General features: G+C 34.0%; 4 protein-coding genes and 1 non-coding gene across 8 annotated transcripts; 2 read left to right on the top strand and 3 right to left on the bottom strand.

Annotated features, from left to right (window-relative positions):
* Positions 1-149,341: 149,341 nt before the first annotated feature.
* Positions 149,342-377,247, bottom strand: LOC140451388 (uncharacterized). 4 transcript variants are annotated; one of them, XM_072545172.1, is made up of 6 exons: positions 377,015-377,247; positions 374,513-374,803; positions 374,330-374,455; positions 358,259-358,383; positions 186,010-186,132; positions 174,748-184,316 (listed from the first exon to the last, which is right to left on the bottom strand). In XM_072545172.1, exons 1-6 carry the CDS (start codon positions 377,147-377,149, stop codon positions 181,118-181,120), a joined length of 3,999 nt encoding a protein of 1,332 aa, XP_072401273.1. In that variant the 5' UTR covers positions 377,150-377,247; the 3' UTR covers positions 174,748-181,117. The 4 variants fall into 4 exon arrangements, with proteins under 4 accessions (XP_072401275.1, XP_072401273.1, XP_072401274.1 ...); XM_072545174.1 differs by lacking the exons at positions 174,748-184,316; positions 186,010-186,132 and adding an exon at positions 149,342-151,876 and having other exon boundaries at positions 377,015-377,245; XM_072545173.1 differs by lacking the exons at positions 174,748-184,316; positions 186,010-186,132 and adding an exon at positions 206,594-209,264 and having other exon boundaries at positions 377,015-377,246.
* Positions 377,248-387,971: 10,724 nt separating this feature from the next.
* Positions 387,972-412,319, top strand: Art7 (arginine methyltransferase 7). The gene is made up of 5 exons (XM_072545169.1): positions 387,972-388,292; positions 388,468-388,857; positions 396,733-397,763; positions 402,641-402,789; positions 411,969-412,319. The coding sequence occupies exons 1-5, from the start codon at positions 388,016-388,018 to the stop codon at positions 412,198-412,200; spliced, it is 2,079 nt and encodes a 692-aa protein (XP_072401270.1). The 5' UTR covers positions 387,972-388,015; the 3' UTR covers positions 412,201-412,319.
* An 11,739-nt stretch (positions 412,320-424,058) lies between these two features.
* On the top strand, positions 424,059-476,925 carry LOC140449974 (tektin-2). The gene is made up of 6 exons (XM_072543391.1): positions 424,059-424,175; positions 428,559-428,794; positions 446,077-446,265; positions 449,095-449,309; positions 461,676-462,014; positions 476,535-476,925. Exons 2-6 carry the CDS (start codon positions 428,564-428,566, stop codon positions 476,839-476,841), a joined length of 1,281 nt encoding a protein of 426 aa, XP_072399492.1. The 5' UTR covers positions 424,059-424,175; positions 428,559-428,563; the 3' UTR covers positions 476,842-476,925.
* LOC140451558 (U6 spliceosomal RNA) lies at positions 472,389-472,495 on the bottom strand. The gene has a single exon (XR_011952080.1). It is a non-coding gene; the product is annotated as a U6 spliceosomal RNA (small nuclear RNA).
* Positions 476,926-482,679: 5,754 nt separating the features above from the next.
* LOC140449975 (uncharacterized) lies at positions 482,680-485,268 on the bottom strand. Its single transcript, XM_072543392.1, has 2 exons — positions 484,917-485,268; positions 482,680-483,111 (listed from the first exon to the last, which is right to left on the bottom strand). Exons 1-2 carry the CDS (start codon positions 485,127-485,129, stop codon positions 482,911-482,913), a joined length of 414 nt encoding a protein of 137 aa, XP_072399493.1. The 5' UTR covers positions 485,130-485,268; the 3' UTR covers positions 482,680-482,910.
* Positions 485,269-572,298: the final 87,030 nt, after the last annotated feature.

The raw sequence follows: 572,298 nt of genomic DNA on the forward strand, positions 1-572,298 counted from the left end.
TGCAACCTTGCTTGACCTCTCTCCTTCTCCACTTCTTCTGACACTTCTCTTCCAATTTTCACATTTGATCGTTGGCTGTAGTATAAATTTGATATCAATGTTACATCCTTCACATCCAGATTCTTGTTTTTGAGTACTTCTAAAGTCGGTCATGTTTTACCTTATCGAATGCCTTGTTGTAGTCTATAAAGCATACATAAAGATCTCGATTAACATCTAAACATCTTTGGGTCAGCACGTTAAAAGAAAATAGTGCCTCTCTTGTGCCCACTCCATTCCGAAATCCAAATTGGGAATTACTAATAGTCATTTCCAGCTTAGCGTGTATTCTATTATGGATGATTTTTAGCAGGGTTTTTACGGTATGTGACATTAGACTGATCGTTCGATAATCACTACATTCTTTGGCATTTACTTTCTTTGGTAGACAAATAAATGTTGATGTCAGCATTTCACGTGGAATGATTCCTGTGGAATAGATTGTTTTCAGTAGTTGGACTAAAAATCTATGTTTTTTTCATTGACCAGTTTTAGCAATTCACTTGGTATTTTATCTGGACCAGCAGCTTTATTATTTTTCATGGACTTTACTGCATGCATAACTTCTGACCTTGTTCTGACTCTATTCTTTCCATCTTCCTAATTTTTGTTCTGTCTCCACTAAAACATTTCCTTATTTATCCAGTAGTATGCTTGAGGTTTTTTGTTTCGCAACCCCACCTAATTCTTTAACTTTCTGATGGAGATTGAAGTCCATATTTGTTTTGTAAGTCTTCTATTTCTTGGCATTTTCCAGCGAAATAAGTCTCTTTAGCTTCTCTTATTTTCCTTCTTATTTGATTATGCAGCTTGATACTGAGTTATGTTGATATTCTTTTGCCTTCTTCTGTCCTCCATTATTTCCAAGATTTCTTCTGTCATCCAATCTCCTTTCTTGCATCTGGTTGTTGTGAGTTCTCTGTGACTTGGTTCGATAATTGCATTTTTAAGGAATTGCCACTGTTGTTCCTATCTACATCATCACCAATTGATTCTGGTGTGGATTCTAAGTTTGCATTAATTTCTTGTGTCAGTTTTTCTTTGACGTCTTCTGATTCTAATTTTTGTATGTTCAGTTTATCACTTTTGTAGCTTTTTTGTATCTTTTTTAAGTGAACTTGGAATTTTGCTACAAGAGGATTGTGGTCCGACGCCACGTCTGCACCTGGGTACGCTTTCACCGATTGTATTGCGTTTCTATATCTGTGGTCTATATTATATGCAAAAATAAATTAGTTTCATGACAATTAACAATAGACATAAAAAAATAAGAATATTTCTTTAAGAAAAGGTATCATTGTTTTAAATAATATTTTTAGTTCCTCTTTGCTTGATTTCGATATTTTAAAGGATCAATGGAATGTGTGGGTGCAGTCCGTGATAAGTGTTCGAAATTTATACAGGCTGAAACTGTAACATAACCTAAGAAAACTAAAATAGTTAAGTAATTTTGATGTATAATTTATAAGAATATAAAAATTTATTTACAAAACTACTAGACAATGGAAATAGAGTAATTTCCTAGACTTTTCTTCATCCAGCGTATCAAAATGTATGTCTGACCACCCAAAATTCATTTTATAAATGAACAAATGCTAATAATATTTAGTTTCGTTTTACGTTGAAATATGATTTAGCCATTAAATGCTGTATTTGTGGTATTACGGCGGTTACAGACACACATGCAAGCTTGTCCAGCATGCTTGTTCAATCTTTTTGTACAAGCACGCTTGAGTGCCTGTAGGGAAATGTTGTGCAAGCTTTGTGATTGTACAAGCGGCTTGAGGATTGAAAGAATCTTAATTATGCATGCTTAAATTAAGCGTGCTTGCGCAAGCAAAACGGTACGTGTGTACCCAAGATTTTCAAGCTTGAACAAGTTGGCGTCCGTTGTATTGCTTTGTGAGGTAGCATTTGAGTAATTTTCGTCATGACTAGTGATCTCAAAAAGGTTAACCGTGAATTATTGGAAGAGTTTATTCAATAATACTAAAATCAGCCATGTCTTAACAAAGCAAAGAGGGATGCAGCATACACAATAGTATTAGAAAAATCTAGGTTAATTGACGTTAATGCCGACAAGGATGCAGTTGTTAAAAAATAAACTCCTTACGGACTAAATATAGAAGAGAAAAGAAAAAAGTTGAAGATGCGGACCACTCTGGAATGGGTGCAGATGAACGTTATATGTCCAGATTTTCTAGTGTCTAGGTCTAAGTCTAGTCTAAGTCTAGTAAGCTAATGTGAGAATAGGTTTTTCCTTTTCATCAACCATTGTTTACACCACATCGCACGCTTTTTTATTCGGGATTTCGTACAAGCATGCTTGTACGTGTGGTGCCAAAGGCAAATTGTGCATACTTGTACAAAAAGATTGAACAAGCATGCTGGACAAGCTTGCAGTTGTGTCTGTAGCCGCCTTTAGGTGCGCGGCGAATCTCCAAAAAGATGCCTTTAACCTATAACTCGTTGGCAAAATTTTGGCAAAAATTTGAAAAACTTTCTTAAATAAACTTTTTTCATTGGAGTGGGGCAACGTATACAGAAATAAGGAAAACGCATAAACTCTCGTGAGAAATTGTGATTTTATAATTTTAATGAAATTTTATATTTAACTATATTATCCGCATATCCGCCGATCTGTTAAAGATAATTTCTAATTATGTTTTTGGTCCGACAACTTAATTAATAAATAAAATATTTGAACATGGTACATGTCTTGATCATTTTAAAAAAGCTTTAACTACCTATATTTAGAAAAGGTGATACAAAATTGGTGCAAAATTGCAACAATCTTTAAAAGGCCTTAGCCGAATGAGTAAATCAATATCTTACAAAGTTTAATCTGCTGCCCCCAAACCAATTTTTTTTTAAGAAGGGATATTCCACATCAGATGCTATAACGTCCGCTACTGATTCTTTATCTGAGATCCTGGATAATGGCTGTCCTACTTTAGCGATATTTTTGGATCTAGCTAAGGCATTTGACACAGTCATCAGCAGCTGTTAGGTGCTTTGGATGATAAGAGGCATACCTTAATTACTATTTCAAAGTTATTTAAAAAATAGATCGCAAATTGTCAAAATTAATAACAAAGTAAGTGCTGAAAAAATCATTGAGTATGGTGTGCCTCAATGTACTGTTTTATGTCCTTTACAGTTTTCAATATATGTAAATGATCTAGCAAAAATGAAAATACAGGGAAAGATTATTTGTTTTGTTGAAGATACTGTTATACTTTACAATAGTGATTCTTGGAATAAACTTAAAACTCTAGCAGAAACAGAAACTATAAGGGTTCTAGAATGGCTAAATAGGAAATGACTGACAGTTAATACTGATAAAATTGATTTCATACCATTTTTAATATACAAAAATATTTTAACCGACTTCTTGGAATTAAATCTAAGCTATAATAACGCGTACATCAAAATAAAGAGGAAAAAATACATAAAATATTTAGGCGTTTATATTTATTGTCACTTAAAGTGGGATGTACATATTGATATGGTATGTAAAACTCTAAGGATGTTACTATACAAAGGATAATGCTTTATTAAAAAAAAAATTAAGAAAAAAAAAATCTTTTTTGTGGATTTTAAACAGGCGTCAAACTTTAGATTACATAAATTTAGAAGTATGTCTTGATAATAATTAATTTAAAAACTTTTAAAGAATAAGAAAATATTGGTCGTTTAGAGGCACCGTTAGAGCGCGTTCGTGCCGAAATGTGTCCGGTGACAAAAATGTGCGCTAGCGCTAGTAGTTAGATGTATTGAAAATAAATCAACTAATATGTTCAGAAAGTATACATTCAGAAGGAAACATGGGTAGACTACTTTGGATTCCTATTTGTTAAAGGTGACGATAATGGAGCACCAACACCTGAGAAGACAGAAGAAACCGAAGCAAACGAAGAAATAAATATTGAGGTGGAAGAGGTAAAGGAAGCATTAAGGAAATTAAAAAATAGAAAATCACCATATTTAGGAGTTCGTTCGAATACCGAACGAACTCCTAAAGTACGGAGGACCAGATCTGACTAAACAACTATAAAACTAAATAACTCTCTTCAAAAAAGGTGACAACAAGAAACCGGAAAATTAGAGAGGAATTAATTTATTAAACCCAACACTAAAATTTTACAACCAAAGTAATAACAAATAAACTGAAAAAAATTACAATACTAGCAGAAAAACAACAAGGTTTTGGGCCGGGAAGATCATGCAGCAACGTTATATTTATAATGAGCCAAGTGCAAGAGAAATCATCAGAATACAACAAACCGGCATATCTATGTTTCGTGGACCCTAAGAAGGCATTTGACCAGGTCAAAGTAAAGGACGTTATGTACTTATTGTACACAAGAGAGATACCTTTAGGAATAATCAAAACGATCGAAAATATCTACCAAAACAACACAATAAAAGTAAAAGTAGAAGAAGAACTAACCGACTCTATTAAAGCTGGCAATGGGATAAGACAGGGAGATTCCCTGTCTTATCCCATTGTAAGACACTAAGGGACAGAGCTAGAAATACAGATATATGACGTAGATGCAAGGTGGAGAACATCAAGAACTGGGTAAGAAATATAATGAGTAGAGACGGATTCTCAATAAGAAGACGATCAGTAGGAAGACCATGAAAACGATGGAACGACAACTTACTGGAGGCACGTTGAAAAACAGAGTCACGTCTACATAAAAAGAAAAATAAGAATATGTTTAATAAATTAAAAGAAAATTCTTCAAAATTTGAAGATTTTTCACTAGCTTTTCATAAAAGCAACGATATAACTAGCAATAAGAATATACCAACAATAATGGATTAAAGAAAGTCAAAGACAGTCAGAGAAAGTCTATACTTAAACAATATACAATACACACAATCTACAAATTTACAATAAACTCACAACAAATCAAATAACTCAAACCATGGCTACCTGCCTTTAAAATCGACGCCAAGTGAGTTTCCTATTAATTTGGTCAACAATACACAACAAACACATGTATTAGCTTCTTATTTTAATTTAAATTTAAATTTTTTTTTTTTGAAAACGATTTCTGGAAAGGAAGTCAAAACGCCAAAAACAGACATAAAATGTAATTTTTATTACAACCAATTGTTGTGGCTTAATCCCATATATACCTATTTAACAAAAAATTGTATGTAATATTTGTATTTTAACTTTAATATGAATAATTTCAATATAACTATATTTTAATACCAAGCAAGTTATTGCTACTCGTAGGTGCATATTCTAATAAAAACACTTAACTGACAACATTCTCATTTTATGGGCGTAATACACAAAAACTTGGCATTTACTAATATACCAAACCTACAAATTATTCATGTTTTCGAAGCATAGCGCAAAAAACATCAACGAATCGGAAGATTACAGGCAGTGCTAGAAAAGTAATTAGTGAACGAAAACAACGACTTTTTTCACTTTGCCAATGAAAACTCGGTGCTGTACAATGGGCGGATCCATTGATTTGTGGTACGGCTTAAATAATATATTTATTTAATTGGTGAGTAATTTATTTTGTAAAATAGGTCTTTATGGGGTACTGAATTGGGTTTTTATTATGCTAATATACGCTGGGGTGCAAAATTAACCGGACACACAGATTTTTTTGTTTAATTTGTTCGAATTGTAATTTATAACGTTTTTTTCTTATACATGGTGTTTCAAAAAAAGGTAACCCCGTCTCTAGGGTAGGTAAAAAACTGAAAAATAATTGGGGTTTGTTTAGTAAAAAATTTTTGTAACGCCATCCGTTTTCAAGATACAGGGCGTTGAAGAAAAAAAAAATTTACGCATTTTTTACGATTTTGCCGAAACTACTAGCAACATTGTAATGAAATTTTATACGAATATGTTTTGGAAGCTGATACATCCCATGAATTTGTTTTTATATCTGATTCTCATAGAGGGCGCTAGTTACACGGATCGTACTAAGTATTAGTCAATATAACTTTTTTAAGAGTATAATTATTAATCAAAATTTCAAGTAAACTTAAACATCATTCAATTTTACACGAAAAAGGTACTCTTGGTAAAACTCGATACTGTGTACCGTTTTCGGAATATTTTGATTTGAAAATTATAAAGTAATAATTGATGCTGGTAGTAATGATAAAGTTCTAATAGGTATACCTCGATTTTCTTCAAGTGTGCCATGGAAATCTGACATTTATTGATTGTTATAACGATAAATCAACAATAATTAGAGTTTTTAAACCTTGTTATTTGTAAAATCAAATCAAAATGTACTCAAATGTTGAATACACTGACATGTTATTAACCTTAGGCGAATGTTTAGGATGTTCTAGTGCAGCTGTGACACGTTATGCAGAAAAGTTTCCTAGAAGAAACTTACCAAGTAAAAAAACATTTAGAGCCGTTGAATGACGTTGTCGAGAAACTGGGAATGTGAAACCAAATAAAATAAATTCTGGTAGACCAAGAACAACAAGAACAATTAATAAAGAAAATAATATTTTAAATTTACTTGATCAAGATCCAACAGTTAGCGTAAGGAATATAGCAAGACAAACAAATACTTCTTCTTCAAGTACTTGGCGGATACTGAAAGAACAGCAATTACATCCTTATCATTACAGACAAGTCCAAGAGCTCTTGCCAGATGATCTACCGGTTAGAGTGGATTTTTGTGAAATATTGCAACAAAGGACAGCCCACAATCCAAATTTTTTAAAATGCATTCTTTTTACGGACGAGGCCACCTTTACGCGACAAGGTATGTTTAACTCCCATAATGCACACTACTGGTGTGATGAGAATCCACGAGTCAAAAGGGTATCACATTACCAACACGCATTTAAAGTTAATGTTTGGGCAGCAACTTTAGGTAACAAATTAATAGGTTATCATATTCTACCTGGAAATTTAAATGGTGATATGTATCTTGATTTTTTAAACAATTCCTTATTCGAGATATTAGAAAATTTAACGCTAAAAAAGGGGAAGATCTTTATTTTTTATGCACGATGGAGCTCCACCACACTTTGATAGAAGGTGTCGTAATTGGTTGAGTAATCATTTTCCGAATCGATGGATTGGTAGAGGTGCAGAAGCTCCGATTCATTTGCCTCCTCGGTCAAACGATTTTAACCCTTTGGACTACGCAGTTTGGTCGTATATTAAGGAAAAAGTCTATGCTACAGAGGTAAATTCACGCCAAGAATTGGAAGAAAGAATTCAACGTCAATTTAATGACATCATAGCTGATCCCCTACCGTTTAGAAGGTTAATGGAATCTTTGGAAAAAAGAATAGACTTGTGTATTCGCGAAAACGGAGGGCATTTTGAACACTTATTGTAATTGAATTTTATTTTATGTTCTTAGCCATTAATTTAATTTTCTTCTTGTGAGTTTTGTTTAATTACTAACTATTTTATACCAGCATCAATTATTACTTCATAATTTTCAAATCAAAATATTCCGAAAACGGTACACAGTATCGAGTTTTACTAGGATTACCTTTTTCGTGTAAAATTGAATGATGTTTAAGTTTACTTGAAATTTTGATTAATAATTATACTCTTAAAAAAGTTATATTGACTAATACTTAGTACGATCCGTGTAACTAGCGCCCTCTATGAGAATCAGATATAAAAATAAATTCATGGGATGTATCAGCTTCCAAAACATATTCGTACAAAATTTCATTACAATGTTGCCAGTAGTTTCGGCAAAATCGTAAAAAATGAGTAAAATTTTTTTTTTCTTCAACGCCCTGTATCTTGAAACGGATGGCGTGACAAAAATTTTTTACTAAGCAAACCCCAATTATTTTTCAGTTTTTTACATACCCTAGAGACGGGGTTACCTTTTTTTGAAACACCCTGTATAAAGATGTTTTGTGCAAACAACACTTTTACACATACGTTTTTTATTAATGTGAAATATTGGCTCAGTATTAATTAAGTTTATTGTGTTGTACCTGATTATAAGTTCGATTGTAGGATTTTGTATTGTCTCCTGTTTAAAACTTGCATTAAAAAATTATGACACCAGAAGAAGTAGCACAAGCTGTTGCTTTACAGGATGATGAGCGGAGCAATATGTTTTTTCACTCCGATCTAGAAATTTTATTTACAAGAGTTATGCAGATTTCGATCATAAACATTTTAATACCAAATTTACCCGATTTTAGGCGAGTTATGGGTTTATTGAAAACTAAAACACTTTTTGGAGATTCGCTGCTCGTCAGTATCGTTTAGTTAGAGTTTATGAAACTTTGTTGTATAAATGAGAATTAAATATATGAACTAAATCGCCTTATTTACTATTTGATACCTTTGATATCATCGAAATCGTCAAATTAGGACAATTATTTTTAAACAATTACGTTTGCACACAATATTGTTCATTTGCAATAAAATATCAACGACAAAATTAAATATAACAAATAATTATTTGATTTTATTGAACTAAAATCAAAAAAATCTTTTTGTCTATAAAATGTGTTCTATCTACTACGTAAGTCAATTGCTAGGGTCCAGAAATAGTGTAATCACGAAGAACTTAAGCCTATGAACCTTTCCGAACAAATTTATAATAATAACAAGTAACAACCAAAAAACGAATTACATTTTATAACCACAAAAGTCTATACCTTCCACTTTTTCTTTTTATGTACTATCTTCATTAAGAACTTGTACGAACTCATCACTTCATAGCCAGCCATAAAGTTATAAGACCCTCCGAAATATAGCAGACTGGTCACCGGCATTTTTTGGAGACCCGTAAACTAATCATCTCAGATAGGCAAACACATCACCAGCATTTTTCCCCCAAGGCGTTGGTGCGCAATGCGAAATATTACCTGTTAGCTGTTACACTTCTTGTTTGCGTGGGAATACATTTAATTCCGAAATTATGTAACGGTAATTGTTCTCGTATAAATCCCCTCAAGATAGACAACAAGGTAGAATGGTACGAAATCAAATAAATAGATTACATCTTAATAAACCACCGATTTAGAAACAATATTAAAAATGTAAAAACTTAACCCGACGCTGAAGTAGAATCAAATTATAATATACTCTACTCGAAAATAATTAAATTAAAATAATTAACAAAGTCAACTAAACCTATTAAGATATATGTCGAACCCTCTCTTTCTCTCTCTCTCTCTCTCTCTCTCTCTCTCTCTCTCTCTCTCTTTAAAATCTCTGTTTTTTTAACACCTTTGTCACAACTTCCAGCACTTCTTTAAACTCATTTTTCCCGTTTCTTATTACGGTCATAAAGTTGTGTGTTCCTAAGATAGCCACTCTTGCATATAAGCTCAGCTCTTTAATTATTGAACCTACTGTACTCGAATACACAGTGTTCTGCAGTGTCGCTTATTCCGCAGTCCACACAGCTAGCATCTTGCCTATCCTCTCCAGGTATGCTCTAAATGACCCGTATCCTTTAAGGAATTGCGTGAAGAAGTAATTCGTTCTTTTATATTTGCACTCCATCCACTCCTTCACAGCCGCGATCAGAGTTCTTGTCCATGCAGCCCTCCGCTCGTATACCCACTTTTCCTGCCATTTTGTGATCGTTTGTATTCTTTCTTTTGCTTTCTCTTAATTACTCTTGCCGTATGTTTTGTCTCTCTTTTACCTGCAGGTGTATCGGTGCTACACAGCTATAACTTGTAGGGCTACCGTCGAGGTCGTTCTAAAGCTCTTTTGTTTGTTAATTACTTGATGCCACAGCAGCGCTGCATATAGAATTGTGGAATGCACCACTTCGATTAGAATCCTTCTTTTTCTCGTAGCTATGCCACCTATATTTGGCATAATTATTATTGCAAATGATGTTGCTCTCTGTTCGGCCTTGTTTGCAGCATATTTGACATTTTCGCCAAATATCTTTACTTTACTTTCGAAGGTTGGCCCCTTATGTGCACACATTTTACAGCAAATAAATAGAAAAATACACAAAATAACGAATAAGTATAACAAACGAAAACAGAACCATCAACGAATGTTGGTACGACATACAAAACCCGATTTTAGGGGAAGTAAGAGAGAGAGTCTTGGAGTTAAGTATTGAAAAAAATGAGTGGATGACACAGGAACACCTATAACTGATGGAAGTGGAAACAAAAAAAAAAAAGTAAGCAAGCCAAAGAATCTTGGCTCGAGAATTTATGTACAGGACAAGAAAACTTCCAAAAAAACGACAGTTTCAACCTTCATAAGGAACTTAAATATACCTCCGGAAGATCACGAATAAGAATGGGAGAAATACATCAGTCACTTTTGACGATGCTTCTCGAGAAAATGATACACATATAATGACGTTTGTTAACAACGACGACAGCTCATTTGAAAGGTCTCCTTATCGCCTTTGCAACGATATAATCATTTGAATATTTATTTCTACAGGGTTAACCAAAACTGTTGGTTTATTAATACAATTAACTTACAATAAATGTTTACTTAAATACAATTAAATTACAACAAATGTTCAAATTGACGACCTTCGGCAATAATACAATGTGAAAGATATGCAATAAATTCTTTCCTAACTTTTTCGATGACTTCAGGTGTTATTTGTGCAATTTCCGTTCTGATGCGCTCCTTCAACTCTTCTACATTATTCGGTCGATTTTGACATACTCTGCTCTTTAAATATCCCCACAAAAAAAAGTCTTACGGAGTTAAATCTGGAAACCTTAGTGGCCATTCGATGAGCCCCCTTCTACCTGTTCACATACCTGGGAAAACGTTATTAGGGTAATTTCGTACCTCAACGCCGTAGTGTGGGGGAGCCCCATTATGTTGGTACAGTTCCCGTCATATAAAACTGGTACGCTTTTTTTCCCAATATAAACCTGTGTTCAGACTTGACACGATGGTTCGTGAATCAATTCGTTGTTGCCATCACAGATAACAGAATTGCACTAAATCTAAATAAAAAAAAGAACATTCAAAATGTTTAAAGCTTGTACATAGGTATTATTATTATCATTAACAATAAAAAACCGTATCTAATAAATTGAATAACCAGGGAGAGGGTTTAGTTAATGCTCAAAATGTTTAAAGGATCTTTAAACGTAGGGTATTGGCACAGGAACATTGGAATGCATCTACTGTAATTTTATAATGTGTCTCTCGCACAGTCCTCCTTTTAGCTGATTTCATACAATATCTTCGTTGAACTGGCAACGTTGCCCTAGAAATTAGAATGACATATGTGACAAGATCAACTTACACAACTTGATTTACACAACGAAAAACACGATTTTCGGTTATAAGAGTGGTACCAGTTTTTTATGACGCGGACGGTACCACAAATCAATTCTATTTTGAAATAGCTGATTCAGCTGTGATAACAGATAATCCTGAAGAAATTCTAGATAACGAGAAGCAATTAATTTTCCTCAAAATTCTTCTATCAAAGTCATCTTCTAATAGCTCCTCGACCAGATGTACTATGTATGGATGTCCCTTCTCCTTTTTTAGCACTCTTACAACAGTTGAATGGTGGACATGATTACCTAGTGCGACCTGCCTAGAACTGGTATGGGGATTTTCTTGAAACGCCAGTACAACGTCCAGTTTTCTGGCTTCGGATATTGATTTTCTACCACTTCTGGAAAGATCTTTAATATGGCCCGTTTCTCTAATTATTTTTTTAATTTTACTTACTATTGATTGAGTAATTGGTCCGCGATTGGAGTATTTAGCATTAAATAAATTACGAACTTCTGCTTGAGTCCTCACTCTATCTCCATTGACAGATTCACAGATCACTGACAAATAAAGACGGGTCAATAACAATATTGATTTAAATATTTTTGCAAAATACCTTGGAATACTTACTACAATAATTAATTTCAGATTATAATGTAGCATTGTTTGTTATCAATGTATTTTTTTTTTCGGAACCAGCAAAAAACACTATTTTGTTTTATTCCCAGTGGCATTCCTTTGTTTATTTTAGTTCAGGGAATAAATATTTATTGTAATTCCATGTTACTTAACAAAGTTCATAATTTTGGTGAACCCTGTAGAAATAAATATTCAAGTGATTACATCGTTGCAAAAATGATAAGAAGACCTTTCAAATGAGCTGTCGCGTGACCTCGGTTTGTATTTAAAAAAATTGATTACGTCATTACGCCGACACTGATGACGATATGTTCAACACATATATATCAGTTGATGGTCATTCAAAAATTAAAATTGACGTGTTTTAAGATTTTTTTTTAAAAGTCGCCTGTTTCTAAAATAATGAATTTATTCCATACATTTGAATCATACTGTATGTATACATGGTATGAATAATACCGTATACCCCAAGGTTACTGCATGCGTCTCGATATTTAGCGTCACGCTTCTTATTCTTTCGGGCCCCTACAAAAACATCATACTCAGCGATAAGAAGTATTCACATAAAAAGAAATGTAATATTAGTGAGTTTTTGATAGCACTAATTTCACAGGATAATTTTAACCATTGCGTTTTATTATAAAGATTAAAGGATACTTATTTGAAGCACCAGACAAAGACATTAAAAAAAGAGCACAAAATATCTTACGAGCTTTTAGATGTTATTAGAGCTTTGTTTGGAAAGGTTCGTAAGCTAAAAACTTGCGTAATTAAGCCTATTCTTAAGTACTATTTAAGTTTGCGGTGGTTCCATCTTGTAGTTCAAACCATACGCAGCAAAAGGCAATTGCGCAGCGAAACATACTTTAATGTGATTCTCAAGTTCAACTTTCGACCTAAACACCAACCCACAAAGAGTGCAAGCGCTCCCTGGCCTATCAACGTTGTGCGTTCTTTCGTGTGTCTTCAAAGGCGTCCTTTGAGCGAAGCCTTTGCCGCATAACTTACACACGTACGGTTTTTCCCCGGTATGCGTTCGGATGTGTTCGATCAGCTGATCCTTTTTGGAAAAGCTTTTCGGACAGACGTGACAAGCGTGGGGTTTGTATCCCGTGTGGGTGCGTAAGTGGAACTTAAGTTTTTCTTTGCTGGACAGTCGCTTTCCGCATATTTCACAAATTACTGAAAGGTCGATTTCTTCCGATTTGTGTTTCTTGATGTTGTGCCTTCTTAAGCCACTTGCTGATTCGTAATGTTTATTACATTCAACACAGTCGAATTTTACTAATGGTTTGCCTAAAATGTAAAAAAAGAAAATGTAAAAAAAATAACATCATAAATAAAGTGCATAAAAAAATAAAACAGCTAATTTCTACAAAAACAATGCGAACCTAAGGTGCTATGCTACCAGTGAAAACTTATAGACTGTAAGGACATTTTTAGGGGGGGGGGGGAGTTTTCTGGAAATAAATTTTCCCAGCTACTGGTACCAATATTTATGTACGGCATTAGGTCCCAGGTCATTATTGTTGTATTACAAACTAAGTTATATGTGCCATATAAATATGTTAGACCAAAAAGTCTCCCTTCCCTTTGAGTAGTAAGTTTATCTTACCTGTGAATCACCTGTACCGATAAGAATTGACGGCATATGGACATTCACAATCGAAGACGACAGATTGTACATGATACACTTCGCTGATCACCAAGCCATTCTAGTTAAACACAAGAGTGATATAAACTATATGTTTAGAAATCTGGATGAGGAGTACACCAAGTGGGGCCCCACAATTAATATACCAAAAACGGAGTACTTAGTTGCAGGAGAAAAACCAAAAAAGTCTACAAATTGAAATGGGAACTATAAAATCAACTGAAAAGAAATACACTCTATAATTGCCAAAGCAAGATGAGCCACTAGGCAGTTACACGGACTATGTGAAATCATAAAATAACAAAATAAATAAAAAAAAGAATTTATAAAACAATAATAGAAAGTATTGGCCATGGTCAAAGGACTATCGGAGACGATGTTGTCGGCTCGCTAGACTTGAGCGTGAAGAATGAAGATATTCGGAGATAAATGGAAATTTATCTAGACATATTAAACATAATTGAAGCCAGAGACTAAGCTGGTATAAATACCTACAGAGAATGCCTGAAAATAGATGACCAAAAAATGGATAAAAATGGATTCCACCCACTAGATAGGGAGGCTGAGTCCAGGACTGGGACGATTGAAAAAGCGTGGTTCAGGATGCTCAGACAAACTTTAATAAATCTTACAGCTTAGGTTAAAATACAACTGTGTTCCAAGCTAGAGTTTTTGCTTTGGTAGCCTGCATTGATGAAATGATGGGTGAAGACACCAAAGCAAAGAAAATCAACATTCTGGCGACAAAGAAACGAATTATAACTGGTGAGAAACTGTAAACATCTCCTCAACAACCTGACAAAACATAATAAAGTATCTTTAATATGAGTTTTGGATCATAAAGGGGTGCATGGAAATGAATGAGTAGATTTTCTAGCAAAACAAGGCTCGAACGAAACCTTTGCAGTCCGCAAACGAGGTAAAGGAATGGCAGGTAAGGAATCACCAAAAGAAATAGAGAGATACTCAAGGGCAAGTTCAGACTAAGAAAATAATCAAGAAAGTAATCATCGAAATGGTTACTAGACATTGTAGTTTAAGAAAACACCTATACAAAATAGTTAAGGTGAATGAACCATGGTACAGAAAATGCGAAATGGAAGAAGAACTTAATATACACATCCTATGCCATTGCAATGTGTTATGAGACTGCAGATTGAACCAGTACAAATCCTAAAACTAATAAGAAACTTGTTGGCCTTCAGTTAAGGCCACAAGACTTATTGGAGTTTAATGGAAAAAAACAGGTTATGGTAAATGGTCTTATGACCAAGTGTCAGAAAATGTCCGTCATTTTAATTAGAAACTTAGAAGAAATACAAGTAAGAGAGTTCTTTATTACATAACAATGAATGTATGGTGGAAAAATTAATCGTGACTGTTAATGGCAGCGTATGGGATAAGTAAAGTAATTAAGTCCTACCTGTTAATATTTCATAATGTGAAGTTCTCCGATGAGAAGCCAGATGCCACGAAAACATAAAATGCTTGCCACAAATCTCACACTGGAACGGCTTTTCTCCAGTGTGAAAGTTCTTATGTTCTAAAGCATGCGTACTAATGGTAAAAGCTTTGTCGCAGATCTCGCATTTGTACTTGGTGGTACCTTCGTGCGCCCTCACGTGCATTTCCATATGATACCTTGAACTATTACGGTAGTTGCACATGTGACACGTGTATTTACCATCTTCGCTGTGGCATAATGAATGAAATGCAAAGTCAACGTTGTTGTTGTAGGACGCGTTGCAGATATCACACTGTATTGGTTCGGTTAATTCCATAGGAGGCGGGTGATGCATTACGATTTTTTTAGGATTCGTGCATTTCCGTCTAGATTTCTCTGGCTTCTCTTTATCTTTGTCGCTTTTGGGAAGGTTCTTGCTACCTTTTTTCCTACCTCTTTTGGATTTCGTAACGACTGGTTTAACTGCTTCAGATTCTGTACATTCTTCTGAATTTTCTGCTTTAATATCAACCACTTCTTCCTTAATATTTACTGGACTGGAGTCTGAACGTTTTTCTTTTTTAACTCTGGGTTTTCTTTTAGTTTTGATTTTTCTAAAACACATCTTGGTTAGTAAAACAAACAATTAAACCGATGAGCGAACCTTTTTTTAATACTTATAGAACCAGGTTACCTTTATCACATAGCGAAATATAAACAATGGCGTCACTTTATACAACTACCACTAGTTTATCCACCTGGGAACACTTGGTTACGCACACCAAGATCACTACAGAATCAGTAACATAAACGTGAAAAAACAGAAGATTTTATGCGGATTCTTGTACTGCTCATTTACTAAAAACTATATGAACGTAGTTCAGTAACTTTATTGAATATTGTATCTGTTATAATTATAATTTTATAATATACTGTGTAGGAAAAAATATATTTAAAACAACATAGCAATACTATTTGCCTAAAATACCTTCCCAAAAATTTAAAAGATTTTTATTAGAGGGAGGAATCGGCTAGGAAAGTATAACATTGTTGACAAACTTATTTTTTTTTATTTGTCCGTGTCGTCTTTTCTATCATTAGCGTCGCATTAAAATACCTCGTCAAATTAAAATATATTCGTTTAGTGGGCGAAACCACCACATGAATTCGTTTCGTATGTTCTATAAGAGTAACATTAATTTTAATATCAACACAGGCTTATCATTTACAGAAGAATTTATTCAGTTAAAATTAAAATGGGCGAGAACTTACGTCTTTTAATTAAAAATAAGACATTATTTGGTATATTTCAAATAATATCTATAAAACCTTATTTTTGTTTACCTATTTTTAGATGTAGTTGGTGGAAAAATATAACTAGTTATATAATAATAAAATCAATTAAAAATAATTCCAAAACTACTACTTAAATAAATAATTCCACAAAATTAGAAATTATAAACCAAATAAAATTCTTACCGAATTAAATGATCAAACGAATCACAACCTTGTGATAAACAAAAACCAAATCTATTATACAACGCCTTTCTCATTGCGTTGAGTTTATTTGTTGATATGCTTTGACTAAATTCAACTGTTTTGTCTCAGTGGCTCCAAATGGGTAACTCGCTCGAATCCATGCCTGTACAATTGGTCTTTAGCATCTCCCAAAAATAAAAATCTAGGGAGTTAAGTCTGGTGACCGAAGGAGCCATTTTATTGTACTGTGTGTACTAATCACACGTCCAGAAAAAATTAAATCTAAATAGTCTCTGCTACTTGTGCATTCTGTGGACAGTCGTCTTGTTAAAACCAAATTTCGTTTAAATTGATTTCAAGATGTGCAAGTGCAGGAATAATTTGATTTCGTAGTAAACAAAAAACTAACCAATAATATGCTCTTAAAAAATTCCAAACCAAACATTCAACTTTTGTGGATACTGTGTACTAACAGACACACCCAAATATTGATTTTCCTGAGAGCAACAACGGATAGATTATATTTGGTGTGAATTGCATAGGAGGACTAGTCCGTAAACAAAATATTCTTAAAAAAATTATTATTTTTATTGGATTTCTCAATCATAATTGCACAGAATTTCATCCGTTTAAAATGACCATCAGGAAATATTTCTTGAGTGGTCTGCGCTTTATAGCAATGATACTTTGTTTCCTTGGAGCATATTTTAATCATAGGCTTACAGAAAATACTCACATACTGAAAACCACACAGAAAGCTCCTATATCCTTGGGCAAATGTAGAAGAATGTGCGGTAAGAATTGGTAGCTTAACTCGAAAATAGCCCTATGGGTACACACAAGGGTTATTAGATCCATAATTAGAAAATACATATTTATGTTCTCCGAAAATTTTAGGGTCCTGCGTTATATCCGAATTTGGATATAAAAGAGCTTTAAATAGATATCTAACTAGATCTGGCATGCCCTAATTACTATAGCTAGATCATATTTATAGCACAGACCACGTAACTCTTTTAAGCTTTGTTAAAATATCAACCACCACTATCGATCACAGTAGAGGTGCGAGACTCCTTCTTGAAGACAACCTATAAATGCTCTTATACTAGTCGACTGATCTCCGAGTTAGGTAATTATTCCTAATAGCGAGCATGGATTAAATCAATTTAACGATGGAAGGTAGTATACATTTTTCTGTTGTTCTATGTCTATAAAAGCACATAATTCCACTTCTTTTCAAGCCTTATCAACCGTGTTATCGATTAGTGGGATCATCTACATCTTTCTTTTTTATAGCTGCAGTATACAAAAGGAAATAGGGAGATATAAGATATAGGATGATGCTCTGTAGTACACCTGCTTTTATTTTTTGGTAGCCACAGAATGCACCTTCAACTTTGACTGGGAAATACCACTCGTTAGTATAAGATTGATCAAGAAAAGGTCGTTCGATTTTAGACAGCAATCCATGTAGCAAACATTGTCAAAAGCTTACTCTATATCAAGGCATATCAATGTACAAAAGCGAAGCTCGCGAGGTATACGTGGATTGGTAACCTTCCCAATGTTCACGAATCAATTGTTTTGATAAGTTTTTAACAAACACTCGTACGCGAGCAAGATATTGCAGTGCGACTTAAACAAAGAACTGTCCGGGACACGAAAACATGTTTTGTAACACAAACAGAATCGTGCAGGCTCACAGACTGAATTATCTAATATACAAAATATACGTAACCAACGTAAAGCAACCTAAAACTATTACAGTAGACTCCCTCTATAACGAGAACTGAAATGGCAGACTAATTACCTCGTTATAAGCGGATTTCGTTATGTCCAACAACAATAATATTGTGCATACATATGAATATATAGTTTTCTAAAACATTAACTTTCTATAGTGAAGCCATTCGGAGCAATATAAGATGCTAATAAATATTGTTTGAATGGCGTTTTTAAAACAAAGTTGTTTACTTTTATTTTCAATGAAGTGCATTAAAACAAAAAAGATTTGTTTATTTTTACTGTCAAGGATATACGTTAAAACAAAAATCTGTATTCTGTAAATATGTATAAAGCGTATAAAGTTATTTTGTCATTTTTGACTGCTTTAAATTGTCCAGTATTCTATCTATCATATTTTCTAAAGATGTGAAACAGTTTTATGCTTCTTCATTTGCGTTTTGTCCTTGGATAAAGTTTCTGACAACCTTCAAAACACTTTCCATATCTTGTCTATTAGGACCCATATTATTAGGTGTGAATGGTCAACCCAATACAATGACACTTGTGAATCATAAATGTTACATTTCCGACTAAGAATCATAAATTGTAAGAAGTTTATTGCGGGCGGCCCGCAGTTAAAAAGGGTATTTATTTATAGCTACGGCCGGGCCAAAACGTAAAAAATACGTTTTTCAATCTTATTTTCTCTCGTTATAAACAAATTTACCTCGCTATAAAGGGTTATAGTTCAATATAAATTTCACGGGACATCTAATGTACCTCGTTATAAGCGAAACCTCGTAATAACCGTGTTCGTTATAAAGGGAGTATACTGTATTAGAATAATAAACAATATTTAAAATGAAAATATTTTAATTGCACAAAATAATCCAGTTAAAACTATATCTAATTTATATAAAATAAAACTTTTTTATTTGGATGGACTTTAAAATAATGACATTGTCAATATGTAATTTCTTGGTAAACTTAAGCAAATTTAGAAAAGTCTCTGGGCAATAATCCCTCCGATTTATTTGTCCGAATAAAAAAAATATATAAAAATTATAACGCTTTGAGAATAAAAATTAATTATTTAGAAAGATTGATCTACCAAAACAAAAAAAGTAATAAAAAAGATGGAAAAGCATTCTTCCAAACGGTTCAGTAACGATTTTAACATAAAACTGAACATATAAATATTGAAATGTGAGCTACACTACTATATTTATCACAGACTTGGACATTAACTACTTAATTACTAAAATTTGTCTATTAAGTTTATAGCTATAGCAAAAGTTTACCGAAAATTACAAAGGTGACAAATCTATAAATAAAATACCCTATAAATAAAACTATATATGTACATCTAGTTTAAAATTTCCCTTTCCGTGATTTAGATTATACTGAGTGGTAAAATATGAAGATCACATCGTAATTCAATACAAAATTAAAATAGCAAAGATTTCAAATATCACAGGAATCACTTGCAGGCCTCCCAATCAATTTGTTGTTGTTTTGTTCTGTTCTGCATATGGGAGAACCGATTTAGACGTATTTCGTCACCTAATCTATCCGTCTCGAACATGCTGGTACTTTCTACTTCTTTGCTTACAGTTATTTGGAATAGTTCAGCTGTAAACGTGTCTCAAAATTTTCTTAGGCTTTGGGGCCTTGAAATTCTTCTCCTTCGTCCCCCTTTTCCATACCCCTTGTCCTGAAAAACGGGTTGTACCAAACCATATCTCTGTTTGTTTATTTACAATAATCTATCTATCTAATAAGCCTTCTTCGGTCCATCTTTGGACATAGGCCTCCCCAATCCTTTTCCATTCTTCTCTGTCTGTCGCTACAGTCATCCACCTAGAGCCCACGTGCTTCTTGGTATCATCTGCCCATCTCATTTGGGACCTTCCTCTGCTTCGCTTATATTCCCACGGTCTCCAACTTATAATAAGAATTTTGTTCCATCGGTCTTCTTTTTGTCTTATATTGTGTTCGGCAAATCTCCATTTCAATTTTGCAACTTCTTGTCTAACATCCCTCAGTTTTGTTTTCTCTCTTATCCACTCGTTTCTGTTTTTATCCATTAGTCTTATGTGCAACATTTGTCTTTCCATTGCTCTTTGGGTTTTTATGATTTTGTCCATGTTTGCTTTTGTAAATGTTCACATTTTGAACCATAAGTGAGAACAGGGAGTACGCATTGATTGTATACTTTGGTCTTAAGATGCTGTGGATATCTTTTGTTTTTAAGAATGTAGCTTAGTTTGACAAATGCCGCCCATGCCAGTCTAACTCGTCTTTTTATCTCTGCTGTTTGGTTTTCTTTGTTAAGTTTTATAGTTTGACACAGATATATTATAATCCTGAACTTGTTCTATTTCATCTTGTCCGATCCTCATTGTGATGTCTTCGTCTGTATTTGTTATGATTTTGGTCTTGCTGTAATTCATATGAAGGCCTATCTTCCCAGCTTCTACGTCCAGTTCTTTCATCATTTCAAATAATTCTTCTTTTTTATTGGTTATCAATGCGATGTCACCAGCGTACCTTAGATGGTTCAAGCGTTGTCCACAAATTTGTATACCTTTTTCTTCCCATTCTATTCTTTTAAAAATATCTTCCAGAGCCTGATTGAAAAGTTTCGGTGATATTGTGTCACCCTGTCTCACTCATCTATTTATTTGTATTGATTTTGTTCCTTCATATATTTTAATTGTTGTTTTGGCTTCCTTTAGTTCCGTATATCTGTGGTCAATTCTGCTGTTAATCAAAGAACTTTTAACTGCCCAATGTTCGACACTGTCGAAAGCCTTTTCGAAATCTATGAACGCTTTTTATAGAGGAACTTGGTATTCATTTGCTCGTTCTATAAGCATTTTCATACTTAAATGGTCACTTGTGCTGAATCTCTTTGTAAAACCAGCTTGTTCTTTCGACTGGTATCCGTCGAATTTTGTCGTCAATCTATTGGTTAAAATTTTTGTTAGGAGTTTATACATTACATTGAGTGTTATAGGACGGTAGTTTTTTATATCTGCTTTATCCCCTTTCTTGTGTAGGATAATGGTTAAGGATTCCTTCCAGTTGTTTGGGATTCTTTTTTCTTTTAATATCTTGTTAAAAAGGGAATGTAGAGTATTAATTACCACTTTTCCACCATATTTCAGCATCTCTGCAGTTATTCCATCTTTTCCAGGCGATTTGTTGTTTTTCATTTCTTTCAATGCCTTCTTTATTTCTAATTTGCTTATTTCTGGCTGTAGCTCTGAGTTGACATTTTTTATTTTAGCCTTAAATTGGTTTTTAATTTCTTCTGGTGGTTCCTTTTTTGTTTTATATAATTCTGAGTAGAAATGGTGGATTATATTTATGATGTCATCTTTAATGTTTGTTTTTACTCTGTTTACATCTTTTATTTTGTTTATTTCACACTTACCTAATTTCGGTCTTCAGCATTTCATATTTTTGTTGTTCTGTATTACGTCTTCTATTTTTATTTCTTGTTCTTTTCTCTTATTTTCTTTTATCATTCTACTTATAGTTTTATTGATTTCTACATATTCTATAGATTTCCTTTTGCCTTCTTCGTTCAGCTTCCTTCTTTTATCCATAAGCTTCTTTGTTTCTGTTGATATATAGTTGTTCTTTTTTAGATCCTTTTTTGCTATTTCTTTTCCTGATGTAATCATCGTTGCTGTAAGTATGTTGTCTATTTCGTCTATATCTTTATCATCACTGTCTAATTTTTGGGTAAGTTGTTCTTTTAATAGGTCTTTGGATATCTCTTTATATTGCCCTAGTTTTTTTCTATCTACTATTTCCTATAATATGCCTCAGATATTCTAATTTGGGCTCTATTAATGTATGGACGAGCTCGCATTCCTTCCCCATTCTACATATAACCACAACATTAGTCACCCGGCCCATCTATAAAATTCTTAAGATGCGACTGTAACACCACATCTCGAAGGTTCCAAGCTTTTGAAAAGAAGTATAAAGCAAGCTTTTACTAGGTACAAGATAGAAAAAGCATAACATCTGAAGATATAGTTCTAACTGGCAAATCATGACTTTTATGACTATGGAGTGGTCCAAATGGGTGTTTATATATAGCTATCAGTGTAAGGCAGATAAACTTGTAATTCGATTGCTCAAAACTGTCATAATTGTAGTGGTAAGTAGAATACCCAAGATCATATGCGATATTCACCCGATCTGACACCGTCAGATTCGCTCGCCAAAGTAAAATCTGCGTTAAAAGAAACCAAATTTTAGACCTTTAAAGTTGAGAATGAAAAAACCGGTTCAGTTTAATAATATTGTAGCAAATAGTTCTAAATACAATTTTATAGAGGTTTTTGTTTGTAAAACGGAAAGAAAAAGTACGTTTCAAAAACTGAAATGGTAAACCTCTACATATCTAATTTTTCACGATTTTTTTTGCAATTAGAGGACTTTGAATATCAAAAATTTGTTAAGCAATGTGATCTTCATAAATAATAACAAATGAGTATGTATTATTCCCTAATAATAAAAAATACTGAAATAGTGCTTGGACGTGACTGTGCTATAGTATGTATAATGGCAATAATTAATTTCTGGAAATAAATAACATCTTAACATTTGAAAATAGTTACAAAGTTTTAACAGTATAAGTACAAAATCTCAAACAATAATAATACACAAAGAGGGTAAGAGAATACAACACTAAGGAAAAATATAGGTCAATTTGATCTTTTTTATTGTTATTCTTTTTTATAAGTTTGTACTTAAAATATGTAGTTGATTTTCTGTATTTTGCAAGCTAAAGCTACTGGGATAAGGACTCGTCTTAAGACAGTGCTTTGCCCCAGTTTTCATTAATGTATACAAAGTCCTATTGGATCAAAGTTATTAGCAGAAGCTCTATAATATTCACATTCCTAACTTTTTGGAGTTTTTTTTAGTAAAATCGTAGAAGTGGTTCTATTCTGCAAGCTTGTAGAAATGAAAAACTGCACATCCTAGAGTTGTTTAAAGTTTTTCGTCCAGATCCTAGTCTTCTGGTTACTAGGAAAATATTCTGGAAGCGTTGATACACTAATTGTACGAAAGAGGCTTTTCTACAAACCAATGTTCCAGGGTTATGTCGTCATCGACCAAAACCATTACAATGCTCGCAGCAATTATAGGATAAAAAATCGCCTCAACAGAGGAAATTATGAAGGAGAGGGAGAAAAAGAGAGCTGGACATAAATTAGGAAAACGGTCTGCAACTGCGACTAAGGAAGATGTCTCAGTTTGGAATTATCCAGGACTTTGAGAAAGAAGTTGACCAAGGAGAAATTGGCAGAGATCTGTGTATAAGGATCAGAGAGAAAAATTGCATATGAAGGCACTGACAGAGGATCTACAGTAATACAGCGCGAGTGTCCACGGAGGTGTAAAGGATTTTTTTTGGTGGAAATTTTCTAAAAACTGTACCAGGTTAACCCATTCCTAAGGATGACTGGAGTGTGTTGAATTCAGGGTAGAGGAGTAAATCCGAGCCCATTTCTCCCTAGGAGGACGTCCTGCAAACGGGTGCCTTCCTGTTATCCTGCCTATCAACTAAAACCACCCTCTCCTACTTGTGCGCAGTTATTTCTGTCGTTGGTTCGGCTATTGTTTCCCTTCTTCTTCTTTATTTTTAATGATTGTTCGGATGTAATTGTGTATACTATTCTATCCCTCCTTTTTCTATACATTCTTTTTCTCTACACTGTCCATCTATTACACTGTGGCAGTGACCACAGTACGCGCAGTCTCTTGCTCGTGATCAGCATCTTAGTCCACTGGGCAACATCTTTCATGCAGTTTCATTCTTTCTGCTAATCTTCTTATTGATCTTTCTCTTTTTTCTTTTCTTATGGCTATAGTCAAAAGCTCTCTTCTCTCATAGAGATGTCTCGTTTCTACTGCTAACACATGTAGAGGAACGCAATACGTCATAATCCAGAAGGCAGCCGCAGATAAAGTTGTGTAGGCGCATGCTACTCGCAACAGACTAGTTCTGTCCTCTCGTATCATGATCCTCTTATAGGTTGGTATCTCTACCGCCCCACTCGCATAAAGGACTGCTTAACAACTTCTATCCGATTTATGTCCTCCACTGTTGGGCATCATCCTACCCAGCGCACACTTCGCTGCCTTTTAGGCTACCACTCGTATATGCCCCCCCATCCGCCTTATTGATGAAGCGTCACTCCCAGAAATTTGACGCATTTGGTTGATGTCAGCCGTGTCCCTGCACATTGGAGTTCCATCCGTTGTATGTTGCATTTACTTTTCAGAATAATGGCTTCGGTCTTCTCTGCCGCAAATTCCAGTCCGTGATCTGTTATCCAGTCCTCACGACGTAGCCCGCATGTCGAAATCAGAGATCCGGCTAGCCCGCTTTACTAGCTGCACAGCGAGATTATTTGCATTTATACCTTCTGCATATTCGCAGTTCATGATCCTGTGATATGCCAGGTTCCAAATTGATCCCTATGGTACTCCAGCCGTTAGTCAACGAGCTTGCCCTTCTTAACCATAATCCTTCTATCGGAAAGATATTCCGCCATCACATTTATCCGATAGCTATGAAACTTCCTCTTCTCCAATGCCCACAACACCTCTTTCCACTGCAGAGTACTGAATGCATTTCTAACACCGAAGATACCTAGGCCACGTGATAAGGGGACCAAAATATGAAATTTTGAGACTCATAATACAGGGAAAGATCTGTTGGCCGAAGGCAGAACTCATGGTTGAATCTACGTGATTGGTACCAATGCAGATCGATTGATTTGTTTAGAGTAGCAAGCTCAAAAATAAAAATAGCCCTTATGATTGCCAACCTCCGTAGGGAGACGGTACTCTAAGAAGAAGAAGAACATCGAAGAGCAGCAGAGCCCAGCGCTGTTAGTCCCCGATGTTGTGTAATGCTTCGAGTACACTCAAAAGTATAAGGGATACGCATGGAACTTTTTCATTGCGATCTCTGACCAAAGATATCCTCATCCAGCTTATTACACAGTTCTCTTCAATACCTTCTTTTTTCTGTACGAATCTTTCTCTAGAGTTCTCTCTACCGTGTGCGGTATTATATTTCGATTTGCTGGATTTACTCGACGACAACAGGGTTTATCCCTGTTCTACTCTAAGCCTTACAGTCATTCCCATCGCCGCATCCGACTCCGGACGTCTCGTTAGTAGTTCCTGCTCCGGTTATCAAGAATCCGATGTACCGATATTCCGTTCCGCTTTCGTCCGGCAAAACCGACCAATCTTTTATTTTATGTACTTAAAGGATATAAGGAAAGTCAAAGTCAAAAGGTAAATATGAGTAGAATGTATAATAGAAACAACTTACTAAGGCGCCTGCTATATCAGTGATTTACAATTTATGAACATGTAATAGCAAAAATGATTTCCAGCTGACCTAAAATTTTCCTGTCCATGTGTTTTTTTGTGGAGAAAATTTCCAATTGCTTTAAAAATTAAAATCAAGAATAGAACTATATATAACTAATTTTTAGTTTGTAGCTTAGATACTTCCAAGTATATTGACGGTTTGTAGATTGAATCAAAGCATTTGACTGCGACAATTTGTTAAACAGTTAGTTTTCTAAGAACCTTTCAACCGATTATAAAAAAATATCTAAACCACCATTACATAATATTCGAGGATGATATTAATTCATTTGGTTCTATTCTTGATCTTTACTAAAAATATATATCATATAGATTTTATTTCTTTAAAAAATCTAATATGTAGAAAACGGTATTAAACAGTTTTTCATATGTGCTTCTAACGACGTTTTAGATATGAACCCACTTCCACATATCCTACAAATATTTGGTCGTTCCCCCGTATGCGTACGAACGTGCAAAACCAAAGGCGTTCGCTGGGAAAATCCCCGTCCGCAATGCGGACAAATGTACGGTTTCTCTCCCGTATGTACTCGCATGTGCTCTATCATTTGGTGCTTTTTCGAAAAGCACTTGCCGCACACTTCGCACGGGTAAGGCTTGTCGCCTGTGTGGGTGCGCATGTGGAATTTGAGCTTTTCTTTAGTGGAAATAGTTTTGCCGCATATCTCGCATATGACTGTGAGGTCTACGTTGTTGTGGATGGTCATTTTGTGACGGCGCAGCCCAAAAGCCGATTCGTAGTGCTTATTACAAATAGTACAGTCGTATTTCACTAAAGGACTTCCTGTAAGAATCTCGTAATGTGATGTTCTACGATGTGATGCTAGTTGTCTGGAAAACATAAAGTGTTTTCCGCATATTTCGCACTGAAACGGCTTTTCACCGGTGTGGAAATACTTATGTTCACTAGCATAGGTACTTATCGTGAAAGCTTTACTACATATTTCGCATTTGAACTTCGTTGAACCTTCGTGTGCTCTGACGTGCATTTCTATACTATACCTCTTGGCATTTCTATAGTTACTACAAATATGACAACTAAACTTCCCGTCTTCGCTGTGTTTGATGGAATGAAACGCAAAATCCACGTGATTATAATACGAATCCGAGCAATTATCGCAGTGTATCGGTTCTTCTAGTTTTATTGGAGGAGGATGGGATACGTTGAGCCTTTTGCTTATTTTGGAAACTAGCTTTTTCGGCGATGCGTTCTTTCGTCGGGATTTCTTTTCCTCGCCGTCCAGTTTTTCCTTTTTAATTCTCACTTTCCGTTTTCTAGGTGGTTTTACTTCGGTTTTGATTACAATTGAGTCAGATCTAGAAAAAAATGTGTTATTATGGTTGAATAATAAGTGAGTACTTCACTGAAAACGTTAGTATTTTCGAAATAGTATATCAAATTTAAAGAATTACGTAAAAACCATAAAAATTGTCACACTAAAATTAAAAACTCTTGCATTAGAAAATACTAAGTTTTATTTTTATATCAATACAAAAAAGGTAAGGACCAGTATTTTAATAGCACGTGATGGTATTATAGCTCTGTCGTATAATCCAGTGATGTCATCGTTATTTTTTCTTTGATTTTAGATTTAAATGCACGGATAAAAAGCACTGCACTATCTGTTTTTCATAAATTAAGATGGATTTGAATGTGGTTTCGCTTCGTAATAATCTCTACAAACTTTTAGACCATATTTGATCATAAATAAATAAAAAAACTGCATTTGTGCATTAGAAAAATGTATTTTAAAAGTGCATTTTTAAGTATTCAAAGAATATTCGATGAATATTATCTTACTAGGAGGATTTTGAGGCCGCTGAACACGAATATAGTCACCGAGACATCTAGTGCCCGGAACAGGTGACTTCATCGTGGTTTCCTGAAATTTTATGGGAATTTTTGTTTACTTTATGATTAGAGCGCGGATTATATGCAAATTGCTTATACGTGCATATTTTGTCTCGTATTTTGGGAACATTTTAATTTACCTGCATATTATGGTCATCTTTACACCCAAAAATGATATTTCAGTTTGAACAGTTCCCTCTGATAAGATCGAAGGATTTAAGGAATTTCCAAGTTGAATGGTCGTATTCAGGTAATTTTTTAACCCGATCTCACTGTAATCATTAGACAACAATAGAGTATTTACAAGGGACTTTTTATTTTTATTACTGTTATCTAAATGACTTTTATAATAATGAATGAGACACTGTATTTGTGAATAATTCTACTATTGTTAGAAAATGGACAATCCCATACCATTTTAAGGAGGTTTTTATGATCTTATAATACGGTTGTTGGTTTGCACATTAAATATTGGGTAGGTATAACTAGACTTAGGTTAGTGCACATTTTTAGGTTGTCGAAAAGCTTTGGTGTGTTAACGTATATATTGCGAGTTTTGATTGGATTTAAAAATGAAATATTAAAAACTGTGACGTGGTTTAAGGGTATTTCCGAGTTAGAATTTAGTAGAGAAAAAGTTTTTTGAAAAACCTGTTCAAAAATAATTGTTTGTTCAATCAGCATTGTGAAATCAACTGAATCAGCATGTAAAAACAGCGCTGCATTTCAGAAAGGTTGTAAAAATGAAATGTGCGTCTGTTCAAAAGAATGTTAAAAACGCATTTCAAAATGTGGGTGCAAAATCTAAGTCGGATAAGGAACTATGACGGCAGCTAACATACCCCTAAGAAAACTTCAGCATCCAAAATTTAGAAGTTTTTTACAAAGGCATTGCAACCAAACCAATCCTGATTAGTTGACCATCAGAAAGAAAAATGTTCATTCGGTCTACTAGACAGTTCTTCAGGGAATAAAATCTTCAATTGGGGAAAAAAACATTTACATCGTTGTGGCTGAAAGTACCGATGCTTGTGGCAGATATATCGCACATCTGATGATTGGAGCACTTTAAGAAAATAATTCTACAAACGCATACTTAATAGCTTCGAAGCAGTTGGACAAAATCAATAATGTGGCGGTATCCAGATCCATACAACAGTCTCTATCAAGCTTCTTTCTTCCAAACCCAGTGCCAGAAGAAAAGTTGTTGGTGCTTCTATCTTATGCCGCTTATATGGTAAAAGTAGGACAGAACCTTAAAGTATTTTACCCCAATTTGGTGCATGTTACATGTCTTCTGCACGGGATAAACCGAGTAGCAGAAACCATCAGAACAGAATTTCCGTTAGTAAATAAGCTAATTTCAAATGTTCAAATTGTTTGTCAGTGTCAAATGTTTTTCATTTCTTCATAATCACATACGGTCACAAAGTTTGTAGAGATTATTGCGAATCGAATGCCCAAAACTACATTCAAATCCATCTTACTTTGCGGAAAATCGATAAGGTTAATTTTTTGTGCATTATTTCCCCGACTATATAGAACACATCTCAAATACATGTAGTATTTTAGTGAAATGTAGTAAAATAACCACAAACCAGTAGAAAAATGTCGTCAATTCGACAATTTTTAATGATTCAATCTAGTTTTAACATAGTTTCAAAAACTCGTATCAAAACGAACAAAAAACTTTTAATGAAATGAAATAAAACAAATATCAATAATTTAAATTTATAAAAAAAAATAAAGCAAATAATCCTTCAATAAAATGCCAGCTTGAAATGCATTACAGCTTGTTTGAAGAATAATTAGTCCTAAACTTACCTTATACCATAATGATAATGGATAACTAACGTTTCATGCCATTCGAGACAAAACAACTATTATTGTTCTGAAGCTATTTTCTTGTGGCATTTCAAAGTAATTACTATTGAAACGTCAATTAATGTACTTTAACCTTTAATTGTGGCTTATTCCCATTTAAATAGTAATTAAAGCAACTATTGCCGGCTGCGTTGAAAATTTCACAACTAAATACAGTTTTTTTTTGTTTTACAGCATTCAAAAGATGTTTCTCTGTGCCTTTCTCTCCTTAATTTTTCTTTGTTGATAGCATGCTCGATCTATGATACTTTTATCCTGCGAAAGATCCACATCTGAAAAGCTTCAATTTGACTTCTAATTTTTTTAATCTTTTTATCACCAATAATTATAGTGTTGATATTAATCTTAAATAAGTATAATCCTAGAGAAATGTGGGAAACCGCAAAAATTAGAAAATTAAAAAATATTGCCTTACACATTGGCAAGTGTAAGGACAAGCGAGAAACATCCAAAACCCAGATGAGAATTACTACTTAGAATATCAGATCGCTCAACTCAAGGGGCTAAGAAATAACCCAAGTGCTGAAAGAGAGAAAATAGACATTTGTGCTCTATATGAAACAAAAAAGAAAGGAAAAGGACAATCAAAATTAGGTGAATACATACTAATCTAGAGTGGAGTAGCAAAAGAAAACAGGACCAAAGAAGGTGTAGCCTTACTAATACACCAAAGATACCGAAATCACATCAAAGAGTGTAATCAGATCAAAGTAACAGCAAAGATAAGAATGGAGAAGGAAGACCTGAACATCATCGGAGTATACGGCCCAGAAAATAACAAGCCTCAACCAACAAGGGAAGCGTTGTATGTCCAATTACGACAAGTAGTAGATCAAGTCAGAAGGAAGATGATAATATTGGGAGATTTTAACGCTCGAATAGGCAACCAAGTAGTACCCGGATTTAAGCAAAAAATAACGAGAATGTCATGAACGAAAATGGAGAACTGATGATAAACTTTTGCACGAACAACGAACTTGGAATAAACAGCACATTTTTTGACCACAAAAACCAACACGAATATACATTTAATAACACCCGTGGACAAAGACAGATTATGTAATAACCAACAGATATATACATTCATCGAAAATAATCGACGTAAGATGCCTCAACTCAGCAGATGTAGGTAGCAATCATAGCCTAGTATTATGTAAAATAAGAATAAGCCTAAAATACTTTCCACCCAAGAGAGCGGCGCCAACACAAACAAAAATCAAAGTCGAAGGACCAAATACGGAATCCACGGAATACTTATCTTCCTCTTCCTATGCCGCCCCCATTACCGGAGGTTGGCGATCAGATTTCTAAAAGTTTCTCTGTCTTTAGCAACGTGAAATAATTCGTCTATAGTAATGTTTGTCCAGTCTCGAATATTTCGCAGCCATGACTTCCTCTTTCTACCTATTCCCTTTTTGCCATCGACTCTACCCTGCATGATGACCTGCAGAAGACTATATTTATCATTCCCCAGTATGTGTCCAATGTATGCAGTCTTGCGTACTTTTATTGTTCTTAACAATTTTTTGTCTCGATCCATCCTTCTCAGCACTTCCTCATTGGTGAGCCTGGCAGTCCATGCAATTCTCAACATTCTCCGGTACATTCTAAGTTCAAAGGCTTCAAGCTTCTTAACTATTTGCGCTTTTAACGTCCATGTTTCTACCCCGTACAATAGTTGGGACCAGACGTAACATTCAACAAACCTCAGTCTCAGCGCAGTATTCAGATTTTGTCACAGCACAATTGCTCGAATTTTAAGAACGCTGCCCTTGGAATACTTATACAGGAAAAGAATATCAGAGAAGTTCGCTGGGAATGAAATATTAGACAACGATAACATCGAGGAAAGCTGAGAAAAACTGAAAAATAACATAATTAACGTAGCAACAGAACCACTTCACTAGTCAAATTAAAAGACGTTATCCACTTACTGTACGCAAGAGAGATACCTATGGGAATAATCAAAAAGATCGAAAATATCTACCAAAAAAATACAATAAAAGTAAAAGTAGAAGAAGAACTAACCGACCCTATTGAAGCTGAAGGAGATTCGCTGAGTCCTCTATTGTTCAATCTGATTATGGATGAAATAATAAAAAAAAAAGAACTAAAAAAGGATACCAAATGGGAGAAAAACTACTTAAAAAAATCTGCTATGTAGACGACGCAATACTACTCTCTCAAAGTGAAGATAATTTACAACGTATGCTGCACCAATTTAATATAACCGCCATTTGTGGTTGTTGTATTGAACCACGTACGTAGAGTTTTCAGCCAGGAAATCCTTCGCCTTTCTGGTTCGCGATTTTCATCTACTTTTCATTGTAGAAATAATTAACTAACACAAATAACCAAAATAAAATATGAACTCATGGCGTCCAAATCTTGTTATTGTATCAAATGTCAACGTAGGTATGTGCTAATACAGTCGCAGAAGCTACTGACGTCAAACTCCTCATGTTTGTGGTGTCACAGTAGGATGTCTGTTTATATAAACATAGACGATATTTGAATAAATTTTATTTATTATGAAATAAAAAGTGGTTTTTACATATATGTATGTTTGGGAAAGTATTTAGTATTTATTTAAATATTTTATCTATATCTATAATATAAGAATCAATCGAAAAATGTGTTGGTAAGCACATAACTCAACAACGCATGGACCAATCTTAACAATTCTTTTTTTAAGATGTTCCTTGAAGTCTAAGGATGGTTTTTACGGCGAGAAAAATTCGAATAATTTCTGGGGAAACTCTAAAACAGCCCTTTTCTTTTTCCCATACAAATATTTTCTAACTAAATGTTGAGACAATTTGAACTTTATTGCTATTCAATGAAGTTTATATTAAATTACAAGCACTCACTGTTGTGGGTGTGTTCCCAACGTCGAAGGGTCAATTTGCGCTTTATTGTCGCTGCACGAAGTTCAAATTCAATCAAATGTATGTATGTGTGCGTTAGTGTGTGTGCGCGTTCGTGTGTGTGCGTGTTTGCGTTGGAGGATCTATCTAATGCGTTCACACAACAGTGATAATATCGTGAACCCGACCAAATTGAAAAGTTAAAAAATGTAAGAGCTATAGATTTGATTGGCCTCGCAATATTCTTTCTTTTGCTTTAGTTTCGGAACGCGACATAAATTGCATCAGCTTTCTCATCGTTGCATCTGTCAAACAAACCGCGTTAAAAAGCGTTTATTATCTTTAATAATTAATTTATTATTAATTTAATATACTGTATACACATACAACATTGTTTTGGCTTAAAGGACTTGACACCAAGTCATATCAAATTAAAAAAAAGTTAAAAAAAAACTAAAACGTAGTGTTATATCCTCTTTGATTATATTCTCTTTCACAGACAAAGTAGAGATTTCACAGACAACAACAACCTGTCAATTTGCCGGTGTACATTGGTGTACAAACACGTGTTGTTTTTCTTGGATTTTCTGTTACCTTATTTACTCAGTTTTCTTTTGTCAACTTGATAAACGAAACAAATTCTCCAGTTTTCTTCCATTTATTTTTGATTGATTGTTTTATATCGTGTTTTGGGCAAAGTGTTTTAATACCTGTGATTAATAATTTTTAAGTATATTCGATATGCCTCCTGTAAGATGAAGTAATTTAGGTAGAAGAACCCGAAATGCTATAAACCAAACTAATTACCGATCTAATCATACTGCACAAGAACGTGACGATCGAAATGAACGTTAAAGAATTCGTATATCACGAACGCGGGAAGCGAAAGCGCGAGATTCCATCAATAATCGCATAAGTTTGAATCAAGCTGCTTTCAATTACGATTTGTCAATTGACTACAGTAACTACCAATGTGTTACTATTGGATCTATGAACTTGGTTTGCTCTCATTGTAAGGCATCGAAATACAAAAATGAAGCTTATGGATTGTGTTGCACAAATGGGAAAGTGAAACTGATACCATTGAATACAACCAGATTCCATACACTTTTTGTCAAATATCCATCAATACGACAATTGCTTTCAAATGACGTCATTTGAGGTAACAAACGTAGGTCGGGAAAATTTCATGCAAACTTTTAAGGTATGTATTATAGCAGTTAATCATTATTATTTTAGTGAACAAATTTCCCTGTTAACTAAGTAAAGATGTGTCATTAACCTTCAGTTCAACTATGATCTCAACAGAGATTCAACAGAGAAAAACTATGATCTCAACACTTTGGAAGAATTAATTCAAACAAATCTTCCACTATTGAATGAACAACAGAAGTATGTATTTGATATACTTATGAAAGTAAGAAATGATAAAACAGGAGAGATTTACTTCTTACCTGTACCTGGTGGACAGGAAAAACTTTCTTGATTTCATTGATATTAGCAACAATTCGCTCACAAAATAAAATTGCACTCGCTTCTTTTGGAATCTCAGCAACTTTGCTTGAAGGTGGTCGAACAGACCATTCAGCACTAAAATTGCCATTAAACATGCAAAGCAACGAAACATTTCGAAGAACTCTGCAATGGCAAAGGTTTTGCAGCAATGTTAATTTATTGTTTGGGATGAATGCACGATGGCACATAAAAAATCTTTGGAGGCTTTAGATAGAACCTTACAAGATCTACGGAGTAATCATAACCCATTTGGTGGTGCAATGCTTTTATTAGCAGAAGATTTAGTGATTCCACGAACAATGCCAGCTGATGAACTAAATGCATGTTAAAAGTCCTCCAATTTGTTGAAAAATATCAATTTATTACACTTAATCTAGAATATGCGTGTCGAGTTGCAAAATGACCAATCTGGATACATTTTCTCTAAATAACTCATTGACATTGGTGATGGCAAATTTCCTATAGACACCTTGACTGGTTACATTAACTTTCCTCAAAGTTTTTGTCAGTTAACTCGATCAAAAGATGAACTTATTCAAAAAGTGTTTCTAGATGTTGCTCAAAATTACAGAAATCATTATTGGTTTAGCGAACGGGCTATATTGGCTGCAAAAAATATAGATGTAAATGAATTAAATTTCAAAATTCAAGAACAAATTACAGGCGAATTGAGGATATATAAATCAGTTGATTCGGCTACTAACCAAGATGATGTCGTCAACTATCCGCCTGAATTTTTAAACTCGCTGGATTTACCAGGATTGTCACCTCACAATCTTCAACTAAAGGTTGGATCGGTAGTTAAAATGTTGAGAAATAATCAACCGCGTCTTTGCAACGACACACGGTTAGCGATAAAAAAAATTATTGAACAACGTGATAGAAGCAACTATACTGAAAGGAAAGTATAAAGGAGAAGACGTTTTGATACCACGCATCCCAATGATTCCGACTGATGTACCATTTGAATTTAAACGACTACAGTTTCCAGTGCGGCTTGCTTTTGCTATGACCATAAATAAGTCTCAGGGGCAATCATTAGGTGTTTGTGGTATTAATCTAGAAAACCCATAGTTCTCACATGGTCAATTGTATGTTGCCTGATCCCGTGTTGAAAAACCATCAGATTTGTTTGTATATTCACCAGGTAATCAAACAAAAACATTGTATATCATAAAGCACTGCAATAAAAATAAAACAGATTTTTGTTAATAATTATACAATAAAGCGATTACTGAAAATACTTATGTACGTTTTGTTTCATTATTCTTTATTACATCGGTTATTAGCCCTATGTTAATAATAATTATAATAAATAATTACTTATCTCTATGTTTTGTCATTAAAGCACCCACTTTATAAATATTTGTCACTTTTAGGTTCCCGCTATCCCTTTAGATTATTTTTCAATCAGGTTTGAACCTTAAGTTCCCCTCTTAGTTTGAAACCCTCTTGCAGACATCTCAGTCAGGATTTTTAGTGGGTCCAAAAGGGTGGCCAAAGTTCGTGGAAGCGAAGATACTTAGGTTACCCGAGCTGACCCTCACACACCGCCCTATCATCATGGTGACGGTTCTGTTCAGGAGAATTAAAGAAATAAACTGCCACATTCCAATTCTATTTGACAGAACGAAGTCTGTCGGGTCCGCTAGTATTTAATATTTTTATAACTGTACTATAATATGATATTATTTAATTATATATACAAATTTCTATGAACTTCGATCCTTCGGTCCTTCGAACCGGATAGTAAATAAATACCAAGTACTTTCTCAAACAATGTATACTCTGCTTGATGACTACCATTAAATTGTACAATAAAAAATGTTAGTCGGGTTGTGCAGGCGCAATGACTATATATTTTTCAACACATTAACATCAAAATAAAGTATTATTACATATACACTCGATATATACATTAGCAAAGCTTTTAATAAACACATTTTTTATAAGATTAATTTTTTTCGTTGTACATACAAAAATTAACGAATTTTTCAACGACACGCTTTGTATTTAAAATACACAAAAATAGATTTGTTATTTTTACAATAAAAATTTATGAATCACTAAAAATTTTGATTATTGTTATTGCACCAAAATATACTGTCTGCATTAACTTCGTTAGTACTTTGTATGGAAGTTCTACGTTTTAAATGAGCCTTATCGCATAATAAAAAGAGAAGACTGGTTCCGGGCAGTGAAAAACTAGCAATAATAGGAAACAGGATTCCAAGATGAATCTATTAGTAAGAATAGAAGCTAATAACGACAAAAAAGCTAATATTAATACTATTGGAAAAATTAATATGAAACTCAACAGTCTTCCGGACTGAAACCTGTCGATTATCATTGCGCCGACCTTTCGAAATCTTCTTCAATGTTTTCTTCAGGGCTTCCAAGGTCTCAGTCTCCCGAGCTCCCAGACACTACTACACTAATCACTAGTCAATGCATTACTGGTGCTGGGAATAGAGGACGGGTCATTTATACCGTCGATGGTGACGTGGTTTAGGTGAAGGTTGACGTGGGGGTTAGCGTGGGGATTGGCGCGAGAACAGTGTGATTTTGATTGAAGGGTGGAGCGGATGGTATTTTCTTTATAAGAGGTCTCCACTTAGTTGGTTGAGTTTAATATTAATTCCTATAATAGTATTAATCTTAGCTCTAGGTTTAATTGTACTAACCGCGGAAACCTTTCGATACCTTCCTATTCCCAAGGAAGCGGTTCAAACTATACTTCATGACTCAAGCTAATAGGTTTAATCGGAAAAGCTAATGGTTCCAGTTGGATAGACACTGACACTTTTTTTATCTTTATGAAATATTTTGCAAGGTATTCTAAGCCATATCCTGCAAATAAGGTACTACTTGTTCTAGGCAACCATATATCTCACTTAGGTCTTCAAATTATTGACTTCTGTCGATAAATTGGTATTGTTCTTGTGTACTTGTCGCTGAACCCAAAGCTACTTCTCCAGCCAATATACTAAGTGGTTTTAAAGTGACTGGGATATTCCCTTTTAATATGGATATATTTGCAAAGCACCGTCTTTACCCATTGACAAGCCATATGATCCTAAGCTTGTTGAATCTGCCACAAGAAAACCTATGCCATCACTGCCATCCGACTTTAAAGAACTACTTCAATCTATATCCGATGGAACTGGCAAGAACGAAACAGCGTCCGAGATGGTTGCAACAACATCTAGAGAAACCAACATGTTAAATACTTCTAAGGAGCTATTGGATAGTATTTGCACTTTTCCAAAAGCTCCTACGACTACTAACAACAATACCACAAATAGAACAAAGAGGAAAAAAGCTATATTACTAGAAACACCAAAGATCGCACTTAAAGAAAAGACAGCTGAAGCAAGCAAAAATAATGCCAATAAGGTGAGAAGAACAATTTCGAAGAAAAAGAAGGAGACAGAGTTAAGCTCATTGGATGATGATGATCCTCAGTGCTTATATTGTTATCAGCCATACTCCAATGACAAGCATGGTGAGGAATATGTGAAATGTCAACTCTGCAAAGGTTAGGCTCATTCTCATTGCAGAGATGATGACCATGATAATTGTTTACTGTATTTATCGCAGAGAAGATTAAATACGTATGTTTCACATTTTTAAAAGTGCTAGTTTTCATTGAATATTATAAACCTAGTTGTTGTGAAGAAATAAATATTATTTTGTACCTGCTATTTTTTTAGTTTTTGTGATATATATATCAAGTTGCTGCAATTTACCCAAAGTTTATTACAATTGTCTCTAGGGGAGGTACAATTGTAAGAACTGACATAAACGGTAATGTTTTTATTTGGTAAACTAATGAGCCATGTGTTTCTATCTCTGCTAAAGTATATCCAAAACTTAATATAATAGTTTACCAAAACTGCTCCCCTATAAAGATATAGAAAATAGAAGATCAAGCGGGTTTTAGAGCCGAAAGATGAATGGTTGACCAATTATTTCGTGTTGCACAATTAATAGAAAAGAAAACTGCTAGGAACCAAGAGGTATATTTACTCGACATTAACCTTAAAAAAGCATAATATAGTGTCCCCTTAAATAACTGAAAAGCCTTAGAATTCAGCAATATTAGAATTAACATTAAGGCAATTAAAGAACTCTCACAAAACATGAAGGTAACCAAACTCTTAAAACAGGGTTGTTGCACCTCATTAACAGTTTTTAAAATATACTTTGAACAGATATTAAAGGTACGGAAAAGGAAATGTGAAGGAATGGGCATTCCACTAAACAAAAATAATATCCTATATATACTGTGCTTCGTAGACGATCATCTAGTGATGGCAAATCTGAAATACGTGACAAGGAAATTCGAACACCTATACAGCGAGTACATTTTTAAAGAATCATTATTGTAGAAAGAGATGGTATAGCAATAAACGGAAATATCTTGAATAATATAAGATTTGCAGATGACACCGTCAAGTCAAACCAGCTAAATTGGATGTGGATGGAAATATCTGCAGCCGTATCCTCATAATGATACACGACTATCTATGGATGTGAGTAACAGAAGCCAAGCTTCAAACAATTTTATGGAAAATGGAAGGACCAATAATGCAGGATATCCCTACAATTCAGAACCACTAGAATGTTCAATATCATATGTCTTATTGACTTTTGATCCTTAGCTAAGTTTCAAGAGGCTAAGTCCAACTGCGCATTTAAGGGTAGAAAAGTACCAAAATGTTCTAATAAGAGCAACAATAAAATGTTTTCTTAATTTTCTTTATTAGGAGTCATACCATAATTGAAAAGTTGCTAACCAAGTTAATGCAGAGTACATACGCCTAATTTTACTTAAAACGCTTTAAAAGATTTAACAAATTGTATAGAATGATCAAAAACTGTTTAAATACTTTATAAAAATACTTCCTAAATATTTTACCATTTGGTAGATAAAATTTTCGACATTTTTCTGTAAGTTATTTACAATAGAACTACATATAATCTGACGGATTAGCGATTTTTAATTCTACATAAATCTAAGATTTTTTAGAAGTGAATTTTTGAAAAAAAACATTGAATTAGTTCGTCATCCAGTCAAAATTTGGTACCAACTAACCTTTCTTTTGCTTCTCAAGATGCAAAGAAATAGTTAGAAATGTACAATATATTTTTAAATGTACTTTTGTGCAATCTTGTGCATTTTGTTTTAGAATCAGAGAATACAGGGTGTTCCATTTAAAATAACATAATAATAATAATAGTAAATATTGTAACAATGTCAAAACAAGGCAAGGAAAATTATGAAGTAATATAGGAATATGAGATTCAAGATTAGAACCAAAACTACACTAATCAAACAATGAGAATGAATGGATCATGTATAATAAATAACAGGAATATAACGGAAAAATTGCATACAATCAAGAAAAAAAATATTATGCACGAGGACTACATGTGGACCATGCTTAACCTTCTTAATATCAGGGGGGTGGGGGAATTTTCGCTCCAGCTTGCCTATTTCCGTTATTTTCTTTTTGGTGTATTTATGGGGTTGTCCTCGTAGCACGTTGTTTTTTACAAGCTTAAAAAGCAACAATCCCACTTGATATATGGTGTCATAAAAAGATACTTATTCTATTATTCCTTTAAATAGAGGGGCCTGTTTCGGAATGGTTGCATAAATTATCTTAAATAATTTGGTATTTACAATGGGTCGAGTTACTATCTCCGCATTCAAAAGATTATTAGTGGAAACAATACTAATCTTATGATTTCCGGTCTATACATTTTCGAAGAAATAATGGATTTTATCCACTGATCCAACTTACCCACTTATTCAAGTAGAGTGAAAAGAGTCTGTGGTAATTCAGAAAGTATTGAAAATGCATTTTGACAATGGCGACATCTTTTTCTTTAAGATCAAGAACAATTTTGCAGTTAGCAGAAGTTGCTTATAGTTCTGGAGAATAAAACGAACAATATATATGACGTTAATGCACCACTAACACCAGAGGTGACAGCAAACGAAGAACTAAATATTGAGGAGGAAGTGGTAAACGAAGCATTACGAAAATTAAAAAACAGAAAATCACCAGGAGTGGACAGAATACCGAGCGAAATCCTAAAGTACGAAGGGCCAGATCTGATCAAACAACTATTAAAACTAATCCAAAAAATAATAGAACAAAACAGAATTCCTCAAGAATGGAGATGAAGCATCCTAATACTTCTCCACAAAAAGGGAAACAAATAGGATCCAACAAATTAAAGAGGAATTAATTTATTAATCACAACACTAAAATTAACAACCAAAGTGATAACAAATAAACTGAAGGAAGTTATAATACTAGCAGAAGAATTCTGGGTCAAATTAAAGGACGTTATCCATTTATTATACGCAAAAGAGATACCTTTAGGAATAATCAAAAAGATTGAAAACAACACAATAAAAGTAAAAGTAGAAGAAGAACTAACGGACCCTATTAAAGCTGGCAATGGGGTAAGAGAGGGGGATTCGCCGAGTCCTCTATTGTTCAACCTAATTATGGATGAAATAAAAAAAAGTAAGAACTAAAAAAGGATACCAAATGGGAGAAAAACAACTTAAAATATTCTGCTATGCAGACGACGCAATACTACTCTCTCCAAGTAAAGATGATTTACAACGAAACATCGAAAGAAGAAGAAGAGGCAGAGCTTTTAGAAAAATATAAAAACTGTGTGGACGACTATTTAGATGCGAAACTCATTGATGATAGCTCAGAAATAGAGAACAGCGTAGAAACGATCATAGAAGAAATAAATGCGATTACCGGCGATACCAAATGAAGATGAAGAAATGATGGAGATTACCGACCTACAAGACAAAGACGGAACATTTTGAATAAAGAAACCTCTTCGAAGAAAAATAATTCAGTCAAAAAATATAATCAGAATTGCCGTCGGTGTTCACCATAGTATACCAAAATCTATAGGTATGACAAAGTTGTTGAAATTATTTATTTCTGAAGATATTGTAAGAGATGTGATGACTTTTACAAATCAACGAGGCCGGTTCGAGGTAGACAATTGTAAAAGTTAGAAAGACGATCGTTCACAAAGACAAAATTGAAATTTACTTATATATTGGACTGTTAAACTGAGCTCATAGTGCCCTGAAAAGTAATCAAGAGGCTGTAGGAATGCTATGTCAAGATAACCACTGTTTCAAGAGTTCGCTATATTCTACAACAATGCCACGGACCAAGTTTTCGCAAATAACCAGCGGGATGCGTTTTGATGATAAAGGTACTCGGGAACACCATAGACAAACCGACAGATTCGCGCCTGTTCAAAACGTGATTGAAATATTTAAGAGTAATTGTCAAAAACACTACAATTCCAGTTCTCATCTTACCTTTGATGAACAGTTAATGGTATCTCGTGGTGGATGTCCATGTAGACACATGAAAAGCAAACCAGCAAACTATGGGATTAAGATCTGGTCTTGTATATGTCAATACTGCTCATTGTAATAATTTACAAGTGTATTTGGGGAAACAAGGAAATACTCCGGAATTATTCCCAAGGAAGAAGGGTAGTTTTAGATTTGGTTTCCATTCTGTTCCCTGGTCACGAAAATGCCATTAATAACTTCTTAACTTCTTTAGAATTAGCAGAAGAATCTCATCAACAAGAAACTAACAGTATGCGGAACGCTACGAAGGAATGAAACATGCATCCCTCCGGAGTTTATACCTGCACGAAATCGTGATATTTATTTTTCAGTTTTTGGATTTCAGTTGGAAATCAAATCGTTGTCCTACGTCCCAAAAGTAAGCCAAAGTGTTATACTCTTATCTTCTAAACACCAACGTTCCGCAGTTTTCAAAGAGAACATTCCGCAGTTTACGAAGACAGAAAAAACAGATATAATAACAAATTATAATACCACAAAGGATTCCGTAGATACACTGGACAAGATGAGTGCCGAATACACATGTAATAGACAATCCAAAAGCTGACCAGCTACGTTGTTTATAAACATTATTGACATTGCAGCAGTAAATGCTTTCGTGATGTGAGTTCTGCACTGAATAGAAATGTCAAAAATTAGACAAAAAAAGAATAAGCGACCCATCAATCCAATCTCATCTAACAAACAAAACAAAAGAAAGAATCAACGAGAACCAAAAGAACTGAAAGATCATTACAATCTAGAAGAACCCGCGGAAGAACCGAATTCACCACAACTAAAAAGAAGGAAGTTGTCATGTTTGCCCAAGGAAGAAATATTGCAAGTATCAAAGCAAATGTTCTACATGTAATAATATAGTGTGTCGATCACACAGCAAAAAAGTTAAAATATGTAATAAATATAAAAGTTAATTTGTTAATTTAAAAAGTTTTGAAGAAAATTATATTTCTTAATGTTTAAATTTCTATTAATGTTATTGGTAAAAATGTCTTCAAAATTATAATATCTTAAAATATTACCGCTTTTATATCATATTAATAATAATTTTGTATAAATATACAAAAAAAAACACTGGGGCGATAATTCGCCATACCTGGTACTATAGGTGTCTTAAAATTGACCTGGTATTATGAAAGTTAATAAAACTTCATAATTTTGTAAACATTTGAAAAACCCTGTATATCTCCAACCCGACGAAATTTTATTATAATTGATAGTTTTTTCTAGGTTTTCTTAAATGTGATATAAAAATATTCTACTGTTTTATTAAAAACAAAAATTATCGATTTGCTGAATGAAATCCTATAAGATCCTAACATTAATTAAATTCTCAGTGTACTATACAGTTCAGAGTAAGGTATTTTCTATAATACTGATTTTTTCTGGTAAATATAAACAATATAGTATATCTAGGGAGTACGTCAAACTTTTTTCTTTTTTGTCGTGTTAAAATAGATGTATTTTAAGAATTTCTTGAGAATGTTATATATTCTTCTGTGACCCTTTCAGTAAAAGCGTCCTCCTACAAGAACACCGATTTGTTATGCAATCTATTTTCAGTAGACGAAAATAAAATTGTTTTCTTTACTAAACAATAATTGCGTTCTCTGAACTCTTTTGGGTATAAATAGATAATAAAGTTTCCACGTACTTTCCGGATATATTTTCATCAACTTACTTACTTCTAAAATTTTCTTTACAAAAATAAAAATTAGAACGTCTGTAGTACTGCAGCAGGATATCTTTCTGTATTCATGGATGGGTGGATAGTTGAGACCTACTCTAGTGTAAAATTTTTCGCTGAATACGAATATGTAGGTCCCCCATTTTAAAAAGTGGTACCAATGTTTATAAAAAATTTAAAAAAAAATCGAAAAATCGAAGATTTAGTCCTTATAACTTTTTAAATGTTGCATTTTTCACTAGAAGCCGCACATAATAGAGAGTTTGAACCTATTTCGACAACTTACTATTGAAAAAAACAGCAGCTAGTACGTAATGGCATTATGTGTGCTAAATAGTAGATACCTGTTTTAAAATTTCGATAAATGGCAGACAAGAAATGGTATTTTGGCCTCATGTCAAGACATAAAGAAATATCGCTACCGCAGCCGGAGAAAAAATCAATGGCAAGGGCTGCAGGATTTAGTAAAGCACGACTTGATAAATTCTATACTTTTATAAAGTATTTGTGAATAGAAGAAAGGAAACATCAAATTGGGAGTATTTCTAGTGATGAGAGGTGGGTAAATGCTACTGTGGTTTGTTGTGCTATTGCAGCGGGGCAGTTTGTACCACCCATGATAATTTTTAAGAGGAAACTTTTTTAAGAGGAACTTTCATTAGGTGCTCCACCTGGCAGCATTGTGATTATTAGCGATACTAGATATATCCGTAGCGATCTTTTTGTGGGATGGCTTAATCATTTCATTGAAACAGTTAAGCCAAGCTCTGAGGCCCTTGTTTTGTTATTGTTGGACGCCCACAGCACCCACAGCAAAAACCTAAGTCACATCATACACAGACTTCAACCGTTGGATGTTGGATTTTTCAAAGCCTTTCAAAATAGTTATGGACAATGCATTCAAAAATGGTTGCGGAATAAAGTAGGTCGAACTGTATCAAGGTTTTATGTTTCTGTTATAATTGGAGAGGCTTATGGGCTTGCTGCAACAGTGAGAAATGCACAGAACGCTTTTCGTGCTATTGGCATTTGGTCTATAGATGAATGTTTTTAAAGAAACTGATTTTGTAACTTCAATGATGTAATTTTTAATGTATTTTTAGCTTAGTATTTAACTTTACAATGAGAGTAGTTGTAAATTCAAATATTCAAATTTGAAAATTTATTTATAAAAAAATTGTTTATAAAAATTGGTACCAATTTTTAAGATGGGAGACCTACATATCCAGCGAAAATTTTTACATAAGATCGAATAGTTTTCAACTATTCACCCTTTCAAGCATACATAAAGGTAGCCTGCTACCGGACTACTGATGCAGTCTTTCAATTCGATGGCATCTAAAACATTTTACGACGGGAACGAAAACGTCATCATGTTCTGAAGATGAACGCAGGTTCCTGATTGTCCGCAAATATTACACATTATCTCCTCACTTTTGGGAGTTTTAAAAGGAAACCTGGGAATGTGAGGACAAAACCCTAGCTCGCCACAAATATGGCACGCTACGTCCTCCCGTGGCGGCGTTATCATGCTCATCTTCAGGATGTGATCACAGATCGACTGAGATCCACAGACGGGACAAGATAGGTTTTCATCTTTGGTTGTTTTAAGATGCATACCGGGTAAATGTGCGCAAGGTCCCAACTCGCCACAAATTGTGCAAGGCATTATACTTTGCGGAGAAGTAAATGTTTTGGGTACGTGAGTACATTCTGTAATAGAGCCACATATTACACACGATAATGGTTCTTCTCGACTATGAGTCTTTTCGTGTGTTTTTAACGGTGTTCTTTGGGTGAACCCTCGTCCACAATATCTACAAATATAAGGTTTTTCGCCTGTATGTACTCGAACGTGCTCAACAAGTTGATCTTTTTTGGAAAATTTCTTTGGACACAAGTGACAAGTATGTGGTTTGTATCCCGTGTGTGTTCTAAGGTGAAACTTCAGTTTCTCCCTGCTGGAAAGTCTCTTTCCGCAGATGTCACAAAGAACGGACCCGTCGATCTTCTTGTGCTTACTCAACTTATGTCTACTTAAACTTGAAGCAGTGGCATAATGTTTATTACATATAGAACAGTCGTACTTAACCAAAGGGTTCCCAGTCAGAATCTCGTAATGTGACGATTTTCTATGCCTCGAAAGAAACCAAGAGTACATAAAATGTTTACCGCAAATTTCACACTGAAAAGGCTTCTCCCCAGTATGGAAGTACTTATGTTCAGCAGCGTGAGTACTTATAGTAAAGCCCTGATGACAAACCTCGCATTTGTACTTTGTGGTACCTTCGTGAGCTCTGACGTGCATTTCTATTTGGTATTTGGATGCATTTCGGAAGTTAATACATAAATGACAACTGTATTTTCCATCTTTATCATGAGATTTGGAATGCAACGCAAAATCTACGTTACTTTCAAACAGTTTTTCGCAATCGTCACACTTGATTGGTTGCTCCAACTTTAATGGAGGAGGATGGTCCTCTGAGGTTCTTTTGTGACGAGCTTTCAGTTTTCTTTTAAGTTGCTCTTTAATCCTAAAATAAAAATATATTAGTGACATTAATTGAAAAAGAGTAAATATAGAAGATTTTGTCGTTAGACTTCAATCAAATGTTTATATTATTTAGAGAAACAATGTACTTACCAGGAAAATGGCGCAAATATATTGCAGTAGAGTCAAATTGTTAATACCACTCTTCCCGACATTTACATTCATCACCAACACAACCAAAAATACAACGGAACAATATTAATAAAGGAAGATATAAATATATATAATAATGCTGAGTTAATTTTGAACGACTTCTGCATTCAGGGGTATACAGTCATTCTAGCCGCAGCCGCAGAGTTTCCACGTGTAGCGAAAATATCGTGGTGTTGGAGGTCAATAAATTTTCACATTCAAAGAAACTCCTCAAAAGGAAACAAAAAAAGTCAGCAACCCAAGACAAAGTTAATAGAAATTTCAAATATTGTATAATTCTGTATTGATAAGTAAAAAGGTCTTGAGTCAAAATCTCGATTTTGACAAGTTTTTTAGTACCTACCTTAAAACAATCGATAAAAAGTAATAGAAATCGTAGACGTTGTCGTATAGTAATAGTAGACGTTGATAAAGATGTTAATAGAGATATGGGGAATCTAAAAATTGCATTCCACGACATGTTTCCTCAACTAAGCAAAAATCCTTAGCGAATTTGGTTTTCTAGTACTCGTATAGAGTATATCGGAATAAAAGGAAAAAGACAGTTGAATTTCTACCGGTTTAATATTGTTATGGATGTGTTTACAGAATGATATTCGATACGCAGACGACACTGTACTAGTTACTAGTTGCAACAACAGTAGAAGAATTACAACGATTACTTACAAATATAAATATTGCCTGTGACAATTATGGCATAAGTATCAATATCAAAAAAACCAAGTATATGGTCTTCAGTAACAACATGACACAACCAGCACATATTAGTATAAACGGCATTCAAATTGAAAAAGTATCAAGTTACAAATACTTGGGGACTTATCGAAATTGCCAGGGCCACCTTCATAAAGATTAGGAAATTCTTCTGCAACGGAGATATAAGATTAATAATGCTAAGGGGCTACGTATTTAACACGCTATTATACGGTGTAGAGGTCTGGACTTTCAAACAGAACAACATGCTGAAAATAAGTTGGGTTGAAAGAGTTACAAACTTTGAAGTAATGCGAAGGATAGGAAAAGACCCAGAAATTTTTTCAACGATCAAACGAAGAAAACTCGAATATTTGAGTCACCTGATGAGAGGACATAAATACGCATTAGTTCAAAATAAAATGCAAGGAAAAATAGAAGGAAAACGGAATCCAGGCCGTAGAAGAATGTCATGGTTGCGTAATTTGAGAGAGTGGTTTGGCTGTACCACTAATGATCTCTTTAGGTCAGCTGTAAACAAGGTCAGGATAGCCTTGATAATTTCCAATCTCCTATAGGAGTGGCACAAGAAGAAGAACACAGAAAAGGTAAAGGAGGGACCTCCTTTAGGGGTCAATGCTCTTTACGGACGATATCGTGTTAGTGAAGTAAAGCATAGAAATATTGGATGAAAAGTTGGAGGGTTAGAGAAGCTATTGAAGAGGGAGCACTTAAGTTTGGTCGCTCCAAAAAGAAGTATATGTGGTTGGGGGGAACAGGAATGCTTGGGAACATCGAATTGGTTGGGTAAAACTAGGACGAGTAGGAAAATTTAAATACCTTGGCTCCTCTATAAATAGAACACTGGATCGAGAAATTGCACACAGGCTGGTTGGTTTAACTGAAAGCGAATGAACGGAGTACTCTATGATTAAAAAATCGGAGAATGACTGAAAGTCAAGATATACAAGACTGTGGAGAACGTTCAGGAAAAGAAGATGAAAGTAGCTGAAATGAAAATGTTATGGTGGATTTTGGGTAAGACTGGAAGGGACACGATCAGAAACGACGTAATTATGGAAAGAGCCGAAAAATGCCAAAAAAGGTTTAAGAACAAATACTACAATGATTTGGTCAGTGGTCGAGGGAAGAAAAGGTAGAAGAAAACTGTGGCGAAGAAGGAAGGACTGTATGGCAGATGACTTAAGAGAGGAAGGTTTATATGAATGACGAAGAAGAGAACGAAACAGCCCTGAAAAGGAAGAAGCTGAGGAAGAACAGGAAGTCGTCATATCTGATATAAGAGACCGATCAAGTGAAATCAACGGATTAAAATAGCGAATAGATACTTTGAAGCAAATAAAAGAATTCTAAAGTCCAAATTAATAACATAAAGAACAAAAATAAAAATATACAAACTACTGCTTAGATCAATAATGATGTATGTGCTGATACTACAACAATAGCAAAAAGAGAAGGAGAAAGGCTAATAACAGAGGGGAAAATAATCAGAAAAATGGAGGCTGTTAGAATAGTACAGAATGAATTCAAAATAGCTGAAATCAAAAAATATCAATATAAAATAAATATCAAGATAAATCAAGATAAAACAGAAATGAGCAAGGTGGTTGAGTTAAGTAATGTAATCAAGGACCGATGATAAAGAAATAAAAGGAATATCTATGAATCAAATATCGGTAGGGAAAAAAGTAGAAGAAGATTCAAATCGAGATGGACACAGAAAGTTAAAAAGAACTTCAACAGATTAAAAATGAATGAAGGCAAAGAGATAATATAATAATAATTGATCTACATTAATTAACAGCTGAGAAACAAATCCTACTTACTCCAGTTTTTCTTAAAACCTTTTTGGTGGCACGAATACTTTTCATAATTACATAGTGGCACACTGTCAAGAAAGGTATCCTGGTATCCACTTATAAAGATGTAGGTGAAATGAAGTAATATTTGTTAATAAACATATAGTAGGGATTTCATAATAATAAATAACAAAACGTTTTTAAAAACATTTTTTTAACAGTAATTACAAAGAATCACAACATATTTGTCTTAAATTAGTACCCTTTCCGTTTATATAAAATATAAATTTCTGTAATGGTTGAGCATCGAATACGCAGGAAAAATAAATCTAAAAGTCTAAAAATACTTTAAAATTATATTATCACAAAAAAACATTAAATTTTTTTTTTGACAAAGTTGCTACTGTCTATTGAGTAAATAGAGGATATTTTTAAAATCAAAACAATCGTTTTTTGTCATTATTTTCCATTTTCATCCTGTCACCAGAGATTTAATCTCTAACAACGAGACGAACAAGCTGAATTTTGCTGTGGATGTCAATTTTGGGACTCCAAAAAAGATGCAAAAAGATTTGTCACTCCTACCCCCTAAAAACCTCCTCGTATAAAGAAAAAACAAAAACATTAATTTTCCAAGAATCTGTACGCCGGCGCTGTAGAAAAAAAATTCAAACAAGAAATGTAGCTGAGATAATTTTGAACAAAAATGTTTGTTAGTACTTTTTGTGTAGAATGAACCGTTCCCTTAGAAACAGAGCTTAAAGCGATAAGTTAAAAATTCGATATCTTTTGATCAGATTGTCGTATCGATAAAAATTAAAATGCGTTTTCAAGGTGATAGGTGCAGCTTTCATATGCAATTTTTGCATTTTGCCGCAAATGAAGTGTTTCGCGATGTTTGTCATTTTTACGATTCCCCAATCAAATTTGTCACTTCCATCGACCGTTCGCTATAGATTTTCCATTGTTAGAGATTTATCTTCAAAATCTATTATATCAAATTTCCATTTTTAGTTTTGGGAACAAAAATGAGGCAATTTAAATATGCCTAAAAACGCTGAATTTTCAGTTACAGTCGGTTCGCTATATTTACGCGGGTTTTGGATTAACAAAATTATGCTAATGACTCATTGATAACCAGTTGCAGTAAACGACTTCCCAGAAAATTAGGTAAAAACTGCATTAATGGTCATATTTTAAAATACATTAAAATAACATTAGGGTAGGTATAAATTTGTTACAATATTGCAGTTGAATTGATTCTTTGCCAGTGTTGACATTGTATGTTTGGTGGAAATATTTAAAAATGCCTAGACGTGTGTTAGATGTAGATAGTCTAATTTGTAGTGTACATAAGTATTTTACGGATGAAAAAGAAAATGGCGGTCCTTTAAAATCGGCAATGTCTGTTCAACAACGCGTATGTGATGCTCTAGGAATTAGTGAAACCAAACTAAAAGGAGTATTACAAAATCGCAATAATGAACGGCCGAAAGAATATCACCGAAAAACTCGCCTATCATTGAAAACGAAAGATATTCCAGATGGAAAAAAATTTGAAATTCGTGATACCATTTATCGAATGCGAGCCAACAAGGAACATGTGACCTTAAATACAATTCTCTCGGAATTAAAAGATAGAAAATTTGACGAAATTGACAGAACAAGTCTATCGTAAGTGATACATAATTTGGGTTTCAAATTTCAAAAGGAGGATAACAGAAAAGCCCTTTGTAAAAGAAGTTCTGTTGTGCATAAAAGAATTAACTTTCTAAGAAAATATTCTAAATTATAAGAAGAAAGGGCAAATTTTATATATTTAGACGAAACATGGATATTTTCTAGGGGTGCAACCAAGAGAATATGGCAAGATGATAACGTAAAGTCTATCAAACATACTGATGGAGAAGGGAAGCGACACATAATTTTACATGCAGGAAGGAAATCGGGTTTTATAGAAGGTGCTGATTTAATATTTTCATCTAAATCAAAATCAAGTGACTATCACGATAATATGAACACAGAAATGTTTGTAAAATGGTTACATGAAAAACTTCTCCCAGGTTTAAGTGAGCCCAGCGTAATTATTTTAGACAATGCACCTTACCATTCTGAATTATTATTGTATTAAACAAAAGTCCAACGAATTCTTGGACTGGTAATAAAATTAAAGAATGGTTGACAAAGGAACATATACCATTTACACAACATATTTTAAAATCAGAATTATTACGCTTGGCAAATATCCACGCAAAACCAAAAACCTTTGTTGTGGATCAGATTATTGAAAGTTACGGTCATCAAGTTTTACGTCTGCCACCGTATCATTGCCAGTTTAATCCCATCGAATATATATGGGGAATAGCAAAACAATATTATGACAACCATATTGGGCCTAACGGTTATAGCGACGACGCAGTTCGTGAAACTTGGCGAAAGGCACTTTCAATTGTAACTCCAGAAGTGTGGTGCAATTGTATATTCAAGTGCGAGAAACTAATAGAAGATTGGTGGACTCGTGAAAATAAAATAAACGAAATAAGTCCAATCATAATAACAATTAATGGTGATGACAGTGATGATGATGACGATTATGATATTTTTGATGATAATGACTGATTTTCATTTTTGTTGGCAAGTTAAATTTTTTTATTTTTCATTAGAAATTCTCTCCATGGAACAAATATACATAGACCATATTTTCTGTGTGAAGTGTAATATAAAATTATTATTAGGTTTATATTAGCCACATTAGACTCCATTAATGAAGTAATTCTCCTTATTATACTGTCAATTATATAAAAGATTTTCTTTCCATTATTATTTAATCAAAAAAAGTTATGGATTATTTTTCATTTTATTTGACCAGTTGATATTTCCCCAAAGAGCAGGTAATTAAAACTGGGTACTTACAATAACATTTTTAATCCGAAACCCGCGTAAATATAGCGAACCGACTATACACTTTCACATTACAAACGATCTTACGTCAATGAAAATGTATCTACAAAGACAGTATTCAGTAGAATTTGTAGCTTACGTTGTGTAGTTTTAAAACACATATCTTTGCAATCGAAAAGAAGCAGTTTTAAATGTTTTATTTGAAGTATAAGGCCAAATATAACGATTTCCTCATTTTTCATATAAACTATATAACTCGGGACGTTAGAAATGGAAAATTGAAGCTGAATGTTTCCACTTGTGATTGTATATAGTGTCTTTATGCAGTCAACTCTTGGAATTTCAAGAGAGATCTTCGAAAACAGGTAACAATGCGCTCCGCTCGACTACTGTCGACAGGTTACAATTCTCTCAACAGCTTTATATCTCAAATAAAACGTTTAAGACTACCTCTTTTCGATTGTGCAAAACTACACAATTTCAGCTAGAAATTTCATCCAATACCGTCTTCGTGGAAGCATTTTCTGTGACGTGAAATCGTTTGTAATTTGAAATTTTTTAGGCATATTTCAAATCTCTCACATTTGTTGCCAAAACTCAAAATCAAAATTTCATTTTATAGGATTTGAAGATTAGGCTCTAAGAATGGAAATTTCACAGCGACCGACCAAACAGCTCTATAGAAAACGACTTCATTTGAATAAGAAAGCTACACTCTTCACCTTACTTACTTACCATTTTGATTTCTGTCGATTGGACACTCTGATCAAAAGATATAGAATTTTTACCGTCGAGTTGATTAAATTTTATTTAAAAAATTGATTTCGCGCGCGTAACTTACATTTAAAACCGCCGATCGCTACAAGCGTTGTTTATGAGAGAACGGTTGACTATACATAAAAAGTGCTAACTAACATTTTTGTTCAAAATTATCTTAAGTGTACAGATTTTTGGTAAATCGATGTTTTTTGTTTTTTGCCTCTACGAGGGGAAAGCCCGAGGGTAGGAGCAGCAAACATTTTTCATCTTTTTTGGAGAGTCCAAATTAACATTCACAACAAAATTCAGACTGTTCGGATGATTTTTAGACGTTCAGTAGCATTTTCCTCTCTGGAGACTGGACTATTTTTCCTACGATTTCAACAATGAGAATAAAAAACGATGAGTGATGACAAGTATTATTTGGTAAATATTCGATAATATTTATTCGTTTATTTAAAACTACATAACAAATAACAACATATTGTTTAACAGCCCTGCAAGTTTATTGTACCTTCAGATATAATGTTGAGTTAAAAAGTGATACATATTTAAGATTTTTTGCAAATTGTATATACTACTAAAATGTGTACTGTGAATAGTGCAATGTATTGTAAGTGCTCAGCAATTTGTTTTTGGTGAACATCGATTTACCACGTAGCAAATTTATAGAGTACTAACAGGCCAAGCAAAGTTTGGGATGGAAGAAGTTCTGCAATACAATGTCCCATCGTATCTCGCAAGCTTTCGACCGAGTATGGCCTCCAGATTAACTTTTAAACTTACAAAAATATTATGAAGTCATTATTTTTTAAATTATATTAAGCAAAGGCATACGATAGTGTACCACTTTCAATATTCTGAGTAGCAATGGAAAAACAAGGAATAAATAAAAAATAGATAAAAGCAATACAACAGCTTTACAAAAATATGACGATAAACATTAAAAATGGAAACATATTAACTACAGAAATTTCTATTAATAAGGGTCTAAAGCAAGGCTGCTGCATAGCACCTAGACTCTTTAAAATATATCTGAATGAGTCGCTCTCAGCGTGGAGAAGAAAATGCTGCAATATGGGCATTCCAATCGAAGACGAGAGATTGTACACGACACACTTTGATAACGACCAAACCATTATAGCTGAAGACGAGAGCGATATAGACTATATGCTTAGAAAACTGGAAGAGGAGTACACCAAGTCTTCAGTTCTTCAGTAAATCCTCATTTTTAAACTGACTAACACATGGTAATTTGTTTTAAGTTCAAAAAAATACACATGTTGTTAATTGCATCGAAGCAAAGAAAAATCTTTAGAAAATCAAATTTCCGCGGAATTGTATACGCAATTTGGTATCAAGACTGAAGACGACCGTTTTAAAACCCTGATTTAGGGTACGCTTCTTGTAGCTGTAGTAGAGTTCGGCCACCCCTGAGAATTTTTAGGTACGGATTTTTATCCCTACACACACTGACAAACACAGATTGAGACGATGTAAACATCTTCAGTTTGACCAGGACGTATACGTCCTGGTCCTGGTATTTGCCCCGGGGAACAAATAAGGGTCTAACCACCTTCTGATATCCCCGGGTGCTCTGTAGAGGGCTTCGGAGTAAACGTCGAGAGCTCCTCTACTTAAGTCTATTTTCGGGTTATGGACTTGGAAAATATTTATCTTCGGTGTCTTTAAGATATTTCTTACATGACAATTTCTTCGTCGAAATAAAAACACCAAGTTAAGTTGAAACAATTCTCAGCCACAGAGTATGGAAAATAAATGCAGGAAGCAAAGCCCCGAGAGCAATAAGCTCTCGGAGAGCCCGTGAGGGACTGACTTGCTGACCTGAAAATCGCCAATATTTATATGCGCTGTTCGAGCGATAAATAGGGATTTCCAGGTCAAGAGCCAATGGGAAAATTCGAGGCGGGGCGATGCGCATCGAAATGCGTACTAGTCCACAGACTATAGCATTCGATGACAAGCTACAATTAATACAGCATACTCGACCGGTAAGTGCTTTACTTTGTAGAGACAAGATTATTCAGTTACGCCAGATATTTTTGTGAATTTTCAATTAATAGCTAATTTATTCACAATCAAATATTGGATTTTTTTTCGTAATCGTTCTAATTATTAAACCAGCGACCTCAATAAGTTTTACACAACAAAAATTGGGATATACAAAAGCATCATAGCAAGTATTGCTACATATGGTTCAGAGCTTTGGGTAATAAATAAAAGGGCTACAGAAATTTAGTTTCCTCATACATCCATGTGAAGAATACATATTTTTCATGGGTTCATACGTGATATCACACAGAGAGTTCACAGGTGGTGAAATATATCTGCATGTTTTATTCCGACTAGTATGGTTGTGTCTCTGCCCGACCGAAATAAATGTACGCTTCTTTTACACCTATGTAACAAGTCATTTTGCAAATGTAAATGCTTGTAAAATATTTAATTTGGTGTCTTGTCTTGAAAAAGACAAAATTTTTCTTTAAAAATTTAATATTTTTCTTACATGACAATGTTTCTTACAGGTTGAAATAACAACACCAATTGTAGTTGAAAATAAACTCTCAGCATCCCTAGAGAGTTTATCCCCTCAGCTCTAGGAGAGCCCGCGAGGGACTGACTTGATGACCTGAAAATCACCTATTTGACTGTAATGATTGAACCTGTCAAGTATACCTGAACAATGGGAAGGTTTTGAAAGTGGGTGATAGGCATCGGAGTGCGCATTAGTTCACAGACTATTGCACTTGATGACATTAGTTGCCATCTAGAACCCATTCAGAGAAGGTCTGAGAGTCAGCAACAACCCTTATTGGGAGTCTTACGTTGCCATGCAGGATATCTGTTAAACACTTTAACATCACAACGTATTTTTAACAAGAATGTAAAACAAAACACAATTTGTAATTTTTTAAGGGTTTTTACCCAGATTTTTAGGGGTTTGACTAATGTATACCTGGTAATTTTACACTAATGATGGACTGTTTAGTCTCAAAACATTCTGTGATTTAGCCCGAGAGGGTATTTTAATTAGATACCTTTTATTAATGATTTTCTAATCCCCTACGTGAGTGATCTTAGTGGTTATCTCGGGAACCGTTCACTAGCAAAATTGGATTGATCCTCCAATTGAGTGCTTTCACTTGACACCTACCTATAACTTTACTATAAGTATAGTTTATTCATAAAACAAAAAAGTGCCTCCAGATAGCTAGTTATGCAGAAATATATAATAAGGTTTTATGTTTCGTAAACATAAAGCTCTAAATTTCACTTTGTAAGTGCTATAAAAGATACCAAGACCAATAAACTTGCAGTCGATGTCTAACAATAACGTACACTAAGACTAAAAATAGTAAATTTACAAATATACAAAAATAAGGCTATTTTACATTTAGTTTTATTGGAATTATCACTAAATAATCCAGTAAAATAAGGCAAAAAAGGGGGCAAACCTCGGAATGAAAGATAATAAGCTGAAAATTTACATACGTCTTTATTTTGATGGTATAAAACTTACCTCAAAAGTCTCATATAATCACGTGTCCGCGACTTAAGATATTAAAGGTCAAAGGTCACGAAAATGAGTTCTCTGCAAATATCTCGTTTCCCTTACACTTTATGACATTTAAGGTGGTGAGAAAAATTGTAGAATGGAAAATTCTCTTTAATTTTTGTCTCAAGTACTTTTATGTACCTTCAACCCTTCTTAAGATAGAGCGCAAAGAGTGGGGGACCGCTTACCTGTGTATACGGTAACGCGAAGTCAGCCAGTAGGATTCAATAAATAATAAGTTATATAGTTAATTATTCACTTAAAATACTATTATTATCATTAAATTTTTAATATTTATTATTTAATAAACTATATTTATAGATATTAATTATAAATACCCTCATTCTAAGAAACACATCTTATTTTTACACGCGTTTAGTGGATGTGATACGACTTCTGCGATTTATAGGAAAGGTAAAATATCGTTTATTAAAAGTTTCGAAAAAAATCACCATTTACATCAGTTACCTCAACTATTTCAACAAAAAAATTGCTCTGTACAAGAATTATTTGAAAATGGAGTACGTATTTTCTTAGCAGCGTATAATGCTCCAACATCAGAAGACGATATAGACTCTTTTCGATACACCCAGTTCATCAAATCAACAAGACTCAACAAACCAGTGCAGTTATCAAGTCTTCCACCTTCAAGTGCAGCAGCTCGTCAGCATATCATTCGTGTCTATTATCAGACCCAAATTTGGTTGGGAAATGTTTTAGAACCCGAAGAATTCGGCTGGGTAATGCAAAATGAATTTCTGGAACCAATAACAATATTATTACCGCCAGCACCAGAAGAACTGCTGAATACAATATTTTGCAATTCCAAGAACGGTTGTGGTTCTAATTGCGGATGCAGGAAATCAGAATTGCAATGTACTTTAATTTGTGGGCAGTGTAATGGACAATCATGTCTAAACGCTTCATTAACTTCAGATGATTTCAATGAAGAAAGTGAATATGCACCTGATATTCTTGAATATTTTTATTCTGATACTTTAATAAACGAGAATGATGATGATGAATCCGATATTGAGCAGTCAGAGGAAGAAGAAGAAGAAGAAGAGGACGACGAAGAAGAAAATTAATACAAAAATATTAACCATACATAATAAAAGAATATATATTATATTTGTAACTTTAATAAATCGATTATTGGATTAATAAATAAATATGTAATTTTAAAAAATAATAAATATGATTTTTTCAGTATTTAATTAAATATAAAAATGATTATTGTTGAATTCTGCACTTGATCTTAATTTATCGTATATACAGCTGTTAAAAATATCATTAAAGTTCATTTGAAATATTTCATTTAATATTGTATGTTTGTTAAAAATAAAATAAATATTATATAAAAAATATATATTTTATAATTAATATCTATAAATATAGTTTATTAAATAATAAATAATAAAAATTTAATGATAATAATAGTATTTTAAGTGAATAATTAACTATATAACTTATTATTTATTGAATCCTACTGGCTGACTTCGCGTTACCGTATACACAGGTAAGCGGTCCCCCACTCTTTGCGCTCTATCTTAAGAAGGGTTGAAGGTACATAAAAGTACTTCAGACAAAAATTGAAGAGAATTTTCCATTCTACAATTTTTCTTACCACCTTAAATGTCATAAAGTGTAAGGGAAACGAGATATTTGCAGAAAACTCATTTTCGTGACCTTTGACCTTAAATATCTTAAGTCGCGGACACGTGATTATATGAGACTTTTGAGGTAAGTTTTATACCATCAAAATAAAGACGTATGCAAATTTTCAGCTTATTATCTTTCATTCCGAGGTTGCATCCTTATTTTACCGGACTATAAAATCAGAAGATAATTTATAATATTAAATAAAAGGAATATGTATCTTGCAGTTCTTCATATGGCTATCCATAGCGCTCTTAGATATAAACCCTCTGGAGCAGAACGCGCATATATAAGGTGCTTCTCCCGTATGGGACCTCTCATGAATCTTCAAAGGCGAGCGTTGGGTAAAACCTTTGCCACAATATTTACATATATAGGGTTTTTCCCCAGTATGAACTCTGAGATGTTCTTTCTTCTGTTCTTTTGTAGAAAAACACTTCCCGCACACTTCACAAGCGTGCGGGCGGTACCCTGTATGCACTCTACGATGGAATTTGAGTTTCTCGTTACTAGAGATCTTCTTTCCGCAAATATCGCAGAGGACGGAAGTATCTATACCTTCGTAGTTGTGGTTTCTTAAATTGTGTCGCTTCAAACCACTAGACGAAGTATAATGTTTATTGCATATCGTGCAGTCGTACTTTATCAAGGGAGTACCGGTAATGATTTCCCAATGTTGGGTACGTCGATGCGAGGCCAGAAACCGGGAGAACATGAAGTGTTTCCCGCATATCTCACACTGGAAGGGCTTCTCTCCTGAATGGAAGTATTTGTGCTCGAGTGCGTGGGTACTAACTGTAAAAGCTTTATTGCAAATTTCACATTTATAACTAGTAGTGCCTTCGTGAGCTCTAATGTGCATTTCGATGTGGTACTTGGAAGCATTTCTATAATTACAAATATGACAAGCGTATTTTCCATCATCGCTGTGCCTGATAGAGTGCAAGCAGAAGGCCACATTGTTTTTGTAAGTTTCACTACATACATCACATTGTATAGGTTCATCTAATTCTACAGGTGGAGGATGAGCTAGCTCCCCTTTTTTCCTACGAGTTTTCCTCACAACTCTATTACTTTTATTCTTTTTTGGTTTCACTAGATTACCGTCACTATCGAAATCTTCTTCTACTTGATATTCCTCCTCCGCTTCGTCCTCCTGTTTTAACTTTTTTCTTGGTCCTTTTTTAGTTTTAACGTTCCGTTTATTAGGTTTTCCTACTTCTAGATCTTCTTTGAGCTCTTCTTCAAGTTTAATTTTGCCTACTGTTTCATCTGTCTCACTAAGCGATGACCTAGAACAAACATTGTTTAGAAACAGTTTACTATAGCAAGTTCTAGATAAATTTTGGTAAAATTAACGAAGCAGTTCAATCATACGTCTTAAACTTCGGATCATTAAGCTTTTTTTTAATAAACTTACAAATGTGCTAAAGAACTCATAAAAATGTAAGAAAATATGTTACCTTGCTGGTGACTTTACATTGTAACTATAGAATATTATATTTCTGCTTATAATATTAAAAATAATATATTAGATCTAGTTTATAAAATAAGTTTTTATTCACATTAATAATGTGTAGACTGACCGGATGTGTGTGAGTCGACAATATATCTAAAGATGTAAAATACTCAAATTAGTATATTTTTTTATTTCAGAACGTATTTAATTATTTAGTTTGTTAATAGAAAGAGTGCTAGCAACAGCAAATGCTTGGTGTGTTTGAACATTATGTCTTTTAAAAACATACCAAAACGTGTATATTTGGAAGAAGTTATACATCGAGTCATGCATGTCATCGGTCATCACGCGTATGACTGATTTCATTGTTTCTTTGCTGGAGTATAATAGCATTTTACCACCTTACCTAACAAATATTCTTTTTTTGTCGGGTAATATATCTTTATATTAAGGAAAGTGCTTGTTATATTTTTTTATTAACTCTACTTTTATTACAATATATATTGTTACGATAAATTCTGACCCTAAACTGTAAATATTATGACTAATTCTTTTTTGTTGTAGTTATTTGAGAGTGCGACGATCTCTCATCGACGACCGCAGACTGGTTTTTTTGGTCCCGCTTGGAAGTTTCGAGTCGTGGAAATGACTCATCATAGGCCTTTCGCCAAAACAGCAGTCTATTCGATGTATTTCGAGAAATAGCTGTTTTCATTCTCGAATAACAGGACTTTATATTTATAGAGGAATTTTGTTATGAGGAGAGTCAGTTAATATCTGATGACCCGCGCCCGCGATCTTAATTGTAGCGTTCGTATAAAATAAATTATGTATTATTAGTGGTTAATAAACTTATATAAATTATCGTGCTTTTTAATAAATTAAAATAAGAACAATATAATAAGAACCTTTTAATAAAGACATTATAAATTAAATAAAGACATAGCAGTTAAATAAATTCACAACAATATATAGAATCTCTACCTAAAAGTTTATGTAGATAATATAAAATAAGTAATATGACTGACAATTCCTGTATTATGACATGCAGGGGGGCATCCAGTTGTATTAAGGTAATTCAACCTTAATTATTAACCTCAAAAATAGTCTTAAATATAATATAAATATTTATTATAAAGATAAATGTTTACTATTTAAATATCCATTGACCTGGGTTAAACGTATTGGTGGTCGTCGATAGTAACCGCTGTACATAAACATTAAGCTGACATTTAGGAGTCATCTCAATATTTATAGGTATAAATACAGTACATATACAGATTGAACCAATTTAAAACGGAACATATAATTTAATATATGTCTGTTTGAACTGCATTTGAAATAGTGGACCAATATAAAACTTGGACAAAAATAAATCCATACCCGGTGATAGACATTGTATAAAATATCGTTCAACTATCTATCTCCTTTAAAGGAAAGAGGAGCTTGGCCTAATAGTCGGAGAGATAGAGCCGAAATTTTGAACTGATCAGTAATATGACATTTCTCTATTGGAATATATTCATTGTAACTGGGTTAAGACTTTGCCTTACAGGCGGACGCCCCTCGTGGTACAGGGGGTGGCTATACAGAGATGAAGTTGAATTTTTTTTTTGGAAAAATTAACGATCGATAATACGGCTGAACATTTGCCCAGAGTAAGATCTTGGTATAACTAGACGAAATCCCAAAGGGCGGACGCGAGAGTGGATACATAAGGGGTGGCGGACAGGGGTGAAGTTGCAATTTTTTTGGGGAAAAATTAACGATAAGTAAGATGTCCGCCATTTTCATGGCTTATTATTTAGCCCCGAAAAACTCTAAATCCAAAAGGGCGGACAGCTGGGTTGGTACAGAGAGCCATAAAACGGGGTCAAATGTACCACTTATCTGCGCATTTTAGGTCTCGGTAACAATTTTCAAACTTATTTTATTATGATATTTTTATACCGATTGATTTGGAAATTTGTATGCTCACTTCTGTTACTATTCTGAAAAGCGTCAAGTAGAGTTTTCCTCAAAATTTTTCAAAAAAATTTCCGTAAATGAAAATTTTCGTAATTTTTTGAGGTAAAATCTAATTTGTAGAATCCTTTCGATTTTCTGTCAGTTATACCATGATTTTTTTTCAAAAATTTTCAAACGATTTTTCCGATAAGAAAAAAAAATTTAGAAAAACTTCGTCATTTTTCTCACTCTCATTGATGTTATCACATTCATGATCTTCGTCACTTTCACTTTCAATAATATCACATTCATTATCTGCTTCATTTTCAATCACTACTTCTCGAACTGATTCTGGCATCTGAGGTCCACTAAACCATTTGAATTTATATGTTTCATCTTCAAACTCCCAACCATGTTCTTCAACAATCAATTCTGTTGGTACTTTTTTATGAGCATTTGTCCAAATATTTTAAATATAATGAGCTCGCAGTAGATGTTGGTGTAATTCATCTTGACATGGTGGTAAGCTTGAAGCATCGAAATTTTTTAGTTTTTTTTTTAAGGCTCGTTCACATCATGCAACTTATACTGCCGGTTAAATAGTAAAAATCTGACATCGTTTACTTTTCTTTTTGGAATTGTTCTCGTCAGTCCTGTTCCATATAAGTGACTAAGGTTTCAAAAACTTCATTACAATCGAAGTCAGTTTCACCAAGTTGAATAAAAGCATCTTGATACTTATTACATTTAGCGCATGTGTCTAGAATTACTGATCTAAATGAACGCGCATCATTATTATTTTAATATTTTAAAATAATAATGATGCAAAATTAATGTCCAAACAGAATTTGTAAAATTATAATTAACTAATGAAAAAAAATTCAATCAATTTGAAAGTTAAAAAAAATATTGAAAATATCTACAAAGTAAATTTCAAAACTTAAAAAATTGATAATTCCACTATTAAATTGATTTTTATTAATAATTATTTGTAAAATGTTAAAGGAATTCTACAAATTGAATTTTACCTATTGATAAATAGAAATAATATATTTTGTATTTGGTTATTAATGTAATAATAAATCAAATTTTTCTTATATCTGAACAATCATTATTTATGCAATATAAATTTAAAAACCTTTTTATTTTAATAAAAAATAAGTAAAATTACTATTTGTTATACCAAAAATATTTACTAGTTAACATTATAAAATTACTTTAATTTAATAAAATATCAAATATCAAACATTTATTCAATTAAAAATTAATTCGTAAAATATTTGTATTTAAGAAAAAAATGTGATTTGTAAAGTAAATATGACTTTAGTTTGAAAAAAAAAACATTATCATAATATCATTTTAAAACTACAAAATATTCTATAAAAGATTCAGACGATGACGTAGAGGTTTATCAAATATTTTAGAAAAGTTGAAAATAACAAAATTGGTTTATTGCTGAAATTATGTCAAGAAATAACTCACTTTATGAAAATTCGTTAAAAGGTCGTTAAAAGCCGTTTAAACTGGCGGTTTGATTTTTTTCTATAAATTGTTAGATTTGAGCGACAATTCAAGCGTACTACGTAAAACTCTCTTCGTATATAACAGAGAAATAACTAGTAATATTAATTTTAGTTAAATACATTTTGTAACAAAGTTTTTGTAATTGTGCTATATAAAATAAAGTGTTTTAAAATCAGAAATCAGACACGATAAAAAAAAAGCTAAAAATACTGTTCAACAAATGTCTGTTTGAAGGTAAAATACCTAAACAATGGAGAAATGCCAACACAATCTTAATATATAAGAAAGGAGACCGAACAGACCTAAACAACTACCGTCCTATTTCCCTTTTGTCACAACTATATAAAACCTTCACAAGAATAATAAACAACCGACTAACCTATAAACTTGATAACTACATTACTACTAAATTCAGGAAAGGATACAGCACAATCGACCATCTACATGCGCTTAAAATCTTAATTGAAAAAACCAATGAATACAACCTTCCGCTGTACTTATCATTCGTAGATTATGAAAAGGCTTTCAAAAGCATTAAACACTGGGCGGTGGAAGAAGCTCTGGTCAATAGTAGAATAGATTCAAGATACCGACAATTGATACATGATATTTACCAAAACGCAACCATGACCGTAATCCTGGACGACAAATTAATAACGGATAATATAAAAGTAGGGCCTGCGTAGCGCAAGCGGTAGGATGTTTGCCTCGCAAGCCGGTGGTCCGGGGTTCGAATCCCACCGCCGGCAAGAACATCTAGACATTTTAAAAATGTCTATAGGCCCCAGGTCGACTCAGCCTGAATAAAAATGAGTACCTTGGGTAAAACCAGGGGTAATAATAGACGGTTGAAGCGTAGCACTGGCCATGTTACCTTCCTTGTATACCGTAGGCCCTAGATATAGCAGACTACCCTGCTATACTCCCAAAGCCGCGACAGCGGTATAAAACGGGAGACTATTATTATTTATAAAAGTTAAACGAGGAGTCCGACAAGGCGATATAATTTCACCTAAACTGTTTACCTTGACCCTCGAAGATATAATAAAATCAACAGATTGGGAAAACAGAGGAATATGTATTAACGGAAAGTACCTAAATCACCTTAGATATGCGGATGATATACTCCTGATCTCCTCGGAACGACAAGAACTAGAATTAATGCTGAATGAACTTCATGAAAAATCACTGCAAAAAGGCCTAAAAATTAACTTCAACAAAACAAAAGTAATGACAAACACGGAAGACCAAGAGGCAATAAAAATACAAAGAGAAAAAATAGAACAGGTAAATGAGTATATCTATCTAGGACAATCAGAGCTAACAGAGAAAATCAAACAGCCGAAATATCGAGACGAGTAAGAATGGGATGGGCAGCGTTCGGCAAACTTTCTTAAGTTCTAAAAAATCAAACAATCCCTCTATACTTACGAAGCAAGGTATATAACTCCTGTATAATACCGGTGCTCACCTACGGAGCACAGACATGGACATTTACACAGGCCAATTTGGATATGATAAGGAAGGCACAAAGAGCGATGGAGAGACAAATGTTGGGTATATCACTTAAAGATAGAAAACGTAACCAGTGGATCAGAACCAGAACAAAGACAGTAGACGCGATAGAACAAGCAGCAAAACTGAAATGGAAATGGGCTGGACACAATTAACGTCTCCAAGACGGACGATGGAACAATGCCATCGGAAAGTGGCGTCCATACAATGCAAAGAGATCAAGAGACAGACCACAGATGAGGTGGAAAGATGACATCAGGAAACAAGGAGGTCCCACATGGCAGAGAACAGCTCAAGATAGGGAAAGATGAAGAGAACTGGCGGAGACCTATATCCAACAATGGAAGGATAGAGAATAGGTTCAAAAAAAAAATCCAAGTTTTCATATTCAGCCAGTTTCAACCTCTGACTCGGTACTTATGTTATGGGAAAAAAACAGCAAGGTCAAGAAGCGGTTAGTGGTGTAAGACGACTAGATCCCGATCGGAAGATGTGCTGCCTTTTTATACACTTCGTGTTTGTAATTTAGCAGCGATCTCCCGCCAGGAGGCCAACAACAAAGCACAACTCTCTGTAACGCTGTCATCTAAATGTGAATTTTTAGTCAATATTGTTTCTTGAAAAAGGCATGGACATTTGGCCGAAACGTCCAAAAAAGTCAATAAAAATGTCTTAGTATCATAGACAATCTTTTTTGTTGAACCTAAGTCCAAAAAAGTATACTAAAAAATATATATTAAGGTTCAAGAACTAAACTCAAACTATGTATATTATATATATAACATTTTTCTTAATTTGTTTTTTCCGGTACTTCTTATATTCGATTAAAATTTTCGTGAACAGAATTCACGTGATGATAAAGAACAAATTGCAAATATTTTCTAAGCATATTATATATTACTAATTCTCATAACATTTGCACATCACAAGCTGTACACCCTCTTAACCATTTACTACTAAGATTATGATGATTCCTGCGATGGCTTAACAGGCATCGATTGAACATAAATTTGTTACTACAGTCTTTGCATTCAAAAGGCTTTTTGTTATTGTGGTAGTTGATATGATCTTCCGCGTCGGTTTTTCGAGTAAAACCTCTTTGACACATCGGGCACTGGCGGATGGTGCTGTTCAGATGCATCTTGATGTGATCTATGATTTCTTGAGAGGACATTTTGCATTGAAGAGCACACAAGTAGCAGTTGAAATATCCATTCTCGGAATGGCTGACTGTGTGCAAGGCGTATTTTATATTATCTTCGAATCTCTCTTTACAAATAAAGCAAGTAATGGTTTCTCTGGGGTAAATCGGAATTGGCAAATGGTCCTTAGGGGATATGGATGTTGGTATTGTTGCGTTCTTAGGCTCCTTTCTAAAAATTTTCATACTAATATCAGGATGGACTTCTTTATAGTGAGCTTGAAGGCTGCATAGGAACATAAAGCCCTTCGAACACAGCTCGCAAAACACCGTACTACTGTCCCTAATTCCTGAATGACACGATTCATGCTTGATGGCTGAATATTTGGAAAACAATCTAGCATCACAAAAAGAACACGTGTACTTGGGTATATTCTGATGAATCCTAATATGTGTTTCTATCTGGTCTAAGGTCATTTTGGCATTGACGTGACAAATGAAACAACGGAAAATGCCATCCAGGGAGTGTTTCAATGAGTGTTTCGCGTATTTTATAGAACATCCAAAATCTTTTTTGCAAACGTTACAAAATGGAGGTTGTTTGCGAGATACAGGATGCTTGTGACTATTAGATACTACTATATAAATATTTTCAGCTACCTCGCCCTCTATATCCCTAAAAAATATGAAATTAGAATAGTGAATACAAATAAAAGTAAAAAGATTAGTTACTGACAGAAAAAAATGTTACAATTATATATTAGTGTATAAAGTCAGTGTCCTTTGTTCTCAATCGACGATGGTAAAAAATGTATTGATAGGTCAAAATAAATACATTTAAACGAAATTTTACACAGCGATATCTAAATTATTAAGTAAGGTACGAGTATTAAAAGACTACGCTTCAAATCCGTAAGTATACAGATTTGGAATTTATTTTACGGAACATAGGCTTTTTAATACAATAGCTCAGATTAGCTAGTTTGCAATTAACCAGTGTAAATTTCAATATAACGTCGCGATGTTTTATAATTTATTCATTTGTTCGACTGGACTCCCTCTCCGGTCGATATTCTACTACTGCAGCGCACGTTACGTTAAAAACAAAAATTTAACGTAATAGAGGTTCAAATATTCCACCTCTTTTTGCAGAACAAAAACCAAATCTGTTGTACAGAGATACTCTCAGATCCCTGAGCAGTTCCGGTCTAATGCTTCCATAAAGATGAATTATTTTGTCCCTCAATTCCGCTAAATTTCGGTCTCTTTTAAAACCATGCCGATAAACACTTGCTTTCAAATATCATCAAAGAAAAAAATCATTTGGGGATAAGTCTGGTGATCTGGGAGGCCACTTGATCGTACCACGAGAAGAAATTAATTTATTTCCAAAAATGGTTTATAAATAATTTTGAACTGCTCGTGTATTGTGAGCAGGACAGCCGTCTAATGATACCAAATATCCTCAAAGTTGAGAGGAAGTAATTAAACTGCTGGAATAATTTTGCAACAATTCTACACATTTATTTCCCGTTAAATTTCCATTAATAAAAAATGGACCGACGATATAGTCCTCCAACATAACCTGTCCATACATTAAGTTTATGGAGATGTTGTGTTCGTACTGGAATACTCAAATGTTTATTATAGCGAGACCAATACTGTACGACAGAAGAATTGTTTCCGATGTAACGAAAATGTCGATTCATCGGTAAACAAGTTTTTTAAAAAATGTTCATTTTGTTTATTCATGAGTTCACAAAATTCCATGCGTTTGAAATTGATAAAGTTTCCCTTTAATTCCATGAGTTTTGGTGAGAAGGTAATTTGAGCTCAAAATGTTATGTAGCAATCTTTGTAATGTAAGTCAATCACCGTTTGAGTGTCAAGTCAGCCGACATGGTTTTAAGTGGAATATAAGCAGCCGAGTATCAGAGGCCAACTCTGTATTTTCTACTTCGTTGCGATTGTACCATTCAACAAATAAACTTAAACAACTTTGGTAAATGTTTGTTTAGATCCATGTACCATATTTATAATAATACTCCATTTTAAGTATTCTATTTTTTTATTAGAACAAAAACAAAGGGACTTACTATAACAAATAAAAAACTAATACATTTATTGAAATTATAGCCACTCCATGTAAAGGTTGATGTCGATTAAAAAAATCGGTTTATTTCATACAAAATCATATGTTAACAGTTTTAAGAAAATGCAGACAATAAATAAATGATAAGATTTTGTTTTTTGCGAACTAGGGAAATTTGATCATTGTTCAGCAGTAATATAAATTTAAGCCTTAAAACCGTCGATTAGTACTGGTTTTTTCAATATTTTAATTATAGTGTAATTCTTATAAATATATAAATAAAATGCCACATACCAACTTAAATAATTACTTTTAATAATATCCAGAGCAGATAATGGTAGTCAATCAAAGGTTAATAATTATTGGTAGTTGTCTGTAGTATTAAATCAAATTTAAGGCTAGTCCAAATGAGGCATTTTACCCGCTATTGACTCGCGCTATTTGAATCTCGCGATTGTAAGGTAGTGGTTCCCAATAAACGCCATACATAACTTCTGTCAGCTTGGCGTACAGAGACGGCGTACAACTCCGACGTTTATTCGAGACCACCACTATATGGACTAAAGCGTGGATTACTACTAACGACATTGCTGGCAATTGCTGCAGCCAGTAATCGCGCGATAGCTGTAATTCAAGGAGGTATTTATTAGTTTCGTAAAAAAAATGGACCAGGAAAGCGTTGATACCGAATAATTTATTGACGAAGTATAAAACCAAATAACATGGAATCGACTGACTACTCAGACAGAAATTTAAAACCGAACGCTTGGGAAGAACTGGTAGAAATATTTTGTAATCAAGGAGACTCCCGTAAAAAAAAGGAGTATGGATAAGTCAAGTAATACTATTTTTATTGGAAATTATCTGAATCTACAAAACCAGGGGAAGGAACCTTAAAACTCCACATACCATCCGTGAAGCAAACGGCAATCTAAGGATTCTGCATGCAAATGTGCAATCATTACGAAATAGAGTAGATGAACTGGAAGCTTTTATTGTAGACAAGAAAATTGATGTTCTTTGTATAACGGAACTTTGGATGAAGGAAGGGGATATTGAAGCTGTCCACTTACAGGGATTTAAACTGGTAGCTTTTTAGACCATATTGGATTCAGTTGGGAGGAAAAACATGTATTTTTGTTAGGGAGAACTTGAATTTTAAAGTGTTTAATTGTATTCTAAGTTAAAATTCACATTACAGTTAGTATTGTTTGATTGCTATGTATTGATAACATTTTCCTGGATTCTGAGATACAGTGCGAGATGACCGGAGTATGACAACTGGGTTTCTGTGACCATCAAGTAGATAAGTATCAGGAACAAAAAGTTACTTTCAGGCCAATTACACAAAGAGCTCTCTTTCTGTTTGTTGCATAATATAATAGCTGAAATTGTAGCATTTGAAAATTCTTTGGATATGTATTGAAATCCCCTCGTATATATTTAAAGTATCAAAGAATAATCTTACTGTATTTCTGTTTCCTTTCGTACAAGTTAAAACACCGAATTCTTCCATTTTATCTTTGCGTCGCCGAATAAAATAAACCATTTTTAGAGTTGTTTATATTTCACAAGATGCGTATTTTGTCGGTATTCTTTGATCGAAGCCTCTTTTAGGATATTCTGCATTTCAAATACATATTCCAGTTGATATGTTTTGTTTATGCCAAGATTGTGCGAGTGAATTTCGTCATTCTCACTTGGGTCGCTGTAAGAGACAGTCGGCTTAGGTGTGGATCCAAATTTATTCGTCGAATCTGTAAAGTTTTCTGTTTTTGCCCCTTTTCATGCAAAATAAGTTTAGTGGGAGTTAATTGTTTATTTAATAGTTACAGTTAAAGTGAGGATTTGAAATATATCCACAATTTTCCAGTCTTTTTAAGAAGCAGAGCTCCAAAGTTTGTGTTCCATGCCCAATTTCCAATCTCAATTGTGTCTTGTCCGATCACAGTGGAGTTGAATTTGTTCGAGTGGTACAGAGTTTGAGTTCCAGCGAAGTTTGGTTTCTATCCCCAGAATTTTTGTGTAAAACCCCAGTGCAATCCAGGATACTTGTTTGTGTTAAAATTTAAAGTAAAGACAGACATTTTTTTAATAATAATAATTTGCTTTCATAACAAAAAGAATTTGTAATAATTAATATTGTACTATCTGATCATATTTGACATTAATTCATTTGTTTTGTTTTTAAAAAAGGTTAACCTTCATTGCAGTGACAATTTCTTTGTAAGTTTGCGTAGTATCTCCAACTTCTAGAGTTTGTAAACGGCTAGGACACATGTAAGTTTTTTCTTTGTTATTTTGTACTCTCTAACTATCTAAACTGTTTGTGGTGAGACACAATAAATGTTAAATTTTTTTTTATAGTATATAGTATATTTTTTATAATAGTTATAATTTGGCACCTTGAAGCGGCGTCCTTTTTAAATTGTTAGAGGTATTTCCTGTTTCCTTTCGTTTTGTTTGTCCCAAGAGATACAGGTAAGTACCCCTTTGTTTCATTTTTGTAGTTACCCCAATCCAATCTCCTTGCCATTTACTTATCCACGATCCCAGCTCTCCAAACAAATCCTGAGTGCCGTTCGCACAAGTATCGATTATTTGGCTTGTCCTATCTCCACCCCATTAGTTTCTGTCCCCAATTGTCTACCCCTTACAATAATACCCCATGTGGTAGGCAAAATATTTTCGTTACAAAATAAGTTGGGACTTTGTGAACGATGTAAGAGAAATGGATGTGAATAAGAAGTTTAACAGATTTATGAATAGTCTGGAAGAAGCTTAGTTGTAATCTTTTCCAGAGAGGTAAGGGCCAATTAAACTAATAAAATTAATTGGTTTACTAATGACTTAAGAGCTATGCGTGATCCACTGTACTTTATAGAACAGCTTTAAAAACAGTAACAGCCATCAGACCTTGAGAGGACATGTAAAGACTTTAAAAATCAATTCAAAATTTCAATACGGAATACAAAAAGCATGACAAATAACAATATCATCAGGAATTTTAGTAATCCAATAAAGTGTATGCAGATGAACAGCAGCAAATTACTGAGAAATCACTAAAGTATAATAGATCAGCATTTCTGTGTCTGATTGACCTAAAGAAAACGTTTGACAGAGTAAGACTCAAAGATGTAATCCATCTTCTGTATAATAAATGGAAGTCAGAATAGATGGACAACTTACATAACCTATAGAAATAGGCAGCGGAATAAGACAAGGGGATTCATTGAGCCCCATGCTCTTCAATTTGATCATGGATGAAATCATCAAAAGTGTTAACAAAGGAAGAGGATACAGAATGGGAAAAAAAGAAATACAAATTCTCTGTTACGCAGACGACACAATATTGATAGCCCAAGATGAAGATAGATTTAATATGACAATCTCATCTCAAAAAACTAAAACAATAGTAGTCAGCCAAGAACCAACCAGGTGCAAAATAGAAATTGATGGAAATAAAACAACATATTAAAAAAGTAATGGAAATAAAATACCTGGGAATTACACTGTGTAGCTATGGAGACCTGGACAAAGAAGTGAGAGATCAAGTACAAAAAGTAAATAGACTGGCAGGATACCATGGCGAAACAGACACATTAACACTAAGATGAAGTCAAGAATTTATAAAGCCAGTGTAAGGCTAATAATAGCTTATGCCTCAGAAACAATACCCGACACAGCCACAACGCAAAGGCTACTGGAAACTGCAGAAATAAGAGTACTGAGAAGAATCACAGGAAATACGCTTAGAAGAAAATACAAGTAACCTACAGTGTATAAATGAATGGACACAAAATAGAAAAAAAGAATGGAATAACCACATAAGCAGAATGGAGGAGACCAATCGGCAGAAGAAATATCGGACAACCGCGCAAAAGATGGAGTGGCAACCTTCGATAGAGGTATTATTCCGCCAATGAACAAGCAGAATTGCTTATAAAGAAGAAGACGAAGAATAAAGTCTATGTTGAATATCATAAATGAACATCCTGGTGTAAAGAAAAATACTAGTCAACCTCGTAACATCAGTCCAAAGATATTTAATGACTATTTTTCACAGATATCATCCGGTTTTAAATCAGTACGGGATATTATCAATAATTTAAAAAATAAAAACAGTCGTGACAATCTTGGACTGAATGAAAAGTTTATTAAAACAATAAAAAATATAATAATTTCCCTTACTAAGCTACTTAATATCTTCATCAAAGAGCATGGTTTTCTATATGTCCTTAAAAAAGCAATAATTTGTCTAATCTTCAAAAAAGGGGACCCAAATCTGCCAGAAAACTCTCGGCCCGTCTCACTGCTGCCAATTATTTCAAAAATTGCATGGCATTAAAAATAGTAGATTTTTTTTTGAGGCCAATGGTATGTTTTCTAAATGGCAATTTGGTTTTGGCAAAAATAAAAATACAGTTTTAGGTATTTTAAACCTTTTATATTGCATATTAAAATCATTTCATTAGCTTCAATATAAGTCAGTCCTTTTGTGTGACCTGAGCTAGACTTTTGACTTGGTCATTCATAAAATCCTCCAGCAGATATTAGAAAAATCTAACTTTTGTTCAAAGAGTATTGACCTTTTCTGAAAGTAAGGGTGCAGGTTGTGACGGTGGGTGGGTCGTCAGAGAGTGTTTTATCTAATATACTACAGGGCCCTATTTCATTTTTGATTTACATAAACGATTTTCCAAACAAAGAATATAAGGCTATATTTGAAGAATAAGCTAGAGTAAATTCTCAGAAAAAAAAAACTAAATTGTTAAGCATATTTTAGTACGTGTGCTTTTCATACAACGTCAATATTTTAGCTTATTTTACGTTGGGTTTGACTATTTATATGGAAATTTTTCCATGTCACATGGACTATCGTAAAATTTAAATACCTGCTATTGTTAGAACTGTGTAGGCTAGGGATTTTTCAGCTGGTCATAGACGTACTTTAAGGGTATTACATTATTTGTTTCGGTTTGTTAGATATTTAACAAGATATTTAACAAGAAATAAAGAAACTCTTAAAATACATAGGTATTTAGTTAATGTTCTTTTGATAGTTTAGATAGAAAAAGTTGATTAGCGAAAGATGGTTTCTGATAAATGTGAACGCTATCTTAAATAGTATAAATTTCGATTTTGTTTGGAAAACCAATGATTAATAAAATGGTTAATGGTCTTTAAATAGTCATTCATTAATATCAGAAAATTTTTGTTTAGTCGATTTTAAGCGAGTAAAGAGATCTGACACAGTTGTTTTTTGCAAGAGTGAATAGTGAGTTTATAGAATATGGAATTTACGTGTGATTATACACCAGTTAAAAAATTAAAGTTGAATCATTTATCACTTATCGGAAAGAGTGTTATCCTTAACGTCTACAATTATTTTAAGCAACACAATCCTTCCAATACTGTTGATAGTATAGTTGAAATTTCGTCTAAAGTAATGGGATATTCAAAATCAACTGTATATAACATTTTAAAAGAGGAAAAATCAGCTGGTATAACGCCACCCAAACCGAGACCAGGAAGACCAAAATTGTCGAAAGTGAATGTGGATGAATTTTTCAAAAATGCAATTCGTAGAATGGTCCACCAAATACCAACTTTAGATAAAGTTTTACAAGCCATTACCGACGATCCCGATTTACCCACAATAAGTAGAGACAAACTTTGGAAAGTTTTGTATGAGTTAAACTTTAAGTATGAAAAAGTGGGCAGACAGTCAATGCTTATCGATTCCGAAGAAATTGTGTGTTGGAGACGAGACTACCTCAGAAAAATAAAAAAAATGAGGACAGAAAATAAGAACATTTATTATTTAGATGAAACGTGGGTTAATGAAGGGCATACTGTAGGGAGAGTTTGGAAAGACAAAACTATAAAAACATGTCGACAAGCATTTCTGGAAGGATATTCACTTGGTTTCAAGGAACCAACAGGTAAAGGTCAACGATTAATTATTACCCATATAGGTAGTATGAATGGATTTCTTAAGGAGGGTTTACTTTTGTTTGAATTATAAAAGCCACGAAGAGATGAACGGAGACGTGTTTGAAGAATATTTCGAACAGATGATTGAATTCATACCTAAAAATTCAGTTATTGTGATGGACAATGCAAGTTACCACTCTAGATTAGTTGAACGTTTAACAACTACTCAATGGAGGAAAGATGAAATTGCAATGTGGTTAACTTCTAAGAATTTAATCTTTGACGATACAGTGACAAAATCAGAATTATTAGAGCTTGCTAAAATTAATAAACAAAATTATAAAAAATATGTCATTGAGGAAATAGCCAAAAAACGAGGAATTGAAATACTTCGCCTACCACCGTATCATTGCGAGCTAGATCCAATGGAATTAGTATGGGCCGAAGTTAAAAGTAACGTTGCTCGAAATAATACAACTTTTAAATTGTCAGATGTTACTATTCTTTTTCATAAATCAATATCCGAAGTAACGACTGAACATTGGCAAAAATGTATTAATCACGTTATGGATATTGAGAAAAATATGTGGGAGCTTGATCATATAATAAATAGCAGTATAGAACCTATACTGCATACACACAAAGCATACACACAGCAAGTCAAGAATATGGTTTAGAACTCAATACAACCAAAACTAAATGCATGCTCATCAGCAGAACACAACAACCTCCGATGCAATTGACATTAAACAACCGAAAAATAGAACAAGTGGAGACATACACATACCTTGGAACCACAGTCAACACAAAATGGGACCCGTCAACAGAAATAAGATCACGAATTGAAAAAGCGCGAAACGCGTTCAACAATATGAAAAAGAGGTTCACAAACCAAATCTCAATGGAACTAAAATTAAGACTGGTCAAGTGTTATGTCTTCCCGGTCTTGTTCTATGGAGCAGAGGCATGGACCACAACGGAAGCCACCCTGAAGAAACTAGAATCCTTTGAGCTGTGGATATATCACCGTATTCTTCGGATATCCTGGACAGACCACATCACTAACGTGGAAGTAATGCAGAGAATAGACAAAAGCAAAGAAATAATCTTCACCGTAAAGAAACGGAAGCTTGAGTACTTCGGACATGTCATGAGGCATACTAAGTACCGGCTGCTACAGTTAATAGTCCAAGGAAGAATCGACAGTAGGAGGGGACCGAGAAGAAGACGACACTCATGGATGCATAACCTGCGACAATGGTTCGGACTAACATCGACCGAACTGTTCAGAGGTGCCGTAAACAAAGTCAAAATAGCCTTGTTAATAGCCAACGTCCGAAACGGATAGGGCAAAGGAAGAAGAAGAATAGAACCTATAATAATTCATCCCGGATCGGATAACACTTCGTCTGAAACAGAATATGAGGAAGCTTAACTTTAAACTGTAGCTCAGAAGTTTATTTTACTTTTAAACTAATTGCCGGCAACTTCATTGTTTATTTTTTATTTATTTTTTATTGCTAATATAATTTTCATTCTTATTTCCAATATTATTAGTATTAAGAGGAATATATAAAAACTTACAGTTTTTGTGTATGTATTTTACGTTTCAGTATAATTTATTGTATTTTATTATTTTATATTAACTGTATGTTTCACAAATAATAGAATTTTTATTTTAAACCAGTATTGGATTGGATTAATTACTTTATTATAAATATGGAAATAAATTTAACGCAAACTTTTCTTTTAAGATTACGTTTTAGTTAGAAGATGTGCACGCCTATGTATTTCGAGTTGCGAAGATTCTGAAGTATTCTGAGAATTTACTCCAGCTTATTCTTCAAATATACTATAAGTATACACTCTTTGCAGATAACACTACGGTGGCCTTTGTAGCTGATAATATTGAGGATGTGCTGGAGGGTTCTATGGTGTAAATTATACTTTTCATAATAAAATTTACAAATAAAACGCCTCATCTGGGCGCAACAAAAAAAAACGCTTGATTTGAGTGGCTCGACCCAAATCGCCTCATCTGGACAAGCTATTGTTTGTGTTTTTAATCATTCTGAGTATTAACGGAAGTAATTTTTTGTCGGGACTTTTAAATAATCCAAGTATTTACCGAACAATTAATTTTTTGAATTTCCACTCATCATTACAAAAAAGTTTAAAAAAAAAAATTTTAAATTGTTGAAAAATATGAGGTTTTATCATTTAATGCAAAAATAAATGGAATTAAACAACAATATTTTTTTAATGTTACACAATTTTTAGATATTAAAAGGCGTCACATTAATAATGTACTACCATGTCACAACCGTCACAATGGAGTGGCCGATTCATTTATAAAATTAAAGTCAGTCATTCATTTTGGCAATCTTACTTCCGAAGCAAAATGTATTACAGCACTATCTTACGCAGAAATATGCAAAGTGCTAGTTTTAAAAAGGTTGCATATTTCTACTAGGTCTAAATAAAATAATAATATTTGGTTAATATAGAGATCACTTTTTAAATAAACTAATTTGATACGTTTACTTTACTTCTTTTCCTCTAATTGCAACTGTACTATCTAATCGTTTATTTATCCTTAATATAGTTAATCATTCCACTTTAACTAGGAACTCAAAGTTTTTTCCAGAAGATAGAAGAAGCAAAACGATCAGTTCTATCGATTTAACTATATACTGATTCTGTATATGTATATTCATGTGTCTGCAATGCTTTATTCTATTCATTTTTTGGCATTTGTGCGAAACTTAAGGAAACAAAGTAAAGCTATAATACTAAGGGAGGAACATTCTCCAGTGCTATGTGCAAAAGGGATAACTGACAAAGTCGTACTAATCTTACTTTCAGATAGACAACTGCAAAGCTACCAGAAAAGGACTAGAATGACATAGTTGAGGCATACAAAAAGATAATACTTTTAACATAGATCAAGAATTAGAAAACTAGAACTAAAAAAACATCTAGGACTGAAGTAATTGCAATAATGTGCTTAAGAAGTCTCTACAAAGGCTATGGTACCGTTAAATAATGATAATTGATCTCTACCTAATGTTGTTTGCATCGATTTTGTTCTCGAAGTTTATTATGATTGTCGCTGCATCTCTAATCTTAATTTTATCTCAAGCATCGCCAACGTCACCTTACTTTACTTTTTCGAGTAGAGCCGGGTATCTATAATTTTTTTTAATGTATTACAGTTGTATTTGTTAGTCTTAGGATAGAGTGAATAACCGAAGTTATTAACATTGGCTCTAGAGAACGTTTTCAAGCAGCTTAGCTGGGAGTAAAAAGGTTTAGACATTGACGGACGATACCTGAGGAATCTCCGCTTTGCGGACGATATTGTCACAATTAGTAGCGAACTCAACCAACTACAAGAAAGGCTTTCAGAATTAAGAAATGCTTGAATAGGCTTTAAAATCTTCTTCTTCTTTCTTCTTGTGTGGAGGCTTTAAAGCCGTTTTTTTTTCAATATAAGCCTCCTAAATTGTTTAAATTATCGCACCATCTTTTTCTTGGTCTGCCAATACTTCTTCGTCCATTTGTTGACTTATCTCGTGCTTTTCGTACTATTCTATCCTCTGCCATTCTACTAATGTGTTCGTTCCACTCCTGTTTCCGTTTTGTCACCCATCCATTTATGTCTTCTATATTGCATGCTCTTCTTATGTTTTCCCTTCTTTCCCTATCCAACAGACTTCTTCTTGATATTCGTCGGAGTATTTTCATCTCTGTTGTTTCCAGTAGTGTCTCGTTTTAGAAGTGTCAGGTCTTGTCTCCGCCGTGTATGTTAATATAGGTCTAATCGCTGCTTTATAGATTCTTGTTTTTGTGTCTTGTCTTAGGTGTTTGTTCTTTCAGATTGTGTCATTGAGAGATCCCGCCGCTTTACTTGCTTTTAAGCTTTGTTGTCGTACTTCTTCGTTATCATCTCCCTAACTAGTTCCATCATCATATTCCCATCATACATGATAGTATCATCTATTCCCAGATATCTAAACCTTGCTTCCTGCTTTATTATTTTCCCATCAATTTCGATTTTGCATCGTAGTGGGTATTTAGATTTGTCATACATTTGGTTTTTTTCTGCTGATATTATCATATTGAATTTGTCTTGGCTGTTGTATTGAAGATGTGTGTTAATCTTTGGATCTCGTCTTCTGTCTGGGCGATTAATGCGGCGTCGTCTGCATAACATAATATTTGGATTTCTTTGTTCCCTATTCTGTAATCATGACCTTTGCGTACTGCTTGTATTATTTCATCCATTATTGTATTAAAGAGAAGTGGGTTTAACGAGTAACCCTGTCTGACTCCGCTTTCTACTTGCACTGTGTTAGTTTTCCATATATATTTGCCTGTATTCGATTATGGAAGTAGATGTTTCCGATGGTTAGTATAATATTGATTGTTATGTTTCTTTTATACAGTACCAGTTCCACTTGGATGCGATCGAAAGTCTTTGTCAGGACTATAAAACATAGATATGCTGGTTTATTGTACTTGATGGTCTTTTCTATGATTTGTCTTAGTACAAATACGACATCTACGCCGGATCGTATGGATCTGAATCCTTGTTGTTCATCTGATAAAGTTGTTAGTTTATTGATTTTGTTAGTTAGGCTTTTGTGGTAAGCTTAAGTGCAGTGTTCAGTATATTTATACCTCTATAATTGTTATGGTCTTCTTTATCTTCTTTTTTGAACATAGGTATCATTATGCTGTTTCTCCATGCGTTTTGTATCTTTTAGTGCAATATTCTTATACTATCGCTATAGAGTGTATGGGATAACATAGCTTTAGTAAGTCGACAAACAGATAGGATTTAGAAGATGTGTCAGTACTAGAAAGGTACGGTTTTTAATGCATTAGCATATAGAAGCGTTGACGCGAGTCAAGCTCATAATGTATGCTTTACAGACTTTGAAAAAGCATTCAGAGAGGTTGATCACTGTGACGTGACATGCACAGACTTTTTAGAGATTTAAATTAAATTCGATTTTAATTTAGTTCAATGCCAAAACCTGGTATTCGGAAAAGATATTATTAAACACGAAAGTGGAACGGTTATAATAATACTTCTTCTTCTTCAAGCTCCTCTCCTATCGGAGATTGGAAATCATTCTGGCAATTATAATTTTGTTGGGTACGCGCCTGAATAGTTCAATTGAACTGCATCCAAACCATTCACGGAGATTGCGTAGCCACGAGATTTTACGTCTTCCTACGCTTCTTCCGCTTTTGATTTTACGCTGCAGTATATTCCTTAGTAGTTCGTATTTTTTACCTCTCACGATGTGCCCCAAGTATTCCAATTTCCTGATTTTTATGGAATTTAAAACTTCGCATTGTTTTTCTAGTTGTTCGAGAACTTGTTCGTTTGTTTTGCGATACATCCATGATATTTTCAAAAATACGTCGGTAACACCACATTTCGAATGCTTCTAGGTTTTTAATGTTGGATTTTTTAAGTGTCCAAGCTTCAACCCCATACAAAAGGGTATTCTGTGATCCATGCTCCAAGGTATTTTTACGAAGATATTTGTTCAATTTCTGTATTATCTAGTACTAGCTTAACTTTGATGTTTTGTGCTTTTGTAAATACCATGAACTTGGTTTTCTTCGATTTTTTTTTCAAATACAGCCAAATGTAAATAGGCAGACGATCATTTACTCATTTAGTTAAAAGTGCTGACACCTTTCGTAATGTAGTACGAAACCCGTCCTGGGTTAAAATTGAAATTTTTAAATTATCCAAAAAATTCAAAAAAGCACAATCGGCATTTCTTTTGAAAAGTTAACATGGAAAACCGACACCACAACATAAAAAACTTATGGAAATATTTACAGGTATGAAACTCAACAGCAGAGATATAAAAAGTAGAGTTGCAAAGAAATCATCGGAAATTTATAGACATACTTTCAAATGAAGTAGTAATTGTATGAAAAATATGTAAACTATTCAAAAAATCAAAACCAACATAGAATACATACATTTTGGGGAGGAAAATGCTCTATATCAACAGCATGGTACGTGTGGTCTCCTTTAAATATATTATACAGGGGTAGCCCAAATTAACTAATAAAATAAAAATGATTTTAAGTTAAAATAAACAACTAAAATAGTACAGTCACTTATAGGAACGGTTCTACATTTTAATACCTAAATGAACGAAAATTATTTCGTTTCTACAGTTCGTTTTCGAGTCTAGATTTATTACCATGACTAGTTTCATTTGAACATTCTAAAATACATCTATATGACATCGATGCCATCAATATTACAATTAAACAAGTATTGTCGATGCAAGAATATAGACGAATTTATTTTTTCGGTTAAAATCATCAATTTGTTATAATTTATTTTAAAAGAAAATACTCTACAGTGGACTTTTGTTTCTTTGATATACAATACATTGCATTTGATATTTACAAGATCGTAAGGTTCTTTTTTTGAAACAGTTTTTTACGAAACTAAGTCAGTGTTGAAGAATAATGGTTCACCTGTTAAAAAAGTTAAAAAATATTTATCTGAGAGTATCTGTGGATAAAAACAATGATCACGCATTGGACAAACGCATTCGCTATGGCATGGTATGGGTGAACAAGTGTGCTTAACAACAGAATTTTGTCACAACTTGTTGGAAAAATAGACGTAAGGGCGAGAGATGACTCAGAAAGGAGTGACTGTTCTGATTCTATCATTTAACATACAGAGAGAATGATCACAGAGGCAACCCTGGTCGTCAACTCTTTCTTTGTCCCAAATAGGTTTTAATGAGCGCGATCAGGGTCCTACAGGCTCAATAAGGAAGCTTCGACAGAACTAATTGTTGTTACTAGAATGCTAGATTCGACCTTGCAACAAGAGCAATATACCACGGCAAAATAAAAGGTTTATATATTATATAGTAGATCTATAAGACAACCAAGACCTTGTATAATATAAAACAATATAAAAGAAGGCTTTCACAGAAGAAGAAACGCATTGGATAATAAATAAATCTGGCTGTAATAATATAGAAGCATAGAAGCAGGGATATATAGATGGATAATAAAAGTATACTGGATGGATCAAATACCAAATTTAGAAGTACTGAGAAGAATGAAAATTAATCAAAATTACTATTAAATGTGGGGTTTAACTGCGTCTTCAGTCAGCTGTTAATAATTATTAAGGAAATTATTTACATATACTATGGAAATACGCATTCAAGTATAATCTTGCATCAACAATATTACACTACAGTCTACATAACGTCTTAGATATCGACACGTCTTCCTCCCGAACACGTTTTCATATGAGTATCCATCACGCCCTTAGAGATAAACCCTTTCGTACAAATCTTACAAACATAAGGTCGTTCCCCTGTGTGCGTTCTCTCATGGATTCTCAAAGGTGATCTTTGTGTAAAGCCCTTTCCGCAGTACTGACACTTATAAGGCTTTTCACCAGTGTGTACCCTCTCGTGTTCTTTCAGCTGTTCCTTGCGTGAAAAACTTTTTGTACATACGTCACACGAATAAGGTTTGTACCCGGTGTGAGTCCTTCTGTGAAACTTAAGTTTTTCCTTGCTGGAAAGCCGTTTGCCGCAGATATCACACAGTACCGAAGCATCGACTCCGGAGGAGTTGTGCTTGCTGAGGTTATGTCTCTTCAAACCAGTTGAAGAGGTGTAATGTTTGTTGCAAATTGTACAGTCGTATTTTACCAAAGGGCTACCTGTAACCAATTCCCAGTGTTGTGTGCGTCTGTGAGAAGTCAAAAACCATGAAAACATAAAGTGCTTGCCGCATATATCACACTCGAATGGTTTCTCTCCGGTGTGGTAGTATTTGTGTTCAATTGCGTGAGTACTCACTGTAAAAGCTTTGTCGCAAACTTCGCATTTGTATTTGGTAGTACCTTCGTGCGCTCTGATGTGCATTTCCACATGATACTTGGACGCGTTTTTGTAATCACATAAATGGCAAGTAAATTTGCCATCGTCACTATGCTTGTCCGAATGTAGCGCAAAGGCGACGTTGTTTTTGTAGGTCACATCACACACTTCGCAATGGATAGGCTCATCCAATTCGATGATTGGCAGCTTTGGCTTTTCTATGGATTTAGATTTCTTTTTAGGTTTTTTCTGTAAACAACTCAAAATATTATCAGTAATCAACTCTGAGGCGTTTGAGAAATGTTCTTCAGTTTCGGGTTCTGTTTTCGGCAGTTGTTGGGGAGATTCGAGCCAGTCGTCGGTACCATTTTTGTCACTATAATTATTGGTCAAACCATTATGCACATTAATGTTTGCATTTTTATAAGAAAAGGAATTATCAGCGACTGATAATTCCTCACAAGGTTCCTTTTTTATTGGTGTTATGGTAATTCCTGGTCCATAGTATAATTTATTTAATATACTCGTGTCGAAGTACCTAAAACATACAGTATATAAGCACAGCTTCTCTAAAAACCTTTAACAATGGAGTCAGAAAGTTTTTTAATAAGAAATATTAGAGATTAAATATATAAGAGATTGTAGATCTTGTAAAAAAAATTCTGGACTCACTGTTTTGACTTACCTTTGTGATGAGTGGACTTACGCAAATATGCAAAGTGCATATTTGCATATTGTGCATATTTATACAAAAAATTGTGTATGAGTTAATTCTAGTTTTTTCGCCGTACAGAATTTTCACCATTTGTATTGGACTTGATATATGTGGTATCTCCAAGTGAAACCATTCAAGCTTAACGTCATGTAATGAAACTGAAAACGATTGGAAAATTTCTAATAACTAAAATATCTAAAAGACAAAAAAAGCCGCACATTTTTCGAACACAAAAAAAGAAAACTAAAGGAGCCGAAAGTCAAATATCTCAATCGAGTAGACCATGAAGCAAATCTAGATTCAGATCGAAATAAGAGCAAAAATATAAATGTTATATGTTGTCAGCACTTCCACCAACAAACCTACAACTACCATTAATATGCGCTGGAGATGGAACACCGAACTAGCGGCACCAAAAATGTACGTCAGCTCCGCGTTTTCTAGGAATAACTTCATAGTAGCGCCGATTACGAAACGTTTAATCCCCATGCTCCAATTTTTCAAAGACGTTCTGCAAACGTATACATCAAACTGGGCTTGGGGTTGCATTAACGTAGAAGGATGACGGCTAAGATAACGCAACTGCTATATAAGGTAAAAGCTTGGACTCTGAAAGCCCAATCTGTACAAAAATTTGAGGCATTCGAAATGTGGCTATATAGGCGTATTCTTAAAGTTCCTTCTACTGTAAAAATCTCAAACGAAGAAGTATTAAGACAATTTGTACATGGCAGAAAAAAGAGAATCATCGTATCTGGACCACATACTTCGAAACGAAAAATAATTTCTTCTATACGTCATCATGCAAGGGAAGTAAGAAGAAATCCTGCATGAATAATGTCAGATATTTCAGTGTTGAACAGATATTTCACGTTGCAAAAGATAGGGAAGCGTTCGCCAACCTTCGTTAGAAGACAGCACAATTAAAAGACAAAGATGTCTCTTGACTTGAAGATCCTTCTTTCATTGACAAACATCACAATTTTTTCTTACCTCAATTTCTTTGCTTCCTTTTTAGGGGTGTTTTTGATACCGGATTCTATTGCTTCTTTAATATTGTTCCATTTTTTGCTTATGTCATCCTTTCTTAAATGTTATTGAAGTTTTAGTTAATTTTGTGAGATATTTTCTTCCTCATTTCATCTAAATATTTACTACTGTCTAAACCTAAATGTTCCAGAAATGAACATATCGTTTTAAAATACAAAATAAAAATATAATTCCTTAGACTTTTCTTAGTGTAGAATAAGTAAAATAGTCATTTCATCAAGTTTGCTCGGGATACCCGACTCATTGGCGCCACAGCCTCTTAAATAGTTTTCACACCTAAATACAAGAGGGGTAATCTTCACTTTTACGCATCAAGTAGTATTTTATTAGTTCATTCTCACACGTCGCCCTTGAGGCATGTGCATTTTAAAACACTCTCAATTCACGTATAAAATATTTCTCTACGCCGAAATCGGGCATTTTTCTCATAAATAACGGTTTTCTCTTTCACGTGATATAAAGAAAGAATTATTTGATATTGTACAGTCAGCTACGGCCGTTTTGGGCTTCTTTACTCTAAAAATAGTTAATTATAAGTCGATAAACTTAAAGTGAATTTTATTTCTCTGGAGCTATATTTGCTCACATTAACAATCCTTATCCTTCAACGGTCACTGAAGAACCAAACCTATGGAGATACATCCACTCACAAGTCCTTTGAAGTAAGGCTTGGAATCAAAAGATTTCCAACCCTCTTATGTAGGGAGCCAGTTACAAGGCCCCCACACTAAACTTTTTACTACATTAGAAATATATTAAAGCTGCAAAAAGGGTTATAGAAAGTAGGTGTGATGAAGCCGAGAACATAATATGTGCCTAGCAGATCGATTGCGCCCGACAGAGTATTAAAACGTACGTAAGCTCTCACTATATATTAGTGGCGTTGTAGAAATATTCAGACATCTACAGTATTGGATTTTCTAATAAGTTATTCATTATTAGTCATCTAATACATAAATATTCGTAAAAATAGAGCAAAAATATAACAAAATAAAAATTCACATTGAAATCGTACAACTTATAAATAAAACAAAAGCAAATAGTGGACTATTTTTACGGATTCGGCTGATGTATTAAATTTACATTGCGAGTAGCCAATTTCAATAGGATCCGTTGTTTTCATATATTAAAATTTAAAATGGTTAGAATCAACTAAGTTTTGTTTTGTTAACAACACGTGTACGCCTCGATTATTGCTTCTTTTTCTTCTTCCTTCTTGTATGTAGGCTTTAAAGCCTGTTTCTTCTTCAATATTAGCCTCCTACATTGTTTAAATTATGGCACCACGTTTTTCTTGGTCTGCCAATACTTCTTCGTCCATTTGGTGACTTATCTCGTGCTATTTGTACTATCCTATCCTCTGCCATTCTACTAATGTATTCGTTCCATTCCTGTTTCCGTTTTGTCGCCCATGTCTCGTTTTAGATGTGACAGGTCTTGTCTCCGCCGTGTATGTTAATATAGGTCTATGCTGCTTTATATATTCTTGTTTTTGTGTCTTGTCTTAGGTGTTTGTTCTTCCAGATTGTGTCATTAAAAGATCCCGCCATTTTACTTGCTTTTAAGCTTTGTCGTCGTACTTCTTCTTCACTATCTCCGTAATTAGTTATAACTATTCCCAGATATCTAAACCTTGCTTCCTGATTTATTATTTTCCCATCAATTTCGATTTTACATCGTAGTGTGTATTTAGATGTTGTCATATATTTGGTTTATTCTGCTGATATTATCATATTGGATTTCTTGGCTGTTGTATTGAAGATGTGTGTTAATCTATGGAACTCGTCTTCTGTCTTGGCGATTAATGCAGCGTCGTCTGCATAACATAATATTTGGATTTCTTTATTCCCCATTCTGTAACCATGACCTTTACGTACTGCTTGTATTATTTTGTCCATTATTCTATTAAAAAGAAGTGGGCTTATCAAGTCACCCTGTCTGACTCCGCTTTGTACTGGTATACACTGTGTTAGTTTTCCATTTATCTTTGCCTGTATTCGATTATGGAAGTAGATGGTTTCGATGGTTTGTATAATATTGATTGGTATGCTTCTTTTATACAGTAGATGTAAGACGTCTTCGACTAGGATGCGATCTCGATTATTGCGTGAATAATAAAAACAACTGTAGTGATTGTAAAATATTTTATTAAAAAAAATATAGTGGGGCCTACTAATTTATACATTTTTTTAAAGAGTGGATAAGCAAATCGTGGTGTAAGTACATAATATTAGACCAAATCGTACTTAATATAATTTATAAAATGTGTATTAAATCGTTATACGATGCACTTATTCCGTATAAGTATTTTAATTCAAATTATTTCTTATATTTTATGTGCTCAGAGGATTTTGGCGATAGCTGCCATAAGTTCTTAAGCATTTTGGGCTTTTCTTATCGGAGTATCAGCAATCCTGTCCGTCCTGTGATATTATATATATAGCGAAGTCATGTTTGTCTGCTTTTGGAAGGTGATATATTCAGAGTTGGCCTAAAGTTTAGAAACGGATGCTCCGAATTAGACAAAGCCAGGGACACATCTATTTTTCAACATGAAGTTTTGAAATTTGTTGCCAGATTTGCCATTTTCTGATATCATCAGTCATTTTGGCTTTTTAAATAGAACACCCTGTATATTGTACTTTATTGAAATCTTTACTTCAATACCAGTTCAACCGTGTACAATACTTTCGATTTGATGTAATCAGGAACATCTTAAAAAGATAAAGCAAAAGCATAGAAACGCCTAATCGTCTCAATATTTTTTTTATTCAGACTATGTACATACAAAGAAATTTGAACAAGTTGACTACATTGCTTTTTTGCTGTATAGAAGTCAATGTATACAACGACATCAGAATAATGGTAAATCTGGCAACATTGTAAGCATCAAATTTAAAATCGCTATATTGACATTGAACATTACTTTATGGAGTCGAGACATGAGTGCTAAATAATTTGAGCTTAGATAAACTAGAATATTTAGAGATATGGGCGTATCGAGAATCTGAAAAACATCTTGGACAGTCAGTATGGAATTAAAAAACATTACAACGAAAAATAAAAATATCAAGAGAGATAAGTTATCTAAAGGGTGTTTTTTTAGAGGTGTAGAAATGGAAGTTGGTAACACTTTTTTAACTGTTCGCCATTTTGGCAGCTGTCAAGTGATTTATGTTAAGTTTGGTGTGGCATTTCAACAAGGATAGACTTGACGCCTGAACAACGCTTCCAAATTGTACATATTTATTTTGAAAATTGTGGTTTTGTTCGAAATACGTATCACGCACTTCGCCCATTTTATGGTCAACATAATATTCCATAAGAGCAAGTACTTAGATTAACCATGGAACGTTTTTGCACCACGTTTACTCTAAATAATAATATGTATCCACAGACAGGTCGTACAGTGCATACAGAAGAAGTTGTTACTGCTGTAGAGCATAGCATACAGGAAGACTATCATCATAATCATCATGTGCACGATGGCAGATAGACAGATAATCAGTCTATCTGCCATCGTGCACAGCGGTTGGATACGTGTCCATCGAGTTTATGGAAAATCCAACTCATGCAAGAATTGAAGGTTCATCATCACTTAGCAAGGAGTAGATTCGTAGATTCGGTGAGTGGGTCCAAAATGAGATTGCCGTTGATTTCGATATTCATAAGCGAATTTTGTTTAGCGATGAAGCTCACTTTTGGTTGAGTGGCTACTTCTTCTTCATCATGTGCTATCTCCTCTAAGAAGGTTGGCAACCATCATGGCAATTCGCACTTTCGATACCGCTGCGTCAATGGCCTGAATGGCTACGTCAACAAACAAACCTGCCCTATTTGGAGTTAAGATAATCCTCAAATATATATTGAGAAACCATTACATTTAGAAAAACTAACTGTTTGGTGTGCTTTATGGTCTGATGGAATCATTGTACCGTACATCTTCAAAAACTATGCTGGCCAAGAACGTCACAGCCAATGGTGACTGCTATAGAGCCATGATTACTGCCTTTTTCATTTCCCAATTGAACAACCATGATGTGCAGGAGCTGTCGTTGGAATAAGATGGCGCAACATGTCACATAACTCGTGCTACAATTGATTTATTGAAGGAAACAAGGCATTTGAAATATGCCTAAAAAACGTTGAATTTAAACTTTAACATTACAAACGATCTCACTTCACGGAAAATATTACTCGAAGACGGTGTTGGATGGAATTTGTAGCTCAAATTGCGTAGTCTCAAAAAACTTACTTGTGCAATGGAAAGAAGCGTTTTAAACGTTTTGGTATAGTCTCAAGTCCACCTTCGTGTTTCAATAATTCAGTAATTACTGTTTGGCTTTTGGAGACGACCTAATAAGAATAGCAACAGAAGAGGAATATTCAAAGAATCACAAAGAAAATAATAGATAAAGTGGAAAAATTTAGGTGGAAAGAAAATCAAGAAGACTAGGTCGATAGAGTACTTCCTGTGATAGTCCAACTTATGTGATCATCATTTTAGTTTATCTTATCCATATCTCTTCTGGTATCTTGCCAAAATGATCTCACCAAACAAAATTGCATACTCCTCTCACATCCTCGTATATCAGAAAACGAAGCATTTGCGGACATTTATATAGCAAACTGTCATTGTTTTAATAACACCCTAAAAACCGACACTTTAAACCTCCGTAACTCAGAAACAATTAATTTCTGGGTTCTGAGGCAATAAGAACTTTTGATTAGCATGACCCAAGCTACCTTTCTGCAAAATTTCAGCCAATTTAACTAAGATCATTTTTATATAAGAAAAGTGCAGGGGCCTTTCGTGCGAAAAACACAATTTATGGTAATATCCAAAGATTGGATGTGATGCAACTTGGTAATGAGCACCTTATAAATCACGTAATGAATTTCAATTATTTAAACGCGAACTTATAAGACCTGCGTCAGGCCCATGCTGAGACACTGCTAAGAAAAGAAAACACCATCAAAAACAAAAAGTAAAATGAAAACATTAGAGATGAAAATTTTACGAATTGGGAGTGCAAGACGTTGTCAGATGGATAAGAATTAGGCGCCACTGTTGGAGAGACCACGTAGAACGGATGAATTCAGATCGACTTGTAAAGTGGGCCACAACACAAACATCTTAATCAAGACGTCCAGTTGCTAGGATTCCAAAACGTTGGTATGACATCAATGTCACAAGAAAGTATATGAGAGAAGTGAGAGGACATCGCCTTATTACAAGATGAGGATAAGGAATAATATCACTTATCTTGCTTGGATTCTATTAATACTTTTAATAATTTGGTTCATGAGGATGTTTGATTTAATACAGACATGAGCAAAGTACGGCCTACGGGTGCAACCCTTTAAGCTATTTAATCGACATGGATTTGAGTAACCCACCACCACGGTCCCCTTCACCCGTACCTTATGGTGAAAGGCGATGTTGAGTAATGAGTGTGTTGATCGGCTAAGTTCGGAACGTATCGGAAGCTACCATTGTAGTTCCGCCTTCTCTCAAGGTCAGTTCTGTTCTCACTCTAAACAGTTACGTATACATGACATCCATCTGCAAATTTACTAAGACGTAAATTGCAACTTGGAGGTCGGATAATAGAACAAGTGATAGAGTTTAAATATATAGGCATCACATTATCTAGCTACAGAAAGCTCGAACTGAAGTGGAAGATCAAGTAAATAGAGCAAACAGAGCCGCAGATTGCCTGAATGAAATAATATGGAGAAACAAAAATATCGGGAAAGAAATGAAAGGCAGAATTTACACAACAGTCATCAGACCAATAATCACATACGCGGCAGAAACAAGACCTGGCACAGAGAGGACAAAAGGATATTAGAAACAGCAAAGATAAAAACACTTAAGGTAAGACAGAGTAAGGAGTAAGTGACAGAGATAGGAGTGCAAATATACAACGTAGATGCAAGGTGAAGAACATTAAGAACTGGGAAGAAATAGAAGAGTAGAATGGAACGATTATATGCCGAATGACAACAAACAGAGTAGTAAAGACGACAAGAGACGGTTCCCCAATAGAAAGACAATCAGTAGGAAGTCCACGAAAACGATGGAACGACAACTTACTGGAGCCACATTGAAAAGCAGACAGAGTCATGTCATGTAAAAACTATTACAGTTCGGGAAGACAGTCTTAAGAGCTATAGGAAAAACGTGAAATGTCTTCATGGCGAGTTTTGGCGAAGATTTCAAGACTTCAAAGTTATCGAGCAAAACCTGGACATTTTCAGTATGCCGTTTAATGTGGACTGTGAATCAGTAAAACCAGAATTGCAGCTCGAACTCATTGAGTTGCAATGTAACACTGAATTGAAGCAACAATTTCTGAATACTTCTAACACTGAGTTCTACAATGCCCTGTCAAAATCAAGTTTCCCAAACCTGAAATCTCATGCTCAGAAGTGCGATGTTTGAATCTTTCTACATCTGTGAACAGGTGTTTCTACTATAAAGCTTTGTAAAAATAGCTTTAGAAACCGGTTGATTGACCAGCACTTAGTTTCACTTCTGCGGATCAGCTCAGCCCAGTTTCTGACAAATTATGAACAACTTTAAGAAGCTGAGTCAGTTTCATATGTCACATATACCTTCATACTCTGCTAAAGAATAATCCATTTATGTAATTTGTTCAATGTTTTTTTACCATTTATTCACATAAGATACGTGTGATGTAAAATTAAAATTAAAGTTTATCACTAATAAAAACTTGTTTTATTAAATTTTCTACTCGCTTAGAGAATGTTTTTATTTTATGTCATCCTGCGCTTAAATAGTTTGCCCATGTCAAATTTAATAAAACGCATTAATTTTATATTCTTTAGATAATCCTTCTGTTTGACCTTTCTTTCGTTTGAAGACTATTGAGCTAAATAAATAAATAAATAAACAGATAAATTTCTTTGTTACGTTTAAGTACAATTTAGTCCCGCTGCACCAACCTAAATAAATTATTCTAAAATAATACCTCGACAACTTCTCATATGAGCATCTAAGACGCTCTTACAAATACACCCTTTGCCACATAACCTACAAACATAAGGCCGCTCTCCAGTATGTATCCTTTGGTGAATCTTGAGAGGCGCTCTCTGAGAAAACCCTTTTTGACAATAAGGACAAATAAACGGTTTTTCCCCAGTATGCGTCCTCTCGTGTTCAACTAACAATCCCTTTTTCCTAAAGCTTTTTCCGCAAGTAGTACAAGTGTGCGGTTTCTCGCCGGTATGAGTCCTTCTATGGAATTTAAGAGTTTCATTATTCGCAAGACTTTTCCCGCATATTTCACACAAAGGAGGCACCATGGGGCATTTGTTATGTTTTCGGAAATGATGCTTGCGCAGTCCGGACCTAGTACCAAAGGAAATATTACATATGTCGCAAACTAAGCTGGCAGGATCGATAATGTTGGGATGAAACAGTCTTCGGTGAGTAAACAGCAACCACGAAAACATAAAATGTTTTTCACACACTTCACACCGATACGGCATTTCTCCGGAATGAAAGTTTTTGTGTTCGATAGCTTGGATACACTCAGGAAACGTCGCCATGCAAACCTCGCACTGAAACTCTTTTCCCATATTTCCGTGGAACTTCATATGTTTAACGATTCCTTTCACTTTGGAACTTTTGTGATTACAGTAGTGGCAATGATATTTTTTGTCTAGGGAATGCTTGGCTGAATGCATCGCGAAAAATATGCTGGACGAAATCTTCTCGTCGCACAATTCGCAGGCAAATTTAAGTACGTTTTCTTCGGATAGTTCTTCTTTAATTTCATCTTTCACTTTACTTTTCACTCTGCCACGTCTTCTCTTGGGTTTAGCTTTGTCCCTAAAAAGTGAGCTGTAAGTATTTTTGTATAAATATTAATATAATTCGATCAGAATATCACAACCAGTATATTTTTAACAATATGCATATTACTTAAAAATTTGATTTATTACTTACTAAAAAACAGTATTTAATAATAATTATAATATAATATAGTACAGTAGACGAATTATACGACAGTTAATCATAATCATTTCTTTTCGTAATCGGTAACATTTTCACTAAATAAGCGGCTATTCACCTGGATTATTAAAGATATATGGTGGTTGATGACTGGCAAGATTATCGCCCATTAATAATAGTTCAGGGAGATATAGCCATATACTTATAGATATAGCTATATCCTTCGCAATAGCCAGGTATTTGACGAGTTCTTCCGTTAATATACACTCAGATGCAAAAAAACGTAACTGAGAAAATTTTGGTCAAATTCAACGTATTTAAATTTTTTTATTTTTAGCCCTATTTTGATGATTTTTTAGCACACTGTGTATAAATTTATAAATTTTACATAATGACATGACGGGAGAGATTTTTGTTTTGGTTCAGAGCAGTGGCTATACCGTTCTGACGAGACCTAAAAAGGTCGAAATACGTATAAGCGGTTGTCGCTGCCCTGTATCAAAACAAAAATCTAATACCGTCATTAGGTTTTATTACTTACTTCGTTTGGAGTACCAGAAACTGAATTCACTACGAATTTTGACCAGGATGAACGGCATGTGGAATGCAATTTTAGATTCCCTTGCCGCGTAATTTATCCAGCTGTTTGTTTCCCAAGTTTTAGCAAACACAGTGGCAAAAATTTGAATTCGGTTTCGCTAGGTAGAAATCGTTTGATTTCTCTTTTTGTTTTTAGATGGCGTAGTTACGTCCGTATATAGTTATTTTGATAACTATTGTCTAGGACGGGAGGGATTTTTGTTTTGGTTCAGAGCAGTGGCTATACCGTTCTGACGAGACCTAAAGAGGTCGAAATACGTATAAGCGGTTGTCGCTGCGGTTGGTGCTGTATCAAAACAAAAATCTAATACCGTCATTATGTTTTATTACTTACTTCGTTTGGAGTACCAGAAACTGAATTCACTACGAATTTTGACCAGGATGAACGGCATGTGGAATGCAATTTTAGATTCCCTTGCCGAGTAATTTCTCCAGTTGTTTGTTTCGCAAATTTTTAGGAAACACAGTGGTAAAAATTTGAATTCGGTTTCGCCAGGTAGAAATCGTTTGATTTCTCTTTTTGTTTATAAATTTTAATTTGGTATAGTCAGTTTTTTGATAAAATTTTATATTTGACTTAATATAAAATTATTTATAATAAATTAATAAATTGTATTAAATAAAGTTTCAATAAATATTTTCTCAGTATTTTTGGTAGCTTCTATGAAAAATTTCATACATACTTTTCTTGAAAACTTGACGTGCTGGAAAAAAACTAAGTACAGATTCGTGATCAGCATATCCCATTTACTATAGGACATCTATTAGACTCAAAACACTTTTTTATGAAAAAAAAAAATGTAGGTCTGTGAGTTTATTGCTTTTAAACATTAAATAATCACTATGGCACATCACTTTAAAAATAGCTCCTTCAGCTTTTTCCGCACGGTGTAACTGACACTCCACTAGAAGGTGTTTTATTGTTAGCGGGGTCTCGCAAGCACAATAGTCCGGTTGGGAATCTCATGTCATCAGATGTTCATGCGTAAGGCTACTATAGCCAAGCCGCAATCGAGTGATGATCACCTGAGAAAAACGATTGATGGAACTATCAGACCAAGGTTAAAATGTTGCTATTATCTCAAGTAATTCCGCCTGTTTTTTGTGTTATCTATTATTATCTATCATATGTTAACTATTTAGCTGAGGAAATATGATTTGAGATCTGTGCCAAAATTTTTGGATAGATCTCAATAGTTTCGTCTTCTAAGGTTTCTCGTGCATATCTGTCAGATAATTTTCCGTGATTCCAATATGAGATTGCACCCACAGGAAAGCAATGTTTCTGTGACTAAATTATGCAATTTTTGTCTAATGAGTTTGGCCACAGGATAGGAAGAATAGATATGAGAGATCACTTCTAGAGAATTTCGAGTCTGTAATTATTAGGAAGTTCATTTCAGCATTTTTTGTAAGTGGCATATGACTTTATATATCGAAAAGAGTTCTTCTGTTAAGATAGAATTAGTCTTCGCTCATTCATATTTTATAATTTCATCCTTTGTTACAAAGGCAGATGCTATACAATGTTCTGTCTTAGATCCATCGGTCAATAACTGTTTGAAAGAGGAAAATTGAGAAATTAAAGTTTGAAATTTAAAAAGAATTAAATGACGATTGGTTTCTTTATTATTTTCTAACAATAGATCCAAATTTATATGAGGACAAGACATTAGCCAAGGAGGGGGAGTTGGCATCTTGCTAAGGTATAATTCATTTATGATTCGTCTGCATCTTTCATAAAAGGGAGTGTGGGTTTTTGTATGCGGAATATTCCTCCGTCCGACTCGCGGAGATAAGAATACGGCCGGGGTCAGAAAGCCCTGCCTGTCGTAAGAGGCGACTAATGGGTAGGAATCGGGAGGTGGAGAGCCGTCGCTTGAGGTGTCGGGTTGGTAGAAACGCACACGGTCGCTTTGTCGACACGGTCACCGGTCTACATTCCTAGTATCCGAGACGAGACTCTCGTGGGACCACTCTACTCTCATTCCAAAAGAGCCTGGTGAGGTTGAACGAGCTGGGCCCGTACATACCTCTCCTGACCTTGTGTCAGGCGTGGTGTGGGTGCCCCGTCACGTACCCACCGGGAGATCCAAGAGTGGTAGAGGAGAGATCCTCGGCGGCGACCTGTCTACGCGCGAGGTGGAAATTCCTTCGCCTGTCGAACCTACCCGCCCGTGGTGTGGGAATAACGGGTAGGCAAGGTACTCGCAACACAGGTACTACGGGGAAGGTGGAGCTCCACGAAACGTTTCTTGCATACGTGGCGTGGCACCTTCACTTATTATGGTGTCGGATTCGTAGGGGCAGAGGTCTCGCTAAGGGCGTATGTCGAAAGATAGGTAGCCCAGGGTCCTGCCAGGTTTTTACTTGGAGGGCACGCCATATAGCAATGTATGCGGAATATTCGAGGAGCTAATGATTTGGTGACATTGCACAGAGTACCGCTTCACTGCATATGAGAGTATTAATGCATATCTACTTAAATCTAGTAGTAGTTCACTGAGTTCGGCTTAAACACTGATGATATGAGTTGTTCTAAATACACCGCATATTATTCTAAGAGCGTTATTTTGAACGGTGTCTTAAACTATTAGAGTTGTTGTTAAAGCAGAGTAAGCATGGCATCCATAATCGTTTTTAGTTTTTTTTAGACTTTTTTACTATGTTGCTGAAATATATTTGATCTGGTCCTTCCAGGTAAGCTTGATCAAATATATTAAACCTAGATATTTAATTGTTTTTACATATTAAAGTATCTGATTCTCAAAAGTATGTCTGTCTTTTTAAGGATATGATGCAGCGAGTTTTAGATGAAGCAAATTGAAAACCACTCCTTTTAAATCATGCTATAAATTTATCGAGTTGATCTTGTAGTAATTTGGGCATACACTGAATATTGTTTCCGTTTATGAATATTATAAGATCATCCGCGTGTACTCTTGCTTGAATGGGTTTATTCATAGATTTGATTATATCGTTAATAGCTATAAGGAAAAGCGTAAGACTGATTACTAAGCAGTGAGGTGTGCTATTTTTTTGATATCTAACATTAAATCGAAGACCGTTTACTTTTACCTTGAAATTTCTATTTAGGAGGACATTTTTAATATAGGTAAGCAAGTATATTTCTTTGATAGCTCCATGATTCCAGTACCGATATTATCTTGTGATATCAAGTCATATAAAAGACTTTGTGCAAATTAAAATAAATTACAATACATGGGAATTATTAATATGTGTTTCTATATCTTAGATTGTCGAAAGTAGATTTTAAGGGACGCAATCCAGATTTTTTTTTTCATTAATTGTTTGGGTTATTTTTTTCCAGATGCCACAATAAACGTTTATTTATAATTATTTCTAAAAGCTTACGCATTGCACAAGTTACAGACACTCTGGGGGTTCGCTTAAAAATAATAACTAAGCAGTCCTTGTTGCAAAAACAGTCAGGAATTTTTAAACAAGTTCTTTTCAATTTTTTTTTTTTTTCGTATTATTGTAAACAAACATTATTCTTAATTTACATAAAAACACTACACAAACAATTTACAAAGTAAAAAATAGTTGTAAATAGAAAATAGAATTTATTGTGCTAATATACAAAATATTTTTACAAAATTTTTACAATACCTATAAAGCTACCCACAAGAATGTACAGAATATTAAAAGATACACAAAAAATAATTTTGCTACGGCGTATTTTTAATTACCTTTCACTTAAATTTTAAGTACATAATTCAACACAAATAATATTAACTAAAACAATTTTCCTTATAAATTTTATGTTACAGGTTACGAGGGGGTGAGTTGATGACCTTTTATTTCGTTATTTGGCAGAGTTTAATTGAAAAAAAAAACAATTAATGACACGAGAATTATATTTTTGCTTGCGAAAGCAGAGGTAGTTTATTATTTTTATTTGGAATACGCTACAATTTTACTTAAAATGAAGTATTTTTGTGTAACAATTTTGTGCAAACTTTATTTAACCAGTTGATTAAAAATATATCCCTGTATACAGTTCCATACGAAATTTTACGAATTTAACAAGAATCAAAAATATGATTATTTAATTAATTAAATTTGCTCTTATATAAAATCTTCCGTTAAATTTGATTTATACTCAGACCCTATTGTATACTGCCAAGGAAAATCCACAGCTGGAACTTCATCTCTATTACAAAATTCTATCGAGTTTCTTACTACATGGTCCGAGAGGATCTGGAGAAGTAAACTAACCGGGAGATAAAACAGCTCAGAAATATCCAAAAATAATCTGTTAGGTTAAAAGAAATCCACTTGTTAGAATATCAAATTTCTGCGCATTTCATACGCAATTTGGTGTCAAGGCTGGGCGACCGTTTTAAAACTCTGATTTATGATGGTTCGCTTACTGTGGCCACCCCTTAAGACTTGTTTACACGAGTAGAGTTGTGAGGAGAGCAGAGTAGCGAGTAGAGTCGACTCTACTCGCTACTCTACCAAAAATGGCTTGATACCGTTTACACGAGGAGAGTTACAAGTATAGTACTTATGCTAGTATACTGTGGAGTAGGTGTTTGTTTAGTACAAAATGAATTCAAGAAAAAGAAAATTGATTCAAAATTGTTTAGCTACTGTTGCAAATGCATTTGTAACTGAGACCGCTTTGTAACAAAGAAAAGAGTGGATGAGAGAGTGGCTTAAAAGAAGGAATACAGCCGGGGCCTCAGCTCTTTTATCTTGATAAAAATACATTTTTTATTTCTTATTGTATTTTTTATTAACAAGTAATAAAAACCTGTAACTTGTCCGTGAGCCTTCAGTTTTCTTGTTTCTTTTTGTACCTTTCATGATTGCTTCCATAGGAGTGAACGATTTCACGTTCGGAACGTATATATCGGCTGAACCTGAACCCCATTTTTTTGATCTTTGTATTTCTAAACACTCTTGATTATAAGTGCACCTTATATTCTTAATTTTTTGCTTGAGCTCGTTTACTCCAAAGCCCCCTTTTGCCATTCTTTCGACGATTTCATCCTCCCCAGCTTGCCTCATACTTTTATTTCTGTAGTGTACACTACCTTAATTCCATAAACACTGGTATTCGCCATACATCTCTACAAGTTTTAAAGTGAAATGAAGTTCATCTTCGGTGAACTTCATTTTCACTATTTACACAAAACACAACTCCAGACGGAATGACAGCGCCCCTATGCACTCTCCTACCTACTCTACTCTACCAGAATTGACCGCGTTCCATGGGTAGAGTGCGCAGGCGAGTGGATATTTTGGCAGTGGTGGTGGTAGTAGAGTAGAGTTACTTTGCCACATGTTACTAGTCACTCTACACTACCACGTACTATGCACTCTACTTGCTACTCTACTGCGCTGAGCGTTTTTACGGGTAGAGTTACTCTACTCTACCAAGTACTTGCATCATTACTCTACCCGTGTAAACGGGTCTTTATCAAGCCATTTTTGGTAGAGTAGCGAGTAGAGTCGACTCTACTCGCTACTCTACACTCCTCACAACTCTACTCGTGTAAACAAGTCTTTAGAAATTGTAGGTACGGATTTTTCTCCTTACAAATGGAGACAATGAGAGATCGAAACGAGACATCGGACTGTAAACATCTATCGGAGACGCGTACCCACATTTTGCGCCACGGCGCCAGCGCCCATTTTCTACCACCAAGTGGCTCAGCCACTATTTTATTCCGCTTGCTACAATTAATACACCATATATAAAAGTTAAGTGTTTTTTTTTGTACAGATAACATTAATAAGTTACGCCACGTATTTTCGTGATTTTAAAATATTGCATCTTTTTGTTATTATTCTAATCATTTAACCAGCGACCTCAATAAGTTTTACACAAAACAGTATACTTGTCCACATCCAATCACTTTCAATCAAAATCTTTAAACTCTCTTCACAACACTGCTATCCAAATATGCTTAGGCGCATCTCGATTCAGCCCCACTGAAATTCTCTAGTGTGAATCTTATGAACTCGCCCTTCACCTTTGGAGGCGCGGAACTGCCCTTATCTTACGCTAGCAGAATTTCGTCAAATCCGAAAAACTCAGTATTTAATATTCTAACTTCACTAATACCTGGACTCGTAAACTCGCCCAGATGTATACTTTTAATCTCACAAATTCTACAACCCTTGTGCCAAGATACAAAATTATCTCAAAAACTTACGTCTATAACATCAGAATCCTCTCCCTAGTCTAGAACACCTCCTTATATAAACACTTCTCTCTGTAAATTTAACAAGCCACAACAAATATCATTTTTCGACAAGTTTTCAAGGATATTGTGAATACATCCCATTCTGATAAAGTGCTTTATACTAATGCACCCCGAAATGTAGATGGATATGTGGTTCAACAGGCTAATAGATCTATAATTTTCTAGGTCCGTTCTATCTATTTTTTATGCACAAGGATAGTTATAGCCTTGTTCTATTCTTTGGACACCTCTCTTTGCTGCAAACGTAGATTAAACAGTTTCCTTTATTTATTTAATAGCATATCTCCTCCATTTACGATAGCTTCTGTTACAATTCCATCCTCGCCTGGGCCATCTTCTGTGCAACTTTTTGTGAAAGAAGCTGTTCATGTTGAATAAATAATTTTGGGGTAGGAGTTCTAGTAGCGTTTCTCGTCCGTGATTTCTTCCTGGGGAAACGAATTTTCCCACGGCTCTGTTTCTTTTACACTTATTTTTGCATTGAAATCGCCACATAAAATTGTGAATTGAGTACGAAAGTCATTAAGCGCAGTAGATATATCGTCATAAAACATTTCGATTTCTTCGTCTGTATGGTCTGTTGTTGGAGCGTATACTTGGATAATTTTGAGTTGATATCTACTGTTCAGCTTCAGAATAAGATATGCCACTCTAGATGATAGGATATCTGTATGTAATAAAAATATCCATAACTATGTACTGTTGTAAACCTTTGCTCCCGCGTCAATCAACAAAGATGCCGAGACATGTAAATTCGAAAAAAAAACTCTTGTCTGCCTTATTTTTTCAAATTCTTCTTCAATATCGTGACTTTCATGCCATTCTTTGTACCTTTGCTTATTTTTATCGTTTATTAAGGTTTTAAACATGATTCTAAATGTATGCATGTTCTACATGGTATGTATAAGGCTAGAGCCTTAAAAAATATTAATAGTGCCCTTATAAATGCTGAAACTGCTGGGTTCTTGTTTAAACCTTAATAAATGATAAAAATAAGCAAAGTTACCAGGAATAGCATGAAAGTTACGATATTGAAGAAGAATTTGAAAAAATAAGACAGAGAAGCGTATTTGATTCCTATTGAATCTGAAAAATGTTGTATGGAGCTGCATTAATATATACTTATAAAAAACTAGTTATATAAATATTGTTATGCAGATATTTTCTTGTCCTACTGTATTCTGTCGAGGAATTTGCGACGCTATTGGATTCATTTAACATAAATACAGCTGCTTTTTTGATTTTTCTCTTTCTACTATCTGTTTCTTTCAGAACTATACTCGAATCTTTCCACTGAACTCTATGTTCATTTTCCCATCTCAGATACGTAAATACGCATGGGAAAATGAACATAGAGTTCAGAAGAAAGATTTAAGTATGGTCTTAAAAAAAATTGTATTCCTCGGCAGAATGCAGAAGAATCTGGTTACTCATATTAAAAGAAGAAAAACACAAGTTAAAAAAAAAATAAAAAAAAACTTGTTTTAAAGTAAAATTGTGGCTTATTCGCAATAAAAATAGTACATTGAATTAGAATGCCATAAGAAAATAGCCTCAGAACCATATGAAGGAAACGACGGTAAACTTGTGTGACACCTCACGTGAAAATGACGTTAAAATATTGTTTGACATGTCTTGAAGTATTGACTCATTGAAGAATGCTGTATGTGAAGTAGCAAAAAAATGTGGAGTTTAGTTGTTACGATTACTACCTTATCATTGCGAACTTAACGCCACTAAACTAGTCTCAAATGAAGTGAAATGTCGCGAGAAATCGTACTATATTTAAATCGTACTATATTCGTCACCTACTAAATGACTCACTATCAAAAACTTCATCTAACAATTGCCCCCCATTCTTTCATTTCACCGTAGATACCCTCTCTCTAACTTGTTCGTGGTGTACCTCTTCCACGTCTATCCTTTGGTGTACAGTCTCGTATGTGCTTTAATGATGGATCTTCTTCCATTATCGGAATGAGTGACCGTACCACTTTTGTTGTTTGCCTTTTATGTAGTCAATCAGTGTGTTTTCAACGTTTAAACATCTGCTACGAATATGCTCATTGGTAACACTTTTTCGACGTGATCTTTTAAGTGATCTTCTCCAGAAGTCCATTTCCGTGGCTAGAAGTGTTTTTTCTGTTTTGATTTTTAATGGTCTAACTTCGTAATTATATGTTAATATTTATTGCAATAATATTTTATTGCTTCATCCAGGCTCCCATCATCGGTAAATTTCATGCCTAAATATTTATAAGTTTCGTTTAAAGATGCACCGGAATTCCGGCAGTACCACTAATCCGGCCAAGAATTGACCGAACCTACTATTTCTGTCGGATGCAATAAGATCCGGCCGGAATTCCAGAGTGTCGGTTCCACCACTCAATTGGGTCTCACTCTTTATTAATAATCGACATTTCAGAGTAAACTTCCAGTTCGTGGAGTATGTTGGCTCTCAAACCACTCATAGAGGGCACAGATGTTAAAGGTGATACAAAGTCATCGTAGCCCTTTCACAGTGTCAAAGATGAATTTGTTGAAGAATCATTTTTTTTTCATTTATCTTCGCTCTTTTTTGACTAGCGGTTAAAGGAACTTCATCCTCATCTTCGCTAATAAGGACCAAACTATCCCTTTCATATACTTGTTTTTTAAATTCAGACTCATCGATATTGATTATTAATTTCTGTGATACGGAAATCCTCTTGTTGATACCAGTAATGAGAGTTTCTTTCATAGTTCATCTTCAATATTGGCATACATAATAAAATCTTATACTTTAGAAGATGAAGTATAAAATTCCGTTACATCTAAGCTTAAATATCTATTAAAATGTTAATTATAAAATAACATTAACCGTTTGGAATATTTTCTTATAGGTCCTGATCTGGATAATGGTAAGAATTCCGGTTTCGGTCGGATTGGCCAGGTAACCTATCCGATACATCCCTAGTTTCGTTATATTTCATACGTTCTCCATTATCAAGTATCAGATCTTCTACTCACATATACGTTCGTACTTTCTAAGACTTCCCATAGTTTTTTTGGGGGACACTGTCATAGGCTTTCTTCAGATCGACAAATAAAATGTTTAAATGCGCCTTCCTTTCCCCTGTTTAAGTAATAGTAAAAAGGTGATCTACAGTAGATCTTCCTGGTCTAAAACCTGCTTGACATTCTGCTTCCATGTCCCTATATTCAGATTCAATTTTATTTTGCAATTGTTTACCATATATCCTGCTGATCGTACTTGATACTGCAATTCCTCGACAGTTCTAAAAATCTTCTTTGCTTTTTTTTATAAATGGTTTATAGATGTGCCAATCTCCATTCTTTTGGGACTTTGTTCCAGTAACGACAGTTTTAAAACAGTCTTGATAGATGGTGGTAAAATTTGCTGTTTCATATTTAATAAATTCCGGTTTAACATGTCTTCCGGGAAAAGAATTTTGTTCTTAAAAATTTGTGATCACTACCGCAACTTGCCCTATTTTTTATAAATCGTTTTTTGTTTCGTAATTACATAGTCTATGACGCTTCTGAGGTTTCTGGTTTCTTGAATCGATGTGAATCCAACGGTGTTAGAAGAATCCATTTATGATTTTTGAATCATTTTGTTCACACAGCCTGGAACAGTTGTAGGGTGGATTGTGTACCTTCACGGCTGTCATTGCCGCTTCTAAGCTCCAATAAAGAAGGAGAGTTGTAGCGGTAAGCCAGCTCCCTGTCTTATGGATAAATAACATTTGCTAAAAACCCCAGCTCAAAGACTTAGAAAGGATTAATCGATAATGATGAAAAAAAAATTGTTTTTTAGTTTGAGTCCAAAAAAAATTACTCGATCCTAAGAGGTTTCTGTCTAGTAATAGTTGCTATAAATTATTATTTCGACGTACATGAAAGACGCAGAAAGAAAACTTGGGTTTTGTTTATTAGGCCAGGTAATTATCAAACAACTCTTTCATTGCCAACAAATTGCATCAATTCTAGTGGCAGTCATTTTTTTTATACATAAACACACATAATAGCAATCAATAGCGGATGACGGTAGCATATAATATATCATTAATAAAGAAGAGAATAATAAGGGCCTGCGTAGCGCAAGCGGTAGGATGCTTGACTCTCAAGCCGGTGGTCCGGGGTTCGAATCCCACCGCCGGCAAGAACATCTAGACATTTTAAAAATGTCTATAGGCCCCAGGTCGACTCAGCCTGAATAAAAATGAGTACCTTGGGTAAAACCAGGGGTAATAATAGACGGTTGAAGCGTAGCACTGGCCATGTTACCTTCCTTGTATACCGTAGGCCCTAGATATAGCAGACTACCCTGCTATACTCCCAAAGCCGCGACAGCGGTATAAAACGGGAGACTATTATAATATATAAGAAGAGAATAATATCATGTAAAAGCTGCAGAAATCAATGAGGAATTTGTAATATTATAGTAGGATAGTTGATTAAAGCTAAGTTATTCAATATTAAAATGCATACAATGACGTGGGTTTACATATCTCAGTTTAATGTAGTTTATTATTTTAAGTTTTTAGTCATATAACAGCAAAAATTTTTACTTAAAAGTATCCCCTGACAAAAATATTTATTTTATAATGCATTTCTTAATATATGAAAGCACGTTGAAGGATCAAAAACGCTAGAGAAGCCGTTAAGAATGCACATTGCACGGTTTACTTCACATCTCAAAGCCCATATTACTGTTTCTTAACTTGTGGTCCGAGGACTCCTGGGGGTCTGCTAGTATGTATTAGGGGGTCCGTGGTCATGTCATGTCTATCTATGGACATTTGAATTAATAAATAAATGTAAGTCTCTGAAGTCTCGTAATCGTTACACTCGCGCGCGTCAGCAAGCGTGATCCGACCGAGACTGACCGAAAGACGACGACCGAGATGACCGAGTAAAGTGTTAGTAAAACAAGTGCGCGCGGCGAACCGTCCCTCTGCGACACCGCCCACACCCCTGGACCGCACTTGTCCATGACTTACACTTCGTGTTATGATTTCATTACGGGTATTCGCATTGTTTTGTTCTCTGTTGCGTTATGGTGTAGATAACTTTATACATGTTATGTGTTTAATGGGATTGTGATAATGAAACGCTGGTTAAAGCCAAATGATTCCCCTTTAGACGAAGCAAACGAAAGACCATCGCGAGCAAAGGTTAATAAACGTCGTAAGTTTATCTATCTATTAATTTAAACGGCGAAGAAAGATGCTATGAAGTATTGTCGAATGAGTCGAAGAAACCGGCCAAACTTCGACGTCATTTGGAAACGAAACATCAAGACTTTCGTGAGAAATCTCAATAATTTTTCAAAATCAAAGACTTAGAATTAGAACGAAGCAAAAAACAATAATTAAAACTGCTACTGGGGCGAATAACGAAAATAGTGTATTGGAGTCTTACCAGTATCCTTATAAGTTGGGGGAAAAGCTTCAAAATAACTGGACGTTATATCATGATCCAACAGTACAATGAAGAAAAGAATTGATGATATGCCAGGAAATGTTAAAAGCAATTGATTTTGAATGTTAAAATGAGCAGATTTTATGCTTTGGAATTAGATAAGAGCACAGATATTAGCAATGACGCCAATTTGCTTGAATTTGTTCGTTACAAATATAAAGACGGCATAGTTGAGGATTTTCTGTTCTCTCTCATTCATAGAGAAGCATCTACTAAAAATATGCGATGTTTTTTTTTGAAGAATTCAGCAGGCAGCGGAAATAAACATGCTGATAATTTCAATAATTTTAAATAGCTTACAATGATAGTAACAACATCCTCCAAGTTGGAGATAGAATAGAAACTATGGCAAAAAACTTGACCTTTTAGCTAATCGTACACAGCAGAAATGATGGCAATAATGTTTGCTCTTCAGTATGTAGTACTGAATCCGACTAGCAACTATGTTATATTTACTGACAGTAAAAGCGTGGTCGACAGATTTAACAACATTCAAACAGTCAAACACATAAACCACATTGAACTGAAAATTCTTTATGAAACTATACAATTAGGATTAAATCTAATATTTAAATGGATCAAGGACCATTCGGGAATAAAAGGCAATGAAATCGTTGACAATTTGGTTAAATCCGCATATATGCTTGGAGAAAAAGTAAACAAAAATTTAATTCCAGCGACAGATATTGACACCGTTAGTAGATAAAAACTTAAAAATAATTGGCATTTACATTACAGAGAATGTAAGACTGGCGTAAACTTTTATTATTGTAACATTAGGATATCCTCAAGAAGATGATTCTACACAGAATCTAATCGACATTTTATACAGACCATTAATCGGCTGAGAGCAAATCATGCTCTTACGTCATCTTACATGCATGGAATCGGCTTATCAAATACTCCCAATTGTACTTGTAAAATAAGTGTCGTTTTTCAATAAACCTAATATTTTCAAATAATATGGAAATTCTTCAGTGCATTTGCAAACATGCTAAAATATGTAAATACAAGTTGTAAATAGTATGTAGGCATAATCTGTTAATATGGTTTGAAAAAAAAAACAAAAAAAAAGTATACCACGAATTAATAAAAAAAAAACATAAAAGAATTAAGAAAATAGAAATAGAACAAAAGATAAAAAATAAATACAAAAAAGAACATAAAAGCAAAAAACAAAAAAAAAGAAAACAATAAAAAAACAAGAAGATAATAAAAGAATAAAAAAACAGAATAAAAATAAGTATATCAAAACAAAATTTATGTATCCATAAAAATATTAGGTATATGTAGTACTAACATTGACAACTGATAACAAGAAAATTTTGACTATGAATCTGCAATCAATAATAATTAAAATTCAGTCGATTTTAACAATAAACACAAAAACAAAAAAAAAGTATACCACGAATTAATAAAAAAAAACATAAAAGAATTAAGAAAATAGAAATAGAACAAAAGATAAAAAATAAATACAAAAAAGAACATAAAAGCAAAAAACAAAAAAAAAGAAAACAATAAAAAAAACAAGAAGATAATAAAAGAATAAAAAAACAGAATAAAAATAAGTATATCAAAACAAAATTTATGTATCCATAAAGATATTAGGTATATGTAGTACTAACATTGACAACTGATAACAAGAAAATTTTGACTATGAATCTGCAATCAATAATAATTAAAATTCAGTCGATTTTAACAATAAACACAAACAAGTCTGGCTAATTGGCGCTGCCAAAGCCATTTTTCAGAAAAAAAACTAATTGTACAATTAAAAAAGTTGCCAGCGCAAGTAGAAAAAGACATGATTAAACACCTCAGAGGTTTGAGGTCTTCTTTTCGGGATTATTTTCCAGAACCCGACATAAATAAAAACTGGATAGCTGACCCTTTTAACGCAGATGTTTCAGATAACATCGGCTTGACAACGATTATCATGTGATTCAGCCACATAAGTTTCGGCCATATAAGTCTCCAGGGACAGATGGGATCTATTAAATATGGGGTTAGAGATATTGATACCACACATATGCAAGCTCCTCAAAGCCAGTTTAGCATTGGGGGTCGTACCGGAAATCTGGCAAAAGGTAAAAGTCATATACTTGTCTAAGGTAGGTAAAGTATCAGAATTAACACCAAAGTCATATAGACCGATAAGCCTATCTTCTTTTCTATTTAAAATGCTGGAAAGGCTTCTTGATAGGTACAGCAGAGACGAAGTCCTAAAAGACAATCCTCTAAGCAATCGTCAATATGATCTCAATGAATGATCTAAATAGGCTTATCTCAAAGTCAATGGAAGACAAAGAGATAGCAATGGCCGCTTTTTTAGATATAGAAGGGGCATTTAATAATGTTACTACCAGCTCTTTGATAGGGGCTATGAGTAGACGAGACGCACCTGCAGTAATATGCAGATGGATGGAAGGAAACCCCTGGAGAATAGGACAGTAATATTCACTCTGGGTAAAGCAACCATCAAAGCAAAAGTAGGTGGAGGCTGTCCACAAGGAGGAGTTCTGTCCCCTCTACTTTGGGCAACCTTGGTAGATGCTCTCCTCAGAAATCTGTCCACAGAAGGCTTTTACTGTCAATTATTGTCAGGGGCAAGTTTGCCCAGGAAGTGGTGTGGAGGGAATGCAAGCAGCCCTAAATATAGTTGACGACTGGTGTAAACAAGAGAGACTCATAGTCAATGTTCAGAAAACACGAATCATCAACTTCACCAAAAAAACAGCACTAAAAGGCCTAAAACTACCGGTGCTGGGAGGAACAAAGATTTCACCTTGGGGTATATTTTGATCATAGACTTACATGGAATACTCACATTCTGAAAACCACACAGAAACCTACTATGTTCCTGGGCAGATGTAGAAGAATGTGCGGTAATAATTGGGGACTTAACCTCAAAATGACTCTATGGTTATACATAAGGGTTATTAGACCAATGATAATCTATGACTCGGTGACTTGGTGGACAAAGATGCAGCAAGTGGGACCAATAAGACTGCTAGGTAATACACAAAGGCTAGCATGCCTGTGTATTACGGGGGTCATAAAAACATCTCCTACAGCAGCGTTGGAAGACCTGCTGAATCTATCACCACTTCATATTTTTATACAGGGCGAAGAAGCTAGATCAGTGATGCACAGATTAATTCATAGTCAGCGACATAAAGCCAGATGCATGGTGCTGACAACAGAAAGCTAATCGAGGAGCTAAAAGCTGAAAGCCGACTGGACCGGGAAGACTGGAATGAAGGTGTACCCATACAAGCTGCTGCTACCTGGTATACGGATGGCTCAAAAACATCGGAGGGTGTGGGAGCCGGCATAGTAGGGACAAATCAAGGGATACATTTCCCGGTAAGTCTATCTAAGAATGTGACAGTTTTCCAGGCGGAAATAACGGCAATGTATCACTGCGTGAAAGAAATAAAAAGGCAGGAAAGAACGTTCCGTTCAGGTACCATATTTACAGGTAGTCAGGCAGCGCTTAAGGCACTTAATTCTGTAGAGGTCAATTCTAAGCTAGTATGGGATTGTGTGTCTGCCCTAAATAAACTGGAAGACCGTAGCAAGGTTACGGTAGCCTGGGTACCGGGGCACGAGGGTCATAAGGGCAATGAAAAAGCAGATAAAATGACCAAATGAGGCTCATCAATGTCATTCTTTGAACCTGGGCAAACTACCTTCTGCGACGTTGCAAAGACAGTTACAAGAACGGCTACAAAGAAGTGGGTAGCTCACAAACCTCTGGAATGGTGCAGGAATTCACCAGGACAAAGACAGACGAAACAGTTGATTACAGAACATTCAGACAGGAAAACAGTCAAAGCCATAGTAGGTCTTCTAACAGGGCACTGTAAGAAAGCTGATGGGATTATTAGATGTTGACCTGTGCAGATTCTGTCACCTCGAAGAAGAAACAGCAGAGCACATTCTATGTCAGTGTGACATTCTGAAAAATGTGAGGTTCTTTGCATTAGGAGAAGAAAATCCACCGGCAAATAGCTACATGGAAGGTACAGTCGAAGCTATTAGACTTTTTAAAAAGGGCCAGGCTAGAGAATGTTATCTAGGACTAGAGGTCCCCAATAGAACTAAAAAGGTCGCAGTGGAATAGGCCAGAAGGCCACCTCTATAAATCTATCTATCTATCTTGTATATCTCAAAAACAAATACAGAAAAAAAATGTTTTTTTTTTCAGTACTTAAATAAATTGTTCTAAATTTATATCTGTGCTATTTATTAAGGGGTCCTTAAATTTGTGCTTAATTTTCTGGGGGTCCTAGGACTGAAAAAGGTTAAGAAACTCTGGACTATATAAAAGTTTAAGTTAATGAACAGTATCCAAATGCTATAAATGACAAAAAAGAAGTGAATTTATTTTAACATTTTGTAACCGACCCATATTACTTTACAATAAACCACTAGTAAAGAAATTGATTGATACGTAACAGAATGTCAAGTAGATAGTAAATTTGACAGTAGATTTTTAAAACCTACTAAATTGCTTTCGTGAAAAATTGTGTTTATATTTTATATATAAACGAATGACTATTTATTGGATTATACCCCAAATAAACTAATTTACGTTTTATTAGTGTTAAATAAACAATATGATAAAAATAACAGATGAATTTTAGATACAATTTTAATAAAGACTGGAATACCTGTCTTTACGCGTTTACGTTAAATTTACTTAATTATCGTTAATAACTTATAAAAATATTTTCATCCATACCACCGCCTAAATATTTGTTCTTTAGCAGCGTTTTAATCAATATTAAAACATTATTATTTTTAGTATTTACATGTTAAATTATATGATTTCCTTATAAGGAAATGAGTTTCCCATGGAATATATAATGCTCTCAGACATTAAGAAATGCGGTAAAACAACTAAAATATGCGATCAGTTTTTTGTATACAACATATACGAGATGTATACAAACTTTATGACTTTCGTCAAATTTTTTCATATTAAAAATAATATTTAAGCTGTACTATGTTTATTTTTCTGATGAATATTCAAAGCTCCTTTACTGACAAACCCAGTGTCGCATATGGTACAAATATAAGGTCTTTCTCCTGTATGATACCGCATATGTACAGTTAGCGGTGTTTTTTGTGTAAAGCATTTCCCGCATTCCTTGCATTCGTAAGGTCTGTCTCCGGTGTGAACGCGCATATGCAGCTTAAGAGTTGACCGCAAAGCAAATCCTCTTCCGCACTCTTTGCATTCGATAGGTTTCAGCCCTTGATGAATAAGCAGATGGTCCCTGAGGCTTCGTTTCGAGTTCACTTTCTTGCCGCACAGGTCGCAAACAAAACGCAGGCCACCATTTTTGTGTACTCGTTGGTAGTGGTGTTTCAAGTAACGTTCTTGAAGGAAAGTCTTGTTACAAATATCGCATTTAATGTCAGAGTTGTTTGAGTAGCCAGTAGCGTGGCGCTGCATATGTCCTTGTAATGTGGCTTTATCGTAACAACTTCTGCCGCACACATTACAAACGTGATTCGCGTTACCGTGTTTCGAACCTACGTGGTTCAGGTATTCTTGATTGGTAACAAAACCTTGGTCACACACTTCGCATTTGGCTGTAAAAAGTTTCAAATGCCTTTTCTTGTGGATTATCAACGATCCTTTGGACTTGAGCACTTTCGAGCAAATGTCACATTCGAAAGAGAGACCGTTGTGGACGTTCATGTGCGTTGACACTTCGTGCTTTCTACGGAATGACTTCTTACATACAGAACAAGAGTAAGGACGTACAGTACTATGCGAAATTTGGTGCTTTTTGAGCTTTCTTTTGTCTGAAAATATCTTCCCACAAGTATCACAAGACTGTAGGTTGGTGATTTCGTCCTCAAGTAATTCAACTTTAACCTTTGAATCAATCCTAAAAAAAGGACATATTAGAAAAATACTGTAATCGTATGCCAAAAGTTGATATGTCCGTTTTATCAATATGTAATTTAGCAACGTAATTTTATATTGCTAAAATTTGATAATTGTTAGTGAGGTAAAATTAGCAGAAGAAATATCTATTACATTTGAAAATTCAACTGATTTGGAATCTTCTTATTGCTGACTTGAAAAAAAAATGTTACATGGACATATCAAATTCTGCCATATCTTTAAAAAGTTATGAGATGATTTTTGAATATTTATTTACAACAAATTTTTCGTTGTTTCGTTGTTCATCCGTAAAACCCCCATTACAAAAATGTACCTTATGGATACAGCTAGGTTAGCTGTTAGGTTATAAGCGCATATAAAAAATCGCATAAAAAAGACATTACTTACCTTGAAAAAGTAGGGATACGTTCCGTAGCCTTCTGAAATTACATAAAACCAAGACAAAAACAAAGTCCACAGTCAAAAGAAACCAACAGCACACACACACACAAGACAAAAACAAAAAAGTTTGCAGAAATTAAAAGAAATATGCTGCATGATAAATTACTTCGAACATCTGAAAGAAATTTATACAAAAGCTTAAAAAAACTTCATTTATTTCAAAACTTAATTAATTTTATTTTATGGGAAAGTAGGTACATACACTTTTTCATTTATTTACATTTCTAAAATTATCGCTATCTGATAATGGTTTGCACCGTTTGCGAAGTGGCTCAAAATCATCTTCATGGTCAGAGAATGATAGCAATAGATATTTGCGGTAAAGGAGCATGAATTTTTACAAACTTTTTTTTTTGCTTATCGGCTTTGGCTTGGAACCTTTAGCCACGTAATTACATATCAATATTAGTATTCATTCATACAGGATTGTACAAGGAGGACACTTTTCAAGCTCAGGGATTCATCAGAGCGGCTTTATTTTAACAAACAAGACATAAACCACGGATAGGTAGGTGGGCAACATATATGGTAAACATACAAAGGAAATGCCCATACGATCAATTTTACACTCATACCTTTAATTTAATTTTTACCAGGAATATCAAAATGATTTTAAAATTTTTTATATTGTCTTCACTTAGTAGAAGATTTACGTTTAATGGTGTACTTAAACCCTCTTTTATCAATTCTTTTAGCAGCCACGTGTTTGTATTACCATGTAGTGGGCAGTTGAAAAATATGTGATTTAAATCAGCTATACTAGTTCCACACTCACATCGGTCTGTTGGGAGAACTCCTATTTTGTGTAGATGTTTCGCAAAACATCCACGATCTACTTTTAATCTTAAGACAGTTGACACTGTGTTTCTGCTTAGTGTAAAATCTTTGAAAAATTGTTTTACAGCTACTGTTGGTTGTAATTTGTATAAATTAGTGCCTGTGCTTTCACCAAACTGAATCCATCGTCTGTCCCATTTAAATTTTATGTTGTTTGATATAGGCAAGTAGGTCACATGTATTGAATTCTTCTATCACCATATGTGATTTGAATTATTGAACCATTCTGTAAAGATTACTGTTGTCACCCAGGCTTTCTTGTTAGCCATCCAATGCACTGGCAACTGTTTTAAATATTTTCCTTTTAAAGCACGTGGTCTAAGAGATTTATTTATTTATTAAGAGCGGTTCAACATTCGATCACCTAGTGCATTGCTACAAAGTAATAATGTTACTCGATCTTTACTTGCTTTATGTCCACTTGCAGTTTTTTCATCCTTTGCAATGTAAGTAAATACGGTTAGGCATTTTTTTTCCAATACAGTCCCGTTTCATCAGCATTAAATACTTGATTGACACAATAGTCCCCATCTTCAATCATTTTCACTAGCTCCTGTGGAAATATTTTTGCTGCTGCTTCATCTGCTCTAGCACTCTCTCCTGTAATCTTAATATTATGAAGAGCATTTCTTTTCATAAACCCAGTTAGCCATCCTTTGCTAGCTGAAAATTCTTTACCAGCTTGGAAAGTAGAAGTTGGTGGCTCTGACTGTTTCTGTTCTGTCTAATAATACATACAGTACTACGAATAAAGTACAGCAGTTTTACCAAGATAAAATAAAGTGCTAAGTTTTAATTCAGGTGAAAATTAGTTAGTAAAGTCTATAGCAATATTATGTAAGTTAAAATTAATTTTAAAACTTGTCCGAATGTAGGAGATAAGATCGCTAAATGTTTTCTTTCTGGTCAACTGAAGAAATATACCTGTTAAATTTTATTACCTACATATCTACTGCAGTGCAGTGCAAAATTTTTCTATTGTAATTTTTCTGGTATCCCGTAATAATCTTTGTAAATACAGTCTAACAGATTGCATGTTAGTACTCTGGTGATCAAAGGGAATTGTTGTGCCCTTTTGTTCAGCTAATTAATATGTAATTAGTATGTAAAACTAACTATACGCCCAGTACTTCACTCAGCTTAAATCTCAGTGCCAAAGTGCCTCTTTAGAAATACGACGATAATGCCTGAAAATAGACGGTTAAAAAAGATGGATTTCGACCAGTAGAAGAAAACGAGATAGACCAAGACGATCCTGAAGAGAAGATGTCGAAGATGCAATGACCGCCAGAGACTTAAAAACTGAAAGCTTCAGATGTCTTAGGATCAAGACTGCGCGATAAAAACTTGTTTTAAAAGGGAGCTAAAGTATTTTATTTTCGATCACGAGAAAGTAGGATTTATGTATGGCCATAATGTACGTGGTTTACTGTATATTTTTTATGTCACATGCTTGTAAGTAGACTCACTGAAAAGATGGTAAACAAAAACAATCTTAAAAAAAGAACCTTCTATGACCAATAGGAACCAAGATGACAGTTTTTCTCTTACAATCTTATTTCCATTGTTTATTAACAATAAGAGCTAAAAATTGAACAGATTATAAACACAGATCTAAATTTTACGATCCATTTTATAGATGGCATATACCGAGAGGGGAAAAATGTATAACCCGTTAAAGTGATGGTACTTTAACGGGTGGAAATACCGCCTGTCTGAGCTCCCTTTTTTTTTAAAGGAACTTCAAATTGTAGCGTGCTGAAAAAAATTGCAATATCTCGGTGTCTATGGCACGCAGCAGCTTGTTTTTTTTTTCTAATCGCAGTAGCCCAATAAAATAATGCTTTAAAAAGAGCTTTCCTATTTTCACCTCCCGTAAAAATCGGAAAATTCCGAAAAAATCAATTACCTAAATTTTTCCATAAAAAAATTACTGTTATTTCGTAAGAAATTTGAATTTAAATTTTATTGATTAATGTATATCATTTATATAAATATATAATAATTATTATTAATTCTTCTTGTAAAGTAAAAAAAGATTCGTTTCAGAATTAATTTTAAAACCATTTATTCAGATAGTGTAAAAACTTCTTAAAAAATAAGTTGTTTCATATTTTAACGTAAATAAACACATTTGGAGTGATTTTATCACTTTTTATAATTGTTTCAGTTACCTCTTATGTACGCTTTAAAACTCTCAAAAGCTTGTAAAAATTTTTACGTGAAATCGATTATTTTTTCACAGATAGACTGGGGTAATTAGCGTTTACTGCTATTTGGTCTGTATGATTATAAAAATTTATTTTGAATCAAACAGTTATACCTAAATCTTTAGCGACATTATTTAATATAAGTTTCTGCCTTTTTATTGTTTAAAATGATGTAATATTACATTTTTATCATACTAAATAAAATTTGAAAGCTTTTATCAATATTTAAATCTAAAAAATTTCTATTACTCCAGTCGCCAAAGACGAAAATGCCAATGCTAGACCTCTGAAAATCGTACGAACAAGCTGAATTTGTACGAGAATATTAATTTTGGGACTCCAAAAAAGATGCAAAAAAGTTTACCACTTTTACCCCCGGGCTTCCCTCTAAAACCTCCCTCGCAAGGGGGTGAAAACACAAAAAATCGATTTACCAAGAATCTGTACACCCTAGAAAAAAATGTTTCAAATAAAAAATGTAGCTGAGATAATTTTAAACAAAAATGTTTATAAACATTTTTTGTGTAGCATGAGCCGTTCTCTTAGAAACAATGCTTGAAGCGAGCGAAAACGTTCTGTAATGTAATTGGGATATAGCCCGTTTGGGTATTTTATTATATATTTTTTATAAAGGATTTGAAATAAAATTTTTGTTTAAATTTATCTCAGCTACATTTTTTATTTGAAACATATTTTTCTACGGTGTACAGATTCTTGGTGAATCGTTTTTTTGCGTTTTTACTCCATGCGAGGCGGGTTTTAGGGGGAAGCCCGATGGTAAAAGTGGTAAACTTTTATTCATCTTTTTTGGGGTCCCAAAATTAATATCCTCTGTAAAATTCAGCTTGTTCCTATGATTTTTAGGCGTCAACTCTCTTACATGTCTTGCAATTTATGTAAAAGAAAATCTTATGTATTCTTCTCTTAATCTAAATGAATATAATGTAGAGCAAAGTTCTGAGTTTTGTGCAATTTATGTACCTTCCATAAAAACCAATATTTGAACTGTATACAGATCGGGTAAGGGTGACTTTGACTTATTTTTGGTGAATTTTGAAAATGTCATAACATCCTTGCTTAGTAAAGCAGACAAACTTATCATACTTGGTGATTTTAATATAAATTTTAAACTTGAATCTGAACCTTTTTTTTGATATTCAAAATCTTGTCAACTTTGAAACATTAAAAATGACATATTTTTCCTTATTCCACTCTCATCTAAACTATGGTGTAATTATATGGGGCAATTCAACAAATGCACTTCAAATTTTTAGAATGCAAAAGAAAGCTGTCAGGATTTTAGCAGGGGTTAGTTATCTAGAACACTGCCGACCTTTCTTTATCAAATTCAAAATTATGCCGCTACCTACTCTGTTGATATTTCAAGTTTTAACTGAAATTCACAGAAAACGTGCTCATTTAATAAAGCAGTCTGATGTCCATGTTCACAATACGCGAAACTGTCACTACCTACGAACAAATCGCTGTAGATTAAGTCTTTCAGAAAAAAATAGTCTTAATTATAATTATTACAATATTTTACCAAAAAGTATAAAACAGCTAAGCTGTAATAGTTTCGATAAAGTTTTGCAAAACATCGACTGAACTGCTTACCGTAACTTTGCCATAAATGTTTTTCTGTTTATTATATGTTCTTGTTTGTATATATTATTTAAGTTATGTTTTATATTCCTTTTTTTAATACTATGTATGTTCTTTTTGACTTGCTACAAACAATATTTGTATTGTTATGTAGTTAAATAAATACTCTACTCTACTCTACTCTACCACTGAACTATGACATCATTCAGAAAGAACCTGCGCTGCATAAGGATAAAAACAAAACAACTAAATGGTGATATTTTTAACTATTTATTTTCAGTTGAGAGTAACTCGTTTAAACCACCATCAAGAAGCTTATGTTTATTTTTCATATGTGTTCTCAATATTGTCTTAGTAGTGAAAGCATTTTGACAAATATTGCATACTTCAGGCCTCTCTCCAGTGTGCGTCCTCAGGTGAATCTTCAAACTATGACTCTGGGTAAACGCTCTAGAACAGTACGTACATTTATAAGGCTTTTCGCCAGTGTGTGTTCGTTTGTGTTGCCTAAGAGTGAGTCTATTCGCGAAAGATAGTTCACATACGTCACATTTATGAGGCTTAAGGCCTTGATGTACTGCCACGATGTGCTCCTGAAGAGTTACTTTGGAGTACAATTTTTTGCCGCATGTCTCGCAAACAAATTTGGTGTTACAGTTTTCGTTGTGTCTGCCCATATGACTAATCAGGGCAGATTTATCATAACAAGCTGTATTGCAAACATTACAAACAAATTGACTAGTGCCGTGTCTAAATCCCATATGGTTGTTGTACTCTTGCCTGGTTACAAATCCTTGATTGCAAATATCACAGTTAGCGACATATTCTTTTAGATGTCGTTTTTTGTGAATGACGTACGAACTTTTAGACTTAAATTTCTTGAAACAAATTTCACACTCTAAGGAAGTAAATATGCCATGCACCTTCAGATGTACAGATACGTCATGTTTTCTTTTAAAGGTCTTCTCGCAAAAGTCGCACGAATATGGACGATGCGAGCTATGAGCGAGGAGATGCACTTTCAACTTGCTGGTGTTCTTAAAATATTTCTGACACACTTCACACGAGACACCTTTTTCTGATTTTATATAAATTCTGTTTATCCTTTGTATGCCTAAGGTTGTTCTAAAAAATATGTTGTTATTAGATAATATAAACTTTTTTGTTATTAATTCGTAGCTTAATGACAAAACTGTGGCAATATAGAATTATCATGATTATAATTTTTAGAACTTATCTACGATAAATATGATCTTACACGCTCAAATACTTTCAAAATACTTTCAGAATTAATATAATCCCCCAATCACTACAACTCCCTGTTTTAAATTGTTTATAGGCACTGAAAGGGGCACTGGAATAGAATTTAAGTTTAAACTGCTGGTTATTCAACTCACATGTACCTATACAGGGTGTTTCAAAAAAATATGTCATAACTTAAATCACGCATTACGGGGACAAAAATAAATTGATTGACTCTAACTTACCTTAGTACAAAAGTTTACACAAAAAAAGTTACAGCCCTTTGAAGTTACAAAATAAAAATTGTTTTTTGCATTATCTCCTAAACTACTTGACATTTGGTAATAAAAATGGACACGTTACTTTCTTGTTCTGAAAGCATTTTTCATACAAAAGAAACAACAAAATCTAAGCGCACAGAAAAATTTTAAGGGGGGTGTGCAGCCCTAAATCCACCCAAACTTTTGAGTACGTTCAAATCAAACGAATTTTGTGGCATCATTAGTTTAACACATTATTTTTAAAACTTTTTGCCTGGTATCACTTTTTCGAAAAACTAGTTTTTTTCTAGTTGGCCATAAAATTACAATTAGTTTCTACGGATACAATAATTACAAACAGTTCCATCAATAATAGTCAATAATTGGAGCTATCATTTATTGTGTGAATAAGATTAATATTAAAAATTTTGATATTACAATGGCGTACACATTTCAGGAAATGGCAGATATGCTTTTAACTTTGGGTAAGTTGGATCAGATTAAATTATAATTTCAATAAACTATCGGGAATATCGTAGGTGAATGTCAAGGAAATAGTGCAGCAGCCGCAAGACGTTATGCAGTAAAATACCCCAATCGAAATACACCCGATAGACAATTATTTCTGACCATTGATCATCGTTTACGGGAAACGGGTACATTCCAACCGCAAGTTGCTGGCAATAGTGGTCGTCCAATAATGGATGCAACTGATGAAGACGTTTTAGACATCATTGAAAAAGTCCCTGGAACAAGTATAAGGGTAATAGCTGCTCAACTAAATGTTCCTCACGTAAGGGTTTGGAGGCGTTTGAAGGATCAGCTGCTTAAACCCTATCACTTAACAACGGTTCAAGAGTTATTGGTTGAAGATTATCCTAAAAGGATTGGATTTTGCGATTGGTTGTTAATGAAAAACACTCGAAATGTTAATTTTATTAGAAATACTTTGTTTACCGACGAGGCTACCTTCAGTAGAAATGGAATAACAAACCATCATAACGAGTACATTTGGACCGACGAAAATCCTCACGCCAAATAAACGACCTATCACCACAGGACTTTCAATGTTAATGTTTGGGCAGTAATTGTGGAGAACAATCTAATAGGCCCAGTATTTTTTCCCAACAATTTAAATCTATCTATCTATCTATATAAAGATTTTTACAGCTGTCGCCGCTTTCCTTCTTTCAGCCAACGTCTCCAGTCCTTTCTGTTCTGCCATTCTCCATCTCTAAGGTCTCGTCTTTCCATGGCCTCGTCCACTTCATCCCTCCATGATCTTCCGGGTCTACCTCTTTTCCTCCTTCCTATTGGGCTCCAATCCGAAATCTTTGCTATCCACCTTGTATGATCTGTTCTTCTCACATGTCCATACCAAATTAAACGTTTTTCTTCGATGTAGCTGAGTATGTCTTGTTCTACTGCCATTTTTCGTTTTATCTCCTCATTTCTGATGCGATCCATTTTTGTCACTCTGCAGCTTCTTCTCATGAACTCCATTTCAGTTGCTGTATACAATTTAAATTGTGATAATTATTTGCAGTTCTTGGCAAATGATTTACAAGAGTATTTGGAAGAAGTGAATGTTGCAATAAGGCAAAATATGTGGTTTCTACAAGATGGCGCTCCACCGCATTACAGTAATGAAGTCCGGGAATACCTTTGCAGGCAGTATCCTGGTCGATGGATTGAAAGGGGTCGTGGCGCACCTATTTCTTGGCCACCCAGAAGTCCAGGTCTTAACCGCATGGACTTTTGCCTTTGGGAGTTTATGAAAGAGAAAGTGTATTCTGTAATAGAGGATGAACCACAATTGAGGGTTAGAATAATTGAAGCTGCAAATAAATTTCGTCAGAAAAATATGATTTTTCAGCGCATTCGGTTTTCCTTATTAAAACGATACCGAATGTATATTGAAGAAAATGGAGGTCATTTTGAACATTCTTTGTAATATCATATTTAGGTATAGAGGTTATAGACATTTTTTGTACTTGTTAATTCATTTAAGCCTTTTATTTAGTTGCACGTAATTTTTTAAAGGTTAATGAAAAGGGCCGTAACTCAATAAAAACTGTATTGTGAAAAAAGTAATAAAAGGCAAAAAAAATTTTAAAAATAATATGTTAAACTAATGATGCCACAAAATTCATTTGATTTGAACGTACTCAAAAGTTTGGGGGGATTTAGGGCTGCACACCCCCTTAAAATTTTTCTGTGCGCTTAGATTTTGTTGTTTCTTTTGTATGAACAATGCTTTCAGCACAAGAAAGTAATGTGTCCATTTTCATTACAAAATGCCAAGTAGTTTAGGAGATAATGCAAAAAAACAATTTTTATTTCAATCAATTTATTTTTGTCCCCGGAATGCGTGATTTAATTTATGGCATACCTTTTTGAAACACCCTGTATAGGTACATGTGAGTACCTGTATAAAACGCTCTAAACTATGCTACCTATTTGAAATTAGCAAATGAAATGAAAGAGAATCTGACTAAAAATATTTCCTTGTAGCACACAATCTTTTATTTATTTAATATCAACATTAATTAAGATAATTGCAATATAAATATACCTCCAAATAATTTTGTTGTGCCTGTATTAAATAAATATCGAGTCAATTCTAATTTATTTTTACAATTGTCACTTTAAAACATTTTTCCAGAAGCTTTGAAGTTATAAGTCCTTAATGGACGAACCTCTTAACTTTTTTGCTCTCCTAATACAAGATCTTAATCCAGAGTCCAGAAGTTTCGATGGACTGACAACTTCTTTCGTTTTGTGCTCTCCTCATACAAAATTGTAATATACATTTTTCAAATCTAAAGGCGCGTCCACATTTGACGAACGCATGTGGCCGAAGCCTTGCCACCAATCGCCTTCGGTAAATGTGTACGCCCCACCACACGATAGCAAACGCACGTGTTTGCCTTCGCTAGATTTTGCTCACTGGGCGGTACATCAAAAGAAAATTGAAGAAGAAATTCTTTTAGCTGTGTTTCGTGTGTACACTTTCGAGTGAAATTTTATTTTGATTTTTAATTTGCAATAATAAAGTGGACTAATTCTTCTTGTTTAAAGATTATTGGTTCATATCGAGAGCGGGAATCCAGTGCATAAAACTTGTATATGAGTTACCAGTAGCTAAATATCGTAGGGTTAACAACCTTTTTGTTGGCGGTATTGTTTCTCTAATCTTTGTATCTTCTTTTGCGAGTTTTGGACCAATTTCATTTAATAACCATTCAAAATCAGTACACTTCATTCTACAAAAATTTTGAAAAAGCCCGTATTTCATTTCAGCTTTTAGATCATTAAATAAGTCTATCCCACTATACCGACTTCTGATTTTGAACAATGATGTCCACCAGCGCCGTTTTCGTCGTTTTTTGGGGAGGTCTTTCACTTCTTCGGCCTCCGCCTCACTAATAATAATATACAACGCACTTGCAATAATTATATCCTCACCCGATGTCATTTTTACAATCTATATACGCTGTAAACTGTAAACGCTGTAATGTGGAAAAAAGACCAAATTTTCCACTGAACGCCGAACATCGAATCAATTTGGTCAAAAGGCTTCGGTCACCTCCATTCGCCAGATATGTACGCGGCTTACGAAACTTTATCGACAACTAATAACTATAACCGTATTCATTTTACAAATTCCCAATCGTCAATAGAACCACGTGTAAGCCAAACAGGGTCGTACTGATTTACGACCCATGTATCATATGATTTTTAAAAATATTTACTTTTGAAACTATTAGTGTAAGAATTTCTTGAAATTTAATCATTATATCACAATTAAACTAAACTCTAAAAAATAACACGACCAGTAAATAACTTAACAATTACTATAACATAAATATAACACAATATATTAACTTAAAAATCAACACGATACAATTTGAATTTAAAATGCTGGCAAGTTGGGATCTGTAACATGAGAATCTGTCTCGCTTAAGGTAATAAATTATATTTAATAGCCTCTTGACGAATGAGACGGCGAATATCAACATGTGCTCATGTTTACTGATGGGAATTTGGTAAACAAATGATAACCCCTTTGCTGTTCTGCGATTAGGTTACAAAATTTTAACAATTATCTGATTTTAAATACACGTTCAGAAACTTTGATTTTTTTTTTGTTCTCCTGATAGTTCTCCCGTTACTTACGTGTTTTAGCTGGGGAGATAATTTCCCCCGTAGCATGGAGAATAAGTCTTTACTGTCTTTTCTGAATAAAAAAAGCATTAAGCCCCTTTTCGTCTCGTTTGAAGGTTGGAAATTTATAGAATAATTGAACTATGGGTAAAAATATTCTTTAAGAAAACTAATTATTGAGCTTATTCGCACTATAATTGTTCAATGGACAAATAAATATTAAAAAATGTCGATTTGATTTATTTAAAAAAATTTAATAATTAATATACAATGATGAAGCTTAATCCTAAATTTACGACTTAACTTCTAAATTAGATCTAGGATAATCACAAAAAAAATACTAACGTAGCATGAAAAGTCCCACGACACAGAAAAATAATTTTAAGAACATAAGCCAAAAAGCGTGATATATCAAAATTGATTTGTCTTCTGTAATGAATTAGTTTTCTGGTTTTAACATTTCATATTTGCTTTAATTACTCGGTAAGACGAAACACGTGCGTTGCATTGAGCCAAGGACATCGTTACCGTTTGTCGGTTTGCTAATAAGACTTATCTGAGAATAACATACTAACACTTGAGAAGACTTACTACTTAAGAACGTTATTTGAGAAAGGTACCCTGCTGAAACAGCTATAGTGATAATAAATAAATTTTGTGGAAATGCAGAGCGCAAAAGTTTTCAGTGTTTTCATCATCATCATCGGTGGCATTACAGCTCGTTATGAGCCAAAGCCTTCTTCAGAACAATCTTCCATTCGACCCTGTCTCTGGCAACTCTTCTCCATGCTTTAACTCCGATGGATTTTAGATCATCCTCTATGTTATCTTGATACCTAAGTTTTGGTCTTCCTCTGGCTCGTCTTCCCACTGGTCCTCTTCGGTCGAAAATTTTTCTGATCGTTGCATCTTCATCTCGCCTAATTACATGTCCTATCCATGGAAGGCGTGCTAATTTAATACATTTTACAACGTCAGGTTCCCCAAAACTTCTATATAACTCAAAGTTGTAGCGCCTACGCCACAAACTCTGTTCTTGGATTCCTCCATATATTTTCCTTAGAATTTTTCTCTCGAAACGTTTAAGCATTTCTTGGTCGTTCTGTGTAAGTGACCACGTTTCAAACCCGTATATTAACACTGGCCTTATTAGTGTTTTATATATAGTAACTTTAATTTTTCTGGGTACTTTTGGGGCCATATGTTTCCTCAAGCCATAATAGCACTTATTGGCAAGCACTATTCTTCTTTTAATTTCTTCGCTGACATTGTTGTCTTTTGTCAGCAGCGAGCCCAGGTAGACGAAGGTGTCCACACCTTCCAGTTCCAGATCATCAATTAATAGTCTAGGTATCTGGTTGCCTGATCTAGTACAATACCTACATATACTTGGTTTTCTGTGCGTTTATTTTTAATCCCATTCTAAGTGCAGACGCCCTTAGTGATCGAAATGCTTCGATCAGAGATTCTGTGGACCTAGCAATAATGTCTATGTCATCTGCATATCCGACCACTTGTACAGATTTATTAAAGATAGTGCCATTCGTATTAATATAGCACTCTCGAATTACTTTTTCTAGTGCAAGGTTAAATAAGAGACACGACAGTCCATCTCCCTGTCTCAGTCCATTTTTACAATGGAAGGGCCTGTAAAAGTCGTTTTGGATTCTGACTACACTCTCTACGCCTGTAGGTGCAAGTTCCCTTAGTTGAACAAGATGAAGCGGCATTTGAAATTCCACCATAGCCTGTAGAAGTTTTTGTCTGTTGACTGAGTCGTATGCGGCTTTGAAATCCACGAATATGTGGTGGGTGTCTACTCCGAACTCAAGCGTTTTCTCAAGAATCTGCCTGACTGTGAAGATTTGATCCGTTGTTGATTTATTGGGTAGGAAACCGCACTGGTAGTTCCCAAGTATTTGTTCAGCATAGGGGATCAATCTTCTGTACAATACGTTGGACAATACTTTATATGCCACGTTAAGTAGGGTGATGCCCCTATAATTATCACACACCATCATATATCTCTTTTTGTGAAGAGGGTGCATTACACCCATTACACGGTCCAAACCGGGAGCTTTGTTATTTTTCAGTTTTGAAATGGCTTCTCTAATTTCTTCTTCAGTGGGGGGCGGCTCTTGAGCGATTTCATCCATTTCAGGCAAAGAAATTTCTATTTGGTCTTCTTCACGACTATCGCTAAGCAGTTCTTCAAAATGATTCGCCCACCTGTTTAGTATCTGTTCTTTGTCACTAATTATGGAACCATCTCTATCTTTGTATGCTGTTATTCTGGGTTTGAATTCTTTTCTGCAGCTGTTTATGTTCTGGTAGAATTTTCGCGAGTCTTTTCTATTGTGGCGGTTAACAATTTCGTTTAGAGCGTTTTCGTATGGCTCTTTCTTTTTCCTTCTAAACGTCCTTTTTTCTTCTCGTCTAAGATTTTCATAGTCTTCCAGGTTTGATCTCGTTCTGCGCTGCTGAAGTCTCTTATATGCTTCATTTTTCTGTTGGTTAATGGATCTACATTCTTCGTCAAACCAATCTTCGTTTATTTTAGCCTGGTTAGGTTTTAAAAAGCCTTTAGCCGCTGCATGGATAGCTTCCTTGCATTTGGTCCAGTGTTCTTCTATACTTATATTTTCGTCAATTCTTGTCAGCTCTTCATTTAAAATTTTCCTGTAGTTATCTCTGGCGTCTTCAGATTTTAGCACATTAGTATTATATTTAGTAGATTTTCAGTGTTTTACTCTCAGAAAAATGAACTTCCAAGTAACGGTCGAATCCATCACTAATAACTTATAAGGCTTCCATTTCGGATACCCGGATAGCGTTCGTCTGCTTCGCTTCAAGCGTCGACTTACTTCCAGCCTTTTTCGATACGAGGACACTGTAAAGTTGGATTGGCTGGAACCAAAACTATTATTGCGAAGCAGAATTCGCCAAGCCTTGGATTATTAACCCATGGATAGAGAACGTGAACTGGGTTAGACCGTCGTCGTTATCGTGAGAAAGGATAGTTTTACCCTATTAATGAATCGCCATTGCAATAGTTTTCAGATGTTACAAATTAGCCAAGTCTTCAATGTATATATGAATCCAAAAGCTTGAAATAGTTATTTTCTTCAGTTCTTACATCGTAATAAGAAAAATAAGCCAAGAGCTTGAATGGTTTTAAGGGGCCATTTTAAGAGAGAAATCCAAGAAATAGGGCAAATGAAACTCGGATTCAAATACAAATTCATGAATTTTGGCCTTTTTAATTGTATATTTGTAAGCAGCTGCTATATTCCAATGGACAAGCATTTTTCTATACTAAATGATGTCGTTTTTCTTTGATTTTGTTGCACTTTACCATCCTGTCAAAAACAGACTAATTGACAGATCATTCTGCTATATTTTATGCACTGAAAGATAATTCTATCAAATTTTTTTTCTAGTTTTTCTATATATAGATACGTTTCACTAGTTGTATATGTTTGTAGTATAACCACAGACTCGCATACCAAAGTTCAGATTAAATTATTATGTGCTTTCATGTGTAACTCTTATTGTTAATTACTAATGAGCTTTCCCCGATCATAACAATACGGTGTATAGGTAGTTCCCGAAGATGACCACGCTAATCTAGTAATCTTAAATTAAATTAGAATCACATGAGAAGAGAATAGTTTTGGAGTTCGTTAAGGATGTATATTTCCACCAGTGTTATTTAACGTTTACAACGAAGTTATATAATAAGTAGCGTTAACGGAAGTTGGGGAAAGTATTGTAGTCAAAGGAAATAGATTTTTTTATTGGTATGTCTATTTTCAAATCTTTTATATTATTTTCGTCCCCAGGACAGGTCTTTAATAAGGGCCACAATTTTATATTCTTGTAATGATGTCATCAACAACTATCGCCACCGTCCCGTCAACGCTTTATACATACACACTCCCACCACTAAGTTCCACTTCCATCGATGCACGCTGGAGAAGATGGAAGGGCGGTAACGGTACAAAACAAGATACGCCGTAAGAGAGAATTGTCCGCCAGAGTGTTGATATGGTGAGAACTCCATCGAGCCTGTAGGTGTTGAAAAAAGACCGATCGTACTGGGAGTTCAGAGTGTTCATCTGGGAACAACTCCAACGGACCTAGGGTATTGATCGACGCTTAAGAACAACCGCTTTTGGTAGTGTTGATCTAGTGGCAGCTCCGAACCAGTCTTGGAGTGTTGATCTGAGACAGACCCGTTCCGTGACTAACTGTTAAATAGTCACCTACTGCTCCTTGCCGGATCGAGTGTTCATTGATCCGTCCACCTCTCACCCAGATTATTCGTTCTCTTTAGCATGTGTGTGTGTATTAAAAATCTTATTTTTGTTTAGAATTTTCTGACCTTAAATGTATTTAATTTTGGCAGATGTAAACAGTGGGTCATAGCGTCGTCGATGACGTCATCGCAAAGGATTGACATTTTAATTTTTATTATCTATGATCTAATTTTATTTTGTTACTTATTTATTTCGAATATATTTTTCTTTAAATTAAACCTGTGTTACTGAGTTTACTCTCTACCGTCACAGTCTACACTATGTTGTGTTAGGATTTCGATCAATTTTGTATGTTTTACTAGATATAACGCTTTTCATAGTCGATAAAACAGATAAACACGTCTTTGCATTGATATCTGTACTATCTGAAGACCAACCAGTGCTTCTTTTGTATCAAACACCATACGAAATTTAAATTAATTGCTACACAGGTTTTTTGTCTATTCTTTCTTTATATGTTAATGTACGATTCTGAATAAGATTTCAAGGACTTTATACTGATTAACCTAAACTGTGAGCATATATTTGATCAACTTTTCTTGGATATAGATAACGTTGGTATAAGCCTGTCTTTTGGGCAGGTTCTACAATTTCTACATATACTTCATTTGGACCCAAGGCCTTTAGTGTCTTTGCTTGGTAAACCGCTGTTGTAACACCTAATATTCCTATGTCAAGTATTATTTTGGGTTATGTTTATCTGCGGTTCTGCCTTCGTGACCAAATAAATGCTAGATGCAATTTCTCTCCTGCATTCTCTTAACTATCTACTACTTGATTATCATCCCCAGATCCTCAAGCTACTGTTAATCGACTCTTCTTTTACTTTCCTAATGTGTAGTATAATGGTTCAAATGTGCCAAATGTTTTCGACTGAAAGAAGACCCCAACAATTATAAAGGTATAAATCCATTGAATACCGCACTTAAAATTGCCACAAAAGTCCTAACCAACAAAATCAATAAACTAACAACTTTATCAGATAAACAACAAGGATTCAACAAGGAAGACCCTGCGTAGACGCCGTATTTGTACTAAGACAAATCACAGAAAAGGCCATCGACTACAGTATACAAGCATATCTATGTTTTATAGACCCGACAAAGGCTTTTGATCGCATCCAAGTCGAAGACGTCTTACACCTATTGTATAAAAGAAACAACATTAAAAAGAACAAAACCAATCAATATTATACAAACCATCGAAAACATCTACTTCCATAATCGAATACAGGCAAAGATAAATGGAAAACTAACACAGTCTTTAATAGTACAAAGCGGAGTCAGACAGGATGACTCGTTACGCCCTCTTCTCTTAAAAACCCAATGTATAACAACTGTAAATACCCACTACGATGTAAAATCGAAATTGATGAAAAAATAATAAAGCAGGAAGCAAGGTTTAGATATCTGGAAGTAGATATTACCAGTTATGAAGATGTTGAAGAAGAAGTACGACAACAAAGCTTAAAAGTAAGGAAAGTGGCGGGATCTCTTAATGACACAATCTGGAAGAACAAACACCTAAGTCATTACACAAAAACAAGAATCTATAAAGCAGCAATTAGATCTATAATAACATACACGGCGGAGACAAGACCTGACACATCTAAAACAAGAAGACGACTACTAGAAACAACAGAGATGAAAATACTTCGACGAATATCAGGGAGAAGTCTGTTGGATAGGAAGAGAAGCGAAAACTTAAGAAGAGCATGCAATATAGAAGACATAAATGGATTGGTGACAAAACGTAAACAGGAGTGGAACGAACACAATAGTAGAATACAAGAGGATATGATAGTACGAATAGCACGAGATAAGTCACCAAATGGATGAAGAAGTATTGGCAGACCAAGAAAAAGATGGTGCGATAATTTACACAATTTAGGAGGCTAATATTAAAGAAGAAACAGGCTTTAAAGCCTACATACAAGAAGGAAGAAGAAGAAGTTTTCGACTGACTGGTTGTTTAAGTTGCTTGAGACCCTTGATTTTTGACCTTCTTCGTGAATTTGCCAACAAGAATGTGGTCGGACCCGATGCTATCCCCGAGATATATTATAACCAAGTTGATTTAATTTCCATAAACTTACCAATTAGTATGTAATCGAACTAATTTAAGGTGCTTTTCATGTACATATCTCACTCACTGGCAGTTTCAATACATTTTTTGCAATCTAGGTTTTCTTGTTGACAATATTAAACCAGTGTTTCTCCTCTATCAGCTCTTTGACTCAACCAAAAAATTTCCAATAATGTTTCCAGTCTTTCTTTTATATACTTTGGTATCTCTTTGATGAGTGTCCTGATTTGCTACAATACGAGCAACTCTATCTTTTCGTTGGCTTCTATCCTGGTCTGCTTATTAGAGAGAATGACTTGTCACTGACTTTCTGCAGTTGATCTGGCCATCGAATCTCTCAACATCAAATAGTAGCTATTTTAAAATTTCATACACCGCTTGAAGCATGCGTAATGTCAACACATACTAGCCCGTCGTTTGCTTGTTGATTCTGCAAGGGCGAAAAGCTATTTGTGCATTGCTTGTTAACTCAATGAAAAAGAAAGGTTCTTCCATTTTTTCAATAGTAAATTGTCAGAATAGGTTCAAAATTTCTATTAGTGTACAGCTGTTAGAAAACTATTAACCATGTCAAAAGTTATGAGGACTCAAAGTTGGGCTAAATCTTAGATTTTTTAACTTAAAATTTTTAATAGCTTTTAAACTATTAACTTTTATATAATAATAATAACATTTCTAATGTACTTTTAGCCGTACTTTACGATGGGACTAGCTGTTAATTACAATATTAAAAAAATCGTTTATAAAGATTGGTACCCCTTTTTGAGATGGGGGACCTACATATTCGTATTCACCGAAAAATAGAATACTTTTCAACAATACACCCTTCCATGTATACAGAAACGTATCCAGCTGTCGAACTAGCAATCAGTTTTTAAAGAAACGTTCATATCATGCAGATTTCTTGATGGATAATCCAAGATGTTGTATGCTGTTTGACGATGTCTCACAATAGAAAGGAGTATAACTCTATTTTTACTTTTATGAATATCGATATATTTATTTAACTAAAAATTCGTAAAAATCAATTTGCAAGTTCCGTCAAAACACAACGGAACGAAGGTATAGTTACAGACAAGGTCGATTCAAACACATCAGTTCCTTCACAGTCCCGGCGCCGAACCGGTCCCGTCTGGTCACAGAACTATTCGGTCGTCTATTCGCACACACACGAAATGCATCAGTCTTCGGCGACCAATCTATTGAAAAGATGGAAAGTTTCTCGGATGAAGAATTAGCAATAATTACTATATGTTTGGACGAGGAAGAAGAAGAAGCGGAAGCAAACCAAGCAAAAAGACGGAAATGGATCCATGACGCATAGAAAAAAAGGGATACCGAAGGAGAATACGTGACACTGTATAAAGAACTGCTTCATGATGATGTAAAATTTCATCAATATTTTAGGATGTCGAAAAATTGCTTTCCTGTTTTTCTTTTCTTTCTTTTCCTTTCTCCTATTTTTTAAATTAATGTCCATGTATTTTACATGCGACAAATAATATAAAACATTATATTTTCTCACAGATTCTATTAATTGCTCGTCAATAATTTTATTTTGTTCACTTGTACCGCCCGTCATGTTCCCGGCAAAACCAAAAAATTCGTCGCTGAGATTATAAAATCGGCCGGGCGATAGACGTGTCGAAACCTGACTGCTGGGAAACTGTTCGTCAACTGATGAATGTGAATGCCGGCGACATATTTCTAATAAAGAATATTTTGTATGACGGATTGTTCGGTTCGGCGCCGGGACTGTGACGAGACGTGACTGATGTGTTTGAATCGACCTTAATGGTTAATTTCGAAGAACCATTGACTGTTGCTGAGAAGCTGTTGATGGAAGATATTTCTCGCATGAGAGTGTCGTGTCGTGACGGTACTGAACTGAACTTCTGCGTTGGTTCGTCTTATCTGGTAAGTAATATACAAATATGAAGGTTTCGGTTTTTTTAGATGTCTTTAATAACTACTTATAGGTTTTAACATATAGAATAAAGTCAATCAATCGTGGGACTTTTTGCAACAAGACACTTTTGACGTGACGAGACGTGACTGATGTGTTTGAATCGACCTTAATGGTTAATTTCGAAGAACCATTGACTGTTGCTGAGAAGCTGTTGATGGAAGATATTTCTCGCATGAGAGTGTCGTGTCGTGACGGTACTGAACTGAACTTCTGCGTTGGTTCGTCTTATCTGGTAAGTAATATACAAATATGAAGGTTTCGGTTTTTTTAGATGTCTTTAATAACTACTTATAGGTTTTAACATATAGAATAAAGTCAATCAATCGTGGGACTTTTTGCAACAAGACACTTTTGCGTTACAACATGCAAAAGCTGTCTTACTAGCTACTAAAAATATTCGATAACCTTACGCTAAAATATCTATACAAATGGTTGTAAAGACTAATGAATCAATTAAAAATAAATTCCTTGAAGTCATTGAAAATGCGGGAAAATAAATCAATAAATAAATAAATCACAATTTCATGAAAAATCATACATAAAATTAATAAACCTAACAATAAAGCACTGAAAACTTTTTTTTTCAACACTTCCACAAAATTTATTATACTTTATTATGACTACAGCGGTTTCGGCCAAAGTGCCTTTCCCAAGTGATCTATTTTTGATATGTGTTTACACTTTATAGTCCTTAACTGAATAAGTTAAGCAGGGGTGACCCGTTTGTGTCAAGTTGGCCATTCAGAATTATATCTGTAATTTTTAATTTATTAATTTCCATATATCCTAATAATTAAAACTGGTCAATAAGAGAACGGTTATGATCTCGAAGGTAAAGTGCGTACGTTGAATCTGTTTTTCTATTATTGAAAACTCTTTTGTGTTCTGCCATACGTTTGTTAAAAATTCTACCAGTTTGACCGGTGTAAGTTTTTGGACCGCGACCGAATGTTAGTGTGTATACCACTGTGTAAGTACTTTTTCAAAAACAGTGCTTTTTAAGAAACAGCTGTAGTGAAAATAAACTCTAATACATGTTGTAGAAGTATATTCAAAAGTTTTCAGTGTTTTAAAAATAAATTTCCATCAAGTAACGGTCGATTCCATTACTTAAAATTAATAAACAGTATACATTTTTTACTGAGGTCTGTAAAGCTGCCTTAGGTGAATTCAATCTTAAAATTATATGTCCAAAATCACAAGAAATGATCTAATCATGGATCTAACATCCTCACGGGTGCTGGTAAGAAAAAAAATTGTGAAACAGATCAGCCGTTATAAGAATACAGATTTTAGAGACAAAAGAAGAATCAGTACATCATATGAGATTCAAATTTTCACCGTTTCACGGGAAGTCTTCTTGATCTTTTTATCACATGAAATTTGAATTTATTACAACGGGAAACTATTGGCCAAAAGAAGAAGAGGGTGTTTCCTTGACAGCAGCTTTAAGAAGTAAGGCTACGGTATTTTACGATCGATTCCTAAAGGCAAAGAAAAATGGTATCAAACTTTAGTCAATCGACAGGAAAAACTGTATAGAGATTCTCGTATAAGGTATTCGCCAAAATAAACAGTATCGAAATTTAGACCGGAGTAAAATTGTGCACCCAATATGTATTTATTTGATTGGACTTATTTGTCAATAACTGTCATATAGTGCTCTATTATTAAAACTGTCGTGAAAATAATTCTCACAACTGAAGAAGAAGCGTTTCTTATGAAGCATTATGGACGAAATAATGAACAATGGACAAACAGGCAAGAAGAATTTACTGTAGACAAGTGTTGAGTCTAGTGCACAGAGATCTCCATTTCTTTAGAAATCTATAGTTTTCGTCTATATCAATAGACAAACAACAAGATTTCTTGAATTTAAACTCCAAAATGTCATTGTAGAGAAACCACTCCACAGTGAACGAGTTATCATTTGAGCATGGGATTAGCATTAGTAATCCTTATTTTGTTGAAGATGATAACGAGCATCTAGTTGCTGTTAACCACGAGCGATACAGAGAGAACACACGAAATTTTGTCGCACACGAAATCTGCAGAGGTAATGGTTTCAACTGGATGGCGCAAAGAGCCACAGAGCTATATGCTCCCTAGCCTTACTTCACGAACATTTTGAACACATAATTTTCACATTATGTAAAATATCACATAAAATAATAATAATAAAATAAATAAATAGTAAAATAATATATAAATAATCACATTTCTCGTGAAACAGACATTAACGATCCCACTCATCCACCTTTTCTGACAACACCTGATGCCTACATTGGGGCATACTGAAGGAATCTGTATTTTCATCACAAGTTGTGCCAGCAGATATTGGAGAACTACGACAAAAGATAATTACCTGAACATATAAATTATGTAAATTACAAAATAAATACAATGTTTATGTTTCGGTACTGTTTATTTTTGGCGAATGCTGTACATTAAATGCACAAAGCGTAGCTGCGAAGTAGAATCAAACGTAGAAGCCAAAATTTGTAGAATCTGAAACTGATGCTGCTGGCATAGTGCGGTTGGCTTATTCAGAAGGCTCTAACAATGTTTTAATTGTTGATAATGGCTTGAGATAGGAGAGAGACAAAGAGTGAGCGCTAGAGACGGAGAGAGAGATATAAAATTGTAGAGAGTCTGAATCGAGCAATGAGCAAACACCGTGTTAAAGTTGTATTTGAATATCAAAAATGCCTTGTAAGATGTCTTGCACCCTATGCATATTTAAAATGATACTGAAGAAGAAATATCTCTTCAACAACATCAAAACTTTGATAACTGCCAACCGAGTTTCTGTTAAATTATGAAAACCAAAGAAAGATCAAATTTAAATAAAAATTTTCTCAAGAAACATTGGACTTTCGACAACACTTCGATAATATTCATAACCAATGCCATAAAACGTAAAGGAGTCGAGGATATTTGTTTCAACTGGATAGAATCTATGCTCAGGAATAGAGTGATAATCACCACTATCCTTCGAAAGACCGTGTTAGCCCATGTTGACAGAGGATGCCCACAGGGGAAAGTTCTGTCCACATTACTGTGGACTCAGGTACTGGACGGACTAATAGAGACTCCAAAGACAAATAGTTTTAAGATAATGGGATATGCGGAAGATTTGGTAATCATCTTACTAGTAAAGCTTAATACGGTAAACAGAGATCGTATGAATGAAGACCTGGAACTAATGAAACAATGGACTTATTTGCAGGGGCTAAATATATGTCCCTACAAATCTACCATAGTCGCTTTTGCATGCAGACGGAAATTAGAGGGATTAGGTCCTGTAAAGCTGCAGGGACAAGCAAGTCAGCTAAAGAAAGAGACTCTAAACTTACCTGGAACTAGCAATGATAAAAAATAACAAGCAAAGCATTGACAACTCTTATAAGGATCAGACACATGTATGGGAAGAAATGGGGATGCATTGGGTGTACACCATGTTGATCAAACCTTAAATTACTTAACAGTGACGATGTCGTGGACTATAAATAGATAATTTAAGTGAGGCTGTTCAGAAAGCAATTATATTAAGCAATTTTTGCAAGCCTTTTATTATTACCAGTTAATCTTGGAATTACAGATTCCATTCCATACTATTTTTTTCCTTAAAAATACAGCCAAATTTTTACAACTCCTTCAAGAATTATGGTGCGAACCAGTCACTCAAAACTAAATCAATAGGAAAATCTTAATAATACATTTTTTGCTTACAACACTCTTTGTTCTTTCCTCTTTTACCTAAAACGGCAATGAAACGAAAGATTCTTAAATATAACTCCTTTCATCTTTGGATTGTTCGAATAATTTATGTTTGGTCTTCATGTGAGACTTAAGCATGCTTTTTGACGTAAAACTATTTTGACAAATACTGCAAGTTTCAGGCTTTTCGCCGGTGTGTAGCCTCAAATGCATCTTAAGGCTATGACTTTGGGTGAACGCTCTTAAGCAGAAGGTACACCTATAAGGACGCTCCCCGGTGTGTCTCCTCTCGTGAAGCTTCAGCGTGGTGCGATTAGCAAACGATTGGTTACATATTTCACACTTGTGAGGCTTGAGACCTTGATGTACGGCGATCATGTGCTCATGCAAGCTCACCTTGGAACATAACTTTTTGCCACAGCTTTCACAGACGAATCTGTGGTTGTGGTCGGTGCTGTGTAGCTTGTACATATGGACAGCTAAATATTTTTGATCTATGAATTTCGTACCACATATCTGGCATTCGATGTTTTTCTCTTTTCCGTAGCTTTCCTCATGACGGGCTCTGTGGTTTTCCAAACTAGTCTTGTCGTAGCAAGACCTACCGCAAACGTCGCATACAAAAGTAGTTTTACCCTCATGCTTGGAATTTATGTGCAGAGTTAAAGTAGTCTTAGAGTAAAACCCCTTTTGGCAGTAATTGCAGAATATATTAAATAGCTTCAAGTGTCTTTTTTGATGTATCAGTAAAGATGACTTTGTTGTCAATATCTTCTTGCAAATCTCACACGTATAAGTACTTCTATTAGTGTTATGCGTCAGGCTATGGCTTTTCAAATCCTGTTTCCGCTTGAATTTCTTCTTACAATGATGGCATTCGAAAGGGAAAACTCCTACATGGGTTAACAGATGACTCTTGAAGTAATGTTTCGTTGTAAAGAATTTTGGGCACTCCCTGCACTGGAACACTTTCTTACCGGACTCTAACTTCATCAAAAACTCACTCAAATCTCCTAGTAAACACATTAACCTAAAAATGAGGAACGGTTAGTCTTAAAATATTTACAACACAAAATTAATTTAGTACTTACTACTTCTACTGTACTGTTTATGCAACGAAAAATAGATCTAGAAAAGACTGGATGGTCAAAACAAAATGAAACGATAATGAAATAATTTTCTCCTTACACTGATGTTTGCTATAACATTCCATCGTATTACAACATGTTTATAACTTAACAACAATATTTAACTTTTAGTAAATGTTTTATCAACCCTATATTGTATAACGTTGCTTTTAGGCAACACTGTAATTAAATTCAGTTAGAAAACTATTTTTTTGTTTTTTAGTGATTTTAAAGTTAGTCAAACACACGTTATATCAAAGTGATCGCACAACTCCCCAGAGGATAAGCCAAGTAGCTGATGTAATGAGTCCAAAACGATTTGAGAGTATAAAAAAAATTACGTATGAGCGATAACTCTGAACAATCATATAAAGTATCACCAGATTATGATCGGGAAAAGACCGTTGATCTAAAATAAATGAAGTATGTTCTATAATTCACATTGAAGGGTGTTTATTAATCGATGAGAAAATTGTTAATTTTAAAGAAAGAAGTTTCAAGCAGTACAACCAAAAAAAAAAAACAGAAAAAATGGGGATACAAAGTTTTTGTTTTATCTGAGACCTGTAGTTTGATGTATCAATTTGAAACTTATACAAGAAAAGAACATTATCATTTAATAGATATTGGTTTATCTTATAATGTGGTCTTCAGGTTATCATGAAAATTGGTTTAACAGCATCAACTTGCAATTAGAATTAGAAAAGAATGGTATGCAGTGTGCAGAGACAGCAAGAAAAAAAAACGGGCGTGGCAGTCCGGTGGGACTGCCGCTAGAAGTTATACTTCTATACACGCGTTCGCCGTTACAAATTTATATGGGAGTCAATCTGCACAATCATTACATATGTAATGCTATAGGTAAGAGAGAGCAGAAAGAGAAACAGAATTAGGTATATAGGTATATGGTGCATCGTTTGCTGTATATAAACAACATTTGACCTGTAATAATAGGAGTATAATAAATAAAGGATTGAATCAATATTTTGATGAAAATGTATATTTTTATTTAATATATATGTATGAAAGGAGTTTAATGAATGCAAAAAAATTTTTTTACACATAGTCTGCAGTAAAATTCATTGTTTATTTTGTTATTAATATACAAATACAATACAATACACCGCAACATAACTTAATATAATAATACAACACAAATTAACATGCAATATTCATAAGTATTTAAAAATGACAATATACATAACTTACTTATGCGTATGTTTAATTTACCATGATAATAATATCACATAATACTCCACTATCACAGAATACTCCACCCAACGTTGGGTGATGTATTCTGTGATAATATTAATAAAATAAAAATATTGTTTCCTGATACAACTGTCAATTTGTCTGACATTGACAGATACGTTGTTTGTTGTGTAACTAAGTACACATTTGAACTTTCTTAAGATATTTAGAAGTTTTAATTTATAATTTAAAATGCCTAACGAGGCTCAAGACAAATCTGAACAGAATGGAAAATAATAATATTAATAAATATTAAATATATTTACAAAAGGAACATTTTTATTCTCGAGAGAGAAAATATATCTTCTGTCTCTCTCTTACCTATATCTTACATATGTAATCATTTTGCCTATTGACTCCCGTACAAATTTCCAACGTCGAACGCGCGTATAGAAGTATAACTTTAAAACTAAACTCGCTGGCTGTGAACTGATATCAGAAAAAACAATACAGAGGTTCATTTCAGAAACAAAAAAACTATTATCGGTGATGTTACCTGACTGTGGTGAGGTGGTATGATAAAAAAGGTGTTATTATTGTAAGCTCATATACAGGAGCGTATCCATGTGGCAAAAAGAAGAGATGGAACCATATACCTAAACAATATATTGATATTTATTATTCATCAACCATTCTTTTACACAATACGAGTATGGGAGGCGTTGATTTGCTAGATTTGCTTATTAATAATATAATATAGAATAACGATTAGCTCGAAGAAGTGGTACTACAAATTCTATTTTTACTTTGTTGACATTATGGTAGTTTAAGCATGGGTTTTATATAGAAGAGATTGCAATTCTTTAAAAATACCAAAACAAGAACAGTTATTTCTGGTGGGATTCAAAGCAGAAATTTCACAAACCTTTTGTTCGATAAAACAAGGTAAATTGTTCTAAAAGAGGGAAACCATCTAGCTCCAAGGTGTCCACGGCATACGAGGAAAAGAAAAAGAACTAACATGCAACACCCATTCCTGGAGAAAAAGTTAAAAAGGTTTTTTTTCTTATATAAATGTAAACATTCTCATTTATGATACCTTTTTAGATTGTCTTGAAAAAGGAAATAAAATTTTTGAAAGCTCGATTAAGCTTTAAGAGTTTTACTTGTATTAGCCCAAATCAATTGACTGCATTCCCCAAGAATACAAAAATATTTAAAATCCGTAAACTAATTTTCGAAACCAAATTCAGAATTTTGCTTTATTCTGTGCCTTCTAAGAATTGCAAGGCAAAACAGACGTTGATAAAGATGTTATTAGAGACATGGGGAATCTAAAATTTGCATTCCACAACATACATATCTCCTCAACTAAGCAAAAATCCTTAGCGAATTTTTTAATATCAGATGTCTATTTGCGTCTATACGAAGCCATGTTAGAGTTGCTTCCTAAGACAGAAAAGATTTATTTTCACTTTTAGAGCGACTGTGAATAGCCGCCTCTGATGATGCCTATTAGGGTGAAATACGTATAAGCGGATAACACAGACGCACTGTACGTGAAATCAAATCTTAACTGTCTTTTCTTTTTACAAAAATATTTGTTTGATTTTAATTTATTTTGGAGTTATGGTAACCGCAATACATTATATTTTTGAAAAGTGGAAGTCTTATATAGAATAATTTTTAGTGAATGAGTTGAAGTAAACAATTATTATGACAGTATTATCGATATTGTAAGGTGAAAAGATGCAATTGATATTAGAGGAATGCGAAAGAATCATAAACATGTTAAATTGATCTACAAAATGTAATTGATGGTACGTATAGTCCATTTCCATCATATTGATAGCACATTATGTATGCAAATCCCTAAACTGTTGATACGGGTGACTCAATGAAAAATAGATATTTGTCAACAAGTTTACAGAAGTATATAGGAACACAATTTTAAATTGAGTATGACCACCAGGTATAAAGGTTGAAGCAGAATAGAATACAATAGTTTTGAGGGTTACTAATCCCTAAATAAAGTTGCCAGTGTCGGAGTGATGGAGATTAACAGGTACTAATGAATTTGCAAGAAATGTAAGATGTTTATTTTATTGGTTATATATAAAATAATTTGTGGCCGTAACAGGGGCCGATTTGTAAAAAAATGAATATTATTTTAATCAAATTCCATTTCAGATTCACTGCTTTCTTCAGAATCTAAGGAATCTTCAACTCCAATGTTAATTATTACCGGTTCCAGCATTGCATCAGTCATATTATCCAAATTCCACATTTTATTTTCTTCCTTGTGAGCATGACTAACAGCATTTTTCCAATTTTCTGGAGTTACTTTTGATAAGGAATGTTCTAATAATTGTTGTAAGTCTTCTAATTTAAAAGTTTTGTTGTTGCGTCCGACTTCACCCTTTACTTGAGATCATATACTCGTATTTTCTATCGGATTCAGATCACAGTGGCATGGGGGTAAACGTAAAATAATTACATCACGGTTTAATGCAATTTTATCAATTATATATTTTTTATAAGCTGCTTTATGTTGCCTTACAATAGGTAATAATTCCTTTTTTGTCGAATTCTCCTTGTACTCAATTGCGTGTTTATCCAACCATTCGATTATCTCTCCTTTTTTCCATGCCGTTGTTGGCAATTTTTCTGCTAGTCTTGAATGGTAACTGGCATTATCCATGACTATGACAGAATTTTTTGGAATTAAATCCAACATTTGCTCAAAATATTCTTTAAAAACGTCAGCAGTCATTTCCTCGTGGTAATCTTTGGTTGATTTTGAGGCAAAATTTAATAATCCACCATTGACAAAACCGTATTCGTTTCCAATATGGGTTATTATGAGTCCAACCCATAGATATGGTACAGTATGACCTTCATTTAGCCAAGTCTCGTCCAAATAAAAAATTGTTTTCCCTTCTTCTCGGTACTTTTTAATAGTTCTCAGATAATCTCGTCTCCAACGTACAATGTAATATTTTTCAATTAAAACGGATTTTCTTCTATTCTTTTGCCAACGAAATCCCATTTCTCTCAATAGTCCCCATAATTTCTTTTTGCTTATGATTGGTAACACTTCGTTTTCTCTAATTAATATTTGGATTTTGTCCAATGTTGGAAATTCTTTGTTAAAAAAAATGAGCGGACGCTGCATCTTATCATGTTTTTATGTATTTCTTCAATTTCCAAGGGTTTACTCCCTCCACTTTTCTTGGGAGATAAAACAGTTCCTCGTTTTCTTCCTTTTAGGAATCTATAAATTGTTGCTTCTCCAACCCCTGTCATATTTGAACACATGTTAACGATTTCACGAACATTACTTAAAGGGCGTTGATGTACAAGTGCATCGTGTACATTTAATATTATATTTTTCTCTCTTAGACTGAAGGCACCTTTAAAATTACACTTAACCGGGATAAAACCTGTTGTCGACGTCATTTTTAAATGCAAATAACAAAATATTGACACCAAAAACGTAGATAGGTAAGACATGAACAATGTACATCTACAAACTAAATGGAAGATGCAAACAATTTCTAATTTATATTATTGGCATAAGCTGTAATGTGGTATAAAAACTACTTAAACTATCATTAGCGAAGCCTTCTCAGTAATTCCAGGTAATCGTTCAAAGAAGGTATTCTTTTTGTGTCAGGCGATAACTTGTATAGAAAACAATAATCACCTTTAAATTACTGATTACATTAATTTATTTCGTGAAACATTGAATTCTCTCGTTAATCACCAGTGTATAATTAACAATAATCGTGTGGCATATATACCGACGTTTTTTACGCACAAAAAAGGTACAGTGAGATTAGTGGACACTTATTTTACAGAAGATTTTTTAAAAGATAATGAATTGTTGACGGCATCTTAAAATATTAATTTTTTTTATTTATTTCCAAACAAGTATAGGGTGACGCCTATGGTTTTTTGACCTGTTGAGGATTTGCATACATAATGTGCTATCAATATGATGGAAAAGGACTATAGTCACTTATTATAATACTGATATTGAGAAATAGAATAAAATTGTAGGTAGATTTACTAAAATATTAAGTGAGTATTGTTTTTTAAAGGATAAGATCTATCATATCATATATTATTTAGATTATTTCAGTAGATATTACTCAAATGGTTGGTTTCAGTCTTATAATTGATAGATTCGGGAGTTTTGTTAATGTGTACCATTTCAAGGAAAAGGCAATTTTTTTAAATATGAACTTGTTCTAAGATTTTTACTTTATTAAAGTCTAATATATCCTGTCTTCAAGTGGTGGTCCACTAAGGCACAAGAGTTTTTCTTATGTTGCTGTCACTTTTGTGTTAAGTGACACGTTGTTTAAGCTACTGTCGACTTTGACCAATATAACAACTTTGACATTGACTGTAATTTATTCGGTAAATTATGTTACTCATTAGTAAAATCGAAATTTTAGCCTTTATTTTTGGGAATAAGAAGTGGATTGTATTTAATTAATTTAATATTCGGAAACGGTTTGAAAAGTGGAGAATTTGGACTGTTAAATTTTGTATGTAACTGGTTGTGGATTATTTATTAAAGCTCTATTATAGAAGTCAGTGTTGAGTTTTTTAATATACGTTCTAGGTAGCCATTGTTTAAAAACTTTTCAAAAAGCTTCTTTAAATTGCCATTTAGGAAACTCCGATCATAGATTGTCGTTACTCGATTTTTCATATATATATAATTGTGTTGAATTTTTGATTTCTAGGATGATTAGAATAATAATTTATAAATCTGCCAAATGCAGTATGTTTTTGATACCAATCTAATATGAATCTGTTATTTGTTCTTATGACTTTGGTATCTACAAAACATATACTATTTTCATTTTCATACTAGACAGTAAATTGAATATTTTGATGAAGTGAATCAAAAATTGATTGTACTGTCTAGATAATATTGAATGGTACATTGAATATTATGTTATCAACAAATTTATAAATAAATGCTAGCTAAAGCTATGGTTTGTTAGAACAGTGAGCGACGCGTAACTCACAGTCAGTCGAACGCCGCGCACGTTCGTCAAAATCAAAGAAATGGTTCTCTATGAAAACGGTTTGTTAGGTTCTGCTGAGCTCCGCGCACTGCAGACCGATAGCCATGTACGTCGACGGTGTGCGCTGAAATCAACTGCGATTTGATTTGGACGCAAACGTTCAGCTGTGCTCTCAGCGTACACATCTATACCGAAATTATAATTTTATTTTTATATAGTTATTATTATTGTAATAATTAAGTGATGTCCACTAAATTTTCTCCCGAGGAAGATGAAAGACTAGTGGATCTAGTACAAATCCCCGGAAAGTCTAAAATATTCTCGAAATTTTTCCTCGTTTTGAAACAATCTTTCTTCGACTGTTAATTTAAAAGCACCTTCTGTATTAAGACATGAAAAAATTTCGTTTACATTTTTATTTCTTTTATTTAAATTTAACGTTATCAACTCTTCTTCCTCCTCCTCTTCTTGGAGTAATAAAATTATTGCGTTAAGTTTGCGAGAATTCATTTTTTTAAACGTGAAACCTTTGAGAGAATAAATGTAAAACTAATTTCTAAACTTGTTTTCAGAGTGACAGAATATTTATGCGATTAATCTAACAAATCGACTTACCCAAAACTGTCGTGAGTCGAGTAGAACAGATTCTGTTGTACGTATATGCTGTGCGCTGCGCACTGTTCTAACAAACCGTAGCTAAAAACGGCAATTTTGAGATTCCAAGGCTATTAAATGGTCTAAAATAATTGTTGGAAAAATAGGGCTTAAAGGATTGCCCATTAGCGTTCCAAATATTTGTTTATACAATTTATCACAAAAACAAAAATATGTGCTGTTAAATAAGAATGTAATTAATGACAGGAAGTCTTTCTTGATAAGGATGTGAATTGTTCTATTTTAGACAATTTTTTCCTGTACGCTTTCAATGATTAACTTTATTGGGTAGTTAGTAAACAATGACACTACATATAAGGAGATCAAAACATAGTTATTTAGTAGCTGAAACTCATTTAAAGCATTAACAAAAGAAATTATACCTTTTGTAATGAAACTTTGCTCATTTTCAAGCTCTTTGCTCTTAGTAAATCTTCAGATGTGGTGTGTATATCTTCGATAATGTTCTCTATGTCAGCTAAAAAATGTATATTTATGTCATTTTTATTGCATGTGACACCAAATTCTGGCCCAACTGATAAGAAGTCTGAGATATCTGGTGGTATGTCAACTGTCGAAATATTGTTAAACTATTTCGAATTGTTTAGGAAAAGTACATTTGTGTCTAAATTGTTTATTATGGCATTCAAGTCGATTTAAAACTGAATTTTAATCGATTAAAATATTCACTGAAAATTGTAATGGGAATAATATTTTTTAATTCAATTTTTATGTTTGATATTCTTTATGTGCCATCTTCTACCGAAGGTTGGCGACCATCAAACGATAGGTTTCTCTGTTTTGTGCCGCATGTATTATGTTCGCAGCTTCTGGTATTTGAAACCATTCTCTCAAGTTTCTCAGCCAGGATTTCTTCTTTTTGCAATCTATTCTACCTTCAATCTTGCCTTCCACGATAAGCTGTAGCAGACTGTACTTATCATTACGGAACACATGCCCAGGCTTTCCTCCTTTTAAAAGTTGTTAACACTTCCACCTCTTTACCCATTCGTCTTAATACCTGTCTGTTGGCCACTCTGTCTGTCCAAGGTATTCTCAGTGTGCGTCGATACAGCCACATTTCTAGAGCCGCTAACTTCTTTATAGTTGCTGCTGTTAGCGTCCACCCTTCAACTCCGTAAAACAATGTAGAGAGTACGTAGCATTTCGTGGCGCGCCATCGGAGGTTTAACGCTTAGGTGGCGGTTGCTTAAGAGTTTTCTCATTTTGATGAATTTGGATCTTGCTACTTCAATTCGGATCTTAATCTCTACGTCTGGGTCCCACTTATCATGTTTGATATACAACGATTAAATACGAAATTTTATTGCATGTTACCATAATCTCCAAAGATAAAGCTTTGTGATTTAATGTTAATACAAGGTTTTCAATTTTGTTGTATCAATTTATATATATATATATATATATATATATATATATATATATATATATAAATTTGTGGAAGCTAAATTATAAAGAAAAATAAAACGCAATTTTTTTAAGTAATATCCTTTTATTGCATCTAAATAAAATGATTCGTTATATATTCTATATCCACACCTCCAATATCGTGAGTCTTGTAATGTGACATGAGATGACTCTTTGTGGAAAACTGTTTTCCACATTCACACTTGTATGGCCTCTCGCCGGTATGAAACCGAATATGTACGGTCAAAGAATTTCTTTGTGTGAACCTTTTCCCACAGATCTTGCACTCGAACGGTTTGTCGCCGGTGTGTATTCTCTTGTGCAGCATGAGATAGTCTTTGGAGGCGAAATTTTTGTTACAGATATCACAGTTGAAGTCTTTAACGCCTGTGTGCATTTTTAAATGAGTCAGGAGACAATTTTTACTGCTTACAGACTTGCCACAAATGCTGCAGACATACGATTTGATGTTGGAGTGAATTTTCATGTGGGATTTTAAGTTTCTAGGTGTTAAGAATTTGTTACCGCAGACTTCACAGCTGAAAGCTCTATTTTTAGCATAGTTCGGATCGTGTGTAAGTTTGTGTTCTTTTAAAGCTGACAATCTGTTTAGTTCTTTACCACAAATATCACACACTACAGATTCTTTGGTGTGGCAATTAGTTCTGTGGTCTTTTAATTCTTTGGTTGATTTAAACTTCATACTACAGTCTTTACAGGAAGCTATATTTTCTCCAAAATGCTTTTTGATATGAACATTCAAATGTGATTTATGAATGAACATTTGCGGACAAACATCGCACTGGTAAGATGGTTTGTTGTGGGATTTCATATGAGCAGTCACCTGATACCTAAATCTAAACATTTTACCGCAAACTTTACAAGGAAAGTCTCGACCTTTAGTATGGATCAACATATGCTTCTTAAGTAATCTTTTGGTAGAAAGCACACTATCACATTGACTACATCGATGAACCTCTTTATCTTTTGATTTTTCACTAATTTCTGTTTCTATTTGGGCGTTCAAACTATTGGCCAAATTTTCCACGCATTCACTATCTAACGACTTACTATCGACGATGTTTATCACAAGTTGAGGAGTTGGCGGTTGGATCTTATTGATCAACTGCTCAACCTCCTCTGTAGGTACAAACTCAGATTCTTCGTTCATGAGCCTTTGAAACTGCTCATTTGTTGAAATATTCTGCAAGATAGCCGTGCAATTTTCTTCTGTAGATAGTAAATTCATCAGCTCGTCCGAGTCGTTCAGCTGATCTACCACTGACGTTTCCATGATGTTCACTGAGACCGAATGCTGCTTCTGGGAATTCACTAAATCCATAAAACTTGGCAGTTGGACTGTTGAGGAAAGTGATTCCATGGAAAACGAAGGATACAGGCGGTCATAAAAGCAGCTAAAATTAAATTTTATTAAAAAACTTTTATTCAATTTATACACCTCTAAAATATTTATACACCAAAAGAAAATCATTTTTATAATATCCTTAAAATATATTTTATTGTGATATATGTACGCAACTCACACTTGTGTGAGTTATACGAATGAATATAGACAGCTACGATCCCTAGAAATTTTATTAGAAATCAACCGGACATATTTCTGAAGGTTAGGACCAATTTTTCTGATAGAATTTAAAACTGTATTGAAGTGAATGGAGGCCATTTTGAAAATTTATTAAACTGATTTATTGTTACAGTAGTCTAAATAAAGGTTTTCAATGGTTTTGTCTTAGGTAACTATCATTTTATTAACAAGCTCGATCCGAAAACTTACCCAGAAAAATTGTTTTAGTATAATAAAAATCATAGTTGTGATTTAGAACTAAAACATTAATATGAAAAAATCATTTGAAATGGAATTTACCTTTAAGGTGCCCTCTCCATTACTAAAGGTTAGCTATAACTACAGCAAATTGCTCTCTATCTTGAGCTGTTCTTAGTATCGAACTTAGTATGTGTCCATGCCTGTCCTGTCTCTTACATTTTTCAGCAAAGAACATTTTCTTCTTCCTGGACCACTTCTTCATTCCACTTTCTCTTCCATTATCAGTCGTAGGAAGTTGTATTTTTCTCCTCTATAAATATGTGCTAGATAACTCGTTTTTCTCAGACAGCCCCAAGCTATCTCAATCTCTGGTTATGGCATTCAAAAGTCGTTACAAGCCCTCAGCACTTTTCGCAATAATAACGATGTCGTCTGCGTATCTTAAGTAGTTTACATATTCTCCGTTGATTTTTATTCCCTCTTCAATATTTTCGAGGGTATTTTGGAAGATCTTTTTGGAATATATAGGTTTATTAAACAATAGTGGATAAAGTACACAGCCCTGACGAACTCCTCTTTTTATTGACATTTCTGCTGTCATACGATTGTCTATTTTAATCGACGCCATTTGATCCCAATATAGGTTTTTAATAAGGGCCACCGTGTTATGGTCTATATCATGTTGTGTTAGGATTTCTATGAGTTCTGTGTGTTTTACTAGATCAAACGCTTTTTCGTAGTCCATAAAACAGAGAAACACGTCCTTTCGTTGATCTCGGCATTTTTGTAGTAATATCTAGATATTTTTTAGGCCAGATTTCGGCTCAGATTTCTTTCGCATTCTCTGTATATACGTTGATGTACAATTTTGGGTAAAATTTTCAGAAAATGCTCATCAGGCTAATTAATGTGAACTGTGAGCATCTATTTGCTTTATTTTTCTTGGGTATAGGTATAAATGTGGATCTAAGCCAGTCTTCTGGGAAGATTCCAGTGGTATATATTTTGTTAAATAGTAGTGTTAAGGACTGGTCAGGAGAAGATTTCGGTCTTCGTCGTCTTTCGTGGCTTCGTCGTATTGATTGTTTTGTAATTTTAGATGTTAATATATCAAGTATTGTGTCTTGTACTATATTCATTTGTGGATCTGTTCTCTCGTTATCAAACAGATCTTCGATGTATTTTTGCCGTATATTTCCTACATTTTCTGGGCTAGATACTATTTGGTTGTTGATTATCTACTATAGTTGTTGTAGTGATTTTTTTCTTCATATTTGTGACTTCCTTAATCTTTTCGTATGCATTGAAATAGTCATATTTTTTTAGTACCTCCCTCAGTTCATCACATCTGCTGTTCATCCATTCTTCTTTGGCTCTCCTGATTTTGTTTCGGATGAGTTTCTGGGTTTCTTTATATTTTACTTTATTGCGGTTTTTGTAAGATATTCTTAAATCCATCAGTTCTAGGATTTCTTCTGTCATGTATTCTTTGTTTTTCTTGTGTTGTCTTGTAGTTGTTCTGTTTGTATAGTTGTGATTGTTGTTTTGAATGGAGAGGTTCAAAAGACCATCCCTTTTAGAGTTTACCATCCCTTTCTTAACTCTTTAAACGTATATTCGGATGTACAATTTCAAAAAGTGTACAGATTAACAAAGCCCCTCACAATGGAGGTGATAGGCTTAAATGACTTTTGTTTTGTATTACCATAAAATAGGTTAAGTATAACTGTCATTTCTTCTTCTTTTTTAAATATTTGAGTTTTGGTTGTTCGAATTTGCAGTGTTGCCGATGCAACTTCTTCTCGTATGCGTACAACATTTTGAAGGACGTTCAAAAATACACATTCAGATTCTTATACGAAATTTTTCATTCGCTTCTAAACGTTCTCAAAGGGACACTGATAACCTTTTCCATATACAGGGTGATTGGGTGATATTTAAAATTACCAAGAAAATAATGTACTTGCATTTTGACTTACCGTGTATTTGATTTAACGAATATTATACAAACGAATATGTTTTATAATTTTTAACAATTATTAAAAAACTATGGTTGCAATAGATCAATGTTCCTATACTCCTTTTTAATTATACAGGGAGTTAAACTTGATACGATTTTCAGGTAATATTGGTTATAACTTGTTAAATACTCGGTATAACATAATAAAACTTACAATGTTGTAATATGGAAGTGAAGTAGATTTCAAATTTAAAATAAAATACAGGGTGTTCCATTTAAAAAAACATAAGTTTGGTCTGCCACCATCTTATGGAACACCCTGTAAGATTGTACCTAATTTTAAAATTTGGAGTTTAAAGCTGCCTACAATTTTTGTCAATAACTTTTTTTTTGTAATTTTTACTATAACAGATCTACTGAGCTTTCTCACACTAGTCAATCACCCTGTATACATTAAATAGCAAGGGAAACAAAATACAACCCAGGAGAACTCCTTATCTTATATTTATGTAATTGTTATTAATGTTTCCTTTTCTTCCTGTACAAGTCTATAGCAGTAGGAGCTAACGAAGAAAAACTACATTAAATATTTGTAAAACTTTAATAATTTTGATTTCATTCTTCGATAATGCATATATATGTAATATAACAACTTATACATAATACAAAATCATAATTAAAAAAGATATTATAGAAGAAATGCACAGTCTTGCAAACTGTAGCAGATACGTCTCGAAGATATGTGGATAAATGTATAGTTAATCAACTTAAATAAATTACTAAAATTAAGATAAGATCTCACATTATATGATAAAAGAAGCTGCTTCCTAAATAAGTTATCTATGAAAATTATAAACTGCGGCGGAGTATTACTACGCATGAGTGTTCCACATTCCATTGCTAATCCTAAGTGTTATTTCAATCCTTACCTCTCCCATTTCTTTTTAAATATATCAGCCGTTACTCCGCATCTCCACCTACCTTTCTCTTCCGAAGCCACCAAGAAATGGCCAGTATGATCCTGCTATTAAAAAGAAACGAAAAAAAAAATAAATGAAAAATCGTTCTTAATTCACATATAGTTGAGGTTATGTGCCAAAAGCATAGAAAAACATGCTCTATTTAGTCCAGTCGTCAGAGAGTTCTATAAAAGACGTCTATATACGTAGAGGTCTCCTCAATATGCGAAGAAAATATTGTGAGGAACCAAATCGACTACATTACAATTAACAAAAGTTTACGTAATGGTATTCTAAATGTAAAAACGTACCCAAGCTGTGACATAAATTCAAACCACAATCCTGTAGTCGCAACTATCCGATTAAAACTTAAAAGAGTAGACAAGGCTAAACCCAGTCAGAGAATAGCAGGGAGTAGTGCTGACCAAGGCCATCAACAGAAGTATAAAGACATGGTAGACACGCAGTTAGAGTCTAAGACAATAGCTCCCACTAAGGAGAAGACAATAAAAGAAAACATTGAAGACACTGTCTTGGAGACAGCAGACCAAAGTATACAGAAAGAAAACCGTAAACATAGAAAATTATGGATGACAAACGAAATATTACAAATTATGGAGAGGAGACGGATGGTAAAAAACAAAAACCTAACAAGATACAAAGAACTCAACAGGGAAATTGAGAAAAAAATAAATGTAGCTAAGGAAGAGTGGATGAAAGAAAAATGTAAAGAGGTATAAGATTTGCAAATGAAGCATAAAGATAGAAAACTACGCAGAAAGGTTAAAGAAGTAACTGGAATATGGAAACCCAAACACTTATCGATTGTAGCAAACAAGAAAAACCAAATGGAATTAGACGCTGAAAAGCGAAAAGAAATATGGGAGCAATATCTTAAAGATTTGTTTGGTGATCAGAGAACAGAAGAGCCCTCACAAATAGATACAGATGAAAAATTAAACATTCTCACCGAAGAAGTTTTGCAGGCAATAAAAGACGCAAAGAACAACAAGGCACCCGGCGAAGACCTAATAACAGCCGAACATTTTAAACACCTAAGTGATAATGCTGTCAGGAAATTACCATACCTCTGCAACATTATATATGAACATGGCATAATACCGCATGACTGGCTAAAAACCACGTATATAGCTCTTCCTAAAAAAACAAAAAGCAACGAAATGTGAAGACCATCGAATTGTATCCCTAATGAGTCATGCCGCTATGATTTTTATGCGAATAATTTATAACCGAATTCAAAATAAGTGTGAAGAATACCTGACTCGTTCTTAATATGGTTTTAGAAACGGTACAGGCACTAGAGAAGCAATTATGGGATTGGCACTGATGGCAGCAAGGTATCTTGAGGTTAAAAAACGGCTGTACGTGTGCTTTGTCGATTATAGAAAGCCCTTCGACCGCATTAAACACGGAAAATTGATTGAGGTGCTAAAAGAAGTAGGGTTGGACGGACACGACATAGCTATCATAAGTAATACATACTATAACCACACAGGATGCGTTCAATAAGAGAACGGAAACACCAAGTACATCAACATAGAACGAGGAATGCGTTAAGGGTGCATTTTATCCCCCCTATTATTTAATGTATATGCCGAACATATAATTAGAGCTCCTCTTGAAGATCGCCCGGAAGGTGCCAGAGCCAATGGAATCATCATTAACAATATAAGATATACCGACGACACCGTAGTATTAGCAGAAACAGAAGACCAACTAAAAATATTGATGAATATATTATCAGAAGAAAGTCACAGGCTGGGCATTCACATTCACATTCACACATTCACTTTTCCAAAACCAAAATTTTGGTATTCCACAAAAACCTCCACGAAAAAATTACACCTAAAATACACATAAATGGTATCACGCTTCAGAGTTCCCAAAGCTCATATACCTGGGCAGAGAACTAAATAGTCAACTAGACCACTCAAAAGAAATTAGAAAACGCATTGAAACCCCAAGCTATCAGTCTCAATAAGATTGAGAACACTAAAGTGTTATGTGTGGTCTCTATTACTAGATGGCTGTGAGACCTGGACATTAAAACGGTATGACGTCAACAAATTAAATTCATTTGAAATGTGGATGTACCGCCGAATGCTAAGAATAAGCTGGACCAGCAGAACTACGAATGAAGAAGTACTGAGAGCAATGAACACACGCCCTCATCTGGTCAATACTATCAAAATTAGAAAGACGTCATATCTAGGACAAATAATGCGCCATAGGGAATTTGAGCAGCTCCAGGTATTATTACAAGGCAAAATTGAAGGTAAAAGGGGAGCAGGACAATAGAAAAAATCTTGGCTACGAAACATCAGAGATTGGATCCACACAAGAGAAAATGAATTAATTCATCAAGCTCAGAACAGAGGGAAATTTGACATATTGATCACCAACCTCAACAGAGGCAATTAGGAGGAGGAGGTCAGAGAGTTGATCCCTAAAAATCATACAAACAAGCTGCAGTTTGCAGAAAATATTAATTTTGGAAGCCCAAAAAAGATGCAAAAAAGTGTACCACTTTTACCACCAGGCTTTCCCCCAAAACCCTCTCGCAGGGAGGTAAAAACGCAAAAAAATCGATTTACTAATAATCTGTATGCTGTAGAAAAAATGTTTCAAATAAAAAATGCAGCTGAGATCATTTTAAACAAAAATGTTTATAAGCATTTTTTTGTATATAATAAACCGTTATCTTAGAAACAAAACTTGAAGATGATGATGAAGTCGATTTTGCATGTCAGTTACGCGCGCGTAATCAATGTTCAATAAAATTTGTGTCAGCTTGACGGTAAAAATTTGATATCTTTTGATCCAAATGTCCTGTAGACAAAAACGAAGATGCGTTTTAAAGGCAAAGAGTGCAGCTTTCGGATTCTTTTGTATTTTGCCGAGCGTAAACTCAGTTTTTATGAAGGCGTTAAATAAATTATCGTATCGCGATTTTTGCCTTTTTTACGATTCTCGTGATATCAATAAAATTGATCACTTTCATTGACCAATATGAGGAATTTGAAATATGAATAAAAAATACAGAATTTAATGTTTTACATTACAAACGATCACACGTCACGGTAAATGCTTTTAAGAAGGTGGTTTTAGGTATAGTTTATTGCAGAAGAAGTTTTGTTCTTTTGAAAAACGTACTAGGGTAATTGAAAAAAAAGTTTTGAATGTTTTAGATCGTTTGTTGTGTGAAAGTTTAAATCCAGCGTTTTTTAAGCATATTTCAAATGCCACACATTGGTTGCCAAAACTCAAAACTAAAATTTCCTGCTATAGGTTTTAAAGGTTAGGTATTAGTAATCGAAACTTTACAAACAATGAAACAATGAAAGGGGTATATTGTATTGATCTCGCGAGAATCATAAAAATGGCACGTTAATGGCAATCGCGCCACGTTAATTTATTTAACACCTGTATAAAATCTGAGTTTATTTGCGGCAAAATACAAAATCTGCATACAAAAGCTGAACAATTTACCTTTAAAACGCATCTTGATTTTTGTCGATAGGTCACTTAAATCAAAAGATATCGAATTTTTACCGTCGAGCTGATAAAAATTTTATTGAACATTGATTTCGCCCGAGTAACTGACATGCAAAATCAAGCGATGTTTCTAAGAAAACGGTTTTCTCTACACAAAAAATGCTTATAAACATTTTTGTTTAAAATTATGTCAGCTACATTTTTTATTTGAAACATTTTTTGCTACGGTGTACAGATTCTTGGTAAATCGATTTTTTTGCGATTTTACCCCCTGCGAGGGGAGTTTTGAAGGGAAGCCCGGGGGTAAAAGTGGTAAACTTTTTTTTTCATTTTTTTTTTGAGGTCCCAAAATTATTATTCCCGGAAAAATTCAGCTTGTTCGTATGATTTTTAGAGGTTTAGTGGCATTTTCGTCTCTGACGAAAATAATTCTGATGATTTATACTATTTTTGCCCTCATACCCTGGACTATAAATATTACAAAGGATAAATTAGAGGCGCAGGAGTAGGGAGAGATATATAGGAGGAGATATTTTATTTATGTACTTCTCTCCACATATTTTCGAGACGTACATAGCAAATTAGGAATATCTTATTCTACTTAACTGAAGATTACAATTCTCATGAAAGAAATAAAAAAATATAACATATTTTCACAAACTACAAATTCACAAAAGTGAGTCATCACTACAAGATCCCAGATCAATAACATCTCGATCCTTGTCAATATAATACAACGGTAAAGCTTCTTCTATATCGTCTTTTGATCCAGACGGTATGTTATGAGTAGGCTTCAAACGTTCTTTTTTTTTGTCAGGCAAGACGATGATCTCATTGGTATCGTCAGCAGAAGATTCAAGAGACATTACACTCGTTATCATCGGCAGTCTTTGCTCTAGAACAATTGTTGACTGTACATTTTCCTCCAATGAGGCAATATTAGCGACCGTTAGACGATTTCCTTTCGTTTTTGATTTGCCTCTACCTTCTTCTTGATAATACTGTACAAACTGTGGTGTGTCTGGTGCTGTGTTCTTCTTGTCTTTTACGGTCTTTTTTCTCCTTTTAGTTACATTTATTGGAACTGTAGTCCCTTTTTTACAATTGATAAAGCGTTCTACTGAGATGTCAGTATTACTTACATAGTCACTGAGAACATTTAAACTAGAGTATTGTCCAGGCACTACATCTGTTGGAACATTTCGAAGGTGATTTGTTACTGTATCAGATAGTAGATGTTGAGGAAGAAAACTGGGAGGATTTCCTGACGCTAACTCACATTGTAGTGGGATACGTGGAAAATAATGTACAGTACTACCTCCAACATTATCAGATGTAAGTGAGTTATGTGAGAAAGATTTAGGAGAATCCGTTCTGACTATCTCAGACGGAAGTGTGTGATGAGTGACATAATTAGGGGAATGCTCACTAACTATACCCGAAGGGGGTGGATGTCGTAGGAACTGACTAGGAGGATGTCCTCTTACTACATCAATTGGAATTGGCTGTGATGGAAATTTTGGTAGATAATTTGACTGAGGTTGCAAAATGGTATCCAACTCGGAAAATGAAGGTTGTGGTGTTATGTTTGACGAACTCAAATGGTGACTATTTTGGCTTATTTGATTATTTTCACCAGTGTCCGGTATTAACAGATAAATTTCTCCGTTTATATTTACAGCAGTTGAATTTTTTGGTACTATGTATATAGGATCGTCAGTTGGTGGTGCTGGAGGTAATGGTTTTTGTTTTTTGGTGTTCTTGGTCTTGTTTGGCATTCTTGGTTTACGTGGAATCGTTTGTTTTTTGGCTTGAGCAGCAGACCAAGCTATTTCGCATTCAGCAGTAGATTTGACAAATTCTGAGTACCGTTCATAAAACGAGTCCTTTCGTAGACTTCTATTTTGAACATCATTAGAGTCTTTCGGAAGTGTTCCCTGCGCGTTATGGTATAGGCCAGGTGACTTAGTAGGTTTTTTCAACGTTCTTACATTATTGGGTATACTTTTTTTGATTATTTGATCGCCTGTATCATCCTCTATCGTTATAATATCATCCTCAGGCATAACCAACGGATCGCATAAAGGATCCTCTTCGGGATCTTGATTCACAAAAACATTTTCTTCTTCTACAAATCTATCGTCTAAATTGTCCAAATCTTCATTATTATTAGCGGCAGACCTGGAATCACTGTCTTCTTCTTCCGAATTGTCTGAATTTTCAGAATCTTCCACACATATTATATCTGTCACTGCTTTTGCATCTTCCTTACTATCAACTGCTTCCATTGCAGCTACTTTATTATTATCAGTTTCCATTGCTGTATTGGTTTCCATCACGGCACAAATTTTACTCGCTGCTCTTGAGTCATTTTCTACTGATTCATCAGTTTCTTCTAGTGTACCACTCTCGTCAGTCAGATCAATTTCCTTCTCAATGTCATTATCCACTGCTGCATCAACCTCTGCTATTTTTTCACCTTCGTCTGTTACACCGATCTCGCTTTCGATTTCATTACCTATGGCTGCATCAGTCTCTACCCCTTTATCAGCTTCACCGTTTAGAAAAACTTCTGTTTCAATCTCCTCATCAGCACTCATTGTACTTGAGTTACTACAAGAATCTATTACCATCGGTGGAACTAAGTCGTTATCAATTATTTCAGTCACTTGCAATTCTTCGGTATCATCATCATTCTCGTTCTCTGAAAACATCGAACTCGCGACATTGGTTTCAACTTCGTATATTTTTTTATTTATCACAACGCAATGCACCTGATCTCTCTTTTCTTTTTCACCGTCTATTTCTTCACCGGAGGAGTGAACACTAACTGATCTAAAAAATAAAAAATATAAGAAAATCTTTATAAAAACCCAAAATAAAGTTATTAAAATAAAATAACTTAAATTCCACAACAAATAATTATTTCACAAATATTTAAGAAACTAGATAAAAAATACAGTTACTTTAGGAATACCTTCTCAAAACATCTTTCTGAAAAATTAAAAACTGGGCGGTTTTATTGTTCCATCTATTTCTACTTCTTTTGTTCCATGGTTTTAGTCATGCGGTTTCCCGGCATCCACCGTACATTGTCTTGTCAGGTGAAATGTTAGATACTCAGGATTGCCAAGCATTCTATCGTTTCTACATAATCAAAAAATTCCTTATCCTAGAGGACTGCTCTTCTTAATACTTCCTCATTTTTGACTCTGTCCTTCCATTTTATTTAAAGCATTCGTCGCAGTCACCACATTTCAAAACTTTAAGTCATATAATGTATCTGGTCCTTAACGTCCATGCTTACATTCCGTATAAGATAACAAAGGTCAAACGTAACACTTAAGCATCTTGTATCTCAGGACTCCAACTTGCAATCAGTTAGAAATTCAGGAAATTTCAAAAAAGCTTGTCTAGCTTGTTCCTTAGTTAGTCTTAGGATCCCAACTATTGTTTAGCAGACAACCCTAGTATTTAAACTGCCTGACTTACTCGATTTCTTCTCCAGATACACATTGTCCAATATCAAATCTTCAGAATTCATATCCGAAATTGGACAGTATAATTTTATCACCCAGTAGACCGAATGAATCTATTTGTTATTAAATACACACACGTAGTTAATTAGGTTACATACACATTTGGTCAATTATCAATAATATAATTTGGACATCAATCAAAAGTGCTGACAAAGTTAAACAATTTACATAAATTAAATACACATATCACGCGAGGTCCGCGAATATATTGACCCAATTAAAACTTATATAAAACTAAGATCTCTTGCCTAGAGAAGCATTCAATCAATATTCACTCAACAAACTTGATAGTCTTCAACGATCAACTTCATCAGTCTCTACTCAAAGTAATCCCGGGTCAACGCCCATAGTGTACGTCTCAACAGTAAACTCTGCTACTATTATTTGGTGTTTCCATTACAACTGAACGAACATCTTCACTGAGCCAACGAAGGGGAATTTTTTCACACATATCTTTGCATTTGGATAATTATTTTTCCCTAAAATTAGTGTTTTTGCTTTCTTGATAATTATTGTCAAACGAAAAGCCCTACATCTGATTTTTCAGTCTTGGGGTAATGAGAAATTTGATCAGCATGATCAAAACTACGCCTCTGCAAAGTTTCTGCCAATTAAACTAAAAACTACTTGTACATAATAAATGTACCGGGGTTCTTTGAGACTTTAACATCAAATTTTATTCATCGAATATGTCAAATTCAATATAATGGTGGAAATGCAATAGGTGCATCCGTAGTTCAAGACAGAGAAAATAAAAGAAAGGAAAATACATAAATGAAGACTGTAAGAGCGTCTTCATTTATGTATTTTAATTTCTAATCTCATTTCTTTCTCTGCGATGGGCTTTCCGGTAATATTTCAAAAGAAAAAATTCGAGCTGTTCAAAATAACGATACAAGTGATAAGATATTACAGCCTATTCAAAAACAAAACATATTAAATAACTTCGATAAAAACATTTCAGCTCGTTTGAGAAATGTGCCCGGTTTAGACGCAGGAAAAGCGCATTATCATACTGCTTGTATGTTTAGTTTTTGTAAGAAAACAACTGAAAGAAAAAGAGGTCGATCAACATGTTAAAACACTAAGAATTATAAGACTTATAATGAATGATCTTATTACTTTTCTGCTCTTCTTGGAGTTGATTTCATAACGCCTAATCAAACCCATAGAACTGTATTTTGCATGACATTTATTCTGCTTAGGATCCAATCAGATGCAGAACCATAATTTATAATTGACCTAATATAAGCTTTATAGAAAAGTAAAGATGTTCCAACATCATTATGACGATGGAACTTGATTATTTTGCCTACCACATAGGGTTATTACTATAAAGGGTTGAAAATTGGGGACAGAAATTATGGGGCTAGAGACAGGGTAATCAAAACATACCGAAACGTTGCGAACGGCTACTCAGGGTTTCGCTGGAGAGCTGGATCGTGGATAAGTGAATAACAAGATGGGATGAGGCAACTACCAAAAATGAAACAAAAGTGGTACTTACATGAATCTCCTGGACAAACACAATACAAGAAGGTTCTCAAGCTATTTAAAATAAGGACGTCGCTTAGAAGAATCTTCCTGCTGAATGAAAGAAAGGCTCTTCCTTCCTAAAAAATCCAAAAGGGGTTAAAAATTGTTTAAAAGAAATAATTTAGGGAAAAAAATTACACATTTATTGTTGTCTACAACTATATATAGTACAAAAAATACTATATAAATAGTCACAAAAATAAATATAAAATAACAAAAAAACACACTTACTATGTTCTATCCGTACAAACTCTAAAAGTTGGAGATACTATAAGAACTTACAATTGTTACTGGGCGATATTTTGTAGCAGGAATAAATTATTATAAAGCAAAAATATCTTTTTAAATGGGACTATACATAAAGCTTAAATTTTCTATAAAAAAAAAACAAAGCAAAACAAGATCGCAGTTATGATTAGGTATGTGTCAAATGTAAAAAAATAAAGCTAGCTGTCAGATGTCAATATTAAATTTTAAAACTTGAGAACATTTAATACGACAGCTAGGTCACACCCTAACATTTATAATTTTAATTATTACAATTTCTTAACCTGTTGTGAAACCAATTATTTATGGCAAATGTCTATTTTTACTTTAAAAGTTCAACAAAAAAAATTACCTGGTTTTCACTTAATGTTAATTTTATTACTTTGAGAATTTCTGGGGTTAGAACTGGATTTAGATTCTCTGCCGCACAAAAAAAATGCATCTCCAAACTGCGAAATAGCCTGGAATGGCTTAGGACAAACAAAATGAGGCTGGAAGCTGAGGCACTGGGACGTAAACTTTGAAACTCGACTTCTTATTAACTGGAATACAACTGGACACAATAAAACCATGTGCTTATCCTTCAAAATTGTTGTAAACGCCGTTTTACAAATATCTCAAATGAGAGACGACATAAAAAATAAAACAGTGATTACTCTTTCAAAACTGAAACATTACATTAAGTATAATTCACTTTTTTCAACAAATTTGCCGGCTTCTTAACGCCGACACTCGCCGTGTGTTGTCTCAACAAAATCTCTTCCAAACCCGAATTTGACCGTCGATCTCCGTCTTACCGGGTTTCCTCTCTGGCACCCTTCCCCTCTACCGGTCTTTGCAACGGGCCAACTATAATTCTTTTCAAGGGAGAATTTAACCTTGAATCATCGCTTGCTTTTAAAATTGTACAACTAAGACGTAATATACGAATTATTTTATTACACAGTTCTCTTGAATGCGTCGCAAACACGTTTTTGTAAACAAATTTTAAAAGAAATTTCATACATAACCAGGAGCGTACCAGATAAATTTAATACTTTGTATATTCGATGGTTATAAGGAATTTATACATGCTACAATATTATTATTATTATATTTTTTCACCGTAAACTCAATATGTGACTTCCATGTTAGTTTACAATTAAGTATTATCCTCAACACCTTATGAGACGTATGAGACCAACATTATTAGATCTAAGATAAATCTTTCTACGGTAGTAAAAATTACAAGTTGTTTCTCGAACCGAGATGAAATTTGGAAGTTTTTAACTAAAATATCAAGACTTTAACTATCATATGCTCCCTCTATGTCCATGCATATTGCAGATAAGTAAGTGTTGTCCGTAAACGTGTTCTGAATATCTATCATTAGTTGTAAGGCATCTAAGAGCCTCTGCACAGTGCTGCAGCCAGGCTGCGACAGATACTCAAAATGAAAAAGTTTACGGGCAGCCAAGAATCCCTGGCTGCGGCAACTACTAGAACATGCCTGTTTCACCGGCAACCCGTTGGCTACCTGCAGTCAAAGCGGGTGAGGATCTTTAATGAGTCAGTCTGCATCCCAGATGCAGTTGAAAAAACAGCCATGGCTAAATGGGCTTGGGCCGAACATGTTGCCAGATTAACGGATGATAGATGGACCAGAAAGATTCTGGAATGGCGACCAAGGCAAGAGGCATATCGATATCGAAGCAGAGGACGACCACCGACTAGATGGATTAATGATATCAAGCGCATCACCACCAACTGGATGCAAGAAGTTCAAGATAGAAATAGTTGGAAAATTTGACGGGAGGCCTACGTTCAGCAGTGGACAAATATAGGCTATATGATAATGATGATGATAATATAAATATAAAGGGATATGGACGTGCAAAAGACCATAATTATTTACCGTAATAAAGAAAAGGCTGGTAAATCGCCTTCGCAAATTATATAATTTCTTTCCATCCTCGTTTTTTTCCATCTCTATCATTGTAATCTTCAGAAGATATACCATAAATCACCTTTCCTTATCCCGAAACGGGTTTTAACTTCCCGAATTAATTTTCCGGTGTCAAAAGTCATTTTAAAAACGTTGGGGATAGGTCTGACAGACACGACAATCCCTTCAGAATCCTCACTCGCTTGCCAACGCGCTGCCAGTGCAACAGGCACGTTCTAGTGGAGTGGCTGCTACGTCAAGGATTCTTAGCTGCCTAGTGCGCGGGCTCCCGTAAACTGACGGGATTTGAGTGGCTGTCGCAGTCTGGTTGCAAACTACGCGGGGGCCCTAAAGTACTTCTTCCATCATCAATATTGTCCAGACCAGGTGATTTCTCGTTTTTATGGCATGCGTAATTTCTTCCATGCTTGGTGGGGGTATTTCTAATTCAACCGGTTGATACTCATGTTCTCCGTTGTTTCCATCAGTGAAATTTTGAAAATATTCAGCCCATCTTTCTATTATTTTGTTTTCGACAGCCAGCATTTCTCCATTTTTATCTCTTACGAAGTTGGGTGTGCTTATGTACGAGCCTCTCTTATGTTGTCTTACTTCTCTGCAGAAATTTTTATTTTGATTTCGTCTGTGTTTGTAAGTCGATCTCGCAAAGTTTTTGCAAAATTCTTCGGCTTAGCTGATCTTTATTTTGGGCTTCCCAGCTATTATTAAACACCATTAAACTCAAAACAGCCCAAACTCTTTTATAGGCCTCGCCTGAGGCACACGACATCTTAACGAACCCTATTTGTCAAAACTGAAATTGTATATATCGTGTAAGTTGTTTACTAACTTTGGTTTCCAATAGCAACTTGATCTAATGCTTCCTACCAATAATACTTTTAAATCTAAAATTTTCCTGAAACTTTAGGGACATACGTTAACTTGCTTTGTTCTATTTTGCTCACACTCTTTGTATAAAAGTCTTAATTGTTCCTCCATAATATATATATATATATATATATATATATATATATATATATATATATATATATATATATATATATATAACGGGTTTATTACAGTTGCCGCCGTTTCTCGCAACTTAGCTTCCAACGCTTGCGATCGTTCCAGTCATTTACTTGTAGACCCCTATCTTCCATTGCACCTTTTACTTCTTGTCTTCCCTTTTTCCTGCGGTTGGTGGGGATCCACTGTAACATTCTCTTTGGCCATCGTTGATCATTCATCCTTTCTATATGGCCATACCATTTCAGCCTTTTGCATTCTATAGTTTCCAGGACGTCAATGTCTATGCCCATACGCTCTCTGATTTCAGTATTCATCCCTCCATAATCTGACCAAAAAAAAACTTTTTTCTTAATTTCATAAACTTTAAATTTCTTTCTTGGAGTACACGGTGTTTCATCGATAACCAAATCAGTTTTCGTCAGTGGTGTTAAAGGAGTTTTAAGCTGTTTTAGCTCTTTTTTCTGTTTCTCCGCTTTAAGTTTTTGATACCTTTTTTTGTCTTTGTCTGAATGCAGCTGAATTAGTTCTCCATTGTTTCCTCTTCAGTCTTTGTTGTCTTGGAATCATCTCATTAATAGATTTTTTTATTTTACTTTTTCGTTGCCTCAGATACTTTTCTTTTTCTTTTTGTTGTTGTTCAGCTCTTTTGATCGGATCTTCTCTTATTTTCCTGCGTCTTTCTCTCTCCCTTTCTCGTTTTCTACGTAAAACCTCTTCTTTGGAAAGTTTAGCCATGATTCTGGAAAAAAAATTAACATTAGTAATAAAATAACACGTGGTCGAAATTTACGTGTCTCACTTGTAATTTCCGTGTCACTAAAAAGATATAGGAATTACTAACCGAGAACTCTAAATAACTCTAACATTGATTGACGCATAAAAATTTGAAAAATTTGTTATTTTTACCAAAAATAAACTTACCTCGGAAATTACGCAGAGGTGATTCGCAAGCTTCAGGTTGCCAGAGTCGTTGAAAGCAGAGACATCTTTGCTTTTTAAACGGAATTTTTGTTTGTAACATGGGAATTACTCGTATTAACAGGGATAAAGGATATAATTTTTTTTGTAGTTGGATTTCAACTTTATGTGGCTTTGGGTTTCAAGATTTTAAATATTAAATTATTCTTTTAATCCAATTCCAAACAGAAGATGTTAAAAGTAGAAGGATAAAAAAACTTTATAAAAATGCATTTCAGTAATGATTTTAATATATTATTTTTGTTCAATTTCTGATACCAAGATATGGTGAGACTCACTTTTCAGATAATTATTTAGAAGGTTTGTATGTGTACCAAAACAATTTTTAACTGAAGGTGATTAATTGGCAACATCATATTTAAAGCGACGAAAGGATATTTCCCTTATCAACTTTGCAGAGGCGTACCAAAATAAGATTTTAATTATTTATTTAAATACATAGGTACGTAATTACGTAATTAAATCTAAGACCGATATACTTATTAAATTATCATGTGTGTTTTGACAGGTAAAGTAAAAGCCATATAAGAAGATAGGTTAGTAATTAGGCAATGATCAATGGACATCGACCAATTTTTAAAATTTAATTCTAACCACTTAAAAAGTAAATTATTTAAGTTCATATATTTTATATTCCGTAAGAATACTTGATGTTGTTCTGTTAAAAGCAAATGAAATGAATATAATATTTATATATAATTTATTACACACAATAAAATTTATTTTATTAATGACATTTTTAATATAGAAATCATTCAGTTTACTATACAATAACTCTCCACATAATATAATCTCTCTCCTATGACGCTGCAGCCCACGTCAGGCCCTGTCCTCTCCAAGCATCCCTTTCCTTGGTTACTCTTCTCCAGTTATTCACCCTCATTATATCTTAAGCATCTGTTCTTACTTCGTCTATCCACCGCTTCCTTGGATTTTATACTGGCCGACGTTTCATCATAGTTCCACTAAGTGTTCTAAGCTCCCACTAGGTGATCTATTATTATCCAAAAATTTAAAGCCCAAAATAAGATGAAAGACCAACTACTAGGGAATATATCAAAGATAAAAATTGCAAACTGGAGAGGAAAGATTCAGGACCAGAGAAAGTGGGAAAAGATAGTAGACAAAGCAAAAACACCATAAGAGTCATCGGCTCCTTTATATATATTGTTATGGTAAGGAAAATTTAATTTTAAAATACAATATCTAAATTGATAAACTTACCCACAACTTTGTTTATCTCAGAACTTACTTCCGTGGTTCAGTATCAATTATGTTTTATTTGCAAGTAACAGGACAAAAAGGAATAAAAATATAAACAAACAATACCATATGTACCTTTTATCAATATATTATATCATGGAAATTCAAACATACCAGCTGTATAAAAAAATCGATTTACAAAAAAAAAAACAAGATCATATCATATAATTATCAGTATAAATAACAACAGATCATATGATCCTAATGTTCTCTCCTGTCCTATAAATTTGTATAAAAAAAACTGTCTCTATTCAATTCTATATCCAAAAACAAAACTTCGCTCCGAATTTCTGAGTCTAATTTTCGTTTTTAAAAAAACAAGCTAAACTTTATGTTGATTCTCCTTATGCTGTTTCTACACACCTCCTGATCTCGTTTACTCTCGCACCAAAACATATGCAGCCTCGCCTCAAATATTTCTTATATTAAAAGAAAGACTTACAAATTGTGGATTTAAAGATCTCTTCTTACACTGTCACGGCTTTCTGCTGCCACAAACAACTTCATAAACTTTCTTTCACGATTCCCAACTTTATCTCGCGACGTCCACACCTTTTTTTCTTATCACAGGAAACAATCTTTTCTCTTGCAGTTCTATCTTAGACTCCCGGTTTTTCCTTTGCCCAAAAAAACCAAACTAACTTCCCTTTCCTCTTACTTCTCCAATCCCTCTCTCGAACCAATCAAATAACTCAAAACAAAAATATCTTACCATCTCCTCTCTTTCTCTCGTCAAACTTTCCTTGACTCACCATACTGTCTTTTATTAGAATCCACTATCAAATTTCTTTGTCAACAAAACCCTAACGACCTCTTCTTCTTCTTCTATAGTGCGTTGGCGAATTATCTTAAGGCCAGACGTCTGTCTTTTGCGGCATGCAAAAGATCGCCAGTGTTATTTATGCCTGTCCAGTTCTTTATGTTCCGTAGCCACGACATTTGTTTACGACCTACTCCTCTCTAGCCTTCAATCTTTCCCTGGATGATTAGTTGAGGGATTGCGTATTTTTTTCCTCTCAGAATATGGCCGAGATATCCAATTTTTCGATTTTGATCAAATTGAGTAGTTCTCTCTCAGTATTTGCCTTTCTTAAGACTTCCCCGTTTCTCACCCTATCTGTCCATGATATGCGGAAAATTCTTCGCAACGTCCACATTTCGAAGGGCTCACACTTATTAATTAACCATCCTGTAGCGGAGATTGAAGGAAATATTGCGGTTACATAGTAGCGGTTTAAATTTGTAAAAGCTTGTCTTGCTTGTTCGGTACGGCATTTTATTTCTTGTTGAAGATCCCATTGGTCATGCATCCTCATTCCCAAGTATTTAAATGTTTTCACATGATCAATTGGAGCTTTATCTACTTGCAGTTGTATTCTTAAAAGTGCGTTTTTTCTTATTGCCATGCATTTTTTCCAGCATTTATCTTCAAGCCATATATTTTCCTACGGTGTTTATTTTATTTAACATCAACTGCATATCATGTTCGTTGTCTGTTATTATCGCGGTGTCGTCGGCGTAACGAATGTTTTTTATCGGGAATCCGTTTACATTTATTCCACACTCAGAGACTTCCAGTGCCTCTGCAAAAATGTTCTCCACATAGAGATTGAAGAGCATAGGAGACAAAATACACCCCCGTCGCACGCCTCTTAAAATTTCAAATTCTTCTGTGTTGGTTGATTTGTTCAGTCTCACTCGTGCTTTTTGATTCCAATACAGATTCTGGATAACTCTTACATCTTTCTCGTCAATGTTAGCGTTGTGTAGCATTTTTATCATTGCGTCATGTTTTACGATATCAAACGCTTTTTCATAATCTAGGAATATTATGACTATATCCTTTCGTTGATCCATGCAGTTTTGTACAAGCGTATTCAAGCAGAAAGCTGTTTCACGTGTACCCAGTCCGCTCTTGAAACCAAATTGTGTCTCACCGCTTAGATCTTCCAGCTTTCTGAACATTCTTGTGTGAACGATGCGAAAAAACACCTTAAGCAAATGGTTCATTAAACTTATCAGTCTGTGGTCTTTGCATTTTGTCGCTCTTTGCGATTTAGGGATCATTATAAAAGTTGAATAAAGCCAATCCGTTGGAATGTGGCCGGTGTTATATATGGCATTGAAAATTGTTATCAGCATGTCGATGTTATCATCTTCCAACAGTTTTATGACTTCCGTAGTAATTCCACCCGGTCCAGGGGCCTTGCCTAGTTTTGCTACTTTTATAGCGTACTCCACCTCAGCGCGAATAATGGGAGGGCCGGATACATTTTCCGTGGACGAAGCATAGTTTGCCCAGATTTAGCTATTTCTTCCTGGGTATGAACGTAGTTTCCTTGATCATTCTTCAGGCGAGTCTCATGGTGTTTCTTGTATATACTCGAAATTTCTTTGACCTTTATATGTAGTCCAAAGCTGTCTCCCTTTTCTTGTAGTGATTCCAATTCGTCACAACGTTCTTTCATCCAGCTTTCCTTTGTGTTTTTAATTCTTGCCCTTAGCGTACGTTGGACTTCCTTGTATTCCTGTTGATTCTGATTTATTTTGTACTGTTTGCGTTGTTCCATTAGATCAAGTATCTCCGTCACCCGTCATCCACTTGTTTTTGTGATTTCTTTTTATTTTACTTGCGACTACTTCGTCAGCCTCGACTATAGCTATTTTTATTTTCTCACAGGTTTCCTCTATGCAATTTCATTGTATGTTTCTCAAGTTCTCGTTGATGTGCTTACTGTATTTAGATCTAAGCTCTTCATCTCTCTTTAATTCTCTAGTGTTTATGTATTTTTTATTAGATGGCTTTTTAACCTTTGCCAATCGAAGTCTTACATTCGCGATTAGGGGGTTGTGGTCACACGAAATGTCCGCACCAGGGTAAGCGGCCAATATTTTTATATAGTTGCGGAATCTTTTGTTTATCAAGATGTAATCAATTTGATTCAGTATCATATGACCTGGACGATCTCCTGGTGCTCGCCATGTATACAATCTTCTTGGTGGGAGTAGATACCACGTATTGGATATGACGAAATCGTGGTCATTACAAAATTCAATTAGTAACTCTCCTCGCTCATTTTTGTTACCCAGACCAAAATCACCGACCGCATTACCACATCTACCCCTACCGACTTTGGCATTAAAATCGCCTATTATGCTTCCTTTATGTCTTTATAGAAATATAAAACTTCAATTTCTGGTTTATCAGATGTGGGTGCGTAAAACTAACTACCCTAACGACCGTTCATTATTTTTTGAATTGAATAGATAGCTTTTATTTTTACACAATTTACATTACCTGGAAAAACCGAAGTTTATTTTTATATTATACAAATACTTACTTTCTAAATCTAAGTTAGAGGTAATGGATTTTGACAAGAGCTATGAGTCATGCCGATGCAGTATACAAGTTTATCTGTTATTTACAAGGTGATAGCTCTTGTCAAAATCCATTACCTATAAATAACGAAATATACGAATAGTTCTTGGTACCTAACCGAATATTAGGGAAACACAAACGACCTTTCATTGTCCCGCTTGTTTGCACAAGTTTTTATACACTTTTAAACTTATATATATATCATATAACATCGATAAATTGAACACAGAGATTGCAAAAACTTTTTTTGCAAAACTTTAAATGACATTTTTGAGGATTTTCCATTTACGTAAATGTAATTCTCACTAAGATATTAAATAATACCAGATCATTTAATTTTTAATCATCAACAAAAATGTAATATATGATGACAAGTATGAATTTGATGGTAATACAATATTCAAAGATATCGCGACCCTAGAACATATTTCTTTGTTCATAACAGTAATTTAGATAACATTAATCATTTTTCAATTATATGTGTGGATGGAACATTATTTTTCTAATAACAAACTTTGTTTAGTTGGTAAACCTACACTATACGTTACAAAAATTAAACAAAAAATCATTAAAATAAAATAAATAAAAATAACTCGTTATAGTAGTATCTTGCCAGATCTTAGATACTGTGTGACCAGCATTTATCCCCGTTTCGTTCAGATAATAAATCTTCTTGTGGGCAGAACGAGCCTCTCTAATAGAGCGAAGATATCTTCATCGCTATGAGACTATATCTTCTTTTTTTATTAAGACTGATTTACCTGATCGTTTGGTATATACAAATTTTAAATCTTCTTTTATTATTATCCTTAACGTTTCTCTGCTCATTCTTGGAATGAGACCATTCTCCATTACCTTTGTCCTAATGGATTCGAGGGTTGGCGCTTTATTCTCAACAAGGAAAGAATTAATAGTAGACCGTATAAAATATTTCTGGTAGTCGTCCAATTCAAGTTTTTTTCTACCACGAGAATGTACTTTTGGAGCTTGAACAATCCCAGTCACCTTTTTTTCACGTATAATGCGTTCTATTGTCGACACGGATACTCCCGTTAAAAATGAACATCGATCTACAGCTTCCACTGTACGAAGTGTATTTTTTAAATTTTCATACACTTTACAGATATTCTGTTTTTCTTCTACCGATATAAACTTCCGCTTTCTTTGTACTTTACTTGGACCCGCTACGGCTTTCATCTTAATGCTATAAAAAGAATAAATATCAATCAAAATATTCTGCTATTTATTTGTTGTTTACTTAACTCAAAAACTATTTTAAAATTAATAAATAGAATAAAGTCTATTTAAGAAATATAAAATAAAGTCACATGCACAAGAAAAAGAACACTCCACGCTTATGCACATATAGAATGTGAAACGAATAAAATATTTCTCTCATTCTTATTTTTTTCCAAGGACGTAAATATATAGCCGAGCGAAATGTTGATAAGTTTACCGATGTTTCAAAGTATTCAACTGAACTTGTCCAACTATAAGCTCGAAAAACGCACCGGTATGCACAATTTAAATTGATACGGGAGCAAATTTTATGGAATTATCTTATATTTCACTTACTTACATTGTCGAAGCATACACAAGAAAAACGACCCCGGTATGATTTTATTCCTATTTATTAGGTAAGTAATTTAACACTGTGGCCATTAGTTCTCAGTTAAATTTGTAGATGAACCTTTAATTGAAAATTATCCGACTATAGATAGAAAACTTAGTTCAATTGTTTCAAATTTAGTTTTGATGTCTTCTATTTCGGTATTGAAGTTATAATTTAGTTTTAGTTTATTGTAGGTAATTGTATTACGAATAAGAATAGCTACGCTTCCATAGGGATTATCACTATATCTTCTAACAAGAATATTAATAATAAGAATAAGCATTAAAAGAATAATTGAGCCTTTTTTTAACCACTTTTTACTAATAAGCACAATGTCGATTGTTTTATTGTAAGTATTGCATTAAACTGCATTTGTTTGACATAATAAATCTAGCCTTCCACTGACTTGACAAATGACGGTTGTACAGCCATTAGGAGCTACTATTGTTTATTGTATCTAAAACGTCTTCCAAACCGGTGATTATTGTCTTTTATATCTTCTATTGAACAAATATTTTTTTAAATATTAACCCTCCGTTACTCGCGCGAGGTGTTGTGAACACTCCATGCCTATAATAGCTGTTAATATTTTCTATGCAATAATACCATTGTCGCCGTGCGCCTGCTTAGCTGCATATTTTCGTCGTCTCAACCACCTGGAAGAATCTGATCAGTGTAATGTTAAGGTCGTACCATATTATCGTGCACGTTGCGTTTCCAGCATAGCGTTTAGTTTCCGAAAAATATAATTTAAATGGTTTTAAATATGAACCACGCACACTGTCCGGAACATAGCGTTTCAGACACTTAACGTTTCCGTTCAGTATATTTGAAAACAATATTTTACTGATGCCGACGGCTACGTAACGAGTCGTAACCGGTTGGTAAGGATAATGTGAATTAGATGTCCGTCGTTTTCCCCCCGTTGTTTATTTAGGTATTTGTTTGATTTTGATACAGTGTATTTAAAAAAATAATTTTCGAGGCTATTTTGTCATTTATGCATGTGTTTTTATTGCTTTGTGACAATTAATCACAAAAGTGATAAATAATTAGGACTTTTGTATGGAAGTGATACCTCTTCTTTTTAAAAATACTTTTTGGTTTGATATGTATGGCTTCGGTAATGTAGTATTTTGTTTTTTAACTGAAGGTGAAATTAAATTTAAAACATATTTAAACTGAATCCTATTCATTCCAAAATATCCATAATATTTTTCATCGTCATCAATTAATTTTCTGTATAAAGTCCAGTATTCACATTCCTTCTTCCTTTCTCTTAGCATTGGATGTACTTCAAACCTTCTTTTTAACACAGTTTTTCATTCTTCATCGTTAAGTAGAAGAGCAATTGCACATAATTTTTGTCGAGAAAAGCGAGATCATATCTTCACCGAACCAAACTGAAACGTTCTATGTATGAAAATGTGAACGCGCAGCCCAATTGCTGGAGTGGAAACGATACGTGCCGGAAACTATACGTGCACGATAATATGCCGCGACCTTTAGTCGTTGTATCATAAGCACGTGTTTGGAGTGTTTCGAACATTCCGCAAGTAGTAAAGTTACATTTTGTTCATCGATATTTATTTTTGCCGATAAGTACACTCTGGGTCAAAAAGTTAAAAATGGGTAATTTTTGATGTCTTATATCTCCTAAACCTGTTCTGCAATTTAAGTGATTTTCTTAATATCTTATAGCCATATTCCTTGACAATATCGTTATAATAATATGGTTGCTAAACAGGTCAATTTTCATTGTATACCGGGTGTACGAATTAAACTGTGTTTTTTCTTAAAGTTTGCATCACCCTGTGGAATATTCTAGCATTTACAAAATATTGAAATTAAAACCTAACTATAGCCTCATGTTTTCTCAACATTTTGTTTTTTGATTCATTCGCTTATGTTGGATAATACAAAAGTTAGGTAGTTTAACAACTATCCATGTTTTTCATCAATACAGACGATTTAATTCACCAGCAAAATTAACCCCTCCACCTTTATTATTGTTTTGTTTACAGTACCTGTGACAGTTTGTTTCCTAAATTTGTGTTATCGAAGGATTTTTGATATATAGTTGTTGTACGACATTGTTGCAAATCTGTTTCCATGTTAATAACAATTCTTGAACAATTTGTAATTAAAATTAAAATTAAAAATTAAAATTGTAATGTAAATTATGTCAATGTGAGCGAATATTGTTTAAGTTGAAATTTCAGTGCTTTTTTATTGCTTGTGATTTTAAAAATGCCACTCGTTAAAACTGATGCTGCTAGGGCAGTGGTTTTAGTTGATGCTGGTTACAGTCAACGTTATATCGCTGGTATACTCGATGTACCCAGAACTACGGTACAAGATGCCAGACGATTTCGGCATACAGGATCGTACAACCGCAGGCCACGTCATGGCCGAAAACGGTGCACTTCAGTTCGAGATGACCGCTTCATTGTCACTAAAGTATTGAGAAATCGCTTTTGCACCGCTCCTGAAGCTCGTAGGTCTCTTATTGAGGTGACAAACGTTAGTGTGATTAGACAAACGATTGGAAGAAGACTGTCAGAAATAAACTTAGGGCTAGACTTCATTTTGCGCGAGAATATGCTAACTGGACTATGGCGGAATTGAAGAATAGACTGTTCTCAGATGAGAGCAGAATAGTCCTAAAAGGTCCAGATGGACGCCAACGTGTCTATAGGCGTCAAAATGAAAGGTTTGCTGCATGGGCTATAACCGAAATAGTGGCTTACCCAGGAGGGTCAATAATGATTTGGGGAGGTATTTTTACGAAGCGTGTACTGATCTTGTTGTGTTCGGTAGAGGCAGTGTGAATGCCCAAGTATATGTGCAAGAAGTTCTCCAAGACCATGTCATGCCTTTTGCACCATTCATTGGTGATAACTTCGGAATGCATGACAATGCACGTTGCCATACAGCAAGATCTATCCGTGAGTACCTTAATGAGGTCGCGATTCAAGTTCTACCATGGCCAGCACACAGTCCCGATCTTAACCCAATTGAGCATATCTGAGACAACCTCAAAAGACGGGTAAGAGCAAGAGTACCAGCCCCTGCATCATTTGAAGAGCTGAAGACAGCTGCGGTAGAGGAGTGGCACAATATCCCCCAATCTGATATTCAGGACATCATGAATCTATTGCCAAACCGGCTCCAAGAAGTCCTAAGGGCTAGAGGGGGAAACACCCATTATTGATACCCATTTTTTTTTTCAATTAGACTTTGATTTCCAAAATATTGTTAATTTGAATTATATTCGAAGATTTTATTCATTGGATTTTTACTGTAACAAATGACTTTTTTTCAAAAAGATTATTTTTTCTCTTCCGCTGAGATAAAAATTGATAAAAAACATGTCTAGTTGTTAAAAGCACCTAAATTTTGTATTATCCAACATAAACGAATCAATCAAAAAACAAAATGTTAAGAAAGCATGAGGCTATAGTTACGATTTAATTTCAGTATTCTACAAATGCTAAAATATTCCACAGGGTGATGCAAACTTTAAGACAAAAACACATTTTGATTTGTACACCCGGTATACAATGAAAATGTACCTGTTTAGCAACAATATTATTATGAAGATATTGTCAAGGAATAAGGCTATAACATATTAAAAAAATCACTTAAATCGGACAACAGGTTTAGGAGATATAAGAAATCAAAAATTACCCATTTTTAAGGTGGCCGGTTAATTTTGGCCCAGAGTGTATATTTATTCTTTTTACACTTGCATGGAAGTCTAAACAAGTATTGTGTCTATATAATATTTTCAATATTACTTTTTAGAAAAAACGGACGAATATGAGTTAGAACAAGCAAGATTACTCAAACTATTTGATGAATGTATGAGCTCTGACCAAATACCATCAGAAGAAGAATATCCTTATGTCCCACATCGTTTATTTCTCTTATAATCCAACTAACAAAATTCCCAGATTAAAGTTTCTAGAAGAGATTGGATTTAGTCTGGTGAAACCACAGATGGAAGTTAGGTCACAAGTAAAATCTCTTAGAGAGTCTCTCGTTTCAGAGAGTTAGGTCACAAACTCTCTAAAACGAGTCCTAGATAATGCAGCAACAACCAGTAACATTAAATGTAAGAGTTGTTGCAAAAATAGCAATAAAAATACGTGCCTAAGCTATATGAACACAATATGTGATGTATGCTACCGAGGCCAGTGAATTTATTCAAGTTTGTTTATTGTTCTTTATGTATAATAAAAAATTTTTGGTCTTATCTTTTTTACTTTATTTTTTTTTCTTTCTCAGTTGTGTTTAAATTTATTCCTAAAATCTATGTTTATAAAATTCAACGACTACATATGTAGAATATCATAATTGTTGAAATAAATAGTTTTATTTTGTAACAAACTGTGAACATTATATATACATAAAATATAAAAAAAACATTTGGGTTTTATTACTTTAAACAAAAAGTAAGATCAAATAATGGGGTGCTACAGACACCAAGCGAGTTGACACTTTCCTGAAATAGGGGCGATTAACGGAGGGTTAATAATAAAAGTTGTTACACTTTTTATTAATTGGTTATTATTTTCTACATTGTGATAATTAGGTTATGTTATAATTAGGTTAGTCGGTAAAGGTTGAGTAGACCTAAATGTTCCTCAGATCGTCCGTAAATTATTTTTCCTTTAATTATTTATATATTTCCTTCATTATACACTCCGACAAAAAAGTATCGCATCACCTATGAAACTATAAATTTTGTATTAACAATAATTTAAAACATGCATTTTTACTGTTGTTTTTTGAGTAGGTTACAAGTATTAAAAGAAAAATGCAGAATGTACGAAAAACAAAGGTTTTATTTAATTTATTTCATAAATTAGAAGTAAGCGCACAAACAGCATTGAATAAAAAAAATAAAAATCAAAAGTAATGATAATTTAGTAAGACGTATTGCCTCCTCTAGCTCTTATAACATCGAGACAACATTGTGGCATACTTTCAATTAATCTTCTTAGATAATCTTGATGGATATTATCCCATTCTACGGTTAACAACCGTTGTAGGTCCTGAAGATTAGCTGGGTCACATTACCAAATCTCATTCTTCTGTAAAGATGATCTCAAATATGTTCTATTGGGTTTAAGTCCGGGCTGTGTGCTGGCCAATTCAAAACTTGTAAATTTACCTCTTGAAGGTATTCGGTAACGATTCTTCCGACGTGTGGGCGTGCATTGTCATACATTAAAACAAAGTCATTACCAATAAATGGGGCGTACGGAACAACATGCATCTCCAAAATTTATCTAATGTACCTATCAGCAGTTAAGGATCCTCCATCTAGCTGTACCAATTCGGTTTGACCCCAAAGAGATATTCCAATCCAGAGCATAATCGATCCTCCTCCAAAGTTTGTCGCCGATCTTAGGTTGCATTGAAAATTACGCTCGCCATCTCGTCTATAAACTGATATTCTTCATCCGCAAAGAGTATGTTACCCCACTCATCGATATTCCTGTTTACGTGCTCTCTTGCAAATGTTAGACGTGCTATACGGTGTTCCCTTGTAAGTCTGGGGGCAGTGGCAGCTACTCTGGCTCTAATTTCAGACTGTCTTAAGATGTGCCTAACAGTTTCTGAAGACACACGTACATTTCGAGTCTCAGCTAAGCTGGGTTGAAGTTTGACTTGCAGTCACTTGTCTTCGACGCAAAGCCTGAAGGACTAAAAATCTATTGTCCACATTCGTAGTTGCTCTTGGCCGACCTGCTACAGCTCGTCTTTCATAAAGACCAGTCTCTCGGAACCTTAATGCCACTGGTGGTACTGTCAACTGATTTACACCCACTAAATTTGCCACATATCTCTGACTCCTTCCGTCTTCAATGAGGGAAATTATTCTAACCACCTAATATCTCGTTAAATTTAAATTTATATTGTCACGACCTTTCATACTCAATATTTAATACGAAATTTTAAATTAAACGCAAACTGTATACTTTTTACAAAAGTAAAATAAAGACTGATAATATAAAAACCAGACAAAATAGCAATTAACATTTTTTCTTTCTTAAACATTAAGCTGTATTTACAAATTTCTTTTTAATATTAATTCTAGCCTTAATATTCTGAAGGGCCAGAAAGAAATACACACATGTCCAAAAGTTTGGAATATGTACAAATAATGTATCTACGCCTATGGTAGTTTTAAAACTGTTGTTGACATTCATTCTAGAGCGTTTTTAAATGAAAATGATAAAAAATTTGAATCGTTTTTGTATGATTTTGGTCACATTCAACTGATTAGCGTATTTACACATTATTTCAGTCTTTGTTTAAATTTGAATTGAGCCGTTTAAAAATGACTAGAAACGTGATATCTCATTTAGACAGATCTAGAGTAATTGCTTTGTTACAACAGGGCTTTAGTCAAAGTTATATCGCGAATATTGTTGATGTTGCTCAGAGTGCTGTATCAAAAAAAAAAAAAAAAAATCCAAGATACAAATGACGCCAAGGATCTACCCAGAAGTGGTAGAAGTCGATGTACAACAGCAGCACAAGACCGGCAAATAACATTGATAGCTCGTAGAAATCGTCTGGAATCTACAAGTGGTATATCCAGAGAAATTTCTAGGATTCAAGGACTGAATATTTCACGGCAAACAATAACACGCAGACTAAATGCGGTAAATTTGTATCGTAGAAGACCACTACGTGTTCCTAAACTAACCTACCAACACAAAATAGTAAGGTTGCAATGGGCTAGAGAAATGGTACATCATGGTCCTAACTGGAATAACGTGATGTTCTCTTGGGATGATTGGCTTGGTATCTGATTCGCGAAGAACACTGGTTTGGAGGGCCCAGGACGACAAGCCCGACTAGAAACAGCCCAACCACGTGTCCCATTTGAAAATGGCAGTATTATGGTTTGGGGTGGTATTATGAGTCGTACACGGACGCCACTGCTGGTTCTGGAGAGAAGAGTCACTGGTGCTGTGTACATAGAGGAAGTTTTAAATCCTGTCGTACGTCTATTCCGAGGAGCAGTGGATGATGAATTTGTGTTTATACATGACAATGCACCTCCTCATCGAACAGAAGCAGTACAAAATTTTCTGGAAGAAGGAATATCTACATTACAGTGGTCTTCGAATTCCCCCGACATGAACGTTATTGAACATGCTTCGGGCATTCTCAAAACACGCATCAAGAAGCGAAACAATCCCCCCTATTACACTTCGAGAACTAAAAGATGCTGCTCGTGAAGAATGGGAGAGAATTCCGCAAGCCCAGCTCGACCAGGTAATGGGCAGCATGCCAAATCGCCTACAGGCATGCATACAGGCCAATGGAGGAAATACTAATTATTAGTTTTATTAAAAATTATTTTTTTTTATACTAATTTATTTTTAAATGTAAGTTGTACATTGTACACAAGCTTTTCACTCCAATAGAATAAATAATTTTTTTGCACATCGTTTATCTGGTTTTAAGATTTATTTAGTATTGTTGATAATTAAAACAAAATAATGTTTAACTATTCAGAAGATTTTATATATAAAAATCGATAAAAAGATGAAATATTCCAATATTCCAAACTTTTGAACATATGTGTAGTTTAAATTAACCAAATGCTGTCAGAAATATTTGTAATTTTATAAGTGATGCGATACTTTTTTGGCGGAGTATAAAATGTGTTCATCCTGTTACTATCTTTTTGGCCTCAAAAATTACATGCCGTGACAAAAGGACTGTTTGGGCAAAATTAAATCCGCCTTTATTTTAAAAAAATATTTATTTTAAACACAGGGCATAGTTACTAAATAATATACACATTTGTATAAACAGTAAAATAGTATTATAAAAAGAACCAACATTCTAATAATAAAGAAATTAAGAAAAAAATAAACTTATCCAGTATCTGACTATTATATTTTCGAGATAACAAAAGTGTGTAAATAAAAAACAATTTACAATGTTTCTTTCAAGTTGTGATAAGGTTGGTAATGGATAATGAGTAACAATAATAATTCTAGAAGCGTCCCTTTTATTTTAGCATTCAGTGAATTTTTGCATCACCTATCCTCAAAAATATATTAATCAGAATTAGTGAACCTACTTTAAACATTATACAAATACTATCTACAGAATCACAGCAAAATACTTTTATCCAATTGCTTTGTCATAAGCTTTGGAAGATTCTTAAACAAATCCAGTATTTCAAGAGGTTCAAATATAAATAAATCGTTTTCTCCGGAGATTATACAAGGTGGTCATTCGATTCGTTTATCGGTCGATCACTTTTATTATTATTTGGCATATTTTGGGGCATAAGTCTCTAGAAGCATCTAAAAAGTATGTGGAATTTTTGATCCGAAATTAATCATGAGTGTCATAAAGTTGCCTGTACTGGACATTTAAAACGAAGACAGAAAACAGTTTCAAAATAGAGTGCTCGGAAAAAATTACATATCTTGGGTTCTAATGGACCAAATTTGCTATTTTTTTAAACTGCTGTATCATGTTTAAATAATGACATTTATCGTATTTTCATTGCAAAATTATCCAAAAAAAAATTGTAACATGTTTTTAGTTTAGTTTTTTATGTTTTTATTTCCTTTAATGGTCTTATTAATGGTAATTTGTCCGGTCCTCCGATTATTCGCGCCGAGGTGGAGTACGCTATAAAAATAGCAAAACTGGGCAAGGCCCCTGGACCGGATGGCATTACTACGGAAGCCCTAAAACTGTTGGATGATGACAACATCGACACTCTGGTAACAATCTTCAATGCCATATATGACACCGGCCACATTCCAACGGATTGGCTTTGTTCAACCTTCATAATGATCCCTAAATCACAAAGAGCGACAAGGTGCAAGGACCACAGACTGATTAGCTTGATGAGTCATTTACTTAAAATATTTCTTCGCATACTCCACACAAGAATGTTCAGAAAACTAGAAGAGCTGAGCGGCGAGACACAATTTGTTTTCAAGAAGGGACTCGGGACGCGCGAAGCATCATTCTGCTTGAATACCCTGGTACAAAACTGTATGGACCAACGAAAAGATATAGTCATCACATTCCTCGACTACGAAAAAGCTTTTGACACCGTAAAACACGATGAAATAATAAAAATGCTACACAATGCTGATATTGATGAGAAAGATATAAGAGTTATCCAGAATCTCTATTGGAATCAAAAGGCACGTGTGAGGCTGAACAAATCAACAAACACAGAGGAATTCGAAATTTTACGAGGGGTGCGACAGGGGTGTATTTTGTCTCCTATGCTGTTCAACCTCTATGTGGAGAATGTTTTTGCAGAGGCACTTGAAGGCACTGATTGTGGTATAAAGGTCAACGGGTACCCGATAAATAACATTCGTTACGCTGACGACACCGCAATAATCACAGATAACGAACATGATATGCAGTTGATACTAAATAAAATAAACACCACAGGAAAAACATATGGCCTGAAGATAAATGCTGGAAAAACAAAATGCATGACAATAAGAAAGGGCGCATTTTCAGAGTACAACTGCACGTAGATAATGCTCCAATCGAGCAAGTGAAAACATTCAAATACTTGGGAATGATGGTGAATGACCAATGGGATCCTCAACAAGAAATAAAATGCCGTACCGAACAAGCAAGACAAGCTTTTCTTAAATTTAAACCGCTACTTTGTAACCGCAATCTTTCCTTCAATCTCCGTTACAGAATGGTTAAGTGCTATGTATGGTCCATATTGTTATACGGCATGGAGACATGGACGTTGAAAATATCTTCCATTAACAAGTTGGAAGCCTTCGAAATGTGGACCTTGCGAAGAATGTTCCGCATATCATGGACAGATAGGGTGAGAAACGAGGAAGTCCTAAGAAGAGCAAATACTGAGAGAGAATTGCTCAGCTTGATCAAGGCACGAAAGATTGGATACCTGGGCCACATCCTGAGAGGGGAAAAATACGCAATCCCTCAACTAATTATCCAAGGAAAGATTGAGGGCAAGAGAAGAGTAGGTCGCAAACAAATGTCGTGGCTGCGAAATATAAAGAACTGGACAGGCGTAACTAACACTGGCGAACTTTTGCATGCCGCAAAAGACAGACGTCTGACCTTAAGATAATTCGCCAACGCACTATAGGTGCACGGCACCATAAGAAGAAGAAGATTTCCTTTAATACACAATGGATACGCCACTGGCCATATCTGTGTTTTGGCAATAGTGTCTTGTACCCTATTGAATTAACTGTCGTTAAGATTTATCTGCTTGAGTAGAAAAATTCAACCCTTTGCGCGATCAAAGGTTAAGATTCATCACACCATATATCTTAAATAGAGTTGGTACACATCCTTATAAAAGTTTTAGAATACTGTTTCCAAGCAATATAATTCAAAGTATAACTTTTTTAAAGTGTTTTTCTGTTTGCCTTTCGCAGAAATGAGAAAAAGGGAGATTTTCTTTTGGGGGCAGTGTGTTAAATTTTTGAGAGAACGAAGCCACTTCTGTTTGAGTGGTCAAAAAGTCAAGACGTCAAGTCCTCCGTAAATTCTTTGAAGTTTTGTCAGCACTTAATATTATAGAAAGTACCTTAATCTAATCTCTTACATTAAATCTATCTATATCTATTACTACATTAAATTGTCGGTAATTTAATATGCTTCATACTGATAGACTTTAGTATAGTATAGTAAGTTTAAAGTCAGTGCGATTTAAAGTATGCAGATCTACAAAACAACTGTAAGTAATTATTAGTTTACGTCCATATCATCTCCGTAGAGATTGCTAAAGCTTTGTCTGATTTATGAGCTATCTGTTTCACCTGCCTACAAAAATAATTAAGGCTGCTACCTCAATTTCTCGATTTTCAGTCAATAAGAACATTTAACTTTTAAGAACATTTTTAACATTTAGTAAGAATATTTCATTTCATTAAAAACGGTCAGAAACTTAATTTCAAAAATAAAGTGTGATTCGTTTGTTTGCGCAACAAAGATTTTGATTTTTTTATCCTTTATCTCGCGATAAGCCTAGACAGTAACGAGTGTCAATTTTTATCTCCTGTATTGAGTTTTTAATTCTCTCTTTATTGATCGATTTACTTTTGCATGTATTTTCTATATATTGTGTATGTTGAAGGTACAACAATCCCTAAAAAACCCAATGCCAAAAAATGTAAAGATTATCGAATAATAAGCCTTATGAGCCATCTCCTGAAAACTTTTTTAAAAATTATACATAAAAGAATATATAAAAAGTGTGAAGAACACACATGACAAACACACAATTCGGTTTCAGGGATGCATTGGGTACTCGAGAGGCACTTTTTGCACTACAAGTTCTCTTTCAAAGATGTAGAGAAGTAAATTGTGATATATATGTGTGTTTTGTTGATTACCAGAAAGCGTTCGATAGAATAAAACATGACGAACTGATGAAAATATTAAATTCAATTGGTCTAGACAGCAGAGATCGCCGTATAATAAACAATATCTATTACGAACAAACTGCAACTGTTAGAGTTGGGGATCACTTAACAGACGACATAAAGACAAAAACAGGTGTGCGACAGGGATGTATATTGTCCCCATTATTGTTCAATACATATTCAGAGCACATTATAAACCTAGCGCTAACGGATATAGACGAGGGAATACTTATAAACGGACAACGATTGAACAACATAAGATACGCTGATGATACTGTCATTTTTGCAGACAGTCTTGAAGGTTTGCAGACACTTGTCTCCAGGGTGGAAGAAGTAAGTAGCAGGTTTGAGCTTGATTTAAACAACAAAAAAACCAAATACATGGTTATAAGCAAAAATAAGATAACACCTGGTCAATTACTAGTTATCCAACAACCTATAACACAAATCACCAACTTTTGTTATCTGGGTGCAAACTTAAATGAACAGTGGGACCAATCGACGGAAATTAAGATAAGGATCGAGAAGGCAAGATCAGCTTTCGTCAAAATGAAAAAAATCTTTAACAGCCACGATATAAAATTGGAAATAAAAGTTCGTTTACTAAAATGCTACGTATTCTCCCTTCTTTTATATGGCGTGGAATCACCTTAACTGAAGTATCACTGAAGGGACTCGAAGCATTTGAGATGTGGTGCTATAGACGTATGTTGAGGATTTCCTGAATAGACAGAGATACCAATGAAGAAGTACTACATAGAATGGGTAAAGAGCTCGAACTAGTCGTAACCATAAAACGTCGCAAACTAGAATACCTGGGCCATATAATGCGCAATGAATAACGATACAACCTACTTCGGACCATACTTCAAGGTAAAGTGCATGGGAAAAGAGGTCCAGCACGAAGAAGAATATCCTGGCTACATAACCTGCGAAAATGGTTTAACTTAACCACTACCGGACTTTTCAGGGCAGCAGTCAACAAAGTCAGAATAGCCATGTCAGTGTCCAACATCCGTAACGGATAGGCACCATAAGAAGAAGAAGGTACTTTTTTTTATCTATTTATTGTTTATTTTCGTATGTAGCCAACTATGTGTTATTCATTGGTACCTTTTTTGTATTTTTCGATGCTGTTTATGCATTACTGTTTAATGTTTTTGTTTTGATTCAACTATTTGTCGAATTATTGTTCAATATATTGTTTTTGTTTAACTTACGCATTTCGTTTTTCTGCCACCAACACGTTCCCTAATTAAATATTGATTTAAACATTTGCTTTGCTATATTTCGACCAGAGGAAAAGGATCAGACTTAATCAGACTTATAGGTAAGTGAGTGGACTATTTCCACGGAATATATTTTGTATTTATTTATATAGTATGTTGACAATGTTTAACCAATAATTAAACTTCCATATCTTTTATATATTTGGCCCTTCAGACCAAAGTTTGTTAGTTCTTATCTTTCTTTGATACCTCCTAGATCTCCCCTTACATTTACCGACAATGAGTTTTACATGTTTAAATGGAGAATTCTCCGAACTGCGTTCCAGTGTCAGTTGGTTTCTTGTATTTGTGAATAGTGCATAAAATTCTGAACATGAGTTACGTTTCATTTATATCTAGCAGAAAGCAACTGAGTGAAGATGAACTTTTACGTTTACTTGAAAGCAATGATCCAGAGTTTGATATTAATGAGAATACAGCAAGTGATTTAGAAGATGAAGACAATAGAACAGAGGTAGAAGAAGAAAATGAACTTATTATTGATCAAAGCATAGAGCAAAATGAACCAACAGTTACTAACTCGGAAGACTTACCGGTATATATATATATCTAAAGATGGAACTGAGTGGTCAGGGTTGCCAAAAAACACAAAAGTGAAACGCGCAAAGGCCAATATTCGTAGACATGCTCTAGGACTTAAAAGTTACAGTGATGATATATCAAGTATTAAAACGGTTTCCTTCTGTTTTTTTTTAGACGAAATTCTAAGTATAATTGTCATGGAAACTAATCGGAAAGCTCAAGCGTATTACGATAAATGGAATAGTGACAACCCAAATAAAACTAAAGTGTATGTTTGCGTTGATTCTGTATAAATTCAAGCCTATATTGGAGTATTGCTTATACTTGGAGCTTTTCATGGATCGAAAGAGGCGATCAATATGCTTTGGTGTGACGATATTGCACGTCTCTGTCGTCCTATAATACCAGCTGCTATGTCTAGAGATAGGTTTAAACAAATAACTTCATTTATGCGTTTTGACAATCTTGAAACCAGACAAGAACGAAAATCAGTAGATAAACTGGTCCCAATAAGAGATGTATGTAATATTTTTATTTCTAATTGTAAGAAATCACTTAATCCAGGCGACCATCTGTATGTAGATGAGCAGCTCGTGCCTTCTAGGGGTAAAGTACCATTCCGAGGTTATATGAAGAGCAAACCTGACAAGTGCGGATTACAGATATGGACCCTTGTGGACTGCACTACCTCTTTTATTGTAAACATGCAAATTCATTTGGGTAAGTTTTTGAATTGCCAATAAGAAAACAAGCAAATTTTTAAATCTATTAATTTTTAGGAAAACCAGGTCCTAAGGCGGACAAAGCTGAATGCCAAAGAGTTGACCTAGATTCGATAGACCATTTGGAAGGAGGGTTTAGAATAACAACTGACAATTTTTTTACGAATTTACAACTTGCAGATAAGTTATGGGAGAAGAATATAACTCTTGTGGAACTCTTCGAAAAAATAAACGTTTATTCCAGATAATCCATCTGTTACATGACGAGAGACAAAATGAACAAGATATAGGTGAAGAAGAACAATACCTACAAATTTTACCCTCAGAAGTAAAGAATGCCCTACAGAATGCAAAACAAGGAAAAGCACCGGGTCCTGATCAAATTCCAGTTGAACTGTTAAAAGCCTTAGATGACGGTAATAAAAAGAGACTCACCCGAATTCTCAACCACATATATGTAGAGGGCAACATCCCGGAGGAATGGCTTAAATCGATATTTTTACATCTACCAAAAAACAACAATCCCAAATTATGTAATGACTATAGATTGATAAGCCTAATGTGCCATCCTTTAAAGATTCTCTTGAAAATGGTTCAAAACCGAATTTATAAGAAATGTGAGGAGCAGACAGATCAAACGCAGTTTGGCTTCAGAGGAGGCATGGGTACAAGAGAGGCATTATTTGCGTTGACGGTACTCTTGCAGAAATGTCGGGAATATAACAAGAGTGCATATGTACGCTTCACAGACTTTAGGAAGGCCTTTGACGGAGACCAGCATATGAAGTTAATAGATGAATTAAAAAACATCAATTTAGACAAAAAAGACATTGGGTTTATTAAGGCTATATACTGGAACCAGAAAACAGTAGTAAAGATGAACGATATAGAAACAAATAATATACCGATTGCGAGAGGGGTCGGGAAAGGATGCTCTTGTCTCCGACGCTTTTCAACGTGTTCTCACAGGTCATATTCAGAAAAGCCTTATGGGAAAGAAAAGAGGGAATAAGAATTGGTGGAGAAATCGTAAACACCATGAGATTTGCAGATGACACGGTAATTATGTCTGAGAGTATAGAAGAACTAGAAACTTTACTAGATGCAAAAAATAGTGAATGCATTCAAATGGGACTTGACATCAACACATATAAGACCAAATTTATGATAGTATCAAGGAGTCCAATAATGAACAGCTAACTGTTGGTGGACAGCAAATAGAGAGAGTGACTAAATATAAATATCTGGGAGCTTAGATCAACACAGAATTAGATCCAGACCAAAAGATCAGGGTCCAAATAGAAATGGCAAGGTCAGCGTTCTTAAAATTCAAGCAATTGTTCTGTGACACAAATCTGAATACTGCGCTGAGACTGAGGTTTGTTGAATGTTACGTCTGGTCGCAACTATTGTACGGGGTAGAAACATGGACGTTAAAAGCGCAAATAGTTAAAAAGCTTGAAGCCTTTGAACTTTGGATATACCGGAGAATGTTGAGAATTCCATGGACTGCCAGGGTCACCAATGAGGAAGTGCTGAGAAGGATGGGTAGAGACAAAAAATTGTTGAGAACAATAAAAGTACGCAAGACTGCATACCTTGGACACATACTGAGGAATGATAAATATAGTCTTATGTAGGGTAGAGTCGATGGCAAAAAGGGAATAGGTAGAAAGAGGAAGTCATTGCTACGAAATAATCGAGACTGGACAAACATGACTGTAGACGAATTATTATATAAAAGACAGAGAAACTTTTAGAAATGTGGTCGTCAACCTCCGTTAATGGGGACGGCATAGGAAGAAGACGAAGAACATCCGATGAAGGTTAATGAATTGTTTAAACTTTAAGAAGTTATAATTTCTTATAATATATTATATATACGATATTTTGTTCTAAAAATAATTTTTTAATACTAAAAAACTGATTTATTTAAATTTAATAAGAGTATAGGGAAACATTGTTTATAAATAACAACTTAATAATGTTTATAAATAACATGTATTTAATATAATTATATTTTGAATAAATAAATAAAAAAAAACAATAAAAAGGCAGCTTAAGCAAAAATTTGTACATCTCGTAGTCATTAATTACTTTCTTTTCGATGATTTTGGAATGAAAATACGATAAATGTTATTATTTTAACGTTGTATCAAAGTTTAAAAAAATAATAGCAAATTTGGTCCAGTGGAACCCAAGATATGTATTTTTTTTTCGAGCGGCCTATTTTGAAACTGTGTTGGATTTTTTTAAAGGCGATGATGACCATTCAGTCGGCTACACCCAGCCGAAGCAAAATACTCAAGAAAATCCCTAACATCCAACTTTTAATGTAGTAAACTCATATCCGTAAAGGTGTAAATAGGTAAAAAAATGTGTTATTTGCATTTGACAATCACAAGAAAAACATACTTGATCAAAAAAAAACTATTACCATTTGTGGTTTCAGTGTAAAATGTACTATAAGAATCAGTCAATAAAAAATTTGGGACAAAACAGTGTTATCAAGAAAGGCGTTAAGGTAGGATAATTTTTAGTAAACATTTTTTAAATTTCCACATACTTTCTAAATGGTTTAACTAGATTTTCTTTTTGATAACTTTTTGTGTTTTCGTACATTTTCTTTACATTTATTATCTCTCCTTTTCTGTTCATTTTGTTCTATTGAAACTGAAGTTGTATTTGCAGCTTTTAACGTTTCTGCACAATAATCCAACTTAGCTAAAACCGGAACATTATCCACCATAATAACGATCTTATCTTGACTTAGATCAATAGAGTTCTCCAGATCTACGTTACTAATATTTTCAACAGAACAAGAGGGTGTTGCTTTATCTCGACTATCTTTTTTATTTTTCTTATCACTACTGGAAGCGTCATTCGCGTTAGGTTTTGGGCAAATTTTTTTATGCAATCGCAAACTTTGCTTCGTTTCAAAAATATAGGAACAGTTTTTACAAATGTGTATTCGGCATTCATAAGGACCACGACTATAGTATATCTTTAAGACTTTTACATAGCCCATAGTAGTTCCACCATATTTATGATGATTTATCAAATGTGACCGGATTTCCATAAACGTGTTAAAGTATTTAAGCTTTGTAGCGGAACAAAAACAACAACTAAAAAAGTTATAGCTGTAAGAATGCCTGCATATATCACGGCACAATTCTTTGGCATTGGAAAATTCCTTATCACAATATTTACAATAAAATAAGCAATCTTGACTGCTTAGTCGGCTATGTGAATGGTGTACAAAGGTTTTAAAATTTTCGAAGTGAATACCACAAGGCTTACACATAAAGTTCCTCTTTGAACTGACAATTTGTTTCTTCCTGCCTTTTCTATTTTTAACTGAAGGAGGTTTTTTATCTCTCTCCCGATTATTATTTACATTACTTTGAACCGAAGAAGTTTTTTCACCTGTATCCTTCGTATTATGTTTATCTGATTCATACGATTGAAGATAACTCAAATTCAAGACATTACCATCATTACTTGTAAAGACAAGAACAGTTTCCACGCTTTTAATATCACCTTTGTTCAATTTAAGATATTCGTTACGGTCTACAACTTCTATAGGCCCCTCATAAGAACGTATATCTGCAGCTTCTTCTGGTTCTTTGTCGTCAGTATCTAGCTCCTCCTCGGTATCATTATCGCTTTGCACAATCTCTTCTTGGCCGATATCAGGAACTAAAAGTTCTTCCTCAATATATCCATTCTCAAAAGCTGACCCAGAACAGTCTTCACTACTTGGAGCGCAATTGTTATTTGATTTTTTGTCCATATCTATTAGTTCTGAGTTTTCAATATCTACACTCTGAAAATCTACCTCTAAACAGCCCTCATTATTTACATTACAATCGTTATTTGATTCCGAGTTTTCAATATCTACACTCTGAAAATCTACCTCTAAACAGCCCTCACTGTTTATATTACAATCGTTATTTGACTCTTCAACAACACCTATTGTTTCAAGCTTTTCAATATCCACATTCTGTAAAACTATGTTTGAGCATTCGTCATTATTGCCTGGATCATAATTGTTCGACTTATCTTCAGAAACATCCAACTCTTCCGTATTTGTCATATTTTTACTCTCAAAAGCCAACCAGTCCTCATAACTATATCTAGAACAAATTTTATTGGATTCTCTGTGAACATCTATTAATTCAGTCTTTTTGTTATTGTCAACATCACCAGTCGGTATATAACATTCAGATGTAGATTGGATATTTTGCCTTACATTATTTATTGCTTTCTTATCAATACTTGTATTTTCCATCTGGTTATCACGTTGACTGTATGTTATGTTATCATAACAACCATCAATTTTACTTTCTTTCTCCTCTCTTACGCAACTATTAGTATCGGAATCACTATTATGTACAGATAAATTATTAATGTCACATCCTGAGTTTCTAAAAGTCTCTAAATCACTTTTATATACAGTTGTACCATTATCCTCACATCCCGACTCTTTGAGAGAAGATTCCTTCAAGCCAGATTCTTCTAAAGTGAAAGTTTGCCCAAAAGTATCAGTTTTACTTTCTTTCATCTCCAAAGTCGCTGAATCAGTTTTCTGTGCATTCACACCATTTCCCCTACATTTTGGTTCTTTTAAAAAGCTTTGTTTCAAGTCACAATTATCTACATTGGAACTACGACAAAAATGATCACTTCCAATTTCTTTCGACCTTTCTCTTTTTGTCTTTTGTCTATTAGTATCTGATTTGGTATTACACGTAACATTGTTAATCTGACATGCTGATTCTCTGAAAGAAATGTCCTTTAAGTTACTTTCTAATGCAGATCTTTCGTTCTTATCTTCTATCCCTTTTCGACTTTTTATGTTTTCTAAAAGTTTTTCAATAGGTTTATCTTTTAGTATATTCACGACTAATCTTTTTCTTTTCCGATAAATCTTCTTCAAGGCTTTACCTTTCCGGATATGTTCAGTTTTGCTATCTTTTGTATCATTTGGTGGTTTACTGTTTTCTATTGGTACAATTTTGTTGATTTTATCTACCTCTTGAGTCTTGAGATAAATTTTCAATGCTTCGACTTTTCTAGTATCCTCAGTTTTGCTGTCTTTTGTATCAATTGTCGGTTTGCTGATTTCTATTGGCACAATGTTGTTAATTTTATCTACCTCTTGAGTCTTGAGATTAATCTTCAATGCTTCTACTTTTCTAGTATCTTCAGTTTTGCTGTTTTCTGTATCATTTTGCGATTGACTGTTTTCTAGTGACTCGGTTTTTTCGATTTTATCCATCTCCTGAGCCCTGAGATAAATCTTTAATGCTTCAACTTTTCTAGTATCTTTATTATTACTGTCTTCTGCATCATTTTTTGTTTCATTATTTTCCACTAGCTCAGCATTTGTTATATTTGCCTCTTGATTACTGAATTGTTTAAAGATCTTTTTGATTCTTTTATGAGTAGTGGTCTCTAGATTTGAAGACAGCAACGCTATGTTGGGTTCATCGTTAATGTCGTGAGTATCTCTATGTTTGTACATGTCAAAAGCACTATTAAATCTCTTCGTACAAACATAGCAGACATATTTTTGTCTTCCTTCTGACTTCAAAAAAACAGTATTGTTAACAAATTTAAACTTTTTATCCAACTTTATGTCTGATACGTCGACGTAGCATCCTCGTAGTGGTTTTTCTGGATATTTCCTTTCTAAACGTCGTACGATTTTGTACACTCTGGATCTGTGTTTACGTTTTCGTTTTATAGATTCTTTGCTGTTGGTTTCTCCAGATCTAAAAATGGTAACATTAAATCATGTTTAACTTGAATACAACAAAGATTACATTTATATACCCCAGTCAGAACGACCCATCCAGAAATGATGAAATCCAGATGAAGAGGTAGACAATTAACCAATCAACATTACAAGTTATATTAAGAATATGGAAAGATTAGAGTATGTATAAAGAATGGATTACAGCTCTATTGCACCCATCATTTGGTCCAGATGTTTGTACTAAGATATATTCTTTGTATCGACTCCTTTAACTCCATTAACCTATTCCCAAATTTCAAGGCAGCTTATGAAAGCTCATACAAAACAAGATATATCAAACAGAAATATTTCGGAATTCTTGACAAACTGATAATATTGGTAAGGATACAAACAGATATTGAGACAAATGGATGCGCTGGCATTCTTCAGTAAAGTTAGAAGAGATACAGAACTGAACAACGGGGGTACAAATGTCAAATTGAGGGAAAAAAATGAGGAAAGTCTGTAGATCAGATATTTTCATGCGCTTGAAAAGGAAGATCTTTTAACAGTGTGTGCTTCTGATTCTAACGTACGGAGCAGAAACACTGATTCTTCAACAGTAATTGAGATGCCAATGTTAAATATATCCATCAAAGGCAAATTTTTCAATCAAACAATTGGGAGAAAAACTGGTGTTACGGACACAGTTAAAATAATTACAGAGTAAAATGGAACTGGGCAGGCCATGTTGCCAAAGTCAGAGACGGAAGATGAACCAAGAAAATTTGTAACGATGTGCATCGTCACGTCCCGTCAGCGCTCCGTACAAACGCACTCCCACTACAAGTTCCTCTTCTATCGACAGCGTACGCAACAAGAGAGAATGGAGTTTCGCTAGTGCTGATTGACGGACCATTGAGCGTTGAGTGGAGGCCAACCGTCCGGAGTTCCATCTCTATTCCTTTGACCAATCCTTGCTTTCTCCACTGCGTGTGTTCTCCACATCGCAAGTTTTAACAAGTCTGCTGTCAAAAAGAACTACCGTCACAAATTTTAGAATGGAGACCTAGACACGATGCTTATCATAATTGAGAACGTCCTCCAACAAGATGTTCGGACGATATCAACCTATGGATTCAAAGTGCTCAAGACTGGAAGCAATGGAATGACTTACAAGAGGCATATGCTCAACAGTAGAGTCAAAACCACTACTGATGATAATGATTTTCAGCCTTAAATGAAGCAAATAGCACTGCCAGATGAAGAAAAGAATTCTCTTACCTGAGAAAGAACCAAACACATTACATAATTACTGTAATAAAAAATTAGCAGCATACAGTAGAGATAATGTCTTGTCCGAGCAAGCTACAGATATTATGCAAGACGCATTTTATTAGTGGAATGTGAGTGAATTAAACGAAGATGCGGAAGAGGTTGAGATGGGGGAAAGTGTGGGTAACTATGTAAGGAATATTGATGTGGCCCACTCGCATCCAACTACAAGGAATAGGACCAAATGAGGAAATAAACTTAAAAAGGTCGCGACTTAACTACTTTTGTTCGTAGCCATAGTTAAAACAAAATAGCACCAAATTACACAAACACACAAAACAATACAGAAGTTGATCACTCAAACTGTTAGGAACACGTACAGTATGCCCAAGAAAATATGCCCAAAGCTAGTAGTTTAATTATTTCCTGACTGGGTATTTTAACATAACTCTTACCTTTTATATTCCTTTAAATTCCAAATATTATGCTTCTTTAAATCTACCCGGGTAAGAGCAACGTAACCGTTTTTTAAAATTATTCCTTCAGATTTGTTTTTACTTTTCTTTTTTCTGTTAAACCTACAAAATAAAAAATCAGTATATTGTTAAAAAATTTGCCGAAACGACAGAAGATAGATTAACAAGACAAATGCGCAAATAAGAAAAGTAGAAACAAAGCTTTAGTGAAAAAATGGTTTGCTGCTTCAATGTCTTTAACTCTAAAACTTTAGATTTATTAGATGTTTTCTTTAAATATCGTTGAATTGTGGCATAAGTGTTTATTAGTCTTATTGACTATTTTTTTGCGTTATTAAGAATTGAAATTTTACAATCCAAATCATTATTGAGAGTTTTTATAAGACTATTTTTAATCTTTTGAATATATTACGTTATATGGTTTGGTCAAACAAATGCCACGTATTTTCTTTAATGTTTAAGTATGTTACTAGGTGTAACATGTAATTTTGTAACGTAATTTTAGTAAGAACGAAAAAAGTGCCTTTTTTTTGCTTAGATTCGCGTTTTAGTCAAATATTCATTTAATTTTGTTACGTTGAGATATTTCAAGTTTAAATTAAATTAATTTGCGTACTAAGTTTAATTTAGTTATTTAAAGACTGCAACCTGCTTTAGTTATTAGATTATAAATGATATTTGTCCGTTTATATATTTTTATTATTTATTTAAGATTTGATAAATACCTGTTGGCTAATTGCCGAAATTAACATGTATTTGTTTATAATTTTTTTGAGCATTTAATTAAAATATTCTAAAAATATTTTAGATTATAGGTAAATATGTTGATTTTTATGATTTTCTTTGTAATTCTTTGATATATTTTCTGATGCATTTTTTATGCCTTTCAGAGAAGTGTTAATCTAATGTTTAATTTATTTATTCTCGAGTCCTTTATGACTCTCAAGTTAAGAGTCATTGGCGCCATTTTGTTTTGCAATTTAGCTGTATTTAGTGTTTCTTGTTTTCTTTTGTCAAACTGTTATCTAATTATTATCTATCGGTCTTTAATCTGTACTTTTCTAATAATCTATATCCTTACCCACCCTCAATAAAGCTCCCAAATTGAGCAACGATATCTTCTTTAAGTCTTAGTGAACGGTCAGCTTTTTATTTATCTATTTTTGTTAGCTTTTTCGTTACACTGTTCCATTTATTTTCAGAAAAAATCTTAATAAGAGACGGATGAGAAAATTCAAGCAGGAGCTTCCACAGAATGACAGTTTTTACATGTTTTACAAGTTTTAATTTTGAAATTAAAACTTAACAGTTGTGTTTTAATTCTCAAACATTTTATTAAAACAATTTAATTAAAAAATGAATGAAACTCAAAACTTATTGAATCAGCCCTTAAGTCCGCTATCAATAAATTAAAGGAAAAAGCGTCTTAGTGTTTTATTGCTTCAGTAGTCCTTAAATATTTTGAAGCAATCAGGTGTTCAACCACGCCTCTCTAAAATGTGGAAAGTTTGGTAATAAATTTATCCTCTCCACCATTTCTGATCCGGCAAGAAGGACCAGATGTGTTCTTTAACATATCGCAAAGGTTTCACTTACTGACGACCTCGAGAGGCTGTATACCTCTTCTGCCGGATCACGGATTCAGATTATCTTAATTAGTGCTGTTTACATTCCTTGTTGTCACTACTATAATGACTGTTCTAGAGATATCCTACAGATCTTTAATGCGGTAGTTTGCCGTTACTTTCCGCATCTCCGCATCTTTGATCATTCTTGATTAATCCGCCTTTAAAAATAATTTCTCGTCTCTAGAACAGGGGGTTGCTTTAACGCTCTTAACTAGATAAATAATTTATTCCATTCATCGTAAAGAATAAAATGTTTGATCTGTCCCAACTACCACACACACATGAGAGGGCCCGACCTTTGCATAAGGACCTCTCTATGAAATCTGCAGTGAAATATGGAACTTTTACCGAAATTTTCTTGGCTGGTGGCTTAGTGGCTATCTTCTGTTTGTGTCTAATTCTATTTGATAGGTTGTATTTCCTTTCAATCCCTAACGGGATGATGAGTCATATTGTGTATGTGGACAGTTCATCTTGGCCCAGACTTTTAGAACGATTTTTTAATCAACCTGTTACGTACAGTTTGACTGTGCTCTGTGCTCTGAAAGTAAAGAAAATATACTCTTACTCATCCATTTACTCTGGTGTTTCCCATAGGGGTATCTCCTTCAGTTGGATGATCATTTCCATGAATTTAGTTGTGAGTATATGAGAGGATACTTTGAGCATACATTCTGTATTTATTCGATTACCTGTTTCTTTTGGAGGCTGATTTATGCTGTACCGTCTTTGGGTCAGTACGGTACTTTGCTGCAGTGTCTATAGTTGGTAAGGTGAGGTGTCTGAACCACGCAAATGCTCAAAAACAACCAAAAATATTTATAGTAGACGAAATTATACGTAGTTTTGGACATAATGTGTGAAGACTGTCCCCTTACCATTGTGAATTCAATTCCATTGAACACATTAGGGAAATATGCAGAACTTACTACGATAACTACATTGGACGTAACGGTTACAGTGATGCAACAGTTTTGAAAACATGGCAAGAAGCATTGAATACTACTCCAGTCGTCAGAGACTCAAATGGCACTGAATCTCGAGAATCGAGAATATTAATTTTAAGACCCCAAAAAAGGTGCAAAAAAGTTCCGGGCTTCCCCTTAAACTCTCCTCGTAGGAGAGGTAAAAACGCAAAATATCGAATTAGGCGAAAGTTTATAGTGGTGATTAAGAACGGGCTCCGGCCTCGTTTTTACCGTCATTATCGTGTATCAAATGGATATACTATTTATAAACCATTTAAAAATTAAAATATACAGTTTTAACAATTAAAATGAGTGCTCCACCAGATTTATCGGTGAGTGTTCATTTTTATACTGCTACTGTTAATGGTCAACCCATAAATATTCAATATCAACAACAGCAAATTCAACCAGAATGCCCAAATGTCCTTTTTTCACAAAATTTACAACCAAATTCAGCACAAATTTTAAGCAACCCACCAACAACAATATATTATGTTCCTAACCAAGTACTATCACAATCTTCCTCAAACTGTCAGTATAATCCTATAATAAATCCCACATTATCTACACCTCAAAATGAAGTTTCTGGTTCTATTGAGATGACAAATACATTACAAAGTGAAGAATCTTCAGGGGAAATCAGCGACATTGAGTTATCGGACATCCACGAATGGCAAACTATACAACATAGTAACAAAAAACGTAAACTTAGTCCTCCGACACCAACAGAAAACGAAGACACGGTAGCAACCAGCAATAAATTTCAGATTCTATAAAATGAAAACGAAAACGACAACAATAACAGTACAGAAAATACCAACGAAACTTCAGCAACCTCTAAACCCCCACCAATTTTTATATATGGTGTTACTGAATACAATAAAATGGTTAATACTATTGTACAGCATTAAAAAACAACACAATAAAAATAAATTCCCGTGACTCAGAAACATACCGAAAACTGGTAAGACATTTAAACAGCAAAAAAAATTGTGCATTATACGTACCAAATGAAAGAGGATAGAGCATGCAGAGTTGTAATTCGTAATCTACATCATACAGTGCCCATTAATATAATAAAAAGTGAAATAGAAAAACATGGGCATTTAGTACGCAATATTGTAAATATAAAACACATAGTAAGTAAGGACCGTCTAATGATGTTCTACGTCGGTATAGAACCTAATCAAAATAATAAAAAAATATATGAAATTCAATTTATAAACAACGCGAAAATAATTATTGAGCCACCATATAAAAAGAATAATATTATCCAGTGTACCAGATGCCAATTGTACGGACACTCTAAGATATACTGTAATAGGCCTTATCACTGTGTCAAATGTGGAGGTAACCATATGTCAGGCGATTGTAAAAAACCTAGGGACACACCTGCCATATGCGCTCTCTGCAATGGAGCACACACCGCAAATTACAAAGGATGCATGGTATATAAAGAGTTAATTAGCAGTAGAAACAGAGCAAGAGGAGTATCATCGCACACTCCAGCGAACAATCAACTGCAATATAACAGAAATACAGTACAGAATAATCCGAACTTAAGCAATCAAAATCACGCGACTTACACACAAGCAACAGGTGGATCAAATGTAAATAATGTCCATGATAATACGAACTCATACAACCAAAATCATGCAACTGAAGCTCAAATAACAAGTGGAACACATGTAAGTAATACAAACAGTGACAGTGGAGATGGAGAGATGATGAAGAGTTTCCTTAACGAATTCAAAGCTATGTTTTCACAATTAATTAATAAATCAAAATAGCGTGGTCTTAAACATGCTTTCCACAGTAATAAATAAATTCTATTGAAGCAGACTAACAAGAAAGTATTTAGAACATCTGCCAGTCCACCCCAACGAGGAAGCAAGACAACTACACCTCCAACCACAAGTCAGACGAAGATTGAAGAGACAGTGGCCAACATACTTTATTCACTAATTTCAATTTTAATCTTAATTTTCATTTCAATTTTAGTTTCAAATTATAATCCTACATTAATTTAAATTGTTCGTGTTAGTATTGGGAGTGTTATCAGTGGATAATTTCTCGTCTTATGTATTTGCAATACTCACATTTACTAATAGCTTGTAATAGCAGATTGTAAATTTGCAAATTTAATTAAAAAAAATGCGTCAAAATACAAAAATTGCATACGAAAGCTGAACTCTTTACCTTTAAAACGCACTGGATTTTTGTGGATAGGTCATTTGAATCAAAAGATATCGAATTTTTACCGTCGAGCTGATACAAATTTTATTGAACATTGCTTGTAATTTAATGCAAAATCGACGGTCGCTCCAAGCGTTGTTTCTAAGAGAACAGTTCATTCTACTCAAAAAATGCTTATAAACATTTTTGTTTAAAATTATCTCAACTACATTTTTTATTAGGGGGTAGAGATTCTTAGTAAATCGATTTTTTTACGTTTTTACCCCAATGCGAGGGGGGTTTTAGGGGGAAGCCCGGGGTAAAAGTGGTAAACTTTTTTGCATCTTTCCTGAATATTTGAAAAAAAAGTATGCGGAAATGTGAAAAGTTAATCGAAGAATTTTATAGGTGAGAGACTGGAAACGTTTGGTATGCTGTCCTATATGATTTTATTATTGTATCTCCTTATCGAATATTTCTTAATCTTCTATGCGACTCTGTCTTCTTCACCACAGAGCGTATTTTTAGAACCTCCAAATCATTGACACCAACATTGATTCATTATTTTTAAATAAAACTCGTTATAGGTATACTTGATCTTTAATAAAAAAAATCCAAAGAAATTGAGAACATACACAGAATCATATGCATCACGACATAAATATATATCTAGGTCTTTTGACATAAAACACAAAATGGTTAATATTTGTATATTTACACTTTTCTAAATTTCCAAAGATCTCTAGAGAATATAGACACTTAAAAATTACGTACTTTAAGTACATTCTAATGTTTTTCTTTATTATATAGGCACATTTATTCATGTATTACTACTAATAGTAATAATAAATGTTAGATTCATAAAATCACAAAAAAGAAAGCAACTATAAAGCAAAATTTACAGTGTTGAAGAGTATTAATATATTTATTTCTACGACTACATTATTTTTACGGTTTTCTACTCGAATATTGGTAAAAGTCCATAATCTAATCGGTATTTTAAATTCGAGTTTACACTAGCTTTTAGATAATAAATCATCAGATTATATGATTTTGCAATTCCGAGACTAAAGTAATCATCATCATCATAATGCAACCTCTTCTGTTCACTCCTGGACATATGTCTCTCCCATTTTTCGCCACTTTTCACGATTCTGTGCGTTTTGTTGCCATTTCTTGGATATTCGTTTAATATCGTCCATCCAGCGTATTGGTGGTCGTCCTCTACTGCGTTTGTCTTCTTTTGGACGCCAGTCAATTAGTTTTCTGGTCCATCTTGAGTCTTTTAGTCTCGCTAAGTGAGCTGTCCAACTCCATTTCAGCTTGACTATACGTTCGAGTATCAGTTATACCTGTCCTTTTCCTTAGGTCTTGGTTGCTTATTTTGTCTTTTTTTGTCACGCAGAGAATCGATGTTTCCATAAGCCTTTGTGCCACTCGCATTTTTACAACTCTGCTGTTGTTTTTGTGAGAGTGAGAGTTTCTACTCCGTATATCATAATAGGAAGAAAGCATTGGTCAAATGTCTTCCGTTTCATAGCTATCGGGATGTTGCTCTTAAAGATGTCTCTTAGTGAACCATACTCCGACCAAGCAAGTGTTATTCGTCGTTGAAATTCACAGGTCGGATTATCCTTGCTTATTCTGATTTCATGACCGAGATAAATGTACTTTCCTGTCAATTCTACCACTTGATTTTGGTTGGTTAGGTGTTCGCTGGGAAACAAATTTGTCATAAATCTGGTCTGACTGATGTTCATTTTTAGACCTATTGTTGAAGATACGTTTTATAATTCTTGTAGCATTTTTTGTGCTTCACACAGATCTTCGGTAATAAGTACTATATCGTCGGCAAAACGCAGATGATTGAGCATTTCGCCGTCTATTTTTATTCCTCTGCTTTCGCACAAGGTTTTATTTGGTTGAGAAGGGCACGTCCGCCATCTTTATAGTTTCTATTACGACTCCATCTTCTGCTGGTGCTTTGTTGTTTCTCAACTTTTTTATTGCATCTTGGATTTCGCTTAGTGTGATCTCTGGCAAGAACTCTGAACTCTGGTTGATAATTTTGTGTGATGCGGCGGCTTCCAAGTTCGTTAGGTCTTCTCTTTGACTTGTGTATAGTTCTTTATAGAAGTCTTCAACTATCTGTAATACTTCTTCTCTATTTGATAGGGGGACTCCTTCTTTGTTCTTTAGTTTATGTATTTCACATTTTCCATTGTTTAGCCGTCTTCTCAGGACTTTCAGGCTTTTATTCTCATCAACAGTTCGGTGGGCCGATGAATTGATGACCTAGAACTGGAAGACTGGAAGGTGTTGACACCTTCATATACTTAGGGTCGCTGCTAACCAAAGATAACAACGTCAGTGAAGAAATCAAAAGAAGAATAGTGCTCGCCAATAAGTGTTACTATGGCTTAAGAAGACAGATGGCCTCAAAAATGCCTAGAAAAATTAAACTGACTGTATACAAAACACTAATAAGACCAGTGCTAATATATGGTTCAGAAACTTGGACACTAACACAGAATGACCAAGAATTGATCAAACGTTTTGAGCGAAAAATACTAAGACGAATATATGGAGGCATAAAAGAACAAGGTTTGTGGCGCAGGTGTTACAATTTTGAGTTGTATAGAAGATTTGGAGAACCTGACGTTGTAAAATTCATTAAGGTAGCACGCCTCAGATGGATAGGTCATGTAATCAGACGAGAGGAAGATGCCATAGTCAGAAAAGTTTTTGACCGAAGAGGGCCGATCGGACAACGAAGAAGAGGAAGACCGAGACTTAGGTACCAAGACAACCTAGAAAATGATTTGAAGTCTATTGGAATTAGAGCATGGAGAAGAGTTGCCAGAGACAGGGGCGAATGGAGGATTGTTCTGAAGAAGGCTTTGGCTCATAAAGAGCTGTAACGCCACTGATGATGATGATGACAGTTCGGTGGCCCTGTTCATTCTTAAATTTTCTTAAATCTTTTCTTATAGCTTTTGATACTTCTTTATTTATTTTTCGTAATTTTTCTTCGTCAATGCTTTGATTTCACTTCTAGTTTCTATTAGTTGCTTTGTTTCAATGGTTATTTATTCGTCTTGGCGTCTTTTAGGTCAGCATTTTACTTGAGCCTCTCGAATCGCTTCTACGATATTTTCGTTTAGGGTATTTACATTATTTATGCATTCATTTTGTTGTAGGATTTTATTGATATTGTCTTGGTATTCATTTAAATTCGTTGGGTCATTACATATCGGGTTGGCTTTCTTCCTAATCATTTTGGATCTTTCTGTTATTGTTATTAAGCCTAATTTTAGTTTGGCTCTTACCATTCTAAGATCGCTGCCTGTGGTAAAGTATATATATATATATATATATATATATATATATATATATATATATATATATATATATATATATATATATATATATATATATATAATTTAATTAACTCACAGTCATTTGAGATTTGCAGATGACATCCTGCTTATTGCCGATCGTATGTATGTTGCAATAATAATGTTTGAAAAATTATATCGCGCTTCCTTAGCGGTCGGACTAAAGATTAATATGAACAAGACGCGAATAATGACTAAACTGGTGCTAATTCGCCATGTAGCGAGAATGCACGACTCACGATGGACGAGCAAAATCACAAATTAGAGGCCAAGAGCAGAGAAACGTAGTAGAGGAAGACCACCTACACGTTGGACTGACGACATCAGGCGTATCACCAAAAATTGGCAACAAAGAGCATAAAATCGTAAAGAACGGAGGAGTTTAAGGGAGGCCTATGTCTAGCAGTGGACGTAATAAATTAAGGCTGGATGATGATGGTGCTAAATCGAAATATTGGTATATATGGAAGGGATATTGTGCAGACTGCATCGTATAAGTACTTAGGACATGAAATTCGGTTGGATAGAGATAACCAGACGTGTGAGCTCTCACGTCGCATAGGATTAGCCTGGGCAGCGTTCAGTAAATTAAACTATGTATTTAAATCGGACCTATCCATATACCTCAAAAGGAAAATCTTTGACCAAGATTCGCGTGACTCAGAGGGCTATGGAGCACCATATGTTGGATGTCTCTCTGAGAGACCGAATTCCAAAACAACACACGTCATCAAAAAAATCTTGTCGCTAAAATGGAATTGGGCAGGACACATCACCAGATTATCAGACAACCGATGGACAAAACGTATTGTCGAGAGACATATATAAAAAGCTAAGGGAGACCTATGTCCAGCAATTAACGCATACAGGTTGATGATGATGAATTAACTTTTTCCATTATTTCTTTAAGTACCTACGCAATCAAGCATGGCTTGAAGATTTCTTTCTTATTATATGTTAACACAAACTTTAGTTATATAGAAACGACTTAATATACTTAAGCCTGGCAAAACTCTTGACGAGTAACCTCCTTTGCCATTTTCAGATCAAATATACAAAATATACCCTATGCCTATGTACTAAAAACTAAAAATCACAATAAAAAGTAACCAAATTACCAATAATTAATTATTTGTTTATTTTAGTGTCTTTTTTATTACACTTAAAAATATATTTAAGAAATATAAAAGGAATACTTATATAATATTGAAAAGTTGGACACTATTCTCATAAAAGCAAATAGTAATATATATGTGGGATATTTACGTATTATAGTTTAACGAAAATTGCTGTATTAACCTTCCAGCGATAGGGCTGTCGAATCTGTACTACAAATGCATATAAGCTTCCCATACATTTTTAAACTTAGTTGCGAGGATAAATATCTCAGAAGTTCGAGAATTTTTCTTTCCACTCTATATATGTTTTGGGTGTATACAATAAACCAATACTTAGTAATAGACTTTTTCTTATTGTTATTATTCGCCGATGTTCGTCTACTACTGGACATAGGACTCTTCTATTTGTTTCCACTGATGTCTACTCTTAGCAAATCTCATCCATTGCTTGCCCACGATATGGTCGATTTTGTTTCCTCTTCGTCTTCAGTCTGTTATTATTCGCGTCCATGTTTCAGGGTTATCTCCAGCAACATACCAGGTCAATTACCACTTGAGCCTCGCTATACGTTCCACGACATCAGTTATTTTTAAAATCCATGCAACTGGCTTCTGTTTTTATCCCACCTAAAGGCGTTTGCACCTGCGATGTTTGTAAATGTATATCTATACATAAAATGCATGTGTATAACAAAGAAAACGATTAAGAGTGAAATAAAAGTTTTTAAAGCCCTCAATCTAGGGCTTTACCGTTAACACATTGCTCAGTTAACATTTTGATTGTATCTACAATATGCGTCTTTTTATTGAGATTTTCTCTTAATCTCATTCTTCTAGATTTCCTATCTTATTTTCTTAATATTAGTTACCCAATATACACTTTGGCAAAACTAGGAATGACTTTTAAAATCCCACGATCGGCACGCCCACATAATGCACAGCAAAATTGCCGGAAATGTTTTAGTAAGAGAAGTAATCTCGACCTGTAAACTACGTATCAAAATCACGTAGTCTAGTCCCTGCGTGTTGCCACAGTATATTGCTTCTTTATAAGCAATATACTGTGGTGTTGCTTCTCTTTCTCTCAGAAAACTTTCTGTGTCTCTACGTAGACGGGCAAAATTTCTCATTCGTCACGGGTCATTCCTGGTCTTGACAAATTGTACCAATTTTGATACGACGGTACAGCCATCGAATTCATAATTTTTATATCTTTACACCCATTAAAATTTGTAAAAACAATCAACGAAAATTCTATAAAGTGGATAAAATAAAATAAAACATAACCTAAAATCTTTCAAATAATATTGCACACTATTTGGACTATATCTAAACCCAATTTAACTATTCTACAGGTAAATACGAAAAAAAAAAATAATACTGAAAAAATTTGGAGGTCATTTTGGTTTGTTGAGTATATTATTTTTATACTTAATTGAATTTATTTATTGTGGGAAATAGATTTTTCTTTAATACTATTAGAAAACATTAACTGACTAAGTAATAGATTTTATTGCTGAAAATGGCTGAAAAATAGCACAATTCATTCAAAATATTTATTTTTATAAACTTGACTTTCACCAAGACTGTGAAATCTACAACTTCTGTATATCCGAACTATTCTGCGATACTTAGTGAAGCATACAGAAAAAATATTTCAGGTCAAAAATACGTAAAAAGATTATTACACTTTACTGCTCAAAATATTCCTAGAGCTTTATAATACTAAACTCAAAGTAATCACAAGTGGTCTCACTGGACATGTGCTGCCTCACATATATATATAATCTCTGTAAAATGAGCACAGTATACAAAGTTAACATAATGTAGAATATCAGATCAATTGTTTGCCAACGTCATAAAATACTTCGAATAGATCTTTTTAAAACCTGATCAAATAACAAAAAGGGTTAATGTACTTTCAAGGAGTATACACAAAAGATTTATCACAGTATGGAATAGAAGTAATAGATAATTTTGTGTTTATGGTGTTAAATTTTTCTACTACTTCTCTACATAGATAGAACATGGACATCTATGCAAATTGATGAAAAAGTCCTAAAGAGTTTGAAATATACAAGGTCTGTCTTCAAAGTGAAAACACTTTCGTCTACAACTTGAGCGCCAAAGCATTCCACAACCTTCTATGATGTACAAGCGTAATCAGTAACTCTTCAACGACCTGCTGTACAGCGCAGTTATTAGTTCTGATTGGTAATAGTATACTTTTTTATGTTGTATTTTTGCAACATAAACGAATTAGTATTAAATCTTGCTGTAGACTTTAATTAAGTTTGCGGGAATTCTTTGGAGGTAAATGTATGAGTGAAACCGTTGATTGAATAATAACCCAATTTGGGTTATTCAATCAACGGTGAAACACAGATAAAGGGATACTTCAATCGAATTAAAAATTGTCGCCCGCCTGTTGATAGTAACCCGCTCATTGGACGGCCTTCCGGTACAACATCACCGAAAATTTTCGCACATGTGAGGCTTGCCTTTAAAAATCATCGTTTGATTGCGAACTAGAATGTGATCTTGTGTGTATGTCAAATTCATTCCAAAATTGTTCAGAGCAGAAAAAGATTGGTCTAAAAGTCGCTCTGGACATCGTGTCAGTAGTCGCTAATAATCAATGAAAAGAAATATTATACTAAAATAGATTATTACAGATAACTAGCAGCGCTTTTACAACTATAATCTCGACCCTATCAAAGTATCCTTTCGATATTCTATCGATATCAATATCGTTCAGAAGATAAGAAGTATGAGAGAAGTTGAAATCGACGTTTATCTCGTTAAAATCGCATGTAGGAGGAGGCTGGAAGAAAAAGAGAAATCGAACAATAAAACTAAGAGAAAGTACAATATTGAAAAACTTAAGGAAGTAGAAATAAAAAATAAATATGAAGAAGAAATAAATAAAATTCTACCGTGTGACAATTCTAACAATTCTAACAGTGTGACCAAAATTTACAGACAGATCAAGCCTGAGAACAAATTAAATCTGCCGTAGGAGAAGCTAGCGAGAAAATAGTTGTGCGACTCCAAGAGAAGTACAAACAAAGATTGGTTTGACGAAGAGTGTCAGGCGATAGCAACGGAAAAAAGATCATACAACAAATATTAACAGATAACAGAGAGTGTAAAAAACACGAATATAGAAAAATTCGAGGAAAATTGAAAGCTCTGTGTAGAAGGAAAAAGAGATACCACAATGAGTTGAAATTAAAAGAGGTAGAAGAGAAGTTTAAAAACAAAGAGGTGAGGTCGTTCTATTAAGAAGTTAAAAAGATGGGAAAAGGTTACCAAAGCCACTGTAGTTATATGAAAGGTAAAGATGGAAATTTAATTAGCGATCCGGCAGAAATAATGACGGAATGGAAAAAACGTTTTGAAGAATTATTAAATGGTGAGATGGAGCACGAAGCAGTAGACAACTGGACGGTTGGAGAAAATGCGATAGTTGAAAGGCAGCCTACAGAGGAGGAGGTGGTGACAGAAATACAAGAAATGAAAAATAATGGAAGTCCTAGTAAAAATGACATATGCATAGAAATGATCAAGTTTGGTGGAGAACAACTACAAAGAAAAATATATCAGCTACTAGTGTAAGTATGGGAAAAGGAAATAATGCCATCGGAGTGGTATGAGGCCCGCATATGCCCTCTGCATAAAAAAGGAGACAAACTGAAGTGTGACAACTATAGACGTATAGTCTTACTAGACACGGTATACAAAATATATATTAGCAAGAATATTAAGAAATAAACTAAATTGCTATACGGAAACAATCCTACATGAGTATCAGGTCGGCTTTAGAAAGGACAGATCTACTGTAGACCAAATCTTCTCATTAAAGGAGATACAAACGACTTGTTATGAAGGTAAAGTTCCCCTGCATGTTTTGCTTGTTGATTTTAGAGAAGCATATGCTATAATCGATAGAGTCAAAATGTATCGAGCAATGGAACATTTGGGTATACCAAAGAAACTGATCCGGCTAGCTAAAATGACACTTAATAACTCTACGTGTGAAATTGCATGACAGGGTCACATATCAGATCAATTTACGGTTGCAAAAGGCTTGAGACAGGGAGATCTTTTGTACACTGCATTATTCAACTTAGTGTTAGAAACTGTAATCAGAAAATGCAGCATGCAGGTGGAAGAAACGATCATGAAAAATGGGCACCAGTGGTTGGAATTTGCTGACGATCTAACGATCCTAGCAAAAAACGAGAAAGAATTAAGAAGAGTTGTGAAGAAAATCATTGAAGAAGCACAGAAATTCGGATTGGAACTAAATGAAGACAAAACCAAATATATAATCATGGGAGGGACAGAAGGGAAAAAGAAGACTTTAGTGTGAGGTCTGTAAGTGGTTAAAGCTATAGTTTTAAAAAGGTGGACAAATTTGAATACCTGGGTGTAGTTTTCGATGGAAATGGAAAAGAGAAATGGGAGCTCGAAGCCAGAATAGCAAAAGGGAATAAAGAATTAGGTAGTTTAAGAGTCCTACTAAACTCAAAATACGTTTCTAGACAAGGTAAACTCAGTATATATAAAACAGTAATTCGACCCACAGTAACATATGCCGGTGAGAGATGGACATTAAATAAGAAGGAAGAGGATACTCTGGAAAGATGGGAAAGGAAAATATTGAGACGCATATTCGGAGGACGGAAGACAGAAGAAGGTTGGGAGAGAAGAACCAACAATAAATTAATGGCTTTATACAAAGAACCTACCATTACTAAGTTCGTCAAGTCACAAAGAATCAGATGGTTGGGACATGTGGAAAGAATGGCAGCAAACAGAATGCCTAAACTAGTAATAACCAGAAAACTAATCGGCCGCAAAAGAAGAGGTAGACCCAGAACGAGGTGGATTAGTAAAGCGGAGGAAGACCTTAAACAAGTGAAGGTGAGGGTCTGGAAAAGAAGAGCACAAAATAGAAGCGAATGGAGAAATATTGTCCACCAGGTCCTTCAGATCAGTTAAGAATGTTGAAAATATATCAAAGTATTCTCAATGGAAAGTTTCGCCCAGGCGTCCATTTTTACTGTTTTTTTTTTGTTTGTTTCGATTACGAAGGTACCATTTTCGGGAGACAACTTGTGCAACACTTTTTGGAAAAATACAAGGCTGCGCAACTCCGTTAGTCTCCATATAGTTCTGTCAGTAGTTCAATACAAACAAAAAGGACGATTACAGCAAATTCTGATGAAGGTTTTTTCCTGGGTTTTAAATTGAAATAAAACATTAAAATGTTTTATTTGGATCACAAAAGCTCCTGCCTTTTGAAATCTTCAAGCGCTCTGAAGAAACCTTATATTGGTAATTTTCAAAATTAACAAATTGAGACTCTCCAACCTCTTCATAACAAGTAAGCCAAAAAAATATTCAACAACATAATTTTTCGAACGTTTTAGCTTATCTATTACTTAATCAATTAAATTAAGTAGAAAATGTTTAATGTATTGAGACAATATGTTTGCACTGATCTGACAAAAGGATTTTAACACCAAAATAAACTGAGATATTTATACCAAACATACTCTTAGTCCTAACAATTAAGAACTAATGTAGATATAGTGCTTGCCATTTCGGAAGAACCAACGCCGATTCTCATATTCCTAGCGGTACAACCCAAGCAGTTGTCTTAAAAATATCAATATGGCAATGTTACGTTTCGGCAACATTAGGAAATAATAAAGACAAGCTTTAATACGTTGGTTCTTTTTCGCAGGCGATTACCACTACAGCTCTCTATAGTTTTGGTGGGTTCACAATAATATATTTAAAGTATATTAAATAGAATTCTTCGATTATTTCTGAAATTATTTGTTGATGATTACGATTAGTATGATCAAAAAAAAATAAGTATCACAGAGCCATAACTTCTCATATCTTACCGTACTATTCATCCATCGGCTAACGCCACAGATCCATTTTCGCAAATAGTCGAATGCAATAAAGATAATTATCGTAGTATGCCATAAAAATCCAAATAAACATTTTAAATATTCTCCCGAAGTACACCTTTTACTACTTACCATTTTAAAACTTTAATTCATCAAATATTTGTCGGATGGGCTCAGAGCTCATCTGCTATACCATATGCAAAGAGAACAGAAATATTTTATATATCATATGGTAGACATAAAAGAAATCCGGATATGTCAAAATTCCCCAAACACGTCATAGTTCTCAAACTATAGTTCTCTCAAGAGCAACTTGCTATGTTCATCTATATATAGTATGCTTAGTGTGACCAACTAGCCCAAAAAATCCGGGACATGGCCCGAATTACGAAGTCGTGTCTCGGCGTCCCGCACAAGGCTTCCGGGCCATCCGAATTTTTAACTTTTTGGTAAAATTCTGTTTTGAAATTTTAAATACGTTATTCTTCTAAGAATACAATTCGGATTTCGTGATGCTCTGGGAACACGGGAGGCCCTTTTTGCTGTACAGGTGCTATTTCAGAGATGCAGGGATGTGAATTGTGACATATACGTATGCTTTATAGATTACCAGAAGGCATTTGACAGAGTAAAACATGACAAATTAATGACTAATGCAAGAAATTGGAATTGACAACAAAGTACTTAGAATTATCAGAAACATTTACTACAATTCGAACGGCCAAAATCAAAATAGAAGACCAGTTAACTGATAAAATTGCAATAGAACGTGGAGTACGACAGGGCTGTATTTTGTCTCCATTGTTGTTTAATATTTATTGTGAATGGGTATTTAAGGAAGCTTTAGACGGTTGTGCGTAAGGAATACTAATAAACGGTGAATGGTTGAATAACATTAGATATGCAGATGACACTATAGTTTTTGCCGATAATCTGAATGACTTACAGATATTAACAAATCGCATAACAGAAGTCAGCAACAGATACGGACTAGCTCTTAACATAAAGAAAACTAAATTTATGACAATTAGTAAAAAACCAATACTGAACGCTCAACTTACAATCAACCAACAGAATATCGAAAGAGTCGAGCAATATACATATCTAGGCACCAATTTAAATAGCCAATGGAACCACTCAACAGAAATTAAACAGCGAATAATAAAAATAAAAGCAGCATTCGTTAGAATGAGAACCATTTTCAACAGTCGAGACATATCATTAAAAACAAAATGCCGTCTATTGAACTGCTCCATATTCACAGTTCTGCTCTACGGAATGGAAGCATGGGCACTGACTGTTGCATCTATGAATCGGCTCGAAGCTTTCGAAATGTGGTGTTATAGGCGCATCTTACGTATGTCCTGGGTTGACAGAGTTACTAATGTGGAGGTCCTGCGTAGAATGGGGAAAGAATGTGAAATTCTCATGACCGTCAAAGCTAAAAAGCTGGAATATCTAGGACATGTAATGAGAAATCAAGAACGTTACGGCCTTCTCCAGCTGATTCTCCAAGGGAAAGTAAATGGTAAGAGAGGACCGGGAAGAAGACGCATTTACTGGCTTCAAAATTTACGAAAGTGGTATAACACGATTACCACTGAACTGTTCCGCGCTGCAATAAACAAAGTAAGGATAGCCGTGATGATCGCCAACATAGGCACTTTAAGAAGAAGATTCTTCTAAGAATTCACATCAAATTGAATTGTTGGGACGAAAAAAAGTCGAAAATTTCTAGAGTGTAATACTAATACCACATCCAAAACGCGTGCATTTTATCGTGGTATGTATTATGTTATAGGAAAACTCAAATTGTGCACTTTTTTCGTTTCTGTATTATAACTATCCTCTTCCAAAAAGATTATTCCAAAACGATAACAATTCATGTATTGTATACACATCAATCATGCCGACCGAGGTGTGCCGCATTCAACGATGTAATGATTGTTGATAAATGTTTTTTTTTCGGTTTTGTCAACCATTCTAAGTAGGTAAACAAACTTCTTGATTTCATTCGCGATATATTCTTGAAGAATAAATGATTCATTTCCAAACCGTTACGTGCTTTGAACCAATATCAAATCTACTGCTTTACAATACGATTTTATGTAAACATTTATTTTATGTCACTTTGTGACATAAAATAACCCAGGACTGTGTGACACAGTTGAGCTAAGCAAAATATTACAGGCGCTTAAAGAATGAACCACTGTCAGATTACATACTAACAGTAATCGCATAAAAATAGAACGGGGGGTTAGACAAGGAGACCCAATGTCACCTAAACTTTTTAATACGGTGCTAGAACATGCTTTTAAGAATTTGGATTGGATGACAAAGGGAATAAAAATAGATGGAGAATATCTAAACAACTTACGTTTCGGCGATGATATACTTATACTTAATAGCTGAAGATCTAGGTATGGCAAGAGAGATGGTACAGGAACTCGTTGTGGCTACAGAAAGTGTAGGTTTAAATATAAATATCTCGAAAACAAAAATCATGACCAATTTGGTACCCAACCAAAACATCAGTATTGGTGGAAAAGAAATAGAACTCGTAGATAGATATAAATACCTGGGACATGAAATTATGATTGGCAGGGATAACCAGACTCATGAACTGAAGAGAAGAATCGGCCTTGGGTGGGCAGCATTTGGAAAACTGAGAGAAACTTTTAAAAGTGAGCTGCCCAGATGCCTAAAGAGAAAGGTAATTGATCAGTGCGTCCTCCCAGTCTAGACGTACGGAGCAGAAACACTTACCTTAACAAAAGCAGCAGCTACCAAACTGAGAGTCATGCAGAGAAGAATGGAGCGGTCCATGTTAGGAATAACTCTGCGAGACAGAATAACCAACTAAGACATCAGGAGAAGAACCGGAGTGACTGACATCATCGAGAAGATAGCCAGACTAAAATGGAGATGGGCAGGACACATAGCCAGAATGACAGATGGGCGATGGACAAAGAGGTTATTGGAATGGAGGCCAAGGGAAGACAAGGAAAGCGTCGGTCGACCACCTACAAGATGGACTGACGATTTAAGAAGACTCAATAAAAACTGGATAAGAGCGGCGCAAGATAGACGGAGTTGGAAACATGAGGAAGAGGCCTATGTTCAGCAGTGGACTCTTGAGGCTGGATGATGATGTGACATAAAATAAATTTTTGAAGCCTCAAATAGATTAGTGATCATCTACGAAGGTCCGAAGAATTGTTTAGTTGATTTTACATTTTTCATTCCATTCTATTGCTAATATGGAACCAGAACAAGAAAGTAAAAAGAGAAAACGCTATTGCACTTTTAATAAAATATTGCAAGAAGAATTCCCATTTAAAAAAAAAGTAACAGTAACGTAAAATGTGATACTTGTGGATCCGAATTTTCGATCGTCCACTGTGGTAGAGCGGATGTAGTGAGTCACATCAAAAGTGAAAAACACCAAAGAGGTATTAGCTCCGCGACAAGCAGCAAAAAATTGACTGAATTGTTCAAGGCAACAGCAACGTCGAGAAATATTGATTTAGAGACAGCAGCTTGGGAAGGTGTTTGGGCGTATCATATGAATAAGGCAAATGAAAACTTTCGCTCAGCTGATTGCTCATCGGAAATATTTCGGAATTGCTTTGGATTGACCAAATGTCAGTCAGTTCGTACTAAATGTGAGGCAATTGTTAAAAATGTCTTTGGTCCGTACATCGAAAATCAATTGGTTGATGCAATGAACAACGCAATATACGTCAGTATAATTACCGATGAATCTAACCATGGAAACGTAAAGATGTTCCCGGTTGTGGTGAGATATTTCGTTCTATTAGAAGGTATGAAGACGAAAATATTGAATTTTACGGCTGAAGATGGAGAAACATCTGATATTATTGTGCAGCTCTTGAGGAATACTCTTGAAAAGTACAACATCTCAAGAAAGTTAGTTTCATTCTGCGGCTATATTACTAATACTAATTTTGGTTGCAAAAACCGAGGTGGGCAAAACAATGTTTACTACAAACTAAAATCACAGGTGAATCCAAATTTGATGGGAATCGGTTGTGCGGCTCACATTATTCACAACACTTTGCAATATGGCTGCAATATGTTACCATTTGACGTGGAATTCATTATGGTGAAAATTTACTCACATTTTTATCGTTTCACTGTTCGTGTCACACATTTGAAAGAGTTTTGTGAAACCGCACACGTTGAATACCAGAAAATTGTTGGTTATAGGAAAACTCGCTTTTTGGAAATATTCACATACGTGCAATCATTCTTACAAGTTTATGATGGATTAAAGGTGTATTTTCTGGAAACTTCAAACAGCCCAAAATTACTGAAGGGTTTTTTCAAGGACCCATGTTCGAAAGTTTGGTTGTTGTTCTTTCTTGATCAGGTAAAAGCAGCTTTACATCTAGGCACTGCAAGTCTGTCTTGCACGCCATATCTCTTGCCTAGCCTGTTTACATTAGAGCTATTTCTGTGCAATTTTTGATACCACTTTCATTATTGCCACCAAAAGAAATATACCAAAACATTAACTTTAGATATTTCACCTGGAAATTTCAGTCCAGCATTAAATATATTAAAATATAAATCACAAATTATTAGGTACATCCAATAAATAATATTATAAACTTACACAATAATATATGATAATATTCAGTTTTATTCTAAACTAAATTTTATTACACTGGCAACATGAATTTTGATAGCAACTTGCAGCAAAATAGTATGAAAAATTTAATAAGTTTTCATTTTTCCTATAGCACAGGAATTGCATGAAAACAGCGCGTGAGCATGCGCTGTTGCATAATCTGTCTTGCTTGGCTCTTGCCTAGCATGAAAATTGCATAATGTAAAACCATCTCAAGAAACGTGTTTAAAAATTACTTTTAATCACTTCATGACTTGAATATTTGAATCTAACCTGAATTGCAATTGTTTTTTTTTTACATAGGCTAAAATTTCAATTGAAATGACACAAGATGGCCACAAATGGCCCGATTTGCATTAAAAAGTCCCGGATTTCAGGTATTTTTTTTAGCCTGGTCTTGAATTCGATTGAATTGGAGTTGGTCACACTATTCATGAGGAATCTTAATGCGTTTCAAGAAACCATTATACTCAGTTTGAAAATTATTAATGCTATAGCTTTTATGACACAGCTGATTTGAAATTTTCTTGAGTCAAAAAAAAAAACACTTACTTGGTAGTTAGTAAGAGTATTTACAATTAAAGAATGTGTCCCACCAAAAATATAGAGAACTGTAAAGTACTGTAATACTATATGAGAACTATACGACATTTAAACCAAACTTGGCTAGCATTATATACCCTGACATTTTTATTTCACTTCTATATATTGTCGGTAACGACTTCCTTCTTAATTTCTGTAAAGTTTTCAGAAAGTAACGACGATAAAGATATATCTACGCTTTTTGCTGTTGCTAATTCTGGAACGGCAATGTTTTCCGTAGTTTTAGGACATTCTGCAATTTTATCACTACCCTTGGATAAGAGTTCATTCAGGAAACGATTTCTCGGCTGAGAAGTGTCTTCGGAATTCTCGACTTTCACTTTCGTAGCATCAAATAAGTCATTGCTGTTTAACAGATCAGACATGGAATCGTCAGTTTCGAACAGCTTATCCAAAGCATTGCTAGCAAAGGTTGGTTGCTTTTCTGTGTCAGCTTTCAGATTCTTCATAGCTTTATTTTTACAAAGTTGCTCAAATTGGTTTAAGCTGATAAAGTCCTGGTCTTCGAACGTTTCGTTATTGCTTTCGACAGTTGCTTCATTAGATTGACTCACAGTAGAAGCTGGTTTGGTACTAGCAGCTTTATCTGGAAGATTTTTAGACAATTGTGTATGCGTTGATACAGCGTGTTCCGTTGTTCCATAACCGAACATATTTGCTTGTGGTTGTACGGGAGTAATTACTGGAGGAGGTTTCTGGGCATTGGTAGCAACAGGTGGGGTCAAGCTTGTCGCAATTTGTAAGTTAAACATGCCTGGACTGTTCTCTACAGTAATATTTTGTTTGAAGTGATTTACACCTACCGGCGTCTGAGCTACAGGTTTGACAGGTGTGTTGACCGGATACTGGTGTTGTTTCTGTTGCACCACATTTTGTTGGGAGTAAGTACTGTTATAATTTGAATAAGTGGACGCAGCAGTATACGACGGATAGTTTGCATTATAGTTGGTATTGCTATAATTGCTGGTACTAGTCTGAGATACGGAACTGTTATTATAGTAAGAAGGCTCTTTATAAGGATTACTTTGGTTACATGCTGTATTATAGTTTCCTTGAATATAATTTACATTAATATTAGTGTAGTTGCCGTAACCATAATGCGAAGCTGCAGTTTTTGCTTTTGCAGGTTCAGCTGTAGTTCCTGGATTGGTAGGATAACCTCTATAATTGTTACTAGCATAACCACTACGCATTTGCGCGTTTGTGTTGGCTGAAGAGCCTAACTGACTTGCAGGGAAAGAGGTTCCAGTTTTTTGTGCAGAAATATTAACGTTTGGATATGAGTAGTTTACATTAGAACTGTGCATGTCCAAAGTTTTATTCATTGGTTTCCATTCTTTGCTAGCAGCAGGTTGGTTTAAGGTCAAACCTGGAACTTGAGCTCTAAACTTTTCGAATTGCTCTTGTTTCCAGTTTTTGGTGACGGTTGGTGGATTTAAATGTAAAGAGCTTGCAAGGTTTGGTGGTTGATTGTCTTTATAGGAAACTTCGTAGCTAAGCGCACCGGTTTTTTGCACTTCCAAAGAAAAACTTTCAGTTGGATTATTGTCTACGGTAGCAGTAACATTTGGAGCTCTTGGCACGATTGATTTAAATATATTATTTGCTGGAAATACTGGAGGTTGTCGATTTAATAAAATACTATTAATTGCATTCATAGTTTCCGGCATTTTTAATGCTGCAGCTGCGTTGTGGATAGGGCGTTTCTTGATCACTAGTTTTTTTACCTTATTGATCTGAGGTATTTTTATTTTCTTTACCACTGGTTTAACAGTGTAGTTTCCTTCAAGTATGGACACTCTATTGTCGTCATTCGGTTCCTCTTTAATTTTTATACTTACCTCTTTATTTTCAGCTATTTTTTTCAATTTTATTTCCCTGTGCAACCTCTTGTGAATAATCATCTCTTTCTTAGTTTTAAACACATCAAAGCACAGCTCACATGTATACTCTTTCTTTGGAATCACTTTTTGGTCCTTTTTATTTTTCCTCCTCTTGTTTTTGTTGTGTGCCCATATATGTTTCTTGTGAGCTAACGAATGGTCGAATGTTCTGGAACACATAGTACACTTGAATATTTGGCCTTTATTGAGGATGTGTTCCATAATATGCACACTCATTCCTCGATGGGTTTTAAACTTTCTCTTACATTTCAAGCAAACAAATGCGCAAGAATTATGTCCTTCTAGGCCTTCCAGGCCATCGAAGTAAGCCGGGCAAGTTTCACACTTATAAGGCATCTTTTTAGCTAGGGCTGCTAAATTCTCGTCAACTACTGGTTTGGCTGGTTGAGTTGCGCCTTCTGCAACTATATCTTTGTCGCCAGTACCTTCTGTGTTTTCAACCACAGCCGTCCCTTCTGTTTGTTCAATAGTAATGTCTTTATCACTAAGATCTTTTTGCGCAATATCTTTACTGTCACTACTTTCAACAGGAACACTTTTAGGGATACTAGGTAATATTTTCCGTTTGGTATATTTCTTCCGTCGATAGTTTTCATCCTCTGCTTGAGATTCGTCAGACTCCCAATGGATATATTTGTGTATCTCCAAATCGTCCACTGTAAAAAATTTCAACATGCACACATAGCAAGTGTGAGTTTTCTTACGATCATTAGACTCAGACTCCTGGTCATATGTTCCAAGGTAATAGTTTAAGTCGATTGTGGGATCGTGTTTCAGATCTACCAGTTCCACGTAGGCAGATCGAAGGCAGGAGTATTTTTTCAATAGTTCATGTCTAATATCTTCGCAGCTTTGCCTAAAAAATAGAGATATTAGTAAAGGGAAGAAGAAAACTGTATAAAATGGCTACTTACTGCATATTTAAAGAATATTGAACACTTTAAAATGTTTAACATGTATAAAACCAATTTAATATACCAGGAATTATCTAAGAAACGTAGATGGACTATATTATAGGTGTATATAGACCAGGGCATGTGAGATGGATGGTGAGAGATGGCTATCTCATTTTTGCAGAAAAGTTGTGTGATAACTTCAGTACTTCAGAACATTAATAAAAAAATTAAAATATGTAAAAATTACTAAAAACGTCGTTTTTTATTTCTACTTTCCTTGCTTATCAATTTAACACTATTCATTTTTGAGCAAGTTGTACAGAAATTACGATAATTTGCCGCTCAAGTTGACTGGCATTTGTCACGAAATTATAAACAATACGATGGTAATATTTGAACCATTACCTTTTCCTTTTGGAGTTCTTTCTCGATAAAAATTATCATTCATTCATCAAATCATTACATATGTAAGATATGAGTAAGAGAGAGACAGAAGATATATTTTCTCTCTTTCTCTCTCGAGAATAAAAATGCTCCTTTTGTATACATATTTAATATTATATATATATATATATATATATATATATATATATATATATATATATATATATAGTATAATATATATTATTATTATTATTTATGTGATATATTTTGTATTATTAGATTTCAAAATAATAATTACAATAAATCACTGTATGACTGAGAACTGTCAATTTTAAAATGCGTTAGTGTCATGTCTAATTGGCTAATTTATTACGTGTTTGGTTTATACGCTGGTATATGTGAGTTCGAATCCCAATATGAATTTCCTTTTTTATTTTTGAAATATTTAAAAACCCAACGTTAGTCTTATGTTCCTTTTGTAAATATATTTAATATTTATTAACATTATTATTTTTTTATTCATATTATTATCATGGTAAATTAAACATATGCGTAAGATATGTATATTGTCATTTTTAAATACTTATAAATATTGCATTTTAATTTGTATTGTATTATAATATTTAATTATGTGGCAGTGTATTGTATTGAATTTTTATATTAATAACAAAATTAATAATGAATTTTACTGCAGAGTATGTGTAAAAAAATTTTTTTGCATTCAACTCCTTTTATACATATATGAAAATAAAAATATATATTTTCATTAAAATATTGATTCAATCCTTCATTTACTTACTATACTCCTATTACAGGTCAAATGTTTATATACAGCAAACGATGCACCATATACCTGTATACCTAATTCTTTTTCTCTTTCTGCTCTCTCTTACCTATAGCATTACATATGTAATGATTGTGCAGATTGACTCCCATATAAGTTTGTAACGACGAGCGTGTGTATAGAAGTATAACTTCTTACACCAGTTTTTTTTTTTAACTTTGAAATTCAATTTTCTTCAACCTAATACTTTTGATATTTTTCACGCACAATACTGAACATTTTTATTAGATATTATAATATATGTTATAAACATCTTGAAGATATGAAAACCTTTATCGCAAAAGAAAACGGTAATGGCATAGAAATTATCATCGTATTGTTTATAGCTTCGTCGCAAATGCCGATCAAATTTGACCGGTTGTATCTCAGGAACGTCTGTTTCTTGTCGAGTCTTTTCCAACGACGTTTTCTGAATTTAATTTAAAGTAATAGTTACCGTAAATAGGTATTCTATTTGTTTATAAGCCAAAACATTGTTTATAATTTTAAAACATTCCTGAGACCGTTAAAATAATCCGATTTCCATTCTATAAAGTAGGTACGTTAGACAGGTGGAGTGCTTTTTTATATGTAAAAAAATTGGCAAACTTCTATATTCTATATGATTTAGTTTTTGTTGTGCAAGATTTTTAAAGAATCTTAATTGGCTAAGATTTTAATAAAATTTGGTGGACTCTTTTACTATATTATAACGATTTTATAGGCGAATTATGAAAGTACTAACTCGTAAGTGATTAAAAAACATTAAATAAAAAAATCATTGTCCCAAATAGATTTGCATTTATTGCTATTTTGCAGCAAGGGTAATAAATTTAAAAAAAAAATTAACCACTCGTATCTTATAGAAAATTCAATTATGGCTATTTTATTTCATTACGACTTTGCTCCAAAATGCATCGTTTTAAAGTTATAACCAAGAAAAGTAGAAAAAAAATGATGTTTTTAGTAATTTTTAAATTTTTTTATTTTTTTATCAATATTCCCGATTTATTTGAGGCGGAGGATAAGTCAATCATTATTATCGAACTTATTACACACCTTTTTCTGCAAAAATCAGAATGCCACTTATCACATCCAAATGTCGCTGTTTTTTTCACAGATCCGCTTTGGTCTATAAGTGCTCATCTCCGACAAGGCGGGTCCCAATGTCTACTAGGGAATGTACTATAGGTGTATAGGACAGTTGTGAATAAGGTATAACCAAACAAACACACTGTCTATGTCCCAAATAGATTTCAATGACCCCAATCTGGGATCTACAGCCAAATCTTCAGCACAGCAAGGCAGCTTGGAAGGTTCGACGTAGACTTGGTACAAGGTCCTAGGTCCATCAGGACCAAAAAAGGTCTCTCGGGTGCTGGCAGACAGCTTATATTGCATAGACAGCAAATCTGCTGAAGTATTGACGGCTCAGATCGACAAGTGCGTTACTAGGGACCTGCTAAATGTAGTAAAATTTTTTTGCTTCTTGCCTGTTAAAACAAATGTTCATTTAAAGCCAGGTTCCTCCAAATAGAGTTAGTCTCAAAATACTGCATTTTAGTCTTTACATATTGCTCTATGGTCGGTACTACAACCAAAAATATTCAATGTTGTGAACAATTAAAACTACTAAAAAAGTGTTGAAAAATTCAAAAAATCCGCCATTTTGTTTTTTTTTTCGGTGAAACTGTTTTATTATATTACCAACCATAGCCAATTCGACACAGAATATGAAACCATTTTGTTTTTTGCTTTTGGATGATTCGTTTTCAAGAAATGATAATACTCAACAACAAATTAGACTAGTTTGGGCAGCCATTTAAAGAGCCGCCATTTTGAAAAAAAGAAAAAAATCTCAAGCAGTTTAATGTATCTAAGAAAAGTTTCACCTTCACTTTCACCTGTAAAAATTTAATTTTCAAATATCTTTTGTACTATAAATAAAATTTATTAAAAAAAAAACACGTTTCTGGAGGAACCTGGCCTGAACTTTAAAGGAATTTCATCTCTTGTATTTTATTTTAGTTTTTTTAATATACATTTCGCCTTTTACTTCCATTGATCCTATATCCAGTGCCTTGTTGCTAAAACAAAATGTTTAGGAACTACATATAATAAATGATGACATATTGTTTTATTTAAACAGATTTATTAATTTTATTTACATATTTATATGAATACATACGTGTTAAATATAATTAAAAAAATAAGAACTGTTATTGTAAATGATAACTTAAGTAGATAACATTGCTTAAAAAAAATGGACCACGAATAAAAATAAACATAGAAAAACAGATTGTGGCCAGCAGATCAAATATTCTAACAACTAGAGCATACATATGTACATACATATCTTTAGTCAAATTATTTCTCACTTAAAATAGCAAAAATGGGCTTGAGTGGACCAATAAGTAGCTCGATACGCAATTTTTCTTTCTCAAAAGTTGCTTTAGTTATACTATACATATAGAACACATTCCTCGCTCAAAATAGAGCTGCATTTTAACACAAAAAGCACTATTTTGACATCTAGCTTCGTTTCTACCTTCTGGTGAGTATATACAATTAAGGCACGAAGTTCCATTTGAACAATTATTAAATCATATGGGAAGATTATATGGGAAACAAAAAAAGAGGTGGCAAGAGAGGTGTTGAAGAAACAACAATCATCTTTACACTTGTCTTTGATGCCTTTCATTCAAATCAAATCGTCCTTCAGCCATTTCAACATTTTTGAATGTGTCTAAAATTGATATTCAATCTGTACATGCACAAGCTTTTCATAGTAGAGATATAGCAGAAATGTTTTATTATTTAGTAGTACATTTCTATTTTTCACTATCTTTGATGAGCAGCTAACAAACAGCTGTCAAAGGAAATTGAAATTAGACGTAGGGTGAGTGAGGGACGCACCTTACCACCAATCCTTTTTAATCCCTACTCGGAAGAGATCCCGAAAAAAGCTCTTAAGGTAAAAAAGCTGGAATAAAGATGCATATCTGGGAATAATGATTAACTCCACAAATGATTACTTCCTGGAAATTAAAATCAGGATAAAAAAGGCTCGGGCAAACTTCAACAAAACGAGAAGAGTGTTCCGTATAAGAGATTTTGAGATTTGGAGCTAAGAATACGACATCAATGAAAAAACTGGAATTATTCTAGTTGTGGGCATGTTACACGTGAAGAGAGATACACATTGCTCCAGTTATATAGGGAAATATAGGTGTATGAAGATTTAGTATATTATGACTGCGCCAACTGTGAGAGTGGTACGGATGTACATTAAGTGGACTTTTCAGAACAGTCGTCCAAATTGCTGAGATGAATGCCGACCTCTAGATCGGAGATGACACTTAAAGAAGAAAAGTGGTCTAATATTTTTCATTGAACACACTTGACTTACTATGTCAGGAATAATTCTACCTACTATACAAGAGTTGAATAGCTGCAGTTTGCAACTTTTTACTTACTGTTTTCTTTCTTAGTGGTATTTTTAATGCTTGTTTTTTTATGCTTTTGTTATGTTATACATGTCATGGATTTTCTGTATCTGTACCGGTACCAGATGGACTGCACTTGGATGTAGTCTTAGTATTTGTATGGGTAAAATATCATTTGCTATTATCGTAAAGTATGTAAGAAGATTAGAGTTTGCTGGATTCAAAACGTTTATACAAAATAGACTATACAAAAAGGAATGTTTTAATAACAAATCTTATGTTACATTACATTATTATCTGCTGTTTTTCTTGTATACCAATATTCGAGGTCTCATACACTTCATACAACAAATTTTAATTTACCATTAAAACGATTGACTGTGCTAGTGAAAAACTATTTGATTTGACTAGGTCTGTTGTATTTTTACTTTTTCTTCGATATCCCTGTACCTTGTGAGTCTATGTTGATGTTATTCACAATTTCCTTCTGGATCATCATTCTTCGTAATCGTTTCAAGACTTCATTTGTTTATCTAGTAATTCAGAAAAGCTGGAGGGTATCGGTGGGAAAGATGATAGATTAATTTTTCCAGCGCGTCTGGATTTTAAGGTGTTAAATTCAGATATCAGGTCTTATGTTCGCCGCCACCACTAAACCCCTAATGTATTTTCTCCGTTTATACGATTGTCGACGATATAGTTCATGAATAGGTAACTATAAAAAGATCAAAATATGGAAGAGTGGGAAAAAAGGAGGAAATTCAAAAGATTTCCATTTCACTAATCTGGACTAAAAGACGTTCTCCAACCACTTCAACGACGTTGAAAAATTTTAGTATGATCCAAAATCCTCATGTGCAAAGTTGCATCTTTGTTGATAGCTTTTTTTTTCTTTACATTTCAGCATTACTTAGTACTTTCACTACTAAATCACTCACGTTTTCTCTTCTCACTCTCTTTTCACTCAAGTTATTTATTGATTTAGTACGTATGTTTTTGTTCAACTTCTTCATCACAAGATGATCAAAAATGTGTAAAAAAATTAACAGATAGGGATAAATGTTTTTTAGAAATACTTCTTTTGATATAAAATAAAATTTTAAACATATATATGTTATATATAAAGAAATAAAACTAATAATAATACTATTGCCACTATCGGGCAATGGAATTTAAAGAAAATACTTAGAGACAAAAGTCTTGACTACCAAAACAAGAAGATATCACTTGTGAAAAAGAACCTAAATCCAAAGGGAAGTCGAAGTAGCAACTAAAAGTCATAAAGCTGTTGGCCCAAATAATATATTTATTAAAATGAATTGGGATTTAATTTATATTGCAGTGGATATTATACAAAATTTTCAAAAGAGCACAGGACTTGTTGTGGACTGAATAAATTGAGTATTACTCATCAAGACTAGGATTTCCGTTCGAAATTTTGCCCATTTGCACAAAGAGCAGACAAAGAAAGTTTTCAGAGAGAAAGAGATGGAAGAACGCTGGCACTACACTACGTGATTTTTACTCGAGTTTACTTCTTTTAAGAAAAACGAAGAAAGATCGGAAAGATCAACTCATGAAATAATCATATCACGATACCTGTAAAATTTTGACGAATAAGAAAAAGATGAAAGCATATTCAAATAAATATTTAGCGGAAAATGATTATAAAAGGGAAGGATTATAAAAACTGGTACAATACTTTTGTCTGTAAATATACTTCTCTTCTTGCTGCACGAAATATATCGAATAATATATTATTAACAATAATACATATCAAACTTAATAAAAAATATCAATATTCGCGCCTGATGGAGACCTCAAAAAACATGTTAGGAATAGATTTTACACTAGAAAAATGTAGTTTTAAAATCACATAAAGCTTATATTATATATATATATATATATATATATATATATATATATATATATATATATATATATATATATATATAATCAGTCTCCTTACGTATTTGTTCTGAGGGATCTATCACGCTCGTTAAATCGTCGGTCCAAGATGTAGCCTTAGGCTTCGTTTATTCTCAGAACTCAGCGGAATTTTCCGTCACTGACTGCAGCAGGAATTAAGAAACCGCCCCCATATACCTAATGAATTCTGAATCAAAATCAAAAGTGTTCAGTTTCCGATTACGGAAACTCCTTCGAAACCGCACCATGAAACTTTGTCCTCTATTATCAGTTATTATTAATATCAACGCAAAAAGTAGATGTCTGAGTTGAGAGATACGTAACTGGGCACGGTTTGAGGAAACAAAATGAGTAGTTTTGCGGAATCAAAAATTGAGTTATCATAATCATCTAACATTTAAAAAAAAAGTCCATATACGCGGAAAATTCCCTTCATTCAAATGGAAGAATACTGCCAAATCAAATAGATTAGATCCTAGTTAAATGTGTTGTGAGAACATACTTCTCCGGGTGCTGCTATTGGCTCACACCACAACCCATTAGTAGCTTGCTTCAGAATAAAACAAGCTAACTAGAGGTTAAATTATGGATTTAAATGTTCAACCGTGCAAAAGAAAAGGGAATCAAACGAAGAATGGTTGACAATCAGCGCAAAGATAGAACAAATATGCTGAAAGATAGAGCCTGTGTTTGGACGTGGGACCAACCATATTAAGGAAATAAACTGAATATGCAATTATTAATGATTAATAATTATTAATAAATAAGTTTAAAAAATATTAAAAAGGCAAAGCAAGTGAAGTAAAAAGGCATCCTTGATATATCTCATAAAAGCTGTTTTTAAAAATCATATATTTTTAGACAGGATTTATCACTGGAGAAGCCTATTCGGAGTAATAATTATTGCACAACGATGCTTTCATATGACTTCAAAAAGGCTTTCGATAAAGTGTAAATTTGTAACATCATAAAATGTTACAAATTCTATAGGGTAAAGTGACTTTTTAATATGGTGCTGGAACATGCTTTTAAGCATTTGGATTGGCTGCCAAAGGAAATACAAATAGATGTAGAATATCTAAACAACTTACGTTTCGCCGATGATATAGTCATATTAGCTGAGGATCTACGAATGGTAAGAGAGATGGTACAGGAAAATGTAGGTTTAAATATAAACATCTAGAAAACAAAAATAATGTCAACTTTGGTACCCAACCAGAACATCAGTATTGGTGGGCAAGAAATAGAATTCGTAGATAAATATAAATACTTAGGACATGAAATCATGATTGGCAGAAATAATCAGACCCACCGACTGAAGAGAAGAATCTCTTTTGGGTGGGCAGCATATGGAAAACAGAAAGAAACTTTTAAAAGTGAGCTTCCCACATGCCTGAAGAGAAAAGTATTTGATCAGTGCGTCCTCCCAGTATTGGCATGCAAAGCAGAAACACTTACCTTAACAGAAGCATCGACTACCAAACTGAGAGTCACACAGAAAATAATGAAGCGATCCATGTTAGGAATATCTTTGCGAGACAAAATAAAAACGAATAGATCAGGAGAAGAATCAAGGTGACTATCGAAAGGATATCCAGACTACAGGAAACATAGCTAGAATGACAGATGGGCGTCAAGGGAATATAAAAGAAGCGTCGATCGATACGATGGGCTTTAATAAGGCTAAATAAAAACTAGATGAGAGTGGCGCAAGATAGGGTTGAAAACGCGAGGAAGAGGCTTATGTTCAGCACTGAACTTTTGAGGCTGGGTGATCATGACGATGAAGGATGTGACAGTAAGTATATATTGGAATCAAATAACAAGAGATAAGATCTAAAATTTATTGACCAAATAGAAATTCATCGCTGGATTCATCAGGTCCGTATAGTCACCTCGTTTGTTCGACTTGTACAGAACTTTCCTGGACCTCGTAGTCAAATGATTTAATTATTGAATTAAAATAAACCTAAAGAAAACCAAATGTATGGTTATAAATAAGGCACAAAGTCAGGAAGGAGATTTAATTATTGGCGGAACAGTAATTAAGAAAATGTAATACTACAAATATTTCAGAATTTGGATAGCTGTAATCCAGATAAGGGAATAAGAAGAGAATGGAAATCGCATGTTCGGTCTTTAACAAAATTACAAAAAAAACGTTTGCAACTGGCACTTAAATCTTAGAATTTTGCACCATTATGCATTTTCTATTTTTTTGTATGGTGTTAAGGCAAGGACCTTAACACAGAAGAACAAAAAAATATTGCAACCTTTGATGCTACTGCTGTTTTTGAAAAATATCGTCAAAAAATAGAATAGTAGAGGTAGAGAAAGAAGTGTCAAAGCATTTAGAGATATAGAACCTTCTGTAATAGAACGAAACTTTAACTAATTGTGATAGATCGATATTTGAAAGTGTTGCGAACAATGACAAAGGAATAAGGATGAAAATAAATGAAAATTGATCTAAGTACAGCCGTGAACAGATAGAAAACAGACTCTTAAAACGGTGGTAAAAGGCAAATGATACTAAAAGATATAAAAGTGGATTTCCTTTGATAAAAGAGAAACACTTCTTATGCAATAATATTTATTTAGAAGAGACAACCAGATATAATACGAAAAAAAGACTTTAACATATTTTGTTTATTGTTTATAATAAACGCGATCGAAGTTCAGCAGTCGTTTGGTTATAAAAAGCGACTATGAATATGAAAACGGCTTTATATATTAATAAGGTATTTATTCACGTACACACTGCAGATATCAAAGAGGAACTGCGCATAAAATATCTCGTTATATGAAAGTCTAGAAACGGTGTTAAATATCCTTAAAGACCTCTGTGAATAACAAGGACTAGAAAATCTATGAATATACATAGATATGCATCAGATAAACAAACCAAGATCATGAAAATTGATCGAAGATCTCGGGATGTTTGCCCCAGCATGTTTCTAAACAGGCACTTAATATATTTAAAGCGTTATGCTTTAGTGGAAGACGGAAAAGTAGTTATTTGAGTAAATATAAGTATAAGTAGTAAAGTTATAAAATATATTATATATTACTTATAATATATAAATAGTATAATGCAAATATGGAACGCTTGAATTATTTCAGAGACAAGTAATATAAATTTATTTTGTAGGAGTTATGTAATATGACCGATTTTCATATGATAATTGCAGCGTTGTAAGATCTTCTGTATTTCCGACTTTATTCTTTCAAATTGATCGACCTCTATATGTTACGACTATTTAGGTCATACTGAATAGTTTTCATGCAACACATAATCCACGGTGGATGCGTGAATTCGGTACTCAATGTCCACAAAAACTTGACTAGATTATTTTCCAACCCAATATATAAGTTTTAGACAGTAACACTACCCTCATAGGCGAATTGAGGATTTAGTTGCAACAAGATGAAGCTCTTGTTCACTATTCTGTTAAGGGCTATTGGAAGAGCTTACTAGAAGAGATTTACTAGAAGCGGATTTTGAAAAAGTAGTTTTATCGAATGGCCCCAAGATAACTTGTTAGCAATTCATTAGATTGTCTCCTATTGACTTGCTTAAAAAGCGCGGTATATAAAACAAAATCTATCAATATTTAGAAGTTAAAAGATAAGATACTTGCAGAAATAAAGATAATAGAAAAGGCAGATATGTACCAAGATCTTATACATAGTTTTGAACAACTTTTTGAGTATATGGTGGTATGATAAGTAAACTTTGTTAATCAGAGTGCTGTGATCTCAAAAAAACATTATTTTCTAAAAAGCCTAACCTTTTTTTAGGAATATATCTCAAATTTTAGAGCGATGCAACCATTAATATTTTTGACAGCTCCATAAAGTTGACGTGTTTGGAAAATGACGCAAATAAAGGAAAAGGATTTTCGATCTCTCATTAAACAGTGAATTGACAGTGACCACAAGAATTAGTAAAGAGCCCACTAGTTGATGTGGAACGAAGTGTTTAATACGAAAAAAAAATATCCTGAATATGGGTGCCACGTTTGGACACCATTAACCAAAAACATAGTCGTATGACCACTTTTTTTGGGCCGGACCTCTTCCAGAGCATTGCAACGGCAGTAACAAGAACAGCTACCAGAAAGTTTGTAGCACAAAAATCTCTGGAATGGTGGAAAAATTCACCAGGACAGACAGGCGAAACAATTCAATATAGAACATTCGCCAAAATTTAGAGCAGACCTAATGAGCAAAACAGAAAATCAGTCAAAGCTATAATACGTATGTTAGCAGAGTACCGTAAGCTGAATGGGCAGTTTAAGCCGATGGGTTGGCAGATAATGATCTATGCAGATTCTGTCACCTAAGGGAAGAAACAGAACAGTGTTACAGATTTAAAAAATCCACCGGCAAAGTGTTACATCAAAGGTTTACTTTAGAAGCTATTAGACCTTTTAAAAAAGGTCAGGTTGGAAAATATTAGAGGACCACAATGTATCTGAAAAGGTCGCAGTGGAATAGGCCAAAAGCTTCCGCAATAAATATGAACACTTCAGCAGAATTTAGCACGATTGATAACTGTTAATGAAACCTGGTTAATGAATATTATATACCAGACAACAGCATGAACGCTGGGCACTGGACTGAATCATTCAAAAGTACCCCGAAGCAGTCAAGAGTGGTTCAATGGGTCGTAAACAATATTATCATGTATTATTTGAAAAATTGAATTAGAAACTCAGTGAGAAACGGCGCCATATGTAGAGGAAAAAGTGTTGTTTCTCCAAGAAAATGCATCAGCTCACCAGAGCTGACAATGAAAAAAATGAGCTTTGTCATACGGCTTGTTCTCCTGATTTGACCCCATCCGATTATTAAATGTTACTAAATTTAAAGAGTATTATCTGAATCGTATTATTGAGACGGCATAAAGAAACTAGAAGTTTGAGTAATAATTTTCTGGAAAAACTTGTTTTTAATTAAATTATTGATGTTTGTTAAGAAAATTATTTTAGATGAGTTTAGTCAAATTACCACTAGTACAAATTGATCATTTTGACATTTATTATTTAGATTAATTTATTTCTAAAATTGTCACATTAGGGTATAGTGATATAATGTGCAAGGCGATCATTACATCAAAAAAATTTCCTATATTATCAGACAACGCAAATACTATACGAAGATCACTCTTATTACACAACCCTTATGAAATAAATTTGATAATTATACTGTCTCATAAGACACTTGTAAAATATTCCAAGCCGTACATATATTTGACTTACACTGTATGTGGGAATAATAGAAAAAAATATATCACAAGATTAATTTGAAGTCTCCATCATTCTGGAAAATCGAGACGTCAACAATCACCCCGAAAATATCTTCCGGGGATTTACAACCTTTTATTTCAATCGTTCCTATTTTGTGCATGAAATATCACGGTATCGGCTAGAGAAAATCAAAGCATCAGACAAAACAGACCTGATACAAATCTTGGCACATAATTTTTAGATTTCTTTAACCAAAAAAATTGCAATCGAAATAAACATTTGAATTTTTACTTCACTTAAGGAAGACTGATTGCTACGTCTGGAGAATATTTACTCATAGTCGAATATTTCCGTTATCTGAGTATGTAATGAATCAGTAAAGAAATTAACAAGTATCCCTAACATTCTATAATATGAGATTGGGTAGCTCACGGAAAATTGCATTCTATTGTGCATAAATTAATTAGAAATACTTAAATTCTGAGTATTTGTTTGTTAACATACTATGAGTATTTGTTTAGAAAGTTTTAATTGCACCGAATAACGCCTTTAGACTTTTGTTTACATTGCCTAATGCCTCTGGCAGATGCCTCTAAGCGCAACCAATCGCCCGCTCGGTAGTAATCATGAGAACGAAGTTACGGTTTAAGATCCAAGGTTAGGAGGGTTAGCATCGCAGTGACAAAATTTCCAATTTATTCCCGATTGAGATCTTGAAAGTGACTTCTCAAAAACATCGTGCGATCATCAAATAGATGATGGTATTCTTCAGTATCTTCAATACGGCAGATAATTACTTTGTGACTTTCCAAAGGTGACATTTGAGTTCTGTCAGCTTGTTTCTAAGTTCACAGAACGAAAAACGTGCATATAAAACAGTGACCCCTAAAACACCGTGCAAGTGGTTCAGGTCGTATTGAAAAGAAAATCTAAATATCATCATGGAAGATTTACATCAGATGAAACAAAGTATGTGGTTCTCAATTATTCATTATAACCATGGTCGATATTTTTGTGACTCCCTGTATATGAATGCTTTAAATAATAAAAGAACCGTAGCTATTCTTTATACCAATTAGATAATAAAAATGAAATGTAGCGTACTGAGAGAACCAGTAAATTATATTTAAGAACAATAAGTAGTAATGTTCTGAAGCTATTTTCTTGTGGCATTTTAAATTAATTAATATTTAAATGGGAATAAGCCACAATTAAAGGTTAAAATACATTTATTGACGTTTCAATTTCCACTTCGGAAATCGTTCTCCGAAAAAAAAAATGTTCGGAGAACGATTTCCGAAGTGGAAATTGAAACGTCAATAAATGTATTTTAACCTTTAATTGTGGCTTATTCCCATTTAAATATTAATTAACAATAAGTAGATCAAATCATTGTGTAATACCGCTCTCAAAGCAGCTGCTTCAATGACAACGATTTTTTGGAAGAGAACAACTTATTGAACATTGGCATTCATAAACAAGGACTTTTATAAGATCGAAGAAAGAAAACAATATCACCAAAAGCAAACTAGCAATACTCACAAGAAAAGATTTGAATAGGATAAGAACACATGTTAATAAGGAGTACCATGTGTCATAATAATTGTAATCTCCTTTATACACACTTTAAAGTTTAGTTCTGAAAGTCGAAAGTTATTTCAATTTGGAAAAAATGATATGGGTCCATTGCCATCTGTTATGGCAGTTCAGAAACGCACATGCGATGCTTGTGGTATCTCAGAGAGGACATTCCGAAGAATTAATAACATGAGTGAGGATGAAATAAATAAAGTAAGCAAGAGAAATCGTCGACATCCAAAAACTTTAGATTTGCACCAGTCAATTAAACTTGCAATTAAAAATATTATATATAATATGTATAAAGCCAAAGAACATGTAACAATTAGTGCTGTGTTAAAAAAAATAAAAGACAAGGAACTGTGTGATATTAGTTTAACAAGTTTGTGGAGAGTGTTGAAACATTTAGGTTTTCGATATAAAAAGACAAATAATAGACAAGTATTGAACACAAGTGTGAACTCTCTAATGTTGTTTCAAAACGGTGGCATTTTTTTAGAAAATACATGAACAATAAAACTTCTGATAGTCCGAGGCAAGTTGTATTTTTAGGTGAAACTTGGATTTTCGCTAAAGGAAATATGTCAAAATCATCCTGGCAAGATGGCACCACGAAATGTTATTCTTCTAGTCGTTCCGGTAATGGTAAACGCTAGATTATAATTCATGCTGTAAATGATGAGGGTTTTATTCCTAAAGCTAGATTAATTTTTTCGTCCACAAAGAATACAGGTGATTACCATGGAAATATGGATGCAAATATTTTTGAAGAATGGTTTGAAGAAAATTTGTTAAAAAAATACCATCCATAATAGTGTTTGATAATGCATCCTACCACTAAAGAGTGAAGAGAAATTTCCTTCAAGCAGCTGGACAAAAGAAGAAATAAAGTTGTGGTTGACAGAAAAGAAAATTTATCACAGTGACATATTTTTAAAAGTCGATTTACTTCAAAGGTGTGGAGAGCACAAAATTCAAAAACAAATTTGTTACTGACCAAATGGCTCTTAAATATGGCCATGAAGTTCTTCGACTTCCGCCCTACCACTGCCACTATAATGCAATTGAGTTAGTTTGGGTATTTTCTAATTTTACTGCATGCAAAACCATTCGTATAATTTTCACTCTACGCAAAATAGAGACTTATAGAGACCTTGATGAACATTTGATGTCGACAAATAATTTCGAGTATTCGAAATATTCCGTCCCACTTCTTTTTAACACGCCCTGTATATACATATTATATTCATTTTATTTGCCTTTGATACAGTAAAATCCAATATTATTACTGAACATAAAAAACAGGAAATTAAATATTTTTACTTTTCAAGAAATCGGAATTAAACATTAACGCCCCACTGATCATATCTTAATTACATACCGGCCGTCATAGGGTAAAATGAATTTAACAACACTTATTGAGTTAAAAACAGATTAAATACGCATAATCTACAATATAACATAAAACACAAGGACAAAAAGAGAAGAAGTTGAGGTCAATACCTTTTAGAATTTTCAGCTTCAAAAGTGTAATATGGTTGAAGCCATCAAGATCGGGATAACTGATATGGGAAGGAGCTCGTAAAGAAACTCGGTATATGAATGCACAAAATAGGAACGATAGGAATAGGTATGAACCCTACACAAGCATTTCGTTTTTATTTTTATTGAAATGCAATATACGGTTGTTTTTTGTTGTTTTTTTTTTAATTAAGTCTAAGACTTCATTTTACAACACAAAGTCTAACATTTAAGTCTGATAAAAGCTAACCTCAAATAGTACTACAAAGTAGTATGTGTTCTTCGATGAATTATAAAATCGTTAAGAGATTCGGTAGTGTATCTACAGCGCCAACAGAAGAATCTTTTATGAACATTTAAATAATGCATTTTTAAATCCAACAATTTGTTGCTGGTTTCATCACAGAATTTGCAATAAAATGTATTTTTCTCCGTACCAGAGATATCTGTAATTTCCATGATATCATCTTCTTGCTTTTTCTCACCTAAGGATTCACATTCGTCAAATTGATCATCGACATTGTCAGGATCGTTCGTAGAAGTATTGGCAGATTTTGATAAGGACTCGTCAATTACTAAGTTACTGTCCTCGTCGGAATCACATTTTGGTTTCCCGTTGTCAGTTTCTGATGTTTTGTTTGAATCCTCTTTTTTGGGATCTTCGTTTTCTGAATCACTGTCTATAATAACTATTGGATCTTCTTTACCTTCATTCGTCACTTCCGTTTGAGGTAAAGTGGTAGGTGTTTCAGATAAGCTCATTACCATTTCTATTTTGGGCAAGATCGTGGGATTTTTTCGCGGTCTAATAAAAGGAGGTGGTTGGGGAACGTCTTTCGGATTATTCTGCAAAATTATATATTGGAGTCCCGCACCACCTACGATTCTAGAGGGCTTTGAGGAGTCAACGTGACTCAAGGATGTCGGCGGGGTATCGGCAGGAGTTGTCGGACTAGAAACTGCAGAGGGTGATTTAAGTTGCATTTTGGTATGAACGGGAGTTATACGAATTTTTCTTTTTCTTTTTGTTATCATTTTCGTAATAGGACTGTTCCCACTAGAGGTGGACGGTGTTCCATCTATCGAGTACTTCACAATCTTAGGTAGGCCTATACCAAACATTTCAGCCGATACTGGTAAATTGGAACTAGATTCCGCGGCAACTGACAAAGGATCTGTGGTTTTACTAGGGCTGGAATCGACTTGTGGGGAAAACAATGAAAAATTGGATTTCGGGTCTGTCAGTTTATCTATACTAACAAGTCCAAATGGTTTTGGTTTACTAGGGGCTGACGCTACAGAATCTGTGGAAATTGCTAAACTATTTATAGAAACTGTGGGTTCTTGGGTGATACTTAATGTACTATTCATATTTTCCAAAGATGTGTACTCGTCATTTTCTAATGTAGGCACATTAGAAAATGACGTGTTTGGTAAATCGTCATAAGGAACGGATATAATGTTTGTAGGAGCTGTCGAAGTGCTCATTATATTTGTGGGAACTACAGACGTGGATATTATATTTGTGGGAGCTGCTGCAGATGTTTGGGAATTAGAAAATGACGTATTTGGTAAAGCATCATAAGGAACGGATATAATGTTTGTAGGAGCTGTAGAAATGCTCATTACATTTGAGGGAACTACAGACGTAGATATTATGCTTGTAGGAGCTGTAGACATTCCGGGTTCTTGGGAATTAGAAAATGACGTATTTGGTAAAGCGTCATAAGGAACGGATATAATGTTTGTAGGAGCTGTAGAAATGCTCATTATATTTGAGGGAATTACAGACGTAGATATTATGTTTGTAGGAGCTGTAGACATTCCGGGTTCTTGGGAATTAGAAAATGACGTATTTGGTAAAGCGTCATAAGGAACGGATATAATGTTTGTAGGAGCTGTTGAAATGCTCATTACATTTGTGGGAAGTACGGACGTGGATATTAGGTTTGTGGGAGCTGTAGACATTCCGGGCTGTTGGAAAGGAGCTGAAATACTAGAAGATGCAAGTGAAGCATCAACGTTATTAGAAGTTGTAGAATTGGAAGATAAATCTTTGGGTATCGAAATAGTAGGATTGAGGATTTTCTGTTTCATTGCATTGGCTTTTTTCAAAATGTTCTGCTTTGAGGTAGTAGAATTTTTGGAAACAAGTTTAAATTTTGGTTTTATTGGCCTGAATTTTTTATTCAGCATTTGCTTTAACTTTTCTTCTTCTATATTAGGTAAAAAGATCGTTTTGGATGGTTTGGTTTTGGGTTCTTGTGGAGCAATCATCTCTTTTATAGAGGCTGTCAAGCTTAAGCTCTTTGGGACAGAACTTTGAGATGCCGAAGAAGGAGATGGAAGGATTTTGCGTGGACGTGGTAATACAATTTTTGGATGAAGCTGAGATACAGATTGAGGTATGAGAGATATTATCGGTTGAGGTTGAGATTGAGATGGTGCAGGTTGAGGTTTAGATAATATAGGTTTAGGTTTTGCTTGTTGAAGGGTTGTTGATCTTTCATGTTTGTCTTTGTTATCTTCGATAATTTCAATAGCCGTCTGTCTTGGAGTATATAGATAATTGTGAGAATCTGGTATACTAATTTCTTTATGAAATTCAGTATGGTTATCAAGGTCTTCTTTCGTGGTGAATACATCGTAACATAGATCACAGGTTAGGTTTTCAGATTCTGGCTCTCCAATTACTACATTAGTGGTTATTATTTCAGTAGGTTCGCTAACTACGGGCTCAGCAGAAGGTCTCAAGTTATGCGAGTTGATCTCATGCCTTCTTAGCTGGAAGCAGTCAGCAAAACTTTTATCACATGACGAACAAGCGTAAAGAGATTTTGAGTTACTTAAACTCTTAATTGTATTATTTTTATGCTGCATCACATGAACAATGAACGCATAGATGGTATTCATTTTTCTGTTACATAGGTGACACGAAAATTTGCATTTGGTAGTAGTACTAGAAGAATGCACTTTTACGTCATCAGAAGTGGCAAAATACACATTACAGGTATCACATTTAAAAGGTGTTTTAACTTGTTCTTTATTTTCTTCTTGCGTAGGTGCAGGTACAGGTGCAGGTTTGGGTTCTTCTGGTAAAATTTTACTGTCTGATTTGGGTAAATTTGGGATAACATTAAAGATTTTACCGTCTGGTTTGGGTAAAATTTTGATTTCTTTGGGTTTCTCTAGTTGTTTCTTAAACAAACTCATAAATTTAGAGGCTCTTCTTTTCTTAAAGTTCAGCATTTCTAACTTAGTTCTTCTTGACCTTTTCTTAGTTACTTCAGTTTGGGGCTCCTTCCTCAAAACATCCATGTTTTTAACTTTGTTTTCCGTGCCACTAGAAGAATTTTCGTCCTCTTTAGCTTCTTTCTCGTCTGTATCTTCTTCAAACCGATCATCTTCTTCGATTTCATCTTCAGCTTCGGAATGCAGCTGTTTGTGCTCCAGCAATTCGTCTAATAACGGAAATTTCTGCATGCATACGTAACACGTGTAATCCTTTTTACGTTCGGTCAAAATTTCATTTTTATTCTTCTTGGTTGGCGGTTCTATCCTAATTTTGGTAAGTACAACTGACAATTTTCGTAACTTAAAAGATTTTCGTATATCCAACCTAAAAAAGAGGTTATTATTACTTATCATTTATAAAGAATGGAAGACAGTCACAAAGGATTACAATCACTAAAAATAAAGTGAAGACTACAAAAAAAACTTGTTATGTGGCAAATATTTATTAAAAAAAATCCAAATATACACTTAAACTATACGGTTATTTAGTAGTAAGTTAATATACAAGGCGTGTTTTGTGGCCGATTGAGGTCTATGGGATTTTATAACCGATTTTTGTGTATTTTGGCGAGCTGAATCGATAATTTATTATTTTTTATCTCGGCTTTCTAATAGACCGATTTTAATTTTTGAAAGTTTGTTTGGTTTGTTTTTTTTTAAGAAACAAAACATAATTTGAAACAAGTATATCAGTATTTACACAATTAGATTGCTAATGACAAAATCCGGCCAAAATCTTGTTAATTGTCACTGATACCAGCGTTACAACATTAGATAATGTATTTGTAAATTTCTCGAACTCCTGTTTGTCATGTGTACTTGACAACACTGTATCAGATCACAGAACAGTTTTGGTGACTTGACTTTGAAACGGAATTGTCATACTTTATACAAAAAAAAACAATTGGGTGAGGACTCGATAAATCACTTTATTTAACCTCATTAACGAAAATTGGAAGAGTGTTTATGGAATCTTAGACACTAATCTAGCATTTCAAGCTTTTATAAATATCTTTTTGTATCATTTTAATAACAGCAAAAGAACATCAACAAGAAAAAAAATCAAAACAACTAAAAATAAATGGAATTAATATTGAAGTGCGAATGTCGGGTTTTGAATTAAGAAGTTTACACGCATTATCAAGGCTTTACCAATTCTTACAATTTTTTATCAACAACAAAGGAAAAAACATAGAGAACCTTTGACCAAAACAAGAAAAGATTATTACCAGAAAATCATTACTTCGTCTAATAATCCCAATAAAATCACGTGGAAAATTGTAAATGATTTTTCAAAAAGTGCTAATAACAATGCTAATACTTATTTAATGTATGATGACAATAATATAATTAGATCCCCAAGAGGTAGCATGGCACTTTTAACACATTTTTTAAAAATGCACCCATTGATATCGTGTCGAAAATTTCATGTAATACAGTAGACAAAGACAGTCAGTCAATTATTACAGATCATGAAAATTTCTTTCAGTTGTACCCATTTACTGGGCAGAAACTGATCGAACTCCTGCAGAGTAAACTTAAAAACAAATATTCTAGTGGTTTTGACGAGATACCTGCATTTTTGGTAAACAAGGCTTTACCTTTTATAATCAATCCTTTAACTTATCTCACCAAGTTGTCTTTTTGGAATTAGGATTTTCCTAACTACTTAAAGACAGGCAAAGTAGTTCTCATTTTTAAAAAAGGAGATCCTTTTTTAAGAAAAACTAGTCAGCAATTATAGGCCTATAACAATTCCCAGTACAGTTTCAAAGGTATTTGAGTATGGATATTTAAAGAGATTAAATGGTTATCTAAAAACAATAATATCATAACCATAAATCAACATGGATTTCAAAAAAATAAATCTACTAATACGACAGTCCATGCATTTTATGTTGATTTAACCAGTTTGATTGATGCAGGCGAATGTCCTATTGGAATAATTTGTGATATTAGTAGGGCATTTGACTGTGTCAACCATGAAATATTATTTAAAAACTAAAACAGATAGGTATTACAGAAAATTTTTTACAGTGGATTATGTCATTTCTAAACAATAGACAACAATATGTGAGCCTGCAGATGAGGATCGACGATTGTGTGACCAGTTGTAGATCTAGTCTTTTTACTACAAACATGGGTGTTCCCCAAGGATCTATAATAGGAACAATTCTCTTTGTAGTCTACATTAACGACATCGTACAAGTGGACAGAGCGGTAAATTTCACTATATATGCGGATAATACGTCAATTATTCTATCTAACAAATCCAACGTAATCCTACAACATCAATGTAATCATTTTCTTTTATCTTCATATTCTTGGTTTTACGATAACTCGTTGCATCTCAATGCAAAAAAACGCAAGTTATACATTTTCACAATAAATATATACATAAAAATCAACGTTGTAAAATCTTATTGATCTCAATCGGCTACGAAACCTTACGGCCTTAATTACTAGTAATTAGTAAAGTATAGTAAACTTAGCAGTGATTTAGAGCTTTTCTTTCTTTCTCCCTAATTCTTAATTTTTATTTCTCCCTTTCTCTATTTCTTTCTCTCTCGAACTTTCTTTTTGTCTCTTTTCTTTTCCCCTTCTATCTTTCTATGTCTATCTCTCAATACCAAGTAAAGTTTAATGCCTAAATATCTCATATTATTAATTAGATATGTTTCATCGATATTAGTAGTTTGAATAAAACAAAGGTAGTTTGAATAAAACAAATTGGAAAGTAAAATAACTAAATTTATTTAAAAAGTTCGTACATTAAAAATTAAAAGTGATAATATATGTGATAAATGAACTATATATAAAAATCTATAACAATAAAATCTCCAACAAGAAATAAGTACCGTTTTTTGTCCTTCTTTTTATAGTTATAATAGCAAACTATCCATTAACAGTGCTGTTTTTAGGTAAAACTTTGGCAAAATCTAAATATGTTATACTTTTTCTCAGTACACACAAAATAAACATGCTCGGCTGGCCTGCTAATTCACCAGACCTTAATCCAATCGAAAATCTTTAAAAGTTATTACGAGGATGCATTGGTATTTGGTTAAACTAAACCGGTTCCGTTGATAAACAAAATATTTCGATACCATAGCAACGAAGAATAATAAGAAAAGAAGAATGTCAACTCAAATTGTGAAAATTTGAGTATCGAGCAATTATCAAATATCTATATTTGACGAACTTACGAAGTAATTATTTACAACGATATATACTTGACTTAATCGATCAATGTCATTCGTATGCCATCATGAAACATTGGATTACAAACTTCAAAGAAGTAAATTTTCCATTGAAAGTGAAGTCCTATGAAGACCAGAACCCTCGTAAATATTGATGCAGTTCGTGTTAAGAATATATAGCTCAAATAATTTAGCAACAGTGGCAAAACTGAATGATTGAGTAATTATAATATTTAATCAAATACTTAATAATCTAAACAAATTATAATGGGTTATAGGCCCAGGACGTTAGAAAAAAAATCAGTAGTATGTACTATGTTTAATTGATCAGCATCTACACCTAAACTGCAAAACTACGAAACAAATTATGGAAGCTCTAGGAAACATATTTTTAAGAAAATGTGTGATCACAAAGATAACTTAGAAGCGCAAAATGTTTATTTTATAATTAAAACCAGGCAAAAAGATTACTTTCTTACATTTGATAAGAGATTTAAAAAATACAGAATCGAAGCCGCAATGCTGAATTGGTGACTCTGTATGGAACTGAAAACATAGTTAGACATATCAAGGCAAACCGAATAAGATGGGCAGGTCACGTGGTACGATCAGAGGACGACAGAGTGTTAAAGACAGTGCTTTTTTTAAGGCCAGATGGTAGAGGATCAGTAGGCCGACCGAGAAAAAGATGGAAGGATAATGTTGAAGCCGATTTATCTAGAATTGGGACACAACAATGGGAAATAGAAGTGCAAGATCGTAGAGGATGGAGGGCGATGGTGGATGCGGCGAAGTCTCGCCCCGAGTTGTAAAGCCAGTGAAGAAAGAAAGAAAGAAAGAAGAATCCAAGCAGGAAAAAGCAAATAAATGAAGAAAATTAATGCAATGAAAAATCTAAAAGGGCGAAACACATAATACAAAGGATTTGGTTTTAAAGAAGAAAAGTCAAATACAATATGTATCATCAATAAAACTTGGAGGATTTTTAACGAATTTTTTAAACCATGAAATACTTTTGTATCTCAGAAACGAGATTTATATTATATATTTTGTTATATACATAGTTTTATAATGAATAGCGATTTTTATGTTAAACCCTTCAAATCGAGAAGGTATATTAAGAATATATAGTAAAGATAAGGCTCAGAGAGAAAAGACGGGGTTTCGAATTACTTGAAAACCCCCTTACTCACCAGATTTGGATTCGTCTGACTATTATGTAAACCTCAACCAAAAAAAGTCTAAAGTGTCGTCAATTCTCATCGAACTCAAAGAAGGTATGAGCCCTGAATGCGTAATATTAAGATAATTTTTTTTGAAAGGTATAAGGAGAGATATATCAAGTAAAAGCAGTATTTTGAACAATAAAAAATTGACATTTAAATTTTCTTTGCTTCTGGTGTAGGCTATGAATTTTTCAACACATCCTCGTATAAAATTTGTAAATTTTAATAAAGAAGCTTCTTCTGACAATGCATTGCAAGCAGCCAAGAAAATTTCAGGTGAAAAAACTATGTTGTTTATAAGTTTATATACAAAATATAAAAGGTAAAAGAAATAATAAATTAGACTTACTCACAATCAATTTAATTTAACTATCCAGACGACCGGTTTCGCTTTCTACAATATGCAAAGCATCTTCAGGTCTCGATACAAAGTTAAATAAATGCTGAAATAATAAACCCATATTAGGGTGTTGTCTAATAAAGATAAACAAAGATAGATGATATAAATTATATAAATTACAGTAATTATGCCAATATTACATGTCTGTGGTTTATCAAAATGAATAAAATGTTTAAGCAACAAACAACAAAACAAGTTTAATTGCTTAAACATTTTATTCATTTTGATAAACCACAGACATGTAATATTGACATGTAATATTGGCATAATTACTGTAATTTATATAATTTATATCATCTATCTTTGTTTATCTTTATTAGACAACACCCTAATATGGGTTTATTATTTCAGCATTTATTTAACTTTGTATCGAGACCTGAAGATGCTTTGCATATTGTAGAAAGCGAAACCGGTCGTCTGGATAGTTAAATTAAATTGATTGTAAGTCTAATTTATTATTTCTTTTACCTTTTGAAATGGACTCACACAAGCAACACATTCATGACAAAATATAAAGTTTAGCTGATTAATTAACTGAAGCAGTAAACAATAAAATGTATATGGTTGTAAATATAAAAAGAATCAATTGGCACAACTCAACACAACTATCAGCACAAAAAATTTATTTAAATAACCACTTACTATATATTATTACTGTACGCTTAGTAAAGAAATTGATGTGTCGCGTATACTCCTCGAAGACTGATAAAATTCTAGGACCGTTTCACAGGGCAACCCTCTTATTTAGAGAACGGCGAGTCGTTTTCTCCTCTACGTAGATTCTAAATCAAAAAACTGCGTGAGAAATAGTGTACACCTACATTGGAATCGCATTTCTCCCCATCCGACGTCGAATTGAAAACATAAACAAACTCAAGGTATTAATGCACAGTGCCTATACTGCAGTGGGAACCCTGATCAGATAACTATAGTCCTTTTCCATCATATTGATAGCACATTATGTACGCAAATCCTCAACAGGTCAAAAAACCATAAGCGTCACCCTATACTTGTTTTGAAATAAATAAAAAAATTAATATTTTAAGATGCCGTCAACAATTCAGTATCTTTTAAAAAATCACTATACCTTTTTTGTGCGTAAAAAACGTCGGTATATATGCCACACGATTATTGTTAATTATACACGGGTGATTAACGAGAGAATTCAATGTTTCGCGAAATAAATTAATATAAACAGTAATTTAAAGGTGATTATTGTTTTCTATACAAGTTATTGCCTGACACAAAAAGAATACCTTCTTTGAACGATTACCTGGAATTACTGATAAGTCTTCACTAATGATAGTTTAAGTAGTTTTTATGCCACATTACAGCTTATGCCAATAAAATAAATTAGAAATTGTTTGCATCTTCCATTTAGTTTGTAGATGTACATTGTTCATGTCTTACCTACCTACGTTTTTGGTGTCCATATTTTGTTATTTGAATTTAAAAATGACGTCGACAACAGGTTTTATCCCGGTTAAGTGTAGTTTTAAAGGTGCCTTCAGTCTAAGAGAGAAAAATATAATATTAAATGTACACGATGCACTTGTACATCAACGCCCTTTAAGTAATGTTCGTGAAATCATTAACATGTGTTCAAATATGACAGGGGTTGGAGAAGCAACAATTTATAGATTCCTAAAAGAAAGAAAAGGAGGAACTGTTTCATCTCCCAAGAAGAGTGGAGGGAGTAAACCCTTGGAAATTGAAGAAATACATAATAACATGATAAGACGCAGCGTCCACTCATTTTTTTTTAACAAAGAATTTTCAACATTGGACAAAATCCAAACATTAATTAGAGAAAACGAAGTTACCAATCATAAGCAACAAGAAATTATGGGGACTATTGAGAGAGATGGGATTTCGTTGGCAAAAGAATAGAAGAAAATCCTTTTTAATTGAAAAATATTACATTGTATGATGGAGACGAGAATATCTAAGAACTATTAAAAAGTACCGAGAAGAAGGGAAAACAATTTTTTATTTGGACGAGACTTGGCTAAATGAAGGTCATACTGTACCATATCTATGGGTTGATACAAATGTGAAAAGTTCCCGTCAGGCATTCATCGAAGGTGTATCTACTCGAATAAATAATATTCCCGTTGGAAAAGGACGCAGACTCATAATAACCCATATTGGAAACAAATACGGTTTTGTCAATGGTGGATTATTAAGTTTTGCCTCAAAATCAACCAAAGATTACCACGAGGAAATGACTGCTGACGTTTTTGAAGAATATTTTGAGCAAATGTTGGATTTAATTCCAAAAAATTCTGTCATAGTCATGGATAATGCTAGTTACCATTCAAGACTAGCAGAAAAGTTGCCAACAACGGCATGGAAAAAAGGAGAGATAATCGAATGGTTGGATAAACACGCAATTGAGTACAAGGAGAATTCGACAAAAAAGGAATTATTACCTACTGTAAGTAGGTAACATAAAGCAGCTTATAAAAAATATATAATTGATGAAATGGCATTAAACCGTGATGTAATTATTTTACGTTTACCCCCATACCACTGTGACCTGAATCCGATAGAAAATATATGGTCTTAAGTAAAGGGTGAAGTCGGACGCAACAACAAAACTTTTAAATTAGAAGACTTACAACAATTATTAGAACATTCCTTATCAAAAGTAACTCCAGAAAATTGGAAAAATGTGTTAGTCATGCTCACAAGGAAGAAAATAAAATGTGTAATTTGGATAATATGACTGATGCAATGCTGGAACCGGTAATAATTAACATTGGAGTTGAAGGTTCCTTAGATTCTGAAGAAAGCAGTGAGTCTGAAATGGAATTTGATTAAAATAATATTCATTTTTTTACAAATAAGCCCCTGTTACGGCCACAAATTATTTTATATATAACCAATAAAATAAACATCTTACATTTCTTGCAAATTCATTAGTACCTGTTAATCTCCATCACTCCGACACTGGCAACTTTATTTAGGGATTAGTAACCCTCAAAACTATTGTATTTTATTCTGCTTCAACGTTTATACCTGGTGGTCATACTCAATTTAAAATTGTTTTCCTATATATTTCTGTAAACTTGTTGACAAATATCTATTTTTCATTGAGTCGCCCGTATCAACAATTTAGGGATTTGCATACATAATGTGCTATCAATATAATGGAAATGGACTATACCGATATCCAAATGGCCGATAGCCAAATGGCAGAAATGGACAGAGAAATTTTGATTGATCTGGTGAGAAATCAGCCTCGCTTATGGGATCATAGGCTCAAAACATACCACAATCGAGACATAAGTCAATTTATGGGAGTCAATTGGGAAGGAATTATTAGTAAAAGGTAAATACATAATATCTAGACACTTTTTTATTGTATATTATATCATAAAAGTAGTAATTACTATAATTATTTTTTTATGTATTACTTTGGGTAATATTTTAGGAGTAATTATTAATACTTGTTCTAAATGCGTTCATTTTGCCATGGAACAGCGCCTATTCCGTTGAAATATGATTTGAAATTGTCAAGTTTCAAAGTTCATCAAAACAAAACAATCAACGAAAAAGTAATAATTATGATTCACAAGCACTTGAAATTGAAAAAAAAAGAAGACGCACCTGATAGAACAACACCTGCTTACAAAAAACAGAAATACCAAGATGATGAGGCGCATTCTTTTTTTTTGAGTTTACTGCCAACTATTCAGCAATTTAATCAATTGGAGAAAATGAAATTAAGAATGAAAATAATGGGAGAACGTAACCGATGCACTGCAGGCACACAATTTTGGAATGAAGTGAGGTGTTCAGGAATTATAATATCACCTACTGGTTCTAATTTGACATCAGGTGCATCGCCCACCCCATCACTATCATCCACGGGATCTCTCTATCCACAATACTCGCCTGAGTCTCAGATGCAATCTGCCCAAGATCATACTGAGTCATCACCTCAATACAACCTTTTTTACGTCTTAAGAACGTTGTTTTCTAACAACAGTCAACACATTAAACCTTCATCGGAACTTATTGTCGGTGGTCGGGGGTCAAATGAACGAGTATGAGTACAGGCACTCACGTCGGACGATGTCGGATCGAAAAATCGGCCTACATCGGATCGGGAGAAACACGGTTCCAATATAGGTGTACCCATAGACGAACTCTCGGTTAAAGTTAACGATGTTTCCCACACTTATTTTTAAAAAGTTATTCTAATTTATTTTCGTGGTTATCAAAAACCTTGCATGCTGTTATAAAATGTGTATAAATTGCCAATTTTAACGAGGAATGAATTTAATAAGATAATGAAGAAAAATGCTGAAATATCTAATTAGATTAAATAACTAATTAAGATCATGTGCTAAAAATATCAAGAATAATAAAACGAACAGTTAAGTAAACATTAACACTTTTCCAAATACATGTAAAGAGATAATTTTTACTCGATTATTCCTAAACTTTATACAGTCTGATGATATAATAGAATGTTACAAAAAATATATATTTTTGTATAAATTCTCTTTATATTTTTTTAAATATCTTTCTTAATGTTTGACAGCAGGCTAAAGTCTCGAAAAAGCCTATCAATCATTAAATCACCCACAGTTTATAGTTCACGCAAGAAATTTTTGCTATACAAGAAAATTCACCGATGGCTCAAAGGCCTATTATGACTAAACGGTAAAAATTTGGTCCATTCAGTGATATGTTATGAACGGCTCGCATGATTTTTAAAGATTTTTGCACGTAGGGGCCTTGTGATCGGGCCGATATTATGGTGGTATTTACATTGTTGTCAGGTCTTCCGTTTTTCTGGAAATCTAATGAACTTTCACAGTCATAGTAAAAGAGAAGGAAAACACCGGTATATTTAAATGGTAGTAAGGTACTAAGAATCTACAAAAGAATTAGAAGATCAATATTCTCGAACTCAACGAAGCGGGACGGTCAGGCTATGGTAAATGATCAACTGAAAATAGGAAGTCTTTACTTCAAGAATAATTACGCAGCTACATCCCAAAGCGAGGAGAAAAAAAAATGAAAAAATACTATGATAAAATTGATCAAGAATTAAAAGTTACTAATCGAACTAAATTAACTATCATAATCGGAAATAGGAGACAATGCGTCAACTTAATGAAGAAGGAGAAATTACTTGAGATTATTCCATAAATAAAAGTCTTAATCGCAAAAACCTGGAAGTATCGCAAACATTGGAAGAAGATATAACAGCCAAGACGTTCCAGCAATGAACATTATTTAATCCATCCTAATACTTAAAGAACCGGAGAATATACAACAAACTTCAGCAAGAGCAACTTGAGCAAACATTAGGGACAAACAATTTGGATATAGAATGGATGGATCTTAATCGCCCAGTGTTCATGTGTTTTTTTAATTACAACAAAGCCTTCGATACAAAGAATTACTTGGCATAATCAAAGAGAGAAAAATATAATATTTGTGTTATGTGTTGAGAGATGAAAGATATGAATTACTCTAAATCATATTGGAAGGTAAAGTTTAGGGCAAAAGATCAGTTGGAAGACGGCAGAACTCGTGGCTGAAAGACGTGAGGTGCTGGTTTGACCGCTCATCCACAGAAATATTTCGTGCAGCTGTTTCCAAAGCTACAATTGCCCTTTGGATCGCCAACCTTCGAAAGGAGACGGCGTAATAAGAAGAAGAAAACCTTCAAGAAGATCAAACTTAATCGCCTCATCACATTCTTAAAAAGAAACACTTACACATGAAAGACATCAGGATGATTAGCGTTCTCTATTCTATAATCTGATAGCTGTGGTAAAGGAGAATAACGTTTTTTCAGAAGAAATACACCAATGCCTATCTGTTAGACGTAATTGTTAAGATGTATGACATATGTCTCCTTTTGAATAGACAATGACGCTACCTTGCTATCAGACATTAAGAAATGCAGCATTCAAAACCTTCTATACTATCAGTCTAATATAATGTAAGATCAACAATTCTTTTATGAGCAAACCCTATAATCACCAGTCGCGGAATATAAATGAGATTCTAAATCTATTAATATATTTTTTTTATCTTTAAAACTTTCACCTTGATTGGATATGAACCTGAATTTCCCCGCACAGCAAAGAAGAATTCTGTCCACTTAACCACCGAGGCATAATACAAAACTCTTGATACATTATATAACTAATATGCAATACAAATTCAAATTTATTAAATGCATAAAACAATACAAAACCAACATTTTTTAATTCACTAGGAAACATTTTTTTTATCTGTGACATGATCAAATTCAATTCAAATCTGAAATCGAAATTGTTCTGAAAGCTCTAGTTTTTTTGCATCCCGTACCAATATCCCCTCTAACGCTACTCGAAAGAATAAATATTGAGGAGGAGGAGGTAAAGGGCGCATTAACGAAATTAAAAAACAGAAAACACCAGCAGAAGATAGAATACCGAACGAACTCCTAAAACGAATAAAAAAAAATAGAAAAAAAAAGAATTTCTCAAGAATGGAGATCAAGGATCCTAATGCCTCTTTTCAAAAAGAGAGACAAATCGGAGATTCATAACATTGGAGATTCGCAGTTTGGGTTTCGGAATTCTCTTGGGACAAGAGAAGCACTTTTTAGTCTACAGGTACTCATCCAGCGCTGCAGAGATATGAACAAAGACGCGTACATATGCTTTATAGACTACGCAAAAGCATTCGATAACGTAAAGCACGAAAAGATAATTAAAGTTCTCCATAAGATCGGAGTCGACTACAGAGACATTCGAACAATACCGAATCTCTATTGGGGCCAAACAGCTAAAGTGAAAGTAGGATCTACATTGACCAATAAAATTGAGATCAAGAAAGGGGTACGACAGGGCTGTATCTTGTCTCCTATTGTCTTTAATATATACTCAGAAGAAGTATTTAAGACAGCGCTGGAGGAAAGCACAGAAGGCATAAAGATAAATGGAGAAATAATTAATAACATAAGGTATGCTGATGACACTGTGATTCTAGCAAGTAGCATGGAGGAACTGAGTTGCCTAATGAGTAAGATACAAAAAACAAGTGCACAATACGGACTCAGACTAAATATCACAAAAACCAAATGGATGTTAGTAAGCAAAACCCAACAACCACCACAGCAACTGATATTAGACAATGAAAGAATTGAACACGTGGATTCGTACATCTACTTGGGAATAACAGTTAACTTAAATTGGGATCAAGCGAAGGAAATACGTATAAGAGTAGAAAAGGCAAGAGCATCGTTCACTAGCATGAAGCAAATTTTCACCTCTAAAAGCCTCACCCTACCTCTCAAAATTCGACTTCTGAAATGTTATGTATTCCCGGTTTTGTTATATGGAATGGAGGCGTGGACAATGACCGCAACATTGATGGAAAAAGTAGAGGCCTTCGAAATGTGGGCTTACCGACGTATATTACGTATATCCTGGACTGAGCACGTGACCAACGAAGAGGTACTACGCCGGATAGGTAAAGAGAGAGAGGTAGGAATAAGTATAAAGAAAAGAAAGTTGGAATACTTGGGTCACGTTATGAGACATAATAAATATAGAGTACTACAACTGATCGTTCAAGGGAAAATAGACAGCAGAAGGGGTCCAGGGAGGAGAAGACACTCGTGGCTCCAAAACTTGCGGCAATGGTTCGGATTGTCATCTGCTGAACTATTCAGATCTGCCGTAAACAAAGTCAGAATAGCCATGTTGATTGCCAACGTTCGGAACGGACAAGGCACATGAAGAAGAAGACAAATCGGACCCGGAAAATTACTGAGGAATTAATTTATTAAACACTAAAATTAACAACGAACGTGTTAAGTAAGAAATAAACTGAATAAAATTATAACACTAGCAGAAAAACAACAAGGTTTTAGGTTGGGAAGACCTTAAGAAGGTATTTGACCGGGTCAAATTAAAGGACGTTATCCACTTATTGTACGAAAAAGAGAAACCTCTAGGAATAATCAAAATGATTGAAAATATTTACCAAAACAACACAATAAAACTAAAAGTAGAAAAATAACTAACTGACCCTATTCAAGCTGGTAATGGCATAAGACAGGGAAATTCCCTGAGCCCTCTATTGTTCAACCTGATTATGGATGAAATAATACAAAAAGTAAAAACCTCAAAAAGGGTACCAAATGGGAGAAAAACAACTTAAAATATTCTGCTACGCAGACGACGCAATACTATTCTCTCAAAGTGAAGATGATTTATAACGTATGCGGCACCAATTTAATATAACAGCCAGAAAATTTAATATAACCGCCGTTATGACGATAAAGAAGTGCTACCAAGGACGTTGGGACACTCTTGCAAAACTATGTACTAAGCAAAAAAACATAAAAATTTGTTTACGAACAATCTTTAACTGACAGAAAAAAAATTTCATATTTGAAATCAGCAACTTCGAATTAATTACGAACAAGTGATCGTAATTAATTCGAGGCTGTTAAAATGCAACAAATTCTTTGTTCCCCAGTCTTCAGTATCACAATGGAAGAGTTCTTTGTAATAACAACATACCGCGTGTTCACGTACACCGCACATTAGATCTACCCCCCAAAATAATCAAATTTTAAGTCTGAACATTTTTCATCTTTGACACTACACGTCTAAAATATTGACAGTTGTGGTAAAATCGCAATCCGATTGTATCGCAAATTGCGGAAGTCGCAATCAACACTTTATTTTTGATGAAACTGCCTATGCGTTATTGTATTTTTAGATTGTGATTTATACCAAAGGTATTTTTTGAGAAAAATTTTGATTTGAAAAATTTAGTTTTGAAAATTGTTAGCACATTGACTATTTTGTATACGAGTGTGATGTAAAAAGGATGATTATTTAGATTTTTATATATTAAAACGATTAATGGTTGGTTAGTTGACATGACCGAAAAAAAACTGAATATCCATGCCAGTTGCATCTGAGTAAATGTGTTAAATGATGTACCGCCCCACATTCACAGAGGGTATCGGAGTCAGCACGCAACGGTTCCCATTTCTCCATTTTGGTTTTAACCTTTGACACTCCAACTCGCACACCATTAAGAGACAGGGAAAACAAAATGGCTACCAGGCTAAACTTCCTCACGAGGATTCATGTGGCTAGGAATAGCTTCTTTCCATTTGGTAAGACTTCCTTCTGGAATGTCTTGATCGGGTAATCGTGGAATGGATATCACGAATCTAGAGTTTGTTTCTTTGGTTCCACATCTCTAGCTACTTTTCTTCGGATGTCAGGTGGAGTGACGGGTAGAGGTCTCCTACTGTATAGGTGTAGGTCTCAAACATCCACTGTTGATTCTTACTACTCTACGTGTCTAGCGTATGCTGATAATTTCCATACTGGCGAGGCATATTCAACAGCAGAAATACAGAGTACAAGCCTCAACGTTGTAAAAATGAAAGGATGGGCGCCCCTTTTTGGAAGCATGCTGAGAACGTTAATTCTGACTGTCTTTTTGGCTTTTAGTTTTAAACAATATTTAAATGTAAGGTTGAATGCTCGAATAAATGAACTTTGATCAAATAAAAGGCATATATCGAGCACAGTTTAATTTAATCTTGCCCAAGTACTTTCGATCCCTAGATCATCTTCAGTGGCATTTCGTCAATTGCGGCCTATCCGACAAGAACAAAATGTCATAAACATAGGCCGCAATTGACGAAATGCCCCTGAAGATGATCTAGGGATCGAAAGTACTTGGACAAGATTAAATTAAACTGTGCTCGATATATGCCTTTTATTTGATCAAAGTTAAACAATATTGTTTAAATGACAACCTGGGACCCAACGGAAATCCCAGAGATTTATAAAAATTAGAGTGTTCAAGGGTTTCATTACACCATTCAATGTTCAGTTTTCTGGAAGCGTCTCCGGAGTATGTCCGGGGTTTGGTTTAAGATAGTTTGATTCGTAGTATGCTGTCATTGTGTTTAAGGTTTCAGTTAGTGTTGTCCCACTTAGGCAAAATGTTTTGTTGGGCAACAATAGCTTTATCGTTTGGACATATGAAAGCCCTGGTATCTACTGGTATGAGTTAGTCGTTCGTGTAGATATTTTACAGTGTAGTTGCCCTGAGCGAAATAATTCTTTTGTGTTCTTCACCTACTATTCTTATCATTGAAAGATAACAAAAATCTTCTATTCTGTAGAAAGACACGGATAACGCTAGTGAGTTTACTTTCTAATGTGATGTCATATGATTTAAGGTGTCGTAAGCGATAGTAAGATCAACAAATACCGATTCGGATACCTGTTGTCTTTCGTACCAGTCTTCGGTGTGTTAAGCAAGATTTAGTATTTGTGATGTACATGATCTTCCCGATTTAAAGCCACTTTGTTCTTTTATGAGTCTTTCGTCTACTCTGGATGAAATTTTATTATTGATTATGCCTCAAGTATTTTGAATAGGTGACAGAGTTCAGATATTGGCCGATAGCTTTTGGAGTCGGTGGGATCTTTGCCGGGTTTAAGAAAAGCAACTACTTTGGCTTTCACACTTTGTGTATATGCATAGTTTGTTCACAGCTCTTCTTCATCTGGAGGAGACATTGTACGAGTAGTATTTTTGGTTCAAACTTCTTAATTTGGTTTAAAGGTTCGCTCAGCTGACTTGTTCCGTCCTCTCCTATTTTAAAACAGTTGTGAGGCCACTTTGTTTGTTCTAACATTTGGGAAATTATTTGGTTTTTCACTTGAGGGTTGGCTAAGATTCTTCAGTAGTTTCCAAGCAGGTCTACTATTCTGTGACATGTTTATATTTTCCATGAGATTGCAGCATTTTGATCTTCGCTCGCCTGAGATGGCAGCAAGTAATATTTCTCTAGGGTCTTTATTATACAGTTTTGAATACCGGTTGAGCAATGGAACCGAGTCTGGACTTAGTCTTTGGACATTGTCTGTCCGGCATACTCGGGGAATGTTTCTTATAGAAACATTTGTCACAATGTTGATAAATTTGTCATATTTTTATGTTGTTGGGCGAATTTTAGTTTTGTCGTTATCGAGATCAGAGAAGAATATTTCCCAATTTGCTTTTTTAAATTAAATCTTCTATTAAATGGCGTTTTTTGTGGTATTACTACAGCGCTCATAGTAAAAATGAGTGTTTCGTGTTGGGTAGAAGGAATTGCATCTTCGATATACTTTTTACACTAAGCTGCTATTTGGCTGGATATAAAAAAGTATTGTTTGGATTGTATCTCCTATTCCACCTAGTACTGCTAAAAGATGAGGGAAATTTGGAGTCAAGAATCAATTGTAGTTGGCCATGATTAGCCCATAGCTCCAACCGTCTACCATTGTCATCAGTCTATCTATATCCACATATAGTATTTTGATAATTAAAATCGCCAAGGAATAAGTTGGTGTAATGGTAGTTAAAACTGTCATGTATGGTGAAAATGAAATTTTCCTCAGGTGGCTTGTATACAGAAGTCACGGAGAAGTTTGATGTGCAGATAGTAATAAATTCTATGATAATAAAACTGTTATAAAATTTTTCAATTTATCCAAAAGGCAGTTAAACGCAAGAGAGAACCTGATGCTCATAAAAGGTCTAAATTATTCTATAAGACGCCCAACAGTCCTAACCTAGAAAATAGTAGAGTTAAAAAAGTCTGTCAAAAATATATAGTATGTTAAATTATATAAGTTTTTGCTGCGACTTCCAGTATTTTTGGACCTGTAAATATTTTAACCTTGAAGATCAACTATAATTATTCAAAGGTGCAAATTTTCAGACTTAAATTCGGATATTTTCATAGATAGATAGGTCTGATGTGTGGCCTGCGTGATCAACGTAATCAATACAACATAGTCAAACTACCAGCCTAAGATTGCTAGATTTCTTCATCGTCACTGTAAGATAAACTAATAATTTTATTTGTAGTATCATTATTAGCATTGGCAAGCTCGTTATGGAACTCCATATGCTTTTCTAATTCCGTTTTTGAGTTAAATATGTCAAAACAAAGCTCGCAAGAGATGTCCTCTTCTTCAGTCTCCTCATTGTTGTTCAAATTATGTTTGTCTGCAGTAACAGGATTTGTTTTGTGGCTTAGCAACGTGTGGGATGTGAATTTTATCACATCTGAAAAGGTAGCGGAGCAAACGGGGCATTTATATCGATCCTCTCTGGGTAAGACGAGATTGAACTTGTGTTGGAAAATATGAACACTGAAAGCACTATTGGTATTGTAATACTGCTTGCATTCAAGACAATTAAATTTGCAGTTATTTGAAGGATGTTTTTTTACGTCCTCAATGGAGTCAAAATGAACATTACATTGAATACAAGAATACAAATGTTTTTGCTGTTCTGCGTGAATAGTCTTCTTCGTGTTATCTATACCATTCTCTACAATTTTTGTAGGTGCTTTCAATTTATCACTGGATTGGCCATTCTGTTTTTGTAGTAAGTTTTTTTGCACTATGGAAATTTTTAAACGTTTGTTAAAACCGTATTTTTTTAGTAAACTTTCTTCTTTTTGCTTACTGGTTTTTTTGCGACATTCACGTAATAACTTCTTCTTCCTAAAAATAAATAGTTTTAGTAATCTCTTCTGTAATAAAAACCGGCGCGCAACACTTAGGGAGTGCTGACAGAAGTGATCACTTCTTATAGCGCGTAATTACTATATGCTGGTTAACCCTCGAGTGGAGGCGCTGGTGCAATAGTGCTACCAATATTACTTTATGAGTGGGTGGCGCGTGACTATTGGGTTATTTGTTTTTATACCTCTCCCTCTCAGTATCTTCCTAGAAATTGACGAGGAAGCGTTAGTTGAATTTGTGCGATTTAATTTCGTTAACGTCTTTGTCTACGGCAACTTAAATTTAATTGGATCATTTTTGCTACCACGCGTCCAGTCATGTAAGTGAATTAATTTTTATTTTTTTCTTTATAATAATATTTCTTCTGCTACTACTAATTTTAGATTGCTAAAAAAATGTCGTTTATCAGTTTCTTTGTATTACAGCGTTGCCAAAACTTACATTTTACTCTATTTTAGGGCAAAAGGACTTACGGAGGAAGAGCTTCGAAAAATTTTAGAAGATATGTCTGATATAGAAGAAATTAATGACTCAGATGACGGAGAATGGAGCGAAGAAGACGGAGAGATTGTAACCAAAGAAAACCATAATTCAGGTTCAGAGATAGAGTTGGAAGACATTGAGGAAAATGAGGCTGTTTATGCTAGTGACTCCGGTTCTTTTCTCTATATTGAAAAAAAGAGAAAGAGGGTTAATTATAGCAGAGAAAGAGCAGTTAAAGTTACAAGTAAATCTGAAATGATGGCTTTGTTTGGATTATTCTTTCTAATTGGTACTAAAAAAGGAAGTCGGACTAATGTCCAGGAACTGTGGACAAATGACGGAACAGGTTTGCCAATTTTGAAGGTCTGCATGAGCTATAGGCGGTTTCAATTATTGCTGCGATCTATAAGGTTTGACGATAAAGAAACATAAAAACAACGTAAAAAATTGGATAAACTGACGGCAATTAGAGTATTTTTAGACAAGTTTCAAGACAACTGTAAGAAATATTATAATCCCAGTTACTATGTAACCATAGATGAAAAACTGGAACCTTTTAGAGGACGATGCAGCTTTATCCAATATATTCCGAATAAACCGGCTAAATACGGTTTAAAAATTTTTGCGCTTTGCGATGCCGAAACTTATTATACCAGTGCTTTTGAAGTTTACTGTGGCAAACAGCCAGAGGGGCCCTACTGTAAATCTAACTCTCCATCTGATATAGTAAACAGACTAGTTGCGCATATAAAAGGTACTAATAGAAATCTGACCACCGATAATTGGTATACCAGCTATCCTTTGGCATGTTCACTTTTGAAACAAAAAATTACAAACATTTGTCCCAGTTTTGCCCCACAAAGATCGTGCAATCGGATCTTCGTGCCATGGTTTTCAAAAAGATGTGTGTATGGTGTCTTACGTTCCGAAAAAGTCAAAATCTATAGTATTACTTTCTACTATGCATAATGATGGAAAAATTGACGAAAAAACTGGAAAGCCCGAGATAATTCTTGACTACAATAAGACCAAGGGTGGCGTCGATACAATCAACCAATTATGTGGGGGATATTCTGTTTCGCGAAACACCAGAAGGTGGCCCTTTTTTTCTTCTTGACCCAAAGAGGCCAAGAAGAATTTTTCTTAAAAATTTATCATTTCAACTTATGAAATCTCACTTAGAGAAAAGGTCTAAAATGTCGTCGTTACCTTCAGATATTCAGTTATTTTTTACGACTTACAAACCTAAAGAAGAGGCACAAAAACATGATGTACCAAGAAAAAAGCGGGGACGTTGCGCCATATGTGGAAGACAGAAAAATAAATTTACGTCACAATTGTATAACAAATGTGATAATTTTGTCTGTCAAGAGCACAGTGAAACTACAATTTCCTGTCACCGATGTAAAACCAATTTAGTGGAAACTGATGAAAGTGACTAACTTTTTATGTTTACAGTGTTTGTTTATTTGTTTGCTATGTAAAATATAAGTCTAATAAATATTTAAAACAATTTCCTAAAACTTTATTTACTTATAAGCCATTTAAACAGTTCTAGAACTTTAATTTGCTGCTGGTAGCATATTTGCACCACGCGTCCACTCACGTGATAATTATAGGCGCGTCCGCTCGAGGGTTACTTAAATTGTATGTCTGTTTAAGTAAGCATGTCTGTATGCTGTAGATTTTGGATAAGGCTAAGTTGAAATATAATACTGTCTTGAATGTGGCACTACCAGTGTTATAATATTAAGAGAACATTAAAAGATGAACTTACCAAAAAAAACAGCAGAAGTCCTACAGAACACTTATTTTACAACTGGTTTAGAATCGATTCGATAAAGCCCAACACCATACATTCATAGAGATACTCACAGGCATGAACATTGACAGCCGGGATTTAAGCATCATACTTGACAAAACATATATATATATATATATATATATATATATATATATATATATATATATATCGGTTTCAAAACGTCTTGCGTCGTTGTCCGATGCCTAATTTCCACGAATTTCACTGTTCTTCGGTCAAGTCTCGGGAGCTCATTCTTTGTTATTCCCTCCTTCCATGTTCTTTTTGGTCTTCCTCGTTTCTTACGATTTGGTGGTATCCATTTCATGGCGATTTTTGGTAGTCTTGTTTCTGGCATTCTTTGAACATGGCCATACCATATAAGTTGTTTCCTTTTTATGTCTGTTGCCAGTGATCCATCTACTCCCATCCGATTCCTTATTTCATCGTTTCTAAGTCTGTCTGCCCTAGATATTAGAAGTGATCGTCTAAATACATCCATTTCTGTTGCTTCGAGTTTTCTTTTATTGCTTTCTGTTAGTCTCAATGTCTCTGTACCATAGGTTAAGCTGGTTTTTATGAGAGATTCTTATATATTGTATTTTCGTCTTTTACCAATTTCTGAGCTCCAAAGAACTCCGTTAAGGCATCCAATTGTTCTACGGGCCTGGGTTATTTGTTTTCTAATTTCCCTATTGTCTGTGTCTGTGGTGTCGAAATCAATTCCTAGGTAGGTATATTCAGTGCAGAATGCAATTTCGGTTGTGTCCATCTGAATGTTGGATAGTTCTGCGCCTATTGGGAGATATTTTGTTTTTTGTGTATTGAGTTCTAAACCCCACTTTTTGTATTCTTCCTGTAGTTTTCTGGCCATATATGTCAGGTCTTCTTTATCGTTGGCTATAAGGCCTTGATCGTCTGCAAACTGTAGGGTATATAGGCAAGTTTCTCCCAGGTCAATGCCCATTCCTCTGCACTTTCTCTTCCATTGATACAGTGCTTTCGCCACGTAGATTTTAAACAATGTGGGGGATATGCAACACCCCTGCCGGAGTCCCTTGTTTACAGGAAATTTTTTTGAAAGTCTATTTCCAATTTTTATTCCCGACGTTGATCCTTTATAAAGCTGTTTAAGGGCGTTAATTACTGTGTGGTTAATGTTTGTTTCCTGCAAAACTTTCCATAGCTTTTTAGCGGGTACAGTATCATAGGCCTTCTGAAGGTCTATAAACATAAGGTGGGTTTCTTGGTTGGTACTTGATCTTTTTTCTATTATTTGTTTCAAAACAAACACATTATCGGTGCAGCTCCTTCCCGCTCTAAAGCCAGATTGTTCCTCTTCTTCTTGTTCCTTATATTCTTATTCGATAATGTCTCGAAGTATCCTTCCATATAGGTGACTTAAGGTACTGGTTACTGATATACCTCGATAGTTTGAGCAGTCCAGTTTACTTCCCTTCTTATGTATAGATGATATGAAGGATACTTTCCACTCATGCGGGACTGGTGCACCGTTTAGATATTGGTTTATACACCAGGTTAATCGTTCAAACAGTTTGTTAGTGCCGCATTTGATTAGTTCTGCTGGAATTCCCTCCGGACCTGCAGCTCGACCATTTTTTTAGTAGTTGTATCGTTTTTATGACAGTCCTCTCATCGATGTGTATCGTTTCTCCCTTACCAGTGGCAAATATTTGATTTCCGACCTCAGACGAGAAGACGGAACCTCAAGAAGAAACAACTTAAAATATGCTGGCAACAATTTCATTTTGTTCCACTTCCTAAGATTCTTCAACCATTAAGTTTTTCTTTTACCATACATAATATCGGTTTCCTTGAATTACTAACCGTTTGTATTTTCCGTTTCTCATCTGCTTTACATACAAACTCCAGTGTTAATAAAATATTGTAAAAATAATAATATACACTCCTCCATTTTGGGTAGCTCGATACAATGCTGTTGTACTTATATTAGTCCAATAGCAGATGTCTTTCAACCATGTGTATTGTTGACTACCTTCACCTCGTCTTTCTTCTATTTTACCTACTACAAAGGTGAAATTAAAGCAGACGATTGGATTTATAACGGGCATATAGATAAAAAGCATTTCATTTTAGTTCGAGTTACCACAAGTGTTGCTGATGACATGTAAAACCTCGAAACACGTGTAGCACAATGGTGGAGCTTGAACTGAAAAGAAATTCAATCGTCTACTTTCATTTCAACGTCTATTGTCTACGTAAATAGTGCTAAAGATGGTGTTTTCCAAAGGTAAACTATAGGTGTATTGTCTGAGTAAAAGGTTATTCCTAACATAGTCCAATAACTTCCAGTAAACCTGGATTTGCAATTCACCTAATTCGTATTCGAAGAGTCTGCTGACTCCTTGTCGCTTTATATTACTACAAGTTTAGTATATCGTACATAGGGCTTTTTTTCTTTCTATTGTTAGCAGTAGTCTTTTTCATCTCATGTTTCTTAGAATTTCTTCATTTGTTATGTTATGTCCATAGAATTTCCAGTATTATTTCAAATATTTCCAGTCTATTGATGGTATTCTTCTAATTCTCGTGCCATATCAGAATTATCCGACGTTGGCGATCACCATTGCGAAGGCTTCTCGATCTTCTGAAATATGAAATTTTTGTCCTGCATTTGATATCTGAGTCCATTCACGAATGTTTTTTAACCAAGAAACTTGTTTTCTTCCTACACCTCTGCGGCCCTCTATTTTTCCTTTAAGGATCAGTTGTAATATTTTATATCGACTTCCCCTACTATATGTCCCAGTAAAACATTTTTCGATGCTTAACAGTCTTTAGCAGTTCTCTGTCTTTGTTGACGCTCCTTAGTACTTCTTCATTAGTTTTCCTTGCTGTCCAAGGTATCTTCAGCATTCGTCTATGAACCCACATTTCCAATGCTTCAATTTTGTTCCATGATCGATACTTTTAGCGTCCACACTTCTGCACTATACAAAAGTAAGGACCAAACATAGCACTTAACCATTCTTTTTCTTAGTTCTAAACAGATGATTATTACAAAGAAATGACTTCATTTTCATAAAAGTAGTTTTGGTCATTGCGATTCTACGTTTTATTTCTATGTCTGGATCTAGTTGTCACTACTAAACACCAATAATTTGGTTTTGTTTGAGTTTATTTTAATGCCCATTTCCTCTCCTACCTCGTGATTGATGGTACCTAACTTTAAAGTCCAATTTTTTAAGTCATACAATATAACTGACTGATCTGCTTTAATAAATCGGTATCTTATGTTTAAATCCAAAGTTGAATTGCATGTGAGTTGTTTTTTAATTTACTCTGGATGGTCCAAGCGGGAAGCAGCTCTTACGTTTCTAAAAATAAAATGAATCTTATGTAAACACAGCTTAAACCTAAAATTACGTCAAAGAATCATCAAATGCTATATTTGGTCAATGTTGTTACATGTCACCAAGACCTGGACTCTGAAGGCTGATACGATCAACCGCCTACAGGCGTTTCAGATGTGGTTGCTTAGAAAAATGCTCCAAATGGCCTGGAGAGCGATACAGACCAACGAAATTATGTGAAATAAAGCAAATGCCGTTCGTGAGATATTGAAAACTATCAAAATAAAAAAATCATACCTAGGGCATGTTCTTCGAGGAGACCGGTACAGAATCCTTCAGCTTATCATGAATGGTAACACTGAGGGCCGCAGAGGAATTGGAAGGAAGCAGATGTCATGGCTCAAGAACATTCGCGCTTGGACAGGAATACGTAGTATGTTCTTAGAGGAGACCAGTACAGAATCCTTCAGCTTATCATGAATGGTAACACTGAGGGCCGCAGAGGAATTGGAAGGAAGCAGATGTCATGGCTCAAGAACATTCGCGCTTGGACAGGAATACGTAGTACCGAACAATTATATCGATTAGCTGACGACCGTAAACAATTCGACAAAATGTAATTGTCAACGTTCTTCTTCTTCAAGTGCCATCTCCGCGGCGGAGGTCGGCAATCATCATAGCTATTCGGACTTTTGAGACGGCTGCTCTGAAAAGTTCATTTGATGTACATCGGTAACACTCTCTCAGGTTGCGCAGCCATGACATTCTACGCCTACCTATGCTTCTCTTTCCTTGGATCTTTCCCTGCACAATCAGTTGGAGCAAGGTGTATTTCTCTCCACGTGTAAAATTTCCGAGATATTCCAATTTTCTTGTTTTAATTGTATTTAAAATTTCTATTTCTTTATTCATCCTTCTCAAAACCTCTTTGTTTGTGACGTGTTCTGTCATCGATATTTTCAGAATTCTTTTATACACCCATAGCTCGAATGATTCCAGTTTTTTCATTGATGTCGCATTCAAGGTCCAAGATTCCATTCCATAAAACAAAGTCGAAAAAAAAATAGCACCTCGCCAACCTAACTCCTAGTTCCAATTTTAAATCCCTTGTACATAGCACTCTTCTCATTTTGTTGAAATTTGTTCTAGCCTTTTCTATTCTGATTTTGATCTCCTGAATGTAATCATTTGTGGAGTTAATCATTGTTCTCAGATATGCATATTTGTCCATTTGTTCGACGTTGGTTCCGTTTATTAGAAGATTCTCGTTATTTCTTTGAGTTTTCGATATTCTCATAAATTTCGTCTTCTTGAAATTTATTGTTAGACCGTACTCTTTTCCATACTCCGCTATTCTGGTCACCAGTCTCTGAAGATCTTCAATATTTTCGGCTAAGATCACAGTGTCGTCCGCATATCTAATGTTGTTAATGGGAACTCCATTTACCTTTACTCCAGCTGTTTCACCCTCAAGAGCGTTTTTCAGGATCTCTTCAGAGTAGGCATTAAAAAGAATTGGCGACAATACGCATCCCTGTCTCACTCCCCGTCTAATTTCAATTTCTTCTGACAGCCGTTCGTTAACACGTACTTTTGCTCGCTGTTATGTATAAAGTATAAATATGATATGATCCTGAGGTCGTTGTAGTCAATCTTCGTTGATTTCAGGACATTCATTAATTGTTTATGTAATTCGTACTTTATCGAATGCTTTATTATAATCAATAAAACATGCGTATATATCTTGATTGACGTCCAGGCATCTTTGTATCAGTATATTAAGTGAAATGTGATATATTCGGTTATAGATGACTTTTAGTAGTAACTTTAGCACATGAGACATCAAGCTAATGGTGCGGTAATCGCTGCATTCTCTTGCGTTTTTAGGATTTCTCTAGGGAGCATATCAGGTCCAGGGGTTTTTCCTGATTCGATCGATTGTAGTTCGATTGAGCAGAGAAATACCGTCCAATAAACACCACAAACTCTTTTACGATAATTATTTTTCAAGTATACCACTGGTGTCATGTTCGTCAAAACGAGGCATACATTCTATCGCAACAATCCGTACAGATCGAATTCTGAATTATAAAGGTTGGCAAAAGAAAGAAATTAAAATATTAGAAAGGGGAATCATTCAGGAACACTCTGTTACTTATGAGAATACTGCAATACATAAGTCCAGTGGTGTGGCAACAAATTTGTCTCTTTACTGTCAGATTATTGTGGAACTCAACCAACAGCCAAAGTGGAAAGATTAATTTAATATAATTTTGTCAAAAAATAAAATAAAATAAATTCTTGCAATAGAGGGTTAAATTGATATTAAATTTATTTTTTTCAACGATGTGTTAATTCTGTGTCTGAAATAGTAAATTAAAGAAGCTCTTCCATCACACCTACCTCAAGATGGTTGTATAACTAGAGTGCTAACATTACACGGCGATCCTGCATTTAAAGAGAGGGATCTTCTAATCCAACATCACACTTCGTTAAAGATAGCTTCTGAGTACCCACCGATTAAAAAGTGTAGGTGATAACTGATAACACACATCCTTGTGGAACTCCTTTTTCTATTAGAACATTTTCTAAAAAGTTTCTCTTGATATTTATTCTTGCAGACTCATTCTAGTATAAGTAAGTTTGCTATTATTATTATTAATTTCTTTTGAGTCTAGACCTGTGGATTTAATAAGTTTTATGCGTTGTTCATGTTTTATATTGTTTTGAAACTTTTGAAACGTCGATGAAAGATACTCTACATATCTGTACAAGTACCTGTACAGATGTATCCTGATTTAAGCCATACTTATTACAGAATCATACATTGGAAAGGACTTCAGCATGTAATATCGTACTATAAAACAAACTTATGACACAGATTTTGATATTAAAAACGTTCTTCTATAATATACCATTCCTAAAAAATGAAGTTAGGTAATAAAAACAACTTTGAACAATATTTTATTTATTGTTTATAAATATATTCCTTCGATTTAACATACACAATAATCTACTTACATATCAAACGAAGTAAAATAACAAATATAATATATCTGCTTTTGCAGGAATCTTAAATAAATACTAAGAATGCACAAACATTATATTCGTCTAAGAGACGAAAAAATCAAACTTTAAAACAACAAAAAAATATATAATTAATAAATACATGGATCGTGTGAGCGCTTCAAGTCAGTCATCGCAGCTACGGTGTAGATATGTGTTTTATATTTGGCAAGGCAAGCTGCTCCTTCGCGCCGATTGTTAATATAATTATTGTGGCTCTGACTCTCAAGGACTAAAATAGTTCGATAAACTGCAAGACATAATGGGCCTGTTTTGTGGACGATCAAAGACCACGGGGTTTCGGAATGTATTCTCATGTATTTTGACCCGCTGAATTCGAATTTAAAACTTGTTTTCGCGTCGTAAGCGACGAGAATTTGTTATAAACAATTTAATTGTGTAAATGATTATAATTCGTAAACTAACGAATATAAATCATTTTTACAACATGCAATTTGTTCCTTTAAAAAATGCCAACAAAATAATGTTTAGTAAACCTTGATCCAATAATTAGGACTGCAGATATTGCAAAATTAGTGCAAAAACATTGCAAAATTACGGCTTTTGAGCGATTTTTCACTTGTAATTAAATTCACTTGCAATTATATCGCATAATACAATAAGGTCTCGTTTTATGCGATGAATACGTTCCACAGGAAAGCGCATATAAAAAAATTTGCCTTAAAAAAATAGGGATACGTTCTGTAGCCTTCTAAAATTACATAAAACCAAGACAGAAACAAAAATGGTTCCCGAAATTAAAAGAAATATACTGCATGATAAATTACTTCAAATATCTGAAAGAAATTCATACAAAAGGTTAAAAAAAAACTGGTCCATATTTCTATTCCTTTTTGTGACTATTTATAAATTTATTCATATCGTGTCAATAAACAGGAAAACAGGGAACCTGTTCATTTTACTAGTATTGTTATTGAAAGTAATCTACGTATTTATGAACTTCGTCTGCAGGTGGATGTTTTTAAAAGTTGTCTCGTTCTAAAACGTGCACAAAATGGTATAATGAGGCGAACAGTGAATTAGTGATGATGATGTGGAAGAAGGATATTCTATAGAAAGTGATCATTTTACGGACAGTGAACAAGAACTAAGTGAAAATGAACAGCAACAAGACTTAGAAATGATATCTAGCGAAGATGAAGAAGAGTGTGTCAGTTCCAGCAATTATTACTATGGAAAGAATAGGTATAAGTGGAGTAAAAAGGAGCCAACTGGAAACGTCCGTACGCCTGCTCAAAATATTGTTGTACTTCCATCAATCTATTCAAACGTAGAAATGTCAACGAGTCCCGTTTATTATTTTAATAAATTGTTTTCACCAGATATGTATAGTCTTGTTGTCAAGAGAACTAACGAAAAACTCTCAACTTTTAGGCCAAAATATCAACAATATAAAAAAGACAAATCCGAGTTGGCTGATACTGATGAAATAGAATTGAGAGCTTTCTTGGGACTGCTTCTTTATACTTCTATTTATAAGTCAAATCACGAGGATGTACGAAGTCTGTTTGATACGAACGGGAAATTCGTATCAGTCTATATATATATCAGTATCGACAGTCTATATTTAGAGCATCTATGTCGCAGAAACGTTTCCTGACTCTGATGGCCGCCTTAAGGTTTGACGATGCCTCGGACCGAGAACAAAGAGCAAGGGATAATTCAGCTGCTGTTATCCAAGAATTCTTTGACTTATTTGCAAGCAATTCAAAAGATGCATATACGGTTGGGAAAAATGTGTAGACGAAATGCCGGTAGGCTTCAGGGGCAGATGTCGCTTTAAAATGTGTATTCCCAGCAAACCCTGTAAATATGGGATAAAAATCTTATGTATGACTGATGCACGAACTGGGTATTTACATAATGCTTACATGATGGATTTAGCCTCACAAATGAAGAAAGAAGAATGAGCATACCTACTCAAGCAGTTATAGGATTAGTCAAACATCTTTACAATACTAATAGAAATGTAACTGGCGATAACTGGTTTAGTTCAGTCGATTTAGTACATCATCTACAACAACATAAACTCACGTTGGCACAATGCGAAGAAATAAAACAGAAATTCCTCCACAGTTCCTTGCGCGACCATGAAGGCGACACTTTGTATGGATCTACCAAAGACCTAACACTTTTATCCCGTACAAATAAGAAAAATAAAAGCTGTGATATTAATTTCTTCCGTGCATCATTCCATAGAAGTAGATGCAAATAACGGACTACCAGAAATAAATTATTTTTACAATTTGACCAAAGGGGGTGCATACGCGATGGATGAAAAGTGTGTAAAATATTCCTGTAGCCGCAGAACACGTAGATGGCCCATGGCTATTTTTTATAAAATAGTAGACGTATGTGGAGTAAATTCATTCATTATGTTTACTTCGATTCCCGAAAATAATTGGACTAGATTCAAATTTATAGAAACTCTGGCCGATGAACTCGTTTTTTCACATTTGCATAGAAGATATTATGAAATGCCGACATTACAAAGGCAGCTGAAAGAAATGATCGGAAGTATCCTTGATATTCCCGAAAATAAGGCCAACGAAGAAGAAAAGCTTGAAATAAGAAAATATTGCTACATCTGTCTATCCAAATTAAGAAGAAAGACTGCATATTTATGCACAACGTGACAAAAACCCATATGTTTGCAATGTTCTCGAAAAATTTGTATAAATTGTGACAGGGTAGAATAGATTTTGAACGTTTTTTGTGATTTGCAGGTTTTCTGCAGAATTGCAATTATGTTGTTTTTAACAATTTTTTATATAAAATGTACCTATTTTTAAACATACATATATATTAGATTTATTTGTATATGTTTAATTTTTTTTGGAATATGACTTTAAAAATTTTGTGTTATAAAACATGTTACCATTTTTCCTGTTTTTGTTATAAGTCCTACAGTTTGATTTTTTTTCTTTTTCACAAATAAAAATGACATTACAATATTGTTTTATTATTAAAAACTGTTTTATTGCATTTTTTAGGTGCCAGCTTGACAAAAACAGCTTTTTTTAGCCAGGAGTCTGTCAGACTTATGGTCACCATTTATGTAATTAAAAATAGGGTCACCAGTTAAGGGTTAATAATAGAAATTTTTTGATGAAATCGCATAAAAAGAGACCTTACTGTAGTTTATAAATGCAGTTCTTTAATATTTTCTGTCTGTCGTTGGATTTAGTTTTGGATAAAATATATCTTGGATTAGTTGTTTTAAGCTTGTTTAGCTGGACATTTTTACTGGGCACATTATTTTCTTTAAATTTTATTGTACGTCAACCAATTTTGACGTCGACATTTCCGCACAGAGCTATCGTATCCCGCCTCTCCCCAACCCTGTTTAAAATTTGTCTCCGCAGCGCCTTAAAACAGTAGATAAGAAAATGTAGCCCCATGGGAATACAGATGCGGGATATTCACGTATAGAGTCCTTTTTTGTATATGTAACAATAAAACACTGAAAACTTTGTTTTCAAACTTCCACAAAATTTATTTTAAATTCTTATCACTACAGCTGTTTCGGCTGATTGCCTTTCTCAAGTCATCTGTTTTTGGTATGGGTTTACACTTTATAGTCTCTAATGGAATAGGTTGAGGAGGGGAGAACTGTTTGTCTCAAGCTGGTCATTCTGAATTATATCTGTGTTTTTTAATTTGTTGATTTCCATAGATTCTAACAAAGATAGCTTAAGGCCTTTTGAATGTGGAGAATTTTAAATTCGTCATTAAAAGAATGATTATGATCTAGAAGGTGAAGTGCGTATGTAGAATCTGTTTTTCTATTATTGAAAGCCCTTTTATGTTCTGCTATTCGTTTATTAAAATTTCTACCTGTTTGACCAATGTAAGTTTTTGGGCAGTCGCCACATTTAAGTTTGTACACACCACTGTGTAAGTGTTTTTTATGTTGGCTCTTGTTGTTTTTAATATATTTGCCTAGGTTGTTATTTGTTCTGAAAGCTGGTGTTATTCCTTTCTTTTTTATGTGTTTGGCTATTTTTGTTGATATTTTGCCTGTATATGCAATCGAGCAGAAGGTACTGGGTTTTTTCTCTGGTGGTGGAAATACTAAGTTCAGGGCTTTCTTCTGTAGTTTTTGATTTAACATTTTATTAATTGTTTGTTTGTAAGAAAGCCCTGAACTTATATTAAAAACAACAAAAGCCAACATAAAAAACACTTACACAGTGGTGTGTACAAACTTAAATGTGGCGACTGCCCAAAAACTTACATTGGTCAAACAGGTAGAAATTTTAATAAACGAATAGCAGAACATAAAAGGGCTTTCAATAATAGAAAAACAGATTCTACATACGCACTTCACCTTCTAGATCATAATCATTCTTTTAATGACGAATTTAAAATTCTCCACATTCAAAATAAAGGCCTTAAGCTATCTTTGTTAGAATCTATGGAAATCAACAAATTAAAAAACACAGATATAATTCTGAATGACCAGCTTGAGACAAACAGTTCTCCCCTCCTCAACCTATTCCATTAGAGACTATAAAGTGTAAACCCATACCAAAAACAGATCACTTGAGAAAGGCAATCAGCCGAAACAGCTGTAGTGATAAGAATTTAAAATAAATTTTGTGGAAGTTTGAAAACAAAGTTTTCAGTGTTTTATTGTTACATAAAATGAATTTCCATCAAGTAACGGTCGAATCCATCAATTATCCTTTTTTGTAGATTATCAGATAGTTCTAGCGAAAGATCGGCCAGGCATGACATACTTGATAAACAAACTCATAGAAGAATTCACAAAATGGAGATAAACACAAGGCACAATGGATAATTATAGAAAGCACAGGAAAAGGCATCGAAACAGAAGGTGGAATAATCAAAACCATTAGTCAATACGAATACTTAAGAGTTAGAATAGATGAAGATGAATGGAAAAGATAATAAAGATATACCTGAGAAAACAGGTAAAGGAAAAAATATTATCAAAGCACTACATTCAATCTTGTGGAGTAAAAATATAACAAAAAAAACGAAAATATATATAATCATGCTTTGATTCAGGTGGTACTGTCGACGTGAAGCGTGGGTTATAGATAAAAATATTCTAACTAAAAACTTTAATTCTTTCTTTTAATCGATAGTCATTGCTTACCTTCCTTTTTAGAAGATTTCTCGTTTGTCTTATAATTCTTTCGTTTTTAATCAGCACTTTGACCTCCAGGCGACCTTAGTCGTACCAGCATTTGTTTTTTGTTAATGTAAAATGTCTTAAGGTATTAGTTTTGTGTAACAAGGACTAGCGAATGTATTAAAGTGTGTGAAGCGAGAGTCAACTATTTCCTATCTACCTCCTGAGCCGCCGAAGAAGTTTGGGAGAATAGCTTATCATATTTATTCTTCTACAAAATTATTAATTAATTTGGAAAATATATTTTATTAATTTTTTTTAAAACGCGCCTTTTGCAAACGACTTAAAAATTGTAATTTGATCCCGTTATGTAATAAAAAACAAATGCATGGTAAAGGAATGATCAAATAAAGTTTAATCGAAGTGAAAAATCGACGTATCTGACGTGGAATATACCAAAAACGAAATAATTATACCAGAACTGTTTCGATTCGATTCATTTACATTACTACTAGCTGAATTATTTAATATTATTATTTATCCAATAATGCTGTTTTAAATAACCTGCTTAAATAATAACCGTAGCATAAAATAGCACTATTTAATTCAGCCATAAAGAATAAGTGATTGATAAACCCAAGAATTCTCTTACAATGTAAATAAACTAGCCTTTTATTGGTTGTAAATGGCAAATATGATTTTTAAATCATATAGTGATATTTTGCACTTTTCTATTGCAGTCAGTAATACAGATTTGTAGACAAAATCCAATGAGTCGTGTCGAGAGATCTATTCTTTGTACACTAAATCTACTCTAAATCATCTAATTTCCAATATATGTAGACAAAATTTCTTTGGTCTTGCATCTCGAATGGAAAATATGATGTCATATTGTGCAATATCCGGCAAAAATCGACATGTTTATAGACAAAATTAACTTGTTGGTTTCTTAAGTAATGTAAAAGAGACCTAAAAAAATTTGTGATATGAGAAAACAAAACTAAGACAGTGATTTATCATCTATATACTTGTTGCCCGCCAACGTCCTAGCTCCTTTGAACCATGTTGATTTACCCAAAAATGGCGGGACTCGAATCACTTCTGTTTTAATTGGTATACAGTATAACCTGCCTGATAGAGCAAACCCAAATAGAAAAAGTAGAGACATATAAATATCTGGGAACCTGGGTTGATGACAAAAATGACCAAAGCAGAGAAATCAAAGTCCGAATTGAAACTGCAAGGCAAGCATTTGTGAAAATGAAGACAATGCTTACCAACAGAGACCTTCAGTTGCATCTCAGATTGAGGGCTCTAAGATGTTACATATTTTCTATCTTACTATAAGGAATGGAAGCTTGGACATTGAAGAAACAACACATAAGAAAAATAAAAGCGTTCGAAATGTGGTGTTACAGAAGAATATTAAAAATTCAGTGGGTTCAAAGAATTACCAATGCTGAGGTACTACGTCGTCTAAATAAGGAGTTAGAAATTATGAACAGCATAAAAAGAAGAAAACTAGAATATTTGGGTCACATAACCAGAGGAGAAAAATATGGGCTGCTGAGAATTATTATGCAAGGAAGGATCCAAGGAAGAAGAAGCATACGAAGAAGACGCATCTCCTGGCTGAAGAACCTTAGAGAATGGTTTAACTGTAGTTCACTACAACTTTTCAGAGCAGCAGCCAACAAAGTGACCATAGCCGTTATGATATCCAACCTCCGATAGGAGATGGAACTTTAAGAAGAAGATAACCTGCCATATTCGTACCTGTCACATCCGGACCTCCTCATATCCGAACGATTCGTGGAACAAATTTTTCGAACTGTACGACGAGCGAAACAAGATATGTACCACTTCGCGCCTAGTTCTCTACGCATGGATGTATTTCTAGCAGGGTATGTGATCTTGGGTTAACTCTCTCGACCGGTTTGACTTTCTCCCGCCTTTTCTATACGTTCCAACTGTAGTTCTGTGTTTGCTCTCAGTCTTTGTTTGTTCTTGAGCAAAGATGGCCTTAATTAGAGGGCTCATAGGAAGTAAAATACGAGGAAGACAGAGAGCAAGATAGCTAGAAGAGGTTGAAAGTAACTTAAAGGAAGTAAGTGTCTGAGACTGGACAAGAGAAGATGAGGAAGCATAGTTAAAAAGTGCTGAGCCAAACACAAGGAGTCACAGAGGACAAATCCCAAGATGGTCTTACCTAGAAGGCACACAGGGAGTAGAAGACAAGTAAAAGCGAAGACAAGATGGCTACAAGAGGTTGACAGTGACTTAAAGGAAGTAGGTGTCTGGAACTTGACAAGAGAACATAAAGAAGCATATTTAAAAATTTGGTCTAGGCAAAAACTTTTTGCCTAGACATACATGTTGTGCAATCTAAATAAATAAAAGAAATAAACCATTTCAACACTTCAGCTAACTGTGACGACTTTTGAGTAAAAATAAATGCTTAAAGCTGGTTTGTTTGTCTAAGAAACACACTACAAGAAGTATCTAGGGCCCAGTTGATGTGCAATTAGGATAATATTCCTAGTCATTGATTTTGCATCATGTTCACCAATATTAATCATGAATTTGAAAATAGATAATCGACTAGAACGATTTATTCTTCGCTAGGATGATATTATTGTAGAAATAGCCAGTAAACTGTCAGAAATAGATCTACAAACTCTCAATGTTCAGCTTGTGTACCATAGTGAACAATAACTCTACATCTCAGTGAACACAACTCTATAGAAAACAAAACACCACATTCAACATTAAGTATATTCGTCTATACACTGACCAAAATCATCATGAGAATAAAGACATTTCTACAAAATTGTGGTCTTCACTTGTAACTTCACACTAGACTACATCGTTTTCATATCATCTTCCTCCTTTTATACGGATAAAAGGTCTGGACCCTCGAAGCACAAATAGGAAAAAGCACTGACGTATTCAAAATTTTAGCTTAAATATTATTGTGTGTCTATTGGACAAAAAAAACCAACAAAGACATTTTAAGGTCAATGGAAAACATACACAACTCCGTATAATAATTAAAGAGGGGAACTTGTAGTATCTTGGTCATATTACAAGCTATAGGCTTACTCGCCTAATAGTCGAAGGACAAATCAAAAGGGAAAATATATCTCGTAGACCCAAAGTTTGGTAGACGTCTACAGATAGTTTGGAATGAAGTTAACAGAAGTTTTCAGATCTGCGTTTTTCTGTATAATATTAACAAATAAAACCTTTAAGTTCCGTAGTAAGATGTTCTCATAAGAAGGAAGGGTGCCCAAAATTTGAATTTACATAAATCACGTAAGATCAGTAGAAGTGTAAATATGTTACTTTAAAAATGACTTAAGATAAAAGGTATGTGTATCTCTATAGCAAATCTCTGTAACAAATGTAGCACTTTGCTGCTTACTATAAATATTTGTTCAAGTAAGTTTGAGTTGTAAGTGCTCGAGAACTTATAGATAAAGCATAAAGTGTAAGTAAACATGTTTAAATAACATTAAAACATACATAAAGAATTCTTGGCAACGATATTGCCCAGAATCTAAAGACTATTTTTTAAAATACTGCTGTTTTGGACCAAAATCATTCTGTGGTATCCCAAAGAGTCCTACCGTGGACGATGTTCAAAAATGACAAAATAGACTTGAAAAGTGTCGCCTATTGGATAAATATTTCAGGCCAAACAACCAAAAGATTATTACATCTTTGTACTCGCTTAGAGCTTGAGAAACCGAATTCAGATATATTGTATCTAAAACGAACAAAGTTGACAAAACAACAAGGAGATTTTATGAAAATACAAAGGAAATTGCTTGAAAATTGTTCGTCAATATCATAAAGCAGGTTTTTTTAAACCTAATCCGGTAGAAACGAACTCCGAAACTGATAATAAAGATTCTTAGAAGTCTAGCTAAAATCTATCTACAGATCTACGCGGTCAAATGACTTCTTTGACATCTGCAATATAAAATCTAGTAAAGCAAGATTAAAAATGTCCAGGTACTCTTTAAAAATAAAATTTGTACTCAAAAATTATTAAAATATATAGTTACATTAGTACATTTTCTTAGTTAATGATGATGAAATCTTTGGATCATTTTAAAGATTTGTTTTATTGTAGGTTATATTCAATTACCAATTAACGATCAAAAACGTATGAAAATTAATATCATAAATTAAAATTTTGGTTTAGTTGATGTCCAATTTTTAAATAGACAAAAGTCTGGATTCGTCTAGAAACTCAGATGATTTTGTCTACAATCTTGTACTAAGCTATCATATATAATTTTAGAGACTCAGAATACTTCAGTTAGGTTCTTCTTCTTGATTTATACTATATACTTCTACTTTAGTGTTACCAGCTTTGGCATGCGTAGCCATATGCCTCTTAAAATAATACTCATCAGCAAAACTTCTTCCACACACCTCACATTTGTGTCGTATTCCCATATGCCTATTTTTATAATGGTTTCTGTATTCCCGCACAGTGTAAAATCCTTTATTGCACTCTTCACATCTATGTCTAAATTGGTCCAGATGACGCAGCATGTGCTCCTTGACGTTCTTTTCGTACATGAACGTCCTAAAGCAGAAGTTACAGATAGCACGGTCTTGGTGGGAAGCTACGTAATGATCGTAAAAGTCGCTGTTTGAGACAAAGGTGTCTGAGCAAACATCACAGTTATTTATGTAGCACTTGCCCTTTTCGATATGGCGGAAAAAACCGTACCTGTTGATAAACAACTGCTCGCATCTTAGGCACTTATAATGATCAATTTCTATTTCGCTGTTGGCTTCAACATATAGATAGTTGGTGGCTGAAAAATCTGGAACGTCGTGTCGTTTTTTTGGCTGTGGATTCCGTGGTCTTGTTACGCCTGTTGAATTACTTAGGTTTATCGATTCTGGTACACTAGACACAATATGTTCTGGTCCACTAGGTAAAGGCACATCATCTTTGCTTTCTTCGTAGCCGTCTTCGTCAGGATCAAACCTATTTACTACATAACCATGTTCTATATTTACAATTTTCAAGGTTTCTCTAACGGACTTTCCGATAACCGAACCTACCGTAGGTTGATCTCCTGCTATAATCACTTCATTCTCGCAATCAATATCATTATTACCATCAAGAACATACATTAACTCATTTGTACCATTTCCAGCTGCTTCTACAACAATTTCTTCACTGTCTTCGTAATTAAGAGAAATAGTTTCTTGTTGGTCATCGACGGGAGTATGGGTATCGAAGTGTTGGTATAAGGGACCAACGTCTTTAAATTTTTTCAGGCATTTACAGCATTGATACATATTGTCTATTAGCTGCGTGGAGTGCTCCACAAAGGCGTGCTTGTCAGGAAATAAAGCGGAGCACATGCCGCATTGTATTTGATACTCGTCGTCTGACCTGGAAAGAGAGTTTATTATATATCGTTTTTACAAATTGCTGAAAATAAGAAAAATGACTGAATTGACAAAAATAATGAATCAATAAGATGTTTTGCATAAGACACTCAACAATTGTAAGGTATTAAAAATATGTATAAATAAATTTATAATTTGATACAGATTGGTTCATTTGCAATATTTTGCTCAAGTTAATACACACAAAAAGCGTTGAACATAGCCGAGCAAGGAATGCAACAAGCAGTCCGAACCTGCGAAAGTTTCGAAAGTATTGTAAAAATATTTATTCAGTCGTTGAGTTCGTTTGATTTATTCTCAATGTTTGCTCAGTTGAATGCCCAACTTAGCAGAAACTTTGTTTTCTTTGGAAAATGTTTCTTGTGGAGGGTGTTTCTTTTGTATGGGGAAAACGATTAGGTATCTCTTCTTCAGGACGTGTTTTTAGACCACTGGTGGCCGGAAGGCCTGTTGTCCTGATGAGAAGGTTGGTATAAGAAAATAATGTTGGTAAAACAGCTATTTTCATATTTTGTTTTTGATTATTATGCTTTTTTGTGTAAGAAACTCGTTGTAAAGAGCTGTGACTGTTACCTCGCTATGGATAGATATCATTGTGCAATGCAATCAGGAAATCAAAGGAAACCAATCTATATCTGTTCGAAGTGTGCTATTTAGCTAGTAGTGGTCAGGGAGTTCGTTGCTGGCGAATGTCAGCCATTTGGCAGGAAGTTAAGGAGTATATTTTGGATTGGCTGACAAATGCATTGCGCGGAGACGTGTTTAGGACGTTTTAGACACGAATAGGTGTTGCTCAGAGAGAACTCACTCATATATGGTTAAGAGCGAGTGTAAACTCGTTTTCATCGTTCTTGGCGTGTGCCTGAAATAAGCTACTACGGAATTTTTAATATTCGTCTCTCTCTGATAAACAGATGCGTAATTCAATTGTGCGAGTCACGTTCGTCATGGTAAAGTGCGATGAGAAGGGAATGAAGAGACCACTCACGTCTCCCAGTATTGTAGCAATAAAACCGATGCGTTTGGCCGATACGGTGTCGGTGATAAGTTCGGCCCCTTTACGAATACAGATAGCTGGCAGCGACGTGTTTTTTTTTTAACATGTTACCCTGATCTGTGCAGGTTTGAAGTAGCTGATAAAATAGTTTTTATAAGTAAACAGTTTTTAATTAATTAATAGTTTGAGCTCTTACTGTGTGGAATTCCATTACATAAAATAATACTCTCGACTCCTTAAAAATTCCAGTTTATTATAAATTAACTCTCTCTCTTCCGATACCCATTGCAATAATGACTCGTGGCATTGTTCTTGAATGAGCTGGCTAATAGGTTTATAATTGTAGCAATTAGCATTGATATTTTATGTTGTTTTAGTAGATTTTAGTCAGTCATTGTTGGAATTTGTTCCGAACAGTTTTACTTATTATTTTTTGTTGTGAATAACTAATTGTTCTATTTAATAAAAAAAAAATGCCGGGAAAAACGATAACAGGAGAAATGCGACAATGTGTAGTTCATTTATTGGAGTATTTTAAAAAAGAAAAAGAAAACAATGGACCTTTGCTTTCGTTATCATCGGTACATAGCGGACGCATTGAAAATCAGTCTTCGCACAGTGACAAGAATAAAGAGTGAATACAAGACAGGGGCAGCTCTTACTACACCAGGAGAGTCACGTAATGTACAAAAAAAAGACTAATGATGTCAGCGATACTATAAAAGGAGAGATTAGAAATGTACTGTATGGCATGAAAGCAAAAGGAGAGCACTTACAATTAAAGTTCTAAATACACAATTAAGAAACAAGCATCTCTATGACGGTTCTGATACAAGTTTGTGGCGTCTTATGAAAAATTGTGGGTTTTCATACAAACTAGAAAATAGTAGACGAGTGCTATGTGAGAAACCATGTATTGTCTCCAAACGACTGTATTTTTTGAGGCATTATATGAGAAATTTTTTAAGTCCAAGCCCACTTCAATTCGTTTTTTTTTTTTTAGATGAAACATGGATATTCCTAAAAGGGGCATATAAACGTACTTGGCAAGATGACTGTGTGAAAAGCATCAGAAAAGGACACGAAAATACAGGTAAACGCTTTGTTGTTTTACATGCCGGAAGTAGGCAAGGATTTGTTAAAGATGCTGGATTACTGTTTTCTACGAAATCGAAGAGTGCAGACTATCATGATTCTATGGATAAAGAGTCTTTTAAAAAGTGGGTCTCCGAAAAGCTGATACCAATGTTGGAGGAACCATCTCTAATTATTATGGATAATGCCTCATACCATAGCTCTTTAATAGAAAAGTTATCGAATGCCAGTTGGAAAAAAATCAGACTTACAAGAATGGTTACGAGCGAAAAAAATAATTTTTGACGACGATTCGGGCAAGACAGAGCTATTGAGTCTTTGTCGCCAGAATAAACCACAAAATAGCAGGTACGTTATAGATGAGCTACTCCAAGAACATGGGCATCAGGTTTTGAGATTGCCTCCATATCACTGTCAATATAATCCGATTGAGTTGGTCTGGGGCATTTCTAAACAATACTATGATAGTCATATTGGAGAACATGGACGTGGAGATGAAACAGTGAAAAAAGTTTGGGGCGATGCATTAGCTGAGGCAACACCTGCAGTGTGGGCGAGTTGTGTTAACCATACTGAAAAATTAATTCAGGACGACTGGGCAAAAATGGTCACATATGATGAAAATGAAAGTAGGATTATCATCGATTTGGCGGAAGATTCCAATGATGAAGACAGTTCCAGTGAAAACGCTGACTGATTAGCTAATTAATCAAGGTCAGTACGTTGTAACAGTTCAGAATTCGCTACAGTGCTTAAAACTTAAAAAATCTGTATCATTTTTTAATTAAAGTGGGTTAAATAATTAACACTTTTTTGGGTATATTTCAAAATCCTTTTAAAATGTACTTTTCGTTATATCCTGTCCTATTGTACTGCAAGCTAGAAAAATACTATACGCAATTTATACGTATATTCCGTTATTAGAAATTTAATGAAAAATAATTTATAATTTTCTTTTATAACTATTATTTCGTTTGACATGCTACATTTTGCTCCGCCACTGGAGGAGGTAAACGAATCAAGCTTAGACAAGGAAAGACAGATGAAACAACTTATTGCAAGTGTTTTTACACGTACACGCCAAGAACGATGAAAACGATTATACCACTAGTTTGTACTCCATCATATAATATATGTCTCACAATATGTATAGCGTTAATAGGCCTGTTAGGCCCATTGTGCATGGATAATTTTCATCGTTTTCTGTTCTTAGCTATCAGCTTCCAATCTCTGACATCTTCCATCACTAAATCTCTCCATTTCTGACATTAATTTCAACGCAATAGTCCTCGTCAGATAAGATTCTGCAGAATTCTATTTCAATAACCAGTTCCAATGATTCAATTGCTTTGCTTCTTTATATAAACACTACATTTAGAACAAATATGAATTTTCTATTTAGGTTTATTATTTAAATTATTATTACAAAACTAACAAATTTGCCATAACAACGAATAAACTAAAAACAACTCTATCATTGAAATATTTAACAAATATATATTGAGGACGTCCAAGTAACTTTAAGCAGGCTTTCACTGATTAAAAAAAAAGTATAAAAATATTCTTTCTTCTATAAGAAAAGACAATTTTATTTATTATAAGTAAAAAAATATCTCTGTTTCGTTAGACTGCGCCAGTTATTCTTAAAAAAAAATTAAGTGTAACAGTTTTCTTGTCGTATGGGATTAAGCCACAATAGTTGATGGCATACGAACATAGCAGGTGATATGATATAAGCACGTAAAGGACGTTCACAAATATAGTGCCTTCATTATCCTAACGGACCCTTCAAATGATCCTAAGGTAATAAAAATGATCATTCCTTATAAATATTCTATTGTTGAAAATTTCTAAGTTATCAGGACCGAGTGAAATCCTAATTAAATCATTCTGCAATTTTTTAAGGTTCTAACTTCTAATAATTTGAACTTGATAAACTATTTAAAATTTATAATCTTCACTACCTGGTTATTAGGGTTAATTCTGGGATTTCAGGGAATTAATGTTTAAAGGAAAATATTGTTACAATGTGTAGTCTGTGGAATTGTGATAACGATAACACAGATAACTCATGTTAAACCTGCCGTTGAAAATTTCTATTTAGAAGAGACTGTCCCATCTGTCATTTAATGCAAAAGAAAGAGCTAGTAATTTTTTTTACTTATAAAACTGCAGCTATAGAAGAATAATTAATTAATGTCCATTCTTATTAAAATCAAATTTTAATTTACAACCATCACAGTTGTATTAATTTATTCCACACTCTATAGCAATTCTTACTTAATTAATAGGCCTGGTTTGATATGCAGATTCACGTTTTCCATACCTCTCTTTTCTATAGGGTGATTCATTTAGAAGTACTTTTTTTGATGGGGATTTGATTGGAGATCGTGCATGAACACTGTCAAACTGACATTTCGCTTTTGTTCAATATCGTTTGACATTTCATGGTGGAAAGACTTAGCCCGGCACAGGGTCAAGAAATTATTAAGTTTTATTTTGAAAATGGGAGTTCTGTGAGGAATGTGTTTCGTGCGCTTAGAGCAATTTATGATCCACATAATCGGCTTACCGAACGTACAATTCGCTTTACGATTAGTAAGTTCTCAACCCAGTTTTCATTATAGGATAACACGCGACCAAATGGACCACATTCAGCACGTAGCGAAGAAAATATAGCGGCGGTAACGGATAGTGTACTCGAAAATAATGAAGAATCGATTCGTCGCCGTTCTCAACAGCTTGACTTGTCATATGCAACAACTTAGCGTATTTTACATAAAAATCTTTGTTTAAAAGCATAGAAAATTCAATTAGTGTAAGAGTTGAAGCCGACCGACCTTCCGAGTCGCCACCGTATCAGTCGATAGGCTCTTGATAAGCTTTCAGAAGATCCACTGTTTTCGAGAAGAAACATTTTGTTTTCAGATGAGGCCCATTTTTGTCTTAATGGGTACGTTAATAAACAAAATGCCCGCATTTAGGGCGATGAACCAAAGAGGTTTAAGAATTGCCATTACACCCTGAAAAAACAACTGTTGGATGTGGTTTATCGGCTGGTGGAATTGTTGTTCCATATTTCTTTAAAACAGAGGCCGGCCAGAATGTTACTGTGAATGGAGACCGAATGGATATCATGTCATGATAACGGACTATTTGATACCTGAAATTGAAGCTCGTGGTCTCGGCGACATTTGGTTTCAACAAGATGATGCCACTTGATATACAGCTTCACTTGCCGTGGAGCCCCTCCCAGCATGGTGGAGAACGATTCGGTGAACAAATTATTTCACGCTTTGGACCAGTGAATTGGCCATCTAGATCCTGTGAAATTTCACCTTTAGACTCTTTCTTTTGGGGCTACCCAAAGTCCAAAGTCTACATGAATAAACCAGATACAATTGAGGCATTGGAGGCTAATATTACTCGAGTCATTGGTGAAATACCAATCAAAATGCTGGAACGAGTCTTCGAGAATTGGAACTTCAGAATGAACCAATTTAATCGTAGTCATGGCCAACATTTAAAAGAAATTATCTTTAAGAAGTATTTGTAAAGAATGGTTCTTTTGTATGATAATAAATATTTTCAAAAAAAAATTATTTTCTTCATTGTTTTTTCTTGTTCAAAAAAGTACCTCTAAATGAATCACCCTATATATACTTTGCCTAATATAGAGATTTCTTTATTTTAATCCTTACTATACTCTCTATAAACTAGCTAATAGTTGTCTTCATAGACAATCAACGTCACGAGAAATATTACTTAGTGAATTTTATTTATTCAATATCTTTTTCTCCTTCAGTCATTATCTTACAAACATTGATGGAAATTCAGTTTATATAACAATGAAACACTGAAAACTTTTTTTTCAAAACTTCCACAAAATTTATTATATCTTGCTTAAAACAGCTCTATCACTAGAGCTGTTTTGGCAGGCTGTCTTCCTCAAGTGGAGGGGAGAACTATTTTTCTCAAGGTCATTCAGAATTATGTCTGTGTTTTTTAACTTGTTAATTTCCATAGATTTTAATAAAGATAGATTAAGGCCGTTGTTTTGGATGTGAAGGTTTTGAAATTAGTCATTAGAAGAACGATTATGATCTAGAAGGTGTAGAATCTGTTTTTCTATTATTGAAAGCCCTTTTATGTTCTGCTATACGTTTGATAAAAGTTCTACCAGTTTGACCGATGTAAGTTTTTGGCAGTCGCCACATTTAAGTTTGTATACACCACTGTGTAAGTGCTTTTTATTTAGTCTCTTGTTGTTTTTAATATATTTACCTAAGTTGTTGTTTGTTCTAAAAGCTAGTGTTATTCCTTTCTTTTTGATGTGTTTGGCTATTTTTGTTGTTATTTTGCCTGTATATGTAATCGAGCAGAAGGTACTGGGTTTTTTCTCTTCTTCTTCTTTAAGTGCCATCTCCGCGACGAAGTTTGGCAATCATCATGGCTACTCTGACCTTCAAGGCAGCTGCTCTGAACAATTGCCTTGAGCTGCAATCAAACCACTCTCTCAGGTTCTTCAACCAGGAAACGCGTCTTCTTCCTACCCTCTACTTTTCCTTGAATTATGAGTCTCAAGATGTTTTTTCTCTGGTGGTGGAAATACTTACCGCTTACCCATAATTATGCAGAAGTTAAGGCACTATATTTGTGAATGTACCTCACAAAGAATGACAAACGATAGACTACCAAAATAAATACTGACATGGATATCACACGGAAAGGTAGAGCAAAAAAAGGCTAGAGAGAGGGTGCACAAAAAGAATATACAGGGGGAAAACCTGCAAAATAATTTATTATAAGTCGAAAACCATTTTAGAACGTTGTAAAGCAAAATTCTTTTGCTATTCTTACCTACTACAATTCTAGTGTACAAATGAAGACTTTTTCTTGATTTAATTAAATTTATAGGTAATGTATGCCTTCAAAGTTAGACAAAATTTATTACAGATAAATCAATCGACCACCAGATGAAAGCCTTATCGTATTTGAACATCCACAAACAATTAAATTTTTTATAAGTACATATAAATGTCTATGTTAACTGAAAATAGACCCTAACCAGATATTGCACTTGCTTTACGTTCATAACAAAGCAGTATTTATAATGCTTTTCATATTTATAAGTAAGAATGTCATAGTACGTAATATTCTGTGATTAAATATGTAAAATATTTTACCTGTTATTGTAAATTGCTCTTAGTAGTACCAAAAATATAAGTGAGAATGTACTAAAACTAAAAAAAACGTGCAGCTCCCTGGTTACAAAAATTTGAGTACGCTATCACTAAAATGAAACTATTTAATCAAATAAAAACCACAGCTATGAGTGATGTGTTGCAAATACTTTCAAACAAAACATAAATGAGCAAAGATAAAGATATAAACGCAAGATTATCTTCGTTACGTAATGAGAATTCTTCTAAACGTTACCGTGTATGAAAAGATTCCAGGAAAACGTAGCTCTAAAAGATGAAAAATGTTATAGCTTTGCACCCTCAAAAAGTATGCTTGTATCTCCCCTTTTGTGGATTGGGCATATGGACGCATTTTTCCAGCCTTGTTTTAATTTCTCAATTTTCCAAATTCATTTTATTAGGTGGGATATTCATTTGTCATTCTGTCAATGACAGAACAATTAACATTCATTAATAAAATTATAAAACAATTAAATACCGGAAGAATGGAAAACGAGCGAACTAATTCTACTATTCAAAAAAGGAGATAAAAAACAGCCAGAAAACTACAGAGGTATAAACTTGTTAAATACTACGCTCAAACTTACAACTAAAATTTTACTAAGTGCTAATAAATCAGAGGATAAGTTTAGCAGATGAACAACAGGGTTTTCGTAGTGGAAGATCGTGTACAGACGCAATATTCGTTATAAAGCAAATTACTGAGAAATCATTAGAGTATAATAGACCAGCGTTTATGTGTCTGATTGACCTAAAGAAAGCGTTTGACAGAGTGAGACTCAAAGATGTAATCCATCTTCTGTATAATAGAGAAATTCCCCTGTATAAGTATTGTAAAAACTATCGAAAATATCTACCAAAACAACAAAATGGAAGTCAGAATAGATGGAGAATTTATAGAACCTATAAAAATAGGCAGCGGAATAAGACAAGGGGATTCATTGAGCCCCATGCTCTTCAATTTGAGTATGGATGAAAGCATCAAAAGCGTTAAGGCTTTTGATGATTTCATCGCTAACGCGAACAGAATACAGACTGGAAAACAAAGAAATAAAAATACTCTGTTACGAAGACGACGCAATAGTGATAGCCCAAGATGAAGATAGTCTGCAAAGACTGGTCCACAGATTTAACATAATAGCAAAAGAATTTCATATGGCAATCTCATCTCAGAAAACTAAAACAATAGTATCAGCAAAGAACCAACCAGATATAAAATAGAAAGTGATGGCATCAGTATTGAACAAGGAGTGGAAATAAAATACCTTGGAATTACACTGTCCAGCTACGGAGACCTGGACAAAGATGTGAGAAATCAGGTACAAAAAGCAAATAGACTGGCAGGATGCACTATATGGAGAAACAGACACATTAACACTGAGGAAGTCAAGAATTTATAAAGTCAGTGTAAGACCAATAATGACATATGCCTCAGAAACAGACCCGACACAGCCAGAACGCAAAGGCTACTGGAAGCGGCAGAGATGAGAGTACTGAGAAGAATTACAGAAAATACGCTGAGAGATCGAAAGAGAAGTGAAGACATTAAAAGAAAATGTAACGTACAGTATATAAATGAATGGACACAAAATACAAAAAAGAATGGAATAACCACATAAGCAAAATGGAAAAGACCTTTCCCGTCAAAATAGCAAGAGATAAGTCACAAATCGGCAGAAGTATCGGACGACCGCGCAAAAATGGAGTGAAAACCTTCCATAGACGTATTAATCCGCCAATGAACAAGCAGAATTGCTTATAAAGAGGAAGAAGAAGAAGAAGGATATTCATTGTGTCCATCTTCCTTGAATATTTCTGCTGTTATACCATTTTCTCCTGGACTCTTGTTATTCGTCAGCTGCTTTATTATTTCCTCTATCTTCTGATCTGAGGGTTCGTTTATTTCGGCCTCATTATTGCTTTGCTCCGGTCCGGTTTGTGATTGTATTTCATTGGTATTTTCCTCTGGGTTTAGCAGTTTCTCAAAATATTCTGCCCACCTCTTTAGTTTTCTTGGTAAGTCGCCTATTAGCGTGCTTTCTTTACTTCTGCAGAAGCATGTGATTCCAGGACTCGTAGCTTTATTGACTTTGACTTTTTGGTAAAAATTCTTACTCTCTTTGTTTATAATTTTCCATATATCTTATAACTTCATTTCCCAGTATTCTTGTTTTTTTTCCGCACGTAGATTTTGATTTTTTCTTTGCTGTGTCATAACTCTTCCTCGTTTCATTTAGTATATTCATTTGTATTTTATTTTGACTTCCAAATCACTTTTACATTCTGTATCAAACCAATCTTTACTGTTTGCTTTATATATTCGAACACCAACTCGGAGGAGTCACTCGAAAGAATCAACACATCTAATAAAAACGCTAGGACATAATGTTTGTGATTCAAAAAGACGCCCAAAGATCTATACGTAGAAAAAGAGCAGTCCGCAATATAGACCAACGATGAGAGTTCAAAGGCAAAGCTGAATATTCCCGCTCATGTCCCTTCCATGACCATGAGCATGAAAGAAGCTAAAGTGGAAGTTAAGATTAATATGGCCATCGGTGACGGGAAAATAAAAATAACATCAGAGGTTGGAAAACAGTGAATGCTTTATCTATACAGTGTAAAAACCAACCATATAACGCAGTAATAAATGAATTGTCCTCAAATGAAGACAAGAGAAGCAGTTCGGAACCAGACGTTTTTTCTGTTATTAAGGTCAATTTCCTCCAGGTTCATGCCCCTATAGGACTGTGTCTGCGTCAGTCTTGTGGGCCATCACTGGATGTGTTCCGCTGCATGTGTTGGCAATGGAAAGAAAAGAGCTATATGTAAGAAGAGACCTAGAACTTACTATGGCTGAGAGAAGACAGGAAAGGGAAAGATCAATTGAAAGATGACAAGAAGAATGGAAGAACACGGAGGATGTGGCACAGTGGAAAAGATGCTGATTCTAAACAAAAGAAATTAGGTGGACTGTGGTCATACGTGGTTATAGGCGACTGGATTATTTCCTAACGCAGGTACATACAGGACACTCGGACATTGTATAAAATAAGATGGATAGTAGAAAGGATCAGAATGGAAAGTGAGACAGGTGTAAATTGTGGTACAGTGAGAAAAATGATTAAAAAAATTATTAAAAATAAAGCAGGTTGGACTAGTGCACACAAATATATCCGTGCAATGATCATGAAAAAAAAAACAGAGAGCCAGCTGGATCAAGGGCAAAGGTAAGAAGGAAAGATGCTGTAAGTTGAGGATATACGTTTTGATGAGAAGCGAAAAGTTAGACTGTGTGAGTCAGACTACAGGGAAGGACCAAATGCCCGGCTGGGAGTGATGCCGTACTAGGAGCGATGAGGATCTTCCACGCATTACCTGGAAAGGGATTCCTCAAAAAAACTAATCCTGCACTAAAGTCAGTCAGGCGGCGTACTGGACTGAGATGTCTTTTGAAGATTCCAGACTCCCTTCTATAAAGACGACAAAAAAAATGTTATATTTTATAAAAAAGCTTTTTTTCAGCTGAGTGTCACTGTATTTCTGAACTTTGTACTTATCACCATGAACCAAACGGCATTTTACTCTTTAGATGTCTCTCTATGGTCGGTACTACAACCAAAAATATTAATTGTTATTTAAAAAAGTCATAAACAATTAAAAGTGCACAAAAAAGGTCGAAAAATTCAAATCCGCCATTTTGTTTTGTTTTAGTGAAAATGTTTGATTGTAGTACCGACCATAGCCAATTTGACTAGTTTGAGCGTCGTCATTTCGAAATAAAAAACAATTAAACAACATTTTTTCAAGTAGTTTAATGTACCTATATACGAGTACTTTAACCTGTAAAACGTTTGATTTTAAAAAAACACGTTTTTTTTTAGGAACCTGCCTTAACGGTCAAACAAAATAAAGAAAATTAACCTATCTTTTCAATTTTTCATATTAGTTACAAGGATGAAGATATTACAAGAGTTATCAAATTGTATAACCCCCATATGTAAATAACAGGTAAAATATTTGCATTCTAATATAAAAATGTACAATTTTAAAAATGGATCACGTTTATTTATAAACCCTCTTGCAGATATCTAGTTGAGTTATACTATCATCAGTACTAATAGTAACAATACTATCAATGACCTTTTTCTCCTCATCAAAGTCATCATTCTCAAGTGGTCCGATACATTTGTGTTGTCTTAGCATATGCTTAGTAGTATACTTTTTCTCACAATGAATACAAAAATGCGGTTTATCTCCAGTGTGAATTCTCATGTGCACATTAAGAGCGGATTTCTGAGTAAATCCTTTAGAACATACTGAGCAAATGTAAGGTCGTTCTTTAGTGTGAACTCTTTTGTGGTCCACTAGTGTTTCGCTTCTAGCGAAACACTTGCTGCAGTAACTGCATTTGTAGGGCTTCTCGCCCGTATGTGTCCGCCTATGGTTGATTAGGTGGCTTTTACTGGAGACGACGACCCCGCAAATGTCACAGACTACACTATTGCCAGCATTTCCTTGATGCATCCTCATATGACGATCGTACGACTTGGTGGATAGGACTTTTTTACAAACCATGCAGGTGAACTGAGGTTTGGTATAGTTAGGGTCGTGTGTCTTGATGTGAAGCTTAAAGTGATTGTTATCTTTAAAAACCTTATTGCAAACTAAACAATTGTATCGTAATCCTTCATGATCAAACCTAACATGCTTCTCCAACTCACTCTTAGAGTTATAACCTTTTGGACACTGTTCACAGCTAAATTTATACTTATTCAAATGCACATTATCTATATGCAGCTTCAATCCGTTCTTGTTGAGACACACCTGATCACAATAAAAACATTTACAAGTAAACTTCCGCAAATGTTTAAAATTCTTGTGGTATTCAAGATTGTACTTCTTATGAAACACTTTAGAGCACAAATTACAGGCAAAAGTTTTATCCTCGTGTGTAATTCTGTGCTTTCGCATATTCGAGCCGGAGGAGAAAGTCTTTTGGCATATGTCACAGGTTAAGCCATCGTAATCGGCTTGTTGGCACTGCAGCAGAAGTGAGTAGTCTACCAAAGGCTTTTGGTCTAACCTACAATAAAAGAAAATGTAGCAAATATTAAGAAGAGGTGTGCCTGATCGAATCTGAAATAGAAAACGGTATATATATATATATATATATATATATATATATATATATATATATATATATATATATATATATATCACAAAAGCCACGTAAAAACTTTTGCGTTTCATTATATTTTAATTAATTTATTGATAAAAATTTCCTTAAACTAATTAAAAAATATATAAGTATTTCAATAATATAGAAATTCTGGATTTAAAAGCAGTCAGATGCCTGCAATAAATACGAGTATAAGTAATAAATCCATAATAATAATAAGTGCTATAAAAGATTTTATATAAGTACATCCCTAGAACGCTCAACTTGCATTGTTGAAAGCAAAACAGTGATGGAAGTCTGCTTCTGACAGATTCTCGAGAAACTGTATTGCTTCCGCGGTATATTGACTCAAACTCTCGTTTCACCTTTGGAAATAACAAAGTCGTAAGGGGTCAAGTCAAGCCAGTTGGGTGGGTCGTCCAATAATTCTCAATTCATTGTGCTCTGAAGTGAGAATTTTTGGCACATTTTGCGCAAAATTTCTGCATTTTCAATAAGCCATGAGAGCCAAATATTGTATTATTTTCACCTTGGAAAATAACAAGGTCATAAGGGGTCAAATCAAGCGAATTCGGTGGGTCGTCCAATAATTCTCAATTCATTGTGCCCTAAAGTGAGAATTTTTGACACCATTTTGCACAAAATTTCTGCATGTTCAATAATTCATGAAAAAGCTGATAAGTGTTTTCTTTATTCATTCCTGAGATTTCGTCAGAAGCCTCAACACTTTGACAACGGTTTGAGCAGAACAATTATTTAATATCCACAAGGAAACTAAGTTCCTGTAGTTGGCTGTATACCATATATTAAAAAATTTTTAATAAAATCCTTTATAAAAACCGACTTTAAATAAAAAAAAATATATATATTTAATGGAATAAGTGCCAAAATATTAGGAAGTGGAAACTACCCTGCCCATTACTACTGAACTACTGAAAAAAATTACTAGAATAACTTATGACTAAACTGAAAACTCAAATAAGGAGTTATACCAGCCTTTATAGACGTATGCTCCAGTCATCAGAGACGAAAATGGCAATGAACCTCTAAAAATTATTCGAACAAGCTGAATTTTGCTGAGACTGTCAATTTTGGGATCCCAAAAAAGATGTAAAAAAGTTTGCCATTTCTTCCCCCTTAAATCCCCCTAGTAGGAAGAAACATCGATTTACCAAGAATCTGTACGCTGTAGTAAAAAATGTTTCAAACAAGAAGCTGCATTCTTCACATTTAAAACACATTTTGGTTTTTGTCGATAGGATATTCTAGTCCAAAGATACTGAATTTTTACCGTCGAGTCGATACAAATTTTATATAAAAAAATTTATTTCGCCCGTGTAACACATTCAAAATCGAAGGTCACTTCAAGCGTTTTTTATGAAAGAACGGTTCACTGTACACAAAAAATGCTAATAAACTTTTTGCATCTTTTTCGCATGATATGCAAAATTCAGCTTGTTCGTATGATTTTTAAAGGTCAAATCTCTGACGACAGTACTATTTACTTACTTTTAAATAAAAACTATCGTAAATTGATTTATTTAAAAATAAATAACCGTTATTTCAAATTAAATTACACAGAGAATATCAACAATGGCATTACAGCTTAGCATACATAAAAGCCCAGGCAGGAGCATTTCCTTTTAAAAGTGATGATTAGAATCGACATGTCTATAAGTTTTCAATTTGCCAGTGGCGTACTATGTTTACTGGAATGTGTACAAAAAGCAGAAAGACAATTTGGGATTTCTTTTTTTATTGAAAGCTTACTAATCTTTGTTAAATTGACACCGGAAAGAATAGTAATATAAAATGGCTAGTTATGTAATACGTATTTTTGTTCTCATTGCGGGTTAAAAATTTGTATGTTCTAATTTTTTTATACTTTTTTATTTTTTTGTCACTTTTACCAGTCTGCATTAAAAAAAAAACATTAAAATTTGACCCACTGAGTAAACAAAGAATTGTATATTTTTAGGAGCGTGTCCTTTTGGTAAAGGATGGGAAACGACATCATCGAAGCAGTGAACAAATGCGTATACCTGGGAGCGCTCGATTAACACTGAAAATAATATTACTGCAGAGATCAACTGCAGAATTTGCATGGCCAACAGATGCTATTTTGGGATCAATCTCCTTCTTAAATCATTAATTATTACGAGACATACAAAGATAAAACGCTTCTACTTCTTCAAGTCCCGCTCCTATCGGAGATTGGAAATCATTCTGGCAATTATAATTTTGTTGGTTACGCGCCTGAATAGTTCAATTGAACTGCATTCAAACCATTCACGGAGATTGCGTAGCCACGAGATTTTACGTCTACCTACGCTTCTTCTGCCTTTTGATTTTACCCTGCATTATATTCCTCAGTAGTTCGTATTTTTCACCTCTCATGATGTGCCCAAGTATTCCAATTTCCTGATATTTATGGAATTTAAAACTTCGCATTGTTTTCCTAGTTGTTCGAGAACTTGTTCGTTTGTTTTGCGATCCATCGATGATATTTTCAAAATACGTCGGTAACACCACATTTCGAATGCTTCTAGGTTTTTAATGTTGGATTTTTTAAGTGTCCAAGCTTCAACCCCATACAAAAGGGTAGAGAAAATATAACATCGAAGCATTCTTATTCGGAGCGATATATTGATAACGCGATTACAAAAAAGTTTTCTCATTCTATTAAAAGTTGACCGTGCAATTTCAATGCGGCATCTTATTTCCTTTGTCTGATCAGTATCTTCTGTGATCCATGCTCCAAGGTATTTGTACGAAGATATTTGTTCAATTTCTGTATTATCTAGTACTAGCTTAACTTTGATGTTTTGTGCTTTTGTAAATATCATAAACTTGGTTTTCTTCAAATTTATTTTTAGTCCATAATCGTTGCAATATATATTTAGTTGTGCAACAAGGTGTTGCAGTTCTTCTAGTGTTCCTGACAGAAGGACGGTGTCGTCAGCATATCTTATGTTAAGTGGCTCACCATTTATTATAAGGCCCTCACTGACTTCGGCAAGCGCTAACTCTGAGATGGCTTTACTGTATAAATTGAATAACAAGGGTGATAAAATACACCCTTGGCGAACCCCACCGCGAATTTGGATATCCTCGGTCAATTCATTTTCAACTTTCACTTTTGCTGTTTGGTTCCAATAGAGGTTACATATGATTCTAATGTCTCTACTGTCTATGTTTTTATTTAATAAAATTTCTTTAAGACGAGTATGCTGCACTCTGTCAAATGCCTTCTCAAAATCAATAAAACAGGCATATACTTCCTGATTTATAATCCTTCCCGATAAAACGCTACAAAACAATAATACGCCCAGTCCTAACATATGGTTCAGAGACCAGGACCCTAAATAAAAGTAATGAAAACATCTTAGGATGTTTCGAAAGAAAAGTACTAACGGATATCAATGGAGCGGTGAATGACACTCGAGTGTAAAGAAGAAAATACAACTTGGAACTTTATAGACTATACCAGGAACCAGATATCGTAAAATATAGTTAAATAAGACGTCTGAGGTGGGTAGGACATGGAATACGGATAGAACAAAATGACCCAGCTAGAAAAACGTTCCTTGATAGACCCATTATTCAGAGAAGAAGAGGAAGACCCAGAACATGGTTTCTTGATAACATCGATGAAGACATGAGAAATATGGGAATACGTGCTTGGAGGAGGAAGGCGGTGGATAGGGATGACTGGAGAGAAAGTCTGGAGAGAAAGAGGAGGTTAGGACCCACGCAGAGTTGTAAAGCCAGAATGATGATGGTGTTATTTTGATTAATAATTACCATCTTTATCATAAATACACATAACTTTTCCCTCAGTTATAATTAGCACGCCTGTCCTGGACAAATTCTTTGATACGCTATCTTGGAATTTAATATTTCGCGGTTAGTTTACTCACTGAACGACAGTTTCTACTCCTAATCTTCACACGTCTCGAAGAACCAATAAGTTCTTTAAAATACTGCGGAATGATAAAATAATGGAGCTTTTTTATAAAATACTTTTTTATTTTATAATAAACAGACTATATACAACTGTAAAAAACATTTAATAACATATAGAAATAAACTTATATTGCGAACATATTTTAAACAAAGATCACAATCAAAATTGTATAATAAATATTTAAGTATAGAAAAAAACATAAAAATAATTTTATTAAAACCATGCATAGATATAACAATCAATGAATGATGATCAACATTTACACAAAAATCAAATTGTTTAAGTTCATAGTCACTATTAGTCTTCTTCTAATTAATTCGATTTTCATCTAATCGCGTTATTTATGATATCCTTTGTATTGAAAAAGTATAATTTCGGTCCAATAGATTTATATTAGAAAATCGACAAAATTATGTACTTATAATCGAAGAAACGGAACATTTGAATCACATATAGTACGTAGTAGAAAAATTTCTGGTAGTGGATATGGGATCGTTGAGCAATCAGTTACTTCTATAATGTAACCACCAAGACCTTGTATTTAAGAGGAGAAAGAAAATATACCTAATGCACAAGGTATTTGTTTCGCAGATATTCTACTATCCAAAATTTATTTTCGACATTGAAAATGTTATTGGCATTTATGAACAGACATAACGGCTTTATCACTATTAGTTACATAGGATCATTATAATCCGTTTATATAACAAACTTATAAAATCAATGTTTCAACGCTGCAAATGTGTTTCATAGGTGCACAAGGTAGTTGAGGGAATAACTTAAGCGACTCAGGTCCTTTGGATACACCTGAACGTCTACAGAGAACTTAAAGATATGAGTACACTAACAGATATGCGTTTTATGCCACAATTCAATGTACGGCCTCCAAAATTGATTTAATTAGGTTCGCAGACAGATATAGATACTAAATATATGACATAAATCTAGAATCTTTATAGAAAAAACACAAGATTATATTATTTTGTATTTGGAATATGCATTTAAGGAAACTCAATATAAAAGTACTATTAGAACCATAAGAGAGGATTAAATTATAGATAATTTACCCTGTAAACAACACATCTGGGACGAGATGTATTCAAATCTGGATTTACAACAAAGCGGTACCTAGACAGTCAATATTATCACCGATATATTATACGACAAAACAGTAGAGCTAAACCATATTGCGCAAGGTAACCCACCCACTATATGATCAATTGTGCAATCAATTATCAAAGTTCGGAACTAAATTGTCTGCACAAAAATTGTCTGACCATAGTCAATAGACTGCACGAAACATCTCACAGAGTAGTTCAGTGCTTCAATCTAAACTTATTGCAGAATATCATTGTGCAATAACTGTAATACAGGCTTGACACTTTTGTAAATAAGTTTGAAGTCAATATGATCGACAATTTAGAATAATTTAAACTTATTACACAATATTATTGTGCAATAAATTATCACAGTTCAAGACTAAATTTTTTGTACAAAAATTGACCGTCGACAATAGATTGCACAAAACATCTTGCAGAGTAGTTCAGCCCTTCAATCTAAACTTATTTCATTATATCATTGTCCAATATCAATAGTGCAGGCTTGACACTTTTTTAAACAATTTTGCAGTCAATATTACCGTCAATTTCAAATGACATCCTAAACTTATTACACAATATCATTGTAAAATCAGATATTATAGTTCAGGGCCAACCTTAGTGCAAATAACTTGTGTGACCATTCAATTATTAGACCAAAAAAAATAATAGAAGAATAGTTCAAAAAACTAAATTCTAATTTTTGATAAAGTTTATCAATAGCATTAAATTATCTCGCTACTGGAAAAACATAAAAATTGCTCATGGCATTCCGCAATACTAGTAAATTAGGTAATGCTCTAACGGTCTAGGATCCAATTTTTTTTTGTCTTCCTCAACTTTTAAAACTCTATTTTGATTATTTAGTACACCGCTCTTAAAGAGAGCTAAACTACTATTGCGCAAAGTACCCCACACAACATGTAATTTCGGATCGCATCCCAAATTTATTGCACAATATCATTGTGTTATCAATTATTATAGTTTAGAACGAGCTGTTTGTACACAAATTGCGTGATCATTGGCGCACAAACATCCAGCTAAGTAGTTAATTTCATCAATTTAAACTTATTGCACAATATCATTATTAAAATTGTAGTGCAGGTTTGAACATTTTTGTAGGCAATGCTGTAATCGATATATCATCAATATACATAATAATTTCACTCGTCAACCTAAAGTTACTGCACATTATCATTATGCAATCAATCCTTATAGTTGAATTCTGACTTTTTTTGCAAATCAGTTGGATATCTACTCAATTATTAGAGCAAAAAATGAACAAAAGTTGGTAAAAGAATATTCCAAATACTAATAAACTATGTAAGCCCCCAATTTGTGCTGAGCAAAGGATTATTTATCTTCCTCACTTTTTAAAAATATTTTTTGATGTTTACTAAAACATAACCGTGAAAGGTACTCTCACAATAAGTAATTGCGAATACTAATCTATGCTGATTGCACAATATCATTGTGCAATCCATTATTTTAGTTCAGAACACTTTCACAAACAAATTGTGTGGTAACTGAACCATTATATCAAAAAAGAAACAACCGTTGATAAAGAAGTAGATAAAAAATTTAATTTACGGTTATCAATAAAATTAAAACTATTGTGTAATCACTCAATATTTTCTAAGGCAAGATTTCTTTGTCTTCTTAACCCTTTAAAACCATATTTTATGTTTATTGCACAACTGCCCAGTAGAGTGAAAACAGAATCGTGCTAGGTACCCCACACAATCATTGAATCATTGAAGGAAAAAATAAAATGACTTTGATGAGAAAGTAGTTAAAAAAAGTATAAGTTCATCAATAAAATTATATTATCTCGCTGCTGGAAAACCCTATAAAGATTGCTCTTGATATTTCACAGTACCTATAAATTGTGTAATCCCTTAATATTTTACACAGAGCCAAATAGTGCCAGTATTACTGCCAAACAGAGCTAAACTAGTGCACAAATTACTCCACCTCCATTGTGCAATAATTTAAGTTTAGGATGGATTTCTCTAAGGCAGTTGTGCCGTAATTTCATAATTATTGCAAAAAGGAAAGAAAACCGTAAAGGAGCTGCATGAAAGAGTAGTTACATACAAGAATAGTAAAACACATTACTATCTTCTGTAACCAAGTTTCCTTGACTCAGAAGATAAGATCATTGCAAAATTATAGCAAAAAATAAAGGGAGGAACAGATATTTGAAATAATATAGGATATTAAATAAATTATCTCATATCAGAAAACTATAGTAGTCCGCAAAGAACCAACCGAATGTAAAATAGAAATTGATGGTATCAGCATTGAACAAGTAATGGAAATAAAATACCTGTGAATTACACTGTTTAACTATGGAGACCTGGACAAAGAAGTGAGAGATCAAGTACAAAAAGCAAATACACTGGCAGGATGCTTAATAACACTATATGGCGAAACAGACACATTAACACTAAGATGAAGCCAAGAATTTATAAAGTCAGTGTAAGACCAATAATGACATATGCCTCAGAAACAAGCCACAATGCAAAGGCTACTGGAAACTGCAGAGATGAGAGTACTGAGAAGAATTACAGGAAATACGTTGAGAGATCGAAAGAGAAGTGAAGACATTAGAAGAAAATGTACCGTACAGTGTATAAGCGAATAATTAAAATGGAATAACCGCATAAGCAGAATGGGGGAGACCCGTGTCGTCAAAATAGCAAGAGATAAGTCATACGATGGAGTGACAACCTTCCATAGAGGTATTAATCCGCCAATGAACAAGCAGAATTGCTTATAAAGAGGAAGAAAAAGAAGAAATAAATTATCTAGCTATTGGCAAAATTTAAAATACTCTTGAGATTCCACAACGCGGGTACATTTTGAAACACCTCAATATTTTCTGACCAAAGTTGTTTTCCTCTTTTTTTTTTCCTTAGTAACAGTTAAATTGCATAATAAATATAAATTTCTATTTGACTGAAAAATGGACAGAAAAATATTGCACAAAATTATTATCTACACACAGATTTATTGCACAACCTCAGTTATTGTGAAATATAAGGATGAAAATATTAACTGTCTAAAACGCTTTATATAATATGCTTCTTTGTTATGTATTTTTCATAGTTTAACATGGAAAATACAACAAAAAGAAGTTTGGATCGTTTAAAACGTGGGTGTATTGACAGGTGTTCGGTGGTTTTTAATTTGGCAGTGCTTGAATCGCAAAAAAATTTTGTTAAACAAATAATGAAGAATATTATAAAAGATTCAAAAATAAAAAAAACTAGGAACATGGAGAATATAAGGGTAGTGTTCTTAGAAACACATTATACCTTTACTTTGTTGTTAAATAGTATAGCCAGAGCAACTCTATTTCATCTTCATTGTTGATCACCAATTTAATATTAATTCTCCTATTTAACCAAAAACTAACTTGGACCGGCACATTTATGGTTTTTTAACAAAGTTCCAGTGATAAACGCCCTGTTACAAATCGTACACGGATACGGCTTCTCTCCCGTGTGATACCTCATGTGAATCTTCAACGCTGGTCTCTGTCTAAAAGCCTTGTTGCACATGGTACAAACGTAAGGTTTTTCATTGGTGTGTATCCTCAGATGGGTTCTGAGAAGATTATTCGTATTAAAGGCTTTGTCACAGAATCTACACTCAAACGGGCGTTCGCCCGTGTGAGTTCTCATGTGGTTCTTCAAGCTGTATTTTTTCGTCACGGATTTACCGCATATATCACAGACGTGGTTTTCTTCTCCTACCTAATTGTAAATTTTATTGGTTAATATATGTAAATTTTCAACAGAAAGTCACCAAATGGTTTTTAAATACAAAATAATTTAAAAAATCAAATAATGCAAGAACCTATGAGGACGATCACATCAAAGAAAAGAAAAACAGCAGAAACAGACCAAATAAACATTCTAATTCTAAGATATGGAGGTTTTTTGCTACACTGAAGAATGCTACATCTAATAAATCCATGATAGTTGGGGAACTGTACAAAATATATAACTCTTTAGCTTTATGTATCACAAAGGAAGGTCTACTTCGACTGGGCAACCGACAAAAGGCTAAACCCTGGAATGAAAAAGAAGAATCTCAAGAAGATAAAAGGAAAAACATTTTTGTTCAGACACACAAATGGACTAGCCATATGAAGTGGATGCATGACAAAAATGAATAATGGATTAGACGCATTGATAGACACAGAGAACATAACAGTTACCAAAGACAGGACCACTAATAGGTTCACCTAGAAAGAGTTGTAATGGTATTCTATCAGAAATGGAAGAACGTTGAAGAAAAACAATCAACAAGCCTAAATAAAAGTAGAAGAAAACGAAATGACCCTCCAATTATGCTTATGTGTTATATGTGTACAGGAAACCTGTGAGAAAATAAAAATAACTATAGTCGAGGCTGACGAAGTAGTCGCAAGTAAAATAAAAAGAAATCACAAAAACGAGTGGATGACGGAAGAGATACTTGATCTAATGGAGCAACGCAGACAGTACAAAATACATCAGAATCAACAGGAATACAAAGACATCCAACGTACGATAAGGACAAGAATTAAAAACGCAAAAGAAAGCTAGATGAAAGAACGTTGTGAAAAATTCGAATCACTTTAAGAAAAAGGAGACAGCTTTGGACTACATAAAAAGGTCAAAGAAATTTCGAGTATATACAAGAAACACCATGAGACTCGCCTGAAGAATGATCAAGGAAACTACGTTCATACCCATTAAGAACTAGCAAAAATCTGGGCAAACTATGCTTCGTCCCTCTTTGCGGATAATAGACCGAATCTGCCAACTACTAACTTACCCACGGAAAATTTATCCGGCCCACCCATAATTCGCACCGAGGTGGAGTACGCTATAAAAGTAGCAAAACTAGGCAAGGCCCCTGGACAGGATGGAATTACTACGGAAGCCATAAAACTGTTGGAAGATGATAACATCGACATGCTGGTAACAATTTTCAATGCCATATATAACACCGGCCACATTCCAACGGATTGGCTTTATTCAACCTTTATAATGATCTCTAAATCACAAAGTGCGACAAAATGCAAAGGCCACAGACTGATAAGTTCAATGAGCCATCTGCTTAAGGTGTTTCTTCGCATCCTTCACACAAGAATGTTCAGAAAGCTGTAAGATCTAAGCGGTGAGACACAATTTCGTTTCAAGAGCGGACTGCGTACACGTGAAGCAGCTTTCTGCTTGAATACGCTTGTACAAAAGTGCATGGATCAACGAAAGGATATAGTCATAACATTGTTCGATTATGAAAAAGCGTTTGACACCGTAAAGCATGACGATATGATAAAAATGCTACACAACGCTAACATTGACGAGAAAGATATAAGAGTTATCCAGAATCTCTATTGGAATCAAAAAGCACGAGTGAGACTGAATAAATCAACCAACACAAAAGAATTTGAAATTTTAAGAGGGATGTGATAGGGGTGTATTTTGTCTCCTATGCTCTTCAATCTCTATGTGGAGAACATTTTTACAGAGGCACTGGAAGGCTCTGAGTGTGGAATAAAGGTAAACCGGTTCCCGATAAATAACATTCGTTACGCCGACGACACCGCGATAATAACAGACAACGAACATGATATGCAGTTGTTGTTGCCAACTAAATGCATGACAATAAGAAAAAACACACTTTTAAGAATACAACTGCAAGTAGATAATGCTCTAATCGATCACGTGAAAACATTTAAATACTTGGGAATGATGATGAATGACCAATGGGATCCTCAACAAGAAATAAAATGCCGTACCGAACAAGCAAGATAAGCTTTTATCAAATTTAAACCGCTACTATATAACCACAATATTTCCTTCAATCTCCGCTATAGGATGGTTAAATGCTATGTATGGTCCATATTGTTATACGGCATGAAAACATGGACGTTAAGGGTACCTTCCGTTAATAAGTTGGAGGCGTTCGAAATGTGGACGTTGCGAAGAATGTTCCGCATACCATGGACAGATAGGGTGAGAAACGAGGAAGTCTTAAGAAAGGCAAATACTGAGAGAGAACTATTCAATTTGATCAAGGTACGAAAAATTGGATACCTCGGCCATATTCTGAGAGGAGAAAAATACGCAATCCCTCAACTAATCATCCAGGGAAAGATTGAAGGCAAGGGAGGAGTAGGTCGCAAACAAATGACGTGGCTACGGAACATAAAGAACTGGACAGGCATAAATAACACTAAGCACTAAGATTTGTTAATGCGGTTTACAGATTAGAGAAAAGTAAAGGATAACCTGACACAGATTAGAAACGTTTATGATCACTTTGTGGCTAGCTAGAATAATAATCAAGTAGACAAGTCATTTCGTCAAAAATACGGGTTTAAAAGCAAAGCTTTAGTTGATCCGAGAAACTTTTATACATCCAACTTAGAAGATCTATCCGAGTAAACAGTCCAAACAGCTATAACAATTTGATAACGATAAAACAGATCTTCAGTGTGAAGAAATTAGTGTCGCATTTTGAACACTGTAAGAAACATAATTATGGAGAACTATTTACGTCTGTCCTATTGTCTTCGGATTTGTTAGCAAATATAACCACTACAGTGGAAATCATCAGATAGAACAGTTTGTCCCTCACAGAAACTAAAAACTGCGACAAATTCAAATATCTAGAAAGCATCAAATCAAAAACAGAACCTTTTTCCAATTTTCTTTAGTTATATTTCCTAATATTATATTGTTACCTTCGTTTACTATATTTTTAAGATTTAGAATGTTTACTGTCTTTTTATTCTGTTCAAAAATAGGTTTGTTCCCACACAGCCAAAAACCGTCACGCACCTGCGCAGTGAACAAAATACGTTTCAACAAAAAGATGATCGTCATCGCATTGTCCTTCCGAGTGATCCAACAAAAATTGTGATTGTCCAATGACGATTTCTTGACGATCATTTCAGTAATCAGTCAAATGCAAGGACTAGGTCTGTTCTCGAATTACCGTCATCGGACGACATAAGTGATGAACATAATCATAAAAAACGATGACGTGACGATTTTCGTGACGATTTCTGGGCCGTTGATTTTTTGGTTGCATAGATACCTTAAAAGTTCTTTAGCACATTGCAAACAGCTTTTTTAATTCAGCTACCCAAGAAGTGTGACTTTCTGTTGACAAAAATATTTATTTTCACGGATTTAATATTTACCAACTGGATCGAAAAATAATTTTAAGATTCTTACACGTTGTGTTGAATATAAAATTTGTTATTAGTTAAACTATTAAAAAGCTGACAAAATATTGCACCATGAAAAACCATTGCTCATAGAGTTTATATAAACCAGAGTGCATGTCAACAGAAACCTGTATAATGAAACTTTGAACAAACTCCATCAAACAATACGACGAAAACGTAAAGTGAAGCAGGGAAGCTCTTACGTGGTCATTTTTGTGCACGATTACGTGCACAAAAGTGCACGTAGTGAAAAAAAATTTTTAACGAAAAAAATTGAGGTTATTAGAGCATCCACCCTATAGTCCCGATTTACCGCCTAGCGATTTTCACATCTTGGGGCTACTGAAAAAAGCGTTAAAAGGTATGTAATCACAAGAATTATTTAAGTAGAGTATACATCGGTTGGTGAAACAACAGAATATATGCCTTAATTGTAGTTGTAATCATCTGCCATTCTACTAATGTGATCGTTCCACTCCCATTTCCGTTTTGTCACCCATCCATTTATGTCTTTTATATTGCATGCTCTTCTTCTGTTTTCGCTTCTGTCCCTATCCAACAAGCTTTTCCCTGATATTCGTCGGCGTATTCATCTCTTTTGTTTATAGTAGTCGTCTCGTTTTAGATCTGTCAGGTTTTGTCTCCGCCGTGTTTGTTAATATAGGTCTAATTGCTGCTTTATAGATTCTTGTTTTTGTATCTTGTCTTAGGTGTTTGTTCTTCCAGATTGTATCATTAAGAGATCCCGCCACGTTACTTGCTTTTAAGCTTTGTTGTCGTACTTCTTCTTCAACATCTCCGTAACTAGTTATATCTATTCCCAGATATCTAAACCTTGCTTCCTGCTTGTCAATTCCATCAATTCAATTTCAATTTTACATCGTAGTGGGTATTTAGATGTTGTCATACATTTGGTTTTTTCTGCTGATATTATCATATTGTATTTCTTGGCTGTTGTATTGAAGATGTGTGTTAATCTTTGGAGCTCGTCTTCTGTCTCGGCGATTAATGCGGCGTCGTCTGCATAACATAATATTTGGATTTCTTTGTTCCCCATTCTGTAACCATGACCTTTACGTATTGCTTGTATTATTTCGTCCATTATTATATAATATAAGAGAAGTGGGCTTAACGAGTCACCCTATCTGACTCCGCTTTGTACTGGTATACACTGTGTTAGTTTTTCATTTATCTTTGCCTGTATTCGATTATGTAAGTAGATGTTTTCGTATGTTTCGTTTATACAATATGTGTAAGACGTCTTCGACTTGGATGCGATCGAAAGCCTAGATCAGGTCTATAAAACAAATATGCTGGTTTATTGTACTCGATGGCCTTTTCTGTGATTTTTCTTACGGAGTCTACGCCTCTCTTTTCTCTTAACATTTCTCTTTTATTTCTTTTCTGAACCATGGTGTATTGTTGTTGTTAAGTGCAAAATGTTAAGATATATTAATTAAATCACTACATCATTGATAAAAAAAACTGCATTGGTTGATGAGGTATTGTTAATAATTTCAATTTGGTCAAAGTAACCTTAGTGATGAGTTTCGTGAAGGTCGACCCGCATTAAAAATTACAGCAAAAATTGTTGCTCCACTACAATATGGCGCAGATGGACATATAACATGTAGTGAAATTTATTTTTAAGCTTGTATATTTGGATACTTGGAATTTCATCAGGACCTGTCGCTTTGCCATTTCTTGATGATTATATGGCTTGTACTATATCAGAGCGTGTTATTACGGCTCTGTCGCAGTTAGTAATATTTTGCGGAGATGAACTAATCCTATCGTCTTCGAATAGATTCGTAATGTAATTTTCCCATTCTTTAATATTGTCCTATACTTCAATTACTTTACCATATTCATCATGTAGCAGTGCAGTTTCTCTCTTATTGAAGATACCAGCCGCTTCTCTCACTTTGTTATATATGTCGTATTTATTTTTGAGTTTTTCACTTTCATGACAGTGTTTGGCTAGATGTTGACTGTGCTTCTCGTATTTTATGTCGAATTTCTTTTTGCAAACTTTTATAAAAAAAATTTTGTTGTTTTTTGCTAGTCGCCGGCGCTTCATCAAATTAAATCGGTTTTCTGTCATCTAGTCCTTTTTTTAGCTGAGTTATTGCCTTTTAAATCCCTTTCACAGATTTCCTTTACTGTTGTTATAATTTTATTTAATTCTCATTCACATTCTCACCGATGTTTTCCCAAACTAAATTTTCGTTCAGTGGTCTTGGCACCGTTTCCTTAACTTTCTCGTCTTGTAGTTGGATTATACCAATATTTGTGCGAGACTTCTTTTTGATCACTTTTTTTAATTTTAATTGGGTGACAGCTATTATGGGATTGTGATCAGACCCAATGTCAGCACCTGGATAGCATCATCGCTTAGACCAGCACCAGCACTGAGATTAGAAAATCGTAGAACTATAAATGCTGAGTGGTACACAACCATTTACTTACCGGAAGTTTTCTCAGAAAAAACCTTAAAAAATTCGAATCATTCTGCAGTAACAAGACATATCCCCAGACATCACAACAAAGATAGAACTTACTAATTCTTCTTCTTGATGTGCCTATCTGTTACGAATGTTGGCGATCATCATGGCAATCTTTATCTTATCTGTAGCAGCGCGGAAAAGCTGCACAGATGTTGTATTGAACCAGATTCTGAGGTTCTTTAACCAAGATGTTCTTCTTCTTCCTGGACCTCGTTTTCCAAATATTTTTCCTTGCCGGGTGGCTTGAAGGAGAGCATATCTGGACTCATTTAGCATAATATGTCCGAAGAACTGTAACTTTCGAGATTTGATGGTGGTCAGTACCTCTCGGTTCTTATTCATTCTTCTGAGGACCTCCTCATTTGTGACTCGGTCAGTCACGATTTGAGATGTGGCTTTCGATGTAGCCACATCTCAAATGCTTCCAGTTTTCTGCACTGGAAGCTTACTAATAAAAACGTGCAATTCATATTCCATCCTCTGTACAATGCTAACTTAAGTACTAATGAGTTCTCTACATGTCCAAAAGTCAAACATCAATTGCGTAGCAACTTTCAACACCAGACCAAGTTGTTAAAGCATTTAAAAATCATCTTCTGACTGGAAATAATATTTTGGCAATTGGTTTACTCGCACGCAAAAATATACATCTAGAAATTAAAGCAACAATTTTTGTATAAATGAAAATTTTAACACAATGAAATTATTTACCACAATTTGACAGATTCTAGACAGAAGAATGACAAGGCTTGGATGTTCTTTTCTTCAGAATCTATATATAAGAGGTTCTGTTCACTTAATAACTGGGGAAAATATTAATATGGAATTTCCCCTCGGTTGTTTTTCATACATATAAAACTTTGACCTTATTTTTTGTTCCAGTTGGCAAAATACAATACATTTTGTGACCACTTACTTACCTTATGCCTCCTCACGTGGATATTATACGTGGCCCTGGAAACAAAAACAGCAGAACATTCTTTACATTTATATTCTTTTCGTTTATGGTTTGGATCATGTACACCTTTATGCGTATTCAACCCCTGCAAAGTCTTGAACTGCTTCTGGCAGAAACTACACTCAAACCGCAAGTTCTCGTGTTCCACTTGGACATGTACGTCCAACAACTTTTTCCAAAAGTACCCCCTTCCGCATTTTTCGCATGTAAACGTATAATTTTTTAGATGCACGTTTTGGAGGTGTTGACTAAGCGTCAAAGGAGTCTTAAATTTATCATCGCAGTATTCGCATTTGTGGCTATACTCTGCTAAATGTACGGATTTCTTGTGTTTCACCATGCTGTTCTTGTATAAGAACTTTTTTCCGCAGACGTCGCATTTTATGGTTTTTTCTTTGTGCGCCCGCATGTGGTTTTTTAATTTGATTGGATGAGTGAAGACCTTGCCACATTTTGTGCACTGCACATTATCTGCAACGCTAAAAGAAACATTTTGTCAAAACAATTAAGATTTAAATATCAAAACAACATCGATGGAGGATAAAAATATAGTGCATCGAAAAGATATAGCGACGACTTTACCTCACATGTAAAAGAAAAGCGACTGTGCGATTTTTAAGTAAAGACAAAACGTAATTATAGATTAACAGTTGTCAAAATGCTGTCAGATTGCTTGCGAATTTTAGTTATTTTACAAAAAGAAGACGTTATAGATACAATACAAGAATAACAAAATGTGGAGGTCACTGCATAGGCCAGTAAAGAACAAAAATAGCTGAAAACCTCTTATACAGGTTTTTTAGGGTTCTATAAGGGGTAGCTGAGGACAAATGCTTGTTGAAGATGTACAGCTGATTTTGCTGTTTTTTTAAACAATCGTAAAAAGTGGAAAAATCATTTTTTGTCTATAAATTGTTTTTTATATATTTTAGAGAAAAATTATTCAAATACAAGTTGTAGATCTTAAAATGTTCTTTAATTTGTGAGTTCCTAAGTTAAAATCTATAAACGATTGAGCGAGATAATAGCAAAAAATCCTTATTTTGCAGTAATTTACAAATGTTAGCAACTTTGTTTTTTGCATAATGACATGTAATATAACTACTTGAAGTTATGGCAAGTTATTGAAGTGTTCTAAATCTTTGCATTACCATTTTTTGAGTGAGCCTACTTACAAGCTCATGTCATAAAAAATATGAAAGTTTTTACAGTACACTCGCGTTAATCCGAACCCAAGGTCGTCCGAAAGACGCGGTAGTCCGAATCGACTCGCGCGACTGCCCCATACCTCCCCCACGATTAAATCGACATGAATCAACATGAAGAACATCGGTTTTTATTTTCCTTGTCCACCTACATATTATTTAGTTCTGCTAGTGCTTTCGTATTACGATGTCTCTACGTAAACACGTGACTTTGGCTATCGAACAAAAGACCAAAATTCTCAAGTTGATACAGCAATGAACTAGCTACAGTTTCATTTCAAAACAGTTCGGTATTGGCAAATCTACCATTACGGACATTAAGAAGAACAAAGAAAAGATCGAAAAGTTCGTCAGCGAAACGGAAAGAGGTCCAGGGAAAAGGAAAACCATCAAACGCCCCGAATATCCGAAAGTAGAAAGTGCGTTGCTCGTGTGGTTCCTACAACAGTGGAAAAAGTATGTTCCGATGAGTGATGAAAATCACCAAGCTTTTAGCGCATGTAAGGGTTGGTTGGAAAACTTCAAATGACGTCATGGAGTTGGACATCTCCTTCCGAAGTGCATTTGAAGAACTTATGATTAAACACAATTTGACACCTGCGCAAATTTAAAATGCAGATGAAAGTGGGTTATTTTGGCGCATGATACCAGACCACACATTGGTGTCATCTCAAGAAAAGAACGCTCTTGTTCGAAAAATTATGAAAGAAAGAATCACCTTTATGCCTTGTGCAAATGCTTCAAGGACTCAAAACCTTTTTTTGCTTGTTTTGGGACGGCTAACAAGCCTCGTGCAATCAAATCTGTTAATCTTCCCGTATGTAGTCGAGGCAATAAAATGGGTGACAAAAGATTTGTTCTTGGATTGGTTCAAAGCTGAATTCGTCCCTGATGTTCGTCGTCATCTCGCACGTTTGAACCTACCTCAAGAGGCTGTGTCGCTGCTGGACAATGGCCCTGGTCATCCATCCGCTGATGAACTTCGTAGTGAAGATGGTAAAATTTTTGTCATGTTCTTACCACCCAACACGACAGCTATGATTCAACCAATGGACCAAAATGTCATCCAGAACCCAAAACTGCGCTACCGAAAAGCTTTACTCTCCAATATTCTTGCTGACGAGCGAAGTGGAATGGATCTGGTAGTAGCTTTGAAGAAAGTTAATCTCAAGGACGTCGTTTTCAATTTGGTAAATTGATGGTCATCCATTTCACAACGTTTGATTCAACTTTCTTGGAAAAACTTGAGCCCGAACTTAGCGCCTGTTGACGACTCTTCGTCCAACGAAAAAGACATCATTTTAAGCCCGTTGTCGCTCAGCTGGCTCAAGGTAACACGAGAATAATTACTGAGTCTGAGGTTCGAGAATGGGCATCAGGTGGCCGTGACTAAGAAATTGACACCCAAGATATGCTCACGGATGAAAAAAATGTAAGGAGCATTCAAAATAAAGAAACGGAAGAGGAGGATGTCAATGATAAACCACCTGCTTCAAAAACGTCTGCTGCTAAAGCTGTTAAAAACCTGAACATGGATATCAGTTGGGCAGAAGGCAACCTAAACAACAGCGAGATCATGATGCTGAGGCGTATAAGAGACAGAGCGTTTGATCAGCACGTCTAGACTGGCGTCCAGAAAAAAATTACAGATTTTTTACTGCTCCCCAGTAGTGCACCAGTCATTTTCATTGTGTTTTTGAAGTTTTTCTTCTCCCAATAAAAAAGTCATAGGTAATCCGAATGATGCGATCATCCGAACAACCCGTTTCCCCGATTCGGTTAGGATTAACGCGACCATGCTCTATAAATGTTTATAAGCTAACAAGTCAGCCCATTTCCAAACGATTTTTTTAATAACGATTTTGATAAAATGTTGAATTTTTTTAATATATCTTAAAATTGAAGCCTCAAGAATCGATTACGATCAGCTGCATACCTCTAGAGTCACTGTTTGACCAAGTACAGCTGTTTAAATAATTGCCCTTCAGTGTGCGTATTAAGTTGTTGTAGTGTTTATATAATTATACTACCAATTATATAAGCGAGAATATATGTTTTTAAGGTTTATAAATCAATAGGCTAACGTATAAATTACTTTATTTTACAACAAAGCTTAAATGCAAACTATCCAAAATATTGTAACCGTTGAGTACATTTTCACAGTGATTTTTTGTCAAAAAATAATTGACTACAATGAACAGTGTCCATTATTAACAATGTAGCATATTATTTGTTGTGTATTTTATACAGGAATTAGTTTTTGTACAGTTTTTTACAAATGTTTACAGATTTTTACATATTATTACAAAAATGTACATACAAACATCAGTATGTATGGTTGAGATCTTTACCCGTACGTCACTAATACGTTACGAGATACAATATACATAATGTGTCCCAAAAAGATTTATACAATCGGAGGAAAAACTTGCTCTGCTTGACCTGGAAATCCATAATTAAGAAGAAAAATTTCGTTAGAAATAGAACTGGCATTGGCAAGTCAAATATACTGTTTTGTAGTAAAGAATAAGCTATGTTCAAATTCAAACGTATTGTAGAAAGTAGCGATAATCTTGGAGAGAATTATAATTTCGGGAAATGAAGGACGCACAGGCAAAGTGTTCGCCGCAGAGGGACGGCCCTGCCTGCGTACAACGAGTTATCTTCTATAGTAGAAGCCACAGTTAGAATGCAGTGCAGGTAAGATAGGCAATGTATTTGTTACGGGAGAATGGTCGACCACGTTGCCGGCTTGCCCCGAACGACGCATCAGGACCGGATTTTAGAATCATAGCTCTGGAATATGGCTATGGTTGTGTAAAAGACTATCATTATTGTTTCAGCTAAAGCATGATTCAATCATCGATGTATAAATAAGAGAGTTTCCATTGTAAACAGATTCTTTGGGAAATAAAGATCATTATAAAGTAATTAGGAGAAGCGAATCAGTTTCAATCCCCATTGTCCACGCAAAGTGGTACAGTAAGTGGATAACGTCTTTTAATTTGACCCAGTCAAATGCCTTCTTCAGGTCCACGAAACATAGGTATGCCGGTTTGTTGTATTATGATGATTTCTCTTGCACTTCCCGGGTTGTTCTTCTGCTAGTGTTATAATTTCATTCAGTTTATTTGTTATCACTTTGGTTGTTAATTTTAGTGTTGTGTTTAATAAATTAATTCCTCTGTAATTTTCCGGGTCCGATTTGTCTCCCTTTTTGAAGAGAGGTATTAGGATGCTCGATCTCCATTCTTGAGGAATTCTGTTTTGTTCTATTATTTTTTGGATTAGTTTTAATAGTTGTTTGGTCAGATCTGGTCCTCTGTACTTTAGGAGTTGGTTTGGTATTCTGTCCTCTCTTGGAGATTTTCTATTTTTTAATTTCCTTAATGCTTTCTTTACCTCTTCCTCCTCAATATTTATTTCTTCGTTTGTTGCCACCTCTGATGTTGGTGGTTCATTATCGTTACCTTTAGAAACTAGGGAACGAAAGTAGCCTACGCATGCTTCCTTCTGAATGTGTTTCGTTTTTATTAATTCCTTCATCTCTTTTCTTTGTCCTCTAATCATTCTTTATATTTCTTTTTGTGTTCCGCAGAAGTCGTGTTTCATCTGTTTTGAGAAGCTCTGCCAGTGTTCCCTTTTTATTTGCCTAACTAAAGTATTCGTTTCATTTCTGATTCGTTTATAGTGGTTGTATGCCTGTTGTGTTTGTTGTGTTCTTTATTGTAAAAAGACTTTTTTCTTTTCTTCACATTTTGTCTTCACTTCCTCTCTAAACCATGGTGTTTTCTTTTTTGATATGTTAGTGTTCGTTACTTTCCTCTCTCCAAGTGATTCTGTTGCTGCCTTAATTATGTTATTTTTGAGGTTTTCCCGACTTTCCTCGATATTATCGTTTTCTAATATTTCATTCCCAACGATCTTCTCTGATATTCTTTTCCTGTCTAAGTATTCCGTTGATTCCGTATCTAGTCTTGGCACCGCTGTCTTGGGTGGGAAGTATTTCAGGACGATTCTTATTTTACATATTACTAGGTTATGGTGGCTACCTACATCTGCTGAGTTGAGGCATCTTACGTCAATTATTTTCGATGGATGTATATCTCTGTTGGTTATAACATAATCTACCATAGATCTTTGTCCACAGGTGTTATTAAATGTATATTTGTGTCGGACTTTGTGGTCAAAAAATGTATTGTTTATTCTTAGTTCCTTATTCGTGCGACCAAAAACTTGTTGGCAAAAACTATGAAAGCTCAGTTCGTTTTCATTTTCGCAAGCGGATGAAAGTACCTACACCATGGAGCGGTTACCAGTATCTGTCGTGAATTTCAAACAGGGTATGACTCTTAATGTACAAGTAAAACGTGTAGTGTTAACTGGATTGAACTATCATCTGAACAAAAAATGGTGACAGCTTGACTACTACCGTGAAGGATGATGAGGGCCTACCAGCTTTTTCAAAGACCACATTTCGTAGGTTACCAAATTCCATGGGTTTTAAATATGGTAAAAGAGGTACAAATACCTGGGACATGAAATTATGATTGGCAGGGATAACCAGACTCATGAACTGAAGAGAAGAATCGGCCTTGGGTGGGCAGCATTTGGAAAACTGAGAGAAACTTTTAAAAGTGAGCTGCCCACATGCGTAAAGAGAAAGGTATTTGATCAGTGCGTCCTCCCAGTCTTGACGTACGGAGCAGAAACACTTACCTTAACAAAAGCAGCAGCTACCAAACTGAGAGTCACGCAGAGAAGAATGGAGCGGTCCATGTTAGGAATAAGTCTGCGAGACAGAATAACCAACGAAGATATCAGGAGAAGAACCGGAGTGACTGACATCATCGAGAAGATAGCCAGACTAAAATGGAGATGGGCAGGACACATAGCCAGAATGACAGATGGGCGATGGACAAAGAGGTTATTGGAATGGAGGCCAAGGGAAGACAAGAGAAGCGTCGGTCGACCACCTACAAGATGGACTGACGATTTAAGAAGACTCAATAAAAACTGGATAAGAGCGGCGCAAGATAGACGGGGTTGGAAACATGAGGAAGAGGCCTATGTTCAGCAGTGGACTCTTGAGGCTGGATGATGATGAAAAGAGGTACAGATTCTATAATGATGGAAAGAAAAGATATCATATCCTGAGACATATAAAAACATTGAGGAAGAAGGATAATGTAAACCTTGTTTATACTGATGAGTCTTGGAATAACATCGGTGCTTCAGTCAAAAAGGATGGAATGACACAACGATAAAGAATTCACGAGATGCCTTCATAAAATGGCTCTCCACTGGTCTGAAAGCTCCAACCCGAAGAGGTCATCGGTTTGTTCTTCTTCATGCTGGAAGCGAAACTGGTTTTACGGCATGGGCCGAATTAACTTTCTTGGCCATGAAGGGAACCGCTTATTACAACCGATGTATTTAGAAATGCCATGGATGAATTTAATCGAACAGCATTGCTTTATAAAGTCATGGCAGATACATAGAACAACTGCTGGCGTGTTTATTGAAATATTTGATAATTTTCTTCTATAAACGTCATGGCATGTCGGACAAGGCAAGGCAACCGTATATACATATTTCTGACTATTGGTCGTCTTCAGATTTGCCCTTTCTAACTTTGCTGCACCGTACTAAAGACGACCAATATTGTTGTAATGTATGTTGTCGGAAATTTACAATTTATGATTTACGTCAGTGTAGGGGCTTGACCATTCGTACCTAATAAACTACGTAAAAAGGCTTAAAAACATGACAAATAAAACAAATTTCAACAGAATTTCATTTCACAGTTGTTTTTGTCTAGATGTTTATCGTTTGTTTCCTGATTATGCTTTCAAGGTCTTGAAAGTTTTGTTGTAGGTTATATAGTCACATATATTACACACTATAACTCGAAAGATCGAAAGATGTTGAGAACGGTAAGAAGAAAACAGAAGTTTGTCGTGAAAGAGGAATTTCAAGTTCCACTCTATCTACCATGCTCAGAAATAAACACAAGATTTTCGAAGCAGGTTAGTCTTTTTCCGGTAAATAAAAAAAAACTGCGTGCCGCAACTAATAAAGAACTCGACAGTGCAATGGTCAAATGATTTACCGTAAACAGGGCTGCGAATGTTCCAATAAGTGGACCACTGCTTCAAGAAAAAGCGCAGGCGCTAGGTGGTGGTGAGAATTTTAAAGCATCGAGTGGGTGGATGAGCCGTTTTAAGGCCAGGCACGAAATTACGTGTGGAAAAATTTGCGGTGAAAAGAAGAGTGTTTCCAAAGTCACCGCCAACTGGTTGAAGTCATGGCCTAGAATAAGACAAAATTACAGTGAAGATAATGTTTTCAATGCCGACGAGCTGTGACTTTTTTTTAAACTTACTCCAGATAAGACTCTCAAATTCAAATATGAACGTTGTATAGGTGGAAAGTTATCAAAAGAAAGGGTAACCACGAGGATATCTCAAAAACCACGATGTTTCAGAGGTGTGAATCAGCTTCCTGTCACATATAAATCTGGGATAGAGAATTGTGACATCAAAAAATTCTTTTAATCGTTGTCAATTGTACAGCCCATCCGAAAGTTAACTTCTTTTTTTGCCCCCAAATTGCACATCTGTTCTGCAACCGATGAATCAGGGCAGTATAAGGTCCCTTAAAGTTCACTACAGAAAACTTTTAGTTAAGCGGATTCTGAATAATGTGGAAAACCGTAGTGAATACCCTGTTATTAAATGCCATAAATTTCATCCACAAAGCATGGGCACTCGTAGATAAAAAACCATCAGAAAATGTTTCGGTCATGCGGGGTGGACAGAGACTGAGGCAGAAAACGAAGAAGATGAATATCCTGTAGCAGAGTGGTTAAGATTACAACAGCACGGTCAAGAACTAACCCAACTAAACAATGATGACGAGTTTGATGAATTTATTGCCATTGATGACGTCATTGTTTGTAATCTGGCCGGCGGAGCGCCTTATCGTCAGTTATGAAGTTATGAAGATGGTGAAGACAATCGCGGTGAATCTACGCAAGAAGGTCCTAATAGACAAGATGTGGAAAGTGCTTCAAACATTTTAAGAAACTTTATCCAAAGACAAAACGCAAATGAATTAGCATAAAACTGTTTCACATCTTTAGAAAATATGATAGATAGAATGATACTGGACAATTTAAAGCAGTCAAAAATGAGAGACTTCTTCCAATTGCAGAAGCAATAGTTTATGCTATCCTTGAAAATATTATTCATAGCCAATAATAATATTTCGTGAGATATTTCTGAAATAATGAAAAAAATGTGCTTTCCCATCATACCTGCCCCTTTATTTATCACATTTCTAAATCACTTATGGGTTTTTAGATGATTATCTCTCGACTGTTTAGTAGTAAAAGTTTTTTTACATATAACACATTCAAAAGGCTTGACAGGTGAATGAATCCTCATATGTACCTTGAGGTTGTAAGCTTTCTTAAAGCTTTTGCCGCATATCTGGCACTGGTAATTGGACTGACTGGAATGGATCATCTGGTGATTTCTAAACGTTCCCGGTAGTCTAAAGCGTTTATCACAAAAGTTGCACTTAAACCTCTTGTTGTCTTCGTGCATATCTAAATGCGTCCTCACGTAATTGATGTGCATAATTCTACCGCAGATGTAGCACAAAAACACTTCGTGAGCTTTACGTTTGTGTGCCATCAAGTCTTTCTTGTTATCAAAAAATAAAGGACATTGGCTACATTTCTTCTGAAACGGGTCATCTGGATTTTTGGTTTGTGTTCTTCGTTTGACTTTCTTATGGAAAGATCTTTTTCCATTTTCAGGTTTTCTCACAGGCGATGTTTGTACGTGTTTCTCAGCAAAATGTTCTGTTAGCTCTCGTTCTGATTCATATTTACTTTTACAGCACTTACAGAAAAAACAAAACCCGGAAAAATGCTTCTCTTTTATATGACAGCCTACGTCGGAGGTGGAAAAAAATATTTGGTCACACACAGCACACTGCACCCTATTTTGGGACGCCGTTTCTTGAGAAGAATCTTCGTGAAAGCAGTGATGCGTGATAGGTAAGATATCGTCATCTAATATAATTTTACATATAGAACATGAGTACGTTAATTTTAAATGAGATTCAGTCTCGTCAGCACGAATGAACTGTTCACAGTTCTTACAATAAATTTTTAAAGCTGCCTCCAAATTTTGAACGTGACTTCGCATCTCTTGCTGATTCGAAAAGGATTTGCTGCAGTCTATACATGTAGGAGTTCCGTTGAACCATCTGGAAAATACAATGTTTAGAAATAAAGCTAATAAGATAAGTAAAATATACATACTTGTATAATCAAGCGAAGAACGCATCTCAACGTCAGACACAATAGTAATATCAATTATGTTGAAACATAGAAGTTATCTGGTAAAATTGAATGTTAGTAGGTATATTTATAGACATCATAAAATATTTTTAGTATTTTGGAATATGGCATACGGGGATCGGGCTTGAGCCGCTACAATGCTGGAAGTGTGAGCCCTTATCTATGCCATATGAATCTAATCCATTAAAAAGATCTTTACTTTAGATTATTTACTTATCATAAAAGCAATAACTTCCTCACGTGGCCCCTTCGACATGCATTTGGGTTTGACAAACGCCAAACTTGCTACATCTGATAGAATAAGGCTGAGCTCACACAAATACTACTGGGACTACGCTTGAGGAATCCATCTTTATGATGAACTCAGATATGATGACACCAGAACTAATCCTCACTAAGAAGATTAATACAATTATACCATCTAGAGAACAAAAAGTCACAAATATTAATGAAGACGTAATATGGTTCACTGATGGATCTAAAACTGCCATGGTATTGGATCAAGGGTATTTGGGCAGACATGTAATTATAATAAATCTTACAGTCTACGTCAATATATAGATGTGTTCCAGGCTGAAGTTTTTGCTATGGCGGAATGCATTGAATCTAATCTCTGGAAATCGCCTATAACATACAGGGAAAATAGACGAAACTTATGGTGGAGTAGGATTTCTAGTCAAAAAGTATCTTACACCATACATTTCTACCTATAAAAGCGTTTTTAATAAAGTAGCTTATATTATAATAGACCTAGACAATAAAACCAAGATCAAGGTTATAAAGTGTATGCTCCCACAACACATCAGGAAGAGGTAGTTTAAATGTTACGAAGATTTGATAACATCATTAGAAGAAAATGATACAAAGTATACCATAATTATGCGAGATTTCAACGCAAAATTAGGTAAAAAAGAAGAAAATACTGAAACTAAAATAGGGATGCATGGTTATGGCACACGAAATGAAAGAGGAGAAAAATTATATTATAACTTCTTAGAACAACAAAATTTATATGCCATGAACACACACTTCGATTACTTCTTGTGTGGGAACAAAGACATTTTTGAAGATATAACTGCTCTCAATCGATTCACAACTGGCAGCGGTCATCGTCTCTTAAGAGCAAGGATTCTTGTTAAAGAGACGAAAATCATTAGAAACAGGTCACATAATTATTGTAATCAGATAGATCAAACTATAAATCAAATTATAAATAAAGTCTTAAGAAAATAATTTGTAGAACATTATCAACAGGAATATTTCAACATAAACACAACTAATAAAGAAATGCAACGCAAGCTCTTGAAAGAAGGACTGACTGTTGGAAACAAAAGGAAAAATAAATAAGACAGAATAAGTGATGGAACAAAACCGTTGATGGAAAAGAGACGCACATTTCTAAGCGAAGGAAAGGGAAACACCGATGGTTTCAAAGAATTGAATAAACAAATAAAGAAGTGAGTAAAGGAAGATTACAATGAAAAATAGGTAGAAAAAATAATAGAAAAGAACCGAGGCCTGAAATGTTTAATATCAAACTAAGGAAAGCCTATAATAATCTCATTGAAGGATAAAGATGGAAAAGAAATAAGAGAAAAGACCGAAATCTTATTACCGTGAATTATATTTCTCAAACAAGAACCCAGATAACACTGCAAAGGAAGATCTTAAGAGAAAGATAACGAATGTCAACTCCCTAACATAGAATCCTTCGAAATTAAACAAGCTATGGCACAACTAAAGAACAATAAGGCTCCGGCACCAGATGGAATACTTGTAGAAATGTTGAAGGAAGGGAGTGAAATTATTCTCGAAGAATTTAAATTTTTTTTAAAAGAATGTCTTCACAAAGGAGAAGTCCCAGATGATTGGAATGAAAGTTTGACAATACTTCTCTTCAAAAAAGGTGACAGGGGAGATCTGAAGAATTATAGGCCAATCTCTCTGCTGTTCCAAATATACAAACTGTTTACGAGAGTAATAACTAACAGGTTAACGCCGAAGCTCGATAGCTATCAACCGGTAGAGCAAGCACGATTCTGAAAGGGTTACAGTACAGCAGATCATTTCTTACAATTAGAACGCTAATAGAGGAAGCCAATGAATATCACTTTAAGTTATACATTGGGTTCGTTAATTATGAAAAGGCATTCGACTCCATAGAACTTTAGCCAATCGAGAGAGCTATGAACAATTGCAGGATAGACTTCCGATACAGAATGCTTATACATAATATTTACAACAAAGCTACAATGGAAATACAGATGCGATAACCAAAACTACATATACCAATCAATAGAGGAGTTCGCCAGGGAAATGTTATCTAACCAAAGCTATTCACACTTGGACTGGAAGACGTGTTCAAAGGCATTAACTGGGCAGATAAAAGAATAAATGTTAATGGAAGAAAACTGAATCATTTGAGATACGCTGGTGACATTGTAGTATTCGCTCCAAATTTCGAAGAACTACCGACCATGATGACGCAACTATTTTGAGCTTCGGAAAAATTAGGTCTTATGAACTTGGAAAAAACAAAAATAATGACAGATACACCGAACATTAGAAGAACGACATAAATTTAGAAACAGTAAGCGAATACATATACCTGGGGCAGACAATGAAAGTTAACAAAGAAAATCAAACTGCCGAAATTACCAGAAAAATAAGGTTAGCGTGGGCAGGATTTGGAAAATTAAGTTGGATCTTGAAAAGCACTAAAATAGAACTATATTTGAAAACCAAAATTTACGATCAGTCTATCCTCCCTATACTCACATATGGTTCACAGAGGTCGACACTCACTAAGTCTAATATGGATAAAATAGTAAAGAGCGATGGAAAGATCAATGTTCGGGGTGAGACTTATAGACAAAAAACAAATAAATGTATTAGAAGCAAAACCAAAGTAAAAGACGCAGGAAAACATGCTGCCAAATTACAATGGAGCTTCGCAGGACACAATGCCCGACTGAAGGATAAAAGATGGAACCACGAAATACAACAATGGAGACCGTGGTTAGTAAAGAGAAGCAGAGGAAGACTACAAATGAGATGGGCTGATGACATAAAGAAGATCAGAGGACATAACTAGAAGCAAGTGGCGCAAAATAGAAAACACTGGATTGATTTGGGGGAGGCCTATGTCCAAAGTTGCATTACTTAAGGCTGAAGAAGAAGAAGAAAGAAGGCATGCATTGATGAAATCATAATTAAGACCTCAAAGCAAAGGGAATCAACATTTATACAGATAGCCAAGCAGCTATTCTGACAGTAAAAAACCCACATACCAAATTAAATCTGATCAGTCACTACAAAGATCTCCTTAACAACAAGACAAAAGACAATACTGTGTCTTTAATGGAGTTGCCGAGTCACGAAGAGGTGCATAGTAATGAACGTGCAGAATTGTTAGCAAAACAAGGCTCAAGACAATCTTTTGTAGGACCATAACCATTGTGAGATATGACCAAAGATGCTACAAAAAACGAGGTTCAGAAATAGCTGATATGAATCAACAAAAATGGAGAGCCACTCAAGCACAAATTCAGACTAAGAAAATAATCAAGAATATTGATAAAAACTCAATAAAACGGTCAATGAACTAGTGACTGGACATTGTTTAAGCAAACTTCTTCTTTTTCTAATGGCGCTACAACCCTTTGAGGATCTTGGGGCCTGCTTAACAACGTTCTTCCGTTCTGCCCTGCCGGATACTTACCTTTGCCACTGCGTGATGTTCATGGTTTTAAGATCTTCCTCTACATCGTCTATCCACCTTGTACATGACATTCCTTGTCCTATTTCCTTGAGGTTTTCATCTCTAGATTACTTTTACAGCTCGATTATCTGGCATTCTTTTTAAGTGGTCAAGCTAGTTTAGTCTTTGTGACTTTACAAATCAAACGATATCTATACTCTGTATTAATTCACACAGCTCATAGTTCACTTTTATTCTCCACAAAACGCCGCTGCAATGGGTTTGTAAAAATATCTTTCTTAATATTCTGCGCTCAAATATTCTAAATTGATTTTGATCAGTCGTTGATAAGGTTCACGTTCCCCATCCATATGTGAAAACTTTTCTAATTGCTGTTTTGTAGATTCTAATAAGCTGAGACTCACGATTCAGTAACTTATTTTTCTGCACAAAAGTACTGATTACCTCTAAGAATACGTGCTTGTATTTCTATACTGAAGGTTTTGCTGTAATTTATTATTGAGCCTAGGTAGGAAACTCCCGTGGAAATATTTTTGCTGCTGCTTTATCTGCTGTAGCACTCTCTCCTGTAATCTTAAAATTATGAAATGCATTTCTTTTTATAAACCCGGCTAACCATCCTTTGCTAGCTGAACATTTTTTACCAGCTTGGGAAGTGGAAGTTGGGAGTGACTGTTTCATTAACTCATAAAACTGAAGAGCTTTTTCCTGAATTAAATAACCACTTACAGGAATTCTTCTTTGAATTAGTTCCTCAATCCAAATTGCGATGGCTCTTCCTGTTCATTCTAATAATACATCCTTTGAGTAAGATGAAAATTTGGCGCCTTATTTTGTACCAGAAATTAAAGATTTTCTTATAGCAACTTCATTCTTCTTAATTGCTTTTGATTCGCCTAAATTAAAATGTTTTCCAATCCCGTACATCCTTCTCCTTTTCCTAAGCGACCTAAAATTGCAATTTTCGGTTCCAACGAAACTGATTGTTTTTGATGTTTTTTTTTCTCCATTGGGCCATTCTCTCCATTCTTAAAAAAAGAAATAAAAAATATATAGTGCATTTTGTTTTTTCGTCTAGTTCTCTATTTCTTTTTCTTGTAGATATTAGATAACGTTCCATAAAACATGAATTAGGTTGAACAAAAAAAAAGTTATTTCAAAAAGTATAAAAATTATTTATTTACAATATAAAAGTCTACATTTACAATTTATACAAGAATATGCCCAAATATCTATACATTGTTTAATAAACGGTGCAAATGATATTGTAAATTTAATGAATCACAAAGATTTTTGAAACATATCTGAAAATTATACTATCAATGAAAAATGCAATAGTAATCAATGAGGAGTAACATTGATGAGAAGAAATTTAGTAATAATTCCACACACTTGTAACAATTCTTACATGATGAGAATCAAGCAACGATCAAGGAGAGACACCACTCAAACCGTTTGAAAAAGGAAGTTAGTTCATTGTTTTAGTAGGTACTACCATTACAGGAAACCTGTGCAAAACGGATTAGCATACTTGTGAATACTTTTTTTGTTATAAAGTCTATCTGCGCTACCCAGGTTAGATCTTACACATTACATTATGCAGATAATCATCAAAATATCCATTACAAGAAGGATTCCGTGATAGTACGGGTAGCAAAGAAGAGAAAGCAGTAAGAATATGGGTTACTGATGCTAATACCAATTATCAATAGTTCGCGGAAATATTTATACCAAATTTCAAGCAGAACTGTTAGTAACAGATTTTTGAAACCAAAAGTAACTGAAAAGGCACCTAATTTGGTACAATATTTATTGTCTCTGACAGCCAAACTGCACTAGTCTTTCAAACCACAGCTTATAAGTCCCTAAAAGCTTGGAACAGCTAACAGTCCCATAAGCAACTAGAGCGATGGTGTATACATATTAATTATTCTTAAGGTTGTGATTTTTGAGTTTTGCAGTTCATCGTCTTCTTTTCCTTACTTTTGTTTAAATTTTAGGGCTTTAATTTTGCTGACACATTATATAGTTAGACCTAAATAAAAGTTGCAACCGAGTACCTATTACAGCTGAGTATGCAGTCAGTAAAAATGAGAATGTAATTCGAGATACCTAATGGAATATCTGTGAAGTTTTGGAAGGCTCTAGGAGAGGAAGAGCTTAAGACATTCAGGACTGCAAGAACAATAGAAAGGAATAAAGTTAATGTCGAGCACAATGAAAATCTGGAAGAGAACTGTAGAGGGAAGGTTAAGGAGAGAGACACCGATAGAAGAACAGTTTGGGTTTATACCAGGAAGAAAACCAACAAATGCCTCGTTTGCTTTGAGGTAGTTGATAGACAAAAACGTCGAGAATAAAAGAGAACTACATGTGATTATTATAGATATTGAGAAATTGTACACACAATTGAACACCGTCCCTTACATCTTGATGCACACAATTGCAAAACATAGAAACTAACAGACGAGACTGAATGGAACGTCCAAAATATTCACAAACTTTTCCAGACTTGAGTTCAGGGCGTAAGACGTAGCGCTCGCGTTTCCTTTGATTCGAAGGCAGTTACCGACAACAAGTGGAATGCTAGAATGTCATTTCGCTGACGAGTTGAAGACAGTACCAAGTTACATGACACTTGATAACGCGACGTGGTTCGGTATAGCATTTGGAGCAGTTATGTACCCGTCTTCAGAGAGAAATGGGTTTCTGAGAAGTCCGTAAGGCTCGTGAAGGATATGTATGAGGAAGCGTAGGTCAAAGTAAGGACTTGTCGGATTGACCGAAAATTTTCCAATTACGGTCGGTTTGCATCAAGGCTCTTCACTGAGTTCCTGTTTAATCTTGTTATGAATGTACTGACAAATAAGGTTAGGGAGGGGGCTCCTTGGTCAATGCTCCTTGTGGATGATATAGTGTTGGTGAAGGAGAGTAAAGAAATGTTAGAGGATTGGAGAATGGCTATTGAAGAGAAAAGACTTAAATTAAACAGGTCCAAAATGGAGTATACGTGGTCATTAGGAACAGGAATAGTTGAAGATATCGAATTGCTTAGGGAAAACTAGAACGAGTAGGAGAATTTAAATACCTTGGCTCCTAAATAACGGAATATGGGGAACTAGATCGAGAAATTGTCCACAGGATACAGACTGGTTGGTTTAACTGAAAGTTAATGAGCGGGGTACTCTGTGATCGAAAATCGGGAGAGGGTTGAAAGGACAGATATACTAGAGTGTGATCAGGCCTACGTTGGTGTACAGCGGTGAAGTATAGTCTGTAAAGAGGGTTCAGGCAAAAAATATTGAGGTAACTAAAATGAAAATGTTACAGTGAACATTGGATAAGACTACAAGGGACAAGATCCAGAATAACCTAATTAAGGAAAGACTACATGGTCAAAAAAGGTTCAAGAACAAAGACTGCGATGGTTTGGCCAGGTAAGACGTACAAATGAGAACTATGTGGGACAAAAAAAAGGGCTGTTGGAAGCTGAGGGAAAGAGAGGTAGAGCAAAACCGAGACGAAGATGGAAAGACTTGAGAGTGAAAGATTTAAATGAAGAAGATAATATAGACAAAAATGAGTGGCGAAGAAGAGTAAGGAACCCATGACCCATGAAAAGGGCAATGCTTAGAAAGTAAAAGAATATACAGTGAGTGAAAAATGCAAAGTGGACTTATAGATAGAAATATAGAGAGCTCGCCGTTTTTACTCGGTATAGAGCGATTTTATGCTAAAAAATAACTTGTCCAATTCGTTGCATTTTTTTTACTGTTCCTGCATTATATGAATGTCTATGTGTTCATAGACAATAAAAGAGGACATCTCAGTGACAACTATAGCAACCCTAGATGAGTTGACGTTTGTACATCATTGGGTGCAACATTCTAGATTCATTGTCATTTATTAAAACTTTCCTGGTTTTGTTTTTTCTTTCTATAAAAAACTTCTAATACAATTACTTCTCACAATCTGGCAATGTCTTCCAGTCCTCTTTCAGACATCCGTAGCACCAGCAATATTTACAAATGACAATAAACTTTTCCAAATTAATCGCTTTATTCTGCTTCTGCCACAATTCCTGTAATACATCACTATACAACAGGGGATAGCTAACACCGTGAACAGTTTGGAAATGTTCAGCACATCTGTTTCGTTCAGGAAGCTCTTCCTTGCAGCATTTACAAACCGTCATATGTAAGGTTGTATGTTTATCTAGCATATGTTCATAACTGTCTTTTTGGCTAAAGAAAGGTTCTTCGCATATACTACAAGAAAACTTTATAGTTTTAGCTGAATTTTGATAGGTTTTGTCGTGAAAGCATTTATGTGTAAGGCATAAGTTTTCCCTCAGTATTCGCTTGCAAATTGTACAGGAATAAGTAATCTCCTTATGGAACTTCACTTCTTCGAGTCGGACGAAGGTTGAACAGTGTTTGCAATAGACTTTTAGGTATGCTTTCAAGCATTCTATGTGATTGCGCAACTCTGCTTCAGTGGAAAATGGTGCTTTACACTGCCGACATTGGTAGTCCACGGTAGGAGTAACTCTAGAAAATAGTTATGGTGAAAATTTGCTTCATTTCAATTGCTAAAAATTAAACTAAATAAGTAGCCCTTACTACCTACAGACGTGATTAAACAAAAATGGTATTTATAAAACAAAACTCAAAGATTATAGGTCTAGATATGGCCAAAGTTTATAGTTCCGTTTGTAGCAAAATTGTACTAATTATTTAACATTTTTCTATATTTGATATATGTTATTTAAACTATTTTTTCTCTCCATTTTTGTGTAGCGTTAAGTTGTCCTTATTTTTCTACTTTCCTCGTGTATTTGTTCTTTAATCTGTTGGCAGAGATTAGCTTCTTTCAGCCTACTATTTAAATGGGAATAAGCCACAATTAAAGGTTAAAGTACGTTTACTGACGTTTCAATTTCCACTTCGGAAATCGTTCTCAAAATACAAACATTACCTAGTAATTGACAATTTACCTGTGATGGATGTAATCCATCTTCTGTATAATAAAGAAGTTCCCCTAAATATTATAAAAACTATCAAACACTTATACCAAAACAACAAAATGGAAGTCAGAATAGATGGACAACTTAGAGAACCCATAGAAATAGGCGGAATAAGACAAGGGGATTCATTGAGCCACATGCTCTTCAATATGGATGAAATCATCAAAAGCGTTAACAAAGGAAGAGGATGTGAACATCCTAAGGGCCTTCTTCCTGTGGGGGCTTCCTCCCATATTAACTTGGCAAGGCGGTTATTAGAGAGTCTATGGACATGGCCAGCCCATCTTAGACGTTGAGATTTAATCTCTTGGACTATATCGCTCGCTCTATACATCTGCTTGACCTCAGCATTTGTTATCATTCATTCATTCATTCGGTATTGGTCGCTATTAATGTCGTGGTAAGGCCCAAAGATTCTTTTGAGGATTTTCCTCTCAAAACATCTAAGTTTTCTTTCAGTTTCTTTGGTCAGGGTCCACGTCTCACACCCATACATGAGCACCGGTCTAATCACCGTTTTATATATTCTAATCTTTGATGTTCGTGTTAGGCTTTTAGATTTAATAGTATTGTGGCTGTACATACATCTGTTTGCTGCCTGAATTCTTCCTTTAATCTCTTCCGCCATATCGGTATCTGCAGTGATTGTTGCTCCGAGATATATAAAACTCTTCACTCTTTTCTGTTAGGCAGACGACGCAATATTAATAGCCCAAGATGAAGATAGTCTGCAAAGACTAGTCCACAGATTTAACATAAGAGCAAAAGAATTAAATATGACAATCTCAGAAAACTAAAACGATAGCAGTCAGCAAAGAACAAACCAGATGTAAAACAGAAATTGCTGGCATCAGTATTGAACAAGTAATGGAAATAAAATACATGGGAATTACACTGTCTAGCTATGAACACCTGGACAAAGAAGTGAGAGATCAAGTAAAAAAAGCACTGTACAAAAAAAGTACAAAAAGCGAAACAGACACATTAACACTGAGGTGAAGTCAAGAATTTATAAAGCCAGTGTAGGACCAATAATGACATATGCCTCAGAAACAAGACCCAAAAGAGCCACAACAAAAGCTACTGGAATTTGTAGAGATGAGAGTATTGAGTACAATTACAGTAAATACGCTGAGAGATTGAAAGAGAAGTGAAGACATTAGAAGAAAATTTAACGTACAGTGTATAAATGAATGGACACAAAATAGAAAAAAGAATGAAATAACCACATAAGCAGAATGGAGGAGAACCGTGTCGTCAAAATAGCAAGAGATAAGTCACCAATCGGCAGAAGAAGTATCGGACGAACGCGCAAAAGATGTAGTGACAACCTTCCATAGAGGTATTAATCCGCCAATGAACAAGCAGAATTGTTTATAAAGAAGAAGAAAAATCAATTAGCTTAGGGCTAACTTATAAAAAGAAATAATACAACTTTGCTTGGTTCAGTCATTATCATTCAGAGATTATTTTTTTCGTATATTTATAGAGTTATACTAGCAATTCATATTACATCACTTTTTGTTAATGTCATGGCCAACCGCCTTTATTAATATTTTTGCCGAAGATGGCAAAGATACGTTTTTCAACATCTGGTTATTTGCCAAACAGATATGAAGGAATTTTTGAGAGCACCAAACTTCGGCAATTTTAGATACTACCGAAATCCAACTGTTTTGGATATATCAGATTGTTCTCTTCGAATGTCGTGGACCTGTTAAAGTGAGCGCGAAAACATACCATTTTAATTTGGACCATTTGTTTTTTTGATTATTTTTTTAATAATTTTTATAATTATTGTCGACGGGGGAGATTTGGTTTCGATTCAGAGCAACTACATATGTTGTTCTGATGAGACCCAATGAGGTTGAAATACGTATAAGTGGCTTGCAGATGCCCTGCAATGAAATTAAATCTAATACCGTCTTTCTACCCCCTCCCCCCCACCCCTCCATTAAGAGAGGAGTGAGACAAGGAGACGTAATATCGCCAAAGCTTTTTAACCTAGCCCTAGAAGACGTCTTCAAAACTCCAAATTGGTCAACCTATGGCATTAACGTTAATGGCAACAAGTTAAACCACCTCAGATTCGCTGACGACATAGTGATTATAGCGAGCACATTCGAGGAACTGCAAATTATGATGGGGGAACTAGCAGCCAGCTCCCAATACGTCGGCCTAAAAATTAATATGAAAAAAAAACAAAAATAATGACAAACGCAGATGACCCCAGACGTATAACTATAAATGGCAGTGAGATAGAACAAATCCAGAAATATGTCTACCTAGGCCAAATTCTAAAACTTGACAAAGAGAACCAAAGTGCGGAAATTACTAGAAGAGCAAGACTAGCATGGGCAGAATTTGGAAAACTTAGTTGGATACTTAAGAACCACAAAATACCATAATACTTATGGAGCAAAGTGTTCAACCAATGCATCCCTCCTATCATGACATATGGATGTCAAACCTGGACCTTAACCAAGGCAAACATGAATAAACTAGCCACAACAGAAAGAACAATGGAAAGAGCAATGTTAGGTATACCACTGTCAGATAAAAAGAGGAACGACTGGGTAAGATCCAAAACAAAAGTCGAGGACATAACAACAAAAATTGCCAAACTTAAATGGAGCTTCGCGGGCCACACTACTAGACAAAAAGACCAACGTTGCAATACTACAATACAACATTGGAGACCTTACGAAAGTAAACGACCAAGGGGAAGACCACAGATGAGATGGGTTGATGACATTAAAAGAATAGCCGGAACAAATTGGAAATATGTTGCTCAGGATAGAGACCGTTGGAGGGAGTTGGGAGGGGCCTATGTCCAAACATGGACGACAGAAGGCTAATAAGAAGAAGAAGACCGTCTTTCTATTTTTTTTTATTAATTCATATTTAGTTTCATTATTAAAAGTAATTTATTTTTCTGCAATGAAAAGAATGTTATGTGTTATTCTTTTATGTACCATATTATGGGCAAAAACGAAAAGCTTTACGTGTTTTACGAGATTATAGATTATTTTATTTTCATTGATTCATTTTTGAGACTAAGAAATTATTAAATTAAATTATGATCAGTTTTTTTATTACTTTAAAGCTGTAATCTATTTAATTATAAGATTATTAACAACAATGTTTATTTTTTTTTTGGAGTATTAAGTAAATATATGTTTGCTAATTTCTGATATTGGCATGTATTTTTATATATATATATATTTTTTGAGGATCAATAAATAATTTTTAGAGATTCATTATCTTATTTTTGTAAAGGCGATATAAATCTTTTGATGTATTTTATTGTAAATGTAACCTTCTTTACAGCTAATGGGTAAATATGTCAATTTTTATGACTATTTTGTTTGTTTAATTTATTTAAGCTTAAGTTCCTTCATGAGTTTCAGATTAAAACTCGTTGGCAGCCATTTTATTTTGAAGTTTACCTGTATTACGTGTTTCTTATTTTTCTTTGAGAAACTGTTGTATTTTGTTATCTAATTATTATCTATCGTTTGTTTATCTGTGTTTGATCTGTAATTTTCTATCATTTATATCCTTACCCATCCTACAATGAAGCTCCCAAACTGAGCAACGTGTACTTCGTTAAGTATTGTGAACTAGAATTTTTTTATTATCTTTTTTTGTCACCTTTTTCGCCCTATACGGAAACCTTGTTGCTCATCTACTGAGTTTATGAGCTAATTTATTCGCTCTTGCAAAATTTTAATTGTAAGTTTCAGGCTAGTATTTATCAAATTTATACCTCTGTAGTTTTCTAGCTGTTTCTTATCGCCTTTTTTGAACTAAGAAAACTAAGGATTAAGCACCTAAAATGTAATGGAATTATCACTATACATTTGTGAAACCTGGATCATGACAATAAATATGATGAACCAGTTAAAACCCTTGAGATGTGGTCTTATCGTTACGATTATAAGGAGTTAGGTGAAGGATTTAAAATTCAACAATATTTATACAAGGAATAATTTATTTGGTAATTAATACATTTTATATCAGTCTAATCAAAGTAAATGGTAAACATGAATTTAAGTATCATTTAGATACTGTTCCTTCCATTTGCTGATATCTTCCACAACGTAAGATTTCTCGCAGTCTGGGCACACAAAAGTTGAATGTGTTAAACATATAAATTTAAGGCAAAGCTTACAGAAATATCGGGTTTTACTATCTTTTTTGCAAAAATAGCACCTTTTTCGTTTTGTTGGATCTCGAATATCACCGAGAGGATGATCTCCCGAGCTACCTGTTACCTCTCGTCTTCTATGACGAATTTCAGTAGGAATATTAGTCCAAGTTGACCTTCGATTTAAATGTTCTTCCGTTAGTGCCAACGAAAGCTGTTTCAGGTAATCACGTCGTTTGGTATCTGCAGTTGGATTATTAATAAGATATATTAAATACGAATTTATTGCCCCTATGTTCAGTAGAAAATAGAATACGACCATAGGCCATCTTCTAGTGATTCGGGCAACATCATACGTGGAACAATGTTTGTTCACAGTATGACCTCCTATCTTTGTGTAATTGTTCTTCCTTTCTCTTGCTACGTACGTTAAGTGGTGTTCATGCAGTAGCTTTGTAATTAAATCAGAAGATGTGAACCAGTCGCCACAGCTTACATTCCTAAAAGTCCCTGAAATAGGCATTATTAATCTTTCCACAATTTTGTACGGAGTATTTTCAACCCTGTACGTTTTGGCATGCCGTTGAGAAACGTAGATTTCTATATTTTTTGTATAGCTAGTTTTTGCGTCAACCATTGAAAAAAAATTGATGCCATACTTATTAAACCTGTACTGTCTATATTGCCTGCACTGACATTGACCACGAAAACTAGGTAACATTTCATCTATGCAAACAAAATCCCCTACATCGTAAATAGTTTGACATTTATTAGTAAAAATATCTACTATATCTCTTATTGGCGCTAATTTGTCTATTAATTGTCTTTCTCTTCGTGTGGTTAGATCGTCAAAATGAAGGCATTGCATTAAAAATTGAAACCTCTGTTTTGACATAGTGAGCCAAAACCTTTCGACTCCGCAACCTGTTCTATCCCATAATTCATCTGCACTCATCCTATTATTCTTTAGACATCCAGCTAAATACAGCAGGCCTAATAAGGCTCTTATCTCAATCACATCTGTAAGTTTTAAGGTTCTTTCTCTAGAATAATTAAACGCTTTCTGCTTTATATAGTTATTTGTTTTTTCCACAATAATATTTAAAATGTCATCTGAAAAAAACAGAGCCCAAGTATCCAGGACAGATGTAGCACCTTTCCCACATTCCGCTACTAGTGGTGGAAACATAGTAGAATTAGATTGTGCTGTTTGTTCTTCGGAATAAATGTCTAAGATTTGTTCTTCAAGCACGCCTTCCTCATCCGCTGATATATCATCATCGAACCGGTCATCATTCAAATAAATTTCATCTAATAGTCGTTTCAATCTAGCATGTTCTTTGTTATAGGACATATGTCTGAGAAAAAAACATTACTATTAGCTTTAGCTCAATTTTAGTTAATAACGAATAATTACCTCAATATAAATTCAAATACTAAACCCCGTTTTTAAGTAAAAAAAAATATGGTGGACTCTCGCTTGCTTGGTAACAATGCAGCGAGAGAACGTGCGCAGTCGGCTTGCTGAGAAAACAGCTATAATTCGTAACATGAGCAGTAATACACTACTGACGAGGCTACTGCTAAATTTCAAGAACTGATGATGATTATTCTGATACATCTCCAGGAATTTCGTGTTCACGTGGTACGACATCACCTGATGCCGCCGTTTGGCTGTACAGCGCGCCAAAGTCGATGAATTCGTTGAATAGTGAGGATTGATAGTGGTATTGCAAAATTTACATATTTCGTTTACAAAAGTAAGTAGACTGGAACTATATTCACTCAATAGCTATTTATTTCATGTCATTGTCTAAGGTGTGAACTTATAATTTTGTTAGTATTATTACATTTCAAGTGTTATTAAATTTATTATTGCACTATAATCACAAATATGCAGCTGGGGCAAAACGGGATAGGGCAAAATGGGGTACTACCCCATGAATTGATATGTTTGGTGTTTGATTATTCTAATTACATTTTATTTTTCTTCAGATAATAATGGTAAGAAATTATAAAAGAAAAACAGATCGACAACAAAGTTGGAGTGAACAACAGATGCACGAGGCAGTGCAACTAGTTATAGATGGTTTCATGGGATATAAGAAAGCGGCTGAGCAATTTAATATACCCCAAACAACATTAGAGCGCTACGTTAAAAAAAAGCGAAACAATTCCGAATACAAAATTCAGAAAACGCTTGGACGTTATAAATGTATCTTTTCAATAGAACAAGAAGCAGAACTAGCAGTTTATTTGACCACCGTGGAAGCTCAACTATTTGGTCTGACCATGAATGAATTAAGAGAACTTGCTTTTGATTTAGCAGAACGCAACAATATTGTTCATCCGTTTAAAAATTCAAAAGCAGGTTTAGACTGGGTAAAAGGATTCTTGAATAGGCATCCTAATCTTAGCTTACGAAAGCCAGAAGCTACCTCGTCAGCTAGAGCAATGGGGTTTAATAAAGTCGCAGTAAAACAATTTTTCGACCTTCTTTCAAATATTTTGGATACCCATCAGTTAACAGGGGATAGAATATATAACTGCGACGAAACGGGCTTAACAGTAAATCCTAAAGGTCATTCTAAAGTAATTTCCAAGAAAGGACGTCGTCAGGTCGGAATTTTAACTTCAGCTGAACGAGGTCAAATTGTTACCGCTGAAATTTGTTTCTCCGCTAGCGGGACATATGTTCCCCCAATGTTAATTTTTCCCAGAAAACGCATGCAGCAAGAATTCCAGACTGGACTTCCATCGGGTGCGTTTGCTGAGGTTCAGGAGACTGGGTGGATGACCAAGGAACTGTTTGTTGTTTGGTTTCAAAGATTTATTTCTTTTACCGGAGCCAAAAAAGAGAAACCAATTCTGCTTGTTTTAGATGGACACTCCACCCATACCAAGAGCTTGGAATTAATTGATCTTGCACGAGATAATGGGGTAATTTTGTTGTGTTTTCCGCCCCATTGTTCTCACCGACTTCAACCACTAGACGTGGCATTTATGAAACCGTTAAGTAACTACTACGAGGATGAAGTACGTAAATGGTTGAGATGTAATCCTGGAAAAGTCGTTACCTTGTTTCAGATAGCTTCGTTATTTGGGGCCGCTTTTATACAGGCTGCAGCGATGAGCACAGCTATAAATGGTTTTCGAAAAACTGGAATCTGGCCATGTGACATGAATGTTTTTAAAGATGAAGATTTCTTACCTTCTGCAACGACAAACATTGAACTTTCTCTCAATGATACAAGGGAGATGCAAGTCCAGAGTACTACAGCTTTCAAAGATTCTGCCCAGTCACCTCCAGGCCAGCAACATCTAACTTCCATCCATCTAACTTCGTCCCAACCATCCATGGTTGTACAAAATATTTTCAGTCCATCGACTTCGGCACAATATTCCATTTACTCAACTTCTCAACCAGATCTGAATTGTAGTAGTTTTAAAGGTGCTAGTCCCCAAATCATTTTGCCAATTCCCAAAGTATCACAGACAAGTAAAAGGACTACCAGAAAACGTGGAAAAACTGTGATTTTGACATCATCGCCGTATAAGGACGAGTTGCGGAATGCTGAAAATCAAAGGCAAGGAAAAGCAGACCAAACCGTAAAAAGAAATCTGCTTAAAAATAAAAAAGGCACTGTTAAACCAGCCAAACAACAAAAAACATCATCTACTATTCAGAAAAAAATGCCAATTCCTACTCCTGCTTCATCTGATAGTGAAGAAGAGGCTGCAGAAGATGAGTGTCTATACTGCCATGACTTCTCTGAAGAAGGGTGGATTCGTTGCCGATCATGCTCCAAATGGGCACATAATTCGTGTGCAGGAGTTGATGAAGATGACGATGATGCTACACACTTATGCGCTCTATGCGAAAATAATTAAAGATACATATGTATTTTATTGATTAATACTTATGAATACAAAAATAAAGATATTTTTTACCTTCTGACTTTAGCTTTTAGGAGGTACCCTGTTCTGCCCCATAGGTGGGGCAAAATGGGGCAAATGACACATGCGTCAAAATATTAGTATACATCAGAAACGTCAAAACTACTATGTCACGCAATATTATTTTTTTACTTATTATTTCATAGAGATTACGCTTACAGCTTGAAACAAATAATTTTTAACACCGTGTATGAAATATGTAAGTTCAAATCTTACGTACCCCATTTTGCCCACCTTTCCCCTATTCCAATTTCTTTGCTCATGCCCCACTTCTCATTTAAATTACAACTAAAATAAGTGATACTGTAGGTTCTCTCGTAAGTCGTTCTTCATAAGCTGTTACCACTTCTGGTTGTATTGGCGTTTTAGTGATAATCATCACTTTTGTCTTTATGGTAGTATTTAGCTTCAGTCAATATTCACTATAGGCCTTAATTTCACATTGATTAGATGTTGAAGTTCTTCATAATTACTTGCAATTAACAGCGTGTCATTTTCGTACCTCAAATTATCAATAATTTTGATATCAATATCAATATTCAATGCTTCATTGAAAACGAACTTAAGAATAGATGTTATATTAGTGGGGACAAAACGCAGCCCTGTTTTACTCCTCTTCCTCTTCGTCTTGCACCTATTCAGAATTATCCCAGCAAATCCTAATGTTTTTATGTTGATGACCGTAAAGATTGTTAATGATACGTAGGTCATTATTATCAAAGTAACAAGATTGTTTGTTGTAGATCGGCAACACTTTTCAAAATGAAACAAGCATTAAAAATATAGGAAAAGAAATGTGAAGAATGGGTAGCTAAATAAGAAAACCCTAGATACATTTAGCAGAAGGTCAGATATTGTAGGCACAATAACACCTGACCTATAATAATGAATAATGACCTACAGTAATGACAAGAAAACTTATAGAAGAATAAAACTTTCAAAAAACCTAATACATCATCCCTGAAAGATTTCAGACTAATTAGTCTTATTAGTCAATCTCTTAATCTACTTCCTAAGATAACTCTCAATAGAACATGCAAAGAAACAATGGAAAACAATTCGGTTTCATAGATGGATGGAATAGAGATTTGAGGCTTGTACGAAATTTATATTAGAAACAAAACGTATCTGTTATGATAGACGATAACTGGACGAACAACATCTTCATTCAAAGATGAGTCAGACGTGATTGTGTGTTATCCTAATTTTTTTATAACATGTACTACTAATACTTAAAAAAATCTTTTAAGAGCATTGTAGAGTTCGAATTGGAAGATTAAACCAAGATGAAACCAACTGTCAAAGGTGTTATAGTTTGCCCATCAATTAGTATTGAAAACGATAATCATTCTTCGTCTTCTTTACGTGCCATCTCCGCGACGGAGGTTGGCAATCATCATGGCTATTCTGATCTTAGATGCTTCAGCTCTGAATAGTTCGATTGATGTGCATCCGTACCATTCCCTCAAGTTACGCAACCATGAGATTCTTCTCTTTTCTACACTTCTCTTACCCTGGATTTTCCCTTGTATAATTAATCAAAGTATTTTGTATCTTTCATTAGGCATAACATGCCCCAGGTATTGCAGGTTTCGTGTCTTGATGGTTTCCAATATTGCCATTCTTTTGGTGACTCTTTTCATGACTTTTGTTTGTTACATGCTCGGTTCATGATATATTCAGGATGTTGTTAATTGGTGTTCCATTGACCTTTATTCCTGCTGTTTCTCCCTTATGAGATCTTTTTATCATTTCTTCAGAGTATGTATTGAGTAGTAGTGGTGGCAATACACACCCCTGTCCCACTCCTCTTTTAATTTCGAATTCTTCTGATGTGTGTTCATTAATGCATATGTGTGCCTGCTATTTATAATATAGATTTGTTATAATTCAAAGGTCATTTTATTGTAATTGTTTTGCTTTCAGGACGTCCATTAGCTCTTTGTGAAGGACTTTATCGAAAGCCTTGTTGTAATCTATGAAACAGACGTACATACCTTGGTTCACATCCAAGCATCTCTGGATTAGTACGTTGAATAAAAATAGAGCTTCACAGGTACCTACGCCTCTACGGAATTCAAATTGAGTTTCTTTTAATATCCATTTCAATTATTTGGTAAATGCGTTTATGGATGATCTTTAAAAACATTTTAAGTCTGTAAGACATCAGGCTTATGATGCGGTGGTCGGTGCATTTTCTAGCATTTTTCTTTTTGGGAGACAAAATGTTGAGATCAACCATTCATTGGGTATGTCACCCGACTGATAAATATCATTAAAGCTTTAAGAAAACATCCATGTACTCATTTTCTATTATTTTAAGGATATCAATAGGCAGTTGGTCTGGCCCCGGACTTTTTCCGTTTCTGGTGTTCTTTAGTGCATACAATATTTCTTCCTTTGTAATTTCTATACTTGTTTCTCTGTCCTCGAAAGATGTCTTGTAGGTTTCCCCTTTCGTCGTCGAATACCTCTTCCATATATTCTTTCCATCGTTTTAGTTTTTCGTCGGTCATTATCATAGTATTTCCATTTTTATCTAAAAGAATTGTGTTCTCTTTACATTTTTCCTCATAGTAAGTTTGTTTTGCCTCTCTTATCATTTTTCTGATTTCATTGTTAATGATTTTGTAATTGTGACTGTCTTTGTTCTTGGCTTGTCTTCTTTGGTCCATCCTGCCGAGTATTTCGTCGGTCATTCAGTTGTCTCTCTTTCTTATCGGTTCTTTTAATATCTCTGCATGGAACGAGGAGCAGAAGCAATTGTTTCTGTACCCCCAAGTAAGTAAATAAGCTCATTGATTACGATCAATATGTCGACATGCTTCCAATCGAATCCATGCGAACTGTGAAACAAGTACAAGCTTGGCATGTCCGACGACTTTTACATCGAATTTAAGTCAGTTCAAGGAATCTAGATCAAGAGCTGAATGAAGAGATATATTACCAGACTTTCTGTTTGATCGAAGACATTTATTACGCCATGAGCGACTTTTTCAATAGAAAATTGGAACGTGAAAGTGAATATGATCGAATATACCAATGTTGGACCTACAATAGAAGAAAGTATACAATAACTTAATGAAACTGAAGGATGCCACAGTGATCATTGGTGAAAGTATCGAAAATCTTCAATTTCTTATACTAGAGAGTGTTCTACTCTACAAAAGAGATGTTTTCTATTAGACTGGGCATAAATACAATAAAACCAAAGCTATTTTCGTTTAGCAATCAAGATGTTGGTTCGACACAACGAGTTGTCAACAATAAGCCCATTACAGAAGTTAACCACTTTAAGTACTTATAATCCTGGATAAAGGATACACTAAATCATGATGAAGAAATTAAAACTTAAATTGGGAAAGTTTCCGGGAATTGGCTGGCTATTGCAGACCAAAACTCATGTGAGTGCTGATTACAATTGTTCTAGTTTTCCGAATTCTTTTGCACTTGTCTTAAATCTGTTAACTAGTCTTTAAAGGCTATCTTCAGTTTTTGCTATCAATATTTCATCATGCGGGTCTATTGTAATCTATCAGAAACTCTAGAAACTAGATCTAGAAACTTTGTTGCTCATCTACTGAGTTTATGAGCTGATTTATTCGCTCTTGCAAAATTTTAGTTGTAAGTTTCAGAACAGTATTTAGCAAATTGATACCTCTATAGATTTCTGGTTTTCTTATCGCCCTTTTTGAACTGAGAAAACTAAGAATTAAGTTCCTAAAATGTAATGGACATATCACTATATGGATGTGAAACCTGGATCACGAAAACTAATAAGATGAACAAGTTACAACCCTTTGAGATGTAGTCTTATCGTCACGATTATAGCAGATATTCAGCTCGATTTTAAACACTATTTTTAAAAGTATTAAGGAATTAGGTGAAAGGTTGAAAATTCAACAATATTTATACAAGGGATCATTTATTTCGGAATTAACACATATCATATCAGTTTAAACAAAGTAAATAGTAAACATGAATTTAAGTAACATTTAGATACTGTTCCTTCCATTTGCTGATATCTTCCACAACATAAGATTTTTCGCAATCAGAGCATATAAAAGTTGCATGTGTTAAACATATAAATTTAAGGCAAAACTTACAGAAATATCTAGTTCTACTATCTTTCTTGCAGAAATAGCACCTTTTTCGTTTTGTCGGATCTCGAACATCACCGAGGGGATGGCCTGCCGAGCTACCTGCTACCTCTTGTCTTCTATGACGAATTTCAGTAGGAAGATTAGTCAAAGTTGACCTGCGAATTAAATTTTTTTCTGTTAATGCCAAAGCAAGCTGTTTCAGGTAATCACGTCGTTTGGTATCTGCAGTTGGATTATTAATAAGATATATTAAATACGAATTTATTGCTCCTATGTTCAGTAGAAAATAGAATACGAGCATAGGCCATCTTCTAGTGATTCGAGTAACATCATACGTGGAACAATGTTTGTTCACAGTGTGACCTCCTATCTTTGTGTAATTATTCTTCCTTTCTCTTGCTACGTACGTTAAGTGGTGTTCATGCAGTAGCTTTGTAATTAAATCAGAAGATGTGAACCAGTCACCACAGCTTACATTCCTAAAAGTGCCTGAAATAGGCATTATTAATCTTTCCACAATTTTGTACGGAGTATTTTCAACCCTGTACGGTTCTGCATGCTGTTGACAAACGTAGATTGCTATATTTTTTGTATAGTTAGTCTTTGCGTCGACCATTGAAAAGAAATTGATACCATACTTATTGGACTTGGAAGCAGTATATTTCTTGTACCGTGATCGACGACGAGAACCGGGTAACATTTCATCTATGCAAACAAAATCTCCTACGTCGTAAATATCTTTACATTTATTAGTAAAAATATCGACTATCTCTCTTATTGGTGCTAATTTGTCTGTTAACTGTCTTTTACTTCGCGTGGTTGGGTCGTCAAAATGAAGGCATTGCATTAAAAATTCAAACCTCTGTTTTGACATAGTGAGCCAAAACCTTTCGACTCCGAAACCTGTTCTATCCCATAATTCATCTGTACTCATCCTATTATTTTTTAGACATCCAGATAAATACAGCAGGCCTATTAATGCACTTATCTCAATCACATCTGTAAGTTTTGAGGTTCTTTCTCTAGAGTAGTTAAAAGCTTTTTGCTGTATACATTTATTAGTGTTTTCGACAATAATATTCAAAATGTCATCAGAAAAAAACAGAGCCCAAGTGTCCAGGACAGATGTAGCACCTTTCCCACATTCCGCTACTGTTGGTCGAAACATAGTAGAATTAGATTTTGCTGTTTGATCTTCGGAATATATATCTAAAACTTGTTCTTCTTGCACATCTTTCTCATCCGCTGATATATCATAATCGAACTGGTCATCATTCAAATAAATTTCATCTAATAGACGTTTCAATCTCGCATGTTCTTTATCATAGGACATATTTCTGAGAAAAAAACATCACTATTAGCTTTAACCCAAGTTAAGTTAACAATGAATAATAACCTCAATATAAATTCAAATACGCGACCTTACATTTAAACATAAAACAAAGATGCTTTAGTTTACTCGCAAACACAATTTCACTTCTTTTAATTGTTTGGGAATTTCCATTATATTGTTTATCAATAACTGATTTATTGATAACGATTTAGTTGTTGCTATTACTGAAATACGTTGAGACGACCGACGCGTTGTCGGCAAAACTTTTCGGAAAAACCCAAATTCTGTTATGGACAATGCATCTTACCATAGTTGACAAAAAGTGTTGTCGTTAAAACCTTTTTATTTATTAAAAACAAATTATATAGCATTCGATAAATATTGTAATGTTCATTTCGGTTCTTGTGAAGGTTAGTAACTTGCCCCTCTTCATTAATAAAAATGTTGGGTTCTTTAACCTCTATTATTGTATAGGGGCCTGAAAAAATGGGATAAATTTCGAAAGTACTTTGTTAATAACCAAGTCATTATCTGCCAGTTCAAAAATTACTTTACTAGGCTAAAACCGTATATTCCTTTCCTTTTATGATTTGCTGTAGTAATGTCTCTCTGGCTCAGTTGTAGCTTTTGTAATGTGCAATTTAATTCTAATGGGTAGTCGTCAAAGCTGTACAACGGTTTTTTTCAATAGTTTACAGGTTTTCCCGAACATTAATTAGAATGGTGTGTAACCTGTTGCTGAATGTACGGAAACGTTATATGAATAACAGCAATATGGTAGCGACATACTCCAATTATTTGGAAATTTGAATAATTGCATCCCAAGATGCGCATTTTAATGTTAATGTGTATTTTCTAATACACCAATGGGTTCATGATGGTATGCCGTTCAGTTTAGTTGCTCTATTTGCAACAATGAGTATGTTTCCTTAAAAACTCTTGTCATAAACTCAAAGTCTTGGTCGATAACTATTCTTCTTGGTACTTCATACCTGAAGATAAAGTGTTCGATCAATGATTTGGCTACTGTTTCAGCTTCTTTATTTCGTATTACAAATCGTTTTATGCATATATTTACTCAATTCGCATTGCAGCATCAATAACGTATGGTCCTAAAGTTTTGGGAAAAATTTCACCTGGTCTGATTGAGAAGCAAAATGCATTTAACAAAGGCCATGTAATTGAAATGTCATCAGTTATTGACATTTAATAAACAAAGCAGAATATTTTGGTTTGTGTTCTGCAAAATGTCTTATAAAATTGATATTCGTCGAGGTGTTTATAATATGGTTGGGCGAATGTCGAAACGAGATATTGTTAATATTTATCGAGATCAAAACATAAGCAAATCGACAATTTATCGCACAATCAGAGAATGTGAAGAAGGGATACCATGCGTTAACTTGCGTAAAAGTGGCCGACCGCGGATTTTGAACCATATAAGAGAGGTAAGACTGATTGAAGCAGCTAAGAACAAAATTGGGGTCTCACAGCGAAAACTGGCCAGAAGATTTCATGTTGGAAAGACTACAGTATACAGGACCCTATCGAGTAACAATATTATTTACCGAAAAAGAAGGAAAGCTCCAAAATACACAGAAGATCAATTAGAGAGAATTCCGAGATGTTGCCGCGCGTTAAGGCGAGTGCATTTCGTCAACAAGTTGATCGTGATGGACGATGAAAAATATTTTACTTTGTCCAACTCTGAGATGAAGGATAACGATGGGTTTTACACGAACGATTACGAAAATGTACCTGATGAAATAAAATTAAAAAGTAAGAAAAAATTTGAGAACAAAATTTTGGTATGGTGCGCAATTTCTGAGGCTGGCTTTATCTCACAGCCCTACATTGGTGTTGTTCGAGGCGAATCCTTAAACGCAAATATTTATATTCAAAGATGTCTCTCTAAATTGCTTCAGTTTGTGAACACACATCATGCAAATGATCAAATAGTCTTTTGGCCAGATCTTGCTTCATGTCATTACGCGAGGATCAGAAGGGACTGGTACGAAACTAACATTACCTTTGTACCGAAAGTAGACAATCCCCCCAACCTACCTCAGGCTCGTCCAATTGAAGAATTCTGGGCAATATTAAGTCGGAAAGTCTATAATAACGGATGGGAAGCACAAAATCAGGAACAGTTAAGACGCCGCATATATACAAAAATTAGAGAAATTGACGCCGAGGTCGTCCAAAGGATGATGCAACGTGTCAGGGGAATTATTAGGCAAATCGAAAATAATGGTCCCTTTTCTGTCATTTGAATTTTGATTTATAATAAGGACAGTTAAGTTAAATTGTTGAATAATTTAATAAAAATATAAGATTATTGCGGTCAGAGTAATATGCTTTTGAAATTTTTCCCAAAACTTTAGGACCATACGTTACATATTTATTTCCTTCGTCGTCAGGATCTAGTGGATCTACTACGATCTATGAATTGTGTGTTGAACCAACAGTACAATATATAAAACATACATTGAAGTTGCTCATATTGTGAATTTCTTCTGAGGAACCCAACTTCGTCAGCTCCTGATCTGTCGATGTAGTTACTTCTTGCAACCACTGTATATCAGTCATACCACTATGCCGACTGCTACCACAAATGCTGCTATACCGAAAACATCTGCAATGAACATAGTTAATCTCTGACTGCCTCCAGCTGTAACAACTGCATTTTTTCCTCTTTTGCTTTGTTTTGAGAGTTCCCCATATATTCAATCTCTGAGATAATAACTACAGACTGGGCTTCTTCATTCACGGAAATGCTCCCCGCGTTTGCAGGGGAGCATTTTCAGCAGCTGAGGATTGCCAGGGAAAAAATGGGATGAAGACCAAGTTTACAAAAAATTGATAACTCGAGTTACGTTCTTGATATTCTCATTTATCTGTTATTTGAAAAGATCTACCAAAACTTTTCAAATGGAATACACGCAGACATACAAATAGTTGCAAGATTTCTCATCGTAACTTATTTTATAAAATATTTTACCCGCAACTTTTATTATAATCCATCCTTGAGATTTGCCAAGATCCTAAATCTGAATGTGTAAATTATTTTTATGATACTGTTTTAGTCCATTCGTGAGAGATTCGATCTCCAAAAACGAGAGGAACAAGCTGAATTTTGCTGAAAATATCAATTTTGGGATCCCAAAAGATCCAAAAAAGTTTGCCACTCCTACCCCCGGGCTTTCACTCGTAGTGAGGGAAATAGAAAACATTGATTTACCAAGAATTTGTACAACGTAGAGAAAAATGTCCATGTCTTCTCTATTACTCAGATAATTGAAAAGAAAGTTGCTCGTGGCCAAGAAGTCCATCTGACGTTCGTAGACCTTAGGAAAGCATATGATAGTATCCCGCTTGATAAATTATGGGAGGCACTGGGGAAAACAAATATAAATATAGAATTGATTGAAGCAGTAAAAACGTTGTACTACCAACAAACAACAAGAATTAAAACAGGAAATCTGATAACACCGGGATTCAAAGTGACTAAAGGATTAAGACAAGGATGCTGTATATCCCCAACATTATTCAAAATATACCTCGAAGCAGCACTCAACAAATGGAAGAAAAAATGTACGAATATGGGCATACCACTAATAGACTTAACTTTGTACACTCTGTGCTTTGCAGATGACCAGGTCTTCATCGCACAGGACTCTGAAGACCTTAGTTACATGATGCGAAAACTATTAGAAGAGTTTACAGAGTGGGGTTTGGAAGTGAATATGGAAAAAACTGAGTACATGAGTATCGGAGGAGATCAACATAACCTTCTCGTAGAGGAAAATCAAGAGATCAAACTATGTGATAACTACAAATACCTAGGAGTAAAAATCACTCAAGACGGAAAATTAGATGCAGCCATTAAGGAACGAAATACACAGGGAAGGAAAGGCATAGCCTTACTAAACAGCGTACTGTGGGATAAAAACATCTCTAAAGACAACAAAAGAAGAATATACAACACCATAATACAAAGTATCAAACATATGGATGCGAAGTGTGGCCCCTAAAAGACAGATCAGAGAAAATGCTTAGAGCAACAGAAATGGACTTCTGGCGCCGCTCGGCGGGAATCTCCAGACGCGACAGAATAACAAACGAGAGAGTCCGAGAAATCATGGGGGTTACACATAATATTGTTGATGACATCAAAACGACACAACTCAGATGGTACGGACACGTAAGGAGAATGCCGGAGAATAGAATACCAAGACAAATTCTTGAATGGCAACCAAGAGGTAGGCGAAGACCAGGAAGGCCTAGAAGAAGTTGGAGAGAAGGAGTTGATAAAGAAATCAGAGAAAGAGAACTGGAAGACGATCTATGGAACGATAGAATGAGATGGAGATTGGAAATCGAAAGACGTCGAAGAACGTTGTAAACCGAAATTATATATATAGAGAAAAATGTTTTAAACAAGAAATGTAGCTAAGATAATTTTGAACAAAAATGTTTATTACCACTTTTTGTTTAGAATAAAGGTCGTGGCATATTATCGTGCACGTTGCGTTTCCAGCTCATAGCGTTTAGTTTCCGAAACTAAACGGTTTCGCTATGTTTGCTAAACATAGCGGAAACTAAAATAATTTAAATGGTTTTAAATATGAACAACGCACACTGTCCGGAACATAGCGTTTCAGACACTTAACGTTTCCGTTCAGTATATTTGAAAACAATATTTTACTGATGCTGACTGCTACGTAACGAGTCGTCACCGATTCTTAAGGATAATGTGAATTAGAATGCCGTCGTTTTCCCCCCGTTGTTTGTTTAGGTATTTGTGTGATTTTAATATAGAGTATTTAAAAAAATAATTTTCGAGGCTATTTTGTCATTTATGCATGTGTTTTTATTGCTTTGTAACAATTAATCACGGAAGTGATAAACAATTAGGACTTTTGTACGGAAGTGATACCTCTTCTTTTTAAAAATACTTTTTGGTTTGATATGTATAGCTTCGTTAAATGTAAACTGAATCCTATTCATTCTAAAATATCCATAATATTTTTCATCGTCATCAATTAATTCTCTGTATAAAGTCCAGTATTCACATTCCTTCTTCCTTTCTCTTAGCATTGGATGTACTTCAAACCTTCTTTTTAACACAGTTTTTCATTCTTCATCGTTAAGTAGAAGAGCAATTGCACATAATTTTTGTCGAGAAAAGCGAGATCATATCTTCACCGAACCAAACTGAAACGTTCTATGTATGAAAATGTGAACGCGCAGCCCAATTGCTGGAGTGGAAACGCTACGTGCCGGAAACTATACGTGCACGATAATATGCCGCGACCTTAAGCCGTTCTCTTGAGCTTGAAGCGAGCGGCTTTTTTTGAATGTCACATACGCGCGTTTTCTTTAATCAAATTTATATCAACTCTCTTATGCACATTGCCGCAAATAATAATGTTGCTCCATATTTGTTGTCAAAACTAAAAACCGAAATTTCATGTTGTTTTGAAGATTACTAACGATGAAAATTCCGCAGCGACCGGACAATGGAAGTGATCAATTTTTGACTCATAAAAATCGTAAAAAATGTAAAAAAACCGCGCAACGTTTATTTATTTAACAGCTTTATAGAAACTGACTTATTTGCCACAAAATTCAAAAATTGCATACGAAAGCTGCACCTTTAAAACTCTTTTTAATATTTGTCGATAGGACACAGATCAAAAGATATCGAATTTTTACCGTCTAGTTAATACAATTTTTTTTTAAATTGATTTTGCCTGCGTAACTGACATTCAAAATCGCCGATCGCTTCAAGCGTTGTTTCTAAGATAACCTGTTCATTATACAAAAAAAGTTCTAATAAATAATTTTGTTCAAAATTAACTCAGCTACATTTTTTTCTAGGGCATATAGATTCTTGGTAAATAGATATTTCCGTTTTCCCCCTATATCAGTGGAGTTTTTGGGAAACTCGGGGGTAGGAGTGCAAACTTTTCTAAGGTCCTAAAATTGACAGTCTCAGTAAAACTCAGCTTGTTTCTGAAGAAATTACTGTGGACCACTCATTACCAGTAGGTTCCATAGTCCTTTAATAGTCAAATTTGTAAAGATACTATTCAATTTCTTTTCGGAACTGAATTCTCAAACAACGTGCATAAGTGGATACCAATTTACTTTTTGGTCATTGGCCATTCATTTATTCGACTGACTAATTTGTCGACGAAGACGAAAGTAAATCTTACAGATACGCTGCTGACGGCATGCTTAAAATGGAATTTAGAGCGAACTGTTCATGTCTTCTTAATTAAATAAAAAATATTCTGGCCTAGAACGGAAACCATTTAAATTATCAGTTTGTTTCGCTACTTCCCGCCCTTCTGAATTAACTTTATTTTTAACTGTTGAACATAAAAACTGAGAAATAGGCCCAGTTATTAGAAAAAGCATTAAAGAATAATACCCATAAAGGGCCTGCGTAGCGCAAGCGGTAGGATGCTTGCCTCGCATGCCGGTAGTCCGGAGTTCGAATCCTACTACCGGCAAGAACAACTAGACATTTTTAAAAAATGTCTATAGGCCCCAGGTCGACTCAGCCTGAATAAAATGAGTACCTTGGGTAAAACCAGGTGTAATAATAGGCGGTTGAAGCGTAGCACTGGCCATGTTACCTTCCTTGTATACCGTAGGCCCTAGATATAGCAGACTACCCTGCTATTCTCCCAAAGCCGCGAGCGGTATAAAACGGGAGACTATTATTATTAAAGAATAAACGGACAGAGGCTTCTCGCTGAATTTGTTGTATGTCTTCACTTTTTCTTCCACTATTAATTATCCTGACTCCGCAATAACAAATTCTTCCAGTTTGTTTTAGTTGTTGCTGATCCCATAATTATGAGGGGATTGAAGGATATAAACCCTTTTTTAGAAAAGACAGTTAACATTTGATTTCCCGTATAGTGCTTCTACTATTCGTTTATACGCATTTCGTCCTAGACTAGCAGGACTCATCAGAGAGACTCGGTAGAAGCCTTTCTAGAAGGTAGATCTGATGGGACCTACTAGAACCAAATGCATATAAGCGAATAGTAGACACTATACGTAAAAAACTGTTCTATCTTTATTTACTCATATATTTTAGTAAAGAAACCAGTTTACGAAAGGTTCTTGCCTAGATGAATCGATATGTAGTGGAATACAATTTAAGATTCCCCATGTCAGTCCATTCATAGTCTGTTAAAATTTAGGAAGGCACAGATTTAGGCAATAATCTGAATTTTGGTTTTTTTTTGAACACTTACAAATCTCCGGATTTCTATTTTTGTCTTTTTTTATTTTGTGATATGCGTCTTTCCTGTTTTCCTGATACTCTTTCTTTATTTATCCATCGATACTAATTACGCGGTTACGCAATTGACCTGTTACCTATTCAAACGACCATAATTTTTTTGTGTGAAATATTTTTTATTGATGCAAATGACAAAAATATGTGAAAATAATCAAAATTTCAGAATCCACTCACTTTAGTTCGATGTGGCCACCTTTTGCCTTACTATGGCCTTCAAACGATCAAAAAACGAGTTGCATGCTACACGAATGTGATCTTCCGGTATTATGGCCCGTTCACGTATAATTGCTTTCTTCAGCACATCCATACTGACATATTTTTTAGTCCTCATCTTGCTCTCCAAAATGAACCAGATGGAATAGTCCATCGGATTTGCGTCTGGCGAATTCGAAAGCCATTGTGTGGATGAAATGAAGTGTGGAACATGGTTTTTTAACCATTCTTGGTTCACACTAGCTTTATGAGACGGTGCCGAGTCTTGTTGGAACGCCCATGGTCTACAACCGAAATGTTTGCATGCCCACGGCTCTAAAGCAGCTTATTAAACATTTTCCCGGTAATAAGTTGCAATTGACTTTGACACCAGATTCAATAAAAACGATTGGAGAGCGTCCATCGGCGGTTACAGCTGCCCATACCATTACTGGAGATGGGAAATTACTGCGGGTGGCCGTTCGTAAGCTCAAACTTTCGTAGGTGCATTCGGTCAAGTAAACACGATCATTTTGAGAGTTTCTGAACTGCTCAATAGGAAATTTTTCTCATCAGAGAACACTATGTTCGGAAATTCGCCACGTTCGCGCAGGCGTAACAACTCCTTTGCTCTTTCAAGCCGAACTTTTTTTTGCTTTGGTGTAAGATTGTGTGCCTTTTGGAACTTGTAAGGCTTGACTGTGAGCTCCTTTTTTAATACTCGTTGCATGCTTCGCTGGAATATTTTCAGTTCTTTGGTCATTTGATTACCACTACGACGTGGATTTCGCTCAAGTCGAGCCTTCACTTTCCGAACCATTTCAGATGATGTTGCTTTTTTCTTTCGTCCACCACCATAGTGTTTGGCAATGCTACCAGTATCATTATAACGAGTTATGGCGCGATACACAAACTAGAGACCGACCGATTAATCGGTTTCGGCATCGGCTTCGGCCAATATTTAAACCTTTGGCCAAAATTCGGCTTCGGCCAAAACAAAGCCGAAGGTTTCGCCGAAGGTTGAATAATAAAATGCTCTGTCAGTATACTATACGATAGAAATGAAATAATCTCTGAACAATATGCTTCGGCGAGTCTTTGATAATTTGAATAGTATTTACACCCTATTTTATACCCTTAACTAAAACGTTTTACAAACTTTCAGGTCAGGTAGTAGGTAGGAATAAATTTTAACAATAGGCCAAGATGTCTCAAAGATCATCATTTGAATATTTCTCACATTGTAAAATTCTGATAATAATAATTTTATTGTATTTGTTAAAACTCACGATTACTGGTGTTTTGACTAGATACCTATAAATGGCAAAACATCGACCATCGACTATGAATGTTTCGACTTTTTTTTCGAATTTTTCGACAATGTTTGAATGTTTTTTAATGTTATTTATTTTTATTATCGCTTCTATTACCAAATAATGTATAAATGTTTGAGTTTTTTATCTCATAATTTCATATTTTTGTTTATCACATATAAGGTAATAAAAATATAATGCACATTATTTAAATTATTAACATAATATAACGGGTATATTTTTAGTCACCTTCGGCTTCGGCCGAAGGTATCCTACAGGCCGAACTTTGGCATCGGCTTCGGCCAAAAAAATCACATTCGGTCGGTCTCTAACACAAACATTTTATTCACTTTGAGGTGTGTGAGCTGACGAACAATAGCTGGTTGTGATTTTCCAGCCAAATATAACGCAATCACACCATTACGTTTAAATTAGATTGCGAATAACTTTTGTTGTATGTATAAAACTTAAATGCAAATGCTTTTGACGGCTTATAAACATACTGAAGTGTTTCAGGCCAACTTTGACGTAGCTGTCATTATCGATTTGCCAGATATATCGATGTGAAGTTGGTACAGTTTAATTGCATAACCCTGTATATTGTTTTTGTTTTGAGTTTAAAACTGAGTATTTATTTCGTATTTTATTATTCCTGACAATTTTAGAATTTAAGAAACGTCTCGTCGTGTTATTGTAAATACAGCAATTTCTTCGTCTTTTAGGTACATAAGGCTCAAATTGAGACGCGTGTGAGGTGATGCAGCACAGCACGTGTTTTTGTAACCTATTGAAACCATTGAAACAACTCATATAGACTAGTGACGAGACTAGGCCCGTCACACCAGACGTGTGACGTTTTGATAGACAGATTCTCGCGTTGCACGTGGCGCTTGTCTAGCTCTTCAGCATCATATGATTCTGATTCAGAACTTAAGTTTAATAATAATAAATATCTTGTTCTTGCATCTGGCATTTTCCAATAATGTAAGACCCTATCAAAGTGCTCCTCAATAAGCAGATGACCACACAGTAGAACTTCTACATACGAAATGCATCCCATTTTGCGGATCCCCACGCAGCATATGTATCACGTACGCAGAGTCCCTCGTGTCAGATCACCTCACACGTGTTATACGTATCTCAATTTGCGCCTTGTCTTAGTGCTTTCTCGATTACAGATGTTAGCGATAATTTCGACAGTTCCCTGTTTTATGCTATTCTTAATAATGAATAGGTATCCGTACCTATTCAGTCTTTTCTATATCATTCTTTAATCCCAAACATTGTGTTCTCCCTATGACCCTTTTTGTTTAATTTTTCTTTTATTATGAATCGCAAGGTGTGTTCTCCTGTATAGATATACCATAGATAACTTCTTTTCCGATATTTTACCACCTTCAAGAGTTCTTTGTCAGTTACCATTCTTCGTAGCACTGAATTTATGGTTAGTGCCCCGTCCAAGATATATTCATTTAAAAAAACACATTCGAAAGCTTCTATCTACCTCATACTGTTAATACCGAGAGTCCGAGTAGTTACCGACCAAGACTTAATATCGAATACACTTCGTATTACAATACTAAGTAGATGTACGTTTTCACAGATAAGTATCGAATATCCAGTAATAAAATGATGCGAGCTCGTCGTTCAACCTCGTATCAAGATCATTTCCTCGTTACTCAGCAGCCAAAATATTGGAATAGGTATAAAGGTTTGACCTTCATGTTATATATCCAAATCCTCCTCGACGTATGGCTGCCATCCATTCTTTCTCCTGCGCGTGATTTGCTTCCTTAGAGAAGTATGTACGAATATCAATGTAGTAATTTGCATACATGTCTCGGCTATTCACACAAGCATAACAAACAAAATTATAATTTCCAGAAAGATATTTTCTTATATATAGATATAGATAGAAAGCTATTGCTTACTTTCAACCCTAAAGTATCTACACTGTAGGTATAAAAATATATCGATTAACTCGTTAGGGTTTTTTTAAGTTACTTTATTCATTATTTCTTAAATTTGTTGCAAAAAAACTTTTCCGACTAATCTTAAAATGCATGGTGAGACGAGTACGTCAGTATACGTAATTAAAGGTAGCATCCTTTAGTTGACCAAACGTAGCTAAATTTTACTCATAAAAATGTCGTTGGGGTATAAAAGGTATTAAGTAAAGAAAATACTTTAAATAAATAGAATTTTTAATACAGAATTAACAACGTTAACCAGAATATATACCAAAATATAAAAACTGAAAGTATGATGTCTAACAACACCAGTATCAACTCAACGCTTATTTCTTATACTAGTTTTTTATATAATTTGTGAAAAAAAAAATATATCAAAACCCAAAAAGTAACTCAAAGTTAAATAAGTGATGGATTCGAACGTTAAGCAGCATTCGAGCAGTCAAAACTTTTGTTTTCTCGTTTTTTTTGTCTCTGCCGAAACTCCGCTGTTTCTGCAGAGAACCTTTCTTAAGTGATGTGTTCTTACTATGCACCTACAGTTTTAGGTCTTTAGCTCAATAAGTTGAGAAGAGGAGAGGTGTTTGTTTCAAGTTGGTCATTCCGAATTATTTGTATTTTTTACTTTAATAATTTCCATAGATTCTGATAAAGAAAGCCTTTATTTTGAATATGGAGAGAATTTGAAATTGGTCATTAAAGGAATGATTATGATCTAGAAGTTTTTCTGTTATTGAAAGCCCTTTTGTGTTCTGCTAGACGTTTGTTAAATATTCTACCAGTTTGACCAATGTTTTTGGGCAGTCGCCACATGTAAGTTTATATACGCCAAGGTGTAAGTGATTTTTCTTTTGGGTCTTGTTAATATATTTGCTTGAGTTGTTGTTTATTCTAAAAGTTGGTATTATTCCTTTCTGTTTTATTTATTTGGTTATTTTTGTTGATATCTTGCCTGTATATGTAATCGAGCCGAAGGTACTGGTGGTGGAAAGAGTAATTTCAGGGCGTTCTTATGCAGTTTTTGGTTAAAAATGTTGTTTATTGTTTGTTCTACCCATTGTTGTTTGTTGTAAGTACCCCAACAAAATGGTAAACCAAAAATTGCATAAAAAGCCCCTTTATGCCCCGAAATTACCCTTTTCGCCACCGGAGAAAAAACCCAGTATATTCTACTCTATTACATATAAGGCAAGATATCAATAAAAATAACCAAACACATAAAAGGGAAGGAATAAAACCAGCTTTCTGAACAAGCAACATTTTAAGCAAATTTATTACGAACAACAAGAAACAAAAGAAAAGGCACTTACACAATGGTGTATAAAAACTTACATGTGGTGACTGCCCAAAAACTTACATCGTTCAAACGGGTAGAACTTTTAACGAACGTATAGCAGAACATAAAAGGGTGTTCAATAATAGAAAAACAGATTTTCCGTACGCACTTCACGTTCTAGACTAGAATCATTATTTTAATGACGAATTTCAAATTCTCCATATTAAAAGTGAAGGCCTTAAGCTACCTTTATTAGAATCTATCAAAATTCGTATTGATCAACTTAAGACAAACAGCTCTCCACCCCTCAACTTATTCAGAGAAAGGCTATGAGTGTAGACGAATAGTAAAAATACATCACTTGAGAAAGGCATTCTGTCGAAACAGCTGGAGTAATAATAAATTGTAATACATTTTGTGTATAAAACAAAAGGTTTCATTAGATCAAAAGTTAACTTTTAAAAGGAATTTTTTATTGATTTGAATGATTAGTAACGATTAGAAATGTTACTTGCGCGATAAAGAAACAAATAGATTTTTTTGAAAAGATCCCCTAGCTATGTGAAAAATTGAAGCTAAAGAAGAATGAAACAAAATACCATATTAAATCTTCGGAGACTTTTATTGCATATTTAAGATTCAACATCTCTGTCAGAATAAAAGAAAATATATACATAAAAGGTAACGTGTTGATTTGTGGAAGAATATGATATGTAAAGGCTTACGGAGACCTTTTATTTAGCTCTTTAGGACTAACAAAGGTCTACAACTGGCTTAGTAACTTGATAAATATTATAAGATCATTCACGTCGTTAGTTTCTTATGTTTCTGTTCATGCGATACAGACGTCTACATAATGATGGAATAAGTTGTCGTATTAAAGATTGCCGACACCAATAACGCTATTAAAGAACGTTGGAGAATAGACACATTCGAATGAAACATTTGAGGGTTTCGATATACAAATAGTTCAAATGACAATCAATGACAAAAATTGATAGGAAATGACGTACTTTTCGTACGTCTTTTCTTTAAGTTCTGTGTTAAGATTCCTCTTTTTTCATCCGATTTTCATAGCGTCTTACGTCTTCCGATTCCTAGTTTACATTCTCACCTATCGTTCCAATCTCCAGCCTGAAGATTCCTCTCCGATACTGTACTTTGAACGCCTCCTAGCTATGTCTGTTCTGGCCTTTCTCTTTTCCTTCTTTCAATTGGTACCCATTTTATTATTTGTTTAGGAAGTCGTCTATCATCCATTCTTTTTACATGGCCATATACCAACTAAGTTTGCGTTCAATTTCTTCAATAATAGTTGTTGAAACTCTCATAATTTGTCGAATTTGGTCGATAAGTATTTTATCCAGTCTTGATTTTCTGACAGATCTTCGCCAGAAGCCTATTTTTAAGGACAATAAGCGATGTTCTAGGCATTTGTTTAGCTGTCATGCTTCGCTTCCATAGAGCATGATACTTTTAAAGATTGTGTTAAAGAGGTGTTTTCTTTCCCGAGATGCCTTTGGAACACAGTATTGAATTTGGAGATCGTATAATATTTTCCCCCTCTTATTATCCTTTTCAGTTAATTGTTGAATTTAAATATGCGTACTCCCTACAAGCATTAACTAGTGTTCTCGTCGACAATCAGGTTTCTGTTGGATTCTAGATGAATAGGTATTATGTTTTTGACCAGTTAACGTATAGTACAGACCTCATCCTTAATATTCTTTACATAACCTTTTAGTCCTAAATTCTAAGTCATTTTTGTCCTGGGCTAACTTGAACATTAGTGAAATGATTGATGTACAAAGTATTATCCTCATTCAATTGTACGCCCATTCCAGGATCATCTCCACTTTTTCAGGGCTTCGTTTAGATATATTTTAAACAGAACCGGAGAAAGACAACATTCCTGTTGCAATCGTTTAGTTACGAGGAATTCTTTCGATGTGATATTTAAATTGTTGATGTGGATTGTTTATATCCTTGCTTTACTGCTGAAATAATCGTAATATTAATTCGAGAATTTTCCAGAACTTTTGTTTTTCGTTTTGTTACTGGTCAGTATAGTTATACTTTTTCTAGATCAATAAAAAGATGAATTTCTTGCTTTCTTGATACTTTTTTTTCAGTCAGGTGCATTATAGTACACATACGTATATGATCGAGACATAGTCTTCCAGCTCGTAATCCTGCTTTCATACGTTTCATACTCTTCTTCGACTAAATTTTTTAATATTATGCGGTATAGTCGACAAAGGTACTAAGGTACTTATCGCTGAAATACTTGTAGTTTCCACAACAGTCTTTTGGATCTTCGCTGTCAATGGGCGTAATTCGTGCTTCCTTCCAACTCCTTGGAATTTCTTCCCCGTTTATATATCTCATACATAATTCTTCCAGATAGCACGTCAACTTAAATGTTCAATTCTTTAATAGTTCTGCCGCTATACATTAAGGTCCTGATGCGGTATTGTTTTACAATGACTTTAGTACTTTTTCTATCAATTCTGCGTTCCCATTAATATATTCTCCTTGAAAGTGAACACATATAGGAGATAATGTAACGGTGTCAAATATCGGCAGTGAAAAAATTGTTCGCGTCGACAAAATGTTGGATAAAAAAATTGAACAGTATGAAGTTTTTTTTAAAACTCGGTTTTAAGTTGGCCTAGGAAAGGTATAAAACTTTGCAGCGGATTGGAATTATTGTCTAACGAATGCCAGAGTTTTTGTGTGGTACAAACGCTTTAAGGAGGGAAGGGTGTTCAAGATGAGCAACCTTTGACTTTAAAAAGTGACCGAAGTGACTATTTGGCCAAAATCTGGCTAAGAAAAATAAAAAATTATAAGAAGTGGCTAAATAAAGATGTTTATTAACAATCTAGACACTTAATTGCCACATATCGTACCACTATCGTTTTTTTTATTCAAACAAACCACATTTTTAAAGAATCTAAATTTGATAAATTAGATTATAGAACCGAAAAAAATGACATAGCCTCACCTTTTCTATTAGTATTTATCTCAATTCTAATACATCCCGAAAATAATTTTTCCCTCTCTTACACCCCATATTTTATAATATATTCATCCCCATAAAATAAATTATTGTATAACGCTTCAAACGTAAAAATAAATATCTTTGTTGACATCAACGTAATAACATTCTAAAATAAATAATATTTTGGTATATATTCTGTACTACAAAACAAAATAACAATGAATGAAAATTCACCGATATGGTTCCCATTTTTAATATCTGGATTTAAGTCCAATTTGAACAATTTAAACCTTTTTAAATAATTTAGTCTAAATATAATTGAAATCAGTTAATATGTAGAATGTTGTTGTCAATAATAGTGCTAAAGAGGATATTTTCCATAAATTATTTTCCAAAGTAAAGCATTGTACTAAATGAATTACCCACAATTTTACAATATTGGAAATATTTAAGCGGTTCTACTCCTAGCTATATTGTGATGTATGTATATAGTACAATCAATCGATCGTGGACTCAAGAGACTTATTTCAGCTTTTTGAAGATACCAAGGTTGACAAATCTATTAGTCCTGTGAAGACATTACCAAAATCCTAAGAAGTGAGGTAGAATTGCAATCAAACGACTTAAACAACAAGCAAAAGCCCAGGCCCTAGATAACATAATATATCCAGAAATACTGAAATTAATTGATGACAATCTAAATCTATGAATAGCTGTATTGAATCCAATTTATGAAACGGGGAAATGGCTGGAATTGGTCTTCATTTCACTACATAAAAAATTCAATTATCGCAATTGCGACGATTTTAAATTGACTACATCGTAACTAGCATTTAACTGCAGTTCAGATAGGGTTCCGGCGTGGATTGGACATGAAGGGAGCTCTTTTTACATTACAAATACCGTTGGCAAAATTTCACGATCAAAAAAAATATTTATACGTTTTGTTGATTTCGAGAAAGCCTCTGATAAAGTAAACCACTTCAGACTTTTACAAATACTAAAGGACATGTGATTATACAATAAAGACATAAGCCTAATTAAAAACTTGTACTAGCAGCAAACAGTAAAAATCAAAATTGATAACAATTTGTAAAAACAAATACCTATTAATAGAAGAGTACGACAGGGCTATGTGACAGAATTTAACATGAAATAAACAGTGATAACACCAAAGTTGTGACTTTTTGTCGAACTCAGAATGTTCCAATGCCTATCACATCGAATGGTAAAATCTTGAAACGAGTCCTGGATTGCTGAATAACCAACTGGACCTGAATCTCGATTAAATGTAAAATTGTAAGAGACGCATTCAGCCATGAATAAGGCATTTGAGATGTACATTTGCAGCAGAATATTGAAAATTCCATGGACTGACCATACAAAAAATACGAAAGGTGCTCGAGCGTGTAAGCAAATAAAGATAGATGCTCCACACTACCAAAGTCCACCACAGATCATACCTCCTTGGACATCTATTAAAGGATCAGAAATATTTCTTCCCCCCAACTCGTAATAACAGGTAAAATTAAAGCAAAACGGGGAGTCGAGATGAAAAAACTATCTTGGATCCGAAATATACGACAAGCGCATTCAGAAATGCTCTATTTACTTTATAAAATTAAATTTAGTTGCTGGAATTAGTTTAAGATGCTTAAAAAAACGATCAGTGAATTAACTCAATTAGAATATTCTTAATCAAAGATTGTTAACTCATTTTGTGAAATATTTTAAAGATTTAAGTACTGATGGAAATTTACATTTTGCAAATGTTGTTAAATTTCTGTGAGTGGCCGCAGAAAGTTCCAAGTCACACCATTTAGCAACTGCAAAGCATAATTATTTAGCGGAAAAAAAAATCTCGTCAAAATCATCATCATTATTCTAGCTCTACAACCCAGCGGGGGTCCTAGCCTCCTCAATAATTTCTCTCCAGTCGTTCCTATTCATCGCCTTCCTCCGCAAAGCACGTATTCCCATATTTCTCATGTCTTCATCATCAAAATCAACTAGTTTTAATATCTACATAACGATCTTCATGACGATCAAAGCGTTCAAAATTCAATAAAGATTGTTGGAAAGCTTTTATACGGTACAATTATACGATGTCATAAACTCAAAATGAGTCAATCAAAAACTATGTGCACCTAATGTATATGGTTATATACTAAACCAATGCGAAAAAAGGCCAGTCAACGAAGGTATTTGGATATCGTTAGATGAAACTGCTGACGTATAACAAAGATATGTTGCTAATTTTGTGTTCTATGTAATTGGAGTTAAAGAAAGGGATAGATCTTAATACAATTAGAGAAGGTAAATCATTCAAGCACAGCTGCATTATTAAATGACTGTCTTCTGGCCAAATGGCATTTTGTATAAAAATGTGTTAGTACTGATCCCAGATGCTGCAACTTATAGAAGGTGCGCCAAACCTCTGGCTTTCTTTTATTCGGGCTAAATTATAGTGTATATTAAAAATTTTTATAACGAAACTGATGTATATAAAAGACGCCTGCAATTTAAAATTATTTTCGATTATGCAGGTTCAGTCGGAACAATGGAATCAACCAGTGTTTTTTTTTAATGGAATATCCATTACAGAATTTTTGAATACATTTTTTAAACACATGAAGAGTGTGTATAAGATTTTATAGGTCTAAAGCTAACAATTTTCGAAATATTTACATTTTTAATAAAAAAAATATGCTAATATTTAAAGGAATGTAGATTCGGTTTTCAAGGTAATAAAAATGTAAATGATATGCAAACATTTTTCTAACTTAGTGTTATTTTTAAATAATTTAATATATTTGAAATCTATGCATACAATATACAGTGTGATCACTATTTTCAAATACAAAATTTTATCACTTTTTTAATGCTACATCCTGTATGCATTTTGTAGGAAATATTAAAACCTTTCTTTTAGTATTAGGTGGTACATACCAAGCAAAAGAACTAGAACTTTTATTTTTTTGCGGATTTTCTATGCTACTACAACTTAGTTGAATTTAATAACTCTTACAAAATAATATTTACCGTACTAATAAATGTAATCAATATACATTAATCTACATTTAATGTACTAAATTTATTGTTAATTAAATTGCATTTACGAGTAAAATCAGTTAAATAACTTTTTAATGTAAGTACAGTAGAACCTCGATAACTCAAACCTCAATTTCAAAAAATTATATGTTCCCTTCCCATCAGAGCCCAAAACCTCTACAACTTAAAATACACAACATCTATAACTTAAATAAATAATCTCAGTATTGGCCCTCAGTAACTTAAAGAAATGTTTCCACAACCTCTAAACATAAAATTGTTTGCCAATGAGTCATTTCGAAAGAACGTGCTTCCGGTCATATTGCTTGCACGTGTTTACTTAATGTAAACTGCATAATGTATTTACTATTATTTTCTTCTTGGAATCTCTTAAAAGCTGTATTTGCGGCGGTTAGGATGCTAGAACAACAGCTTACTGTATCATAAGTTTTTGATCACTGTCATAGAAACATCGCGTTACGTACTGTGTTCTAACTATAACTTGCTTAAAATGAGTTCAAAAAGAAAATTAACAACGCTAACATATGCTGATAAATTAAAAGCTATAGAAGCAGTGACCAATGGTTTCAAAAGAAAAGAAGTTGTCACTCAATTTTTAATACACGAGAGTACATTATCAATCATCATTAACAAAGAAGCTGAACTATTGACAAAACAAGAATCAGGAGGCAATATTCAATGAAAAATTCCCTAATTTGGAACAGTGTTTGTTTACGTGGTTAAAACAGTGTCGAAACAAAAACATCAGTGTCAGCGGGCCCATACTGAAAGACAAAACTGTAGAATTCACTAAAAATCGATAATTTTAAAGACAACAATGGCTGGTTAAAGAATTTCAAGAAATGACATTATTTAGCCTTCAAAAAAATGTGCGGCGAAAGTGCGAGCGTAAGCAAATCAGACTGCCAAGAATGGAAAGGCTAGAATATTTTTTAGTTGCATTTTTTGTAACAAATTTTATAGTTTAAATATAAATTTTTCAACTGAAGAAAGAATTGGTCGACATGACATTTGTGTTGGAAGACATTGTTTACTAGCTTCAAAAGTGTATGGTCAGAGATATTCCACACATATGACATCCTTCAAAAAACTTTTAAATCGCTTTGTTCCTTCGGGCAATGTGCAGTTTTTAAAACCATAAATACCAACAAGGGTTTCGGCTAAGGAAAATGAATTTCGAGTTATGGTACAAGTAATAGAGAAATACAGAATCCACAAATAAGTAAAGCGCCAACTGAGCAATAATACAGAGTTAAGTGCAACGACAATTCGATAAATTATAAAGAAAAATAAATTTCACCCATTTAAAATTCAGTTGCATTAGGGGTTAAATGAAGATTATTTTCAAAGAATTAATTTTTTTATGTAGCGGAAGAAATGTTGAGACCTTGTTGGATTACAAGTTATTAGACCTTACTTCTTCGACCGAACGGTCACTGGCAATGGGTATCTTAGGTTTTCAACAGATAAGTTACCTAGCTTTTTAGAAGATGTTCCCTTGGAAAATAAACAAAACATGTGGTTTCAACATGACAGAGCACCACCGCATCGCAAAAAATGTTAAATATGGGCTAAATAATCACTACAGCGACAGTTGGACTGGATGTGATGGTACTATGGAATGGCCCTCACCATCATCTCTAGGACTAATTCCACTGGACTATTTTTTTTAAATTCATATACAAAATGCATTCTGTGAGCGTTGGATCTGAAATACTACAAGACGTTCGACAGTCCTTTATTAACCGTATACGACTGTCTTAATGGGCAACATTTTGAACATTTATTAGCATAGTTAACAATACATTTATAAATAATTATTAGTTATCAATTAGGTAAATATTATTTTGTAACTAATTTTTACTGGTTTTTGTCTGTTATATGTTAGTTGGTACACTAGTTTGTTTTATATAAATTTATTACTAAAAAATCTGTAAAAACGTAAAATCATAGTTCCTCTCTAAATATATACATAACGAAACACGCTAAGTATACACAACCTCATATCAAAAGAAAGGTAAGATTTCCTACAAAATACAACTTTTAGTCCAGTCTTCAGAGACGAAAATGCCACTGAACCTCTAAAAATCATACGAATAAGCTAAATTTTGACAAAAGTTTACCACTTTTGCCCCGGGCTTTCCCCGAAAACCCCGTAAGTAGAGGAAAGAAAACGGAAAAAAATCGATTTACAAAGAATCTGTACGCTACAGACATTAATGTTTCAAATAAAAAATGTAGCTGAGATAATTTTGAACAAAATGGTTTGTTTTTTTTTTAGAATAAACCGTTCCCTCAAAAACAAAGATTAAAGCGATCGGCTATTGTGAAAGCAATTACGCGCGCGAAATATAAAACCTATAATATATACGGGGTTTCATTAAAAACACACAATTTTATTTCATTCCGCTGTTCCGACTGACCCTGTATAATCAAAAATATACACATCAGCTTTATTATAATTTTTTTTTATATATTTCATAGTTTATCCGATATCAAAGAAAGCTAGAGGTTTGGCGCATCCTGTATGTACACATATGCAATTATATTTACATTATAAGCATATTTTGCTCATATTAAATGCATAATTATTCGAACCCTATTTATGACACAAGAGTTAAAATCTGATTACATAAAAAATGGGAACAATCTCGGTGAACTCGTTAACTACCGATGCGTTTTCATGTGGTTATCTCTCCACTGCTTTGTGGTAAACGTTTTTAAACAAATAGTGCACTGAAAGGGCTTAACCTCGTCGTGTGACCTCATATGAACCCGCATCGAAAAAGACGTTTTGAATTTTTTCCCACAAGTCGTACAAATATGGTTATATGTATCGCTGTGGACTAACATGTGGCGCTGGAGGTGTTTTTTACAGGAAAAGCTCTTATCGCATTCTGAACACTTAAAACTGTTGGGACTTCCATGGACTCCTTTTAGGTGCTGACTCAAACTAACGATACTTTTTCCGCATAAAGTACAGACCTTATATTTTTCTACGTTATGAGCCTGATACTTATGTTTACGATATGAGTTTCTTAAATCAAACTTTAAATTACATTCCTTACATCTGTAGTGTCGTTTCCGTTTTGACGGACCTTTTTTATCTTTCTCTTTCGGTTTTCTGCTTTTATACTTTCTCTTCTTCACTTCAATTTTGTTTTCGTCCGATTCTTCTATTTTGTGGGATTTGAAAAATGGCAAAAAGCATTTGTGTTCGTCCACGTCGATGTCTTGAATAGGTTTACTGCAAAAGGCGCATGATAAATAGCAACTTTCACATACATGATCCATATTGAAATAATCTGAGCACTTCGCACAGTAAAAAATCTTATGAAAAAGGTCTGATAGTTGCAGATTTTCTGTAAGAGCAGGTAAAGAATTTGACGAACCCTTGGATCTGAAAACGAATACCATGAATGTTGCTTTTAAAACTGTATAATGTTACGTACACCGTTTTGTTCTCAATATGTTTATAACAATCTGAAAAATAAGGAAGTTTTATTTGACTGAACACTAAATTTACGGTGAAACAATTTCAATTAACTGTCCATTTGGTTTACGTATTTCAAATTGCCAAAAATCTAATGTTTTTATAGTAGTAGTGTAGTTTTGATATTTTGTAATCTCTGAAAATTAACCACATTTTGTTGATGCTATAAATAGTCCAGTGAGTAAGTTTATCTCGGGGCATCGCCATAGCTAAGTATTTGATGAACTTTTCCATAACATATGTCTACTTTAAGCAAACCTATAAACCTGTTTTTTTTAATCAACTATTTATATTAATAAAAAGGCGGTTTTTTCGATTTTTCGCTTACCATTAAAAGGATATGTATTTATAATCAAATATAAAAAGTTTATTATCTGTTAAAAAAGGAAAAAAGGTATTAAAAATTTTTTTAAATTAATTTGTTTTTCCAAAAATACTAAAATCGTTAACTGTTTATAATTTTAAATTATTAAATTAACTTCAAAGGACTTCATCCTCAAAGGGGGGACTTGTAGTGCTTCACAAACCCCTTAAAATTTCAGCTTCATCCATCAATTGGTTTGAAAGTTATACCCATCAGTATTTGATTAGATTTCTCAAATGAAGGAAGTTAGAAAATCGTGTTATAGTAAAAAGTGTTTGATAATGGACATCCGATTTATGTAAGAATATTTTCAGTACCTTTTTTGGGAATACTAGGATCAAATCAATTTTACATATTTTAAAAAATCTTAAAATATAACGTAGTGTACATATTTTGCATCAAGATTACAAGCAACAGTTAAAAATTCATATAACTATTCCTGTACCCATATGGACACCCACTAGGCGGTTATGTGGTCAAAACTTATATTTTTATAATTTCACTGGACTGACTGAAGCTTTAGATTTGGTGTAGGAAGAAGATGAAGTAACAGACATTTTTTGAGCCGCCTGAATCAAATTTCCTTACTTAAGGATTAGGTGACGAATACGAAGGTGGTTACCCTGATAACTTTCAACTTCGTTCAGGTGCGGAAGTTGTATTTGCAGATTCTGAAGGTCTACGATATGTACAATCAGACCTAGAATCAAGTTATGATAATGATTTGCAGATATGGCAAATATAGCTTACAATGAATCGATGATACGCTACTTTGGCCATCATGGCCGCAAACAGTTTATCAGAGGAAAGCCTGTAAGATTTGCCTATAAGATGTGATGTAATCAGGGAAAAACCCTAGATCTAATGAAGAATATCAAAAATATTTTGGAATAAATGATACAGATGATCGAAGAATTGAGTGATAAAGGATCTCTAAGATACAATTTTGTCGTTGATAATTTATTTACCAGTACAAACTTGTTAAGTACTCTAAAGGCTAATGGGTACGAGGTTACGGGTACTGAATATTGTTCGTAAGGAAACTGGTATTCAATACGTTCGTTGTAGGTACAAAAAATGTAACAATTGTAAGATATTCTAAAAAAAGATAGCAAGACACAAGTATTACAAGTATTGGACTATACAGTATAACAGCATGGGAGGAACTGATCTCATGGACAGTAAGATATCTTGGTAAGAAATAAAGAGCAATATTTCTATAAACATAAATATATGGGTAATTTTTTTCAGTTATCGAGTGGGTATACATTCCAAAAAATGGTACTGGCCAATATTTATGCAGGTGCCTCATCGGTGCAGCTCCTCAAAATGCATGGACTTGAACAAAATGAAACGTTGGTCTTTGTATTTCATGCAAATGGGACAAATTAATGATTTTTTAATGGCTCCATATGGAACCACCGTTTTTTTTTTCCAAAAAAAAAAGAAAGAATATTGTTTTATTTCGGCTTAAATTTAAGAAAAATAAGTTGTTTTTTCACATAGTTTTAAATAAAACTACTGCATATAAAAAGAATTTTCTTTTCTCGGCGCTAATGGGTTGTACACCTCAGGTTTTTTTTTTAATAACATGACATAAAATAATGAAGAAACTTTGATTCCATAAATACCGTATTAGTCCGGCAGTAGGGTACCTTTCTATATGCATGTAAGGGGTATAGTTAAAAACTGTTTCATCTTATGTAAAAATTTTCGCTCAATACGAATATTAGGTAATCCTTTTCGGAAAGATTTTCGAAACGGAAATTGAAACGGAAATTGAAATGTCACTCAAACGTACTTTAACCTTTAATTGTGGCTTATTCCCATTTAAATAGTAATTACTTTAAAATGGCACAAGAAAATAGCTTCAGAAGAATATTATGTAGGTGTACATCTTAAAAAGTGATACCAATTTGTATAAACAATTTTTTATAAATTTTCGGATTTAAATATAATTTACAACTAGTCCCATCTAAAAGTACGGCTAAAGATACCTTACAAATGTCAAAAATTTTAAGTCGAGAAATCGAAGATTTAGTTTAATATGGTGCATATTTCTCTAATAGCTGCACGTAAATAGAAAGTTTAAATCTATTTTGACAATTAACCACTGAAAAAATGAAAGAAGCTTATTGAGTTAACAAGCAATAACCAAATAGCATTTCGCCCTTGCAGAATCAACGCTAGTACGTGTCGATATTACGCGTGCTTCTGCTGTTTGTAATTTGCTACTATTTTACACTGCTCAAAGCACACATAATATCGACACGTACTAGCCCGCTGAGTGCTTGTTGATTCTGCAAGGGCAAAATACTCTTTGGTTATTTATTGCTTGTTAACTCAATGGAAAAGAAAGTTTCTTCAATATTAAATCCATTTTTTTTTCAATAGTAAATTGTCAAAATAGGTTTAAACTTTCTATTTACGTGCAGCTATAAGAGAAATATGCACCGTGGTTATGAGGACTGAGTTCTGCAACTGAAAATATAAAGGATTGCGTACTATAGGTATATATTAATACAAAACTCATCTAACACTGAAATCCTGAACAGTGTTAAATTTTGCTTATTTCTCTGCACTAAGACAGTCTCGAAAAGGTCGCTATTGCTGAAAAACGAACTTTTTTCTATTTATAAAAAATTTGCATTGACTAATTAAAACCCACAAGGAAAATGAAATTTCTGTAGTTGGCTGTATACCATGAATCACAAGTTTTATTTAAAAATCCTTTAAAAGAGATATGTAATTAAAAAGACCCTTTCGGACCACATTAAAGAATGTTTTTGGACTAAAAAATCCATCATCAGTGTATTATTACCTGGAATATTTATTACCACTTTAATGAAAACAAAGGCTAAATTTTGACAAGGTTGAAAAAGCAATGTGGTTAAATACCGTTACTAGATTCGTTGTGTTACATTATAGTTGAAAATATGTTGCGAAAGTATTATATATAACAGTAGTTATCGAGAAAAGGAGTACGACCGTCAATCCAATATAAATTAAGGATCACTCGGAAGAGTGGTGGGTTTTTTTCGGTCAAAAGGTGGAGAAAAAAGACAAAGATGATGGCTACTTCATCTATTTATTGAAGACGTTTCGCTTTCTTAATCAGAAAGCATCATCAGTTCATCTAAAAAGAACAATATGAAAAAACCACACAAGCATGGAAAAGTTGTTACATGTGTTACCTTAAAAAGATATGTAGCAGTCAGTGATATTAAAATTGTAAAGACGCTTAAGTAAATGTACATTATACGATTACGATGTATAAACAATAAATTGAACTAAATACAGTTAACAATTTGTTCAAACTAAGCACAGCAAAAAGAACATGTGGTTTTTTATACATGTATAAGTAAAAAAAAACATTGAAAAAGAGTATAAAGAACTAAGAAAATCAAAGATGCACTTCCAACAATATAGCACTAGTTATGATTTAATTTTAACTTTAGGTAGCATTATTAAAGTAATTAATATTGAAATTGAATAATTTAATGTGTAATGAAATTACCACTCCTGGCTTCTTGAATGCTGCCGGTAAAATGGTGTTATATTAAAACAAACGCGCCAACAACGTGAAAAGACAGTAAACCTTGAGGTCATTAATTATGACAGAACAACAAGGTGAAATACCAACCCTAATAATAGAGCGGTTTATTTAAATGATGAGTTTGGGTGACAACCTACTTGTAAGGAACCAATAAATGAAAGGAAAGGTGGTTACTAACACCATATTTCCCACCAGTGATCGGTTAAGAAAAAACAAACAAGTAAGGTCACTCCAAAAACTCATATACGAATCGTCAACGTTGTGGCTGATTATATTATATAACAAATGTTGTACCTTTTTAAGGGTTTTTACCTAGATATTTAGTTGTTTGACTGATGTATACCTAGTAAATATTTAATCACATTGCTTTTTCAACTGTAGTCAAAATTTAACTTTGTTTGCTTTTACTAAAGTGGTAATACTTACTCCAGGTAATATTACACTGATGATGGACTTTTTAGTCCGAAAACGTTCCGTGATGTAGCCGAAAGGGTCTTTTTAGTTATATTCCTCTTATTAAATGAAATAATTAAGACAATCCTCTTGAGTTTTTTAAATTAAAAATAACTTTTTTCATCTTTTCGCTTATTAGGCCAAGTACGTTCTCGTGGCTATTCTGTAAAACCGTCCTAATGATTGGTACTCCCAATACCTGCTGTAGGATCTAATTCACTACCGAATTCCTTAGATTCTTGCTATTGGCTATCACTGTGTACAGTAATAGTTTATTTCAAATCGCCTTAACAATAATTTTGTAATGATTTTTATAAGCAATAAATATTTCTATATCATACGTTAAGAATGGTCGTAAAAATGGAATTTTAATTTAATTTAATTAATATTAAATTTAATTAATGTATTTAATTGTCCAAAATTATATTATGTATTTATAGATCGCTGAAAAATTGATTTTTTTTTAACCATTAAAATTCGTTTAAATTTAAATAAAAATTTACCATATATATTTTAGGCCATAGTAAACTAAATTATAATTTTTGTTTGATTATATTATATTCATAAATAAATCTAGGAACGATAAATTGTTGAATCGTCAGTATACAATTAATTTTACTGCTCTATAAATAGGTCACTGGTACTTAGCGATATCAAAATATCCTACATTTTAATATTGAGTTATATATGAATCTGTGGAGAAATACAATTGAATTTTTATAATTGTACACTTGTTTATTGCGATTTACGTAAAAAGTTTTGTATTTATTCATATTTAGGAAATTATTTCATGGTAAGTAACTAATATTTTAACGATTATTTTGGATAATGTAAAAATAAAGTAAATAAAATATTTTTGCTATTAATCTACATATTCTATTACTTGCAGATGTGTCTAAAAGCATTATCTTTACAAGAATTATAAGATATAATAAATAGTACTAATTTTATGGATGTTGAAGGGATTGATGTAATAGTGTCGAAACCTGATTCTTTAACAGATGAAGATGAAGCCGATGATGATTTACTAGGAACAGCCGAAGTAAAGGGTGTAAGTAGTACTTAACATGTTACGATAGCATTGCTGAAACTGCAAGTCACTGGGTATTTTTTGATAACCAGCAGAGGTTTACTTAACTCATTTACAAAAAATGTGGAAACCGAGCAACAGGAACCTAACGGGAAAATAGGTTATCAGTGTTCTATTCAAGAAAGAAAAATTCTTGGTAAAGAAGCTCGTGGTTCATATGATTTTATATGATACAATGGAACGATAATAAGTGTGTTACTATAGCCTCTAATTATAGAACCTCTAGCAGAATCTAATAGATGGGATCGCAAGCTCAAAGGAAAACGTTTAATTTCTCAACCACAAGTGTTTACAACCACAACAAAAATTATACCTACATGGGAGACGTGGATCAACACTAATGGTTTGTTGGAAAATATGCCGCTAAAATCAGAGCTAAAAAGTGGTATTCGCCAATATTTACACAAATAATTCATATGGCATTAGTAAATTTGTGGCTTCTCTACAGAAGAGTCAAGAAGTCGAATATTACTTTTAAAGGACATTTAATAGAAAAACGTGAAAAGCAGAGAAGATGTTAAGCAGAAAATTGTAAAGTTAGACCACTGTGTAGACCATTGTGTAAATAGTATCATAAAAATAAACTTGTTTTTATTACATGTAAATAAAAATTTTTAGTCTCATTCCTGTTTTGAACTCGTTCATACATGCAATTAATATAACCCTAACGCTCAGTGTCCTATTTATAGATCTGGTCATAAAGCAAAAATGTGAAGGTCTAAGCCGGGAAAATTCAAAGAGAAAATAATACAGTAACAAGTATATTTATACCGTACAGTATAAAATGATTTTATCGTAATATAACAATAAGCCACAATCTCTGAAACTGTTTGCATCACTTATATAAATTTTCGTTTATGGAGGTTTTGTAATATGACCGATCTGATGGTAGTATTCAAATCTTTGTCAGATTTTCAGTTTTTCTAAAATATTTTTAAAGAAATTACCCTGTATGTTTTTTTCTTTATGAAATATTTTTTGTCGTACCACTAACGGCCATAATTCTGGAAACTTAATTATTGTTTTTCCAGCTACACTCGTCTCATGTAGTTTATCAATACGGTTACATTTGTTTTGTGTTTTATATTTATAGTTAATATTTTATGTATTGCCCACTCTATATATATTTACATAATTATTTAATAAAATATCGTGGCCTGAAAACACGAGTGGCACAACTCAAAATCTGATAAACAAGTTTTAACAGTCACGAATTTTTGAAAAATCATTTTTGATAACAATCCTAATACTAGAAATAAAATAAATTTAATAAAATTCTTGATAACCAAATTTTAATCACTTGTATAAATTGATCAGTTTTTGAGTTGTGCCACTCTTGCATGTAGCCGACGATATGGAAACGGATTCAAGCGAAATGCCCAAAATTCGAGACGTGTGAATGACAACACTGAAACGCGTCAGTTTCACTAGTCATGTCAACGATAAGTGACGGAATATGCCGCCCCGGAAGAGTGTAGTAGTTTCATGAGTTTTCCGAGATTATTTATTCCGAGTTTAGGTAGTTGTTAATAAGGCGATATTTTTAAATTGTCGGACGGAAACAATCATTGTCGATTCCTGGCTCCCATAAACCCTAAACGTGCGGACTGGTCGCCAGAAAAAAAGACCAAAACAAATGTAGGCAGAATGTCTTTCGAAGATCGTCGCTGATCTGCATGAGATTAATGCTATTCAATGCTAAATCAACTGATGTTAATATCGGCCGCACTATCAGAAGTGGTGTGAAAATGGATTGCGAGCAAGAACCCTCTAGAAAGAAGAAGCAAAAACGGACCGATTGGGCTTTCGACACACAAAGAATCGACAGAACAGTGGATTAAGGTAATTTGGAGTGATGAAATCAAAATATTATGAAAGTGGCAGTATCGTGCCGAATCCCAAATAACAAAAAAATAATGGAAGCCATTATTCAAAACTGGTTTAGGATTATTACACAAGATTTGGCTCGTCTAGTGAACTCATGCGTAGAATAAAGTATGTACTACAGAACAAGGATTATCTCGTTGAATGCGTTCAACACTACACCAAATATCTCGAAAAATTTGATGTATGGACAAGAATAATATATTAGAAGAAAGGCGTAATTATATTTCCGCGATCGCCCGATATGTCATTTAAAAAAACACCGTCTATAAAACCAAACCTGCCTATAATATAGGTAAATGAAATTCAATTTTCCTATTTTTTATCACTTAAATGTGGACCTTCGTTATCACAACACAAATATCTAAAGATATGTTTCAGTTACTGCAGGTTTTCTACACCATGTTTGGGTAAACCTTTTACTACATAAATTTCGAACTTTTTTATTGATGGCATATACCTTATTATGTGATTTCTGGTATGATATAAATTATTTAAAGTAAAGAGTATTCAAATTAAACGAATTCATTTAAAGCATCGCCGTATTAATATATTATTTTAGTTTTAGAAGAAAATTTTAAAAACGGAAAATCTGGCGACTACTTCCGTACTACCTAGGATAAGCCATTTTATTCCACAAACCAAAAATGCTTATAAATCAACCCAAACCGTTAATAAAAAGGTCATTGAGGGATTCCATACTTAAAACTAACTGTATATGAGTGATAGATACAAATAGAACATCAAAACGGAGGTAACAATATTAACTTATATTTTTTAATTCTTTAGAATACAGCTGACGGTATGGAATGGTAAACCGAATGAATTAAACGATGGAGCTTTCAGAATAAAACTCATATTGCGTGAATGAAAATCGAAAGCATGTATTAATGAATTCGGTAATTTAGTAGAATAAATTAAGTAAAAGTGATGACAAAGACTGCTATCGAAACAGTATTGAAACAATTTGTAAATCATTTTCGTACATATATATATAAAAAAATCACTTACCTTTAAAAGCCCATCTGCTACTCCAAATCCTAAAGTATAGCAAATGCTTTTTATGATAAATTAAGATTGAAACCTTTTGCTATTATTTTAAAAAATTGTTTGTCTAGAACTCTTAATAGATGAATCATCTGCATCTACAATAAGAAATTATATAAAAAGCATTTACTTAAACCTTCATAGCCCGAAAGAAGTTATATATAAGTAATAACAGTTACAATAACCATTTTAGTCTATTTTAGGAATATCCCGAATTCAAAAGCGGAATCAGATAGATGAAATAAGGTAATTTCTTCAGTAAGTGCAAATATAAGAAGTTATAGGTCAGTCGAAGGGCACAAAAGAAGGAAGTTATCAAAAGATTTGTCTAAATTTAGTTCAGGTAACTTGAGAAATAGAGTTTCTCTTGAGAGAGGAATCCTTGTGTGATAAGATATAGAATTGTACACGAAGACATTTGTGAATTAAATATAACCATGCAAAGAAATGTCAATTAGCAAAAGAAACGAAACGATGGAAAAAAAATTGTCGGGATACGCAGAAGCCCAAAAAATATAATTTTCTTGATGTAATTTCTGCACAATTATTTTATGTTCTGGAACACTACCGGAGGTAGTTTTGAAGAGTAATTCGGAGGTGGTTTTGAAGAGTAATTCGGAAGTGGTTTTGAAAAAAAATATATCAGTTCTATAGTTAGAGATTAATTCCCGTTATATGGCAAGTCCTCTTCCTTTAAACAGACAGGTATGTAAAGTGTTTAATTGTTTTTCACTTCAGGTTTATGAAGGTTAATCTTTCCTTTATATACTCGAACATGGTAAAATAAATGATAACAAATGTTGAGAAACGCTATCGGCATAAAACCGGATTTTTTTATTTACATTATCTACTGAGACTATCTATAACAGTTTAAATATCGTCAAATAACGGCAAAAAGTAAAAACCCTGATACTTTTCAGAAAATAAATATACTTCGGGAAGATTCAGCAAAAACCGAAAAAAAAAATTGTACAACTTAAAAAACAAGGCTGTATCAGTTATTTTACCACATATTTTAAATGATTTAGAACACAACTTCCACGATGATTATTGTATATTATTAACGTTAATAAAATATCAAAATGAAATTTAATAATCGGGACAGTTCTAAAATACAATTTAATTGGTTCTGACAAAATTAGAAAAAATCGAGACAAACATCGTTGAAGTTAAGTTCTCAAGTGGAAAATAAAAAGATGGAATTTTAAAAAATCAAGTTTATTTCTCAATTTTAATAATTCGAAGAAAATGTTAATGACTTTTACAGCAACATCCTGGCAGGAATGACTTGATGATCAATGGGAAGCAAGAAGACACCCTCTGGACGATGAACCCAATGGAAACGGTGATGGCTCTACACCTTGAAGCCGGTTTAAGGACTGGATGTCCCTATGATCCGTGGAAGCCTTGGTATCTTGACAGGGTGCACCCTCTTCGAGTTTAAATAGTATACTTTGCATATTACCCCAAAAAATATGAGCTCTTTCCAAAGGTTTTATTGCAATACTTTAATTTTATTAACGAGAAGGCCTTCTGATGTGACATATTTTTATAAAAATAATACTAGTTTTTCAAATAGTATTAGTTTCGAAAAAATACATCTTTATAAAGTTTTCTAACTACTAATATGTATTTACGAAGTTGAAACCAAAACATTGGTAATATCTGATATTTCATAAGAACAATGTCTGGAATCAATGTTATTGTTAGTTTATTATATAAATATGAGCAGCAATATTTTTGTAAAATTTGCATAAAAAACGCGACTTGTGATAACTTAAGTAAATAGATCAAGTTAGTAACATCAATAAATAGAATGTGATAAAAAAACTACAAAATAAACCTACTAATATTCCCAATAAAATTGTCAAATGTTAAAACAGCAAAGAATCATTAAACGCATGCAAACAATTCAAAATAAAAACGATCCCCATATTGGATCAATAAACTGCAGCTGCTGAAGCGTGAACGTGGCAACTGCGCGAAATTTTCGTAGAAAAGCCGAAACATACACTAACATCCAACTGGCAACGCCGATAAATCGAGGTCACGCGTCCCTGAACGGATGGAGTCGGAACAATGTTGCGCCGAAAATTTATATCGACGCAATAAAATGCCTAGCAACCCGGATCACCTGAACTGAAGATCCAAATTTATAAATGAACAATTCAACTGAATTATTCTTCTATAAAATAATGAATTCTTCTGTAAATATGCACATGCTTCCAAAATTAAAAATATAAATTTGGAAGTTTATTAAAATTTACATTTTCGATTTCGATGTGAGAATACTCCAAATTTTAAATTTAAATTTTGGTTTTCTTTTCTCTACATCAATTTGACGAAAATGTAACACGTGCTGCTTTATCTTGATACATCACCAAAGAAGTTGACAAAATGTGCCAACTTCTTTATTACCTAGCACTATCACTGAAATGTGAAAATTATCACAAAACGGATAATTTTAAATAGTTCAGTGGAAAAATAACAAAAGACACTTTGAAATGACAAATTTTACCAAAATTGGCAAAATTCGAAAAAAAAACAAATAGGAATAAAACACGTACATATGGTGCGTGCTTTAAACAAGTTTATTTTAATGATTTTGAGTACTTGTTTTTGTTTAATTGTGTTCAAACTTGTTTAAAGCACACAAAACAAAATTTTAAAAAAATACAAAAATTACACAAAATGGAGCCATCAGCAAATGTATATATAAAAGAAAATATTTATTTCTTGCTCAATGATTTGACTAAATAAGTAACTGAAAAATATTTTTCTGTCAACTAAAAATGTAAGTAGTAATTTTAATCGTCCAAGACTATTGTTTATATTTAATATACAATTATACTTTTATAAAAAAAAAACACTTCGAAATGGATTCTCCAAACATTAAAAATCGAAATAATGCAATTCACAGATACTAAATACTCGAAAACATCTGTCAATTGACCAATACAGAAAGTAGCTGAACCAATCAATCCAGTTATGTTGCAGTATTGAGTACCTAGTGAAATTGTATCTCTTCAAAATAGCTTAACTCCACAAAATATGTGTCCCTAACTAATATAAAAATGTATATTAACTTGAAACGACTGTTACACTCAGTCAAAAAATGTTTTAAGTAAAACATTTTCGAAATACCGAAAGCAACAGAAACATTTCTAGCTAATATAAAAATGTGTGCGATCATTTCTTGTTTAATATTGCTTAGACCAGACAAAAACTTCTTAAGAACTATTAAGAAGTGCTTGGACAGGTCCTCAAATGATTTATTTTTGATTTTGTGGGCTAATCAATTTTCAAAATTGTTCTTTCAAATTGACAGAAACATTAAGTAATGCTTCTTATTTTTGTGAAAGAACTGAACAGAAAATCAATTCCCTTTCTATATAAAAATAAATCAAGAATGCATTATCATACAAAAACATAATCGCAAAATTAAATTCACAATAAATCACAAGAAAAATTAGGAGAATCAGCTTTTTTAAGGTTTTAAGACAATCCATTTTAGCATTTGCTGATGGTATAAAGGTTACCTGGATGTACTTTTCTTTATACATAAACAATTGAAATTTACACATTACAGTACAACATTATGAAAAGAGAAAAATACTGGTTTTGCCACATTAAATAAAAATATCATCCCTAGATCTAAACATTTCCTATCATCAAATAATTCAATTTCTTAAAAATCAACTGATAAATCAATACATGAAAAACTGATAAATTAATAACTATCTCAAATTAATAAAAGAGCAAATTATTTTGAAAAATAATACTAATAATAAAATCATTAATTCTTCCGAAATTATCATCAAGAAACTTAAATAAACAAAATATTGACAGAACCAGCAACATGTAATGTACACCCAGGCAAAAGGTACAATTTGGTGTGAAATAAAACAAGTACTCACGGTGCTTCTACTCCTTCTTTGCCAACACCCGAGGGCCCCGGTTGATCATCTGCACTAGTTGATGGAACATCAACGAACGCAGGTTCATGATCGTCATTATCACTATCGTCGCTGTCATCTTCAACCTGTAACAAAAGGGATTTGTTTGGTACCACAAAAACAATCCTTGTCGAAATGAAAACGGTTTGTAGGTTTCTGATAATTTTAAAGGCTGGTAAGTTATACAAATTGTTCCAAACTTGTTGAATCACAATTTTCTACGTTTGATATGGTTTGGTTTATTACGTCATAGCAATGACTTTACTAAATGGTCTTTGCATGATAGTAAACGATATGATTGGAAATATTCAACAGTAGATTAATACAATATCAGAACAAAAAATGTTAATTTCTGATAGGTTCAATTAGCCATTCTAGTGGCTCATTTCAAAGACATTAAAAACAATGAAAAACCTACAAGGAACGTTCAACAAATACGTGCATTGTGATCCTGTTTTGACGGTTCGAAAAGAGAATCTCATGATTTTAAACAATGAAAGAAATTGAGTTGACAGCAGTGACAGATTATTTCATTTAAAAAGTGTACTCCATGCAGAAACGGAAATAACTGAATAGAATATAATAAGATCATCCGAGTAAAAATTAGTTATAAAAACAGGAAGTGTCCCGAATGAGTGGTTTTACGAATCCTAACAACTATATAATGGGACAAGTTAAAATATATACAACAAATTCAACCGTATGAATGTTAATTTAGTATTTTTTTAATAGTTATGAATGATAATATTGCTAAATAAGAATAGTTTAAATGATAATCATAAAACTAAATATTGTTTTATAGAACCACATAACCTCCAAGCAATTTGATAACCCAGTCTGAGAGACTTTCACACTCCTTGGAATGACATTTGGGTATTGCAATTCATTGCAGCGACCTATTAATACAATAAGAATCATCAAAATATGTAAAAATTAGTGACAACTAAATAATGGGAGAGTATAAAGTAACTGCTAAAAACCACACAAGACAAGTATGTTGCGAAAACAATGCAGCCAGACACTCACAACATCAAACTATGTTCTACATTTAATTTCTTGTCAAATTAATCAAATTAAGTGAATCGCCGTACTATTTCAATAAAATGGTGCCCAAAAATTCGTGAGTTGGTGATAAAAATGATTGCCGCAATAAAACAATCCTTGAAGTGGCGGATGAAATTAATATTTTTAATACAGTGTAGAATATACTTAGGCATTATGAGGAAACAAAAGTATCTTTTGATACTTTTCTAAATAAAAGATCAAAAAAGGTAAAAGCTCGGGTCGTCCAAAACTAGTTCCTGATAGAAATAGGAGAATATTAGTAAAACAAGTCGAAGAAATACTCTAAGACAAGTTACAGCTGAATGGAATCAATCATGAAACTGGATAAAAACTGTCAAGGGAATGCTGTCGCAAGTGGAAAATCTGAATTAAGTTTTATAAAATTGAATTACAGGTAATAACTTAAAAGTGCACTCGTAGTTTAATATATTTAACATATTTTCTTCTAGGTAAAGGAAAAGCCGCTGTTAACAGCAAAAACAAAAGCAAGCCAGGCTCACTTGGGCAAAATCTAAACTCTCTTGGTCGGTGGAAGATTTGTCCCGAGTAATATTTAGTGAAGAATAAAAATACGACGCATGTGTTGATGATTACCGCAAACGAGTTATTCTTTTTGCGTGTATTTTAGTTTGCCCTATTATATAGTTGTTAGGACTCGTCTAAAATTTGCAAATCAAAAAATATAGTGTTTAAATTGTTTCCGATTGCTTCTTCGTACGTTTTTGCTACAATCCGAACGGTAAAAAGTGAGAAACCGTTAACAGGCATGGCAACTCTATTTTGGACATAATTCGAAACCTTCAAAAACATTACAACAAAGAAATCAAAGAAACATCTCATTGACATCAGAATAACGCATTTCCGCATAAGTTGCCTATTCTCCAAATTTGAGCTTCGAGATGGTTAGCATTAACTCAATCACTGTCGATCCCAAATCCGAATGCGAAAGGAGCAGAATGAAGGGTTAGCGAATGGGTCTTAACAGCAGTAGATCAGCAATGTGATTATAGGGTGATTAGCGCGCCGATTGCGTAGGATTTGGAAAACTCAGTTGGATACTGAAGAACTTTACAATACCTCGATACTTGAGGAGCAAAGTGTTCAACCAATGCATCCTTCCTATCATGACATGAATGTCAAACCTGGACTCTAACCAAGGCAAATATGGATAAACTAGATAAAAAGAGGAACGACTTTTACGAAAGAGTAGACAAAAAGACCAACGTTGGAACGCCACAATACAACATTGGAGACCTTACAAAGGTAAACGACCAAGAAGAAGACCATAGATGAGATGCGTGGACGACATAAAAAGAATAACCAAAACAAATTGGAAGTATGTTGCTCAGGATAGAGATAGATGGAAGGAGTCGGGAGAGGGCTATGTATAAAAATGGAAGAGAGAAGGATAAAAAACGCACCAATGATTCCAATGACAAAAAATTCTTTGACTAAAGAAGACTAAAAAAGTAGGGAAGATGTCTCAGAAATTACATTAAAATAACAGTAGCCATAATGAACTAGGCCTTATACACTTAGCAACACTAAATAAGACACTAGTACCTATTTTAAACACAGGCTTACACAAAGTAACTTGAACCCTCCACTAAAGGGGGTGACTTATAAGTCTACACCGTGGTTTTAAAGAACGTTGGTTTGACTCGCGGCTTGTTGGTGTTAATACACTAGCGAGCAGAGCAGTCGTGTATAAATGAGAATTGAATCGGAGACTGAAGTTGTATGTTATTGCGTTACAGCATACCGCGAAATAATGAAAAGGAAGCGAAAACGTCATAGACTTTGGGTTAGAAATTGGATAGAAAAAAGGCAAGAATTGTCTCACATCTCAAAAATCGCGCCACGTTAATTTATTTAACACCTTCCTAAAAACTGAGTTTATTCTCGGCAAAATACAAAAACTACATATGAAAGTTAATAAACATTTTTGTTTAGAATTATCTCAGCGACGTTTTTTAATTAAAACATTTTTTTCTACGGTGAATAGATTCTTGGTAAATCGATTTTTTTGTGTTTTTACCCTCTGCGAGGGGTAAAAGTGGTAAACTTTTTGCATTTTTTTAAGGTTCCCAAAATTAATATCTCTGCAAAATTCAGCTTGTTTGTATACTTTTTATGGGTCAAGCCTCTGACGACTGGACTATAATACAAAAACAAAACACTACTGTGAGAAATGAATAAATCGAAAAAAATCTGTCATAAACTTACACAGGTGAGGCAGAACAAAACCTTGAAGACGAGCTGAGGTACGCGAAACAAATAAAAGAGAATATGAACCACCAACGATTCTTAAAGTTAGATACAGTTAATTCAAGACATTTGGCGAGAAAAAACAATGCCAGATGAATGGAAAGAAGGGGTTATTGTACCAATACACAAAAAAGGAAACAAAAAGCAATGTACTAACTACCGGGGAATAACACTCCTAAACACCACCTACAAAATCTTTGCAAACATCCTGCTAGAAAGAACCAAAACATGCACAGAAGGAATCTTGGAGATTATCAATGCGGATTTAGACCGAGCCGCTCTACCATTAACCAGATATTCACAATAAAACAGATAATGGAAAAATGCTAGGAATTTGATAGTGAGCTTCATCAGATGTTCATAAATTTTAAACAAGCATTTGATAGAGTATGCAGGGCCGGACTGTGGACAACGATGCAGGAACTTGGTTTTCCAAAAAAACTAGTCAGGTTGATAAACCGAATAAAGTATTTCATCGAGAAGGATCAAACTTACTACTGGCATTTGCAGACGATGTCGATCTAGGAAACACACGATTAAGGATGAAGGAGACTTTCGTGAGGTTCGAAAAGGAAGCAGAGAAGATGGGGCTCCAAATCAACGAAAACAAGACGAAATATATGTATATGAGACGCAATAACCAAAGCAGAGGCAGAATCGGTCAGAACATGACCATCGATGACTTTGAGCGCGTTAGAGAATTCAAGTATCTTGGAACAACAATAACTGAAGACAATAACGGATCACAAGAAATAAACAACAGGATTCAGGCCGGCAACAGATGTCTTTTTGCCCTCCAAAACCTTATAAAATCGAAACAACTAACAAGACGTACGAAGATACAGGTCTATAAAACAATCATACGACCCGTTGTGATGTATGAAAGCGAAACGTGGACGATAGCAAAGGCAAACGAAGAGAGACTATGTGTTTGGGAAAGAAAAATCCTAAGGAAGATCTTTGGCCCTGTGCTGGATGAAGCATCAAGACAATATAGGATACAAACTAACAAAGAGCTCGAAAAACTTTACCCAGACGCCAACATCATAAAAGAAATAAAGTCCATAAGACTCCAATGGACAGGACACCTCAGAAGATTCTGATGAACGAACAGTAAGACTGGTGTGGGAGGAAGCACAACTGGAAGGAGACAACGCGGACGCCCTCGTCTCCAGTGGCGAGATAATATAGCAGGAGACCTAAGCACTATGGCGTGGAGAATTGGATGGAAGTTGCTCAAGACAGAAAACAATGGAGGCATGTTGTCTAGTAGGCTAAAACCCACGAAGGGTTGTAACGCCACGGAGTAAGTAAGAAGCAAAAAAGAGCGACAAGAATGATTGAGATAAGAACAGCATCAATGATCAGCACAATCGACTCAGTTGTATAGCTCATTTGACTCCGTATAAAGTAATCTATACTCTCAATTTTAGAAGACATGTATGCATTCACTACTATAAAACAACTTAGAAATAATCAATGGTAAATGGAAGAATAATGTTATCAACACTCACAGAATAGTGTAACATGACAATTTAATTTACGAGAGCCTGTTCAAAACTTCTGTTTCTACTCATAAATGGAAGGAACGTCAGAATTGAAAGTGAAACAAACTTCTACTTTTGAGTAACTAAATCAAAACAAAGAATGCAGGGAAATATTGTAAAATAAAAGGTAAAAATTCGTAGTTATAGAGAGTAGAAAACATGTGGGCGGAAAAATTATTAGGGGCACCAAAAAATTGGTGTTCAAATCAGTATTTTATTTGGTATTTCTTCTGGTATGACTATTAAAATTTTTGATAAGCGGCAACACTGGCAGACTGCTTATGTATGAAATAATAATTACTCAAATTTGTTTTTCGCCAGCTTTCGGTGTCCGATATATTTAACAGGGACGTAATATTGGTTATTTAGTCATTTTAGCTACATTTAATGACACGATTCTAATTAAAAAATTGTTCAAAATTATTTTTTTAGCATCGGCAAAATTGCAAACTGGCCTCGAGGAAAAATTAGATAAATAAATATGTAATTACTGCACTTTTCACTTTCCCAGATAGTTATTACAACTACTGCAGCTGTTTCGAAATCTGTAGTTAACCAAATTTGAACCGGGATGGAAAAGAATCACTAATCCTCGTACTGATCGTAACATCAGGTATATTTGTCTCGAAAATCATAAAAAAAGTGCACATCTGACTATGACGATTAATAATGAAAGAAGTAATGTAACAGTCAGACGACGACTGGCCGAAGAGAATCTGCTAGGTCGCCGGCCTATGAAAAACCACGGCTCACGGAAGCCATGAAGAGAAAGAGACTCAATAGGCCAAAAAACACCGAATCATAATGGAGACAACTTTTTTTAACAAATGGAGTTCGTGAGCAGCAAATATTATCATTTTTATAGGTATGTTTTTCGACAAATCCACATTCCAGATTTTGTTGGACAAAAATGCGTTCGTCCGACGACGTCCTGCAGTCCTATCCAACTTGAATTGTGGAGAGGATTAAACATCCGGTTAGTGTCATGGTGTGGTCTCTCATCTCGGCCAAGAATATGGGACGCTTCTAAATCGTGGAAAGGACAATGAGACAGGACTAGTATAAGCGAGTACTTTTAAACTCGGCTATTGGCCCAGCTCAAAGGATGGTTTTCTGGTGAAAAAATTACATTTTTAAACAAGATTCTGCAGCGTGAGACAAGCATTTCTGACAAAAAAAATGTTGCAGTTGTGCTCTGGTCAAGAAACCACCTGACATGAACCCCATAGAGAGCATGTAGTTAACCAAACGGGCCATCGCCAAATATGTTATACCCACAAAGCGCCAGTTGATTGAAGCCCATATATAAATAAAGGAATGGCAAAAACAATAGGATTAAACAAGGATAAAATAATAAGACTTTTCAAATGCTGCCTATCCACCGTTCTACCATCAGGCATTTGCAATGCGCCGATGAAGGCTGTGATCAAAATAAATATCTTGACCGAAAACCATTCAGCGATATTAGCTACGAAAAACCAAATCAGAAGTGGTAAAAAAACTAACAATCTATTTTAATAATCAGAACAATTTTGTGGCACAAATCACGAAGGCTAATACATTACTGGAAAGTCAAACAACGAATTGAGAGAATCTTATAATCAACTTTGGGTGCATTTAATCAGGTTCAGAGAAATTTCGGCAAATTTCAGCTTCACCGAGAAGATCAATTATTATCGGACGAGGTGTAGGCCTTAGCACAAAAGTGGACTCAATGGCGCGTTTTCACGGAATCTCTATGCTACACAGCGAGTTTAAGACCATTGCGTCCTATGTGGCAAACTTCAAAATTTTGTGATACTTCTGATACTTATTATACTTAAAATGTACAGAGAATCGGGCTACAGAATATTCTATTGCAAAAAAACATTCTGCGAAAAACCCTGTTAATTGCTATGTGCCCAATTGAAAACAAGAAAAACATTATTCAGTCTTAATTGTCAAGCATTGGGCTAAAATATATGAAAAATAGAAGAACAATTTTTTTAAAGCTTAAAAATATGCCGATTGTTTAAAAAAAACTGTTGTTTGTAGTGTTAAAAAATCGTAGTACAGTGAAACAACGACTAGAACAGTTCCTCGTTTTTGGAATCAGCCCGGAGCATCCAAATATAAATGGTAATCGATAATCATATAAAAAAGATAAAATAGTAGATGTAATACGAGGCATACAATTTAAAAGTTTTACACAGATAATAGAAGGAAAGAAAAACATATTTTTAGAAAAATTCAGCATTTTTTTTAAAAGTTTCCGCCTTTAACATCAATACAATTTTCCATTTGAAAAAACCAAACGTCAAATCATTTATGTAGTTCGAAATACGTATCTAAAAAATGTGATTTTTGTGCTTCAGTTGCCTCATCTGTACCGCGTAATTTGTTTTTGATTTTCGGGAACGCAAAGAAATGACAAGGTACCTAGTCATGACTGTATGCAGGATGGCCCAGCAAATCTATGTTTTTCGATTTCAAATAGTTGGATTTTATATGAGCTGTGTGCGAGAAGGCATGCATTGTCATTGCGCAAAAGGATGGCAACGATCCTGGTTGTTTTTGCAGAGTTCATCGATCACTTCTTGCAAACAAATTGTTGCATTAAAACACTGTAACATGTCCATTAGAAAAATAGTAGAAATATTAAGATACTGTTACTCATTATATGGAGTCCAAGGAAGCAAGGAGAGTCTCAAATGGAAAAGAATAGAAGTTTTTCCGACAGCGTGTTGAGGGAATTGAAAGTCTGGATCAATAGAATAAGCTCTACAGCGCGTTAATGGGATTGAACTCGCGCAAGTTTCAATCAAGGACTAATTTCTGTTCATACAGAGATGGGCAAATTCTTGGAGGAAAATGAGGTGATTTGTCAAATAAAACACATATGTATGTATGGAACTACTGTAAAAGTACAAACGCAGATTGAGCAGACAAGCTTGTAGGAAGTAGATGGCTAGGAGGATGAGAAACATTAACGGCCTTGGAGAAGATTAATTGCTAGCAGGCTTTATAAATAAAGCGATCAAGGAGAAATTTTACTAAGGCCAGAAAGAGACAATTACAAATAGATGACGGATGGATGTCTATACGCTGGAAGTGTATGACACTTGAAGATTAAGATTTGGTTACTGCCCTTTATACATTGCTGTGAAATATAAAGGAACATATGAAGCGTAATAAATTAACGTGTATGAACTACAAGGTAAATACATTACTTAAGACCGTATAAAGTCTTCTATAGCCTACTAGAAAGAAGATTGTCTATATATACGAAAGAGATGTTTTAAAGAGTATCATTTGTTGTAATATGATTCTTTATGTGGCAGTAAAAGAACTGAGCTTAAGTAAAACCATTGTACAAAACTAAAAATGGCTCCAGCTTACGCCGTCATTGGGCTAGTTGCTCAAGACTTGGTATCGCTAAAAAAAAATACTATTTGAAATTGAAGGAAAGAATCGAGTTGAATGCCAAAATATTCTAATTAGTTCAGTTTAAAAAGAATTATTAGTTTCTAGTGTCCATGATCATGGATTTAACGCTTACAATAAAGTGAATCGAGAAACCTGATTATAGCGAGAAATAGGGCATACTTAGTTTTTACACAAAAATTGAATGCTCATATTAAATTAGATGTTATTTCAACGATCTTATCAGTGTACTCCTACTATTGAAGATTGAAAATCTTCAAGTATATCATTGACTTCATTTACCTATGATCTAAAAATACTTTAGTCGAAATAACACGTCGGTCAATAAGGGGACCAAAAGTGTCACTGGAACTCTGCTTCATCAATGACAACCATTAAACGATGGTTGACTGATAGATTTAAACGCGGTCGTGCCGACAGCAATAGTTCTGAGCACTCCGGAAGGCCAAATAATGCAGTTATTACCGGAAACAGCGAAAAAAATGCTGAAAATTATGGAAAACCGCTAAGTGAAGTTGCAAGAGATGGCTGGCACTCTATCAAAGGGTATTATTTTGATTGTTCCGAAACAAACGATCGGAACAAACAATCGCCTACAAACAGTAAAAACCTTAATAGAAAAATCGATAGAATATAACAGATCACTGGTACTTATCTTCGTAGACTTTCACAAATCCTTCGATACAGTGGAATTTGACAGCATTATAACTGCTCTGAACAATAGTAGAATAGACTACCGGCTTACAAAGTTAGTACAAACATTGTACCAAAACGCCACAATGCTTATAAAACTACATGATACCACCAGAGAAATCCATATAAGGCGAGGTATGAGACAGGGCGACACTCTCTCACCTAAATTATTTATAACGGTCCTCGAATATGCCTTTAAAATGCTAAAGTGTGAAAATATAGGAATAAAAATAGACATGACAAAAAATGAACATCATTAAGACCAAATTTATGACAAATTTGGTTTCCAGCGAATACCTAACCCTCCAAAATCAAGTGGTAGAATTGACAGAAAAGTACATAATATATCTCGGTCATGAAATCAGAACAAGCAAGGATAATCAGACCTGTGAATTTCAACGATGAATAACACTTGCTTGGGCGGCGTATGGTTCACTAAGAGGCATCTTTAAGAGCAACATCCCGATAGCTATGAGACGGAAGACATTTGACCAATGCGTTCTTCCGATTATGACATACGGAGCAGAAACTCACATAAAAAAAACAACACTAAATTGCGTGTAGCACAAAGGCGCATTGAAAGATCAATTCTCGGAGTGACAAAAAAATACAAAATAAGGAACCAAGACCTAAGGAAAAGAACTGAAATGGGCAGGTCACATAGCGAGACTAAAAGACTCAAGATGGACCAGAAAACTAATTTACTAGCGCCCAAGAGAAGACAAACGCAGCAGAGGACGACCACCAACACGCTGGATGGACAACATTAAATGAATATCCAAGAAATGGCAACAAGACGCACAGAACCGTGAAGAGTAGCGAAAAATGGGAGAGACACCTATGTCCAGCAGTGGAGAAAAATGTGAGAGAGAGACCTATGATCAGCAGTGGCGAAAAATGGGAGAGACTTATGACCAGCAGTGGCGAAAAATGGGAGAGAAACCTATGTCCAGCAGTGGGCAGAAGAGGTTGCATGATGATGATTATTTTGATTATTAAATACGAACATTTGGTTATGAGAAAGCTGTTTTCTACATGCGTGCCGCATACTCATACCAGAGCAAAAACAACAACGAATTGATGAATCTCGGCGCTGGTTGGACATGTTTAATCGGAAAGTCTGAGTTTGTGTCGGTATGTCACAATGGATGAAACATGGATACATCACTTCACTCCGAAATCAAATCGGCAGACATCTGAGTGAACAGCACTCAAAGAAGCAACAAACTGCCGAAAAGGTTATTTATGACTTTTGTATTTTGGGGCCCACAAAGAATTATTTTCATTTACTATTTGGAACATGGAGAAACAAACAGCAACTACTATATTGGTCTATCGGAGCGTTTAAAGACCGAAATCACAAATAAAAGGCCTCTTTTGTTCAAGAAAAATTCTTTCACGAAGACAATGCACTGTGTCACAAGTCGATGAAAACGATGACAAAAACGCACGGAATTGCTTCTGCACCTACCGTGTAGTCCAGATCTGACCCCCCAGCGATTACCACCTTTTTTCTGATCTAAAAAAATGCTCCGTGGTAAGAGATATCGCTACGATGAGGAAGTAATCGCCGAAACCGAAGCCTATTTTGAAGATAAATTGGAATTATTATATCGCCGCTAAAGGAGATCATTTTTATGAATAAACAATAATTTTTGCAAAAAAATGTTATACTAGTTAGCCTCAGGATTTATTGACCGACTTTCTCGGTCCCGAACCTTCTCAGCGGATAGATGTCCAAGTTTCAGTTATACTCATCATATGGATTCAAGTTTATTGTTTTTTGTATAAAAGGTTATGTTGATTGTGTAATAATTTTACAAAAAAATAATTTTCTAGTGGTGATTTCCATATTTAAATAGATGGTTAAAATATTTAACAAAAAAGATCAAAGCTTAGCTGGATATTGGTTTAGGGTACATATGCTTCAGCGCTGACAATTGTTTATAATTGGATAAATGACAACTTTTCGAGAAAACATCCTGCCAGGTCCGTCAACGAATTGAAGGAAAAATTGCAAGAAATATGGGATTCGTTTACATTAGAATTTTGTCAGAACTTGGTAAAAACTATGCCTCGAAGAATTGTGGATGTCATTAAAAATAAAGGGGGTGTAACTCAGTGGTAAACTTTCACATTTTTTTTTTTTGTTTATACAGTAGACTCCCTCTATAACGAGAACTGTAATGACAGACTAATTACCTCGTTATAAGCCGATCTCGTTATATCAGACAATAATAATACTGTGCATACATATGAATCTGTAGTTTTCTAAACCATTAACTTCCTATAGTGAAGTCATTCGGATCAATATAAGATGCTAATAAATATTGTTTGAATGGAGTTTTTGAAAAAAAGTTATTTACTTTTATTGTCAATGAAATATATTAAAACATAAAAGAGTTGTTTACTTTTATTATCAATGATATACGTTAAAACAAAAAAGCTTTACTTAAATTTTTTTCCAACCACATAATATATAAATCGTATTTTCAAGATAAACTATTGCTTCTGCAATTTTAAGAACTCTGTTATTTTTAACTGCTTTAAATGGTCCAGTATCATTCTATCATATATTTTCTAAAGATGTGAAACAGTTGTATTTATTCATTGTAAAGAAGTTAATTGCGGGCTGCAGTTAAGTTTATTGAGGGGCTGTTTGAAAAGGTATTTATTTATAGCCACGACCGGACTCAAAACGTAAAAAACACGTTTTTGGATCTTATTTTCTCTCGTTATAACCAAATTTGCCTCGCTATAGACGGTTATAGTTCAATAGAAATTTCATGGGACATCTAATGTATCTCGTTATAAGCGAAACCTCGTAATAACCGTGTTCGTTATAGAGGGAGTATACTGTATTACATATTCCATGTTAATTTATTTTCTGTTTAATCAACAATTTTCATTACATTATCATCAATCAATCTAACGTTGGGCCAACTGATGTGGGAAGGGGCTCGTATGCAAGGTTACTGCACTGGCGTTAGAGTACCATTAGAAAGGACTATAAGAGATGCAGAGTTTCACAACAGGGGAACAATCTTTAACAAGTTAACGCAGATTATGGCTTACGCTGACGACTTAGATTTGATCCCACGCGCCACACGAGGCTTAAAGAGATGGTTTCCCAAACTACTCGACGGCCGCACAAAATATGGGCCTAAGGAAAAGCCCAAAATTTTGGTGTGGACGCCAAATAACAGGGATAGAGCGACATATAATTTTGGGCACAATCTGTGGGAATGGTATTTGGAGAAGGCGATATAATTTCAAAATTGTATGAGAAATATAAGGAGATAGTTAATAGTAGAGATGTAATATCTTTCATTAAAATGGACTGAGATGGAGGGAAGGTGAATGGTTTGGATGAGGACATGATGAAGATCAGTGCAATTGGAGATGAACAGAAACGACTGGCCAGACTGGGGAAGGACAGGGCCAACTAGGGCGTAATACCACTGATGACGATGACCCTTTTTTGATGACCCAGTAGTTTTAGATTCCTGTCACAACTTTTAAAATACTAGTGGTTTGTTATTTTTCTTATTGTAGATCATAATATACACTAATATATTTTCTTAGCATTGATTTTTAAGCTATAGCTGTTGTAATAATCCTATGATGGGCTCCTATGAACATATTATTTATTTCCTTTACCATTTATCCTATTATGAATTCAGAAAGAACTCCAATTGAGAGATTCAAGTGGATTGAGGATTTTATCCTAAATAAATTGATGTGAACACACTAAAATACACTGCTTGGCAAAGTTTATAATAAAAAATCATGTCTGTGACTTCTGACAAAGTAAATTACATGCAAAAATCTTTATCCAGAATGCAAAAAATAGTACATTTATCAAAATTATAATTCAAATTATCATATCGCAAACATTTTAAAAAATGGAATTAAAAATGTTAGTCGAAACAAGCACAAAAGTTTGTTGAACAACCAAAATGAAATATAAATTAATAAAAAGCATTTGAAACTAATATTTGGTGTACATGAACTGAAAATTGGAATGAAAATTTGGATATTAAATAAATTTGGTACAACTATTGTGACACTATTAATCAATTACGGATTTCTTTGATTTTTTAATGATTATATTGTCTTTTTTCCTAAGGAGTTATAAAAATGAAATAAAAGATATTGACATTTTTTTTTTTTCAAGGAGGGGCTTTCCCAGTAGATGTATCATAATGATGAATTTTTTCTGGTGTTTGGTCTCAGATTACTGCATGAACTGCTGAATTATAAATAAAGCTCTATTTTCGCATAGCTCTTATAAATATCTGCCACTATCATAGACAAAAGGTCAGGATCATAACCCAGAAACAATGTAGCATTTCAATGTTTTTGTCATGTTTGCATTGCAAGTTATTAGCCAAATGTTTTGTATTATGATTCAGTTCAAATTGAAGATTCTTGGCAAAAGTAGTGCCAAAAATCAATCAGTATCAAATGCAAATTGAAAATCTAAACAATTACAATTAAATGCAGCAAAAGAAGTATATGCAGCATTTAATCAAACTATATTTATTGAAGGTATGTTGGCATATAATTAAAAAACTGTCCATTAAGATGTTTCTAAAACACCATTTTAACAGTTTTTTATTGACAAACAAACATACCTTATATAAACGCTTTATTTCAATTTGCACCAGATGTAACTGAATGCAAACTAAGAAAAATTATCAACTGAAAATTAATAAACATGTACAGACAATCAGATAAAGCAAAAAAGTATATGCTTCATTTGATTAACCTACAGGATGTTTTGTTTTTAATTTCCTGCTGATATTGATCTTAAAATTCAAAATAGTTTTCAAGTTATTATAACTATGGATTTATACCACAAATATTAGGAAAATCTAATGTTCTACAAAGAAGCAGCTTCAAAACAATATTAAGATATTATTTCCTGACAGTAAGATTAATTTTAAATATAAACTTAACAATAGTAAGCTTATTTTTAATAAAAAATCAACTGCTCAGGTGTTCGTATGTCCATCCATCACATAAACTTCTCTTATAATCTTTGGCAACTAAAAAATCTAAAGATAAGTATCCAAGGATTTTTAAGTAGCTTTATAAACAGATTCTGGGAATAGTCGGATTTTATGTCCATCAAAGTGTTCTCTCAAATGTCAGATAATATAAAATATACATTATCTATTCTGAAAGAATTGAAAGGATGGCCATGTCCAATTAAACACAAAAAAAAGTTTATAACTAAAGATGTATTGGAAAAGTTTACCATGGATAATGAAGTAAAAACTTGCAAAAAGTATTACCTGATTTTAAAATAGTTTTGACTGAAGCTGTTTCTACTGTGACAGCTCAATTTTTTAATATATTTTGGGAATAAACCTAAAATTATAAAATAATCTGTCTATAAATATTTTGAATTCAAGATAATTTTCAAAGCAATTTGAAGACTGTTTGGCATCAGAAATTTTAAATTCCAAATTTGATTGACAAAAATTTTGAAAAAATTAAAAATGAAGAAATAAAAAGTAGACTTTGATTTGCTCGCTATTAAAGTTGGAGATCAAAATTAAGCACTGTTAATTTTTAATATTTTTCTACTCTGCGAAGTAGCTTCCTCTGCGAAGTAGCTTCTACGGGAATACAATAGGCATAGTATTTACTGATTTCCTAATAACCAGTGGCCAAAAAATTTAGGAATTCATTAGGTTTTGTTTCTGGGTGAATTTTGGTAAAACTTTTAAAATGGGTCTTTTAACAAATTGAAAGGTTCAATATTTTATTCAATATAACTGCAAGGATTAATCATAACTCTGAATTATCATTGGTCCTATGTGATGAATCTAAAAATTTGTGGTTGTTCAACTTACTAAATTTTTAAACAAAAAGCTTCGGATCTATAATAAATTCAAGATTTCTGCCCAATATACACACTTATGTAAAAACAAATTATGCTCAGTTTCAAGGATGATCAAAAGTGAACTGTATAATGTATAAGTCTGTATTATCATTAGCAACACTGAAAGTTTTTGGAAGTTGAATTTTTTGGTCATCATAAAACTGTTTTGTAATGAATGTCCAGGTGCCTGATATGGAACAGTCATTGTACAAGAAATTGTCCATGATATGATCATGGCGATTTGTGTTATCAAAAGAATGAGAGATTAGAAGCTCTAAATGTGTGAACTGAGCAGTTACATTACATTATTCCGAAATATTTAGGAAGAATCATATCAGAAACGCCAGGAATAAAACATAAGCATAGATTTCATACATATTATATTCAATATATATATATATATATAGAAAATGTACTAGATTTTTGCAAAACCGAATAAAGATTTCCACATAAAAATTTATTAAAACCTACAAACCATTTTAAATGTAATATGATAAATAATCAAACTTACTCATTTTTCTAATAATGCATAAAAAATGTTATGATTAATGTATTGTATTTATCAACAAGTTTGCCACAACAGAAATAATTGTGGGGATACAAAGGAGAATACATTAGTGTGTGTGAGAATAGATTTAGTGTCTTAGCAATTAAAATATAGGAATAAAAGTATACATAAAACATTTAGCTATAGACAAGGAAGAGAATGGACAACGCAGTGTTGTTTATATCATGAGAAATACTAAAAAATAAATGGCTACTCAAAGAAACTCAAAATGAAATTGGAACAATATAAAGATTTGGTAAGTTGTTTTTATGTTAAAGAAATAGCTGAGGTGAATGAATTTCTCTGGTTTTATTTAGAAAAGTGAAGAAGTATAAGTTGGGTGAAAATATTTCAGGACATGTAATGGGACAGATTATTTACTTGGGACATAAAACATTTTATCAATTACTTAGAACATAACTGATATCATAACATACTTTAGGCTGTTATCTGCTTAATATAAAACATTTGTTAACAATAACAATAGAGTATTACTGAGACATTGAAAACTGTCAAGTCATTGTGTTTATATCGAGAAATACTGGTATGGTATGCAAAACAATTTAAAAACTATTTTGTATAAAAAAAAGACTTACCTTAGTCATTGGCTCTCCTGAATCATCATCGTCATCACTATTCTGGTCCAAGGCGATGGCAGCTTTAACTGCAGCTGTCCGCCTTGCCCTTTTTGGAGGAGGCTCTTCAGTTACATTATTCGAGCTCTGTAACAAAACAGTTTATTAACACAAACATTTAAAATCAATTTTTAGACCATTTACCTCTTCCTGTTTCATATAGTCTTTATCCTCTTCATCCTCATCGTCATCATCCTTAAGGATATCAGGTGGGTCTATTGTTTCTTGTTTTACAAATGCATCTGCTGGTTTGATTTGTTGTGCTACAGCTGAAATGGTTCCATCTGTCATCTGAGATGTCATACCCGCCTCTCCCAACCATGTTAACAATTGTTTCTCTGCATTCGCACTAGTATTCCAAAATTCATACAACATATCTAACTTATAGGAACATCCATCACATATTTTTTTAGGCAGTTGGTCATCTCGGGAAACCTGTAATAGAAAAATACAATTTTTAAAATAACTTACTGCATCTTCAGTTAATGATATGTTTGAATAAAAAATGTTCGAAAGAAATTACTCTTTTCCTTCCTTCCTTCATGTACTTGAAAAATAGTGATAGCTTAATATTTTTTGACTTGTTTGAAAAGAAGAATGAATGATAAGCAATTAATATGTGATAATGATTGGGAGTCTACTATGGATTTGTCAAAATTGTTCTACATAAAACTTGTTAGGAATGCATCAACACTTACAGACATTAAATCATCTAGAAATATAATAGAATAGGACTACCTATAAGAGATTATGTGGACAAATATTATAAAAAAAATATATGGTGGTCATTATATGGACCAATAATTAAAAAAGTAAAAAAAAAATAGAAAATAAAAACACAGTTTTTGTTAAATAAAGTTTTTAACCAATGTACTTGATCATTGGATCAAATATATGGACATTACAAATGAAAACATCAATGGAAAGAAGAAATTTAGTAGTAATTAAGTAAATATAAACAAAGGATAAGAAGACAACTGGATAGACATAGAATAATCAATAGTGGACAAAAAAAAAGGAGAAAATAAAAAAGTCCTAAGGCCAAGATGGATGAATACAGCAAGAAACAATCAAGAATTGAAGTTAAGGGGCGATTTTATATTTAGCAAATTAAGATAATGTAGATGAATTGTATAATTCATCAAGAAAACAAGAAGCTGGAACAGGCACTACGGAAACTGCATGCATGAAGTTTGCTAGAATTTTTTTCTTAGATCTTTTTCTATTTTCACAGCATTTTCTTGCGAATCTTTATTTTCTTTCCCCTTCCACTTAAGTTTCTTAAATTTTGATTGATATCTGAGTATTGCTAGGTGTCATAAGAATTTATTTTGTCAAAAAGAACCGAAATAGAACAAAACAATGACAGTGACTGTGTTGACAAATACTATGGGATTAAATACACATTCAGTAGCAATAAATCAAAATGATGTACCCTTCATGGTACTCTATTACATGAGTGTAATAAAGGGAAATATTACCATGTAATATAGAGCCTTTATATTGATTGATTCAGTAGACAAAAATAAAGTGATAGAAAAGCAGATATTGTAATAGAACCTAAAATAGAGGAAAAAATAAATACAGAAAAGAGAAGCGAAATTGAATTGAAAATTAAAGAAAAGGTAAGAGCTATTATAGCCTTAAAACTGACGAAACTAAAACTGGATAATTTATTACGAGATTCTGAAGAAGTAAATGAATGAAAAGATGAAAGAAATATGGCAGTTACAGCACATCGATGATAATATAGAAAAAAATTCTGCAAAGAATGTGAGAATCATGTTTATGTGTTTAGTTAATTGTACAGAGAATCGGGCTACAGAATATTCTATGGTAAGAAAACATTCTGCGAAAAACCCTGTTAATTGCTATAAGCCCAATTGAAAACAAGAAAAACATCATTCGGTCTTAATTGTCAAGCATTGGGCTGCAACTCAATGAATTGGAAAATATAATTCCTTTCTAAAACCGATGGCGTGGGTAGCACGCCACTGGCAAACTCTTGAAACGACTGTACAAGCTGTACCTACCATAAAAAGTTACACAAGCTTGGTCAGGCAAGTGTTGCATTTAAACAGGTCAAGAATGATTGTTTTAACTGCACAAAATGGCGGAATTAAATTTAAATTTAATAAAAAAAAATTTACATTATTTCTTTAGTCATGTAACAAAAATTTATAAATTTATTAACAACACCCTTAGAGGATGGTAATCTCAAAAATCAATTTTAAAACGCATTATCAACGAAAATAAACTCTATTGGCAAGTACTTTAGGAAGGTCAACAACGCCTCTTTGTCCTGAACTGCGCCCTGTAGATTTATCGATTATTAAAAATACCGGTAGGGTGGATCCAACCCAACAGCTATCGTTGTGATTCAGAATATTTTAAAGTCAATATGAAAAAGTATACATAAAAAATATTATTATCCGAGGCATCATCAAAGACGACGCCTACAATCCGAAAAACAAGGAAGCTATTATCTTTATATAGTTGATCTACATCAGTCGTTTACAGTATAACGATTTGTGTACTATCAAAATATAGTCCAGTAAAAGTAGAAAACGTTGTCAAAAGAGCAAAATCTGTCGAATATCAAGTACCAAGAACTCAAATCAAATATGGCGGATGACGCTAACTTACCTTCACCGGTAGACACGAACTAATTTTCAGGAATATTTGCCTAATATCACCTTGTTCCTCAAAAATTGGTATATTAACTTCGTCCTTAACTAAACACAGTCTACACAATTGTAACATATTACTATTATTATTCATTTTAACTTGTATTTTTTATAAAAGTCATTGGAGCTCACTAACAACACTGGCAAAAGCTCAACGCTTGATGACGAAATGGGAAGAGGACGGAAATGGGATATTGCGTATACAGCATGGAGACCGGTTATAAGGTGGGAAGCTTCCTGTTTACCAAGCACATTTTAGAGCGGCAAATTTAAATTTCTGATATATATTGGAATATATTAACTTTTTAAACGTATAAACATTGTAAAAGAAACGCAAAACTTATATTTGGTAATATTTAATGGAATTTGTTTTATTTTTAGTACGGAAAATCAGCCGGAGTTTTAGTGCTCAGTGAATTAAATTTGTATACTGCTAGCTATGCAACCATTACCACACTGTTTTATGTTCAAGGAAAAATTCATATAAACTTGATAAAATCAATGTTACTGGTCCATTATATAAAGTAAAAAACTGTCCCGGTACTGGGTGGAATAAATATTAATGACAAAATGAGAAAATATATGACACAAAATGAAATTAATTTCTTAAATAAACACTCTTCGCATTAGTATATAAATAGATTTAGTTATTTGGTAATATACAACAGATTATTGAACTATAAATTGCTTGTAATAGAAATATTGTCATATATACTTAAATTTATTTATAGTTTTCAGTAGGTACATAAAATATCATAGATAAAGAATAATCCAGTTAAGATTTTATTACTTTTGGTTATGCAACCTGTTTGACACAGATCTTTTGATTGTATTTAATTCATTTAATACACAAGTGGCAAAATAGCTTTAAATTTTTTAAAATATATTTATTTCTGAATTTATCAGCATTCTTTTTGCCTTAATTCCGGTGTCAGCAGGAATATAGGCGTCTTCCTCAGGTCTTCCTCTTCTACACCTCACAGCAACGTGCAAATCAGCTCATAGTACATACTACGATACTACCATAGATAAAGAATATATATTACTGGATACTACATAGCCACAGTTTAATGCTTAAAAGAAATAGCTCTCTATATACTATGTGGGTGATTAACGTCTCTACGTTGAATATACGAAACCTTTTTTTTTTGGCTTTCGTTTGGAACCTTTAGCCACGTAATTACACATAAATATTAGTATTCAGTGATAAAGGATTGTACAGCGATGACTCTTTTTACCCTACGGGGTTCATCAGAGCGACTTCATTATAACACACAAAACATAAACCACGGTTAGATAGGTGGGAACATATAGATACACAAACAAAGAAAATATCCATTCAAACAATCAATTTTTGAATCACACCTTTGATTCTCATAACCCCCAGGCAGAGATTAACTCTGCCTGAGGGTTATGAGCGCGAGGACTGGGTGGATTGAGTAGCTCAGAAGCTGCGTTTATACCCACAGCCGGTCCCAAGCCTGGATAAAAGAAGAGGGTTGATGGACCAGGTTAGCATCCAACCCATTGTAAAAGAAAACAAGGCTTAAAGAACCGATATAAAGCCTCGGAACCAGACGGAACCTAAGATGACGAACCACGCAAAGAAAAGGAAAACGAGAAGGAAAAAGAAACCCACCATCAGATTAGCAACATGGAACATTACTTCTTTCAGCAATAAAGACCAAAAGATAATAGGAGAACTGAAAAATAAAAACATTTCTGCAATCCAAGAAACCAAGAAGAAAGGTAAAGGCCAAAGAGATTATAACCAATTTTTTCTAGCATACGGTGGAGTGAAGAAAGAAGAACGAGCATGGGCAGGCGTAGGTATACTTGTCCATAAAAAATTTAAAGACAACATAAATAACTGCCGTTATATCTCCGATAGAATAATACATATGAACATCACAATGGACTACCAAAAATTAAGTGTCATATCAATCTATAGCCCCGAGGACTGCAAACCTAAGGAGGAACGAGAGGCATTCTACGAACAATTGCAAACTATCCTGGATGAAATACCTCATGAAGAACCTTAATTCTTATGGGTGACTTTAATGCACGAATCGGAAATAAAATAGTTCCAGGAGTAAAACAAAGATTTAATAAAAACCATTTCAATGCAAATGGAGAAACTCATGGCTAATCTCTGTGCTTTTAACGAACTGAGAATCAATAATACATTTTTTTACCATAAGCTCCAGTATAAATATACATTTGAAAACTTCAGGGGGCACAAATCTATGATTGATTTTAAATCCACCCAAAGCAGATTCTAGATATCCGAACTTTAAACTCAGCAGACACAGGGAGTGAACACAAACTAGTACTAGCAAAAATAAGAATGAAAATAACACCAAAACATTTTCTACAGGAAATCACCGAAGAAAAAGTCAATGTGTGTCAAATTCAATCACTGTGGAACGAGTCAACAAGAGAAATTTATCAAAGGAGGATAGCACAGAATATACAGCTGAAACAAATAGACGACATCGAAGATATAAACGCGAGCTGGGAGAAAATTAAAAACAACATTGAAGAAGCAGCAACAGAAGCCCTAGAAAATCGCAAAGTCATACTGAACGAAAGAAACAACAACAATACACCATGGTTCAGAAAAGAAATAAAAGAAAAATGTAAAGGGAAACGGGAGGCCTACCCGAAGTACAAAATATTAAATATTCCAGAATCCCGAGACACCTATAAAAGATTACGAAATGAAACAAAGCAGTTGCTAAGAAGAACAAAAAATGAACACTGGGAACAGTTTACAATGTTCAAAAAAGGAGATAAAGAAGACCCCAACAATTATAGAGGCATAAATCTACTGAACACCCACTTAAGCTTACCACAAAAGTCCTAACCAACAAAATCAATAAACTAACAACTTTATCAGATGAACAACAAGGATTCTGATCAGGAATATCCTACATAGACGCCGTATTTGTGCTAAGACAAATCACAGAAAAGGCCATCGAGTACAATAAACCAGCATATCCATGTTTTATAGACCTGACAAAAGCTTTCGATTGCATTTAAGTCGAAGACGTCTTACACCTACTGTATAAAAGAAACATACCAATCAATATTATACAAACCATCGAAAACATCTACTTCCATAATCGAATACAGGCAAAGATAAATGGAAAACTAACACAGTGTGTATCAGTACAAAGCGGAGTCAAACAGGGTGACTTATTAAGCCTACTTCTCCTTAATATAATAATGGACGAAATAATACAAGCAGTACGTAAAGGTCATGGTTACAGAATGGGGAAGAAAGAGATCCAAATATTATGTTATGCAGTCGACGCCGCATTAATCGCCGAGACAGAAGACGAGCTCCAAAGATTAACACACGTCTTCAATACAACAGCCAAGAAATACAATATGACAATATCAACAGAAAAAACCAAATGTATGACAACATCTAAATACCCACTACGATGTAAAATCGAAATTGATGGGAAAATAATAAAGCAGGAAGCAAGGTTTACGAACTTGAGAATAGATATAACTAGTTATGGAGATGTTGAAGAATAAGTACAACAACAAAGCTTAAAAGCAAGTAAAACAGCGGGATCTCTTAATGACACAATCAGGAAGAACAAACACGTAAGACAAGACACAAAAACAAGAATCTATAAAGCAACAATTAGACCTATATTAACAGGCCTCATAAAAATGACGTTGCAGGGTTCAAAAGCCGCAGTCAGAGTAGATGGAGAACTGACTCCCCTATTTAACATCAACATGGGAGTAAGACAGGGAGATGCCCTATCAACCATGCTATTCAACCTAGTTCTTGAGGCAGTCATCAGAAAAACCAATATAACCGGCTATATAAACACCAAATCAGTACAAATTACTGCATATGCAGACGATGTAGCCATCATTAGTAGGAATAAGCCACGACTAATGGAAGTGTTCAAACAAATTGATCCTGAAGCAAGAAAAAGAGGTCTCAAAATAAACGAAGCAAAAACGAAGTATATGACAGTCAAAAGAATAACTGACAATGAAAATAATATCACAATAGACAACTATACTATCGAACGAGTGGATGCCTTTACATATCTCGGCACAGAAATCAATCAGAAGAACTCCGTAAGTAGCGAAATTAATGCACGTATTTCCAGCGGGAATCGTACATACTATGCTAATAAAAGATTGATGACATCGAAATTATTAGACAAAAGAACAAAAATGACTATCTACACAACACTGATTAGACCCGTAGTAACCTATGAATGTGAAACTTGGGTAATGACGAAAAAAGATGAAGCCCAACTCAGGACATTCGAGAGAAAAATACTGAGGAAAGTATATGGCCCGGTACAAGAGGAAGATGGCACATGGAGAATCAGGAGAAACGACGAGGTTAATGAGTTAAATGAAGGTTATGACATTGTAAGATTTGTGAAAAGTCAAAGACTGTCATGGCTGGGACATGTGCAGAGACAAAGCGATGCAAAAACAACTAAGAAAATGTTACAATGGAAGCCCATAGGAAGGCGAAAAAAGGAAGGCCCAGAACGAGATGGTTGGATGACGTGGAAGACGACCTGAAAACAATGAACATAAGACAATGGAGAAGAAGGGCATAAGAGAGATCTGAATGGAAGGACATAGCCAGACAGGCAAAGACCCATCCAGGGTTATGATGCCAAAAGAAGAAGAAGACCTATATTAACATACACGGCAGAGACAAGACCTGACACATCTAAAACGAGACTACTACTAGAAACAACAGAAACGAAAATATTCCGACGAATATCAGGGAAAAGTCTGTTGGATAGGGAGAGAAGCGAAAACATAAGAAGAGCATTGCAATATAGAAGACATAAATGGATGGGTGACAAAACGGAAACAGGAGTGGAACGAACACATTAGTAGAATGGCAGAGGATAGGATAGTACGAATAGCACGAGATAAGTCACCAAATGGATGAAGAAGTATTGGCAGATCAAGAAAAAGATGGTGCGATAATTTAAACAATTTAGGAGACTAATATTGAAGAAGAAATAGGCTTTAAAGCCGACATACAAGAAGGAAGAAGAAGAAGAATACCTTTGATTTAATTTTTTGCAGAAATGCCATAATTAGTTTAAAATTCTTTGAATTATCTTTACTTAACAGTACGTATAAGTTTAAGAGAGTATTTAAATCTGCTTTCAGCAATTCTTATAGCAGCCACGTGCGTGAATTGAATTGAGATATAAGAGACAGTTAAAGAATATGTGGTTTTGATCAGTATGCTAGCCATCTGCCTGTTGGGAAAACTCCGATTTTGTGTAAATGCTTCGAAAAACATCAGTGATCTACTTTTAATCTTAACATTGTCGTCACTGTGTTTTTACTTAGTGCAACAACTTTGTAAAATTGGATCACAGTTACTGTTGGTTGTAATTTAAACAAATTATTTCAATTTCACAAGTGCTAAATTGTTCGATTAATATATGTTGGTGCTTTAGTGGATTTTTAGCTACTGAATGAGTACACCATTACCCAACATGTCTGAATGTGCCTTAACCCATACGAATTTAACATCATATGATGAAGCTGATAATTTTAGCAACATGTTGAAACATTTTTAATATGAATATATTGCTGTTAATTATGACTTTATAGTTATTTAACCAACAAGTGTATTAATAAGGGCGATTAACAATTGAGATATATTAGCGCGCGAGCGAAGCGAGTGCGTTAATGTTCGAGATTGTTAATCGCCATTTTAATTCACGAGTTCGTTACAAAACTTTTCCGTCGACCGAACTTTTCAGAAATAAAAATATCTTAGTGTAAATTTTTATTTACTTAACGATAAATAATGACATACAATGACAGACAGTACTTACAGCGGCTATGTCATTTTAAATAATTTTTTAGTGGGAATATAAATAGGTACCTATAGGTTTGGTTACCTACACCACAGGTCACTGCCAATCACAGAGCGTTAAATGTGGTTAAATTATTATACAAGCAATGTATGTTGTGTTGCCTATAATAAAATCGTTCATTAATAGAAAATCATTCATTCAATCAAAATCAGTCATTAATCAATGATTTTGAGGGTGTTAAAATTAATCATAAATGGATGGTCGACGGAAAAAGTTTTTTAATGCATTTAATACTGATAATGAATTGTTTCACTGGTTTTCACAACACTATCCAAGGGTTTTATAGTGAGGGCATGCGCCAGCGGAAAAGATGCTGGATTGATTATTTAGGGTACCTAAATGGCTTTTTAATCTTCATTTTTAGTATAAACCAAGCACTGGTTGTACATGTTACTAATGTTGACTTATCTGTATAGATCACAGTGTAATCTGAATAGGTACTTAAAACCTCATTGAGAGAATTATGACAAAATTCAGTTTGGTTTGGTATTTTAATATTTGTAAATAGAATACTTGTTAGGTGTGGTATATCCAATGATTCCCATATAAGATTATAAAAGGAATTTATTAACTTAACTTCATTGCAAGTTACAAATGCTTTTGGAAGTGGTTTAGAATTCTTTTTTAAGAAATATATAGGTGTTAAGTCAGCTGTACTCAATTGATTCATTATTTTTGCATTAATATGCAGCGTTAATGTTGGCTTAGGAAATATTTGCTTGCCAGATATTCTCTACGTAATGAAAGGGGGTTTTCAGAGGCTAGATGCTTCGTTTGTTGCTAACTGAAGCTGATCCATACACCAAACAGCAGTAATCTATATATAATAGATCTAATACAGGCTCGATAGCTCAAACAATTGAAATACACCCCACGATCTCTTGCAAATCGTTTTAAATAAATTAACACTTTTTTCGCAGCAACTAACTGTGCAGTTAATATGTTGAGTCCAAAACAGTTTTCTGCCAAGTATGTGGCATATGCGATTATATTCTTTGGTATGACATTAAGTTATTTGAATTCCGAAACAATTGGAATGGCATTGGCTTGTAAGAGTACAGTATGAGCTTTAATAGTGTGTTTTCTAGAGAAAAATACTGCGGCATACTGTTGGTAGGAAATGGTGAAGCCATTTAACCTAGACCAGCTATCAAAGTTGCACATTATAATATGTTTGAGTTCGGTAATACATTCGATGTACGTTTTCTTCTGTGAATAGATTCATATCCTTAGCAGAATATCATCAGCATATTGAGAGACTATAAATTTTGCAATTAGTATATGTGCAGATTAAAAAGAACTTGGAAAAGTGCCTTTTGATGTATTCATTGGTTCAATGATATCTTTATCTACTCGAATCGATACGTTTCTTGCCCTATTATAGAAATAGAAGATGTGTTAAGGGACGACGACGACTACAGAAAATAAAGGACGTTTTACGTTTTTCACATTTGGTCCCAGTGAAGATAGCCTCAAATTAGCTGTCAATTAAGTTTCACAGAAGGAAATATTGCGTTGGCAGTGTTGCCATGTCCTTATAATTTATGTGATATATGCTTCAAATACAAAGAGATAAAGCTTTTAAAATGTCCTTTTTATTATATTATTTTATGGATTCTGCAATTTTATACCTTATAAAAAACATTAATGAAATAATATTTGTTTCGTTTGATAATCATTGCAATTAATTATTAGAACATTTTTTTGGCAATTTGCCTTTGATAAAATTAGCTCATAAATTTGGCAATAGAGTCAGAACACTCAAACCACCAGTTGCCAGATTGCAACAGATGTCTTTAACTTTATTATTTATCATCGAGTTCTATTATTTATACTGACATTTTACTATTTACTTTTAAAAACTGTTTTAAAACTATTTACTTTTTCTTTTTGAAGTTATACTTCTATACGCGCACTCCACTTTGGAAATTTGTACGGGAGTGAATCGGTGAAATCATTACATATGTAAGATAATGAGTAAGAGAGAGACAGAAGATATATTTTCTCTCTCTTTTAATATTATATATATATATATATATATATATATATATATATATATATATAATATATATTAATATTATTATTTATGTGATATGTTTGGTATTATTTATTAAATGTTCATAATTATTTTAGACTTTTGTATTTCAAAATAATAATCTCAATAAATCACTGTATGACCGAGAACTGTCAATTTTGAAATACGTTTGTGTCATGTCTAATTGGCAAATATTTTACGTGTTTGGTTCATACACTGGTGTATGCGAGTTCGAATCCCAATATGAATTTCCTTTTTTATTTTTGAAATATTTAAAAAACCCCACGTTAATTTTATTAAATATATGTAATATACGCAAAAATGCTAAATTTTAAAATAAATTAAAAACATAATCCGAGCGTGTTCGACTTTCGAAATTTGCACGGGAGTGAATCGGAAATTTGCACGGGAGTAACATACCTTAGGCATGTTAAATTATAAATTAAAACTTGTAAATATCTCAAGAAAGTTCAAATGTGTAGTTATATACACAACAAACAACAATTAAATATTGTATTTATCAATGTCAGATAAATTGACAGTTGTATCACCAAACAATATTTTTTTTATTAATATTGTTATCATGGTAAATTAAACATATGCGTAAGTTACGTATATTGTCATTTTTAAATACTTATGAATATTTTATTTTACTTAAATTTGTATTAATAGTATTATCATAGTAAATTAAACATATGGGTAAGTAAGTTATGTATACCTATTGTCAGTTTTAAATACTGATGAATAATATTTATTTAATATCTTAGCGTTTTTAGAATCGGAAACATTTATTTGTTATTATTTCCACTGATTGATTACTTTATTTTTAATTATTAGCGTAGTTATTTATATAAAATGGTATATTAAATTAATATTAAGTACATTGCAGTGGCGGCTGGTGTGGTAAAATTTTGGGTAGGCCAAGCCAGCAAATTACATAAAGCTATGTGTAATCAGAGAGGGAGGGGTCACGGGGTCATGACCCCCCCCCCCCCATTAAAAATATTTGGAAACCAACTTATCCTATTGGTGGTAAGACTAAAAGTGACCTTGCATCAGAGAAAAGTAACCACCCTCAAGATCCATGACCTCCCCAAAAAAAATTCTGTAGCCGCCAGTGTGTGCAATACATTTTTTTTGTGTGAGAATGGGAATCTTTTCTTTCTCGAATTTTACGATTTTTTTTTTTAAATTTATTTGGGCAACCGTGCACTTGTTTGCAATTGTGTTGTTTGTTTAAAAATATGTTACAATTATAGATTATGTTACATATTTTTTTATCATAATTTAAAAGATAATTTATATTACAATTCGATAATTACGTTACAAGTGACAACGATGGTCGACGTAGGCCCGATCGTCTGGTGCCTAAACAGCGAGCATAAACACGACAATATAAATCGTTGTCCGGAAGCTGCTTCACTTCAAACGCTTATTGTAAGGGGATCTTATGTGAGCTGGGTCGGCCAGTTCCTATCGGGCCTATTAATGATATTTAAAATGCGTGAATACGATTCGATGTTTTCTGTGGGAATATAATAACATAGTTGTTTTAACGGACGCAATGTATTGAGTGATTTAGTACATTTAAAAGTTATTTACATGCATTAACATAATTTTTGAATATGTGTTTTTCAATTTTAAAGCTCTTAAAATTATTGGGTAGGCCCGGCCTATCCTGCCTACCCCCAAAAGCCGCCACTGGTACATTGTTTCTTTTGTAAACAACTGACCTAAATTTGTTTTAATGGAATCTTAGGTTAGAGTTTTAAAATATTCGAACTATATTCTTTATAAACATCGCCTAATTAGCCGTGATCGTCTAGTGGACTAGTTGTTAGGATCCCACGTTGTGGCTCAGGTAACCCAGGTTCGAATTCTGGTCACGGCAATGTGCTTACATGTCATAGTAAGGCATTTTTTTTTGTTAAAAAATATTTAAAAATATTATTTACTGTGTTTAAAACAATAAAATGTATTTTGAACAAATTTTTACAAACAGGTGTATATAAAAAATACTTCAACCCGCTCCAAAAAAAATTTGTTTTGAAAAAATTATTGTTGGAAACGAAAAATTCGATAATAGGGTAGGATTAAAAATGATACTTTTGTTTATCTATATAAAAATAACGATTTTACAAATTTTTAATGAAGTTTAGAATAAAAATTTTACAACAGCGATTCATTACTCAGTTTTTGAAGTTATATGCGTATATTAAACATATGCGTAAGTAAGTTATGTATATTGTCATTTTTAAATACTTATGACTATTGCATTTTAATTTGTATTGTATTATTATATTGAATTATGTTGCAGTGTATTGTATTGTATTGTTATATTAATAACAAAATAAACAATGAATTTTACTGCAGAGTATGTGTAAAAAAATTTTATGAAAATATAGATTTTCATCAAAATATTATTATATTTTGATGAAATCCTCCTATTACAAGTCAAATGTTGTTTATATACAGCAAACGATGCACCATATATCTATATACCTAATTCTGTTTTTCCTTCTGCTCTCTCTTACCTATAGCATTACATATGTAATGATTGTGCAGATTGACTCCCATAAAAATTTGTAACGGTGAACGCGTGTATAGAAGTATAACTTCTACCAGCAGTCCCACTGGACTGCCACACCCGTTTTTTCGGTAATTGTTAAGTATAACTTTTTAAATATCTTATTGCTTTTGATTGCATATGTTTCATTTGTTTGGGTTTGGTTGTAAATTTCAACACTGCCAAACAACAATATATTATTATATTATCGTTCTGTCAAACTCATTTGAAGCTATCTTCACTGGGACCAAATGTGAAAAACGTCCGAAAATAAATATTTATGCCAAGTAAATATTTATATAAAGCTACCATCAGCAGCTTTGTTTAGAATTTTATAATTTTTGGAATAATATTATGAGACTCATGAGTTTTCTTTACTAACATTTGGCAACACTGACACAACTCTTACCCACATACCCACATGTCATATTCGGCATGTAAATATAACCTAGCTTTATGATCTCTAGACAATTATTTTATATTCACAGAAACATTTTTAAAAACTGGTCCAAGATGAGTACATTTGCACAAAAATTAAATCCGATTACAGGAACTATTGACTGGGTGGTTCAGGATGCCAACTATGACTATCACCAAGAAATTGCGAGAGCAGCCTTTGCAGATATGTTACATGATACTGAAAGAAACCAAAAGTATGAACAAGCATTGAAAATAGCAATTGATAAAGTACATTCGAATGGTAAAAAAGCTAATGTTCTAGATATTGGAACAGGTGAATAAATATATTACTTATTTTGATTTACAAGGTACATACTGCAAATGAGGCCTTAGTTTACAAATCATAATCGTCCTAATAATTTTTTTTATCATTTTCCTTATTCACAAATTACACAAACAATTAGACTGACATATACCTACTATTATTAATGAAAAATTTAATGTTATAGGTACAGGTCTGCTAAGTATGATGGCAGTTAGAAATGGAGCTGATTCAGTAACAGCTTGTGAGGCGTTCAAACCCATGGGCGAATGTGCAAAACAAGTTATTGCCCAAAATGGTTATGCTGACAGAATAAAAGTTATCCCCAAAATATCTTTTGATGTAACTGTAGGTGAAAAAGAAGACATGGAAAAAAGGTGCAATATCTTAGTAACTGAAGTATTTGATACTGAACTGATAGGTGAAGGAGCTCTGAGTATATTTTTACATGCAGTTGAGAATTTGTGTGAGCCTGACTCTATTATTATACCGCAGTCAGCTAATTTATATGTCCAGGTAGTGGAGTCACCTGTAGCTCAAAATTGGAATAGGATTAAGGATGTATTTAATGATGAGGGTGAGTTATAAACTGATAATATTATAAATACACATTTTTTATAGTTTTTCTATAGTTTTAAAGTAACTGTAAAAGACAATAGTCGTATAAAAAGGTCAGCTTTAAAGCAGTTTAATGCTGTTTTTTTCTCTGGTTTACCATAGTTAATTAACAAGAGCAGGCAATCAGGCAAAAATAAAATGTATTACAGGCATTACATTAAAACTATTAAAAGAAACTTTAAATCAAATTTGCAGGAAAAGCAGTATACTGAATATTGACATTTTGAGCAAATAAGACAGTTTCTAGATACTTTTTCATTATTCGTTAACTTTTTTACCTAGTAAGTGGAGCTAAAAGATCTGTTTAAATTATTTACAGGATAAATAATATTTTTTAATTGTACTGGACCTATTCTAAAATTATTAGTCTAACAGTATCTGTCAATACTTCTGGCCAATATGCTGGATCTTTAAATTGCTCTCCACTTACATCAATATCTGCGGTTTTGGTTTGCATATTATTTGATGAGGGAGTATTCTTTGTATCCTGGTCCAGTGTAATGTTTTCGGCGGTCGATTTCTTTTGGTCCTGTTCTTCTGCATCATTTTCACTTAATTTAAAAGGTTGAACATCTAGGGTTTGGCTTGTTGAAGGTTGAGGTTGAGTACTCGTTGTGGATACAAAAAACTTTTTTAGCGACCCAGCTAATCGCTTGTGGTCTTCCTCTTTTTCTATCCTTCTTTTTCAATATTGTGAACCAGAAAGTCTCTTTCTACCATCAGCCATCTAAATCAGTAAATAACAGTTTATAATTTGAGCAAAGTAAAGACCAGAATTTTTTTATGCTCTAAAAATTGAATCAATAAAAACTGCAAAATACTATTTTAACTTTATATAATATATGTAAGTAATAAAAAGCTATTTGGAATAAACTTACCGTTCACAATACAGTGATAACAATAATAATATAATGTATAACAGGATTAACTTTAAAAAAAATCATACTAATTGGCAACTTCATTAAATTGTCATTAAATTCACAAATCTTTCGGTTAAACTTACTCGCATGAAAGAAAACACAGAATACATGTATAGTGCTATAGATCTTATATCTCCAACATTGAGGAATCTATTCACTCAGACTCAAAACAATTTTGGAACCACATAAGGTAAATGCACCAGTACTTGACACTGTACCAGTAGTTGACATTTTCCATTTTAAGCATAAATAATAAGCTTTTCTAATTATTTTTAATGTAATTATTATCATCATAGTTAACTAGTGTTATCTATACATCTTCTCTTGTAACTGTAGAATTATTTAACCTTGAAACAGAAAATTCCCACCAAATATTTGTCAGAGTGTTGTGTGAACTTCAAGTGACAACAAGTTTTCTAAACAAAAGTATTAAGAAGGTAAGTTTAAAAAAAATTATATTTATTGATTAAATTATGAATGACTGTAGTTTTAGATATATCACTATATTATATGAATATTAAGGTAACACCTTGCTAATGTTTTAAGTTTGTTTTAGTCTTAAAACAAAAATTAGGCTTGGTGTCAATTACTAACACACAAATACACAAAAATACTAGTAGTTGACATAGGTGTCAACTACTAACCATTTATACTGAGACTGTAAAAACTTAATATTTTATTGTGATTTTTATTGTATATAATGTGTACACTTATATTTTAAATATCACGTAAATGTATCCACTCTATCTAGTAGTTGACACTATGTCAACTATTGAAACACTTTGGATGTCAACTACTAAAACAAAAATTTAAATTTTCAGTTAAAAATATGCCTCCTATAAAAGGACAAATGTTCAGATATACAGAAGAAGCTATGGAGAAAGCTATTGAGGATGTACTACGTGGAAAGCCAGTTTCAGCAACAGCAAAGAAGTATGGTATACCCAGAGTGACTTTGTTATACAAGTCAAAAGGCAAAACTCCACGCAAGAGAAAAATGGGCTCAGAACCATATCTAAAGGAAGATCAGGAGAAGATTTTAGTGAAGTGGGTTATTGATGTATCCAGAGCCGGTTTTTCTATACAACAACAGCAGCTTATGATCAGTGTTCAGGAACTAAAAGTTTTAATATTATTTCAAAGAAATTTTTTTTAGTTTTCTTCTTGTTTCAGGTGCTTATGAAGGAACTGAGTAAACAGAATCTCTTTAAATATAACAAGCCAGGACGAACCTGGTTTACTGGATTCTTAAAAAAAATCCCCAAATAAGTAACAGAGTTGCTCAAAATCTAACATCCACAAGGTCAGCGGTAACAAAAGAAGCCATTCAAAAATGGTTCAGTGAAGTGTATAATTATTTTAGAGAGAACAACTATGAGGAGGTTCTTAATGACCCAAATCTAGTATTTAATGCAAATTAAACTGCATTTTTCCTTAACCCCAAAGGAAACAAAGTATTGGCAAGAAAGGGTGACAAAACTGTTTACCAACAAATTAATCCCGATGAGAAAGAATGCCTAACAGTACTTATAACAGGTAATTCTGCTGGTAAACTAGCACCACCAATGGTCATATTTAAATATAAGGGGATTCCATAAGAACTGGCACTTAGTGTTCCTGAAGAATGGGGCATTGATAGATCAGAAAGTGGATGGATGACAGGAGCTACCTTTTACGAGTTCATTACAAATATTTTTGGTGAGTGGTTGACACTAAGCAAAATCTCTCGCCCTGTAATTATATTCTTTGATGGGCATTCATCCCATTTACCATTACACACTAGTAGATTTTGCGCTGAACATTATATTGGTAGTCCTTCATCCAAATGCAACATATTTACTTCAGCCAATGGATGTTGCTGGATTTCGTTCTTTGAAAGGGGGTTGGAAAGATGCAGTACACCAGTGGCGGATTGAGAATCAGGCTTCCCCAGTTTTAAGGAAAATTCACTTCTGTCCTCTTTTGAAAAAAGTTCTAGAAGAAAGGTTAGTACCATCAATATTAAAAAATGGTTTCTGAAAATGTGGCTTAGTTCCCTGGGGTTTTGGTGCAATTATGGTTCACAATGAGATAATAGAAATTTCAAAGAAAATGCAGGAATTACAGGAAATGAAACAAAGGAAAAACTTTATAGAGAAACATATTGATAAAGAAAAACTAGCTCTTTTCAAAACAAGCCTATAATGGAACAATGACAATGAAGATTTATCTCTCTTTCACTTTTACAAAAACACTTGCATAAAATACAGTCTTTTAGAAGAAGACGATGCCACGAAGATTGAAGATGCCACTTATGTTGAGGACATACCAAATGTTGAAGACAGCCCTAATGTTGAAGACATTTACGTAGAGAAGAAACCTAATAAGCCAGCCGAAAAACAGTATGAAATAGATGAGTTATAAGAGTGGAAAAAGTTCCTTCTGTGGCTAGGTCAAAAGAATGGCAAACTTATCACGAAAATAAAGAAAATAAGAAGATCAAGCTTCTTGAAGAAAAACAGAAAAGAGCAGAAGATAGACTTGTATGTGTAATACAACCTCAGATACTCATTTCAGGAGAAAGAATAAAGTATCAGTTTCCAGATTCAGTGGATGTAGATGGCTAAATTTCTGAATTTAAATATTTTATTATACTATAATTACATAACATTAAAGTTCTCTTATAATTACATATTCTTAGAAAAGTTATTAAAACATGTAAGTGTCAATTACTAAACCTTGGATGTGTCACCTACTAATTTTTTTTCATTTTGTTGTGTCAACTACTGGCACTTTTGCAACAATTTTTGTAATTTTTATAAAAATTATTTAGAAAGCACAATTGTCCAAAAATTTATTTGTTAAATATTCAGGAAGGATTAGATTACCTGAATATACATATATTTTTTAGTTAAGTTCAACAACATCGGTTTGAGGCTAAATAATGGTTTTTTCTTCTTATAATGTCAACTACTAGTACATTTACCTTAAACTCTTTGAATAAAAGCCACGGAATTCCAAATGTCATGCATTTTAATGACTTGTTAGCTGAATCTAGTGAGGAAATAGAAAACTTGTTCATAAGCCATTTCTCTAGTGTCTATCGCTCAAAGTTAATTTAAGTAACTTAAATTTTAAAGTAAAAAATTCTGTTGACATTCCATTTATCCAATTTTCACTTTCTGAAGACTTAGGAGTCTATAAATGGTCTAAAGGATAAACTGAGTTATTGCCCTGATCATATTCCTACATATTTCTTAAAAAGATGTGTCTACAGTCTATCCAAACCTTTCCATGTATTATTTAATTTATCTTTGAGACTACACACCTTCCCTAGTAAGTGGGGTGACAGTTATATAACTCCTGTATTTAAAAACAGTGACTGAGACAATATAAAAAATTATAGGCCTGTTGTTATGTTATCTGCCATGCCTAAACTTTTTGAACTAATTCTAAACAAATATCTTACTTGGCATTGTAGGAATCTCTTGATAAATGAGCAACATGGATTTAGACAGGGTAAATCTACATCTACAAATCTTGTTTTGTATCATGATTACATTATTAGGGCTTTCGAGGATGGGTACCAAGTGGACTCAACCTATACTGATTTCTCGAAGACCTTTGACACAGTAATCCATTCTTTACTCATCTTTAAATTAAGATGTATTGGCTTTCCTGAGTGGTTTCTTTCATGGTTAAGTAGTTATTTTGATGAAAGAATTCAGTTTGTTTTTATAAAGGGTTCACTTTCAATTCCTATCTTTGTCAGTTCAGGGGTCCCACAAGGTTTACATGTGGGTTCTCTTCTCTTTAATTTGTTTTTTAATGATATTTCTGAGGTAATAAAGGTTTGTCAGTTTTTGCTATTTGCTGATGACCTTAAGTTATATTTTAAAGTTTCAAATCTATCTGATTGTCTAAGGATCCAGGAAGACCTTACTTCCCTGTATAATTGGTCTCCTTTCAATGGTCTCCAGTTAAATAAAGATAAGTGTTTTGTTATATCCTTTAGCAAATCTAAAAATGTGTTTGACTATCACATTAATACAAGCCTTCTATCAAGAGTGACTGAAATAAAAGATTTGGGAGTGTTATTTGAGAGTTCCTTGTCATTTATCCTCCACATCAACAATTTGTCAAATAAAGTTTACTGAAATCTAGATTTTATCACAAGAAACTCTCGAGATCTTTCAGTACCCACATATAGAATTTTATATCTTACTTTCGTCCGTAGCATCCTGTCTTATGCTTCTATAGTATGGTCACCATACTATTTTAACCATATTCACACTCTTGAAAAAATTCAAAATAAGTTTCTCCAGATTTGTGCTTATAGATTAAGCTTAACTAACATGTCTTCGGTAGACCTATCGTCAAGGCTAAATATCAGTTCCTTAGAAGACTACAGAACTAAATGTGATCTTGTTTTTCTCCATAAACTACTTGATCATACCACTGACTGTTCTGATTTATTAAGTCTTATCAACTTTAGATGTAACAGTAGAATTCTTAGACATGCCTTTGTTTTCTATAAAACACTATCACACTAACTATGGCGAATTCTCTCCTATTAACAGGATTCAGATCCTGGGAAATGACTGTAGCCAATCTCATGATCTGGTGGATATAAAATCTGTAAGGTTTAAGCACTGTTTGACTGAGTATGTTAGGAATCAAAGATGAGTGACATTTAACTTGGAGTATTCATTTCATTTCATTTTATTAAGATCATTTCATTTTATTTTATTAAGATCATTTCATTTTATTAAGATCTTCAGGAAATTAATTTAAGTTACTTAATTTAATAATTTGTTTAACAATAATTATTTAATCATTATTTAATACTTAGTTTTAGTATGTACTTGTGTAAAAAAGTATATACATACTTAGTAGTTGTGAAAAAGGTATTAATATTCTTAAATGTGTTACTAATCGAAGATGGGGTGCTGACCCCAAAGTTGCATTGATGTTTTACAGAGCCTACGTGCGATCTATTGTAGACTATGGTTGCATTCTGTATGGTGCCGCCAGTAACACACACTTATTAACTGTAGACCGCATTCAGTTTAAATGTCTAAGAATATGCTTGGGCACCATGAAGTCTACTCCTTGCCCTGTACTACTTGCTGAAAGTAATGAAATACCTCTTCAAAATCGTCGAGAAATTATGGCAATTAAACATATCCTGAAGCTAAGATTAAATAATAATAATCTACTTAGTCAACTGTATGAGTTATCTATTGAAAACCTCTCAAATAAATACTGGCGCATAAAAAATTCTCCTCCACTTGCTGATGCTTTCTTAGAAACTAATGAGTATCCTAATATCTATGGCAAAGAAAAAAGATTACCAATATATAAAGCTAATTTTCAGGTAACATTAAATAAACCAAAAGTCATTATACCAAAGTACACAGAATTCCCACAAATAAACTTTGCCTTACTTAGATCCATATTGAGTGACTATAATGATCACGTAATAATGTATACAGATGGTTCCAAAAAAGAGGATGGTGCCACAGGTTGCGCAGTTTACATTCCACATAAAAGCGAATCTTTGAAAATTAAACTTCCATCACATTGTTCAATATATACTGCTGAAGCGATAGCTATCGAAAAAGCATTAGATTGGCTAGATTCACACAATTTAAATAAAGCAGTAATATTATCAGATTCATTATCGGTCATTAAAGGATTAAACTCAGATATGACTCAACATAAAAGAAATAATATTCTTTGTGCTATTAAAAATAAAATATATAATGCGACCCATGTTGGACTCTATATTCCCATATTTACATTGGAGGACTTACAACAACATTATTATAACAAAATTTTTATAAATTGGAAAGAAAAATGGAAAAACATAGCAATGAATTCAAATAATCAATATTATACTATCCACCCTACCCTACCACAAGATGTTGACTATATTTTCAAATATGCAATGCCAAAGAAGTTGACAGCCACAATTACTCGACTGAAAACTAATCACGGTGCATTCCCAGCTCACTTGGCTAAGTTAAATATTATCCCTTCTGGGGTATGCTCATGCGATAATATATCACAATGTGACATCAACCATATTCTTTTTAAGTGCGATAAACATAGGTATGAAACAGATCAGCTGTATTCAAAACTATCAGAACTTAAAATTCAGACTCCCATAAACATCACCCATTTACTCTCCTTAGATAGTAGAGAAGTATACGAACTAATATGTAACTTTTTATTTAAAGTTGGTTACATTATTTAAAAACTAATATCTTACATTACAATTCTGTGGCTAAAGGACTAGTTTCCAAGCCAACTCACCAAACACACACACACACACACACATACTTGTATTATGGTTAGCATATTTTATTTTTGTTAAATTTTGTAAAATGGGGACATCCCGTAAATAAATAAATAAAATAAAAATAAATTACGGCCCGAAATATTAATTCCCTGATAGTTTCGGGAAATCCCGAAAATATCGGGGAATTCTCTATATAGCATCGGTCAGCGCCGGTCAGTTAAGCACAATTTTGGTACTATTGTTTTTATTATACTAATGTATATTGTACACCACAGGGAAAGGCCGCGTTATCTTCTTAATAGCAACAATTTGGCCAGTTATTATTTTTGCACTTTGCTTGCTTTGCGTTTTGATTTTATTTTTTTAATAGGTATTTATATTTTTATATTTTTGGGTAAATTTTGCCGCTCCCAAGCGAGCGCCGCCCTTGTACCCCGGCACGGCTCGGCTCTGACTGTGTGATAAATAGAAATATAGAGAAAATAATGTTACAAAGATAGAGAGCAGCACATAGAGCTGAACCTAGTATGTAAATGCAAAATAATGCAAACAATTTTAATTTTTTCTTGCCAATGGCCTATTATATGATTTCATATACTGACTTCTTATTTTAATATGTTCAATATTTTAGGAAAACTTCTTGTTAAAGTACCAGAAGCCATCAAAAAATGTGCAGGTTCCTCAGCAGTACATGACATTCAGCTAAGCCAATTTCCTCGGACTTCATTCAACACCATAATATCTCCCACTCCTATCTGCACATTTAACTGGTCATCTTCAATACCTTTTAAGAGACTCCACTCTGTTGAAACAAGAATAGAACGAGATGGAAAGGCCCAAGTGGTTTTTATGTGGTGGGATCTTCAAATGGACTGTGAGGAGAGGATTTTATTAAGTTGTGCACCTGTCTGGGCACATCCTGAGGCTAAGATGAAGCCTGCCGAAGAGATACCTTGGAGAGATCATTGGATGCAAGGCGTATATTACTTGCCACAAGAAATAGATGTGAAGAAAGACGAAAAGTACATAGTGCACTGTGGTGTTGATGAATATTCTTTGTGTTTTAACATGGAAAGTGTTAAGAGTAGTGTTATTACAAGTACGCTAGAGCCTCCTATTTGTAATTGTGGATTACATATTAGCTTTTCAAGAACTAGGATAGGACAAATGAATGATTCTAGGAGGATAAAAAAATATTTAGCACTTTTTGAAGAACATTTAGACAAGGATAGTTCCATTCTAGTTTTAGGAGATAGTTTTTACTCTGCCCTGGCTGCTGCTAAGTTAGGAGTGAAAAAAATGTACTTTTTAGAGTTAAATAAAATATCCAGAGGTATATTATTAGATTATATCAATGCAAATGACGTTGAAAATGTAAAAATAGTAGAATCATTAGACGAATTGAAAGCAACAGATATAAGTGATGTAAATGTAGTACTAGCAGAACCGTATTTCACTAGCAGCATTCTACCATGGGATAATCTAAGAGTTTTGTATTTATTTAGGGAGATAAGAGATCAGTTATCCCGTGACATTATTATATTTCCAAAAAGGGCCGTGATCAAAGCAGTTCCAGTACATTTTAAGGACTTGTATAAGATTCGAAGTCCTTTGGATACTTGTGAAGGATTTACAATGGATGCATTTGATAAATTAATTGAGGTTTGTATATTTTTTATATTTATCCATAATGCCGTAAATTTTGTAGCTCACTGAATTAAAAAACAAAACAGTAAACTTTGTGTTTCCAAGTAATAAACTACTCTGTATCAATAAAAGTTACAAAAAGCTCTTTTGAATTTAAAAAAAAATCAGAATTGACGAGGTCATTACTATCATCATCATCAGTGGTGCTACAGCTCTAGTTGAGCCTTGACCTCCCCAGTCTATTTCGCCAGTCGTTTCTGTTCATCGCCAACCGTTGCCAATTTGCCGCGCCGATTTTCCTTACGTCCTCGTCCACACCATCCCTCCATCTCAGTCGTGGTCTGCCTCTACTCCTATTTCCCACTGGGACCGATAATAGAGTTCGTCTGGGTGGGTAATTTTCATTTGCTCTTGACACATGTCCAGTCCATCTAAGCCTACCTATTTTTATGAAGGATATTACATCTCTACCATTTACTATTTTTTTATACTTCTCGTATAATTCGAAATTATATCGCCTTCTCCAAATACCATTCTCACAGAATGCGCCCATTATTCTTCTTAGTATCTTCCTTTCGAAGACGAGCAGAAGATTTGCGTCTGTTTTGGAGATGATCCATGTTTCTGACCCATATGTCAGCACTGGTAGGATGAGTGTTCTATATATTATTAGTTTGGTTTTCTGGCTTACATTTCTGATTTTTAGCTGCTTGCTTAGTCCAAAATAACATTTGTTTGCTAGCAGTACCCTCCGTTTTACTTCTTCAGATGTGTCATTATCGTTTGTTATGAGAGAACCCAAATATGTAAACTTATTTACTACCTCAAAATTATATTGGTCTATACTGAAGTTTTCTTCGGCGTTTCTAGCTCTATCTCTCTTATTTGGAATAGATGCTAACATTTTGGTTTTTTCCTCGTTTATTTTAAGGCCCATATTTTGTGCGGCTGTCAAGAAGGTGGAAGTCATCTCTTTAAGTCCTCGTGTAGTACGTGCGATCAAATCCAGATCGTCAGCGTAAGCCATAATCTGCGTTGATTTATTAAAGATTGTTCCCCTATTGTGTAACTCGGCATCTCTTATAGTCTTTTCTAACGCTATATTAAAGAGAAGGCACGCCAGCGCGTCTCCCTGCCGTAACCCTGCATATGTTTCAAACGCTTGTGACATATCGCCTTGTATTTGCACTCTGCAGATCACTTTACTCATAGTTGTTTTTACGAGCCTTATTAATTTATGGGGAATGTTAAGTTCATTCATGGCTTCGTATAATTTACCTCTTAGGACGCTATCATACGCTGACTTAAAGTCCACAAAGAGATGGAACGTGTCAATATTAAATTCATTGGTTTTTTCTAAGATTTGACGTAGCACAAAAATCTGGTCAGTTGTTGACCTACCTGGCCTAAAACCGCTTTGATACTCACCAAGGATTTCTTCCACGTACGTACTTAAACGGCTGTACAGGGTGTTGGAGAATATTTTGTACATTGTATTCAGAAGAGTTATACCCCTATAATTTTTACATTCCAACAAATCTCCCTTTTTGTGCAGTGGACATATGATTCCAGTGCACCATTCCTCTGGCATTTGTTCTTCTTCCCAGACTTTGACTATTATGTTGTGAATTTGGTGCATAATGCTGTTACCTTGCTGAGGTCATTACTAAACTTGTTAAAAAACAGTGGTGCCAAATGTGATCCCTGAGATACACCAGATAATGTATGAATATCAGATGAAATATTATTTTACTTGATCATTTATACTACCAGTACCAACTCTAACGATTTCTTAATGGGCGAAAGTATATTTATAGGTCTAAATTCATCCGCCTTAATAGTATCATTAACTTTTGGTATTGGAATAACTGTACTGATTTTTAATAAATCTGAAATTTTGGATGATCTAAGAGAGATATTTATAAAATTTAAGATAATGTGCCGATAAGTTACAAAAAACTTTTAAACTTTTGGATTTTAGTATTTCATTATTGTTACTCCTAATATCTAACGACCACTCAGTGATAGTAACCACAATTCATGAGTACTGGGATACAAATTTTGATTATCATAACTTCATAATTCTTCGGAGTCGATAGTTTTAACAATTTGCCGAATACTAGAGACGAAATACTCACCAAACTGACTCACCATTTCAACTTTGTCACTCAGAATGCATAACTGATTCTGAACCTTAAATTCAATGCGATAAGGGAATTTTTGACAATTATTGTTAATTAGTGTTTTTAGCTTTTCCAAGTCTAGAGATATTTTTATACCTATCGATTTTATAAAAATAATATTGTTCTTTTTTTGCTTTTAACATATTAACTATAACATTTCTTGCTCTTTTAAAATTCTTGAATTTGGCATTTCTATCACTTATGTTAGCAGTTTTAAACTCTTTGTATAATTTATACATAATTTTAATTTTACCATTAACTTCATTATCAAACCATGTATCTGAAATAATTTTTGATGTTGCACCTTATCAAATGCTTTTTCAAAGTCTATAAAGCATGCGTAGACTTCGCAATTTACGTCACGAGCTCTTTGTATCAATACTTGTATCGAAAATAGGGCCTCTCGCGTTCCCAGTCCGCTTCTAAACCCAAACTGAACACTGCTAATGTTTTCTTCAAGTTTTCTATATATGCGAGAGTGAATAACAGAAAGAAGGATTTTGAGTGCATGGCTCATTAAGCTTATAATTCTGTAATCAGAGCATCTGGTGACATTCGCCTTTTTGGGGAGAGGAATGAAGGTGGAAACTAGCCAATCTGTAGGAAATTCTGCAGTTTCATAGATTTTGTTCAGCAGACTCGTTAGGAGTTTGAGTTGGTTGTTTTCAAATAGTTTCAATATTTCAGCTTTTATGTTATCAGGTCCAGGTGCTTTGTTGGTTTTTAGTCTTTTTATTGCATATGTTACTTCACTGAGCGTTATTTCTGGTCCTGAACATCCAGAAACGCTGACTTCTGTCTCTTGCTCTTCCTTGAATAATTCTTCCATGTATTGCCTCTATCTCTCAAGTATTCTCTCATTTTCGTAGAGCAGATTGTTGTGCTCGTCTAGTATTAAGTTATGACTTTGTGATTCGTTTCCTCCCGTTAAGTTTTTGATCTTTTTATCTAGGTTAAAAGTGTCATGCTTCTTTTCTAGCTTTGAGATAAATTTATGTATTTTTGGACTATTGTAGGCATATTATTAATGAATTTGATTTTTGACCTTTTTAGAATTATCACCTTTCTTAACTGTATCATCTTACCGTAATTTGATTTTCTTGAAATACTCTTGCTTGATCTAGGAAAATTCTGACATCCGGCACTCTAATTAATATTTTATTTTTCACAACAGTTTTAGCATCTTTAGCTTTATTTAATACTACTTTAATATGTCTCGTTCTGTTAGCAAATTTTCCCAATATAAATAGTTTTATATTATTTTTGTTAATATTATAATCAGTCAAAATATTGAGTACCGCCTGTTTGTCCTCTGGATTATGTTCCGAGTGATTAGTTTTAACTGATTCATTAACATTAAATATAATTGTATTGGAAGCCCTATTTTGGCTCTCCAGCATTTCTGAAATAATATCCTTCATACCTGGGGCAACAGATGCAACATTTTCCTTGTGTAGAATTTTATTTATACTTTCCTTAAGCTCACTTACTTCTTTTAACAGAGCTGGTACCTTCTGAAATCCCACTTTACACTATTCACAGAAAAACTTCAGTTTACGTTTTGTTTTCAACTGCATCCATTTAACTTAAGATGCTGTTAGATTATCACATTCAATGCAAAGAACTGTTCTGCATCCATCACAAGAAAAAACTTGGTTTAAGTCAAATTGGTTAACACACTCGGCACATTTATTCATTTTATTTATTAAATATAGAACAAATATAGAAAACTTCCTGAACTATAATCACAATCTCGGAACCACTTAGCCTTATTAGCACATTAAGTTTTTATTGTCACTATTTAATTTTATTCATCAACTTTTTGTAGTAAAGAAAGGATTCAACATCAAAGTTATTCAATCAAACAGCAAGCTACACTAAAAATTTTCTAGGATCTTACTTATACACAATTCCAATTTTAACTTGCCAAAAATTGGGAAATTTTTGGCCGGTTTAAACCATAAAACAACATTTATGGAGCACATCAATTCACAATACAATTATGATACACTTTTGTGACTATTACTAACTCAAAGCTTGCTGGAAACCCTGTATATTGTTCACATTCCCCTGGTATTGAGATAGTAAACACACATGTTTGATTTCAAGGAGTCATTTTTAGTTATATCAAGCTCTGATCTCCTCGACCCTGGCGAAAATTTTCAGACTGTCATCTATAGCTAATTTAAAACTTTCTTAAAATGATGCCTTTAGGCCAAACATCCGGTCTCGAAAAATCTTCCTCGTCACCTGGATACGCTTATTTTGAAAGAGATATTTTCTCCTTTCCCTGGTAAGGTTCAACCTTAAAATCTCTAATATTTTGACATTGCTTCTTAACATGTTGCTCGATAAAGGTGGGTGTAATACTTATTTTTACGCGACCGATAAAAATAAGCTTTATGAACAGAACTAGCAAAAATTTTTATCTCCTTGGAAATTTGTTTTACCCAAACCGAAGTTTTGGTCATTTGTCCGGGTCTTTCTTCTCTGAATCAGGGTAAATTCTTGGTTATTATCAGCAGAATCTTTGTTTCCAAGTTTGCTTTGTTTACGTTTTCTTCTTTTCCTCGACGTTGGCTCTTGCTCTGGATATTTGTGAAACACTACTGCCTATCAGACCAATAATTGAAAGACCTAACTTAACTGTATCCAATTTTTAATAACCTAACCTTACTTTATCCAGTTCTATATATTCTGTATTTTCAGCGGTCGAGTAAGGTAGATGATATTGTGGAAGCTCAACCTCTTTGGGAGTATCCTGGGGTAGCGCTAAGTGAAGTACAAGAACTTTTATCAATTAGTCTTATTGATACCACCGAGAAAGCTGAATACGATGGATCATTTAATATCAAAAGGTAAGTTAGTATTGATATTTGAAAAATTATAAAATATAGGGAGGGTAGTACACAATGAGACAAAAAACACATTTTTATGTCTGACATTGACATTTTTGAATTTGTCTACAAACTGAGTTAACCAGGCATCAATATGATTATTTCCTCAATATAATCTGAAATAAATATTCCCTCATGAGTGAAGAAACAAAATCTATGATTATTTTGCTAATCATCTACATCTGTCTCATTGTGTACGATTGGTGGTACACAATGAGTCAAGTGGTGGTACACAATGAGTCAAGTGGTATTATTTCAATAATTTGTTAAATTAAATACATAGAGTGTAGTTTTTATTATTAAAAATAGCAATTTTACATTTACAACAGAAAAACTGAAACGAAAGGAAATTTTAACGGATCTTAATATTGTCAAACTTTACATCAAATTTGAAATAAGATGCAAGGCGCTTGTTTTTTTGATCTACATTTTTTGGTTTTGGTAGAATTGATACAATGTCTGACCTTGTTACTGCAGCAATGTCTTCAACTAAAGGAAAAATAAAGCAGCCTTGAAGCTTACCACTTTTTCTTAAAAATGACACTTTAAATTCATTATCGTCTAATGTCTTGAGAACTTTAGCAACATAAAATATATTGTTTTCAAATTTCACTAATACAAAATTATCAATGGAAATTTCTGTACTAGCATCAATGTCATAATCGTCTTCCAACTGTAAATTTTCACATTCATCGCCAGAAGAATCATCGTAATTTATTAGTTCTTCACCCTCCTCGGATGAAGTGCTATCACTTCGTTTATTTTTTTTCTGCTTTGGTACCTTATTTAAATTGACCCTAATTCGTTTATTATTCTGAGGAGTCATTTTCTTGGTTGTTGCTTGTAGTTTTAACTGATCCAAGTCAGGTGTGTTAGTTAAAATTGCAGTCTTTTTAGTTTTCCTTGCCTTTCCACCTTTTATCTTTTCTGCTTTTGGAAATCCTTTAAACTCATGAGGGGAGATGAAAGAACTTGAATTCGCAGATGATACTATTGACTTAGAGCTTTGAGACATTATCGGTGTTTCAGGTGTCCTTGTTGGGGATACTTCTTGATTTTCAGGTGTCTTCGATGAGGATAATATAACTTGATTGGAAAACACACTAAACATTTCTGTCGACTCTGGTTGTGGATTTGGCTGTTCAGTTTTATTTGGTCTAACAGTCACAGAACTGCCAATGAAGTCAGCTTCAGAAAAAATGTCTCTATTAAGGGGAAAAATTCCCGTTTTATTAAAACCTGACAGAATATTAGTAGGTGTTAATGCTTTCATATGTACCTCTCCTACACATTGTGCTATCTGGTATATTGAAATAGGTTTACCAGGATGGTTCAGAAACCATGAATCTATAGCAGCATTGTAATACGCTTTAAAGGGAGAGAAAATTGAAACATCAAGGGGTTGCAGTTTGTTACTACAATGTGGAGGCAGAGTCAGTATGATTACACCATTATCCTTTGCCAGTTGAACAACTTGATATGTTACGTGACTCTCATGTTTGTCGTAGAGCAGTATGGAAGGGTTTTCAATTGAATTATTGCTAAACTTAATGAAATGTTTCATAACGTCAACAAACAGCTCGTTATTCATCCATCCACTTGGATTTGCCAAACCCAGTGTGCCAGGTGGAGCTCCTTGTGTCATATGCTCCTATAATATTTCCTTGGAAAAACCATAACAGGAGGCAGAAACGTACCATTCGCACATACAATTACACATGTAGTAATAAGAATACCCCTTTCACCGCTAGTACAACTATTCAGCTGTTTTATACCTTTCTCCGTCACGACTTTCTTAGGTTTCTACACTGTTGTTGTACTAGTCTCAACAAGGTTATATATCCTGATATTAGACACAGCTGATGGATATGTAGAATAAACGGCATGTAAATTGTCGAAGAACTTGTTGACATTTTTTTTTTTTTTTTTTTTTTTTTTTATTATAATTAATAAATTAACAATCAGAATAAAACAATGTATTCTATAAGTTAATGTGATGAGTTTAGGTCCTGTCCCTTGGTTCTGGCGTGATGTGGTCCCCTCCAGTGAGAGAATCACGGGTCCATGTTACTGGTCTGTTGGCCAACGTCGCTTTAGTCTTCTGATAACTCGATGTTGAGGTATTGCGGAAATTAATGGATTGGAGTGTGTGTTCACTTTTTGAATGTATTGTAATTTCTTTTGCTGGTATACTTCTTTCACTGTTGAGATATTGAGATCCTCATAGATTCTTTGGTTGGTTACGTACCAGGGTGCATCAACAATTGCTCTTAAGATTTTTGATTGGCATCTTTCCATAATAGCAATATTAGATTTACTACTACAGCCCCATAGCTCTATGCCATATGTCCATATTGGTTTGATAACTGTTTTATAAATTAGAATTTTATTATTTATTGACAGCTTGGATTTTTTTCCAATTAACCAATTGATTTCTTTTTGTCTTAGTTGTATTTGTTTTCTTTTTTTGGTGATGTGTTCTTTCCAACACAGGGTTTGGTCCAGGTGTAGCCCTAGGTATTTGGTTGTTTTAGTCCTGGGTATTTCCTCATTGTTGATATATATTGGTGGTGGTGTTTCTCGTCGTAAAGTAAAAGTTTAAAAAGTTGTTAAAAGTTGTTGACATTGTGTGGATTAAATGATGTTAATCTTGATAAACTGCAACCCTCTGGTTGACGTATACTGAGGTTCCTACGCCTATTTAAAAATGAACGGAACCATTGGAGTCCAGCTATTTTACCTTTGATCCAATTCGTTGGAACAAGAATATTGTTTTTAATTGCCATGTCATATGCTACCTTTCGTGCTTAAATGGTTGTTAATCCGTAGGTCATTTTGCTACAAGTTTTGATATAGTCACACAGAGAAATTTCCTGTTCCTCTGTAAATACACGTCGTACAGCATAATTGGGTGCCATTCGATCATCATCTGGATTAGTACGTTTTTTTGCGACATATCTTTGTAATGTCTGAAATTTTACTCCGTGTTCAACGGCAGCAATTCGTTAGGTCAGAATGACAGGGTTCCAACTAACAAAATCGCATATTTGGAGTTATTAGTGTGAAAAGGTTCCAACTGGTCTTCCCTATCTTTTGATCTGACAACAGCGCTGGCTAATAACGCAATTCTGACTTATTACAATGCCAAGGTTCCATCTGTGAACATAAATAAAACAAAACTAGAATGACATGGTTTCAGGTGACACATGAAACCTTGTCACTCAACCAATAATTAAGATTTGCATGTATCGTTTGACAAAGTTCCAACTGCAACTACACTGCAACAGCTGTTTATGTTCACTGTCTGGTATTGAGGTTATGTTTGTATTGTTGTTTATAACAATGACGGAACTAAATGAGTTGGGACGACTTATTACTGAGGTAATAAGTGAGGATGCAGAATTAGAGCACTCTGGTGATTCTTACTCCCCATCATCAGAAAGTTTAAGCGACGAAAATGAAGAAATTACTGACAGGTAAGCTAACCTATATTTTTTATTGTTGAAACCTTTACTTCGTGGAATCTAGTCATTTTTATAAAATCAAACTACAAATAACGTTAAAAATTCCATAATTTATTATTTAAATTCACATGTTTCAAAACATTAATGTAAATTTAATTAAAATTAAAAATTTAATGTTTCAAAACATTAAAGTTCTATCGCTTTAGTTTAGTTTTTTTAAGTAGCCTACTTTTCAAAAGTTCTATTGCACATAATCAATTTTTAAACTTCCATTTGGAGAGTAAATAGACTTATGGTATTTCAAATGATTCATTTGAGGTTTTTAAACTAGTATATAGTCATAGTCATACTATTTTAGCAGCTAATTCTAGTTGTATTTTGTAGGCGACCCAGAAATAAAGCCATGAAGCGTGTCTCTGCAGATATTTCAACAACTGCAAATAAATCAAAACCAGCGTTGATGCCCATTGATCTCCCATCAACTACAACCGCTGGCGCTCACCAAACTACTTCAAATGATGAGATCCATTTGCCTATAAATCCGGTTGGGGAAGAAGTTATTATTGATCAGATAACAAACACTAAACCTCCTCCTGTTAAGAGAAGAAAAAGGGATGTTTCTTCTTGGAAAAGCCAGAATCGTTTCAGCCATCAAAAAGGGGAATCTTATGTGAGTCGTAGATGAGTTGTAGTGCCCGCTAAAGAAGTTAAAAGTTTGAAGGACTGTTTAAATGACTGTAAATTTAAATGTGGGGTATCTATTAGTGAAAATGAAAGACAAGCTTTGTTTAAGGCGTTTCATGGCATGGATCAAAATGGAAAACATCAATATATCTTGGGTACAACCACAAAACATCAGACAAAAAGACCTAAAGATAGGAACAGAGAATCATACAAAAAATTCACTTTTACGTACTTCTTTAATGTTGGTAACTAAAAGGTACAAGTCTGCAAAAAATTTTACTTAGGAACCCTAAGCATCTCACAAAAACCTGTCTATACGGTTCATAAGAACAAAGATGAGGTCACTAATACACCCAAGCCTGATGGTAGGGGCAAAAGTGTCCAAAGTTCAAGACGCCTCAATGAAGAAATAAAAGAAACTGTGAGAAATCACATAAAATCTTTTCCCAATGTTGAGTCTCATTACTGTAGGGCCACAACACAAAGAAAGTATCTGGATTCAAACCTCAATTTAGCTAAAATGTACAAACTATACACAGAAAAGTGTAGGGAGGAAAATTTTGTGCCTGTTAAGCTAAGACTGAGGTCAATGGAGTACGCAATGGCAATGATTTGGCTAGTGCTGTGTACAAAATTTTGAATCAAGTGGCACTTGAGCATGAAATTACTGAACTAATCTTGTAGAGTGACTCATGTGTTCCACAAAATAGGAACTCGTTTATGTCTTGCGCAATTTTGAATTTCATGCACAATAACCCCACTATAAAGAAGATAACTATGAAGTACTCTGTGCCAGGTCATTCTTGCATACAAGAAGTGGACAATGCTCATAGTCTTATTGAAAAGGGCATGTCTCAGAACGAGTTCTACTCTCCTCTTGGATTAATACGCATCTTAAAAGGTTTGAACCGTCAGCACCCAATCCGAGTACTTCAGATGAGAGACAGCGATTTTCTTGACTTTGGTTCATCCTCTAAAGTATTAAACTTTCAGTTGGTTCCATTCTTCCAAGTTTCAGTTTTAGAATTCACACAATCCCTGCATTCGGTCTCATTCAAAACCTCTTTTTTGGAAAAGAAGACAGTGACCGTAATCTTGAGGTTTGCTGTATCGGCGTCCAAGAAAGGAAGAGTGATACAAAAAAGCAAGCAAAGAGAAGCTGAAGCAAACACACCAATCTGGAAATTGATAAAACCCAAACACCTAGTGAACTCCAAGGCAACACTCTCAGCGGAAAAAATAAAGGACATTAAGTTAATGTTAAAGTTTATGCCCTTGCAAGACAAAGCGTTCTACACCACATTAAAACTGTGAAAATGTTGACGTAGGTCAAAAACACTTACTGTACCTTTCTTTAAAATAAAGTCACAATAATCTAAATTTATACCAGTGTAATTATTTCAGAACCCTACTAACTATGCCTATGGATCAGACTAAATAAATCATTAACTTTGGTATCAGAAGGTTCCACCTACCACATAGAACCTTGTCACACATAAAATGTCAAGTTTAAAAAGTGACAAGGTTCCAACTGTAAACAAAAAAAATTGTAAATTTCTTACCAAAGAGCATTTTTTTCTTTTTTACCAGCCAAAATCTTTTTATGTATATAACTAAGAAGTGTGTACACAAAAATCAAATAATATATCAAAAACACTTGTGTGGTGTCAAGGTTAAACTTTGGGTACTGTTTTCTCAAAACTAGGTTGTGGTTAGTTGGAACCCTGTCATTCTAGCCTAACGAATTCTTAATGATTTTCCGTCCAAAACATCTTGTACGACACTTGTCATATCATCGGAGCTGAATGTCGCTCGACTGCTTGGTTTTTCTTTGCGCACCATGTCTGTAACAAACATAATAAACTTTCATTCTACTTTTACAACATATCATTATAGCATAAACACTTGGTACAAATTTTAGTAGTACACAATGGGACAGTCTCATTGTGTACTATCACCCGGTGTCTCATTGTGTACCAAGTAGCATTGTTGTAAACAAATGCAAATAATCATATTTAATTTTTAGTTTTGAGGCATGACTATTTGAGGTTAGACTAACTTAACTGTGGTATTTCACGCATACACTTGCAAATTGATACAAATCAACAATTAGTTCTAATAATAAGTCAGCAAAACTATATAAAAAGTAACTTACCTTAATTAAACAGTTTATCACTGTAACTTTTACGAGGTCACGAATGAAATGGTGGTATTTTGACTGGCGCTGTAAAATGACATTTCTGAGATAATGTTGGTTGCAGAATTGAAACTTGGTGGTAAATTTAAAAAAAAAATTAGAATGTCTCATTGTGTACTACACTCCCCTACATGACCTAACTTCTGTACACATTGGTCTGTAAACATGTCTTTAAAACACATAAATCTTTTTTGTTACTTTTATAGCATATTTATACAGTTGCTCTTTTTGTCAGGACTGTAATAAAACTCATAAACAAGATCATTAAATTTTAATTCTTATTTTCCTGTGTAAGTAAAGTACCACAATTGTAGCGAGTGACTCATGTTTTAATGTTTTTTTATAGGCCAGTAAAATTGGACGTTTACCCTTTAGAAAAAAATATTTTTGTTGTTAGAATACCGACAAAAGGAGCACGTTTAATTATTATTTCATAAACAAATTAATGGACTATTGCAGAATCTGTTTGATCCCTTAAAAATTGACAAAAACCTTCTTCTTTTGACTGTTCAAAGAATATGCGTTCAGGTAGAAGAGATCTCATTTTATATGAAATCCATTTCAATAATTTGACTGGTCTATTTTTAAACTATTCAAATGTTTTGGAAAAGATTTGGGTTCTAGGGACAATGTAACATTGTTAGCTTGTATGTTTCAACTTGAAGTTATATGCAATGTTTATATCTTTCTCTAACGGTAGATAATGTCCGAGATCTACAATGTCGCAGATTAAGGCGATATAACTGGCAACAACGCCATTGTTCGGAAAGTTCTTTTATTGTATGTTGTCTGTAAGTCAGTTTCATAACAGATTATACCAGTTACTATACAGATTTAGATATCTCATCAATATCCTTAACTTGTCTTACGTAAAGATAGTATACCTACTATTCTTTGATAGAGTCACGTCTTAGATATGCCATTTTAGCATAGGGCGGAACATATGCTTCTCATTTGAATAAACTTGAAATACTACAAAGGAGGTTTTTGAAAATAATGCTAAAAAAATTTCGCTTATATTCATCAGAACTTCTTTATCAGCAAGCAGGTATTTTTAATATTAGATAGTTATATTTGTTAAACATAATTTTGCTTATATACAAAAATAAACATGTATTAAAATCAATAGATCATACTTACAGTACTAGAAGAAAAGTTAATGACTATGTCCAAATTACTACTGCTTATAAATCAATTGGAAAACACAATTTCACATACGTTGTTCCTAGAATATTTAACTATTTATCCGAGATCTATAAAACCTACATGAGAAAAATCAATTCATTCAACATGATTAAATCCATTTTTATAAAATTTCTTAAGATTTGTAATAATATTTTATATTATCAACCTGATGAAATATTTGAATAGTGTCTGCTTCTTTTTCCTATGCCGTCCCCATTACCGGAGGTTGGCGACCACATTTCTAAAAGTTTCTCTGTCTTTTATATAATAATTCGTCTACAGTCATGTTTGTCCAGTATCGAATATTTCTCAGCCATGACTTCCTCTTTCTACCTATTCCCTTTTTGCCATCGACTCTACCCTGCATGATGACCTGCAGAAGACTATATTTATCATTCCTGAGTATGTGTCAAAGGTATGCAATCTTGCGTACTTTTATTGTTCTCAACAATTTTTTGTCTCGACCCATCCTTCTCAGCACTTCCTCATTGGTGACCGTGGCAGTCCATGGAATTCTCAACATTCTCCGGTATATCCAAAGTTCAAAGGCGTCAAGCTTCTTAACTATTTGCGCTTTTAAAGTCCATGTTTCTACCCCGTACAATAGTTGGGACTAGACGTAACATTCAACAAACCTCAGTCTCAGCGCAGTCTTTAGATTTTTGCCACTTTAAGAACGCTGCCCTTGCCATTTCTATTCGTACCCTGATCTCTTGGTCTGGATCTAATTTTGTGTTGATGTAAGCTCCCAGGTATTTATATTTTGTCACTCTCTCTATTTGCTGTCCACCAAGGGTTAGTTGTTCATTATTTATTGGACTCCTTGATACTATCATAAATTTGGTCTTATCTGTGTTGATGTCAAGTCCCATTTGAATGCATGCACTATTTATTGCATCTAGTAAAGTTTGTAGTTCTTCTATACTCTCAGCCATAATTACCGTGTCATCTGCAAATCTCATGGTGTTTACGATTTCTCCACCAATTCTTATTTCTTCTTTTCTTTCCCATAAGGTTTTTCTGAATATGACCTGTGAGTACACGTTGAAAAGCGTCGGAGACAAGACGCATCCTTGCCTGACCCCTCTCTCAATCTTGAATAGTGTAAATGAGTGTAATCCCTGAGCACAACCTCTGGTTCATCAGCATTTTTTCTTTGTTTATTTGCTAACAAATATTTGTAACATTTTTTATATTGTATAATGGGAAGTAAATAAACATTATTATTACTATTATTATATCTTCTCTTGAATTGTCCCACATGTGCATTAAAATCACCTCCTATTATGACCCCCTCCTCTGATGAATATCACTCAGTATGTCTTTCGATTGATCATATTAAGCTGTTCTTTTATTTATTTCTATAGATTTATTTTTCTAGCTTTCTTGGAATCAGATGTAAATAGTTCCAAGTTTATCATTTTCTCCCACATAATTTTCAAAGTTGAGCAAGTCCGTCATTAGTTTTTTTTATATTTTTTGCACTAATCTTCAGCCATATTGTTCAAAAATAAACAACCAATTTTGATTTAAATAAGAAATATTAAATTGCTAATTTATTTTGTTTTTTTTTATCAACATTATAATAAAATATTATTTTTCGATTCCAGTGACCTGGTGTGTAATGGTATTGCGCTATGGATTGACTGGTACCTCACTGACTCGACGAAGAGTAGCATCACGACAGGACCAATTTCTCCTGTGGTTATCGGAGAAAAAATCGATTGGGATATGCATACTCGTCAGGGCGTTAGTTTATTCCCGGGAAAACTTGTAACCCAAATAGATTATTCCTTCAGTATAAACTTTAAAGAAGGAAATATTATCTTTAAGTGCAATTAAAACAAACAAAAACGTATTTCATATGTGTTAAAATGAATGATCATCCATGATTTGGAATTTTTAGTTGGAATCTGCTTCCAGTGCAATTCAAATAAAGAAAAATATTTTTTATGAACAAATCTTTTTATTTTTTCTTTGTTTTTTCTTTTTCCCTTCTTATCCTTTTCTATTTGAAGACATAGACGGAACTTCATAAAGAATGATTGTTATTAGAATATAATAGAATTTATTTGGTCAGTATACAAAAACAGTTTTGTTTTTGACAATTCAAAGGAATAGTGAAACTTTTTACATACATACATATAAAATTTTTGCGAATTTAAACATTACAAACAGATATTTAATATTAACCACTAAAGAAACGATAAACACACTAAATGTAAAAAGCGTGTAAAAACTGTACTTAGGTATTCCGTTTTTGAATAGAAACAATGTTTCAAAAAGTGTGATTTGATTTTAAGCCCAAACGATAAGTGGAGGCTTTTGACTTCATCTGGCCAAACATTATACAAACCAACATCAGTCGAATTTTTTATGCTCTTTGTCAACCTCAAACGTTTTGCTCTAAAAATCTCTAGATCTTGTATCGTGGTCATGGAAGTTGAAGTTTATGTTAAACTTACCTTTGTTGCATGAATTTCAATCAGGGTCTCATATATAGAGTGAAGGTGGTGTCATAATACCTAAATCCAGAAATAAAGATTTACAGTGTCCTCTATACTCTGCTCTTGCAAGTATCCTCACTTTTTTTTGTAGTTTAAAAATTCGATCTGTGTGACAAGAACTACCCCAAACAGTTCATACTGTAGATGACTATGGAATAGTGTAAAGTAGCACATTCTAAGGGTACTTTTATGAATCATATAAACTAAGTTGCGTATTAAAAATATGCTTGTACCAAATCTAGAACTCAAGTAATCTGTATGAGCACTCCAATCCAAAATGTCATCTATAAAGGTTAACAAGTTTAACACTATTTCTTGAGATATACTTCCAATCGGAACTAAAAATCAAATTCTAATTTTTCTCTTTATTTAGCTTCAGCCCATTATGTAAAAATAAGTTTTTTGCTTGCTGGGTATCGCTATCTATTTTAATTTTTAAATTATGTTGATTAATATCAATATTAATGAGAGTTGTATCATCTGCGAAGCAAACACATTTTATAGGAAAAGTATAGTGAAATAAATCGTTCAGATAAATAAGAAACAAAGTGGGTCCTAATATCGAACCTTGAGGAACCCCATATTCGACAGTGTTAAACTCAGAATAACTGTTATTAAGAAAAATTGCCTGTTTTCTATTTGTTAAATATGATCTAAATAGATTAAGAGTGTTTGCCCTAATACCGTATTTATGCATTTTTTCCAACAGTAATTCATGCGAAACACAGTCAAAAGCTTTGGAAAAGTCGCACAATGTCAAAGACACAAAATGACCTTCCTCCAAGCCATCAATTATATCTCTCACAATTTTCTGTATAGCTATAGTGTATTTTTATGTATGAGAGAGTAATAAAACAATAAATTATGTATGCAAATCCCTAAACTGTTGATACGGGTGACTCAATGAAAAACAGATATTTGTCAACAAGTTTACAGAAGTATATAGGAAAACAATTTTAAATTGAGTATGATCACCAGGTATAAAGGTTGGAGCAGAATAGAATACAATAGTTGTGAGGGTTACTAATCCCTAAATAAGTTTGCCAGTGTCGGAGTGATGGAGGTTAACAGGTACTAATGAATTTGCAAGAAATGTAAGATGTTTATTTTATTGGTTATATAACCAATAAAAGTTTAATAAGTACCTACCTATTTGCAAAATAAAGTTTAATTCTTTAGATAAAATAAAACGTTTTATTTTATCTATTTGCAAAATAAAGTTTAATTCTTTGCCTATTTGCAAAATAAAGTTTAATTCTTTAGATAAAATAAAACGTTTTATTTTATCTGAAATGAGTGCATTCCACGAAGTAAGGGTTTCAACAATCAAACATTTAATTCTTTAATTCCAGGAATCTACGACAGTAATTGACTAGATAATTACCTTCTAAACTTATTCCACAGAAAATATAGGAAGGTCCAAGTGGTGTATTCAAAATTCTTAACAGTTCACTAAAAGTAGGTACTTCAGTTGCAAGGTGCAGTTTATTGTGTATACTAGTGTTATGGAAAATTTGGAAGTGCCGTGTAAACGCCGAAAAATTGGTCCTCTAACAGTTAATGAAAAAACATTAATATTTAATTGTTTTAAATCATTTACAGACAAACGTTTATGTGAAAGTGTTGATGAGACCGTTGAGTTAGTTAGCAGTACACTTGGTGTTGGGAAATCTACGATTTACAGAGTTATTAAAGAAGAGAAATGTGGTAGTTTTCAAATGCCACGTAATGCTCCAGGGAAACCAAAATTTCAAATAGAATATCATTTTAAAGAAGGACTTCGACGGAAAGTGCATGAATTCTTCTTTAGACAAGAATTTCCAACATTGGATAAAGTTTTTGTCTCAGTTCGAGATGATAAGGATTACCCAGAAATGAGTCGAAGTACGTTATGGAAACTTTTAAAAGAAATAGGCTTCCTCTGGAAAAAGAATCCCAGAAAGTCTATTTTATTAGAAAGAAGCGATATTGTCAAATGGAGAAGACATTTTCTAAGAACCATAAAGAAAATGAGAAACCAAAAAAGAAAAATATTTTATCTTGATGAAACATGGATCAACGAGGGTCATACACCAAATAAATTTTGGCAGGATGAAACTGTTACAAGTCAAAGGCACGCTTTTGTAAATAACTTATCTACTGGTTTAAACCCACCATCAGGAAAGGGACGCAGGCTGATAATAGTACACATTGGCAGTTCAGACGGTTTTGTTGAAGGTGGTTTATTAACTTTTGAATCAACTCGTACCGGTGACTACCATGAAGACATGAACGCTGATGTCTTTCAAGAATGGTTCGAACAAATGATAGATCTTCTTCCTAAGAACTGTGTAATAGTAATGGATAATGCAAGTTATCACTCCAGACTTATAGAAGGACTGCCCACAACCAAGTGGTTAAAAAAAGACTTGCAGAATTGGCTGAGTTCAAAAAATATTACGTACCATCCCGGATCTATAAGAAAGGAACTTTATTCGTTATGTGCCCTTCATAAAGAAAAATTTAAAAAATACGAAATTGATGAAATTGCCAAAAATCGTGGAATGACAGTACTTAGATCCCCACCATATCATTGTGAATTAAACCCGATTGAACTGGTATGGGCACAGATAAAGAGTGAAGTTTCAAGAAAAAATACCACTTTTAAAATTCATGATGTTAAACAGTTGTTTTTGGAGGCCGTAAATAATGTAAAACCTGAAAACTGGGAAAAGGCAGTAAATCACACTATTAAAGAAGAGGAAAAAATGTGGAAGCTGGACAATATTACTGATAAAATGATCGAGCCAGTTATTATAAATCTTGGTTCTGAAAGTTCATCTTCTGAATCTGATTTGGATTTGTAACAAGTAGCTGTAAGTTTTATATTAATATTTTTATTCATCTATTCAACATACCTTAGACGGTTTTAAAAACTCTTTTTCTCTTTTGTAATTTTTAAAAATTAAAAAAAATGTGAATTTTTTAAAACCCTTTTTAATGTAGGCCAGTCAGTTCTAATATAGTGTGTGATAAAAGAGGTCACTTTTGTTTACATACACATAACACTTTATAACACTGAAATAATTAATTTATTTTTTACAATTATTCAAAGTAATTTTTCAATTAATCTTGAGCACGCCCATGGAGTGGTCGGAGCTACCAGTTAAAATTATGCTAATTACTCTCTCGTTCATAAAAATAAACTATAGTGTAGTGCTACATTATTTTCTAAAGCCATATTGATTACACTGAAGTATTTTGTGTTTTTCTAGATATTCTATCAAACGAACATTTAGAATAATCTCAAAAATTTTGCCGAAAATGGAGATGATTGAAATGGGACGATAATTTCAAATTTCATCTAAAGCCCTCTTTTTGAACACTGGTATTACTTTTGTTACTTTTAATATATCTAGGAAAATCCTTTCAGTAATACAATTATTATAAAGTATAATTAATTTGTCAATAATTATATCGATTGTTTTCACAATTATTTTTTTTTGTTTAAGAAATAAAAATCCGTGCAGTGTGAATTTTTCAATCTATGCAAACATTCCTGATTTCAGTATCACTAACAGGTAATAAACATATAGAGTTGCAAGGAGAGTGTACATCTTTCAAAAAATCTATGCTACATTTTCATTTGTGCAATTAAAAGAACTTCTAATATGTTTAGCTACTGAAGTAAAGTAATTATTGAAATCGTTTGATGTAATCGAGCTTGGACAGACCTTTTAATTTTGAAATTTATTTCTGTGATAATTTATAACTTTCCGCGAATAGACGAACAGATTAACATTTTCAAAACCAGAGGGCACACGAACTAGAGCACGGCCACGAAGGAGATGGATTGATGTGGAAGAAGACCTACAGATTGTAAGGGTCAGAAGATGGAGGAAAGTTGCCGGGAATCGACAGAAGTGGCGGCATCTTTGTGAGCAGGCCAAGATCCACAACGGATTGTCGAGCCACTTATGATGATGATGAATCCTCATTTTTAGGGTTTTTGAAATATTTGTTATATTTCATTGTCTTCCCATATTTTGGTCATCTTCTCCATAGTGATCTTGACTAGATTACATCTAAGTTTTATCTTCTCATGGAGTGTCCCTGTTTTTGGGATCAGTAATTCCAGATATAAGTAAGATTTTACAACATAAACCCGATCAATTTTAGTTATACCTGAATGATTGTTGTGTTGCCTATCTAGTAACATGATTTTTGTGTTCATGATATAATATTTAACTCCAGTCAACCCTTTTACATACATTTTATAACCTTCGAAGTGAAAAAATGCACCATAACATCTGTATATAAATCCTCAAATTTTTAATTACTGTCTAATCAGCTGGTTTAGGAAAATTTTAGCACTACCAAATTTTAACATCTATTGGGTTACTCAGAATCGGACATAACTACAGACGATGTACAGACCTGAACAGAAACGAGTGGTTTTGTAATAATTCTTGATTCAAAACTTCCGAGTAAAGTTTGGGAAATGGTTCTGAAACTACTTTCTCGGTACATTTTTATTATCCGAGGATAGATTGATATTAAACTAGCCTTTGATAGATGGCTCTACTTGATACCGAATTGGTTTCGGTGTTGACATTTGCCATTCGTGACATGACGTCTGTCAAAATTTTAATTTTTAAAAACAATTAGTTTGATTTTTACAGCCGTCAAAAGCAAGAAAATTTTGTGTTTTCGGAGAAATGGAAAAAGTCGAGTATCGTTCGGTGATACTCGACAAGGGAGAGACGCTTCGGAGACGCTTTTGGCGATGATACGGCGCGATCCGAAGGATTTTTTTCGCCGATTTATCGCCGTTGATGAAACCTGGGTGCATTATTACACACCGGAAACCAAAGAACAGTCGAAATAGTGGCGCAAACGCGGCAAAGAGCTGCCGAAGAAGGCAAAGAGGGCACATTCGTCCGGCAAAGTGATGGCGACTGTTTTCTGGGATGCGAAGGGCATCATCCACATCGACTACTTGGAAAAATGAAAAACAATCAATGGTGAGTATTACGCAGCATTATTGGATCGATTCGATGCCGAATTGCGTCGAAAACGCCCCGGTTTGGATCGCAAAAAAGTGTTCTTTCACCAAGACAATGCACCGGTTCACTGATCGGCCGTCGCTATGGCAAAATTACACGAATTGGGCTATGAATTGGTTGAACACCCACCGTATTCCCCAAATCTTGCCGCCAGCGATTTTTTCCTGTTTCCAAACCTAAAAAAATGGCTCGTAGGACGCCGTTTTGCAACAAATGATGTTGTCGCTGAAACTTCGGCCTATTTTGAAGAGCTCGAGCAAAAGTACTATTCGGATGGGATAAAAAAATTGAAACATCGTCTTATTAAGTGTATCGAGCTAAAAGGGGACTATGTTGAGAAATAAATCGATTTAATTCCAAAAAACTTGTTTTTTCTATCAAAGGCTAGTTTTATATCAATCCCCCCTCGTTTGACAGGAATAAACCAAAATATAAAGGGTCATCCAATAAGGGTTTCGGAACTTTTCCAGCTGGCAGAGTCCATATTTTTTAACTTACAATTTTCAAATTGGCTGTCATTTATGAATAAAATTTTTTTCCTTTATTGCGCGACAATGAGCTGGCCAAATACCCAAGAAGGTGGAGGCCAATAAACTAAAGACGTATAGTCTCTTTTGCCAAATCACTATTGTGATAGGTATAGTGTAAAATAACACAAATAAAATTGTTTCAAAATGGGTGTTCTATTCGGGCAATTCATCATTTTACGACCGCCATCAAATCAAAAGTGATAGCCCCACTTAAACCTTTCACCACTGAACATGTTTTTAGTAGCAATTATTAAAAAAACTATATAAACTATTTCAAACTGGTAACAAATTCTCAAAAATATCATAATTATATTTTTTGGAAAATCTGGAAAACCAATGTGGCGGTGGGATCTATTGTCCCAGTAGTGTTTTTCCGTGGGACCATTTGTCCCTCTAGTTATAGAATAGAAGCAAAATAAATTCAACGTTTTGTTCTACGACCACTTTTTGCACTAAGGCGTCTCTTTACCATAGCCTTTTCCTTACCCATTTGTATCATCTGTACTGTGGCACAAGATATGAAATAAGAGGTATTTTCTTATGCTGGATTTCTTGATAAATAATCCAAGAGTTAACAATTGCTATCATTATAAGTTTGTAATAAACCTTCCTCCACCATTTGGTTGATACTTTTTGATCTGCGAGATTAACTCCACCCATAAAACTTTTATAAAAGATAATAGATTCAGGACATGTAATTTCTGCTTTATTGTCATTCTTCAATGTCCTGTTAGTGACACCAATTTCAGTAGAATGGCAATTCGACATCAGTAATACCTCCTTGGTATCCAACCACCTTGCAGCAGTTATGCCATCTTCAGTGACTAAGAATTCACTACTACCTCTATTCGCAAGTTTATTTTCGAAAACAGGAGTGTTTTGTCGATGCTTCCGACACAAGCAAACGGTATGTTTTGCATCAAATTCACACTTGTGAAAAATCTGTCGAAACAGATACAAACTGCTGGAGATCGGATACTTGCTGCCTCTTATTGAACACTCGTTCTCCAAAGGTGCCCTCTGAGTGTAAAACTTCCTTACCTGCATATATATCAAAGTCATAGATATATCCATTCTTGGCGTCTGATCTTTGCCATAGTTTTATTCTTCTTTTGATCGATTTCATTGGAAGATATTGCTTGAGACTAGATCGTCCTTTGAATTCTGTCATGTCCTCATCTATTGATTGGTGAGAACTTTCAGATCCAGCTTGTTGAAATGTTTTTTTAAGCAAGATACAAGGTTATCCAAGTAATAAGTTTTTGAGCAATTCTCTGGTTTTTGTGGAACAGTATAATACATTTTGGACAAAAGCAACGTACATCGGTCTCTGCCAATAGACCGCTTTATAAAACAGTTGGAAAGAGATTAATTAGACGACCAGTAATGATAAAAACTGGGTACACGATTATAACTCATTACTAACGTACAGCCTAGAACAAGCATTATTTCATACATGTCCGTTTTTGGTATATTTTTATTCTAAATGAGTAATAATCTCTGATCCGTACAATCAGTTATATGAACTAGTAGACTTCTGGGAAACAATTTTAGAAATACATCTAACTTCGTTGATGATCAGTCCAAATCTAACAAAACTACACCATTTGCTTCAGTTGGAATTTGTTTCTTTAGGTACAAAGCTTTTTTCAGGAGATTTCCATGTAACTTTCTTAAAAATTTTAACATTCTTGTTAGAATTATCACCTTGGTTTTGTGTTAGTTGAAAGTCTGTTGTGTTAGTTACCTTTGGTTCTATTAGTTTCGCTTTCGCTTTCATCCATTTCACTCATCTCATCTATTGTAATGTCGTTATCCGACAACTCAAAGTCGCTATCTTCAGCCGAACCATCAAATGGCTCATCGGATTCAGAGGATATAGAAATATCACTCAAATGCCCAGCTATTTCCACTAATTCTTTTTCTGTCAATGCTTTGCGGCTCATCCTAAAAAGAACAAATCAACAAAACACGTAATAACAGCAAAAATGTAGAAATCATTTTAATATATTTCCCTATGATTGGGACAAATAATCCCTTTTAATATTACTATTGGGACGTATATGTCCCACACACATTCTTATGCAAAAAACTTAACATTTACAACAAAGAACCAAATGTTTTATCTATAGTGACACTTACCTGTAACTGTTAAATCCACTAGTATATAGAGAATTGGCTTTTCAAAGCGTCAGCAGTTTGATTTCTATAATAATCTCACTTTTATACTTCAGCGATACAACACGTGTACTATTTCTGCCGCAATAACTGAAAATGAATCACAATATACGTTGTATTTTGTATTGCCTACCTCCACAAAGATTTAGAAACACTGATTACATAAACTTTTACGTATTTTTGGGAGAATATAGCCCAACAGTTATTTTGAAATATCCGTCGGGACATATATGTCCCGATAGTGGCAAAAGGGTTAAACCAAAATAGACTCAAAGATTATTTGATGTCAAACAACTTACGTTACTGACAAAATTTTAGTACAGTTTTTGTAAAAAGGGTGTATTTGTTTATCCGGGATTGGTTTAGATAGGCATCAGACTGCCCGACCGACCACAGACTGCCCGAACAACCAACTTTTGTGTTTTTATTTTTAAACTCATATACTCGTTCGTGTTCCATTGACTGACCGTCAAAACGTCAGGAGAGTGTAGTAGCATAACCACACTTTTGTAATATTATTTTACCGGTCTTTTTGTAAAAAATTGAATTATGGATAAAATTAGCAGCGATAATTCTCTTGATAAATTGTTTATCACTTATTTGATGTGGAGACGTCTTCGTAGGCGTAGAACAGTTTGGGCGCGTGACATTTTTTAAAAAAGACACCAACAAGGAGAATTCTTTGTGTTATTCATTCATTCTATTAAATGATTCTATTAAATTTCAAAATTATTATCGCATAAGCAAGCTCAAATTTTATAGGCTAATTAAAAATTTTGAAATGTCAATGGTGAATGTCATTGCTCAGAATAGTATAAATGAATGCGAAATGTTCCATATTCATCGACCAAACGATCAAAAATTCCTACAAGTCCGAATTTCAAAAACTGGACGATCGCGATCGGTCGCTATAAGGGATGGACGGTTCACCAGTCTGACTCTGCGTATGCATTTTCATAGACTTGTAATATTGGTCGATCGTGGACGGTCGATCCGGTCGAGCAGTCTGATTCCTCCCTTATTTTTTTGTTTTGTTAGACCGATTCCGTGATTATTTTCATTTATTTATTTCTTTGTTGATTTGTTGACGAAGACGAATACATGTTTAAAAAATTTTTTCAATAAAATTATTTATAAAAATGTATATAAAAAACCCATTTGGGCTATGTTAAATTGACAAAACGTTTCCGGAATAAGTATTCCATCATCAGTGTCAGGTTAATACATGGAAATAGCCACTAAATATGGGGGTAAAAACCCTTTAAAAATTGCTAAATGAAATTTAGTTTACATTATGTCTAGTTTATAATTAAGATGGTAAAGTTACCGTTGGATTGGTAACATGGCGACATATGACTCTACATTAAGTTGCAAGTTCTGAGACGGTATGTCTACGAGGACTTTATTGAGTTGCTTTAATAAAGTCCTCGTAGACATACCGTCTCAGGACTTGCAACTTAATGTAGAGTCATATGTCGCCATGTTACCAATCCAACGGTAACTTTACCATCTTAATTATAAACTAGACATAATGTAAACTAAATTTCATTTAGCAATTTTTAAAGGATTTTTACCCCCATATTTAGTGGCTATTTCCATGTATTAACCTGACACTGATGATGGAATACTTATTCCGAAAACGTTTTGTCAATTTAACATAGCCCAAATGGGTTTTTTATATACCTTTTTATAAAGGATTTTATTAAAAATTTTTTTTAATATATGGTATACAGCCAACTACAGGAACTTAGTTTCCTTGTGGAAAACATGTTTGGTTTAGTTTAAGGCTCGTTATTTCTTATCTATTTCAAAATAAGACATTCTTAGACGAGGGGTAGTCCATTAGAACGGACTGGCGTCCATTCTTACACCTGTTTTTGGTCAAAAGAACTCCGACTCACACCGCTGCCTGATGAGTTCAGCTGCTTGGACATACCCCTGTGTCACCCCTTCCTCTTTCTAGTGGCTTAAAGGGCGGAGGTGATAAATAGTGTATCCAGGATGCCCAATAGCGCTCTTTTTGTCTTAAGAACTCGCTCAATATGCTCAGCTGTTCTGATATACCGTTGTACAATAATTTCAAGGTAACGCACACTCTTATTCGGCACAATCTAAACCTCCTCTATGCTGATCTGCACTTCTCTCAGTTTTTGTCACCCTATTAACAAAACTGCTTATGTGTTTTGTGGATACTATATCCAATCCCTTTTCGTTCGTCCAGTTCGTCCAGGTTAGTCACGGATACGTCTGTCAAATCGTCGACATAGCCTACAAGGTGAAAGACAAGTGGCAACTGCAGACCCAGTACGTAACATAGTACATTTTCCACAATATAGGTTCCAAGACAGACGACTGCAGAAAACTCGTAACTCATATTGAATTATATTGAAGCTCTCTCCCTGATTCGCATGATAATATATTCTCCTATTGTTTAGGAAGACTATATGGATATCAGATACAGATAGGAATCCTTCATATTCCGCTCTGCTTCCGGAGAACTTACACTCCCAAAAGTGTCACCAACATACAGTAGATCCTAGAAGGTGGTGTACTAGTATGTTCTTCTTCTTCTTCTTGTAGTGCCTATGCCTATTCGTTTCGGATGTTGGCGACCATCATGGCAATTTGTATTTTGCAAACTGCGGCTCTGAAAAAATTTGTGATTGTTGTGTTGAACACGTACGTATGAGCCACGTACGATTAACCACGTACTATGAAGTTGAGGATGTTTTAGTAAGACAGACTTATACAGGTAGCTGGGAAAACTCCCTTATAAGAAACAAACTTGGTATACCGAAAGAGTTTCGATTTAAACCGTTGTATAGTAGGCGTTTGCATATTCCTCAGAGAAAAAAAGAAAATCTTATAGATTTAACCAAATATTAAGAAAAAAAATAGAGGCTCAAAACTTTTATAACCAACTGTTAACATAATTTGGTCATCAATCTGAAAAGATTACCGATTCAGACGAAGAATATAACAGCAATGGTGTAAGTGATGAAGACTGAATATTTTCAAATACATACGATGCATTCCAAATATAAAGTTTTAGTTTATTTTTCACTTTAGTTTAAGACTATAAAATATTCTTTTTCCTATAAGTTAATGAAAATTTCTTGCAAAATCCTCATATGTCGAATGAAAAAAATGACCGCCGTTAAAACCAAACGAAAAAATACTGATATTTATATTGTAACATGTGTGTAAACATCAAAATAATAAATCAATAATTTAAGAATTTCCGCAAACTTAATATTGTTCAATGAAATAAGTTTTTTAAATTGTCTTTAAGTAATTAACGACAAATGGGGTTTCTCGCCAAAGAACGCCTTAATTTGTGGTTTATTTATTTCAAGTGTTGTTAAAGTGTTACTTACTCCTTAAAAATACTGAAATGGATTGTAATGGGTTTTCAATTCAGCTATTCCATGAATTTACTCAAACGCCAGCTAATCTTATTCATATTCATTTCTGTATTTGTGTAGTCATGATTACCATGACAAGTTTTGTCAATATTTTTGATTACTTTGAGGTTTAGCGAATCTTCTGATAATAAGGTATGTTAAATTATTATTATCTTTGTTTTTCTTCAATATTTTAATAATAGAAATTTATTTTTTAACAACTTTTGTGGTTTTAATACCCCAGTTTACGTAAATAATAAACTAATGATATTCTTGGAAGCGCAGATGCAAACATGAATTTCTGGATCAAATATACACATAATTTTATTAAATATAGACAAAACGTTAATGAAAACGGAACGAATAATCTTGAAAAGTATATATTTAAAAGCAAATCAATGAAGTATAAGACGTAGATTCGTCAATGGGTTAAAATCTATTAAATATTCACGATGGAAAATCTATCAAAGATGCAATGTATAGATAATCTTGTACAGCGCTTTGTGACTAGGTGCTAGTCGTCTTCTCTCTCTACGTATTTAGTATTATTTTTCAAAAATGCTTGTACTTATATCTAACTGCCTTACTATTTTACGAAAAAGACGGCAAAAAGCGATGGAAAAAGTACTTTATCAGTTTATTAAATGAAGAATTTGACAGAAAACCAGTTGAGCTCACGGGCACAATAATTACAATGGTCACCAAAAAAAAAGATGTTCCTCAAAGCCATTAAAAAATAGAGAAACGTAAAGCAGGTGGACCAGATGATATACCTGGGAAAGTGTGGACAGCTTTAAGAGAGACAGGAATAGGCTCTCTCTGTCTTCAGTTAATTACTTGTTAATTACTTGTTTTTATGCACTTGTTGCACGGTCCAGTGCACTAATCGGTTTAAAAACGCTTCTGGAGATGCATCACTTTTATAGCGCTGCATGCATTATTCATGTCTGAATAGGAAACATTAAGAAACTACCGCCTGACTTCTGACATGTTCTTGCAAATAGTAAGTGGTACCGGCAGTAACTTATTAAATTTCGTGTGTTTATATCTATTTGTTCGCCGATTATAACAGAAAAGTAGAATATAAACACTAGGAATGCGTGATCAATTCTTTAGCAATTTCTAGAGATGTTGAAGAGGTATCTACTTGTTACAAAATCACTTATACTGTAACTGATTATATACAAAAGCGTATCAAAAGTAACAAGTAGAAGTAGTTGTTGGTTTATAATTATAGTGTTATTTAAATAAACTTAGAACTGTGAAAATTTTTCACAGTTGAAATTCCCACGATAGATAGAGTTCTACAACAGGTCAACGACGACCTGATTTCAAACGTACTACTTTTTACAAGCTTTTGAAAAAACTTCAATTCAAATTTGAAAAACGTGGCAGGAACAGTATGCTTACGGACAGAGATGACCTTGTAATCTTGAGAAGAGAATTTTTAAGGCAGATAAAAGATCATAGCAATGACAATCGTAAAATATATTATTTAGATGAGACTTGGATTAACGCCGGACATACTAAATCAAAAACATGGATTGACAAGTCAGTCACCTCATCAAGACAAGCATTTTTGGATGGACTCTCCATCATTTACAGGTCTGAAAAATCCATCAGGTAATATTTGAATTTTTAGGTACAGGAAAGCGACTGATTATTTGTCACATAGGCAGTGAAGACTGATTTGTTCCTGACGCTCTATGGAGTTTTGAATCAAAGAAAAGTGCAGATTACCATGAGGAAATGGATGGAAAAGGTTTTGAGAGTTGGTTTGAAAAACGTTACCCAAATTGGAAGCAAATTCTGTAATTGTAATGGACAATGCGTCGTATCATTTCAGAAAATCTGAAAAGATCCCCACCATATCTTCTAGAAAAGCGGATATTCAAGAATGGCTACATCTAAAAAGCATCCCCTTTGACAACTCACTTCTCAAAGTGCAACTTTTAGCACTTGTTAATCAACATAAAAAACAGTATGATAAATACATCATCGACGAAATGGCGAAAGGTCAAAATAAAATTGTTTTAAGATTCCCATAGTTGAATCCCATAGAATTGATATGGACAGATATAAAAAATTATGTAGCAGCTAAAAATACAACTTTTAAGTTTGCCGACATGAAAAATTTATTTAATGAAGCTCTTTCCACCATAACTCCGCAAAAATGGAAAAATTGTGTACAGCTTGTTACCCAAAAAAGTAGAACTAAAAATGTGGGAGTTAGATAATTTAGTAGAACCCAGAGTAGATTCAATTATAATAAATCCTGACGATGATAGTACATCTAGTTCCTCAGAATAATATTTTGCACTAAGTTTAAGTATTTATTTAAGTACACTACCTCTATGGTGGTGTAGAAATGAAATATCTTCTTCTTGATGTGCCTATCCGTGACAAATGTTGGTCATCATGGCAATCTTCACCTTATCTCTAACAGCGCGGAAAAGCTGCATAGATGTTGTGTTGTACCAGGTTCTGAGGTTCTTCAACCAGGATTATTTTCTTCCTGGACCCCGTTTTCCAACTATTTTTCCTAGCATAATGGCTGGTAGAAGGGGATATCTGAATTCATTTCGCATAATGTGTCCAAAGTACTGTAACTTTCGAGATTTTATGGTGGTCAGTACCTCTCGGTTCTTCTTCATTCTTCTAAGGACCTCCTTATTGGTGACTCGGTCAGTCCACGGGATTTTAAGTATTCTCCGATATAGCCACATCTCAAATGCTTCCAATTTTTTGCACATATCTTCGTTCAAGGTCCACGATTCAACACCATAAAAAAGAACAGAGAAGACGTAGCATCGCAGCATTCTTATTTTTATACCAAGAGAGAGGTTGTGGCTCTTGAAGAAGGTCCCCATCCGGTTGAAGGTGGATCTAACTTTTGAGGTGTAAATGAGTAGCAATGATAAATAAAAGATACTAAATTATACGAAATTACATAAACAAAATGGAATATTTTAAAAATGAAAAACTGTAACCCATTTTACTCATTGTACCTATGTAGTTTTCCAGTACTTAGTTTTCGTAATTCGATATTAGTTATATGTAATAATAAAAAGTTTTTTTCATCATTTTCAAAGAAAACCTTTCGTTTTTACATCCACAATCGGATGATCGCAATCCGCTATCCATGGATTCATATATAGTTTTGTCTCCTGAATCAAAATCTGAAAACGGCATTTTGATATCTCGAACCATCTTCGACATAACCGGCATCAAAGTCAAAAATAGTGACGTCACAATCCTTCTAAATATACATTCGTTTCTGCTGACACAAATAAATGTTAAATCGAAATCGAAACGTCGACTTAATAAATTTTATTTATTAATGTTAATGTAATGTTAAATGTATAAGTCTGTCTACCTAATAATATATGTATAAGTATTTTTCCTAACATTTACACAAGAAGGGGTCTCTTTTTTTATCATTAATGATAATATTATTACTTATTTCCAAATATTGGTCTTAAAGCGTAAAATGTATAAAAACATTTTTCTATTTTTTGCCTTTTGATTAATACCACAATTAACTAATGACGTGAGAATGACAGTTTTCAAAAACTAATATTTAAGTATACTTCTTTGGAAGATTAATCATTGATTACTATTATTTTAACAGTAATCCTAAAAATTATAAATTAATTCATTTCAAATTCAGATGTTATAGACTGCTAGAATCTTAATACAACCCTGTACGATTATATAAACATAAACCAGACTTCACGTGTTCTGTGCATGTATTTGTCGACACCTACTTTTCTGTTAAGTGAACTTAGTTTAATCCTATTTCATGATTTTGAAAAATGGACTAAAAAACGACAAGTTAGAGCTCAGAATCAATTGATTTTTGAGTTTTTTGGAGCACCAAGAACTTGTTATCAGCATGACCAAGGCTAGCTTTTCGCAAAGTTTCAGTGAATTTAACTGAACCACTTTTTTATAAGTAAAAAACCACTCAGCATAAAAGTACATTTATCAGTGAAACAAATATTTTTTAACATTCTCGGTTCAACGCGAATTTAAACTTTTTCGGTTGAGGTGGGTGGTGCCTAGGGGATTGATGGAGGTGAGTTCTCTTTCATGTTATTTTAGTTCCCTCTTACTATCCTAGAAACGGTTTCAAGCATTTTTCGATATCAGCTTTTGTTCGTGAGATATAGTCCTTGATAAGTTTTAAAATTAACATACTGTATAGCAAACTGTCATTATTTTTTAATGCAGAATCAATTTCTGAAGTTGGTTGGAGATATTTACTAAAATTCTGTATATTTTACAAAAATGTATTATTCAAAAGGACTAAAAGCCGACACTTTGAACCTGTGTATCTCAGAAACAATTGATTTCTGAGTCTTAGCGTAATAATAACTTTTGATCAGCATGACCAAAGCTATCTCTGTGCAAAATTTTAGCCAATGTAGCTGAAACCACTGTTACATAAGAAAAGTACCGGGGTCCTTTTTGATTATCGAGGAGATACTAAATAAAAATACTATTGATTGATTTTATTATACTTTATTGTTACAGAAAAAATGTCTGTCGTCACTTTCGAAAAACCTATGCAGCATATCAGCTTAGCTGACTGGTACGCAAAACAATGGCAGATGCAACAAACCAATGATACAAGAAGGAATGACTCCTTTTGCATGAGACACGAACTAAGGCAACTGCGGAATGAAACAAGGATCAGAACTGAATGGGATACCTATCATAACAATGTTAGACTGGCTGATAGAATCACCGAAGTTGACAGATGGAGGGACGTAAGTAATAGTACATTATATTTAATTTATATAATACATATATATATACAGGGTGGTCCTTAAGTAATTGTACAAACAGAAACCGTAGATTCTGCACTAAAATATTACGATTTAAGCCAACTTGCTTTAATAGAATGTTGATATTAAGAAAGATACAGGGTGTACAAGTGGAAATTTAAAATTTTATTTTTCGCTATTTTTTACGTTTGTAAATATTTTTTGGACAAAAATTTACAATTGGATGCTATTGAGTAGGATAAATTATAATTTTATACATACTTTATTGTAACTGATAGAGGGCGCCACATATGCCACATGTGTGGCATAAATTTGCCACACATTCTAGAGAGAAGGCAGATAGAACATACTTAAATACAACTTTTCTGAACGTTGGATTGGTCGTCGTATTCATATTTCTTGGCAATGTGGTGAGATATTAATATAATTATTCAATTCATAAAAAATCCGAAAAGAATATTTATTATTCATTACGTAAATTGTTTACCCATTTTATTAGGACAAATTGAAACTAGAGAACAGGTATTGAATAACACATATGTGTCTTGTTTCATAATACTTTTGCTACAAATCTAACCTTAAAGACTCAACATTTTTAAAAAAACACCATCGTTGGCCTAATAACCGATATTGTTATAAATATAGTAAACACACAGGCAATTTAGTTCAGCATAATATTATTTCGTTAGTAAATCATAATAGTCCATTTGTTCGAGATGTAATTATAGTTACTCGTAAGCTGTAACGTAATCATATAAATAAGTAATGTCATCGATAGCTTATTGCGTGTGTGTATATAAGTAATTAATGGACGAGATACATCACAGTTTAATACATTATTTAATCTCTGCGACAAATAAGATGTAGTTCCATAATATACCATAAGATTTGGATATGTATCCAAAAGAATATATTCATCCATTATACATTATAGCCATCAAGTAGCCCAGAATGTATTCCGCTTGATTTTGGTGTATGGGGCGCATTAAAACTACGTCTCTATAAGAATCCCATAAATATTCGCAACCAACTATTGGATGAAATAAATACTGCAGCAGTTTCTTTAGAACCCATGATGCTATTTAATATGAGACGATCTTTTATGGAATATATCGACAAATGAATTAAATAAAATGGTTTTTGTCAAATTACTTTGACAAAAAGTTATGTTATTGAGTTTCACTATTTCTTAATTTAGTTTGTAAACAAAATGTTTTGATTTTGACTTTAATTTAACATATAACGTAAAATAAAAAAAATGTATTAAAATCCTTTATAAAAGGTATATAATTAAAAAAAATTTGTCAAATCCTATTATTAGTTATCCTGCTGATATATTTATTTTATTTAATATTTCGTTAACTATTAACTTTAGTTAAAGGTATTTTATACAAAAATTCAGAAGTATCAATGTTTTTGTCTATTTTTCGTTCGTTACCTGGAGTAATTGCCCTAAATCAGAAGTATGCAGCTGATTTGTAAAATGCGATTATCTCGAAAACTGTTGAGTTTTGAAGTTAATAAGTATACCTTTTTTTTTTGTTAAAATAATCTATCTTTAATATTTTTTATTCTAAATATAGGTAACTTAAAGAGCAAAAAAGTTGTAACAATAAAACACTGAAAACTTTGTTTTCAAAACTTCCACAAAATTTATTTTAAATTCTTATCACTACAGGTGTTTCGGCTAATTGCCTTTCTCAAGTGATCTGTTTTTGGCATGGGTTTACACTTTATAGTCTCTAATGAAATAGCTCTCTAATGAAACTTATTTCATTAGAGACTATAAAGTGTAAACCCATGCCAAAAACAGATCACTTGAGAAAGGCAATTAGCCGAAACAGCTGTAGTGATAAAAATTTAAAATAAAAATTTGTGGAAGTTTTGAAAACAAAGTTTTCAGTGTTTTATTGTTACATAAAATGAATTTCCATCAAGTAACGGTCGAATCCATCAATTATAGCAAAAAAGTTAAGTGCAAATTTATGCCACATATGTTCCTCTATCAGTTACATCAAAGTGTGCATCAAATTATAATTTCTCATTTTTAAAAGTACTCAGTTGTAAATTTGTATACATAAATATTTACAAACATGAATGCAATTTGGCTTAAATCGTAATACTTTAAAGTGCAGAATCTACTGTTTCTTTTTTTACAATTACTTAAGGACCCCCTATATATATATATATATATATATATATAATATATATATATATATATATATATATATGATGACATAATTGATTTTTCTCGATATTTCTTTGATATTTATTTTATTTTTCAAACTTCATCAGGAATATACTACCAAATTAACTAACAATTAGATAAACGTAAAATTCACAATATTTTCACTTACGAAATGTTGTTTCTTTATTTTATTAAACAAGCATCAGAACAACACTTGGTATTCCACGAACGAGCAGAGAGATTCGTGGAATATGTACAGAGAAACCTATCTAAAACTTATCAAAGCAGCTAAAAGAGCGTACTATCAAAATCGTCTGAGAAAAATAAAAGTGTTGCAAAAGAAATTTGGTCCATAATAAACGATCTTCGAAATAAAACTAACACAGCTCAAACATTTTCTTTTCCAAACCCTGAAAATCTAAATGAATACTTCGTTAATGTGAGTAAAAATATAACATCACCTATTTTGCCACAAGATCCCATTTCTTTTCTTCCCAATTCAAAAAACGTCTCGAATTCATTATTTGGTTGGTTACAAGCTGATTATAGCCGCAAATGTCAAACATGGAACAAAAAATTTCGGTTTAGCAGTGTTGGCATGTTTTTATAATGTATATGCTGTATGCTTTAATTTAAAGAGATACAGCTTGTATGAATTCTGCAATTTTTTATTTATATAAAACAAGAATGAGTAAATATTTGTTTCTTTGATGATTAATTGCAGTTAATTATTAGAATTTTTTTTTTGACAATTGCCCTTTGATAGATCAAGGGATAGATTTGGCAATCGTCAAATAAGCAGTTGCCAGATTGCAAAAGATGTTTCAAATTATTAATCTCGAAAGAGACAAATATTAACTCGTTATTGTTTCATATAAATTAAAAATTGCGGGATTCATAAAATAGTATAATCAAAATGTAATTTTTAAAAGTTTTCTCTCTTTATATTTGAAGTATACAACATGTGCATTATAATAACATCCTAACTTTGCCAAACCCAAATATTTTATTTAATGGTCGATATTTGCGACTATATTCAGCTTGTACTTTCGGTAAACTCAACCCATTATTTATATACCAGTTGATAAATCTGAACTGATCCAAACAATCAATAGTATCAAAAGCAAATCTTCCTGTAATACTGATGGACTATCCATAAAAATTTTCTTAAATCTCCCCAAAAATGTGTTAACAGTCCTAGTCTTACTAATGAATGATTCCGTTGAAAAAAGTATATTTCCAGAGTGCCTAAAGACAACTATTATTATTCCTCTTTGTAAGTATGGTGAAAAATCCGTTTGTTGAATGTTTTTTGTAATACATGAGGTTTACTAAGCACTAAACAATAATCTTTTCGCTGCCACTGTTTTTTGTGACTATGCCAAAGCTTTTGATTATGTAAATTTCTTTAAATTGGGTCTTTTACTTCTCCGTTTCTTAATAAATGACATTACTAATTTAAAAAACTTTTTATACAACAATGCAACTATAAATTCTGGTCTACTTACAATAAAAACTGGTCCGACAGTAGCATTATCCTATAAAGCAGATCTTCAACCCTTGCTTCCTAATAACAGCCAGGTCAGTATAGTTGATTCTGTAAAATTTCTTAGTATTTTTGACAGCAACCTTAAACGGTCCCTTCATATCGGTAAGAAACTAGCCTCAGTCTGTTATGCAATAAGATCTGTTTCGAAGGAAATCAATTTGGAATCTTTCAAAATAACATATTTTTCTTTAAATCTGGAATATGTTGCCTGTTTGAGTTCATTTGAAATCATCGAGCAAAAAGACAAAAGAGGGAATCTAATCGTTATGAAAAGGCGACCAAAAAAGTGGCCTCTGATGGCGGACATATCCGGAAATGCGAATGCGCCAAATTTAAATTTTCCGACACTTATTAACAGTAGCTATAAAATAGTTTTCAGAATGTGTCTTAGACGAGAAAATTTTAATTAAATATTAACGATAACAGTCTAAAATGTGAAACAATTGTTAAAAAACTTCAATATAAATAAGATTTCATGTGACAGTTGGGACAAATAATAACATAACCCAACTAAATTTGATTTCTTAAACAAGGAAAGACTCTCTTTCCTTGTTTAATTTGGCCTCTCAAGATGGCACTTCCTGTCTAACAATATTTTTGCCCCCACTACCTTTACATTCCCTCTTTTGTCTTTTTGCTCGATGTTTGAAATAGGTAAAAAGAAATAAAAATAAGACTTACTTACAATCAATTTATTCTACCACCAACGACCAATTCCGAATACGATAATTTGCTATGCATCTTCAAGTTAACGGTACATGGTAAACTAAATAATGCTGATGCAAGGATTATTATTTAATGTTTTAGAATAAATAGTTCAAACTGTTATGGTAAACTGGTGATGGGTGATCATCGGTTTTATCGTAACTATTTAACAAATAGAGGGAAAATTCTTGAGGGAAAAAATGTTAACAACTAAACTAGGGAAGTAGGTATTGTGTAGAATGTTTGTTGAAATTAAATGTGATGTATTATGTTAGTTAAAAATTATTTATATTTATTCAAAAGGTATATTTTGGGAATGTGTGTTAGTTTATTAAAATTATTTATTTAGAAGAAGGTAGATGTTCTATTTTTTGATAAATATAAGTTTTGGGTGTGCAATAACTCCAACTTGTAAATATAAAATTATGATGATGAGATTATTTTGACTAAGGTAGTACTTCTGGTAAAGTTGGTAAATACCACCTTATTATCGGCCGCATTACAAGTGTATGGTGTGTAAGACTCTTACACACCAAAATTTATAAAAATGATCGATTTGGTCTGTATTTGGACAGAAATTATTCTGATGTCAAGTAAATTTAAAATTAAAAACACTTAAGGACACTTACCAGGACCAGCAGATAAACCCCATAACGTAATTAGAAACCAGATAGATTATATATTGGTAAATAGAAGATTCAGAAACAGTTTTAAATCTGTCAAAACATATCCAGGAGCGGACATTGAATCTGACCACATACCTTTAGTGGGAGTCATGGATGTGAGACTGAAGACAATAAAGAAAAAGTCTAGACTTAACTAGGACATGACAGCCCTGCAACATCCGGAACTTAAAAAGCAAGTGGGGGAATATATTAACAACTAAGTTAAACAACTAAAAGAAGAAAATAACATCCAACAAGAAAAAAATCAATTCGAAGAAATAATTAAGAAAACTAAACAAGATCTGCTAAAACCAAACAAAGAAACAAAGAAGAAATCTTGGATGACTCCAGAAATCCTTCACTTAATGGAACGCAGAAGGTTAATTAAAGGAAATAAAGATGAATATAAAAAAATGCAGGCTTACATCAGAAGAAAAATAAAAGAAGCTAAAGAAAAAGAAGCTGTAGAGAAATGTAAAGAAATAGAAAGACTACAAGCCAAGCATGACAATTTTAATGTACACAAAAAGGTAAAAGAAATAACGGGTACTTTTAAAAAGAGAACACAAATGAAACTCATAGACACCAATGGAAAATTAATCATTGACACCCAAGAGATGAAAGACAAATGGAGAATATATTTGGAGACACTTTTTCAAGATCAAAGAACGGATTATAGGCATCTATTTTCAGGGAGGATGACGGGCCCGGACATACTTAAATCCGAGGTAGAAGAAGCAATAAAACGGATGAAAAGCAGGAAAGCTGTAGGGCCTGATAATATCGAAGCTGAATTTTTAAAACCCTTGGAGGAAGAAGGAATAAATTGGATCACGGCTGTCTTCAATAAAATATACAATACAGGAATCATCCCTGATAAATGGCTAGAATCAGAATTCATAGCGATACCTAAAAAACAGGGGGCTAAAAAGTGCGAAGAATATCGAACAATCAGCCCAATGAGCCACATGTTGAAACTGTTTCTTAGAGTTATCCATGGAAGAATTTATAAGAAGTGCGAAGAACAAATATCGGACAGACAGTTCGGCTTCATTAAAGCAGTGGGTACCAGAGAGGCACTTTTTGGAGTACAGGTACTGATTCAAAGATGCAGGGACGTTAACTGCGACGTATACGCGTGCTTGATCGACTATGAAAAGGCATTTGACAGAGTTCAACATCAAAAGATGATAAACATTTTAAAAGAAGCAGACCTGGATGACAAAGACCTCAGAATAATTTCAGAACTATACTGGAATCAGACCGCATACATGAAAATTAACGGAGAAGAAACAGATCACATAAAAATACTACGCGGAGTTAGACAGGGATGTATCCTATCGCCGTTGATATTTAATATGTACTCAGAGAAAATTTTTAACGAGGCTCTTTACGGAACAGACGAAGGCATCCTTCTAAATGGTGAAAGAGTAAACAATGTTAGATATGCCGACGACACCATGGTGATAGAAGATAGTTTAGAGGGACTTCAGAGGCTAATGGACAGAATAAACGAGTACAGTCAACAGTACGGACTAAACATTAATACCCACAAAACGAAACAAATGATTATCAGCAAGGAGAATATAAATTGGGCTCATCTTTACATTAATGGGACGCAGATAGAGCGAGTAAAACAGTATTGCTACCTGGGAACTATTATAAACGAACAGTGGAGCAATGTACAGGAAATAAAGTGCCGCATAGGAAAGGCAAGAACGGTCTTTAACAAAATGAGCGCCATCTTCAAAAGTCACAACATATCCCTAGATACAAAAATGAGACATTTGAGATGCTATGTTTTCTCTGTGTTGTTGTACGGGGCGGAGGCATGGACGCTTACAGACACCACTATTAAAAAACTTGAAGCATTTGAGATGTGGCTTTATAGAAGAATGCTGAGAATATCATGGACAGCAAGGATCACGAACAAGGAAGTTCTAGAAAAAATGAAGAAGGAACAAGAGATTGTGTTTACGATCAAACGCATAAAATTGCAATATCTGGGACACGTTATGAGAAATCAGCACCGTTACTCCCTGCTGCAGTCTATATTGCAAGGTAAAGTCAAAGGTAGGCGAGGACTCGGTAGAAGGAGAATATCATGGCTGCGGAATTTAAGAACATGGTTTAAGAAAACCTCAACAGAGCTGTTTCGAGCCGCAGCGAGCAAGGTCATGATTGCCAATATGATTTCCAACATCCGAAACGGATAGGAACCAGAAGAAGAAGAAGAAGGACACTTAGGGATAAACAGAATACATTCAAAAAGACACAACAGACATTTAATTTAAAAGGGGGTTACTTAGTGGCACTACATCACTTGTAAGGAAAGGAACTGGCAAAAAAGACTAGTTTTTTGTTGTCCACCATTTTTTTTTTGAATAAGGTGGTACTTCTGGTAAAGGTGGTAAATACCACCTTATTATCGGCTGCATTACAAGACTCATATACACCAAAATTTATAAAAATCGTGCAAGCCTCTCGTTTCCGAGATAATTAAGGCCTTTCATACTTAAAACTCACACTGTAGATTGAAAATGAAAAAAAAAAAAATACAAAAGCATTATTCTAAATGTATAAAAAGACCTTCATTTTTTTTTTAAAAGGTTTGTGCTTTTGAACTTATTCTACAGTGATTTTAATTCGCGACATTTTTACACTCCAAAATCACTATTATTTCGCTCATTCAGTTTCTAAAATTTCCGGATTGCGGCAATATTTTTTTCTTGCCGCAGTTTTAAGTAGGTACCAAAGAACAAAAAATAGATCCCATGAGTGTGTCTTCAAATTTCAAAATCAATGTTTTTGGCATCAAAAAAGTGAATATTTTCTGTGGAATTCGACGTTATATGTTTTGCATTATCGTTTCTCATTAATTTTCAATAATCTAATTTTAAATCAAGTTTTTTTGACGTCTTTATTGTTGGTTTTTATCGTGCGATAAGAAATAAAAATAATAACAAGAAAGTGCAATGTTTTTTGCATGCGTTTTTTAATTTTAGTATTTACAAAATGGTCTCGTTTTCATTTGCTTAGTTGAATAAGGAGTTTTTTTAACGATAAGCAGAAACGCTTTCTCGTTTATTCTATACATTGTAATCAAAGACTACCTTCTCTTGAAGAGATTGCAAGGTGAGCAGTGTCTGTGTCTGATGTATTATTTTCTTGGTTTTGATTCCATGTTATCCCTTAAATGTCTTTGGTAGCATTATTGTTAAGAATAAAGTTTCATTTAGTACATTTTCGTCACACATGTACTGATTATTTAGCTAAAAATTGGTAGACATCAAAATTTATTTTAAGAATACATATTATTATTACATTTAAACGTTGCTTTGTCAGGGAAAAGTATGTCCTGTAATAAATTGGTTATATTCTCATTCTTTTTGGATACAAATACACAATTTAAGAGTATTTTTCATCAACATCTATCTAGAATAGACATAAATAGACTATGGCATACATTATCGACAGCTTTTCGGTAGTTAATAAAGAAAATACAGTTAAAAAATTCTTTGATAACTACAAAGCACCAGGCTTTGACATGATCACCGTACTAATATTAAAAAAATTACCGAGAAAAGCAATTGTCCTACTAACAATGATATATAATAGTATCATAAGATTAGCCTACTAACAGATTAATTGGAAGTTGGCACAAATAATTATGATTAGTAAACCAAATAAACCACCAAATATTAGCTTACTTCCAATAATGTCAAAAATCTTAGAAAGACTTTTGCTCCAAAGAATCTCAGAAGATATTGAAATTAATTCAGTGATCCCAACACACCGGTTTGGTTTCCGCGAAGCCCATTCAACTCTACAACAATGTCATATGATTGTTAGAAACATTAATGTATGCCTCGAAGAGAAAAAAATTTGCACTGCTGCCTCTCTCTGGATATAGAACAAGCCTTCGACCGTGTTTGGCATGACGACCTCCTGTATAAACCTAAGTTATCCTTTCCCACTCGTCACTATCTACTCTTAAAATCATACCTCACAGAACGTCACTTTCAAGTCAGATTCTTTACAGAAACCCCTCATTACTATCTCATAAAATCCGGTGTCCCTCAAGGAAGTGTCCTGGGTCCCCTCCTGTACCTCATATACACTGCTGGTATCCCAACAACAAATACGACCACAGTAGCCATGTGCGCAGATGACACTGTCATAATATCCATCGATGATGACCCCCAAGTAGCATCAGGAAACCTTCAAATACACCTGAACTTACTATAAGACTGGATGAATAGATGAAAAATCAAAGTTAACCATACTAAGTCTAATAAAATTACATCCAACAACAGGAACATCATATGTCCGAGAATCAGACTGAACAACATATTACTACCAGTAAAAACAGAAGTCAATACCTGGGAATAACACTTGATCAAAAGCTCCCTCGGAAAGCACACATCTTGGGAAAAAAATCCAAATCGACATGAAAATACGTCAAATGAGTTGGCTAATAGGCCGAAAATCACAGTTATCTTCTTCTTCTTCTTCTGGTTCCTATCCGTTTCGGATGTTGGAAATCATATTGGCAATCATGACCTTGCTCGCTGCGGCTCGAAACAGCTCCGTTGAGGTTTTCTTAAACCATGTTCTTAAATTCCGCAGCCATGATATTCTCCTTCTACCGGGTCCTCGCTTACCTTTGACTTTACCTTGCAATATAGACTGCAGCAGGGAGTAACGGTGCTGATTTCTCATAACGTGTCCCAGATATTGCAATTTTATGCGTTTGATCGTAAACACAATCTCTGGTTCCTTCTTCATTTTTTCTAGAACTTCCTTGTTCGTGATCCTTGCTATCCATGATATTCTCAGCATTCTTCTATAAAGCCACATCTCAAATTCTTCAAGTTTTTTACAGATTATCAGATTTTTACAGTTATCTACAGATGGTTAACTTCTCTAGTATAAGTGCATAATAAAGCCTATATGGACAAATGGAGTGCAACTATGGGGCTGTGCAAAGCCTTCTAATACCAAAATCATTCAGAGAATCCAATCCAAAATACTCAAAATGATTTTCAACGCGTAGTGGTACGTTAGTAACAAAACACTGCATAATAACTCTGGTATACTGTTCGTTGAAGACGAAATTAGCAGACTAACAAGACATTATTCATCTGCCAGCCCACACCAACGAGGAAGCAAGACAACTACACCTCCAATCAGAAGTCAGACAAAGATTAAAGAGACAGTGGCCAACAGACTTTATTCACTAATTTCAATTTTAATATTAATTTTCATTTCAATTTTAGTTTCAAATTATAATCCTAACATTAATTTAATTTGTTAGTGTTAGTATTGGGAGTGTTACCAGTGGATAATTTCTCCTCTCATGTATTTGCAATACTCACATTTACTAATAGCAGATTGTAAATTTGCAAATTTAATAACAAAAAAAATTCTTTGATTGTAGCACTTCTATACTCGTACCAGAAGTTGCATACAAAACAGAGCCCTCTGGTGCCCAATACCCTTAACACCGAACTGCAATCTTACACTAATTTTTTCACATCTTTTATACAGTGCTCACCAATTGATAAGGATCATATTAGAAAAAAATCGAGTTTTCTTCGAAAAGTGCTTTATTTTTTGGTTATTTCACGTTGAAATTTGACGTCGATTTGGAGTTTAACAAATAAGAACCTACTTTTTGTAAGCTATTATAACTCTGCTTCTACTAGGGGAACAGACTTCATAAGTACCATTTTTTGTTTTTCTTATAAGCTTGCACGAATATTTTTTTCGATAAATATTTACTTTTTGAGTTATTTGTGAAAAACCGTCTGAAAACGTCGTTTTTATTTTGAAAAGTGAACATTTTCACTTTCAATTAACTTACAAAAGAATTGACTTGGTAAAAAAACTCTATGGAATAAAAGTTGTTCAGAATTAGTCAATTTATCCATTTTAGGGCTTATTTTGAACGTATGTTTTTTCATCCCCAAGAAGTGGTGGCTTTCACCTCCCAAGTATAAGTAACCCTGAGCTCAGGTCCAAAGGCCTGAAAAAGGTCTGTAAAAGGTAAGGGGAAACTAACTCCAAATTTTTAAGCAAATCCGTCGTAGCCATCCTTTTTTTTTTATTTTTTTTTTACAATCGTCGGCGGCAAAAAGTTGAATACTTTTTTTTATTATTGGCTTTAGGGTAAATACCCACACAGCCAGACACAAATTTTTAAAAACAGATACAATAGAAGAATTACACAGGGATTAACGCATCGTGAATTGGCTCAACGTGTGGGGTTTTCACAAAGTGTTGTAAATAGAGCTTGGAATCGTTATGTCACAAATGGTGTAGCCTTGTTGTCCATGGATATATGCGAATTATTGCTAGATGGTATTAATGGTTCTACTACCCTATCCATGATGCCATCTAGTTAACACATTTCTTCTTCTACTTTGAGGATATAATTAACACAATTTTGCCAATGTGTTGTAGCTACATTCTCGAGAGCTTGTAACAGAAGTTTATATATTTCTTGCAGTTTAAATGTTGTGTTTTTATGCCACTTCATTTTTCACCTGGGCCCAAATGTTCTCAATGGGATTCAACTCGCAATAATATGGGGTCAGCAGCAGTACAATTTGATCATTTGTTTTAGCCATCCCATCAGTTACTTACATATTATACTTATCTTTAAATAAACGTATCAGATGTAAAAGTTCTGACATAACCATCTGACCTACAATATTTTGCTCTGAAGCTGGCAGGTCTTTAGTGTACAGGAGAGATAGGAAGGGTCCCAGTACACTTCTCTGTAGTATCCCTGCACCAATTTTTCAGAATAAGCTTCTTTCTGCTTAATCCTTAAGTATCTCTATGACAAATATGAAATTAAGATCTTAATTAAGTATTAGACAGGAAAGGCCATTTTGGCTTTCAATGCCGAGCAAATCTTTGTTTCTTCAAGTGATCTTTTGATCACGTCCGTGATCCGGTGGTCTTGATCAATTAGAGATTGCTGATCTCGGAATCCAAATTGCTGATCGTTGATGAGTCGTCTTTCTTTGATAATAGGTCTCAGCCTCTTGAGCAAAAGCTCTTCGAACAATTTTGACATAATCGGTAGCAAGGATATTGGCCGATACGACGTTATTTCATGTAGCGGTTCACTTGGTTTTGGAATCATGATGATATCAGCTACTTTCCATAGTTATGGAGCATAATTTAAACGAAACGATGAGTCAATTAGATTGGTAAGTTTAATTAGGGCTTTTTTAGGTAGCTCCTTAAGGACGTGACCAGTTATCAGATCGTTGCCGGGGCCTTTTTGGGATTAACGTTCGTGTTGATTCCATTTTTAACCTCTTTTGGTGTGATGAAAGAAATAACCACATTATCTTGTCAAACAACTTCGTCGACGTCGACTTAGACACTATTGAAAAAGTTCTTTACATCTTGTCGGGTGTCGGAAGCAAGGATAGAGATACCCAGAGGCAGGAGATGCTTTGCCTTGGGACACAGACGATGGAACTGCAAGGGACAAAACAAAAAAGGGTGTTGCTGTGGAAACGAAGGTCATTTGGCTGCTGAATGCAAGAAAGAAATAGTATGTCTCAATTGTAATGTACCTGGCCACGTAGCAAACTCGAGGAGGTGTCCTAGGTTCAACCGTCTGGTTAGGGATAGGCGCACTAGACTCTAGTATATAAAGACCGAAAAACAGTCGAGTGCAAGGTTCGAGGTAAAAAGATGGCAAACACGGGAAACACAAGTCGGGAATTGAGGATACTCCAAACAAATGTGGGAACGGCTAGATTGTCCCATCACCTGCCCCAGGCTACTGCAACGGAAAAGAACATAGACACTGGTTACGGCTGAGCCAAAGCCAACAGTGGTTAGGAGGAAAGGCTGGTTATATGATCGTCCAGATGGAGGAATTGCAGCTGGTGTGCTGGTATCTCGCACCTTATATAACGGTGGGTGATTATGAATAATTGTCTAGTGTGCCTATCTTCAACCAGACGGTTGAACCTAGAACACCTCCTCGAGTTTGCTACCTGGCCAGGTACATTACAATTGAGACATATTATTTCTTTCTTGCATTCAGCAGCCAAATCACCTTCGTTGCCACATCGGAAGTAGCACCCGCTTCTGTTTTATTCTTTGCAGTTTCATTGTCTGTGTCCGAAGGCAAGGCATCTCCTGCATTTGGGTATCTTTGTCCTTGCTTCCACCGCCCGACAAGATGTAAAGTCCACTCGTATCCTTTTCATATTCAGAACTTTTTCAACAGCATCTCCGTCGACATCCATTATAGCACTCTCCATACCTTTCGCGTTGCCTCGTCCTTTTGTCCAGATTTTGATTACGTCACAGGCCTACTCTTTGCCTGCAGCTTTCTTAATTATTTCTTGCGTAGTGTCGGGTGGGATTTTCTGCTCTAAGATTCTTTTTTTGACAGTGCCCACTTTTGCCATCACTTAAGACACACATTCTTTCCCCGAAAGTACTTTCTTTACTTTCTCGGTCATCTCTCTTCCTCCTCCTAGTTCCAGCGATATCCCTTGGTCTCTTATCTATCTTATTCTGTTGGTGTCCACATCTTTCCTTCCTACCAGATTATCTTTAATTTCCTTTATTGGGTCTACGAACGACTTTTCTTTAGTTTTATTTATAATAACCACACCAATTTATTCTCTTGGTTTTATGTGGGCCCATTCTCTCCTTATTCTTTTTTCTATTAGCGTGATGGTCACATCATTTCCTCTTGAAGCCCATTCTAGTATTCTTCTTGTTGTTTCAATCCCCAGGGTAACCGGAGATGGATCTCGACTTTGTTTTTTCCCAGTTCTTGTATCTTTTGTACTAGTTTTTTACTGGACTTAAGGAACTTCATGATCTTTTTATTTCATGATTCTTTTCAATTTAGGAGAATCTTGAATCCGTACTTTTGTTTATCCATTCCCCATTCTTATGGGCAGAGATTGTCACTCTCATAGTGCCCAAACTACCTTCCCCATTAGTTTCCTCTGGAGCAGTTGGTAAATCTGGTAATATAGTCCTTACTTTTTCCATGGTCTTATTATCTTCTTCGTTTTTTGTAACGAAAACTGCCACGTCCCCTGTTGTTTCGGAAAGATTTCCTTCCTTGGCAACAGTGTTCGAGAAGATCTCCTCCGACCAGTCTTCGTTAAGCACTTCTATATCATCCCTGCATTCCATTCTTTCGTTTTTTTATTCCTTCTGGGTTAATTAAATAAGTAACTACACTTGAGTGCAAAAAAATCGACTCAAAATTATTTTTTGAAAGTCTATCTCCTGTTTCAATCTAAAAGGTGTAAATTTAATAATATTTATTGTACAATTATTATCCTCATTATTGAGTTTGAAAAAAGTTTTGGTGTTTTGTAAATCGGGTGATGTATTACAAATAAATAATGCAACACGTAGAGAGGGGGTCAGAATTTGATTCATTGAAATCGACACGCACCGACTTAACGCGTTCGGTTAACATTGTAGGCATCAATTTCACTAGGCACTAAAACATGAGTCAATTAGGTTCGCAACTGCATAACAAATGGATACCACATATATCAAAGCAGCTCAAGCAGTAGCATTATTGAGAGAAGACCTGAGCCAGAGGGCCGTGGCAAATCGATTAAATTTAAGCCAATCTGCTGTGTCCCGAGTATATCGTTGGTACCAAGATACTGGTGATTATATCCGCCGACAAGGAGGCCGTAAACGAATAACAACAAAGAGAGATGATCGATTTCTTGTATCTAAATCTCTGAGAAATCGACATTTGACTGGTGCTAATCTCAAAGAAGAGCTTAGAGAGGTCCGAGGTGTGGTTACTAGCGTTTGGACAGCTAGAAGGAGAGTTAAAGCAGCCAACCTGACACCAAAATGGGCAGCTACGAGTACCAAGCTAACTGCAGCACAGAAGTAAAGGCGACTAGAATTTGCTCGCGAACATCTGGATTGGGACGACTATCAATAAAGTCAGGTATTATTCTCCGACGAAAGTAGGATCTGCCTACATGGCAACAAAAAGGAGCTTCGAGTCTATAGAACGCCAGGAGAACGATTTGCTTAATGCTGTATATGAGAAATTGTGTCATATGGAGGCGGTCATTGTATATTTTGGGCAGGCATTTCCATGTATGGGAAAACCGAGTTGGTTTTCGTGCCTGGTGGAGGACGTGGTGGAGGTTTAACGGCGGATCGTTACATCAAAGATATTTTGGAGGAAATGTGGTTCCATACGTGGGATTTATTGGTGATGTTTTTATTTTATTGGATGATTAAGCACGATGTCATACCGCACGAGTCACCACTACCTATCTGACTAAGATCGGTATACCTACAATAAATTGGCCTGCGTTGAGCCTGGACATAAATCCAATAGAGTATGTGTAGGATGAGCTTAAACAAAGGGTTTTAAACAGAAATCCTATACCAAGGAGCATAATGGAATTGAGGGCTGCGCGTAATGATGAAAGGGAAGCAATGCCTCAAGAATTTATTAGAAAAGACATCCGATCCAAGCGAAATCGACTGGAAAGTGTAATTAGGAATAGGGGTGGTAATATCAGATATTGAAAAATAAAAAAATTCATTTCGTAATTGATAATTTCTCTGTTCATTACGTCTTTCTTGGGATAGTTCCAATGATGAATATTTGAGAACTCTGTTCGTATAGCATATTGTTTTTATAATGCGTCTTCCAAATAATGAAATAGCGGTTTTTGTAAGTTCAATAATAAAGTTACTGTTTGCACATTACATCTTGTTATTTTCATACTTCTTACATTAAAACAGAAGGAGTAATCTCAAATATCGCGTTTGAGTCGATTGTTTTGCACTGAAGTGTATTATATTAACAAAATTATAAATAATATATATAATTTTATAATATTATGTGCAGGGATACAACTAACATCAAAGAAATGCGTCAAATATCTGGGAGTGACACTACACCAATATGGCGGATAGGGGAGCATATACGGGTGGTAGCCCAGAAGGCAGCGAAGAGTGCGGCTGCGATGTGGAGGGTGATGCCTAACATTGGAGGACCCAAATCAGAAAGGAGGAGGGCCTTAGATGGAGATACTGACCTACAAAGGGCTCATGATACGAGTAGACAGAATTAGTCTGTTGCAAGTAGCATGCGCCTACAGGACTGTATTTGCGGCGACCTTGTGGACTATCACGGATTATGTTCCTCTGCATGTGTTAGCAGTAGAAAGGAGAGATCCCTATGAGAGAAGAGAATATTTGACAGCAGCCATAAAAAAGAAGAAAGAGAAAGATCACTAGAAAGATGGCAAGAAAAGTGAAACAATGTGGAAGATGTTGCTCAGAGGAACAAGAAGCTGATCCCGAGACTAAGGGACGGATGGACTGTGGTCACAGGCGACTGGATTACTTTCTGACCCAAGTGTTCACAGGGCATGGGTGTTTTAGGATATATCTTTATATATTCAGAAAGACAGATACAGATAAATGCCTATACTGTGAATACTCTGACACAATGCTGAAGTGTAATAAATGGGCAGTGGTAAGAAACAGAATGTATAGAGAAATAGGTATGAACCCTATTACTGTGAGAGAGATTATCGTGAATATGACGGGAACTAAGGAGGGATGGAATCTTATACATAATTATATCCGAACAGTAATTAAAAACAAAGAAGAAAAAGAGAAACACCAGCTGGACCAACGACAGAGATAAGATGTAGATAAGAGAAGGTAATGCTCCGAAAGTGTAGTCAATCTTACAGCGGCCATCCCACTTTCGTAGTACAAGTAGGAGATGGTGGTTTCAGTTGGTAGGCAAGACAACAGGAAGGCATCTGTTTGCAGGACCTCCTTCTTCTAAGGAAAAACGGACTCGGATGTACTCCACTATCCTGAATCCAACACACGCCAGCCATCCCTAGGGATGGGTTAACCTGGTACGATTTTTAGAAATTTCCACCCTCAGAAAGAGAAAAAAAAAGTTTATTCACAATAGTTTATTTGTATCTATTCTTATCGTAATAATTTTGAGGTGGGGTTTTTAAATGAAATAACCAGACTAAAGGACGGTGATTACATAATTCACATATTTTGAAGTGTTAAGTGGAGTTATAAGTGTAAATAAACTTTAACATAAATATCTAATTTTGTATTTTTTTACTAGGTTCTGATTTCTTGCTTGGACAGAGTAAACCACGAAATAAAGTTATTGAAAGATGAAAAGTTTGATACCGAACGAGAATTAGATGCTCTTGGAATACCGCTGGGGATAATATCGGAATGTATTTCAATGAGAGATTGCAGACAAGGTACTGAGCTTACATATGACGAAGGAGACACAGAACTGAAAAAAGTATGTATGTTTGTTTATTATTTTATTGATTTTTTTCAAATCTCTTAGCATTCAATGTTTTAGAAGTTTTGAGTTCATTTCGTCTATATAACGAATATTTTTTAAAAACAAATCGGAAATAGACTTAAAAATATTTTAGTTACTCTTGATATAGTTTTGAAATATTTTATAAATGTGCCTCTAAAAAAATATTAAAAATAATAAGATCCAAACTAGAGAAGGACAATATACTAATAAACTGGACAAAACCAAATATATCATCTCTATCGGAGCTGTTGGCGTTCAAAAGCAGTATTCGACCCCTGCATAGAATAACGTTGTAACTAACATTTTTGGCGATTTTGAGTTACAGTGTTCTTCTTGGATAACTTTTTACGCTCTATCAACAAACAAACCCAATGGTTTTTACTAAATCCAGTGATATTCCCTTTTCATATAATAAATGTATCGCATCCCGAATTCCCACTCTGTCAAACGCTTTCTTCGAATCTATCAGACACATATATGCTTGTTTGTTGTATTCCAGCGACTTTTCTTTTATTTGTCTTATTACAAAAACTGCATCCGTGCATGATCTTCCTGTCCGAAATCCTTGCTGTTCCTCTTGCAGAGATATTCGTTCGTTTATTTTTGTCGCTATTATTCTTGTTGTCAATTTGAGTGTTGTATTTATTTTATAACTTATATGCAATTTACAATTTATTTAAATTTTGCAATGGATTGTTTATTTTATTATATTTTATTTTGTGATATTGACGATTTATATAATTTCACTAAATTGTAATTGATATTGTTATTTTCTGACATTTTGTAAGCTGTCCATAAAATCGTACAACTTTCAGTGACAATAATAAAGCATATTTCTATTCTATTCTAACTATAAGAAACTTCAAGAAGTGAATTCTGAAAAAGAATATCATTCAAATTTTATATTTAAACTGAAATAAAACCACAATTCCATCGACCTATTTTATTAATATTTTCGACCGTTTACGTAATAGTGAATATTATTTTGGTTACTTTTCGAACCAATTTGTGTAATATTTGGGTTCCCCAGATAATGTGCGGTACGTTTTTTAACCGAAAGTCATAGAATCAACGACATTATAAGTGTCTTGACTAACCTTTCATAATATTCTTTAATACAAATCTTAATCTTGAACTAACATTAATAATTCTATAATTAACTTGGAAATTTTGTTCCTATTTGGAATTTTCAAGGTGTTAATTCAAGAGATATGTAATAACCACAGACAATGTCAATATATAATTATGTAGATATATTAGAGATATGTTAAAAATATATAATATTTATATCCTTCCACAGTGTGTGGTGCAAATGTGATTGTATGAAAAATTGCAATCGCTTTCAAATACCCATCATTTACTGTAAGAATATCATATTGCAAAATACTTGATTTTACATAAACATGTAACAATTTCAGTAGCGGCTGGTGACAAGTTAGTTCAGGATGGAGCCGATTCAAGAATCCTAAAAAAAAAAAATAAATAGGTACTCACCTACTTCTTAAAATTAAACTCAATCCTTATGTTTTTACGTACCTTGTAAAAGAACTGAAACCCCAATACTCTGGGATATTGTAACTTAGAAATAAGAATTTACAAGAAGGAGATTTGGAGTAAAGTTATTGAATGTACTAATAAAGAATGGCTTGCTCAGAGGAATCGATTTAAAGGACCAGAGAGATACCAAATTTCAGAATTCGAGCTAGCTTTTCTACACTTAGGATTGGCTTTGGGATAAAAAAACCAATGTATGGGATGAGAAAATTATATAAACAAGGGAGAAAATGAGACCTTGTAAGTATAGTGAAATAAATGGTTCAGATAAACGAATTATGGTAAAACTCGGTAAAATGGATGAAATATGCTTTTTCTCTGATTGTAACCCGGGTCAGAATAAAAACTACATCTTTTTCCGCTTTTCATATATCCTGGAGCATGTACTGAAATTAGCATCAGAGATAATACACGTGTACCCAATACGAGGACATTCATACCTACCTTAGATAATGACTTTAGTCTCATTTCTCGTGCAAAAAAGTAGTTGCTGATGTTCAAGAACAATGGGATAATCTTATTTTTTAGTCAAGGTCTAAACATTCTCCATTTGAATTGGTTAATGCTGGAAAAGGAACTCACTGGTTTCTTATGGACGAAAGTTTTAAGGATTTGTTTTTAAAAAATCCAAAAACCAAAAATTTCATTGAAACCAGTAAAAATGTACCGAATATCTGAGAATTATCCTGGACAAATTTTAATACATTACAGTTATCGCGGCCCATGGACGTTTCACACCATTATTGGAAAAACAACACCAAAAAAAATAACTCTGATACCAAATAAAGCGAAAAATAAAATAAGTCAACCAAAGTTTCGCGATCTTATAGAGTTAACTAAATATCTCAAGAATCCTCTTAATAAAGAATTTTATCTTAATCTAGAACCAGAATCCAGGGAACCAAGGACCATTCTCCAGGCGTAGAACTATTTAGCGATGATAATAGTAGTGGTGGCGAATAGATATAGAATTTTTTGTAATTTTTACGAGGATATTATATATGTTCATTTTCCAATATATTTTGCTAAGTTTCTACCGATTTTTGTTTAAAATATTAATAAAAATATGAAATCAACTTATACAATTATTTTGATATCCACATTCCCTCCAATGAATATCTTAGTAAAAGTAAGATTTGAAATAAATTGAAGCTGGGAAGTTTTTTTAGATTTGCCTCATTTAATAAAGACACCTTATCAAAACTCTTAGCTTTAAAATGATTGATGTATGTATGTAATATTTTTTAGGAATTGTGTTTGGTCGAAAACGTAAAGAGAATGTTAGTGGAGAGATGTCAGTCGGCGTGGGAAAAACTAAATAAATTGGAAGAAGTCAAGTTTTATCTCAATCTTGATATTAATGACAAAAGCGAAGCTTATGAAATTGATAAAGACCAACTCACGTTGGATAAAAATTGTGCGAATATCACGTTTAAAATCGATCCTCTCAGGGTAGTGAAAGGGTAAGTAGATCAGTCGTATGCTAGTTTTAATTTGAATTTTAACTACCTTCTTCTTTAAGTTTTACCTTCGCTACGAAATTTGGTTATCTTCATTGCAATTTTGCAACTCTTGCTAGAAATACTTGAATAGAATTTGAAGGTCCTCTTAGGTGACAAACAAGACGTCTTCCTTCTCTTAATGTTAAGCTTATTATAAATCTTTTCTAGCATGGTCATTGGTGTAATTAGAATTTTTATTTATATATAAAATATCCCAGAAACTATAGTTTTCTCGTTTTAATTTTAAATGCTCTCTCTTTTTATCTATTCGTGTGTGACTTAGCTGACCAGAGTGAGCGAAAACACGTTTGTGGCGTCCTAAAAATGGAAACTTTCAATCTTCTGGTATTCGTTCTTTTATCCATATCTCCTTTATGATCTTGTATATCCAATCATTTAGCAGTTTTCCACCATATTTCATCATCTCTGCTGTTATGTTATCGCTTCCAGGGCATTTGTTGTTTTTCAGATTTTTTATGATTTCCTCGATTTGTTCTTTGCTGGGTGAATTATATTCTATGTCTTCTAAGTGTTCGATTCTTGCTTCTACTTCCATACATTCTCTTTAGTTTTACTTATTATTGCCATTTAGTAATTCATCAAAATAGTTTTTCCTTCTTTCGACTATTTCTGCTTCACCACTTATATTATTTCCTGCTTTGTTTTTAACGAATATGGGTTTTTGGTTGGAAACCTCTTTTTTATTTCTAGCTCCTTGATATATGTTTTTTATTTCTTTATTTCTGTAATTCTCTTCTATTTCTATTAGCTTATTTTCTATGTGTTTTCTCTTCTTTTCTCTCATCCCCCTCTTTACTTTTTGTCTTTGCTCCATATATCTATTCTTTCTCTCTGTTGTTTCTTTCGTGATCATATTTTTTTCTCTTGCGAAATCTATTAGGAATTGTCCGTTCTCATTAGTTTCATTGTGGTTACTATATTTTCCTATTGTCGGTCCAAATACTTCTTCCTTCCCTAATTTGGCATTTGCGTCGCCTAAAATAATTTTCAAATCATATCTGGGTATATTTTCGATTGTTCTGTTTAATTCACTGTAGAAAAATTCTTTGGCATTATTGTCTTTTTCTTCTGAAGGCGCGTGAATATTTATGAGGGTGATTTTTTGGTATTTTCCCGTGAACCTGATACTACATATGCGGTCTGATACTGGTTTAAATTCTATAATTGCTTCTTTAGCTCTTTTCTTATCATAAAACCTGTGCCTGACGTTCGATTCTTTCCGCCGCTATTAAAAAACACTGTATCTTCTATTTTTAATATATCATTTCCCAGCTGTTTCGTCTCCTGCAAAGCTACTATGTCAAAATGGAACTTTTCGATTTCTCTGGCTAAATGTTTAAGTTTGCCTTCTCCATATGTGCCTCTTACAATCCATGTTCCTAGAAGTAAGTGTTCTTTTCGACATGTTTTTTCCTCTTTTTTACTTTTTTGTATTATCGCTAACCTTTTTCTGTGCTTGTTTCGTCAACGTTATTCCAGTAGTACACTTAGTTGCTAGTTTTTTGATGTTGGTTTGACTATTGCGCCTTCTTTGTCATTCCACTTCCATTCGCTGTTATTTCCCATATTTTTTTAATCCAATCTTGACTTCATTTCCTTTATTTCTTTCTTCTTGAGCAATGTTTCTAATTGTTTTCTGTATTTCTCGTTCTTTTATGGTTGCATCTTCGTTGATATATACTTTGTACTCTTTAATTTCTTTTTACTTGTGCTTTTTTTCCATTATTTTTCTTTTTTCTTCTTGGTTTTCTAATTCAATTAGGCATGTTTTTTCGCCTAACTTGTGAGCATTCTTCATTTTAACCTTTACTGCTATATGTTATTTGATGAAATTGTTGATTGTTCCTTTTAACCCTGCTTGCTCATATGTGTCTATCCATATATGTGTTTTTCCATAACTTCCATGTTTTTTGTTATTTCTCTGAGTTCCTTCTTGGTCTCTATATTTTCTTGTTTTAGTTCTGCATTTTTTTTCTCAGCTCTCTATTTTCCATAATGAACTTTTCTATTTTTTCCTTGCTTACTTTTTGATTTCTTTTTATTTCCTTGATGTCATCGGTGAGGTGGCTCATCATTATTAGTAATTTATCAATTTTTGTTTCTCCATTTTTTTTTTCTGGAGTTTTTGTTGGTGTTCTCGAGAACTTCTTGCTCTTTCTGCAAATGTTATCTTCTTTCTCGCTGTCTTTATATCTGTCCTTCCTTTTTGACCCTCTTTCTGAAAGTGTATTGTCACTGTCTAATTTTTTTTAGATATTATTCCATTTTCCGGCGCCAAACACTGCCTTCCACCTCAACAGTTCAGAGAAGACAGCGTTTACCGTATTTATTTTATGTTTATTAACCCGTTGTTATTTTTCTGTGTTTACCCCGAAAGTCTACTCACAACGGCAACGTCGCAATTTCAAAGGTCAGAGTTTCGTTTCTATATGCTTTGATGTTAAATAGGCTTATCAATTAAAGCGATCTTACTTTTTATAGGGCCCTGGTGTTTTCCGATGTTATTTCACCGATTTTAAAGTTTTTTCTTATCACTATCCTTCACTTAATGTCTTATATAGTTCACTGGATATTTTCAATAGTTTATTTCTCGTTACAACTCTCAGAAATTGAGTTAATTGCAGACGACAAATAAAATATAATTTCTGTAGATTCTAATACACATAGCTTAAGGCCTTTATTTTATTTGTGAAACACCATCATCAGAACAGGCTAGAGTCAATGAAAAATTTCACAGATTATCCTGACTCCTAAACCTGAAAAAAAAATCAGAAGACCTAAAATCCTATAGACCTATAAGTTTTCTGACGATTCTATCAAAGGTATTTCAAAAGCTTCTATTGATATAATTGACTTCAATTTTAGACGAAACTAAACTCATTCCGGACCACTAATTTGGCTTCAGGCTGAAGCATAGGACAATCGAGGAGGTGCACAGAATAGTAAAAAAAATCTGAAAAGTAAATTCTACCTCTCACTAGCCTTCCTAGACGTAAGTCAAGCCTTCGATAAGGTTTGTCATGGAGGCCTACTTTATAAGATAAAAAAAACCAATTGCCATATCCTTTCTTTCCACCCCTAAAATCCTACCTATTCGATAGATACGTCCTGGTAAAGCAGCACGATGAATACACTCAGCTCCACCCTATCAAAGCAGGTGTTTCACAAGGAAGCGTACTAGGACCTATTTTATTTCTGATGTTTACTGCAGACCTCCCATCCACCAGTAACACAGAAGTTGCTACTTTGCAGACGACACCGCAATACTGGCCATGGACTCTAATCCCACAAAAGCATCAAAAAATTCACAAGAAAACCTAAATAAAATAGAAACTTGGCTAAAAAAATGAGTAAATGAGTTTCAGTCAACCCATGTAACCTTCACAATGAAACGAGGTGAATGCCCTCCGGTCACACCCAATGGTAAGCAATTAAGTAAGGAGAACGACACAAAATACTTAGGTATCCATCTTAACAAACGACTAACCTGGCAGAAGCACATCTTTACCAAAGGAAAACAACTGGCCATTCAATTTAGACATATGTACTGGTTGATTGAGGTTGAGGGACAGGCAAGAAATTCTTTCAACAAACTGAAAAAAGTACTCTGCAGCAGGGACATTTCAATTTCTTTAAAGATAAGACTTCTGAGATGCTACGTGTTCTCCGTATTATTTTATGGGTTGGAGGCTTGGATATTAAAGAAAGATGTTTCGGACAGATTAGAAGCCTTCGACTTATGGGCCTATAGACGAATATTAAGAATAAGTTGGGTGGATAGAGTCACGAATGTCGAGGTATTGAGAAGAATGGGAAAAGATAAAGAGGTTTTAAATACAATTAAAGTCAGAAAACTGCAATATCTGAGACATGTCATGAGGGGCGAGCATTATAACTTGTTGCAATTAATAATGCAAGGAAGAATACAGGGTAGAAAGAGTCGCGGAAGAAGACGCATCTCCTGGTTGAATAATTTGAGAGCTTGGTTTAACTGCACTTCTGCTGACCTCTTTAGAGCAGCGGTGTCGAAAGTGCCAATTGCCATGATGGTTGTCAACCTTCTTAGGGGAGATGGCAAGTGAAGAAGAAGACGGTTGATTGGTCGAAACTCTAAATTATGAGGAGAAGTCTTAAATCATACATTAGCTATAGCTTGATGAGCCAACTTAAAGTAAGCTTACGATAGCTTTAAAGTTAACTTAAAAAAGGTGGACTGATAGTTCGCGAAAATCAAATCTCAATAGTTCGATAGAATTTAATTGATAAATTGTTTAGTTATTTACTTCCTGGGAACATAAAAATTTAACGTCAATCAGTCTACAGTGATTATTTTGAAATAATTTAGTTATCTATAAAACAGTAAAATAAGTAAACAAATAAATGTATTGTATTTAAATTAATAATTGGAAACGTGCTACTGATATTAATATACTTAAAAAAGGGGTTTTTACGAGTGTATTGTTCATACACGTGTAGTAGGTGTTATAAATAATAGTCATAGTAAAATCCCAAGAAATCCCTCAAAAGCTTAAGGTTCAATGTCAGTATTCACTGACATCATCTCTTACCTCGGTGCGAATTTAAATTGATTGAAAAAATGCACAGAATATGAAGTCTATTTTACTTTACATTTTTTTTACTTCCAAAAGGCTTTGATAACCGTGGAGGTTAAACACTATACTAACTTTATTAACCTACTTTGTTGGGAGTTGAGGGGTAACAAATTAGTTTTTTATTATTTTTTGTTTCCATTTTTTGACTTATGGAGTTCTCTTTTAATTTTCTTAAGGGCTTTGCGATAATTCTAAGAAAAAATATTTATTTTATATTCGGGATACTTGTTTATACCTTTTTATTAAAAATATTTGGAATCCTTCCGTAATCTCGCATTTTGTTTTTGTCTAATCTGCATCTTTTAGTCTGTATCGTATCTCCAGAAAGATCAGCTGTCCTGTGTTTCACAAGACACAGATTAAGTTTAGCTGATAAGTTATGTAAGTTAGATAGAATACAATTTAAATATATCAAAATATGTTTAGGTGTAATAAAGTCGTCACCAAATCATGCAATTTTAGCCAAAACACGAGAGACTCCTTTATCTGTTCTAAGACAATAATTAGGAAATAAAAGGTGAATAAAATACATGATATATATTGCATTTCTTTCTTTTTATTTGAAACTGCTTCAACCACAAGGGTTATTAGCAATGGTCGATTTTACAAATAACATAAATATAAAAAAAAACAAGGAATACAATTAGATTTTGTTGATTAGTCCTGAGGAAACCAAAAAAAGTATGGTATGATTGTGGTTACTATGTTCACTTAGAATGTCTTTTATTGTTGTACGTAATTGTTCAAGTTGCCTTTCAAATGCGTATAACGGACACTCCACTAATAAGTGATGTATTGTTAGATCACTATCACACGCGTAACACAAAGGTTTGGGTTGCTTCTGTAGTAGGGAATCATGTGTGATCTTGGTGTGTCCTAATCGTAGTCTGGAGATGATAACTTGATCTCTTCTTTTCATAGATAGCTTCCATGGTAGGACAGTTTATTTTATGTATCTAAGGTTAGAATTTGAGACATCCCATGTTTCCTGCTATTTGTTCATTATTTTCTTTTTAACATATTGTTTGACGTCAAGGTGATGACAAGTAGAAATTGACAATGAAATTGGTTTCTCAATTACTTGTTTTGCAACGTTGTCGGCTCTTTCTTTTTTTTATTCCAAAATGTGAAGAGGTTCAAAAAAATTGAACAGTTCGATGATTGATTTGGCATATCATAAGTTCCGACTTATTTAAGCTTAAAATAGGGTGTTTAGTAAAAAGTTTGTTTAATGAGGGTAATGAACTCAACGAATCACTAATTATTAGGCTATTAACAATGTAGGGAGTTGAAATGACCGTTCTTCGCTGGTTGTTCGCTGCACAAATGCAGCACTCACTCCATTTTCCGATTTTGAGGCATCAGTATAAATGTGAATGAACTTAAGACTTAACTTAAGAATTAACTTCTCTAAGGCTTTGGTTTTAAAGAGGTATGATGAAGTATCAGATATTTTAAATGATGTAAGACTGATATCGCACTTTGGGAGAGAAAGTGTCCATGGTGGAGGATTATCAGAATTTGTAAGTATGTATATAGGAGGTACAGTGATGTCTAGGTTATTTAAAATTATGCTGATACGATGATAGAATGGTGGATCTAATCTTCTTCTTGTCTAAAACGTCGAGAAAAATCTGTCAGCAAACGTGTTTCTAAAAGTAGCATATGAAAGACTTAAATATTCCCTTCTAAGGTAAAGTAAAGGCTGCCCAGATTCACAGTAGATGCTCTTAATGGGGCTTGCGTAATGTGTCCCCAATGCTATCCTAATTGCGGAATTATGAACTGGATCGAGAATTTTTAGTATTGAAGTTTTTGCCGAGTTGTACGCAACTGCCCCATAATCAAGTTTTGAGCGAATTAGGGATCTGTATAAAGTCATTAATGTTTGAAAGTCCGCGCCCCATTGCTTGTGAGCTATACTTCTTAACAAATTTAGTCCATTTTGTGTAGATTGTCGAAGAAACTGCACATGTTTTTTCCAAGTTAAACGATTATCTAATTTCATGCCAAGAAAATAAATAGATTTTACATATTTAATAGAAATGTTATTTAATACTAGGTTTGGCGGGATTAAACTAGCTCTAAAGCGTTTGCTGAAAATCATAGCTTTTGTTTTATTGGGAGAGAACCGCAGACCAGTAGTATTAGACAAGTTTTCTAGTTTACTAATGGCTCCTTAAATATGATGTGATATTGATGATGAATTTTTCCTTCTTGAGTATATGACCAGGTCGTCTACACATAGACAGGCTTTGACTAGAGGTGAAAGTGAGTTGGTAATATTATTGATTGTAAAGTAACATTAAGAGTGGATCCTTGAGTAATACCGTTTGATTGGGTTTTAATATCAGAATAAGTGCTGTCTATTCGAACTTGGACATGTCGCTTCAGTAGAAAGTTTCGGATAAAATGCAAGATGTTTCCTTGAATTGACCAGCTTGACAAGGTATTTAAAATATCTTGTCTCCAAATTGTGTCATACTCTTGAGTTATATCGAAGAAAACAGCTAAAAAGTCCTGCCCACAGCCAAATGCTTCATGTACTACAGACTTTATGTCTACTATGTTATCAGTAGTAGATCTAAATTTTCTCAAGCCTCTTTAAATTGAGCTAAGAAGTTTATCTTTCTCTAGGTGTTACAGTAATCTACTACTGACCATTTTCTCCAGTAGTTTACATTAGGAACATGTTAAAGAGATGGTTCTGTAGGATTCTGGACTCGATTTACTTTTACCATTTTTAAGTACGGGAATTATGATAGAATTATCAATCGACAGGAAAAACATTTTTTGTCCAAATAAAATTGTAGAGGTCTAGTAGATACTGCTTGCCTTCAACAGGTAAAGCTTTAAGAAATATGGTTGGGATGTTGTAAGGTCCGGCACTTCTTTGATTGGTTAAGAGATTCAAGAAGCTCATCCATTATAAATACCACATTTAAAGGTGGTCATAATCAATGTTAGACCCATCAAAGTTCTTTTTATGATTTAAAAAATTTATTGGTAAGTTTTCGCCACTCGACTGTTTTTGGTATGTATTTGCTAGAACTGCAGCTATCTCCTATTTTAATGAGTATGTTTTAGTATCTTGTTCTAGGTAGTGAATAGCATTGAAAGATTTATTTCCATACATTCTGTTGACCATTTTCCAAACATCTGCAGTAGGAGTAGATGAGTTTATGGAAGATATATTTTTTTTCCAGGCTCTAGTCTATTAAATTCCAGTTTATTGTTTAAGGTTGGGTATCTCTTAAGCTTTTAGAAGGCTCTTTCGGAATCTTTTGTATCTTTTTCACATGCAGCATTCCACCAGCAGACTGGATTATGATCAAGTCAATTTCCGCCTCTTTATCAAAAGGGGAATCAAGTTCAATGTATATCCTGAAATTAAGGAAGAGTAAAGAGGCTAATTGGCATTTTTCAATGACTATTTATCAATGGGAATAGATGAGGGTCTCTGGTTATTATTGGATATTAATATAGGAAAATGATCGCTTCCATATTAATAAGACATAACTTCCCAAGATAATGATGGCTGTACAGAAGGATCACAAAGAGATAAATCTAGTGGAGACCCATCACTTGTAAAAGTATTAAATCGGGTTATGCGTCCGTCATTGAGAATATTTATATTAAGTTCTGATTTAATTTGATTTTACTGCCTAGAGAGTCCACTTTTTTAACTCCCCATAAAAATTATGAGCGTTTAAATCACCTTCTATTATTCGAGGTTGAGGAATCGATTCAAAAAGGTTAACTAGGTCATTTTTAGATGGATCTTGGCCAGGGGGATATAGAGATTACAGATACTTACTTTTTGAGGTTCTTTAAGAATTATGATTAGTTTTTAAAAGGATTAAGTCAACTTCAAATGGTTCATGGATATAGATAGCAACACCTCCACTAACATGGCATCCAGTCGTTCTATTCTTAAAATATGGTGTATAGTTTTTAAGATTGTGACACGAATTTCCTTTGAAATGTGTTTTTTTGCAAACATAGGATGGACGGATGAAATTTATTTATAAGAATTTTAAGATCTTCTAAATGGGTATGGTACCCATTTAGGTTCCATTGAATAATAGAATTGAAAATAGTTTAATCAATCAACCAAGTCTCCGGAAAGGAATCGCTAGGATCATCGGTAGAAATATTACTAATAATTTGTTGTTGTTTGTAAAAATTACTGGTACTCGTAAAAGCTAATATTAAATATCAATTATCACTAATTGCTGATATGTTTAATGTTCGGAATTTCGAACGAGAATCCTATAATGCATTTCTTTTAAATAAAATAGCAGTCATTAATTTCGCGAACCTAACAAATCATTACTGAAACAGAATGCTTCTCCATTGGTTGATGCCTTTATTAATACGAATGTATATAATTAATAAAAAAAAAGGCTGAGAGGAAAGCTAAAAATCAAACTAGAAGAATCTCAGCATGACTATAGAAAATGAAGGAGTACCCAAGATCTGGGTACTCGATATGCTGCACTGAGACCAGTAGAAGACAAGATATTGCGCAAAGGAAATGAGATCCATATATGCTTTATTGATTTCGAAAAATCTTTTGTTAGCATAAGAAGGAAAGATATATAAATGTATATGTGTTTGAAGAAAAGAGGAGTACAAATTAATATGCTAGAACTTATTAAATCCCTATATAAAAATAACAAAATAAAAATAAGGACACCTAATCAAAAATCTGATTAATTTGAGACAAAGATAGCTGTGCTATATCCAGGAATTGATAAATATGTAAAATCCGTAAACTAATTTTCGAAACCAAATTCAGATTTTTGCTTTAATCTGCGCCTTCTAAGAATTGCAAGGCAAAACAGATGTTGATAAAGATGTTATTAGAGACATGGGGAATCTAAAAATTGCATTCCACAACATATCTCCTCAACTAAGCAAAAATCCTTAGCGAATTGGTTTCTAGTACTCGTACAGAGTATATCGGAATAAAAGGAAAAAAGATAGTTAAGATTTGACTTCACGTACAGATTTTATTCCGACATACTCTGTACGAGTACTAGAAACCAATTCGCTAAGGATTTTTGCTTAGTTGAGATATGTTGTGGAATGCAATTTTTAGATTCCTAATGTCTCTAATAACATCTTTATCAACGTCTGTTTTGCCTTGCAATTCTTAGAAGGCGCAGATTAAGATACGGATTTTAATATCAGATGTCGCTATTTGCGTCTATACGAAGCCATGTTAGAGTAGCTTCCTAAGGCAGAAAAAATTTATTTTCACGTTCAGAGCGACTCATAGCACACTACCACCTAGCATTGAAACTTCCGTGTTAACGAATAAAACAATGATTGGCGCATCACCTAGTGACCGGGAGCGTAACTATATATACATGGCGCTAAATTCAAAAGTTTAGTAATATTGCCTAGGATTGTGAACTCATTTTAAAGTAAAGGAAAATCGATATAATCCTAAAATAACAAGAAAAATCATTATCATATACGATAATAAATATTTTTCGTATACTTTTTGGGTTTTCTTGTTATGTTGAGACTAATATTTATTTTCCATTACATTAAAATGTCAAAGTGATTAATAAAATTAAAGAATAAAATATAGAATAAAACCTTTATTTATAAAAATGTTACAAGAAATGTTATATGTGTTACAAGAAATATTAATAATACAAACCAAGTGTAGTATAATTTAGTTTTCTTAATGTTGTGAAAACAACTGGTCAGTATTTAAATAATTGTTTTGTCATTCTTATGTCAAGTTTTATGTGAATAAAAGCCTAATTCTGTAAAAGGCATTTTACTACAATTTTAGTCGCATAAATTTACAATTCAGGGCTCTTAACAGCACTCACCCATTTATAAAACATATTCATATAATTTCGTGGACTTGGAAAACGGTAATGCTTGCTAGTAGTATCCATGCAATCTGGAACACAACATCTTCTTCTTTGTTCATTTCTTCGTTTTTCCATTGGTATTCCATATAATGTGTTCGATGTCATAATAAAAAATCGTCTAAAATTGTACCTTTTTGCACTACTTATATAAAAAAATTTAAATTATAAAATAAATTATAAAAAATAAAACAAATACAAACATGGCGCCGTATTTGTCTAAACTCAACTTTGAATTGACCACAGCACACTCTTTGACCTTGGCTATCCCTGTTACCAATCTAGGTGTAATTTTATCTATGGAGCGACTGTGAATAGCCGTCTCTGAAGAGCCCTTTTAGGGCGATATACGTATAACCGGATACACAGACTCACTGTACGTGAAGTCAACTCTTAACTGTCTTTTTTCCTTTTATTCCTGATGAATATGTGTTGAAAAAGAAGCAGAACAAGAATATTGTCCTATATTCTCTTCAATTTTCGATTTAATATCGCAATCTATTTCATAGATAAAAAATAAAACTTTTCCTCGTCCGAATATAATAAAAATATACATTTCCTTTAAAAATATTGACATAATGATTCCACTGTTTGCTTATCTGATGCTGTAAAATTATTCACACATCGTGGGCAAAATTGTTTAAAAAACAAGTAATTCCTCATTACAAACAACAATAAAAAAACTCATTTCAAGCATTTACTCATAACTTATCGGGAAATTTGTGATATCATTGATTGTATAATTATTTTTTAAATTTTATCTTAAGGAGTAAAAATATTAAAAATGATGTATAAAGTCTATAAAAGTGAAACAGTTTATTAATCTTTTTGTCTTTTTTGTTTAGATTTCTTTCTTAGTGTATTGTTTCCAGTATTAACTGGATTATCTAAACCTTATTTTCTCTCACTCTGTTTCTAGCAAACCAATTATTTTTTCTGTGCTTTTCTTCCAATTCAAATAAATTGTTCTATTTTTAACACAAAACAAAATAAATTGGTTAATTTGTATTTTGAAATCTATTTTAGAATTATAAATCAAAAATCGCTTAGTGTTTATGCTAGAAATTAAAAAAAAACAAAAATAAAGCTTATTTTCTTCTTCTTTCTATAGTTCCTTCTCCTATCGCAGATTGGCTATCATCACAGCTATCCGTATTATGATCATAACAGTCAAGATCCCTTGCCGTTGTTAATATAACATTTCAAAATTGACAATTACATTTTTTGATAGATTTTAGAATCAATCAATGTTTTCAAAAGTTAAATTAAAAAATTAATATAAAATTACTTAAATTGGGAATCTTCCGGCGTTCTGTGTTTCTGTGTTTTTGCTGATTTATTTAGTAGATTAATTTTTGATGTTTCTTCATAATAAGAACATTTTAATGCTACAGATCTTTTAAAGGTAAGATCATTTACTTAATTGTTTTTCATATTAGATGTATCGCTAATAATACTCTTTTAGATGAACTGATGATGCCCATTGAACAGTGGGCGAAACGTCTTCAATAAATAGATAAAGTAGCACAACTCTTGTCTTTTTATCTCCAAATTGACCGAAAATATCCCATTCACTTACGAGTGCACTTTATATATATGGATAACGTTTATTTTGATTTGGTTTACCAACTCTGTAAAATGTAACAGGACTTTCTTGACATCCAATGACTTCTAGGGCTAAATTTAGTAGGTTCAGTGATGCTTCTAACCCATTTATCTAAATTTTACTCCAAGAAAATATTTTCTATTTTTATTTAATTACATTAAAACAATTTTACATCAAATATAACCTCTTTTAGTTCTGTTCCATATGAAACTTGGCTGGAACATACACGAAACACCAAGCAACTAGCCGACAACGAACTGGCTGATACCCTCAAACTTAGAGAATCTCTTTTTGTGGTAAGAGAAAGAGCCCGCAACGACATGTTGGCTCAAAGAGACCGCGTGGATTTTATCTTGCGTAAACGCATCTACGATATCCAGAGGGTGCGAAATGAGATCGAATGGCAACAGCTGAAGATGAGGGAAGAAATGGAGAAGGTGCTGAAGGAAATCCGAGATTTGGAGGCTGCACTTCTGGCGAAAACTGATGCGTTGAAGTTGGCAGAAACACGATTGGAAAATCGGTCATATAGGTAAGAGTAACCTTAATATTTTTTTAATGATCCAGTCAGTTATCAGTCCATAATGATGGTGAGTTACTCTGACAAATTTGTATCAACTCGACAATAAAATTTTTTTTATCAGTGTCGTATCGACCAAAAACCAAAATGCGTTATAAAGGCGAAGAGTGCAACTTTCTTAAGAGAGTAATCTTCAAAACTTATAAGTAGCATGAAATTTCGGTTTTGAATTTTGGCAACAAATGTGAAGAATTTGAAATATGCCTAAGAAACGCTGAATTTAAACTATTACTTCACAAACGATCAATGAAACTACACAACTTCACTTGCAAATTCCACCCAATAAATTCTTCGTTTTTAGGCATATTCAACTGACTTCATATGCGACAAAATACAAAAATTGCATACAAAAGCTGAACCTTAAGACTGACTCATGAGAGCCTCATGAGTCATATTTTAAAAGTACTGCTGAAAGTAATACATAAGAGAAATATAAAAGGCTAGAGGAAGATATTAGAGAGACGAAGTTCGGGTTCCGAAATGGAATGGGAACTCGAGAAGGACTTCTTCTTCTTAAAGTGCCCTCTCCTCAATGGAGGTTGGCTACTACAATTTTAAAATCTTCTCTATCTTCAGCTGTTTTTATTAGCTGTTCAAAATTTAGCCCTGTCCATTGTCGGATGTTTCTGAGCCACGATAGTCTTTTCCTTCCTAGGCCTCTCTTTCCCTCGATTTTTCCTTTCACTATAAGTTGGGCATATTGGTACTTATTATTTCTCAGTATGTGGCCTAGGTATGATGTTTTTCTAACTTTTACTGTGTTAAAAAGTTCTCTTTCCTTGCCTATTCTATGCAGCACGTCTTCGTTTGAGGTATGCGATGTAGATGAAATTTTGAGCATTCTCCGGTAGATCCACATTTCAAAGGCCTCCAATTTATTTACGGTTGATGTTTTTAGGGTCCACGTTTCAACTGCATATAGAAGAGTCGACCAGATGTAGCATTTTGATAAACGTAGTCGAATTTCGAGTTTTATTCGAGAATCACAAAGCAGTTTTTTTATTTTTTCGAAATATTTTCTGGCCTGTTCTATTCTCGATGTTATTTCTAGATCAGGATTTAGGCTGCTATCGATCCAACATTCCATGTACTTAAATCTATTGACCTGTTCTAAAATGTGCCCATTTATTGTGCAAGGTTAAGGTACGTTTTGGTTTTTTCGGATTGACTTGGTTTTTTTAATGTTTATTTTCATACCAAATTGCTCACAGGTCGAGTTGGTCTTGTCGATGATTCGTTGTAGACCTACGTCGGAATCCGCAATTAACACTGTATCATCGGCGTATCTGATACTGTTGATATTTACGCCATTCATCTTGACTCCATCCTTGGAATCCTCCAATGCTTCTTTAAATAGAAACTCGGAGTAAAGATTAAACAGCAGAGGCGACAGAACACATCCTTGTCTAACTCCCCTCCTAATTTCTACTTCTGCGGATGTGAAACCTTCGATCCTAACTCTGGCGTTTTGGTTCCAGTACAAGTTTTTTAAGAATTTGATGTCTTTTCCATCTAAACCGACTTCTTGCAAACGTTCTAATAGTAGGTCGTGTCTTACTCTATCAAATGCTTTTTCGAAGTCTATAAAGCATATAAATATATCTTTCTGTTGGTCGTAACATTTTTGGGCGAGAACTAGTAAACTGAACAGGGCTTCTCTCGTTCCCATGCCGGCTCTGAATCCAAACTGATCGTCTCCGATGATTGTTTCGCACTTTCTATAGATACGATTATGTACGATTTTTAGTAGGACTTTTACTGCATGACTCATAAGGCTTATCAGACGGAACTCATTGCAGTGTTGTGGGTTTGGCTTTTTTGGTAGTGGGATGAATATTGACTCCAGCCAATCTTGGGGTATTTTACCTGTATCATAAATGCGATTGAATAAAAGGACAAATATTTCGATATTTTCTTCGCTGATTAATTTTAACGTTTCTGGGTATATTCCGTCTGGACCTGGGCTTTTATTTGTTTTAAGATGATTAATTGCATTTATGATTTCAGATTTCAGAATTGTTGGCCCTTCGTTGTTATTTTCCAATCTTGGTTCTTCTCGTATGTCGTGAAAAAGAATTTTAATATAGTTTTCCCATTCTTTTTCGAGAAGGACTATTTGCCATCAACATATTGATTCAGCGATGCCGGAATGTAAACGTTGATCTACATTTGTGCTTTGTTGACTACGAAAAAGCTTTCGATAAAATAAGACATGAAAAACTAATATCAATACTTATGAACAAGCGCATTGACAGTAAAATCATAAATATAGTGCAAACAATTTTATTGGAACCAAAGTGCCATAGTTCAAATTGATGGGCAACACTCAGAAGTAATGAAGATCTGTAGAGGAGTTAGACAGGGATGTATTTTATCGCCACTTTTGTTTAACTTATATTCTAAAGAAATTTTCCAAAACACGCTCAATAATATCAAAGCGCCAGTTACCGTTAACGGAAAATTAATTAACAACTTACGATATGCAGACGACACTGTGATCATAGCAACGAGTATAGAAGATCTACAACATTTATTATCGAAAGCTTAAGTATAAATAATTCTGAGATGGGAATTACTATAAACGCTAAAAAAACGAAGTACATGCAAAAAGACCACAAAATATACATCACCTATTGACAATCAATGGTAATGTGATAGAACAAGTAGAAAAATATCAGTACTTGGGAATTTTGATCAATGAAACCAATGATCATACTGCAGAAATAAACAGGCGAATAGAGATTGCCAGATCAGCATTTATACTAATGAAGCCACTCCTAACGTGCAAAAATCTAAATTTGGAGATCAAACTACGTACCATTCGCTGTTATATATTTTCAATATTATTATATGGAGCTGAGACTTGGATATTAAAAAAATGCAATTTAAAAAGAATCGAGGCTTTCAAACTCTGGTTATACTGCAGGGTATTAAAAATATCATGGATTGGTAGAATTACAAATAAAGAAGTACTGGAGAGGGTTGGGAAAGAAATAGAACTAATCAGCACTATACAAATCAGAAAACTGGAATACCTAGGCCACGTGACGAGGGGACCAAAATATGAAATTTTGAGACTCATAATACAGGGAAAGATTCAAGGAAGAAGATCTGTTGACCGAAGGCAGAACTTATGGTTGAAGAATCTACGTGATTGGTATCAATGCAGATCGATTGATTTGTTTAGAGCAGCAAGTTCAAAAATAAAAATAGCCATTATGATTGCCAACTTCCGTAGGGAGACGGCACTCTATGAAGAAGAAGTGGATTGGATTAAAACATGCCCCAACTACGTTTAAAAAAATTGAAGACCTAAACATGTTATTTACTGATAAGTTCAAAACGAATCCATCCGAAAGTAGAAGGCAATAAAACACTGAAAACTTTGTTTTCAAAACTTCTACAAGATTTATTATAATATCTTATCACCGCAGCTGTTTCGGCAGAGTACCTTTCCCAAGTGATCTATTTTTGGGTATGAGAGTTTTATTGTTATATAAAAGAAATGTCCATCAAGTAACGGTCGAATCCATCACTTATTTAAAAGAAGTAGGTGGGTTAAATAAATGTTACTAAGAAGTTAATTGAGAACAAGAATAACGCGACTATGAAAAAAATGAACACTGAAAGATGATGTACAAAGACCATTGTTGTAAATTAGGGGATAACTCCAATGGACAGAAAGAAAGAATAGAGTAGTAGTGGAAAAATTCCAAGCCATTTGCCTTACTGTGCTAAATTTCAAATTTTATAAGGATTGGGTTTAAAAATTAAATTTTTCATAATTTTCAATTAATTTTTCTGCTATAACTACCAGATAGAACTTTCATTACTCATTATATTATTCTTGATATCATGTTCACCATAGTATCGAAATATTTGAGTCATTTTACAGTTCCATATTCATTAAAATGAGATTACGAACTATTCGAAACTCCCTTAATTAAAAAAATATTACCAAATATCAATACTGTTAAAATATTTTTAATATAAAAAAAATTGCACTCGACATTAGAGGCGATCAAAGTCATCGAAAAACGTTTTAAACGAAGGTTAATTATGTTGGTATCTGTTAAAATATTCCAAAAATACATTTCAAGCATGCATTAATCTTTAATTCTGATAGACAAACAGTGAACTTGAATAAAAAGGTATTAAAAATATATTAAGTAGATAAAAAATGAAATTTTGATGCAGATGCTTGAAAATTTATTATGCTTTATTTTCTATAATAGTTTGAAAAATGAGTTTAAATTCTCTTTGCAATCTTTTACTTTCATTTTAACGTGTTTTCTCTACCTAAAGAGTGAAAAAGATAGTGTTTTCGAGGGTAAACTGTAAATTCATGTCGGAGTAAAAGGTTACTCCTAGTGACGTTCTACAGCCTCCAGTAAAAGGCTTTAAATTTGCGGTTCAGCTAATGGACAGCCGGAGTGTGACGTCACGGCGGCCATATTGTTATTATTACTTTCCAAACAAAAGTTTTTTTTTTATTTACAAACTCGCATCAGCCTGTAAGGCTATTAGCGAAAAAAAGAAAAAGTATTAACAATAACTGAATACCATAACAATTAAATTTTGTATAAATAGTTTATTGTTTTTAGATATTGGATAATCACTTTGGCACCGCACTTTAAGAATAGTTCTCTCAAATTCTCCGGGATTCCGAATTTACATCTTTCAGCACTGTGTAATGAGCACTCCACTAGAAGGTGTTTTACTGTTAGCGGGGTCTCGCAAGCATAACACTCCGGTTGGAGATCTATTGTCATCAGATGTCCACGTGTAAGGCGATCCAAGCCGAAGTCGTGTGATGATATCCTGAGAAAAACGATTGGTGGAACTATCAGACCATGGTTGAAATATTGGTTTTATCTCAAGATATTTGGCCTGTTTTTTGTGCCATCTGCTATTCCATATGTTAACCATTTTTCTGTGGAAATATGATTTGAGATCTGTCGCTGGAGTTATTGGATAGAACTTTTTTATTTATTTTATTTAGCATATGGACTTTCACAGTACGATAAATATACAAATACAATAATATTTATATATTTAAACACTAAAGATGACAGAATGAATGACACTAAATATTAATGTCCAATTTACATAGCCATTCAATTGCTTCTGGGGAACATTCCGCAAAGTCCTGGAGGTTTCCACGGTAGGCACGATTCAAGCAGTCTGAAACACAATGGCTTATGGTCTGTCTAGATTGTCCGCAATCGCACTGTGGACTTTCTGCACGACCCCACCTGAACAGCGAATCAGCACATTTACCATATCCGGTACGTATACGATTAAGCCTTGCCCAAGTGGACCGGGGCAGATTTGATCCAATGAAACCCTGAGTTGGGGTGGATATCTTAATATAGTCCGATTCTACTGTTGGCATCCATCTTGTTGTCCATTGCCTATGTATATCATAGGAATTACCAATTTTTCGGGCAGATCGTATTGGGGGATTTCTAGATCTCAGTCGCTGGTGCTCTTTTGAGATGTCTGGGATATCTTGATGTATTGGTAATTGTACGTTGGCTACAATTTTCTGGTACTCTCTCACTAATGCTGCTGTACGGCGTAGATCTGGTGGAGCAATATTGCTCAGAGATGGCAGCCATCTCACTGGCGTTGGTTTTATTGTTCCAGTGATTATTCTCATGGTTTGGTTAAGTTGGACATCGATTTTGCTTGTATGTGCACTATTTAGCCATACTGGTGCACAATATTCTGCCACTGAAGAAACCAAAGCTAGAGCAGAGGTCCGAAGAGTATCTGCAGAAGCACCCCAAGTTGTTCCGGCAAGTTTTGATATTAAGTTATTTCTTGTTCTTAGTTTACCGGCTGTGTTTGTAAGATGACTTTTGAAGGTGAGTGTTCTATCAAGTGTGACGCCTAGATATTTGGGGTTGTTGTTATGTTTGATAGCTGTATCATTTAGAGTTACATTGAGAGTATCGCCCGCAAGTTGATTCGACAGGTGAAAGAGACAGGTTTCAGTTTTGCTTGTGTTAGGACGTAAGCGCCAGTTCTTAAAATAGTTACTTAGTGTAGTTAAGTCCTCGTTTAGAGCTCGTTCTCCTGCTTCTTTACTATTATCTTGGAAGCCAATGGCCAGGTCGTCAGCATAAGCAAATTTTCTTGATTTTGTTTCAGGTATATCTGCTGTATAAAGGTTAAATAATAAAGGAGCTAGCACTGAGCCTTGAGGTAAGCCGTTGTTAAGTTTTCTAACGTTACTCTGTGCATCATTCATATATACCTGAAACAGTCTGTTAGTCAGTAGATTGTTTATCAGCTGACAAGTTTTGAGGCAAGGTATGATTTTCATCAGCTTATAAATAAGGTCCTCTCTCCACACAGTGTCATACGCAGCCGTGAGATCTATAAATGTTATGGCAGATTTTTCGCGTCTTTCAAAGCCAGCTTTAATAAATGTAGTTAAGGACAGCACTTGGTCAGCTTATTCAATTGGTATTGCATCCTCAATGGTGTCACATATTCGGTTATATAAAAGTCGTTCTAGTAATTTATAACAGCAACTGAGTAAGGCAATAGGCCGGTAACTTTCAGGCAGCTTGTTGTCTTTGCCAGGCTTCTGGATTGCGATAATTTTTGTTCTTTTGAATTCTGGGGGTAGCACAGCTGTATTCACAATGTCGCTAAAGAATTTTTTGAGCCACTGTCGTGTTTTTGAACCAGTGTGGACTATAAACTCAGGATACATCCCATCGAAGCCTGCTGCTTTTCCTGTTTTAGTTTGATTAAGCGCTTCGTTTATTTCATCCAATGAGAAGGCACGTGAGTATTCTGATGTTGCGGGAGTATTTGCTTTAAGTTGTTTAAGAGCTCTTTTTACGGTAGATGTATGAGTTTTCTCAGATGGAGCTCGGGAGTTCTCAATTATTCTATTGGCTATTTTATTTGGCTCAATTGTTGATTTGTTTAAGTGTTGCGCTCTGCTTGCTTCGCCCAGTTTGCGGATCAGTCCCCATGCCATTCGACTGGAACGTGAGAAATCAATATGTTCTACGGTAGACTTCCATTTATTAAGTCTTGTTGAGTCCAGTGACTTCAGTAAGTTGTCACCAATTTCGGGATCTTCTGATTTCAAAAATTCGTCATATAGTTTTTGGCTTTCTTCCGTCCAGCCTGGGATGTGCTCCTTTCGAAAACCTCGGGGGATATGTTTTTTGGCGATAGAGATAACCATTCCTAAAAAACGGTGATAATTGTTGGCCTTTGGGTCAATGAAGCGAATGCAGGTGTCCAGCTCTTTGGTGAATTCGGGCCAATTTCCTTTGTTAAAATTCCAACGGGGTCTCGGCGTGGATTCAACGATAGGAATTTGTATGCCTAGTTCGATTATGACAGGTCGATGTTGGCTGTGAGGGAAACTGGGAAGTACAGTTCGAGAGCTTGGAAGTGGTTGCATCTGTGAGTTAGTGGAAACCCAGCATAGATCAGGGTTGTAGCCTTTGCGCCATCTTCTAGAAAAGCAGGTAGTTTTATCTTTTAGACTATGGATAAGGTGAATATTATTTTCTTCGGCCCACTCCAGTAGTTTCTCCCCATTTTCATCATTGTTTTCATATCCCCATTTGTTGTGGTGACTGTTAAAGTCCCCAATGTAAACTGTAGGTTGGTTGTCTACAGCTTTTATTACATCTCCTGGCCATTTAGTTAATGGTGGTTTGTAGATGTTTTTTATGATTACGCCATTCACTTCTGTAGAGACTATGGACACATTATTTTTGCAGCTGCAGTCCGTCATCTTAGCATTTTGTATAATGTTATGCACGTAAGTTGCAGTGCCATAAACATTGCTGTAAGTGGCTCCAATCATGCTATATCCCGGAATTTTACCCCTCTTAAGAAGCTCGGTTTCCGATGGTGCGTGAGTTTCTTGAATGGTTATGACGTCAACGTTATTTTCGATTAGTAGTTTTGAAAGAAATTCGGATTTTGATCTACTAATTCCTTCTATGTTTATTTGACATATACGGAGGGTAGGCCCGATACGTCTCGTCAAATGGTGTTGATAAACACCTTTGTAGTTTTTCATATTTCTATATGGAGATTCCTGTTCTTATTTTTCTTTATCGTACTGGTTGCCAGGAGAGCTCAGCGGCTAGTTTGGCGTCCAAAAATTGATAGACCATTTAGCGTTACCCAGGGTGCACCACGTGGAGGCGATCTATCATTACACCCCCGATGAACTCAATAGTTGTGTCCTCTAAGGCTTCCGGTGCATATTTATCCGCCAGATCGTTTCCCGTGATTCCAATATGAGATGGCACCCACAGGAAAGCAATGTTTCTGTGATTTAGGTTGTGCAATTCTTGTCTAATGAGTATGGCCACAGGATGGGATGAATAGATTTTTGAGATCATTTCTAGAGAACTTAGTGAGTCAGTAATTATTAAGAAGTTAGATTCAGGGCATTTTGTAACGTGACATATGGCTTTATATATTGCAAATGGTTCTCCTGTTAAAATAGTATTAGTCTCCGCTAGTTTATACTTCTTTATTTCATCCTTTATTACAAAGGCAGATGCTACACTGCTACACTCTGTTCTAGATCCATCTGTGAATAACTGTTTAAAGGAAGAAAATTGAGAAATTAAGGTTTGATATTTAAAATTAATTAGATGATTGCTTTCTTTCTTATTTTCTGATAATAGGTCCAAATCTATGTGAGGAGAAGATATTAGCCAAGGAGGGGAAGTTGGCATCTTGCTAGGATAGATTTCGAGGACTTTAAGGTTTAATTCATTTATTTTTCGTCTGCATCTTTTGTAAAAGGGAATGTGGGTTTTTGCATGCTGGATATTCGAGCAGCGAATGGTTTGGTGATATTGTATAGAGTACCGCTTCGATGCATATGAGAGCATTAATTACTGTCTTCTTAAATCTAAAGGTAGTTCACCGAGTTCGGCCTGAAGACTTAAGATAGGGGTTGTTCTAAATGCACCGCTTATTATTCTAAGAGCGTTATTTTGAATGGCGTCTAAAACTTTAATACATAATCGATCTTGGAGCGGATCAGATTTCTATATAATATGAGTAGAGTTCTACCGTCCGCTTCCAGAAAGACATTTCAAGAGGTTTAGTCTTTTTTGACATATAGCTGATATATAACATACCTATTTACAACTTGTATATCGATTTCAAACAGGCGTTTGATGGAGTAAATCGACAAAAGATGTTAAAGCAACTATCTATATTAGGGATACCCAATAAGTTGGTTAAACTTATACGAATGACTGGAGGGTTCCAAAGCTATGGTGAGAATAGATAGAGATATAACGCAGGCCTTTGATATTGAAAATGGAGTTAGACAAGGTGATACCTTATCAACAACACTTTTTAATCTAACTTTAGAAGCTGTTGTTAGAAAACTGGATATAAATGGCTGTATTAATACAAGATCAATGCAAATATGCGCATATGCGGATGATGTTGCCATAATAAGCCGCAACAAAAGGGTATTAAGCGAAAAAGTTATATAATTGAAACGAGAAGCTGCTACTTTTGGTCTATATATAAATGAAAACAAAACAAAATATATGGAGTGCATAAATTCGAATGAACATGAGAATCTGAAGGTAGACAACCATACCTACAAATTAATATGCCTCCACTTTTCCCTCATCAACATCAGTCCAGAAATACAAGCACGGATTCTTAGCGGTAATAAGTGCTTTTATGCATACAAAGACTTAATAAAAAGTAAGTTACTGAATCGTGAGTCTAAGCTGAGAATCTACAAAACAGTATTTAGATCAGTGGTCACATATGGATGTGAAACGTGGACTCTCTCAACCACTGATGAAAATCAACTGAGAATATTTGAGCGCAAAATACTAAGGAAGATATTTGGACCAACCCAATGCAGCGATGGTTCGTGGAGAATTAAAATGAACCACGAGCTGGATGAACTAATGCAGAGCGCAGATATTGTTAGATTTGTAAAGTCATAAAGACTAAACTGGGCTGGTCACCTAGAAAGAATGCCAGATAATCGAGCTGTAGAAGTAGTCCAGCGATGGAAGCCCCAAGGAAACAGAACAAGAGGAAGGGCCCGTAAAAGATGGATAGACGACGTAGAGAGTGATCTTAAAACCATGAACATCAGCCAGTGGCGAAGGAAAATATTCGACAGAATGGAAGGACATTGTTATGCAGGCCAAGACTCACAAAGGGTTGTAGCGCCATTAGAAGAAGAAGAAGAAGCTGATATATATTTGATGTGGTCCTTCCAGGTTAGAGCTTGATCAAATATTAAACCTAGATATTTAATTGTATTTACATGTTCAAGTGTCTAAAAATGTGGAATGCTTCACGATTTTGCGTGTTATCCTTGCACAGGTGCCATGCTAATCTTCTCTGTATCGTTCCAATTTTAGTATATGTACCGCCGAAGCGATTACCCAAATAAAAGTTGAAATACCCAATCTCAAGACTTTTTAATTTCTATAAAGTTAAAATTTTGCTTCCTCTGCTGCTTTTTCTTTTAAGTATAGTGTTTTTACGATAATACCGTCATAATTCAGTGTTCTATTTCTATGAAATATAGTTTAAAAGTTTAAATTAAAGAAATTCTAACCGTACCTTATTGGTACATGCATTTTACTGCTATTTTTATAAAACAACATGCTTTATTATTTACACAACCTTGTAAAATTGTTGTAGTAACTATTAGAATACTTAGATATTGCAAAAGCGGAAAGATTCTGTAAAAGAAATGAAAAAATATCCAAAAAATACAAATTATCCACACTAAACAAGGTTTGTTTGGAAAGTGAAACTGACAGATGTCAATAAAATCTACATCATCACTCCGGCAGTCCATTCACTATCGAAGAGAGGTCTGCCGACTTCTTGTTACTTCATATACATATATCGCACATCGGCAACAACACTGTCACAAGTCAAAATTCAGTATTTTTTTTATTTTTGTTACATTAAATGGGTATTTTGTTAAACTTTCGTCAGCATCACTGCCGAAAAGATATTTTGTCATATAAGAGCTAGATGGCGACTTATGTCTATTAAAGCTATAACTATTTTTGTAGAACTCTATTCAGCAACAGTGTAACAACTCACTTATGACAGTGTTGCAGTAATATTTATATATATATATATTTTTTCCAAATTAAGTGTGCTATAATACTATTATTTACTAATAGCGGTAGGTCTCGACAACAATACTGTCACATTATTCTGAAAGTCACATGGGGTGTTTTCTGTTTGTTAATAATGTTTTTTGTGAATTTGTCATAGAAAAATGATTGATCGGTCAAAATACATCTACAGAGATAGCTGTCAGCAAATAGCTGACATCTATAGAGATTACAAAACAATTTGTATAAAAGAAAATAAAAGTTATGGGAATGTCACCATGTTCTCACGAATTTCTAGGAATGAATTTAATATCTCATTTTTTCATCCTAAGAAAGATCAGTGCGGTACGTGTGAAGAGTATAAAAAGTAAAAAGTAAGAGTAAGGTCCATTGACAAGAAAATTATGATCGTCATTTAAAGGAAAAAGCTCTGTCACGTATTAAAAAAGATAAATATAAGCAATGAAGCAAAGTACGTCAGTGTATTACTGTCTGTTTTGATTTACAGACAGTTCTCCAGACACCTTGTGGGGACATCAACTCCTTTAACTATAAATCAAAGTTAAGTACGTATACCTTTACTATATTTGACTTGGACTTATTAAATGGTTTCTGCTACGTCTTGCATGAAAAAGAAGGTAACCGCGGATCTAACGAGCTAGGATCACATTTATACTCATTTCTTAAAAATCAATATTCTAAAGGCCTTCCTGCTGTGTCATACTGCGACAATTGCTATGGCCAAAACAAAAACAAATTTATAACCTCGTTACTTCTTTATACAGTAAGTAAACTCGATATTCCTTCGATTTCTTTAAAGTTTTTGGTTGTTGGTGATACCCAAAATGAAGACGACAACATGAACTCCCTGATTAAAAAATAGAAAAAACGTGTGCTAAGATCTGGTCCCACTTACACTCCTTAGCAATGGATTCCTGTAATTTCCAATGCAAAAAACTGGTGCTGCACGCAAAATTATAGAAATAAATTTTACAGATTTTTTTTTGACATAAAATATTTGCAGGAGAAAATGGAAACGAATTTTGTTTTAAATTCCGATGGAGAAAATGTTTTGTGGTCCGATATTGTAACTTTGAAAGTATTTGAAGATGAACTGTTTACCGTTTATTACAAAACTTATTATAGTGATAGCAACTTCAAAAAAACTTTAATTTCGAAAACAAACAGCAGAAATTCCATTTGCTTAACTCATGATAATATTGAATTAAAACACCTCTATAACGCACCATTGAAACTTGCCCAAAATAAATTAGATGCCTTGAGCTTTTGATGCAACAAAAATTACATCATTTTAAAATAGCATGACTTTTATCGATCTTTAGGATACAAAATAGACCCTTCTCTAAGTTTTTACAAGAGCAACATGCAACATTCATCAAAGAAAGGCATCAAAAAGCAGTAGTTACTTTAAAATTAATGTTAAAAATCTAAATAGATAAATGTTTCTAACGATTATTTTGTAATAGGTAATAAGCAAATTTACTTTATGTTCTTATGTTTTTACCTTTTTGTGGTATTTTTTTAAATAAATGTATTAAAATGTCTTAACAATTATTGTAACCTATCACAATTTTCACGTAGAACCGCAATTACTAACCACTATGAGCAGAAACAGTGGCACATTTTTATGATACACCTTTATTTTTTCAGCAACACAGACACATTTGTTAATAATTAATATGTTAGTTTTAAATTTCATCTTCATTTCATTTCATCTTCATAAAATCTTCATACCCGATTTATTCAAAATGGCAATTTTTGATTTATGACCGTGTTGTTACTGAGGTGCGAATATGTATATATATATATAAAGAAATTTAATCTTTGCAGATAAGTTAAATAGTAAACTCTTAAATATTGGGGAGATCTGTAAGAAAGACTCTAGTGAGTATCAATTGTTTCGCCGAACGTTTTCGCCAAAGAGAATTAATTTGGCTTATTAGACTATTAAACACCTTGTTATTATTTGGGTATTAAACACCTTTAATAGTTATGACATAAGGATGAGCAGGGAAAATAACAACATTAAAATAGATTGGTATCAAAAACCGACCCATTCTGGTAGAGACCTTAACTACCACTCTTACCATAATAATTCTATCAAAGTCAACTTAGTCAAACATATGAAAAATAGAGTAATAAAACTATCAGATCCTTCTTTTCATACAAAAAACCTACAAATCCTACAAAAACTTTTCATTTCAAACGCTTATCCAACATCATTAGTGAATAAGATTTTGTTTAACACTGTCTATAACGAGGGTACTTTACCTTCCTTCGCGACTAACAATGCTGATCCTGATGTCTTAAGTGGGAACCCGGTCTCGGATACTCCTATCAACAAATATTTTTCATTGCCATACTTCAGTGATATCACTCCGGGGTTAACAAGTGTTGAAAATAGCTTTGGTAATAATAATAACAATATTAAACTCAATGTGGCTTATAGATCAGCCCCAACAATTAATAATCCTTATTCTAAGATCAAAGACTCCTATAGATATGCTTAGTAACATTGTCTACAACATTCCATACCTCTCTTGCAACAATTCCTACATCGGCCAAACCTCTCAACTATTAAAATCACGTATCACACTACACAAAAGTGATTCTCGACTTCACCCTGACCGTTGTGCATTAGACAAACATGTCCATTCCACTGGTCATCTCATGGACTATACTAACACTACAATTCTCCACCGTAAGAACAATGTATTTTCAACAGGTGAATGCAGATATTTGATCGGTCAATTGTTGGCAAATGAAAGAAGAGTACCCTATAAAAAGGAATGGTGTACGATTATAAGTAAAAAAAGAACAAGGATGAAGTTTATATTTACAAAATAATTTGTTGGTTTTTCTGAGGCTTTGAAAACTATAAGTTTACTTAACATTAAAACAAAAAACTCAACGAAAAAAACACTGAATTAGAGCACTCGTTGATTTAATTGTCAGGTAATTCTATTTTCACAGGTGGCTTTATTAGGCTGTGTTGTTAGAGCTCTTTTATGGATAAAACGACACTAACGTATTGCTTTCTGATATTTGATGTTTGGTAACAAGAGCGTCTTGGTTACTCCTGTGAATTGCCTTCAAACATGTCGTCCGTAGGGTCCAGTGAGCTACGCAATTGTTAAGGACATTCGTGATCAAATTATTTAGGGTTCGTAAAATAAAATTTGTTCGATGGAAAATGGAACAATTTGGACTATTTTTTTTTTTAAGGAATAAGGGATATAATGGTTCTTATTTGTTATGTAATACCTCTAGTATATGTATATGTAAAAATATATGTAAAAGTATATGTAAAATACCTCTTTTTTAGACCTGGTGTTGAGCTATGCCGCGACGAACCGGAAAAAGGACTGAAGGAAGAAGTCCTCCAACTTCGCCAAACCCGTAAAGACTTACAAGACAAAATCGACTGCGCTAAAGCTACCTACAACGCTTTGGAGGACCAACAAGTTAGAATCGATAAAGATCTGGACGACAAAGGTCAGGGGCTTATGACCGACATTCGATGCCTAGACATGAGAATTAGACTGAGAACTGGAGAATTTGCAGGACCCGCAACTTCTACTGATCGGAATATTCAGTTGACTAGGATGGAGAAGGAGATTCCGCCTTCGTAAAATTTTGGTGTGCTCCATATCCGTCGACATCTGATATTTTGCCTAGCATTTTTGTTGTCGATGGATAATAAATATTTAAAATTCTACTTTGTTTTATTTTATTCTGATTTTGGTGCCATGAACTTTTTCTTTATTATTCCTACACCAATAAGTAATATACTACTTAATAATTTCATTTAATTAGAATTATACACATAAGTACACTTCTTCTTTTTTTCCTGCTTATAAGTAATTCTGCTAAATCAGTGGCGGATTGATACCTTTAGGAAAGGTTGCTACTCCATCTTTTACGCAGTCGTCCGATACTTCTTCTACTGATTGGTAATCTATCTCTTGCTATTTTGACTACACAAGTCTCCCCATTCTAATCATCTGATGATTTCATTCTTTTCTTCTATTTTTATTGTCCAGTCGATTTTCTTCTGTCTTTACTCCTCTTTCAATCTCTCAGCGCATTTCCTGTAATTCTTCTCAATACTCTCTTCTCCACTATTTCCAATAGCCCTTGTGTTATGGCTGTGTCGGGTCTTGTTTTTGATGCATTTCTGATTATTGGTCTTAAACTGTCTTTATAAATTCTTGACTCCATCTATTTGTTACACTATATGTCGGCTTCGTCATATAGTATTTATTTTTACGGCATTTTGCCAGTCTATTTACTTTTTGTACTTGATCTACCACTTCTTTGTCCATATCTCCATAGTGGGACAGTATAATTCTATTTTATTTCCATTACTTGTTTATTACTGATGGCATCGATTTTTATTTTATATCTGAATGGTTCTTTGCTGATTACTATTTTTTTTAGTTTAGTGAGTTGAGATTGTCCTTAAATTCTTTTGCTCTTATGTTAAATCTGTGGACAAGTCTTTGCAGACTATCTTCATCTTGGGCTATCAATATTACGTCGTCTGCGTAAGAGTATCTTTACTTCATTGTTTCCCAAATATATATTGATGGTTCAAAAACAACTAAAGCTGTGAGAGCATCTATAATAACTTAAAAATCCTTAAATTTATATTAATTAATGATAATACTGTTAATACTGACGGACCTGTTAAAAGAATGCCAGAGTACAGATGGCCTAGAAGAGGACTGGAACGGATCCCTCCTGAAAGAAGAAAAAAAGGACGACCACGTAGGAGTTGGCGCAACGATATTGATGAAGCAATGGCGGCAAGAGACTTAGAAGAGGCAACTGCATATGACAGAAACAGATGGAAATTGGGGACAGAGAAGCGACGACAGCCGTATTTAATCCGTTATTAAAAAAATGTTAATACTGTCAAAATAAAGAATATATCATCTAGATCCAATCCCATCTAGAAATAGAAGGCAGCAAAAAAGTTGATATTGCGAAATATGTGATAGCGATAATTCTGAAATTATAAATGTATGTCGTGCGAATATCCATTCTAGAAAATCCAACGTGTTAATAACAACATACGCAAAACATTGTCACAATTACACAATATTATAAATTATTTAAAAAACAATAACAAGTACTACAAAATTTAACGTAATGTAAAACTTAATAATATTTAATTGTAACCTTCTAATTTGTCACTATGAGCATCTAGTCAATGCGATTGCTTACATAAAAAAATAACTAATAGGAAGAGGATATGGGACACTCAGACTAAGATACATACCCATGTGAATAAAACCCGAATAATCTAAATGTACTCCACGTTGTATCGATACAACGTGGAGTACGCCAGGGGGACACCATATCGCCGAAACTGTTCACTACGCTTTTGGAATATATATGTAAAAGGGCAAAACTGACCGACAAGGGCATAAATATAAACGGAGAAAAGCTTAGCCATCTAAGGTTTGCAGATTATATTGTACTAATAGCTGATAGGATAGTTGAGGCCAAAGAACTTTTAAATCAGCTCTGCCTTTCCTCGCTAGAAGGGGGATTGAAAATAAATATATCTAAAATCCAGATGATGACAAATTTTGTAGTCAGCGAAGATATATGTGTAGGAACAAGATCCATAGACCAGGTAATGGCCTATAAATACCTAGGTCATAAGATTCGCATAGGAAAAGATAACCAAATCGTTGAGCTTCTCCGTCGTACAAGACTGACTTGGGAAGCCTTCGGCAAGCTGAACCATATTTTCAAATAGTCTGATATACCAATGTGCCTTAAAAGAAAAACGTTTAATCAGTGTGTTTTGCCAGTGTTAACTTACGGTGCGGAAACGTTGACCATGACAAGGAGAACAGTTCAAAAGATCCGTGTGTGTCAAAGGGCGATAGAGCGTGCTATGTTGGGCGTTTCACTACGAGACAAGATCCCAAATCGCCAGCTACGACAAAGAACAGGAGTGGCTGATGCAGTAGAGAGAGTAGCAACACTGAAATGGAACTGGGCAGGTCACGTGGCTCGAATGACAGATAATAAATGGACAAAGCGGATACTGGAATGGAGACCAAGAGATGATGCCTACCGAAGTAGAGGTCGTCCACCAACACGTTGGACTGACGATCTAAAACGTTGTCATAGGAATTGGATGCAAGAGGCACAAGATCGAAATAGATGGAAAACTATGAGGGAGATCTATGTCCAGCAGTGGATAAGCGAAGATTGAATGATGATGAATCTAAATGTAAGTATCTGAAAAAGCAATACTCATCAACCAACCATCGTTTGTGTCCTTCAGACCAAAGTCAGAATCATAAAATTCTCGAGCTTCGTCAATAAGGAAAGCAAATAAATAACTTCCAGTGTATGTCGTTGTCAGCTATCATCAACCTATCCAGGACTCCCGTACAATAATCACTTTCAATCTCACACTTTTTCTTTGTAATCAATTAAATTAACTTTTTCAAAAATTTATTGCTTCTAAACTTTGACAACCTAGTTCTTCAAACATTCATTTTAACATGATCTACTTTCTTGGTTCCCTTATTTTTGTCTTTTAATTACTTAGTGGCTGTCATAGTATGTCTAAGATGATCAACTTTCTTGGTTACCTTATTTTTGTCTTTTTGCTTCTCCGCTCCCAAAACAATTCCTAGCCAAGTGGAAGTGCGAGCGAAGAAACATTTTAGTGCAGGCTAAAATATATCCAAGGTTTGCTGATCTAGTGGTGAAAGATTATTCCTAGACATAATTTATATCTGATCCCAAATGGACAAATTACTTAGTGGCTGTCATAATATGTTTCTTTTTACTTTCCCATTTTTACTTATCTGTTTTTGTTTTGTTGTTATTTTTTACTTTTTAATTCCGGCCTTAGAAACTTGGCTATTTGAACGTATTCAAACTCCTCTCGTATTCTTCATCTTCTTCATGTGCCGAGCTCGATTATCGAGCGTTGGCTATCAAATTGGCTATAGTAATTTTGTTGACGGCAGCTCGGAAAAGAGATGCAGAGGATATGTTAAACCAATCTCTCAGGTCTCTAAGCCATGGCGTTCTTCTTCGACCTGGCCCTCTTCTTCCGTCTACCTTGCCTTGTATTATTAAATGGAGTATATTATATCTCTCTGGGTGGCGCATAACATGACCAAAATATTCAAGTTTGCGATTTTTAACTGTTTTGACGACTTCCGTAACTTTTCCCATCCGATGCAAAACAGCTTCGTTACGAACTCTATCCACCCAACTTATTCGTAGGATTCTCCGATACCCCCAGATTTCAAAGGCTTCCAGTTTCTTGAGAAGTGTATCCGTCAAAGTCCAACCTTCGACACCATACAAAAGAGTAAAGAACACATAACATCTCACTAATCTAATTTTCAGACTTACAGTAATATTGTTTCCACATAACAGTTTCTTCATCTTAAAGAATGCAGCTCTTCTTCTTCCTATGCCGTCCCCATTAACGGAGGTTGGCGACCACATTTTTAAAAGCTTCTCTGTCTTTTGCAACGTGGAATAATTCGTCTACAGTCATGTTTGTCCAGTCTCGAATATTTCGCAGCCATGACTTCCTCTTTCTACCTATTCCCTTTTTGCCATCGACTCTACCCTGCATGATGACCTGCAGAAGACTATATTTATTATTTCTCAGTATGTGTCCAAGGTATGCAGTCTTGTGTACTTTTATCGTTCTCAACAATTTTTTGTCTCGACCCATCCTTCTCAGCACTTCCTCATAGGTGACCCTGGCAGTCCATGGAATTCTCAACATTCTCCGGTATATCCAAAGTTCAAAGGCTTCAATCTTCTTAACTATTTGCGCTTTTAGTGTCCATGTTTCTACCCCGTACAATAGTTGCGACCAGACGTAACATTCAACAAACCTCAGTCTCAGCGCAGTATTCAGATTTTTGTCACAGAACAATTGCTTGAATTTTAAGAACGCTGCTCTTGCCATTTCTATTCGTACCCGGATCTCTTGGTCTGGATCTAATTCTGTGTTGATGTAAGCTCCCAGATATTTATATTTTGTCACTCTTTCTATTTGCTGTCCACCAAGAGTTAGTTGTTCATTATTTATTGGACTCCTTGATACTATCATAAATTTGGTCTTATCTGTGTTGATGTCAAGTCCCATTTGAATGCATTCACTATTTATTGCATCTAGTATAGTTTGTAGTTCTTCTATACTCTCAGCCATAATTACCGTGTCATCTGCAAATCTCATGGTGTTTATGATTTCTCCACCAATTCTTATTCCCTCTTTTCTTTCCCATAAGGCTTTTCTGAATATGACCTGTGAGTACACGTTGAAAAGCGTCGGAGACAAGACGCATCCTTGCCTAACTCCTCTCGCAATCGGTATACTATTTGTTTTTATATCGTTCACCTTTACTACTGCTTTCTGGTTCCAGTATATAGCCTTAATAAACTCAATGTCTTTTTTGTCTAAATTGATGTTTTTTAATTCATCTGCAGCTCTAAGATTCTCGCATTCTTCATCCATCCTCTATTCTTAGTCTAGTCCATCCTCTTATTCTTCGTCGTTACGTTATGGAATTTTCTTTATTGCTTCTCTTATAGTACTTTATTGCCTGTCTTCTTTTTCTTTGTTTTTCATGGCCTCTTCTGGTTATAAATCTCCGCATTATTTCTAGTATTTCTTTTGTAATTGATTAAAGTCTTGAAATGTTCATTTACAACTATGTAATCTATTTAATTTTTTAAATACTCAGGATTATTATTTATTATCAACATCAAATAATGAAGCTGTGTTGTTTTAGTATAATTCGTACCATCCATTTAAGAGATAATTAGACGTTTCCAGACTTTTGATTCACTCTGTTTATGTGTCTCACACAAAACACCTGTTTCAATTCAAAAGTGCTTATAATTGTTTGTTGGAGTTTAGTAAAACTTCTTCTTTTTCGTATGTTAGACCTAGCGGCCTGTTTTTTTCCGTTCTGATTTAGCAGTATTTGCCATGTCGACTGCCAGCTCTCTCTATCTTTTAGGGATCTTCCTTGTGGTCTTTTACCTTCTGGTTTTCCATCTCTTACTATTCGGGCAAGTCTCTCCCTTCACATTCTGTTTATGTGTTGGTTCCATTCTCGTCTTCTTTGGCGTCCTGATTTGTGTATTCCTTCAGAGATGTGTCCATAATACGATATTTGTGTTCCCAGATAGTTGAATTACGATACTTGTTTTATTATTTCTTCGTTTATTACAATGTTGCATCTTCCTAGCTCCCTAGCAATAACCAGGGATATATTTTTTATTAAAACAACCTTTTATAAAGTCTTCATAAATTTTCAGCGCCCAGAAAAATCACCATAGTAGTTTTTATTGCACTTTCTCCGATCTACAAGTGTCTAAGATTCAAATTTCCTCTGTAGATAAAATGACAGATAAAATAGACAGATTTAGCTTAGCTACAGGCCATAAATAATACGACAGTCTCTATTTAAATAAATTTTTATTTTTTGAAAAAATCATAGACACTACCGTCGAATAAATAACTTAATAAACATATTATCACAGAGCAAATATCACCTTTACAACGCCTCCAAATCCAAAAAAACAAAGAAACTTTCCAAAACTTTGCTTCCTATAAAATTCTACAAAACATATTATTGTACAGTGGTTGTCATCCATGGGTTAATTCCGACGAGTAAAGCATGTTTCTTTCTTTATTTTATGCGGGTTTCACTGAACTTCTCACATATACATCTGGTGTGATTGGTAGCTTTGATTTCGATGAACTTCTTTTGAGACAAATGCAAAAAGGTGAGCGTTACTTCTTTGGCGATCCTTGGTTGGCATTTTTCGTTGTATTTTTTGCAGCATCCGGATCCATCGCAACGGTGGAGAACGGTAGATTGGGGCCGAATCTGAAACAAAAAAAAATAATTATTAAACATTACTACAAAAAAAAAACAGCCAAAATTGAATACCTCGGTCATATCATGAGGAACAGCGAAAGATTTGGGTGGCTGCAATTAATTTTACAAGGAAAAGTAGAAGGAAAACAGCAGTAAGATAGTAGCAACAGAGATGGAATGCCTGCGAAGATGCTGCAGAGTAACAAGAATGGATAGGAGAAGTAATGAAGAAATAAAGCAAAGAACATCAATAGAAACAGACATACTAACATATATAGAACAAAAAAGATTAAAGTGGTATAGACATGTAAGAAGAACTAGCGACAGCAGATGGATAAAGATAATAACCGAATGGAGCCCCATAGGAAGGAAGAAAAGAGGACGACCCCGAAAATCCTGGAGGAACGAAGTAGACGACGCCATGAGTAAGAGAGGCCTAAACGATGGAGAATGGAACAACAGAGAGAGATGGAAACGGTTGAGCGAGGGAAGGCAGTGAATACTGTAGAATCCCTAAATATATATACATAAGTAGAAGGAAAACGAGGAGCAGGAAGGTGAAGGATTTCCTGGCTGAAAAATTTACGTACGTGCTTCAACACAACAATCACAAATCTTTATTATAGCAGCTGTTTGCAAAATACAGATAGCCATGAGTTCATCATGCAGGGTAGAGTCGATGTCAAAAAGGGAATAGGTAGAAAGAGGAAGTCACAGCTGCGAAATATTCGAGACTAGACAAACATGACTCTAGACGAATTATTCCACGTTGCAAAAGACAGAGAAATTTGTCGCCAACCTCCGAGGAAGAAGACGATTGTCGCCAACATCCGAAATGGATAGGCACTACAAGGAGAAGAAAAACTACTTTAAATAAGGCTTAAAACCAACAAGATGTTACAGAAAGAAAAGCTGAGTTAATAACCAGGTTTTTTTCCGATTTCCTGACTGTAGTTTTGAAGCTGTTGGAGAAGTTATCGCCAAAAAGGATATTATCTATCATATGAGCTAAAGATTTAATCATATCACACTAATTTGGCTTTCTAGAAAGTTACTGACATATGATTCTATACAGAACAGATATAATAGAGGTCACTATAAGGAAATAAAGTTTGCGCTACTGTCTTCCTCGACTTTGCGCAAGTTTATAACACCACTCACGAGCTAAGAAAATACACAGAATTATTTGGAAAAGAAATTTTAGGGTTAAACAAGGAAATACCTGCTTCGAATTATGCAGTCATACCACAATCCTCAAATATCCGTAATATCCTCGAATTCGATTATAAGACAATATCTACTATTGAAGCCTAGGAAGCTTAGAAATTGGAATGAAGAAAAAATATGACTTTTATAGCCTTCTTAAAAAATTACCCAAGTTCACCTAATTAATTCATAGCTTGTATGTTATTGTGTACTTGCTTGTTAAAAATAAGCAATTTAGATCAATAATTTGTTTTAAAATTTTTTCAGTTATCTAAATTATATTCCAAACAACTTTTCAGAAATATTTCTATAAAACTTTAAGTTTCAGTTCACTGCAAACAACTGTAGCTATTTTAATACAAAAGTCGACTGGACTATAAAAAGTTATACACGGGAAGTGGAAAACATTAGAAAAGTTTATGAGATAAAACGGTACAAAGATAAGCCTGTATATAAGCATGTGTCATGAAAAGACTCTCAGTAAAACATTGTTGATCACAGGTTATTACACGAACTAATAATACTGCCAAAAGGACAGAAAAATGACAAAAAGAAATTTAATAAACATTTAATAGATAATTAGAATTTTAATAAATGGTATAACTTACATTTTTCATATCGTTTTTGTAGAGATTCCACATTTCATCATCAAAAACATCCATAAGGCACATAACCCTCGGTTGTGGTTCTTTGCAGGGGTACTTACTGATAGCAACCCTCTTGTTGTGATTGTAAAACTCGTCCAGTAAATCGCCACCGACGGTCACCGCACACACTGCTACACAAACTACTAACGCTATTTTCAACATTGCCATTACCATTGTTGTTATCTCTTGTGGTCACAAATGAAATTTCAAGTACTGGTATAATACTGATTGGTCTTCACGGAGGTATGTGTGTTTAAAGAGTGGTGTAGGAATTGCATAAAAGAGATTATTTATACCGCGTGCTAGCATGTTATCGATGTGTAAAAACCAAAAAGTGAGCGTAATCTAGGAAACCCAAATTGGTAACCTCTGCAGACATACACCTGTGAAAAGATGAATGTGGCGCTTATTATGGAAATGCAGCAGCTGGCTGCGCCCAGACGGAATTTACATGTGAAGTACACTGCTGGACACAAAACGTGGACATCTACTTTTAATATTCCTCTATTGATGTCTTGAATTGTTGTCTCCTGGTAGTTGCAAATTATTTTCGAGAATTTTGAATTAATTTTAGAAATTTATGTTAACCCTTATAGGGTATGATTTTGTATTGTACTTAAAAAATATATGTTATTCATTATTAAAAAATATGTAAACAAAAATATTTTATAACACATTTTTAAAAGAAACTGCAAATTCCGGAAAAATTGATATTGGATATACCATCAAAATAAAGTTCCTTCTAAGTTTAGTTCATTGTTTTCAGCTCTTCGTATGCACATGTATTTCGTTTTTATTGAGCTAACATTTGGTCCCCATCTCTCGTATTTCTGTATTAATCGTCTTGTTACGAATTACAGATATTCCTTTGCAATGACTACTTGATCGTTCACGAAATAAAGCATATATAGGGTTGTTTCGTTGTTTAACCCTCGGTTAGTTGCGTGGGAGACAGGGGTCAACCAGGTCTATTTACGCTCATTGTACTCAACTGGCACGGTTGGGCCTTCTCACCGCGCATGTACCTTTATATTAATGTTGAATAAGTAAACTCATCGCCTCAGTTGTTTGAGATCAGCCGTTAGTTATTTGTTGTTGGTGGATAAACGTTATTGGTTAAAGCTCGTCACCCTCGTATTTAACTTCGGTACTATTTGAAATCAGGTACATATTTTATAATTTTTAATTTTTCAAAATATTATTCATATTTATTATTCAAGGTTTTGTTGTACAATAGTTTAATTTTTGTATTACAGTTTGCAAAAAAAATCGGAAAATGTCTGAACAGAAAAAAGAAAAATAATGATATATATATTATATATATCCATAAGTGGATAAAATGGTATAATCTTCTCAGTAGCGATAAAAGTGATAATGATTTACCAAATGACAATAGCGACCACGAAGAGGAAGATGATATTAAAGAAAATATTAGTCAAATTCAAAGTCAAATTCTGGACATGAAGTTGACGATTCGAAGTCTGAAGATGAGAGTGAGCATGGAGATAAACTTTTGTCGCTAAAGACGGTATAATAAGATGGAGAAAACATCCAATATTAAATCCAATGCATGCAATAGCGTTATGCATCTACCTTGACCAAAAGACAAGTCTCTTGAAACACGCAATAGACTAGATATTTTTGATGTATTTTTTGACGATGCTATTTTTGGAGTTATAACCACTTGTATGAACATCTTTATAGATAAAGTGAGACAAAATTTTTCTCGTGAAAGATATTCAAGACATACGAACACTGTTGAAATAAAAACTTTCATTGGGTTGTTTTTTCTAATAGGTTCGTTGCGGTGTTCTAGAAAAAATCTCAGGGACTTGTGGGATAAGTCAACCGGAAATGGCCAAGAATTCTGTTATTTATCGATGAGTGAGAAGCGATTTTGATTTTTGTTACGATTTATTCGGTTAGATAATATACATTATAGAAATTAGCGGAGAGAAATTGATAAATTAGCTCCCATCGAGAAGTTATGACTATATTTAACAACAACTGTCAAAAATATTACACTGTTGGCAACTACGAGTATATAACAGTCGACGAACAATTATTGGCATTTAGAGGCAGGTGGTAATTTCGCCAATATATTCCTAGTAAACCTGCTAAGTATGGTTTACTAGGAATGTGATACTAAGGAGGCGATATTCGCAACACTCTTATTATCGAATAGTTGAAAGTTCTTCAGGTATATCGTCAGGACCAGAAGCCTTCTTCCGTTTCGCTTGGTCGATGGCCTTCTTAACTTTCGAGATTAGAATCGGTGGGTCTCTGTCTCGGTTAGATGTTATTTCTTGGTGATTCTTTGGTCATCTTCTAATATTCTAATATGTAATTTGCCCATTCGGTACAGCGCTCTTTAATATCACTTCGAAGTTTATTACAAAAATCGTGTAATATATCTTGCCTCTAAATTCTGCTTTTGCCTATTAATTCTTTTAATTCTTTATGCAAATGTAAGCTGTCGTGTCGTTGCTCTAATTTTGTCAATTTCTAAACAGGATTCTTGTAGCCATCTGTCAATTGCTACTTTAATTATTTTTCTGATTTTTTACCCTTTTTATGCAGCGGGCAAATTATTCCTTTTAGTGACTCCTCTGGTATCAATTCGTTGTGCCATTAGGTACTATCAGTTTATGGATTACTGCTAAAAAATGGTCACCATCTTCCTTATATTTTTAGAGATGATTTCATTAGTTCTTGGTTTTTAAGTTTTCGGATTGCATTTGATACTTCTTCTCGTGTTGGTGCTTCGATGTGTAGTAGATGATATGTGTTTAGTTGATTTTCTATCTTATCGCCCTCTTCAACATAATCTAAATTGAGGTGACTGCTGAAATATGGTGTCCACGTATTGAAAACTGAGTTTGAATCATCTAGAATTTCATCGTTAATATTTCTACAACTTTTTATTCTTGGCTTAAGTTCTTGACGGTTACTATTTAGGAATTTTTAGTATGTTCTTGTTTCACTTATCAAATAAACTTTATATCTCATTTAATGAGTTCTCTTCATACTTCTTTTTCTTAAGTTGACGGATAGGGGAGAGTAACCTAAAACGGGACGGTAACCTAAGATGAGACACGTAATTTCCCGTCTATTCTGTGAGGCTACTGACATCTACCGTCCCGTGCGGAAACCTTCCTTCAGTATGAACAAGTTTTACGAATATCGGCCATCATCGATCTCGCAGTGTCCTGTGAGAAGCCGTTGCTTGTTATCGTGCCATTCGTTAAAATATTCTGGTTTATTCGAGGCGTGTTTTTACTCGGAAAATGTAAGTGCGTTTTATTTCTTTATTTGGCATAACATTAGGTACTTTATACTGTACATATTGCTATGGTTGCATGATTTTATTTTCGACTGCTGATAAGTAGGGTTATGAAATTTTTTTGTATATTCATTATTCCTAAGATGGGACAGAAAGAAGTTTCCTAAGTCGAGACGTCCCATCTTAGGTAACTTATTCTATTTTCTTCTCTTATATTTGGTATGCATTACAATAAAAATAAAACATATTTTTATAAAGTGTTATCGGTTAGTAGGGTTATTTAAAGAGTTACTATGTGAATAGTAAACAGCATTTTTTCTTGTTTCTAGATGCCCAACTTAGAAAAATACAAATATGTTAGAAAAACCAATCGCGGCAAGTGGTCTCAAACAGATATGTCGCAGGCGATTGTCAAGGTCCATAAAGGAGAGCTTTCCATCAGAGACGCGGCAGAACGTTACAATGTGCCAAAAAGTACCCTCGCAAGAAGAACGGGAAATAAAAATAAAACGGTACAGAACAGCGAAAAACATCTGGGCAGATTTCGTAGCGTTTTCAATGAACAGCAAGAACAGGAAATTATAGCATACGTTTTGGAAATGGAATCAAGATTCTTTGGAGTTTCCTATAAAGAACTTCGTCGATTAGCCTTCGATTTCGCTGCAATTAACGGCATCCCCAACAACTTCAACCAAGTGACAAGAATGGCTTCCAAAAAATGGCTCTATTGTTTCCTGTCCCGTCATTCGAACATTTCTCTTAGAAAACCAGAAGCAACGTCCTACGCAAGGGCGACGGGCTTCAACAAAAATGCTGTCTCGACATTTTTCAAAAATTTAGAAGCCATCTTTGCCAAGTATGATTTGTCTCCTGATCGAATATGGAATGTGGATGAGACAGGAGTAACAACAGTACAAAAGCTGTCTAAAGTACTAGCTCAGAAAGGTAAACGACAGGTAGGAGGGCTAACAAGTGCCGAACGAGGAGTGAACACCACACTCGTCTGTGCAATGAGTGCGACGGGAAATTTTCTAGCACCAGCATTTATTTTTGCTCGTAAGAGGATAAAACCTGAGCTTATGGATAATGCTCCCAATGGAAGTGTAGCATTTGCTCAAGATAAGGGCTGGATGGACCGCGACGTTTTTTTGAAATATTTGAAATATTTTGTGGATAATGTAAGACCTACTGCCGAAAAACCAGTCCTATTAATATTAGACGGTCATGTCTCGCACACCAAAAGCTTAGACGTAATCAATTTTGCAAGAGAAAACCATCTTATCCTTTTAAGCTTGCCTCCTCATTGCACGCACAAAATGCAGCCATTAGATGTGTCATTTTTTAAACCTTTTATGACATTCTACGACGCTGGGCTAAATAGATGGATGAAAAACCACCCTGGACGTACTTTTGGCATATATCAGGTTGCTGCAGCGGTAACTGATGCTTTTTCACAGGCAGCCTCTGTTAAAACTGCTATGAATGGTTTTAGAGCAGCTGGCATATGGCCATACAACCCCGACATATTTCAGGAATACGAATTTGCCCCAAGTAAAACGACAGAATTACCTTTGGAAGAAAACGACAGAACTGAAGCCCCTCCCCCTCTAGTTATTGAAAGTAACACCAATGAAGTGTCCATTCTGGGTAAAGATCAGTCACTAAATATCCCGAATAAGAAAAAATCAAAGGAAAACGCCGGAATCTTAAATAATCCACAACCTTCAACATCAAAAATCCAGGACGAAAGTGAAAAATCTCAGAAAAAGCATATCAGCATATTGCAGATAAGTCCTGTTCCAGTAGCCCGGAGCAGAAAAAAGAAAATGAATTCTAATAGGTCCCTACCATCAACCATTCTTACTGAGTCTCCGTATAAAAATGAACTTGAAGCGAATGAAAATACAAAAAATAAAAGTGGAAAAGGCAAAAGAAAGCTAGACTCAGAACAAAAAAAAGAGCGCGAAGAAAAGGAGTTGTGTGCAGTGTGTAAATGTATTTACGCATCTAGCAAAGAGGACTGGTATCAGTGCAAAAACTGTTGCCTTTGGGCAAATGAAACTTGTGGAATTTTAGATGAACTTTATTTCACATGTATCAACTGTTGTACTTAGTGTCCCTTTTTGAGTAACCCCATGTCCCATTTTAGGATATAGGTTGCCTAAAATGGGACATTTGCAAAGTTTTTTGCATTTTAAATTAGAAAAAAAAGTTTTGTTTTTTTACATATTATCTATGAAAATGTTTCTTGTCAATGTTATAAAGTTTCTGTTTCCATATTTTGTTTTTTCATTTGCCTTAATGATTGTTTAAAATTCGTTGGAACAAAAAAAGTGTCCCATCTTATGTTACTCTCCCCTACTTTTTTCCTCGCTTCTGATGGGTCTATACTCATCTTTTTTCTCGATCTTTAATATTTTAACCAAATTTCTTCTTTTTCTTCTACGTTTTCTGTCCTTATTGTAACGTCTATTTGCTTTCTACATACATTTGCTATGTCCCGACCTTTTAGTTTGTGAATATTTATGTACTGAACTTAACGGAAAAATTAATGGTAAGACACTAGGAGACAGTTTTAAAAGTACAGATATACGACGGAGATGCCAGGCGAATATGACAATGACAACAAATAGAGTGGTAAAGACGGCTAGAGACGGTTCTCCAATAGGACGACGATCAGTAGGAATACCACGAAAATGATGGAACGAAAATTATCAGGACTGTCATTATCAGGAGATTATCAAGTTTCTTTATATATGTCTTTGTCGGCACTTTGTCTTCCATTTATTACCATATTCTTGACCACAGCAAATTTTATGAGTCTTAGTCCGTTGTCAATTGAGTCTGCACGTAGGTTGTCTTTACCGATGGTGACAGAAATTATATTCTTTTTTACGACTTTGGCGTTAGAGACTTGTGCTAATGTCATCCGTCTTTTTTATCGTTCTCTTTCTCGGTTGATGCTTAAATATTTATAATACCAACATTAGCAAATTTCCCTTTAGGACTTATTCGAGATATTCTGTGGTCATATAATCATGATTCAATACTCTTGAAGACAATTACGCCTTGTTAAATCCTGCTGCTCACAATAAATCAAATTTGTGACGGGTAACATTTCCGCTGGGATAGATATTGTAGTTTTTTTAGAATTCCTGAGCTAGTCCATCTCATCTTCTGTTAATCAGTGATGTCTGCTTTGGCTTTATGTAGTTTTTGAATGAGTAGAACTGTAGTTCCAGGTTAGGTTAATAAACGCTTCTTACATTTCACGTGAAAATGTTCAAATCATTGTCCTTACTTCGTTCGCGAGTTCGTCTAAGGATAAACAGTTCCACTTCTTGCAGCTTTCATAGCATGGGTTTCTTTAGAGAGTTGGACAGTAACTCCAACGCCAAACCCCCTTTTCGAAGGAACATTTCACCTGATCTCGGCAGTTCCGACTAACTTTCCAACCGGGTTGGTTATTACATCTCTAGTTGGGATAGTCGGTTTCATACCAGGAGAAACCAGCGTCGGATTTGAGTAGAAGAGGCTAAGTGGCGTAAACTGAAGTGAACTCCATGTTTTCGCATTTTTCTCTTTTAGCCCCCTCCCCTTACGTTCATGGTTACATTTCTGAACTTTATCAAATTCCCTATTTTTGACTTCTATGAGACACGTTTAATTCTCATTTGGTTCACATACAGATTTGCTCCAGTTAAGTTTTCCTTACTGATGATCATTAGCTTATCATTATTGATGATGATCATTATCATTATAGACACCCTTTGCGCTGATGGGTCAAAAACAAATGAAGGGGTTAATGATCTTAATAGCAATATATTTTTGTGCTTTGAGAGACATACCAACATCCATTATTCAAAATATTTCACTATTTGTCAATTTTATGTGTCATATTTTTTGTGACGTAATTGTAATTACAATTAATATTTCTAAATTGGAATAAACCGCAATTTTATTTTAAAATATGTTTATTTTGGCGTGGAAATAGAAGCATCAAAATAAACCTATTTTAAAGTAAAATTTTGGTTTATTACTACTAAAAATAGTAAATTTTGTGCGTCATATTCTGATTTTCATTATCTCGGTAAATAAAATGTATTATTATTGTAATATAAAACCTGCTTGAATCTATTTTTTTTTAATAGTGGTATTAACATTATTAACTATAAATTGGTAACAGCATTATTTAAATTTAAAACATTTTAATATTTAAAAGTAGCTAGTATGGTTTATTATATCATAGAGCAACGTCACTATTACAGTAAGGACGTGTGTTTCTATTGAATGACGCACATTTTGTATCATAATACTTATTTCCGAATACGTTTGCAGATCAGAATTTTTATATTGGCGATTACTATTGCGAAGTCTTCTCGATCTTCTGCCAGATGAAATAATTGTCCTGCATTTGATATCTGAGTCCATTTACGAATGTTTTTTAATCAAGAAATCTGTTTCCTATTTTGCCTTTAAAGATCAGCTGTAGTATTCTATATCGATTTTCCCTCACTACATTTTCTAGTCCCAGAAGACATTTTCCGGTGTATAATACTTTTAGAACTAGAGCGATTTTATCAACAGCTAGACGAAGCCTTAAAGGTGACTAAGAATCACGAAATTAACATTGTATTAGGAGACTTTAACGCAAAAATTGGGGAAGGAGTCGTAGATCACGTAGTTGCAAAATATGGTCTTGGTCAGAGAAACGACAGAGGGGACAGATTGATACAGCACTGTCAAGACAAAGATCTAGTCATAACGAATACTTGGTATAAGTTACCACCCAGGAGGCTTTACACATGGAAGTCGCCTTTAGACGGACATCAGGGCATTATAAGGAATCAAATAGATTATGTGACAATAAATAGAAGGTACAGGAATGCTATTAATAAGGTATCTGCATTACCTGGAACAGACATAGGATCCGACCACAATTCCTTAGTAGCAAATATTAAACTGAGGCTCGCTACAGCTAAAAGAAAACACCAGAAGGTATCAGTAAACATTAGAAAACTCAAAAACAATGAAACAAGAGAAGCGTGCACAGAGGAAATAAACAATAGGTTCTCTAATATGGCAACTGAGGATGATGTTGAAAAGTCATGGACCACCATAAAAGAATCATTTGGTGAGGTGAACAACACTTTTCTACTCGAGAGTAAAACAACTACCAAGAATGAGTGGATGACAGAAGAAATATTAGAGATGATGGAACAACGCAGACAGTGTAAGATTAGGCAGGACCAAGTAGGGTACCGAAATATACACAGTCAAATTCGTAAAGAAATTATAGCGGCGATTTATAGTCACTGGATGACTACACTTTACACCGAGGCTGAAAACCTATATAAACTCGGCGACAACTTCAATCTTCACAAGAAAATTAAGGAAATTGCTGGTGTCTTCAAGAAAAAACAAGTCACTGGTATACATAATGACCAAAATAAACTAATAACGGACCCTAGCGATATACTTAATACTTGGAAATTGTACACAGCCAATTTGTTCAATGATGACAGAACACAAAAACCACCACAACTGGGAGACCATTTGTATGGCCCAAGTATTTTGAATGCTGAAATTGTACACGCTATCAAACTATTAAAAAGTAACAAAACCCCAGGACCAGATGATATTTACGCAGAAACAATCAAGTTTCTTAATGAAGAAAACCTAGACATTATTGTCAAGCTCTTTAACGACATTTACGATACGGGCCAGATTCCAAAAGATTGGCTTCGCTCTACATTTATCGCCTTACCAAAAATACCACGTGCGAACTTCTGCAAGGACCATGGACTAATAAGCCTAATGAGTCACTTTTTAAAACTTTTCCTGAGAATACTACACACTAGATTGTTTAAGAAATGTGAAGAGGTCAGTGGATGGAGTCAGTTTGGTTTCAAAAATTGGCTTGGCACGAGAGAAGCGATCTTTAGTATGCAAACATTAATACAGAATTGATTAGATCAAAGAAAGGATGTTTTTGTCTGCTTCATTGATTATGAAAAAGCATTCGATAATGTAAAACACGAATTGATGATAAAATACCTACAAGAGTTGGGATTGGACGACAAGGATATAAGAATTATCGCCAATCTGTATTGGAACCAGACAGCAACAGTACGTCTTCAAAATTTCAATGAAACAGAAGATTTCTCCATTAAAAAAGGAGTAAGTCAAGGTTGTATACTGTCTCCAATGCTGTTCAATTTATACGTAGAAAAAGCCTTCGCAGAAGTAGTGGCAGACTCTAATAAGGGTATTAAAGTTAACGGTATATTTATTAATAACATCAGGTATGCCGATGATACAGCCATAGTGGCAGATAACATCGAAGATCTTCAATGCCTTTTAAATGATCTAACTCTTGCAAGTGAAGCTCGGGGTTTGAAAATAAATATCAAGAGGACAAAAACAATGATTATAAGTAGAAATGATTACCCCAACGCAAAGATATATGTCTCTGGAGAAGAAATCGAACGGGTCAGGCAATTTAAATACTTGAGTTGTTTGCTGAACGAGGGTTGGGACCCCGAGAATGAAATAAAGAGCAGAGTTGAACAAGCCAGAAATGCTTTTTTGAGGCTTCGTAAGTTTCTGACTGATCGCAAATTGGATTTCAACCTCCGATACAAGATGCTTAAGTGTTACGTGTGGCCTGTTCTCTTGTACGGAATGGAAGCATGGACGTTAAAGGCCAGTTCCATTAACAAACTTGAAGTGTTTGAAATGTGGTGCCTGCGTCGAATGCTTAGAATATCATGGACGGACAAGGTCAGAAATGAGGAAGTACTCAGAAGAGCGGGCTTACAGGATAGGGAACTTTTTAGTTATATAAAAAGTAAGAAGACTGCATACTTGGGACACATATTACGAGGAGAAAGATATACTTTTCAGCAACTGATACTCGAAGGGAAGATAGAGGGTAGGAGAGGTCTGGGACGTAAAAAAATGTCATGGCTGCGCAATATTCGACAATGGATAGGAATCCACAGCTATGAAATGCTTCGCCATGCTGCTAGAAACAGAATTATTTAATTCTGACTATTTAACATCTCACCTGACAAGACGATGTACGGTGGACGCCTACGCAGAAATGCACGGCACCTTAAGAAGAAGAAGAACACTTTTTGGCAATCTCTATCTTTGTTAGCCCAACTTAGTAATTCTTCATTAGTTTTTCTTGTTGTCGAAGGTAACTTCAGCATCTGTCTATGAATCCACGTTTCCAATGCTTTAATTTTGTTCATCCTTGATAATTTTAGTTTCCACATTTCTGCTCCATACAAAAGTCATACCAAAAATAGCACTTAATCATTCTTTGTCTTAGTTCTAAACTGTAGACAACGAATTTTCATAAAAGAAGTTTTAGTCATTGCTATTATTCTGGATATAGTTGGTCCGTTATGACAGTTCCCAAATATGTAATTGTGTGAACTTTTTCAATTTGGACTACATTCAATTATAGCGAAAACTAGAGGAGATAGAGAAAAGGTGGTTAAGACATGACTAGTTTATGCCTTAAAATAATCATTGCCCAATCAAATTATCAATTTACTAGAGATACAGGCAGACTATTGAAAAATGTCGAAAACGACAGAGTTATAATTCTTCTTAAAAAATTTAAAAAATTTTTTGGAACTTTTGATGGATATCGAGCGCGAAATCAATTTTTTAAATAAAATTTGTATCTCCTCATGAGGTGTAATTTGTAGCTGAAGTTGTGTAGTTTTAAAAAACGTACTTGTAATCGAGAAAAAGGAGTCTTAAACGTTTTAGATAATTTGTAACGTAAACTATTTTTTTGACAATCGGGCTTAAGTGCCCGTCCAGCCAGCAGCAAATGTGTAATAACCTTCACTTAACTTAATCTATTCTAATTAAACTAATTACACTACTGTTCTGGAAATTTATAAAAGATCTACAATGGAAGAGGAACTAGGATTGACCTAGGGGTCATTCAAGATGACTCACAGACAGAAAGGGTAGACCACGGAAAGTATAGGTAAAGCACAGTGTAGCTGTTAACAGCCACACTAAAGTTTTAAGTTACACAATTTAGTACACCTAAGAATAATTTTATACCATTATTCATATTTAATGATAGCAAATGAAGTAGATTAAAAGGGGGTATAAGTTTTGCAATAATAAACTATTTATAAGTTCCTGTCTTTTTATTTCAAATTTACTACAACCACAAAAAAGTGATCTAAGTCGTAAGCCACATTGCAAGTTTCACAAAGTTTGGTGTTCACTACTCCGATTTTATATAAGTGAGGGATGTTTGCTTGTTCGAATTTCAGCATACAAATGGTCAAAATATAATTTATTGTAAAATCATAATCTTGGTGCCACAAAACTGTCGGAATACTTGGATGTAATAGTGTGTATTGTGTGGGGTTATTAGAGCAATAGTTTTTTCAATGCAATTGAATAGATATCATTAAATATTCTTTTCCTCCTAAATTGTTCTTGATATGCTGTCCAGTTGTAATACTTTCTTTGGCTAAGGAATCTGCAACTTATCAGTAGCCATCACATTAATTGGGTTAGCGATGCATTTAAGAACAGATAAGGAGTCACTCAAAAGTGATTTTTTTTAAACTTGTTTTTGTCAGTACTTGTATTTCTAAAGGCCATAATATTGCAGAAGCATGTTTTTTTGACCAGTACGTGTTAGTTACATCGTGGTTATTTAATAAAGCTGTTTTCTCTAACAGAGTGGGGTTTTGAAAAAAGACTTTGTTTTAATCCTAAGTGGTTCCACAAGCGTTGAACACATTGCACCCAAACAGAGTTTGAGGGAAGTATTTTTAATTATTTCCATCGTTTTAGGATGTAAGGACTGGTTAATGTATATAACGTACATCCGTAATCCAGAATGGACCTAATAAAGGCTTTGTAAAAAGTTAAACACGATTGTGGATCTGCTTCCCACCAGGTTCTCTTTATGAATTTAAAAAAATTTATACCTTTTAAATATTTTGATTCTATACTTTGTATAAATGGTTTTCAACTAAGATTCTTGTCATGAATAATTCGTAGATAAGTTACCTTCTTTGGTCTCTCTTCTTTGTCAACCATTTTCCATCCACTCCTGAATGTAGGTCTCTCCCAATTGCTTCCATCTTTCTCTATCTTGCGCCAATCTAATCCACTGTTTGCCTGTCACTGTTCTTATGTCATCTACCCATCTTTTTTGAGGTCTTCCCGTGCTTCTTGTTGTCGTCCTTGGTCTCCATTCTAGAATTCTCCGTGTCCACCTGTTGTCATTATATCGGGCTACGTGACCTGCCCAGCGCCATTTCATTTTTGCAATTTCTTCCACAATATCCCTAATCTTCGTTCTACTTCTTATCTCGGTGTTTCTAATCTTGTTTCTAAGTGATATTCCAAGCATGTTTCGTTCCATTGCTCTTTGCGTTGTTTCTAATTTTTTAGCAGATTTTTTGGTAACCTTCTTTGGTACTGGACACAAGCTACCATTTACATTTATATTTTTAATATTGGACAAATTATGTCCTGTATAGACGGTAACATTAAATTTTTGAGGGGTTAAGGAAAAACCTAACGATTCAAAGTAGTTAGCTTTATATGTAACGTGAGCTTAGCTATGCATACTTCTAATTTTTTGTTAGTGATATAAACGACACAATCATCAGCATACTGTATATTATAATCGTTTTTTTCATCGTGTATTTTTTTTGTAATAATGGAGCCCCGTGGTAAACCTGTGGATGATCATCTGGGACATATTATGGAATTGTTATTAGACCTTACATAAATTTTTCTTTGCGTTAGAAGATTGCACAAGACATTACACATTCTCGCAGGAACATCTGCCTGAACCAATTTTTTTCTTAGTTAACGTAATAATCGTAGGCACCTTTTATACCGAGAAATACAACACCTAAGTAATAATTATTTGAAAAACATAACTCAATGTCTGTTGTTTAAACATAACTAAATCCTTTTTTAAAACCAAATTGTTCCAACGGAAAAAAAGGCAATCAAATGCAATTCTAACCAGTGCTTGATAATCCGTTCAAAAGTTTTCATGACGCAGGATAATAAGGAAATAGGCCGATAAGATTCTGCAAGATTGGGATTTTTCTGTGGTTTAGGGATTGATACAATTTCAACTTTTTTTTATTCCTCAGTGACATCCTTATATAACCAAATATCGTTAAGCATTTCAAAAAAAAAATAAATGTAAAAATTTTAATTCAGCGTTTTGTTGCGAAAATCAAAATCTCATGTTAAAGGTTTTGAAGATTAGGCTCACGACAATGGAAATTCTATAAGGACCGGTCAATGGAAGTAATAAATTTTATTTATCTCATGATAATGTATGTGTTTCCCGTGTGTTCTTATCTACAAAGGTACATTTTCGTTTGTGTTAATGAGTACATCCGTATACTACTTTTATAAATGTTTTCTATACAAGATTCCACAGTTATGTATTCTTAAATGTTACTGAAATTATAAAATATAACTGAAAAATACATACACACACTGTATGCAGCAGTGTATGTATTTTTATGGTTTAGATTTTTGGATTTTCCTTACACCAAATCCAAACCAGCGGATGTTGCCCTGAAATTACCTTTTATTTGCAAGGCTACAATTATGTTGTATTCATATCATTTGTTTTTTCATGGAGCGTGTTTCGTGGTTTAAAAATTATTGCTCCAAAAAATTACCGCTCTCGACTTAACCACATTTAAGTAATTTTTAACGTTTAGAATTATTATAAATGACAATTTGGTAATGTGAAAAACTTTGTTAAAGCTTTTTTATAAGTTGTAAGACAGTTTTATTTAGACAATTAGCAACAGCATTAGATATTGCGATTGTTAACACATTCTTTCAGTGGCGGACTGGCTCATAAAAAAAGGGTCAACCTTAATTCTAAATAAATGCGTAGACCTCATCGCCTCCTAAACTTTTTTCATCCAACTTTTTTGAAGTTCTAAGTTTTAGGACTTCAAAAAATAGTAAATAATTTACTATTTTTATTAAGAATAAGCCACAATTTTACTTTAAAGTAAGTTTTTTTATTCTTCGATTTCCACGTGGAAATTATTGGCAGGACGTCTATATATATATATATATATATATATATATATATATATATACATATATATATATATATATATACATATATATATATATATATATATACATATATATATATATATATATATATATATATATATATATATATATTTATATATTTATATAATATATATATATTATATATATATATATATATATATATATATATATATATATATATATATATATATATATATATATATATATATAATAGGCATCGTAAGTAAAATAGTGACACGCAGAGCCCTCGATCGGTGGTCTATCTATCTCTCTTTAGCACCTAGCGTAATCAATGCACCTTCCACCTCCAGCGTTTCATTACTCCCACCTATGACAGACAAAGATAGCTTAACAGAGCGGCCCATACGAACGAAGTTTAGAAAAAAATAAAAGAGAAGAGAAAATTATATAAACAATGGCAAGAAAATAAATTGGATACAGGTCTTCAAAATCTATATGATCAAACATGAGAATATGGTCCAAAAATTGATGTTGGAAAAACCTCTTCGTTCATGAAAGAAAGCTTCGTGGAAGGTTTTAAAGTATATCTATAGGTATTAAGAATGAGAACATGGAGGAAATATAGGGTTAACGAATGAGGATAGCGGATAGATACTCCTTTGCTATCTAGGCAGAGAATAGATCTACTTCAGGAATAGCAAACCTGCCCTCGCGAGCTCATGGTTTTGCTCCTTATTACCTTTCTCCCTGGGGAATCATGTCAAAACCCATAAAATTCGTATCTACACGTACTTTCCCTCCCCATAATACACAACAAGAGTATGGAGAAAACCAGATGTAAAAAATACGTAAGTTAAGGTGGAAGATATAATTCTAATAACTGAATGGTCACACGTCATGCGACCGCTAACGATGCCCTAGGGACACTGGGCGAAATCCCCATTAAGCTAAGCGAAATACTACAGGCGCCTTCAGAATGCAGGCTTGAGTCTAGGTATACAAAATTATTATACAATATATACCTACAGGCAACAACCACTGTCAAATTACATACTAATAATAATCGCATAACAATAGAGCGAGAATTAAACAAGGAGACCCAATGTCATCTAAACTTTTTAATACGTGATTTTACATGATTTTAAGAATTTGCTTTGACTGAAAACGGGAATAAAAATAGATGGATGATATTTAAATTTTAAATATCTTAAGTTTCACCGATGATATAGTGACAATAAGGATCTTGGAATGGGAAGTGAGATCATACAAGAACTCGTTGTAGTTACAGAAAATGTAGGTTTAAATATAAACATCTCGAAAACAAAAATAATTAAACATTTGATACCCAACCAGAACACCAGTATTGGTGGGTAAGAAATAAACTCGTAGATAAATATAAACAACTCGGACATGGAATTATGATTCGCAAGGAAAATTAGACCCATGAACTGAAGAGAAAAATATGTCTTGGGAGGGCTGCGTATGAAAAACTGAGAGTAACTTTTAAGTGAGTTGCCCACATTCCTGTAGGAAAAAGTAGTTGATCAATACGTCCTACCTGTGTTGACATACGGAGCAGAAACACTTACTTTAACAAAATCCTCGGCTATCAAACTGAGAGTCACACAAAGAAGAATGGAGCCATCCATGTTACGAATAAATCTGCGAGACAAAATAAAAAACGAATCAATGACTGACGTCATTGATAGGATAGCCAGGCTAAAATGGAGATGGCCAGGACATATAGCTAGAATAACAGATAGGCGATGGAAAAAGGGCGTCGCTCGATCACCTACTCGATGGGCTGACGATTTAAGAAGGCAAAATAAAAATTAAATAAGAAGGGTTTAACATAGACGGGATTGGAGACCTATGTTCAGCAGTAGACTTTTGAGGCTGAATGATGAATGAAGTTTCTGGTGAGCGCTGAAACGTAGAGGATTTCTCTGACAAATGAGGAATGTCGTTTACCTCACAAGTTTGGAGCATCTAAGTATACTTAAGGACATATGCCTTTTGACGTTATTGTATTCATATAAGATAACTCTTGATATTCCACATAGTTGATTAATTGTAATATACCTTAATACATCTGAAAGTAACTTCACCTTGTTAGTATTTTGACTTGATATTTTGATGTTAATGTAAAATGTAAATACGTAAAATACGTTTAGTTCTGTAAAACAGATTGAATCAGCATTGTGCAATGTTGTCCACATTCGACGAAACATTTACCAGGTTGTATAATTAACAATATATTGCGTAATATTTCGATAATATCTTCAGACAGTCCTTCTTCTTTTTCTTACTATGTCGAGCATTTCTGTGTAGATTTACACTGTACACTATCATATTACGTGAGATTTTAGGCAGTCCTATAATAGAAACCTTTTATCCCTTGCTTTTCCTTCTATTATTAGTTGCTGAAAAGTAAATCGTTTTCCATATGTGCCCTAAATATGCATTCTTCTTACGTTTTATATAGTCAAACACTTATAAATCTTCGAGACAATTAAATAGGTTACTCTCTGTAATTGTTTTGCAAATTTGCATTTTTGTTCATTTTTTCGAATTCTTTACTTTTAAATTTTTTATTTAGGCAGTCTACAGCAATCTTAGACTTTGAAATTCTTTATGTGTGATGAGAATGAAGTGATTTTTTGAATATGGTTATTTATTTTTACCTATTTATTGAAGTGATAATTCTTTAGAAATCTGAAAAAAAAGAAATATTTCCTCAAAACTACGGACAAATCAGCCTAGTATAATCAGTAAGTAAGGCCCAAATTGCGCCCAATCAGTTTGGATTTGTGAATGCCGTTGGTACGAGGGAAGCTTTATTTAGCGTGCAGATATTGTTATGTCCTGCCCGTTGCCATTTCAGGGATTTTATTCTTTGGATTACATCAGTCACCTGGGTTTGCCTCCGTATCCATTCAATTCTTTTACGATCCCTCTTTGTTATCCCTAGCATACATCTTTCCATTGCTCTTTGAGTTACTTGGAGTTTCGACGTTATTTCTCTCTTTAATATCCAAGTTTTACATCCATATATATATATATATATATATATATATATATATATATATATACATATATATATATATATATATATATATATACATATATATATATATATATATATATATATATATATATATATATATATATATATATATTTATTATGCATAATTATGCTTTTTTTTGTACAAAGTTTTCTTCTATGATATTCGGTTCATCGTCTGATAAAGCGTATATTCCAAGGAAGTGCGTTTATAATTTCGGATATTGCTATTTAAATTTGTAAGATTTTTACCAAACGTTAAAAAACCGATTATTATTTTACAATAAAAATAAATATTTACGTCATACTACGCATTGTTTTGTTGACATAAACGTACTATAATGTAACGGAAGGTAAATATGTCCTACGCCTTACCACGATGCCATAAACGTCAGAGGCAATTTCTTGTGGTATTCAAATTTTTAAACTGATGGTAAATAATCAACATTATAAAACAACTTTGATATAACCAATAATATCCGTTAAATTATTGACATAATCTAACGAAACGACATTTGATATCAATAGTCACACTATCAGTTCTTAAACAAAAATCATTATTATGTCATAGACAACCAGATTATTATAAGTTATATGGAATGGAGGCGTGGACAATAACCGCAACAATGATAAAAAAAGTAGAGGCCTTCGAAATGTGGGCTTACCGACGTATATTACGTATATCCTGGACTGAGCACGTGACCAACGAAGAGGTACTACGCCGGATAGGTAAAGAGAGAGAGGTAGGAATAAGTATAAAGAAAAGAAAGTTGGAATACTTGGGTCACGTTATGAGACATAATAAATATAGAGTACTACAACTGATCATTCAAGGGAAAATAGACAGCAGAAGGGGTCCAGGGAGGAGAAGACACTCGTGGCTCCAAAACTTGCGGCAATGGTTCGGATTGTCATCTGCTGAACTATTCAGATCTGCCGTAAACAAAGTCAGAATAGCCATGTTGATTGCCAACGTTCGGAACGGACAAGGCACATGAAGAAGAAGAATGTACGCTTCCATGATTACCCGTGAGATTATCCATGTCTGTGTTTTGTCTGTATGTAAAAGTCTGTCTACCTCCATACTACATGGCATGTTTCGTCTTAATTAAGAACTCGTTAGGAAGAGCTAGAACCAAAGACAGACTGAGGGGGTACTTCCAGGTATTACTTAGGAGATTTAACTTCAAAAGAAATTTTCAACGCATAAAGAAAACGGAGGAAGAATCCTAGAAGCTTCTAAAAACTTTTATCGTTTAAGTTACGGTAAGCATGTTTCACGTTAATTTGCAATGTGTTTCAAATAAAGTCGATATGATCAATGCTTTTCTTGCGGATCAAAAATTATATAACGTCATGTTGTTCGGAGCACTGGCAAAGTGAAGAAAATTTAAAATTAATTAGCATCTCCGGCTTTTCATTAGCTAATTTCCTCAATAGTAGAACTCAATACAACCAAAACTAAATGCATGCTCATCAGTAGAACACAACAACCTCCGATGCAATTGACATTAAACAACCGAAAAATAGAACAAGTGGAGACATACACATACTTTGGAACCACAGTCAACAGAAAATGGGACCAGTCAACAGAAATAATATCACGAATTGAAAAAGCACGAAACGCGTTCAACAATATGAAAAAGTGGTTCACAAGCAAAATCTCATTGGAACTAAAATTAAGACTGGTCAAGTGTTATGTCTTCCCGGTCTTGTTCTATGGAGCAAAGGCATGGACCACAACGGAAGCCACGGAGTTTCAATTTATGTAAAAGAAATTGAATCTGATCCTTCTTTTGCTATTCAAAATCTATTAACATCTTTTGGTCTAAAAGTAATTATAAACGATTATACTAGAATTACATCACAGTCCAGTAGGTACATCGACAACATTATGACAAATTTTTCTGAAAATATCTACAGAGTGAGCATATTTGAACCTTGTTTTTCCGACCATCGAGCTCAATTTGATTTATTGACTCTGAGCATAAAGTTGTTGACACTAATCAAACATTTCAACGGTTTATTACTTCTGGTTTACAGAAGCTTAAACGTGCGCTAGCTAGTACAAACTTTTGACAGTCTTTCTTACCGAAACTTATAACAACGAGGAAGTCCTCGTAGACACTTTGTCTCAGGACCAAGCAACCTCATGTAGAGTCGTACGCTGCCATGTTACCAATTCCACTGGTAACTTTAACGTCTCAACTTATAAGAACATATAATGTAACAGAAATTTAAACTAACAACATTTAAAGAGTTTTTATCCAAATATTTTAGTGACTCAAAACAGGTACACTTCGTTACACTGATGATGGAATATAGATTCCGAAAACGTTTTGTAATTGTGATATAGCCCGTTTGGGTATTTTATTATATACCTTTTATAAAGGATTTTAAATAAAACATTTTTTGTAAAACTTAACTCTGATAAAATGCAAAATTTGGTTATACCTGCAAGCAATTTACACAATGATCCAGATAACAAAGAGACTGTTAAACTATTGGGAATAACCATAGATAATCGACTGAAGTGGTTGGCTCATGTCTCACAACTAAAGAAAAAGATATAAGTTCACTATTTGTTATTCGCCAACTAGCAAGGGTTGTTAACTTTGGAACATTAAAAATGACATATTTTTCTTTATTTCACTCTCACCTAAACTATGAATTAATCATATGGGGTAAATTCAACAAAAGCATTTCCAATTTTTAGAATGCAAAAGGCACCTATCAGGATTTTAACAGGGTTTAGTTATTTAGAACACTACCGACCTTTCTTTATAAAATTCAAAATTAGGCTACCTACTCTGTTGATATTTCAAGTTTTTACTGAAATTCACAGAAAACGCGTCCATTTAATAAAGCAGTCTGATGTTCACGTTCCCAATACGCGAAACTGTCTCGCGAAACGCGAAAATTGCCTAAATTATAACTATTACAATATTTTACCAAATAGTATCAAATAACTTAGCTATAATAGATTCAAAATGTTATAAAAAATATCGCCTGAAACAATGCTTTTACTCCTCAGAAGAATATATGACTCATTTCAGAAGATCCACTGAACTGCTTACCGTGACTTTGCCATAAATCTTTTTCTGTTTAATAATACGTTCTTGTTTGTAATATAGAAATAGAAATTTTAAATATAATTAAAACAAGAAAATTGGAATATCTCGGACATATTACACGTGGAGAGAAATACACCTTGCTCCAACTGATTATGCAGGGAAAGATCCAAGGAAAGAGAAGCATAGGGAGGCGTAGAATGTCATTGCTGCGCAACCTGAGAGAGTGGTACGGATGTACATCAAATGAACTTTTCAGAGCAGCCGTCTCAAAAGTCCGAATAGCTATGATGATTGCCGACCTCCGTCGCGGAGATGGCACTTGAAGAAGAAGAAGAAGTTTGTAATATATTTAAGTTACGTTTTATATTCCTTTTGGATGTACCATGTATTTTTTTTATTTGCTACAAATAGTATTTGTATTTGTTATGTAGTTAAATGGATAAACTCTAACTCTAAACTCTAACTACAGCGTCTACTATAGTGCTGCATTTAGAAAGAGCAAAATACAAGAACACATGGCGCTCGCTAATCACATTGAGGCAAAATCTGTACCATTATAACATATGCGAATTATCTTAACCAATTATAGGCACTGGGTTGATAAACTTTGATTGAAAAATTGTGAAAAGTATGGTTTAAGTGTTTTTTCGAGATACTGGCATAAGAATTACCTTGTGGAAGGGGGCAGTGTAATAAGTATTACCAGACCGGACCTAAACTTCCAAATAGTCAAGAATTTGAGTAACAGATTTTAAAATAAAAAGTATTACATTACATTAATACAGAAAAGTATTCATTTCTTTACAACTCCTTTTTGTGATTAGAATTCTACACATCTCAATATTCCAACAATAAAAATATATGCTTATATTAGGTATCTCTTGAGAATATATTATGAATAGTGATTAAAAGATTATAGAAAGTATTGTACCTTTCTTTCTTCTTTATTTCGACTTGGTGCAGGCAGGTATTGTATTTAAATAAATGCTTCCATCATTCTAAAAGTCACAATGAATTGTAAACATTTCTACTAACTACAGTTAATTTTTAGTATGTAAAGAATGCTAGATTTTCTTGTTCTATCTTATAAAAAAACAAAATTAACACTTTTTCTGTTTCTTTAGCTTTGTTGTCTTTATTTAAGTTATTTGAAATTATCTTCAGTGTCTAAAAATCAACAGTTTTCACTAATTACATGTAATTTTCACTAATTTTTACATCTTGTTCAAGCTCTTACTCTTTATTAAATTCACCATATTTTTTTGAACAATCAATACCTCTTAATTACTATTTTCTTTTTAAAACAATATTATTGTGTTCTGATTATATTTGTAAATATATCTTTATTCGAACAAACAACAATAAATAACATCCAATAATAAAACTATTAGCCCAGTCTGGTTAAAAAAAAAGGTCATAAAATTTTTCACAGATATCTGAAGCTTTTAAGACATAGGTGAGGGTTACTAGATGACGAATAGATGAAAAATTACTCGTATTTTTACCTTGCGTTTTTTTTTAAACGCAAATTTATGGTCGCAATTTGATTTTTTGTCTATAAGTTTTTCCCTTATATTTTACATAAACAATATTTGTATCATTTTTTTATATCAAGAATATCTTTATTTTCCCGTTTTTTAAATTAAAATTAATAAATAATTTATGAAGATATTTGCAAAAAAGCCATTTTTTTGCACTAATTTATAAATTTTAATAATTTTTTTATTACCAAAATAAAATGTTAATAATACATTTAAACATCGAGGAATTACCGTCTTTTAAATTTCCAAAATTTCCGTCTGCAAAATTTCCCCCCGATCGGTAAATAGTTTAAAAATTATTTAATTTATTTATCCCTGAGGCTAAATATTTACACTATTGAATGTGCTCTATTAATGATGCTAGACACATTTAGAAAATTTCATAGGATTTTTTAAGACAAACTATCTCAGAAGTTAAATGCATATTGCGTTTTCATCGAAATTATTTACAAAATAAACGTTTGAAAAAGGGGTATGTTTTTTTACTTATAAACAATTGTAATAACTTCTAAAAACTCACATTTAAAAAAAAACCTTCTATAACCAATAGGAACGAAGTTAAGGACTATTGTTAAAAAAATCATATCTCCATTGTTTATAAATATTAAAAAGTAAAATTTGCACAAATTTTGAATGAAAATCTGAACTTTATATTGAAACTATATATGTCATAAATTCATCAAATTGCTATAGCTATAAAATTCATCAAATTTTTCAAAACTTACAGCCCTTCGAAACGAAGGTACTTTCGAAAGATCAACATAGGAAAGTGGCGGGAATAACTGTATCAGCTGGTTTTTTTTTTCGAGATCGGAACTTCAAATTGAAACACGTAGGAAAAATTTACATTATCTCGGCTTTCATTGCAGCTAGAAGCCTCTTTTTTATAATCTGGGGTAGCTCGTCGAAATATGAATAACTACATAGTTTTCACTGGCCGGGAAATGTGAGAATTAAGTCCATTTGAAATTCACCGTAAAAATTTACTTTTTTTTTTAATTTGGCTGGAATAGTCTGTCGCAGTATTAATAATCGTGACATAATTTTCACCCCTCCGGAAATCTCGGAAAATCCCGGAATATCAACATATATATTTTTTTTCATTTTATATCACTGATGTAATAATACTTATATAAAAAATCAATTATAACTTTTTATTTAATTTTAAATTATAACAATTATAATTTATAATCAACTATAAATTATATTATCAATTTTAATTTAAAAAAAGGAAAAAACTCAAAAGAGAAAAAACTTATAGACAAAAAATCATATTGTGACCATAAATTATTGGTTAAAAAAAACGCAAGGTAAAAATACGAGTACTTTTTCATCTATTCGTCATTTAGTAACCCCCACCTATGTCTTAAAAGCTTCAGATTTCTGCGAAAAATTTTGCCGTGAAATGGATGATTTTTGTATAACCAATAAATGGGCTACATTGGTACTACTGAAATAATGACAATTTTAGTCATTAGTCAAGTCAAAACAACTTTTAAATCCAAGATATTCACGAATTTATTGACACAGAAATTGATAAGACAAAATGCATGGTTACAACACCAAATCTACTAAGGTGTAACTTGAAACTGAAAGATCAGATAATAGAACAAGTGATGGAGTTTAAATATCTAGGCATCACATTATCAAGCTACTGAAAGCTCGAAACTATAGTGGGAGATTAAGTGAATAGAGCAAATAGAGCATCAGGCTGCCTGAATGAAACAATATGGAGAAATAAAAATATCGGGAAAAAAACGAAAGGCAGAATTTACAAAACAGTCATCAGACCAATAATGACATACGCGGCAGAAACAAGACCTCACACAGAAAGGACAAAAATGATGTTAGAAACAGCAGAGATGAAAACACTTAGAAATATTGATGGTAAGACACTATGGGGCAGAGCTAGAAGTACAGATATACGACGTAGATGCAAGGTGGAGAACATTAAGAACTGGGTAAGAAATAGAAGAGTAGAATGGATCATATAAGCCGAATGACAACAAATAGAGTAGTAAAGATGACAAGAGACGGTTCACCAATAGGAAGACAATCAGTGGGAATACAACGAAAACGATGGAACGACAACTTACTGAAGGCACATTGAAAAACAGACAGAGTCATGTCTATATAAAAAGAAGAAAAAGAAATTAATAAATAAACTCATGAATTTTTTCGTGAATTTATTGTTGATTAAAGTCCACATAAGAAGTAAAAATAAACAGATTCACTATCTATATTTAGATTAATTATTATTAACAGGAATTTCAGTTAACTGGAATTTTCTGCTTCGGGTTTTATATTACCACCTTCCTGATAAAAATCGTTATCACAACTAAAGTATGGTTAACATAAATTCAGAAATATCACTCTATATATAGACCTATTGTAGGAGAAACTGTATTCTTGAAATGACTAAAAATATAGTTATAGTGAATCATAATCCGCTCTTTCTGACCGCAATCGGTATTTTTCAATAAATCTAGTCGTGTGACAGACATTTGGTAATAGTTTTTCTAACTCGAAACGGTTTTTTATATTCCAATGACTAATAAGAAAGCATGCAGCGGAAGCGTGGGTTGGAAAAGAAAAAGTTTTACTCAGAAAGGTCATCATTACCGCATCTTATCAATTGCGAGGGAACTACAAAATTTGTGCAAACAGGCGAAAATTTGTGATTTTGATTTTATGTAATTTAAGTGGTTTTCTAAGGATGTTGCACATATTTCTTGGCGTTGACAGTGCATATTTTCCTACTAGAATTGTAAATTTTGTACACGTCAATAAAATAAATGGTTTTAAATAAAGTGTGTAACAATTACTTAAAAATATTGTCAAATTTTTTGTTTATGCGTAACTGGATTCTTTAATTTTGTTATTGCCGCATTGTTTTGACGCTTTTAAATCTAAAGACGACAAAATATCTTAAAATAAATTACCAAAGGAATTATATATATATATATATATATATATATATATATATATATATATATATATATATATATATATATACATATAAAATTTAGCTCTCCAGGCCTAGAAGGCCCATGGCTTGGGTTACTATTCTTTTCCATTCTTTTCTGTTTGTTGCTTTATTTTTCCAGTTTGGTATTTTAAGTTTTTCTATGTCTTTTTCAACATCCTTCTTCCACCTGGTTTTCGGTCTGCCTTTCTTCCTTTTCCCTCCTATTCCTCCCATTAGCATTCTTTTTGGCAGTCTCGTGTTTTCCATCCTTTGGATGTGTCCCAACCATCTCAGTCTTTGTGACTTTACGATCCCTACGATATTCAGCTCTCCATACATCTCCTCTAATTCCATATTTGGTCTTTTTATCCATATACCATTCCATAATTTACCTCCAAATATTTTCCTGAGGACTTTTCTTTCCCAGACTTGCAGCAAGACTTGCTCGGATTTGTTTATTGTCCATGTTTCACTGGCATATAATACAATAGGTCTTATTACTGTCTTATATATTCTTATCTTAACTCTTCTAGATATGGTTTTGCTTCTTAATAAATTGTTTAGTGCAAAAATACAACGGTTACCGGCCATAATTCTCGCTTGGATTTCTTCCTTCATATTTGGTCTTCTCGTGAATGTCGCTCCTAAATACTGGAATATTTCTACTTCTTCGAATTTATATGTTTTTTCATCTGTTATTACTGTCAGATATTGTTCTTGTAGGTAATCTCTTTCTGTCCATTTCATATATTTGGTCTTTTCTTCATTTATGTACATCCCTGTCTTTCTCGCTTTCATTTCTAATCTTTTTATTATTTCTTTTAATTCTTGCTTACTTCTGGCTATCAGTACAATGTAGTCAGCGAATTCTAAGCATTGGTATTTTCTTTGATATATAAGTCCTGACCTGTTGATTCCAGCTTCTCTGATGGTAACTTCGAGGACGATACTGAACAACAGCGATGACCTTGTCGCACCCCCTCACTGACCTCAAACTTATCTGTTTCTTCGCCATTTATTTTAACCCTATTCTCTGTTTTTCGGAGTGTCACTTTTACCATTCTTATCAGTTTTTCACTAATTCCATGAATAGGGCCATTGTAGGTTTCCCATATTCGTAGCTTTCTGCTTGTATTTCGCGCAGTAGGAAAATTTGATCCACTATGCTGCGCCCTCTTCTGAATCCACATTGATATTCCCCTATGTCATTATCTATATTTTGAGATAGCTTATCTTTTATATATACTGCAAGTATTTTATATGCAACATTTAGTAGGGCTATTCCCCTGTAATTGTGGCATAAACTTTTTTCGCCTTTTTTGTGAAAAGGGCACAGTGTCGCTTCGGTCCATTCCTTTGGTAATTTTTCTTGTTCCCATATGTCTTTTAGCAACTTTTCCAAATGCTTAATTAGTACTGGTCCTCCATATTTAAACATTTCAGCTGTTACTTCATCTCTTCCTGGGCTCTTATTATTCTTTAGTTTCTCTATTATTTCTTTTATTTCTTTTTCGTTAGGCGGTCTTTCCTCTATTCGTTCTTGATCGACATTTTCCTTCACTTCTTACCAAAGGAATTAAGACACTTAAAAAAAGTTTCACAAAAGGTTAGAACTACGTCTAAGGATGCTTCGGCGTTACGTGTTTTCTACTCTTCTTAATGGCTTCTTAATGGATGAATTTTGATGTTACCAAATTCTACGAATTCTGCGTAATTCTACGAATATCATGGATTTAAAGACTGTCAAATGTGGAAGTAACCAGAAGGATTAGAAGTGAAGCGGAAATAATATTAACCATCAAAAGATGAAAACTTGAGTACTTAGGACATGTGATGAGAGGGCAAAATACTCATTTTTACAACTTATTATGAAAGGCAAAATTCGAGGAAAGCAAAATGTAGGAAGACGAAGAATATCGCTGCTTAAAAACTTGAGGGAATGGTTTGAATGCAGTAGTGTAGAACTATTTAGAGTGGCTGTTAATAGAGACTCTACAATTTTCAACTTTTAATAGCAGATAAAACTTGAAGAAGAGGGCAGAGCTTCAGTGTCTCCACAACACTATTTAAGATCTATTTAAATAAAGCCTTCAAACGATGGAGAATATCTTTTTCTGTCGTGAGGATACAGATATTCAACGAGACAACCCTACACACCTTGAATTTCGCTGAGGATTAAGTAGTAATTGCACAGGACCGAGATGATCTGTAATTTTTGGCAAAAAAACTGATAACCGAATACGAAAGATAAGGTCTCTTAGTAAATGCAACAAAAGCCATATATGTGTGTGTGTTGGACAACAAACTGACAGTTTTACCTTGCAAATTGGTAAACAATAAATTAATAAATCTACCTCGGGACAAATATCAATCTTACCATTTTCTCTCTCTCTATGTTCTAAATACATCTACCTCAGGATAACTATTAATCAAAGTGGTTTAACGAAAAACTAAATAAAGGACCGAATAATTAAAGGGAATAAAGTAGTTGGTGCCCTAATCTCTAGACTGCCACTGTGGTCAACAAAGATTTCAAAAGAAAGAAATCTGCTGTAATACAACAGCAACAGTTTGGCAGTTAAACAAACAAACAGAGAAGAAGCTGCTAGCATTGGAAATGGACAGTTGACGTAGAAGATGGCTGAATAATTTTTCGCCACAATAAAATAGAATCAAAATTGCTATCCAACCAAAATCAAAATTGCTGTTCTGTGTCTCTTATATAAATTCACAACCATTTTTGGAAAATTACTTCATTTCACATAGTTTATGTCAAATAGACACCAGCTATTTTACAATTTTTATACTCTTTTGTCACTGACTTTTTTTCATCATTTTTAAACATTAATCTTTTTGTTTGTTTTCATCATTTTTAAACATTAATCTCTGTTTAATTTTTTTCTATTTATCTTCCTTTATAGCTTGCATCTTTTTTTAAAGATTCTTCCAGTTCAACCTTATAAGGTGAGGTGGTAAGGACAGCAGTCTTTCCACGCTTTTTTACAGTTTTTTTTTGTTCCGGCTCAAACTTTTGGCAACGGAATTAGGTATCTTGGAAACGTGACTGAAAAATATGTGTCGGCATTAGTACGAACAAGGGTATCGGGCATCCAAGAACATCCAGGTTTAGAGACATTCACTGGTGGGGAAGATTTTCGTCAATTGTCGGTACGGATGGATTATTTTCGACAGGATTATCAACTACGGGTGTGGGATGAACATGGGGTGAGGAGAAATGCTTCTGTACTGGTGTAGTTGGCGTTGAGTCAGTTGTCTCTGGCATAGCCGGCGATGTTTCCTGGATTGTACTACTAACAAGATTTTCCAAGGGAATATCTGTTGTTGCTGATGGTAGAAAGTCATCATCGGTGAATTTATTCATATTGGATGGCCAGATACCAGATTTTTCAAAGCTAGTAATGGCAGTTTTCATATTTGCTGCACTTAAGAAAGCCTGGCCAAAAAGTGTTGATATGTCGAAAGCTGAACCACTCTCCCTGGATGCAACCTGAGCCACTTCCTTATTTTATCCTCATAATAGAAGCTCAAGGGCTTCATGAATGCAACGTCCAATGGTTGAATTTTGTGAGAGCAATGAGCAGGGAAGCTCAATATTAACACACCATTGTCACGTGCTAGATCTATTGCGGCCAAGTTCTTTGTGTCTGACGGATGCCCGTCAAGAAGTAACAGAACTGGGTGTTCTTTAATCGCTTTAGAAAACAAAATGAACTATTGTAGACATTTTACGAAAATCTCTGCAGTTATCCAACCAAAGTTGCTAACTTCAGCCCAGCCTCCTGGTGGGAGACTTGTTTCAAATTCACGTTGTTTCTTTTTTCGCGGAAATATTATTATTGGGGGCATGTAATATCCGGCAGCTGAGCAACATATTTCGGTTGTGACAGTGGTGCCTCTTTCCACAGAACTTAAGATACCTACTTGACGTTGTGCTCTAACAGCTATTATTTTCGAAAACTGCTTGGAACCACGCTAATACCCGTTTCATTGCAGTTGAAAATTCTAGTGGCATCTAATTCGTGCTTGTCCAGAATTTCATTAAGCAGATTAAAAAAATTGCTACTCTATTCAATTGCATAGCCCGTGCTCCAGAAGTTGCTTCGGGTTTTCTCAAGCTTAAATCAGGGTGACGTTTGAAAACATTTTTACACCAGTCTTCTTCTGCCATTTCCTATGTTCTGTTGAAGTTATGCTTGCAGTTATTCTTTTCTGCCAGCTGGTATGCTAGTCGGCGAAACTCTTTCATAGTCAAGCCGAACAGTTGTTTTTGCATGTCTTTCAGATAAACGATAAGCTCAAGCTCTTGCTCAATAGTAACAGTTTTATACTTTCCTGACGTTTTATCAATGACAGCGTCTGGATTCTCCCGTCTTTTCTGAACATATCGCTCCAGCGTTAATGATGGGACACCAAACCGATTAGATGCAGTCACATATCCCATTTGTCTATTGATAACCGCATCTACAGCTTGCTTCATAACATTGGTAGACCACGACTGCTGGGTGGTTTTCTTTTTATAGTTACGTACCATCTGCAATCAATAACAAATATAATCAATACGAGAATTTCAAACGAGAAAATACGAGAAGAAAAATATTTATCAATGCTAAATATAATCGGGGGCGGAATGGGGTATATCCCATTGTGCCCCACCCATTGTGCCCCAGACAATCGTTTCCAGAAACATTAGTGTTATAATAGGTTATGTTTATTGGACGCGAGTCATTACAGTTTTAGAGAGCTAAAAGTATGTTGAAACAAACATGTAAGGCTAATTTCGAAAAGAAGAATAAGAAACAGTATTACAATTACCTTAGTGACACAACGAAAAAATTAGAATTTACAGGTTTCTTCTTTGATCTCCGATAAAACATGTAAGGGTAATGTTGAAACAAACATGTAAGGCTAATTTCGAAAAGAAGAATAAGAAACAGTAGTATAATTACCTTAGTGACACAACGAAAAAATTAGAATTTACAGGTTTCTTCTTTGATCTCCGATAAAACACCAACCATGCGTACTGACAACGACTACTTCATACGACTCGACATATGAACTAAGCGTTTTGTGTGATATTCGCGCGTCGATGTCGTTTGTAGGTATAGTTTATTTCACGAAAAATGGTTGAGTGCTTAATGATTGCAATAAAATCCGACCGCAAGTACCCCAGCTTAGTCAACATTAGTTGAGCAGGTAAGTATTCAGGTAAAATTAAAGCTACTATGGAGTGTCGTTATCTTGTTTGTATAATAAATTCCTGGTAATATAAAAACGATTAAAAAATCGTATAAAATTATAAAAACGATTAGAATACATTTTATTTCATAAAGTTGTAAACATTTTAACAGTGAGTTTCACTATCAATGGTTGATCTTTTAATGACCACAATAAATTTTTTGATCGTTATTTCCTATAATATGATATATTATATTATATATTTTGAAGTATTTCCTGGAATAATTATACAGGTTCCCTCTATTCTGTATAATTTGTAAAAGTATATAAAACCGATGAGAAATTTTTAAATATACATTTTGTTTCATTTAGTTGAAAGTGTTACAAGTGTTACCAGTGTTATACCTATTTATACCTATAAAACAGCATTATGTGGCGTCCGTGGAAAAGCATTGATGGTGCTTCTTCCAGTGTTCCAGCAAAGAAAAAGCATTTATCTGCTGACGCTAGAGAAATCGTAAAAACAATATATAGTTCTTTACTTACAAGAGGACTTACTGCTAATACTACTGCCAGTGAAATATCTGATTTAACGAAAATACCTCTAACCACAGTGAAAAGAATTACATCAAATCCCATTAAGTCAAGAAGGAAGCGTAAGGATGTCGGTTCTACCACATGTATTGACGAAAGTGATAAGGACTTAATAAGACGAAAAATTTACACAATGTACGAAGAGCAACGGATACCTACATTAGATGCTTTAAAACAACGGCTTACTAATGATTATACACAAATAAACTGTAGCCGCATTAGTCTTTGGAGAATTTTGTCTAAAATGGGCTTCAGATATCGTACAATTGACAAACGGCAAGTGCTTATGGAGTCCCATCGTTTACAAAAGTGGCGTACTGAATATATAACTTCCATAAGAAAGTACCGTACAGAAGATCGACCAATAATTTATCTGGACGAGACATGGTTTGACACTCATGAAACACCATCCAAAGGATAGTCCGATTCTTCCAACATGTGTCAAACAAAAGCTTCATCAAACAAAGGGAAAAGAATAACAATTTTACATGCAGGATCAGAAAATGGTTGGGTCCCAAATGCCTTATGGCTTTCTGCAAAGAACATTAAAGACTCCTGCGTGGACTACCATGAGGATACAACGGCAGAGCTTTTTGTGCAATGGTTTAAGAATTGTCTTATACCTAAACTTCCTCAAAATAGTGTGATAGTAATGGACAATGCAAGTTACCACAGTCTCCACATAAGTCTCCAAGTGCAAATAATACGAAAATTGAAATTCAAAACTACCTGTTAGAAAACGATATATATTTTGAAGAAAGTTATTTAAAAAATTAACTGTTAGAAGTGTTAAAATCATTTTCTATTAAAAAAGTATATGTTTGTGACGCATTGGCCAAGGACATGGGACATACAGCGTTACGGCTTCCGCCCTACTATTGTTTATTTAATCCCATAGAGCATGTGTGGCACCAACTAAAGTCAAATGTTAGGGATATGGATAGGGTTAAGGATATGTGTTGATGATATCTCCCCAAAAAGTTGGAAAAATTCAGTACGTCATGTAATGAACGTAGAAAATTCATATGTTACTTTGAATCACATAATTAAACCAATTGTTATTAATCTTGAAGAGGATAGCGACAGCGAAACAGAATTAGGTATTTGGGAATTCATGAATATATTTTGGTTATTTTGGGCATTTTTTTTTGTAAATATTAACTTGTATATATTTTTCTATATTTTTTTTTCAATTCATCTATTTTTTGTACATTAGGTATTCGTTTGTATGTATATACTGTAAATAGAACTATTATTACTGTACATTTTTAACGATATCCGATTAGGAAGAGCAAAAACTTTTAAACACGCCAGTTTTTTGCTAACTGTCCTAAGCCTGTAAAAAGTGTGAAGGAAAGTACCTTTCTGAATTTAGATCCATATACTGCAATTATTCACGTAGAACAAAAAAACTACTTTCTTCATGTTAAAAATTGTTCAATTATCAAGTATATTCACTTGAACAACCTGAAAATACCATATGAAATAATTTAATAAATTTTTATAATCGTGTATTACACAGCTACCAATGAAATATATTAAATAACAAACTTTCTGAAGTGCGACCCTGTGTACTTCGATAGTTTATTGAGAGACTCTTGTATACACAATAGGATCAACTCAGGTAACCATTAAGCACTCAACCATTTTTCGTGAAACAAACTATAATATTACGTCGGTTTCTCATTCTGCCCCGATACCCCGTTCCCCTAAATAGAAATCAACCTGTTTTTAAGTTTTTTTGACTCTGTATCAAGAACAAAATTATGACTTTCCGCATTACTTTTGGGACACACTATATAAGTATTATATGCGGTATGCATTATGTAGTTAAATAAATTCTTAGCCAAGGATTGCTACTATTATAAAAATTGACAATTAATATAAATAAAATAACTTTACAAGTGTTACCAAATAAAATATTGTTATTTTTAGCTAATATTTAAAGGCTACTACGTGACATATTCACTTTAATTATAGTACTTCGCGGCTCATAAAGATATTAATTAACATGGTAAATGATAATTATTCAGTCGGCATAAAAATTACCACTTGTTAAGTAGTTATACACTTTATTAAGTACGATTAAATAAGCAGAAGGGGATTTACAATACATAAGACATAAAAACGGTTTTTTTTTCAAATAAACAGAGACATTATTTATAGAAACCATAACTTTACGGTATAAATGTTTTTGTATCTTAAAGGAGTATGAAGGGGATTAAAATCGGATATAGTTAAGAAATATTTTAATCAAAGGGACTGTCTATACATCGCACAACTATTTTTTTACTTCTGCACAGGATTCAGATTTCACCTCTGGATAAGTTGAGTAATAAAGTTATTGTGCATAAATCTCATCCTTTGTGATGATCCCAAAAACAGCTAATGCCACAAAATGCAATGAACACCGCTTAATCAGTTTAATGAGTCACTTGCTGAAATTCTTCCTTAGGATATTACACTCAAGAATGTACAAGATACTAGAAGAACTTAGCGGGTCAACACAATTCGGTTTTAAGGGAGGACTAGGAACAAGAGAGGCAATTTTATGTTAGAACACTTTAATACAAAACTGTTTAGATCAACGAAAAGATGTCTACCTCACCTTCATCGACTACGAGAAGGCATTTGACAATGTTAAACATGATATCATGATGGAACTACTACATAGGGCCAACATTGACCAGAAGGAGATCAGAATTATTCAGAATCTATACTGGAACCAAATGGCAAAGGTGAGGATTGATCAAGACCAATATACGGATGAATTTGAAATCCGGAAATGTGTCCGCCAAGGCTGCATACTCTCTCCGATGCTTTTTAATTTATATGTTGAAAATATATTTGCGGAAGCATTAGAAGACACGGAATTAGGCATTAAGGTGAACGGCATACCAATTAGCAACGTACGCTATGCGGACGACACAGTGATTATAACTGATAAATTGGAAGATCAGCAGTTATTACTTGATAGGGTGAATAGCACAGGTAAAAAATATGGCCTCAAAATCAACATTTTGAAAACGAAATATATGGTCATTAGCAGAAACCCTCCAGAAAACCCGATAATATGCATAGGTGACGATCGCATAAAACGCGTGAAAACTTTTAAATACCTTGGCACCACAATCAATGACCAATCGGACACAACAAGAGATAAAAACCCGAATACAAATGGCAAGACAAGCTTTTGTGGAATTCAGACCGCTCCTATGTAATCAAAACCTAAATTTCGAAATACGCTACAGAATGGTCAAGTGCTACATATGGTCCATCTTGCTTTATGGCATGGAAACGTGGACTTTGAAAAAAACATCTATCAACAAACTTGAAGCATTTGAAATGTGGTCATTAAGAAGAATGATGCGCATACCTTGGGTGGATAGAGTTCGAAACGATGACGTCCTTAAGAGAGCCGGCGTGGAAAGAGAACTCTTTGAATTAATTAAAAAACGCAAGATTGGTTACCTTGGGCACATATTAAGAGGAGCAAAATATGAAATACCACAGTTAATCCTACAAGGGAAGATCGAAGGTAGGAGAGGAGCTGGCCTCAAACAATTATCCTGGTTAAGAAATATTAAAGAATGGACAGGAATACACAATACAGGCGAGCTGTGTCACGCCACCAAGAACAGAATTCCAGTAATGAGATAGTCGCCTACGCACTTTGGTGTATGGCATGTTAAGAAGAAGAAGAAGCATAAATCTCTTCCATTACTGTCGATTTCTGCTTCTAGATTCGTTACAAACAGCCTTTCCCTGGTCCCGGAAAAGCTACCTGCAAAGGAAAAAAAACGTTCAGATAGGCTCAGTTTAGGTAAGTACACTCCAGTAGTTATTATTTTATGAATTTCATGAATTATTTTAAATGCAATTTTAAGTTACGGATTTTTTTTTTTGCACGCCAATTGTTCCTAATATTGTCATCGCTAATAATTCCCGATATTGCCAGTGGTTATATTAGGCATTAAATATTAAACTCTTTTGCAGAATGCAACGAAAAAAGCTAAGTCGACAGAAGAAGATCTACGATCGACGCTGCAAACTATAGCGAACGGAATGTTTATCAAATGTGCTGCCCAGCATTATAACATTCCTCGCTCAAAGCTAGGTCTTCATCACAGAACACAAAATTCCGTAAGGAAGCTTGAAAGATCACTGGTGTTGTCTGCAGCATAAGAAAATGGTCTTGTCGAAAGAATTCACAGATTAGCTGGGGTAGGTATGCCTATTGCAAGCAAAATTATAATGAAAAGTGTGTTTTTTTTACGCTACAACAAATCATATACCAAATCCGTTTTCAAAAGAGTTAAATAAAGCTGACAGAAAATGGCTTAAGTTATTTTTGTGCAGGCATCTAGAAGTAGCTAGGTGGAAAACTCAACAAATGAATATGACTCGAGCCCAAAAAAAGAATAAAACCATCGTCGATGACTTCTTTTATAAATTCAGAGATTCCATAGAAAAACTAAACCTATTTGACAAGCCTGGTAGTATGTATAATATGGACAAAAAAGGATGCAGATTGACAATTCATAAGCAACAAATTGTTTTTGCTAAAAGGGGAGCAAAACGGGTATATTAAATCACACCCGAGCACCGAGAAAACGTGTCAATTTTAGGTTGCGGAAATGCGCTTGGTCAACCTGTACCACCTTTTGTGCTTTTTGAAGGCCAAACGTTTAAACCTGAATGGTTTGATCACTTTCCTTCTGGCTCAAAAGTTATTGTCACAAATATAGGTAGAATGACATGCGAAGCATTTGTTTCGTGGCTTGACCATTTCTCTTCATTTAGAAACCTTGGTCCTACCCTACTAATATTTGATGGAGCTTAAAGTACCCTAGATATTTCCACAGTTGAGGCAGCTAGCCGCATGGTCATAACTTTATTTTGTCTTCTTAGTCATACGTCAAAAGAGTTGCAACCTATGAACAAATCAGTGTTTAAAAGCTTTTCAGTCATTTTGGGACCAAAAAATCCTACAGTTTTTAACAACAAACCCTGGCAAGACCATTACCAAAATGAGGTTTGGAGAAATTTTTACTCCTGTTTGGCTAAAAGCAATGATACCATCAAAAATTATCTCCGGTTTTGCAGGCACCGGCATTTATCCATTTAGACCAGACGCTATACCTGAAGCTGACTTTGCACCAAGTTTGATCACTCACAGAGAAGAAGAAGTAAACCTCAGTAGTTCTTTAAGATTTATCAGATGTCGTTAGAGGTTCTAGCAAGTCGATTGAACCCGAATATAAAAATGAGGCATGTAAAAGTGGATATCAAGTACTAGAGAAAACTAATAACAAAAAATGAAGCGTTTAATTACTGGCTCAAGTAGCGAATCATTTAGACTTTACGATAGACGATGATTCACTTGAGGATGTCTCTAGTGAAGATAAACCTATGTAAAGATCTAAGAGGAGCAGCATCTCTGAAGACGACAGTCCATTAATTGAATTAAAATGTAAACAGAAAGGCAAAACGATTACAAAAGAAACAACAAAATGTAATCCGGTGTCTAATCAAGTATTAACTTTTCACTACAAATCCTTAAACAGTTCTTTTACAGACACAGGATTGCTGATTACACCGGAAGTAAAATTACTCACAGTGAAGAGGAAACCTGCTTTAAACAGTAAAGCCCACCAAGTTACCCAAAATTTTGTTTTGCACCTATACTACAATTGAATAATTCAATCAAAGTTGTTAAAAAAGCAACGAAAGGATTTACAACAAATGGTTGACAGAGTGGTAGAAGTCAGTGAAGAAAACGGACTGTCCCTAAACACAAAAAAGACACAATTTATGGTAATTACAAAAGCCCGAATTCAAACAATCAGAAATAGACGGAATAGAAATCTACACACATGACGAAATCGAATTAAGCCTAGCTGAGGTAAAAAGAACGATCAAAACTCTAAAGAACAAAAAAGCAGAAGGTCCCGGCGGAATACCAAATGAATTGATAAAAAACGGATCGGAAAAGTTATTCCGTATGATACATAAAATGTTTGAGAGAGCACTGAATGGAGAAGACTTACCGGCAGAATGGACCCAAGCATATATGACATCGATATACAAGAAAGGAAATAGAAAAAACTGCGAAAACTATCGGGGAATCAGCATTATATCGTCTATAGGCAGACTGTATGGAAAGACCATAAAGGAAAAATTAGAAATATATGTACAAGATAAAATCGGAGAAGACCAGGCAGGTTTCACAGCGGGGAAAGCATGCTTAGATCACATTTACACGGTCGAACAACTAATAGAAAAAAGAATGGCCAAAAATAGATCCGTCCATCTGGCTTTTGTTGATCTTAAGAAGGCATATGACTCAATACCTAGAACCAAGCTATGAGAAGCAATGGAAAACATCGAAGTTCCACGAAGATTAATAAACGCGGTAAAAGCACTCTACAAGAATAACGAAGTAGCTATCAAAACGGGCAATAGAATATGCAGTCCATTTAAGACGACAAAGGGACTACTACAGGGTTGCTCCACATCCCCCACCCTGTTCAAAATATTCCTGGAAAAAACCCTGAAACCATGGAAAAGAAAGTGCGAAGGAATGGGTATACCAGTAAGGAACGAATATCTATATACGCTAAGTTTTGCCGACGACCAAATAGTGATCGCACAAGACGAGGATGACCTCAGTTTTATGATGAGAAAACTGGAGCAGGAATATACAAAGAATGGGATGGAAATAAACCTAAAGAAAACTGAATACCTAACAACGGAGAATACAGAAATAAAACAGCTGGAAATAGACGAAGGTAAACAAATCAAAGGAACAGACAAGTATAAGTATTTAGGTTTCATAATATCAAACAAAGGAACAACGGAGGAAGATATTAAAAATAGACTAGGACAAACAAGAGACTGCATACGAAAATTAAACCCGGTACTATGGGATAAGAACATCAGCATGAAAACAAAGAAAAAAATATATAATACCATGACAAGAAGTATCCTCACTTATGGGTGTGAAAATTGGACAATAAATAAGAAAACCAAAAACAAAATAAGAGCAATAGAGATGGAATTTCTAAGGAGAAGCTGCAGAGTAACAAGAAGAGATAGGATAAATAACATGGAGATTAAGAGGAGAATGGGCATGAACTCCGACATAATAGACTACATCGAACAGAAGAGGTTAACCTGGTACGGATATGTCAGAAGAGCAGACCAAAATCGGTGGATAAATAGAATAACAGAGTGGAGCCCGATAGGAAGAAGAAAGAGAGGCAGACCCCGAAGATCTTTCAGAGATGAGGTGGACGAAGCAATGAGTAGAAGAAACCTACAGGAAGGGGACTGGCTAAACAGGAAAAATTGGAGAAAACGGTTGAGTGAAGGAATACAGTGAAAACTGTGGAAATCCTTGTATATATATACAAAAGCCCAACAGTGTCAAGAAAACATAACAATACATGAAGACCAAATTAAAAAAGTTGAAAAATATAAATATCTGGGTACAATAATTAACGAAAATAATGAGTACACAAAAGAGATTAAGGCAAGAATAGGACAGGCAAGAAATTGGACATTGGATCTTGGACATTAAAGAAAGATGTGTCGGACATATTAGAAGCCTTCGAGTTATGGGCCTATAAAAGGATATTAAGAATAAGTTGGGTGGTCAGAATTAAAGTCAGAAAACTGCAATATCTGGAACATGTCATGAGGGGTGAGCGTTATAACTTGCTGCAATTAATAATACAAGGAAGAATACAGGGTAAAAGGAGTCGCGGAAGAAGACGCATCTCCTGGTTAAACAATTGGAGAGCTTGAATTAACTGTACTTCTGTTGAACTCTTTAGAGCAGCGGTATGGAAAATGCGAATTGCCAACCTTCTTAGAGGAGATGGCACATGTAGAAGAAGTATGACAAAAAAATAAATAATGAAGAATCGTGGTATTGTTTCCTTTGTAACATCTGCAGTAAAGCACAAACATGTGCTTGTGCATAGTGTGCCATCGTTATGTTTACGAAGCCTGTGTAGGACTGACTAAAGATGACAAAGAAAAGTTTTCTTGCCCTCAATGTCATTAAGTTATATTTTTCATAAATGTTTTTTACGTTTATACTACTTAATTGCCTTTATTTTGCAGGAAAATGTATTACTTTTAACCGTAGTTCTTTCTTCTTCTTCTTCAGCCTTCATTCATCCATTGTTGGACATAGGCCTCCTCCAATTGTTTCCACGCTTCCCTATCTTTTGCAATTCTCATCCATTGCTTTCCAGCTACAGCTGTTATATCGTCTATCCATCTCTTTTTGGGTCTTCCCACGCTTCTTTTTGTTTCTCGAAGTCTCCAGAATGTCACTTTATGAGACCATCTGTTGGTGTCTTGTCTTGCTACATGTGCTACCCATTGCCATCTCAATGTCGCTATTTTTTCCATAATGTCGGTTACTTTAGTTCTTCGACGTATTTCGGTGTTAGGAATTTTGTCTCTGAGGCTTATATTTAACATGGCCCTCTCCATGGCCCGTTGAGTTACTCTTAATTGTTCTGCCATTTTTCTTGTTATTGCCATAGTTTCCAATCCATAAGTTGCAACTGGTAGTATACAAGTGTCATAGGTTTTTCGTTTTAAGTGTATTGGGATTTTTCTGTCTTTTAAAATGAAGCTCAACTTCCCAAAAGCAGCCCATGATAATTGTGTCCTTCTTTTAATTTCTAGGGTTTGATTTTCCTTTTCGTTTTTAATTGCATGTCCTAGATATATATATTGTTCTACCTTTTCTACATTGATGTTATCTATCGTGATGTTTTCTAGGCTGTTGCTTAATATCTTTGTTTTGTCGAGATTCATTTTTAATCCTATTTGATTCGATTTGTGATTTAAATCTTGTAGCATTGATTTTAGTTCATGGATATCTGTGCTTATTAGTACTATGTCGTCTGCGAAACGCAAATGGTTAAGATATACTCCATCTATTTTTAATCCCTTTTCGACCCAATTTAGTTTTTTGAAGACATTTTCTAATGCCAAAGTAAATAACTTGGGTGAGATGGTGTCACCCTGTCTCACGCCTTTGCCAAGGTCTATTTTCATAGTTTTCAGATCATCATCTATTTTTACGTGAAAAGTAGCATCATCGTATATATTCTTAAGGAGGGCAGCATATCTTGAATCTACTCTGGCGTCGTCCAATGCTGTTAAGAAAGCCCATTTCTCGATACTGTCGAATGCTTTGTGATAATCGACAAATGCCAGATGTAGTGGTATGTTGTACTCTATTGTTTTTGCAATAACTGTCCGGATTGTTTGCAAGTGATCGATAGTGCTAAAACCCTTACGAAAGCCTGCTTGCTCCACCGGTTGGTATGCATCTAGCTTAGCTGTCAATCTATTTGTTATTATTCGGGTTAGTAGTTTGTAAAGGTGTGACAACAAGCTTATTGGTCGGTAGTTTTCTATATTTGCGGTAGTTCTACTACTATCTACCGTAGTTCTACAGTGCCTAATATTGACATGGGTGGCAATAATAGGAGATCTGTAGTCCTAATATTGCCATTCGCAACGTGAATAAAAAGTATTCTTCATTTAGTTCTTATTTACATTTTTGATTTAATTAAAATATATTGGTAAATAAAATACATTTCTTTACTACTACCTAACGTTGTTTTTATTTATTAGTAAATGTATAGGATTTATTTAGAACAAAGTGTTAAGACAATATTTGGCTCACTTACTTTAGATGTCCACTACAAAACAGTAAAACAATCACAAACTCTGAAGAAGAACACAGGATTCTTTTGATCCTTAGCGACAGCTAGAATTAACAGAGTAGCAAAATGCCTACACCAAAAGAGTTAAAAAAACATGGTCGAGGTACTCTGGTAGAGAAAACTGCTGATATAGATGAAGTAGAAATCTCTTGTGTTTGTTGGTAAGACAACAAACTAGTTACCATGCTTTCAACATACGTAGGTAGTTCTCCTATTACTTCCAGAGAGCGCTATTTTCGAGAAGCCAAAGAACATCGTAAAATTCCTTGTCCTAAATCAATAGATATTTATAACAAGCATATGGGAGAAGTTAATCTATTGGATTCCATGCTAGGGCTCTATAGGATTCAGTTACGTTCAAAAAAATGGTACAAGAAAATATTTTTTCACCTGTTGGACATGTGCATTGCGAATGCATGGATCCTGAGGCGCCAAAATAGTTTAAATTATATGCCATTATTTGACTTCAAACCATATATTGCAGAAAATTTATACAAGGTGGGCAAGAATAGTTTGCCAAAGAACAGGGGTCGACCATTATGAAATGTTAATTCACCAAGCAGTTCCATAATTGAAGCAGAAACTCCCAAATCCAAAAAGCGGCTTACTTTGCGTCAAGATTATCCAAGCAATGAAGTTCGTATAGACGCCATTGGCCACTTTTCCCAGTGGAACGATACAAGATTGTTGTGCTATAATGACTGTAAATTTAGATCTTTTGTTAGATGTACTAAATGTAACGTATTGTTACGTTTAAACAAAGATAGAAATTGTTTCGTAGAATTTCACTCCTAAAAACAATAACTAGTTTGCTAAGTGCATAAGAAGACATATTTGGACCTGTCTATTTTTGTACATTTTAGGTTTATTACATAGGAAGCCATATATTGCTTATTTTTTTATTTTCTTCTTCTTCTTAAAGTGCCCTCTCCTCAATGGAGGTTGGCTACTACAATTTTAAACTCTTCTCTATCTTCAGCTGTTTTTATTAGCTGTTTAAAATTTAGCCCTGTCCATTGTCGGATGTTTCTGAGCCACGATAGTCTTTTCCTTCCTAGGCCTCTCTTTCCCTCGATTTTTCCTTTCACTATAAGTTGGGCATATTGGTACTTATTATTTCTCAGTATGTGGCCTAGGTATGATGTTTTTCTAACTTTTACTGTGTTAAAAAGTTCTCTTTCCTTGCCTATTCTATGCAGCACTTCTTCGTTTGAGGTATGCGATGTCCATGAAATTTTGAGTATTCTCCGGTAGATCTACATTTCAAAGGCCTCCAATTTATTTACGGTTGATGTTTTAAGGGTCCACGTTTCAACTGCATATAGAAGAGTCGACCAGACGTAGCATTTTGATAAACGTAGTCGAATTTCGAGTTTTATTCGAGAATCACAAAGCAGTTTTTTTATTTTTTCGAAAGATTTTCTGGCCTGTTCTATTCTCGATCTTATTTCTAGATCAGGATTTAGGCTGCTATCGATCCAATATCCCAGGTACTTAAATCTATTGACCTGTTCTAAAATGTGCCCATTTATTGTGCAAGGTTGAGGTACGTTTTGGTTTTTTCGGATTGACATCACTTTGGTTTTTTTAATGTTTATTTTCATACCAAATTGCTCACAGGTCGAGTTGGTCTTGTCGATGAGTCCTTGTAGACCTAAGTCGGAATCCGCAATTAACACTGTATCATCGGCGTATCTGATACTGTTCATATTTACGCCATTCACATTGACTCCATCCTTGGAATCCTCCAATGCTTCTTTAAACAGAAACTCGGAGTAAAGGTTAAACAGTAGAGGCGACAGAACACATCCTTGTCTAACTCCCCTCCTAATTTCTACTTCTGCGGATGTGGAACCTTCGATCCTAACTCTGGCGTTTCGGTTCCAGTACAAGTTTTTTAAGAATTTGATGTCTTTTCCATCTAGACCGACTTCTTGCAAACGTTCTAATAGTAGGTCGTGTCTTACTCTATCAAATGCTTTTTCGAAGTCTATAAAGCATATAAATATATCTTTCTGTTGGTCGTAGCATTTTTGGGCGAGAACTAGTAAACTGAACAGGGCTTCTCTCGTTCCCATGCCGGCTCTGAATCCAAACTGATCGTCTCCGATGATTGTTTCGCACTTTCTATAGATACGATTATGTACGATTTTTAGTAGGCCTTTAACTGCATGGCTCATAAGGCTTATCAGACGGAACTCATTGCAGTGTTGTGGGTTTGGCTTTTTTGGTAGTGGGATGAATATTGACTCCAGCCAATCTTGGGGTATTTTACCTTTATCATAAATGCGATTGAATAAGACGACAAATATTTCGATATTTTCTTCGCTGATTAATTTTAACGTTTCTGGGTATATTCCGTCTGGACCTGGGCTTTTATTTGTTTTAAGATGATTAATTGCATTTATGATTTCAGATTTCAGAATTGTTGGCCCTTCGTTGTTATTTTGAAATCTTGGTTCTTCTCGTATGTCGTGAAAAAGAATTTTAATATAGTTTTCCCATTCTTTCAGTTTATCTTCCGTTGATTCTAGCAGTTTGCCATCCGTGTTCAGCATGGTGTGAAAAGTCGTTGTCTTGGTAGTCGATGTAAACTCTTTTACCTTTTTATGTAAATTAAAAAAATCGTGCCTTTTCCAGCCATTTCTCTTTTGCTTCGGTTATTTTTTTTCGAATTATTCTATTTAGTCTTTTGTATTCTCCGTCCTTGTCATTTTTTCCTTTAGATTCTCTTCGTTTGTTCATTAATTGTAAAATCTCTTCGGTCATCCATTCCTGTTTGTTATTTCTAGGTGTTACTTTTAGATGTTTTTCCGTTACATTGTTTATTTGTTCTTTAATAGTTTTCCACAGAACGTTTATGTCATCGTACTCGCTACTCGTTCTATTTTCTTAATTAGTAGAAAATTGTTGTAAATTCTTTGGTAAATATACTTCTTTATAACAACAAAATCTTAAATTTTGCAACAACATTTTTTTTTCTATCTAAAACATAATTCATGCAGTGGAGAGTTAAGTTCAATTTTCTCAGATAGTTTGTAGCAGCACTTGGTGACTTTTTCTTGTCAACAGACGAAATTATTGTTAAAAAAATGCAAGGTAAATATGAGTACTTTTTCATCTATTCGTTATCTAGTAACCCCTACCTATGTCTTAAAAGCTTCAAATATCTGCGAAAAATTGTTCGACCTTTTTTTTACCAGACTGGGCTAAATTGATGTTCTAGAACGATATTATATGCACATAATAATTATGTGTCGCAATATACATTAATTTATGGTTTTGTGCACACTTATATGCAAAATCAATATTTGTCGGGAACTCCGTTTTTATAGGTTCATCTCAACAAATGAATGCAAATTTCAAATGCAAATAAATGCGAATATATTGTTATGGTGAGACTTGAGAAACACGTGTACTGTTTAATACTGTATATTGCAGAAAATTTTGTAATCAAATCTTTAAATGACTGATAGCTGGCAACATTATATGACATACATTTTAAAAACAATTTCTGGCGAGCCTCCTGATGTAGATAAAGTCAATATGAAATCAAGATAATTATTATCAAAAATTTTGGTGTGCGCCGAACAGCATAGGCGTGCGAAGCTCTCGTATTTTGAATTCCTAATGAATCAGAGCGTTGTTTACAATTACTCCTAGTTCACATTTACCCCACCTGACCCTAATTCCAATTGTAGGGACGTTCACGAAATTAATAGAAAAATTTTAAAAGAAACTTACCAAATATGTAGTTTTAACACCTTTCACTCATCTTATTAATTTAATTCTATCAACTGTAGTATTTCCAGAAGTACAAAAGTACTCAAAAGTACTACCAATCTACAAAAAAGGTGATTCCTCAAAAACTGACAATTACAGACCCATAAGTATTGTTTCTACTTTTGGAAAAGTGATTGAAAAGGTTATCAAACAACAATTTTATTTCTATTTTGAGTCAAATAATTACTTTAGCAACTCATAATATGGATTCGGAAGTGCTCGTTCTACTACAAACGCGGTATTTAATGTTGTGAGCGTGGTGATTGAGAGGCTTGAACGCGGCAATCGCTTAGCGATTTCTCTTTGCGACTTGTCAAAGGCTTCTGATTGCGTTTCACACGACATTTTGTCCTACAAATTAAATTACTATGGAATCAGAGGTATCCCTCTTAGCTTATAACTTCTTATCTATCTGGTAGACACCAGATGGTAGTGTTTAAAGGTCATCTCTCCGATTTTCTATCCGTAAAACATGGAGTCCCACAAGGTTCAAGTTCGAACTGAAATTTACAGAAAACGTGCTCTCTGTAGATTACGTCTTTTAGATAAAAATTGCCTTAAATATAGCTATTGCAATATTTTACTAAAAAGTATTAAACAGCTAAGCTGTAATAGTTTCAAAAAAGTTATAAAAAAATATCTTCTGAAACATTGTTTTTACTGCTCAAAAGAATATGTATTGCAGAACATCCACTGAACTGCTTACCGTAAGTTGGCCATAAATATTTTTCTGTCAAATATGTGTTCTTATTTGTGATATATTTAAGTTACGTCTTATATTCTTTTTTTATATACTACAGTGGAACCTCGATTATCCGTCAGGGCACCGGACCAAGGGTATGACGGATAATCAAAAAGCCGGTTAACGGATTAACAGAACATTAAAAAAAATTTAGAGTATAACTCTCAAATTTTATTTATATGTTTTATTTGACAATATAAGAGGGAGTACAGTCGAATCAATTTGATTTAAAATATTCGCAAATCTTTGTTTGTTTTATTGTTACTTCACATTTTACAACGTCTTCTACATCTAGCAAATCTACCTTATTTGCTTCTTCTTGCCGAAAATATCACTTGATGAATTGTTGTATGTGCGATGCAGCTTCTCTAGCTTCTTTACGCAAATCTTTGTGAGTTGCAATAGCATCATCAACGTCGCCACCATCAAAGTCTCTGTCAGCTTCTGAATCAGTTTCGTCCGCCTCTGTTGCCATTTCAACGATTTCATTATCTGTCAGCAATCGATAGCCGTTTGCGCCCTCATCACAAATTAACCATTCGTTTATGTCATCTTCAGGCAACGAAAACAAAACAGTCGATTCAGCCATAACTGCATTTGTTACCGCATCACTCTCGGTTGTCACGGGGGCATTTTCATCTTGAGTTGATTCAGGCCATAATTTATTCCACGCTCTTTTCAGCGTTACTTCCGAAACATCAGCCCAAGAATCCACAGTATTGTCGACTGCGTTTTTTAAATTGTATGCTTTCCAGTATTCTGGCAAAGAATATTCCTCTTCCATAACTAGGTTTTGAATAATTTTTTTTCTGTATCTTATTTTGAATGTTTTAATGACCGACTGATCCATTGGCTGTATCAATGATGCTGTGTTCGCAGGCAGAAAAGAGCACGTGATATTTTCATCGTCACTTCGAAGGTGCATTGGCCAAAATGGCCAGGTCGCCGAAGGTGGCAAATTTGTTGCTTGCAAGTATTGTCGAACATCCATTATAAAAACTTTAAAAACAAGCTAATGCCCTTGTAAAAACGTGGTCACCACTTGCATTTGAACATATCACTGCTGCGATTCGTTGCTTTTGCGTTATAAATCCTGGTTTATATTTTTTAGACAGTGCAGCGAGTGTTTTCGTTGGCAATGCTTTGTAGTTTAAACCAGTTTCATCCGCATTGAAGACTCGATCGCGTGTCAAACCATATTCATCGATCATATCTTGAAACTTTCTTTTATATTCGTCAACGACTTCATTACTTGCGGCGCTCAAGTTTTCAACTTCGATTTTCAGTTCCCGTATACCGTGGCGATTTTTGAACTTTTCCAACCAACCGCTGCTTCCTTTGAATGAAGGATCGTTATTCAATTTTATGTTGAAAAACAACGCTTTTTCGGTAACAATTGGTCCAGACAAAGGAACACCTTCGCTTCTTTTTTGAACGAACCACAAATACAGAGTGTTGTGTTGTGCCGTGTCGAGTGATTCATTTGTTGCTTTTTTTCATTGTCTATGTTTCATCCGGCCATCCAACGATTCCATTTGCAAAGCATACTTTTCAATTCCTTCAGTATTTTGCTTCAAATCATTGATTGCTGTTCTCGGAACATCATACTTGTTGCTCAATGCGACTAAGTGACACAATCAATGTTCGAATTTGAATCAAACTGAATTATGTTGACACACAGATAATAACTGTAATAATTACTGTGCTCTGCATTTTTGTTTTCGGCTTGCGATTCTAAAAATGAAATTCTAAAAACACTGTATCATTTATCATTACCTATTTAAATTAAAATTTAGTCCAGAGCCCTAAATAAGAACAATAATTATTTACATAAAAAAATGCGGTGGTGGCATAACTTCACGTGTACATTTCAACGAATTTCGTATGGCTTATCGCAATGCTTAAACAAAATGAATTGATGACCAAATTTTTACTTATGTTGTCAATATAACTTATGTATGGACCCTGACGGTTAACAGAGGTGACGGTTAATAGAGAGACGGATAATCGAGGTTCCACTGTATGTATTTTTTTGACTTAGTACAAACAATATTTGTATTTGTTATGTAGTTAATAAATAAACTCTCTAAACTCTACTCTCAAAAAAACTTGTCACATACTTGGCCGGACAGAGTCCACAGCAGGGTATTTTTTTATTTCGCTGCCCTGTAAGTACAGTTACCCAAATTATATTCCGACATTTAGCTAATAAATTTACCAAGTATAACAAGGATTGAACAGTTCTACATACTTAGATATTTTGAAGACCATACGATTTATTAAAATTTTGTACAAATTCCTCACGAACCACTGGCACACAAATTCGGCATTGATATCTCGAATTGGTTACACATAGGTCAAAGCAATTACGGGTTTTCCCTAAACTAGGACTCAAACTTAGTGGTAGCTGACTGCTCTGCAAGCTGTAATTTCTATAATCTCGATACCGCTGCATTCCTTTGTCGAGACGAAGAAGTTGTAGACCTGGGATTCCCGACATAATTATTCAAGTTCATGGTGAGTGTGCCACAAATTGAATACATAAATTATTTTAGAATATAATTGATTACTTTGGGTTTGATCTAAAAAGGGAATACATTAATTCTACTGATTAGTCATTGACAAATTTTATAAGATAGAATGGGTAAAACTTTGTAGAACATGTTCCGCAATTAAAATGTTAAGATATTTATTAATAGGAGACAAATTTATTTTGAAATACGTAAAAACAACAAAATAAAAAGGGAAATTTAAAATCGTAATATAGAGGCATAATTCAGAATAAAATTTCACTGGGAAAAAAATTTAATTTTCATGCACATTTACATACCAGAGTCACTACAGACGTCTTTGAAGCAGAAGATATCGCTATTCTGTAGTGACCTGCTTGCTCACCCGACCTTAACCCTATAGAGCATTTGTGGAATATGCTTAAAAAAAGAGTTAAACCTCGCCGAGATAATCCACAAAATACCTTACAGATATTGACTTTAAAACTAATAATTTCAATTTTATTATTTAACACGTTAAACGCCACGAGAAGTAAGTGTGCATCTCATACCCTTAGTGTATTTTAGGCTGCGTGATACAATCGTGGTTCCATTCATTTATTTGTAATAAAGTTTCTCAGTAGCCTGTTGAACTCTTTCATATATTTAGCCTGCATTTTTAGGATACTAGTGTCTAAAGTACATTCATTTAGCAAATTCCCATCAGTAAATATGAGCACGTGTTGATATTCGCCGTCTTATTCGTCAAGAGGGTATTAAATATAATTTATTACCTTAAGCCAGACGGATTCTCATGTTACAGATCCAAACTTGCCAGCATTTTAAATTCAAATTGTATCGTGTTGATTTTTAAGTTAATATATTGTGTTATATTTATGTTATTAGTTATTGTTAAGTTATTTACTGGTCGTGTTATTTTTTAGAGTTTAGTTTAATTGTGATATAATGATTAAATTTCAAGAAATTCTTACACTAACAGTTTCAAAAGTAAATATTTTTAAAAATCATATGATACACATCAGTACGACCCTGTTTGGCTTTCACGTGATTCTATTGACAATTGGGAATTTGTTAAATGAATAGGGTTTAGCAATAAAATTATATGCTATTATGTAGCTTGAAACTAAGTTTTATTCATATATAACGAAAACAACTGTTTTTTTATTGTAAAAGATCAGTAAATGTCGTTTAAAATTAGCAATGCATACTTCTAGTTAAGAAATAAATGAAAAAATATAATACTTGTGTATATACAAGTGTCTATAGATTACATGAATGAACCTGGCAAAAGCACGTGATGCAATAGGATTTATTGCACTGAATGCACCTGAAACGAGAAAAGGGAGTTGTAGTCTGTGCAAATTTTCTACCATTATCTGCTGAATTTTTTGCGTAACATGTGACACATCTTCTTCTGGCCGAACTTTGCATTTCCTCTATATGGTAACCTTCACGAGCATATGACATCTGTTGCTCTGGATTAGTTAGTCTAGAGAAATCTACCAGTTGAGAAACCAACTCTTCCTTAAAAGATGTAATGGACATGTTATTGTGGGTTACTTTTTGGTAAATTATATAGGCGTTGACAATAGCTGACCGTAGAAGGAGCTCAATTGCTATTTTACGATATCATTTGACTGATTTTCGTAATGCTGTAGAGTAAGACTTTAGTTGGTCGGATATATCTATAAATCCTTTGCTCTTATTGTAGTCGACAACAGAAACTGGCTTTTCAACAATTCCTCCCCTTTGATGGACATCTACCATTTCAGCAGTATGCTTTGTACTCAGCATAAGCACTTTGCGTTTGTCCTTCCACTTAGTTACTACTACACTTGTGTCTTTCGAATTAAGTTTTCTGTTTTGCCTCAAAGTTGCCACGAAATTTGTATTTTTGTTTAGCAGCCTATGTGCTAATGTAACACTACTATAAAAATTGTCTGTGTATATAGTACGTCCAACCTCTAATAAGTTATTAGCTAAACGAAACACAACACTATCCGGAACTGACATATTTTCAGTTTTATCATTACCACAATAAATTTGTAGATCATAAGTATAACCCCCATCCAAGCAGAGTTTGTAAATTTTCACCCCGAACTTATTTCTCTTGTTTTTGATATACTGCCTAAATGACAGTCTGCCCCTAAACAGAACAACAGTTTCATCAATGCAGAGTTCTTCTCCCGGCACTACCAACCTTTGAAAATTTGATACCAACTTCTCCAATAGGGGTAATAGTTTATACAGTCGAAGTTCTTTTTCACTATTTTTATTGTCAATAAAGTGTAAATTGGCAAATAATAATAATTTAAAACGATTACGCGACATAAGACACTTTACTTTGCTTTCGTATAAAGAATTTTTTTATCAATACGAACAAAACTTGCAATGTTTACAATCCCATCCAGACAAGAATGGCCAAAAATGTCTTTATTTCTTTATATCTACCCTTTAAATGTTGCTATTTATATCTACCCACTTATGAATTCTAGCTTTTGGTCGTGACCACCTATATTCAACTTCTGATGTGCGTATCTATTAGTTTCTTGCACAATCTACTCAATAATATCGTCATTACACACAATCCACTCAATACAAACATTTGTATTTTGTGAACGATTTTCGAAGTGGAAATTGAAACGTCAATAAACGTACTTTAATCTTTAATTGTGGCTTATTCTCATTTAAATAGTAATTACATGTCCGAGATATTGCAATTTCCTTTTTTTTATTGTATTTTCAATTTCTCTCTCTCTGCATATTCTCCTTAATACTTCTGTATTCGTGATTCTATCTACCCATGGAATCCTTAACAATCTTCTAAATGTCCACATGTCAAACGCGTTAAGTCGATCTATTGTATTCCGGTTTAATGTTCATGATTCAGCTCCATAGTAGAGTACACTGTGTACATAGCATTTAATTAGCCTTATTCTGAGGGCCAATGTCAGATCTTTGCTGCTTAAAATCTTTTTCATTTTCACGAAGTTGGCACGTGTTTTTTCAATTCTGACTCTTATTTCTGCAGTATAATCGTTATTTTCTGTGATTATCGTTCCCAAGTAAGTATATCTTTTTACTCTCTCAATCTGCTGGCCGCCTACCGTTAATATTTCGTTTGTATTGTTGTTCTTGCTAATTTTCATGAATTTGGTTTTTTGATGTTAAGAGAGAGTCCGTATTCTCCACTATATCTTAATATTTTGTTTATTATTCTTTCTAAGTCTTCCAAGTTGTCGGCTATTATGACTGTATCGTCGGCACACCTAATGTTGTTAATTAAACTTCCGTTCACTTTTATGCCAACTGTCTCGTTTACCAAAGCTTCTTGTATTATTTCTTCAGAATAACGGCGACAGTATGCAACCTTGCCTGACCCCTCTCCTTATCTCCACTACTTCTGACACTTCTCTTCCAATTTTTACATTTGATCGTTGGCTGTAGTATAAATTTGATATCAATGTTACATCCCTCACATCCAGATTCTTGTTTTTGAGTACTTCTATAAGTCGGTCATGTTTTACCTTATCGAATGCCTTGTTGTAGTCTATAAAGCATACATAAAGATCTCGATGAACATCCAAACATCTTTGGGTCAGCACGTTTAAAGAAAATAGTGCCTCTCTTGTGCCCACTCCATTCCGAAATTTAAACTGAGAATCACTAATATCCATCTCCAGCTTAGCGTGTATTCTATTATGGATGATTTTTAGCAGGGTTTTTAAGGTATATGACATTAGACTGATCGTTTGATAATCACTACATTTTTTGGCATTTACTTTCTTTGGTAGACAAATAAATGTTGATGTCAGCATTTCACGTGGAATGATTCCTGTGGAATAGATTGTGTCCAGTAGTTGGACTAAAAGATCTATGTTTTTTTCATTGACCAGTTTTAACAATTCACTTGGTATTTCATCTGGACCAGCAGCTTTACTATTTTTCATGGACTTTACTGCATGCATAACTTCTGACTTTGTTATTTCGGGTCCCTCGTCTTTACTCTGATTATCTTCATATATATTTTCCTGTCTCTGGCCATGAAATAATTCCTCTATATATTATTTAAATCTTCCTAATTTTTGTTCTGTCTCCACTAACATGTTTCCTTGTTTGTCCAATAGTATGCTTGAGGTTTTTTGTTTTGCTACCCCAGCTAATTCTTTAACTTTCTTATGGAGATTTAAGTTATTATATTTGTTTTGTAAGTCTTCTATTTCTTGGCATTTTCCAGCGAAATAAGTCCCTTTAGCTTCTCTTATTTTCCTTCTTATTTGATTATGCAGCTGTTGATACTGGGTTATGTTGATATTCTTTTGCCTTCTTCTGTCCTCCATCATTTCCAAGATTTATTCTGTCATCCAATTTCCTTTCTTGCACCTGGTTGTTGTGAGTTCCATGCGACTTGGTTCGATAATTGCATTTTTAAAGAATTGCCACTGTTGTTCTACATCACCATCAATTGATTCCGGTGTGGATTCTAGGTTTGCATTAATTTCTTGTTTCAGTTTTTCTTTGACGTCTCCTGATTCTAATTTTTGTATGTTTAGTTTATCACTTTTGTAGCTTTTTTGTATATTTTTTAAGTGAAGTTGGAATTTTGCTACAAGAGGATACTGGTCCTACGCCACGTCTGCACCTGGGTACGCTTTCACCGATTGTATTGCGTTTCGGTATCTGTGGTTTATTAAAATATAGTCAATTTGGTTTCTAACGATTTACAAGATACGACAGATTTATTCTTGTCTTATACGAGAAGCAAATGTGCATCACATGGCTCCAGGAATCCAAAAGTTATTTGTGGCCACGAGATGCACACGTACTTCTCATTTAAAATAATTCTAAAAAGCAATAAAAATGTAAGATTTTGTACTCAAACTAAAGCATTACTTTTAAAAATGCATATTCTAATACTTTAAATGTGTTTAATGTTTTAGCCCACATAACTTTTTTTTACTATGCATTGTGGCGTTTAACGTGTTAAGAATTTCTGGATTTCTTTAATTTTTATGTATTGGTGATTAAACTGCTTTAAAATAAATATTTTGTGACTTCGTAGATTGTTTTTTAGAAATATCAGATGATTCCATATAAGTTTGGTTGTGTGTATATGTTGTATTTATTCCCGTGGTAAAATCCGCGTTTAGAGCACCAAAAATTTGAAAACTTGCATGAAAATAATAATAAAAAACATCTTTTTTACGGACCAGTGTAATCGACTTCTGTCAAATTTTTACATGATCCTTAAGTGTCCTACCAGACTAACCAGGTTTCATTGTTCCTGTCTTTCGCAATATTATATGATTTATTATCGTCTCCTGCATGATGCAACGTAACATAATACCCGACTGTGACACATTGTTATTAAATTTATTACCTATTTTGAATTGTAAAGTGATATTATTTCATATTCTGTAACGTGTTATTTTCCCATTCATGACCAATTATTTTTTGGCAAACGAAATGGTATATTTAAAAAATAATAATTATAAAATAAGTCTAGTATTATTTCGTAACATTATAATTAGATTTTCCACCTATTAGCATTATTAAAAGTATGTGTTTTTTGTTTAAAAATACAATGAATGGGAAACACACTAATTTTTCATGTTAATAGTTTTTATAGGCAAATTATTGTAGGTGCACGCATTCAAAGAGTGATCTATTTTTGTTGTACCTTTATCGTTTATAAGAATTGTTACGTATTTATTAAAGTTAATTTTAAACGTAAATTTGACTCTTGTTTAATACGTCTTAGCAACCTTATATGCTTGTTTTACGACTGTATTAAAATAAGATACAAATGGAATAAAATATTTTAATAAGTTACCATAAACGTTTACATTGTAATGGACCCTAGCTTCTTTTTATATTTACGCCCCATCGCATTGTAAAGGTGCGATCTGACAGAACGTGGAGTGGCGTCCTTTATCAGCGAAGAGAAATACAAAAAGACAAAATATAAAAACTTGAACCAACCCAACATGGAATACCGTTTTTACCTAAATGTTAGAAGTAAGTATTTTTTTTTATTTCTTTTTCCTCTCAGTCCTCCCCAAATAAAGGAATCATAATCCGCGACTCAGCTCTCCAACCAAAATACGAGTAGCCGTTCGCAAACGTTCCAATAGATCTAGTCTTGTTACTACAAACATGGGTGTTCCCCAAGGATCTATAATAGGACCAATTCTCTTTGTAGTCTACATTAACGACATCGTACAAGTGGACAGAGCGGTAAATTTCACTATATATGAGGATGATACGTCAATTATTCTATCTAACAAATCCAACGTAATCTTACATCAATGTGATGATTTTCTTTCATCTTTATATTCTTGGTTTTGCGATAACTCGTTGCATCTTAATGCAGAAAAAACGCAAGTTACATTTTCACTATAAACAAAAATACCTGGAAAATCTTCATGTTTATTTTTAACAACATGCAAATAGCTACGGTGTCGTCATGCAAGTTTTTGGGAATAACGTTTGACGAAAGTTTTGATTGGAAGTTGCATTGTGGAGCGGTTGTTTCGAAGTTGAATTCCATTAACTATCTAATTAGAAATTTAAAATATGTTTTGACTGAAAATCAGCTAATTATGATATATTATGCACTCGTGGAGTCCAGGCTAAGATACGGGATATTTTTTTGGGGTATGTCTGGTTATGCAAATGGTATTTTCGTCATACAAAAGAAAATATTGCGTTGTGTCGCTGGTGTCTCCCGACTAACTAGTTGTAGAGAATATTTAATAAAATATAAAATTTTAACATTGGCGTGTCTATACATTTTTGAATTATGTGTTTTTATATATTAGCTGTATTTCATTTAGCTTTTAAATTCATTTCATGTCTTGTTTAGTCTAGTTTAGTGTTCAGTTTTTAGCAATGCATATTTATAACTAATTCTATACAAACTATGTTTGTCAGAAAGAAAAAAACGGGCGTGGCAGTCCAGTGGGACTGCCGGTAGAAGTTATACTTCTATACACGCGTTCGCCGTTAAAAATTTATATAGGAGTCAATCTGCACAATCATTACATATGTAATGCTATAGATAAGAGAGAGCAGAAAGAGAAAAAGAATTAGTTATATAGGTATATGGTGCATCGTTTGCTGTATATAAATATTTGACCTGTAATAGGAGTATAGTAAATGAAGGATTGTATCAATATTTTAATGAAAATATATATTTTTATTTTTATATATGTATAAAAGGAGTTGAATGCAAAAAAAAATTTTACACATACTCTGCAGTAAAATTCATTGTTTATTTTGTTATTAATATAAAAATTACAATACAATAAATACACTGCAACATAATTCAATATAATAATACAATATAAATTAAAATGTAATATTCATAAGTATTTAAAACTGCTAATACACATAACTTACTTTACGAAGATAAAAATAAAAAACCAACAACTCGGATTATGTTGTAAATTTTCATTTTATTTTAAAATTTATGTTTTGCGTATATTACATATATTTAATAAGATTAACGTAAGGTTTTTAAATATTTCAAAAATAAAAAAGGAAATTCATAATTGGGATTCGAACTCACAACCACCAGCGTAAGAACCAAACACGTAAAGGATTTGCCAATTAGACATGACACTAACGGATTTTAAAATTGATAGTTCTCGGTAAAACAGTGATTATTTTGAAATACAAAAGCCTAAAATAATTATAAACGTTTAATTTTAAATAATACAAAACATATCACATAAGTAATAATATTAATACATATTATATTATATATAATATTATATATATATATATATATATATATATATATATATATATATATATATATATACATATAATATATTTAATATTAAATATATATACAAAAGGAACATTTTTATTCTCGAGAGAGGAAGAGAGAGAAAATATATCTTCTGTCTCTCTCTTACTCATTATCTTACATATGTAATGGTTTCACAGATTCACTCTCATGCAAATTTCCAACGCCGACCGTGCGTATAGAAGTATAACTTCAATAAAGAACTTGAATTTTGAATTTGAATTTGCGTTTATTGTTCAACCCCCTATAAGCAAATTAATAATTATAACAAAGTCTGTTGTTAGCATTCGAACAATAAGGAAACATTTTTAACGAATATTGTTTCGGACATGTAGGAATTTTCTTCAGCGAGAAAATATCTCTAATATTGGTTTACGATACTGAACATATTATTAGCAGATGCAGGTGAAGATATCTACCTTATATCGCACAATTTGCACAATAGTTGACACCACACCGCTTATACTGCGATAATACGAAAGTCGCATCTTCTTCTTGATGTGCCTATCCGTTACGAATGTTTGCGATCATCATAGCAATCTTTATCTTATCTGCAGTAGCGCGTAAAAGCTGCGCAGATATTGTATTGAACCAGATTCTAAGGTTCTTTAACCAAGATGTTCTTCTTCTTCCTGGACCTCGTTTTCCAAATATTTTTGCTTGCAGGATGGCTTGAAGGAGAGCATATCTGGATTCATTTCGCATAATATGTCCGAAGAACTGTAACTTTCGAGATTTGATGGTGGTCAGTACCCCTCGGTTCTTATTAATTCTTCTGAGGACCTCCTTATTTGTGACTCGGTCAGTCCACAAGATCTTAAGCATTCTCCGATATAGCCACATCTCAAATTCTTCCAGTATTCTGCACATATCTTCGTTCAAGGTTTAAGTTTCAACACCATAAAAAAGGACGGAGAAGGCGTAGCATCACAGCATTCTTACTTTTGTATCAAGAGAGAGGTTGTGACTTTTGAAGAAGGCCCCCATCCGATTGAAGGTGAATCTAGCTTTTCCGATGTGTGCTCTAATCTCCTGGTTGTTGGTCCATTCTTTGTTTATTATGTTGCAGAGGTAGTTGTAGTGCGTCACTCTTTCTACAGGGGATTGGTTGACGTAGAGTTGACCGTCTCTTATCCTTTTCTTGCAAATTATCCTAAGTTTTGTCTTCTTAACGTTTATATTAAGTCCGTATTGTTGACTGTAATACGTGATTTTATTCATAAGAACTTGTAAGTCTTCTAAGTTGTCCGCAAATACTATGGTGTCATCTGCATATCTGATGTTGTTTAGCCGGTAACCATTTATTAGAATACCTGTTTCAGTTTTGTGTAAAGCTTTGATAAATATTCTTTCAGAGTACAGATTGAAGATTAGAGGAGTCAAAATACAGCCTTGCCTCACTCCACGCATGATTTTCACATAGTCAGTGTGTTCACCTTCAACTCTGAGATTTGCTGGCGGATTCATCATCTTGGCGTGCTGTACTTAATCAAACGCTTTCTCGTAATCAACCAGACATGCGTATACGTCTCAGTTGACGTCTCTGCATCTTTGGAATAAGACTTGTACTGAGAACAAAGCCTCTCTAGTACCAACAGGATTGGTGAACCCGAACTGGTTGGGGGAAATTTGACTTTCACACAGCTTGTAGATTCTCTTATGAATTATCTCTAGGAAAAATTTTAGGAGATGACTCATGAGGCTTTTAGCCTCATAAGTCTCAGTCTCAGTCTCAGTCTTATAGCCTCATAAGAAATTCGCATAAGTTATTTTTATACGGAAGAAAAAATGCGTACCTCGATGGATTAACTTCTGTATGGGCGAAATTCCAATGAAGTCAGTCAAGACTATGTCAACAATACTGCGTCGCACTACTGGTTGATATCAGAAAAGTTATTCCTTGAAACATGACGTTCACTACTCGTCATTCAGTATTAAGTTATACCAACCAAAATGTAGCTGAAATATGTCATCAAATATCCTCAGGATTAAAACTACAAATGCCAGGGCGGTACCTAACAACAATAATCTGCTTGTTAAACATAACGAAAAGATCGCCAAATACAGAGATCCGAAAAGGAACCAGGCAGTACCTATTATTTTCTGTACTACTGGTGTTATCCCGAATAACCTACTAGGAAATATACAAAACACCTAGGTCTTTATAAGACCATGCAGACAGCTGTCTAGATGCATACCAAAATTTTTTGAGAGATGAAATGCTCACCTAGGGCTAGATATCACCGAATGAGCCTCACCAGAGCTCAATAGTTTTGATACTGTAAGTATCTGGGAGAGGTGTTTTTTGCCTTTGCCAGAGGGAAGGAGAGTCGTATGGCTTAATCTAGAAGCAGTGGCGTAACTAGGGAGGGGCGTGGAGGGTGGTCCGTTCCGAGCCTCTGATATGTGAGGCCTCCAAATTGGCATAAAAATTATAAAATAAAAATTAAGAAATGACGGAAAAAAAAATTTTACACATATACAATTACACTCTGGTACATAACATAAAATAGTTTTAATGTTTACTTTATGTTTTCTTTTATAAAAAATTGGTACGCATTGTAATACACGTTGCAGTCACATAAAAAGTATATTCAAATATTGAATAAACAATGATATTATAAATGCAATGGAAAATAATGGATCTACAATTGTGTAAGAGTCAAGCCTATGATAATGAAATTCACTATGTCATGAACCCATACGGGTGTCCAAGCAAGAATCAAGGAAAAATAGCAAAATCATATTTGTACCTTGTATGACCAGTCTCTCAATTTATGTGGAGTTCATGCATTTGTAATCAACCTTAGCTGTATAACGTTTTTTGCAACTTTAGAAAGTGTATATAATTTCTTCTCGTCCTCTCCACACAGATGGGGGATTTTAATGAAAGTTACAGGTGTATCTGTACAACAGCTATCTGACACTAGATGGAGTGCCAATCAAGAAGCTGTGAAACCTGTTTTGAAACATTTTGATAAATTAGTTCAAGTTATAGAAAAATTGTGTTACACCAAGAAAAATATTATAAGACGGGGCTCTGTTGAAATTTTACTCTCGAATATTTGTGACCTCAAATTTCTTGGATTCCTTCATTTATGTGAGTACATTTTGCAAGAAATAAACAGTCCAGGGAGGTATTTACAGACGGAGTGTGTAAGCCTTAAGTTTGCCTTAAATGTCAAGAAATAGTACTTACTCTAGCATTACATAACATCGTTCAATATTCGCACATGTAATATGTTCCGTAATTTTATATGATAAATAACGCTTGCGTAAAGTATTAGGAAATGAGTACTCTTAAAAAATAAAAAATATTGATAATACCGTTCGTTCAACAATAGAAAGAAGGAAAGAAGAAATATTAGCGGAAGAAAAGTCTGTAGTTTTAGAGGTTTTTCCCCCTGAGCATAGTTTAACCTTTTTTTCTTAAATAATTTCAATACACACCTATAAGCATGTCATAATTGCTAGACATAAAATAATTTCTAAGAATATTCATGAATTTTGTAATTTTCCTAATTATTTAGAATAATTTGAAAAATATTTAGCACGTAGATTAACATATTTAACTAAATTACTTATATTTTTAAGTATACCTGACTTTTTCAACATAGTTGATTTAATGTCATGTAATAATTAGAAACTTACTAGTAAGAAATGTTTCTAAAATTGTTTATACATTGTATATCTCATTAGGTATTTATTGTTTTAAAATCTGCTTTCATAACTCGGTAGATTGTAGTATAGATATGAGTTTTAGTATGCCTAAATAGGAACCACCAACAGTATTTTAGTAGCAGTATCTTTAATAATATTGGCCATATTTCCCCACATTGTATTACTAATGTCTTTAAAAATACCTTTAGTAATAGAATAGATTTTTTTTCATCTTTTAACATTCACCACTTAGTTTTTTTAGTAGCTTTTAAAAATGTTGGTTTAGTTTGAAATTTTACATCGATATCGACATCATCATCATCATACGTAGCGCTACAACCCTGGGTGGGTCTTGGCTGACTGTACAACTTTTTATTTGTTCGGTCTTCCATCAACCTAGGGTCAAATGGAATGTTCATTTTCCGGAGATCTGCTTGGATGTTATCTCTCCATCGCATTCTGGGACGTCCGAGTGGTCTTTTGCCTGTGGGAATCTCTTCCCATACCAGTTTTACAAGTCTATCGTTATGCAGTCTGTGCACGTGGGCTGCCCATCTTAGTCGCTGTGATTTAATTTCTTGGACAATATCGGCGTCATTGTAGAGTGCTTTTAATTCGATATTGGTTCTGATCTTATACTGGCTTGTGGTGATGTCATGGCGAGGTCCGAAAATTTTTCTAAGTATTTTTCGTTTTCGGGGTGTAGAGTTGTGTTATAGAGGTAGCACCTTTTATCGGAACGACCACATCGAGCGTCATAGACGGGAGATGGTTCTTGATAACTGGTCCTCATAAGACAGCTAACTCTCACTTATGGCTCCACGTGCCACACCCCGGGCAACTGCATTGGTCTGCAGGCTAAACTAAGTGAGGGTAGCCAGATATGGCGAAAATTTTACCGAACGATTGCCGGTATAAGCAATCCCACACTTACTGACCAACGGCTTCGGGCGGATGAGTTGGTAAGTGGTAGGGCACCCTTTTGTCCTGGAGTTAAGAAATCGGCTTCGAAGGCGGAGGAACTATTAAGTAGTCAACGGCATAAAGATACGGAAGGGAACGGAAAACTACTGTATTAAAGGTCTCAAATGACATTCCTAGAAAATCATAATGGCGTTTGCAGAAACCCAAAGACACCTTACTGATCATGGCAGTCGGAAACCAAGATCCGGCAGGAGAGGTACACTTGAAGAATATGAGGCCTCTCAGGTCGTCAGCAAGCGAAACCCTCATAATCAGAAGGAAACCAAGAAAAGCATTGGTTTAGAGAAAATAGAAAAAGGACGAACCCTAAGACTGGCCACATGGAACGTGAAGAGTTTATATCAACCAGGTAAGCTGGACAACCTAATAGCTGAAATGGATCGCCTTAAGATAAATATATTCGGTATCAGCGATGTTCAATGGCCCGATTCAGGAAAACTAGCCACAAACAACGGCATGATGTATTACGTTGGTAACAATGATCCAAGACATCGATATGGAGTTGCCATTCTTGTAGACAAAGCGACAAATAAATCAGTAGTTGGTTTTACTCCCTACTCAGAGAGATTGATGATGATTCAATTGCAGACATTCTCTAAAAAGATAAACATTGTACAAATATATGCACCAACTGCCGACAAAGATGAGACCGAGATAGAGAGGTTCTACATGCAATTGAACGAAATCATAAGATCCACAAAAAAAGATGATATATTGTTGGTGATTAGAGATTTCAACGCCAAGGTTGGAAAAGGAAAAGTGGACGGATGCGTGGGGGAATTTGGCTTGGGAGAAAGAAATGAAAGAGGGGACAGACTTGTCGAATTCTGCCAAAGCGAGGAGATGGTAATAATGAATACAAATTTTAAATTACCTAAAAGAAGACTTTATACTTGGAAATCACCTGCGGATTCAGAAGACAACATTGTTCGAAACCAGATAGATTACATTTTAATAAAATCTAGATATAAAAACGCTATAAAGTCTCTGAGAACATACCCCGGAGCTGACATAAATTCAGACCATAATCCATTAGTAGGCGTAATGCAGATAAAATTGAAGAAGATCCAAAAACAAACAAATATACCACGGTTTGATGTCTCAAAGATAAAAGAAGAACCTATACGTCAGAGCTTAAAACAAGAAATAAATGATAACTTAAAGAAAATCAAACAAGACGTGATAAAAACAACAGATGTTAATGACAAATGGAACATGGTACAGGAAACTTTAATAAAGGCAGGAGAAAAGCTACTGCAGACAAAAATAAGAAAAAAACAGAGATGGATGACTTCAGAAATCTTAGATCTAATGGAGGAAAGAAGGAAACATAAAGGCAGGAGTAAAGCAAAATACAAGGAACTACAGAGATTGATAGGAAAGAAAATAAAAGAGGCCAAATCCACCTGGCTTGCTAATCAATGCAGTGAAATAGAGGCATATGCTAAACAGTACGATAGCTTTAACATGCATAAGAAAATAAAGGAAATGACAAATACACTGAGAAAAAAGAAAGATGCCCTTCTGAAAGACGCAAATGGAAAAATCATTATAGAAATTAAAGAGAAATTAAAAAAATGGAAGACATACATAACAGATCTGTTTGAGGATAATCGGCAAGAACCGGAAGAAATCGACAGCGAAACGGGGCCAGAGATCATAATAGAGGAAATCGAACAAGCAATACGAAACGCAAAAAACGGAAAAACTGTAGGTCCAGACGAAATACCTGCGGAACTACTGAAATGTCTAGACGATGAAACTCTACCTGTACTTCTGGACCTATTTAATGAAGTATATAAAACTGGAAAAATCCCACAGGAATGGTTGGTGTCCACCTTTGTAGCAATACCAAAAACAGTATATGCCAAAGATTGTTCAGACTATAGGACAATATCACTAATAAGCCATACCCTCAAAATATTTCTAAAGGTGATTCATGGAAGATTATATAGAAAACTAGAAGATGATATGGATGATACTCAGTTTGGGTTCCGCAAGGGACTGGGAACGAGAGAGGCATTGTTTGCTTTTAATGTCCTCTCTCAAAGATGCTTAGATATGAACCTAGATATTTATTCCTGTTTCATCGACTTCGAGAAGGCATTCGACAGGGTCCGACATGAAAAACTAATAGAAATACTGAGAAACAAAGATATAGACAGACGAGACTTACGAATCATTATCAATCTGTATTGGAATCAAAAGGCCAATATAAAGATAGAAGAACAAAAGTCCGAAAATGTAGATATAAAGAGAGGAGTAAGACAGGGCTGTGTTCTGTCACCATTACTGTTTAACGTGTACAGTGAAGCCATATTCCAGGAAGCGATAGCGGATCTGGGTGATGAAATCTCTGTAAACGGAAGAATAGTAAATAACATAAGATTCGCTGATGACACCGTTATAATGGCAGACACCCTGGAATCGCTACAAGAATTGGTAAATAGAATTAACGATTATTGCATTAGATACGGACTAAAAATAAATAAGAGAAAAACTAAATTCATGATTGTCTCAAAAACGCAACATGGAAATGAAAGATTAATGATAGAGCAAACCCAAATAGAAAAAGTAGAGACATATAAATATCTGGGAACCTGGGTTGATGACAAAAATGACCAAAGCAGAGAAATCAAAGTCCGAATTGAAACTGCAAGGCAAGCATTTGTGAAAATGAAGACAATGCTTACCAACAGAGACCTTCAGTTGCATCTCAGATTGAGGGCTCTAAGATGTTACATATTTTCTATCTTACTATACGGAATGGAAGCTTGGACATTGAAGAAACAACACATAAGGAAAATAGAAGCGTTCGAAATGTGGTGTTACAGAAGAATATTAAAAATTCAGTGGGTTCAAAGGATTACCAATGCTGAGGTACTACGACGTCTAAATAAGAAGTTAGAAATTATGAACAGCATAAAAAGAAGAAAACTAGAATATTTGGCTCACACAACCAGAGGAGAAAAATATGAGCTGCTGAGAATTATTATGCAAGGAAGGATCCAAGGAAGAAGAAGCATATGAAGAAGACGCATCTCCTGGCTGAAAAACCTTAGAGAATGGTTTAACTGTAGTTCACTACAACTTTTCAGAGCAGCAGTTAACAAAGTGACCATAGCCGTTATGATATCCAACCTCCGATAGGAGATGGAACTTTAAGAAGAAGAAGATTTTTCGTTCAAAGCGTCTGAGCTTTTCTTCGTTTGCTTTGGTCATGGTCCACGTTTCGCATTCGTATGTTATTATAGGTCTGACGATGGATTTATAGATTTTGATCTTTGAACTTCTTGTGAGATTTTTTGATTTTATGAGCTTATCCAGTGCGAATAGACAGCGGTTTGCAGATTGGATTCTGTCTTTTATTTCTTCAGTAACATCGTTGTCAGCTGTGATTATCGATATCGACATCGATACCGGGAAACTTTCTTAACTGGTAAATGGTGTTGAACAGAATTTGTAAGGTTCGATATAGTCATCTTCTAGCAGTTTGAGAATTTCTCCATGTATTTTATCAGGTCCCGGAGCTTTATTTATATTTTTTTAAACATTACCACAAAAATATTACCATCTTCTTAATAAATCTTCTTCAAAATATAGATACAGTGTACGATGTACAGTATTTATTAAAAATTTTGTAATAATTGGTTGAGAAAGAGCCTTAGCTATTAATAGCAAGTCTAGATGTACTGCTTCGAATATAAAAAGTGCAACTCTCGGTCAGCTGTTGCCAATAAAAATAGTTTATTACCATATCTAATTATTAAAAAGTGGGAATTACACTTTTGAGCGAAAATGGTTTAAGCAAAAAAAAAAAAACGAATGTATTTGGTAAGCATTTATTTTACTTAAAAATGATAGAAATGATGGTTACGGAGTTGTTAAACTACAATGATTATCGTACTTCCCTCCAAAACCTAAAATAGTACTTAATGTAACTTTGATTTACCAATCAAAAGGAAAAAAAATGTTATTGATAAACTAAATAGCAACACAAAAAAAATACCCGAAATAAATATTTCACAACTTCTATACACACAGAAGAAAAAACATTGACCTAAATTACAAGTTCGTATTGATTTTACCTATAATTTTTATCTTATCTTGAAGGTGAATATTGAGAACTACGACCAATCAAAGTAGGAATCGCACAGAGCTGTCTTCTGCGACCCATACTATATTTATTATATACTTATGATATCCCTGTTATGGAAAATATTAAACTGGGCACATTTGCCGACGACACTGCAATACTAAAAGTCATGTCAACACAAAAGCTGACTCACTTTGGACACAAAAATTGGAATAGAAGCTGAACATACCCATGAAGATACACTTAGACCACCATAATGCTTTTACAGCTATTAAAGGAAACATAGTAAAGGACTTTAAAAACAAGTGGAGCACAACTATTGGAAATAACAATTATCGGTATAAACAAGTCCAAAACATATACCCAACTAAACCCTGATACATGGACATCCCATACAAAAATAGAAGACACCACCAGTGAGTAATAGAAGACATACAACAATAATCAGAATGCGTACTGGTCATTACTGAAAGAGGATCCAGTGACAAGGAACAATGACCTTTACACCCAACTAGTCTCAACGAAGTCCAAAGCACCTCTGTCTATACATACAGTACTTTACCAACCATCAGAAGAGACAATCAAACAAATCATAAAATTCCTCTCCATTAACAAAATTGACTTATAAAATGTTAACTATAGGAAACTAAAACGTATTTTTATTTATCTTTTTTTTATTCTCTAGCTTGTACAAAGCTCTTGCTTCTACCCTTTAATAAATCTACCTAGTTCAGTAGCAACTAACAATAGGCGTTATTTGTTAGTTAGTAGTAAGTCCTAGACTGATGGACATAAGGAGATCTTACAAAAATCGCAATGAAGAAAAATATGAAGAAACCCAGAAAATCATCCGAAACAAAATCAGGAAAGCCAAAGAAGAATGGATGAGCAGCAACTGTGCAGAACTCGGAGATTTACTAAAAAAGCATGACTACTTTAATGCATACAAAAAGATTAAGGAAGTCACAAATATGAAGAAAAAAATCACTACAACAACTTTAGTAGATGATAACAACCAAATAGTACCTAGTCCAGAAAATGTAGAAGATATCTGGGAAAAATATATCAAAGATCTGTTTGATGACGAGAGAATAGAACCACAAATGAATATAGTACAAGAAACAATACTTGATATATTAAAATCGGAAGTTACAAAAGCAATCAATACGGCAAAGCCTCAGGTCCAGATGAAATATAGGAAGAGATGATAAAGCTTATCAATGAAGAAAATCTTTAGACGTTAACACTATTATTTAACAAAATATATACCACTGGAATCTTCCCAGAAGACTGGCTTAGATCGACATTTATACCTATACCCAAGAAAAATAAAGCAAATAGAGGCTCACAGTTCAGATTAATTAGCCTGATAAGCCATTTTCTGAAAATTCTACTCAAAACTGTACATCAACGAATATACAGAGAATGCGAAAGAAACCTGAGCGACAATCAATTTGGATTTCGTATGGGGCTTGGTACAAGGGAGGCATTATTTGGCCTCCAGATATTACTACAAAAATGCCGAGATCAGCGAAAAGACGTGTTTCTCTGTTTTATAGACTACGAAAAAGCGTTTGATCGAGTAAAACACATAGAACTGATAGAAACACTAACACAACATGGTATAGACCATAACACTGTAGCACTTATTAAAAAACTATATTGGGATCAATTGTCGTCGATCAAAATAGACAATCGTCGGGGGATGTGTACTTTCTCCACTGTTATTCAATATATTCCGAAAATAACTTTTAAAATGCCCTCGAAAATATTGAAGACGGAATAAAAATCAACGGAGAATACGTAAACAACTTAATATACGCAGACGACACCGTCATTATTGCGGACAGTGCTGAGGGTTTACAACGACTTTTGAATGTCATAACCAGAGAGGGAGATAACTTGGGACTAAATATAAACACAAATAAAACAAAAGTAATGGCTGTTACACGTGCACCAAATGTCGACATTGATATTTGTATCTATAACAAACATTATAGAACCAGTACAAAGATTCCAGTATCTTGGTTGCTGGATAACAAACGATCTTGACCACGAGGTCGAAATACATGCTCGTATAGAATATGCTACGTCTGCATTTCAACGAATTAAAAAATTCCTAATAAATTCTACGTTATCATTGGATATCCGCTACCAATTTGTAAAAACGTTTATTTACTCCATATTGCTATACGGAGTGGAAGCATGGACTCTAGGAATTACAAGTATGAGGCGTATAGAAGCCTTTGAGATGTGGGTTTTTCTAAGGATGCTGAAGATCTCTTGGACAGAGCACGTGACCAACAACGAGGTGCTAAGAAGAATGGGTACTGAGAGAGAACTCCTAAATATTGTAAAAAACAGAAAAATGAGTTATCTAGGACATATTTACAGAGGAGGAAAATACAACTTCCTACGACTTATAATGGAAGGGAAAGTGGAAGGAAGAAGAGGTCCAGGAAGAAGAAAATGCTCCTGGTTGAAGAATGTAAGAGACTGGACAGGCATGGACACACATTCGATACTGAGAACAGCTCAAGATAGAGAGCAATTTTCTGTAGTTATAGCCAACCTTCAATACTCCACTGTGGAGACTACACAACCAATATAACATTTAGCATTAAGAGTCAAATGTTATAAAGCCAAAAGCCAAAGCTAGATCTAACTAACTTCAAAATAAAACTAATTTCTAGGAAAATACAATGACCTTCATATGGCTTAGAGCCAGACCACATTAAGGCCACACCCACACCGAGCTGGTAAATTGCTTCGCAGCGAAATCAACATCCTAAGAGAAGAGAAAAGAAGGTAAACCATTGGGTATATAAAAGTTCTGTACAAAATAATTCTCTCTGGAACATATTCACAAGATCTGACCAATTTCGAATAAGACTAAATATAAATCCAATTGAACCAGATTTGATGAAGATTTTAAAATAATAAGATAATAAATATTTATACCCGCAAATAATAGATCACTTCTGAATTATACATACAACTATGTTGCCGTAGGCAACAAAATATCGAAAATTTATCAATGTTGCATGCTATCCCAGCAGATTTTTCAATGTGTAGATTGTGCGAAAACGATTTATCGGCGAGGTCAAGAGACTGTTAAATGTTAAAATGCCAAAGGACTTCAGGTAGAGACGCGTCCATTATAAGAACGAGAAATGCGACCAGTTTGGACATTTTAACTCGTGTAATATTATACCAGATGGTTCAAGAAACTTTGCACCAATTAAACAAAAAAAAAATGTTCGTCGGCCCAGTTTTTTTAATTTAAACCTACCTACATTTATGAGAAAAGCATAAAATTCAAGAATATTGCTACATTTTAAATGAACAAACTTTATTAAAATGACAATAGTAAAGATATAAATATTGTTCTGAAGCTATTTTCTTGTGGCATTTTAAATTAATTACTATTTACATGGGAATAAGCCACAATTAAAGGTTAAAATACGTTTATTGACGTTTCAATTTCCACTTCGGAAATCGTTCTCAAAATACAAACATTAGTATTTTAATTAAACATTAGTATAAGTTTGTATTTTGAGAACGATTTCCGAAGTGGAAATTGAAACGTCAATAAACGTATTTTAACCTTTAATTGTGGCTTATTCCCATGTAAATAGTAATTAAAGATATAAAGTTTAAAACTATTTCCACCACAATTTGTCGCATTCTAGAATAATGTACAATCCTCGTCATGGCGCCAATCATATTGCCCCACAAATATCATATTTCGTCGCATCTTTCTGGTCATATCCAAAACTTTAACGATTTTGTCATGGCATTGATCATCGCTCCATCATTTTCTATTGCTCTTATCACTCCCGAATAAACATGATCTTCACAGAAAAATAAAACGTACTCACCAATATTTTTTTAACATCATCTAATTCAGAGTTTTTAAGTTTTTCACCAATATTTGTTCCAAGAGATCCTGAGGCGAGTATATCATCTCTTGCAGCTCATTTATTTCATTATCTGATGCATCCCTGCCTAGTGGAAAGTGGTCGTTCAAAACAATGTCCTTCTTTGAATCATCTACGATTTCTGGCTCAATAGCTTGATGAGGTGTGGAAGTAGATGCTTCAGTTAGATCTTTTAAACTAATTTCAGAATGGACAATACTTTGTCTTACTTGACGAACTTAATTTATTATTATTTGTTGTATCACTATCAGCTATCACATTAGACTGCTTAGTTGTTTTTAACCGCTACAAGATCGGTGTTACATCGCAAGGAACGATACCACATTTCCTAAATCCCGACTTTAATATCTCATCGCTATTCTTTTATATTTTTTCGATTAATGACCGTAAAAGCGTTGAAAAATGCTGTTTTTCAAGTACATTTGATCTACTCGCTACATGAGTTTCCTTATATTCATATAAAACTTTCCTCCAGGTCTTTTTCATTGGGACAAATAATGCAATATCTAAGCATTGTGTAACGTGGGTGCTACTCGGAGGCCAACATATAAAATGAATGTCGTGTTTTAGACACATATTCAGGACTTCAACATTAACAGGAGAAGACAAATTGTCTCCTAAAACGACCTTCTTTCCCTGATTTTTTTTAAATCTGTGCAAGAGAATAAAGCTAAACCAATTTACAAATATCTGTGATTCGAACCAACCAGATGCAGTATTTGCATAATGGGTACCAGTGAGGACATTTTCAGTCCAGGTGTCCCACAAATAATTGAATTTGTACACCACATAATGAGGTAGTAGCTCACCAGCTGCATTTCCACACATCATCAGAGAACTGCTACTCTTTTCTGCATTTACACACATTATCAGAGAACTGCTAGTCCTTGAAGAGTTACAAATTCGTTCAGGATAACCCCACGTTTAGTTAATACTTTTTTTTATCCGGGATCAACATGCCTTCAAATCTTCTTCTGAGTAGTCTGCATACATGCGAGATCCCGGTTTTAACTTTTACCCTTGGGGATACTTTTCACCACTTGCAAGTTGGCGGTGCAAAGTATACTTGACAGAAAACTGCCTTGGACTCAACATATTAACTACACAAGTAGTCGCTGCGAAAAAGGTATTAGTTTACTTAAAATGCTCTGTAGTGGGGTGCAGATCAAAATATTGCATTGAATTTTTATCGATTCTATATAAGATCTATTATAGATTACGGCTGTTTGGTGTATAGGTCAGCTAGTATAACTAATTTACGTAAACTTGATAGAATCGAATTTAAAGCTTTGAAAATTGTGTTAGGGTTGATGAAAATCACTCCAAATGAAGCCACACTGGTTCTAGCCTCTGAAATCCTGCTCTCATTACGCAGGGAATATGAGGCAAGCAAATATTTTCTAATCCAACATTATCGGTGATCCTATAATGCTAAATTAATTAATCAATGCATTACAACTACATTCTTCTTAAAAAAGAGTTCTCCACCACTTGAAAAAGCATTTATAACTTAAAATAAACTTAATTTAATAAATTTTCTTTTCTATTTACAAACATTATTATTCCTAAATACCAAATTGAATTTTGTCATAATACTCTCAAGGAGATCTTAAGTAACTATTCAGATTACATTGCAATCTATACAGATGGCTCAAAATTAGTAACATGTATAACCAGTGCTTACTTTGTACCAAAAATGAAGACCAAAAAATCATTTACTTTAAATAATCATTCCATCATCTTTTCCGCTGAAGCATGTGCTATATATAAAGCACTTGATTGGTGTTATGAAAAGCAGTGGAACAAAATTGTCATGTGCACTGATTCATTATCAGTAGACTTCGGCAAATATGCAAATAAAAATGTAGAAAATATGCGCATAAATATGCACGTATTTACCCGAAAATATGCAAATATTTTACAAAATATGCATACAAATAAATAAAAAAATCGTAAAATAGTAACAATTTTATTTAAAAAAAAAGTGTACATAACTAAATATTTCCTACTATTCATTAAGATTTACATTTATTTTAAGTAACTACATCATTTTTAAGTATGAATAAACTTATTTAGAATTATGGTAACAATAAATGACCAAGTGGTGTTCAAAATTTTCTAACAAAAACTTGTGGCTTCTGTCTGAGTACATATATTTATATATGGAAAAACTTCGTTCAACATCAACTGATGTAACGGGAGCATTTTTCAAACTAACCAAAACATTTGGTTCTAAATTAATTGTTTCCGAAATATTTCCAGCTAGAACACTGACTACTTCAGAAAGAATATGGTAACCTTTATTTTTTTCCATAGTAGCTTCAAATTTTTTTAAAATATCTTTTCCAATATTACCTCTAACGTTCCGACAACATGGCGCAAATTCTTTTATTAATGCTGTACTTTCGAACAATGACAGTTTTGGTGATTCTAACTGAGTAATTGTTTTTTGAACAAAACTAAAATTTGATTTTATAAATGAAAGTTCTTGTTGAAGCAAGTTACTCTGAAAAGTTTGTTTAGAATCCAAAAGAGATTGGGAACTTTCATCTGTTAACGTATCAATTATGTTCTTTATTTTAACAAAATGATCTGCATAAAAATTAGCTGCTTCTAACCATGTTCCCCATCGCGTTAAAATAGGTTGTGGTGGAAGAGGAATGTTAGGTAGCATTTCTTTATAAAGTTGAATTCTTATAGGAGATTTAAGAAATACTTTTTTGACACTGGATATCATGGTATTTACAAGAGGAAACTTTTTTCGTATTTCCTCTGCAACTCTGTTTAATCCATGCGCTACACAAGTAACATGTATTAAATCTGGGAAAAATATTTTTAAATTTTGTCCTGCTTTCACCATATAAGGAGCAGCATCCGATAAAATAAGCAGTAATTTATTAGAAGGAATAGTTGTCGGAAGAAAAAAAGTTGCTAATGTTTCTTGTATAAAACGCGAAATTGTTAAAGCATTTGTTTTCTCAAGTTGCTGGCATGAAATAAGATGAGATTTTGGTAAGGTATCTTCTTTAATAACACCAATCAATAAATGAGCAATATACTTTCCTGAGGAATCAGTGGTTTTGTCTACAGATATGTAAAAATAATTATCTGCAATTTCTTCCTTAATATTAATTAACACCGACGAGAGCCCGTTCACATTATTTCTTCTTAGAGACCGATCACTTGGAACATTAAGTTTGCAATATTTTTTTAGAAACGAACTAAAATTTACATTTGCTAATTTTGAAAGCGGTATGTTTGCAGACACTAATGCGCGACACAAGTCTTCATTAAAAGTTTCTTGCTCATCTAATTTTTTTGAAGTAGATTGGAAACATTTAGCCATTGAAGTTTGATGTTTTCCTCCTATTTTTCCTTTTTTTGCAATGTGTGAAGCAGTTCTCACATGTTGGTCTATCTGAAATTTCTTCTCATATGCTATCTATAAATAAAAATAAAAACCTTTATTTTAACCCAACCTTTAAAATATAAAAATATACAAGGTGTTTTTGGTTAATCAAATAACTGGTTTGGAAAAAAAACACTCGCTAAGTGTTTTAAATGCAGTATTAATCCACAAATTAGTTTTTGTTACTAACCATTAGTACATCATATAACTTATTTTAAAATTCAACAAAAGTTTTTTTTTGTTAATTCAATTACAATAAAAATAATTGTGTTTTAGAATAGCTGACTTCCATAAAAAAAGTAAAGGTGAAAATTTTTTCTAAATACACACCATTGTATTGTACCATGGACAATTTTTTCTCACTAAAGGAAGCTATTTTTCATTTAAAAACAACCTACGAGTACTAAATTTCAAGTAAATACGTTTATTGGTTTTAAAGTTATTGTTGTTATTAACTAAAAGAATTTAATTTTTTTTAATTTTAACACCCTGTATCTCGAAAAGTAAATAAGTTTGACCCCTCATTAACTATATCGTTTTGTTCAATTTTTCGAGAAGTATCTACAGTCAAACGTTGTAAGTGTCATTTGGAAACACCCTGTATGTATGAAATATTAGATATTTAATAGAAAATATTAGATACTTACAATTTTGCCACAGACTGAACAGTAGATTTTTCCCATATCCATAGACAGCTCTTTATAAGGTTTAATCCAAGTTGAAGCACTGGTTGTTTTAGGCATTATAAAATCACAATCTTCCTTTTTGTTACGCACAACGAGTGTTTACGCTTTGAATATCAAAACAAAAATGATTTACAAATCTGAGCATCAAATTAGAAATGTTTAGGTACCTAATTTAATAAACTGGGAGATTTTGGAAAATCCCTAAATTAGGAACAAATCTATTAGCCGTTTACCTGCTGTTAAGATACAATAAATTGTAGATAGATTTGGGGATTAGATCATAAAATGCAAATGAGCGAACCCTTAGCGATTATCTAATAACTGAATGCCTCAGTGACCGAGACTTTCTAAGAATGTTGAGGGCTACTTAAATTGATCTTCTTTGAAATTGCAAATGTTTTGTACCTGTAGAGATTACGTACTTAGATCATTTCTTGATTAAAATGACAAAATTTTATACAAGAATTGAAATAAATTGGTATGTTTAAAAATTTTCAAATACAGTATAAAAATCTGAACTTTTATGCACTTTATGCAAACTTTTATACAAATATGCCAAAATATGAAATATTTGCATAAAATATGCACAATATGCAAAATATGCAATATGCATATTTGCCGAAGTCTAATTATCAGTATTACATGCATTACAAAACTTTAAAGTCACAATTAACAACAATATATTCATATTAAAAATTTTTCACCAGTTACTAAAAGTATTATCATCATATGATGTTAAATTCCTATGGGTTAAGGGACATTCAGCATATTGGGTAATAGTATTGCGGATTTAATAGCTAAAAATCCACTTAAGCACCCACATTATATTGCTCGAAGAATTTAACACTGTGATCTCCTTGTACAGTCCATCTAATTTACTTACCGTTGCACGTAATTACCATTGACAGCGATCAAAGTTGATATAGTTGCCAAAGTATAAAAAAATCCTGAATCCATTTTAAATCAGGTTGAGTTTACCGAAAGTACAAGCTGAACATAGCCGCAAATGTCAAAAATATTTCGGTTTGACAGTGTTGGTATGTGTTTATAATGCATATGTTTTATGCTTTAAATATAAAGAAATAAAGCTTTTAAAAAGTATATTTTGATTATACTGTTTTATGAATTCTGCAATTTTTAATTTATATGAAGCAATAACGAGTAAATATTTGTCTCTTATTAGATTATTATTTGCAGATTAATTGCAAACATCTGTTGTAATCTGACAACTGCCGATTTGACGATTGCCAAATCGATCCCCTAATCTATCAAAGGGTAATCGCTAAAAAATTTTCTAATAATTAACTGCAATTAGATATTTAATTTTCTTCTTGTGAGTTTTGTTTAATTACTAACTATTTTATACCAGCATCAATTATTACTTCATAATTTTCAAATCAAAATATTCCGAAAACGGTACACAGTATCGAGTTTTACCAAAAGTACCTTTTTCGTGTAAAATTGAATGATGTTTAAGTTTACTTGAAATTTTGATTAATAATTATACTCTTAAAAAAGTTATATTGACAAAATTTTTTTACTAAGCAAACCCCAATTATTTTTCAGTTCTTTACCTACCCTAGAGACGGGGTTACCTTTTTTTGAAACACCCTATATATAACATTTCATTAATATCATATAAACAGTATTGCATATTGCCATGGAGAAGAACCAATGCAATACAAATAAATGTGCTGCAAGTGCACTAGTATGCACGCCAATAGTGACAGAAGAAAAAGAAGAAATCATTATAATACAAAATATATAAGACAATGATAAGTGTAAAATATAAAAACGAGTGTTAAAACTAAATTAAATTTTGAATTTTATCGCCATGAATTTACACTATTAGTTTTAAGAATTAATTGGTTCTAGTTGATTAGATTTGAATCATATTATTCACATACACAATAAATAAATGCATCAGTATGATTCACAATTTTCTAAAAAAATAAAGGGATGCAGTAGATCATATCGATCGTTTAAAAAACGTGTGAGACATATACATTACTCAGAGCAATCAAGAATTTATTTATCCGTTTCCTTTCTGCAATAACAAAACAGGAAATCTAAAAGATAATCAAATAATAGTTAATAAAAAAATTGCTAGGATTACGTACGCCAAACTTTAGAATAATGGAGCAATTTGTTAATATTAGCGGTGTTGTTTGTGTCACTTTCATTTTTAAAAAGGTCACTAAAGACGTCATCTGATAATAATTTTAATAAAATTATAATAGAATTATTAGTTTAGCATCTTAACTAGCTAGTAGCTATACCAATAAAGAAAATAATAAACTAGTATAAAAAATTGAAGTATTTAACTATTTATACAAAATATCACGTGCAAGTCAAGCTAAGTATGTACTTATTAGTGGACAAAATTAATGACAAAGTTTTAAAACAACTCCAAACTTAAATCTACCGAGGTAAAAATGAGGTATAATCTCCGATTTCTTTGAAGACGGATCGATTTTTATAACATTTTGGAAATAAGCTCTACTTACCCCCCACATCAAAATATATCCTATGCCGATAGGTGCTTATTGTTTTTAAGGGTAAACTCCCCCTTTTTTTAAAAAAACCAATAAAAGTGGAAAATGAAGCATGTAATAGTTTGTTAACTTTTACTGCAGGATATAAAATAAAAACAACTTGCTACTTCCGACGTTCAAATTACAGTAACCTTCCTTTTCCCGAGTAAAACATGACTTCCTTTACTTCAATCCTTCTCCTTTTCACCAATCAGACGCACACATCCTACATACCACGCCATCCCTTTCGACCAATCAAATTCTGTGTCTTGTCAAACACAAGCTCAATGCTATTTTGATATCACATAACCTTGGTATTTTCAAATTTCACATATCAAGATCTTTTCTTTGTTTCCAAGTTTCTAGGGACAATACACCTAATACTACTTCGGTTATAATATACTTATCCCTGACCACAAAACTTTCTAATTCTTTATCCAATTTCTTTGTAAACAAAAGACTTAAACCTTATATTCTAAAATTGCATTCTTTGGGCTATTAACATTAATCGTTTATGAGAAATTCCTCTATTGTTATCATACATTATCGTACAAATATTTATTCTCCTATCTGCCTACTTTCTACTAAATTAGAAAAGCCATTACTCATTCAAATATTTAAATCTTACAAATCTTATTTATAGGGTGAAACGACTTTTTCGGATGGTGAATTTAATTTTTTATTAGATTTGAAAATCATTGTTGTCATCAATATCAGTGTATTTTTTTCTTAATCTTCAAGATCTTATTGGAGTACAATTCTGACGGTTTTAACCAGCACATTCACCGCAAGTGGTGTTGCAATACAGCCCAACCTTACGGCAACCAGACCTTTTTTTGCAATTGCAAAATATCATTTTCAAAAGTTCTTCGGCACTTTCGGTAAAATATTTTTGTTATATCCACTTGTTGAGTCATTTTTGATATAAAAGTTTTTACTCCCGAGACGGGGTGATATTCACCCCCAGGGAAAAAGCACATGTCAGCATAGGAAAGATTTTGCTTGTTGAGGTATTCTCTACTTACTGTTCAATGAAATTTCAAGAAAATCGATGCGTCTTCAAGGATATCGGAGGTGAAAACCTTGATAAACTGGAGTATAAAAAAAATTTGCTCCTTACTAGGAAGTTGTCTGGCACTTTCCAGTGCCAAACACTTCCGTAAATCTGGCACTGAAAACTAAGGGTCTTGTATAAGTAATCTGCAGCAAGGTAGATCATACCCATAAAGATGCCTTTCTTCAATGGGTGAAGCCAGTGCAAGAAAACGACGATTTTGTAAGTTTCATCCTGCAAATATCCATAAAAGCTCTTCTAACTAAACTGCATATATCCCTTCGAGCGATTTTAAGAAGACAATGTTGATTCATTCATTTAGCACAAACTTCATTGCATGCATGTCGGTCTGATAACCAAGCGTGGTAGGCAGACGAATCGCTTTCTCTTCACTGTGAGAGGTCTAGAGGAGTGATGGTTTGATCTCTGACTAGGAAACAAAAAGTTTAACATGGTAGCTTAAGATCCAAATGAATCTGCGACTTAAATTAGAATAGGCTGGTGTATCGGATCGATCTATGGATGAGTAGTACGGAAAAAGTAGTACGGTCTTGGTAAATAACACCACGTTATTTCATTTCGGCCTCCCATCGCCTCATCAGATTATCATCAGCTATTCCATCCATCGTCGGATGTAAGCTTCACTTAGGTGTGTTTTTCGTTGTTTTTTGCATCTATTGCTGACCAGCCATTCGCTTGATGTCGTTAGTCCATCTGGTTTAAGGTCTGCCTCTATTTCTCTTGTTTGCTCTTGGTCGTCATTCAAATAAATCGCTTTGTAACCTTCGATTAGAATTAGGAGGCTTGATTCTGGATTTTTGAGCAAATAGCAAGTTTTATAGATGGTGAGTTGTTAACCAATCGCTTCAACTCTCAACGTGGAGGGCCAGAATTTTCTTTCGGGATTTATGGACTTAGTCAATATGTTTCATTTTTAAACGATAGATAATCATCTTCCCCCCTCTCTGGTCTGCTACGTAAGGTACGTCATTGTCGACTAGCACCCAGGGTTTACGTGACACATTGTGTCTTCGAAGTCATGAGTGTAAGATTTGCTGAAAGATCTGAGTTCTGTTCCTGAAAGTCCCGAAAAATTCTTAAGGATTTAGTGAACGTTTCACAGAGTTTTAGTACAATAGGGATATCGACACTCCCTCTTGAGTCCAAAAATCTTTAATAACAATTAACTACTTTTTATTTTCTTACTAAAATTTAAACAAATATGATACAATTATTTTATTTTATGGTAGTGGTTAAAATACTACAAATCATTTAAAACTCAGAGTCTATTCTAATTGTAACCTGTATTAATGTTCTCTATATAATTAATCAGTAGGCAGACACTTCCTTCCGTATTAAATTCGACGAAACAGGTGAATAATTTCCAAAGAATGTTAAACACTCTTAATATTCTTAATGTAAACAACCTCCACAGATTTCATGCATAATTTTAAATACTTCTACATCAATTATATTTACTGGCATTATGTACACAACTGACTTTGTCCTAAGAAATATGTGGCGGTGACTTTTCCATCAAAAAAGCAACTAAAACTTTAGGTATATATAATTTTTTATAAAAATAGAAGAACATTTGTGACATGATTTATATAAAGGATAAAAATATAAGTTATTACAATTGTTTATAAGTCAAAAACATACCCCTTTTTCAAAAGTTTATTTTGTAAATAATTTTGATTAAAATGCAATATGAATTTAACTTCTGAGATAGTTTAAGGCTTAAAGAACCCTATGAAATTTGTTAAATATGTCTAGCATTATTAATAGAGCATGTTCAATAGTTTACATATTTAGCCTCAGGGATAAACAAATTAAATAACTTTTAAATAATTTGACCGATCGGGGGAAATTTCGCACAAATTTAAAATACGGAAATTCTTCGATGTTCAAATGTATTAATAACATTTTATTTTGTTAATAAAAAAATTAATAAAATTTATAAACTAGTACAAAAAACTGCTTTTTTGCAAATATCTCCATAAATTATTTATCAATTTCAATTTTAAAAAAACGGAAAAATAAAGATATTCTCAAATTCTGACCATAAATTATTGTTTAAAAAACGCGAGGTAAAAATACGAGTACTTTTTCATCTATTCGTCATCTAGTAACCCCCACATATATGTCTTAAAGCTTCAATATCTGCGAAAAATTTTACCGTGAAATCGATGATTTTTGCATAACCAGACTGGGCTATTATAAAAGTTCTCGAATTACTAAATTAATTGAGATGGGTGTAGTAGAAAATGAACAGTTATCTTTTAATAACGTAAGTATTTTAATGTTTAATTTTACACAATAAATTGCTCAATTTTTCTGTACAATAGTTCCAAAAAATAATGTAACTAAAATAACGCAAAATGTAAAAAATAACCTCTTATAGTAATTAATTTATGCTTCTAGGGATACAATAATGGAGAAGACAAAGTTGTCTTACACAATCATCCGACGTCGATAGTATGTTCAGAAGTGAGCATGAATAATGTGAACCTATCACAAAATATAAGTCCAAAAAAAAATTTATTATATTTTGCTAGAAATCTAGAAGTATATTTAATTTTTTTAGGTAAGCACAGATGTAACTGGCAACATTTTGGATGAATCGTTTATCACTAGTGTAAAACTCACTGATGTTAAATCATTTTCACATCTAGACCCATCTGGAAGTAAAGAAAGCCATTTGCACATTTTAAAAAATCAGCACTCTCTTCACCAGTAAATCTTAAAGAAAATACTCATCTGCTGAATTTATCAGCTTCAGAAGTAACTCCTGGTAATCCGGTAACTTCTGTCTGTAAGCAGATACCTCATTTGCTCGAAATTTTATTGAAACCGCTATACTTCGGGAGTATTGGATTTTAGGAAGCGTATAGCTTACAAATTTCAGAAGCACTGGAAGAGAGGTGATGCAAAATACTAAAAATATGGCTAAGCTCAGAGGAACAAATTTAAATAGCCAAAGAGACACTAAATCTCAAGTGAGGATTCGGGCTAGCTTCAATGCACTGAATCGTGGCTTTAAAGATGAACCGATGGGACAAGAAACGAAATGAGACCTGTTAATATCAAACGTGATACAACTAAAGAAGGTCACTGGGAATAAATCTATATAAAGAGGACGACAAGTAGAAAAGAAGAAGGGCGCCAACTCAACAATAGTTGAGATTTTGAAGTAACGAATGACCGGAAATAATGATACTGGAGATAATCACCTGAAATACAAAATACTAAAGACTAATCTTATCTTATACACTCTTATACACTTTTGAAATATAAAGAGCACTACTGTAAAAATTACACTACAAAGCAGTATTTGGGGCAAAAATTAAATTTACAAATATTAGATACGCTATATAAAGAAAAATTCAATGGCACAAAATATAATACAACTGACGCTCCGTTGAATTTAAGTGTTTTTCAAAACGTATTTACAAATCTTAATTTAAAGTTTAAGAAGGCATCTAATGACACTTGCAAAACCAGCGATTCATTATTTCTGAAAATAAAATGCTGTGCCTCCGAAGAAGAAAAATAAAAATTAGAAAATGAACACCAGGATAAGGCTTCCTTTCATTACACAACAAAACTAGGTGACAAAGAAGACAGTATGCGGAGCTTAGGTAAGCTTGTAGTAGTTGCGTTTGATTTGTAGAAGTGTTTGGGTCATATATTACTAGTAAAAATATGTTTAACCCATTAGGTACTAGTGTGCCATATATGATACACTAAAGAAAGAACGATCTTTTTATCGTGACTTACAGCGCTTAACGAGTGACCTTCAAAACCCTAGTAGATGTTTTTAGGTCTGTTAGTATGTAGTTTAGTTGCAGGCGAAAGCAAAATACATTTGACAATTATTTGTTGTGATTATAAGCTGAGAGTTCGTCTTTGTTTTGACTACGTACGAAATGTGTTCTAATAAAAGGTAAGTTATTTTTTTTTACCAGTACGTATTAAAAATTTTATATCTGTGTACAAATTTAGTTCATGTGATAAGTTGATAACATTTATGTATGTAAAAAAGGAGCATTAGATATACCCAGTGTTCATAAATTATGTGTTTTTGTCCATGTAACTTATATGGCACGCTAGTCTTTTACGGTACGCAATTGTTAAATCTACAAAAATGTTTTTATTTTTTGTTACAGATTGACAGTCCAAGAGATTGCAGATCTCTTTGACTCAGAACAATTTTGGGAGGATTTTGACAATGAATCGGTTGAAATCGATTGAAAGTTGATCGGGTTTATATAGAACCCCCGGAAAACCGAGAAGCATCAGACGAAGATTCCGGAGATGAATCTGGTGGTGGACTAGAAAATTTATCAGGCAAACAACTTCAAGCGTCTGCAGAAATAGTATTCAATAGTGGAGAACGAATTGGTACTGACGATTATGGAAATACTGAAGATATTGCACATAAAGACTCTAATGAAGGTAATACCATACTCCATACTAAATCTGGTAAAAATAAAAAAAAAAATAAAAAAATAGTAAACTGGTTGAAAAATCGTGACTTACCCGAGATTACAAACCAAAAGATATTTCCAATTTCAAATTTCTCGAAGTATGAAAATATGTCACCAGTAGACCTGTTCGAGCTTTTCATTACTGATGATATCATACAGGTACTTTGTGTTGAGGCTACTCGATACGCTCAATTTAAAAATTGTTCAGACCCAAAAATTGCAACAGAAGAAATGAAATGGTTTTTAGCAATTCTTATAGTTTCTGGTTATGATAAAAAGCCATCAAAAAAAGTTACTGGGATTCTGGAGATGATATGCGAAACACAGCCGTTTATAATTCCATGCGCCGTGACAGATTTATTCAGATCATGAGATTCGTGCATTGTGCCGATAACACTCTTCTTGAACCCAACGACAAACTGACTAAACTCAGACCTCTTATAAATAAGATAAAAACTAACTTTCTGAGACATTACATTCCGGATCAAGAAATCGCCTATGATGAAAGCATGATCGAATACTTTGGAAAACACGGATGTAAGCAGTATATTCGAGGGAAACCCATCCGGTTTGGATATAAAGTCTGGTGTCTCAATTCCAAAAGCGGTTACCTTATCAATTTTGAGGTTTATCAGGGAAATATGCCAAATTCTAATCGAGAGCATCAAGAAAAATTTGGTAAAGCAACAGCTCCGTTATTGCAGCTTATTGAAGAGATGCCCGAGGAAACTAGATCATTGCCATACCATTTTTATTTTGATAACTTATTCACATCCATCGATATTCTTTATTATTTAAAAGAGAATGGTTATGAAGCAACAGGGACAGTTAGAGAAAATAGACTAACAAAGAATTGTCCACTCCGTACAGTAAAAGAGTTAAAAAAGACACCTAGAGGTACTTATGACTATGCTGTAACCACAGATTAACAAGTAATGGTGACACGCTGGATGGATAATTCTGTAGTTACTGTAGCATCAACTGTTCATGGAGTTTCTCCAGTATCGAATGCAAGCCGATACTCATCGACTGAAAAAAAGAAAATAGGGATTCCTAGACCTAATTGTATTGGAAAATACAATGCTTTTATGGGGGGTACCAATCAAATGGATGCGAATACAAATGTTTATAGAGTTGGAATTAGAGGCAAGAAATGGTGGTGGCCCATCTTTACTTGGCTACTAGACACATCTATCCAAAATTCGTGGATAATATATAGAAAACATCACCCAGGTGCACCCCAACTGAATTTTCGAAGAGAAATAGCACAAGTGTATTTAAAAAGGTTTCAAAATCTACCTAAAGCTGCTGGACGACCAGCTACATATTCACCTGAAAGCAGGATTGCTGTCGATATTAGGTACGATCACAGTGATCACTATGTTGAATATGTTCCGAATAATAAAAGAAGACGTTGTGCTGGCAGTCACGCACAATCGAGCGCTGTGAGAACACAATGCGGCAAATGCAATGTAGGGCTGTGTATTCAGTGCTTTAGTGACTTTCACAAACAAAATTAAAGCTTTGTAAGCGATTTTCATATTTTCATAATTTTTGTAAACTTAACAACAATAAAAATACATCTTTCCAAATATTTGTTTACTTTAGTAGTATAGGGGACTACTGTGTCATATATGGCACATGCTGAAATATTGTTATTACCAGACGGGTATTTAAAATATTAGTTATATACAATATTTGGACACCCCTATTATAGAAAATATGAAAAATTACAGCAAATTCCAAAATTATAAAATTCAGTACTTAATGGGTTAAGGCATTAAATGCGTACGCCTGTTCCGCGATCAGTTACTCATTTGGTATTATAAAATGGCCAAAACGGATATAGAAAGCGTAAAGTAAGAACACTTCTCAAAAAGGCGCAAAAACATTATCCACGCAGTGCAGTAGTAGAGATAACAACATTACCGCTGTATCAAGGGGCAAGAGGACTTATGGACATAAATTAGCAACTGGATAAACAGTTTGTTAAGTTAAGAACCCATTTTCAGACGCAGGCTGACGTCTACTTTATATCGAGAAATTTGAGCAGTAAATGATCCAACACCGCCCAAACTGAGGAAACAAGAAATGCGCATAAATCACCTGACTAAGCAAGAATAAATGTGCACCTGAATGAGTAAGCTTTAGCATAAGCGACACCTCAATAAAGTCGGCCAAGAATATATCGACAACATAGCGTCGAACTATTGGTTAACATCAGAGGGATTCCTTGGCAACGCCATGGCTCAGTAGGAAAAATTATCCACCAAGAACTAGCTGACAAACTAGGACTTCTACAAACCGACCATCTCGCTTATTATCAATACGCCACTGGAAGAATGCTTGAAAATGACAACTACAAGCTATACTGAGACCACACTGTGGTACCAAGCAGAAGCACATAAGAGACCAGATCTACTAGTTAATAAACTTACTAGGCAAATAACACTTAATGTGGCGATACCTAACACAAATAATTTTCGTGTTAAATACAACGAAAAGATCGCCAAGTACAGAGATATCTACTATTGGTGTTATTTCGAAAAACCTTTTAGAGAAGATAAAACAGCTGGTTCTTAATAAACATCTCTATAAGGCCATGCAGAAAGCTATATTCATCGGGACGTTCACATGTGTATGAAATTTTTTGGCAGATACTCCAGCATATAAAGTTATCTAGGGCTCGATAACACGGAAATAGTCACACTAGAGCTCAACCCTTTTGATTCTGAAGGTATCTGGGATGAGTAAATTTTCCCCTTAGAGGGAATGTGAGCCCTATGGCTAAATCTGGATAATAACAATATTAATTTAATTGTCATTGAATATTTTAACAGATTTTTTTTATTTTACTCCCGGTAATGATTTGCTAGAAGTTTTTTCGCACACTGGTGAAATTTTTGAGAGTAAAATACTTCAATTTGCGGTTTAAAATAGCTTAAGAATTATAGGTGTTATGGAGAAATTAGATCATACGTATAATCAACACGATTGTTTCGTCTTATGACACACATATAAAATTAAAGTCATCATCTTTATTTGTCAAGGCGTTCTCACTTCCTTTTTGTATTAATGTAACAGGAAGTGAAGTAGATATCGGATAAGTTAGGCAAAGGTTATAAAAGACTTTGACAATTTCATTGCAAAATCAATTCGTAAATAATTTTAAAATGTTACTGGAGACTAAAGCAACAATTTTTGTGTATATATTATTAATACTACCACATCATAAGCCCCTTTTCTACAAAACGACGTAACATATAATTATTACTTAACAGACACAGTTGTGCGACTGTATGTAATGAGTGAGCGCATCGATTTACTTTAACAAAAATCATCATCAGCAGTTTTGAGTCCACTGCTGGACATAAGCATCTCGTAAATAATTCCAATGTATTCTATTTTGAGCACCCTGAATCTAGTTGTGCTGAATGCGCTTGATCTCATCTGAGCACCTTGTTGGAGGACGTCCTCGATTACGATAAGCATCGTGTCTAGGTCTCCATTCCAGAATTTTCTTCGTCCACCTTCCATCTTTTAATCTGGCAACATGCCCCTCCCAGTTCCATTTCAATGTTGTAATCCTTTGAACTGCGTCAGTAACACCAGTTTTTCTCCTAATTAATGTATTTGATACTCTGTCTCTGAGAGATATATTCAGTATTGACCTCTCCATCGCTCTCTGTGCCACTTGTATTTTATTGATCACTTTTCTGGTAAGGGTCAATGTTTCTGCTCCAGTAAGCCGCCCATGCCTACCTATCTCTTCCTAATTTAATCTCGTGGCCCAGATATTTAAAGCTATACACCTGTTCAATTTGCGTGCCGTTAGTTGAGATGTTTTTCGCCAGTACTAGGTTGGTCATATATTGTGTTTTGGAGAAATTAATTTTAAGTCCAACTCGTGTATACGAGCTCTGAAGGTCTTGAGAAGAAAGAAGCTGACAGGCATGATCTACCCGGTCTGCAATAAGGACTATGTCGTCTGCAAATCTCAAGTTGTTCAGAAATTCTCCATTTATATTAACTCCAATATTCTCCCAATTATTGTTTCTCATATCACTCTGCAACAAAGCAGTGAATAGCTTAGGAGAGATGGTATCTCCTTGCCTAATACCCCTCTCGAAGGGAAATGTATTTGTGGTGCCATAATACATTATAACTGCAGCTGTTGCGCTATTATATATATTCCGAAGAAGAGTTGTGTACCTATGATCAATACTGCACTTTGTAAGAGCTCTTAACATGGAGCTATACTGGACTGAGTCAAACGCTTTCTCAAAGTCTACAAATATTGATATCAATGGCTTGTTGTATTCTGTAACTTTCTCTATTAAGGATTTTATTACTTGTAGGTGGTCATTCGTTCCAAAGCCACTCCCAAATCCGGCCTGCTCTAATGGTTGGTAAAAATCCAGCTTAGGTTCCAGTCTGTTAGTAATTATTCTCATAAAGAGCTTAAATAAATGATATAACAAGCTGATAGGTCTGTAGTTTCCAACTTCTGTTACATTTCTTTTTTTGTGCAATATTATCATAATGGCACTATTCCATTTTTCTGGTGTAACTCCTTCAAAGAGGCAGGCATTATAAAGTTATAAAGGGTTTTTAAAGCTTTTATGACGCATTCGCCTCCTAATTTTAGCATTTCACTTACAATGCCATCTTCTCCAGGTGATTTGCTGTTCTTCATACCTTTCAACGATGATTCGATTTGCTCTTCGGTTATATCTGGAAGTTCCTCTGATTCTTGATTTTGTCTGGATGGGATTTTCACCTCTGGAATGTGAGATCTCGACGATATAATGTTCTATAGTACTCTTCGATAATTTTCATAATTTCTTGTTGTTCATATACAGCATGTCCTTGTCTATTTTTTAGCTTATAACTGTTCCTGGTTCCTGTCTTCAACTTTCGTTTTAGAACTTTAAGGCTTTTATTTTGTTCTATGGTATTAGTTGTTTCTTTAGTGTTAAAATCCCTTATGTCTTTCCTAACAGCTTTTAAAATGGGTTTATTTAAATTCCTCTGCTCTGCGATGTTCACTATGTGCTTATCTTTCATTTCCCTCCTTTTTTGCAAAAGGTTCCTTGTGCCTTTTGTAAGTTTTTCATTTTTCCTTGTTTGCATAACTTAACAGTTTTTCTGTGCCTTCCTTAGAGCGTCCACCAACCTTTTGTTAAGTTGTTCAATATCGGTTTTATCTTGCACGTCATTCTGAAGGTTTCTATCTATTTTTCCTGGTATGCCCTTGTGTTAGTAATCGCAGTGAACGTAACATTTTTAGTCCTGTTACCATATTTCTTCGTTCCTTCTTTACGTTCAAGACCATCTTTGCTTTAGTCATTCTATGGTCACTTCGGGTTGAAAATTGATTTAAAGTTACGTTTTGAAAAGCGTTATTTTTGTTAGTAAAGATAAAGTCAATTTCGTTCTTGTTCAAGCCATTTGGTGATTGCCAAGTCCACTTTCTTTGGGGGCTTTTTTTTAAAATGGGTGTTTATGACATATAGTCTGTGTTGCAGAAGAAATTCTATAAGAGTTTCTCCCCTTTCGCTTCTGTCGCCATATCCGTGAGGTCCAAGTACAAACTCCGAATCATCCTGCTTGTGGCCTATTTTTCCGTTTAGGTCTTCCATCAGTATGGTATAGTTGGTGGTTACCTCTTCTAGGGCAGTGTTAACGTCATCGTAGAACCATTCAACTTCTTCGTCTGTGTGGGCACTGGTAGGTGCATACACCTGGATGTTTAATCGAATTTTTTCGTTTATTTTGTAGATAAGATAAATAACTCTACCACTTATGCTTTTAATTGTAAGTATATTCTTCGTGTGTTTTTTATTTACCATAAATCCGACGCCACCATTAGAAGATTCTCCTCTATAGTGAAATAGATTGCCCGACGAAAGTATCAGTTGTTATTCGCCTTTTCGCCGTACTTCAGATAATCCAAGTATATCCCATTTTATATGCTTCAGCTCGTTTTCAAGTTCCTCATGTTTTTCGTCCTCCATCAATGTTCTGGTGTTATATCTTGCCATAAACCATATTCTTTGCCGTTGTCGTTTATATAGGTAGCCTGGTCCACTTCGAAGATTCTTAGCACCCTCTGTCCCCTACCTCCGGGACTGCCGGAGACTGAGGGCCTTGCGTCTTCATCGTTTATCATTTTACAGGAGTTCATGGAAGTTTCTCTACCACGCTGGCCTGTGTTGGTTGGTAGACGGATGGGTTAGGAAATTTTGGGGTCTTTGACAAGGATGATCGGTTGACACGTGAGGCCCTCTCGGTTAAAGGGAGTGAGAGTGAACCACGGCTCTTTAGACAGGGCAGGGTCGCGAACCTGTAGTAGACCTAACTTTACCGGGATCGTAAAGTGTATCTTCCCGTTTTCCCTCGAAAAAAAAATATTCTTTTAATAAACTGTTCCACAAGTTTAAAGTTTGTACAAATTTTGTAAATTTTGTAATAAACATTTTGAAAGTTTTGTAAACTTATATTGTATATTATTAGAGTTTATGACAGACTATAATATTTTTAATACTGAGGAACAACTTCTTAAAAATTTCCAGAAGATACATTCTACCGTTTGCAAGTTCTGTATGCCAGAGGTAAAAGGCACTATGTCAATTTTTGTCGATATTGGGATTATACTGCAGTTATAATGAACTTTTAATTCTGGACGTAGTATTAGTTTAATGACAGTGTAATAGCGATCTGTTCGATATAATACACGCTTAACAAGACCAAATTCTCTATCATTTGGGAGGAATAAATGACCTCTTAAAGGATATCTACAGATTTTTTTTGAATCGGCCCATATCTGTAAATATCAAGAGAAAACTTATCATGGAATGATTGCACAGTTGTCACTGTACAGGTACAAATTTTCAATGCTAGCAAAGCATAAATATTTAATTAATTCAATAGGAACTTCGTTTGGTCCTTTCTTAGCAAGGCCTTCGTGGTATAGGTAAAACATAGCAGTTCCATCACCAACATTATGAATTGAGAATGGAAGCACGGATAATTGCCTAAAATAATACATTTTCTGGATAGGAATGCATGGAAG

Source organism: Diabrotica undecimpunctata, chromosome 9, assembly GCF_040954645.1.
Source record: "Diabrotica undecimpunctata isolate CICGRU chromosome 9, icDiaUnde3, whole genome shotgun sequence".
NCBI lineage: Eukaryota > Metazoa > Arthropoda > Insecta > Coleoptera > Chrysomelidae > Diabrotica > Diabrotica undecimpunctata.

What these genes read in the sequence shown, in the direction of transcription:
- LOC140451388 (XM_072545170.1), bottom strand. Translation starts at nt 377,149, where the DNA reads ATGAATAATAATAGTAATATGTTACAATTGTGTAGACTGTGTTTAGTT. An exon ending in ACTATATGAAACAGGAAGAG is followed by an intron (nt 374,456 to 374,512) that starts GTAAATGGTCTA and finishes GTTTTGTTACAG; the next exon opens with AGCTCGAATAATGTAACTGA. An exon ending in AAAGAAGGAGTAGAAGCACC is followed by an intron (nt 227,857 to 358,258) that starts GTGAGTACTTGT and finishes CCTCTTTTTTAG; the next exon opens with GTTGGATATACGAAAATCTT.
- Art7 (XM_072545169.1), top strand. Translation starts at nt 388,016, where the DNA reads ATGATCTCTAGACAATTATTTTATATTCACAGAAACATTTTTAAAAAC. An exon ending in TGTTCTAGATATTGGAACAG is followed by an intron (nt 388,293 to 388,467) that starts GTGAATAAATAT and finishes TTAATGTTATAG; the next exon opens with GTACAGGTCTGCTAAGTATG. An exon ending in CATTTGATAAATTAATTGAG is followed by an intron (nt 397,764 to 402,640) that starts GTTTGTATATTT and finishes CTGTATTTTCAG; the next exon opens with CGGTCGAGTAAGGTAGATGA.
- LOC140449974 (XM_072543391.1), top strand. Translation starts at nt 428,564, where the DNA reads ATGTCTGTCGTCACTTTCGAAAAACCTATGCAGCATATCAGCTTAGCT. An exon ending in AAGTTGACAGATGGAGGGAC is followed by an intron (nt 428,795 to 446,076) that starts GTAAGTAATAGT and finishes TTTTTTTACTAG; the next exon opens with GTTCTGATTTCTTGCTTGGA. An exon ending in CCTCTCAGGGTAGTGAAAGG is followed by an intron (nt 449,310 to 461,675) that starts GTAAGTAGATCA and finishes AACCTCTTTTAG; the next exon opens with TTCTGTTCCATATGAAACTT.
- LOC140449975 (XM_072543392.1), bottom strand. Translation starts at nt 485,129, where the DNA reads ATGGTAATGGCAATGTTGAAAATAGCGTTAGTAGTTTGTGTAGCAGTG. An exon ending in ACAAAAACGATATGAAAAAT is followed by an intron (nt 483,112 to 484,916) that starts GTAAGTTATACC and finishes TTTTTGTTTCAG; the next exon opens with ATTCGGCCCCAATCTACCGT.